The sequence below is a fragment of the Monodelphis domestica genome, chromosome 1, assembly GCF_027887165.1.
Source record: "Monodelphis domestica isolate mMonDom1 chromosome 1, mMonDom1.pri, whole genome shotgun sequence".
In the NCBI taxonomy this organism is placed as follows: Eukaryota; Metazoa; Chordata; class Mammalia; order Didelphimorphia; family Didelphidae; genus Monodelphis; species Monodelphis domestica.
Genome location: NC_077227.1, coordinates 145151155 through 145700339, shown reverse-complemented (window position 1 = coordinate 145700339; position 549185 = coordinate 145151155). Strand labels below are relative to the sequence as shown.

At 36.3% G+C, this 549185-nt stretch overlaps 2 protein-coding genes, 3 long non-coding RNA genes and 2 pseudogenes across 22 annotated transcripts; 6 read left to right on the top strand and 1 right to left on the bottom strand.

Moving 5' to 3' along the window:
* Positions 1 to 87561: 87561 nt before the first annotated feature.
* Positions 87562 to 141656, top strand: LOC100617059 (60S ribosomal protein L37a-like). Its single transcript, XM_056815639.1, has 2 exons — positions 87562 to 87709; positions 141012 to 141656. Exons 1-2 carry the CDS (start codon positions 87562 to 87564, stop codon positions 141362 to 141364), a joined length of 501 nt encoding a protein of 166 aa, XP_056671617.1. The 3' UTR covers positions 141365 to 141656.
* Positions 141657 to 155517: 13861 nt separating this feature from the next.
* LOC100021409 (nucleosome assembly protein 1-like 1-A) lies at positions 155518 to 156674 on the top strand (annotated as a pseudogene).
* Positions 156675 to 178991: 22317 nt separating this feature from the next.
* LOC103103999 (uncharacterized) lies at positions 178992 to 180281 on the top strand. Its single transcript, XR_460569.3, has 2 exons — positions 178992 to 179475; positions 179982 to 180281. It is a non-coding gene; the product is annotated as an uncharacterized LOC103103999 (long non-coding RNA).
* Positions 180282 to 204492: 24211 nt separating this feature from the next.
* Positions 204493 to 522701, bottom strand: TJP1 (tight junction protein 1). Of its 18 annotated transcripts, none has more exons than XM_007479476.3 (29): positions 522414 to 522701; positions 492229 to 492361; positions 283017 to 283073; positions 262948 to 263072; positions 262584 to 262686; positions 259681 to 259960; positions 258448 to 258551; positions 257593 to 257761; positions 257129 to 257273; positions 246222 to 246364; positions 243908 to 244013; positions 240514 to 240664; positions 238200 to 238308; positions 237110 to 237329; positions 236445 to 236629; positions 236248 to 236343; positions 229999 to 230081; positions 228710 to 228920; positions 228254 to 228354; positions 224849 to 225199; positions 224263 to 224499; positions 222739 to 223620; positions 222473 to 222570; positions 220626 to 220850; positions 217563 to 217738; positions 210680 to 211157; positions 208838 to 209055; positions 208216 to 208359; positions 204493 to 206114 (listed from the first exon to the last, which is right to left on the bottom strand). In XM_007479476.3, the coding sequence occupies exons 1-29, from the start codon at positions 522578 to 522580 to the stop codon at positions 206020 to 206022; spliced, it is 5592 nt and encodes a 1863-aa protein (XP_007479538.1). In that variant the 5' UTR covers positions 522581 to 522701; the 3' UTR covers positions 204493 to 206019. The 18 variants fall into 18 exon arrangements, with proteins under 18 accessions (XP_007479538.1, XP_056663574.1, XP_056663580.1 ...); XM_056807596.1 differs by having other exon boundaries at positions 208255 to 208359; positions 522414 to 522649; XM_056807602.1 differs by having other exon boundaries at positions 208276 to 208359; positions 522414 to 522649.
* Positions 212869 to 213508, top strand: LOC130455855 (akirin-1-like; annotated as a pseudogene).
* On the top strand, positions 343715 to 362196 carry LOC103103415 (uncharacterized). The gene is made up of 3 exons (XR_008914057.1): positions 343715 to 344599; positions 345199 to 345347; positions 356029 to 362196. It is a non-coding gene; the product is annotated as an uncharacterized LOC103103415 (long non-coding RNA).
* LOC130455859 (uncharacterized) lies at positions 500237 to 521628 on the top strand. Its single transcript, XR_008914058.1, has 2 exons — positions 500237 to 500375; positions 521460 to 521628. It is a non-coding gene; the product is annotated as an uncharacterized LOC130455859 (long non-coding RNA).
* Positions 522702 to 549185: the final 26484 nt, after the last annotated feature.

The following is a 549185-nucleotide window of genomic DNA, read 5'->3' as shown; positions in this document are numbered from 1 at the left end:
CTATGTCTGACTCCAAATATAATTAGGTTTATTCTCAACCACACTGAAACCCAAGTATGTTACTGTTTCATAAGGAACTTCACATGACAATAAAGACTGTAGCTATAACATAATGGATATGGGCAGTTTCATTCTTCGAAGAAATACCTCATTTTTCCTGGGGACATTTTCCTCTATATCTGACCAAAGTAATAAAACTTCTTGGGAATTCACATGATTGAAGTGTTCTCTAAACCTAAATTATGGGAATTGTTAAGGAGGCCTTGATGTTCCAGGTTTCAAATTTGATTACATGGTATAAGTTTTGACTGTCAGATTCCCCTGGGTACCATTACACAGCCAGAAAAAGTGAGATTGACTATTATGGAATACTTTCTCTACTGTTCTCATGCAAGTAATTGGATCCTTAATAAGGATGCTCAGCTGCAGTTACAAGTGAAAAGTAACATCCCTCCCTCATCCAAATCTTAACTGGCACTTTAGCTGTAACCTTTGTGCCAAAACATGAATACAAGTTTCCAGATAGTATAGTTCTGTCTGCTCATCATCTCTCATTGGTCACCCATGATTAGCATCAAAGACGTTGGTGCTATTTTCTTAGAAGGTACTTGTTCTTATCTTCTTTTATTATGGAAGTGTTTGCCTATCATCTTCCACATGGTATTTAAGGGAGTCTGATTCTGACCTTTATCTAATGGAAGGAAAACATAATTATGAAAATCAAGATCTCATTCAGCTTGACCCTCATCTACCTTTGAAGCCTTTGAAACACTGACATTTACTAGCTCTACCACTGGAGATGTATGATTCTTGGAAGTCAACTGCTTATTCATCATATAACCTCAGGTTATTACACATCTAATTTTCACAGAATTTCTTTCCATTATCCAGTTCTTGAAAACATGTTAGGTTGCAATATAACTTGGCCCCATGATCTTACCTTCTCCCTTAAAATTAAATTATAAAAAGGGCTCTTAGGGAAAAAGTGCACAACTGCTTATAGAGCAAGTGTCATTAGTCAGCTATATGCTTTTCTCCCTAGATATGCTCTAAATTTCCAGTGTGGTCTTTTAGAAGAAAAATAGAGCCAGAGTAACTATAACTCTGTATTTTTCTATACACTACCTTTTTGACACGTAAGTAATTCAATTTCAGCCTTCTCGTTTCCAAGTCTAGTCAGGAAAGCACAACCCAGTGAATTTCTTAAATACAACTTAGGAAATTTCAGTTAAATACATCAAGTTTTAGTTATGTGTTTTCTCTGTAGAGATCCATGTTCTGGCCACTTATAGAAATAAATAGCTTCAAAAAAGCATTATTCCTTCCCTCATGGAACTTAGAGTCTAGTAAGTATGTCCACTTTCTGAAGAGGAGCAATGATATCAAAAGAGTGATGTCTTAACTTACACATGAATTGGATTTAAGTGAGACAGAGTTGCACAAAGTCATCAGCCTCACTCTCTGAGTCATCAAAGTCCAGTAGCAAAAGTCCGGACAACTGATGATAGTTCAGGATGCAGTGGATTACCTTGGCATCTCTACGTCTGACAAAGCTCCAAGTGCTCCACAGCACCTGCTTCAACCACCTTCATGGCTGTTAGAACAAATTGTTCTCATCCATCCATTCTGCCAGGAGAAATTTTTGAGTAGACATCTCCTTAACTGACAAATCGGTATGAGATCTATCAGTTACGATAAATCTGGTTTAGCCCATCTGTGGCCACTATACAGGTGAGAGTTAGGTGAATGATGATATATATAATGTTCAATATTTCTTCAATGGATCTGCAGGTACTGATGTGACTCGGAGTTACTTACACCAATGAAATCACAAATTACTACCCACAGCCCCTCAAAAAAAAAGAAAGGAAAAAAATTAGATAGGTGAAGAAAGAAGAGGAAATATTCCAGGGATAGGATAGAGAATGAATGAAGGCATAAAGGTAAAAACATTTCAGGGATCTTAAGTACCCCAATTTAGCTAGAGAAAAGTAATATGAGACAAGGAATGTGACATAAAATAGTTTGGTATACATATATATGTATAACATAATGTTATGTGAGCGCTGTCCTTGTAGCCATGAAAATCTTAATTCAAATCCTACCTTTGATACTCACAATCTGTTACTATGAGCAAGTCATTTAACATATTTGAGCCTCAATCCCCTCATCTATGAAATAGCATTAACAATATCTGCAATACAGCAAAATAATATAGAGTGGATAGAGTGCTGGACTTAGAGTCAGAAAAACCTTAATTCCAATCCTCATTAGCTATGTGACCCTGGGAAAGTCACTTAACCTTATCTAGCTGTTTCCTCATCTGCAAAATGGAAATAATGATAGTTCTTGTGAGGATCAAATGAAATAACAGGAAGACTTCTTTGTCAAAATGCTTTATGAATTTTACTATCATTATCATCATTACTATGTCTATTTCACAAGATAGCTATAAAGTTCAAATTACTGCTGGGATAGTCAAAAAAGTCTTGGTATGGGTAAAAATTCCAATACTTTAAAAACTGCACTAGGACTTTTGGGACTTCATGTGTAGCATACATAGATTATAAATGATACAAATAGATATATATAGATTGAGATGGAAATGGATACAAATATATGTATTGTAAAGCAGTTCATAATCTGTAAAGAATTGGGAATGATGACAGATCGTGGTAAGCTTTGAACATCAGGATAAAATGTTTTTCATCATTTTTGAGCAAAAATGTGGGATGACCAGGTTTCACTATTAGGAAGAGTATCTTGGCAATGATAGAAAGTATGTATCTAGATCAAATCTCCTGCCAGCACCAGGATGGGGAAGGGAAAGGAGGGAGGAAGGGAGATCAATTCGATCATGTAACTTGGGAAAACTTGCGTGGAAATTTGTAACTACATAGAATTGGTAAAAAATAAAAATGAATTTTTAAAAGGTTATATTAGAGGCAGATATAATGGGAATTTGTTACAATAATCTACTTGGGAGAACACACAGATAACCAGAAGATATAATAGAGGAGAAATAGCAAAATGGAAAATGGGGAGATGAAATAATGTAGAGAGAATAACTAGGATTTCCTAGAGAAGAACTTCCCATATATTTGATTCTCCCAACAATATTTATGAGGTACTCTAAGTTATATTACCTTCATTTTACCAGTAAAGAAACTAAGGCTTAGAGGAGATCTTAAGTTACTTTTCCAGGTATTAAGTGTCAAAAGCAGGATTTGAAACCTGGTCTCTTCTGACTCCAAGTACAGTAGTACTCTTGTGTTACCCAAAGCTTCATTGGCAGAACTTGGCAACCAATTGATTGGTATGAGAAATGAAGGGTAAAGTTAAACCAAGGTTTCTAACATGGTTGACACTGAAAGAGATAGTGAAGTCAGAGGAGAAACAGGTGTAGCAGGAAAGTTAAAAAACTAAAATTTTTCATTTTGATAATGGTGATCCTGAGCTGCTGGTTTTTCTCTAATCATAGATTATAGGATCCTAAAATTGTAACTGATAGGAAGAACATAAAGCTATTTTGTCCAAAATTCTCATTGTACAGATGCAGAAACTGAGACCTAGAGGAAGTTAAGAAACTTTACCAAAGTCATACCTGCAGCTGAGATATGAGTCTAAAGCTCAGACAAGAGGGGACAGGGGAGAGGAGGGAAGGGAAAGAGAAGAGAAGAGAGAGGAAAGGATAAAGGGAAGGAAGGAGAGAGAAAATGAAGATAGGCAATAAGAGGGAGGGCAGAGTAAAGAGAAAGAAGAAGTAGAGAGAAGAGGAAGACAAGCAATGAGAGACAGGGCAGGATAGAGGGAAGGAAGGAAAGAGAAGAGGAAGAGAGGAAAGGAGAAACCTAACGACAGAACTTGGTGAACAACCACCTTAAAGATTCAGAGGAAGATGAGAATCCAGTGAAGAGAGAGAGAGAGAGAGAGAGAGAGAGAGAGAGAGAGAGAGAGAGAGAGAGAGAGAGAGAGAGAGAGAGAGAGAGAGAGAGAGAGAGAGAGAGAGAGAGAGAAGGAACTGTTTTGAGAGACATGAGATAAATTAGAAACTGTGTGGTCTTGGAACAAAACAGGAGGAGAATCACAGAGCTAGATTCCCTCAGTGAATGAGCTATGTCCTATGTAAGTTAGTTTTAGAAGAGGTAATAGCTTTTTTAGGCCACTAGGGTGCCATTTAGTAATTACTACTTTAGTACAATTTTGTAAATTACCATTCTAATTTAGTAAGAGTAGAGTATCCTTTAGTAACTTAGTGGATCCAGGCAGAAAGGTCATTTACTGACATGAACTTTCTGAATGATACCCTGGTGACCTAAAACGACTTAATGCAGTTTTCAAATTGACTTGTTCACAGGACATAGTTTCTCTCCATAAAAAAAAAAATCTAGATCAATTAATTCTAATTCTCAGGGAAAAGGAGAACTGTGGGCCTTGGGGGGGGGGGGGTGGAATCCACATGGTATACCCTCTTCAAAATGTATAACACTTTAAAATATTTTTCAAGATTAATTATCCTCTCCTGATGTTTTGGGGTTTTTTTGGGGGGGGACAGAGAAGTTGACATGCTTTTAATAAAGTATATTTTTAAAGACATTTTGAAAGACAATAATTCATGAATGATAGAAATTATTGAGCTCTAGAAAATATAAAAAAATAACTGGTTAATATGCAAAGAATGCTCCTGAATACTTTTAAAATGTCTTCTCATGGGTGGAACATACTATCTTGCAAATAATTAGCAACTAAGGTATTTTGCATTAATGTCATATATGAATCCAGCCTTCCCAGATTTGTCATTTTTTTTCTTTTTCCAAGCTACTTTCAGTTGTTATCAAATGTTATCTCCCAGGCTTTTTATTTCTGAATATGTTCCTTTAAGAAAAATGTTAAAAAATATATGTTAACTTTTAAGAAAATCTGTCTTTACTAAAAAGATGTTTTGGCACATCAATCCCCCATAAAACTTAATTTTCTTGGAGTATGGTACTGTCTAACCAGTTTGGCAAGGTTCTTCTAACAGATTCCATAAGTTATAGGATTCCCTGAGGAATAAGATTTTACAGATTTGGGCATGGAAGATGAGAGGTTACTCCTATTTCACATTCAAAATGGATTAACATAACCAAGAAAATTTTAAATAATCAGCTATCCCTTGCCCTCAGAACATGTTTTAATAATAAAATTTTAAGCCTCATATGAAACTAATGGCTCAAGTTTCTTAGGCACTTTTCTTATGAAATTTTTCAAGTGCTTTACAAAATGTTAACTCAATTATCTTTCTAACATGTCAGAAGAAAGATGGGGAAATATCTATTTTACAGAGAAGGAAAATGAGAAAAGACTTACTCCTGTGGCTTGCTCATGTGACATTAATCAACAGGTCAATTCTCTTTACTTCTAACATAGTAAATTATCCACTAGACAGTGTTCTCAAATTTAGTAGAAATGTGGCAATATTTTGGTTTCATCCCAACTTATGAGTTCACTGACATATGGAACTCCTAACATGGACACTCCCTCCATAGATGCAGATCTGAAACTTGTCTTCAAGTTATAGTCCTAGAGAACTGTCTATAGCACTGCAAAGTTAAATAACTTACCTGTGGTTCTAAGCTATCCTAGTACATATGGACAGATCTGGGAGAATAAGTAGGAAATGTTGGTAATTGCCCATTAAATACTCTAACAAAGTAAATTACTTAGTTGTATCCCTATAATATGAAAAGTCACTGTAGCTTCTCAATGAGTCAGACTCCTCTAAGAAAATAACTAACAAGGTAGGAGAATCTGACTCATAGACAAGGATGTATCTGTTAGTCTATAACTCATTTAAGAATGGAAGAAAATGTGCTAGGATGAAATCTGTGAATATAATAAGATCATGCAAATTACTTAACAATAATTCTTCAATAACTTCAATATTGTTAGTTACTCTGTGATCTTTGCTTATAACAAATTCAGTATAATTTATGTTCTCTCGACTTCATTCTTTGGTTCTCTTGCTATGCTATGCTCTTAAAAAAACAAACAAATAAAAGTCTTAATTTACAGTTTAGAATCAATCCTATATAATGGTTCTAAGGCAAAAGAGTGATAAGGATGAGGGAATGGGAGTTAAGTGACTTGCCCAGGTCACATAGCTAGGAAAGTCTGAGGTCAGATTTGAACCTAGGACCTCCCATCTCTAGACCTGGCTCTCAATCCACAGAGGTGCACCTAACTGCCCCCTACCCTGGGATCTTTATAGTTCTTCAGCACAGTGGATAGTGCACTGGACTTGGGGTCAGGATTCTCTGAGTTCAAATCTTGCTTCAAACATAGCTATGTGAACTGGACAAGTCACTTCACCTCTCTCAACCTCAGTTTACTCACCTATAAAACAGGGATAATTATAGCACTATTGCATAGGGTTGTGTAGGAATCAAATGAGGTGATTTGTGTAAAGCATTTGCAAATCTTAAAGCAGTGTTTAAATGCTAACTATAATTATTCCCTAGAATATATCCAGAGTACAATGTGTATGTGTGTGTGTTTATAATTAAGTTCTCCTTCTAAGGTTTGTACAAGATAAAATCTCCTAGTCTGTCTACTAGATAGATGACTTGAAAACTTAAAGAAATAATTTTTACAATAAAATATTTTAGGTAAGATTTGTATCAGCTAAGCTCTCTTTTTTCCATTCACTAATTTTACTATATCAAATCATGTAAAGGTCAATATGCTGAAATTTTGTTTATTTTTTAAAAAATTATTCTATCATTTACTCAAATTGGTCTGCTACATTACATTCAATACAAAAGATTGAAAAAATATTTTTTATGTGTGTGACGTTTGACGAAGAAAGAGTTTTGCATCTAAAAATGGCATTTGATCAGTAATTTCCTTTGTAATCAAAGCCATTAGACTTAGGTAACAGCCCCAAAAAAATGTTATTTCAATGTAATAATGACCATCTGAAAGACCACTGAAATATTTTGTTAACAAAATTATTTTAAATTTTTTCTAAAGTGTAGGAAGATACATATGTGCCTAAAAATGAAATTTATTATTGATGATATGCGTCAAGAGGAAGATGAGTCAAAGACTGATTGCAGTGGAGTTAATTGGCATAAGATCCAGGCTCTCGTGTTTATCAAGAATATGAACAGAGAAAATCTTTCAAAAGATTTCCAGTTTTATTGTTGGTTTTTTCTCCCCTTACTTTTTTTCTCCTTTTTTCTAGTTCCTGTTCAAAGTAAATCCAAATATATCTATCCAAATATATATGTGTGTGTATATATGCACACGTGTGTTGTACACATGTGCATGTATATGCATATCTCCCAGTGTATTGTTGCTCCTTAACCCTCCCTTCTACCGTGGCTGCTGGGCATAAGAGTAACATAAAGGAAACCTCTACTTGCCTAAGTATTGCTGCCTCAAATCCAAGTAAAAGCTATAAAGAATGATCTCTGCTGCACATGCATAGCCCCCATCCAACTTCCCCTTTGGATATAGGAGTGCTTGTTCAATAAGCCATGATGCTTGCTCCCTCACCCTCCTCCAAGTGCCATGCAAACATTAGTTGTAAATGCTTTGCCTCCATTTCAATTTATCTTTGTTAGAATATCACAGAGAGACATGAACACCATCCTGTTCATAAGTATTCCTATTGCACACATGTATCAATAATCAGTTCATCCTCCAGCTACCTTGTTTGTCTCTCCACAGGCTTTGCCTTTATGTGGTTTTATTGTAGCTATCTTCCTCCTCTTACTGCCTAGAGAATTCATGTCTCAGTCCTAAGAATAGAGAATCCCCTTGCCCCACTTTTTCCTTATACTTCTCCTCTTGTACATCCTTGAAATACAGCCCTTATGTGAGGATAGATTTTTTTTAAACCACCAAAATTATTGCAAATAAGGCTGGAGGAACTTTACATTTAAACACAAATCAATCTCATGTTCATATTTCCCTCATTCTTTAGCCAGTTTAACCAGCACAGTGCCTGGACTGTAGTAGGCACTTAAACAGTGTCTGTTGACTATTCTATCAGTTCCCTATTTTTATCGAGTATTAAAGTGGAAAATATAGCCTGCAGTCCATCTTAATTACTTACCCTGACTATTGGTGGGAATCAAGTTGGAATTCCCAAAGATATGTCTTCCAATTCTGCACTGTGTCAGAATTCCTGGAAAACAGAGTATCAAACTTGTCATTACAAATATCAGTGTATTGCAGAGCAAATATCCTTTACAAAAATTAGGGTAGCACTTCTCATCTATGTCTAGGAAACATGATCACTATCTGGAGAGGTCATTTTCATTCAACAATTTCACCCCAATACCCAACCCACAGTAGTTATGATTCCATAAATATAATCACAGAATTAGCTAGGGTGGACCTCAGTGGCCCAGAAATGGGCCTTGGTTATCATCTAGTACAACCCCAAGGCTAAACTGTTCAACAGAAGCATTTCCATCCCTGAGGAAGAAGAGATTACCATCGAAAAAAGGAGAGTTGCTGCCATTATTTAAGAGTTGGATGAGAGAGAATTTTGGGGAGGGATTAAACAAATCCTATCTCATAAATGATGTTCTATTAGCTTGAATACTTGCCTTGTAGTTGAAGACCCTTTTTCATTTCTTCTTTTTGTGGATACCTAGACACAAGCCAAATTCTTATGTTCCCAAAGGAAACCCCCAAATGGCAACACAAGCCAAAGGAATAGACATTTAATGAGAAGCCCCAGCTCAAAACTGAACTTCACAACGTAAGGTTCTGGGCCATAAATTGCACTGTAAATTAGTGAAATAAATCTTCATGCCCTCTTCATCTCTCTAGATTTGAATTTCCCTTTTATCTCTCACCAATCTTCTGTGATAGTTTCTCTGACGATCCTTCCATCTCATTAAATGAAAAACCAAAGACTAAAATTTGTCTCCCCACCATGTATAGTGTGTACCAAAAAGTAAGCAGAGATATTTAGGTGGCAAAGTAAATAGCTAAGTGGCAGTTTGGTTAGAGCAATGGACTTAGAGTCAGGAAGATCTGGGTTCAAATGTGAATTTTGGTGCTTACTAGTTGTATGACCATGGGTAATTCATTTAACTTTCTGACTTGGTTTTTTCATCTGTAAAATGGGTACAATAATAGCACTTTTTTTTCATGGTTGTTATAGGAGTAAAATGAGATATTTGTAAAAACACTTTGTATACCTCAAAACACTATATCAGTGCTAGTATAATTATTTAAACATTTCATAACCCCAACCTATATTCCCCATACAAACAGTATAAGACCTAATGGCACAGAAAGTGCTTCTTTCATAGCCCACTTTTAGTCCATAGTTTGCAGCTATGTGTTCCAATTTTTTGAGATACTGTAGTTGGACTGGGAAAAGAAATTAATTGGCCTTCCCCCAGAGAACGAAGGAAGATTGATAATTAAGTTGTGACACAAATACACACTAAGATTTTCCATCATACTTTTATAGCTCCTGGACTCAGTCTATGAAGTTTCCTAAGAAAAAGGAATATGTTCAGTACTAATACCTAAATCTCTCTTTCTCTAAATACTTCTACAAGACATACAGGGAAGGCTACCAAATCTTACCCCTATCATTTTTGTGCCAAAATCTCTGCAAACCACCTCTGTCCAATTCCAGAATGGACTCGTCTTACAAGGATTGTTCTTCAGGGTATGATTCCCAAGTTGCTAGGCAATTGTCATGAGAAAGGTTATGGCATATGAAGTTGTCCATTGATTTCCAGGTTCTCTAAATTTTCTTCAGTTACCTTGTTGGTAGGAGTGAATCCTCACACAGATCTCATAGAGAGCTTTACCTAGGGACTTTCATTTAAAGACACTCTTCCCACTTACTTCCCATCTCCCAAACACCAAAATTAGTAAGGAGACACTCCTGGGGATTATCTAAAGGTACTTTCTTCCTATTTCCCCATTCAGTACCCAGGCTGAGAGGGCCAACTGTCAATCAAAGACCAAGAAAATCTTTTCATATCTCCAAGCCCTCTTTCTCATACCACCTGTCTTCTAAAGGTATCTATTAGCACAAATAACTGACCTGGAAAAGAGGACCAGGAGAGATAATTTAAGAATCACCAGGCTCTCTAAAACTGTGACCAAAGGGAAAAAACTGGATATCACATTTCACAATATCATAAAAGAAATGTTCCCAGATCTATTAGAAGTAGAAGGCAATGTGAAAATAGAAATATTCCACTAATTAGCACCTGAAAAAAAAAACCCTCGCAAACTGAAATTACTCAGGAAACTCTCATAGGCCATATCTAGAGTTTCCAAGCCAAAGTAATGTAAGCAGCTGGAATGAGAGGATTCATGTATCAAGGAACCATAATCAAGATTATATGTGCATATGCTGCAGTTGAACTAGATGGCTTCTGAGATTCATTACAGCTCCAAGTCTATGGTCCTATTAGCTCCTGTAGAGAGGAATAGAATATTCCAAAATGAAAAAAAAAAACTTAGAAACAAGACTATCTTACCAAGTAAACTGAATATAAAACAATGGGAGGATGGATGTCTACTAGAATTATAAGCCTTTTAACTTTTCCTGAATGAAAAGATCAAAGCTACAGAGAAACACTGAAACACAAACCTGAGTTAAGAGAAACCTAGAAATGTAAATATCTATGAAAAATTAGAAGGAACTAAACTTTAAGCAAGGGCTTACTTTGTAATACAAGAGGAAAAAAATATCCCTTGAGAATCCTAAGGTCTTTATGGGTTACAGAGGTAGTTGAGAAAGACAATAAGGAAACAAATGGAAGGAAGGGCAATCAAAAGGGAAAGAAAAGTAGGCAAGAAAATAATCATAAGGGAAAAAAGTCAACTTCAGAGGGTTGATTATAAAGGGGCATTTAAGAAAAGATGAAAGAACAAAAGACTAGTTTGATCTTTGAAAAGAGAGCAGGAAAGGTAAGTGGGAATTGACAATTTCAGTGATAGATTATTTATGTTAGACCCCTTCTCTTTCTTTACCTCCTTCTTTGAAAAGAGACAGGGGAGAAGAGAGGAAAAAATATGAGGAACTGATGGATGGAAGTTCACAATTAACAATGATATCTGTGAAAATAAATGGAATGAACTTATCCATGTTATGGGAAAGGGTAATAGAATGGATTAGAAAACAGAATCTAATAATAGCTAACTCCTCTCAAAAAAGAAAAATCCTTGAAATCTAAAAATTCACAAAGAGTAAAAATTAGGTGGGGGAGAAGAATATATTTAGCTTCAGGGAAAATGTTTTAAGCAAGAATAATAGTCAATTTCTCATTAATGCAATAGTAAAAAATATATATGATTAAAAGATGAGCAGAGAAATTACCACAAATGTACCACAAATAATGAAATATTAACCTATATTATTATATAACCTCAAAAATTTAAAGGAAAATTAATCAAATTATGATAAATAGATAGTAAAATTATAATAATGGGGGAACTCAATGTGGCCTTTTAAGAAACTGATTAATTTAATTTAAAAAATATAAATAAGACAGTAGGTAAGCACCTGAAAAGAATTTGTAAAAAGTGAGACATAATAGCTCTCTGGTCAACAGAAGTCTGGTGATTCCTATATAGAAATATAAATTTACATATTCTCAATTATAGCCGGAGGTGTTTCAAATTTTATCATATACTAGAGCATAAAATCTCATAAACAGAGAAAAGCAGAAAAATCAAACCTCTTGTTCATTGGCCAAAATGCAGTAAAAGTATGATAAATGAAAGGAATTTGAAGAAATTATTCAAATTTAAATATAGGAAAAATGAGTTGAATGTTGGACAAAGAAAAAATAATAATTTCATCAAAGGAAATTGCAATAATGAAGCAATATACCAAAACATTTGGAATATGGCCAATAAGTCTTTACAGGAATATGTTATCTCTAGGCACTTTAATCAAAAAAGAAAGGAATAATAAACTGGGCATTCAACCATAAAACCTAGGAAACCAACAATTGAAAAAATCTTGACTAAACTCAAAAAATAAAATTCCACCAAATCAAAGAAGAGAAAAGAAAAATAGAAAGGACAAGAATAGGATTGAAAAGTAAGAGCAGGAGCTAAAAAATAAACCAAAAAATAAATAAACCATTGGAAAATGTGATTTAAAAAGAAACAAACAAAGAAAGAAAGAAAAGAAAGAAAGAAAAGAAAACCAAGAGAAAAATCTCAAAGGAAATGTTGAAAAAGTAGAAAGGAAGCAAGTCTAACAGTACAGATGTCAGACTTTACATCAAAGCAATAATCATCAAACTATCTTGAACTGTTTTTTTTTAAGTGGAAAAGATGATTAGTGAAACAGATCTGGTATATAAGAACCAGAATCAACTGAACATAACAGCAATAATTGATATAACCAAAGATTCCAAATACTCAGATAAAGATGCATTTATTCACAAAGACTTCTGAGAAAAATGGAATGGAATGAGGGTTTAGACCAATATTTCACATGATATACTATAATAAACTGCAGAATCCTATAGGATTTAGACAAAAAAAACTCTCACATAAACAAATAAGAAGAGTAGTAAAGGAAATATTTTTCATAACTATAAATATAGAAAAGTTCTTGATAATACAAGGAACAGAAGATCACAGAATATGTCATGAATAATTTTGATTGTCTAAGATTGAAAAATTCTTGCACAAATAAAATAATGCAGTAAGAATTAGAAAAGAAATATTTCACTAGAGAATAAATGTTTGTTGTAAACTTCCCTGACAAGTGTCTGATATTCAAGATACATATATTAAATTGATGCAAATATGATAACAAATATTTATTGTCAATAAATTCATTTTCACTGGATGTCTGTCTCTATCTCTCTCCCTCCCTTTCTTTCTCTTCTTCCCCCTCCTACAAACGAATATACTTGAAGCAGTTTTCAAAAAGAAGAAAGTCAAATTATCAACAACCATATGAAAAAATGTTCCAATTTACTACTAATAAAAGAATTTCAAATTAAAATAACTCCACCATTCCAACTTACACCTGTCAGATTGGCACAGGCAACAAGAAAGGAAAATGACAAATGTTAGAAGATCTGTAGGCAGATGAGTACTCAACTACTCTGGAAAATAATTTGGAATTATCCCACAAAACTCACCTAAATTATGCATACTCTTTATTATAGCAATACTACTACTAAGTATAAACCCCCAAAGAGCTCAAAGAAAGAGAGAAAGGATTCATTTAAACAAAAATATTAGTAGTGGAACTTTTTATAGAAGCAGAAACTGGATAACATGGATGCACTGACTTTAATAATCAATGCATTAATTCACTCTTCCAAAGAATGATTCTTGCTTCTCACCTCTTGGCAGAGAGGTAATGAAATTAGAAGTACAAAGTAAGGTATGTGTTTTCAGGTATGGCAAATGTGTGGCTTTGTTTTGCTTAACTGTACTACTTGTTGCTATGGATGGCATTTATTTATTTAGAGGGGAGTAAAAAGGAGATTAGGATAGCAATATCAAAATTGAGAAAAGAAAGAAAAGATCATCAATGAAATATTCTTAAAATACATTACAGAGAGTAGAGCAAGGTTCAGAAGGAGACATATATGCAAGAGCAATGTTGGAAAATAGAGTCAATCCTTAGCTTTTGCAGGAGTGATAGTCCTAGAAAACAATGTGAAAGTAAAAAATAAAATAAAAATAAATGTTGATATACTGAAACTATGGGAAATAGAGGGTTAAGTTCCCATGACCACCAAAAGCTCTAATCTTTAACGATATGTTCCTGAAAATACACATTTCTACATATAATTCTTTTTTTAAAAAAATAAAACCCTTACCTTCTGTCTTAGAATCAATACAGTGTATTGGTTCCAAGGAAGAAGAGCAGTAAGGGTTAGGCAATGGGGATTAAGTGACTTGCCCAGTGTCACACATCTAGGAAGTGTCTGAGGCCAGATTTGAACCTAGGACCTCCTTTCTTTAGGCCTGGTTCTCAATCCCCTGAGCCACCCATATGCCCCCTACATAAAATATTTTATAATAAAATATCAATTATGATAATATTCACTTTTACTAGCATTCACATGAAATAACTCATAAGATTCAGTATACAAAATAAAATTGGTAACATGCAAAATATTTTCCTTGCTAGCAATTCTCTAGAATTCTGTGATGTTTTGTGCTAACACCTCAAATAAAAAACTATTGATTTCAGAAAATATTCACTTTTCATAAGACATGAAACCATAAAATATCAGAAAAACTATATTGCAAATAAAATTCTTTAAACTAAAATAAATTTAATTTGAATCTCACCTTTCACTTTTTCAGATGGTACTGTGAAGGCATAGTATTGTATGTTATACGACTGTAAGTCTCTCTGCATTGACCACCCTCTCAAAACCAAGGGAGCTGTTGCTGGGACTTGAGTCACTGCTGTCAGATGCTAAGACTAGTAAGGTCTTGACATCATCTCCAGCACTCTGTCTCTACTATATCTAGCCCTAAATAGGCATGGTTCCTAATGTGAAAGTGAAAGTGAGGTTACTAATAAAAACATGCAATTGCTTGAAGTCACAAGAGTTAAGCATGCAAATGATGAAGATCAACTATATCATGTTAAATTTATTATATGCTTTTATAAAAAGCTGCATATAATAGAGATTCATCATGTCATGCAATCTTGTTCTGTCCTTTGTGAATAGAAACATTCATATTTGTAAATATTGGTCAAATTCATAATCAAAAGAAAAGAAATTGTATAAAAAACAAAGTGAGTCGCTAGGTTTAACATGATCATATGGGGTATTCCCTGTCAACAAAAGGGCCACATTCTCATGCAGTAATAGCTATAGCTTCCATCTCTGATAACACTAGCTTGATCCAAAGGTACAATTAGGAACTTTTTTCAACTTGAATAAATTGGAAAGAAGCCTTTAGAATTTTTAGTGTCTGGTCTTATGCTCTTCTCCCTGCCTAAGTGCCTAACACCAATAGAGCTGTCTGCTATTTTCCTGCAGTACTTATATGATATATGACAGAAGACTTTCCAAAGCTTGTCAACCAGATGATGATAATTGAAGATGATAACTAATATTTATGTAGTATTTTAAACCTTTATAATAGAGCTTTGGCACATGCCTAGATTACCTGAGAAGGAAGCACCCACATGGGAAACACCAGGGACCTGCTTCTGGGAGCTGTTGAGTGTTCTCCCATCGTGTAGTTGGGAGAAGCCTCTTTCCATTGGCTGCATAGGCAGAACTGGCTTCATCTTTAAATCTACCTAAAGCACTGTCGATATATTTGGCATGTCTAGGAAGTGTGCCATGGCATGGGCACAATTAAGTACACTGGGTGGAGTAAGAATCAATTTCCCCTTCCCCCTTGAGTCCATGGACCCAAGAAACAATATTAAACTTTGAGTCCATTTTGTTCAACAGAGATATTTTTCATTTCTAGATATGGAAACTTAAGCAGCCATGATGACCGTGGAGTCAGAATTCCAAACTGGATGTTGTTATCAGACCACCAGGAAAATCCTGAGAATCCAGCGTCCTGAGACATAAAGCCAGGGTCATTTTGAACCTGGAAATTAGTGGAGTTTATGTGATATACAAATTGAACTGAATTATGAACCTACCTTCGTTGGAGACCAAAGAGTTATTGAAGAGATTATGCCCCAAGGTGTTAAAAGGCAGGGGAAATGTTTGTGTATTCTTGTTATACTTTTAAAGTAAATATTCCTTTATAAAACCTAGTCAGATAGTGTAAGAAGTTAAAGGGCTCTGGTCTGTTAGGGACTTCTAACATTAGGAGAATATAATTGTTGGAGACTTAATAAAAGATACCCTCCAGTCTCTCTAAGGGTAGTGAGATCCCTGGGGGAGGAATGAAATGCAACACACTTGGTCTTCAGTCAATGGGAGTGGGAGTAACCACTGTTACACTTTTTTTAAACTCTTACCTTCTGTCTTAGAACTCATACTAAGGATTCAAAAAGGCAGAATAACAGGAGAGCTAGGCAATTGGGATAAAGTGACTCATTCAGGGTCACAAAACTCAGAATTGTCTACCAGATTTGAAACCAGGTTCTCTCAACTTCCAGTCTGGTACTCTATCCACTGTGCCACCTAGCTGTTGCTGTTATACTTTAGAAATCATTTTAAGCTCATTGTTTTAGTTTAGCCTCATAACAACCCCATCAATTGGGTAATACAGGTTTATCACCCCCATTTTACTGAGAAGGAAAAGAGGCTTAAAAGCTTGGTTATTTGCCTAAATTCATATAGTTGATGTGTCAGTGGTGAGAACTGAACCCATGTCTTTCTGATTCCAAGTCCAGTATCTCTAATCAACCATGTCATGCCACCCAGGAGTAACAAGAAACTCAAATGTGAAATTCTAAAGAAGGACAATTCTGTTAAGGAAGAAAAGGCAACATCACCTAAGAAATCAATGTCAGTTAAAAGGGAGCTCACCAAACAACTTAGATTTTTCAAGAATCAAGTACAGAAGTCAGAGGTAGCATAAGGTAACAGTATGAATAAAATAATGTGGTACAGTTTAATAAGAATAGTGTCAGGAGTGCTAAATCTCAAAATAAACTGAGGTTGGTAAACAATGCTGAGAACAACAAAAAGATGTCTTTACAGCTCTATTTGGGGAAAGAAGCAGATCAAAGAAAGGATGAGATTGCTGTTTGTAAAGAATGGGATGATGAAAATATTTCAGAGAGAGGAGACAGAGCTCAACTCTTTGTTTCTGATTTCTCTGGCAAGAAGACTGATCTTTTGGTCTAAGGACAGAACAAAAATGGCTCATAGGGAGTTGATTTCTGAAATAAGTAGGAAGAATTAAAGGCACTACCAGATGTGATTACTGAGCAACTGTCAGTGATCTGTGGAAGATTTTGGAAGATGAGGGAAATTGTTTGATCTTAAAAAGGGGAAGAATATAGGATGGAATCTATTCTAGAGAGTATTTTTAAAGAGATATTTAGTGAATGAGCAGTTCTAACAAAGAGCCAATATGGTTTCAATGAAAATGTCATGTTATATTAACCTCATTTCCTTTTTTAATGGGGTTACCAGAAGGTAGATAAGGAAAACACTATAGATATAATTTATTTAGATTTTAGCTTCTCTTTTGCTAAAGCATCTTATGTTTTCCTTTTGTAAATTATAGAAAAATCAGACTGAATAATAATTCAGTTAGGTGGATTTATAGCTGATTAAATATCTGGAACTAATGAACAATTGTTGATGGTTTGATGTTTACTTGGATAGGCAGCTCTAGTCATATGCCCCAGGGATCTATGTTTGACTGTACTGTAAACATTTTGATTGGTGACTTGGCATAGATGACATGCTTATTGAATTTGCCTATGACATAAAACAAGAAGTAATGGTTAAATATTCAATAATAAAGGAAGACTTCAGAAATATCTTTATAGTCTAGGATATAAAGGTAAAATCTAGGGGGCAGAAGGATATATTGTAAATTGTAGGTGATTATAGCAACAAAGAGTTTTTTTTTTAACCCCTTACCTTCTGTTATATATGACCAGAAGGAGCTCTCTCTCTCTCTCTCTCTCTCTCTCTCTCTCACAAACACACACACACACACACACACACACACACACACACACACACACACTGAGGAACTGGAGAGAAAGGATGAGAGAACTGAAGAAAGGGAGAGAGGGAAGAAATTGATCTCCCCTCTCTTCCCCTTGGGGAAGATAGCACAAACTGTCTTCCAGAGGGACAGAATATGTCTCCTCAGAGATTGGGTCTGGAGATAGAGGTTAAGGACTGGAGGAGAAAGTCTTAGAAAAATGACCCACTGCCGCCCTTCTTGATCTTAGCTGTTGCTGAGAGGCAGGTAAATTTCCTACCTCTGGATCCTCCCAATATCCCAACTACCACCTTTCCTTTTGAGACTTAGTTCACTCAGCCCTGGTCTTGAACTAGTTCTCCCTTTTAGGGAACAGTATGATTCTACCCAAATTTTCCGTCTCCTTTGATATCAGCAAGCAGGTTGACCTGATCTAAATGGTAACACTTTATTCTTGAGAACACACAGGGCAGGGAGAGTAAGGGTGTTGGGTGAAGAAAGTGGGAGATAGGAATCCCTAGAGATTAGCAACTGACCTCCCCCCCCAAATCCTGAGGGGTTCAGGTTGTCTGCCTGACACTCCTTTTGACCAGTTATTGGGTTTGTCCTTCCTACTAAGCTAATCTGGCTATGAGTTGAAGTTCAGGACAATTTGGGCAAAGAGAGATCTTCTCAGTGGATGATGGCTTTCTATAAAGTCCCAGTCTACTTTTGTCCTCAGCTGGAACCAGAGAGATTTAGAGGTTCACTGGAATGTAGTCAGTGTCCAGAGGGATCCTCCATCTCAGATGTCCTCCTCTCAGACCATCCACTTCAGAAGAGAGCTGACCAGAAGTAAGCTGATAGTTTTGAATGCTCCCTGCTCACCTGTTCTTTCCTGGAGTCTTGAGTCTTCCTTGCCCTTCCCCTGCTTGAGCTGTTCCTTTGCATTACTGAATCTGATTTTTCTCTTCTTTTGTAACTTCTCTCTTACACTTCCATCTTAGAATCAATACTGTGTATACATAAGATTACAAGGGATACCAATTATATTGAAATACAGTTATAAAAATTTTTTAAGTTCATGGATTGATCTTTGGTTAAGAACACTTGATCCAAATTTTAAAGTCCTTGAGGGAAGAGATTATCTTTATTATTTATATCTATATTACCAGCACTTAGCCCAGTGATTGATGAACAGATCTAATGAATAAAGCATTTATCCAATGCTTGCTCTATGCAAAGTCCTGTGCCAAATGCTAGAGATACGAGTAAAAAAGTAGGATAGTCTCTAGACCAGGAGAGATAGTATATATGGAAGGTCTCAGCTGCAAGTCAGTTGAAAACAGTCCCAACCATGGTCAATAGGGCACAGCAGCAAAGCAAATGATAATGCTTCTTCTTTAAAATAATTTTCACAAATAAAATTATATCAATTTTTGATATTGAATCATTTGATAATGCCAAGGTCTTTGTTGACAAGAAATTGCTTTTCTGAGTCTTACTTCAGCTCTTGTAGGAACAATTGCAAGGTTGCATATCCATAAGAGTTGTTTCCCAGGATGATGACAGAGGGTTTTGGGCTATTCCCAAGGCTCTTGGGTTCAGAATCTTTGCTTTTATCCATTTTGGTCTGAGGAGGAATTTCCAAGCTATTGTGTTTTTGGCTATCTGAAATCAGGGTCTGAAGGGAGATGGAAAAAACAGCAATTAGTGGTATGATCTGTCACATGACAAATACAGGAATTATATGAATACAATAACAAAACACTTTTCACAGAAATCAAGTCAGATCTAAACAATTGGGAAAATATTAATTGCTCATGGGTAAGCCAACCATATATAATAAAAAATTTGCCTAAATTAATTTACTTATTCAGTGCCATACCACTCAAACTACCAAAAAAGTATTTTATAGCACTAGAAAAGTAGCAAAATTCATCCAGAAGAACAAAAGGTCAAAAATATCAAGGGATTTAATGAAAAAATGTGAATGAAGGTCACCTAGCAGTATTAAATCTTAACCTGTACTGTAAAGCAGTAATTGTCAAAACAATCTATTAATGGCTGAAAAATAGAATGGTGGATCAATGCAGTATATTGGATATGCAATATATAAGAATAGATAACCTTGGGGGCAGCTGGGTAGCTCAGTGGATTGAGAGCCAGTCCTAGAGACGGGAGGTCCTAGGTTCAAATCTGGCCTCAGCCACTTCCCAGCTGTGTGACCCTGGGCAAGTCACTTGACCCCCATTGCCTAGCCCTTACCACTCTTCTGCCTTGGAGCCAATACACAGTATTGACTCCAAGAAGGAAGGTAAGGGTTTAAAAAAAAAAAGAATAGATAATCTTAGCAATCTAGTATTTGATAAACCCGAAGTCCCAAGCTTTTGGGTTAAGAGCTCACTCTCTGACAAAAACTGTTGGGAAAACTTAAAAACAGTATAGCAGAAACTAGGTATTGGCCAGTCTCTCATACTCTATACCAACATAAGGTCAAAATGGATGTATGACTTAGACATGAAGGGTTATACCATAAGTAAATTAGGGGAATATAGAATAGTTTTCCTGGCAGATTTATGGAGAAGGGAAGAATTTATGACCAAACAAGAAATAAAGAATGTTACAAGGTATAAAATAAGTAATTTTATTATATTGAATTTTAAAAGTTTTGTCCAAATAAAACCAATATAACCAAGATTAGAAGGGAAACAACAAACTGGGGAAAAATTTATAGCCAATTTCTCTAAGGTCTAATTCTCAAATATGTTGAGAACTAAGTAAAATTTATAAGACTATATGTCATTGACATATAGTCAAGTCATTGACATATAGACAATTGACCCTAATTGACAAATGGTCAAAGGACATCAAACAAGCAATTCTCAGATGAAAAAAAAAATCAAAGCTATCAATAAGTATATGAAAAAATATTCTAAATCACTATGAGAGAAATACAAATTTAAAAATTCTGAGGTACCACCTCATGGCTATTCATATTGGCCAATATGACAGTAAAAGAAAGTAGTAAATGTTGGAGAGATCATGGCAAAATTGGAACACTAATGCATTGTTGGTGGACCTGTGAATAGCTCCAACCATTCTGGGGGACAATTTGGAACTGTACCCACAGGCACATTTGACACTAACTAAAGCCCTCTGTATCTGGAACTGCCCTCACTTTAGAGATGGAAAATGGCAGCTGGGTGCCCAATTACCGAGATACTACCCTGAATATTTCAACAACCCAATGTTGCAGGTCCCCTGGGTACTTACCATAATGGAAAATAGGTGAGGATCAGATGGCCATGATTTGAATTCATTCTGCTGAACCCTTTACAACCCTTCATCAATGCTGGATACGTACTAGTATATACTAAGGACAGGGCACAAGAGAAGGAAGGAAGGAAGGAAGGAAGGAAGGAAGGAAGGAAGGAAGGAAGGAAGGAAGGAAGGAAGGAAGGAAGGAAGGAAGGAAGGAAGGAAGGAAGGAAGGAAGGAAGGAAGGAAGGAAGGAAGGATACTTCTCGAGTCTAAGGAATTTACTATGGTTAAATAGAAGATAGCCTATAACAAGTAACTGAAAGGCAGGAGGGAGGATACATTTGCCTCCTTTACTATAATCTAATGATGCTTTTCCTTACTCAGAGCACTCTGTCTCCCAACTCTATGCAATTTCACAACCTATTCTCCATGTCTGGAATTCTCTACTTCTTCATCTCCATTTACTAACTTTTCTTGTTCTTGTAAGTCCCAGCAAAAACAAACAAACAACAATTTTCTACAAGAATCCTTCCCCAAACCCTCTGCCTTTTTAAATCCTCCCCTTCCATCTTGGAAATAACATTATGTATTGGTTCCAAATAGGAAGAGCAGTAAAGGCTGGGCGATAGGGGTTAAGTGACTTGCCCAGGACCACACAACTAGGAAGTGTCTGAGACCAGATTTGAATCTAGAACTTTCTATCTCTAAGCCTGGTCCTCAATATGCTTAGCTACCTAGCTGGCCCCTCCAATGTCTTTTAATGTAACTACTTTCCTTCTGAGATAATTTCCTTTTTATCCTGTTTATATCTTGTTTGTACATAGTTGTGTTCATGTCATCTCTTGCCCATTAGACTGGAAGCTTCTTGAGGGTAGCCCCTCATTCTTTGCGTCCACAGCATTTAGTACAGTGTTTGGTGTGTTATAGATGCTTAATAAATTCAGGTTGGTTTGACTTGTACCTTGAAATATCCCACAGCTGGTAGTACATGAGATTCTACCCAATGATATACACAAGAGAAAAGTAATACATATATAAAGAAAGGCATTCATATAGCTAATCTCTAGTCATAGGGTCATAGAAATATGCTATTTTCCTCCTTTTTAAATAAGGGGATTAATACTGACTATCAGACTTGGCAGCAAGGATGTTATTTACCACTAAGTACCAAGCTCTCTCCATCTAACAATATATGACATACAACAGGAAAAGCCTATGTTTCAAAGTGTGAATTTGTTTTCTTTTTAACCAGTTTTATGACTTTGAAATTCCTCATATTAAGTTTACTTAGAATAAATAAGAATATAAAATTTAAGAGTTGGAAACACCTGATAGCCATAAGGTCCAACACTCTCATTTTACAGATGAAGAAACAGGCAAAGAGGCTATGGTGAAGTTCAGAATCATTCAAGTAATGGTAGAACCAGAATTCTGATTCCAATTTTCTCATTTCAGTGCCAGGGTCCAGTCAAGCACACCTTATATTTTTTAAATACTCTTTTAAAAACTCTTACATTCTATCTTAGAATCTATAATAAATATTGGTTCCAAAGCAGTAGAATGGTAAGGCTAAGAAATTGGGGTTAACTGACTTGCCCAGGCTCACACAACTCAGAAGTATTTCATGCCAGATTTGCAGGTCCTTCCTACTCTACCCTTTGAAAAGCATAAGATAGTTTATTGATACTTAATCCTTACTTCATTCATTGTCATAGTTTTCTCCAAGCTCAGTCAACCAAAGCACTGAAATGAAAGATTTACTTCCATAAAGCTGACTTTAGTAACTATTCCACAGAGCCAGTTGAATGTCTTTGATAGAAATGAGGACATAGATCAGGACGCAGGTGGGTCACCTCCCAACTTTCTGGCAACGCTGGAGTGGAATATAAATAGGGGGCTTATCTTCCAGTGTCTGGATTTTACTATGCAACTTACCCCTTCTCAATAAATATAAATCTGCTCTGCACACAGTGGACACTCAATCAATGTTGACTAACTGGCAAAGAAGAAATGGAAACCCAGATCAGGCAATAATCCTAAACACATAAAATATAGCTAAGCTTGTGTGATGTTCCCCTCTGTGTGTTTAGGATATTCACAGTCTTGAATCACAGGGTTAATGCCATAACTAGATTAATATACAAATTACCTCAAAAATTTTGTGCAAATGACTTAATAGTTCTATAGTCATGGTTTCTACAGTAAATAATTCCCATTTGCTCTGCTGAAATCTAGTGATCAAAGAAAAGAGCTGATAAAATGATTTGTGTATTTAGGCTTACTATAACATTTCCACTTTTTAAAAGTTGGTTTATTGAGAAATTATATTCAATTCTCCACTTATTTAACCTGCCTAAAATATAGAGCCCTTCAAGCTTTCAACAACTAAAGGATTCTTTCAAAAATATCTGAGTATACAACAAAAAACCCTACCTAGCATATATAACTTCTTTAAAATTTTCAGGTAATGAATTTTTTATTTCACCTGCCTGACTACCCCTCCCAACACAGATGCTAGCCCCTCTTTGCCTTAGTAGACAGTGTCTATGGCTTTACCTTCTGAATTTAGGCCGACTGATCCTTAGAAAATGAAAATACAATGGGTATATGAGTTGGGGGTTTGATTTCAAGAGATTGCTCTATTGCAAAAATGAATAATATGGAAATAGGTATCAAACTTTAACATTTTTTATAACCTAATAGATTTGTTTACCAGCTCTGGGAAGGAGGAGGGAAAAAGGGAGGGAAAGAAAATGAGTCATGTAAACACGGAAAAATATTAAAAAAAAATAAAAAAATTTAAATGCAAATAAATGAAAATATAATCCATCCCTAGAGATGAAACCTTTCTGGTTTAGTGGGCCCTACTAGGATTTGGGCTTTACTAGTGTAGTAGTAGAAACCACAATGTTATCTCTAATACTTCTATGAAAGGTGGCTTTCTGTGGAGTGGAGTGTAAGAGTCAATATACCATATATACAATTATGCCTTCTACACTGCAACTTTCTCCATTGTGGTTTTGATATATCACAGGTCAGTATAAGAAATTAAATTAAAGTTTGGGAAGATCTTTGCAAAAACTGTAGATGAAAAACAAAGGCCAACAGATGTCATACAAAAAGTTTAGAAATTCAGAGATGCATACTTCCCTCAAATTTTACAATAAGGTACTATAAGTGCCCCTTTAAAGAAAAGAAAAAATTCTGAATTCTTGTCTGGTATGAAGGGAGGGCCAAAAACTTTTATGTGGATTTTCCAAATCATGCAGTGCACTGGACCCTTAACTCCTCCCACATGGAAGGGATAATTGTATATGATTTAATGGTATGAAAGGTTAGTCTTTTTTTTTTTAATTTTTACCCTCTGCCTTGGAAATAGTTGATTAAAAGTTGGAAACACCTTAAAAGTAACAAATTGATTCTAAGGCAGAAAATCAGGGTTAAATGGACTGCCAAGGGTCTCAGAGCTAGGAAGTGAACCCAGGTCATCCTGACACTAGGCCTGGCACTGTATACACTGTGCTATTTATTTACAGTAAATCCATTTTAAGGAGTTTTGCTCATGGAAGTGAAGGGACCAGTATGGATTCATCTGACTAGTATCAAGTGGCGATATTTCAATCCAGGTCTTCCTGACCATCCTACCTCTAACTATAATATGAAATTTTTAATATAAAATACTGTCACCCTGGAAAATTGATTAGTTAATTAGATACATCAATCAGTAATAAACTATTTTATTAGTCTTAACTCAAATGGGGGGGGGAGGGAATCCCCTTGTCCACTTCTCCCACCATATTTCAATAATTGAGCTATTGTCAACTTAGTAAAATATTGATAGGAAAGACCAATTTGGTATCACTGAAGAAAAAATCCTGACATCTATAGTTAAAGACTTATCATTAATAAGCATTGTGGAGGAGAAATTTTTAAAAGTTCACTAACATGGAGAAAATGGAAAATTTGAATAAAGAGGTGGAATTAATGTGAAATAAAAATTTTCAGCCAGGAATACAAATTGACAGAAGCAATAAAAAAAAATGCAGCAAAACAGGTTCAAAGAAGAATTCAATGGAAAATATTTGAAGAAACTTTAAGCAAAATTAATGGAACTAATAATATCCAATATTTACATAGTGCTTTAAGTTTGTAAAAATTCTTTACATACATTATCTAATTTGATTCTCAAAACAGCTCCTGTCCTGAGGAAAGTACAATATGTATTATTATCATCTTATTCCAAGGTCACATAGCTAGTATGTGTGAGAAAGAAGATTTGATCTTAGGTTTTCCTAACTCTGATCTAGCACTCTATACACTATGCCACTCTGCTAAGTGAACTAGAAGCTAGCATTTAGAAGGTCAAATAATAACCATTGGTTTGATATCCAAATGTTCTATTTTGACTATGCAACGAACAAAACTCTAACCATCACTTTTTAGGAAATTTCTCAAGGAAATTTCCCAGAACTAATAACATTAGTAGATTTATAGAAATCTTTATATAATCTAAAAAGAAATGCCAGATTCAGCTCACCCTAGATAATTGTAAACAAATTCTAGAACTTCATCAGTAAAGGACTTCATATGCAGCTCAGAAAGAAATGTTGCCTCTTAAGACACATCAGTTAGAAGCACATAATATTATTCTCCCATCATAGGAAAATAGAAAAAAATCTGGAATATAATTTATAGAACATCAAGGGAAATTGAACTTTACTCTCAAAATATTCTAGCTAGCTAAACTTGGAATAATACATGAAGATAAAAATATACTTTCAATTTCCCAAATCATTTCCAAGCATTTTTACCAGAATAAAATAAAACCCTTTTTTTTGGTAGGAGCTTTTAATGTGCAAATTAGCCCAAGAACAAATCTCTAGGTAACTCATGAAAAGACCATGCTACTTGGGGAAAATTTAAGTGCAAATCAATGATGAACTTCTGATTCAATTGAATGGAATTCAGTTGATTTAATCAATTGAAGGGGAATCGTATAAAAGTTATTAAGGGTTAAGTATATATAAAAGTTACAAAATTTTGGAGGTGTTATGATTTAAATTTTTCTCAGGGAGTAGGGTAAAGAAGAGCCTTGTAAAATTATCAAAGAATTTAATTAACATAAGAAAAAATCCAGAGGCATTATTGTAATCTGCAGTGTTCTCAAATGATGAGGAGAACTTGTATTTGTATTTTATTTTGTAGATGGTTGTAGATTGTGCATTTAAAATATGATATCTCTTAAGGTGATCAGGGGAAAAGGAAGAGAACCTTTATGTTCTGAAAAAATACAGCAGCTTTCTTTGTGATGGCAAAGAACTGGAAATTGAAGGGATGCCCAATTGGAGAATGACTAAATAAGTGGTGGCATATGAGATGGAATACTACTGAGCTGTAGCAAATAACGAACAGGTTAATTTTGGAAAAACATGGTAAGACCTACATGAAATTATGAAAGGTGAAATAAACAGAACTAAGAGAATATTATATATAGCATTAGAAATAGTATTTGAAGAATGACTTGTGTAGGTCAGCCTCCAGAAAAAGAACTGATAAATAGAAATAAGTAAGATATAATTTTTATATACATATATCTTTTTATCAAATGATGCCTTCCCTAATTGAGGGAAGGGAGGAAGAGAGGAAGGGACTTAAATGGGCATTTTAATGTAACTAATAAAATTTTAAACATCAATCACCATATTGAAAAATAAAAACTAAAATATAGTGTCTTTAAAATTTTTGATGATATATAATATTTGATTGCCTGATAAGCAAGGGTAGAATGTATTGAGTAAACTAGAAGGATTAAGATTTAAATTCAGTTGTTATCACATTTTCTTCATAGCTATGTTCATAACACTGAAATAATGTATGTAATGGATAGGTACATCTTACTTCTTTTGATAGTTGGACTATAGACAGGAAAAGAAGTGACATATTAAGGAATATGTCCAGCAAGTGATCAGATAAAGAATCACAGAATCTCTGATTCAGAAGAAATCTGAGTACCTTCTAGTCCAACCTATAGATATACCAAAAAATCCCTTATACAATATTCCCAATGAAATGGTCACCCAGTAGGAATATGGGTTTGCTCTACTCCTACTGCCTGAGGGGCAGATCTGTTCCATTTTACTACCCTTTCCCTTCCAAAATGACATGGAAAAAAAGAAACTTGGGAGACTATTCTGCTATCAGCTTGAGCCTACACTGATGATGTTGCCCCCTTTTGTGGGGTCTAATGACAAGCATACTAGTTCCATATAATCATTAACCCTGGATAAACTTTTTACAAAAGGATTTTTATTTCAAAAGCATAGAAAAAATAAATATGAAAGAATGTTTCTCAACACCTTAGAGTTAGACTCATAGTTTCATTCAGATCCTGCATATTATTGGTTCTACCAAGTTCAAGTAGAGTCCCAGACTCTTGTTCCTGAGAGCTTCACTGCTGGACTGACTTTTACACCTACTCTGGATCCCTAGTCTCTTAGATACCCATGATTTGAGCTCCTAGGTGGCTGCCTCTACTACCTGCATCAAACAAGAGAACACAAGAAAGAAAATTCAAACCCTAAGCCCATATCTTAGAGCAACTTGACTTAATCGAGGAAAGGGGAATCTCTTAGACCCTCCTCCTTAACCATATAGTGTCTGTTGTGAATCAAGGAGTCCTTTACCCTTAGACACTAATTCAAGAAAAAGAAGGACAATTGTCCTAAGTCAGATAGTTTTAAAGAATAAGAGAGTTCCATACAGTCAATGGAAAAAGACTACTCCCAACCACATGGTAAGCCAACTCAGAATGTCCGTCCATGAGCCAGTTCTCCTGTCTCCCAGAAGAAGGTACCTAGTATATCCTATGGGGGTGGCTATCTTAGGTGACCTAGGTACATGCCAAACCCCCATAATACACTCTCATTTAAAAGTTTTGCTGTCCCTGAAAATAGACAAGATTTCATTTTAAACACACTCTTCATGAACCCAGTGCTAGGAGTCTTTCAAAAGTCATAAGCATTGGCCTTTCACTCACTTCCCTGGCACCACATAGAAAAACAATGTGGCATAATTTTATGCAGTCCCACATGTACAAGCAATAACTCCAATTACCTTCAATTATAAAATTTTTCAAATTCAATAAATAAGGAATACTTCATAAAATTTACCAAAATTCTTGCTTTCTTAGTATTCAACAAGTGATAGAATGATGATAGAATAACCCTCTTCAACCCACAACCAAAAAAGAAATACAAAGGCAAGAAAAACTATGTCATATAAACACTTGGTCCACACTGACTTTTCTAAGCCACATGGAGTTTTTACCACAGGGATTTAGGACCTAGGAATTCCTAGACATTACCCCCCCTTATTTCAGATGATAATGTTATCTCAGATAGAAAATCTTCCAAAACTTCCTCATTGCATAAGGTCATCCAAATGGAATCTGAACAAAATTTTCAATTGTCCTTTTCTACACTGGGTATACTAAGATTTCTTTAGGAGTTCCAGTACCATAAGGGATCTGCTTAGAAGTCCAGACCAATTTTTTCTGGATCCTTATTCCAAAAAAAAAAAAACACATGAAATTTCACCCAATAAATGTCTGCCACTGGATAGGTAATCAGTATGCAATTGCAAACTCACCTGACAAGATAAGTAGACTTGGTTAGAGAAATAGCCAAGAAAGCCAAATAGTTTTGGTCTCTAGTCACTAGCAAATTTTACCTTATGAAGTTGCAAATATTTTGTTCTCACAATTTAGAAAAGTCAAGATTTATTTAAATGCAAAAAAAAATGAGTATTTCTACTGGGCAGTAGAATGATTTAATCTCCATATTTCTCACATTCAATTCAAAAATTGATACTTATCAGGATTAACAATTAATAGAATAAGTATCAATATCCAAACACTCAAGGAGTCAAAAAATGAAAAGTTCACAAAATTATGCCAATAAAACTGATTCGTGAGAGATCATATATCAGAAAACAAGTGTGTATACAATTATTGCCAATTTCTCAAGAATCTCAAAAACTAGACTATCTAAAATTTAAAGTCCCAAGTAAATAATCTCTCCAGGACTAGACCCAATATTATCCCAGATGAGCTCCCATATGCTTGTGTCTATTGCTCAGATGTATAAGGCCCGCATTTAAGGTAATTCTCCCCTTGAAAGTATAACTCTAATCTCAGAGTTCACTTGTAAGGGACTCTGTCTTCATTGGTAGAGATGAATCCCCTGCCCTGCATAAAGGGCAAGTGGAGTTCGTAATAGGGAGATTCAAGAGAGTCCTTGAATTTTTTTCAAGACTCCAAAACTGCTTTGAAGTCTCATCAAGTCTTTTGATTTGACTCTGGACCCTTCTGGCTTCCAGTTCTGAAAGAGAGAAGAACATGAATAAGATCAACATCAAAATTGCCCAAGCAAGAATAAGATTCTAAAAAGAACCTGATAATGGGAAGAGCTGGATATCTCCATAATGTTCATACCCTTAGCTTGCTACACTAGAGACTCTGGGGAAAATCTAAGACTCTCATGGTTGACCAATAGGATAACTCCTTCACTTTGTATTGTTTGGTATATTTTCCTACGTATTCTTTCTCTTACTTGTTCTGCTATCAAATGAAATATGAAATAACTTTCTTCAATAACTAGTAAGTGAATTCATTATGAAACATGTGTTTAGTGGGAAAGAGATAAAGGCGAGGATATAAAATTTTAGGTTCAGCTTCCCCCAGTAATGGAACGCTGATCAGAAATTAGCTTAAACAAAAAAATCATATCCCTTAGGATCCTAATATTTAAGAAAGCAGATAGATACAATTCTAGCCTAACATTCCCTTTTTTCTGAGAAGAGTTGAGTGGCCAGAATTTCTGACCTCCACCTCATGCTTCCCTTCCTGGCAGGAAATCAAGACTCTTGGAGAAGAGGGAAGAAGAAGACAATGGAGATGTCTCTTCTGCCTCCCTTTGAGCCTCACAATGATGCCTCCATGCTACATGTCAAGGGGATAGCCCTCTCTGTAGAAGTATAGTTATGAAATGGTTTCTTCTTATTCCCCCAACTAGAGACCAAAACTCTCTTAACAATAGACTAAATGATGAATTCTCAGTCTGGCATTAAGAAAGGTCACTTTCTTCTATATGGCTCTCAGAGTCCTGAAATACAATTAAGAAGTAAGGCAGAAGTGATATAGGGACCTCTAGTTTCTTGTGTTGGGTTTTCTTTGAAGATTCCTACTATGAGAGTGTTCCTGATTTTCAAACATCTCTACTTGTTCACATAGAGCTTATCATGGTCTTGAAGAAGGAAACTGCCTTTGTGAACATTACTTTCCTTGTTTCTCAGCTGACAAATGACAACTGAACTTCTTTCTTCTTTTCTCATTTTCTCAAGAGATCCTCAAACCCTCTATTGTATGTTATTTGTAAAAGGCCACTACTCATTTGTTTGAGGACTGATTTCACATTAATTTCTTCTCTTCTCAAAGTGCAGACTACAACTTCTAGGGTCTTTGTGACTAACCATACCTTGCAAGGAGATTATTATACAACCTTTATCACAAGATATCCAGTGAACAGTAGCTCATTACTGGCTGAGGCAGACCATTCCACTTTTGGATAGCTCTGATTATTAGAGAATTTTCTTTCACATCAAGACTAAATTTATTTCTTTCCAACTTCTATCAATTTCCCATTCCTTCCCTGTTATGACTGTATTCAGTCTTAGAGCAATTCGACCATATTTGTCATTGTCATTCCCAACTATCAGCCACTCCTTAGCCTTCCTTCCAGTTAGATGGATTGTTGTAGCCATCAAGCCATAATAGTTAATAAACACACAGTTTAATTAAATTTGTAAACACTGAAAATAAAAGGACTACAGTATCAATGAACATATAAGCATTTAGGGAGAAGGAAGCATGAAAAGCCTCTCCATTTCCCTAGGATGGAAGGTTGTAAGTCCTTTCTTCTGATACTTCTGGCCAGGAAAGAAAAGGAGAATCTATTCTGTCAGTGCCTACTCTTAAACCCATAAATCCTTTGACAAAGTGGAGAAAAGGGGATATTTCTGACTTATTTTCATCAAGTAACTCATCCCTAGTTCCTGCTGCTTGAAGTTCCCTTTTTTACTCTTGCTGAACAAGTACAGTGTGTACTGATTATCACAATCTAAAGTTGTCTTCTTAACCTAGTCACACTTCCCAGTTAAGGTCAGTTAGGGTCACCTGCCTTCCTTGTTCATGCCAGAGAATAGATCATACCTGAATGATAATTGATTAAAGAAACAGGAGTATCCTGACCCCTTTGCCACAGCATTGGGAATAGCAAGTATTTCTCTCCACATTACTATCATATCCTGGTCTCTTTTACCTTCAAACTCCACATATTGCTCCTCCCATATATAAGCCCAATTGGATCAGAAGAACCTTTCCTCAACACAGTAGAAAACAATTAGGTAAACCACAAATATGGCAGTAATGGAGAAATTTTAGAACTACACTCAACATCAGAGATAGGCAAGACTGGTTACTCTGTTCTTCCTTTTTCTCACAGTCCTAGAGATTCTAGCTATAAGACTGGAAAAGACAAAGGAATAAGGGTTAGTAAAGATATAGCTAGAATATTTCCACTTGTAGCTAGTATGATGTTAGATCTAGAAAATCCAAAATGTCATGATTACATGAAATAATAGACAAGTTCAGTAAAATATTAGGGTATAAAATCACCACCATGACTCTCCACCCTACATCACAAACATTTCTACATAGCACCCATATAGAGCAGGAAAAGGTAATAGAGAAGTAACACTTGAAATAAAGACAAAATGTATTATCAGGGAATTGATCTACTAGTATGGTCACTTACACTATAATTTTTTGAGAAATAAAGAGGAAATTAAACAATTGACTTGTCAATTAAAAAATTTTAAATAACTGGCCATTGTTCATGATATATATCATATAGTATTCTATATATAATATAAAATTGTATTTCCTAAATTAACCTCTAGATTTTATACAATACTTATCAAAATGCAAATGCTTTCTATGATTTGTCAAAAAAGAACAAAATATATATGGAGAGCAAAAATGCCAATAATATCAAAGAAAATTATAAAAATTAAAACCATTTACAAAGATGGCAATACTTATATAACTTATCTAAAAGAAAATAACCTGTAAAAGTCTTATGACTCTGATCAAAGTAACATAACGTATCATGGCTTCAGAAGATGAATGATGAAACTGCACATGCCATCTCAGAAAGAGGATAGACTAGAGATGCAAAATGAGACCTACATTCTCAGACATACCCTTTAGTTAGTTTTCCTTGCTTAACTATATATAGAAATCTATGGGAACATATTTAGGAAAGGGTTTCTATTTGAGGGGAAAGAAATAACTTAGTGGGTAGTGATAGATATACAAAAAAGTATCAATAAACTATTTTAAATGCTCAAAATAAAACAAGAAAGCACAAAGGTCTCAAATAAAGCAATTTTGATACTACCCACTTAAATATAATAAATATACTTTTAAAAAATTGTACATAACAAATCCTCAGTTTTTTGAATCTTGCCTTATAAATATATAATATTTATATTTGTTAGCAACTTTCAAATTAAATAATTTAAAAAGACATAATAGAAGGAAAGGGATTTCTTCTAGAGTTCAAATTATACTATAAAGCAATAATTACCAAAAACTATCTTGTACTGGATTTTAAAAAACAATAACTACATACAAATAAACAAAGGGTTTATGATTATATCAGTGTAGGGAATTCCCACTGTGATAATGCTTTCTCCATCAATGCAGATCACAGTCTTGGGAAGTTGGCTGGAAGAGAGAGAGAGAGAATAAATTATTTGCCTAGGGTCACACAACCAGTACATGTCAAAGACTGAAACGGAAGATGAATGTTCCTAACTCTAAGCTCAGAACTATATGCTACACTATACTCCTTCTTGGGGGAAAAAATGCTATACTCTTACACTTTAAAGAAGAGAAAATTTGGGGGAATATAGGCTGTGATGATCTCTTATATTATTCAAGATGGTACCTATTTGCCTCAGTTTTCAGTACTGTATTCCCTAATCTCAAGATAAAATGGAAATAAGAAAGTTCTTATCCAAAATAGGCAGTACTGCTTAGTTAAGGTTTAAATCATTCCATTGACTAAGCAACAGAGAAGCTCAGAGTATGAGTTACCTCGAGACACTTGGACAATTGTGATTAACATGCCAGAATCCATTCATTCGAGTCTCCCTGGTGGGATAAAACTGTTGTGGCTGACCACAACATTCAGCAATGTTGCAAATGGTATCTTCATCATATCAGATGCTTGAAGGGAATTGAAAACACTGATACAATATCCAGGTTTGCTTTCCTGTGAGTCATCATATTAGGAGAAATATATAGTATGTCGATACTTACAGGAAGTCTCCCAGGAATACCATATAATATAGTCAAACCCTTTTTAAGCTCAGGATACTTCATTGTGTCTGAGTTTCCCCTCTCAGAAATTATAAAATCCACACACAACAAGAGTCTTATTAGTGCATGCATCCTCCTTATCCACCATGAACAACCACTACTCTATCCTACTTAAATTTTCCAACTACACACATATCAGAAAGTTCTGTGCAAAGCAGCTCAATATCAACATCTTGCTCAAGAATAGTAACAAAGATGAAATAAAAAAGTTGAGCAAAGAAGAGGCAGTGCCATTGATTGGTAAAATGCATTGTGTCATTATCATGTTATCTGGAACATGGTGTAGTAAGAGTTGAAGAAAAAGAGCAAAAGTTAGTGATGCTAGTAAGAGATGAACAGTCATTGTGAAACCCTATGGCAAATTTGTTTATAGAATGATTCATACCCAAGCAAGAATGTGAGACAAACATTCTTAAACATTTTTATCACGGTCCCCTTCAACAGTTTGGTGACACCTATGGACCCCTTCTAAGAATAATCTTTTCAAATGTATAAAATGCCTAGGATTACAAAGTAAATGAAACACAGTGAAAAATAGTTATTAAACTATTAAGGACAAATATGTGGCATAATGATGTATTATTTCATTATTAATATGTTAATAACAAAAAAAGTATAAGCAAGTTGAAGTTAAAATTTACTTTTAAAAGACATGCCATAATGAAGGTTATCATTGCTTAGTTTGAATAAAAACGTTAAACGGTGGAGTAATCTTTGACTAGGCAACACATATCATGCTAGACATCCAATTGATTTTGCATTGTTTTGTTTTAATGATTCTCAGTATAGGAAACTCCAATTTGCAAAGATTTATTGCTGTAAATGGAATTAAAATTTTCAAAGCTCCTTTCAAAGTTGAGGATTGGCTTCTTCCAAGGAACATCAACAATTCTCTAAAGCTTTTGAGTTAGACTCATTTCTTGTCCTAAGATCAATGAATTCATCTTTAACTAGGTCAACATCTTTAATATAACATATCAAGAGGGAAAAGATTCCAAAACCATGGTCCAAGTTTAATGGCATCAGGACAAAAGTACCTTTTTAAAGAGTTCTGGAGTGTTTCCAGGAGTTGATGAATTTATATATTCAAAGAAATTGAGAGATATATTTTTTATCTGAATCCACCATAGTAAAGAACTTCCTCCCAGCATTTGAAGGTTTATAAGAATATCAACTTCTACTCTCTTTTTTGGAATCAATAGCTAAGTAAAAAAAAAATCCTTGTAATTTTTCAGCAGCATACATAATAGTATTTCACTCATATGGTTAAAAATATCTGTCAAGTAGACCAACTATCAGAAAAAAACTTTTTCTTTCAAAGTGTTCCGGGAGCATGTTTTCTTTTCTTTTCTTCAAAAAAAAAAGTAAAACGTCTGCCCTTAGTTTGAATGAATGTTCAAGATTTGTTCTTTTGAAAACCATTGAACTTTGGTGTGGTGATGAAGAATTTATATTAAGTTCCCATTTATTGACATTATCTTTTTAAAATGTTATAATTCAGAGACCTACCAGTGTTAAATTCATTAATTTTTACAACTGTTGAAAAAACTTCTTTTAGGGTTGTTGAAAAAGTGTTTGTTGCCAGTGCATATAAAAGCAATGAGTAAATAGAAATAAGTAAGACATAGTTTTATATATATATGTGTGTGTGCGTATACACACACACACACACACACACACACACACACACATACATATATATATATATATATATATATATATATATATATATATATCTTTTTGGTAAATGATGCCTATTCTACTGGGGAAGGAAAGAAGGAGGTACCTACCTGGGTATTTTAATGTAACAAATAAATTAATTTAATTTTTAAAAAAGCAATAAGTGACAAGAAATCTGTACACAGTAACAACAACGATGTACTACAATCAACTGTTAATGGAAACTATTATCAGAAATGCAAGGATGGGGGGTAGCTGGGTGGCTCAGTGAATTAAGAGCCAAGCCTAGAGATGGGAGGTCCCAGGTTCAAATCTAGCCTCAGACACTTCCCAGCTGTGTGACCCTGGGCAAGTCACTTGACCCTCATTGCCTAGCCCTTACCACTCTTCTGCCTTGGAGACAATATACAGTATTGACTCCAAGATGGAAGGTAAGGGTTTAAAATTAAAAAGAAGAAGAAATTAAAGGATACAAGACAGCTCCAAGGGGCTCATGATGAAAAAGGGCTATCTACCACCCTAGAAGTAATTGATAGAATCTGAATGTAGATTGAAGCATAGCATTCTTCATTTTATTTCCTCTATGAGCTTTTCTCTAGTGTAAGCAATATGTGTCTTCTTTCACAACATGATGATCATGAAAATATATTGTTTGTCATTTCTAATGGCACAATAGTATTACAATACAAGTATTTAGCACAACTTGTTTAGCTGTCCCCTGATTGATGGGCATCCTTTCAGCTTCCAGTACATTGCTACCACAAAAAGGGCTGCTATAAGTTTTTTTAGCATATATAGTTTCTTGTCCTTTTTCCTTGGTCACCTTGGGAAATAAACTTAATAGTGTGTTACTGGGTCAAAAGGTAAACACAGTTTTATAACTCTTTGAAAATAATTCCAGATTACTCTCCATAATAGTTTGATCAGTTCACAGTTCCACCAACAATGTATTAGTGTCCTTATTTTTCTACATCCTCTTCAACATTTGTCACTTTGCCCTTTTATAATTTTAGCCAATTCATCAGGTATGAAATGACATCTGAGGTGTGACTTACATACCTCTAATCAATATTTAGAGCTCTTTATCATATAGTTATTTATAGTTTTGATTTCTTCATCCAAAAAATAGTTCATGTCATTTAATAATTTATCAGTTGTTGAAAGGCTCACATTCTTATATATTTGATGAAGTTCTCTATATATTTTACATATGATCCCTCTATCTAAGAAACTATTTAAACATTATTTCTTAGGAAATGATTATTTAAAAATTTATTGGCATAATATCTATTAAAAATTAATTATGACAAAACAATGAATGGCAACAGTTCAAGAAGCTTCCTTCTTTGATTAAAGTAATAAAATAAGAGAAATGGCCCTGATCAGAAAGCTGATCAGAAAACATGTGGAGTAGACTGTTTCTCCTAGGATGAATGAAAGTGATATTGAGTTGAGTTCTGAGGATGAGACCACAATGAAAATCTCAGAACTCAGTTCAAAGAGAGATAGGATAGAAAGTGTGATCGAAGAAGTAATTTTCTCTGTTTTCCATACTAGTGGGACTAATGGAACAGAGACAAATGCAAAACATGGTGATCAAGAGTGCCCCTGGAGTGCTCCTAAATATGTGGATTAAGTTTCAGAAATTATACAAAAAATTTCTGAACTTAAAGTCTTGACAATTTATAAAAGCAAGGAGAGTAAAAGAAAAGCTCCAGAAGAATAAAGAAGATTCTGACAGTCAACAGTCTTCAAATAAAGCCCAGTGGAAAAAGCTTATTCAATATTCTGGAATAAATGATAAATTTGAATTCCTCATAAGTAATAGGACTCTTCAGAAGTCAGGCCTTGAAGTGCACATCACAAATCTGAGGCTGAAAGGAATCTTAAGAAGGTTAAAGAACTAAGTAATAGTTTAGCTACTTGGAAGTTTACAACAAAGATTGCTAAAACTGTTGCTTACTGAAACTTTGTAAAAACTAAAATAGATGCTGAAAGTCCCTGGGGCACTTAAAGAAGAAGAAATTGGGGGTAAGGTGGAGTCTGAAACAAAGACAAGTTGGGAAACCAACAGCAAGATGGGATGTATGTAACTAGGCCTTTCTCCTTGAAAAGTGAAAACTGTTGATTTCTTACAGCTCAAAGGGAGCCAACTAAATTTGATACTAATTAGGGAGTAAATATCAAATTGGTGCGACAATTCTCTACATTTTTCAGTCTTTTAAAAATGTGTATTTTGTTTTTAAAAAGTGTTATTCTTAAGAAATGGAAGAATATATAAAATTAATAAAAAATGTAAAGAATAAGGTGTACAGATATCAATACCAAAAGTATTAATTAAATCACTGATATGGATAAACTCACTATTGGTTTGCATTGAAATTCCTCTTTATGCCATAGTAAATAGTATTTTAATTGCTGTGGTCAAAATATTTTTGTCTCCTGGTGGTTTCCATCTAGTGATGAGCCTTTCTGAGCATGGTTAGTCTGGTGGTCAGAACAGGTTTATTCTGTAAACAAACCTTTCCCAAACTTGCTGGCATAGACTTGCCAGACTTAGGATCAGTTGCACTGATATCAGTTGGACTTTCCTAGAGAAATATAGTTACATGTAGCATAAATAATTTGCTTTTCAATTATTTAGTAAATGTTTAGCAATTGGTATCCATGTAACATATTTATGGACAGAAACTATCCTCATAGATATTCTTTTTTAAATAATTGTATTTATTTAGTAGTAGACCAGTCAAGTATGCCTAAGAGAAAATAACCGGACTAGCCATAGTTTGCTTTGGTTTAAATTCTACCTGAAAATAGACATAGACTACCCATGTCTCATTTTCTCTTTTTTATACCTGGGATTTTTAAAATTCAGATGATTTTCTTAGATAGCATATATATTGTGAAGTTTGGCTATTGATATTAAGTAGATAACCATTTTGACATTATTTGGTAAATAAAGTTTTAAAATTTTAAATATATGGTTTGGATTATTTCCATTTTTCTTTCCTTTTGTCATGCATGCACATGTGAGTAAACACATTATACATACACATGTACTTATCTCTATATATTACATGTATATGCATGTATGTTATTTATATTTATATATTTGTGTAGATTATAAACAATTATTTTGGAGCATGAGTTTATTCAAAAATAATCTTAGCTGTCATAACAGTGTATATGAAAATATGCTAATGTTGCAAAATTGTAGAGTAAACTTCAAAAGATCCTACAGAGAACATCTAAGTCATCCCACAGATGGGTGTTTATTCTTGGCATCAAGTTCTCCAGAAGAAAAGATCATATCCTTTTTTTTATATTTGATTCTCAGAGGTGGAAAAGAGATTGTCTCCACTGTCATCAGCTAATGTTATCTTCTGAGGCCAAATAATTCTAATTCCTTTGAATGATTTTCAGTTATCCATAGTTCACACTACAAAAAAAAAACCAAGCTTAGTTTCTTTATTTTAATATAAATATGAATTGAAAACCAAACATACATGAAATATTCAAGGAAATTGTAAACAGATGTGCCTTTAAGAAAGCCCAATCTATTTTTATCTGAATTTTCAAGAAGATAAATTTTAACACATTACATCTCAAAAGATTTTTTGATATCATAGTTTATTACAGCTGAAGATTTTTATGGCCACAGAAACTAAGTCTCAGAGACATGACAGGACTTGGCCAAAGCCATAGAGTAAGAAAATCAGTAACAGAACAAGGATTATAACGTAGGTCTTAATAACTGCCAGGCCAGTGTTCTTTAGACTACACAGTAATTTCTAAGCAATGTGACTTGGTTTTTACATAACTTTTCTGGCATAGTTGTATAGTGAAATACATCTGTATTATTCAGACCTTTAAGTAGACGGGCATTATGGGCATTAATGTTGTTTTTTATGTGTGGGAGAAAGGGAATGTTCATTGATGTTTGAGATCATAGAAATCATTGTCTTATTTCCATTTAAGGAATGATGATTTATGAGGAAATGGAATTTCTAGTCTTTTACTCGGTTTTAGAATTCATCTTAAAAAATAAGAATCTGAACTGAATATGTTTGGGGGGTTCTTTTTTTTCTTTATATGACATGCCTTTGAGGGTACAATTATATGCCATTTATAGAATCTCTTTTATCTTCAAATTCCTTATAAATATCTGAGAAGATAAAACACATTACAATGCCAAAATGCTAACCAATATCTAGACCTACTCTCTAAGGAAATACCTAAAAATTTTGTTCAGATGAAATTTTTATAGTAGGAGGCATTACTTCTCTGGTTTATCAGATACATTGTTTAAAAATATGATTTTCTGGAAAAAATAAAGTAGTAAAATGTGATGTAGTACTAAGTGCCATAGGAACTCCATTTGTACAAAGTATAAAATTTTGTTTTGAAAAAAATGCATTTCCAAAATGTCAATTGCCTTTGCTATTATCAATGGGTACTCACAATATAAGAATTCTTTCATGGCATCAGCAGGGACTAAATGAACAAAAATAAGTAGCTAGCTACAGTGAAAGATATCTTTAGTTTCATTCAGTTGTATACCGAAGGAGAATAGTGCAATTGCCAATTCCTTGATGTCCTGTTTCATAATGTTAAAAGAAATAACAGCTATTCTAGAACTTATCACATTATTTGACAAAGGAATCATTTCAAGTTTTTTCCTCTTTTCCATTCCACAAATCAGATCAACCATTTCCATCGCATGTGGCTTTACTAAAACCTCCCTAATAGCGGATGGTTTTCTTTTGTTTAAGCTGGAAAACAATTTTATAGGATACTTGAAGAAAAAGTTGGATTTTTTATGGATATCCACCTTTTGTAAATGTCCCAGTTTTTAAAAATTAAGTTTTCTTCATAGAAAAAGATGTGATTTTTATCTAGATCTGAATTCAAATTCTGCCTTAGATACTTCCTAGCTTTGTGACTTTGAGCAAAAAACTTAGTCGCCTAAGTTTCTTCATCTGTAAAATGGGGATAATAATAGTATCTACCTCTCAAGGTTGTTGTGAAGATCAAATGAACTAATATTCACAAAAGTGTTTAGCATAGTGCCATAGGATCATAGTAGATATCATATAAATGATTATTCCCTTCCGTGTCACACTCAAGTGGCCTCATCTATAAAAAGGTGATAATAAGAGCACCTACTTGCTGTGCGGATAATAAAATGAGATAATAATTATGAAGTACTTTGTAAACCTTAAAGCAGTATAAAATTGGCAGCTATCATTATTATTTTCAATATGGGTAGATACTTGGTATTCTTAGTTTTTCATACTTATATTCACAAGAAATTTTCTGCATAAAAACCACTGCAGCTTTTGTGCCCTGTAACATTCATTAATGTAAATGCATCCATTTTATGTGAATTTTTCATCATATTTCCTTTTTTATTAAATTGAGTCTATAAAACATAAAATTAAAGTAAAATGTTTGAACTGATATTTTTAAAGAATGGTTTTGATAACGCTGCCCAGAATTAGACATTTGTATGTTAATTAAGTAAAGTGTAAGACATTTAAGAAATTTGTATGACAGGTAGGCAAAATAAGACAGGTGTTACAATTTATCCAAAGTTCTAACTCTTTTATTGACTTTTAATTCTTCTGTAGACAAGCAGATTGTAGAATTAGCATAGAGCTATTGCCGCATGTGGCTGTCTATGGTTCCCATTTCTGATATTATTTTCAGTCTCCTTGTGAAGACATTTTTAATATATGTTGCATTTTCATAGAACAGTAATACACAAACATTACCATTACAACAAACTGTGTTTTGCAACAAATGCCCTTACTCTATAACACAATGTACAAAAACAGTACTAAGAGAAAAAATAAATTACTCACAGAACTTACAACACTGTTTGTGGCTCATAAATTTGTATAATAAAATTGTTACCACAATAAGAATTTACTTTTAATCACAAACTTCAACAGTTGTAACACAATCAGATATGTTTGAACTTGTCTGGTCTACACTGTAACCTATACATTTATGTGCAAAATTCGGTGTCCCTCTACCGAGAACTATAAATTCATTTGAACTGTTTGGTTTTACAAAACTTTAACGAAAATGAAAAGAACATCCTTCTGTGTGTTGGTCAACAATAAAGATAAGGAATACTGGAAAGCAATATTGATGTCCATGTCCGCAATAAATGTTCTCGCTTGAGAACACACGACTTATCTGTTTGGTGGATCAACTGCAAGGCTTAGAATTGCTCAACAGTTTACCAGCTATGTTGTTTTCACATCTGTAAGCAAACCAACTATAATAACATGTAATCTAGAAGTAAGTCGTTAGACTTGATGAAAGTAATTTAGAAGTAATGGTAAGCACAAATAACATTTCAGAATAACTGTGACATTTGTAATATGATATGTAATTTCTATTAGTGACAAAATCACAGGTATCACTAATGCTAGTCTGATTTATTGCCTGTATGCATGATTGAAGGAAACGATAAATTTCATTTAATGAAAATAAAATTTGGGTTTGTGAAAATAAAAATGCAATTTTCCTCATCCTAGTTTGTGCGCCCTCTGAAATTTATCCATAGAACTCTTACAGTATTCATTGACTAGGTAAATAACCCATACTCCAGAGATTTAGGAAGAACTCACCTCCATTTTTTGCAGTACTTGGGAAACTTCTCCAACAAGAACACTGATTCTTCTCCTTCTCCCACTGAGTATATCCCTAGAGAAGCCATGAATGGTACTTCCTCTCTTCATCTTATGAACTTTGGCTACACCTGACACTTCTCCATTGGCTAATGGTCAGCCTTCAAGTATACATGACTAATCAAAATGTTTTCTGAGAAAGTCTAGACAACACTTTTGATATACTAAATATCTGAGATATTATCCCCTTCAACTCCATATTAGAGATCCAAACACAGCCCTCACTGCAGCCATTTCCACTGCTTTTCCACACATTGGTTCTGGCCAAGTTTATCCAGGGCTTAACTTTCTGACCTAGGCATGATCTTGTCAATGTGCTCCTCCTCCTACTTCTTCCTACTTATCCCTGAGTAAAATGGTGAAGGCTAAATCTACTAAAGTAGCCTAATTAGGTGAGAAACGTGAGTAGCTTTAACTCCTCTGAGATACATACTTTCCAGACAATAAAATAATATCCCAACTTCTATCTCTCAGGGCAGCTAGGTAGTGCAATGGATAGAGTGCCATTCTTATAGTCAGGAAGACACAACTACCTCAATTTGAATTGGACCTCAGACACTAGCTGTGTGATGCTGAGTAAGTCGCTTAACCTTGTTTGCCTCAGTTCTTCATCTATAAAATGAGCTGGAGATAGAAATGGCAAACAATTCTAGTATCCCTGCAAGAAAATCCCAAATGGAGAAATGAAGAATCAGACACAGCTAAAATGAACAACTTCTATTTCTTTTCAAAATTCAAAATTTTCCACACCCAAAACTCATCTTTTATTCTTGTCCACAAAAGACTTGAATGAGTTGTTCCCATCATTGTACAAATTCAAGAGAACATGATTTTGAGATGAGATTTGTGCGTGAATAGGTCAAATTTGTGATAGTTCTAGGCTAGTCCACCAAATCCACTCTAAAAAAGTAGTGAATGAACCTGGATACTTTTGGAGGCCAGGACAGACTATGTAGAGGGAAATGCCTATGATCTAGACAGACCTGGGTTTCCACAATGAAATCTTTGTTCTTTGTTGAATCCCCCTGCTGCCTCCTATGATTCTATTCCCCTTTAATGTGTGATGAGTGGCATAGATCTCCTTTTCAGATGTCATCCCTAATTCATAAAGTTTAGCATTTGTTTAGGCTCTCATGTGTCTGCCAGTTGTGTATATGGATAAAATCCATAGACCAGAAGAAAAGGTAAGTTTCCAAAGACAGTAACATCTGCATTGCATTATTCTTGGAAAATTCTGTGTCAATAGGCAACAAGCCCAGTTCTACACTAAGTGTATGATGTAATAATATAGATGTAGATGGTGTAGTGGATAGAATGTTAGGTCTAGAGTCAAGAAGATTAGAAACTTACTAGCTATGTGAGCCTGAGCAAATCACCTAACCTCTATCTACCTCAGTTTCCTACAAAATGGGGATAATGTAGGACCTCTTTCCCAAGGCTATTGTGAGGATAAAATCAGATTTTTGTAAAATGCTTCCAAAATCTTACAGTTCTATATTAATTTGATCTATTATGGTTGCTTTGTCATTATTATATCCTTTTACCCACTGGTCTATCAGTATTTTAAAAAATCCTTGCGTTCCATCTTAGAATCAGTACTGTGTATTAGTTCTAAAGCAAAAGAACAGTAAGGGCTAGGCTATGAGGGTTAAGTGACTTGCCCAGTCTCACATAGCTAGGAAATATCTGAATCCAGATTTAAACCCAGAACCTCCCATTTTTTGGGTCTGGCTCTTAATCTACTGAGCCACCTAGCTACCCCCTTAGACTGTTGGTATTAAACTGTGGTAAGCAGTAGATGAATTCTTAATCTATTTTTGGAAGTGTTATCCAGAATGTGGCTGTGACCTATTATTCCTCCTCTAAGAAGATCTGTATGAAGATACTTTGTAGATAAATAACTTTTAGAAAATACCATCCTACAATGAAAATAGAAACAATTACACACTAAAAAATGGAATGAATGTATCAAAAATTACGAAGATCCAGCAGAATCCAAATAATGAGATATGAAAAGCCCCTTCAAGGAGGTGTGAGGTCCACAGATGTTATATATTATAGATATTTTTAGTCATCTATTGATGAGTTATGCTGTTTTTCCCTCTTTTAAAAAACTGTTATATGGGATGACTCTACAGGAAGACTGGTGGGAGAGGCACTTGGGATAATTATGATGATATAAGAAACAGAAGTCATCAACAAAAACTTATTTTAAGAAAAAGGAAAAATACTAAACTGTCTATGATGCAGATAGAAATTTGGGAGATGGGATGAAACAGAGTATTTTGAAGAAGTCCTCTGCTACACTGAGGATGGGAGCATTCTTCCTTCAATGGTGGTAATTCAATTATAAAATTATAATTTTTTCAGAGATTCATACCAGTCAAAGATTTAGATATAATGCCAAATGTCCTATGTCTAGTCAGGACACCATTGATACTAACAATTTCTATTTGGGGTTCTCATGTTTTCCAGATGTGTTTAAGAGAATATTGAGATGGGGGCAGCTGGGTGGCTCAGTGGATTGAAAGCCAGGCCTAGAGAAGGGGGGGTTCTAGGTTCAAATCCGACCTTGGACACTTCCCAGCTGTGTGACCCTGGGCAAGTCACTTAACCCCCATTGCCTAGCCCTAACCACTCTTCTGCCTTTGAGCCAATACACAACATTGACTCCAAAATGGAAGGTAAGGGTTTTTAAAAAAAGAGAATGTTGAGATGAGGCTATATAATACCTTCTCCAGATAGTAAAGTGACAATTCTGATGCTCTCCTTGAAGAACCACACTTTAATTAGTTCCTATTTCCCTATTAATGCTATGCATATCTAAGGCACATGACGGTTATTCTTGAGCTACTTCGTCTTTAGGTCCCAAATCCTGAGCTAGTGTATCAGCTCGGATATTTCTTATTACAGATACATGAATGAACCAGAGGGAAAGGCTAAAATTAATCATATGCACTGGGTATGATGCCATTGTGTGAACTAAGCTTCTCTGAAATAAGCTGAGCTTTTATGATTTCTTATTAAATGAATGAAAGCAAATGAATAAATGAATGAATGAACATTTTAAGCATTCATTCTCTGCCAGCACTGTTAGGACCATAGCTAGGAGTGTAGCACCCTCCAAATAGTGTCACCAAATCTCCAAGGCAGGATTGATATCAGGAAGTCCTTAGTCCATCATGGTCTATTTCCATCTTACTGAGGCAATTAATGAAAGCAATATGTGACTAGAAAGTCAAAAACCTCAGTCTATGAACATTTTTCTTTTCCTTTGAACTGTACATCAGCAATACCTCAATAGCCACCTGGTGGTATCTGTTGCCACAAAAAAGCAACCTGGTTTTGAATGTCTTAACAAGAACATAGCCATGAAGGCTGCGTTAAGTGTAGAAAGATCCTCTCTTCCTGGCTCACATTTTTTTGTGTATTATTTCCTTTCCTAGTAAATTATGTGAAGGATTCTGACAACCTTGAGAACTATGGAATGAACTATCTATAAAATTTCATCCTCCCAAGGGAACCCTGAAGGGTTTTAATTCCTGCTGGCAGAATCCAGTCTTGTATGACCTGTACCTGTTGGAATGATTTATACTACTTTTAGATTCAAGCCAAACTTGAACAAAGTTACCTGGCTTTAGTGAAAAATAGACATAATAGAACTATTGAGAAGCAACTGGGAGAATGCTTGTCAACACTCAATAATATATTCTTGCTCGTATCATGAAAAAAATCAGAATTTTATGCAAATTGTCTTTGGTATGTTGATCAAGAAAATCTCATTAATCAACTTTTGGAATAAGTTCCCTCTCCAAAAACTTCAATTATTCCCAGAAACTGTTTCTGAAATTTTCCTTGCCTTTATCATGGCTTATTTTTAATTATACTTCTCTTTGTACATATTTTATTCCCTGCCCCGGAATACTAATGAAGCAGAGTTTATGTAATTTTTTATCTCATATCCTTAACTTTTTTTCTTAAGGGGATGCCTGGATTTATAATTTTGTCATTATAGGTTACTCCTAGTATAAGAATTTCCTCCACTTATGCAGAACAACAATATTTCTGCAACTTACAGGCTTAGAGAGAGGCTTCAGCAATGACTAGGAAATTAACTGTCTTATTCATGGTCACACACTCTATATGTCAAAGGTAGGAGGACTCAAACCTAAAAAAAGCCTGGCTTTCTGTCCAATATGTCACACGGGGTCTTACCATACTCATTGAGGCACTTAATCACTTTTTGTTCAATTTAATTAGAAGTTATAAATGAATTAACTAACCTAAAAAAATGATCTTTAAAGTGTTCGAGCAACTTCTGAAAGATGTGATTCTCACAGGACAAACTTGAAATAGAGGCTTGTTCCCTAAACTCTAGCCAAAATGTCCTAAAGAAACAAAATTGGTAGAAATTTAGATGGTACTCTCATTCGTGCCTCAGGAGTCAATGCAGAGGTCAGACTTCCCTCTACTCTTGGAAACAACAAGACACTCTTACTGGTGACCAAAAAGTTTACCTAACAGTTCTTCAGATATATTTATACTGATTTCTGTGTCTACCACTCATTTAGCTTGTAAATTAATCCATACAAGGGTGAAAGATCAGGATAAAGTTCAGTGAAGAGTGAATGTATGTAGGTCTATGTATTATAATATGGTACAAAGGTCATTCCAATGCTACTTAAAACTTTCCAATAGGTCTTGGTACTCAGTATATACTTGGTAGCAGACCATAATGGAGGTGGAAGTCCTGAGTGCCTTCTGGGTCCTACCTAGTCAATTCTTGTCTGTGAGAGCTACAGTGATCTGAATTCCATTCAATGCTAAGATAATGACTGGCTCCTCAGTCAAAGGAGTTCAAATATCCCTTATGCTACAACCATGACTACTTGACCCATGACATGATCAAGTTGAGAATCCTATCAGAGGACAAGCATCTGTCCAGGAAATACAACTAACTTTCTACCATGTATGTTGTAGTGATTAAGAGAGGAAACACCTCATGGTCTCTTATACCCTAAGAAGTACATAAGCCAATGTAACACCTTTGTCGCAGAATCCTTGCTACCTAAAGCAAAGCCTATTAACCAATATTCCTTCCTAGAATCAAGCCTTCCAATGTCATTACTTTGTTGAGTAACAACAATTTTCATGTCCTCAAAAAAACTGCTACAAATTATGATGCCCTTAATATCAAACAGCAAATAAGTGCACATTTTCAACTATTTTTGTTTAAAATTACTTTCTATGTGTAAAAAGTCCACAACAACATAGTTACTTTCTCTCCATCTCTATTCATTGCTTGGCTTTTCTCTCTTCATTTTGTTCTTTGTTTTTAGTCATTGTCAGCATACTATTTTTTCTGGATTCTGCTTTCTTTGCTTCAAATGAGTTCGTATGTCTTTCCAAATTTCTTTATATTCCTATTTATCATCTTAATGGCATTGTAGTATATTCTATTACATTGATATACTGTAGTTTATTCCATCATTCACCAACTGCTGGACATTTAAGTTGTTCCCAGTTTTTTCCACTTACAACAACTCATATATATGCATATGTGGCTGACATTTGTGTGTGTGTGTAAAGAGATAGCTCTATTTTCTTTATAGAGGCATTCACAGTATATTCCCAATAATGAGATTGCATTGAATCAGAGAGAATGATTCTTTTCTTGACTTCTTATATACTGCCATATTGTTCTTCAAAAAGATTCCACTAATTTGCAATTCCGTAAGTGTACCTATATCTCCAAACATCAATAACAAGTACAATATTTGGGCTAGAAGGGGATTGATTTTACTAGTATAATGTTTTTCCTCAAAGTTGTCATAATTTTCATTTTTCTGATTATTAGTAAAGTTGAACATTTTCTCAAACAATTTTCTACTCTACATGTATTCTCTTTTGCAAATTGTTCACCTCTTTGGGCTATTTATCCAATGACTAAGTATTACTCTTGAATGTTTGTATTTCAGATCCTTAGAAATTATATAGGGGGTAGCCAGGTGGCTCAGTGGATTGAGAGCCAGGCCTAAAGACAAGAGGTCCTGGTTTCAAATCTAGCCTCAGACACTTCCTAGTTGTGTGACCCTAGGCAGGTCACTTGATCTCCATTGCTTATTCCTTACCTCATTTCTGCCTTATAACCAATACACAGTATTAATTCTAAGACAGAATAATCTTTTTATTGTCCAAAATTAAAAATGTATCTAGTCTCCACAGCTAAGTATTTTAGATTTTCTCCTAACTTCTTAATAGTTTATGTTTCATTTCATGATCCTGTTGGAGTTTATGATGTAAACTGAGGATCTCAATATATTTTTGACATTTTCTAATAAATTTTCTGATAACAATTATTAAATAATGAATCCTTTCCCTGGTTATTAACTATAGGTTTAACAGGTGCTAATCTTTTGCATGTATTCCTTTTCTTGAATTTATACTTCCATCTTTTTTTCCTATTTTTCTCCAGAACTAGATATTACAAAAAGCAGTTCATGTTAAAGCTATGTTTTGAACTCTGTAAAATCAAATACACTTTCATATACTTCTTTTAAATTAACTTTTAAAATCTTTGCTGATAAGAGGTAGCAAGGTGTAAGGGACAGAGAACTGGGATTGGAGTTAAGGAGAACTGGGCTCAAATAGTGAGTGATTTGGGCATTTAACAATTGTGTGATATCAAGAAAGTCATTTAGCCTATATGCAACACATTTACATTTAACCTCAAAGTATGAAATATGCCACATGAGGAAGTAGAAATAATACCAAAGAAAGCGAACAACACAAAGCAGCTAACCTTGTCAGAATTGGTATGGAGAGGGTTGGATGCTGGTGGCCATTTTGGGAATGTTGAGGAATCAGTTGTCAACGATTTCAACAAAAGTATAAAGAGGATCCCACAGACTAAAATTCTTCTAAGGAAATCAGCCCAAAATGAATGAGAAACTTTTAAAATTAAGTTCTAGTGATATAAAGGGAAATAACTCTAATAAAGAGGTAAAACTAGAAATTATTCAAAGATACTTGTGAATTAACAGTAAATCAAGCAATTTGGATTTTTAATAATATGCAGAATATAGAAACAAGGACAGTTAATAAGTGAATACCAAAAAAAGCATTATAGTGCCATAAAATAGTGTCAAGAATGCTAAAGGCCAAACAGAATGAACTACGACTACTGAGGAAAACGATGGACAACAGGAAAATTTTCTTCAGCTATGTTGAGAAAATCAAGATGAAAAAGATAGTGTAGGACAATTGTTTAGGGTAGAAGAGCTCTTTAAAAGCAAAAATAAAGTGGAGCTCCTTAATTATCACATTCTGTTTTTTTTCCGCCAAGAATAATGACCTTGAGACTGGAAAGGACTGAACAAAAATTTCTCATAAGAGTTGATACTCAAGATAAGTAGGGAATTAAGAGAACCACCAATTGCTAGATGTTTAGGTCCTTTATAATTCTTTCCATTGAGACTAATTCTCATTTATAAGCATATATCTGGAGGTTGTGTGTTTGTGTGTTCTTGATATCACTGGTGCTTTATTCACTATATCATCACCTAGTTGTCCCACAAATAGGTCTATATTTCCTCCATTTTGGAAAAATCCTTCACTACATCCTACCATATGAAAGACTTTTGTTCTATCTTTCTTTCCACCACCCCTTCTCAAATAATTTCTTTGGAAAAAAATCATATTCTTATTCTCTCCAGAATAAGCTTCTTACTTGTTCCTCACACATTACACTCTCTCCTACTGCAGTACTTTCACCTTTCCTGCCTGAAATGCACTGTCTCTTCACCTCTATTTGAGAATCCTTTATTTCCTTTAAAATACAATTCAAATTTTCTTTCTAAAAGATACCTTTACTGAACTCTTACGTGCTGGTCCTCTTCCCTGGAATGTCTCATATTTTTATTTATATTTTCTACCTTGATAGAATTTAAGTCCCTTGAAGGAAGAAAAATGTTTCATTTTTGTCTTTGTATTCTCATTACCTAACATAGGATCTGGCACATAGCAGGTACTTAATAAATGGTTATTGACTGACTAATTGAAATAAGAAGATTGTCAGCCTTCTTTTTTGAGTGTGGAGGATTGAGGGTACAATGGGAACTTAGAGGGGGGAAAAGTTGGGACAGTCTTTGTGCATAATGAGATAAGGAATCAGTAAGGGAAGTGTAGAAACACTGTTAAACATTAACAAGGGTACCAGCTATTATTTACCATGATTTTCTAACAAGGCAAATTAGCTTGATATTTGCAACTTTCTCCAGCCTTCTACAATATCCCTAAAGGATGTTTTAGAAAGAGATATTAGCCATGGATGAGGCTTCATAGATCTGGCATGACAGCAAGTCAGGCAGAAAAAGGATTCTTGGGACCCATTGGAGAGAAGTCAATGAAACCAAGGGTCCAGCACTGGGTCAAGTGCAACAATGGAGATAAGTAAAGGGGAGAACAAGGCTGAATCAAAGAAATATGAGAAGAAGAATAGGCTTAGCATGTATGATTGAGTTAGGGGAGGGAGGGAAGGAAGGAACACGCATTTATTAAGCACTTACTATGTGTTGGGCATTGTGCTAAGTGCATTATAAATATTATCTCAATCAATCCTCAAATGAAAATAGAACATATAGCAGGAGAGGAAATTTAGGCTTCTTTCCACTGCACATTACTGCCTCTCCCAAGTCTTATTATTCCTCTTGTTCATTAGTCTAATCAAATGCAGTAGCAGAGTTATCATCTGTTATATTTCTGCTTTTGAATAAATGTGCATTTCCTACTAGTATCCACATCACTCTCAACCATCCATGGTGGGTTGATTCGTATTAACTTCAGTTAAAACTTAACCTTGTTTGGGGGTTTGGAGACACATACCTTGATGGAACATGTAGCCCTGTGGTCCCTTGTTCTCTGGTGACAAAGTAATTGTTTTTGTGCAAAAGCATCGGATGCTATGGTATTTGCTCTACTGAGACTTTTTTCTTTTGTGTATGTAACATATTCTCAGATATTTTTTCAAAGAACATATTTTCTGTGGAGAAACTATTGTATTAGTAGTAGTTTTGCAAATGTCTTCATTTTGCTAGCATAGAAACAACTTCATTTAGCTCAAATCACCTTTATAGATGACCATTTTTACAAACTATCGGGACATATTAAGCTGATTTGGCATGCATAAAGCCCTCATTTGCACCCACTCAGCAAACTGATATCTACCTCTTTGTAATGTGTGCTACGTATTTGGGAAAATTCTTGCCTTAAATGCCTGTTGGTCAAAATCATTGTTATAGGATTAAAAAAAAAGAACTTTGCCTTTCTCTCAGACTTGAGATTTGAATTTTAAAATTCATTTTATAGCCAGATAGTTCTATCCTGGCATTTCCTGCTCACTATAGTAATGTGATCTAAATCTGAGGTTTTTTGGATAATGATTTATATCGTTCATTTTTCAGAACCTGAAACAGGAATACTCACCTGCCAATCCGGGTTTAATAAATATTTAGTATAGGAATCACAAGGTTTTTGTACATTAAGATGTAAGTATATTGGCATTATGACACTTTGACAACTAAAACTATGTTAAAATGTTAAGCTTATGCTATCCATACTTTATTTGTAATCTCAAATTTGCTCATTACTAGGTAGCACAGTAGCTAATCAGGAAATCTGAGTTCAAATCCTACCCCTGATACATACTAGTTGCATGATCCTGGACGTGTCACTTGACTCTTACAGCTTCCATTTCTTCTTCTGTAAAATTGTAATAATAATAGCATCTATCTCACAGGGTTGTTGTGAGAAGAGGTGACAAAGAACTCCCCAGTGCCACCTGAACCAAATTATAATGTAATTAGGAAATATTTTGAGAAAATAAAAACAAAATAAAGCATAAATAACATTGCATTTTAAAACTAAGTCAATATGTGGCTTGCATGGATCTTTTATGTGTGGATGGCCCCTTTTCTCTTTGAGATAAACAACTCTGGTTGTGAGAATAAAATGAGGTAACATATAGAGTGGTTTGCAAACCTTTAAGCACTAGATAAATGCTAGCTTAGGATAGCTTGATGGTGCACTGGATAGAGCACCAGCCCTAGAGTCATGAGTTCAAATATGACCTCAGATCTTGACTAGGTGTATGACTCTGGGTAAGTCATTTAACCCTATTTGCCTCAGTTTGCACATCTGCAAAATGAACTGGAAAAAGAAATGGAAAACTACGTTAGTGTCTTTGCCAGGAAAATACAAATGGAGTGATGAAGAGGTAGACACAGTTGAAATAACTGAACAATAATAACAACAAATGGTAGCTATTCTCATAACTCTAATTACTTGAAATAGTAGAACAATTCTTGTTTTTTTTCCTTTTCTGAAGCAAATATTCTTGTCTAAAACCTAATTACTAGGTCACATATGTTCTTGTTACCATTTTTTAAAAACAAGAACTATGATTTATAGTATAGAATTGTTCCAGTGAGGAAACTCCTCCCCAAACCAGATCATCACCTCCCCTGCAACTTGTAGTCTTAGACCCCATATGTAATTGGGAAGTCACCTAATTCTGGTACTTCCTAGTATGATAAGAAGAGAGTTTAAGATGTTATCTTCAGGCCTCTATGCTGTTGGTCATGGGGTGAGGTTGGGGGGCATGGTACGTATTAGCCAAATTGCCTGGCCATAGCAAGCAGAACTCCATATACACCTTATTCTCAATTACCCACTGATGCCGTCCCCTGTATCTGGTTATTGGGCTCATGTTCTCAGCTGCATGGGCAAACAGTATCAGAGAATGTCGGCTCCCAGAAATGCTATTCCTGAATCTGGAATTCCACTTTGCTTTACGCTGTACTGAAATGGGTCACTGAATAAATGCTTCTGAGGCAAAGAACTATGTTGCAATATAAATCAAATGCTAACAGTGACAAAGAGGACAGGCATAAAAGCAGGTGTTATTGTGTTCCTCCAAATCCCTGTCTTTCATCTTCCCAGCTTATAAGTGGGGATACATAACATGATGAAAGGGGCAGGACTCCATTGCTCTAATAATTAGATAAATTAAAATTCAAGTTACTCTGACGCCTCATCTCATAATTCATTAAATTGGCAAAGTGCCCCCCAAATGACTATTCTGGGAGGGACTGTAGGAAAATAAACAGATTAGTATAGTGTTAGTGGAGTGGTGAATTGGTCCACTTCTTTTGGAAAGTAATTTAGAAGCGTGCCCCCAAAGTAACTAGACTTCATTCACTTAGATCTAGTGATATCACTACTATATTTAACAAAGAGATCAAAGAGAGAGGGGAAGGATCTTTATGTACAAAAATACGTATAGCACCTTTTTTGTTATAACAAAGAACTGAAAAACTAAGGGGGTGCTCAGCAACAAGGGAATGACTGAACAAATTATGATATACATAATAATGATGGAATACTAATCTTACATATAATGGAATGTTATATGTAATTAACAGAATATGGCATTATAATCAAGGTGATAGATGGTAAGGAAATATTATTGTTCAATAGAAACCTAGAAAGATATGTTCTGACTCAGAAGAAATGAGAAGAACAAGAAAGACAATTTGTACCAGAATGTTGTAAAGGAATCATCTGTGAAAAAACTTAGGTATCCTAATCAATTTAACGGTCAACTATGACTCCAGAAGACTGATGATGGAGCATGCTACCCCCATCCTAGTGGGAAAATGATGAACTTAAGATGCAGAAGAAGACCCTCATTTTCTGACCTAGTCAGAATGTGTGTGTATATAGATATACTTTTGCTACAAAATGTTTTTTTCCAATTTTTTGGAGGGATTAAGGGGCTAAAGTGGCCAAATTTTAAAAGAAAGAAAATATGGTTACTGAGGCATTTTTTAATGCACAGAAGAGAACAGAAGGCCAGAAAGAATTACAGACAATCAAAATAGCTTTGAAAATTACTTGTTGAATTTGTTATGTATTTTTTTAAAAAGCAAGCTGTACTATCATTTGTAAAAGAAAGCAAGCTGTCTGCTTCTTGGCCTTTTGGCTAAGATCAAATATGTGGGTGCATTTTATCTTCTTCCCAAACTTTTTTACTCATGTATATTTATGTGTCCCTAGTTATATTGATTCTCAATTTTGTCATTGTGCTTCCAATTCTTAATTGATGCCTTAAGCCACCTACCAATAATGAGGAGTGATGACCCATATGACACCATAGTTTTAATCTGCTGTCACCTACTTTTACTAGCCACAGTGGTACAAGATTTAATGAGATTCACTGGCTGTGTTGACTCATTCCTAGCATTCTCAGCTGCCATTGTGATCCTTAACTCAATGGTATGATTCTATTTTTAAAAGACTAGTCAAAACCATTAGAGTGCTAGAAACAATTGAAGTGTGGATAAACTTGAAATTTCCATGATTTGGAAAGACTTTGTGACTGGGTCTAATAATTTGGAACAATAAAATTATGTTGACAATATCACAGCCATAATACCTTTCAAAAACAGATATTTTTCTTGCTATCAGTCAGAGCTGACAAAATTGGGAAACTAATTGTATATGGTTTCATTAGATGGAATAAATACACATCACACACACATATACTCTCACTTGCTCTCTCTCTCTTTCTCTCTTTTTCTCTCTGTATATATACAGAGAGAGAGAGAGTATAAATTGAAAAGGACAATGCAAGGAATGAACTTTTAAAGAAGAAAATATAGAGATTATAGTGATTATAATTTATTACAACAGAATGTTAGTGATATGTATTGTTTTATGGTATTTCTATTTTTTCATATAATTATTACTTTATGTACTATATATTTAAATATATGCTTAAGATAGGCTGTACATAAGAGATTCATAGTTTCCTATTGATCCTTTTTCTGTTTTATGGTTAATGCTTATTTTAATCATAGTTTAAGCTCAGAATATTAATAAATGAATAGGGATCTGCAACCCAATTCCTTTCATGACCAGTGTCCTACTCAGATTCTTTCCTCATCAAATGTGGAGATGATAATGGATATATAAAGACTTAGCCAAGGAAACAGAAGCTCTAGCTGGTTCTACCAAGCTGGAAAAAAAAAATTCAACTGTTGGTCAAGTGATATACTGTGTGTCTGTTATCTAAGGAATAACCAAGTTAAATTCAGAGAGTATTACCAGAAGGTTGACCATAGTCACTAAATGATATCATCTATTAAGCTAGGGGAAGATTGAAATGTATTGGCTGAGAGACAAAATCATAGATTTTAAAGTACTGAAGTATTGGCATATTTGTTATTCTGTACATAAATTGCTCCATCTTCCATCTCTATGATTTTGTATTTGCAGAACATTATACCTATGTAGCACATGTTTTGAGTCGTCTAAACCAGTTCCATCACACTCTGATAAATCAAGTTCTCATCATCAGAACAAGGCTGCTACATCCCTCCAGGCTCTTAGGGTAAGCCATAAGGAAAGTGCCTTATAATGGTATATAGCACATGAAACCTCACAAGGGTGCTCCTGGACAAGATTATCAGTTGGTTACTCAAAAGAAAATACTTATTAAGCATTTAATATTGCTAGGCACTGTGCTAAGTGAAGAGGATACAGAAGAAGACAAAAGACAATGCCTACTTTCAAGGAGCTCACCCTCTAATAGAGGAGCCAGCATATAAAAAAATGATATAGGAAAATAAGCTGTGAACAGATTAAATTGGAAATAATCAACAGAGGAAGAGAGAAGGCACTAGCATTAAGAGATATTAAGAAAGTCTTCTGGTAAAAGGAGGGAATTTAACAGGGAGATGAAAGAATCCCAGGAGGCTGGAGGTGGAGAAGGAAGAGCATTTCAGGCATGGAGGACAGTCTTATCAGCTTAGAATCATTTAGGAAGCTAAACTTAAGTTACTTTTATAAAGAAGCATTTACTAAGGTGAAACAGTAACAACAGCCCATTCTTCCCCTTCAGGTCTGTGATACACGACTCAAGCTTAGAGAGGACATGTAGCAAAAGGATAACTAATAGCAAGGTTCCTAGTTGCTAAAAATCCTTTTCTCCCTTTCAGTGTTCAAGAAATTCCCCTTCGTAAAGGTAAAACATTTTTGCTGGGCTTCTATAGAGCCACAAATTTGCATTTTGTCTGTCCTTGATTCCTAATACAGACAATTCAACCAGCTGTTCCAGGGAGCTACTAGGATGCTATCGGCAGGATAGGAAGATGGGAAGTCCTCCAACTTTGCCAATTTCTTCTCTGGTCAAGTCCAAAGGCACTCTTCCTTCTTTCAAACGATAACTTCATTTTGGGAAGCTGCTCTCACTCCTCTTTACCAGTCAAATCTTCCTGGATTCTGAATCTCCCTCACACCAACATGCCTGATATTTTATAGGTGACCCTAGGATATGACCAATCTTCCTCAACCAATTCAAGCATTCTTTCTGTGTAACATTATTTCCAGTTTATTCAATGGCTCATTAGAGACTTTGGAAGAGACCAAGTCTCTTTTACACTTAGTTGCAATGTCTGATTTAATTCAATCATCTAGTTAATGTATTAGGGCATGATAATATATCACTTACTTTAAGTGGGTTGGGATAATTCAATTGATTTATTCAACTGATCCCACTTTTATGTCTAAAATGCAAACCCTTCTCACCTTCACTTCTTAGAATTCTGGCTTCCTTTAAAACTCAATTTAAATGCTACTTGCTATAAAAGGTCTTTACTGTTCTACTTTCCCCAACTTTCCCTCTGAGATTACATATGCAAAATTTGCAAAACGGATTTTCCAAAATGTATATATGTGTATATATATATATATATATATGTTTTCCACCACTTTAATGTAAATGGCTTGAGGGAAGGGACTGTTTTCACTTGGTCTTTGTATCTCCAGGGCTTAACATAGAACCTACTACATAGTAAATAATAAAAGTTTGACTGATGTAGTATGCTACCTTGTATTACTACTGATCGTTTTTAGATATATAGCCTTTCTCATCATTAGTGATCCCCATAGTTGATCTCTCTGCTGAAGGACTTTAAATATAGTCTTTTAGTTCTCTAATATTTATTTGTGGCAAAAAAAAAGAAAGCTAAATTAAACATCAGCTAAGTACTTCATACAAGAAGAGTTGGTCAGGAAGGTTTCTCTTTATTCTCCCCAGATTTGAAAAAGTTGCATTAGTTAGATAAAAAAATTATTAAAGGCGGCAGCTGGGTAGCTTGGTGGATTGAGAGGCTGGCCTAGAGATGGGGTGGGGGAGGGGTCCTGGGTTCAAATCTGGCCTCAGACACTTCCAAGCTGTGTGACCCTGGGCAAGTCACTTAACTCCCACTACCTAGCCCTTACAGGTCTTCTATTTTGGAACCAATATACTATATTTATCCTAAGATGGAAGGTAAGGGTTTTTTTTAAATTGTTAAAGACATATGCCTACATTCTTGCCTGGAAGTTTCAGCACACCAGTTGAATTTGTTGTCCCCTCCTCTTGATGTGTGGGGACCTCAATCCCCTTTAATTATTCATTAAACAAGCATTTATTAAGCAACTATAGTGTGCCTAGCATTGAATGAATTACAATAGGAATTTTTCTCAGTCAAAAACATAATTTCTGCCCTTAAGTAAATTATAGTCTAGCTAGAAAGATGGAAAATACATGTAAGAGCTACCAAAGAATTACAAGGCAATATAAAAACAAGTAAAGAATGTACTAGATTTTATTTTTTAAATGCTGAGGCAATTTAAAGTTGGGTATACTATTCAATAAAGTCCTCTTGGAGTAATTGATAAGAGTTAGTCCTTGAAGGAAGTGCATTGAATTTGGCTTGCCAAAAAGGAAAGGAAAGAGCATTTCACATCAGAAAAATAATTTGAGGAAAGATCAAGACAATCAGTGGTTATTCAAGGTACAGTAAGGAGGCTAGCCTGGCTACAGCAGAATCCTGTTTCAGAGTAGTGAAAAAAGAATGTTGGAGTGACTCACCTAATGTTGGTCCTTGAATGACAAACTGAAGAATGTAGATTGGTATGTAGGTTATTGAACAAGACAGTGTAGTCCTGTAATGAAAGTAAATGTTCAGAGTACATTGAAGTAGGGCTAAATTAAATGTAGCGGGACCAGCTAAAGGGTTATTAAAGTAAATCAATGAGAGCCTAGTCTAGGATAGTTTTCTTTGAAAATGTGGAGAAAGTCTCAAATTTATGAGTCATAGAGAAAGAACCAGGAGAACTTAACAAACAAGCTAAGGCTAAGTTGGAGCCAGGGATCTTAAAAGAATGAATGGCTGTGTCCTTGACAAACCTAGAGCAATTAAAATTTGGGACAGATTTATGCTGGATTTAAGGTATTATCATGATGTCCAAGGAGATATCTTTTTAATAACTGGAATTATAATGAGGATGAGACATCAGAGCTGGAAACATAATAGTAGAATTGAAAATCCTAGAATACACAGAGGATCGTAAAGAGAAGGAGAAAGAATACAGAAACTTGGAGAATGCTCCTTGTTATTAGATACAGGGAAGAAAAGGAACTGCTTAAGGGCAAGGAAGGAAGGGAAATTAGGAGAATATAATGGAATAGAACTGCAGTTATCACTAGAAATGGAATCATTGAAGAGAAAAGAACAAGGAAAATCAAAAGAGTATAATGGCATAGAACCACAGTGGGCTAATCAGTGTCCATTGGGGGGAAAAAAGCTCAAGAAAGATAAGAACTGAAGAAAAGTACATTTTACTTGTTCAGGGGTAATAGAATTAAATGGGTAATGGAGCAATTTCAGTAGAGTGATAGAAGAATCAGATTACAATGAGTCAAAATGGAGTGAATAGTAAGTAAATGTGGTCACTAGTTGTTGATCATTGTTCAAAAAGGTATACCTATCAAAGGAAGGAAAATAGTAAGGAATTCTGAAATTTAGGATTCTCTAACAAGCTCCCAAGTCTTTTTCCTACTTGATTCAGTAAGAGAAAGGAGAGAGACTAGAGTCTATGGTCTTTTGAAACGTAACCAGGTACCTGTAGTATCTTCCTTATAGGGTTGTTGCGGGGCTCAAATGGCACAGAGAATGTTAAAACACTTTATAAATCTGAACAAGTTACATGAAGCTCTCAGCCTCATTCTCAGATGGTCCTCTTTTTCTTTAGTTTAAATTTAATTTTTTTTATTCTGAACCTCACAAATATAAGCATTCACATGCATATACAGAAGAATAGAAGATAAGATCTGTATGTGAATATTCCTATGACACACAACTTGTATTTTTTTAAAAAGAATATAATAAATTTCACTAATTAATTTTAAAGTTGTCCAGCTTCTGTTTATCTTCTTATGGAGCTCCTTCTGTTCTCTGTGAATTTTTTTAAAATGCTATAATGGGGGGCAGCTGGGTGGCTCAGTGGATTGAGAGTCAGCCCTAGAGATGGGAGGTCCTAGGTTCAAATCTGGCCTCAGACACTTCCCAGCTGTGTGACCCTGGGCAAGTCACTTGACCCCCATTGCCTAGCCCTTACCACTCTTCTGCCTTGGAGCCAATACACAGTATTGACTCCAAGACGGAAGGTAAGGGTTTTTAAAAAAAAAAATTTTTTTAATGCTATAATGACCTTCTCTTTCTTTTCTTAAATGTCTTCAAAAGCTAAGCCCCCTCCTGAATATTCATCCTATCACATCCAGAGCCTTCTGCTGATACTTCAAAATATCCCATTAACTAGGGTATAATATAACATAACTTAACTCTCTTTCCTCTAATTCTTTTCTTAAATTCCACATCATAAAAATATTCTTTGTTCCCTGCACACACCATGCCTATTACTGCCTCTATGTCTTGCCTAAGGGCAATCTCCCCAAGAGAGGGGATCTTAACCTAGGGTCTATTTTTTAAAATATTTTATAACTATTTGAATATAATTGGTTTTCTTTGCATTTTGTTCTATTCAATGAAAAATACAATTCTGAGAAGGGGTCTATAAACTTGACTAGACTGTGAAAAGTTCCTATTACATAAAAAAAAAAGGTTAAGAATCATTTTGTGACATTTTTAACATGTCCCCTTTTCTCTTTTGACACTACCACCAATCTGGTCCATAACATTACATCTGGACTAATGCAGTAGCCTGTTGACTTCTCTCTGCCTTCAGTTTCCACTCCAGTCCATCCTCCATTTAAACTGTCAAATTAACTAAAATGGAGATTTGGTCATTCATTGTCACTTCTCCCCCTCAATACACACACACACACACACACACACACACACACACACACACACTATTCAATAAACTCCAATAGCCCCACATCCCCTTCAGGATCAAATATAAAATCATCTGACATTCAAAGTCCTTGACAGACTGATGGCCTTACCTTTCCAGTCTCTTACATCTTATTCTCCCTACTCCTTGCTGTTCCTTGCACAAGACACTTCATCTTCAGTTTCCAGGTGTTTTCACTGACTATTTCCTATCCCTGAAATAATCTTCTTTCTCATCTCCAGCTCCTCCCTTTCTTGGCTTCCTTCAAGTCCTGGCAAAAATCCCACCTACTACAAGAAGCTTTTCTTGTTACCCCTTAATGTTAGTGCCTTTCCAGGGTTGATTATCTCTTTTATCCTGTTTATATCTTATTTGTACATAGATATTTTCATCTGTTTCCTTATAAAATTATGAGCTCCCTGAGATCAGGGATTCATCTTTTCTTAATATCCAAAGCTAAGCCCAATATCTTACACAAATTAAGTACTTAATAAATGCTTAGTTTTGGAAGAAATCTTTTCATCCTTCCAACTTATCATCATGATCCTAGTCTAGGTACTTTCTGACTCCTCTACTCCATCCTACTTTTAGACTTTCTTTTATGTGTAGTCTTTTCCAGTAGAATGTAAGCTCTTAGAGGGCATGAATCATCTTTCTTTTTCCTTTTATTTATATTCCCAGCACTTAGCACAATGTGTGGCATAAGCAAGCACCTAAATGCTTATTGATTGACTGTCTGATTGCAAAATCCCTTTGGAAAATGTCAAGATGTCCAAATATCTGAGAATTTCTTTGACTTTTTTAAGCTTATTTCCTTATAAGCAGGGGTGTTATTTCTGCTTACACATACCATTGCCACACTTCTATTCCTTCAAACCTTGGTGCTGACCTTTATGCTCTAGGTTTTATTGTGGCAATTAAATTCCTGAAAACCAGAAGACCATGTTGTTATTTTGATTTATGTTGCTGTGTGACTTTATTAACTCAATGTCAGATTTTCTGCTTATTTGTGATTTTTCTTTACTGTGAGAGTTCAATTCACACCGCCATTTTTGCAGTGCCCTTAACCATGGTTCTTGGCTTTTGACATGTTTTACTCTGTCTGATTTAAATGTAGGAATCCTGGTCACTCTTTTTCTTTTTTGTGAGATTATTTTCATTTTAAAATCCTTATTGATATCATTTTTCTACATCCATCACTTTTATTCCTAAAGATATCCTTCATCCTTCCTCTTTTCCATTAATTGAGCAATAATTATAACAAATAATTTTTAAAAGTGGAGGGAGCTGTTTAGCAAAACTATCCAAGAAGTAAAGTCAGGCCTCGTAGAGTATGCAATGTTCCACATCAATAGTTCATATCAAATGTCTCTTCAAAGAAGGGATGGACATGCATTTTCCATCTCTTCTTCAGTACCAGCTCCTAGTTACCACAATTGCATAGCATTCAGTTGCACTATTATTGATTCAGGCATAGTCAGTACATACAGTAGAACCTCATTTCATGCAACCAATATATTCCAAGATCGTTTGCATAAGGTGAAAATTTCACATTACAGCAGTACCGATTATTTAATAAGTATTTTTATATGGATGTACCTAGGCATTTTACCACTTTTCTTAGGCTTATTTATCAGGACTACCAACATTACTACTTTTGTACCTTGGGGACATTATTAATAAAAAAATGGCTTTAAAGAAACAAAAAGAAGCACTGCTCTGAAGCTGGCATGACTTGTTACAAGTGAGAACCCTGAGCAAAAGCTGATGAGGGAGCTAATATTTGATGCAAAACAAAGTCATGACACACTAGCTTCTCAGAGCTAGAATGAGTATGACTGGAAGATCTGCTGCTGAGACTTTACTCTGCTTGGGAAAATGGCATGATATAGTCAATAATTAAATTTTTTTCTCCTTTTTTTAAATTTTAACAGCCAATTGCATATACCTGAATCCACATTTGTTGAGTTTGTGTAAAACAAGGTCCTCCTGTAGATAGTTTTCCTGGTTCTGATTATTTGATCCTACTTCTTGATGTCATTGTTCCTCCTTGGAAAAAGAAAGACAAACATCGTCTTCCCATATTTCTCTGCATTCTTCACATTCCTCTTTTTTTGGAGGGCAGTAATATACCATTACATCCATGTACCACAATTTGTTAAGTCATTCCTCAATTAATAGGCATGTCTACTTTGTTTCTGACTTGTTTCTGACCAAATGAAAGATTATAGAATTTACAGGTACTTTCTTACTATAAATCCAAATTACTTTTCGACAACCAATTATGAAGTATGCTCTCTACCTCCTAACATGGGGATGATAGACTTTATAGAAAAGTATATGTTTTGGGTGCAGTCGATGAGAGAATATATTTTGCTTAATTCAGTCAATTTGTTGCCAGTTTTTATTATTTTCCTTTTCTTTTTTTCCCAAAGGGGTGCAGTAGAAGGAAGAAAAAATAGATTTCTGTTGACTAAAAAAATTAACTTAAAAAATTTACTTTTCCAGAATGACCTAAACAGGATTACTATAAGTAGTTGTTAGAATTTAGCCAAGATAGTTGATAGGTCATAAAATAAACCTTGGCCATAGATATATCTTGTTGTTTGTCCTTCATCTTTAAAGAGTTCCATTGACATCAAGGGGGTGATATTTTGACTTGCTTATGAATTAGATTTAACTGAGATAGAATTGCACAAAGTTGTATATCTCACTCCCTCTTCCAGAGTCATCTAAGTCTAGTGGCAAGACAAAATCAGGATTGTGGCCTAGAATGCAGTGAATGATCTTGATGTGTGAACCATTCCCTAACCACTGCAGAGCTGCCTTCATCACCATTGGAACAAATTATCTCTCTTGATTTGGTTGAATGGCTGCAGAGCCATCTTCTAGACTGTGTGCATTAGTCACTCACCAAAGTTCCCATTACCTTACAGCCCAAGCTTGAACCTCTGAATCTTGACTTTCATTGGACTTTGCATCCATTTGACTAGAATTGGCAAGCAGAATATTGAGGTTCAGAGAGACAATGGGAGGATCTTGGGCTTCTCCTCTCTCCTGAAGAAAGACCCAAGTCTCAGAGTTCAATAATCTAGTACATGTTACAGGTGTTTCCAAATCTTTTTCATCATTCAAAAAATATTTATTTTAACTCTTTCAAAAAAAAAGAAAGAAGGTTATTTTTGTGATTTTTCCCAAATGCAATACAATTTGAAGCGAGGCTTTTGTCTGGATGGGATGAAAATTTTAAAGTTAAAATTTGCGGAATAAGTACAAATGGATTGGGAGTCAGGTTATTTTTGGTAATGAGCTCTGAGATTCTCTTAACATTTCCAGGGCAAAAAGATTACCTGTCCCAAAGCCCCGTAGACAGAGCTCCTGGTTATATAGCCTTTGTTAGTGGTGTGGAAACCCAAGACCTGGGAACTCCAAAACTGTCTGCTTCATTTGCACATACTGTCTAGCTTAGAATAGAGGTGATAAAGCTGGCTTCCCACTCACAGCACACACATCAGCATGTCATCAGACAAGCTTTCTTATGGCCTGCAGTTAGGAATAATCTGTTCAAGGATTACCCGTATTTTGTTGCTAGGCAATGTACCTTGAACAATAGGAATATACAGTAGTTTTGTGGACTCTGGTGCAGGAAGAAGTCATTATTTTTAAGGTATACCCCTTGGTTTGTTATAGATCTTTTGTTGAGCATAAAACTCACTTGATTCTTTTTTTAAAATGCAACACTCTCTCTTTTAAGACACCACACTTAAGAAACAAACAAAAAAACCCTTTAAACTCGAGATCAGAATTCTTTTTAACAGGCTAGGCAGGATTTAGCAAGAAATGTGAGAAGATGTAGCCTCCATTTATGAAAGATGAAAAGGTTACAATAGACCCAATCTGTGTTGCATAGCCTCCAGATAATTCAGTCTCTAATAGACTTAATCACACAGTGTCTAGCACAGTGCTTGGCACATAGTAGGCACTTAATAAATGCTAATTGATTGCCTGAGTTTTTTAGTCAGTAGTACAGTGAAGGAAGGAAGAGGAACCCTATTTTAAAAACAATTTTTCCCCAGAAGCTTTCATAATCGCTTTTGGAATTTATGTAGATTGGAGCTTGAAAATATTTTAAATTATTATCTATAATAGATCACAGAAAGGATTGCATGAGAAGCAGCATGGCCAAGGGGAAAGCATGCTAACTGTGGAGTCAGAAAGACTGAAGGGTAAGTCCAGAGTCCCAAACATCCTGCCTATGTGACCCAGTCCAAGCTATTTAAGCTCTTAATGCCTCCAGGCAACTCCTTATAAAACAATCTGCAAACATTTATTTATTTGTTTGTTACATTATAATATCCTGTAATTCTGTCCTCTCTCTCCTCTCCCCACTATCCCCCATTAGAGAAGGCATCATTTGACAAAAAGATATATGTATTTATCAGCTCTTTCTTTGGAGTTAGGCATCTTTGTCAATATAAATTTATCTGCATTAAGGGCAGCGAGATGACCTAGTGGCTACAGTATGGCATCTGCATCCAAGAATACTCATCTTCCTGAGTTCAAATCTGGCCTCAAGCACTGGCTGTAAGACTCTGGGTAAGTCATTTAACCCTGCTTGTCTCAGTTTCCTCATCTGTCAAAGGAGCTGGAGAAGGAAATGGCAAAAACAACTCCAGTATCTTTGTCTAGAAAATCCCAAAAAGGGCCATGAAAAGTTAGACTCAACTGAAACAACTGAACAACAGCATTTATCTGAATTAGTTGAAGAAACTGTCCCACTGGAAGTCCCTTTTACTAACACAGTCACAAAGATGGTCCATAAAAATAGAGTGCGAGGGGACCACATAGGACAGTTTAAAATAGCTTTTGGAATTTTTTCTCATTACAAATAATTGTTTCAAGAGGTTTAACCCAAACATTTTAAATATGGGTAACAAGGCTGTGGCTAATATTTTAATAAAAATCTACTAGAAATGACTTGATAAATTAAAGGAAAAATACTATTAAGAGAATTCAGTTCAATTCAGAAAACATTTATTAAGCACTCACTATGTACAAGGCAAGCTGTTAGATGTAAGAATGAACTCGAAGGAAGTCAAGTTCAAGGATATATACCAGGGGCAGCCTGGTAGCACAGTGGATGAATGGTCAAGCTTGGAGTCAGGAGGTCTTGCATTCAAATCTTGCCTCACACATTTCCTGGTTTTGTGCCCCTGGGAAAGTCATTTAACCCTAACTGCCTAGCCTTTGTTATTCTTCTGACTTTTAATTAATACAAAGAAAGTAAGAGTTATTTTTTAAAGGGGCTATATACCTCTGAACTAAAAGCGAACATAAGGAAAGGCTGACTAAACATAAATAGAGTGGGAAGAAAAACAAATGCCTGGACGTAGGTGGGACCCAAAGGAAATGTGCAGGATAGCTAGATTGTAGTGCTACTAAGAAGATAAGAAAAAGGTCAAGGGACTCTACTGTAGTGATAACTCATTATGAGTCAGCAGTACACTGTGACCATGAAGAAATTCTAATTCAATCTTGGACTGGATAAATGAAATCATAGTCTCTGTAATGATAGAAGGGACTGACATATACGAGTCAATTATGTCTAGAGGATTACTTTTAATTATGAGACTCACATTTTAAAATTAATCATTCAGTACACACTTATTAAGTATTTCCTATGTCCTAGGTACTGTGTTAGGATTTATTGATGTTGTTCTGTTGTTTAATTGTTTTAATTCTGTCCAAGGCTTCATGACCCCCTTTTAGGGTTTTCTTGGCAATGATTCTGGAGTGATTTGCCACTTCCTTCTCTCTCCCTCCTGGTTTTACAATGAGGAAATTGAGGCAACCAGGGTTAAGTGACTTATTCAGGGTCATACATGCAGTTTTAAAAGTCAAATTTTATCTCAGGTCTTCTTGATTCCAGTCTAGGCACTCTATCTATTGTATGACCTAAGTGCCCTCCTTTCACAGCCATCTGACTTCTCCATGGTACCTTGAGTTCCTCTAGCTCTAGAAATAGCAGGCAGAGATTGAGTGGCAGTGAATTCCTTGGGTTATGTCAAGAGCTATAGGAATTTCTTGAACCACAGAGTATTTCCTGGGCCCAGTGAAGGAGGTTCTAGACTCCACCAAGCAATTCCTGGACCCAGTGCTTATCAAAGTAAGAGAGGATAGCTAGGCATAGAGCTCCAGGTAGGAGTAGGAGGACTCTGCCTTTAATATATGTGAACTAGTTCTGTGAACTGCACAGATACAGAGAAAGGGGTCAACTCTCTAAGAATGCTGACTTCTCTCCTCACTTGATGTTTATGTGTGTGGAGGGGGAAAGAGGATTAACTCCAGGGCAGTATTATAAATCTGGAAGACTACATAGGTCCTTGGAGAATGAGGGGCTCACTGGAGGGAAGATTACTTTGGCAGCTGTATGGAGAATGGATTAGGCAGAGGAGAGACTGGAAGCAGTGGGTAGGATAATTGGGAGGCTGTTACAGCAATCTGAATGAGGTGATGATGTCCTGAACTAGGTGGTGGTCCTGTTAAGTAGAGAAAAAGGATCCAATTCAAGAGTTGTTATAGATATTGCATCAACAGGGCTTGGCAAGTGTTAAAGAGTTAAAGGTGACTTGGGAGGACAGTGGTGTCCTGAGCAGACAATACCAAAGTTTGGAGGAAGAGGTTAGAGGAAACAACAATGAATTAGGTTTTGGACACACTCAGTCAAGTTAATGATAGTGAATCCGGCAAAAAATGTTGAACAAATACTCGATAGTAAAAGGCTGAAGTTTCGGAGATGATTATTGGGCATATATTGGAATCATCTCCAAGGAAGTTCTAATTAAATGCAAAAGAACTCAAGTGATCTCTGAGAGAGAAGATACAGAGGAGAAGTGAAAAGGGTGAAGGGACCCAGAACAGAGCCTCAGAGGTTATTCACACTTAAAAGGGCAGAGAGAGAGAAAGGACTCAGAGACTGAAAAGTAAGGAGGTAGCAAATGTAGTTCTTTTTTTCCTTTATGAATTTGGCAGTGAAAAATAGAGACAAATGGGGAGGGGAGAGGAGAGAGGGAAGCAGAGACAGAGATACACAGAATGAGAGAGAGAGAGAGAGAGAGAGAGAGAGAGAGAGAGAGAGAGAGAGAGAGAGAGAGAGAGAGTTTGATTGATGTGAAAAGCTTCCAGAGGTGACAGGAGGACATGAATAGAGGTTTATTGTTCATAAGAAGGAATACTTGTTTCTCAGATATTAGAGCAAAGGAGGAGAACACGAATGACAAAGCAGTAAGTTGTAGAGTAAAAAAGACAAGGAAGCTCATGGTATCTTGATATTCTCAGCAAAAGCAGAAGGCAACATGGCAGTAGCATAGAGAATAAAAGAGAAGGTCTGGAACAACTGCTTGAGAACAGTCTGGAGAGTCATTGTATAAAGAAAAGCATGGTAAAGTGCTGGATTTGCAGTTGAGGACCTAGGTTCAAATTCTAACTTTGACATTTACTAGCATTACATTACTTGACTACTCAGACTCAGTTTCCCCATATGTAAAGTTCATAGCTTGATTTAAGTGACTTCTAAGTTCCTTCACAACTCTACATCCATGATTTATAAGAATAAAGTGAGTTTCATATAGCTCTTAGGGTCTAATTGAGTTAGAAAAATATAATGTTTTAGTGAACCCATTTGGTTGTGTTTTGCAATTTCTTCTCAAAATGTCCAGGAATATAAGAGTGGAACTAAATCATTAAGATGGTAAGAACTATATAGAGTCAAGAATTGACAGGGTATGAATGATGGTAGAATGAGTTGGTTAGGAATTAAAGGCCTAGACCAAAGCCCAGTGATCTGACCAGCAGGCTTTATGGAAACCTTTGTAAATCCTGACCAGTGCTGACATCCAATCATATGCCTGACCTGCCCACATAAGAAGGACACAACACCTATAGAAGAGTTGATATCTTGACCAAGATGGCACACTTAATCCCTTGGACCCTCCTCCATGGCTGAGGCCTCCCATGACTTCCTGAAACAAATTGTCTTTCTCCACTGACTTCCCTCACAGCACTTTTAATTAGAGTAGCTGGCAGTTCATTTTGTTTTTCTCTCCAGCTCTTTCCCTGGTCCTTCACATAAAGGAAGCAGGCTTTCCCTCCTCTCTCTGGTGACTGTCCAGTAACCTGACCCCTGAGGCTAGTTCCTTATTCCATATCCTTCCCATATTCCATGGTTCTTCAGGAGGAACAGAACACATTGTATTCACAGTCCCAGCAGAGTGAGCCAAATCAGAAGGAGCTGTAGTTGACTGGACCATTGTCAGACTGACCTCAAAAGCTTCCAGTGCTGGGGGGGGGGGGTAGCTCAGTGGATTGAGAGCTAGGCCTAGAGACAGGAGGTCCTGGGTTCAAATCTGGCCTCAGACACTTCCCAGCTGTGTGACCCTGGGCAAGTCACTTGACCCCTATTGCCTAGCCCTTACTGCTCTTCTGCCTTGGAGCCAATACACAGTATTGACACCAAGATGGAAGGTAAGGGTTATAAAAAAAAAAAAAGTTTTTTTTAAAAAAGCTTCTGGGAACAGGAAAAGAATGCAGGGATAGCCAAAAAATTAAAGTTGTAGATGTTCAGGGTGACTTGCCCAAATCATCAACACTCGTGGCATTATTCCCTGCATTTTGATTTGTTACCCTGATGTTGTCTTCACAGACCCCCAGTGAGTAGCCCAAAATTGGCCAGTACCTCCTGCTGGTACTGAGAGGAACTATGGACCTCTCCCTTCTCCAACCCAACCCTCATTGCCCTTTGTTCAATCCTGAACAACAGCCGACATCTGCTGTCTGTTGGGTGCCAGCCCTGAACTCCTACCTCTGCTAGAGGTGTTCCAGAGGCGACTCCATCTTTGTTGGGAACCATTTGTCTTGCCATTGCTCCACAAGGTCCTCTAACCTTTGCCATCTGCTTTGATACTCTCCTTACCAAGAAGTACTCACTGGCCTTTCTACCTGCAATGAAGTAGAAGGTAATGGTCATAGAGCACTGGGCAAGGAGTCAGGAAGACCTGAATTTAGATTTTTACCTTGGGCATTACGAGCTAGGTAACCCTGGGTGAGTCACTTAATCTCTGTGCCTTTCAGCTCCCTCCATGTAAAATGGACATCTTAATAGCACCTCCCTCCCATGGTTGCCCTGAGGATCAAAGGAGATGTTTGTAAAGCACTTAGCACTGATACTTAATAAATGCTTCTTCCCTTCTCCTTACGTGTTGTCTCCCCCAATTAAAATGTAAGTTCTTTGAGAGCTGGGGCTATCTCAATTTTCTATGTGGGTACTGAGTAAAGCTTAGCAAACAGTAAGCACTTACTAGATGCTTTTCCATTGCTTTCCATTACATTACTAGTTTGAAGCTCAGCTTGGTAACCAGTCTCCTATTTTTAGCTCATCATCTTGGATTGTGCCACTCCACGGATACTTTGGTGATAACCCCAATTTTCAGGTTACTTCTATTCTCATCCCACTCTGACCCAGACTACTCAGCCCCAGGCAATGATTTCCCATCACCTCCCCATGGTATCCAACACGATGACAGGTAACTTTATTCAACAGCCTACTGAATATCAACATCAAATTAGGCACAAAACAACTTGACAGGCGCTCACCTAAGGCATTCTGCAGTGTCACGGAGAATTTCCTATATACAATCCAAACAGAAGGCTTCCTTATCTATAGCAAAGTTTCTCAAATGTTCCTTTGAAGATAACAACATACAGATGCTATCAGTGCCAGGAACATACAGCATAATGCAAAGAAATCCATTGTCATGGGGGAAAGAACGGCCTGTTCACACTGTAAAAGCAATGTCGATAGAAATATATATATATATAAATATATATATATATATATATATATATATATCTTGTGCAAATTGCCATAGAGAGTTCCACAGATAATCAGTGAGTTTTTTAGGCATTTATAAGATATCTTAGACAGGCACAGAAATGAGCTGGACCCAGAGTTGACTAGGAGGAGCAAATCAGGCTGTATTATATTGAGGAAATTCTTTCAAATATCTCAGTTTGCTGACTTCCCTAAAAGCCCATTTCTTAGCATCAGTCCCAGTGGTGCTATGTGACTAGTCATCAGAGACTATCTCAGAAGAATCAAGGCTGAGATGACCCAAGGAGCAGGAGAAAGAACATGGCGAGTGTAAGTAAGGAACATCAAACAAGAGACCAGAGCCTAAATGATTGTCCCAAGTTATACTGGGAATATTTCGTTCTGTCATACATATCATCAAGGATCCCAAAAGGTCAGCCTTTGAATGATGAGTAGGAGGTAGATGACAGCTTAAATACTATTCTAGTGCCCCATGTGAACTCCATGAGAGTAGAAATTATTTCATTTCTGTCTTTACAACCCCACAGTCGTCAAATTGCAAATACATGGCAGGCCCTTAATAAATCCTTATTGAATTTAACTTGGTAAAATGAAGACTTTTGATGCATTAAATGGTTCTTGTATTTGTTGAAAGATGTAGACAAGATTTAGACAAGAATTACATAGAATGAAAAGACCTGGAAGGGTTGAAATCTGTATCTATCATGCTGATGAGATTAAGGTTCTGCCTAAAGCATCTCACTAAATGCTATCATAGCAATCCTGTTAAGAAGGTAGCTCAAATATCATAATTATCCCTTTTGAAAAGGAGTTTACACTTATTATCTTTATTCTCTCACCTCTTACTTCTCAATCTCTTGTAGTCTGTTATATAATTCTACCACTTGACCGAATCTACTTTCTCGAAAGGTACCAAGAATTTCTTAATACTAAATCCAATAACCTGTACTCAGTCCTTCTGCTACCTGAGCCCTCTTCAGCTTTACTCTTTTACCTCTATCCTGCCCTTCTCTCCAGACTTTCCTGCCTTGGATTCTACAATACTCTTCTCTCTTGGTTCTATTTCTATTCATTTCAATCGCCTTTGGATCATCATTCATGTTCTACCTAAGCACAAATGCCCCTCTGGTCTCTCTCATTCTCTGTCACTCTCAGCTATAAGGTGAGAGGCTTTATAAGATGAAGCCCCTTTAGGAAAGCAACAAAGAAGCAAATGTGCTTGTGTGGGTATATGTATGTACATGCGTCTTTTATTTTATTTTTTTAACCCTTACCTTCCATCTTGGAATCAATACTGTGTATTGGTTCCAAGGCAGAAGAGTGGTAAGGGCTAGGCAATGGGGGTCAAGTGACTTGCCCAGGGTCACACAGCTGGGAAGTGTCTGAGGCCAGATTTGAACCTAGGACCTCCTGTCTCTAGGCCTGGCTCTCATTCCACTGAGCTACCCAGCTGCTGCCCATGCATCTTTTAATACAAATATTTTGGCTTTTATTTGAAATCTCTATAGAGGTATGCTCTTACAAATACAATTCACAAAAAAAAAAAACAGAACTAATAGATGATTAAGCATTCATTCATTTGGATTATAGTTTTGGATTACTGTATATTTTTTAAAAATCCATGGTAAAGGTGTTGCAGTTTCAAGGGTACTCAGGGATCCATTTTCTATATATTTGAAGGAAAAGAAGATAAGAGACAGCTGCAAAAAAAAAAATCACAGAAAGTGTTATTACTTCCTCCCTTAAAAAGAGATTGAGAGCAACTACTGATTATGTACCTACTTCTTCATCTCTATAAAGTCCTTATGAGAAAGAACTGTATAAGTATATTGGGATTAAACTGAATAAAAACAAGAAAATAACACATACAGGCTTTCATGGACTATTTTCTATAGCAGACCATATCTTCACAGTCATACAACTGACTGAAAGCTGAATTCCATTGTGTTTATTTTTTTATTTTTACACTCCTCCAAAAACAGTAGGCATAACTGAGCCAAACACGATAATAAAGGCTCTCCTTTTCCAAGGTAACTACCATTCAGACATTAAGCTCATATCCAATTCTTTGATGAAGCAACCACAGAGTTCACTGTTTAATAATATTCTGATTACCAATATCAGAAAGACGTGTAATTACAAAAAGTGTTTGCTGTTGTGAGGGAGAGAGAATGTCCTCCATATGGTATTTGTCCAAATAAGGGAAGGGATGTAAATCATGGAAGTCAGAGAAAACTTTAGCTGTTGGGGTGGCAAGATCAGGGGGAAAAAATCACTTTTGGTTACTGTGGAAGCTCTGCTAAGTTTGTTTTTTTTAATTTGAATGTTGTTGTTGGGGTGAGTTTGGGATTTGTTGTTTGTTTTTTGGCTTCACCATCAATCCATTCCTCTTTACCTGGGGAGCACTCCCCCAACCCCTATCTGCTCTCATACCATATAATCCTTATTTTGTTACTTGCTGCACTTCTCTTTGGATTACATTGCCCTTTTTCCTCACAAGTCTAGCTACACTACAGAGTTAAGTTCATGATTTTGAAATTAAAACTAAACAGCAAAAAGAGAAAATGCAGCATTTTTTTCATTTTAATCGACAGAGCCCAGGTGAAGAACTCAAAGTACAAACATTGCAGAATAGTTGCCTGCCTGCATTAATAAAGGGATTTGGTTCACTGGGAAATCCCTAGAGCAATAAAATCACAGGTCCAGTTCCTCACCTCAAAAAAAAAATCTAGGAAGCTTAAATTAGCTGTCAAAATTATGTAAAATTAGGTGCCATAATTATTACTTGACATCTCATTACTTTCTTGCTCTTTGAAATGAAGAAGTAATAATATTCTCTCCTACTATCCTCAACCCTCCTGCCCCATCTGAACAATAGGTCTTGCTCAGAGAATGAGGATGCATTGAGTCATGTAACTGGATTGAGGCAATGGGCTTCTCTTGCTAGGCAGAAGTAACCTTCTCTATTTGAAACTGAATTTTCCTTTAAAAATTAAGCAGCACCCTCCAAATGAAGCCACTAGCTCTCAGCTCTGACAAAAGGTTAGGAATGCTTTTGCCTCCAGTCCTCAGAGGGAGCTGAGGAACAGGTTGCAAGGACCTTATCAAAGAGAAGTAACTTTTGTCAGGCTTACACATGAGTTTACTACCCCAGAAATATCAGTAAGACTATTAAAAATATAAGGAAAAAAAAAGAACTTTCATCCTGTCTTTCTATCTTCACCACCACCCTTTCCTCTATATCTACAGTGATGCTTTTGTATTCAAATTCTCTCTGATAAGCCAGAGACCACATTTCTATAGTTCTGTGTTTCCCTACTGGTCCAGGAAGTCTCAGCTGTTTCTTTCTGTCACTCTCCCTGTTAATTCAATGATCCACACTTTTCAAATTCTATCACTTTTTTATTCTCCATCCATCTTGGATTCTTTATAACTGGAGTTTTGTACCAGTTGGCTACATAGCTTCTAGCAAGTAAGTCCAATTGGGCTTGAAAGGACTATTGATTTATAGTCTGATTTGACTCTCTTGGCTGGCACAATGGGGGAAGTATTTTTTAGAATTATATTTGCAATTTAGAGTTATTTATGATAAATTTGCATGTTTATTTGGGGTCAGAAATTTCTTGTACCTGCTAGTCCTCATTAACTATACCCCACTCTGAGAAAGTTCTATCTGTTTTCCACATGGATTAAATATATAAAAGATCTAGGAAATTAGTGATTGGGAAAAAAAAGTCAAATTGGACTTAGTCTGAATCCCTTCCCAGAACAGTGTCTTTATAACACAAGAACCCTATAAAGTAGATGGTGTAAATATTCTCTCCATTTGACAGATGAGAAAACTGAAACTTGGAAAAGTTAATTAACTTGATAAAATCAAACTATCCAGTAAGTGATGGAGCCAGGACTCAGACCTCATGAAACGTATAGTGATTTTTCCTTTTTGAGACTCAATCGCCTTCTCTTGCCTAGGTTAGAAGCACACTGGAAGCTTTGTTCTGATCTAACCTCTTTTATTCCTCCTTATTCCATTCACATTCCTTCTCCTCTACTTAGTGCCCATCATATTGATGCTCATAATTCCCAAACTCAAGTCATCCACTAACTTCAACCTCCTCAGTAGCAGGGGTGATAGATGTTCCATGGGTGGCTCCAGTGATTATTTATGTAAAATCCTGAATTTTGCCCCACCAAAGACAATTTTGTTATAATAAGGAATCTTTAAGACTGCCTTTGTATGGAAGTACAAAGAAAGGCTTCCCTTACCTCCTCTACAAACCTCTTCCCCCTCTCCCAGATTGATGATGTCTTATATTCTTTTAATAGGAGGCAAAGCCTTTTCATTACACAAAAAAAAGATAAGGCTAGATATTCAAGTAGTTTTGAAATAGACAAGGTAGTGATTTAGATCCTGTGATGAGATTAAGAGGAACTGAGTCTGAATAAGAATGGACTAGCTGTCTGAAGAGAAGGGGGACAATGAGGTATTGGGTATTGGGACAGGTACAGGAAGGGGAGAAAGTGGGAAGTGGTATAAAACTAATTAAACCTATTTCACAGTGTCACCCAAGGCCAGACCTAATAAATACTTCCTTGGTCATTATTCACATGTGGAGGAAGGGAGGGACAGGATTCTACATCACATAATTCTAAAGTAGGTTCCATACTACTTACTAGTTATACTTAGGATGGAGTCCATTTCAGTTGAAGGAAGGTTAGAGTTATGTTGGTATTAAATTTTCTTGGGTTGTCTTCTTATTGATTTAAAGATTATGCAACATCTCACTTTGTGATAAACTTAATATAGTCCTCAGAATCATGACAAATCTAAAGACAAAATTCCTATTCTAAAAATGGGACCACTAGAGATGACAAAATGGACAGAACACTTGAAATAAGGAAGACTTGGATTAAAATATTGCCTCAAAACATTTACTAGCTACATGACCATGAGTTAGTCAGTTAACCTCAATTTCCTTCTCTTTTAAATGGGGATGATATTATCTATCTAATAGGTTGTTATAAGGACCCAATGAGATAAAGCATATTAATCATTTTGTAGACATTAAAGTGCTATACAAAATTGTGATATTATTATTACATACTAGCACTCTTTTATAAAATTTCATTTATCAAGTCCCTTCTACACACTATTTTTGGATTTCTTATTCCATTTTGCTGAATATCCATTTCTTCTCTCTTAGGAAAAAGATCTTTCTAACCTCTCTGGATTTTTATATATCATGTTCAGGCTTAGTTTCAAGTGATCAAAATAGATGACTTTTTAATAAACTCATATGAATATTTTGAATCAATAAACTATTGAACAGACCAGAGTGTTTTGTAACTTGGGGAAACAAATATTTGAATTTTATACTTGACTTCTGAACAGTCAGCAATAACACCAAACAGATATTGGCTGATTGTTGTCCTTCATACTTGAAAAGGACCAAAATGATATCACTGGGTGACGTCTTCTAATTCATGTATAAATTAGATGTAAGTGAGGCAGAGTAGCACAAAGGTATCAGCTTCATTCTCTCTTCTAGAATCTTCAAAGTCCAGTGGCAAGACAAAAGTCAGGAATGATTGCACGTCAGCTCCAGGAAGGGTGCGTGGAGAGGAGGGAGGGAAATATTGTGATTATTGTAACCAAGGAATAATGTTCCAAATTGACTAAATAAATTAATTTTAAAAAATAAATAAATAAAAGCAGAATTGGCCAGATGGGAAAAGATCAAATAAATAAATAAATAAGTGAATAAATAAATAAATAAATGGATGAATGAACAAATAAATAAATGAATGAATGAATGAATGAATAAAGGCCAAAAAAATAAAATAAAATATTTCTCCCTTTTCCAGCTTAAAAAAAAAGTCAGGAATGACTGATTATGGACTGGGATAAAGTGAATGACCTTGGCTTCTTCAACATCTAATCAAGCTCTAAACACTTCTCAGTACTTACTTCTGCCACCTTCATGATTGTTGGAAAAAATTGTTCTCAGCAGTCCCTTCTGCCAGGCAAAGTCTTCACATGCCTGGAGTAGACACGCCTCTAAATCACCAATGAGTTTGAGGTTACCTTCAACCTGGTTTAGCCCATCTGCTAAGATAGTTTACTGGGGTGTAGCCACTGCCAATGCTACAACTTCCTAGAGCCACAAGTGAGAGTTGGGTGGAAGGTAGGCACCAAAGGTAGATGAGCAGCCCTGGAAAGTGCTTGACAAACCCTGACACCAGAAGTGTTAGTCCTCCTTGAATACTCCATACACGCCAAAGTATAGCCTGGTGAGAAACGAAGGTTTGTCTTTTCCTCATTTTATTAATAATGATAATAATAACTGACATTTACATGGTACTCTCAGGTTTTCAAGGATCCAAGACAATTCCAAAAAGGTCATGACAAAAAAAGCTATCCACCAGATAGAGTCTGAATGTATATTGAAGCACATTATTTTTCACTTCATTTCCTTCATGAGTTTTTTTCTTATGTAAGCAACATGTGTTTTCTTTCAAAACATGATGAACATGGAAATATGTACTGCATGATGGCATACTTATAACCTATATCATATTACTTGCCATCTTGGGAAGGGAGGAGGAGAGGGAGGGAGGGACCCATGTTGTATGAAACTTGTCTAGTAATTTTTTCTTTTTGAGATTCAATCTCCTCTTTTGTCTAGATTTGGAAGTACGCTAGAAGCGTTGTCCTGATCTAGCCTCTTTTACCCCTCCTTAGGTAGGCTTTAGGCCATTCACATTCCTACTACTCTATTCTACTTAGTACCCATCATAATGGTGCTCAGAACTCCTGAACTCAAGTCATCCACTGACTTCATCCTCCTTAGTAGCAGGAAAAATTGATGTTCACAAAAATGGTTCCCATATGGTTCACTAAATGTCAGAAAATGATTTTTGAAAATTTTATCTACATGGAATCTGGAAATATATATATAATTTTTTAAATCTCCATTTTCACAGATAAAGAATCTGAAGTTCAAAGAATTTAGATGATTTTCCCAAGGTCAAATGGCTAGTATCACAGCTAGGATTTGAATTTAGCTCTTCCTGACTCTAAGCTCAGAATTCTATCCACTACACCACACTGAATCAAAAATATCTCTTGTCATTTGAGTTTTCAAAAAAACAGCTAGAAGGTCCATGAAAACATCCACTGTGTAAATATTTTATTTTGTACCTGTGACAAATATGCTGGGAAACCCTCCTGAAATTACACTATAGCCACCTTTCCCATGTTGCAAATCTGATCACCCTCCTCTCAACTTTCAACATTTCTTTCAGAAGGTTTCCATGCTGTGATCTAACAGAGAAACTTAGGGATCAAGGGGAAATGCCTCGTTCTATTTTTTCTTTTCATAAAAATTAGTGAAATGAACCAAATCACCATGAGCTGGGCTCATACTAACTTCTAACTAACATTTCAATTCTTATCTAAAAACAAATTTCAAAAATACTTGTTCCCAGAGGCTGTTTTAAACAGTTTGCCAGATTGTGTACTGCCCTCAGTCTCACCCTGCAGTAATAAGCACTTCCCCTGCTGGCACCAATAAAGAGAGGAGACATCTAGAGCAAGTAGGAGGCAGATGTCCTATTAGAGCAAAAAGAAGGCTATATTGAATTCTTATTTTTCCTTGATCACTATTTTTTGCCTCCCTTGGTAGGATTAGATGTTTCTTCCTGAAAGCGAATCAGCTCAATGGGGCTCCTTTTAAAAGCTCTATGCATAGAACAGCTGGGAAATACTCCCTGAAAAGGAAATCTTTATTTTCTGTCTAAATGAATAAAACCCCCACCTCCTTGTGTGCACCCTATAGGACCCTATTTACACTGATGAATGAAAAAGACAAAATTTAATATTTGAAAAATGCTTTCTAAAGAAAAAGCACTACTTGTACCACCATTATTAACAGACAGATTAACTTTCTTGTCTCATGAAAAAGGAAAGTCATGGTTCAGGTCACCCTGATATCCATCATATCATTCCAGAGCTATAGAACATTCCATAGGAAAGACTCTACAGACTGACCTATCTATGTACATTCCTTTTTCTGTGTAGATATCAATCTCTGGGATACAGAAGATGATGAAAGGCAGCATGGTGTAGTGGAAAGAACTTTGGACTTGGTTCAAATTCCAACTCCCCTACTTATTACCTGCTACTTAACTCCTCTGGACCTCTGTTTTCTCACCTGTAAAATGAAAAGGTTGGACCAGATGATGTCTAAGGTCCTTTCCAGTTCTAAATCCTTTCGTGTTCAGTTATTTCAGTCATTTCTGACTTTTCATGACCCCATTTGGGCTTCTTTTAGAATAGTTTGCCATTTCCTTCTCCAGCTCATTTAACAGTTGAAGAAACTGAGGCAAACAGGGTTAAATGATTTGTCCAGAGTCACACAGCTAGTTTCTGAGACCAGATTTGAACTCAAGAAGGTGTCTTCCTGACTCCAGGTTCAGCCCTCTATCTATTGTATCACCTAGCTATACCTCTCAATCTTGGAATAAGCTAAAGTAAATTTGAATTCTCAGTCCTAACATTACCTTCTCCCAAATTTCATGTAAAATCATCATATGTTATTTAGGAAGCACAGTCATTCAAAAGAGCCTTTATTAAGGTCCTATTATGGATGGGACACTTGTCACGGAATAAAAATGCAATAACAAAAAACAGTCTTTGCTTTCAAGGAACTTGCATTCTACTCAGGAATATAATAAATAAAGGGAAATGCCCATAAAAGATAATTTGAAGAGGGAAATAACAGTGTTGACTAGGGAGATCAGAAGAAGTTTCCTGAGCTGAATCTTGAAGGCATTTCAGGAATCTAAGGAGTGGGAGTGAGGAGGAAGAACATTCAGGTATACAGAAGAACTGGTGCTGTTAAGCCAGGGAGGAAGGTAACTGGCAAGTAGGACAACTGGACTGACCTGCAACATATGTGAAAGGAAGTCATAAGAAGTGACTGTAGAGCTAGACTGGTGCCAGACTGTGAAGGGCTTTTAATGCTAAGCTGAGACGTCTATAGGAAGTCACTAAAAAGTCTCAGAAAGAGACTAATGTTGGCAGACCTACACATCAGGAATATTATTTCAGTAGCTCGGTAGAGACTAGGTGGGAGAAATAAAAGACAAAGTGGAAAGATCAATTAGAACAATATGATAATAGTCCAGACAAGAGGTGATGAAGTCCTAAACTAAGCTAGGAGCCATATGAAGAGAGAAGACAGATATAAGAAAAATTGTGGAAGTGGAATCAATATTTAAATTAATTTAATTAAATTATTTATTATATCTATTATATATGTATATAATTATATAAACAATATATAATTAAATTAAAATCAACAAGCTGTTTTTGTTTAGTTGTTTCAGTCATGAAGACTGTGACCTCATTTGAGGTTTTCTTGGCAAAGATAATGGAGTTGTTTGCCATGTCCTTCTCCAGATCATTTTACAGATGGGGAAATGGAGGCAAATAGGATTAAGCAAATTGCCCAGGGTCATATAGATAACAAGTGTCTGAGACCAGATTTGAACTCAAGATAAGTATTCTTGACTCCAGATCCAGAGCTTTATCCACTATGCCACCTAGCTGTCCTAGAATCAACAAGACTTGTCAACTAATTGTATATAGAGAAGAAAAAATCAAGGATGGCTCTGAAGTTATAAACCCGGCTGCCTGAAAGGAAGATGATATCCTCACTAGAACAGCAAAATTTGAAGGAGATTTGGATTTTAGAGAGAAATCAACCAGTCTTTTTCAGGAACGTAATTGTTTGAGGTGTAAAGTTTCCAACAAGAAATTGGTTATATGGGATTGGAGATCAGCAGGGAGATCAAGATTCTTTTGGAAATTCTCTCACCCATCCAAGCTGGCTGCCCATCACCTTATCCACAGTGGTGCCCACCCTTTCCCTTGTTCAGACTGCCTCAAGGCATTTAGTCACCAATCTAATCTGGCTTCCTGTAGCTGGACCCACTCATCTGCCTATCCTCTGCCCAGACTGCCCCAAGTCCTTCTGCTACCCCTCCAAGTTGGCAGCCCACCAGCAGTACCATGCCACCACTGCCCCTGTCCCACGTCCCCCATCACCTCCTGCCCCAGAAGACCCTTGACATTGCTGACTGAGCTGTGGCTGAGCCTTTAGCCAGTGCCTACTCCTGTCCCTGCACCAGCAGAGCCGCTGCAGAAAAGGAAAGTCTAGGAAGGGAGAGAAAAGGGTGCAGGTCAGAACCCTGCCTTTTGGTGGTACATCCTCTTCACTCCCTCACCTTCTTTCTCCTATCACCCCTGCTGTCAATAAAGAGACTCATTTCTTTAAAAAAATGTTTTGATTAATTATTTATAATAATTGAAACTTAAGGAGATTGATGAGATTACTTGAAGAATGAAGAAAAAGGAGAGAAAAGAATCCCAAAAAGCCTTAAGAGATACCAATAGTTACTGGGTGAGTACTGGGTGAGAGATCAATGAAGATACAGACAATGTTTAAGAAGTAGACCTACAAATAGGACAATAAACAGGAGAAGAAAAGTGTCAAAAAAAAGTTGAGGAAAAATTATCCAAGAGGAGACTAGAAAAAGCTATAGAAAAGCCAGGCAAAATGAGAACTGAGTAAAAACCATTAGATTTTGAATTAAAAAGATCTTTGATAGAAACATTTTTGTAAATACATAAGAGGTCAGAAGAAAGTTCAGAAAGAAACACAGACAAACAAGGCAATGTTGGTACTATCACATTAAATTTAATATCTGTCTTAAAAATAAGTTGCACATAAGAGGCCCATGGATGCATATATGATACTCTTTTTCTTACCTTTTTAAAATATAAAAATTTTCATATTTGTCAATGATTTCCTAGTTCATAATAAGAAATACTTGAATGGTAGAGCCGAAGGGCAAATTGTAAGTGGCTAAGCAGTGGCAGATATGGATCAATGGAGAAAATGATGTGGAAGGCTTTTTCCAGGAGTTAGGACTATGACTACCTTGGCTCAACACAACCAACATGCCTCTTCACCTCTTCTTGGATAATTGCAATAACTTCCTAGATGGTTTCTCCTGCCTCAAGTCCCTCATCTTCCTGATCCTTCTTCCACAGTGCTACCAAAATGATTTCTCTAAAGCAAAGATTTGACTATGCCATCCCACTAGAGGGAAGAAGGGAGAGAAGAAAAGAGGGAAGGACAGGGAAAAAAAGAAAAAGTGAAGAACGGAAAGAAGGAAGGGAGAAACAAGGTAAAGAAGGAAGGAACCAATGAACTCCAGTGACTCTATTTATATTACCTCAGAATCACATATAAAACCCTCTCTTTGATCTTTAACATTCATAGCATCCTGACCCAATCCAATCAACATGTACCAATGTGCCAGGAGATGTGCTAAGCCCTGGGGAAACAATTTTTTAAAAAGACAGCCTCCATCCTCAGAGGGTTTGCATTCTAATGGGGAAGACCACACAAAAAAAGCAACAGTAAAACAGGGAATGGTCAGGACCCCAAGGAGTACCTGGAATGGGGGATCTTGTTCTGTGAAGTTGAAAACAGGGCAGCATATGCAGAGAGAAGTGAACCCAACCAAACTTTCTCAGCTTACTACACATTACTCTCCTTCATGCACTCTTTAGCTCAGCCATACTAGCCTTCTTGTTGTTTCCCCACACACAAAATTCATCTCCCAACTCCATACCATTCCAAAAAGAAGAGAAAGGAGATCATTCCAAGCATATGCAACAATACGACAAGGGAGACAGAATTATTCTACTTAATTTTTCTTCCAACCTCAAACCCTACTGTTTACTCTATAATTTATAAAACAGGCATGCTACTATGTACTATCTCACCAAATTGTAAGGAATGTTTTAAGAATTCATGAATACCAGTGGATATATAACCTATGTTCATTGGTTTCCATTTCATTCTCCAGACAAAACTGCCTCCATACACTACATGTTATGTTTGAACTTATGCTTTAGTCTTAAAAATTCCCTGATTTAAGAGGCAAGTTCTTTGTCCATAAAAGCACTCTTCCATTTGTTTGCTAACTAGGAGCAGGTAAGCTGGGTCATCTTTCTCTGGCATTCATTTAATATATTTCCTTTCCAACTTTGCCTTAGCAATAAAAAACAGATAAAGAAAGTTTATTTAAGCACTAAAAGTAGATCTTATTTTATTCAAAATGTGTAACACCCCATTTACCCTTCTTAATTAGTCCTACCAAGTTGATATTATCAGTTAAATGGCACAGTGAACCACAGAAATGCTATACTCCCCATGAATGTTTCCTCTCATAATGGATGGTATGAAAACAATCCTTACCACAGTCACCTCAAGCTTTTGCAAATTTTAAAATTTATACTTTCCTTATAGAATTAAATAATAGTATACAACTGTTTTTGCTTTAAAAATACTGAAATAAATTCTTGCTGGGTGGCTTAAGGAATTATTTTGGGTTTCTATTGTGACAGCAAAGTCTGGTGAATTTTTCTCTTATATCTACATGGTTATAGTTTTACTACACTAAATTCTAAACTCCAAAAGGATCTGTGATCTCTTTGATTTGAGTATCCCTTCCAATGATACAGATTTCAAATAATCCTGTTCAATCCCTTTCCGTATAGTCTCATAAATTGACCATAAGAGAACAGGAAAGTGAGGGGCAGGAGGGGAACAGATGTCTAGGGCCTTTCATTATTATCCTAACATCATGGTTCTTCCTTATTGTCCCTCACTCTTGCCATGGAGCTGGTTATTCTTTTTATATCTTTCTGTGTTTTCCTCTGATGCTATTCTCTCTGTCACTTCTCATTCTTAAGTGGAATTCTGCCTACACCCATCTACAAAACAAAGAAGTTGAGCTATACTCTGTTGTGTTGGTGGGGGGGGGGGGAGTTGGGGGAAAGGTTCAATGTCATAAGGAGTATAAGTGGTGGGGGGATAATTTGAAGATAAAAAAATTTGTATTATCTATTATTCTTCAATGGCTTCCAGGTTAAATCTTGCTTGTACCATTTTTTTCAGCATAGCCACAAATAGAAAAGTTTCTCTAGCACCTTGGCCAGTTCCCATTTGAGCACACCTGGGGTTTTCTGTACTGTTCAAAGCCTCAACTGAGATGTCATCAAATGTCATGTTTGCTGATGATTTTGATTTCAAAACAACAATGATTGCTGTGCACATGTCTTAATATTATAAGAAGCTTTATGTTTCATTCTAGGAATTTATTGAGAGGGGGAAGGGAGACAAAGAAAGAATAATCGTTTATTAACTGTGTCAGGCATATGCTAAGTGCTTTATATATAGTATCTCCTTTGATCCTTACAACAACCCAGTGGACTAAGTGCTATTTATGATTCCCATTTTATAGTTGAGGGAATTGAGGCACAGAGTTTAAGTGAATTGCCTAGTGTCGCCCAGCTTTTACTCTAGGCCTAGAGGTCTATCCACTGGGTCAGTCATGAGGAATGGAAGAAGTGATAGGGTAGGGCTCAAACTCTGACCCCTTCCTGGTGCCTTTTCCTTTGGAGTTGCACTTTATTTTTTTATTTTTAATTAATTTTATTTTTTTGGTTACAATACTCACTTTATTTCCCTCCCTCCCCTCCACCCCCTCTTCCCACAGCCGATGCGCAATTTCATTGGGTATTATTTGTGTCCTCGATCAGAATCTATTTCCATGTTGTTGTTGGCACTAGGATGTTCACTTAGAATCTGCATCCCCAACCATATCCTTTCGAACCATGTGATCAAGCAGTTGTTTTGCTTCTGTGTTTCTACTCCCGCAGTTCTTTCTCTGGATGTGGATAGTGGTTTTTCTTGTAGATTCCTCCAAGTTGTTCAAGATCACTGCATTGCCACTAATGGAGAAGTCCTGGAGTTGTGCTTAAAATAACTAAACTTTGAACTGACATCTCTGCCTTCATGTGTTAACTGTAGGATTTCCACGGCATGATTCATCTCTATCCATTGGAGCAGCTACTTGTATGGATGTCACATGCTTTATGTGGTTGTCCACTTTTGAAGATTTAGTTATCACAAGAGCATTCATTTGGTTTAAGAACTTTGACTTCGCATCCGATTTCTTAGTATCCTAATTGTCTGATCCAGACTTGTGATTATATCAATGCAAGCAAACTCCTGTCGTGAAAAATCTCTCTTGCTGTAGATCTGTAACTTGTCTGTAATTTATTGTCTTAGAAAATTACTTAGAGTGTTAAGATGTTGAATGACTTGCTCATAGTCATACATCTATGTGTCAGAAGAAGCACTTGAACCTTTGTTCAAGATCAGTCCTAAAACAGGCAGGTAGGTGGCTCAGTGGATTGAGAATCAACCCTAAAGATAGGACATTTTAGGTTCAAATCTGACCTCAGATACTTCCCAGCTGGCCCAGTGGCCCTGGGCAAGTCACTTAACCCCATTGCCTAGCCTTTACCACTCTTCTGCCTTGGAACAAAGACACGGTGATGATTCCAAGATGGAAAGTAAGGAAAAGAGAGAGAGGTTAGCCCTAAGCTAAGCTATGCGACCTTCCTTTATCTCCTGTTACCACATGTAATTTCAAAGTCCTAGGTTGGTACTCAATTATTTCTAACTTTGTCACAAAGCTGTAAATTTTCTCTTTGATTCTCTCTCTCTCTCTCTCTCTCTCTCTCTCTCTCTCTCTCTCTCTCTCTCTCTCTCTCTCTCTCTCTCTCTCTTTCTTTCTTTTTCTTTCTCTCTCTCTTTCTCTCTTTTCCTCCCTCCCTCTCTCCCTCTCCAAAATACATACAGAGACCTACATTTATATACAGTCTAGACAAAGTCAAGTGAGACAACACATGCAAGTACATCACATTTCTGGCTCTGAACAAAATCTGTGAGATCAGGGACAACACATGTGCTCATATAGTTTCTTTTTCTTGAGCAGTAACAAAGCATAGCAACTCTACATGCCCAGGATTCTATTTTTCAAATGTCAAATTACATAAGCGCTTTTTGGTCTAGGAAGCAGTATGGTATACTAGAGCAGGTTGGCCTTGGATTCAGGAAAACCCCAAGTTTAAAGGTCTGGCTCTGATTTATGCAAGTTGTATAGCCATGGACAAGTCATATAATATAATTTTTTAAATCCTTACCTTCTGTCAATATCAATTCTAAGATATAAAAGTGGTAAGAGCTGGGCAATGGGGATTAAGTGACTTATCCAGGGTCATATAGCTAGGAAGTGTCTGAGGTCAGATTTGAACCTAGGACCTCTCAACTCCAAGCCTGGCACTCTATTTACTGCATTTACCTAGGTGCCCTAACAAGTCATATAATTTTATAATGCCCTCATCTACTTCTAATTCTATCAATTCCATCAATTCTATCAATAGCTCGAATTTTCCCAAAAAGAATTCTCTATAATAAGGAAATCATAAGACCAGACCAAAATAAAAGAAGAGGAGACATCTGAGTTAAATCCAGGATCATTTATCTGTACATGAATTTTCTGTGAGTCAGGGGTGCTGCTTGGAAAACAGATGAGATTTTGCTCTAAAATTTAAGCAAGCTTCTTGAAAGGAAAAAAAATGACTACTTGTATTACTTGCCTTCTCAGGCAGATCTTGAAACATTATTAAATACACTTAACTTTATGCTAAATTCTCCTTTATGTATACTTTAGTATTTCAGGTAAAAATAGCTGAAAACCTTCTATAATCCTCTAAACTGAACCAAAGTGCACATTCATTTCAAAGAAATGAGTTTTTCAGTGGCTCCTCAATAAACTGTAATTTAATAACTAATCTTGCATTGGGGGTGGGGGGGAACCTTGTTTTCATGAGAAAATTGATGAGAACTTTCCAGCCAAGGATATGCTTAAATTCTTTTGTTTTGCATATTTCAGTCTTTGAAAATAAGGGTTCCCCCCCATTCTTTTCTTTTTTCTTTTTTGTTCACTTAGTATATTGAAATGAGATGTTTGGGTTATCACAATGACAAGTATCTCTGCGGATGCCATTAGCCTGAATCAGTGCACTTCTATCTGTGCCTAAACTATAACAAATGGCACTGCAGCAGAGGTCCCCAAGTACTGCGTAGATGATAACCATCCAAGTGTTTGCTATTAACAAGGCAGCCAGTCACCAATGGAGCCCATGATACCCCACCCTCCTGAAGGCTCAGGCACCAGAGCAAAGTGCTCCCTATCAGCAAGATAAGAGAAATGAAAAGGCACAGAACAGTCAATGAGCCATGTAGCATGAATGATGCCACATCTTAGACATTGTCACCATTTTCCAGAGATCATTTCAAACAGAAATCATAGTGCGTCCCTTTGTCCTGCCTCTTCATAGCCAGATGGGGTTGCTTCCCTAGTGACCCCCATGTTTGCCAATTACCTGGGAATCAGGAGTGTGACTGAGCCCTGTTAGCAGTCAGGCAAATACACGTCTAGGTCTGTGAAGCCATACTGAGGTCCTTACTGAGGGAATGTAATATTCGCTCATCCCCTTAGGGCTCAGGTCTATAATAAGGCTGTGAGCAGAGAAAAGGTGCTACTTCAGACCTATACAACTGGATCTGCCACAAAAGACAAATGACTAGAACAGCATTCCGTAGTCCTCTGGTTTGTTGTTGCCATATAGACATTGGCAAAGAGCCAAGAACAAAAGGAACTGTGGCATCAAGTTCCCCCCAAAACTTGAATAAATTCAGAGTGGTTTGTTGATTGGGTTTCTTTTTCATACTTCTATAGGATTAGATTTTCAACTCCAAACTCTTGACACAGAGCAAAAATCTTCCAGGATAAGAGCTATAACTAAGATGGGAAGACGAGCACTTTGCCCTTGGGAACAAAATTTAGAAGGCACTCTGAGTACTTGAAGTCACTAGGCAGCATAGAAACAGACCATAGTATCTAATTTGTAATACTGATTAGTTTAAAAAGGAAATTACTAGATGAACTCCTTCCATGGTCTGTCACCTCTCCCTGACACTCAGCAAATACATGCCTGCCCATGCAGGTCTGTGATGCTTGCTCTGGGTGCAAAAACTCCTCTAATCATAGCTCTTTTCAGAATATTATCTTAAAATAGTCCTCTATTCTTCCTAACTTGTGCTACTCCTTGAGTCCCACTGGATTCGGGGGCCATTTGTACCTGAAAAGGATCAAAATGTCATCAATTGGGGAAGTTAGGTGGCTCAGTGGATTAAGAGGCCAGCCCAGAGATGGGAGGTCCTGAGTTCAAATTTGGCCTCAGACACTTTGGGCAAGTCATTTAACCCCCACCATTGCCTAGCCCTTACCACTCTTCTACCTTAGAACCAATACATAGTAAGAGGTTTTTTTTAATGTCATCAATGGATATGTCTTTTGACTCATGCATAATTTGTATATAAGTGAGGCAGAAATGCACAAAGTCATCAGCCTCGTTCTTTCTTCCAGAGTCATCAAGGTCTGGTGACAAGACAAAAATAAAGATGACCAGTAATGGCTTGGGACACAATGAATGGCCTTGGCTTCTTCAATGTCTAACCAAGAGACAAGTGCTCTCTAGAGCCCACTTCTGCGACCTTCCTGCCAGTGGCACAAATGGCTCTTGTCCATCCTGTCCAGCAGGGGATGTGTTCACATGCCTGGGGCAGGCAGCTCCCCAACTCACCAACAGGTCTGAGACCCATTGATTACTCTGAACCTGGTTTTGCCCATTTGCTGAAATGGTTCATGCTACAGCTAAGAGCCAGAGAGTCGGTGGACCCCACAAGAGGAAAGCAGCCCTGAAAAGGGCTCAGCAAGCCCTGTTCCCAGAGGTACCAGTCTTTCCTCAGCCCCCTGCATACTCCAGGGCCATTTTTAATCCTGACAGCAAGATAAACCAAAACTATGATATTTAATAGTCTCGTTGTCTAACATTTGCATGTCATTAGACAATATACTTTCCTCAAAACCATCCTCTAAGATCTGTCTTATATGTGTTTTGTACATCAGTCTGTACATTTTGTCTCTTCCATCAGATTGTAAACCCTCTGAGGTGAGGAACTATTCCTTTGGTCTGTGTATCTCCAGCACCTTTTACAATGCTTGGCATATGGTAGGTATTTAATAAGTACGTCTTGATTGATTTATGTCCATTTTATAGAAGAGAAAACTAAGAAAACCAAAAGGTTATGCAACAGAGTAGTATAACATATAATGTTATGTTATAGTTAGTAAACAGTGAAGCTGGAACTTGAACCCAGTACTCCTAATTCACATTGTCCATTATACCTTGTTACTTCTTGTTATAGGCAGCTAGGTGGCACAGTGGATAGAGTGTCAGGCCTGAAATCAGGAAGACTCATCTTCCTGAGTTCAAATCTGGTTTCAGGCACTAACTGTGTGACCCTGGGCAAGTCACTTGCTTTTTCTGCCTCAGTTTCCTCATCTGTAAAAATGAGCTGAAGGAGGAATGCAAACCATTCTAATGTCTTTGCCAAGAAAATCCCAAATAAAGTCCTGAAGGGTCATACACAACTGAAAAATGACTGAACAACAACATCAAAATCTCTTGCTATAGTGTGGTAGAATGGATAGAGTACAGGAACTGGTACTTGGAAATGGCATGTCTTAAGATACATATTAATAGTACATTCATCTTAGCTAGTTTTCCAGCATTAGCAAGAATTCTTGCATGAAGTCAGTTCTGTGTATTCACAGCTCTTACTTCTGAGTCATTTAACCTCTTTTACCTCAATTTCCTCATTGGTAAAATGGGCATGTCATACTTGTAATATGTTTTTCACAGGGTTGCTGGGAGGCTCAAATGAGATATTTGCTGCAAAACACTTGGCTGTTTGAAAAGCACTATATAAGTGACAGATCCTATTGTTATTTTTTGTTGTTGTTGAGTCATTTTCAGTGACGTCTGACTTTTCATGGCCCCAGTTGGGGTTGTCTTGGCAAAGATATGAGGGTGGTTTGCTAGTTCCTTCTTCAGCACCTTTTTTGCAGAGAAGAAAATGAGACAAACAGGGTTAAGTGACTTGCCCAGGATCACACAGCTGGTAAGTGTGTCTGAGGCTGGATTTGAAGTTGGGTCCTCCTGTCTCTAGGCTCAGTGCTCCTTTTATTCTGAACTACATGCTAGGTTACTCAGAAGCAGTCATGTCAAACTCAGATAGAAATGAGCACTACTAAACTATACATAAAGATCCCTGCATTCTGCATACTGACTTAGAAAACTGCATACTGACATTATGCTTTTTTGTATTTTTAAATTTATTTTGTTAAACATTCCCCAATTATGTTTTTAAAAAAAACACCTTACCTTCTGCCTTATAAATGATTCTATGACAAAAAGGCAACGCAATTGGAGTTATGTGATGTCGCACAGCTTGGATATGTCTTGAGACTAGATTTGAACCCAGGACCTCCCAACTCCAGACCTGGTCCTCTATCCACTCTGCTTCCTAATTGCCTCTCCCCATTACCCCAATTCCATTTTAATCTGGTTCAGGACACACTAAGGAGTATCGTTGGCCACCTGCAAGCCCTCTGTCCTTGTGCCTGACATCTCTGCTCAAAAGCCTCAGTATTGAGCTCCTTATGCTCAAAATATTAAAAAAAAAAAACAATACATGGGAAAGAAATTCAACCAATTGGCAACCCAACTCACACTAACTTCTGATGATCACTGATATAGTAGGCTAGGGCTAGAGTGACAAAGTGAATATTCTCTAGTGAGTCTGAAAACATAAAAAGCAACTCCAGTTGGTTGCAAGAAAGTCGATCCTGAAGCATTATTATTAGACTAGAAGGTCTATTCCAGCTTTTTAGCACACAGATACTTTTGAACCCATACATTTGGAAAAAAACCTGAGGAGTGAGTAGTTGCTATCAATATAAAGGACCAGTTTCACAAAGGAGTCCCTGAAAAGCTAGCTAGGATGGACTTATCAATTGATATGTACCCCATGTTTACCCTGTGAAATCAAGAGGATTTTTGTACAGTCTTCCCTCAGTTTAGCACGACTGACTCATGACTGTGTCCTTATTTATGTCACTTACAGCAGGAAGTAACAAACAAACACACAGTGTCCACTCAACCTCCTGGTGGTGTTTTGCTTCATAATGTTTAGTCATTCCCCATTTCTAGACCTACACTGGATCCCCACAGCAATGGAACCCTTTGGGGAGAGGGGAGAGTCTTCCAGTTATTTTGGGAAGCCTCAGCAACCTGAGAATAATAAACAACCCTGTTGGTGAATAGGAGAGACCTGCAAAGGAAGAGAAGTAGGAGTAGGAGAGGGATCCTAATAAGATTTAGTGAGAATGGTCTGCCCCAAGTTGAAATCAGAAGGAGATTAGCCCTACTTTCTAGTACTATAGAAGTTATCATTCAAGAAAAAGCTAGAATGCACATTGAAACGAAAAGCAAAGCCACAATGTTGAACTTGTGGCTGAATCAGAAAGACTTCGTTTTTATGGATTCAGGATCAAACTCAGAATTCTGTGTCTTTTTGGTTCAGAAATCATTCAAAGTAATTCTTTGAGTTTTTTGACACCAGGAAGCAACTATGTAGAAAAGGATGAAAAAGTCAATGCAAGTAAGGATTGGCTCGTGTTTTTTAAAGATAGCTGTGCCCTGAATAACATCAGAACATAACATGAAACTGCTAGCACTGATGAGGCAGCAACTCAAAAAATTTTCTCCAAATTGGTTAAAATCATTGAAGGCTTTTGTGTCAACTAAATCTTCATCGTCATTGACACTGGGTTTTGCTGGGAGAAAAAGTGTTATGGTTCACACCCAACATCCTAGAAGGGTAAAAGTTGGTCTGATTTTAAAGAAGTTAAAGATAGATTTGTTAAGCAGCCCAGCATATAAAGGACCAGTTTGGGAATCAGAAGAGCCTGGTTCAAGTCCTCCCTCTGAAGCATAATTGCTTCATTTATCAGTGCTCCCTGGCAACTCTTTAAGTCTAAGCTTCAGGCAAATAGTGGTTTGTGCTGATGGAGGGAGTTTCCTTTACTGGTAAAATCATATGTCTAATCCAACATTTTCCAAATAGATGGTCTTCCTTTTCCTTGGATCTAATAATGTGAGGGAATTCAAGATAAACCTCTTATTTTGATGTCTCTAATTTAGTGCACTTAAATATTTTGAAAATGATAGAGATTCAGTCATGTGGGAACCAGTTTACTTCCAACTTTAGGTCTATGATCCTTTGAACCCAAACATAATCACAGAATCTCAGAAGTTCCTAGTTAGGAAGGACCTTGGAGGCCATAGAGCCAAAGTAGAACATGAGCAAGAATCCCCATCTTATATTTCTTATATTACCCCCTAAAAGCTGGTCTCTCTGCTCACACTTGAAGATGTGCAAGAAGATGGAATTCACTCCGCTCTCATGCTACTTTGGCAATCACCACAGTGATGTCAGGGGGAAAAAATGTTTCTACAATTTAACTCTAATTTGAAGGACAAAAAACAAAGTCACTGTTGATTCTGCCAAGGTAATGTGTAAATATAATGCCAGAGGGGTTTGTGTTTCAGTGTTAGCATTTTTATTTCTTCATGTGGGCTTATTCCTGTTCTATTCCTTCATATTTTCACTAGTTGAGTGGGATGGTGATTACTAGGATTGGAGCATAGCTAAGTAGTTTCAAAGATCTGTCATGCAAAAGCATACATATCTGTTTCTTGTTACTGATACCTGACATAATGCTTTTCTGGCAACGAGGGTGGGGTTTGCTTTAAGATGGATAAAAGCAAGCAGTGGGAAGTCTAATCTCTTGTAAATTCTGCAATTGGATTCTCCCTTCACTTTGAAATCTGAGCAGAGTTTATGCTTTCAATGACACCGCTGGAGCATGTTGAAGAATCTAATGCCAGTCAGTTGCAGATGTGCAAAATGACTTTTCTTATAACTCAAAACAAGAAAACAAATGCAGAATCATTAATTTTTAGAACTGGAAAGGATTTTAGAGGCTATACTATCCAAATTTTTTCATTTGTCAGATCATACAGAGATTCTATGATTTGCCACATCCCAGTAATTTGCATCCTAATCATATGCCCAAATAGGATACATTGTAAAGTCAAGAACTCTTCCATTTGTATCTTTGTGTCCCCATACCTACTTAATAAATGCTTTTGAGTTGAATTGAGCTAAGATTATTGAAAGCATTCTATTTAATGAAATCATCAAACATGGTTGAAAGATTTAAACTTCACAAAGAGTATCAACAGTCTGATGAGATAACTGAAGTGTTACTGTTAGGACAATTGGAGTTATTCATACATGGAATGGGCTACCTTTGGAGAAGTTGCCTTCTCATCAGAGGTCTTGAAGATATGTAAACTTCTAGAGGGTAAGAATTATGCCTTTTTTTTTGTATTTGTATCCCCAGGGCCTAACACATAATAGGGCTCAATCACTGTTTGATTTATTGATTGATAACCAATTTTCAGATATGTTGTGCAAAGGATTATACAATTAAAGATTGGGCTAGATGATCTCTGAAGTTCCTTCCATTTGAGAGTCTATAATCTTAATACTATAAATCCATAAATGCCTTAAAATCCTATCACAGGATTGCCTGTCCTGAAGAATTCACCATGAAACCTGTAAATGGTACCTATTGCTTGAACTAAATGACTTGAGACAAGGTCCTAACCATTGGTATTGGATTATATCTGTCACAGAAATGAAAGGAACAATTTCTTTATTTTTTATTATTTTTTAAAATTTAATTAATTTAGAATATTTTTCCATGGTTACATGATTCATATTATTTCCCTCCGCTCTATCCCCCCTCCTATAGCCTATGAGCAATTCCAATTTTCTGTCTGCTCTGAAGATCTGTGACCTGCGAGCCTGTGTAGCTGTCAGTGGTGGGAAGGTCAAAAGCCATCTTAGACCTGACCCCACTTGGGTGAACCCTAACATTCAGATGTCACCCCAAAACTACTAGAAGACCTATTTATCCTAAAAAAGTTATTTGGAAGGATTAATAGAGTCGGGTAGTTAGATAGCTGAGGAAAATCTAGAAAGACGGGCCAGGTCCTAGGGATCTTGGAAGACAACAGAAGACATCTCCATGCAGAGATCATAGAGGTGGGTAAAGAGCTAGATCCCTTAGAGCTAGGGAAATCCTTATTTCTTAATCCTCCCCTCCATCTTACCTGTTTAAAATAAACCCCTGTCATGTGTCTAGGATTCACTGACCCAGTGAAGAGGCTCACAGCCTTGCCTTGTGGGGTACCAAAGAACCAACTAAAGCTTGGTATCTTACCATTACCAACACCAACCATCAATAATATCCACATTATTTCAGGCCCAAAGGGCTTTAAAAGAATGCATGCCCTTTGATCCAGCAATATGACTACAAGGTTTGTATCGCAAAGAGATTTTTTTAAATGGTAAAGGATCTGTTTATACAAAAATATTTATAACTGTGCTTTTTGTGGTGGCAAAAGAAAATTGAAAATGAGGGATTGTCCATTGATTGGGTAGGTGCTAAACAAATTGTGGTATATGATATTGATGAAATACTTTTGTGCTATAAGGAATGATAAACTGCTTGATTTCTATAAGAACTGGAAAGACTTACATGAATTGATGCAGAGTGAAATAAGCAGAACCAGGAGAATATTATACACAGTAACTGAAACATTGTGGGATAATCAAATGTAATTGACTTTGCTACTAAAAGCAATGCAATGATCCTGGACAATTCTGAGGGACTTATGAGAGAGAATGCTATCCACATCTAGAAAAAAACTGTGGGAGTAGAAATCCAGAAGAAAATATATGATATATCTCTTGTCTATATGAGTATATGATTTGGAGTTTTGGTTTTGAAAAATTACTCTATTATAAAAATGAAGAATATAGAAATAGGTTTTGAGTGATAATGCATGTATAACTCAATGAGATTGATTTTCAGCTCTGGAAGAGGGGAGTGAAAAGGGGAGGGAGACAACAAGAATCATGTAACCATGGAAAAATTAAAAAATTAAAAATAAATAAATAAAGATTAAAGAATAATAAACTGTCACAGTATTAAGGAACTTTCTTTGATATTCTTTCTGTACTGGGTCTACTGGTTATTCATTCTTATGTGCACATGATTTTTTAGTTTTCCAATTTGTTTCTATACTTTTCTATTAGCAACTGATAATTAACATTTAAATTACAGTTACTTAATGTATTACCAAATATTTTAGAGGCGCTAAGAATGTGATTTTAATTGTAGTATTCTTTTGCTGATTGGTAGGAAATGTGCTTCACTTAAAGAAAATAAGACTTTGGTGAAAGGAGGCAAAAATGTCCTCAGGTCCTTTAATTAAAGAAGGAATTAAAGCAGGATTTTGAAGAATGTTGGAAATAATCTAATACTTTAAGGACAAGGAATGTATATTACAAAGCTCAGAAATCAATAACATGGTTTATTTTAGTTTCTGTGGTATCATTTTATGGGATTATACTTATAAATGCTAAGTAAATATATATAAGAAAAAAACCTGTTAGGTTGAACATTTAAATTCTGTAAGACATTTCACATAATGAGCAAAAAAAGTAAAAATGTCCAAGATTGTAATACATAGAAACTATAAAACCATTAATGTTTTAGGAAGCTACCACTACAATAATAATGGTTATTATAAGGTTATTATAAACCAATGTAAAAAAATTGTTAACATTATCCAGTGAAATAATTATTCTAGTCCATTTGAATATAAATGTGTATTGTTAATGACTATCTCATTAACCTTAACAATGTCAGAGCACTCTCACTATCCAATTTTGCTAAATCATTGCCTAAGATAATAGTTTCGAGAACTTTTCACTCAATAATATAATTCAGATACTTGATTGGGTCCTAACAAAGGCTGCTGTGCATCTGGACAATATGAAGAAGTAAAATAGCATAATGCAAGAAGCAATAGAAAGGCAGTGGAGAGATGTGGGTTCCAATTTTCTCTATTCTACCATCTTTACTGTCTAACTTCGGACAAGTTGCTTATTGCTTTGTGTGTCATTTTATGACTGCTGGAAAAGAGAAGCAAATCTGTTCCACACAGGGATGAAAGAATAAAAATAATTACTTACTTGTATAGTATTATATGTTTATATAGAATAATATCCCCTTCCTACAAAGTATGGTAGAATAAATTGGATTATAAATTAAATGCTAGCGGATATTAAAAGAAAAAGCATCATAAACATCCATTATAATTCTTAATTGTAACAAAAATAATTCCAGAAGTAATTAAAATGTGCCTAGTCTAAAGCATCACTAGACCACCATAAGTAGCCAATACGTATTTTATGAGCAGCATCTGGGAGATCAATAGAGAAAAAGAAGTGGTATTATCAGGGGGAGTATATAGTACAGAGAAAATAGATGAAGAGTTTAAGAAACAGATCATAAAACTGGCCCAGAGATATCATATCTTAATGTTGATGTCCTCAATTGTCTGGACAGATAATGAAATGATTTATCTAAACTAGAACAAACAATAAATCCTTTACTTGCCAAAATAATTTGATGTTTTAAAGGGTTAAGAGAGTAGCAAAGGAAGTTGCTATTTGAGACCTATTCTGATAAACAAGGATTGCTGAGCCACTGTTAGTGATCTCTAATCACTGAGAATGGGAGAGAACTGGAGAAGAAAAAAAAATGTCCCAATTTTCAAAAAGGGGAACCCAAAGGGGTTTGCAAACTACAGGCTGATTCACTTAATTTCAGTTCCTTACTCTTCCCATATAATAGTGTTCTGTCCTTACCCTATGTCTGATCCCTCCTTTATTTCTTAACCTGTGTAGCACATATGAACTCTCACAAGGCTGGAGCTAAGACTCCCTCTTTTCCCCTCCACCCCTAATAAATAATTGCTTCTCAGGAGCTTGGCTATAATACTTCCAACACAACTTTCCAGATGCTCAAATTCCCAGGTCCTGAACTAGCTGAGTGTTTTGTAGATGTTCCACAGGGCCCTCTCTCAGCCCCTCCCCTACTTCCCCCTCTCTTTCTCTATTTCTGTTGCTGTCTATCTTTCCCTTCTTCTCCCGGTCTGCCTTACTCCCTCTCTCTAGCTCTATCTAGTTGAGGAGAAGCATTGTTTCATGATTCACAGTCCTTTGTATACAGTAAAGATTTAATAAATGTTAAATTGAAAACTGGGTTTAAAGTAGGGCTAGGATTTGCATAGATGTAGAAGAGAAACATGGATATTCCAGTATGGGACAGTGATATGAGCAAGGATAAAGTGGCAAATATAAATATGGGCTATTTAGTTACTGACTGGGAGGAGCTTGAACTGATTGGCTATATTGTAATGGGGAAGCGACCTAGAAGGATGTAAGATGTTATAACCCACCTAGGAACTCCTCAGGGCTAATTAAACACCAAACCCTTTGATTATGGAAACAAAGTTTATTTTAACAAAAGGGATAAGGGGAACTGGTAGTTCTAACACTCTTCAAACTACCTCTACCTAGTTCCTAAGTCTCCTGCTTAAGGAAAGCCTTCCGTTCTTCTTTGGGCCCTACCTCTACCTCCTTATGCTACTAAAACCCTTTTCTGAGCTATCTAACTTAACCTAATCTTCCTACCAGTAACTAATAAAGAAAGAAAGGGAAAAACCTCTGGGTTTGGCTGCTGAACTAAGTTCAGAATCAAAGTTATAGATGAAAAGCTTTGAATTACCTTAGCCAATAGGAATTCTGGTAGATGGACCACTGCCAGATGAAGATTGGACTCAGGGAAATTAGTTTCCTCTAAGTAAACCTTCTACCTGAATGCCAAAGATCTCTCCATGAAATCCCGACTTTCCAGGGAGACTCTCTTAGAGCAAAACTTCTCCTTCAGCTTGAAATTGTAGGCAGAGAGACAAAACCCACTCCCAGCTCAGATGAAATCCAAGAAGGAAGTGAAGTTCAGTTATTTTCAGTTTTAGACTCCTACAATTCCTACCTACCCAGAATCCTTTCCCAGGGTTTATCTCAAAATTCCCTTCTTTCTACTAACCCTAGAAAACCAGTCTTATTCCTAATTTATTCCTACATTCCGCCCTCTGAGCATCTGATTTGTCATATGCTCACCACTACTTAAATCCCCCTTATTTTAACTAATCTATTTTACTTATCTAATCCCACACCAAACAGTTCTTAGCTAAAACTTATCTAACTATTATTCCTCTCTAACACTACCTCACACTAAGGAATTAGGGAATAAGGAAATTACAATAAGCAATTACATAAAAGAAAACAAATACAAGTGTTGCAATAACAATAGCAAACTCAACAAACAGAATGTAACAAAAAATTGAAAAGATAAAGTTACATATAACACAAATATATTTCATCCAGGTAAGACTTCATAAAACTAATATGAATCTCTTTTAATTAATGTATCCTAAAAAATTTTGGTGAGTAATGAGAAATAAGACTGAACAGGTAAAATGGATCCAGAGTATAAATGGCCATGAATAAAAGTCATTTGTAATACCTGTCTGTCTACATCCCAGAAATTAGCACAGTGCATTGCCCATAAAAGGCAATAAAAATTGCCCATAAAAATAAAAAAAATGTCCATAGAAAGAAAAAAAATTGGCCATAGAAGGCAAAGGTTTATTGAATTAAATTGAATTGAATAGATTCTTGCTAAACTGTCTCTAAACATGCTTCTAAAAAACTAATATACCCATTAATTTCCATTTTAATATAGTATAGTATAATAATTATCTAGTTATATCTAATTCTATATTATATTATATAATTATACTAATTACATTATAACTATAGGTTCCCATAGCAAATGTCTTCCCACAGTTTAAATTTAAAATTTTTCATGAAAAAGGGGTAAAGATAGGGTCCAAAATGTTTCATACTTAATGAGTGTACTTTTCTACAACATTTTCACAAGTCTGAAATGTCATTTTCCACTATTCCATCACTTTCTCCCCTCCTAAGTCATCAGAAATTTCTTCTATGCCTAGGAATGTGTCGAGTTCTTTTCATCTTTTGCTCCAGAACTTGATTCCTCCCCTGTTCTTTTGTCCAAATAAAATAATTCATATATTAGGGGTCTGTAAGAAAGTAGGCAGTGTGGGCATCAGAACCATAAAAATAGAGAGTCAAATAGAAATATGTCCCAGAATCACAAAATTTAGAAAATTCTGGCAACACTTGTGGTGGTGCAGAAACTATTGATCTTACTACCAAGTTAGCAAGAGTTAGTTAAAATTGGAAGCCAATGGAATAATTAGCAGCCACATTCTAAATGAGTTCCCCCTGGCCTTCCCTTCAGGTTCCATCTCCCAAGCATCCTATCCATCAGTGGCCTAATGGTGTCCTGTTTCTGTGTCTTACTTTCCTCTTTGGCATAATAATAAGACCTTTGCAACCTGTGTCACAAGAATATTAAAAGACATATTAAAGGAAATGTGGTCAAATGGAAAGATCACTGGGTCAGCTATTTGCTTCCTATGTGACCTTGGGCAAATCACCAGATCTGAATCTCAGTTTCCTCATCTGTAAGGCAAGGAGCTTGGGTAGATAAAATCCTATCCATTTCTAAATTACAATCTCACAAATGTGCTCTGGAAATTAAGCAAAACAAATGCATGCTTTTTATGATCATAATTCATGGTAAAAAAAATAATAGAGCTGGGACTTAATATCACACTTGGCTGGTAAATGGCATCCCATAACACATGATGTGCCATGCCTGGAATGTTGGAGCCTTCAAATTCTATTTTAAAAAATGTGCCCTACTTACTTGATCTATAAGTTCTCTATTCCATAAAACAAGTTTTTCTAAATTGAGGACATCTTTGTATTTCCCCACTTCAAAAATAACAATGCTGTTGTCTTTCCTGCAGATACCCTGCAGATAGAGCTTTAAAGATTTTCTCATGACCAGCAGTGCTAGCCACACTGCATATGTGATGATCTACACCTTGCCTGGTGGCTGTGACCCCCAGGTGTGAAGCCTGCACCATGCCCTTTCTTCCGCTGGGTGCCACATGATGCCTTTTCTCAGCTTTACCTCAGAGCCAAGTTCATGTAGCTGTTGCTTCTGTTTCCCTACAGCTTCTGTTTTCCTACAGCTAAGCTCCAGGCTCTTGTTCATGAATCCTCGTGGTACTTCCTAGACTCAAAAGTTCAGAGACAAAGGTAGAAGAGACTTCAGAAGTAATCCAGTCCACCTCCCCCTTTTGACAGTTGAGAAACCAGAGGCACTGAGGTATTAAATGACTTGTCTAAGGTCACATAGGAAAAGGTGTGACTCCTAGACAAGTCATTTATGCTCTATGTATGTATTTCCTCATATGTAAAATGGGCATGAGAACAGCATCTATTTCCTAGAGTAATTGTGAAAGTAAATGAAATTATATAAGTAAAGTGCTTTTTGATTCTTAAATGCACTATATTGTTGCTGTTGTTCAATTGTTTCTTTTGTGTATGGCCCTTCATGACCCCCTTTGGGGTTTAATTTAGCAAAGATACTGGAGTCGTTTGGCATTTCCTTCTCCAGTTCATGTTATAGATGAGGAAATTGGGGCAAGCAGAGTTGAATGACTTGGCCAGACTCACATAACTAATAAGTATCTGAAGCCACATTTGAACTCAGGAAGATGAGTGTATCCATTGTCCCAACACTCTATCTACTGTGCTCCTTAGCTGCCCCCTCGCTATCACCATCATTAGTATCATCATTATTAAGTGCCAATGGTAATGTTTGAAGCCATATATTCTAACTCTAAATCCAACCTTCTTTCCAGCGTGCCAGGTTCCATAAGTCTAAAGCCATCCTACCTGTCATGTTGTGCAGCCCCTCTTACCTTTATCCCATCCTTCTCTAGTGATATGAAACTGGAAGCCAATCCAATTGGTACATTGTTCTAGCTTGGATTTGTATTCATAATTGCAGTGTTGCTTGTTTCCCAAGCTGTGTGGGATACTATATAGCAGCATAAATCACAAATATACCCACTCAGTCCCATGATGATACAAGAAGAGGTGACCCAAAACTGACACCACAGATGGCTCACCCTGGCGATGGCGACCACATAGGGCCCCCTGATCATCTCTTTTGCATCTCTGACCAAATGTTCTCTCCACCAGGAATTCTATTCATTGATTCCATGCCCCAAACAAAAGCCTACATCTACCACTACCGGATCATTCTCATGCCAGTAGTCTCCCTACCCCTTACCCCCTACATCCATAACAACACCAACAGAAATGGTGGTGCCTTTAACCATGCCCCTTAACTGCTACAATGGTGAGAGCTAGAGAGGGAAATGAGTGACCGTGCCCCATAACTTCTCAGGACCTGTTTCCTTATCTGATGTGTGGTTAGAATTTTGTATCCCTGGACTTCATTTCCCAGAATCCTACTTTCATCCTCACATTCCATCCTTATGATTTGTAGATAAAGGTTTCTGTAACTCCACCCCCTCTCTCTCTTCTCCACTCTTCTCTGATCTGGGAGAAACCCCTCTTTTTACTCACGGTTTTTACTTTCCTCAACTTCAAGTGATTATGAATAAATCTTATAAAATATAATACTTGGAGTTAGTGGATATTAATTTTTAATCTTATACTGGAAAGTAAGGAGGTTGGACCAGACCATCTCTAGGTTTCCCTGGAGTTCTAGCCTTCTGCAATTCCCTGCCTGCATCACCAGAAACAAGATATCTGTGCCCCACAGTGTCCCTGAACTCCTGGAGCCCTTTTTCTCTGCACTATTCACCAGGAAAATAATTGTATTTCTTGCTTCTGCTCAATCTTCACCTGTACTGAAGTCATTTCTCCAACAAGATTCTAAGCATCTCGAGTTCAGAGACTGCGGTTTATGTCCCTAACAGAACCCAGCACAAAGCCTTGTCCAAAGTAGGTCCTCGACAAATATTTGTTGATTTGATCTGATTCCAGTCATCTGACTTCTGCTCCCCATATGGCACCTGCTTAGGTTTCTGGCTGTCATCCTTTTTTTGAAAAGAATCAAAATGGAAATGTTCAGCATTCCAAGCAAAACATGTTACAAATATAAGCAGATGCATTGAACCAAATATATGATTCAAGGCCTCTTGGCTTGTGAAAGGCATTTTAAAAAACATACAGAAAAGAAGTGATTTGTGCCAGCCATATGTGAATCACTTCATTCCAAAGTAAGGAGATGTATAGAAGCCCAAGACTCTTCAGCAGCATAAATATACACATCAATTTTAATGTGAAAACCATCACTTCCAAAGTAGCTGCCAAGCACTTGGGATCCAGCCAAGATGCAAATATTGTTCAAATATCCTACTGTATCTCAGTTAACTAATCACCAGTTTCCCCCAAGACAAACTAGATCTCAGTAAAGTGGTGACATTGATAATTTTCCAAGCATAGCACAAAACATCCGTTTAGCGAGCTTGCTTTCTGGATGGCGATAATGGATACCCTCTGGGGAATGCTCACCCCCTTCCTGACTTCTTCCCCTGTAGGAAGAAAACTATATTGTGCTATAAAACCTGTCATTAAATGAATATTTGGAGTCCTGGCCTGACAATTTATTTTGAAAACTTGGATGGATCAGCTGAGTTCTTTGTTTTTTCCATGCGTGGCATATAGAGTACTGTATAATCACTCCTTAACAACACTGTGAGAGGCAAGCCAGAGCCAGGAATCCCTTTTGACTCCAAAATTTATCTTTTATTTTTTTTGCCTCTGTAGTCAAGCATACTGGGGACCTGTTTTGAGAGTCAGAGAGGTGACAGTTTGGCATTATGCAAATTATAGGCATGTGTGTTTTAAGGAACATGTTTGAAGACATTTTTTAAAAAGCAGTTGCTCATACTCAATATTTCTCTAGTGGTGATAATTTCTTTGAACCAAACTTTTCCCTAGAGGTATAAGAACAATTTAAAGGATTATCTGCTTCTAAGCAGATAATCCCCCCCAAAAAAACTCTTGATTTATGTCTTAGAGCAGATACTAGGCTTTGGTTCTAAGGCAGAAAAGTGGTAAGAGCTAGGTGATGGGGGATAGGTGACTTGCCCAGGGTCACACAGCTGGGAAGTGTCTGAGGTCATATTTGAACCCAGGACCTCCCGTCTCTAGGTCCGACTACCTAGCTGACCCTCATACTTTTTTTTAAAGGAAGGCTATGTCAGAGACTACATATTGGTTAGGCTGAGGTCCTAAAACAAACCTCACATATCAGTCAGCAAGTATCTATTAAATGCTTATATAAATTGCTTACAGTAACCCAAGCAGAAATCATCTATTAAATGCTTACTGTATGCCAAGCACTCTGCTAAGCAATAGAATGCAAAGAAAGGCAGAAACCTAAATGAGCTCCCTTTTTAATCAGGGATATAAACACAAGAAAAAGCAAATATAGACAGAAATCTGTATAAATCAAACAGCCTCCTTGCTGTCTGTGGCTCACTAGCTGTCCCCCATGCCTGTGACTCTCTCCCTCTCCATCTTCCCCTTCTGGCTTCCTTCAAATTTAGCTAAAACCCCACCTTCTGGAATAAAGAGCCTTTCCTGATTCCCCTTAATACAAAAGTCTTCCCTCCGAAGTTATCTCCACTTTGTCCTGCCTCTCCATCTATAATTTGTCTATATGTTGTGTGTGTGTCACAGATAAATATGTCTTTTATATATATATATATTCATGTAAATTGGAAATAACTTTGGAGTAAGGGGACTGGAAATGGGAGGGACCAAGACTCACAAAGAAGCTAGAATTTGAGCTAAGCCTTGAAGGAAACCAGAGAAGCTGGAAGTTGGAGGTGAGGAAGGGAGTTCTCAAGGCTGAGGGGTGGCCACTGCAAAACACAGATGAGAGTCTGGAGATGGAATAGCATGTGTTTAGAAGAACAAGCAAGCCAGAGTGTGGATTACAGATATGTTGTTATTATAATTGGTCAATCTCTGTCCTAAAAGGAAAGACTTTTTTTTAAACCCTTACCTTCCATCCTCCAATCAATACTGTGTATTGGTTCTAAGGCAGAAGAGGGTAAGGGTTAGGCGATGGGGTTAAGTGACTTGCCCAGGGTCACACAGCTAGGAAGTGTCTGAGACCAGATTTGAACCCATGACCTCTCATCTTTAGGCCTGGCTCTCAATCCACTGAACTACCCAGCTACCCCCTAAAAGGGAAGCCTTATAAAGAAAATACTCCAGATTGAATTGGACTAGGGCAGAACACAATGGCATTACTGCCCTGGTCCAGAGACTATGCCTCTTACAAAAAGCAGCTTCGAATGGCGTAAACTATTTTTCTGTCCACCTCACAGTGCTCTGCAAATAGGTGTGGGACGAACATTTATTGGATTGAATTCAACTGGAATTAGTATATCATCTTCATGGCTCTTTGCTAAGGTCCTTTGGATTCACTCTGATTTGGTTTCTAACAGTTCTTTTAAGATGTGGTTTACACCCAGAATGTGAGCTCCTTGGGGACAGAAGCCTGAGTTCTGCATTTCTTTGTATCCCAAAGGCATAGCTCGGTGCCTGTGCAAATGACTAGATTATCCAATACAATCTTGTGAATGACCAGAAAAGTTTTGATGGAAATTCTGACTAACTTTGTTAAGCTCTGAAACTTACTTACAAGATATTTCAGCTTCTAATAAAGTTCAATTTCACAGAATCTCATCTGCTAGTTTGTTAGTCATATTTTTAGACCTATCCTAAAGCATAGGTTTGTCTATCTCTTTCTTAAATCTTTGTTTCTTCTTTGCTTCCTTCATTCATTCATTCCTTCTTTCCTTCTTTCTTTTTTCTTTTTCTCTTTGTTCTACTCTTTGCCTCTTTCTTCCCTACACACACACACACACACACACACACACACACTTCAATAAATACCAGTGACTCCTTATTACCTTTACACTCAACTATAAAGTCCTATATCAAACCTTTAAAACCCTCTATAGTGGCAAGTAGGTGGCTCAGGGGCCAGAGAACCAGGACTGGAGATGGGAGGACCTGGGTTCATATCTGAATCAGATAGTTGCTAGTTATGTCAGCCTAGGCAAGTCACTTAAATTCAATTTCCTATCCCTTAACATTTTTCTGCCTTGGAACTAATACTCAATATCAATTCTAAAATGGAAGGTATGGCTTTTAAAAAAAAAGAAAGAAAAAAGAGACAGATTTCTGCAATGGCATGCACTATAAGATCATTAAAAGTACTTAACACAATGTATTCTGATTTCCTATTCAGTTGTGATGACAATTTATTTTCTATCTACAGCACTTACCCAAAACATACATATTAGTGGATTAATTCAGTGGATTACCCACCCTATTTTGTCATAATCTGAAAAATATAAATTTTTCATCCACTTAGTTTTTCCACAGTAGATGGTTAGACAAGTCTTTTTTATGTTACTATGAATTTCACTGAGAAAGCTCTGGAGTATACCCTGTTCAGTGCAAATAAATACAATGATATCTGTGAATAGGAGCCTTTTGAGAATTTTGACTATATTGAGCATTTTGACTATATTGAAGGGGGAATCTTTTCATTTGGACCCCATATTGGGCATTTTTCACAACTCTAGTAAATATCTTTGGTAAAGGGGAGAAAATGAAGGGAATCAGTATTTATATAGCACTGACTATGAATTAGGAACTTTTACAAATGTGATCTCCTTTGATCCTTACAATGATCCTTCAGGGCAGATTCTAATATCTCTATTTTTACATTTGAGAAAACTGTGACAAACAGAGGTTTTAGTGACTTGCCCAATGTTAACTAACTAGTATATCTGAGGTCATATTTCTCTTCAAATCTTCCTGACTCCAGGGCCAAGGCTCCATCTACTCTGCCACAAGCTGCCTCTACTAAGTGAATATACTTCTATTTCATTACTTCAAGGATCTATGATTTCATAGAATCATAGGATGTCAGAATTTTATGGGACGTCAAAGCCAATGGCTCAATTAATCAATGAGTATTTATTAACCCTCTACTATGTGCCCTATAATATGCTCTCTGAGGAATAAAGGCAAAGGTAAGACCATCTCTGTTCTCAAGGATATCAACTTCCACATATTGGGGAAGTCGATATGCTCATAAATAAGTATATCCAGATGTATACAAAATGGGTCAAAGACAATTTTGAGAGGAAGGATCCTAGAAGCTTGGGGAAGCACGTAGGGCTGCATGTAAGGTGGTTCTTGGACTGAGATTTGAAGCAAAAGACTGATTGTAAGAGGCAGAGGAAAGAGAGGAGTACATTGTTGGCATGTGGAACACGCAGTGTGAATACCCAGAAATGGGTAAGCAAGGAACAGCAAAAAGGTCATAGTGCAAGAGTCAGACGGGACTGAAATAACTGAACAATAACATGGCATGGTAGAGGAGGTCCTAGGGAATGAGACAGCAGTGAAACCTAGAGAGTAAAGAAGATATAATTTGCCTTTACCTCCTTCTTAAAATGGAGGCTCTGGAAGGAACCAGCCAATCAGAGGACGAAACTGCAAAAAAGGAGGGTGTTTCCAGTGTGAAACCAAGAGTAGAGTGAGTTTCCAAAGAAAAGAGGTTGCCATGGTATTATGGAGAAAGTCCCATGGAGATGACTCAGCTGTGCAATCTGGAGAGGAGTAAGAGTGGTGACGATGTGAGTAGATGCGAGGCTATGGTTATATGAGATGTAGTGGCGAGAGAACTGACAAGATTTAGCACGTAGAGATATGTCCATTGAGAGAGAGGGGGGGGGGAGTGGAGTTAAGGATAACACCTGGCTGAGAAGGATGGTAGTGTCCTCACAGAAACTGTCTTGGAGTGGGGAGGAAAGGGACTTCATAAATGCATTGGTGAGGTCGGGGGTGTCTTTCCCAAGAAAGTGAAGACTTCCCCTGGTGAAATGGACAGATGAAATCAATTTGTTTCAATGGCCAGGAAGGTAGCTATGCAAGGAAATGCTAATTTTGTTGGTGGCCTTTACCCTTACCTTTTCATTCATGGATTTCTAGTAATTTCTCTTCCTAATAATATCTATTCATAGTCATTTCTAAGAGCTATAGAATACTTAAGCCTTAGTCAGACATCAAAGGCACCAAGGTCATCCACTGCATCCTGGGCCATCATCAGTCCTCTTGATTTTTGTCCTGCCACTGGACTTCAATGCTCTGAAAAAGAGATTGATGCTGACAACTTTGTGCAACTCTGCCTCACTTAAATCCAACTCACCTGCATATTAAGATATCACCCTCCTGATGCCATTGGTCCTCTTTGAAACAATGGATGAACCCATACCAGTGATGTGATATGGTGGAAAAAACAAAAGTTCTTGAATTAAAGGACATAAATTGAATCTAGCCTCTAGTACTTCTCCTTGTGTGATTCAAACAAATCACTTAACCTCTGTACCCCCTACTTTCCTCACATGGGAAGTGGGAAGGTTAGACTAGATGTTATCTGACATCCCTGCTAGAGATATGATCTCAAAAAATATCACTTCTTTTTTTATTTTTGAAGTCCACAAGTCCTGTGCCTAAATCTTTTTCTAACTAATTGAGTTATTTTTAACATTAAAATTCCCAAGTAACTCCCTTCCTCCCTCCCCTCCCTACATTGAAGAAAGCATCATTTGACAAAAAGAGACATGTGTATATTTATAAAACTATGTCTTACTTATTTGTCTTCATCAGTTCTTTCTTTGGAGATAGATATACACAAGACATTCTTCAAACAATATTTCTGATAAGTTATATAATGTTCTTGGTTGTGCTCATTTCACTCTTCATCATTTCATGTAAGTCTTTCCATGTCTTTTAAAACATTAACCTGTTTACCATTTTTAAACCCTTACCTTCCATCTTAGAATCAGTACTGTGTAATGGTTCCAATGTAGAAGAGCCGTAAGGGCTTGGCAATGGGGGTTAAGTGACTTGCCCAGGGTCACACAGCTCTGAAGTGTCTGAGGCCAGATTTGAGCCTAGGACCCTCTGTCTCTTGGCCTGGTTCTCAATCCACTGAGCTATCCAGCTGCCCTCTTTGTCATTTCTTACAGCACACTATTATCCCATCACAATCATATGCCACAACCTGTTTAGCCATTCTTCAATTGATGGGCATCCCTTCAATTTCCAGAACTTTGTCACCACAAAAGGAGCTACACTGTGAGTTAAGGTGGAGATAATATGGTAGAGAAGGTACATAGACCTATCTGATCTCTACCAAACTACTCTCAAAACATTATGATGTAATGCTGCAGAATGAATTCTCAAGCATCATAACTCAAAAAGACAGAATGAAATCATTTTTCAGCCCAAAACAAATTAGAAGGCTAGAACAAGGGACCTAATTTCCTGGAGTGAAGATAGAATGCAAAGCAGCACGCCAAGGCAAGCCCCACCATGGCAATGAACCCTAGATACAACTTAACGAGCAACAAAGACTTCCAGAGCTCTCAGCCATGGATGGCAAAGGAGCTCAGACTACTGCTCAGAAAGAGATTAGAAAGGTCCCTTTGCTGGCTCTGGGTGCAAGACAATTGTTATGTTGCCCATTCAGAAATCCAGGAAGCAGTCCTGAGGTTCAATCTCAGGGGAAGAAGGAAGACTAGCATAAACCAGCATTTGTTTGCTGCCACAGGGGAGAAGGGAGACCTGGTCATAGCTACATGGTGGGGGAAAGTGCTCGGGGTTACTCAAAGACAAGACCACAGGCCCAGAGAGTAGTGAACACATCTCTCTTTACATCATCCCACTTTGGAAGAACTGAAAATGGATAGATCCCCAAAGTTAGGTCTAAAGGCATCTGCACAAAGAACCTAAAACTTGGAATAGTTCTTCCATCACCAGTGACAGATCCCAACTTTAAGTTATTTTTTAATTAAAAGAAAAAATAAAGGCTAGAAAATGAGGAGAAAAAAAAAACCTCAACATGGAAAGTTACTTTGTTGATAGGGAAGATCAAAGCACAAACAGAAAAAGACAACAATGATAACACTGCTACATCTAAAACCTCCAAGAAAAATATGAATTGGTCTCAAACCCAAAAAGAATGAATGGAGGAGTTCAAAAAGGATTTTTTAAATCAAATAAGAGAGGTAGAAGAAAAATTGGGGAAAGAAATGAGAGTGATGGAGGGAAATCATGAAAAAAGAGTCAATAGCTTGGTAAATGAGCCACAAAACATACTGAAGTAGTTTATACTTAAAAAAAATAGACCAACTGGTAAAAGAGACACAAAAATCCAATGAAGAAGAGAATTTTTTAAAAAGCAGAATTGGCCAAGTGGGAAAAGATACATAAAAATGCACTGAAAAGAAAAAAATTTTTAAAAGATAGAATTGTCTATATGGAAAAATAAGTACACAAATTCACTGAGGAAAAGAATTCTTTACAAAGTAAAATTAGCCAAATGGAAAAGGAAGGACTCAAGAAAAACCATGCCATAAAAATTAGTCCTGGGCAAGTGAAACTAATGACTCTATGAGACTTTGAGAACCAATCAAACAAAATCAAAAGAATGAAAAAATAGGAGAAAATGTGAAATATCTCATTGGAAAAACAACTGACTTTAAAACAAATCCAAGACAGATAATGTAAGAGTTATTGGATTACCTGAAAGTCATGATCAAAATAAGAGCTTAGAAATCATCTTTCAAGAAATTTTTGAGGAAAACTGCCCTAATATTCTAGAACCAGAGGGCAAAATAGAAATTGAAAGAATCCACTGAGCACCTCCTATCAGAGATTGCCAAAGGATAACACCCAAGAATATTATAACCAAATTCCCGAACTCCCAGGTCGAGAAAATATCACATGCAGACAAAAAGAAAAAATTCAAACATCATGGAACCATTGTCAGGATAACACAAGGTTTAGCAGTTTCTACATTAAAGGATAAGTTGAATATGATGGAAAATGTAAAAATTAAATTAAGGTAGGTGAAAGAGGTGAGAAAGATTGGGAGCTGGTGGAAAAGAAAATGGAATGGGACAAATTATCTCACACAAAAGAAAAATGAAAGAGTGTTCACAGTGGAAGGGAAGATGGGGGAATTTGGGAGGGGAACATTGTGAATCTAACTCTCATCAGAATTGGCTCAATGAGGAAAGAACAGACACAATCAATTAGATATAGAAACATATCTTACCCTCCAGGAAAGTAGAAGGAGAAGGGAATAAGAGAAGGGGGTGGGGTAATAGAAAAAAGGGGAAATTGGGGAATATGGTAGTTTAAAACTAAAGGTGGAAATGGGATAAAGAGTAATACCCACTAATCATAATGGTGCAAATTTTTTTATGTCTTTCTAACAAAGGTCTCATTTCTAAAATACATACAGAAATGAGTTGAATATATAAGAATACAAGTCATTCCCCAACTGATAAATAGTCAAAGAATATGAACAGGAAGTTCTCAGATAGTGTAATTAAAACTTTCTTTAGTTATGGGGAAAATATTCTAAATCACTATTAATAAGAGAAATGAATGCAAATTAGAAGGTTGTTCACCTTACACCTATTAGATTGGCTATTATGACAGCAAAGTAAAATGACAAAACTTGGAGGGGATGTTAGAAAATTGAGACATGAACATTGTTGGGGGAGTTGGGAACTGATTAAATCATTCAAGAGAACAATTTGGACCTATACACAAAGGGCTATAAGACAGTACATTTCCTTTGATCAAGCAAAACCATTACTTGATTTGTATTCCAAAGAGATTTTTTATAAAGGATCCCCAACAACTGGGGAATGTCTGAGTAAATTTTAATATGTAATTATAATGAAATATTATTGTGCTATAAGAAATAATAAGCAGATGGAGCTTAGAAAAACCTAGAAAGATTTAGATGAACTGAATCAGAGTAAAACAATCAGAGCCAAGAGAACATTGGATACAGTGACAGAAATATTATACAATGAATGACTGTGAATAACTTAGCTATTCTCAGCAATATCGTTATCCAAAAGTATTCAAAAGAACTCATTTTTTAAAAATGTTATCTGCTTCCAGAGAAAAATAACTGATAGAGTCTGGATCTATATCAAAGAAAATTTTCTTCACTTTTTTCCTTAATTTTTTTTTATTTGAGTTTTCTTCCACAAAAGAATTAATATGGAAAAATATTTTATATGATTACACATGTAAATTCTATATGAGATTGCTTATCATCCCAAGTGGGGATATTGGGAAGTAGGAAGGTAGGGAGGGAGGGAGAGAATTCGACTCACTATTCTTTAAAAAATGTTGGAAATGGGGGGCAGATACGTGGCTCAGTGGATTGAGAGCCCAGAGATAAGAGGTCCTGGATTCAAATCTGGACTCAGACACTTCCTAACTGTGTGACCCTGGGCAAGTCACTTGACCCCCATTGCCTAAAAAAATTAATTAAATTTTTTTTAAATGTTGGAAATGGTTTTTATATTTAAATAGGAGAAAAATAAATGATAATTATTAAAACCATATAGGTTCTTTTCCTTTTCTGGGACTACCTTAGGAAATAAAACTAATAGTGGTATTGCTGTGTCAAAAGACATTCACAGTTTTATAACTCTTTAAGCATAATTCCTATCTAAAATGGTTAGATCAGTTCACAGTTTTGCCTACAGTGTATTAGTGTCCCCATTTTCCCATATCCTCAACATGTCATTTTACCCTTTTATCATTTTAGTCAGTCTGCTAGGTATGAGATAAAAGTGATCTAAGTCATTATGAATTAGAGAAATGCAAATCAAAATAACTTCTTTTCAACTATATATATGAGATTATAATGGAAAAAGATTATAAAAAGATCTGATACATGAGTAATCAAACTACTTTGAAGTGCATCCAAGACAAATTTATACTGAATCTCACATCAAAAAAATTAAGTAGTTAAATAGTTAAAATAAAATTTCAATATATTTATTGTATTTTTGTCAAAACTATTCCTAGGAAGTTGAAGTACATTTGTAGTCAATTCATTTCTTAGTAAAGAGCCTTTTATCAAGGCCCTTTTCTTTTCCTTCTATTTCTCCTTAGTTCTGTTACTTGTCTTTTGGTCATTCCACAGCTCCTTGGCATGTTCAACCAACAGGAAAAAAATTAGATGGGAGGGAAACTCAATCATATGATTTTGCTGCCTCTTAACAGCTCTGGTACAAGGTCGCATGACAGAAGAGGTTGAAAGTGCTCCCTCTGACTGATTCTTTAAAAAAAAAATCTACTGGTTTCAATTACCCATGCTACCCCTACACAGAAAGAAATTGCCATAGCTAATTAAGAGTTAGCTGTACATTTAAATTGGTACCTAAAGTGGCAAGGTGCTAATTCCACTTAGTGTCTGGCATGTCAATGCACTATTTACTATGCTTACAAATGACACTCAAAACCTTCTTAAATTCACTATGAGCTTTCATCACATCAAATCAAACCTTCAATGTGTCATTCACTCATTAGCTTTGTCAGCTAACTTGTCAAAAGAGTTGATGGCTTCTTTTAATTGTGATAAACTTGAAACACGCTCCATATATTTAGAATGGCATTCTGAACTAAGACCTCAAAAAAACCATCAAAATTCACCTGAGTGCTGAGGGGAATAATGGTTTCACAATACTGTGTTGGAAAAGTATTCTTAAGAGAAGTATATACTATCTGGTGTATAATTGAAAATCTGTTACCCTAAAAAAAGAACTACATTTCCCGGGAGCCCACTGACTTCCTGTCATTATGTACTTTCTGTAGACAGGGGATATTAGGCAGGGATGTGGAGGGTCCCACCTTTTTTTTTGGCCCTGTTGGCAAGCATGGTGATGGTAAGTGGGGATTTTCAAATGGCTAATCAGCCATGGGCACATTTTCTTTTCCTTTTATCCCTCTCTATTCCTTTATTTCTAATGATCATTAATAAATCTCCTAAAATATGTTATTTTTATTATTGCACATTAATTTGGGGCTTTGGGATGTATCAGGTGAAGAGCTTGGCTGAACAACATTTGAGATTTGAGAGCAAGAAAACATCCTCTGGAAGAGATATTCTGGATAAAAAGGTGGTGGTCAGAGAAAGGAAAATATTTACTTGGGTTAGAGATGTTAGATATCCTTAGGATTAAATTAGTAGGTGGCACAATAGATAGAATATTAGATTTGGGGTCAGAAAATCCCAAGTTAATATTCATATCCAGTCTATCATATTCACATGAAAACCTCTTTACCTCTCTGCCTCAGTTTCTTTATCTGTAAGGTAGTTGCCAAGATTGTTATGAGGGCCAATTGTGATAATATTTAATAAAACACCTTGAAAACTTTTAAGCCCTATGAAAATGCCAAATATGTATATACACAACTATATAATAATAACCAATATTATTATTGTTATGTCCCTAAGATAGCAATTGGGGGGGGGGATGTGTAAAGAGTAAAAAAAGCATATTTTCTATACTATTACAATCATTAATGGATGGCAGAGTTGCTCAGTGGATAGAGTTAAAAAAATCCGAAGTTCAATGTCTATCCCACAGAGTTGTGTGTTCGTAAGAATGTTAGCCTTTCAATGCCACTAAGAAGATTCTGTGTCTCTATAACATTGTTACAGAGGAATTGCTGATCTATATCACAAGGGAATTTCTACATTGGGGATGAGAGTTTCAACACTAGCAGTTTCCCTACACTGGTAAAAACAAAGATCTAAGCAACAACATCAAAACTCAACCTATCATGGGGCCAGCTGGGTGGATTAAGGACCAGACCTAGAGACTAGAGAGGGGAGGTCCTGGGTTCTAATACGACCTCAAGTACCTTCTAGCTGTATGACCCTGGGCAAGTCACTTAACCCCCATTGCCTAGCTCTTACCACTCTTCTGCCTTGGAACCAATACCCAATATTGATTCTAAGATAAAAGGTAAGAGTTTTTTTTTAATTAGTTAATTAACTAAAATTTTTAAAACCTTAAGTTATCATGTCAACCAGTGTTGTTGGCCTCCATAGGTTCTTTTGGATCCTAAAGTAAGTTCTCCTCATTAACAATTGACCTACCAATAATGCCTTTTCTCTAATTGTGTTGGTCACTCAGGCACACTCAAACTGCTCTAGGAAAAGAGCCTCCTTTTATTACAGTCTCATTCTGCAGTCCATCTTCAGCCTGAAGAATTCCCTGCATCAAAAATAGAACCTTGACATGTAGATGGTGCATGGTCTATGCAGACTAGCTCTCTAGCTTGGAAGATGGGAGTGCAAGGGGGCAGCCAACCATGTTAGCATCCGTTCCCCACGAACTCTAAAGAGAAGCACTAATGGCTGCTCCATATTTGCCACTCAACCTGGGTTTGCTTCAGTTTCTTTATCTATAAAATAAAGATAATAATAGCAACTACTTCTTAGGGTTGCCGGGAAGCTTCAAATGAAAGGGTTGTAAAGCTTAGCACAGTGTCTGGTCCATAGTAAGCACTATATAATTGTTAGTTATTTGAATTTTTTATAAATAACTACATAAGCATATGTACACATATGTCTACAAATATACGTACACACATATGAAACCCTGAGAGATGGGTACGATTTTGACTCCCATTTTACATGTGAGAAAACTGAGGCAAACAGAGGTTGAATGACTTACCCATGGTCAAGTCATCTACACTCTAATCCAGTGTACCTCTTGCCTCTTATACTTATATAAAATCATCCATCTCTTTTTTTTAAATCAGGGATAACTAACTCTTAACCTGGATACACATTCATAAGTTTCTATTAAATTAAAATGGAACTAATTAAGTCAAGGATGTATTTCAAAAGGATTATCTGCTTTTCACTTGCTTGCTTATAGGTAGTCCTACTATGGTCCTTCTTAACAGAATTACAGATTATCAAAAGTAATAAATGGATCATTAACAGCTATTCAGTCCAAAAGAAGCTGAAAAAAGAATCCCATCTATATTATAGCTGACAACCCTTCTCTAAAGATCTCCAGGGAAGGGGAACATATAACCCCCTGAGACAGTGCATTCCACTTTGGATGGAATAAAATCCTCCAAATTTCACAAGGTTCTCATCAGATCACAGTTGAACGAAGGACACTGAAGTTGAGGCTGGGATGCTTTTTCTACCCTACAAGTGATTCTTTCTCAGAGGCTGGCTAGATGCTTTCATCATTAACTAGTAAAATGCTCAAATTCCTGGGTTCTAAATTAGCTCACTGTTTTACACAAAATTCACAGAGCATTACCAAGTTCTTTTAGTCTCAATGTACTTCCTGCGCATCATTCCAATTTATCCAATGGCTTTCAAACACTTTTAAATTAATTATGGACTTTTTATACTTGTTTAAAGTTTGATTTATTGATTCTATAGAGATGACTATACCTTGTTTGCATCTAGTTCAAACTCCTCTGGTTGAATGATTATTCTGATCTGATTCCTTAGTACTTGAACTCTTTCTTTCTGGCTGCCTATAATCTTTTAACTTTTTTTAAATTGTGAAACTGGATTTTCGTTATAATACTCCTGGGACTTTTCCTTTGAGGTTTTTTTTCAAGAAGTGATCAACCTATAGTAGCTATCCAAGTTAAGTATTGCTGGATAACTCAAAGTACTCCCCCTTTTCTATATTGAATTATAGGTGACAAGCAGTTTTCATCCACTTTGTTTTCCTATATGAATGGTTAAACCAATCTCTTTTGCATTATAATGGATTTTACTGGGGAGCTTTTGTATTCTGGTCTTAATACAATTACTATCAAATCAGGGATCAATTTAACTTCTAATTCAACAGCTATTTATGTGCCTAACATATGTCAAGTACCACTATGTATTAAAGATACAATAATCCTCATGTTTAGTGGTTCTTGCATCTTCCATGCTACTAGCACAGTGCCTCATACATATTGAGAGCTCAATGAATGCTTGGTGACTTCCATGTGAGCATGTGTCTCCTCATTTTACATTTTATTTTATTGGCAATAATGAGGGAAAGATTGAACAAGGTCCTCTCCATAGTCATGTCTATCATAAAATATTTTTAATACACAATTCAGGGATACATTGTCCTTGGAGAACTTTCAAGACCTCGTTTTGATCTGCAGTCAAATTTATTTTTTAAAAATCAGTTAACAATAGATTCATCTAGATCCTATAGTCTCTGCTATTCAGTCAATTTTGTGACCATAACGATGTGTTGGGCTACAGAATAATGCACAGGACTATGAGAAATTGACTTGGTTATTTGCGCTTTTTGATTGTTTGAAATCCAGCTAATAATTTATAAGATTTCAGCAACTGTCACCTTCCCCCTCCATTCCACCCCAACCATTTCAGTTTCCTTTTGCATATTGTCTTCCCCCATTAGTTTTTAAGCTCCTTGAAAGCAAAGGAAAGACTTTCTTTGTTTTATATTTACATCCCCCTATACCAGGTCTATAATAGACAATAAATATTCGTTTTTTTCTTCTTCTACTCTTACTAGGCTCTGGAATCAGTGTGAGCTGACATAATCATAGAAGACAGTAAAGGTAGAACTTGAGCTGACTTAAGCAATAAATAAATATTTAAATAGAAGGAAAGGATAAAAGAAGGAACATGGGATATGAGCATTGTGGTGGAGACATGAAGAGAGAGAGGTTTTGCAGAACAAGCCAAGATGCAAGAACCAAGACTGGGGACCTGTCTGCAAAAGTCCAGTGTAGTACCTCTATCTCCATTGCAAATAGACAGCCCTCAAGTGTCGCCATACTAGCAGCATTCTCTAGTCTCAAGCCAGAGTACATCAGTCACTGCAACAAGAAATAGTGCCACACAGATTATCATTTCTATTACAGGAAGAACAATGAAGAGATTTGCCTGATTGGAATAGAGGGTGAGAAATAAAAATGTCCTGAGACTCATTATTCAGGGTCATGAAAGTCAGGCAGAAGGATTTGGACTTGATGCAACTGATGATCTTTTCAGAATGGCTGACCACCAGGTTCCCCACCTCTCAATCTCTCCAGCTGGGTCCACTAAACCTATACCTAATGGATTAGCCCTGCTTCGAGTTCCAGGATAAATCCTAGGCAAAGAAGGCATAAAGACCTCAAACTTGGGTGTCTCCACATCAAGTCATGCTTCTTGGTGGTCCTACTTCAGCCTTGATCCCTTGCTTTTCCACTTGGCTTTTGTCCAGTCTGTTAGAAACAAGTCACTTTCTGACCTTGACCTAAAACCCCATCTGGATTCCTTAGCTTGTATCCTGGTGTCTATGAGCCTTGAGCTTTGATCCCTAAACCAGATCTTCTGTTGCTGGGTCACTTCCTATTTACCCCATATAAATCTTGTACGTACACATTTTGCAGTTTGTCTCTCCCATTAGAACATGAGTCCTTTCGAGTAAGGATGGTATTTTTCCTTTTCTTCATATCTCTGGCACTTAGCACAGTGCCTGGCACACAGTAAGCATCAGTAAATAGTTGTTGTCAATCATGGTGATTCCTCACCAGCTTCTGCCAGATCCCTATTGCCTACCACACTTGGTTGATGCTCTGACCACCTGCCCTGGCTTCCTCCCAGCAACCAAAGATAGGACTTTGCTCTACTGCCTGCCCTACTCTCTTCAGATCCATCTAGGTTTTCGGAGTCCTCCTGCTCACTGAATATTTCTAAGAATATGATTTGCAGTCTTAAGCAAGGTGATGAAAGCAATATTTTAGGCGGTGGTATACAAGGTGGTCTTCCTTCGTCCTAGTGAAAGGCAGTTCAGCATGCTGTATGCAGGGGAGGACAAGGGCTTGGCATTAATTATAGAAGAGAAAAGGTGACTCAGAGAGAGACCTTGAAAAGGATGGAATGTCAGGACATCAAGGCAGACTGACTACTGCAGATGAAAGAGAGGAAAGAATTAAAGTGAGACCCAAAGTTTCTATGCTGGGAGCCCTGGAAAATGGTAGCACTGGTATCAGAAATAGGTTATTTGGGAAGGGAAATTAGTTTGGGGCAGAAAATGTTGTATTTTGCCCTATAAAACCTGCCCCTGTGAAATCTCCAACTTGGTAAGTGAGATCTCTCCTTTTCCAATTTAAAACTGCCTCAAAGGTTTCATTTTATCAAGAACTTTTTGAAAATTCATCAGGCATTTTTTTCTCGATAAGATTTTCCTGGAGCCAGCCTCCTAGGGATGGGTGCCCTACATAGATATCTAGAATCTCATACAATTTTCAGGAGATTAGAATTCTCTCCGAGGAAAACATCTGAAACATGGTTAGTGCTGATTGATGGCTCCACTTATCTAAGTCATGTATTAATTACCTTATTCATTTACTTTTAGCTACCAAAATAATAATTCCACGGAAGCTATTTAAGGATTTGGAAACTACAACCAGACATTATTTTTATAGATACACTTCATGTTTTCACTTCTCTGTAAATATAGTAACATTCCCACTCTGTACGCAGGATTCCTGCCATCTGCCTGACTATGGGACCTTGAAGGGGACCCTTGACTTCTTGTGCCATCAGTTTTCTTCTCTGTAAAATGAGAAAACTAGAAGAGATGTTCCAAATTCCTTTCCAGTTCCCCCAAAATATTCTGTGGTCCTAATATCAACCATGGAGAACATTGCCTCAACCCAGAATTGGAGATTTAAGGAAAATATGCCTCAAAGCCTATACAACTTTGTTCGACAAAGAGAAGTATAACCACTCACATCATCAGCCTACTGGCAATTTTTTAAAATTGTATTTCTTGATTTCATTGCTTAGTAAACTCCCATTGAAGAAATTCCTTTCACTAAGGCAAATCAGTACCTGCAATTTGACCTGCAATCTCAGGCTTTTGCCTGAAACATCAAGAGGCTAAATAAATGACTTTCCCAGAATCCCATTCTTGGTATTTTCATGCTACCTCAGAGGCAGAATTTGAATCCAGGTCTATTTGAATCCAAGGCCAGCTCACTTTCCACCAGTTTGCGTCTCTGACTGACTTAATATTATGTATAAAATCAAGGCTACTAATTTTATAAATTTGGTTTAATCCAATCTCCCCTGGCAAACTTCTTAAGTTATACTAGATTTTTAATTAGAAATAGCAAGGAAGTTAAATCAAGAAAGTTAAATGATGGCCACAGAAGATGACATACTGAAAAGTAGCAAGACTGTAAGTGTAGGTAGATTATTAACTACAAATTATTTTATGACAAATTGTCCTATATAACTCAATACCTCCTGAGAGCATAATTATATTATAGCCCAGTAAAATAATATATGTTCTTCATGATGGTACTTAGTCATTAAAAGATTGAATCATAGAATTAGGGCTAGAAGGGTCTTTTGTTATTATATAATCCAACCTTTTTATTTTACAAATGAGTAAACTGAGGCCAGGGTAGTGAGGCAATTTATCCAAGCTATAAGACCACAACTAGTTAGTGATAGTGCAATGTCTAGTGCAAAAACCAGGTCATCTGATTTACTATACCTTCATTCTTCTCTTCCAAAGGATAAGGATAATCAACATTTTTTTTAATTTGGACTTGGATATCTATTTTTCATGTTCTATTTGCATTTTCTGGCACCATGGAATCTGCTGAGATTCCCTTCCCTTAGCTTTCTCTCTATCATTGTCTCCAGGCTTTTTATACTAAAGCTCCTCAAAAGGTTTCCTTTTCTTTTTTTAAAAAACTCTTATCTTCTGCCTTAGGTATTGATTCTTAGGCCAAAGAGCAAACATTTTAAGACAAGTTTCTGGAATTCTAAGCTTAGTTACTTGAACAATTCACTTGGTAGAAAACCTCATTCCTCTGAAATGCCTGAAGTATAATATGTGTAGCAACATGGTAAGTCAACTAGGTGACACAGTAAATAGAGTGCAGGGATTTCTGTCAGGGAGACTCATCTCCCAGAGTTAAAATATGATCTCAGACTCTTTCTAGCTGTAGGACCCTGGTCAAGTCACATAATTCTGTTTGCTTCAGTTTCCTTATCTATCAAGTGAGCTAGAAAAAGAAATAGCAAATCACACCAGTATCTCTGCCAAGAAAACCCCAAATGGGATCATAGAGTCAGACACAATAGAAAATAACTGAACAACAACAAAATAGCAGCATGGCATAGAATGTGGCCATTTTGGGAAAGAATGTTAGAGTTTGGAATCATAAAATCTGATGTCCTGGTCTGTCACTTTGTGACTATAAGTAAATCATTTTAACTTTTTGAGCTTCAGGTTCTTGGTCTATACAACAGGGTTGTGATAATTATACTACCTGCTTCATAGAAGTATTGTGAGAAAATGCTATATAAATGTGGATTGCTGGTTGTCGTCCTTTTACTTGTCAGTGTGACCTAATGGAAAGAGAATTGGGTTTAGAATCAAAAGTTTGGGTTCAAGTCCTAACTCTGATACTTGAGCAGCCACAGTATAATCACTTAACTACTCTTAGTTTCATTATCTATAACAGATTTTTTTATTTTTTTTGTTTTGTTAAACTCTTACTTTCTATCTTAGTAACAATTCTAGGATAGAAGGGCAAGGAGTTAAATTGCCCAGGGTCATATGGCTAGGAAATGTCAGAGGTCAAATTTGAACCCAGGTCCTTCTGACTCCAGGTCAGGCACTATCTATTATACTACTTATCTTCCCCTTTGACCCTGATTCTTAAAGTGTAGTCTGCAGAACCCTGGTAGAGAGGGTGGCTTCTCTGAGACCTTTTCAGTAGGTCTAGGACATCAAAACTATTTTTATATGTTTATTTTAATTTTATTGATTAAAAATAAGGCATCTTTAATTTAAAATATGGTAAATATCAAAAATATATAGCTTATATAAACAAGAGCTCTTTGTGTTCTTAGTAATTTTTAGCTTTGTTTGGTATCATGATTGCTACTCCAGCTTTTTTTTTACTGTAGATAATGCATAATAAATTCTACTCCAGCCCTTTACCTTGAATCTGTGTGTGTCACCCTGCCTCAAATATTTTTCTTGTAAACAACATATAGTAGGATTCTGTTTTTTAATCTACTCTACTATCCACTTCCATTTTATGGGTGAGTTCAACCCATTTACATTCAGCATTTATGATTACTGTGTATTGCCCTCCATCATATTGTCCCCTTTAAATCCTGCTCCATTCCCTTTCTCTCTGTTCTTCCTCGGCAGTATTTTGCTTTTTGTCACATCCCCACTTCCCCCTTCTTCCAAATGTCTCTCCCCTTTTTTTGTTCCCCTTCTACTTCTCTGTGGAGTAAGATAGAATTCTATACCCTATTGATCATGGTAAGATAGAATTCGATAAGGGGGCAGCTGGGTAGCTCAGTGGATTGAGAACCAGGCCTAGAGACTGGAGGTCCTAGGTTCAAATCTGGCCTCAGACACTTCCCAGCTGTGTGACAAGCAAGTCACTTGACCCCCATTGCCTAGCCCTTACCACTCTTCTGCCTTGGAGCCAATACATAGTATTGACTCCAAGACGGAAGGTAAGGGTTTATAAAAAAAAAAAAAAGATAGAATTCGATACCCCACTGAGTATACTAGTTTTACCCTCTCTGAGACAGTTATGATGAGAGTAAGTTTAAGCATTGCCTCTCACCACCCTTATCCTCCCCTCTCTATAATGGTTTTTCATGTCTCTTTATGTTATATAATTTACCCCATTCTATGTCTCCCTTCCATTTTCTCTCAGTGTTACCCTCTATTTCATCCCTTGATTGATTTTTTACATATCATTCACATGCATACATATCATATCATATCATATCATAGATACATATTGTTCCTTATCATCACATTTACATATATATATCATATCATCATAATCAGCTTACTTCTCCACCCTCTTTCTAAGTAAATTCTTTCTATTTTCTTTACTACTAAGAGTAATTTTTGACAATTATAGAAATCCTCTTTCCATGTAAACATATAAACATTTTGACTTTAATGAGTCCCTTAAATTTTCTCTTTCTTATTTACCTTTTGGGGCTTCTCTTGTGTCTTCAAATTTTTTGTTAAGGTCTGGCTTATTCCTCAGGAATACTTGGAAATCTATCTTATTGAATGTCCATTTTTTCCCCTGAAAGAATATACTCAGTTTTGCTGGATAGGTGACTCTGGGTTGTACACCCAAATCTTTTGCCTTCCTGAATATCATATTCCATGCCTTTCAATTCTTTAATGTAGAACCCCCTGGGTCCTGTGTGATCCTTATTGTAGCTCTATGGTATTTGAATGGTTTCTTTATGGCTGCTTGAACCATTTTCTCCTTGGCTTTGGTGGCTCTTGAATTTAACTATTATATTCCTGGAAACTATATCTTGAGGATTTCTTTCTGGAGGTGATCTGTGAATTCTTTCTATTTCAATTTTATTTTTTTGTTTGAGGATCCCTGGGCAGTTATCTTTGATAATTTCTTGGACTATGATGTCCAAGGTTTTTTCTTGATCATGGCTTTCAGCTATTCCAATAATTCTCAAACTGCCTCTCCTAGATCTATTTTCTAGGTTAATTGTTTTCTCAATAAGATATTTCATGTTTTCCTCTATTTTTTTTCCCATTCCTTTGATTCTGCTTTATTGTTTCTTGATTTCTCAAGAAATCATTAGTTGTTAGATGGTCAATTCTGATTTTTAGGACCTGATTTTTCTTTGTCAGTTTTTGGTTCTCCTTTTTCAGTTAGCCCAGTTCTTAATAATTCTTAAGAATGTAAAAGGGTCTCAATACCAAAAACTGATTTATAAAATGGAAATAATAATGATAGACCCACCGCCAACAAGGGTTTATTTGGGGGGAAGTACTATGCAAATTTCTGTTTCAGAAATGTGATTATTTGTTCAATTATTATCATTCATTACAAAATGGACCAATATTCAATATTTGAGACCCTCCAAGCATGTGAGCTCTCTATAACTTCCCAGAGCATTCACCTAAAGTCAAAGGCAATTTATTTGATCTCTTTTGTGTGAGCCTCTATTAGGATCCCTCCAACAAACAGGAATGAAGTTGCCTTTATCACTCCACAAATTTTTGGGGGGAATCACAAACAAAACTCTCAAATTGAACCTACAATTATACATGGCCATTTGAGAGTCCTCAACAATTTTCCTTCCAAGAGACCATACATGAAAACCCACAGGACCCAGGCTAAATCTATGATTTGCAATTGAAATGAGTTGATTGGTGAGGTATGCTTCACATTCCTAAACTGGCCTCCTGCTGTGGTGACTGTGCATGCTTTGTCTGGACGTTGTTATTTCTTCTTCCACAAACTTTCATTTCCCCCCTTAACCAATTACCTCTTTTATTTTAAGTCTCAGCAGTCCTCTTCAGACAGCTCACAGTAGATATCTGACAGTGCCTTTGTAGAGACTTCAAGATGATAATAACTACTCTCATTTCTATAGCAGCTTTAAGATTTACAAAGCAAAACAATCCTGGGAGGGTAGTACAAGTATCATTATTATTCATCTCATTCTTCTCATCTTTATTAGTATAAAAAAAGAAAAATTATTCCTCTCATTTTGTTCACTAGAGTTCAAATTTTAATGGTCCTGCAACAAGTCAATATCTTGCTATTAAACTTTTAGATTTAATTATAGGTTCTGGACCTTTGCAGAGAAGGATATTGCATAGTCATTATTATACTGTTATTTTTTATTCTTCAAGAATTTGGACTATGGCACAGATATAAAATAAATGATTTTGTAGTTAGGTGGTACAGTGGAGAGAACACTGGTCTTAGAGTCAAGAACTGAGAGCAAATCTAACATCAGACATTTATTAGCTGTATGACCCTGGGCAAGTCATTTAATTGCTATCTAGCACAGTTTCCCCATATATATAATGGGGATAATAATAGCACCTACTTCCCAGTATAGTTGCAAGGATAAAATGTTGCTTTATTTGTAAAGTGCTTTGCAAATCTTAAAATTATCTAAATGCTAGCTGTAATTATTGTCATCATTATCATGTATGCTCACTGAAAATATTCTCTGAATAGTTCCAGTAAAAGATAGGAAGACAAAGATAAGTACCTCATCCTGTTTCCATATAACTTGGACTCCTTCTACTAGGTTTCTACACTTTAAAATCTTTTTATTCCATGTAGCTTAGAGCTTATGAAAATGTGATATGAGGATATCTATTAAAATTGTTCTTAAGGATTGTAAGCAAAAGTTCTCTCTATAATAAGACAATTTATTTGGTAGCTCCTTAAGGTTATCTGGGGTTTTATATTTGTAATTTAGGGATTTGTTACCAATTTATGAAGGATAGTGAACTTCTGATATATAATTCTAATTCCTTCTATTTCTTTCTTCTTTCTTATTGCTAGAGCTAGCATTTCTAGTACAATATTGAATAGAAGTTGGATGATGGGCATCCTTGTTTCACCCTTGATCTTGTTGGGAATGCTTCTAGTTTATTATCCTTATAGATAATGTTTACTGAAGATTTTATATAGATGCCACTTATGATTTTAAGGAAAGCATTTATTCCAGTTTTTTTTAATAAGAATGGTGGTATATTTTGTCAAAAGTTTATGGTATATAATTCTAATCACTTGATTTCAAGATATTCAGAGCACAGCTAAAGTTTTGCATCCTGCGGTGACATCAAAGTTTCTGCTACGTCATTTAAGAAACTGCATTGATCATTAAATCCAGTCTCCTTAAAGACTACCTTTCTATAATTTTTAGTAGCAAAGACTTGATCCTGAAATGTTTTGATAAACCCTTTTATTTCTGTAAAATAATCTAATTCAGCCATGTAAACATTTGTTTCACACTTCTTTGTCAACGTTTTGTTGGCCAAGTTCAATATGCCTGTGGAGTTCCTTTTGGTTCAACTTTTGGATGTTATTTATTTCTATCTTTATCCAGAGATAAAACTACTTTCAGTTACTTTCAATAAATCCAGGAGCAAATATATGTTGTTAGCCATTATATTGCCCTGTGAAGTAATTTCTATTTGCTCCAAAAGTATTTCTGTTTTAAACTGTTTTATTATGTGTTCTTTGACTATCTATTAATTCTCTTTAAGGAAGAAGTAGAGATGAGCCCTAGGTTTAATTAACACTGTGGAAGTTACTATTTGGACATCTTCTATATCAGTTGCCATCCATTTTAATGTGCCCAAAGTACATGTGAAGACTAGAACTCTATATGTTTCCATTGTTCTGTGTTCTTTCCATCATATTTTGACTTCAAGATTCCTGTCAGTTACTTAACGTATAAAGCTAGAGCTTTCTCCTATATGCACCTTATACCTCCCTGCTCCCCACATACTTTTTATACAGTGATAGTTGCCTCCTTGATGCTCAATGAACAAGACTCTCCATCTCTCAGTTCTGGGCATTTTTTCTGGTTACCCCTCATGCCTGAGATGTTCTTCTTCCTCATCTCTACCTTCTGACTTTCCTGGATTCCTTCAAGTCCCTTCAAGTCAACTAGAATTACAATTTCTACAGGAAATTTTTCCCAATGCCTCTTACTTCTAGGACTTTCATTCCTTTAATTATTTCCAACACATCCTGTACATAGACTATTTATTCTTTTTTTTTCCTTCTTGTGAGCTCCTTGGGAGATGATACTGTTTCTTTTACTTTTCTTTCTATACCCAGCACTTAGCACAGTGCTTGGTACACAGTATTAACACAATAAAAGATTATCAGCTGACTGTATAGCCTTCTATTCTTTGTATCTTTGTTGGAGAAGATCAAGATATTCTAAGTTTTGCCTTTAACCATTCATTCAAATTCTTCTTCAAATTTGAGCTCAAAACTTTTAGATTCTGTTCTTTGGCACACATTAGTTTTGTTTTCAGTCCAAAAGATATTTTGATATCATTGGAGAAAGTTTCTGCATGGACAGATAGCTGTTTAAAGTGTTTTTCAGGGGCAACTGGGTAGCTCAGTGGATTGAGAGCCAGGCCTAGAGACGGGAGATCCTGGGTTCAAATCTGAACTCAGAACCTTCCCAGCTGTGTGACCCTGGACAAGTCACTTAACCCCCATTGACTAGCCCTTACTCCTCTACTGCCTTAGAACCAATACACAGTATTAAATCTAAGATGGAAGGTAAGGGTTTTTAAAAAATAAAGTCTTTTTCAATGGAACCATATAACAATGTCATCTTCATATATCAAATGATTAGTATGTTGTTAGGTATGTTTCTCTTCTTGACTGGAAAGCCATATTCAGAAGTGATGATAATGAGCTCAAGGCTAAGCAGAACCTGGCCTTAAACTGTCTCCCTAGAAAATGTCACATTTTATGTCAATTGTTTTTTACTTTATTACATAGATACCATACTTTAAAGAGAACAGTTTTCTGTGTGGATATCAAATACTTAAGAATTCTCATTATTCTTAGATCTCTTTTATATAGTTACATGGCCAGTCCATGAGTGCAAAATTGTGTGAAAGGCTTTGCAAAAATCAATAAAAATATGGCAAATATTATGGGATTTTAACATGCTTTGCTTGTTAATTACTGAATTGATAATAAGTTTCTTTTTATAATGCTTTAGGAAATTTGGGGATATCATTTTTGCTCCTCAGTCAATGTAATATTTTCTTTTAAGTAATCATAGGTTTGTTTTGAGTGATATGAGCTGTGAATGATTTACATAAAGGATATAAATTTGGAAGAGTCTTGGGATTAGGCTTGTAGCATGAAAGAAGATGAAGACTTGCATTTAAAATAATCTATATCAGATTGTGAAAGGTTTGAGTCAATAATTATGGATCTTATCCCAGAGCCACTTTAAAGTTTCTCAAAGAAGCTAGACTTTCAGGCACCTTCCTTGACATGGGCAACTAGGGGGCACAGTGGATAGAATGCTGGGCCAAGAGTTAGGAAGACTCAACTTCCTGAGTTCAAATCTGGCTTCAGATACAACATAACAGTTGTGTTACCCTAAGCAAGTCACAATTTTGTTTTTCTCAGTTTTTTGTCTGTAAAATGAGTTGGAGAAGGAAATGGCAAATCACTCTAGTATCTCTGCCAAGAAAACCCCAAATCATGGGATCATAAAGAGTTGGACATGCCTGAAAAAGACTGACAGCAATTCTTGACATAACCATTCAATTGTTCATTATATTAACAATAGACAAGCTGTTCTAGGTTTGATCCAAAATAGGCTTTTGTTATATTGAAATTCTTTCAACTACATTGACCAGATATTTTTCACATCTTTTTTTTGGAAGGAAGGGTCTTTCTCCTTTAATTTCTTTGCTACTCAAACCTTTATTGATGCTATAGTTTTTAATGAAGTAAAAATTTTATTGAGATTTTTTACATTGTCTAAATTTCCTTCAATATCCTTCTCCTTTTTTCCTTCCAGAGAACCATCTCAAATAACAAATAAATTTTTAAAAGAAAAAAGAATAAGGAAAAAGAGAAAAAAATCTTCAAAATCAATCAATACATTGAAAAAGATCTAAAAGTATAATAATAATAAAATATAGCATTTCAGAGTACCTTACATACTATAAAGTACATTTTAGAGTACTTTATCATTGACAAAGTACATTATACATGTTCATAAATTCAATATTCCATCTATGGGGACCTCCTACCTTTACAAAAGAGTTGAAGATGGTGTCTTTTCATTTTTCTTCTTGGGGCCACACATGCTTGTTCTTTGCAATTTTTCAACATTCATTTTCAATTGTTTTATGGTGTTTCTATTTACACTATTGTAAACGTATATATTTGTTGGTTAGCACTTCTTATTTCACTCTGCATCAGTTCTTGTAAGTCTTTCCATGCTGCTCTTAATTCATTGATTCTCTCAAAACTATAATATATCCTATTGCATTCAGATGACATAGTTTATATAGTCATTCTGTAATCCAAGGGCAGCTTTGTTTTTAGTTTTTATACGACAGTTTTTGATCAATACTGAATTGCTGATTTATAATAAAAATAGCTAACTTATATAGTATGTGCTAGGTGCTAAGCACTTTACAAATATCTCATTTGATCCTCACAATAACTCCGAGAGGTAGATGTTATTTTTACCCCTGTTTAACAGATGAGAAAACTGGAGCAAACAGAGGTTAGTACCTTGCTTAGGGTCACACAGTAAGTATCTGAGATCTGATTACTAAGAATATTATTACATTCTTTATGTCACATTGCCTCCTTATTTTCTCTTAACCTATTTGACTTTCACTTTTATTAATTGATAAAGGGTATCAAGAATTTCTAATATACTTTGGTTTAAAGAAATTCATTACTTGTGCTTCTTCATCATTGAATTAGATTAGCAATATTGTAGTTCAGATTTCAACTGACCTTACTGGCTAAAGTTTAGATAACCTTCCAAAGTCTTTCTGCAGCTCTTCAATTGTTATTCCCGGTTAGCATTTGATGCCTATCCTTAGGAATATTCCTAGATGGTTCTACCACACTGTTGACAAAGATCATAAAACATTTTTACATGGGGTAGAAGAATGCATTCAACCGTGATGATTATAGCAGATGCCAGCTTTTTAAAATTAGTCTGTTTTGGTATAACTGGTCTATCTGGTGGAGTTTATATGATCAAATTCAAATGGGCTTTTCAAAACTCTGTTCTAAGTGAATATATCTCTCCTTCAAAATCATTTAACACATTGCCCTTATTTTTACCATCTATTTTGCTACTGGTTCAAACATCTGGAATGACTGTTCATCACATATTTACAATGCCTTTTAGATTCTTCCATTTTTTTCTCTTCAGGTTTAAGTAACTCCTTAGCTTTTACTTTTATTTCACATGATTTACATGTATGAATGAAATTATTCCTTATAATTCCCCTGTATCAAACTAAAGTACATTTCTGTATTTTTTGGAGCTGAAGACATAGGTGACAAAAAAAAAGCAATATGAAGCCCTTTTATGTGATTGATACTAGCTTTCTAATTTTATTATTACCCAGGACTGGCATATAATAAAGGCATTCATATTTCCTGAATACCCAAAGTTTGCCCACTTTAATAGCCAGAGGCATATTCCCCAAAGTCTTTCCAGTAAGTGGGCTTAGTATTGATGATTTGTTCTGATGTTATCTTGCATTCTTGTGACATCAAAATGCAATAGAGAAGCACCCTTTCCCTCACTCCACATTCTTCCAGGTATGCTACCTGTTTAGGAATAATTATATTACTGGTTCAGGATGATGGCCCAGTCAATGGAATCGCTGGAGTCCAAATGGCCATGGTTCTAATGAAGCCTTCACAAATACTGAAGTAGTCTCAGGGTGCACAGTCTCGACTAGACATCATCCTGGTTGGCATTCCCTTGCTTTGCCTCATTTCATGATATGAGTGAAAGGTTGGGTTTTGAGGAACATTTTATTATTCAGATGATGATAATGATGATTCTCTGTGCCTTCATGGTCCAGTCTGATTGTCTTTTCCATTTTTTGCTCTCTTTAGTTCCAATTTTACTTGCTCCATAAGCACATCTTAGACTGCAATATTAGTTTCTAAATATAATGCTCTTCTGCCTTCAACATTGGAAATAGCTTGTTACAAAAATCTTTGCAGATCTTTTCTATTTTTCTTCTAATTTCTTTTGTCCTCCTTTCATTTTTATCCTAAAATACCCTTATGTTGACTTTGCTTAAGTGGAACACAGAGAAGCAATGGAGAGTAAAACCATCTAATATGGTTTTACTCTCCATTGCTTCTCTGTGTTTGATGACGCGCTACTGCTTGTAATCATCCATCATCCTTCCCTGTAATATTTTACAAATGAGTTTATATATTGAACTGGGGTTATACTTGCTTTCTGTCTCTCTCTGCCTGACATATAAGTCAAGGGTTTTGCTGACTAAGGAGCTTTTTAGGCTCTTTTGGTCCTCGTTAAGGCACTCGATTTCTATTTCTTCAACTTCTATATAAAATTGTTATAATCCATATTGATGTCATTCTTTCTTCTTATTATCCATTTCTTCATTATCGATTACTTGCTTGAAAGATTGATGATTGAGTTGTTTAAACACTTGCCATATATTTAGCTCCTCGTTTTCTTATGACTTTTTACTAATACAAATCTTTGCTCTAGCAAAGTAGTGGTATAACTACACAGAGAGCTGATTCAGGGATAACTTCTGCAACAAAAGGGAGTCTTTTTTTGCCTACTAAAACATAATCAATTTCATTTTATGTCATGTTACTCGATGTTTGTTAGACCCATCGATAACATACTTTTCTTGAAAATAATAATGACGTAACTGTATGAGGCTTCTCTTTGTATTCTAAAGTCTTTAACCTCTCCTATTTCTTCTTCCTGGCTTATAGCTTTTGAAATATTTTTCATTTTCCTCACTTGCTTGGATCTTTATCCAAAGGTCACCAGATCTCAAACCATATATTGAAGAAGCAGCTAGGTGGTACAGTGGCTAGGGTGCTGGACCTCAAGTCAGGAAGACCTGGGTTCAAATCCATTCTTGGGTATTTACTAGCTTTGTGACTACAGACAAGTTACTTAACCTCAGTTTATTCATCTATAAAATAGAGATAATACAAACAACCTTATGGTTGTTTTGAGTATCAAATGAGATTATTATAAAAATATTTAGCTTTTTTGTCATCTTATACATAGTAATAGCTAAACAAATATTAGTTATTATTATTTTTTATTTGAGAGACCTTATTGAGTTCTAAGTAAAGTAAAAATTATTTGAGAGACCTTATTGAGGTCTAAGTAAAATTTTAAAAAATCTTCCTCTTCATCCTCCACAACCAATATTGATTCATAGGTTACAATTATTTTCATGGTGATCTAAATTTTTATTTTTAAATTTATTTTACAATATTTTTCATGAGTACTGCAATACAATATGACCCAATAGTTAATAAAATAATGTATCTGGTTGCCTTTAGGTTTATAATAAAACAAACTCCAGGGTCAAAAGAAGGGAAAAAATTTGGGACTCAAAACTTATTTTAAAATGAATATTTAAAAATTATATTAAATAATAATAAATTAATTTAAATTTTAATGTTTAAAAATTATTCATGCAATGGGGGAGGGAATAACATTATTTTAAAAGGGAAAAAAAGAAAATGAAGGACAAATAACAACATGAAGCCTACCTAACATGGTAGAACACAAGTGTGTTGTCCTGGCCTTTAAGAATCCATGGTCACCTCCTTGCTTTGAAGAGACACTGAAGTAAGACCTTTTGTTATTGTTGCCCAGGCCTGTGATTTCATCACTATAGGGGTTTCCTAGTGAGGAAGCTCCCTCTAACAATAAAGATCTTCAACTGTTCTGGGGTTTATAGAGTTAGAGTTGCCTGGAGGCACTAAGATGTCTATCCAGTTCTTTCTGAAATTAACATTTGCACTCTATCCACTGGGCTCCTTGATAGAAGGGTATCAAAGGGCTGTGGTAGAGGAGGGCATTGAAGCATTTAGGGCTTTGCTTCTGGCCTGTATAACATAATTTGGTTTGTACTGGATGTTGCTGCCCTGAGCCAATAATTTTTTGATAATTCCACCTTCTCTGAGGTGAAAAATCACAGATGAATGCTATTGCATATTGATTTGGAATATAACCTACTCAACTGTTAACTTAATGGTATAAGTAATTAATAATTCAATGATAAAAGTGCCAAATGAATACATTTTCCAACCAGCCAGGACATAACATCAAGTGTTGTTGTAACACATTAAATCCTTATGGTCGAGATAGGAGAATACTAGCAGTTTAAAAATAACTGTCTTTGAAATGCCAAACATAGCCCTCTTTTCCGCTCTGAAATTATTGTTCATTTATTCTTTCTTCCATGTTCCTCACAAGCTGAATGATAAATAGTCTTAATAGGCTTCAGAGACTGCAAACATATAGGCAATCTAATGACGGGCTTTCCATTAGTGACATTAGCACGGTGTTTTCTTGAAATTTCTAGAGGAAGCTGCAATTAGATTGAACTATTATTGGGCATTTTAATAAATCACACAGCATTCTGCTTAATTACCTTCAGTTCTCTCCTCTTCCCTTATTAATGAAGCAAGAGAGAAGGGGAGAAATTGCAGTCTTCCAATAATATTTGCTGTAGAATTGAAAACTATCAATACTTTGCAGGTAGTAGGTACTCAATAAATGTTTAAATTATCATCACTTTTTTCTTAACTATTCAAATGCCTAGAACTATCCCACCTCACCTAACAAAATTATATTCTACCCCACTGTATTGATGTAATTTTACATTATTATCCATCTTTGAAAATAGATGTTTCCCTTTAAATAAAACTAAAGGCAAATGGATATCTGCATTATATTTTTATGTAACCTCAGAGAACTGAAGGAATTATCAATTATTAATAAAATATCACTTCTGCCTCTTGTAATCCCTAGCTTCTTTTAATAACGGGCATCTCTTGCACCATTGCCTTCCCCATTCCCCAAGTTCTTGGGAAAACTCCTTTCTCACTTGATATTATGTTTGTTTGTCTGGATATGTTGTATCTACTGTAAAGATTCAAATTAATCTCAAATAATTAAAATTATATTTTAGGAGATTTAGTAATGATCATCAGAAATCAAGGATCAAAGAGGATACAAAATAAAGACCACTCCCCTTGGCTGATTAGCCCATTTCAAAATCCCCACTCACCACCATGCTCACCAACAAGGCCAAAAAAAAAAGGGTGAGACCCTCCACATCCCTGCCCAATATCCCCTGTCTACAGGAAGTACATAAGGACAGGAAGTCAGTGGGCTCCCAAGAAAGTAGTTCTTTTTTAGGGGAACAGATTTTCAATTATACATTCCCCCCAAGATCCATAGAAGACTGATCTCTCCAATGGAACTTGTAAACATAATCAACTTTTAAATTACAATAATTTGGGGGATAAAAGGAAAAGAGAACAAACCCATGATTGCTAGGTGCATTGACAAAAAGCCAGTTAGGGGCAATCCCCTTCGGTATAAGAGTATACATACAAAACAACTGCATTTAACCCCACACAGTTTGGATCACCACATCCCAAAGGTCACTATGGATCTTCTGGTGCAGTGTGCGGTTTGTGAAGGCATCTTCATGGTGCCTTCCCTGAACAGTTCACTTTCTGGATTTGGAGAGGTAGCATGTTTCTTATCCTAAAATTACTCTCAAAAAGAATTTAAACTTTGCAATTTAGAATAATAATAATAATACAACCCCCCCCCCCCCCCGCCAAAGAGGGTATTGAAAAACACAGGGATAACTTAGAAATGCATGGCTGAGTTATGAGGTATATGAATCAATTGACAAGAGAAATAAAAAACATCAAAAAAATCCAAAGAAAAAAGAAAAAATAATTTCTGGATGAAATATAGACTATCAAAGTCTTATGTGTAGAAATTTTAAGTAAAGGAAAATAAACCTGTAACAGGTTCTTGAATCAGGGCCCAATTAAAGAGATTTCTGTCCCACAAGTCTGTCAGACAAAATGCAGTAATATTTCACTTACCTATTTGCAGCCAAGACTACAGGAAGTTGACATATTATAACAGATTAAAAAGGACTGGATTTTTGTTTGTTAGGGAAGTGTCATTCCCTGGTCTGATTTTACCTTCACTCTCAGGGATAGGGAGAGCCAGGATGATAGCCAAACTTCGGTACTTGTCTGTGAATTTTTCACAAAGAGTGTGATACAAGGTGTCCTACATCTTAACATATGTCAAGTGCCACAACCTTGAGTCTCACACTAGGTACAAGTCCTTTCGTATTGGATTAGAAGTTCATCGATCCTACCTGGATTGGTTTGGTCCTTTTTTACTTTGTGCTCGATGGGTACTATGCAAATAGCTTTGTGCTTCTTTGGCACTGTGCAGTGGCTCTTTTTGTATTCCCTTCTCCTAGAATCAGACAGAATCATTAAGCAAAGTCCCATACTTTTTAAAAAATAATCAATGGCATCATTTTTATAGTCTAAAGCTTTGGGGTATGCATTGACATGAGGGCAAATATATTTTAGACTTATATTACTGAGAAGTCAAAAAAGCTAAAGAAAATCTTCTCAATACTGGTTATATGTGCTTCAAATACAAAAAGGAGAAAAAATAAAACTGAAATAATATATTGCACATGCAAGCAAAAGCAATAATAAAGGCTTTTTAAAATAAAAAATATATAGCTTACAATCATTGACACACTGCATCAGTTAAGAAAAGGTAGAATACAAAGGTTTCTCACCCAAAAAATGAGATCCATTTCCTTTTCAAATGTGGCCATGATCCACTGTTTACAAAGTAACAGTTTTTATAAAGAACAATAGTACAACATGTAATGCATATTCAAGAAGTATAAGAATCCCCAGAGTTATAAGAGCCCATTTAATGGCAATAAAAAACAAACCCAGTATCATTAGGATTCACATGAGTCTGCTATATGGCATTTTAAACTAATGGATACTTGTCACAAGTTTTTCAGGTGTAGCAATCTTTCAACCTTGGCTGATATATATTTTTAATCTATTACTGCCATCATTACAAAAATGTGACAGAGGAGTCTAGAAAAGACCAAACCTCTGTACTGTTGTGTTGGGTCTAAAAACATCACCAAGAATCTAGATCACTCTGGTGGGAGGGTAGACTAAGCAGAAGAGTTACAAATGAGATATGCTCCCTCTTGGGAGCCATCCAGGGGTACCATGCCCTGGGATCAACTTCCCAGTTCCTTTGGTTTGAGACTAGTATGTCCCATCCATTCACATTTTTACAAATGCAGAGGTGGGGATTATAATAGTGCTTCATTTCAGCTACTAAAATGGACCCTTTACCTCTTGTTACAAATAATCAGAGGCAGGCAAAATGATCAGAGTTGTCAAAAAAAAATTTAATCATGTCTAAAGACCCGTTAAAATAAATTTAAGATATTTAGCTCATTAAAATTTTTAAAGGCTGTTAGCCAGGTTGAGTCCATGACAATTAACAAATGCAAAATGGAAAAAAGCTGTTTATGGGCTTATTCAATAATATTTGTTCAGTATAGTTATAGGGGAAAGGTAACAGAATATAACAGTAGTTAAAACACAGTAGATTAAAATGATTCAGTGTAACAGAAATGTATTGAATACATTAATATATGCAATTAAAACAACAAAATTAAATCTTAAAACAATCAGCAAAATACAATAAAATACACTTTCATAAAACAATGTAGTCTGAAAAGGCTTAAAATTTTCACCTCCAGTCTCTTTAAAGTTCCTTTCTCTATCCATTCAGATTCCTTTTGTCAGAACTGTGGAATTTCCCATAGTGAGGGAGAACATGGGTTTGAGGACTCTCAAACTGGATGAATCTTAGAGACTGAGCAAACCCAAGTGGCAAAGGGTTGTAGGGAGATGAATTTCTCCCCTGAATCTCAGGCAAGATAAGTGAAAAGATCAGTGCACTCATGAATGGTAGAAGCTATTTGGAATAGGCAAGGTATTGCTCTTTCAAAGAGTATGCCATGCTTGTAATTTACTTCCTGTTTGGAAGAGTAACTTCCTTCTTCCCTTCCTCCCTAAGGTAAAATGCTAGTTTCCCCAGCCACATGGAGAGGGAGTTAGGAGGCTAATTGTTGCCTAAGGAAAATACACCCCAGTTTTTACCAGCTGCCCAGAGAGTGGCTCCAAGAATTCCTGGCTTCTCAGTAACAAAAATCAGTAGCCTAGCAGTCAGGATTGGGGTTGGGATCAGGGTCAAGGCAGAGGCCAATTCAGGAGTAGGAATAGGAGCAGGACCAGAGATCAGGAGTAGGATTGCCAGAGGCAGCAGAAAGGACCTGAGGAACATGGGCTCAAGCAGAGTCCTCTGGCTAAAAATAGCCTGGAAAGCAACCTGGCAAAAAGCAACTCCAAAGAGAGTTCAGAGTTCTCTTGGAGTTTGCAAGGATAGGTGGGTGGGTAGGGTGGAAGAAAAGTCTTGGCAGGAGAAATTTGGCTTAAAAAATTCATCTAGGCTATCTTTTAAAATTGAGAGTTTTTCCTCCAGCTTCTGGTTGCCATCAATGTAAAAATTAAAATTAATCTCAAATAATAAAAGATTATATTTTAGGAGATTTATTAATGATCATTAGCAATCAAGGAATAAAGAGGATACAAAATAAAGAGCATGCCCCCATGGCTGATTAGCCCATTTCAAAATCCACACTCAATACCACACTCACCAACAGGGTAAAAAAAAGGGCAGGACCCTCCATGTTCCCACCTAATATCCCCTGTCTACAGGAAGTATGTAAGGACAGAAAATCAGTGGGCTCCCAGGAAATGTAGTTCGTTTTTAGGATAACCGATTTTTAGTTATACACTACATAGTTTTGTTTTAGTCATTTCTGTTGTGTCCAATTCTTTGTGACCCAATTTGGGGTTTTCTTGGCAGAGATATTAAAGCAGCTTGCCATTTCCTTCTCCAGCTCATTTTACAGATGAGAAACTGAGGCAAATAAGATAAAATGGCTAGTCACACAAGTAGTAAATGTCAGAAGTCAGATTTGAATTCAGGAAAATGAGCTTTCCTGACCTCAGTCCCTGAACTCTATCCTCTGTGACACCCAGCTACTCTATCAATACAATAGAATATAAAATATTAGAGGGCAAGGAATGATTTTGTATTCACCATGTCTAGCATTATGTCTTTCATTTAATAAATGCTTTTTTGATTAATTTGCAAGTTGCCAAGGCTACTGATAAGCATTTTGAAGGAGGAAATAAGGAGGAAATGAACAAGTAGTTATTAAATGCCTTTTATGAGCCAGGCATTGTGTTAAGTTCTTTACAAATATAATCTCATTTGGGGCAGCTAGGTGGTGCAATGGGCAGAGCACTGACTGAGCCTAGAGTCAAGAAGACCTGAATTCAAATCTTACTTCAGATACCTACTAGCTGGGCAGGTCATTTAATCCTGTTTCCTCAGTTTCCTCATCTATAAAATGAAATTGAAAGGCATATAGCAGACTGCCCTAGTCTATTTGCCAAGATAACCCCAATTGTGGTCCTGAAGAGTCAGGCACAACTGAAAAACAGTTGAAATAGCATCTACTTTCCAGGTTTATTGTGAAGATCAAATGAGATGATTTTTGAGATATTTTTAACATAAAACATATTTGTTACAAGATTTATTCCATTATTGTTTTTTAAAGAGTCATTACAACTTAAGAGCAAAAATGTCCAATAGCACAAGATTAGGCTGTTTTCCTTCTCTCTTCCCAGAGAGGATGGCCCCTGTCTTCCTACTCATGAATAAATTTCCAGCAGCAATAGGAAAAGGCCTCAGTAGCATGGGTAGAACTGAAAATTTTAGTGGCAGTATTGTTTGCATCCTATCCTTTGTCCTGTTTATCCTGAAGTCTTAGTCCCATTGGTTTCATTTCTGTGCTGTAGGGCCATTTTAGCTTCTATCTCATCTGCCTCTATCCTTGCCACAGGAGGAGGTGGCAGGGCATGATAGAAATAGCATTGACTCTGGAATCAGAGGACCAGGGTTCAAATCTTGCCTCTGATTTCAAACACCTATTTGTAATCTTATAAGACTGATTAACCTTCACACTGGCCCAGAGAAGGTCATGCATGGATTGGGGAGGCATCCCACACAGAATCCAAGTCCATAACCCTTTCAACTATAACACCACCTTGTTTGTAGGGGTAGGCTAGTGTCAACAGCAGGTCTAAGGCAAGAGAAAGAGAGGGAGAAAGGAAAAATTGGAATGATATACTAGGAAATCACTAACTCTGGAGTCAACGTGCCTTAATTCAATTTTTGCCTTGGGTGCTTACTACCTTTATGACCCTGATCTTAGTCTTGTTGGACTTGAGTTTGCTCATCTATAAAATGAGGAAGTTAGACCAGATGGTCTACAAGCTTCCTTCCATCTCGAAATTTATGATCCTATGAATAGAGAGAATAGGAAAAGAAGGAAAATGTGAGAGAAAGGCAAGGGATAAAGCTATCCATGATAGTGTCAGAGTTCAACCATTGGCCAGCTTACTTAACTCTTGGTGATGACTGTGTCATCATCACTTGCCTAAAACGATTGTAACTGACCTTGACCGTACTCCATATTTTTTCCTTTCTCAAATCTTTCAAGTCTGCAAAGTTACCAAAGATTTTTGTCGTAGGTAATATGTTCTGAATTTTTATTCCTTTCTCACTGATTATGATGCTCCTGGGGACAGTAGCAGTTGCCATCTGTAAAGAATTCATCATAATGCTGCAACAGAAATACAACTAATTTTAGCCTCAAATGTTGAATTGCAATGAAAGTTAAGTTTCTGAAGAGGTAGAGGATTATGCCCCTTGTGGAAAAAACCACCTAGGAAGGAAATGTGACAATATTTGAGAAAAAAAATCCCAGAAAACAAAACCTTTCAACCTTGAATTCAGACTAAGTAGAACAGCTGAGGACCCATATGAGCCATGGTCTGTCTCATTCATTTCAAAGTATCTGTCAGCATTTTCCCAGAAACTTTAAAGCACAGTGATAAGCAAGTAAAAAGTCTTGGAGTCGTCTGAGTGCTATGAAAGATGCCAAGCAGACTCAAGTGGCCCAGAGTATACCTCTCTTATAAACACTGAGGCATCGCTTTTTATTCTCAACCAGAACCATAGAGAGGAGGGCCAGTGAACTCTGGAGGAAGCGAAACTTTGATGCCTGGGCTCCTTCAACAGCACCGTAGAACTGCAGGACAAATTCCTCCTTCTCCTGAACTTGGCCTAATGACTTCTTATCTTATTTTCACATAGTAAATTATAAAGTTGATTTGAGGCCAGATTTGAGCATTTCTTTCCCCCGGGATGATATGAACTGCTTGCCTTGGGTGCCAAAAAAAGGTTACTTGCAGCCTTTGGCTCTTTGGGATAGCATGAACCTGACAAGGTGGAAGGTTCAGATCTCTTCTGTAAATGAAAAACACCAAGCCACAATTCAGTGTAATATCAGCAGCTAAGTAGACGTCAGGGCGAAGTTAGTTTAGTATGCAGCAGCATGGAAACTTCTGCCTCCTTGATACTGAATATTTTCTTAGGGAGGCCCCTAATAGCAATCTAAGGCTTTCAGAAAGCAAGGCATCTGTCTTTAAAGTCTTTGGCATATTAATCAACACAGCAAGATGAAAGTCCTGGCAAGTGGAAGAAATGAAATTTTCAACCTCACACCAGTCATTCAGATCATATCAAAGACAAATCCAAGATGTGCCTACCTCTGGTCCAACAATCCCCCCAATACAATGTGTAGGATTTTAACATTTTAATCCAGTGGGTTTGAACTATAGAGTTGAAAAATATCCAAATCCCAGGTTCTCTTGCTCCAAAATCAAAAAACTTGGAAGATTAAAATACAAGTGAAGAGGGAGTCCTACTTTCAGGTATAATTTTGAAATCAAGGGCAGTTTTTTTAGGGTATTATTTTTTTATTTCACTAGTATAGGGAAAATATGATAGCTAATACCTAATAATAGTTAATGTTTATATAGCACTTAGTATGTGATAATAGAATTACTAGCTCTTTACAATTATTATTCTATTTAATCCTCACAGCATCCCTGAAAGGCACATGCTATTATTATCCTCATTTTATAAATAAGTAAACTGAGGCATAATCAGGTTAAGTGGCCTACCTAGGGTCATAGAACTACTAAGTGTCTGAAGATGGATTTGAACTTGGGTCCTCTTGACTACAGGACTAGCGGTCTGCCCACTATACTACCTAAATGCTGGTAAGAAAGCTCTCTACCAATTCCAGCTCAACAATCTCAAATTTATCATCCGAGAGAGTTCCCCAGGTCACTGAGATACTAGTGACTTGTCCAGAGTCATTTAGCCAGTATGTCATATGTGTCAGAAAAGGAACTTGAACCTAGGCTGGCCTGACTCCAAGGACAGTTCTCCATCAACTATGCAACACTGCTTCTCCATTACTTTTTCTCTGCATTTAGGTCCAGACAAGTCTAGAAACTTAGAAGAAATGTGATCCTTTACATAATAATGGGATTGCTCATATCCTTTCCATTATTGTAAAGCCCAGCTGGTCATGATTCAGTAAAAAGATCAGCCTTTGAATCTTTAAATACAGTGGCTCTGTCACAGCAGCCAGAAACTTTCATGGAGTATGGCATTACACACATATTCCCAGGATATTGTTTTACAGGTGAAATTTGACTTCTGGTCCCATGTACCAAGTCACACTCCAGATTCCTTGGAAATTTAATCTGGCCCTAAAATACACATGTGCACAGAGGTAGTGATAGCATGAATATTTTTCCAGAATAGGAAAGTCTTATTGTATTAGGGAAAGAACACACCAAAGCCCTTTTTTCTTTTGACTGCCTGTGAGAGAATGGGCTTTGACAGAGTGATCTGTTGAAATATATCTGCCAATTTTCCCAGATTGGTTTTTTTTTAACTAGGGCAAGTCTACTAAAATTACATTGGAAATTTTTCAACATACACTTGAATCAAAATTGGACCTTTATAGACTTACCTAAAAAGAATTTGAAGGTTTGTTTTTAGGGGATGGAATTTTTATGTTTCTATTTAAATTTTCAGATAAAGGGCAGGTATTACTCTATTATATATGGCTGTATTCTTCCTCACCTCCTCTCCTGGAATTTTAGAAGGTTTAAGCTGAATTACTCACCAATATACACACATGCATGCACATATATACCTTTTGTAGATTTGTAAGAATGATATCCAGTCAAGTAGCTGACATTTTTTTATTTTAAAAAAGCAACATATTCAAATGGGTGCTAAAAGACTGTCTGCCCTTTGATCCAGCCATAGCACTGCTGGGTTTGTACCCCAAAGAGATAATAAGGGAAAAGACTTGTACAAGAATATTCATAGCTGCGTTCTTTGTGGTAGCAAAACATTGGAAAATGAGGGGATGCCCTTCAAATTGGGGAATGGCTGAACAAATTGTGGTATCTGTTGGTGATGGAATACTATTGTGCAAAAAAAAAAATAAAGTGGAGGAATTCCACGGAGACTAGAACAACCTCCAGGAAGTGATGCAGAGCAAAAGGAGCAGAACCAGGAGAACATTGTACACAGAGACTGATACACTGTGGTACAATCGAAGGTAATGGACTTCTCCATTAGTGTCAGTGCAGTGTCCCTGAACAATCTGGAGGGATCTATGAGAAAGAACACTATCCACATCCACAGGAAAAACTGTGGGAGTAGAAACACAGAAGAAAAACAACTGCTTAATCACATGAGTCGAGGGGATATGGCTGAGGATATAGACTCTAAATGAACATCCTAATGCAAACACCAACGACATGGAAATAGGTTCTGATCAAGGACACAAGTAATACCCAATGAAATTGCACCTTGGCTGTGGGAAGAGTGGGGGGAGGGGAAGGAGGGAAATAATGTGATTATTGTAACCAAGGAATAAGGTTCTAAATTGACTAAATAAATTAATTCAAAAGCAAAAAAAAGCAGCATATTTAATATGTGCTAAACACCTATAACTAGATAATCTACCAAAAAGTATAATAAAATATTTATTAAATAACTACTGAATGAATGAAAAAGCATTTATTAAATGCCTTCAGTGTGCCAAACACTATTCTAGTCACTGGGGATAAAAAATATCAAAACAAAAATAATCCTTCCCCTCATAAGTGAATAGTGGTCAAGGAGGAGTACTTTGGCACTTTGGTCCAGAAGGTTCCTGGGATGATGAATGGGACTACATTGAAATATACTTGGCCTGCACCATTCAAGAATAATTGCAGAATTGATTTGATCATGGCACCATAACTGAAGAGATGGAGGTGTGTGAGGAACATCTAATCCAATTTTTTTATTTCTCTGATGGTACTGAGAAGGACCAAGGAGAGGTAATGGCTTTGAGGCCACATAACTAATCAATGGTGAAGCTGGGATAGAATCACCAACCCACACTACCAGCAACCAATCCCCAATGACCAAATCCCAGCCCTAACTGTCATCAAGCCTCCACAGTCAGCAATGGACCCCTCCCCCAACTGTCAGCAACTGTTAGGCCAACCAACTCATACAGGGCCCCTTTTATAACCTTCCCCTACCTCACTTCCTGTCTCTGTGGTTTCTACTTCCTGTCGCAGTGAGCTGGTTAATCCCTACACATCTCTATGGTAAGAGAACCTCCAAGTCCTATTAAATTAGAAAAGGAATTAATAATTCCTTTTTACAGGAGTAAAGGGAATCAAACACTTCCCAGCCGTGTGACCCTGGGCAAGTCACTTAACCCCCATTGCCTAGCCCTTCCCACTCTTCTGCCTTGGAGCCAATACACAGTATAGACTCCAAAATGGAAGGTAAGGGTTTTTAAAAAATGGCTCTCCAAGCCCTGGACCTGCACCTGGCAACATAGCAAAATGTACCAAGAAGGTCAGAATTGTTGGTAAATATGGAACATATTATGGTGCATTTCTCAGGAAAATGGTGAAGAAAATTGAAATTAGCCAGCACACCAAGTATACCTGTTCCTTCTGTGGCAAGACCAAAATGAAGAGATGTGCTATGGGTATCTGGCATTGTGGATCATGTATGAAAACAGTAGCGGGTGGTGCATGGACCTATAATACCATCTCTGCAGTCACAGTCAAATCTGCCATCAGAAGACTGAAGGAATTGAAAGACCAGGAAAAGCTTTTACTTAACAAATTTCTGTAGCCCAAAAGTTCATCAATAAATTGGTTAATTTATGTAATAAAAAAATTCCAGTTGAGAGTGCCTTCTCCTCTGAGATTATGTCCCCTCTCTTCTGTATTTTTCTTGTATGCATCTAGTTATTTTACGTTTTTTTCTTTCATTAGGATATAAACTTCTACCAGAAACTTTTTTTTGCTTTTTTGTGCTTAATAAATGTTTTTTTTTTAATTTTAAAAGAAAAGGTGGTTGACAAGGAGGTTATGAAGGTGAGTTGAGAAGAAGAAATGAATTAAAGAAGTATTGAGGGCGCAATTAGGTGGCTCAGTGGATTGAGAGCCAGGCCTAAAGACAGGAGGTCTTAGATTCAAATCTGATCTCAGATACTTCCTAGCTGTGTGACCTTGGGCCATTGTCTAGTCCTTACTGCTCTTTTGTCTCAGAACCAATAAACAGTATTGATTTTAAGTTGGAAGGGAAGAGAAATTTAAAAAAAAGAATGATTAAAGTTTTTTCTTAAATAGTGTTCTTGGAGAGGCAGTAAAATAATCTGTAGAACAGAATCCTGGGGTTATTTATGAGATGTTGTTTCTGATCTTCAAAAAGTTTACAGTCTTGGGAGAATAAGTTGCCAACCCAAAGAGCAATAGTACCTTATGTCACATAAAGCTTTAGAAGGTTATTAAAAAAAAAAAAAGTACTTTTTGGGGTCTAAGGGTGAAATTCATTCAAAAACCAGTTTCATAATTAGCATATCAAAAAAACTAGAGGTTGTTTTGCATAGTTGTTATAGTATCACCTTTGGAGTTTAGAAGACCTAAGTTCATGGACTTCTGGATTGTGTGATCTGTGACAAGTAGTTTAACCTTTCAGAGTCCACGAGAGTTTTTAAGACCATAAATTGCAGGTGATTTGCCAATCTGAGGCAATGGAAAGAATTCTCCAAAATGATGAAATCACAAGTCAAGACTAAAACAAAACAAAACAAAAAAAACTTTATAAGCAAGAATTATTGTAAAGAGAGAAGTTTTCCTCCAAAAGAAAATGGCATGATTTACATTGGGAAACATGTATTTAGGATTTCTTAAACCTCAGTAGGTTGGTTGACCAGGACGTTGAAGAGATTTTCATTCCATCTCAGACTCCTTGGACCGCAATTTGTCATTGCAAATATCATCTTGTCAGACCAACACTCGGCAATACTAAAGGCTAAAATTAGTTTTTGAAGGGGAAATGATAGCTTGCAAAATGGTCTAAAAGACCAATCTCTAGAACAGTTTAAGCAAGGGCTGATTGTTAGTCAATAATACTGGTCCATAAATTGGAAACATATGGATAATTCTCTCTAGACATCCCAAAGATTTCCATTTAGTATTATAAAACTGTGGTGATAGACGAGTGTGGCCAGATGTTTTCCTCTTTTATTCAGGCAAACTTCCCTAAGGAGAGAGCCCATGGGGAGATTCTCCAGTCCAGATTTCCCATAGATAAACACTTGGAAGAACCATTGCCAATCATGGTCTTCGAACTCCCAGATTTATTATGTGAGTTGATGGATACTCTGAGACTACAGCACTCAGAAAGCATTCCAGAAGACCCTCGTTACTTCAAAGATTATACCAATTAATAGATATTAGGTAGTTTTTGCACTCCACTCACTTATCAGTCTCCCCACTGCTAACTTTATAAGGAAGCAAGCAAGCTTGGATACCTATTGGAATGGATTCAAGGATACAGAGCAAAAAGGTCTGGCTGGTGAGAAGGTGAAAAGAGAAGACTGAATCTCACTCATGTCTAGCCTATCCTTGCCAATACCTCACTGCTCCACTAGCAATGAACAAGCTGGGAGAAATTGTTGGAATTAGCCCAACCAACGAACATTGAGGCAAATAACAACTGGAGAGTGGATTTGGTGATCATGAAAACTGTTAGGGGAGAAATAACAGAACTGAGGAATAGCTCCAGTTCCCAAACACCTCCCGCCCCTGTTCAGAGATTAGCCCTCTCCCAAGAGGCCATAAATTAAATCACAGAATTAATTAATCAGATATGTTGTATTTCTAGCAATCCATTTCCAAAAGAAGTAGCTATATGGAGCTAAACAAACTCAACTGTGTCTTTCCTATAACTTTTAGCTTTGGAGATTGTCTATATACTGTTTTGAGTAGCCTGGATCTAGGAGAAGCTATGAAAAGCTTTCACATGCAGCCATGTGATGAATGTTCTGTCTATAGTATTTAGTCCTTTCATTGATTCCATTAAAAAAATAAAATAAAATGCTATATTTAATCATACCTTTTTGCCAAGGTCATGTGACTAAGGCTCAGAGAAATAGTGTATATTCTGTGATGAATGTGGAGTTTTCTAGAAGGTGAGTACTCATAGCTATTCTGACTGGGTAAATCTACATTAACAATCCCACTTCAACCACACATAAAGACGGTCATACCTTTGATCTTGACATCACCAACATGGACCACTTTCATTTTTTGTGAACTCTGAATTTCCTTTATCTGATCACAATCTGCTGTCATTCTTCCCTTCCCACTGTCTTGAGATCCCAAGCCTTACCAAGTCCCCTAATTTATTATTCATTAACCTCTTAATTCCTACCCAGGTCATTACTTCTGCACTTGACTTCATTCTCTTCCTTTCCCCATCTTAAACCTTTGATGAACCAATTCAACTCTCTACTTGTCTCTTCTTTTGAGTCTCTTGCATCTTTACCCTACTCAAAATCTTGTCTTACCAAACATCTAGATTACTGGATTACTCCCACCATATCTTTGTTTCTACTCATCTGCTACTGAACAAAGCTAGAGAATAATCAAGAAACCATACTGACTGATCCACTACAAATTTAGGTTACATATCTTGACTAGGTCATCATAGCAGCAAGGCAATCCTTTTATAGCTCCCTAATTGACTCAAATAATATAATAATATTTGTAAAGTCTCTCAAATAGACTCAAATAATATAATATTTGCACAGTGTTTGGCTTGTAGTAGGTACATATAAATGTTTTGCTTCTTTTCAGCACTCGTACTACCTCATTCACCACAGAAGTTATTCCAAACCTTTTCATCCCTTCTCAAACCTCCCATAGATCTCCCTCTCCTCCTCCTCTCAGCTAAAAAAATTTAAGAAAAATAACTGAGAGTGCCTTATCCTCCCCTCCTCTTCATTTCCCACTTCCCAGATGCCTTATGCCACTTTCACCTTCACTCCTGTTACATACATGTTACATATGACCCTTTTTTTGCCCAGGTAAACTTCTCTTTCTGTATAAATAATCCCATCCCTTCTGCCTTCTCCAGCAGATGATCTCTGCTATCATTCCCATTCTCTCACTTATCTTCAATCTTTTCCTTTACATCACCTACTTCCCAACTGCTTACACACATCCATATTTCTCCCAAACTCAAAAAACCTTCATTTATTCCATCCATCTACCCTAGTTATCCCCCTCTCCTTTTGTATGGCTAAACTCCTTGAAGAGGCAGTCTTTGATAGAGAGCACCCCTTCCTTTTCTCTCACTCTTTTCTCATCTCTCTGCAGTTTGACTTCCAATCTCTTTATTCTACCAAAACTGTTCTTTCCAACTTACCAATGCCAAATGTAATGGATTTTCTCAGTTCTCATCTTTCTTGACCTCTCTGCAGCCTTTGACACTGTCAATCACCTTCTTCTCCTTGATATTTTCTTCTCTCAAAGTTTTCCTAACACTATTCTAGCCTCGTGTTCCTATCTCTGGCTGCTCCTTCTCAGTCTCCTGGGTGAATCTTTATCAAGGTCACACTTGCTAACTATGGATGTCCCCTGAAACTCTCTCCTGGAACTCTTTCTCCCACTACACCATTTCACTCAATCATATCATCAATTCTTATGGTTTCAATTATCACATGTATATTGATGATTCTCAAATCTATTTAATCAAGCTCTAATGTCTCTGCTGACCTCCAGATTTCTCTCTCTCTCTCCAACTGACTATTATTCTCAAACTGGATATCTCATAGACATCCTAAACTCAATATGTCCAAAACTGAATTCATTATCTCCTCCCCCAATCCCTTCCTCTTCTAAATCCTGTGATTACTGTCAAAAGCACAGCCATCTTTCCAGATACCCAGGCTCAAAACCTTGGTTTCATGCTCAAATTCCTCATTCTCTCTCCCTACCCATACCTAATCTGTTACTAAGTCTTGTCATTTCTTCTTTTGTAACATCTATTGCATATGCCCCCTTCTCTCCTCTGACTGCCATCATCCCAGTAGAGACCTTCATCACCTCACAAATGGACTATTTCAATAATCTGCTGATTAGTCCCCTATGTCAAGCTTCTTCCCACATTCTCCATTCATAGCTGTCAAACTGATCTTCCTAAAGCAGAGGTCTGATATGTCACCCTCAATAAATTCCAATGGCTCTCTATCACCTCCAGGATCAAATATAAAATCTTCTGTTTGACATTCCAAGAAAGTCCTTTATAACCTGTCATTCCCACCCCCAACAGCTTTCCAATCTCCTTACATCTTATTTTTTTCCATATGTTCGATAGTGTCATAACATTGGCTTCCCTGCTGCCCTTTGTACCATTCTCCCAATAGTGGGCATTTCCACTGGCATCTCTCATACCTGGAATGTTTTCCCTCCTCATCTCCACCTCCTAGCCTCTTTGTCTTTCTTCAAGTGCCAGCTCAAATCCAATGTTTTGGAAGAAGCCTTTCCCAATCCCCCTTAATGCTATCACCTTTCCTCTATTGATTATCTTCAGTTTATTCTGTAATTTATCTTGTTTGTATTTAGTTGTTTCATGTTGTCTCTCAAATTAGAGCCTTTACTCCTTGAGAACATGGGCTGTCTTTCACTTACCTTGTATCTTTTTTTTAGCACAGTGCCTGGAACACAGTAGGAACTTAATTAATGCCTAACTAATTAGTTTCCTGCTTCTAAGTCTTTTCTTCCCCAATTCATCCTGTGCACCAATGTGGCATTAATTTCCTAAAATACATTTTTCACCACATCTGTTCCTTGATAAACAAGATGCAAAAGATCCTTATTTATTATGGAGAGAAAGGGGGGAGGAAGGGAGGAAGACTGCAAATGTCTTTCTATTAGCCAATCATCAATAATTTATCAAGTTCCTACTACATGCATGCCAAGCAGGGTGCTAGGCACTGGTGTTGAAACTTACATCTCTTCCCTTGGAATACCATAGCTTCCTAATTGATCTTCCTCTGCCTCCTCTTCCTGGTTTCTCTCCACTTCAACCCATCCTCCATACAGCTATCCAAATGGCTTTACTGTCACTCCCCCATTCATTTAAGCTAGAGTAAAAGAAAAACACCTTCCCAACCTTGACCAATATACCATTCCTTTGCCTGTTTCTTGGCCTTTCTTTGCATTGCTTGTCCCTCATGCCTGGAATACAATCCTTCAATTCTATCTCTTAGATTCTCCGGTTCCACTCAAGACTTAACTTGATCACTACCTTCAACATGAAAACTTTCTTGATATTTATACCAGGTTCCCAAAATTACCTTTTACTTATTTTGTAAGCATCCATCTCTACATCTATATCTGGGACAGCTAAGCAGCACAGTAGATAGAGAACCAGACTTGAAGTCAAGAATTATACTAGTTTTGAGACCCTGGCCAAGTTCCTTAACCCTGTTTGCTTCAGTTTCCTCATCAGTCAAATGACCTGGAGAAGGAAATGGCAAACCACTCCAGTATCTTTACCAAGAAAACCCACAAAAAGATCACACAAGGGTCACAAAGATGGACACAGCTAAAAAATGACCAAACAACATATCTAGATCTATATGTTGTCTTCCCCAATAAAATGTAAATTCCTTTAGGGAGGGATTTTTTACCTCCATCTTTGGATCCCCAGTACTCCTGCACCTAACACATAGTAAGCATTAAATAAATTATTGTTGATTGATTGAAATACAGCTTGCCTTCCATATTAGACTGTGAGTTCCTTAAGAGCAAGTATACTGCCCTTACACATAATTGTGTCTCTTTTGATGTTTGTTGATTGGCACAGGAGACACTTTGATTGTCAGTGTTATTACTATGTTCTGGGTCTACGCTGAGCACAAGAGAAAACTGATCCCTGTAAAAGTACATCAAAACAGAGCCTTGGGATAAAACATGGAAGATTGAATGGCAGTTTGGTCCACCATCTGACATTCAATCTAACTTTTCTCTCGTTTAGTTAATGTCTTTATAATAACTTTCACTGACTAATGAGAATATGGCAACCCTCATTATTGACTAATTAGAATAATTAAATCTTTTTTCACATCCATTTTCCTATTTTTAGACTGACGTTTAGACTTGAAATTTCACAAACAGTTGAAGAGGAGAAAAAACAGCATCAGCTCTTCTTTAAAACATACTGTGTGAGTTATGTTATGAATGTCGGAACCAAGGGCATTGGTGTGTCTAGGCCACCCACACCATCATGCAGAAACCTCAAAAATGTCGCTTACAGGAGGTCAGAGCTACACAAACACTGGACTTAATTAAGGTAATCAGTATAGAAAGATCCCTTCCCCTCTCCCCCAATGGAAAAGGAAGGAAGATAATTACCAGAAATACTATTATTCTTCACTATTTGGGGTGAAACCAAACAGATTGAACTAATGAATATAGTTACCAAAGAAAAATGTTTTAAATTCCAAATAAAAATGTCAAGCTTCATTTAACCAATATTTTCTCTAGTAAATACTTTTCCTGCTTGTGTGTGTAATAAATTTTCTCCTTTATGTTCAGCATTTTACAGGAAATTTTTAGAAGGAAGCCCCCTTCCTCCTGGTAGATTTGAATTTTTACATAATTAAAATAACTCATACAAACTGTGGTTGCAGGGCAAAACATTTTGCCTTTATTCTCTGGTTTAGAGTATACACATAAACTTGGACTAGGATTTTAAGAGAGTAAAATAGGGTATAACAAAAACAACACTAAAGAGAGTCAGGAAACCTAAATGTTAATTCTCTTTTTACCTGTGTGACCTTGAGAAAGTCCATTTGAGCTCTTTAAACATCAGGGTAGAGAGATCATGATGTCAGTGGAAGAATATTGAACGCTAACCCTGGGAGGTGGTGCTCTCCTATCTCTTACAAGCCATGTATACTATCTATCTCTGCCCTAAAACAAAGTCATCTAACCTTTCTAGGTCTCAATTTATTTATCTGAAAAAATCGGGAATTTTTGGATTAGAATTAAATGACTTCTAAACTCTACCTCCTAGGACTGTTATTCCTTTCCTTTTTTGCAGAAGAGTTAAAAGGATGGACCTGGCATTGAGAACTACTGGAAGATGAGAACTTTCTAGGCTTCTTCCTGCCTCGATAGTTCCAATGATCTGAGTCATTCTTACATCAGTGTCACTTCCCGTCGATGTGGGTATTCTCTCCACTGGTACAAATTGAAGCCTATCCGTGCCTTTTCATACTGTGTGATTCTTATATATGGTCTCCTATGGAGACTTACGTAACATACTGCAGGCATTCCTCTAGGTCCTTTCGCATGTACGGAGTACCAATGGAGCATGAAGGCTGCCCATCTGTCACCCCTTTCTTCTTCCACATAAATGGTTCACCTCCTCTTCTGAGCAAATGTCCTCAGTGATAACCTGTTTGCCACTTTTTCAATGTAGGTCATAATTGGAAGTATTCTGTAGATTATTTGTGCCCACCATACGTCTCACCATTGTGCTTTGGGTCACCCAAGACTCAAATTCCTACTCTAAAACCTCATTGTGGTATGGAAGGGACCCTGAGTTCCCAAAACCTACACCAGCACAGCCCAATCTGCAGTTGATTCCATCACATTGGAAAGATTTTGAGATGGATCCAAGTAACAGAATAAGGTTGCTGTCCAACTCCAAACAAGCTAAGAACACATCACCAGTAAGGGTGGAATTCTTTGGCCACAATGATACATGAGTTTCTTCTCTCTCTGGGCCTGAAATCAAGAAGATCTGGGTTAAAATCTGGCTTCAGACATTCACAAACTGTGTAGCCTTGGGCAAGTCACTTAACCTTGTTTGCCTCAGTTTCCTCATCTGGAAAAAAATGAACTGGAAAAGGAAATGGTAAACCATTCCAGTATCTTTTGCCAAGAAACACAAAGAGTAGGATGTGACAACCAACTGAACAACAAGAGCAGGCTGGTTTTGGGCAGTGAGTGGTTGTTGCTGGAGAGGAGTGATTATTCCTGCTCCCCTCATTACACCCCGGGCTTCATACACAGTTAGCTTCTCTAGCAGCAGGTGAACCAGTTTGGCCTCCTTAAAAAAGGAGTTTGGGAGTTTGGGGGTTTTTTGCTGCTGTTATTTAAATGATAAAGAGGTTTGGCTTGGGAGGAGATGGATTTAGAAGCTTCACCCTAGTTATTGCTGACCTGGGGGCAAAAAGCCTTTCTGTTTCAATTGATAATTTTCTGTGATATTTACAGAGGCAATGTTTGCTATCCTCATAACTTTGAAATTTTGCACTTCTTAATCCAGTATTATTAAAGTTGTTTTCTATTTTTTATGATCTTAGATATTCATTATTACATTTTAAACCTTTGTCATGGGAGAAACTAGCCAATAAAGACCCAGTCCTTAAAGTATACACCAGAGGTGTCAAACACTCCACTGCAACCCTCCAGAGTATTACTAGAACCAGATTAAAATATAATTGGAAAATAACAATAACAATAATTAATATTTATATAGTGCTTACTATCTGCCAGGTAGACTTCTAGGTAGCACAAATGAATAGAGAGCTGACCTGGAGTCAGGAAGATTCTTCTTCCTCAGTTCAAATATGTCCTCAGATAATTAGTAGTTGTCCCTGGGCAAATCATTTAATCTTGTTTGCCTCAGTTTCCTTACTTGCAAAATGAGTTGGAAAAGGAAATGGCAGACTACTCTAGCATTTTTGCTAAGAAAGAAACCAAATGGGGTTATGAAGAGTCCGGCATGACTGAGACAACCATACAACAAAATGTGCAAGGCATTGGGCTAAACATTTTACAAATATAATCTCATTTGATCCTCGAGACAATAATCCTGGGAGGAAGGTGATACTAATATCCCCATTTTGCAGATGAGGAAACTGAGGCAAACAGGTTAAAGTGGCTTACCCAAAATCATATAGCCAGTGAGGGCCTGAAGCCATATTTGAACTCAGGTCTGCCAGCTCTCTACCCACTGCATCATCTAACAAATAAATAAAAATGCAGTATTACAGAGTATTAACGTGTTTTTTTTAAGTCAATATTCATCCAGCAGGAATCCTTATGTATGGATTAGTAGCCCCAGTTCTATTTGAGTGTGATATCACTGGTATGTACTATATTCTTCACCTGGTATCAACCCACATAGAGGCTTGATGAACTTGCTGATGGAAGGGCATGGTAGAGGGCCCCCTCTATCCCAATTCGGGGTCATATTTCCTTTCAGCTCACTGCATGGTGACAAAAAAAGCCTTTTTACTGCTTACTAAACCAAAACTAAATTATGTACAAGAAGCTTAAGGAGATGCAAGCTTTCTCTCCCATCTCTACAAGGTCCTGAAGGAAGGAGAAGAAGAAACATAAATAGCCTCCTAGTGGGGAAAAAGATGCTAGCTGCCTACTCTTCCTACCAGGGTACCATATGGCCATGAACAATTTCCGTTTGTCTCTTCTGGGTTTATTTTTCCTGATCTTATATGTGAATGAGTTTTAGAGAAAGACAAACAGGCAAGATTACAATGAACTTCAAAAGGACAGAAGATGCAAAAGAGTTCTAGCAATTGTAGCTGAGAGCAGAAGTCAGCTGATTCCAGTGAGGAGCCAGCCCTAAGGGGCAGCCTAACTGACCCAGGCTAGCAACAAAGACCTGATGGCTAAGACATTGACCAAACACTCCCAGAAATGAATTATCACTGTAAGTTAGTCTTCTCTATCTAGGGACCAATTGGGGTAGAGTTGAGAAAATATTCAAGGTTTGGAGAAAGATTTTTATACTTCTAACCTTTGAATAATTTTTCAGAAAACATCCCTTTGCAAGTGTTCATGGATGTCCATTGATATTCTGAAGGGACCAACTAGTCCAATTGATACAGGGAGATGTTAAATTGGAGGATGGAGACAACAGATGAGAGTTCATGAACAAGAGTATTGAACATTCCTCCCAATCCCTCAGGGTTACCCCTAAGACACCTGAGGGGAGAGCCAAGCTCTGAGTATCCAACGTGCCACTACCAGTGGGATTGACAGAGTAAACCCAGAGCCTGTACTTCAACTGAACATATTCAAAGTCTGGCCTAATTAGATTTTTCTACAATTCACAACTATCATTTGTAATTCTGTACTGAGAACAAGTCTAATCTCTCTTCTATATTCCAAGCCTTTAAATACTTGAAGATTTGAATCAGAGGAGCATACTTTCTATACTACATTTATGATAGGAATTAAAATATCATCAATTTAGAGCTTGAAGGAACTTCAGCGATCCAATACAAACCCTTCATCCCCCCCCCTAAATGTTATCTTTATTTATTTTATTCCACTAACAAATTTATACATAAGTTTTCCAAAGTTATATGTTTCATGTTGTCTCCCTTCCCTCTTCCCTGTTCCCTCCCCCCTCCAGGAGTTGACAAGCTTCCACTGCCAAACACTTCATTTTATAGATGAAGAAACTGAGGCCCAAAGAAGTTAAGTGACATACTAGTTAACACAAATTTACTATTTCAAACTCATTGTTCTTTCCATTCTACCATACTAATTCTCCCTCATGTTGTCCCTAAGTTTCTCTTTCTCTAGATAAAAAACTCAAATTCCTGCAATTGATTCTTATGTGGCATTATTTTGAGACATTTTTTTAAAAATGAAATTAATTTTCTAATTAATTTTTTATTTATTTTTGACATCCTTTTCATTTTAAATCCTGAGCTCCAAAATGCCCTCTTTCCTCCCATCCCCTCCCTTACCCACTGAGAAGGCAAGCAATGATATTGATTATGGAAAGAATATTTTTCATATAATCCATATTTTTTAAATGCACAAAGAATAAAGTTAGAAAATTATACTTCAATTTGCACTCAGAGTTTATCAGTTCTCTCTCTGGAGATGGATAGCATTTTTTTCACCATGAACCCTCTGGAATTGTCTTGGATCACTGTCCTGGACTAGAGAATCCAAGTCTTTCACAGTTGATCATTATTATAAAATTGCTGTTACTGTACACAATGATCTCCCAATTCTTCTCATTTCCCCTACATCAGTTCATTAAGGTCTTGTCATGTTTTTCATCATTTTTTATAGCACAATAGCATTCCATCATAATCACATGTCAATACTTGTTCAGCCATTACTTAGTTGATAAGTATCTCCTTGATTTCCAATTCTTTGTCAACACAAAAAGAGCTGCTATAAATATTTTTGTATATATAAGAAGATTTTTTTCCTTTTTCTTTGATCTCTGAGATATAGACCCAGTAATGATATTGATGGATCAAAAATTTTATAGTCTTTTGGGCATAATTTCAAATTGTCAACCAGAATGGTTGGACCAGTTCACAACTGTACCAACAGTTCATGGGTGAACCTATTTTTTCATTCATTCCCTCAATTTTGAGATTTTTCATCATTTTAATTACCCTGGTTTGAATTCTTTTTAGTTTATCAGCATCCTTTCTAAAACATGACACCCAGAATTGAACATCATACACCAGCTACTTTTGACTTCCCTAGTCCTAGACACTATATCTCTCAATGTAGCCTAAGGCTACCATATCACATTTTCCATTTACATTGATTTTGTGATCCCCTATTACCCCGAATCTTTTTCAAATGAAATGCTGTCAGGTTGTGATTACTTTTTCTTGTAAAGCTGATCTTAATGCTTTATTATTAACTTAATATTAAGCATCAACACAACTAATTGAATTTGCTTTATAAATAATTTATATTTAAATTAATTTCAGCATATAAAATGTCATAGCTTTTTAGTCACCCCTTTCTTATTTGCCCATTTGTTATTATTCATTCTTCTACCTATTAGCATTTAATCTTTTCATCTGGTTCTGCTTTCTTTTTAGTTTTGCATTACTTCACGAAGGTATTTTTTTCAGTTTTAGGTGTATTCCTCAATTGTGCTATATTATTCCATTACATTAATATATCAAAATGCATTTCACCATTCCCCTATTGTTGAATATTTAAGCTTCTTCCAGGTTTTGGGGTTATTGGGGGTTTTTTCAGTTAAAAGTAATTAGATAAAAAAGATAGATTTTATTTTTTGTTAACACTTTCAGGTTATATATATCCAGTCATAAAATTAATAGATCAAAGGGTATGATTATTTTTAAATTTCCTAAATATTGCCAGATTGTTTCCTCTCCCCAATACATTAAGTTTTCAATTCCTCCAAGAATGAAAAAGTATATTTGTTTCTCTATCTTCCTATTTTAAATAGGTCTTTCTTACATTTAAAGTTGTCATCTAGGAGAGGTTTCATTGAGGGAGATAAAATGAGATGGAGATCTAACTCTTTCTGACCATATTGCCAAATAATTTTCTTAATTGCATTTGCTAAATAATTATTTTCCTCATCTTTTTCAGTTCCACAGGCTTATCAAGTAATGATCATTTCTAAACATTTAGATGAATCTTTATCCTAATGAACAGCTAGATGTTGCAATGGATAGAGCACTGGATCTGGAGTCAGGAAGACTCAAGTTCAAATCTGGCCATAGATACTTATAAGGCAAATCATTTAACCCTGTTTACCTTAGTTTCCTCATCTATAAAATGAGCTGGAGAAGGAACAGCAAACCACTCCAGTGTCTTTGCCAATATAACTTCAAAATATATTTGCTCAGAAAACCCCCAAAAGTTGGATATAACTAAAAGGATTGAATGACAATAACAACAACTCTGTCTTATTCCATAGATCCTTTTTGCTCAGTACTGGATACTTTAGAGCTAATATGGGATGCAAAACAATGCAATGGATGGCTCACAAGATCACAGAGTGTTAGCTTCTTGAGGGTAGGGATTGTCTTTTAGCTTTTTTGTGTGTAGGTGACACTTAGCACAGTGCCTGGCACTTACTATATGAATAAATGTTGACCAGTTGATGAAATTATATTATAAAATAATAAGTGCATCAGTATTTGTCTGGAGCCATCACTTGTAACAAGTCATGGCTGCATCAGAGCAGTGCTTCTCTTTGTTTCATTAATGTCATTTTGTCAAGAATAATGGCCCCAATGTACCAGAGTATTATTGCTGGTAGCTCTGATAAACCTAGGAAAAATCATAAAGTGCCTAGACATATTTGCATAAGAAATACTTATTAAAGAATAGACTTTACTATTATGCACAATTTTCAACTTATGCAAAGTGTCTTCAAGTATGTTGATAGTGCAAAATGAGGTCCTACTTTTTGTGTTTGGCATCTGCTAGTGCCATATGCACACACAGATGTGTATTGTGTATATATGTATATATGCGTATATATTAATTGGAGAGTTTCATCGTTTTTAGCACATACATCCAGTCCAGCCATAGACATTGAAAGGCTCTAGAAGTATTGAGATCTTCCTTTATTTTAGTCATTATTCCATAAAATCCTTAGCGTTGTCCTTATATGGATTTTGTACATTTCTAACCTAACTAGATTAATTCCCAAAAATCTGATCATTTTTGTTATTTTTAATGGAATTTCTTTTAATAGCATTTTCCAAATCTTTATTACTTGCTAATAATAATGCAAGAAATTCTTTAGTTAGGAAGATGATTTTTAAACACAAATTCAAATAGCTTTAAATTTATCACAATTAAATTTCATCACTTTAAATTAAACACATCAATCTAGCCTATTTGGATATTTGGAATCTTTTCATGTAATATGTTAATTATCTCTCCTAACTTTGTGTCATCTGCAAATTTGTTAAGCATGAGTTATGGCATTAGGTCCAGAGTGAGAGCCATGACAGCTTCTCAGGTCTGTAGTTATCCCTCTGACTTCAGGAATATGCCCAACGGCCAGCACCAAAGTAGCAAAAATGCTCTTTGTGGTGGGTCTCCTCCCGCCATTGCCACTGCCCGCTGCTGCCATCTCCGCGACCTCTTGGTTTCCGCAGCAGGTGCAGTTCTCATATTTGGAGGTCTTACAACATGGCAGAGATTGAACTTGACCAACAAGATGTGGAGGATGCTGAAGAAGTAGAAGAAGAACCTGGTGAAGATGCAAATAGCAAAGTCCGTCAACTGACAGTTCAGGTGATGCAAAATCCTCAAATTCTTGCAGCTCTTCAGGAAAGACTGGATGGTTTAGTGGGAACATCTACCAGATACATTGAGAGCTTGCCAAAAGTAGGTAAGTGAAGGGTGAATGTCCTCAAAAACCTTCAGGTGAAATGTGCACAGATAGAAGCCAAGTTCTGTGAGGAAGTTCATGCTCTTGAAAGAAAGTAGACTGTTCTTTACCAGCCACTTTTTGATAAGAGAAGGGAAATCATCAATGCAATTTATGAACCTATAGAGGAAGAATGTGAGTGGAAACCAGATGATGAAGACATTTCACAGGAAATGAAAGAGAAGGCTAAACTTGAAGAAGAGAAAAAAGATGAAGAAAAAGAAGACCCTAAAGGAACTCCTGAATTTTGGCTGTCTGTTTTTAAAAATGTTGATTTGCTCAGTGATATGGTTCAGGAACATGATGAACCTATTCTGAAGCATTTGAAAGATATTAAAGTGAAGTTCTCAGATGCTGGACAGCCTATGAGATTTACGGTAGAATTTCACTTTGAACCCAACAAATATTTCACAAATGAGGTGTTGATGAAGACATATCGTATGCGGTCAGAGCCAGATGATTCTGATCCCTTCTCCTTTGATGGACCAGAAATTATGAGTTGCACAGAGTGTAAGGTAGACTGGGAAAAAGGGGAAAATGTTACTTTAAAAACTATTAGTAAGAAGAAGAAACACAAAGGATGTGGGACTGTTCAAACTGTGACAAAAAATTTCCAATGATTCTTTCTTCAATTTCTTTTCTCCTCCCGAAGTTCCTGAGAGTGGAGACCCGGATGATGATGCAGAGGCTATCCTTGCTACAGACTTCAAGATTGGTCACTTTTTTATGTGAGTGTATTGTCCCAATATCAGTATTATACTTCATAGGGGAAGCTACTGAAAACCATAATGATGATTATGATGAAGAAGGTGAAGAGGCTGATGATGAGGAAAGGGAAAAAGAAGCTGATGAGGAAAATGATCCAGAATATGATCCAAAGAAAAATCCAAAGCCAGTCAAGTGCAAGCAGCAGTGAGCAGTGTGCGCTGTGGTCAGGAGGATTACTGCGCTGTCCCATCCTAAACACAACTAGTAGTTACTTACAGCCTTATGATTTATATTTTCTTAGTAGAATCAAGTAAGAAATGTTTGTTTAAAAAGGGGGAAAAAAAGAAAAATGAACATTTTAGGACCAGTTCAAACTATAGGTTCATTCTACCTAGCATTTTCATATTATAATTTCTGCCAGATATGTAGAATGCAGTGAATCCCCTAACACATGCCCATTGCTACATAGTTTGGTTCTTGTGAAGTCTTTTGTCGTGTAGCTATTAGACTGCAGCTGCAAAAATTATCCAAACAGGTATTTGAGACAAATATTGGTTTAGAAAAAAGAAATCCTTCTGAAGAACCAAGCAAAGTATTTTTTTAGCCCAGTAGTTGAATGGGTTTAAGTCTGCTTGCACTAACTGTGCCTTCATTACTTTGTTAGAGAAATGCAGTGGCTTGTGCTAACTAGGAGACAAAAGCATTTTGAAAATTGATTTGAGAAGAGACTAGTATACGGTTAAGAATTTCCAGTAAGACCACATCTAATGTTCGTAACTGTCTGCTTGTTTATGGATTTTTGTATTTTAATGTGACCTAGTGATCTACAAAGAAACTTAGTCATCCTAGTAAGGCTATTGTTTACCACTGGGGTGTGAATAAAACCTAGTATTTTTCAGGAAAAAAATGCTCTATGTGGCAAATACCACCTTGCTTGGGTTGATCTCAAGCTTTCATCTATGGTCCATTCCCTAGAAACCCTGCTTAATCTTTGTATAATTCCCTTGGCACTAATAGAAGTCCCAATCTGCATACGGCAACCTTGTAGGGCCATCTATCACATTCCCCCATGTCTTATGGCTGACTGGGATGAAGCAACTATGTAGAAGTAACTATAGTTACTTAGAGCCCCTTGGAAACTAACTCTTCTATATTTATGCATCCTTCAAAAAAGATTGTGCCAGCAAACCAATCATAAACATGTTCCATTATGTCAAACTTTTGGAATCCTTTGAACCCAGGATTGAGACAATATGTCATCTATGTCTTTACTCAAGTTATTCATAAAACTTATTAAATAGCACAGGGCCAAGGATAAATCACAAAAGCACTTTGTTGAATACCTCCTTCCAAGGAAATATCAAAGCATTAATAATGCTCTTTGGGACAAGCCATCCAACCAGTACTGCACCCTTCTAGTTTTAATTACTTTCAGTCATTTTTTTAGTCATGTCTGACTCTCTGTGACCCCATTTGGGGTTCCCTCAGCAAAGATACTGGAGTGGTTTGGCATTTCCTTTTCCAGCTCATTTGAAAGATGAGGAAACTAGGGCAAACAAGGTTAAATGACATGCCCCGTGTCACACAGTTGGTAAGTGATGCTAGATTTGAACTCATGAAGGTGAATCTTCTGAACTCCAGGCTTAGCACTCTCATCCACTGTACCACCTAACAGCCTCCAGTTTTGATCATATCTCATTGTAATAATAGTTAACATTTACATGCACTTTAAAGTTTACAAAACATTTTACAAATATTATGGGAATTTTTCTCACAACAACCTGTTGTTAAAATAAATAATATTCACACCTAACACACTGGCCAATATAACAGCAAAGGAAAGTGATAAATGTTGGAGGGGATGTGGCAAAATTGGGACACTAATACACAACTGGTGGAGTTGTGAATTAATCCAACCATTCTGGAGGGCAATTTGGAACTATGCTCAAAGGGCAATAAAAGACTGTCTGCCCTTTGATCCAACCATAACACTGCTGGGTTTGTACCCCAAAGAGATAATAAGGAAAAAGACATGTAAAAAATAGTCATAGCTGCGCTCTTTGTGATGGTAAAAAAAATGGAAAAGGAGGGGATGCCCTTCAATTGGGGAATGGCTGAACAAACTGTGGTATATATTGGTGATGGAATACTATTGTGCTCAAAGGAATAATAAAATGGAGGAGTTCCATGTAGACTGGAACAACCTCCAGGAATTGATGCAGAGCGAAAGGGGCAGAACCAGGAGAACATTGTACACAGAGACTAATACACTGTGGCACAATCGAATGCAATGGACTTTTTTACCAATAGCTATACCATGACCCAGAAAAATCCAGAGGAATTTATGAGAAAGAACGCTATCCACATCCAGGTAAAGAACTGTGGAACCAGAAATGCATTAAAAAAATATATGATCAACCATGTAGTACGATGGGGATGTGATTAGGGTTTTGATGTTAAAGAATAACAAGGAAATAGGTTTTGAACAATGATACATGTATAATCCAGTGGAATTGCTTGTCAGCTTTGGGAGGAGAGAGGAGAAAGTGGCGAATAGGACTGCTTTGACTCAGATACCCTATCTGTAAAATGATGTATGATCCTATGAATGTCTCTTAATTGCTCTGACTCTCCCATTTCCTCTTCTATAAAATGAGGATTGCATTAACATCTACTACATAGGATAATTGTGAAAGTCACTCAAGATCACTGATTAAGGGATTTTGGAAATCTAAATAGCTTTCTACAAATGTCAGCTATTATTACTATGAAATCAAATTATGATGATTCTTTTTATTCTAGATATTCACCAACCATTCCAAAATCTTGACAATAATCAAATTCAGAACGCATTGGCCTATAGTAAGCAGATTCTATCCTCTTCCCCTTTTTGATATGGTGATATTTTTCCTATTTTGAAAACTTCCAGTTCTACAGATCTTCCCTGCTTTCCACAATCTCTCAAAGATCATTGACTGCCATTAATTCAGCAATCACATTAATTAGTTTTCTCTCTAGCCTTTGAGGTAGTCTATCTGGGTCTAGTAATCAACTCATTAAGAATTAGATGATCTCTTGCTACCTCCTAATTCATCTAGAGTTTCAACTGTCTGCTCTCTTTTTAGTCTATAGGCTTTGATTCAAAGATTATTCTCCTAAGCAAAGGAAATGCAAGACAATGAGAAATGACTAGGTCTACCATATCTCTTTAGTCATTTAGCATCATCCCATCCACCCCAAACAGTGACCCCATTCCTTCATCAATCCTCCTCCTTCCATATATATTTTAAAACACATTCACACACACACACACCCTTTTCTGGTGGGAGCATTCCTTTCTACCTTCACTTGAAACACTACTTTAACACCCTTGACATGGTTCTAACAGGACCGTGTCATGTTTTTGTATCCATCTGCCATTACCTGCCCTTGCTTCTATCCTCTGAACATACTCAAAAGGATCTTTGATCAAATCAACGTAACTTACAATGATGCAGATTTTGACCTTTTTATATCTGCCTATCCATATCCTCCCATTGATTTGATATGGGGATCCATTTGATGTTTGGGGCCCTTCCTCACTTTCTTATGACATCACAAGTCCATGTACCATGCTTGGGTCATCCCCAATGCTCCTCACATAACAAGCCCATCTTAATCTCCTGGATGACATTCCTTACTCCAATCTTTGAAGATCCTAATTATATATCCAGCTTAAACCCACCAAGCACTTTTCCATTGCCTCCAGCATGATAATCATTTTTAATTCTTTGAAAATTATAATGTTCCATGACTTATAGCCAAAAAACCCAGCAGAATGTTAGTATTAAAAACATGAGCTTATATTTCTGGGACAAGGTTGCAGTGATTAGAACTTTGCACTCTTCTGAAGCAATATATTCTTGATTCTTTCTAGCAGTATCTTGGAGGGAGATCATCCTTCCCTTTGAACCAGTCACTTGGCCTTGACAGGAAGATAAAACAATGAGCACAATTTGTAGGATATTATTGCGAAATGCTTCCTATTTCCATATTTGCTTGAAGTGAGATTTTCTGTTATTTTTGCTAGCAATCCTAAACTGCTTCTTAAATATGATTTATTTTTTACTATTTGTGCTTAGTTTTTTCCTTTGCCATCCCTACATATTCCTATTTATCCCTCAAGGCCCAGCTCAAATGGTACTTCTTTGAAAATTTCCCCAATTCCCTAAATCAGAAAAAAAAAATCTCCCTACTTGGCTCTCTTATAGTATTTTTAATTCTTTTATGTATTTATATTTTATGATATATTTAGTTAGTCTAGGAATTCTTAATCTGAAGTCCATGAACAGATTTTAAGGAGTCAGTGAATTTGTCTTACATTTTGATAGCCACATTTCAGCATCTTTTGTAATTTTATGTATTTTGTTTTCTGCCTTAAAAAGATTATTCTGAGAAGAAGCACATAGGTTTCACCAGGCTGCCAGAGGGGCCCATGACACAAAAACAGTTTGAAACTTCTGGAATATTTTTTGACCCAGCAATTCTACCACTAAGCCTACACCCCAAAGAGATAAAAAAAAAATAGGAGGAAAGGATCTACCTGTACAAAAATATTTATAGCAGCTCTTTTTGTAGTGGAAAAGAACTAGAAATGGAAGGATGTCTATCAATTGGGGATTGGTTGAACAAATTGTACTAAATCATTGTAAAAGAATAATATCATGCCATAAGAAATGGCAAACTATACAATCACAAAAAATCCTGGAAAAACATGAAGTGAGACAAAATGAAATGAACAGAACCAGAAGAACATGGTATACAGTAACACCAATAATATGCGATGATCAACTGTGAATTAATTAACTATTATCAGCAATTAAAGGATCCAGGACAACTCCAAGGGACAAAAAAAAAATCTATCCATCCCCATAATGAACAGAAATAATCTGAATGTAGATTGAAGCATACTATTCTTTATTTCCTCCATGAATTTTTCTCTAGTGTAAGCAATGTGTATCTTCTTTCACAACATGATGAACATGGAATTATGATATCATGATATCATAAACATGATAGCACATGTACAACCCATATCATATTACCTGCTGTCTCCTGGAGGAAGGAGTGGTGAGAGGGAGGGACAGAACGTAGAGAGCAAAATGTCAGTAAAGGAATATTAAAATTATATCTACATGAAAAAAGAAAAAAAAACCGTCTGGCATACTGAGCCGTGGAAATAAATCCTATTGTCCTAACTCATTCTCTATTGTCTCAGCCATGCATTTTTAGAGTTCAATGAATCTTTCTGGTCTGATTTAGTTTGGGAAAGAAAATGTCATCTCACCTCCTTGATTATAAACTTCTTGAGGGCAGGGATCATGTCAAGATCACTCAGCTTTGCCTCCGAAACGAACAGTGTTCCTTCCATATGGTAAGTGCTTAAATACACTCTCTGAATCGAATTAGAATGCAGTGTGCTGTTAAGGATAGACTGCTAATTGCAGACCACATGTATTTATGGAACTAAGATTCTGCATATTTCTTATCAGCCTGAACCGGCTGGAAATCTTGGAATTGGCCTATTTCTGGAATTCCTCCACAGAAACTGGTCAGTCACTGCCCAGGAAATGACTTGAGAATGTCATGCATTTCTTCCACACTCTTTTTTCTCCTTGCTGTGGGTGGGGGAGGAAGCAGAGAGCCTAATGTGATAGAGAACATTAATTTTTCCTTTATCCCATGTCAACCATCAGACGGTTTCACTCCACTGCTTTTTACAGCCCCAATCTTATGGCCCACAGAATTAAGATCATTCCTAAATTGCGTATAGTCGAAACACTTTCTTTTTTCTGCAAATATTATGGGGATGTTGAAGGGGTTGCATACTTACTCTCTCCTCATCATTTATTAATTTTTCTAATGGCACAGCCCTGGAGATTGATGTCATATTCCCTTCTTATGAACTCCATAAAACATAAATTTCTTTTTCTTCATTCTAATAGAGCTTTGTCATAATTTCTACATTGTCAGAGATGATATTCATAGATCATATCAAGGGCTGGAATGGACCTCAGAGACCCTTATAATACAGACGACACAACAGAGGTCAAGGTAGCTAAGTGATTTGTTCAAAGTCACATTGGCGGTAAATAGCAGAGACAAGATTTGAACCCATGGTCTCTGACTCTAGTTCCAGTGCTTTTTCCACTATAGCATGCTGATTCCTAGCCCATAGAGAGTCCAAAACTGTTCTGAATCCCTCTGAATACATGGGGTTCTGCCAATGTGCATGATCTACAAAGAAATACTCTCCCTAAAAGTCAAAATTCTAAGGTATAGTAGGTAGATCTAAAGATCATGCAGAGGCACAATTAAAAGCCATTAAGAATTATAGGCTAGGGAAATATATGAAGAGGAGAAAAAAGAATAAGAATAATACATATTAAAGTTACATAAAAAATAATAACCACAAAATCAAGAGAAAAAAGTATCAAAATAAAACAAATCCAAAGAGAACTCAAAAGTAGAAGATGTTTATATTAGCATCCATATATAATTCAAATATTTTTCAACAAATGGTAAACAGTGTGAAGTTTGTGTTTGTAACATAATTTTTTGGCATTTGTTTAAACCTTTTTTTTGTTTTTGATGATGGTAACTAAGAATATAATAAGATGAAACAAATTTTAATTAAAAAAAAAAAGAATTATAGGCTAGAGGGCAAGTAGTTGGCTCAGTGGATTGAGAGTCAGACCTTGAGACAGGAAGTCCTGGGTTCAAATTTAACCTCAGACACTTCCTAGTTATGTGACCCTGGGCAAGTCACTTAACCCCAACTGCCTAGACCTTACCACTCTTCTGCCTTGGAACCAATATATAGTATTCATTTCAAGATAAAAGGTAAGGGTATCTTTTGGAAAACAAAAAAAAAGAATTAAAAAAAGAATTATAGAATATAGAGTTTAAAAGGAACCCTATAGATCATTGTGTCCAATCTCTTCTACTTTACCAGTGAGGAACCTGAGGCCCAGGGAGAGTGACTCATAGACATCCAGTAACCAATACAAAATTCAAATCCAAGTTCTTTCATTCCAAATACAGGGCTCTTTTCACTCCTCAAAAAAACACAAAACGAGGAAAACCAGGTTAACTGGGGATTGAAAACTCTTGGTGTTTGAGGGAGAAACCCACCTGAGGGCTAAAACCTCATTGATCTGAAGCCAGAGAATATGGAGGTAGGTCAAGAAAGGGAACAGCAACTAATATTAAATAGTTACACTGAATTAGGCAGCCAATTGCTGCCTTGGGAAGTCGGCTGATTGAGGAGTTGCTCAGATAACTTGATGGCTTTTCTTTTCCCTCTAGAAATCCACCTGCTCAACTCCACAGGCTAGTCGGCAATGTCGGCAAGTTAAGAGAGTTTAAGGAAGAGAGGAGCCTGGGTTCAGTGCTTGGGCTCTGAGCTTCTTGACCTTCTTAGTAAGAGGCATGGACAGGAATCTTTTAGAAAGGAATCAAGCTTCCTATAAGGCGTGTCTATTGGGACCCCAATGGAGACAAAACAGGCAACCATCATCTTTCTACCAAAGCAATTCTGAATGAGAGAGCAGGCACTTCTTAGGGGAATAAGGAAAGGCAACCTCAACAGGAAGTTACTCTTCCCTTTCCCATAGAGTGATTGATCTATATCCCATTTCCTATTCCCTCCAGACTCGAAGCCTTTTATACTGTGAGGAATGAGAGTATAACATAGAAGGGGAAAGGATCTGGTGCTGCTACTTAAAAGACGTTAGACAAGTTATTTCCTCCTTCCAGCTTCTATAAAATGAAGAATTTGGGCTAGATGATTTCAAAAGTTCTTTCTAGTACTACCTTTGAAAAAAAAAACTAAACTTTTTAAAGTTATTTTTTTCATTCTTAAGCTTTTTTTTTTTTAACCCTTAACTCTTAGTGTTAACTCTAAAACAGAAAAGTGGCTAGAAATTAGGGTTAAGTAACTTGCCTAAGGATATACAGCAACAGCACTAGCTTTGGTTATCATTAAGTTGTTTTTTCAGTTGGGCCCTACTCTTCATGACTCTATTTGAGGTTTTCTTGGCAAAGATACTGGAGTGATTTTCCATTTCCTTCTCCAGCTCATTTTACAGATGAGGAAACTGAGGCTAATGGGGTTGAATGACTTGCCCTGGGTCACAAACTAGTAAGTGTCTGAGGCCAGGTTTGAATTCAGGAAGATGAATCTAGCACAAGTTAGAATTATACAATTCCTGTGATTCCTTCCTCCCAGTTGCCTTCTGTAATCTCATCTTGAAGTCCTCTAATCCTGATATATGGGCATTTGAGTGACACATTGGAGAGACTGCTAGACCAAGAGTCAGGAAACTGTTCTTCCTGAGTTCAAATCTGGCCTCAGACACTTACTAGCTGTGTGAGCCTGGAGAAGTCACTTAACCTTGTCTGCCTCAGTTTCCTCACCTGTAAAATAAGCTGGAAATGGAAATGGCAAACCAGTATCTTTACCAAGAAAACCCCAAATGGGGTCATGAAGATTCAATCAAACACAATTGAAATGTTTGAATAACAACAACCCTGATTTACAGTCATTTCCAGCTTCCCAACGAGTCACCAATGAGATAAAATTGCTGGAATTTTGCTGTTTTGTTCTCTAGGAAGTTTCTACTCACTATGGGGCTAATGCTACATGAAGTGGTGTTATGATCTCTGTTTTCCATAATGCCTAATACTTGAACAAAGACTGTAGAAAATATCCACTATCCTGAATTATCCTCAGGAGACCAAGTCAAGGGCCACTAGCCAAGGTTGGAAATATTTGCATAATAATGAACTTTTTATTTATTGTAGTCTTATTTAATTGCAAAAGGCTCTAACCTGAATATCTTTCTTTTTTCCCTGTGGCATTATTACCTAGTAAAAATTATTTCCCCAGTATCACCTTCTCTCAGGCCTGGCCTAAGGGTAGTTCTGCTTGAGCTTTGTCAAAAATCAGTCAATAAACCTTTATTAAAAAGCCTACAGTGTGCCAAGCACTGGGCTCTGCTGGGGATGCAAAGAAAGGGAAAACACCCACCCTGCTTCCAAAGAGTTCCCAATCTAATAGAAGAGACAACATGTAATCTACTCATGTACAAAGAAGCTATATATAGGATTCATTGAAGATAATGGACAGAGGGAAGGCACTAGAATTTAGAGGGATGGGGAAAGACTTCCTCTAGAAGGTGAGATGTTAGCTTGGATTTGAAGGGAACCAAGGAAGGCAGGAGGCAGAGAAGAGGAGAGAAAGCATTCTTGGTGATGAGAGACAACCAATAAAAATTCCTACAGCTGGGAACTAGAGTGTCTTGCATTAGGAACAGCCAGGAGGCCAGCATCACTCACCAGAGAGCAGTGGGGGTGGGGGGTCCCTTTTATCCTTAAGGCTTGCCCAGAATAGTCCTTTGCACATTTGTCATTGTTCATTTGTTACGGTCATGTATGACCCTTCTTGATATCATTTGGAGTTTTCTTAGTAGAGATACTGGAGTAGCTTGCCATTGGATTCATTTTACAAATGAAGAAACTAAGGCAAATAAGGTTAAGTGACTTGCCCAGGGTCACACAGCTAGTTCGAAATTGAACTCGGGTCTTCTTTACTCCAGTCCCAATACTCTATATATTATCCCACCTAACTGCCCATCTTTGTACATAATAGGAGCTTAACAACAACAACATACCACCAAAAAAAATACTGGAAGACCACAAGGGGCTTTTCAATTTGCATTTGTAGAGAGGGATTCATTAACTGGGATTTTCCGAAGCAAGAAAATTACAGGTCCAATCCCAAATAGTGACTACCTAACTGCTCTTTTTCCAAGGATACCCCCTGCAATCAGTCTATCCCAAACCTCCTAAAGAGCAACTCAGGAAAATCCCTCCATGGCTTGTCATTCTAGATGTTGGAGAACTTTCCGTACCAAAAGAGAGGGCAGTATTTTAATCAGCCTGCCAAATTCATGCTAACATTACTCAGAAGAAATTGGCCGATTTGAGGCATTCCAGCTAGTATAGTCCTTAGCAAAAAGTTAAGAATTAAAGAGCAAGGAACTTCCTGAAGTGGAAAGTCCTTCCAACAATGCAGATTACTATCTCTAAATCTAGGGCCTTGGTGGCAGCCCTATGGTATATGTGCCAGAGGGGGCAGCCAGAGCCCTCTCTGTGAGCACACACACCATCACCCCAACACAGAGTTTGCTTTTAGAAAGCCAGAAGGACATGGGGCCAGGTGGCTTCCCTCCCCCTCTCCATGCATGCCTGGGGACATTTCTCACATCACCCACCTCTGAGAGGTTCATCATCACTGTCCTAGGGAGTTACCTAAAATATAAAGAGATTAAGTCATTTGCCCAAGATCACAGAGCAAGTAAGTGTAAGAAGTAATTTAAAATCACATCTGACTTCCAAGTGCCACATTCTATCCCCTACACTGGACTGATTCTCCTTGTGTGTTGTAGACAATTAATAAACGTTTGCTTAATTGAATTGAATTCCATTTCCTCAAATATACATTGAGAGGGATTCCCTAGCTTCCTGGCATGAGTGACAGGATCTTTTGCTAGCCAATCTTTGATAAGGGTCAAACAAAAGTAAATTAAAACCATCAATCCATGACTGAACCTTCACCATTCTGAAGTCACCTCTTGGTTCCTTAGAAACAATTCACAGAAACTCTTAGACAGGGAAAGTCAATTAAATTGCTTTTATAACCATTTTTTGATAGAAGCGAAACTCTACAAGCCTTGTCGATTTTCTTGTAAAGAGAGTTTGAGGCAGTGACCTCTGGGGTTACCATCTTAGTCACACCAGCTTAGGCAAGCAAACCAAAAGCACAAAACATTCTTTCCAACACACTGAAGAGGAAAGCATTTCATTATGATGAAGAGGCAGAAAAAGGCAACATACTCTAGTAGCAAGAGAGCCAGTCCTCGAACCGAGGAAAGCTTTGGTTTGAATTCCACTTTTGACATTCATATGGGTGGGTAAAACTGGACAAGCCATTTAACCTCTCAGTGATCCGACTTATTGTCTGTAACTGTAAATTGTGAAGTAAACTGCACTGGTAAAGGGAGTTTCCTCATAGAGTGCCCTAAACTGAGTCAGGTCAAAAAAAAAAGTGAGGGAACAATATTTTTAAACCTCATAGAAACTGAGTGATCTACTGAGTTGAGTTCAGTTACTATATTGAATTTTGTTATTGACTAAAAAACCAAAGATTTTTAAAAATCAGTCGTACTGGGGCAGCTAGATAGTACAGTGGTTAGAGTGCCAGGCTTCCAAGAGGATCTAGGTTTAAATCTAGCATCATATACTTTCTAACTGTGTGACCCTGGGCAAATCACTTAACCCCATTTGCCTTCCCCTTGCCGTTCTTCTGTCTTAGAATTGTTACTAAGATAGAAAGTAAGGGTTTTCTTTTTAATCACTCATATTTTCATATCAATTTCTTCTCATTCTTTTTGGATTTAGTTTGAAGATTCTGAAAGACCTTTCAAATAAACAAGCTTCGTGACACTTATGTACATAGTTCAATGGAAAGTATTGGATTTGAAGTCAGAAAACCTGGATTCAAATCGAGGTTCTGTCACTTACTACCTATGTGACTTTGGGCAAGTTGCTTGTCCTTGCCTAACTTCAATTTCCTCAACTGTAAAATGGAAGGGATAGACTAGATGATTTTGAAGATCCCTTCAAAGGCTGTAATCAAATCTTGGAATCTCCTTAGCACTTATAACCCTGGTTCACAGGGCTTCCAAGAATTCCCAGCAAGTTAAAGAGGAGTGAGGAAACTGTGCATCAACCATGCAATCAACAAACATCTATTAAGCTTACTATTATTTAATGTGTTCCATCTGTCTTTCTATGACAGTCTCTCTTCTATCTATGATGGGGACAGAACCAAGATGGCGGCTTAGTTTCACCAAAAGCTGAAACTGCTCTGACAATCCTTCTATTCTATCAATGATGATCCCAATACTGGGAATATTAGTCTTTGGAGTCTTCAGCATCTTGAAGGACTCTGAAGATAGGCAGGAATACTCGGGTACCCTGATTCCAAGGAAATGACGTGGGAAGTCAGTGAAAGCAGAAGGGTATATGGGTATAGTTGGCACAAGTAGATAGACTACATCTGACTTTCAAGAAGGGCAACAAAGGCAAGAAAGAGCAAGTATGTTAACAAAGACAGAGTTGATGGGATCATAGATTTAGGACTGGAATTCAAACTAGGATTTGTTTTTGCTTATAGCTAGTGGGGGGCAGGAGAGATGAGACCTTGGGGAGAGGTGGCAGGGAGAGACAATGCAGTGCTAACTGAGGTAGAGGGAAGTTCCCCATATCTCACATCTGAAACACAGCAGACATCACCTTCATTGCTCAATGAGTGCCATTGCTCAATGAAAGCCATTCACATGCAGTTGGGTACTGCCATAATAGATCTAGCCATTGAATTCTGGCTCCCCTACATCCTGGAGGGAGGTAAAAGGTTAGGGGGCATAAGAGATGATGGTGGTCAATCTCCCTGAACCTAAGATTCTGACAAGAATGTGTAAGAAATACAGTAGTAAGTCGCTGAGCCCAAGTGGAGGGGTCCAATAAGAAGCCTGGAGACTGGGTGGTAAAGCACGGGAAGTCATGCTGTGGATGCTGGGAGCTATGGCATGGGACTGGAGGAAGACTGGGAGGGGCCCCTCCAATTTTTGGCACACTGGCGTGAAGACCTACTCACTCTGCCCCAGTTATGACTGACAAAAGCCTAAAATTGCGACGTCTGACTTTTTGTAGCAATCTTAAATTGAGGGACTAATTTCCAATGCTAGAGTTTAGAATTTTGATCAATTCTTCTACCTATTCCCCAATATTTAGCAACATAAGTTCTTTCTGAATGATTAACTTTGGAGTGAACAATACTACCACCCCACTAAAAGGTTATAAGGGGGCAGCTGGGTAGCTCAGTGGACTGAGAGCCAGACCTAGAGACGGGAGGTCCTGGGTTCAAATCTGGCCTCAGACACTTCCCAGCTGTGTGACCCTGGGCAAGTCACTTGACCCCCATTGCCTAGCCCTTACCACTCTTCTGCCTTGGAGCCAATACACAGTATTGATTCTAAGTTGGAAGGTAAGGGTTTTTGTTTTAGTTCTACCAGAGCCCCCAGTAAGTGCTTCAAGATGAGGAATGCATTCCCTTCTAAGTGCAGAGTCCCTGGTTCAAGGCCAGCTATTAGCATGCTGATTCAAGCACCAGCATCCATATTGAAGGTTGCAAGAACTTTAGCCACACTATGATTTGAAGCTAAATTATTCTTGATTTTGTATAAGGGAAAAATAGCCTCTTTTCTGATGTAATTTAGAGGTAAAGACTCTCTTCATGATGGGGCCTTGAAAAGCTTGTTTCTACAAGCACATGTGGATGAGCTCATGACTGTCTTTTCTGATCACACATGAGTTTTCAGGGTCTCGTCAAACTCTTTGTGACCCTATTTTGGGTTTTCTTGGCAAAGATGTTAACCGCTGGAGTGCTTTACCATTTCCTCCTATAGTTTCTTTTGCATATGAGAAAACTGAGGCCAGAGAGAATTAACTGACTTGCTCAGGGTCATCCAGCTAAGGCTCTGAGGCTGAATCGGACCTTGGGTCTTCCTGTCCCCTGACCAGTGTCACCCAGCTGCCCAAATCAGCCTTTCTATATATTTAACAGCCCCGACAGCCTCAGAAATAGATGGCAGCCTCTGCCCAGTACAGATGCTATTTATCTTGAGAATGAATTTGGAAAAAGTTATCATAGTACTAGAAGAGGTTCTTCACTAGGGTTCAGGGATCCTAGAGGGTCCATAGACGGATTTCAGGAGCCTCACAAACTTGGATGGGAAAAAAAACCTACATCTTTATTTCCATATAATTGGTTTCCTTTGTAATCTTATTAATTTTATTTTATGTGTTTATAAACATTTTTTCTGAAAAGAGGTTCATAGGCTTTATCAGATTTTCAAAGTAGTCTCTGACATACAAAAAATGGATATTTTTCCCCTTTCCCCAGTCCCAGAGTATGGTTGGAGTAAGGGTTGGAGGGGGTGGGGGTGAAGGAGAAGAAAAGGGAGTTAGGAAGTCCTAGTTAGGCTCCTTGCAAAAGTTACAAAAGAATGGAAGGAAGTGTTGCATTTGAGGTCTATAAACTCTATTAAAAATGGCTATATGTCAAAGACAATCATTAACTTAACATAGAAGCAAAAATATTATAATAAACTGCACTGAATGGGATTATTTCTCCTAATTCAGAAAGAAATATTCCTCAAAGGGGAGGGTCAGGCTTTTGGTTTAACTATATGATAAATTATGAAAAGTTAGAATCTCATGCAGGAACTTGGTACATCATTTAGCCTCACTTCTTCAGGGAGAATTCCCATGTCAGAAGATCCTTGAGCTGGGAGGTAGAGAAAAGTTGGTTAGCTAAGGCACTACTAGCTAGTAAAAAGGTAAAAAAAAAAATGAGCCATGACATTACCTTCCTGGAGGGCTCTTACCTCATCTTTGGGGAAAACTATTACTACCAATTTTACATATGTGAATTTCCCAGGAAATTCAATGAGACAGGATTAAGAAGTAGGACTTAAATCTACTGCCTATCATTAACTTCTCTCCAAGGATTTCATAAGAACAGATTATTCTAAATTCTAAGTAATGGACAAATTCTCTCTCCTAATCTTCTAGAAGACCTAGGACTCTCCCACATGTAAGTGGATCCTAAAGAGTCTCTTCTAATTGAAGAAATGAAATTTCAAACTATTAAGCAGACCCAAATAATGCCGGTATTAGAGAGATTCAGTATTTTCCCTCAGTCATCTTGAAAGATGGATATTTCCAATGTTGGCAGCTATCTCATGAGCTCAAAAGATCCAGAATCATTGAATTAGACACTAGTCTCCCAGAAAGAGGTGGCTTGGAATCTTGGAAGATAATCTCTGTAGAATGTATAATACTTGTACATATGTAATTACTAAATAAAAGTCCTTCCTTTTTCCTACTTTTTCTACTTTTTGTCTCTCTCCCCCCCCCCCCTTCTTCCCTTCACTCCAGGAATACTACGATGCTCCCTGTTAGCCTGGGAAAATCAAGAGAAAAATGTGTTGGGTTCAGGAGTTTCTTCAAATAACCATTGCAGTAAGGAAAATCTCTTGCTGGAGAATTGCCACCTTCCCTTGATCATTACTACTTGAGATTATTGGAGTCTCTCGAAGGAAATCAGATCACACTGGATGGTTTACAATTTTCAGTCTTCATGAGCAGGCTGAGCCAATAAAAAGAAATTTAATCTGACTTCCAAGTCCCAGGAGAATCTTTGAGATATTTCTTGGGAAAATGTGTTTCTTTCCAACACTGACAATTGCACAAACATAACATCTGTTTGGGTAAGAGTGCATACATACACACAATCTTAGACATTAACTGATTGTCCCTCCAATCAGTAGAATGAAGGAGATAAAAGAGATCACTAGGTGGTTGCTGGCAAAACAAAACAAAAAAATAATCACATAGTATTTGGTGTATTCTGGGGAGACTAGAGTCCTTTCCCCAGGGGTAGTTTGGCAGATACATTGAGACCTATAGACATTATCACTTGTATTTAGCATTATAGACTATTAAAGTCAAAAAGGAATTTGGAGATCATCTAGCCTGGCCCACCCATTTGACAGATGAAATAACTGAGTCCTAGAAAGGAGACTAAAGGTCAAACAGCTAGTCAATGGCAGAGCTGAGACCAGGAACCCCTTTGATCGCAATCCCTTGCTCCTTCAAGCACTCCATAATGTCTGGCTTTCTTTTCTAAAGACCTATTGCTCCCACATTTACCCTATTCAAACTTTAAAAGGCTCTGCGAGATAGGCAGGTAGTATATTCATTCTCAGTCTTTTTCACTAGGTCACCATCTCCATTTTTCCCCTAACTTTGTGGGTATCTCCAAAAAATCTGTATTGGGCTCTTCTGTCTCTTCACTCTCCCTCCGAGCCTCACAAGCTCTCATGGGATTCAGGAACTATCTCTATGCAGCTGACTCTCAGATCTTTATGGAGAGCCCTATTCTCTCCATTGAGCTAGCAGCGAGGTGACTCAGTGGGTAGAGTGATGTGTCTGGAGTCAGGAAGACCAAAGTTCAAATTTGACTCCAGACATGTACTAGCTGGATGACCCTGGAGGAGTCATTTAATCTGATTGCCCAACAAAAAAGGATCCACTGGAGAAGGAAATGGCAAACCATTCCAGTATCTTTGCCAATAAAACCCCATGGATAGGCATGGTCCTTGAGGTCAGGAAGCAATACCAACTGAACAACCATAATGGACGTTTCAAACAGAATCTCCCTTAAATATCTCGTATTCAGAATGTCCAAACCCCCAAACCTTTCAAACATTTTCATCTCTCTCCAGGCTGCACTGCTAGCTCATCTCCATAGGATTTACTCTATCATGCCCTCCTACCCTCTTTTCTGCTCCTTTTTGGGGGGTTAAAGGTCTTTCCCCTAAGCTCCCTGAGGACAGAACTGTCTTTCTTTTGGTTTGTATGCTTAGCCCTGGCAGGCACACACTATCTAGGCTTAATCAATGCTTATTTACTGGCTGACAGACTCCTTTTCTTACTTCCTTAGTTATATAAAGGGTACCACCATTGTTGTTCATGGCTTCCGTTGTATCTGACTCTTTGGGATCCCCTTTGGGGCTTTTTTTTTTTTTTTTGGCAAAGATATTGGAGTAGTTTGCAATTTCCTTCTCTAGCTCATTTTACAGATGAGGAAACTGAGGCAAGCAGGATTCAGGAACTTGTCCAGGGTCACATGGATAGTAAGAATCAGAGTTCAAATCAGGAAGATGAGTCCTAACTTTGGGTCACCTTGCTGCCCCAGTCATACCTTCACTTCACTTCACTTCACTTCACTTCACTTCACTTCACTTCACAGTCATTCTTCATTCCCACTTTCTCTCACCTCTTATATCTAATCATTTGCCAAATCTTGTCAATTCTCTTTCCAGATCTTTCATATCCATCCCCCCTTTCCATCCACGTGGTCACCACTCTAATTCAGATGCTCACTGCCGCCTCTCCTTGTTTTATTATATTAGCCTGCTAACTGGTCTTACCTCTCTCCAATCCATCCTCAACATAATCACCAAAGTGATATTCCTAAAGCATAGGTCTGTCACACCTCTGCTCAAGAAACTCTAACAGCCCCCTATTACTCATAGCATCACAGGAACATAGAGCTAGAAGGGACCAAAGAGGTCACCTAGTCCAAACCTCTGTGGGTTTTAAAATGTTGTGGCTTTGGGAAACTGCATCCCCCAGCATGCCTCAGGGGTCCCACCCTTCTACTTCCTGGCGTGGGATTAGTCTTGAATGGACCAATCTTATGCTAGGGGACCACACCCCTACTTCCTGGCATGGGATTGGTTTTGATTTGTTCCAATCCCGTGTTAGGAAGGGGCCACGCCCCCCCATACTTTCCGGTGTGGGATTGGTCTCTATAAGGACCAATTCCGCGCCTTAGGAGGGGACTTTGAATCCGAGAAGATTCAGAGTAGTGGGGTTTCTTAGTTAATTTTTTCTAGGGAACTCTGGTGGAGTTTTTTCTTTTAATAAAGTTTTTAAAAGATCAAGGAGGGAGTTTTCTTTCACCTTTTTCACCTCTCACTTTCCAGGTGAGTAAACTGAATCAGTCCCCTTTCAATTAATATCACTCTGCCTCCCCAGATTACCTCTCATATCAAATTCTCAGTCTTTTAACATTTAAAGCCCTTCCAATTCTGTTCCCAGTCTACCTGTCCAGGATTAAACGTTATTCCCTCCATGTACTCTAAGGTCCTTCTTGCTCCTCTTCACAGATCACTTGATCTCCTATGTGTTTGCCTTTGTGCAAGATGCTCCCCTTTCCTAGAATGGACTCCCTTCTCACCTGCGCTTCTCAGAATCACTGGTTTCTTTCCGTCTGCTCAAATGTCACTTCCAACATCATCTCTCCTGATCGAATCAATTACTAGTATCTTTATGTCCAAATTATCCAATATTTGTTTTATTTATATTCTAAGTATACATCTATATGTACAAATTGTCTCCCACAAGTGAATGTAAGCTCTTTCAGTTCAGGGACTTCAGTTTTGTTTTTCTATCACTAATATGCCTAGCGTGATAGCCTGGCACATAGTAAGTATTTAGTAAATGCTTAGGGTAGCAGTGGAAAAAGCTTGGTGTCAGGAAGACATCATCCTGAGTTCAAATGTGACCTCAGATACTTACTAGCTTTGTGACTGGGCAAGTCACTTAACCCTATTTGCCTCGTCTCTTCATTTGTAAATTGAGCTGGAAGAAATGGCAAACTACTCCAGCTTCGTTGGCAAGAAAATTCCAAATGGGATCATGGAGAATTGGGCAGGACTAAAAAATGGACTGGGCAACAATAAACAAATGTTTGTTGATTAAATAAGTGATTGCCTTTACATAGTGGGAAGTTGAGTCTGGAAAAGTTAAATGTTTTGGCCAAGTTCAAACAATAACTCATTGACAAGTTGAGAATCAAGACCTCACTGAGGCCTCAACTTAAAAGTCAATTCAAATCAACAAATATTGATTGAGTTCCCACCATTTAAAGCAATATATTTTAGATACCCTGGGAACTATAGAAGAACCAGACCTCTTCCTGGGCCTTCAATTTTTGGATGTATTTAAATATTTAATTACAAATCAAAACTTGAATGAGAACATTCTTAATTTTTACTCCAATTGCATTCCTAACCCAAATGATCACTTCCACTATAAGATGTTATTTTCCCAAGTAAAAGATTGTATGAATGTCTAGACAGGCTCTTTCCTTTTGGACTTCACTTTTCTCATTTATCATATAATGGGATAAGCTAATATTATTATTAAAGTTTCCTTCCTGCTCTAAAATGCAATTATTCTATTAGTTCTATACTAAAAACTACAATAAAATTAAACAATTTGATTTAACAAGCATTTGCTTAGTACCTGCTATGTGGCATGCATGGGTGCTAGATGTTGGGGAATCAAAGACAAAAAAAGAAAACAGTCCCTTCTCTCAAGCAGATTGACAAGTGGAGAATGGAAACCACAAAATACCAATAGAAAAGGAAGTAAGGAAGTGGGTTGAAGACAATGGAAATAAATAAATACAAATAAAAAAGTAAGGAAATAAACTTCAGAAGGAGACAAAGATTTACTATAAATGCTATTTTGTTAACAACAAAGAGAGGTCCAGAGGACACAAAATAAAGCAGAATGGGATAGGGATAATTCACTAGAGAAATGGTGGAATTAACAAAATGAATATAAGGGAATGACACTATTTCCTCTGAAAATTCTTCCCAACTGGAGATTGTAATGATATTCATTAGGATGTCTAAGTTGATTAACTATTGTAAATCAAAACTAAAAGAATCTTCTGTAGTGTCTTTAAATGACCTTCAAGGTCATCCTGTCCAACCTCCTGTAAAATGGAGATTTGAACCCCAGACTTCAATTCCCAGAAGTCCTTTGAAGTTCCCAGAACACCCTATAATCTCCCTAAATCCTCACCTGAGTTCAAGAACACAATGGGTATTTAAACTGACTGTACCACCTACTTGCTCTCTCTCCCTGCTTTCGCTTCCAAGCACACATGGTTCTCTACCTTGCAGGCAAGATGTAGAGTAAGTGGTTGTGCCTAGGCACGTGCTTTCTTATTTTGTATTTTCTTTATTTATTAATTCTAATAATCTTTAATAAATCTCATAAAATATAATACTTTTAGCAGAGAAACTAATTTTAACTGTTACACTCCCACACAGTATAGAAATATCTTCAACAACGTCCCTGTCAGATGGCCACTCTACCTTTGCCTAAAGATTATTTAATGTAATATACTTGAATAGACATTTTTAGTCATGTTTGGTTCTTCATGACCCCATTTGGGGTTTCTTTGGCAAAGATATTGGAGTGTCTCTCCATTTCCTTCTCCAGCTCAATTTACAGATGAGGAAACTGAGGCAACCAGGGTTAAGTGACTTGCCCAGAGTTACATAGTTAGTGTCTGAGCCCAGATTTGAACATGGGAAGTAAGATAAGTCTTCCCAATTCCAGGACCAGCACTCTATCCTCGGAACCACCTAATTGTCCTGATGCAATGTTGTTGTTTTTAAGTCATTTCCAGTCGTGGCGGACTCTTAGTCACCACATTTGATGTTTCCTGGGCAACAATGTCATGTAACATACACTTATCTTTCTATTTTAAACAATTCTTAACAAATGATTAAGGTAATTTTACCAATGTTGATACATTTGACTCTTTTTTAATTTTTTAATCTTTACCTTCCATCTTGGAATCAATACTGTGTATTGGCTCCAAGGCAGAAGAGTGGTAAGGGCTGGGCAATGGGGGTTAAGTGACTTGCCCAGGGTCACACATCTAGGAAGTGTCTGAGGCATGTTTGAACCCAGGACCTCCCATCTCTGAGCCTGGCTCTCTATCCACTGAGCCACCCAGCTGTCCCCACATTTGACTCTTAATAGGAAATAAAATCATCATTCTTCAGCATTTTAGGTATGTCATCCACTATTTCCCCAGGTGAAGATCTCAACAATAGTTTGTTGAACTATCCGTTAGCCACATGATGATCTCCAGTGAGTGAGTTAAAGTGTCTCTGGGTCCCAGCTGGCTTGTAAGTAAAGTCAAGGGTTTGGATTAGACCATTCCTTCTAGCTGCCTAATTTGATGTTGGTTTGTAAATTTAAATAAATAGAAAGATAAATGATAACTAGATAATTAGATATCTATTAAATATATAATGGGCATTTCATATACATATATGTGAGTGTGTATACAAACATTGTACATGTGTTATATGTGAGTACACGTGTATGTATGTGCATGTATTATATATGTTTATGTGTGTATAATAAATATAAATATACACATGTATCTTTCTAATGTATTTGACTCTGGAATGGGTTCTCAGCCCCTTAGGGTTTTTTTTTTTTGCCTTTAGTACATCTGCAATGCTATTGCACTCTCTGGAATCCCCATTCCATTATGGACAAACTGCCCACAAAAATGTCTGAATCTATTTTGTATTTGATGTTCTGTGACATGTTGTTACCCACCCTCTCATCCCTTCTACCCTGAACAAAATAAAAAGCTCCCTGAGGGGGGAGACATTGAAGACACTGAATTGGAACAGTGGCTACTTTAAACCAATTTATTTCAGCAAGCTTTTGTTAACAACTGACAGGCTCTAATTAGCCCCTGGAGAATTTCTTCAAATCACAGTCCCTGCCTTCAAGGAGTTTATGTTCTCTTGTCATTCAGCTCAGTTCGCTGGCAAACATTTGTCAGCTAAATAAGAGCAAAGTTGAGATCAAACCAGGCGAGTGTCTTTTCAGTGTTGTTGATATTTGTATTTTATGACATGATTTAGACGCATGAATAATTTAAAATCTTTAATACTAAAGATTTTCCCTGCGGTTTGAAAATCATTTTATGCTGGAAGCAAATTCATTATAACTCTATTTGCCATTTGACGGTTCTCTCCATCTCTGCCGGCAAGATGCTACCCAGTGAGTGTCCTTCTTTTCTCTCTTTGACCACCGTCCCCAGGGATCTCTTTCCTTTCCCATTGCTCTGACCCTCTCCTCTTGCCCTTCAATTATCCAGTCTGATTTTCTGCTCTTCTTATACCAAATGAAAACTTTTGCTTACCTTCAAAGCCTTCACCTCCATTTATTTCCAACCTCACCTCCTTCTTTTTTATCATGCCCTCTGCCTCCTCTGGCCTGCCTTCTTTCAGCTAACCTAGATATGGGAACTGGCCGACAATTAGGACACACCAGCTGTCTCCATCAAACAGACAGCTGCGGGGATCTGATTCTTTGAAATGGCTCCCACCAATTGATTCTGTAACATTCATGTATTTGGCATATGCACATTCTGGATAGGAATTTGAGGAAATGAGGTCTTCTTGGGCAACAATATGCCCCTCTCTAAAGAGTTCCAGGAGATGTTGAGTGGAACAAATAGTAAAGCCAGGAGATTATTTTAAAAAGAAAAGAAAACAAAAATTCAGGAAAAACCAAACCAAACTAAATTCCTCAGGCTATAGATAAACCTTATCCAAAGAGGGAGCCAAGTTCTCCACAGTAAGACGCAGAATTTAACAGACACGGATTTTCCCCCCTCCCCTCCGTTATATTCTATTTTTAAGAAAAAGAGTCAAACCACAAAAAAAGTTTATGTTCTAAAAGGCAGAAGCAAAAAAAGAACATGTGAAAAATATCTAAGTAGCTTTCTTGTGCCAATGTACATTTAGCCCAGGTTAGCATGATCCATTAAGCCTCTACTATGTGCCAAGCAGTACATAAGGTGCTGAGAACACAAAGAAAAGAAGAAAGAACCTTTACCCTCTTGGGGTTTACATTCCATTATAGAAAAAAGATAACAGCTGGGCTTTGGGAGGCTCAGGCCCTCCGCTCAGCCCTTCCCCCAGGATGGCAGGACTGTTTCCCAGTCACGGCATCCCTCTGGCAATTTGGGGAAGCCCACGGAGCCTTTCTCAGCCTAACTGAAGGAAATGCTCATTTTCAAATAGACCTTAGTGAAAAATAAAGATGTTTCCCCGCTCTGAGATCTCTCCAGAGACCTAAGAGCCCCGCGTTAAAATCGGGGACCATACTCTATTGGATTTAACTCAATTTAATATATTGAGTCCTTCGCCTTTGCCAGGAATAGTCGTAGGCAGAGAGGATACACAGACAGAAATGAAACTGTTTCTGGGCTCCCGGAGCTCCTATCAGAACCAGGGAGTTGGGAAGAGAAGAGAAACGGCCGTGTCGGGAAGGCCGAGGAAGGAAAGTCTGTCCCGGAGGAGAGAAGTGGCCCGGATGGAAAGATCCGGAAAGGTCGTGGAGCACGAGGACCAAGCGGCAGCCGTCAGATGTAGCCGGTAAGAGAAATTCGCTTCCGTTTCCTTGGTTGTTCTCAGCCAGATGGCAAGGGGATAAAGAATGAATGCGGGACGGGCAAGTAGAGCCAGGGAGCGCAAACAATTCTTTCTAGGAATCTGGCATGGAAGAGAGCATGCGTGTAAACGGAAAATGTGTCTACAGCACGGGTTCCCCGAGGCCTTGTGGGTGCTCGGAAGGTGGGACACGCCCAGGCGGTGCTCTATAAATAGACGGGAGCAAAATTGTCTAAACTGTGCTCAACAAACACAACCAAATGGTTTGCATTCAGTTCCACTTCGGGGAATGAAGCCCTTTCAGGTACGCTCCGAAGACTCGGCCGGCCAAGGCTAGTGCTCATTTTGTCCACAGGATGTCAGTCTAGACCAGCCTGGCTTTGTCGTTCACTTGTTTCCGTCCTGCATCGGTCCTGGTGACCCCACCGGCGGCTTTTTGGCAAAGACGCCGGCGGGTGGTTGGCCATTTCCTTCTCTTGTCCTTTTTGCAGATGAGGAAGCAGAGAGCGCCAGACTTAAAGGACTTGCCCGGGATTATACAGCTAATAAGTGGCTGAGGCCAGATTTGAACTCGGAATAATGAATCTTGCCGGAGCTCTCTCCATTGCCCTTATCCTGGTTTGGGGTGGGCGCGGGGAGAGGGTGAAAAGGAGATCTGAGGTCCCCGAGTTTGAAGTACGGGAACCTGAGTCTGCCTAAGAAGAGCCCGAGTTATAACGCACAGTTTTGTGCAAGAAATGCAATTTTATAACTTTCAACGGATACTAAATAAAGTAGATTAATGAAAAAAAGTATTAGTCTCAAGTCCTACTCATGAGGCGACTTTCACTCAAAAACAAAAGTCCTTGAGCACAGACTTGATTGCTAGGTTATGGGAAGTTGAAGAACTGTGGAAAGAATCCTTCATTAAAGTGTGAAATTTGTGAAGTGAAAATTGGGAGTGAAAAAAGTTTGAATCATTTACTGAATGCAAAAAATCACTAACCTGATCATTACAGATTCAGAGCCAGCAGGATCCAGATTCATAAAGATGAATGACGAATTATTCTAACTACTTTAAAGCAAGTTATTGGACGGGTAACAATTTTTTAAACTAGAAGTTCAATAGAGTGTCCTTGATTGTGGGAGTGGGGCACAGAACAGTGTCCCCCGGGCAAATCTGGTGCTCAGGCTTGCAGGGATAATGACTGAACCAAGTCCAAGTGAGAAAGATGGTGTTTGAAAAGATTTCTATGAGACAGACAGATAGACAGACAGAAGGATATATAGTTTAAAAATTGTTGTTACCTGTCCAATAACTTGCTTTAAAGTAGTTAGAATAATTTGTAATATATGATTAATCTGGCTCTGAATCTGTGATCATCAGGTTAGTGATTTTTTTATTCAGTAAATTACATATATATATATACATATATATATATGTATATATATATATATAATGACAGAAGGAATATGGATCAGAAATCTGTGTCCTTTTCCCACATCTTCTGTGAGCATTGATCCTGTTCTGACCCTCTTGGATTCTTTGAGTCCCATTAGGCACAACTCCTAGCACAGATTCCAAAGCTGGGCTCCCTTTATGATGTGAAGGGGTAGGGAAGAATGGGTATATATTCATATATATATATGTACATATATATATATGGGCAAGATCATAGAGTGTGGCACTTTGCTGGCAACTAAGACATACGTACCCTGTGGCTGTGCTCACTGGCACATACTAATTTTTAGGGTTTCAGAGGTGGCGTTTTCCAATTTAGTTTTTGTTTTTATTTGGGGGTTTTGGTTTTATATGGGTTTTTTCTTACAACCATCACCCACATGGAAGTAAGTTTTGCATGATAATAGATGTATAACAGATCAAATTGCCCTGCCTTCTCCAGGAGAGGGAGACAAATTGGATCTTATAATTTTGGGAAATATATGCTGAAAATTATGATTACACGTCATTGGGAAAATAAAATATTAAAAAAAACACATGACCCTTAAAAGCCATCTAGTCCATTATATCTTTGAAATTTCCAGACTAGAGTGTAGCAGAACAGATTATTCTAGGGGGAAAGGGATTTCTCCCCCTTTTCTTTCCCCTGCCCCTGGCAAGTAGCAGCAATGGTGGGTTATAGCAGGGCATGGTGGTGGTAGGCATCTACTTGCATGTAACTCAAGAGGGGAGTTTAAGAATAGTTTCTGAAAACTGGGGAATAACTGAATAAATTGTGGTCTATGATGGTGATGGAATACTAGTGTGCGATAAGGAACGATGAGTAGGAGAATTTCAGAAAGAGCTAGAAAGCCCTGCATGGACTGATGCAGATTGAAATAGGCAGAACCAGGAGAACATACACAGTAACTACAATAATGTAGAATGATCGCTTTGCTACTAACAGCAATATAACAATCCAGGACAATTCTGAGGGAATTTGTACAAAGAATGCTCTCCACCTCCTGAGACAGAACTGTTGGAGTAGAAATATAGATGAAAACATGTGATTTATCACTTGTTTATTTGGGTTTATGTTTTGGTTTTATAAGATTATTCACTTAGAAAAATGAATGTACACCCCAGACTGAATTGTTCATCAGCTCCGGGAGGAGAAGGGAAGAAAGGAGGGAGACAATATGGATCATATAACTTTGGAAAGTGTATGTGGACACTTATTAAAAAAATTTTTTTTTAGATTTTTAAGTTTCTGTGTAACAGCTTTTCTTGCATACTGGAGAGGGCTTTAAAAACCCCAAGACTATGAGATCATAGAATCTAGCCTTCTTGTAAGATTTCCTAAATGGTAACCCCTTTGGGACTTGCCTCTTGTTTTAATTTGTTTATTTTTAAATAAACCCTTACCTTCTGACTTAGAGTCAATACTGTGTATTGGTTCCAAGGCAGAAGAGTGGTAAGGGCTAGGCAATGGGGGTCAAGTGACTTGCCCAGGGTCACACAGCTGGGAAGTGTCTGAGGCCAGATTTGAATCCACTGAGCCACCCATCTGCCCCCTTGCCTCTTGTTTTTAGAGAAAAGTTTACTTCAGGCTATAAGCTCCTTGGGGGAAAAAAAGAGGAGAGGTCACATAGCTCCAGTGCAGTTCTAATCAGAGAACAAAGAAAAGAATTTCTTGGCCAGTGCCAGTCTGATGAAGAGTTTTGCTTGGAGTAAAATCCACAAAGTAGGTTTACTTTCCATGAGGAGTCTAAACCACAGGGTAGTATCACAGGTCTTGGAGAGACCAGTTGAAAGAGGATTCTTCAAAATGGCAAAGGGTTGTCTCCGTGACAACTGTCAGTTTATCAAACATTTAGTATGTCTGTTCTGTGCAAGGCACTGTGCTAAGCCTGGGAGATGCCGAGAGTCACCAGGAGCCTACAGTATAATTAGAGAGACACCCTGGACATAAGTCTACACAAACAGGGAAGGCACTAAAATCAAGGAGGGGTTAGGAAAGGTTTCTCATAGAAGTGGGACTTTGGCTGAGCCTGGAAGGAAGCCAAGGAAATGAGAAAGAGGAAATGAAGAGGAAGAAAGTTCCCTATGTGGGATAACCAGTGAAAATACTTAAAGCTGGGGCTGCTAGGGAGACAAGAGTGCCAGGCAGGGAGTCCAGAGGACCTGGGTTTGAATCTAACCTCAGGTATACTTTCCTCTGTGATTCTGGGCAAATTATTTAATCCCAATCTCTAGCCCTCGCCGCTCTTCTGTCTTAGAATTCATACTAAGGCAGAAAGAAAGGTCTTAAAAAGTTGAGAAATGAAGCCTCTTAAATGAGGAGTGACAATGAAGCCAGTCATCGGATGTCAGGGGAGACAGGTGTAAGATGGAAAGGGTAGAAAAGGCTTCAAGAACCAAACAAATTTTTGAGGTGATTATAGAGGGTAATAGAGAGCCATCAGAATTTATTGAGTAAAGGGATGACGTGGTTGGACCTATCCTTTAAGAAGATCAATTTGACAACCGAATGGAAAATGGAATGGAGGGGAGAAAGACAAGTCGGGAGACCATCCAAGGAGGCTATTTCAATAGTCCAAATACAAAGAGATGAGGCATTAAGGACAGTATTAGAGGAAGGGACAGTAAACAAGAGATGTTAGGAAGACATCGTTGCCAAGACATGGCATTTGATTGGATATGGGGAAGAAAAGTGTGAAAGAGGGAGGAGCCTGGGTGAATGGGAAGATGGTGGTGCCTCAACAGTAATAGGGAAACGTCAAAGGAAGGAGGGTTTGCGGGAGGAGGTAAGTTCAGTTTGAATATGTTGAGTTTAAGACTTGATCCCAAATTTAGTCCTTTTTCAGGTGGAGCTGATGAGCTATTTATGATTGTGTTTCTCTTCAGGGGCTCCTTCAAGTTCTTTTGCCTCTTACACATTTTCTTTGGGGGCAAAGAGAAGTTCTCCATACCTGGGTAGATGATGCAATGGACAGAGTTCTGGGTCTGGGGCCACTAAGATCTGAATTCAAAACCAGTTTCAGGCACTTACTGTGTGGCTTTGGACCAATCACTTAATCACTAATTGGCTCAGTTCACTCAATTGTAAAATGGGAATAACAATAGCACCTATTTCACAGGGATATTATAAGAACCAAATGAGATATTTGCAAAGTACCTATCACATAATAGGCAGTTTCAAAATGCTCATTTCCTTCCCCTTCTGTTCTCCTCTCCAAAACCATAATCACTCTTTGAGTGATTATATGGGGCTGCTGTTATCCACATTTGGGAGGAAGCTAGACTTAAGCTCTACCTAAGCTTTATTTTAGAGACTTTCCAGAAATAAAATTCCAAGATGAGAGCAACAAGACAGAAAATGACCTTTTGGGCTCAGGCACCCCAGAGTCTCTAGAGGATCCCTCACTATAACACATTAGGCAAAGTGAGTGAGGAACCTAGTATGCCACTCTTTCTAGCAAGGGACTTCAGAAAGAACGTCAATCACATGTTTGGGAAAAAACTTTATTTTTTAACTCTTCTTCCATCTTAGAATCAACACTATGTATTGGTTCCAAGATATGGCAAGGGCTAGGCAATTGGAGTTAGGTGACTTGCCCAGGGTCACACAGCTAGGAAGTCTCTGAGGCCAGGTTTGAGCCCAGGATCTCCCATCTCTAGGTCTGGCTCTCTGTCTACTGAGCTACCTAGCTGCCCTGGGATCATCAACTTTTGAAGGGAGAAGCATCATTAGTTATATTCTTAGATTACAAAAATGATAGAATCAGAGAATTTGGGAATTTAAATTTGGTGGTCATCCAGTTGAATTCACACACAAAATTGACTCTTTACATTATCTTGATTGCAAATGGCATTAATCATGGTAACTAAAATAAAAGGAAATGGTCATGCAACAAATGATTGAAATGTCTTTATTTTTAATAATTTTTTATGAATCGCTTTAGTTTTTTTACATCACCAGAATTTTTCCCAGCATCCTTCCTCCTCCCAAAGAGCCATTCCATAAGATGATTTTAAAGAAAAAAAAAAGAACAAAAAAACTCATTTAAAATCAACAAAACCAATCAATGCATAAAAAAGTCTGAAATGTATGCAATGTACCACACTGTGGATCTCCCTTGCAAAGGGGTACAGTGAGATTGTCTTCTCATAGCTCTTTTGTAAAGCCATGTTTGATTTTTGCAATTTTGCAATATTCATTTTTTTGATGATTTTTCTTTCCATTTACCTTGCTGTTGTCATTTTGTGTATTTTTTTTCTTGGCTGTTTACTCTGTATCATATGTTAATCTTTCCATTGTTCTCCATATTCTTCATATTTGTCATTTCACATCAATTAATGCATATGTTAAATACCCCTGAGGTGGCCAAATGTATTCTAATTCTCAATATTTAAAGTTACAATTATATGAAATATGGTCATTTGTTTGATATTTGTTTGATCCCAATGGATATTTGGGAGTTCAAATTCAAATAATGCAATCACTTCACAGGATCCAGGATTCATATCTAGTTATATTTTCTTACATTTATGTAATACAATTTCTTTAGCCATCCTCCAAATGAAGGGTATCTACTTTATTTCTAATTCTTTGTGGTCATAAAGGGTTGCTGTAAATCTTTTGTACACATAATTTTGCATTCTTTGTTTCATTTAAAAAAAATACTTTTGGGGGCAGCTGGGTGGCTCAGTGGATTGAGTCAGGCCTAGAGATGGGAGGTCCTAGGTTCAAATCTGGCCTCAGACACATCCCAGCTGTGTGACCCTGGGCAAGTCACTTAACCCCCATTGCCTAGCCCTTATCACTCTTCTGCCTTGGAGCCAATACAGAGTATTGACTCTAAGATGGAAGGTAAGGGTTTAAAAAAAAATACTTTTGCTAAAGGTAAACTAAAAGCCAAAAATACATGTAATTAAGAATTTATCAGTGAAATTTTAAAGATCTGTGGTTTTACTAATCTAGATAACTGATTTAAAAAGCAGCAAGGAAAACCAAATTGACAAAATAAAAGCTGAACAAAGTAAATCCACAACAGAGCTAAAAGAAAAAAAATCAGTTATCAGTCCATTACACATAGTCTAGCAAAACCAAGAATTTAAGAGAAATGGAGAACTACCTACAAAAAATAGAAAATATCTGAATTAACAGAACATTAACAATCATGTAACATCCAATCTCAGAATATAATATTGAACAAGTCATAAAAGCACCATGGAATGGGGAAACCCCTGGCTCAGACAGATTTACAAGTGAATTTTACCAAATACTTGAAGCACAATTTCTAGACCACCTAAGAGAGAAAGAGAAAGAGGGTGTGTGTGGTGAGAGGAACATTTTTTATGATAAAAATATGGTCCAAATACTTGAACCAGGGGTAAATTCGGCAATGAAAGAGAATTTTAAAGCAATTATCACTAATGAATATTGATGAAAAAGACTACAGCAATGTATATTTTAAAAATCCACTCTGACAAAATTGGATTTATACCAAGGATGCTTCAACATTAGGAAAGTTAATCTCATAATGAATCATTAACAACAAAACACCTAAAAGCACATGCTTAGATCCATAGACAAAGAAACTCTTTGCTAATATACCATATTTATTTATGCTAAAAGCTTTTAAAACTACATAGAAAAGGACCATTTTAATGATATAATAGTATATGTAAATCATGTAGGTAGTTAAGTATAATTATATAAAATTAGTGAAATACAAATATATAATTTCAATATGATATAATAGTGTATATAAATATTTAATTATATATAAATATATGCACACCCATATATTTATGGAGTTATTTGCAACAGGAAAACACTAGAAGCTTTTCACAGTGGGTACAATAGTAAAATAAAAATGTTCCTTCTTTTCATAATTATTTCACAATTCTGGAAATAGCAGGAATACCCTAAGACAATAAAAAGAAATTAAAAGAGGAAGGAAGGAAGCAAGGAAGCAAGGAAGTAAGGAAGGAAATGAAAGAAAATTTGCCCTATTTGAAGATGGCATGATTTATTTAGAAAAATTCAGAGAATCATGAACAAAAATAATTGCAACAATTAATAGCTTTGGTAAAGCCCATAACTATGGAACACTTTTCTACATTCTCCCTGTCCTCTTCTAATCATGGAAATGCCTCTATTTCTGAGACAAGACTACTAAATATCTCCCTGAATCTCCATTTGAGAAAAAAAAAGCATTCCTAGTCATGATCTCTTCAAAACCAGACCAGATTACAACTCCACAGACTATTTCTCTCCCTTTCCCCAACATGGATACCTTTCCTGCATCCTGTTTCAAGTCTCTTTTGTGTGTTTCTTTACTCATTAGAATCTAAATCCCTGAAGGAAGGAACTATCTTTCTTTTTGTTTGCATTTATATTCCCTGTTCTAAGTACAATGTCCGGCACAGAAATGTTCTAGCCAGCTAGCTGTGTGTCTACCCATCACAATGCAAAATTAATATATAAATACTGTAAGCATTTCTATGTATCAATAACAAAATTCAGAAGAAAAAAAATAATTAAAAGGGATCTCATCCAAAATAACTACAAAGTGCATAAAATCTCTGATAGCAGATCTATCAAGACATACTGAAGACTTATAAAGCATTCTTTAAAGAAATAAAAATATAACAAATAACTGGAGGGCTCTTCATTGCTCATTGGTAGACTACATCAATATAATGAAATTTATATTAATCTGCAAACAGTGCTATACCAAACTATGAAGAAAGTAATGTATACCTAAATAATAACAAAAGTAATTGAACAGAATAAAAGGTCCAGAATCTCAAGGGAAATTATGAAAAAAAGGAATTGGGAGCAAATATATTTTCAGATCTCAAATTGTTTTAACCAATAAAATAATTTGATACTTTAAAACAGTAGAATAGACTGTATAATCAATAATTAGACATCATAAAATTCAAGAAACCACTGTTCAATTAATACAAAAACTACTTGGGTAGAATTCCTTATTTGACTGAAACTGATTGGAAAACTGGAAAGTTGTTGAAAATAAGTTCCTGTAGAGAAATTACATTAGCATCTCATACCATATGTCATACATCAATACATATGTATTTAACATGGATATAAAAGGAAACACCATGAAGAAAAAAAGATAGTAAAGTCAGGATTAAATGTGGTGGTCCTGGAAAAAAGTTGGGGAAAATACACCTTCCTCCCTTCATTGCAGAGGTAAGGGACTGTTTTGTGTAATATTGTACATATAGTGATACGCAAATTTTTAGGGATAAACAATGATTTTGATATTTCATTTAGAGACAGCAATGGTCATGTATGTGTATTTCTACTCACATTAGACCAACTCAGATTATGTGATCTTGATGAAACTGGATTGAGCTGATTCAAGGTTACTAACTTGGAAGAGGGTTTTTGTTGTTTGTCGATTGATTTATACATTTTCAAATTGTATACATACATTTTATATCTTTATTAAATAATTTATTTTTAATGAGATGTGAAGAAAATGCAAGAAAAAAAAACCCAGATGTCAACTTAGAGGGACAACTCTTACTTAGTTGTGGAGTCTTGGGCTGGGTTGTAACAATGGTGCCCTGTATAGATCATTAAAAATAGTATTGTCTTAAATTTCACATTTTATTAAAAAAATAATTAGGACACATATTTTAACACACATGCAATTTCCTCATTGCTGTATTGCTGAGAATTTGGATTCTATTGGACTTGCCTTTCCAATTTGTACTGAATTTGATGGACATTTGAAAGGGAATTATTTTTTCCATTTTCTCAAAAAAATCCTCACTTTTATTTAATTCTTTGCCAATTGAATGAGTTTCATGAAATTTCATGTATTATGTTGCTTTCTTTTCTTTCAATTTTAATTGTTGTTTAAAAAATAGATGTCATTTTTAAGAAAATCTACAAAATTTTCTTAAAGAGTACACTTTAATGACTGTTAGAGACACAGCAGAAGCTGCTGGCATGGGGAAAACAAGTATTTCAAGAGTCATTCAAGTCCAAAATGAAAGATCAACTACACCAAAGGTCAATGTGTTGCCTAAAATGAAAAACAAGAACTGACAAACTATCACTGGAAAAGCAAGCAATAGAAATTTACCCAAAGGGCAATAGGAAGGTACATATTTCGTGTATATATATTAGAAATAATTATGCAAGTGGAATAAAAGATAATGTAAAACATGCTTTAAAAAAAAATAGGCCGATTATACAGAGAGCAAGGGATAGCCAAGGGGCATGTTACATGCTTTACTTTTTTCCTAGAGATATCAAGAGAAAGTGAGGAAGGCCCCTAACTTATCGAGTGGACCTCTGGTGGCCAGTTCATAAGAAGATATATACAAGTTGCATAGGTTGGACTGCAGTATACATTATTGGAGGGAATAGCCGAAACAATGGGATCATAGAGCAATTTGAGTAGCCATTTGGAATTTCTTACAATAATTAGCATATTACTCTAAACAGATTTTCCACTAAACTGCTTTTCAGTTCTCTCAGCCATTTTGTTTAGGCCTTTTTTCTTCTGTTGTATTAAAATTGCTACAAGGTACTTTAGATAATTATTACCTTAAGATATAAATAATATTTGGCATTCTTGTTTTGCCATGAATTTTTCTATTTTGTTCATTTCTGTAAAGTAGCCCCTTGATAATCTAAATAACACTAAATCTAAGTTGGGTAGTACCGTTTCTGTGTTGGCGGTGCCCAAACCATCAGCATTGATGGTCTAATTATTCTGATCTTTGTTTTCTGTAGCCATTAGTCATCACCCCCTAATACTTTTGACCTTTTTGGTTATCTCAAATGGAATTTTTCTTTTTCCTTGGCTTTTGCAAGTAATATACTGATGCTTCTTTTGTATGTTTGTGAAATTCTGCAACTTTCAGGAAGTTCTCATCCTGACTAGTATTTTTCATTAAATTTTGTTTTCTAAGTAAACTATCACCCACAAATAGGAATAATTTTTGCTTCTTCTTTGCCAATACATATTTCACTAAGTTTTTCTTGGTCCTATTCCTACCAGTAATATTGTTTACATGACATCAAATAATGGCACTGGGAGCAAGGATGTTTCATTCCTAATTTTGTTGGGACACGATTCCATTGTTTCTCCATCATGATAATGCCTTTGGTTTTAGAAAAACTTTTTAAAATATCTGGCAAAAATTGTTCCATTTTAATGTTTTCCAGAATTCTCAATATCAGTGTTAAATTTTAGGAATGGCTTTTTATGAATTTTATATTGCTATGTAATTATTAATGATTTTGTTTTCATATTGAGCCATCCTTGTAGCTCTAGAATGAGTCCAATTTAATCACAATGAATTTTTGTTACATGCATTTTACCAATTTATACAAAAATTTTGCATCAATATTTACCAATATTATTTTCTAGTTCTTTAATATTGCTTTATCCCTCTTTGGTTTGGGTATCAAGTCTACATTTGCCTCATAAAATAAATTTAATAGAGTACTTTTTTCTGTTTTTTGAGAAGCAGATGTAGAATGGGGATTAACTGAACAAATGTTTTCTAGAAGTTAGTTATAAATCTCTCTAGTACAGGAATTGTTTTAAGAGAAACTTTCTTTTGTGGCTCTCTCAATTTGTTTCAAAGTTGTTTAGAATTTCTATCTCATTTTATTTTTATATTTTTAATTTTTGAAGATATTCACAGGATCAAAGATTTAGAGTTGAAGGAATTTTTATGGTTTACCTAGATGAAATCGTTTAACACATATTGAGAAATTGAGTCCAAAGTACTCATGTAACTTGTCCTAAGTCACACAGTTATTGAGGAGCAACTTAATGTATCACAATGGTTCCTACTGGTTTTTGTTATGTAATCTCCCTAGGATAATTTAATATATTATTTATAACATTCTTTTAGATTTATTAAATTTTTAAATCTCAAAAATCATGCAAATTAAAATGTGCATTGTGCAATTACCTTATTAAATAAAAAATTTTAAGTCATTCTACTTGTAAAAGTAAAAACTAGATATAGTTACAAATCTCTAAATGTAATTATGAATATTTTGTGTAGGGCATCCTGTAAGCATTAAAAGAATCTAGGAGGACCACATAGGCTTATTATTTAATCTGCAAGACTTCATATTAAATTTGACCTTTTTAACAACATTTGAATGAAATAAATTATAATTTGGAAGACATTTCGAAATAACAGTAATTATATGAAAACTTAAAAAATTTGAACACAGGTCTACAATATTTGGTTTAATATCAGATACAATCTTAATTTGATTCTGCACTGAATTTCCACATTTGATTTAAAAGAACAAAGTAAAAATGATTGCTCACACAACAATATGGTAGAAAATAGTGGTTTGTGTTTATATGCAGTCGTTTTCATTCATTCCTGATTTTTTGTGTTCCCATTTGGAGTTTTCTCGACCCATATTGGAATGGCTTGCTATTTCAGTCTTCATTTCATTTTACAGTTGAACCTGAAGCAAACAGGGTTAAATGACTTGTCCAGGGTCACACAGCTAAGAAATTGCCGAATCCAGATTTGAACTCAGGAAAATAATTGCCTCTAGGCTCAGCACACTATTGACTGTGCCACCTACCTTCCCCAGTTAGAAAATAGCTGGAAATAGAAATTCATTTATTATTTTTACTCAACTAGCCCATCAGTGAAAATGAAAATTTTTTTTTCTGCTATCTAATGACAAGTGTTGTGTTTAATGAAAAATGTACTTCAGGGGATCTAAGTAACACAGTGGAGAGAATTAGCCCTGAAGCCAGGTTCTGGGTTTAAATCTTGCCTGACACTTCTTGACTATATGACCCCTAGGCAAGTCACTTAACCCTGATTGCCTAGCCCTTCTGCTCCTCTCTTAGATTTGATCCTAAGACAGAAGTTAAGGATTTTAAAAAATAAATGTACTTCAAGGTCAGTTGTATATGGGGTTTTTTTTATTTTCCATTAAGAAATTATTTTTCTTCCAAGGATTGCTAGTTACAACCATAAATTTGTATGTTATCTTCATTCTTTTTAGAATATTTTTATGATTAATTTTGGGCCCATGACTGATTTAAAGTATGTCTCATTCTGGCCTTTTTTGTTGTTTTTGTTCCTTACTTTCTGTGATTGTTGTTACTGTTATATTTGCATTATGGACTTTAAAAAATTTAAATGTTTCTGCATATTTATTCTGAGTATTAAAACCCTAGCACATGAACAATTTCTTTTTTTTTTTTTTAAACTCTTACCTTCTGTCTTGGAGCCAATACTACGTATTGGCTCCAAGGCAGAAGAGTGGTAAGGACTAGGCAATGGGGGTCAAGTGACTTGCCCAGGGTCACACAGCTGGGAAGTGTCTGAGGCCAGATTTGAACCTAGAACCTCCCGTCTCTAGGCCTGGCTCTCAATCCACTGAGCCAACCAGCTGACCCCCACATGAACAATTTCAACAAAAGCATCATACCAAAAAATACATACTTTGTAAAATATTAAAGCCAAAATAGCCCTGTACTTAGTTTTTCAACATTCTACTGAGCTCAATAATTTCCTCTCCATTTCTATTTATCAAATTCTAAAAAAGGAATATTAAAGAAGTCTCTATTAGTATTATGTAGAGTCTTTTGCACTTCAGTTAGCTTTCCCTTAACTACTTAAGGCACTATGCAATTGAATCTTCATTTCATATAATCATCTTTGGTGCTTGAAAATATAATTTTTTCTGTACAACATATATATATTCTCTGCCATCTTAGGGAGGAGGATGAGAGGGAGAACATAGATCACAGAATGTCAGAAAACAATTATTTAAAATTTCATCAAAATGCAAGGAAAAGAAAAAAGAAAAAGTTTAAAATTCTTCCTGTTTGCCTCATCAAAAACTGACTGTAAAGGGGGCAGCTGGATAGCTCAGTGGATTGAGAGCCAAGCCGAGAGATGGGAGGTCCTGGGTTCAAATTTGGCCTCAGACACTTCCCAGCTGTGTGACCCTGGGCAAGTCACTTGACCCCCATTGCCTAGCCCTTACCACTCTTCTGCCTTGGAGCCAATACGCAGTATTGACTACAAGACGGAAGGTAAGGGTTTAAAAAAAAAAGATAATAGAATTTGAGACAGGAAAAATAATTGTAACCTTGATTCTTATTGACTCCAAGACGGAAGGTAAGGGTTTAAAAAAAAAAAAGATAATAGAATTTGAGACAGGAAAAATAATTGTAACCTTGATTCTTGCAGTCAGTTTTTTTTTTTTAAACCCTTACCTTCCGTCTTGGAGTCAATACTGTGTATTGGCTCCAAGGCAAAAGAGTGGTAAGGGCTAGGCAATGGGTGTTAAGTGACTTGCCCAGGGTCACACAGCTAGGAAGTGGCTGAGGTCAGATTTGAACCTAGGACCTCCCTCCCATCTCTAGGCCTGGTTCTCAATCCACTAAGCTACCCAGCTGCCCCCTCAAATTCTATTATCTTTAAAAAAAAAAATAGCACTTAGGTTCCTTTGATTCGTTTTAAAGATTCCTTTGAGACTATTACAAAATGTAAAATGAATAATTTTGATTACATTAAATTAAAAAGGTTTTAGACAAACAAAACCAATACAACCCAAATTAGGAAAGCAACAAATTGAAGGGAAAATTTTTTAACAAAGGTATCATTTCTCAAATTTATGAGGAGCTAAATTAATTGTACAAAAAAATCAAGCTATTCCTCAACTGATAAATGGGGAAGGCAATGAATAGTTTTCAGATAAAGAAATCAAAAGTATCAATAAACACATGAAAGTGTTCTAAATCTCTCATTATTAGAGAAATGCAAATCAAAACAACTCTGAGGTACCACCTTACATCTAGCATATTGGCCAATATGACAGCAAAGGAAAGTAATAATTAGGACATTCATGCATTGCTGGTGGAATTGTGAATTGATAGAACCATTCTGGGAGACGATTTGGAAATATGCCCAAAGAACTTTAAAAGACTGCCTGTCCTTTGATCCAGCCATAGCACTGCTGGGTTTGTACCCCAAAGAGATAAGGAAAAATACTTGTACAGAAATATTCATAACCACGCTCTTTATGGTAGCAAAAAATTGAAAAATGGAGGGGGGGGATGTCTATCAATTAGGAGATGACTGAACAAATTGTGGTATATGTTGGTGATGGAATACTCTTGTGCTCAAAGGAATAATAAACTGTAGGAATTCCATGGAGACTGGAACAACCTCCAGAAAGTGATGCAGAGCAAAAGGAGCAGAACCAGGAAAACATTATACACAGAGGGTGATACACTGTGGTACAATCAAATGTAATGGACTTCTCTACCAGCAGCAATGCAATGATCCAGGACAATTCTGAGGACTTATGAGGAAAAACACTATCCACATCCAGAGAAAAAACTGTGGGAGTAGAAATGAAGAAGGAAAACATATGATTGATCACATGGTTTGATGGGGATATGATTAGGGATGTTGACTTTAAATGAACATTCTATTGAAAATAATAATATGGAAATAGGTTTTGAACAATGATACATTAAAATCCAGTGGAATTGCTCATTGGCTCCGGGAATGAGGAGAGGCAAAGAACATGAATCATGTAATAATATGCTAAATTAATTATTAAATACAAAAATTAAAAACAAAGATTCCTTAGAATTTGAATCTTCCTAAATCTCTCATCATCTCCACTATTTGAATAACTTGTCCCTTCCCACTCCATTAAAAATTTAATTGTCCAGTTCTTTCCCTCTCCTACTCTATCCCTTTAAAGATTTCACACATGAATCATCTTTTTTAACAAGGTGAGACTTTTACAAGACACTACTAACTTTATCTTTTTACCATGTAAACATTAATTTGTCCTGGTCTTTGTTTGGACTTTTACATTTTGTACTTTTTATTTTATTTAATGCATTAAAAATTTTTTTTAAGTCTTCCTTTCCCCTAGTTCCTTTATTAGGAATGATATAAATTCTTTACTATCTGCATCCCCACCCATTTTCCTCCCACAGTCAGAGTTACATTTGGTCTAAGAGTATTTTTTTAAATGGTCCCCCCCCACACCCACACACACAGTTATCACATTCCAGTTCTCATTTCTTACAATCAACATCTAATTTGGAGTATTTACCTTTGATGTGTGAATATTTGCAATATTTCTCATTAATGAAGAAATTCTGGAGCTTGGTGATTACATTTATACTTGAGGTTGTTTTCTGTTCATGATCTTTCTACTGACGTATGTTTTGTGTTGTTTCCAATCATTCTGAACAATTTCAGGTTTTTGTCCCATTGTGCTTTACTGAGAGATCAATAATAACCAAGATTGTCATGGTGAGTTGTTCAAGGTAAATTTCCTTGGTTTATAGGAATTTTAAATGTTCATTAAACTTTGCTCTAATGCTTCTTTGTTGCATTTCATTTGTGCATTTTGTTTCTCCCATTCATTTTCAGGTAAACTACCATTTTAAATTCACCACCTTTGGTTACAAAAGATTCGTAACTTTGTTCTAACTTTAATTTTCAAACTAATTTTTTTCAGACAATGGGACTTCTTGTAGTTGTTACATTTGCATTAGTAAAATTCCAGTTGTAGTTATTGCAACATTATGCCCTTCTTTAATAAGAGCTACCATCTTTAGTGACTACTTATTTGTTCCTCACAACCCTGGGAGGTTGTCATCCCCATCTTACATCAAGAAAACTGAGGGACCCGAGATTAAGTGATTTGCTTAAGGTCACAAGCAACTATCTGTGGTAGGACTTATACTGTCTTCTTGACTGCAAGCCTAGTACTCCCAGTCCAGTACCACTTTAATAACATTATTATACCCTATGGTTACTATTGCTATCTTTTTTGCTTACTTGTTTGTTCAACTGTATTGGCTTTTCTGCCTAAATTTCTATGGGAAAATTTATTTTCAGCTTTGTTACCAAGGTAGGCTTTGAAAGGACCACTTATTTTATCATTTTCAAATGCCCAATCACCAATTTCTTAGATATGCTCTATATCACTTATTGATACTACAATACAAGCTTCTTATATCCAACCACATATTTCTCCATATCCTTCTTTCAGTTCTTCAGAAATGTCATTTTTAAAGGCTTAATAATATAGTATTACCAGAACCACACTAAAGTTGCTGTGTCAAGAGCAGCTTAGGACTAGAAAGGTCACCTCCTATAGTGGTCTGTTTATTCAATAAAGATTTTAGGGGGCAGCTGGGTAGCTCAGTGGATTAAGAGGCAGTCCTAGAGACGGGAGGTCCTAGGTTCAAATCTGACCTCAGACACTTCCTAGCTGTGTGACCCTGGGCAAGTCACTTGACCCCCATTGCCTAGTCCTTACCACTCTTCTGCCTTGGAGCCAATACACAGTATTGACTCCAAGACGGAAGGTAAGGGTTTAAAAAAAAAAAATATTTTAAAAACAGGCAAATTGGAGACAATTTATGGAGACAATAATAATTTCTTCTTGACAGCAATATTTTCTGTCTTCCATTCTTTTTCTACTTTTTTTCATTATGGAGTTCTTACTAGCGAATATTCATATGGTACCTTTAAGGTTTGCAGAGTACATTTATGGAATCATTTCATTTGATTTCAAATGACCCTTAATGTTCTCAAAACTTGTGTCACTTCCATCATTACAGATGAAACTAGCAGGCCAACAAACAGATGAAAAATGGAACTGATGTCAGTGCTTCTAAAATAAACCAATTTCATTATTAATGAGCCATGTGTACTCATTGTTGTATGAGGATGTAGATAAGACATTTGGATCAATGAGTCATTAAGAATGGCTAAACAAGCATGGAAGAAAACTAGAAGTAATAATCTTGGAAACTTTGCACATAGTAAATTTTTGAAACTTTGTATCTCTTGGTAGCCTTTTGATTTTCAGATGCTTTTGTCCACACTAGTGAAAATGCCCAAATTCGGGTCTCTATTAGGGAATAATCTATGATCTATTAGCAATGACACTAGCTAAACACTGCTACCAAATTAATCCAGGATCAATCCTGAATGAAAATAGAGTCTTCTATCATATTAGATATTGCACTTGGGATCCATGACTGTTAGTGGTTAGGGGCTGGGGAACAAAGGAGGAACCCCAATGCATAAAGACAAGCATGATCTAAAGAAAAATCCAAATAAGAATATAAACCAAATGTTAAGCTAAGAAGTTCCTGATAACACTAAGTCCAATGGTCCAAGATAGTAGCAGGAAGCTCAAGGTTATAAGTCAGTGAAATATGCAAAGATATCAGATATATGCTCTAAGGAAAGAATTGCTTTTCTAAGATAATGACTCCCAGAGATTTTATTATTCTTAATGACTTGTGAGCTTTCCTTGTGTCATCTACAGAATCTTATATCCAACCAAAATATCACTTGTGAGGAAAACATCTCATATTTTTATAGCTATTCTCAGAGATCTGCATATTTTAACTAATCTAAATCTATGTGCAAATGATAAGTTTCAGTAGACCATTATTCAGTATTTAAATTGCAAAGATATTTTCTATTCATAGAAAAAATTTTCATCATTGAACTCATGATCTATTTTTCTGCCAGGTATCCTATGTTAAGGTATCAAAGTTGGCCCCCTTTTAGGTTACTACAGATAAAGAAACTGAGACCCCGAGAAGTGCTACTTTTCAAGTTCTCTTTTAGAATAATGATTATAGCCTCATTTTGCTTGTCCTTAGAGGATGAAAATAGGAACAAGGAGTTAAAAGTCATACTATAAGAAACTGCACTGACATTTCCCCTTAGTACAAAAGGGCAAACTAACAGTGAGCTCCCCAAATATGGAATGAATTCTCCTGGAGAGTTCCCCAACAGCAAAAGCTTCCAGCAGGGGCTGAATGGTAAGTTGGGGTCAAGGATGCCATAAAGGAATTCCAGGTTTCAAAGACTGCACTGAAGAATAACGTCTCTTCCAACTACAGACTCTGTAATAGAGTCTGTAACAGTCTGTTACAGACTCTGTAATGTGCTTCAGGTCACATAACTAATAAAGAGTAGGGACTAAAATCCCAAATGACTGTCTATATTTTGGAGGGAATTCTTGCTTCAGGAATCCATTCCTCTGAGATTCTGTGATTCTTAGTTCCATATGGTCCTTACCTTCTTCCATCATTTCCTTACTTTTTGCCTTTATAAAATATAGAATATCAAATGCTTCAAAAGTTTTTAATATTTCTTCTACTTCCTCACATTCTTGAAAGGGGGAACTATATCTCTGAATAGGATTATTTTTCCAAGAAATATTGGGGACCACTTTTCTGATAATGCATCAATTTCTATCTCATGACAACTGAGTATAGAAAGACCAAAGAGGATTATATGCTGTACTTCTTCCTGTTATATTACTATTAAAGCTTTCTCTTGAAAACTTTTTCTCTTGAAAAAATATCTTCTAAAGAATATCATTGAACAGAAGATTCATTTTTAATTTCGAGTCTGTTTATAAACAAAAAATTCCTTGAATAAAATTTTATTCTCCTTAACTCCAAAAGCAATATATGATAATCAGGTAGGGAGTGAACACACTAAATCAAAATGACTAATATCTCTATAATTTCCCCTTGTTCTATTTCAACGATATTTGTTTTACTGCTGCATAGAAAAATGATGCAGATTCATCATTTATGTGGTTAATCACATGTCTCATATTTACAAAAAATTTGCACAGAAAATAAAGTTGTACACCTACATCATGAATAGGAGACATTTTTACATCAAATAAAAACACAGCAGGTATTTAGAATTTCTATCTTAAGTGGAAGAGATGAAGTCTAATGCTGAATCAGAAGGAAATTGTTTAAGTGGTTTGGAGAAGATAGTGAAATAAGTCAGAGGTTGATTTTGTGAAGGACAAATTTGAGAGAAATTGAGAAAAATTGTAAGAGCCTCTAGGCTCAAACACTGGAACAGATTTTATTTGAAAGAGGAGCAGGATCAAGAATAACTCAGAAGAGTAGCTAGTCCTGGGTTCAAATACGGCCTCAGACACTTCCCAATTGTGTGACCCTGGGTAAATCACTTAACCTTATTTGCTTAGCCCTTGCCCTTCTGAGAGTTGTTACTAAGAGAAAAAGGGTTTTTAAAAAATATTTCAAACAAATATGAAAGGATTAAGGATGAGTAGGCAACAAAATCTGAAGTAGAAAACTCAAGAAAGGTAAAATAATTGACAAAGAAAAATAAAAATGAAAAGTTAAGTGGATAACTTGGAAAGTAAAGCAAATTGATAATGAACTGATGATATGGCAATAATAGGTATTGGGACTAAAGAAACTGATTGAAGCTAGGCAGTTTTTATGGTGATAACTGGCTTTAAGTTTTAATCTGGTCCTCAGAGTTGAGGTGTATATACACAGGAAATGTTTTAATAGGTTTTAACTCAATCTGTATAGAGAGTAGGGCAAATTATGCAGTGCTTTGAATTGTGTACAGTACTTCTATTTCTGCGACAACTGAGTGTTATCCGTGACCTGAGTGTAGACTTGAAGGAGAAGTGAAGAGACTTGAAGGATGCTTTTCCACTCTCTAGGTGGCTAGAGACAATTATCCATTTCTAAAGGAAATAGTATAATGCACTAAAGGGATCCAAGCTGAAGAAGAAACACTTGAGAATGAGAGAATTACAGAGAAAGAAAAAGATGGCTATTATGTAGAACTTTGATTTCTTTATCTAAAAACTGTTTATATCTTTTGACCATTTATCAATTTGAAAATGACTCATATTTTTCTAAAATTGACAAAGTTCTCAAAACTACTTCAACAAAATTTCTTCCAACTTATGGCTTTTTTCTTTTAGTCTTGGTTACATTCACTTTATTTGTATAAACATTTATAAATTTATTGTATTCAAAATTATCCATTTTATATCTCACTTTCTTATTTAATCTATGAGATAGATAATATATTCCCCATTCTTCTAATTTGCTCATGTCTAGATCATTATCCATTTTGATCTTAGTAAATGATGTACATTGGTATATATCTGGTTTCTGCCAGAATGTTCCCCCAAAATTTCTAACAAATAGTGAAAATGGTGAACTGATCCAATTATTTTGGAGAGCAATATGGAATTATGCTCAGAGTAACAAATCTGTGTATATGTTTTAACACAGCAATACCAGATTAGGCTTATTTCCTAAGGTGATCAGGGAAAAAGGAAAAGAACCTTTATGTTCTAAAATACTTACAGAAGTTCTCTTAAGGGATGTCCATCATTTGGAATATGGCTAAACAAATTGTGGCATATGATTATGGTGGAATACTGCTATGCTATAAGAAATGTTGCGCAGGTTAATTTTGGAAAAACATGAAAAGACTCAAAATTATGAAAAGTGAAACAAGCAGAACCAAGAGAGTATGAAATACAGCAATAGAAATGTTTTTTAAAGAATGACTTGTGTATGTCCACCTCTAGAAAGAATAGAAATGACAAAGTTATATACAAGTGTCTTTTGGTCACATTATTTGTTTCACTAATGGAGAGTGGGGAAGACAGTGGATAAAGCATCAGGTCTGGAGTTGGAAAGACCTGGGTTCAAATCTGATCTCAGACACTTCCTTGCTCTATGACCTTGGGAAAGTCACTTCACCATCAGGTTACACCTAGAGTATTAGAGGAAGAGCAGTAGTCAATTTATGACCCAGTGCTCAGAAGAAATGAGAGAACTTATCAACATGAGAGCAACAGAGAGGGCTATGGTATTCCCAAATATCTGCTCTAGACAAAATAGAAAAGCTACCAGAACCTACTTTGGAGCACGAAAACCCTTCATTAAGCAAATGACATTGTCAAAAGGAAGTGCAGTTCCATTTTTTTCCTCTTGCAACCTGTCCTTACAGAACCTAAAATAGTATTAAAATCATTATGAAGTATTGAATAAGAAACTGATGACCAAAGAGGGATAGGCTATTTTTTCATCAATGCTGTCCATTAAGTCAAGGAATTCAGAAGAGAAAAATTAATTTGGAAGTGAGAAGACAAAGATGTTGAAGTTTGAGACTGAGATCCTGATTTTTGGTACTCAGGTTACTTGCCACAGATGGAATACAACTAGTTTAGTAAGAATTTATTTGCTTAGTGACTTTCAAATCTAATCACAGGCTGTGAATAAATAGGATGAGAGAGAATGTCTACCCCCCAAGCAATCTACTAAAAAGGGTAGCTACAAAAATAGCTCCCAAGACAGCCAGAAAGTCTTAAGAGACAAAATTTTAAAACATACATTAATAAAATCCATGACCTTTTAAAAAGTTTATACATGAGTACCTGAAGTTTAGGCAATAAGCAAGGAGAAACAGGGCAACTGAGTGTCTCAGTGAATTGGGAGCCAAGCCTAAAGATGGGAGGCACTGGGTTCAAATTTGGCCTCAGACATTTCCTAGCTGTGTGACCCTGGGCAAGTCATTTAACCCCCAATGCCTACCCCTTAACACTCTTCTGCCTTGGAACCAATACACAGTATTGATTCTAAGACAGAAGGTAAGGGCTTAAAAAAAATAAAGTAAGCAAGAAGAATCACAAGTCATACAAGGAGAAAACTTTAAAGCCACAGGTATATCACTGAGATTTGGTAGAATGAAGCCCTTGACTAGATCATGGCTGTGGGTGACTGTAATTTACCAAAACTCAAATAGGATGAGTAGAATATGGAGGTGGTAGAGTGCCCTTATTAATTAAAAATGGTAGGGGCAAGTTGAAGGAATTCCTGAAGCCAGAGGAGACGCATGATGGAAAAGAAGTATTTGAGTGAAAATCAATGGAGAAACAGAAGTGATTTTCTAAAATGTATAAATGCTACAGACCATATGAACACGAGGAAGGAAAAAAAAAAGAAATTTGGGGAACAGATCACAAGCCTCGCACAGAGCAATGTGGTAATAAGATAGAAATTTCCTTGAAATCTAATTAAGAAATAAATTGATTATTCATAAGGTACAGATATCAAATGGGGGAATTATTATTCATTGAGGGAAGTGATCACTGAAGGATGTGATACAGTAAAAGAAATCCAAATATACTTTTAGACTGGTAAACTAGATTTTGGGAAAGTAGATTTTAAAGGAAAGATAGGTAGGATGTCATAGACTAAAATGTTACAGGATAAGTTAGTCCGAGTGAATGAGAAATGCTCTAGAATTAAATTCTTTTAGACATTACCAATAAGGGGGAAAAAATACAGTTGTCAGAAGAGAATGATATGGATGCTCAGGGAACTCAAATATATAAAGACACAAAGCAAGATAGCAAAGGGATAAATTTATATAGACGCATGGCACGATCATATAAAAATAGATAGTAGTGTTAAAATACTGAATGATTTGAGTATGGGGAAAGAGTATAAAGACAACAAAAAGATTTGGGTTTTTTAAAGCAAACTTGGTTCAAAGAATGGGATAAAGAATAGGACCTCTTCTAGATGGATGAATTTTATGAGAGAATACAAATTTAAATCATTCATCCCCCCACCCCCAATTTCATCTTTAACCTTGGAGGTGAAAAAACAAATGCAACTAATAAGGAATTGATAGCCAAGAAAAAGTAATAGTGAGGGGAGCACTTACTTACTTCTGATGGATTCAAATCACCTGAGCCACATACCCTGTATTCTTACATACTAAAAAACTGGCAAATGATTGCTGAGCCACTATCAATGATATTTGAATGATAATGGAAAACAGAAAAGGTACTCCAAGAAGGAAAACTAAATGGAAATGACTTGATGTCTGAAAAATGAGTTCAAATCTGGGCTCAGACACTAATTTTATGAGCTCAGACATGTCATTTGCCTCAATTTCCTCAATGTAAAATGTGGATTATAACAGTACCTATTTCACAGGTTTGTTGTGAGGATCAAATATTTGTAAAGTGCTTGGCACTTATTAGGTGCAAGATAACTGCTTTCTTTGATTTTTTAAAAAGAAGAGAAAATTTTGCAATCATCTAGTGAACTTGACTAATAACACCAAGAAAATTATAGAACAGATTCTCACTAAAGGGATGGAGATCAAACATTTCGGGAATTATAAAGAGAGCACTTCTCAAAGAAAAGGTTGAGTTAACATACATTCCATTTTTTTTTTAAACATGATTACTAAATTAGTAGATGTGGCAAATACAACAGATTAGGTTTATCAATGATTTGATAAAAGTATCTCAAGTTAATGTCATGTGAGAGATGTGGACTAGATGATACAATTAGATTAACTAAAAACCAACAATTAGATAATACAATTAATTCAAAACTGGTTGGATGACCAGAGTCAACAAAGAGTTAATGGTTCAATATTAATGTGGTAAGAGGTCTCCAAAGAAGTACCTCAAAGATTTGTGCTATTTACAGTTTTGCAAATGACAAATGAATAAATGGTATGCTCAAAAACTGACATTAAAACAAAGCTGAGATGGATAGCATACTGGACAACTGTTAGCATCTGAAGAGATCTAGATAAGCACTGGGCTTGGACTTCAAAAAGGATAAAGCGTTACACTGCAATTAAAAATTCACAGCTATTAAGAAAGGAGAGTCATAGTTTGATAACAGTTTTAAAAAAGATCTAGGGATTTTAATGCACTAAAAGTCAGTGAGTAAGCAACATGATATTGTAGAAAAATAATAAATGAGCTAACTTGCATTAAAAGGCACAACTTCCTAGAAATATTTCTGTACTCTTCCCTTGTTAGACCTCATCTGAAATGTTTTGTTCAGTTCTGGGTGCTACAATTTAAGAAGGATATTGATCAACTGCAGAGTGTCTTGAAGAGAGCAACCAGGATAGTGATTGAAGGGCCTTGAGTTCATATCACATGAGGATTAGTTGAAGGAATGGGCCTCTTTAGCCTGATAAATAAGACTTATCTGGAAACATAATAACTATGTTCAAATATCTAAAGGGCTGTCAGGTGTAGAAATGATTAGACTTTTTCTGTTTAGTTGCAGAAAGTAGGAGGAGGAACAAAAGGTGAAAGCTGCAAAAAGGACAATTTAAGCTAACTATTGGGAAAAAATTCCTAATCATAATTACTGTCCAAAAGTATGAGATGCCCTTGAGAAGTGGTAGGTTTCACCCTCAAGCTGGTGGTCTTCAAATGGAAGCTAGATAAGTACTTCTGCATATGTAAAATGGATATTGTTATTAAAAGCAAGTTGTACTAGATGGCTGAGATCCCATCTAATTTGAGATTAAGTAAAGAGAACCTACAAAAGTTATATATTTGATGTCTGGGATTTTTTCTTGTCAGTTACTAAATGAAGAATTAAATAAAACTAGTTTAAATATTAAACGTAGACACAAAATAATAAGATACAATAACAAAAAACTTTTATCTTGGGAAATATATAACAGAACAGTGTACTAGAAAAAGGTGCTAGGATTCTTTTATTCTGTATGTAAAATCTAGGTGAAGACTGCATCAAATTGTTACCAAAATAATGTCAGAAATTAGTAAGTAAAGAATAAAAACAATGTATTTCCTGCCAGAGGCAAGGGGTTTAAGTGGCGATGTGTCAATGTTAAGACTTTCTAAAACAGAGCCCAAGCCAGCATTTTATTATTTTAAAAAGTTTTATTCTGCTTATTTAGAAATTTGAATTTTTTATTAACTGCAAAGAAAAAAATCATCCACACCTGAAGAGCTAATATAATTGATTAACAGAATGCAGTGGTGTATCATTCTAAACAAATAGTGCTGATGTGCCATAATAAATTGTCTATTAGTAAAAAAATACATTTTAGGGCACATAATACAGCATCTGTATCACAAATTACAGTAGGGATACTTTTCAAGAATTTAATCAAACTAGAGAATTTTGAATAATGCATCTTTCAAATGCAGCACTTAAAAATGTAACAATTCTGCATTCTTGTTCTAAAAAATGTCCTTATATTTTTATCATAGAAATGCTGCTTTATTGCTGCAAGATGTCAAAGTTCAAGGCTCAAAAGGTATAGGAGAGAATACAAAGATATCCTTTAAGAAACTTGTTTTATATATATATATATATGTATATATAAAAAGGTAAAGTTTATAAAAGTTAATTTACAAACCAAGAACAAAAGGGGTATGCACGCTTTATGTACAAGCATCCTTATCTATAAATTTTCAAATGCATAGCAAACCCTCCCCACCCCAACATGGGGGAAAAACCCCATACTGTTATTTTCTTCTGGTTCTTTTCAGGTTGATGACATTTTGTTTCAAACCAACAAATTCACAATCATTTCCCCCCAATTTGTGTCATGATATATTATATAGATAAGCACAAAAGCCATACAAAAACTTAGCCATACAGAACTAAGATAGTCTAAAACTATTAAAAAACATAAGGGTAAGGCATCCCTGCTGGTTAATATGTCTGTAGTAATATGGTTAATTTACAGATTCAAATAGGCCACTGAACAAGTCTCATATGCTCTGTGTCCATCTCAAAGAAAAGTTAAGTGTCTTCATATAAAGCAAGCCAATACCAATTCGTTTTCCAAACAAGCTCTTATTACGCTAGCTGAAGCTTGCTGTTAAATTCACTATACTGGATATATGCATCAGACACATTTGCATTTCAAGAGGGGATATGTGTGTGTGTGTGTGTGTGTGTGTGTGTGTGTGTGTTTGTGTACATACACACACACCCCCTGTGCAAATCAAAACATACTTTGTGTCATGTCAAACCCAGGCCGAAATGCTGTAGTTTTATACCAGCAGTTAAAAAATAATATAGTCCAAAATATATCCCCCACTCACTGCCTGGTAATTTAACGGAAATCTACCATTGTAAAGTTTCCAGTGCCCTTCAAAAATACAAAAGCCAATTAAAAACTAAAATGCATTCACAATACCTCCCTCCCCTCAGTTCATACCAGTTTTTCATCACTTCTTCCAAGTTTTGTGGCATGTTTTCTGGTCATGGTTCAAGGGTGTCCTTGCTAAACCATCATAAGCTGAAATAAAATACTTAATACTAGTCCCATCATCACTTCTATGAACAGCATAATACTTGATAGAGTGGTTCCACTTAAAATTCAGTAAGTCTAACCAAGTTTCACATTATTTAATCAAGTTTCTACTTTTAGTATTAAAAATGGTCAATCAAAACAGACACACAATTTGCTCCAACAAGATAATTTGGATCTCCAGGAAGGGACTTGTTTTGCCAGGTCTTAGGGTCACCTAAAAAGAAAAAACAAATGGACATTTATTACTATTAAACAAAGGGGTTTTTGCATGGCAATCACATAGCTAAGACATACAATAGTCCACAATCCTTGTGTAGATATGTAGTAGAATGCACATACATATAATTTCTGCTCTTTAAAGTGGGGCTTGTCATTGAAAAATATGAAAAAATTTCCAAAGAAATTATGATCTTTGACTTATTCTGTCTTAACTGACTGTTTAACGAATAAGTTAGATTTATTGGTTTTAAAAGACTAGATCAAAATTAATTCCTTTTTTGCCTAGTTTCCAAGAAAGGTCCACTTAGTGAATTCATACAACTGTAATATTGAAAAAATCTAAGTGCTTCAATCTGACAAATCTGTGTACATATTTTCTATAGCAAATCGGATGTCAAAGTATATAGGTGTATACTTTTAATGTAAAAGATGTGATTCTATGGAAAGTGAAGTATAAACTTAAGTTTGTATGACTAGAAGTTTCTATATTAAGGAAACATGTAGTAAAACCTTTCATAAAACAATAAGCAATATATATATATTGATTTTTCTAAATAAGATAATCTCACTAATTCGAACTATTTAAAGGATATTCAAATAGTGCCCTATCATAGTTTAAATTATAGGAGACATAAATACACACATGCAAAACACATTAATTTCTATTAAAAAAAGAAACATTCAAGTTGGGCTAAAGTTTTATGTTTTGTAATCTATTGGGAAAATTCTTATAAAATATCCAAAAAAGACTTTTGGGGCACCTTGTATAAATAATAATAATAATAATAATAACCATTTAAATGATAAATAATAGACTTTGAAATAGAGAGAGCTTAAAAATAGTGTTATCTAGTGACAACATGAATAGGACATCCAGAATTCGAATCTTGTCTTAGACATTTACCAGTTGTGTGACCCTGGACAAATCATTCAACCTCTGACTCAGATTCTTCATCTGAGTCAGATGTCATAAAATAAAGTTCATAGCTTTGAGATAATATTTGTAAAACACTTTGCAAAACTTAAAAGCATTACAGGAATGCTAGCTATTATTACTCTATTACTAGTAGTAGCCAGAATTTTTCTACAAACATGTAGAAAACAATCTTATTTTATCCTTACAACTTTGTGTGATAGGTGTCATTATAATCAGCTTTTTAAAGATGAGGAAACTGAGGCTGAGAGGTTAAGTGTCTAACACTACCCACTGCATCACGCAGTAGACAAAAACACTGCTAGTCTTTTCACTTTAAAATTCTCAGTATAACAGCCAGTTTGAATTATTAAATTATGAAAAAATTACAAATTATGAAAAACTTAACATTTGAATTAATATTTTTCTGTATCAGAGGCTCCCTTAGTGGAATATACACATATGGTAATAGTCATTTGTTATCTTGCATATTTGTTATTCAGAAATACAACATACAAGATACTGAAAATTGTGATAATGCAATGGAAGAGCTGAAATCAAGATCTTAGTAACAGAAGCACATAAAAGAGGGACATAAACATGGGTAAAACATTAATTACAATAAAAAATTATTTTTCTTTCTGATGATCTGGTCAAAATTCTTTTTAAAATTCCTTTGACATCCCCTTATAGATCAAGGAAGTATAAATATTTTGATCCAACAAATAAAGGAAACATGAATGCATAAGAAAATTATTTAAAGAGGAAACCAAATAGGAATGCTTAACAAAGGTCAGTTGTACTTCTTATTAATTTTAGGTAAATCTTCATTTCAATTTTTCCACTGCATTCTGAAAACTGCAGAATAGATGTCTATGTTAATAATCTGAAAAAGTAAAAGCTAAAAATAAGATGACTGATTAACCAGTTTTAATTCAACAAACATTTATTGAGTGCCTATTGCAAAATATGAAAAAGGCAGAAAGTTTTTCACCTACCCATATTAATTTGTCCACCCATGATTGACAATATTTGTACTGCAAATAAATTTAGAAATGCTTATAATGAAACAGAAAGTGACATCAAATGGGATGGCAATGCTATGCAGTGATCATTAGTTCAGTGAACCAATCATATGACAAGCACCCAAAAGCCCCAAAAGGACAGAGGGAGGACAGCATACCCGACGAGGAGTCGGATGATTTTAGAGCAAAAGACCAACCATCAGGAGTCATAGACGCACAATGTGGTAAGCGCAGCTCCACTGGCTTCAGGAATTTTAGTCCATGGGGCCCACACATAACCAAAGGGCTGAGCAGCGTTTCACCTACAATTCAGGGGAAAGTTATAACAAAGACCCATGATACATAATGCCAATATTTATTTCCTCAAATTACAAATCAAAGAGCTATTTGGTCAGAACAAAACTGTCCCATTGACTGTGATAAAACCATGTATTCAAAAATGTGCTCAGTGGTCTAAAGAAAGAGTTCCTAATCTCTGTTGAGACCTTTCAGACCACTTTGCATTTTCTAAACTGATTAAATTTGTGCATCAGGAAAATTCAATACATCTTAACTCTGAATCAATCTATGTAGCTGGTTTACCTATGTAAATATTTCTGATTTGCCAAATTTACAGAAGATGACCATTCAATTCAATACTATGCCAATTATACCATATTTCTAACTCTCCCAATCTTTGTAATAAGAGATTCAGTGTGTAAATGTAATAAAACTACCAATTGTTATAACCTCTTATATGGAACAAAAACAAAGTAATTTTTCAGTATATCACATACTTACCTTTTTCTTTATCCAAAGGTGGTAGGATGCTATTATCACGGCAGACTTTGAAATAGATTTCTTGCTCAATTCCTTCAGGGATAGCCCCTTGTGGAATAATTATACTAACTCCAGTTTCTATGGAACTTAAGACACCACCATTGCTATTAAAAATTCCTCTTGCTGTGGCTACAACAGTGTGACCATCTTCATCTTCATCATCTTCTAAAGCTGAAGGACTGAGAGTTTATGAATATTTAAAGACTGTGGTACAAAAGAGTATTATGAGGGTTTGTCTTTAATTTATTTCTCATTACATATGATAAGAAGGCATGGAAGAGTTAGGCAAAAGTAACCACTTTGACTTCACAGAGATGCTGAAGTAAGTTTTGTTTTCTTCTATTATGAAAGCTTTTATCTCACATTCATGGTAAAGTAAAAAATAAGGACATGCTCCTACTTGGGAAATTTAATTTCTTTAGCTAAGTAATTTGGCTCTATCATTTATTATCTTTTAAGACTTTTGAAATCCAAATTATTTACCTGCCAATTAAACAGTAAATTTATAGTAAATTTGCTTGGAAAAGATATTTTAAAATATACACACACACATACACTTTTTAAAATTCACGAGAACCTAAATGATTATTTCTCATTCAATAGCATTTCCCAATGACTGAATACCTCAGAAACAGTAAGTCCTGAAATTCAGCCAAGTTTTCAATCTAAATTTACATATCACTTAAAAGTCAATATGCAGGGGGCAGCTGAGTAGCTCAGTGGATTGAGAACCTGGGTTCAAATCTGAACTCCATCACTTCCCAGCTGTGTGACCCTAGGCAAGTCACTTGACCCCCATTGCCTAGCCCTTACCACTCTTCTACCTTGGAACCAATACAACTATTGATTCTAAGATGAAAGGTAAAGGTTTTAAAAAAGTCAATATGCATACCAATCAATCAAGGAAAGCTGTAGTAAGGGGTTATAATCTCAAGGTAGACAGGAATGAAGTTGGAAGGCTTCTTGCAGGAAAATAATTTTGAAATAAATTTTAAAGGAGGGGAAAAAACAAAGACAAGGCAAGGAGAAGAACATAATATTGAGTAACATAACACTAAGTTAAGTTCTCAGACAAGAAACATTAGGTGGTAGATGTAAACTAAGGCCAAAACATCAGGAGATATTTTTGTTCCAGAAATAGCACAAACTTGTCATGGTATGTTTTCAATTCATGTAGAAATAACAAAAGAAAGAAAATAAATTAAATGCTTATTTATGACTATCTATGATCTGACCTTAAAAGGACAGCTAGGAAAAATTCTGTTGAAATGAACTAACTCAATCATCTGAATAAGTTAAACAAAAGGTTTTTGGACCTAATAGAGAAAGTAAAATAACATGCATGTCTCCTTTACATCTTGTACACCATTTTTAGACACAGATTTTGAGTTCTGTGACATAAATCTTGATCTCTCATTTAGTTTCCATGTGGTTTAGGGGATTAGGTAGATTTTATTTAGGAAGGGGAAAAAAAACCAGATTCTTCTAATTATAGAGTTGACTATACTATGGACAGGAGTATACTATGGTCTAGGAAAAACACATGTAAAAAATTACTCCAAGACATGGAAATGACTTTTTAACAACAAACAGACCCCTCTTCACAACAATGAAATCTAGGGTAGTGAACATTTTTCAATGATTTCCCTCAAAGGTGGTGATGGTGGTATTAAATTTATCATTGCAAGGCTTAAACCACTATAGGGAAGCAATAACATTTAATCATAGCTATACACAAAAATCAAATGAAAATCTTAATACTCTAATTTTAACAAGTTTGAATAGTCAGAATATGATCCTTACCTTACAGGAATTGCTTTAGGCACTGCACTAATATTATTTGGTTGATATTTGGGTCTATCTGTCTGAATGGAGAATGTCTCTACTCCACTGTCAAACTCAGGAGGTTGTGATGAACTGTGTGTTTTCAAAAATGGTTTTGGAGAATTTGGAGCCTTGGATGACAACTCCAGTTTATGCTGAGTTTCATTTGGCAGGAGATTATGATTAAATTTAGGACTTTCAAATTTTCGTTCAAATGGTCTGGCAGAACTTGTGTATGGTTTTGGTGTAAATCGGTTATATGCTGGAGTGATTGTTTTCTGAGTCTGTTCAGTTCCATTGACTGGGCCTTTGTCAGGAAAACTTTTTTGAGGATAGAAAGTGGATTGAACAGTATCTTCTCGGTTTGAAGATCTGAATGTCGATGGCTTGTTTTGGGATGGAGGTGGGTCTGGCTTAGACACTAAAGAATTCTGAAAGTCCATTGACAAAGAGTTTCCTGAGGGGGAGGAAAAAAAAAAAATATATATATATATATGGAGAGGACTTCTAGTCAGAAAGAGGGGTAAGACAATAGAAGGTAAGAGCAATGATTTTTTTAAAACTATGAATAAAACAAGAAAAAAACCAAAACTACAAAGACCACTCAATATTTTATTGAAATTGATGTTACTTTTTGGCAGTATCCCACCTATTTCAACTTATCTTTTTTAGGCCATGGTGTGAAAAGTCAAGTTAAAGGCTAAGTCATGATTTTCTAGAAGTGAGAGAGCTCCTGTTCCCTTTAGGAATAATAAATCAGTAATGGAAATATTTTAAGTCTTTCTTCCTTAGATCCTTGTTTAGGAGAAAACAAACTTCTAATATATCAAAAAGTCTGATAGAATAGGGGTCATGGGGTAAGTATGAGCTATGTGGAAAGGGCTGAGGTCAGTGAGGAAGGGAGGAGGAAAGGATTAATTTTATTGCGTGTTAACAGTTTTAGAGGAGAAAAGTCTTCCCTTGCTCATTCAAACTATGATAAGGTGAAAGGGATGTTCATTCTTTATTCCTAAAAGATAAACTATAATATAGTTAAAGAAATATTTAAGAGATTAATCTTCATATAAAAAATATTTGGACCTAATAGAATTGACAATCAGGTACTATTCTCAGAAGACTGAGAGATATTGGGATTTTTAGAAATTTGAGATAGAAATGAAGTTTAAAACTAGAAATATAGGTGTCAATGTAGTAGTAGTAGTAGTAGTAGTAGTAGTAGTAGTAGTAGTAGTAGTAGTAGTAGTAGTAGTAGTAGTAGTAGTAGTAGTAGTAGTAGAAGAAGAAGAAGTGGTAGAAGAAGTGGTAGAAGAAGTGGTAGAAGAAGTGGTAGTAGTGGTAGTAGTAGTAGTAGTAGTAGTAGTAGTCTCTCGGTGACAGAGAATGACAATTGTCTTTGTGCGTTTTCATCTACAGTGTACCCTCATGTGGCTTTGAAGTCCAAAGACTGAGGTGCAAAGTTTGTGGCACGTGGGGCCTGGGACGCCATTTGTTACGGAAGGTGCGGTTGGGGTCGGCGTTCATGTGCAGCGGCATTTATCAAATTAATTATACAACTGAACATGATTTTTAAAATAACTTAATTTAAAATAACTTAATTGTAAAATGAGAATATGAGTTGCTATTGAGAGAAATACTAAGTTTGTAAGCTTCTATTTCACTCAATGACATTTCTTTTTTTAATTGTCATGCAAAACATACTTCCTAGTTGATCATTGTTGTAAGAGCACACTCATACATAACCAAAACCCCAAAATAAGAAGACCAAAGATACACTGATATGACAGACAACTTGAACAGTTCTTTTTTTGGAGGTGCATAGTCATAAATCTTTCAGGATTATCCCAGATCAGTGCATTGCTAAGAGAAGCCAAGTTCAATGAAGGAGATTTCATGTAAAAACTAAATTACAGCACCCACACAATATTTTTTGGAGGGGGACAGAGGGGAGAGACATTAAAAATGTACATTTAAAAACACAACACAGTAAATCCGGTGATATCTTCCAAAAAATTGCTACTCTTGATGATTAACAAAAAAAGCACTTATAACTCTATGCTGCCAAAGTATATTTTAGATAAGATATTTATCTGAACTGTCACAGATTTGAAAATGTAATATCACATACTCAAAACTTCGTTAGCAATTTCTTTAGAAGTTTACATATGGGATTGGAGCCAGCTCTGCCTGAGAGCCTTGAGTGGAGGTGCCCTAGTAGGTCAGGCCATTTCACCACCGCCACTTCCACCACCTTTCTCCTCACCACCCTCATTGTAGTCATCCTTCAGCCCCAGGCATGACATGCAGGGAGAAGCTAAAGAGGCCCATGGAGTTCAAGGTAGCGCTTCTAAGCCCCCGGCTGGCCAAAGCAGCAGCTCTGCGCCCCCTTGCCATGCCCCGTGCTGGGCCTGCAGCCCCCTGGACACTGAGTTGTCACAGCCTCATCTCCAATGGCCGCCTGTGGACCCCAGAGCAAATATTTCAGAACATCAAACAAGAATACAGTCACTATCAGAGGTGAAGATAATTAGAAGTTGTCCTTAATCAGAGTGAAGCCTGCACTTCAGAGGCTCAGTCACATTCTTCAGGACTTACAACACCAAGTTCATCCAGGATGAAAAGGGACCAGCGAACATTTACATTACAATAAGTAGGACTATTGTGTCTTTTAAAAAGACTATGAAGGAGGAATATGAGCAAATCCTCAATACAAAATTAGCAGAACAATATGAATCTTTTTTGAAATTCACACATGATTGAATCATGTGGTGATATGGGACAAGGCCAATGGGCTAGAGCTATATGTCTTGAATTTTCTTTGCATATCTGGGTACCTCAAGAGACAGCTGCTGTACACTTTTGCAACTGGTTTGATATCACATTTCAGCTCCAACTTTGCATCCTGAGAACACTTAAATATCTCAGCAGGTCCATTTGTTGTTTTCTGGGGTTTTTTTAAAACATTATTTTATTTGGTCATTTCCAAACATTATTCATTGGAAACAAAAATAATTTTCTTTTCCTCTCCCCCCCCCAACTCTCCCACAGCCGACGCGCGATTCCACTGGATATCACATGTGTCCTTGATTTGAACCCATTTCCATGTTGTTGGTATTTGCATTAGAGTGTTCATTTAGAGTCTCTCCTCAGTCATGTCCCCTCCACCCCTGTAGTCAAACAGTTGCTTTTCATCGGTGCTTTTACTCCCACAGTTCCTCTGCTTGTGGATAGTGTTTTTTCTCCTAGATCCCTGCAGATTGTTCAGGGACATTGCGTTGCCACTAATGGAGAAGTCCATTACATTCGATTGCACCACAGCGTATCAGTGTCTGTGTACAATGTTCTCCTGATTCTGTTCCTCTCACTCTGCATCACTTCCTGGAGGTTGTTCCAGTCCCCATGGAATTCCTCCACTTTATTATTCCTTTGAGCACAATAGTATTCCATCACCAACATATACCACAATTTGTTCAGCCATTCCCCAATTGATGGGCATCCCCTCATTTTCCAATTTTTGGCCACCACAAAGAGTGCAGCTATGAATATTCTTGTACAAGTCTTTTTCCTTATTATCTCTTTGGGGTACAAACCCAGCAGTGCTATGGCTGGATCAAAGGGCAGACAGTCTTTTATCACCCTTTGGGCATAGTTCCAAATTGCCCTCCAGAATGGTTGGATCAATTCACAACTCCACCAACAATGAATTAATGTCCCCACTTTGCCACATCCCCTCCAGCATTCATTACTTTCCTCTGCTGTCATGTAAGCCAATCTGCTAGGTGTGAGGTGATACCTCAGAGTTGTTTTGATTTGCATCTCTCTGATTGTAAGAGATCTAGAACACTTTTTCATGTGCTTATTAATAGTTTTGATTTCTTTGGCTGAAAACTGCCTGTTCATGTCCCTTGCCCATTTATCAATTGGAGAATGGCTTGATTTTTTGTACATTTGATTTAGTTCTTTGTAAATTTGAGTAATTAAACCTTTGTCAGAGGTTTTTATGAAGATTATTTCCCAATTTGTTGCTTCCCTTCTGATTTTAGTTACATTGGTTTTGTTTGTACAAAACCTTTTTAATTTGATGTAGTCAAAATTATTTATTTTACATTTTGTGACTTTTTCTAAGTCTTGCTTGGTTTTAAAGTCTTTCCCTTCCCAAAGATCTGACATGTATACTATTCTGTGTTTACCCAATTTACTTATAGTTTCCTTCCTTATGTTCAAGTCATTCACCCATTCTGAATTTATCTTGGTGTAGGGTGTGAGGTGTTGATCCAAACCTAATCTCTCCCAGCAGTTTTTATCAAATAATGGATTTTTACCCCCAAAACTGGGGTCTTTGGGTTTGTCATAAACTGTCTTGCTGAGATCATTCACACCAAGTCTATTCCACTGATCCTCCTTTCTGTCTCTTAGCCAGTACCAAATTGTTTTGATAACCACTGCTTTATAGTTTAGTTTGAGATCTGGGACTGCAAGGCCTCATTCTTTTGCATTTTTTTTTCATGATTTCCCTGGATATCCTTGATCTTTTGTTCTTCCAAATGAACTTTGTTATGTTTTTTTCTAATTCAGTAAAAAATTTTTGGTAGTTCAATGGGTATGGAATTAAATAAGTAAATTAATTTGGGTAGGATTGTCATTTTTATTATGTTAGCTTGTCCTACCCATGAGCAATCAATGTTTTTCCAATTGTTTAGATCTAGTTTTAACTGTGTGGAAAGTGTTTTGTAGTTGTGTTCATATAGTTCCTTTGTTTGTCTTGGCAGACAGATTCCTAAGTATTTTATATTGTCTAGGGTGATTTTAAATGGTATTTCTCTTTCTAATTCTTGCTGCTGAAATGGGTTAGAGGTATATAGAAATGCTGATGACTTATGCGGGTTTATTTTGTATCCTGCAACTTTGCTAAAGTTGATTATTTCGAGTAACTTTTTGGTTGATTTTCTAAGATTCCTTAAGTAAACCATCATATCATCCGCAAAGAGTGATAACTTGGTCTCCTCATTGCCAGTTTTAATACCTTCAATTTCTTTTTCTTCTCCAATTGCTACTGCTAGTGTTTCTAGTACAATGTTAAATAATAGAGGTGATAATGAGCATCCTTGTTTTACTCCTGATCTTATTGGGAAGGCTTCTAGTTTATCCCCATTGCAGATGATGTTTGCTGATGGTTTTAGATATATACTGTTTACTATTTTTAGGAAAGGCCCTTCTATTCCTATACTTTCTAGTGTTTTCAATAGGAATGGGTGTTGTATTTTGCAGGTCCATTTTTATATAACTTGAAAGATCTTGAAACTTTCAGGTTGCCACAAGCATAACTTTCTTTTCTGCCCAGCCAATAAACAGCTGTGCCCTACCACGAGAAATTTCCCAAACACAAAATACATGGAGCAGCAGTTTAGCAACATAATCCTTCTTTGGCAACTAAGCAGATGGATAGTCTCCCCAAGCCCAGTTCTATAAAATATATGTGTAGGTGAACGTGTATGTGTGCGTGAATGTGTGTGAGAATGAGAGAATGTGTGTATATGCTGGTGTGTCTGTGAATGAGTGTATGAACATGTGTGGGTGTGGTTTTTAAGTTATTATTTGTACTGTGCAAATTTTCAGATCTTGGGGATACTGGCTGTGAATTTGATGAATGACAATTACGGTTAGAAACACTTTTTGGCCTACAAGGATCAATAATGTTTTGGTGACTATAGAAGTTATAATCGTGGATTGTTTTGTGTGTAGCTATTATTGTTAAATACAGGGACTACTTTCAGGCACAGAATATTAATCATAATTTAGGTTGGACAATAAATGTGATTATGATGAGAGAGAGGTTTTTGTGGTTGTAGGTTATAGATAGATAGATAGATAGATAGATAGATAGATAGATAGATAGATAGATAGATAGATAGATAGATAGATAGCATGGAATTAATACAAGCTGGAGAAAGGATCATTTGACCTATGGATTCAGCCTAGCCGTGCTAAGAAAACACCTTCACTCCAAGCCTTAAAATACACACATGGAGTCCGCAGCTCACAGCGGCTTGTATGTTCATTTACACAACCAGGAGCTCCACGAACACTTTTGACCTCTCAGAAGAAAAGGCTTCCCCAAGAGCAGTAGGTTTTTCTTCTTTCAGTGTCACACAAGTGAATGAGGGTGGCCATGTTCGATCCAGTGTTGTATTGTTACAGTTAGTAATGGTATATTCATCTTGGGTCATTAAACTAGAAACAGAACTTCTGATCCCACATTCAGGTTTTTCCAAATTCTTCTAAGATGTTTCAGTGCTTGGCTGCTTGGATTTTTTTTGACAGGGTGCAAACCCTGTTCTGAGTTGATAACATGCTGTTGTTCTCCTTTGAATTTCCAAGATCGAAGGACAGAAAGTAAACCTCTGTTTTGAGGAGGTAGAAGTTCAGTACACTTTTTTTTTTAATGTGACTTTTCAAGAATCATATTCCACAGCAATGCCTTTTTCTTGGAGAGTTAAATGTTTTTAGTTTAAATATAGGCTAGAATTTTAAATTAGGGCTTATTTTGAAAAAATGCTGAGTTTAGTTCAAATGTATGCCAATGCCTTCTGGGCAGATAATATTCTGAGACAATTATTCTTGATCAGATGGCATGGAGAAACCTTTTGGAATAGTCACATTTGCAGATTGCCTATTGATGAATGTCTTTGACTTAAATCTAACCAAAAAACTACAATGTTACCCTTTGTACATTTGCATTACATAGTATTAACATGCTTAGTTGTAAACCAATAAAATACTTAAGCTATTAAAAAAGAAGTTTACATATGATAAGAACAAAATATTTTATTTATTAATACCTTAATTCAGCTTTTTAGTCACATACCTTCAGAATTGAGTCCCTTATGGTGTGTATGAAGAGACACTGAAGAGTTGGTAATAGGCTGAGATGGTTGGCTATATTGTGAAGGAGGTGGAGGTGGTGGAGGAGTAACTTGGGCTGATTCATAGCGTTTTTCACCAAAAGATCTATCCATCATATCAGTTTCAATAGGCTTTCCCCTGTTAAAATATTAAGGAGAAAAATGGTAATACTTGGAAATTGACCCTAGCCAAACAAATTTAAAATGTTCCTAATTGTTCACTCTTTTCCTTCCAGTACAGCTCTTTTAAAAGTTCCTTTCTATGAGTTTTGGTAGATCCTCTATACAAAGTCTAAAGTACAATGACAAATTCTTTTTAAGCACAAAAGAAGTCAAGACAATGCAAATACTTTAAGAATATTAGTAAAACAATCCAGATGATGGCAACCAAAAGGTGGATGAAATTCTGGGTATACTTGAAAACTGTGACTCGTCATCCAATATGTTGTCTTTCTTAGTAAATATATCTTAAGCAAGCCTTGCAAATATCTTGCAAAGGAATGATCTTTTAATTAATGATTTAACTTTCATTAGACCCAATCCTATTGGCTTTGATTTTACAGACCAAGAACAGAGACCTCAATCCTTGCAAATTTATGTAGTCAAAGGAATAAACAATGTAGAAAGAGTATTATTTTTTATACAAGTAACACTCAACTCTATTGGGCATACAAAATAAATAAATAAAATTGGCTATGTTTGGTCAGTTTTACCCTATATATACTCCTCTGGAGATATTTTAAGGTTTTCTGGTTATAAGTATGTCCTACTTTAATTTACAAGGCTCATTTAAGTTAAATTATGTCCATTTTATTTCCCCAACCCCAATAAAATGCCAATCACAAGTACATGATACAGAAATGCACATCTAATAGAAATTATCTGAAGAAACCCATAATTGCAACCATGCCATCTAAACCTTAAGAACAATCAGCCTAAACTTCACTAGTTTTATGTGCACAAACAGATTATTTAATATGAACTGCATTTTCACATTTACATGAAACATATTTTCATGTTTACATGTTACAAATGGAATCTTCTCAAGGAACTTCAGGCTAACAATTACTCCCAAACTAAAAACTTATTTGGCTGTCACAGATATAACTGGAAAAATTTGAAAATGACTTTCAAGTCTGAAAGTGCACATAATGCCAATGACAAAAGCCACAGGGAGAGGACACCTTAAAAACATCCTCACATTAATGCCAGTCTTACCACTTGATGTTCCTTTTCAAGTAGTCATAGCTAGTGTAAGAGCCAAGAAATCTAGGTGATAGCAAAGCAAATGCAATAGAAGAACGAAAGAAAAACAAGTCATTCTAATTTAAATAAATTTTTAGGAGATGGTCTCAATTATCATTTACAAACACTAATAAAACCACAAATAATTCCAATACTGCTTTCTAAGCAGCATTTGGCCTACAAAGAAATATATCTAACTCTCACTTATTCAGAGAGATTACTATGGAATTTATTTATATATATATATATAAAATTTTAGTGATCCTACCAATTTATTCTAAATTCTCAAACTCCCAAAGCTGAATAGCAAAACTGCCAAATTTAATATTTATCCTTTCAACAAACAAAAGTGTAGTAGTTGTGTGGGTAAAAAGCAGGCAAAAGAGAAAGGAAAAAACCTAAAGATAATCAAGCACTGAATAAGAAGTGTCAACTATATAACTAAAAGGAAAAATAGTGCTCAGAAATGAATATATATTTAAGGATGCAGAACCAAGGTGAACATAAGCAAATGAACATATGAATGAAGTGCCTGCATTGGCCACTTACTAGAATGACCATAGATCTGAACATTTTAAAAATATACATGAAATCAGTCACTGACTAGCACCAATTCCTTCCCAAATATTTTCAAATTTCATTCGACTCAAGCTTTAATATGAGAAAAACTTTAGGTATATTTATAATAGACTTTATACCATATATCTTCCGCATCTATTGTTATACATGCATACAAGATGACAAATTGAAATCTTAGCATAAATCTAATAGCCTGCATTTTTCTTCTCTAACCCTGGGCCCAGATCTCCCAATAGGAAAAATAGGACAGTATTCACTGTGATTTTATTCCCCATATCAGTTGTTGTTTGGAGAATTATCTCATCTAATTCTAGTATTCTTTTATGATTCTTTTTTTCATGGAAGAAGACATAGGTAGGGAAAAAAAATCATAGAATAAAAAAATGATAGCTAGCACTTATGCAACACATTAAGTTTTGTTAAGCTCTTTTGAGTACGTGTGCTTATGCTTTCTCTCTCTCTCTCTCTCTCTCTCTCTCTCTCTCTCTCTCTCTCTCTCTCTCTCTCTCTCTCTCTCTCCTTGAAAGAAAGGTATTATTATCCCTCTATTTTATTTTACTCATGTACAAATGGGGTAAAAAGTTAAGTGATTCCCTTCAGGTCAATGAACTATTTTATTCAATACACAACCACATTAGACTGACTTCTGGGTTCCTCTAACCCAATCATCTCATTTTAATGATAATAAAGTATGGTCCTGAGTTTGAATAACTTGCCCAGGATCAAGGACTAAATGTCAGAGGAGGAATCTGAATCCAGGTTCTTAGGCCCTACAGTCAGACTTCTTTCCTCTAGATCATGCTACTTCCTGTCATACTCTTCTAAAAATAGTAATTTTTAATTGAAAATACTGACCCTATAAGTGCAAGGAGGACCTGATAAGAGAATTTTGGTTGCATATTCCATATCCCATTCACATTCATATGTCTTAAGAGAAAGTAACCACAAACTTTACCTATGTATGGATTATACTTATAAACTGTTCCTACTATAAGCTGAATGTTCACTTCCTAGACCAAAATTTAATATAACTCTTCATGCCTATTTAAAATCTCATCAATTATAAGCCATTCATAAACTGTTAAATTTTTAAATCTTATTTTAAATAACCAAACATGACTTCCATCTACTATAATTCTCCTAATAAATTCAACTTCACATAATGATAATTTATCTGTACCATCGTAAATTAAACAACTTACTTAGAATAATTAGAAAAACTTAGTTGATTGGGAGAATTAATTGGTTTGGCAGACTCTATGAGATGACTGGCAGGAACTTGTGCTGAAGGTTTATTTTCAAAACTTCTTCGATCAAAATATGAGAGCTGCTTTCGATAATATTCCTCATCTTCCTCAGGATCATAGTGATTTGAACGAACAATATCTTCAGGTGCCTTCATCTGAGGTTTCTGTGGTTCTGGGGACCTAGTACATGATCATAAATATGATATAAAATTTACAATGAAAAATTCAAAGTTATGGAAATAGCTAGAAGAATATAAGCTATTGCAGTATAGCCTGCATCTTTAGCTTTAATTAGCTTTGATTAATTTAATCAAATGAATGTAATAAAATACCTTATTTACTCATCAATTAAGTTTTCAGAATTCACCTAAAGAACTAGAAAGCTAAAGCAGTCAAGATATATGTCATAGAGACTAAGAATTTAAACTCAATCACCAAAGCCACCCAGGTTTTTGTCTATTTCAGGCACAATTTTAATGAGCTAGGCCAGTGATGGTGAACATATAGCACAGGTGCCAAAGATGGCATTCAGAGTGATCTGTGGACATCTGGGCTCCCCCACCCCGTCTGTTACTAAAAAAGGCAGAGGGATTTAGGTGAAGTTGCTCCTCTCCCCCTCTCCATCACACCTCTGACCAGCAGCCCAATGGGAGCACATAGGGGCCAAGGAGGATGGCTCACAGATTGCAGGGCTTGAGGGGAGTCAAGCTCTCAGGTTACTTCCCTCCCCCTCTCTACACTTGCTGAGGATATCCCTTATTTCACCCACCCCTCTGCCCAATGAGAACCCTTTCCCCTCCCTTGTGTGGGGTCAGGGGCTGGGCACACTCAGCACTCAGTGGCGAGAGTGTCATGGCACTTGGTCTGGGGGGTGAGGTAGGGGCCCAGCACTCTAAAAGATTCACCATCACTGAGCTAGGCTTCCTGGTTTCCTAATTAAAAATTCTAGAGGCATGCTGGTAGCAGAAAGAAATGACCACTGATAGTTGAATAACAAATTGTCAGGAATATTATAGAAGGCATATGTTCAGATAGAAGGTCTAAACCATACTCTTGTGACCATGCCTTACAAAGACAAAAGAGACCACAAGGGCAACATTAATTATATTGTACTATAACATATTCATACCTATAAAATGAAGACTCATAAAAAATGTTAAATTCTGTTTGATATAGTTTTGTTCAAGAAGGTAGGGAAATACTGAATGTATTCTAGAAAGAATTACATGAAATATAAATAGCTAAGATAAATTTTGTGAAATGACCAATCAATGTTTAGAAGAAATAATTTTATTTTTTAAAGTTTTTCCAAATTAAATCCATAAAAGGCTTATACAATAGAACATCCTATTTCTTGCAGGAAGCAAGGCATTTTTCTAATAATTTAAGGAACTGTTCATAAGACTTTTTCACCTTCTCTGTCTAACCTACACCATATTTAAGCCAACTGAATATAAGGGCAGTTGATTTTTATTTTAGTCATATAATTTTTTTCATCTCTTTTTTCTCCCCTTCCACTATACTGAGATCAACATAGAGCAAAAGAAAGAGATGCCTGCCTCTAAAACCATACTTGCCATATTACTTAACTTCTAAGTGCTTTAGACAATAATACTAAGTTGCTAAGAAGGTTCCAACCTGAATTGGTAGGTTCCTTGAATTAATGGCATTACAGATCCAATCCCTAGCCCTACCCTAACAACAAGAGTAAAAGAGGTCTTATTGAAATGAATGCATAAATAACCAAAATTATAGTTTTATTCCATAATCCAGACTTCTTGATTAAATGGCAATACACTCACCTGTACAATGTTTTATCATGCTCACTGAACTGATTTTGGGAAGTAGATTTAGGACCACTGATGGGAACAACTGTAGGTTTAGGTGCTATTTCTGGAGGCTATAGGGAGAAAAAAAGATGACAAATTTATACCCATGAAGAAATTAATTACTAAATATTCAAGTTAAGAATAATAATAGAAACTAAATCACTTTAAACACTTTTATTTTAATAACTGATAGTAACAATATAAAGTGATAATAAAGATGCAGTTTTTTATATATTTACCTTAACAGTAGCTGTTTCATTAATGTCCTTCTTACTTTCTAATGATGCTGATCTTTTGTTTTCAAACATTTTGACTCTAGTAAGCACAGACTGCGGTTTCATTGCTGGATCTTCCTCATCTTCAATTATAGTAGGTGGTGGTGGAAGCGGTTTGGTGTTTGAAGGAAGCACTTCTGACTTTTGAGTTGAGGGTGTTAGAGAAGGAACACCTGTAGAGCCCTGGGAAGAAGGTTCATAATGCCCTGCTTTGGCATTAAATCCTTGTGGTGGTACTTGTTCAAAACTTCGTGGATATTGCTCAAAATACTGCTTGGCTTCAGAAGACTTGGACGTTGTTGAAGAGTAAGTCTGTGCTTCTGATTTATATCTACCATGAATATCATACCCAGAAGTTAGCTGTTCTTCATATCGATTAGAGTTTTTAGGGGGCTGTTCATAGCGTGATCTACTGTCATAAGATACTGGAGTAGGTTCTTCAAAACGAGGTTGTACTGGAAAGTAAGCACGTTCTGAAGTCTCATCAGGATGCTGTCTAGGGTCAAAGTCTCGAGGGTGCTGATTATCAAAGGAAGGTCTTGGTTGGTAAGGCTGCTTGTCATCATAATAGGTCCACTGGTCTTCATAAGATGGTGTCCGGTGATCCTCATAATGCAGGCGAGGGTCATAGCTTCTAGGCAACTGATCTGTATAATTGGCAGAATCATATTTGAATGTAGACTGCTCGATATCTCTATTGGATTGTTTTTCTGCATACAATGGTTGAGGTTCATAGTTCAAATTAGATTCTTTTTCTTGTCTCTGTACTGGGTGATTAATAGGCAACTGTTTTATAACATAATTCTGTCTTGGAGGTTCTTCGGTATATTGTTCTTTTCTATATACCTATGCAGAACATATAAAACTTAGTTGTAAATAATTGGTTTATTCCCATTTGGATTTTATTAGATAAAACAAATTAAACAACCTGAAAAAAAGGTTATTTAAATGATCAGGTTACACTTAGATCAGAGGAAAAGGCCAGTTACTATGATATTATTTTGATTAGGATAAAGTCCAAAGGTAAAAATACAGATATGTGCTTTGTATCAGAATCTACTACAATAAATTGAAGTTAGAAACAATTTAGATATTAAAAAGGTAGCCAAAGTATGATTCACTGAGTTATTTTTATATGATTTTTATTGAAATTTAAAATGTAAAGAAAAGCACAGTATAATTTTCAATGAGGTTTTTCACAAAGGTTCTTTGGTAAGCAATAAGGAATTAGCAATAAAAAAAAGAAGCTTGGAAATAAAAATGTTCAGCAAAAATCTTTGATTGAAAATACCATTTTTAGACAATAAGTATACATTTGGAAGCCATGCAAGCTAAAACATGTAATGATTTTTAACTGATTTAAATGCACTAAACTACATAAGCCCATAGTAAAAAGCAAAAGGAATCCTTAAAAAGAGGAAAGCAAAAAAATGTTCATGTGCTAGATTGGGACAGCAGCAAGTTAGTGCAACAGTGCAGCACAGGTACCTTTGCCGGATCTACATGCGACGACAATGATGGTTCTTGATCTCTTAGCACTATCTGAGATGCCTCAGTACTTGGTGGTGTTAAGGGGCCCGCTTGTGGCTGATAGGAGTTGTAAGGAGCTGGGACTGGCTCCTCCAGTTGGATATTAGTTAGATTTACATTAGGAATAACAGCAGAGGTTGATGCAAGGTGTGTTTCAGACGAAGGGTAAGGGACTGCAGATGAGACTTCTGCTTTCTGTGAAGTGTTTAAAATATTTTAAATATAGTGCTTCTGGTACACTGCTGACTTTCCACTTTAGTTTTAAGTTTTTGTTTTTAATATATATTGTGTACACACATTTTAAGTGTACTAATAAGAGATTATTGCCTCATTCTAGCTTTTGGGAAATTTATTATACCACTTTTATATTAAATGAAACCATTTAAAAGACTTAAAGTTCTTAATATTCTCATATCCAAATTAGAGACTAATTTTTTGGCTGGAAAAAGGACAGAAGTATATATACTCTCTTTACAACAATCCCCACATTTTAAAACTGAATAATGCACCTACAGCTAGAAAATGTTCAATGTTTGCTGCTTACCTGTTGAGAGGCTGTTTTAAATCCTGGGGAGTCTATTCTATGAATTGGTTGTGGCTGAGCTTGTGGTGAATAAGAAGGGTATGTTTGGCTTTCATGATGCATTCCAGAGGAGTCCTCTCTTACAGGTTCAGAGGACCGTGTAATTGCAGACTCCGGTGGAGTCCCAACCTCATCATTAAGAGTTTCATCTAGTTCTTGATCAGTGTAGGCCCCACCTTCTGTATCTGTGTCTTCATAGTCAGAAGTGTGTCTACTGTCCGTGCTATACATTGAGTATTCACTACCTGGAGCTGATAGGTAGGATAGACGATCATCATGCAAATCAAGGTCATCACTTGTAGCACCATCCGCCTGGGTCAAATAAAAGTAAATTAAAAACTTTATTCAATATTTTAAAAGAGATGACCTTTATTTTTACAAGGGGAGACTGGAATGGATATTCTCCTCAGAAAAAAATCAAATCTACTTGCTTCAACTTTTTTGATGGTTAAAGGTCAAGAAGAATTGTACAAGCATACATGCAGACACACAGAGCATCTCTTGTTAGCTGAAACTTTTGGATGAAATCAGATGCTGGCTAAATTCAAGTCTCAGGAACCCAACCAAGAGGCAATGAAGGATCTCTATATCACCCAGGTCTATAAAGCCTAGCTAATGGATTTCTATGCCAGAGCATGAGGAAGAAAGGGAATGCTAATGAGCAAGCTTGCAAGAAGCACTAGTATACTGACTTAACAGTAATGTAAGAAAAATTATCATAATCAATAGAATAGCTCTACTCAAGAGAGAACAAAGTACTATATTAAGAAGGCAACTCAAAAAAAAGTTGAAGCTGATATCTACTTGGAAGTTTCCTAGAAAGTACTATGGAACAGCATCACTATCAGAGATATGGTTCCCTTTAATACTTAGGAAGAAATAAATGATTCTTTATGATAGAATTTTCCAAAAGATAAAGAAATGTAGTAATTATGTTCTGCTTTACAAGTAATTAAGATATGAACTGATTCAAACACAGCAAGTTACTTCAGCATAGAAGAGAAGAAAAATGAGAACTGTTAAGGAAAAGTACTCTCTAAATTTGAACACACAAACCTATCACTGTCTGCAACTAAAATGAGACTATTTATCAGACTCAATAGCATAGTCCAGTTACTAAAGTACCACCCTTGAAAAGAGATTGCCTCTGGGTCCATGTAAGTACTGAAGCGGAATCCAGAGTGTTTCTTTTTGTTTTTATTTGCTTTGCTTTTATTTTTAAATGAGGAAGGTGGGTGAGTAGACATCCAACACAATCAGAATCCATCCAAAAAAAGTGCAAAATTCCATCTCATGGTGGTGGAGTGTAGAAGAGGGCTATCTAGCATGGAATGAAGACTTGAGTATGATATGCCAGAGTCATGGTTCTCAGTATAATCCAACTATCAAATGGCATTCTCCAAAAGAGCAAGTCCCAATTCCATATTGGGCTCTCTGGGAGTATGTCATCAAATGGCTGCCTGGCACATGAAACTGAGCAATGCCTACTTAATACAGCAGATCAATGTCTGCCATATGGTTTTGCCATCACCTCAATACCTTGACTAGATGAACGACTTAGAGCTTGCTCTTCAGTGAATTAAGTAAGAAATCTCTGGCTTTTACTCTCTTGTGCCCAACATAAAAGAGTTTATTTGCTTGTACAGTCCATAACTCCCAACTTTCCAGTGACCTCAACAACCATTCAAGTGGTGTCTTGGGGGAAGAATCATTCAGAATTAACCCACTCCACCCACCCATTATGTGTTTTCAGTTCTCTGTGATATCTGATCATCTTAAGAAATCTGGACACTGAAGGAAACAAGAAACATGGCTTGACTTAGAACCGGGACATGCTGACATGCCAACATCTATTAAGAATTTCAATAAAGGGAATTCTGATGACTCTTCATGGCTTGATTAGGTGAAAATAAGACTATCTCAACTATGACAGAAGGAATATTCCATAGGTTAAGTCAATGTTCCCTGAAATAGTTTTAAGAGAGAAATTCATTCTTTCACCTTGAAGACATAATTGAATATGAGCAAAATGTTATAAACATTTATGATTAATATATTTTAATTTTTGGAACTACCACAATGATAAAAGATTCAGTTCATTTATAAGGATGAAAAGAGTCTGAAAATTGAAGCAGCAAAGTAGGATACTCATAATAATCTCAGAGAATAAATTAAGGAAAATTGAAGGGAGATTTAATTTGAAACAATTTCTAAATATATGTATTTTCTATAATTTAAATATACTTTTCTAGACAGATGTCCTTAAAGAATTAATCTGCATAAATTATGCTCCACTGCTATTATCATTCTATGAAAGGAATAGGATAATGCTATCTCAGATATTAATGCCATAACACTAAAGATATGATTACAAATATTTTAGAGTCAAAGTGTTATCATAAAGGTACCTAAGCGGTTTCTTCTACCTTCCTTTTACTGTGTACGGTTTCCTACCTGAAATGTCAGTTACTCAATCTTGTCTTTTAACCTTGCATGCACTCCTTTGTAACCCCTAAACTAGCAGAAGAAAAACCATAATTCTGAAGTATTGTTATATATACTAATTTTAAATGTGAAAACTTTTATGTCTTCTTGCAAAGGCTGCATAGTTTTCTGGGTACGCACTGTTGTCTTAAACATGCCGCATGCACTGCCAGAGCTCCTGTAAACACACAGCCAGATAAGAGGGAAATGGAGGCCATGCCCAGGAGAAGGGTGAGGAGTGGATAGGGAAGAGTTGGCCAAACGACACCACCAACACAATAAAACAGTATCAACAACAACAAAAAATTCCACAAAACAAAAACATAGAGATACCCCACAATCTCCCCTTATAGTCTAAGCTTAAGAAAAACTGCCAAAGCTATTATACTGCACTATTAGGACCATATGAAATAAAGATGGTAAAAGAACTAAAAAATTGTTTTGTTTTCAGTTGGAGATAATAATAGTAAATTCATCCTGAAAAAAATGCCCACCAAGATTTTGTATAAAACTAATTGAAGATATTAGCAAAATAAGTTAATACGAATATAGTATTAAGTGAAATTAGTCTCTCAAATACATGATGAGACCTTTCAATGGGAGATGCTCATTATTTTATAGATAGCAATTCAATAAAGGGACTAAATAGAATTCCTGAGCTGTTAGAACTTTCAAAAACCACACACATAATAAGTAGTTTAAATTTCACATCAGACATAGTAATGTTTTAGTCTCCAATCTAACCAGTTTATGCCTTGATTTCCCCCACCTATTCCCTCATATTATTGTCACTTACATGATGTAGCAACTTAGAGATAGCAAATATGCAAAATCCTGAAATACTAGATAAACTTTCCAAATAGTATTAGTGAAACTTCTTACCTTTCCCTCTGAAACCCAAACCAGCTGGTTTTGCTGTTGTTGAATAGCTTCTTTCAGTGCTCCATACCAACCATCATTCATTGAATTTAAATTAATAGTAGCTGAAAATAACAAAGTATTAATTTGGTCTCATGGATAGTAAGATACCAGAATTTGAGATATAAAGCCTTTAAGCTCAACCACCAAAAGTAAGTTATTATATTATTTTTAAGATAAATGGCAGTATTTACAGAACTAATTAACTGCAATCCTGAATACCCTTACTATGAAATGTTATTTGCCTTTAAAAAAGAGGTTGGGGAAAAAAAGTGGTTGATATTGCTAGGATTAAAATTACTAAGAAGTTAAGAAAAGCAGAGTATTAGAATAAATTTTATTATAAAGTGCATCCAAGTAGAATCTTTAAAGGCAGAACTTTTTAATAGCTGGCTCTTAAGTTTTCTTAAATGAACTCACTTGTAAAAAGATGATGATTATTTTTACGAAGTTTGTGAGATCTTTCATATAATTTTCTGGCACTCTTTCGTGATTCTGGACACAATCTCATTCTCATTGTTTTAACACCCTGCTTAGAATCAGGGTTAAGGAATACCACAATGGGATACCACTGTGCATAATTTAGACGGTCAACAGCATTTGGTGTTACATCTAATAAAGCATGTTTATCCTGTATAAGAAAAAAAAATCACAATGATTCCAAATATTTAATTCGTTTCAAAGAAAAACTGTCAAAAAATTATACTTTAACCTAAGATTATAAAAACTTGCTAATTATAAAATTGCCACAGATTGTAAATTCAAACAAACTTAGCAAGCACAATGAATCTTGTTAAGTAATAGCAAGTCATTACTATTTATTTTAAATTCATTATTAAAGGGCTAATATCATACAGTGACTATAAGTTTTGAATTTACATTTTATTAAATTATCTCTAAGACTTCATCTAACATCCACTTATTAATAAAAACTGTGTGTAGCTAAGGCAAAATTACAAACTTCACCTGTGTCCTAAAAATCTGAGATGAAAAAAGATTAGGGCTTTCAGTGTTAAGAGATCACTCTACTACAACTATGAATAACATGGAAGTAGGTTTTGAACAATGATACATGTATAATCCGGTGGAACTGTTTGTCAGCTCTGGGAGGGGGAAGGAGAGAAGGGTGGGAAAAACCATGAATCATGTAACTAAGAAAAAATAGTCTAAATTAATTAAAAAGAAAAAAGAAAAGAAAGTAATGGGAAAAAATATTTCTAGCATTTGAATGTCTTAGACAGCATGAACACTACATCAAGTAGACAAAACAAAATAAAAATTCACACCTAACAAGAAGTATAATTTAATAACTTTTTTTTAAAGATTAAGACCTGAGATCAAACTCACCCTCAAACATTTAGTAGCTGTGTGAATCTAGAAAAGTCATTTAACTTCTGTTTCTCAGTTTTCTCAATTATAAAATAGGGATAATAATAGCACCCAGAGTAGTTTTAATGACAAAACGAAGTAATAACTTTTAAGTATTTTTACAAACCTTAAAGTACTTAATAAATGCTAGTTTGTATTATTATTGTTATATTTCTCATTGTGATTACTAGAGGCTAATGTGCCCTTCCACTGGATTGATAATAAATTTAGGAAGTTTTTTTAATATTAAAAAGAGACAACTCTAATATATTTAATAGCTTTACTTCTGAAATGTATTCTTAGTTCACTATAAGATTGAAGTATATGTTTCTATAACTTACCCGATCAATAATTTGCTTAATAGTATGAAGACGTATAATTCCAGAGCTCCGCTGGTCAGTGCCAGCATCTCTAGGTTCACTTTCTAGTAAAGGAAAAAAATGTTGCTCAACTTTTGAAAACATTGGAAATACAGATAGCTTAGTTCATGAACAAGTTTTATTACAAAAGTTCATTTGTAATCTGGTTATTTAGAACTCCAAGTGAATTATAATATAAAATAATTATGTTTCATGAAAAGCTGAGAAAAAAACAATTAATCAATAATGTACCTGAAGAACATGGTCACCATCCTATAAACTTTTTTTTCCCATGTCAATTTCAAATTTCTTAAAATTAAATGACATAAAGCTCTTAGATGGGGATACAACAACAAAATGAGATAATCTTGGCCTCAAAAATATGTGGGGAGATAAAATGTGAAAATGATTAGAAAATAATAGTGATAGGTATTCAATAAAAGCATATTGATCTTGGGGAAATTTGGAAGTTTGTTCATTTTCATTGAGGAGGAATATAACATGGGGAGTACAAAGACATGTAAATTGAAGAAAATCAATTAAAGCTTTAGAGGTACCTATAACAACAACAAACCATTATAAAGAAAAAATATAGAACAGAATAGTATAAAAATATTAAATATATTATATATAAATGTTATATAAAAATACTAGAATACAGATTGTAAGAGAGGAACTGGACTTAATCTGTCAGCAGAAAAGAGAGAAGCAGATCTGGCAAGCTTATATTACAAGATTTTAAAATGAATGAATAAGTGCAGCTAGGTAACACAGTGGATAGAGTGTCAGGCATGAAGTTAGGAAAAGCTTGGTTCAAAATCTAGCCTCAGGCGCTTCATAACTGTGTGTGTAACCCTAGGCAAGTCACTTAACTCCAATTATCTAGCCCTTATCAATCTTCTGTCTTAGAACTGATACTAAGAAAGAAGGTAGGGTTTTGTTTTGTTTTTTTTAATTAAAAAATAAAAGGAATGGATATAATTTTTTTAAGGGAGAATACTCGGCCCCAATGACAAATGGTTCAAGGATATGAACAACTTTTAAAAAATGAAACATAATAAAAATTAGCTATGGGTTAAAAATATATCAAACAGATGAATTAAAACAATTCTGAGGTTATCATAACCAAATTTATATAAATAATTAAAAATAGAAAAAATAGTAGTTCAGCTAGAGAAAAAGTATATTCTTTCCATTACTGATAAAATTACCAACTCATTGCATCAATAATAGGCAATTTTTACATGACCATGACAATTATAAAACCAGTATAACAAAGCAAGTAAAATATTCACAAATAAGCATAATGTAATGTGAAATGTGACTAAAAATATAAAGTATCATGGGTATTTATATAAAAATCACATCAAGCTTGAGGAAAGCAGAGTAGAAGGCAGTGGGTTCATATTCGAACAATTGGGGAATCAGTATTTAAGTTAGGCCTAAAAGAACAGTTATAATTTAACAAAATGCATAGGAAACAGGAAATTCAGGCCATTCTAGGAAAATAATTAGTTCAGTTTGGCTGAGGCACAGGATTCAAGAAACATTGTATGGTACTGACCTGGAAAGGAAGGTAAGAACCAGACTATGGAAGTCTTTGAGCATCTATGCACATATAGGGTTGTTGTAAAAAAAAAAAATCTACAGTACAACATAAATGCAATCCATTATCATTACTATTAGGCCATTATAAATATCCTAAGGTAAAGTTTCATTCTGAATTATCTCTTCTCTCTTCCCATGTCCCATTATCCTCAAACCTAACCTTCAAAAACTGGGGCAAATCAAGAGTGAGAAATGTATCCTAATTGGCAAGAGGATCTACAGGTCTAATAAGGAGTTAGAAAGGGAAACAGAGCCTCTCTAAAGCAAAGGAGGAAAAGGTAATTGCATTAGCTAAGGAAGATGTATACCTAAATCACCTGGTAAAGCAAAATTTTCATTTCTGTGGCATGAAAGTGGCAGTGTCAATCTAAGTAACTCAGTAATTTACATATAGATATGTATATCTATTAAAAATGTGTATTGTGTATTGTTTGTTCTCAGCTAGAATGCTGAACTAGAATTCAAACAACTAAAAATATGTAGGAAGTTTCAGCTGCTGTCTCAAAAGCAAAACAAATACAAGATAAATATCACTAATCCCCATGTTCATGCTCATTCAATGTACATGTTTTCATTTTTCCATGCCATTTAAAGTTTAGACTGAGGTTGAAACATACAAAGTTCAGAAGAAATGTTCAGACTTTTTAATGGGTTTGAACTATGTGAGAAAGGTAAGATGTTGATAAAGTAGTATTTCTGTCTATCCTATTCAACTTTTCTGATCCTTTCCCTACTATTTTTGTAGTATATAACATAACAGTGCTTTTCTTTTCAGCTTCATTTTCCTAATCTGCAAAATGGGAATCATTAGAATACCAATCTCAGATAGTTGTTGATGAAAGGGTTATGTTATTCCTACAAAAAACATATTATTTGGTGAGACATCATGGCATTGGACTCTGGACTCTTGAGGAGAATACAAATTCTGAAAAGATTAGCTCTTATGGAAAGGAAACACTGACACTATGATTTCACATAGTTTTAAAATTGCCTTTGAACCTTAATTTGTCCTGCAGGTACATAAAAAGTAAGAAAGTTGTTCAACATCTGATAAAAGTAAAATAGCTGAATTCTATTAATCTTAACACTCTCAACATAAAAGAAATAAGAAAATATAGCTAAAAAAGAGGAATCATAACTTTTCCTCAGAGATGCAAATAAAAGAAACACTGGCCACTGTGAATTGCTATGCTCAAGCTAAGTACTTATATTAAACAACCAGCTTTATTCAAAAGTTTGAAGAAATGGGGGCAGCTGGGTAGCTCAGTGAATTGAGAGCCAGGCCTAGAGATGGGAGGTCCCAGGTTCAAATCTGGCCTCAGCCACTTCCCAGCTGTGTGACCCTGGGCAAGTCACTTGACCCCCTTTGCCTAGCCCTTACCACTCTTCTGCCTTGGAGCCAATACACAGTATTGATTCCAAGATGGAAGGTAAGGGTTTAAAAAAAAAAAGTTTGAAGAAAGAAGAGAAGATATGGGTATGTCTGAAGTAAACAATGAAAAAACCTATATACATGATTGTATGGAAAACAAGAGATAGGCAGCTGAATTAGACTTTACAAAGAGAAGAGGGAAAGAAGAAAAAGATGGAGGATGATGTTAAGGGGTTTTGAGATGAAAATTAAGGAAGATGAAACTCAAAAGCAAATTAAATTTTTCTCAGAGTAAAATCATCAGGTGAGAGTTTAAGGAAAGGCTTAGGTAAGAAAGTTTTTAAAGAGAGTGGAAAAAGAGTAGGATTAGTGAAGAAGATTCAGTGGAAAGTAAAATAGGAAATCAATTAGGGAGAAAGAAAAATTGGTTAATTACAAGTTGGATTGGGATGGGAAGAAGCTGAAGTCAGAGAAGATATTGACAAAGTACTAGGGGAGGAGATATTAAAGGCTACAGTAAGGGTGAGGACAGAGAGAAGAAATGGTAGGAAATTATGGTCAGATAAAGGAGTATCCGAATTTTTGGCTAAAGAAGTAGAATACTTATAATTATTGAATGGTAGGAATTTAGCTGGAACCATCCCTCTATAACTTTCCATTATGTGTGATTAAAGCAGAGTAAAAGAACCCAGGTTTTGGAATAAGAACTGACTCTAACAAAAACTGTTAGGAAAACTAGAAAATTGTATGGCAGAAACTAGATATAGACCAACCTCACACCCTATACCAAGATACGGTCAAAATAGATATATGATTTAGATATAGATTAAAGAGTGATATCATAAATAAATTAGGGGAACTCAGAATAGTTTACCCAGAAGATCTTTGGAGAAGGGAAGAACTTATGATCAAACGAGATGAGTATTATAAGATGTAAAATGAATAATTTTGATTAAATTAAAAGGCTTCTGTACAAACAAAAGTATTCTACCAAGATTAGAAGGGAAAAATAAAACTAAGGGGAAATTTTTTATTACAAATGTCTCTGATAAAGGTCTTCTTTCCCAAATATATGAAGAACTAAGTCAAATTTATAAGAATACAAGTCATTCCCCAATTGACAAATGGTCAAAGGATATGAACAACCAATTTTCAGATGAAGAAATTAAAACCATCAATAATCATATGAAAAAATGTTCTCAACCCCTTTTGATTAGAGAAATGCAAATTAAAACAATTCTGAGGTACCACCTTACACATATTAGATTGGTCAATATGTCAGTAAAGAAAAGTGGCAAATATTGGCGGGGATGTGGCAAAATTGGGACATTGATGCATCGTTGGTGGAGCTGTGAAACTGATCCAACCCATTCAGTAGGATAATTTGGAACTATTCCCAGAGGGCTATAAAACTGCATACTCTTTGATACAGTAATATCACTATTGGGTCTAAATCCCAAGGAGATAATTAAAAAGGGAAAAGAACCTACTAATACAAAAATATTTATAGCTGCTCTTTTTGTAGTGGCAAAGAATTGGAAATTAAGGGAATGTCCACCAATTGGGGAATGGCTGAACAAATTGTGGTACATATTCGTAAGAATGATAAGCAAGATGATTTCAGAAAAAGCTAGAAAGATCTGTAGGAAATGATGCAGAGTGAAATAAGCAGAACTGTGAAATTTAGATTACTCCACCCTACTTAGATCTTACTTTATGGTGAAGATAAAATTGTAATCTCCTGATTGAACAATGAAGGTACTTAGTTCTTACTTTATAGTGAAGCTAGAATTTTAAGCTAAGTCTATTTTAAAATCTTAATACAAAAAAGGTGTTAGTAACTATAAAGGGTAAATTAATCACAAAAAGGTTAAGTAACTAACAAAAGGTGAACTTAAGTAACTTAAAAGACATAATCTAATCAAAGATGAGAATTAAGAATGGACAGTTCTGGAGAAAAAGCCTCTGATATGATTAGTAGACCTGAAAATTTAGAGGAGGGGACACAAGAGTAAAAGGTCTATATATTTCATGTCACCTTCCTCTCTCCGGTACCTTTTTGGCAGCGGAGAGGTGGCTGGTGGCAGCATGCTGGGCCTTTCAGCATCTTGGCATGGCTACAGCTATTGTCCGGTTTGGTGGTGAGTTTCTGGCTGAGTTTTTCCTCCTTTACTTTCCAAACTTTATCCACTTAGAAGCCTCTAATCTCCTTCAGAGACCTAGCGGCGGAGATCTTGAATTCCCTCCCCCTGGCACAGACCAGGTGGGAGAAATCCTATACCCTCTTCCTTCTTTTTCCTTAAATCCTTCCCTCTATATTAATTAAATTACCATAAATTTCCAGACTGAAGGGTATTTTATTTGGTATTTTTTCCCTGGTGACCAATTAATTTAGATTTAAGTCACAACCCTAAAATATTCAACAGAACTGGGGAAGTATTATACACAATAACAGCAATATTGGATAATGATTATCTGAGAAAACTTGGCTACTCTCAGCAATGCAATAATCTGGGACAATCCTGAAAGACTTGTGAAAGGGAATGCTATCCACTTCTACAGAAAGTACAGCTGGAGTCATCATTCACATCAGTGTATTTTTGGTTTTATTTTGGGGTTTTGATTATATATGACTTTATCTTACAACAATGACCAATATGTAAGTGTGTTTTGCATGACAACAAGAACGAAAAAAGTAGAGTGAAATGGAAGAGTCTAAAGAATTGGGACTTTAAGGTATTTGAGGGAACAACAAAATTATTATTGAAATTGCCTAGGATAAGGGTGTAGAGAAGACAACATTGATTAAAGCAGGTGTTGAACTCATTGAGAAAGGAAAGTGAATTACCAAGGAGCTAATTTTTTGTATTTCTCCAATCATTTCAGTGATGTCCAATGTTTTGTGACCCTATTTGAGGTTTTCTTCACAAATATATTTCAGTAGTTTTGCAATTTACTTCTCCAGCTCATTTTACAGATGAGGAAATTGAGGCAAACAAGGTTAAGTGACTTGCCCAGGATCACAAGGTAGGAATTGTCGGAGGCCAGATTTGAACTTAGGAAGAGAAATCCACCCAGCTGCCCCCCAGGAACCTAAGTAGACAACAGCTATTATGATCTGAATAGAGTAAACTTTAAAGGATTTATGAGTGATGATGGCAAAAGGGGATTCTGAAAGTGGCAGTAGGGAGTTAAAAGGTATTCCTATTTTCCACATAAAACCAGCAGTAAATAGTTTTAATGGTACTCACTTGCCACTTGATAAATATCTGGTTCTTCTCTTGCTAATTTCTCTCTTGCAACATCAGCAATTGGTCCAAAGATAGTTACAGGTCTAAGAAACCCAGCTATATTAGAGAAACAATTTTAGTAAAGCAGTTCACTTAAGATATTTTTATTATTAAGAATATGGTAATTATTGATTGTTAGATCTTAAAAAGAAAGTTACCTTCTCGAAGAACAACTCTTTCATAAGCAGGAAACTTAGTCTGAAATGGTTGAGCAGAAAGATCCTCTCTGCTTTTACGTAAGTTTCTTTTAGAGCTACGAAGACCTCGGAATCTCCAAAAGTCAGCACGATCTCCTCCTGCTGTTTTTGGAAGGGTGTACTGAACACTGGCTAGCTGCTCAGCTCTATATTAAAAATAAAGACTCAATTATCAGGCTAATGAAAAGTTATGTAAATCTTAAGAGTCCACATAATTTGAAGAACTCTTACAATAGCTTTGGGCATAATGATTTGTTCTATTTTATTTTATTTTTTTAACCCTTGGTGTCTTAGAATCAATACTGTGTATTGGTTCCAAGGCAGAGTGGTAAGGGCTAGGTTATGGGAGTTAATTGACTTGCCCAGGGTCACATAGCTAGGAAGTGCCTGAGGCCAAATTTGAACCCAGGACCTCCTGTCTCTAGGCCTGGCTCTCAATCCATTGAGCCACCTAGCTGTCCCCAATGATTTGTTTTAGATGAAAGTTCAACAAATTTACTTATGTTACTATGTAGATCGTGTATAAATATTTAATCTACAAAACATATGAACTTATATGTTTTGTTAAATGCATCCCTCACTTAATTCACACCAATTTTAAGAGAAGAGTAATTATCTAATCATACCTGTTCTTATTAGGGATGATGCCTCTCTCAACTTCTTTGTGATTTTTACCAATTCGAATAGCAAGCCAAGAACCCAGCTTTCCATTGTATAAAGTATCCACTACACGGAATACTTCCCCTTTGTTGAAGCTAAGCCCATAAGGAGATTCCTTTTCATATTCAAAATGTGTTCTAATGTAGAAAGAATCTCCTACATCTGATTCTACAATGCGACGATAAACTGAAACAAAATAAACAGGTAGAATATCAAGGAAATGGAAGAAAACATTGTTTAAAGCACCTACTATGAGATAGGCATGCTTATGCTTTATAAATATCTCATTTGAGTCTTACAACAACCCTGGTAAGTAGAAGAACCTTAAGCAGAAGTGATGTGACTTGTCCAGGGTCACAAATCAAGTAAATTTATCAAACAGGTTTTGAACTCAAGTTTTCTGACTACAGAAGCCAAATATTCCAGTGACATAACAATATAATTGCCTCAATGGCTCAAAAAAAACAAAACAAAACCAGAAATTAATTTGAATCAGTAATGTCCATATTTTAAAAATTGTGGCATTGTTTTATGTTTAAAGTTTAATTTAATTTGATAACAATTATCAAATATCCATAACATATAGAAATGTTCTGGACATGGGGAATATGAGAGTAAAAAAATCATCAGCTCTCAATGAACTTATATTTTACTTTCAAATATTCTAAATAAGAACATTAAATTCAGAAAATCTGGTGGGGCAAATCTTAAATATTAACTAAGCCATTAAAACATATTGCCATAAAACTTTTGTACTAACAGGAGTCTCATATTTTTCACAAAAGAGAAACCTCAAAAGGATGCTATTTTGCTCTAATTTAATCTAAGATCATTGGTCTCTTTTATAAACACCACAAGAAAGCTGCTAATAGATTAATGAATTTATCAATGAAACCAAATGAGATGTAGTTCCAATTTTATTTACTGATTTTATTACAGAAAAATTCAATCACTATTTGAGAATGAGAACTGCTTCCTCTGCAGTAATCCCTTTTTGTATGAGTTTTTATATTTATATCCTCACACACTTGGTGTAACTCTACAAAAATAACTTACCATCTTTCTTTTTCTGTGCCAAGATTGTCACTTCTTCTCCTTTAGGGAGGTCAAGCAAGAAAAGTACAGCTTCTTCTCGGATGATATTTGTGAAATCTACATTGTTTACCTGTTAGAGTATAGTTTATAAAAATCATCCTGTGATATGTAATTTAAGCAAAATAAAACACAAAAACCTTTCCCTGATTTTCAGGGCTATTTAATATGTCCTATAGCTTTTGTCTTGTTTTGTTTTAATTTCATTCATTTATTCATTTATTTTTAAACCCTTGCCTTCCATCTTTGAATCAATACTGTGTATTGGTTGCAAAACAGAAGCGTGGTAAGGGCTAGGCAATGGGGGTTAAGTGACTTTCTCAGGTTCACACAGCTAGGAAGTGTTTGAGGCCAGTTTTTAACCTAGGACCTGCCATCTCTAGGCCTGGCTCTCAAACCACTGAGCCACCCAGCTACCACCTGTTTTGTTTTTTAAAGGGGGATTTGGGAGGAAAAAATCTGATTCAAAATGTTTAAATAAAACCAAAGTGTATCAAAGTATTGTTAGGTAAAAAGGTAAGCCTAACCAAACTGGATTCAAAACACAATGCAAGACCTCCCTTTTCTAAAGAAAGGTGGAAAAATGCTATTTCTAAAGAATAATTATCAATAGATACTATTTCTTTAGACGGCCACTTCTAAAAATGGTCAATGGTAAAAGTGTAAGAAAATTACTATACTGTATTATTCAAATGATAAATAAAAGTAAGAGAGGAATGAAGATAGAAGCAATGATACCTCACCTATAACAGGTATCTATAATAGAAACACTTAGATATTCGTTCGATACTTTAAAGCTGTATCTCATTCATTCATATTCATTTCCCATTATATCATCTGTTTAACTAGGTTTACAGAATGTTTATTATTTTACCTGTTGAAATTTAAATGATTAAGATGCTATCATCTAAGTGATATCATCCAAGAAGCATAAGTTGAAAACAATACATTGTGCCATGCATTCATGGAAATGTATTTTTAAAATCTTAATCACTAAATTATTCATAATTATGTTTCTAAAATCCCTGTAAAATGTAATCTTTTCATGATCCAGTCCCTTTTGAACCATGTAACTGTTATAATCAATGTAATTAAAATTTTAGCAAAAAAAAAAGTTATTTATTAATGGCATATCAACTATGTAATACTGTAAAGGAAATATAATTATTATAATAACAATAATGTTAAAATCTAGCATTTATATAATGCTTTAAGGTTTACAAAGCAATTTTTAAAATATTTTCTAATTTGATCCTCACAACAACCCTGGGAAGTAGGTGCTATTGTTTTCCGAAGTTTACAGATTAGGGAATGGAGGCAGTCACTTGCTCAGGGTTACACAGTTATTATATATGAGACTGGATTTGAATAGATCTTTATATGACAGAAACTACAGAACACTATCCATTTCAACTAGTTTGCACAAAACTAAACAATGGTATGAGATAACAACTCAAAATATGCCACAAGGCAAAAACTAGTTACCAAATAATAAAGGTACCAAATCCTGGGAACAAAAAGACTTTGGTAAAAAATGAAAGAGTTGGGACTTTGAATCTTGACTAGACTTATGATAGGTAAGAGAAGAACATCTAATGAAGGAGGAACAATATGAGGGAAGTCTAGAGATATAAGAGAGTAGCTATGTGGAGCAATGCTGATCTTGGAGTCAATTTTTATCTTCCTGAGCTCAGATCCAACTTCAGACATTTATTATATGTGTGACCCTGGGCAAGTCACTTAACTTCATTTGCCTCAATTTCCTTATCTGTCAAATGAGCTGGAAAAGGGAATGGAAAACCACTATGAAATCTTTGTCAAGAAAATCTCAAACGGAGTCAAAGAGAGTAAGGCACAAAACAAATAAATAACAACAAAAGAGAGAGAAAAGTAGGAGTCATGTTCAGGTGCCAATGAGTAGTTCAGTGTGGTTGTAGTTGATTTGTGTCACTGGAGGACCAATATATTAATATGGAAAGATAGTCTGAAACATAAAAGTCTTGTTTACCACACCAAGTTAAGGAGTTTGATTATTATTTAGATAATTTTTACACAAGTTCTAATCCAGTAAATAATATCATAAAACAAATGGCTAATGAAAAAATATCAAGATGTATTAAGTCCTGTATTATTAAAGGAATCATCCCCTTTGCAAATATTTTACTACCTGGCCAAAAGGACTGGGATTGAAAGTTGTAATCTAATGGCTTCTCTATTTGATATTTCTTGCAGATTCTAAAAGAGCTTTAAAATTATACAAGTTAATATACTGACATACCCTGAGAATTTGGTCACCTTCTTCTAATCCTTCTTTAGCAGCAGGACTGTCTTCCAAAACTCCAGCTACAAAGATTCCTACATCATTACCACCAGCCAAACGTAAACCCACACTGTCTCCTTTTCTGAATTTTACCAGTTTCATGCTTGGCCTGTAAAATTAGAAATTTAATGTATAACTCTTAAAAGAAGTTTTTTAACATAAAAAAAGGCAACAAAAACACCAAAATGCAATCTGAAGAGATAATTTTTGACACTTCACAATGATCTTCAATTTGCTGTAAAAGATCTAATGATCCATAGTTCAAATTCACAGTTAATACTTTCCTATACTTAATACAAACTGTTTAAAAATAATTTACAGGATATTATTATAAATATAAATTAAACAAAATTTTATTTAATAAAATAACTACTGTATGTGGAACACCATGCTAGGTACTAGAAAAATAAAAGCTTAAGACACATAAGGCACCTGGACATGGAGCTTAAAAGTTTAGTAAAGGGATATAGGCAAGAAACCCAACAATACATTAAAAGTATATGAGTTGGAGCAGTTAAATGGCACAGTGGAAAGAGCACCAGGCTTGGAATTAGGAGGATCTTGATTGAAATTTGGCCTCAGATACTTCCTAGCTGTGTGATCCAAGGCAAGTTGCTTAACCCCATTTGCCTAACCCATGACCTTCTGTCTTAATAGATGGTTACTAGGAAAGTTTTAAAAAAGGTTTATGATTTGTTTAGGTCACATATACTTGAGAATTTATTGTGGAATTGTTTAAGAAAGTGTTTTTTTTTTTAAAAGCCAAACCTCTAATTTCCCATATTCTCAAATGTTTTGACCATGTAATTTTTTTTAATTTATCAAAATTATTCGAGGATCAAATGAAGAAAATGAGAACAGTCCCTCAAAAAGAAGCAGTGTGGAATAATGAATACAGTACATGGCTTAGGAATTCAGAAAACCTAGACTGAAATTCTGCCTCAGATACTTAAGAGCTACATGGGCATACTGAACACACTGGTCTCAATCAACTCAATAGTTCCTTGGAAATCTGAATCAGAGAGACCCCCATTACCCACAACAATTCATACCAAGTTAATGGAGCTGCTCAAACTTTGACAGAGAAATCTGAAAATTATCTGCACAGGAGTTGTAGTCAAAGCTATTGTGTGTAAATGGATCACAAAATAAAGCATATTAAAGAAAAGATGACCAACAGGAGAAGCGTAAGGCTAAAGCAAGGATTAAATGAACCTGCAAAAGAAATAGATCAAGGAGGCAAAAACTAGGACTATGTATATTTTGCAAAGGGAAGAGAGACTATTCACACAGAGTGGTTCATAGAACCAAAAGCTACAAGAAGGTCAATGAGTTTAAGATCTGAAAGAGACCACAGGATTTGTTTACTAAGGAGTCATTAATGACCCAGAAGAGAAGTTTCTGTACAGCTGTGAAGGAAGAAGCCAAAATGGAATGAAACAAGACATTCAGTAATTATCTGTTCTGCTACTGTGATCTGGGTCTCTCTACTCTCTTAGACTTCTTGGCACTCTAATTTGGCCTGTTAGTACAACTAAAGAAGTCCTAGGCTTTACTATGAATCTGATCACTGTACTCTTTAATATTTCTGGGTCTTTTCATCTTCCCTGCAGCAGAATTCTAAAATGTATCATCTAATCCAATTAAAATTAGTAAAAAAATAAAAACAAAAAAACACAACCCACCACTTTGAGAGAAGGACTCTCTTTTTTCTTATTTGTATCTACAATGCTCAGCATAGTGTTGGTACTTAATAAATGTTCTTTGATCCATTCATTTAATTCAAGAGCAGTATCTTGGAGGACATAGGATCAAAGATAGAGATAGATACCCAGTAGGCTAATTGTTTTTTTTCTGTAATTGAAGGGGGGAAAGGAAAGGACAATAGAGCAGGGACTGTTGTATAGTCTTAAATCTTTTTTACTATTTTGAAAAGATTAATTATTTTTGGGTGGGGATGGGGAGACAGTTGGAGCTTTGAGAAAAATGTTAAAAAGTAGTTATATGATTTTGCTATTTTAGGTATTAAGCTTTACAAAGAAAATGGAACTATTAATACTTGTACAATCCATCTTCCCAGAGCTATTGTGAGGAAAAAACTTTGTAAAAGCTTAGATCACTATATAAATTAGATTGTTACCTGAAAACTTAAAATACTGTGGATTTGCTAACTACCAAAAAAAATTACTTAAAAATTCGATAATAGTAGTAACCACGTGACTGATAATCAATACTTCAAAAGAGTTCGATTAAAATATAAGTATCTGGACACATGATCTAATGTTTGATGAAGCATTTTGAATGTCTTTGTCTATATTACATTTAGGTGGAACAAAAAAATCTGGTGGAAAATCAATTCTGTCTGTTCTCTCCTGCCTTCTAAACAATTATAGAAATTTAACTTGGCTAAACAACCATGAATATAGCTACATTTCTGCGATTAAAATGCAGAAGAATCTTCAGTGGAATTCATAAATCAAGTAAAAATCGGTATCATGAATCAGGATTAATTTCATTTTTAGAACTAGAACTAGAATAAGATGAATTAAAATACTGAACTATACTATGTCTAGACTGCTTAAATATTCTTAAAATTGGGAAAACAAGTAGACAAGATAAACAAATTACTGTAATCCTCAAACCATGTTAGATACAGTATAAACTACAAAAGAAAATCTCAAGTGCAAATAACTTATTATTTGCTTATTGGTATTGTTTAGAGGATTCTTGTTCTCGTCCCTTTTCTGAACTTCAACCTTCAGTATACTAAGGCAATGTGCTCTTTCAGAATTCTATCATTATGACTTTTACTATATACCATAATACCTGAAATGTATCGTAAACAATGGTACCATAAAGAGAAAATAAGGGTTAGTCATTAATAAAAATTTAAGTTCATCAACTATTTTCCCTTTTATGTACTGTCCAAAATCAATTTTTAAAATCTGATATATCTTACTAATATACCTAGAAAAACAAATCTTTCCTATTTGTTGGCTTATTCGGGAGCATGGCAGGTGAATGACTGATTACTATAACTTATGTATGATACTTAGGCACTTACAAAAGAGGTCAGTATAGGAAACAACCTTTCTACAATTTTAAAACACAGAAAATGAGTTAAAGATATGCAATTCTCAAAGAAGGAATGTCACTTTCTCAGAACCAAATAAGATATGTATCAAAGTAGAGACATAAATAAGAATGGCAAATACATAAAGTAAGGGTATTATGTAGCACCCATGATTGGTAAAACTTATGTGATATAATAGTATCCTAAGATATCTTGAATAATGTACTATGTAGTTAATGGATATTCATTCAAAAACAAAATAACTTAGAATTATATTACCGAAGAATTCCATCTTCATGGGTTGAATTGGGGAGAAGACCATCAGAAGGACTAACAGGTAAGTCTACATCTGGCTGTCCAACTTGGGCATACACAGGCTTTGGCTCTAATATGGAAAAATTAAAGTTGAATAGAATTCATTGCTTAAAAAATAAAACATAAATACACACTAACAATGAAGTATCTTGATTTAAGATTCATCAACATAAAGCAGGAAATCCTAACAATAAGGAACATATATACTGTTTATAAGAATGGGGGGAGGGGAAAGAGAAGCAACTTTACAATATCTCAAACAATGTAACAAAGATCCATACAACAAAATCTAACTTCTCAATTTTTATTGTTTTGCCAAGGCATCTATAAGCTATCATCTTTAAAGGCATCAAGCTAGTATAGTTATTCTCTTTCCTTTAGGGAAGAAGGAACATTCAGATTACACAAAGGATTGAATACAAACTAAATGCAGCTTCTCTCAAAGTCCTATTCTTTGTTTCCAGTGAGTTTATACCTCTAATAATGCCACAGAGTAGACATGTATTGTGAAACAGTAAGAATAGTAAGATTAGAGCAGGGGACTCCAAACTATGGCTGGTGGACAACATGCAGACCCCTGAGGTCATTTATCTGCCCCCCACCACACTTCTGGAAGGGCCACCTCTTTCACTGGTGGTCAGTGCGAAGAGCACTGTATTTGGCAGTGCCACAAAGCACGGTGACACTCACATACAGTACTACTTCTGGTGACATAACCCTTTGTGTGGTGCCTTGATGAGTAACTGGATGAGAACGAGGCGCTGCGCAAAGGATTATGTCTGGAAGACACCAGCATGATGAGCAGCGATCTGGGGGAGGAGATTCCACACTGTGTATACTGCTGCCCAGTATATTGATGGCGGTGATGGGCCTGTGCAAGGTGTGACAGGCCCATCACGGCCAGCACTGCAGCCTCCACTATCCCAGACAGCGTATACAGATTTGTTTACAGTTTCTTTTATAGTCCGGCCCTCCAACGGTCTGAGGGACAGTGAACTGGCACCCTGTGTAAAAAGTTTGGGGACCCCTAGATTAGAATGTAATAAAAAATGGGGGGAGAGTTTATCTTTCTATAAGAAAGAGATAATGAGGAAGAGTAGGTATGACAAAGAAAAAGAAATTAAGATACAGGTAAAAGAGAAAGAATAGGTATTATTGACAATTTCTATTAAAGATGGAAATTAAATTAAATCAGTTTACAGAATTAAGGATATCTATGTTATTCTCTCCCTTCTCCCTCTCCCCCCCTCTTTGAGCTTCCCCCCTTCCTCCCTCTTTCTTCCTCTCTCTCCCTCTCTCACATCCTTTTTTACTACTCATTGTCAGAGGTGAATTATAAAGGAAATGGGTAAAATGTTGGCAAAAAAAATTCCCTTTTCCTTTTAAGAAACATCACACCAATTAGAGTTAATTTATCTTTAATATTTTAAATGGGATAGAAAAATTTGGTTTAGCCCATGTGAGATGGGTTTATTCAAGTCTATACAACTGAGGAAGAGAAAAGTGGTAAAGAAAAGTGGTAAGGGCTAGGCAAAGGAGGTTAAATGATTTGCCCAGGGTCACATGGCTAGGAAGTATCTGAGGTAACATTAGAACCCAAGACCTCCTGTCTCTAGGCACAGCTCTAAATCTACTGAGCAACCCAGCTGCCCCCTTAATTTCTTTTAAAAATATGGTTCATCTTTGCTATATCTAGTACAATCTCATTTATCTATATCACCACTTAATCAAGATAATTTGACTGCAGAGGCCTACATCTTCACTACAAGAAACCTCTGAAAGAGATGGGATCATGAGATGCTAATAGCACTTATCCAGGCCTCTCTTATGGGATAACAAATTGAAATAAATAAATAAAAATAAATTTTCATGCAAAATTCTGATAAATTGAATTGTGCAAAGTTATACTATATGTAATGCCATCTGACAAATACCCAGATAACAAAATTTTAAATTTAATAACAAAAATTAAAACTCAACAGACTAGTCTCTTTCCAAGTAATAAAGCCAACTACCATTTTTTACAAACTGATTGAAGTTAAATGGAAAGTGACTCTTTTGAAACCTAGGGTAAACAAGGAGAATCTAGTTATTTCTATATAAGGAAAAAAGAAATAGGTTTGAGCCACTTTTGTACTGAACAAAGTATAAAATACTACCTAGTATTTTATAATAAAGTATAAAATAGCTATAAAATATTCACTTACCCTAATCTATCCTTTTGTTTAATTCTTCAAGTTACATGTATAGTGTTGCTTTAATGTTTTCTCCACATTACCTGGAAGAGTAGGGGTCTGCTTTTCATTCCTTTCAACTACAGCTTCTTCCACAGCTTTAGTAGGCATGAGATCATCTATATTTTTTACAGGTGTAGAAATTGCTCCTGGTTTGGAACTTCTCTCCTCTTCTCTGCTCCGAAGACTAAACATTTTATTAAACAGAAAACAAGGAGGAGGAAGAAAAAGATAGCTCATTTAAATAAATATGTACTGAAGTTATCCTTCCTCACGAAAAAAAAAAAAGAAAAACTAATCTCTGGAACAGAAAAACAGGTTTTTACTAATGTATTTTAAAATATATAATATCAAGAAATATATAAAAGAACAACAATAAATATAATAAAAGGCTTTTCATAGTTCTGAGTAGGCACATCTAACCAGTAATCTGTGATATGTATTCTTTTAAATTTCACATATTAAAATGGCTTCAGAATCACAAATAAAAATTTAGCCAGTCTCGTGTCTTAACGAGAACAGAGCTACTTTTAAATCATAAAATGTCGAAGCTCTTCTAAAGATAATTCAAAATATATAATTAACCTAAATATTAAAAAATATAAAGCATAGCCAATGAACTCCTATAAAAACAATCACATTTTAGAAAAGATATAGAAAAGTAAAAAATATCTCTACAACAGCCTTTTCACTAAAAAAAAGTCAAAAAAACCTTTTAGAATACATTAAAAAGCAAGAAAAGGCTATTTTAAGAAAACATACAGGGGAAGCTTGAGTAATTAAAATACTTCCACATAAACCAGTAACTTTAATTCTATTGCATAGATGTTTATTAATCAGATTTCTTTAAAAAAAAAAACACTTTCCACAAATAGTAATTAGTTACTTGCCTTTCATGAATAATAAATAACAAAATATTCTGTTATATTCTTTAGTTTGAACTTACAAAGTATCCTACTAAAATTAAGAATGCTAAGTAACATTTCTAACTGTAGGATTCATTTACTCTCACTTTATTATAAATATGTTCAAAAGTAGCCAAATATATATTATATACATTAACTTTTTTGCGTGTAAAGATTTCACTGTTACTTGATACTACTGAGAAATATCTATAGATATAGGTATCTTGATAGCTAAATCTCAATCTCCCTACCCATTTTAATGAATATACCTTCATTTGTGATAATCTGGTGGAAATCGCCACCTGACTGTCATCCTAGTACTATACACATGTATGTATTTTAGTATGTAAAAGTATATACATAAAGCCTTCAGAAGAGAATTGTCCTTCACTTTATCTTTTTAATGCTAAAAATAACATCAAGTAGTTACATTCAAAATTAACCTTCTACTGCTTCTTAACTATATTCAGATTTTTATGGTGCAATTCCATTACCAACAACAAGATGGAGCTCTTGTTTTATGCTTTAAGTGACAGAGTTTAAAGAACTATTTCTATGCTAACATCTCAAATATTAAATTATGATTATTCTTCCTTCTCCAGCACTAGAGATGGCTGAATTAATAACTATTCTGAAGATGCATGAGCTCTGACATATTCTACACCAAATTAATATGGTTTTAAGTACAGTTTAGCTATTTGAGCTTATTGGTCTGACAAATTAATATAATTTTTTTAGAAAGCTTGGCCAATATGTGGTATTATTTTCTGTTGTGAACCATAACACCTACATGGTATATGGGTTTTAATCATAATGAAGCTGAATACCCTTACCAATGTGATCTTTGAAGTATTATGGTCTTGGAATTAAACTTCTCCTTTATCCTTTCCCCACATATCCATTGATTCCAAATCTTTAGTTATCTATTATCAGTGCCTCTCCTCCCCCATCCCATTCTACTGGACCCCAATCCCTTTGTGATTTCACCAGCACTTTCTTAAAACTTCATTCAAAGATCATTAATAACCTACTTAGCAAATACAATGGCTTTTTTGTTTGTTGTTTTCCCCCTTGGTCTGCAAAGATTCTTGGTATCCTGCAAACTTAAAAAAATTTAATTCTATTTCAACAAAATAATCTTTGTTATGATCTATGTATTTTATTTTGTGAAGTTAAAAACATTCTGAAAGGAGGACCATAAATTTTACCAGACTGATATCAAGGAGTACATGATATAAAAAAGGTTAAAATCCCCCTTATGCCCATAACACAGCTGGTTAGTTCCTCTTGGCTATTCTTTTGTAATTTAGTATTCTCACAATCTTCTTACTTCTCTGATCATTACTTCTCATCTCTTTTTGCTGGTTCTTTTATTGGGCTCCTATCTAGGCATCCTTCAGGCTTCTTTTCCATTCCATGTTCTTCCTTCTCCACATATACTCTTTCCTTTTGATAATCTCATCTCTCTAGAGTATCATCTATCTCCTTTATGAGAAAGACACCCAAATCTACACATACACACCCATTCAGATTAATAAACTACAAACCTTCATTTGTAGCTATTTTGTTGGACATTTCCATTGGATATCATACTGGCATTTTGAGTTCAATAATGGAGATAAGGACCTTTGCTGTTTTCCCCTTGCACATTTACAATGCTACAATGTGCTACAGAATGAAAAATGTTAAAAAGCACCGAGATAAAGTGATTTTAATTCAATTATGTCACATATGATAACTAGATCTCACTTCCATGGATTATATGGCCAAGGGGAGACAAATTCTCATTGGACCAAAGGTAAAATTCAAGATGTGCCAAGTTCTCACAATGCTTGGCAAATAGTATACATGCAATAAATATTCAGTTTTTAACTGACTAGCTTACATATACTGACCTCTAAATTTCTCTATTGTGTGATTTACTCTAAGGATTAGGAAAAAAGTTAACTGCTTGTAATATACTGAATTTTAATTATAAAGACTAAAAGATTTCTTTACAAGAAAATCCACCAAGCTACCAACTCATCACTCAAACCAGTTGCTCTCATTAGTAACCATTTTTGCCATGGAGACAGAAACCACAAAGCCAAATTAATCAGCCAATGAAATGCCTAACCCACATCCTTTATCCTGGTCACTTCTATATTCCACAAAGTTAAAAAAAAAAAGAGGTTAATAGTATAAAATTTAAATTAATATCCAATAACTCCAACTATTATATTTTATAGTTTATTAATAATCACTTGAAGTAGAAGAAATAAAAGAACAAAGTACAAAACTAAGTTTGACCATGTGAGTAAACTTCTCTTGCCTGGCACTCACTCAACTGCCACAGCCACGTCCCTGGGAGAAGAGAGTGAGGACAGAGCTACACAAAACTTTTATCTTCCCTACATTACTTATGAAATGTAGATATATAATTAGGATGCTGGGAGAGAGAGTCCCTGGGGAGAAAATTCTAATTACACAAAAGCAAGTAAGAAAGATGGCTAACACTAGAATGTGGTAGAATGAATTCCTACCCAAAACTAATTCCCAAAATTCTTATACATAATCCAATTGAATTTACTAAATTAAAGTCAATGTACCCCTAGTATCCACTGGCAAACAAAGTTAAAATGTAGGCTTGGCCCTTAAGGAGTTTATAATCTTATATAAGGTATTAAACATGTACATAAATATCTATGAGGCAAAAGTAAAAAGGAGAGACCCAAAGTTCTAAAATAAATATATCTAAGATACTTATTAAATTTGAATTTTTTTAATTTAAGTTTCAAATACTAAAATTAGAAAGTATTTTTAGAACTCTTAAATGAGTATAAATAAAAATTCATGTAAACAAAATGTTTTTTTTAACATATTATTAACCATAGCTGTCAGTGGTTATGCCTATGGATCACATGCTTTTTCTAAGAAGCTATAAAAGCTCACAATATGTCCCTGGCAACTGAATTGATGTCTATCAATCCTTCAAGCTCCAATTTAGCTAAAATTGAAAACTCTTACAATCTTAAAGTTAGTCACCAAATGATAGGATTATTTTGGCTATTGAAACTCATTAAGATACATCATTATGGTAAAGAAAGATTATGATCTGCTTCAGTGGAGAAAATTATTAAGTCATAGATTCTTAAATACAAGTTGACTTATTTCACTGATGATACAAACTCCCTCTATTAAACTAGAAGGCGCTAGAGTTTAAGAATACCTTAAAGGACCAAACTGTATCAACTGAGTGCATAGGAACCATGGTAGAAATGGGAGGAAGAAAAATTTTATTTCAAAGTAAAATTATAATATTGACTTATAATGATTTGTATTTAAAAGTACATTTGCACAGATAGGATAAATTATAATAAATAGGTAGCAAAATTATTTTTAAAATGTATTTTAAAAATTCACTTGATGTGCCTGGTTCTATTATGTCAGGATAAAGAAAAGCTGTCTATTAATTCATATCAGTATCTACTATGTTTTAGAGTTACCTAGGGAACTAAGAGATTCTAAGTACCTTGCCCAAGGCAACAAAGCTAGTATATATCAAGTGAAATGTGAATCAAATCATTCTAAGACTTGAGGGACTAGTTCTCTACTACATCTTGTTGCCCCTACATAACATTATAATATTGCTAAATCAAAGTAGCTAATGGGGATGATGATGGAAACTTGGATCAACGATGATCTATTTTAGAGTACTTCTCGACATTCTGAAATACTTAAATGAATTTTTCATTAGCTGGTGATGATTATTAACATAAGTCTAAGCCATAAAAAATTTAAAAATTCTGAACGTGAAGCAAGATTTTCTGACAAAGAGTAACTGCCTTCACCCAAAACTACGGTATTTGGAGTACTGATCTCTGTAATCAACCTACATGGAAGAAGAATAAGTAAACGTAGTTCAAGTCTTTTAAGCCACTGGAAAGTTTCTAAGTCACGTAGGCAGATACAATACATTTCAGATTTAGTCTAGGTATTAAGATCTACCTAGGTCACTTAGCAGAGTTATGCTAAATTACAGCTTCTCCCCAGACATATTTTCTCAATTTTGTCCAGCATTAGAATTTAAACCACAATCTAATGTTTTAGTAATTTAATACTGTCACACACTATTCTCCAGAGAGCATACTTCATTAGTGCTAAGAACTAAATTCAAGAGGTATAGAAGCTGACTAAATTTTATTAAGAAAACATAAAACTGCAGAAAAAGGTACAATATTTCAAATATCAAGTTCACACCATTTGAAAGCATACGTATACCTTTAGGATTTTAAATAAAAATAAAATTTATTTAATCATTAAAGACACATTTTTGGGGGCAGCTGGGTAGCTCAGTAGATTGAAAGCCAAGCCTAGAGACGGCAGGTCCTAGGTTCAAATCTGGCCTCAGACACTTCCCAGCTATGTGACCCTGAGCAAGTCACTTAACCCCCATTGCTTAGCCCTTACCACTCTTCTGCCTTGGAGCCAATACACAGTATTGACTCCAAGATGGAAGGTACTGCTTTAAAAAAAATAAATAAAGACACATTTTAAATATAGAGGGCACATAAAAGCATAAGTAATTATCTCTATAATAGATGTATCCTAAGTAAAGCCTCTATTATTAATTTCAAAATAGTTCATTTAAAGATATATTTAGTAAAGATTACTTAACTAGTCTCCTGGGAGAATCAATAGAGTATAAGGCATAAGGGAAAACAAGAATGCAAGAAAGAAGGCAGGAAGGAAAAACATCTAGGTAAGTGCCCATTATGTGGCAGGTACAGTGCTAAGGCTTTTGACAAACTCCCTGTTTTACAGTAAACTGAAGAAGACAGAGAGGGTAGGTGACTTCACTGGTATCAGAGACAGTAAGGGTCTAAAGTTGGATTTGTACTCAGATCTTCCTCACTCAAGGCTCCACTATCCCACCTACCAGCTCAAATTAATATAAACAATTGCTTTAACAAAAAAAAAATGAAAACAGATTCTGAAGGGTACTTTCCCAATAGCCCTTTTAGACAATTGGTCTCCTGATAAATGTAAAAAATGTCTTTTGCTAAGAATAACAGAAATTAGAAAAACAACTTGCAAACAACCTCCACCTGCTCAGAAGTACAAAAGGAACACTAGGAACAGAAACTAAAAACAAATATAAAGAAGCAGGAAAATAAAGGCAGCTGATAGCCAATAAATGCTTTTTTCAGTCGGAAGAAGATAACATATTGAAAGGTGGGAAGGGACCTCAAAAAAGTTAAGAGGTTCATGATTTTTGCGTGTCATGGATTTTTTCTCAAAAGATTTTAAATGCATAAAATAGACAGTAAGTTAAAAAAGAAAATCAATTATTCTGAAGTATAATTATCAAAATATCTCTTTAAAAATATGTGAACCATATAGACTTAGAATCTCCATTCAGTATAATGAGCCTCCCTTTATTCCTCTGTCTGTTCAGTCATGTCTGACTCTTTGAGAACTCATTTGGGATTTTCTTGGCAAAGATACAGGAATAGTTTGTCATTTCCTTCTCCAGTTCACTTTACAGATGAGGAAATTTAGGCAAACATGGTTAAGTGACTTGCCAAGGGGCACACTGCTAGGTGCCCAAATCCAAATTTGAAATCTTCCTGATTCCAGATCCAGCACTCTATCTAATGCACCCCCTAGTTTTATGGCCAGCTGTCTCCTCATTATCTGCTTCTAAACCTAAGATTGCCTCTGCCATCTCTGACAGATGATCTATGTATGTGGCAGGATGTTCCCCTTTATCCTGCCTGACCTTGTCAAAATTGGACCATGTACTAGGTTTGGAACAGCATTGCTTGATGGCTTGCAGTAAATCCTCCCTGCACCTTTTAAGGTATGACATGCTGGTGGGATTTGCAAAGTCCAAATCCCCTCTTTGATCTACCGTAGTAGGCCAGCTGGTCAGATTTTGATCAGATCTAGTTGTCTCTAAAAATTTCCTTTGTTCATGGGTGCTGAACACTTCCGATAAAAGGAATTCGACATCATCAAAATCTGGATCAAAGATCCGAAATGCCCATTTAAGTTCCTTGTGGGATTTAAAAGGATTGTCCACAAATATTGGAAAACGGAGCTTTATGGACTCAAGTTCCTGAGGAGTAAATTGCCTATGAGCTTTTGAGTGAATAACACCAGCATTAGTTGTTAGCTTGGTGACTTTCTTCAATGGACAGATTTTTTCAGAGTCACTAGCAGCCTGGTTCTCCCCATTGCCACCTTCGGTTTCCTGAGGTGCATTCTCTGACTGCCCATTATCCTTGCCCCATAACTAGATCTAGACCTTTTTCCTTAATGAGTTGTTCAAACAACTGCCTTAATCATCTTGTCCAAGTTGTTGTCAATGGCCATAACCTTCTCTGCCTTTAGGGGAACCATGAATCTGAAAACTGTCTTCACTTGGGTTAGAGTCTGCAACACAGACATAAAGATTACATATACTTGTGCCAGGACTTACCAGAGAACCAATTCATGTTGAAAAGGCAATTGTAACACAGTCATTGTCAAGTTTCCTACATAATCCACAGTCTCCACTACCAGTTGAGTCAGTTTGCTGTAAGAATATGGTAAACCCCAAAGCAAGCAATGGCTGCGATGATCACCACACCAAAAACTACTTGTTTGAACATCTTTACTATCTTTCTTTCCTGCCTATGGGATTGTTGGGTACAGACAGACTAAGGCGCCACTTGGAATAGAAATGTAAATTGACTTGAAACTGTTTCTTCTTGCAATGACTGCTGTCCTCTGGCATATGACTAGAGAGAGCTGCTAAGGGAAACCTGAATCTTCTTGGTACCGGGATGCTGCCACACAGAGATGCTGATACACAGATGCTGATACACAGGGGAACTGCTACACAAGGGAACTGCTCTGGGGTTTGCCTACTGATCCCTACTGATGGCTGATGGATCAGTATATCTTCCTAATCACCTCCCCCCTTCACTCCCTCTCTTCTTCAATCCTCTCCTCCCTTACCTCCCTCACCTCCCACTTCTTGAAGTTTTTGCTTCTTCCCTCCCCCTTTGAGTAAACTATAAAGATACTCTTTTCTTTTCCTTTTTCAAGTCAAGGGATTTATTGGGATAACAGGATGGGAAACTGAGGTTAGAAGGATGAGAATATCCCTAATCTAAATGAGGGAAAATTGAGAGTTTGAGAAAGTAGTCCAGTCACAAACTGTGACTCTGACAATTGGAGAGATGGAGGACAACGGCTTTTAAATCTTCTTTCTTCTTTCTCACAAAATCAGCAAGGTCTCTCAGCTTAATTTCTGAAGCCGCCTCCCTAAGGGTCCTTCAGTCTGAGACAACTCCTCAAGAGAGAAAACAAAGTTCAAAGTCTGTTTCTCCCTGGTCAGCTTCAACTGCCCAAAGCCAGAGAGACAGAGATCAAGTCCAAAGCCAAAGCCAAGTTTTTTCTTTCTCTCCTCTGTGTGACCAGCAACCCCCCAACTGCCACTCCTGGGAACATTCCGTTTGGAACCTTCCTCTTGATTGACAGGCAGGTCCCCAGTCTTGGTTCTTGCATCTTGGCTTACAAGTCCTCTCCTCTCTCCATGCCTCTACCACACTCCTCACTCCAATATATCATTCTACTCAGCTGTCAAAGTTATCTTTCCAAAACCAGGACCTAACTATGCCATTCTCTTGTTCAGTGAGTTTGAGAGGGAACTATTACTTCCAGGATCAAATATAAAATCATCAGTTGGGGATTTTAAAGCTCTTCAGATGTGATCCCTTCCTATTTTTACAATCTTTGGATTTTTCACTTCCTTCCAGAAACTCTGAGATCTCTATACATTTCCTCTTATAGGACACTCCTATCTCCTGGCTCTATGCCTCTGCACAGGCTGTCCTCCATGCCTGGAAAGTTTTCTGACCTCCCTCTCTTCTACCTCCTAAATTCCCTGACCTTCTTCAAAACTCAACTCAAATCCTACTTTTCAAGGCATCTATTTCTAGTGCTGCCAGATGCTAATGTTTTCCTTTCTTACAATGCCTTCTGACTATTGTATAGAATATATATGTAGATTTTCATGTGTCATCTTATGGAGGGCAGGGACTATTTTTTGGCTTTTTCTCAAAACATTTAGCACAATAAATGGCACATAGTAGCTAATTAATAAATGCTCGTAGACTACAGTAGCATTCCCATAAACATTCCATCATCTATTGGAGTATTTTTTCATGATAACATCATAAAGAGAATATTTTAGAGTTAACATGGTTCCTCTAAATCTAGCAGACTGAAATTGTGATTTCTTACATGTTAAAGTCTTTTTTTTTAAAAGATGTATAATTTTAAGGTTCATTATATACATTGCACAATCTCCATCAGATTTGTGAACAATTGGAAGTTATTTTGCTATTGCTACTATTCTGTCTTCTTATTTCATAACCTTATTTCTCATGGATTCCATGAAAGTCAGTGGGAAGTAATGAATGGAAAACAATATGAAGGTTATCTCAAATGTGGCAAGTATGGATGATAGATCCAGATTATAGTAAAAATTGCGAGTTGTATTGATCTGTGAAGGGGGGTGGGGTGATTAAATATGACCCATGGGACTTATTTTAACCATATAGGTTATATATTAGTAACTTTATGGAATCTTCAAACTTCCTAAGGTTGATTAATGAGAAGACAGATTTGCTAAAGATGCAAGAAATGTACAGGAACAGGGCAAAGCAGGAGGGAAAAGCACAGAATGTTCAATGACAGGAGGATTCTAAAGGCCAACGGAAATCTGGAAGGGACTGTTGGAGAGGAGGGGGTTCAGGTTTAAACTCTTTTGAGAGGAGGGAGCTCTAAACCTTTCCTCCTGAACCTTTCAGCATTTTCAAGAGGAAAAATGAACTTTTGGAAAGATCTTTGATACTCCTGTGTCTGTGCCCGGAAGCCCAAACACCTACAACTGCATGGACTCAGTGAAACAGACCAATTTATCTAGAGTACAATGAAAGGAGAATAATACATTAAGACTAGAAATATAAGTGAACACTAGATTATAAATAAGTAGGAACAATAAATGTGTCATTTTTTTTCTTTTTTAAATACTGAATTATATTATTTTTTACAAGGAGCTGTTTTATCAGGGAAGAGAGTTACTGGAAAATGACACTGATGGGGAAAACATTAAAAAAAAAAAACCCAAAACGTGTGAAGTCTCCGTTGAGGGATATAGTTCCACTATGTTATACAGCCTTTTTCTTCTAAGGATTAAATGTTTTCAGCACGAGAGTTTACAGTATATTCATATTGAAACTATATTTTCCCTGTGTTTCAGAAAAAGAACACTTTATGAGGTAAGTTTTCTAAGGAAAATATAGAGAATATTCTAGCCCTGTACTCTAAATTCTTTAATAAGTAAAATTATATACAAACATCACAAAATAAATTATCAATTCTAGATACTAGTACAATCCTGTTATAGTTAGCACTATCACAAACATAGTCTATACGTCAAAGTGCTATTAATTTACAAACTAATATATTTGCAGAGGGCCCACAGAATTTATTTCAACAAATATTTATATAATATTTATGTGTGCCTAATATGGGGTTATTAGGTATTGCTAGTTATAAATTTACTTAGCCAGACCTAACCTCTCTTCTAAACTCCAACTGCCTTTGAACATCTCAAACTGCATGTCAAATAAATATATATTAAACTCCTAATCTTCCTCACAACCTACGCCCCCTGCAAGCTTTATTACTACTGAGGACTCTACCACTTTCCAAAGCACTTAAAATTCTCAAGCTAGGTGCCATCCTCTACACCTCACTTTCTTTTAGCTTTGCAAGGTTTTCTAGTAATTCTTAGTAGAATTAAATGAATTAAAATACTTGAAATGTTTTTTTTAAACTAAAAATATTTTAAATGAAAATATCATAAAAAGTAAGAGAAAATATTTGAAAAACTATATCCAAAAGGAAATTGAAAACCTTTCTATGTCGCATGTATAAAAATGAACAAGTCATATGTATGACATTGGTAGTTTTTTTTTTTAAATCACAACACACAATTGTGCCATCACCTGCCATTGCTGGGTTGCTGTGGAGAATGCCTGGAATGATCTGAAGGCTCTGATCTCTGGTCAGGAGATCGTGAACGGCTGCGGCGAGGCCTGTCATGTGATCGAGTGGAATGGTCTGAAGCCAGTGATTGAATTTCTGAAATGTCTATTGAATAAAAATTGTTTTTTGTTACATGAAATGACTGCAATAAAATATTGCCCTTTAATTGGTAACTGAAATAGGCATCTACTATAATTTTTTAGATGCTCATTTTATGTATTGACTTTTAACAACCATAGAAGCTAATGCTCTCAAGTAAGTACATTAAAGGCCTTTATGGGTTTGTTTTAAATATTGATCATGTGTGAATTTTAAAGTTTGGTTTGATGGACAAAGTTATAATTGTGTTACAAAATTTCATTCTAAACTAAGAAAATATGTAGCAGTTTATGACCTTCACTTCTAAGACATGCTCACAACTTACCGTCTCTTTCAGATGCATTAGCAGAGTGAATACTGTCAGAAAGATCAGGGACATTCAAAAGCGTAGCTCGCTCATCTCTCTGTACTACCATTTTCAATTTGCCTTTGGACCTTTCTATTAATGTTTTTGCATCTGTCAAAGACATATTTTCTGTCACAGTGCCATTTATCTACAATAGAACAGAAATTATGTATTAGACATGAGTGATGAATTCAATCCCTTTGTAAAACTATCAAAAATAATGCAAATTACTCTTTCCGTTACCATATGGAGCAAAGTTATGTGTACTTAAAACTTTCAGCTTGTCAAATTATCACCTACCTTAAAATCAATAAAAATCATGGCTAATCTACAGCCATTAAATCAGATAAAAATCAATTAATATGCCTCCTCTCCCTATCATTCACTCCCAAATATTATACCATAGCCTAAAGCTTTTTAATACTTAAAATCGAACAAAAAATGGCTTTCTGGAAAGAGAGAGCAACACTTGGGATAACTATGATGATGTAAGAAGCAGAATATACCAATAAAAACTTGCAGTTTTAAAAATCAGACACCAATATCCAGTAATTGGGAAAAGAGATGCAACCAAAACAACTATTATAGAAAAATGAAAAGAAGGGCTTCCAAACAGTTTTATGTGCCAATATAATTCTTCTAATAAGCTGAATTCTTTAAGTATCCATCACTAAGATAAGAACAGAGAGCAGCTTCCTTTTTTCCTCCCATTAAGACTCAACTTAATATTAAGCATCTAATAAACTGTCTCAATCATCAAAAGTAAAAAACTGGAATAAAAGAAACCAATTTTTTGACACTTCAATCGAAAAAAATTTAGGACTATGACTATACCTTCAATACAACATCACCTTCCTGGATATTGCCATCTCTTGCTGCCAAACTGTCTTGTGATATTTCTTTTACAAAAATATGACTGGCCAAACGAAGCCCATATTCTGTAATCAAATAATGAAATAACCTTATTATAAAACCATATAAAACACTTCCAAATACCTTGATTTATATTATCAATAGTCATAGCTAATGTAAAATCCAGACACTGTTAAACAAGCATTAAAAAGATAATATTCAAAAAGATAACATTCTTAACAAAAGCACAAAGCAATTTTTTATAATCAAAAGGTTTAGAAATCGCTTCTAATGTTAATATAAAGTGATATTAAAACTGCTTGAACTAAGCTTCTTTCCTATCATGTGAAGACCAAAGTCATAAAAATGTCACAAAGAGTAGTTCAATACTTCTACCAGATAACACCAACAATCATTATTTCTAAGAACACATTATTCAGAAGACAGATATAATATGAATTCATGAAGTCAAATTTTAAAAGGAAATTACTTGATTCTAATATGTATTCATGGAAGGTAGGTAATGTTTAAGAACTAGAAATGCAAACCCAAACAATAATTCTAAGTATCCTGGTCTCTTTCAGCTCTTATGGAGACAATACAGAAATAAAATCCAAGTTGAAATTACAAGAGAATTCCTTAACTTCTGAAGAGATTACCAAATAAAAAAATAATTAAGTTCTTCACAAAAAAAAATTGGCAATATAAATATTATTTGTGAATAGAATAAATATTTACATGAATATATGTATAGACACATATACAGACATGCTTGTATTGTATGTGTACACACCTAAGAAGGATTCTTCCTAAGAATGACCAAGGATCATGACTGCACAAAATAATTCTAATACATGGTTGATTACTAATTTTGGAAAACTGCTGTAAACAGATCAATGAAGCTCTCTGAATATGTCTTTTAGCATTGAGAATTACTTTTATTTTGAGAGTCTGAGCAGTGTAATTTTCAGTTTTAGAGGTTAATTCCTTTTCCATATGAAACATGATTAAAATAAGAAGTCACTCAAATCCTTTAGCTATAATTTTTTTATGTTTTTTGCCAAATTCCATAGTTATAATAAAGTATGACCTATATTAACCAGAAATGATATATTAAAATAAAAAAGAAATGTATAATCAAGAAGCTATTCCATTTTTAGACCAATCTATGCTCTTTTAAATGTAAGGCTTCAAGTATTATACAGCAGAGTTTACCTTCATTTTTCCGGGACTTCACCAATGTTACTTTGGTAGGCTTTGCAGGTTGACTGGAAGAAACAGATCTCCTATCTGATCTAGGAGATAAACTCCTCTCTCGACTTGCACTTCGATCTCTCACCCAACTCTTTTCGCTCCTTCTACTAGCAACTGGACCGCTTCGTGTACCTCTTGAATCATGTACCTCTTCATCATAACTGTCTTCTTCATTTTCAGATACTGGCTCAGGCTCTGGACGGGTTACAGGTATCTGAACTTTCTTCTTTCTTCGAATGGTCTATAAGCAACAGTTATTGCAAAATACTTTATGACCCAAATACACACACACACACACACACACACACACACACACACACACACACACACACACGTGTCTATCTAGAACAACAAATGACCACTAAGGGCTATTTTCTTAAAGCTTTTTCCCCTCTTCTTGAAGATAACACTCAAAAGACTCAATGAAGATGGTATTGTCAGTAAAATGCACACTAACATCTTTCTGAAAATTAAAAGATCATGAGATCATCAGAAAAGAGAATAATCAACAAATCTATCAAACATGTACTACTTGAAGTAAAAGGATATGGCACTCCATAAAATTATATGCTGTCCACTCTTCTTTATTCTCTTGCCCCTTGTCCTTCCAAGGTTCATATACTGTCAATCTTTAATCCTAGAAAATTGTTATGACCTACTTCCTCCAGAGCTGCTGAATAACACAATGGAGGAAATCCCAACTCCATGATGACTGTGTTTATTACAAATTCAAGTGATCTAATATTAGTGTGTACTGAGCCCAGTCAGGACAATCTGATTTCAAAATCCAGCCTCTGACCCTTACTAACTGTGTGACCCTGGGCAAATCACTTAATCCCTATTTGTCTCATTTTCCTGATCTGTAAAATGGGGACAGATGGGAGAAAGAAATAACAAACCACTCCAGTATCTTTGCCAAGATAATAACATCCAGATAAAGTCAGACATGACAACAATATCAACTTGTGGCCCTCAATGCTGCATGACAAAGTTTTTAATGTTTCCTTCATACACTCTCTAATCCATTATCCTCAGCAAAGGTTTCAAACCTTCTTTTCCCTCCTTTGTCCTCTGTAATCTGCTTTCAACTCTGCAACTCTATTGAAATTGCTCTCTCTTGGGTTACCAAACTAATTATGAAATAGCAGCCCTTTTCAATCTTCACCCCCTTTGACATCTCTGAAATTTAACTTCCCTTCTCTCTGACTTCTTTCAACTCTCCAGCCTTTAAAATTCTCTCTTTTCATGATACTGCTCTTTTTTTATTTTCTCTCAACTGTTTGCTACTTCACTAATCATCCAATTACTACTCTTTAGTGTAGGTGCTTGTTCCCCAAGACCGAGTTCTAGATCCTCCTCTCTTCCTTCTCTGCACATGCTTTCCCCACCTCAACTCTTTAGCTCCCGTGGTCATTTAAATATGATCTCTCTGCAAATGACTCCCAAATCTGTGTAATTAAATTGAATTTCTTATGAACTCAAGTAATACATTGTCCCTGTCTGCTAATAAATAATCTCCACTTTGAATTTTCAAAGGCATCTCAATTTCACTAATGTTTCACATACTATAAGCACTTATTAAAGAATTAGAAGTTAATTTATAGCATATAAAAAAACAATAATCTGGACTAGTGGAAATACCACTGTTATTACATCAAAAGACCTGAATTTTGATCCTCACTGGGCCTTAGTGATTGATGCTAGGCAAGTTACTTAGCCTCAGACTGGGTCTTTAGTATAATTACTTGTTTCTGTGATTTGTTTTTAATAAACTTGTTCCTTGGTATAATGTTAGTTTTACATTTAAATTGAATGAGGAGAATCACATAATCAGATCACTCAAAGAAAAATTAGTTTGGCAGAAGTGTGTAGGCTGGGCTAGAGGGATGGGAAATTTTAGACTATTAAGTGTAACAGTCTTAGTATCTCCTGATTTTAAGTCTGGCAATAGTAATAAAAACTTTAAAAACATGTTTGAATGATGAATTTCAAACTGAAAAATAAAAATCTAGCTTAAAAGGTAAATGAGCTATTGTTATCAGTCTAGGAGTGATTCTTGATGAATTCTGAAAATATAAAGTTATTAAAGGAAAATGCGTTTTAAACCATTCTGAAAAAATTACAAGGCAAACAAATCTTATATAAAAAATAAACTAAAGTGTTGTCAGTTTTATAGATAGAAAAATTGCATGAAAAGAAAATTCCTGTGAGTTCCATATGAAATTGACACAGCAAGGTATGTAGGGGAAATGTAATAGAAACTACCTATAAGGGAACCTGAAAGCTTTCTTTCTCCACACTCAATAAGTTTTATTTCAATGATTCATTTAGAGGAAGCCTTATTTAATGAAGACACTTCCTTTCACTTTAACTTATAATAAGGAAAAATTTGGTAATATATGCAAAGTTCACTGTACCTTTCCATAACAACTGTTTTGATTCAGTACAACTCTTACAATAAAGTAATTGTAGGCATCCTTTGCAGACAAATAAATCAGAAATTAAATAGTCCAAGAAACATATATTTCAACTAGAGTAATATAATTTAACCATAAATGCATGCCTCTCATAAAAAGACTTCTTAGCTTGTAAGGTTGGAATGAATGAAAAGCTGAGTGCTATCCTAATGTAACTTTTTCAACTGAAGAAATTTTGGTATACAAATTTAATTGCACAATCCTTCATTTCATGACAAATGAGAATGCCAGTTATTGAAATAGTCATTTAACTTACTTTAAAATGTCTTTAGCATTAACGGAACGATTTTGTTTCAATGAAGGCCATTCAATATCTATTACATCCAAATTCGACACTCAAGCTCCTAATTCTTTATGGTCTAAAAGGAATAATTTACAATTACTTACAATTTTTGCATTTTTCCCACTTTTCCTTAATTGTTGAACAGCAAAAGCATGTTCCACATTATCCATGGAAACACCATTAACCATTGCAACACGATCATTTTCCCTGATTAAGAAAAAAATAGCAAGTTAAAAACAATGCTAAAAAATTTATATAGAGCTTTTTAAAAAAGGATGATCTACAAAGAAAATCTATTACCTAACCAACTATAATAGGGATGGCAACATACTTATCTTCAGATCTAACACAAATCCATCTGGACAATAAGCCATTGTCCATTTTCTTTAAAAACAAAACAAAACACTACCAATGAGGCCTATCATCTAACACAGCTGCCCAAAGAACACAGGAAAAGGAAATACTTACTGAAGTTGTCCTTCAGCTGGACCTCCTTTCAACACATCAGAAATAACTATTGAAGTTTCACCACTCTGAAAATGAGGATTATCTCTTCCTCCTGATATTGCAATTCCAAACCCAAATCCAGGAGCCTAGATTTAATAAAAAATAAAATATTCCATAACTGTTAAGGATTGTCCAATATTTTCAAGTCTTCTTTTACAAACTACAGCTTTTAACAAATGAAACAAATAGGGTTAATTGTCATTTGATTCTATATACCCCTGTTAAAGAGTATACTCAGAACTTAGATAACCTAATAAATCACGTATTCTAATTCTAATAAATCACGTAATTCTAAGAAAAGAAATCCAAAAAAAAGCAGATTTCACCTCCCAACTTATGGTTTTCTGTTATAACTACTATTATATGATATTGCCAGATACCAAATACTTGGTTTTTTTTTAAATGAAAACACTTAGCACTAAAATAAGTCATTATAAGATGCTAATAATTTTTTAATTTTTAGAAGGTAACCGAGGATGCCATGTGGAGATCACAGAATAATCAGTATAGCAACCATTAAAGTTCCTATTAGCTTAAACACTAATTATTCTATAAAACATCACATTATATATAGGTAACAGCAGATAGGCCAGTGATGCCGAACCTTTTAGAGACCGAGTGCCCAAATTGCAATCCTTAGGCCATATGTGAGTTACATACTTACCCCAATCAGGGAAGGGAGGAAATGCTAGGCAGAGGGGCAGGTGAAGTGAGGAATGTCATCAGTGAATGTAAAGAGCAGGAAGAGAGTGGCTTGAATGTTCCACTCCTCCAGCTCTGCCACCTGTAAGCCGCCCACCTTACCCCAGGCAGGGGAGGGAGAAGTGCTCCCATGGGGCTGCTGGGCAGACGGAAGGGTGATGGGAAAAATGTCTTCAGGTGCCCATGGAGAGGAGGAGGAGAACAGCCTCCCTCATGTCACAGGTTTGCCAACATGGAGATAAGCCTTCACAAATAAAAGTACACAAGATACTGTAACAGTTAAAAGAGTGGTTGGCTTAAACTGTGACTGCGAAAATGTGTAAATGGCCAAACTATAAGGTTTTGGTCACACTGGTAAAAATAATTTTTAGTGTCTTGATTTTATATTAAAAAATAAAAGTGGTTACCATGGGAAATTCCCACAAGATCCTTCCAAGCAAAACTCTAGTGGGGAGGGAGGGAGAGGGAGAGGGAGAAAGGGGCAGAGGGACAGAGTGAGAGAGGGAGAAGGAGAGGGAGAGGGAGAGAGAGAGAGAGAGGGGGGGGGGGGGGGAGGGAGAGAGAGAGAGAGCGCGCAAGACCCAGCAGTCTCCTCTGACTCCTGACCTCCAATTCTGAACTTTTTCAGAGGCCTTTCTGACCTCCTTTTAAAGAGAATTTTCTCCTATGTCACCTCCCCTAAGTTCTCACATCTACCAATCACAGTAGACGTTTTCACAAGACTGACCATTTTTAATTCACATCTTCTTTAGTTCTCAACTTCTCAGGATAGACTAAAACTTTTGAGTCATTCACACCTGAGTAGACTAAAACTTCACACCTCTTTTGTTAAGCTTGTGTTGCCTGACCTTTTAGTGATTAATTTGACCTTCATAGGTACTTAGCACCTTTTTGTATTAGATCTAAAAATAGACCTAGCTTAAGGCTTTTGCCTTACTATAAGTATGGGTTAAGTACTTTTCATTGTTCAGTAAGGAGTTTACAACTTTATCTTCCCCTAAAGTATGCTTAAGTATGGGTGGCGTAATGTTAGAGTTCTCACATTCCTGATCAAGTATTGTTTAAATTCATTGTTTAAAATTTTTTAAATTATTTAAAATGGGGAATGGTCTTAACCAAATGTTCTAAGGTAGAGTCTGAGAATTTTTAACATTCACAAGTCTGAGAAATTTTAAGATTCACAATACTTACCATAGCATGCAATCATAAGAATACAACTCTTCTAAAAGCAAAGGTAAAAAGGTTTGAAAGCAATTACCATTACAAATTCTAAATTAACACCAGCTTCTAGTTATAATTCTTACTCTAAGTGGTAATAAAGTGATACATAATAGATATGCAATATTAAAAAGTGAACAATCATGTTCCAAGCACTAGGAATACAAATAAAGGCAAAAACCCTGCTCTCAAGGGCTTATATTTAGTGGGGAGGCAGTATGCAAATATCTATGAACAGAGGTATGTGATATTATAGCATAGACAGCTCTCAGAGGGAAAGTCAGGGACTGAAGGTAAGGGATGAAATAGGGGAACAGAAAAAGAACTCTTGCAGATGGTAGGATTTTGAGCTGGGACTTAAAGTAATCCAGAAAAGCCAGGAGGTAGAGATAAGAGCATTCTAGGTGTAGAAGACAGGAAAAGTCATGTAATCTGTAAATGGAAGATACTGTGCAAGAAACACCAAGTACTCCAGTGTATATGGAGAAATTAGTAATACCAGAAAACATCCAAGTAGTAAAGGACCTTAAATATCAAAGTGTATGCTTATATTTGATCCAAGAGGTACTGGAGAATCATTTAAGTTTATTGATCAGGGGCATAATGATTTAACTTGAGCTATAGAGAAATTATTTTTATAATCACGAAGGGTGGATTATAGTGAAACAGGGAGAACAACTCACAACAATGCAGAAATGAGGTGAAGGAACTCCCACCAGTGTGGTGGCTGTGGGAACAAGAGGAAATTATAATGGTGAAAGCAAGATTGGACAACAGATTGGTTATATGGGCCCTATATTGCTCAATGTTGCATGTCAAGGTAATCTTGAGCAATATAGGAAAATAGGAAAAAAGAGGTTTTAAATAGAAAGGCGAGTTCTGTTTTGGACATGTTGATTTCATAGGGTGCTATGGGACATCCAGTTTAAGATAAAACTGGAGCTCAAAAAAGAAACTATTAACAAGAGAATGAACAAGTAACCCCATATGAACCATTTTGCTCTATCTTCAGATAATTAGGATTAATATACTTTAGAATTTTCTTAATACAATACTGAAAAAAATTATATCCCCAACTTCACTTCTCTCCCCACCACCACCAGAAAATAAAAAATAAAAATAAGCAGATCTCACCTCCAAACTTCTTTTCTGTTGTATTATAATGCTATATTTCCAGACACCAAGGTTCATGAATTTTTAAGTCATTTTTGACTCTTCTACTCCCTTACCCCTCTCCTGAAACATGTAAAGTCCTATTAATTTTGCCATCACATCTCTCCGATTCATCCATTCACTCATGTGACTAACACTATAGTTCAAGCGCTTAACAGTCCCCTCCTGAATTATCCTGAAAATTCCTCTGCTCCTCAGTTATAACCCTTAATATTGATGTAGATGCTCCCTCATATTTCCCAGCTATTCCTTTCTTCAATTTCCTTAAATACCACAATAAACTCCACTATATTTCAGCCATGGATACATATGGTCGCACAAAAAATCTTCCCATTAATCTCAAATATCTAAGTCTATCCCTCAACTTAACTGTCATATCTAATTTTTCTCAATTGCTTCCTTCAAAATCTATTTGAAACTACTGATCAAATTCTCCCCTCCAGGACACTCCCTCCTCTCTATCTTTTCGTGACATTACTATCTCTTGGCTCACCTCTTGTCTAACCACTTCTTAGCCATCCACAGCCCAGTGCTGCCCTGAACCTTCTTTTCTCCCACTACATTCTCTCTCTTGGTAAACTTATCAGCTCCAATGGTTACTTTATAAATACTACCTCTACATATTTACTCCCAAATCTACATTCCCATCAGTTTCAGTACTAGACCACCAAATGACCATTGAGTATTTCAAAATGCAAGTCTCAGAGACATCTTAAATTCAACATATCTAAAATTTGACTCATTATTTTGCTCTCCTTAACTCTTCTCCTCTACCAAATGACTTTCCTATTTCTGGCTAAGAAACTGCTATCTTTCTACTATCTCATATCTATAAGAAGAATTATCTTAAAATCCTCATTCTCCCTTGTACCACAATCAGTTGCCAGATTTTCTCTCTCTCTCTCTCTCTCTCTCTCTCTCTCTCTCTCACACACACACACACACACACACACACACAGCTACTAGTTCAACAACTATCACCTCTTGCTTATTATAGAAGCCTCAGATGGTCTCTGCCTTCAATCTCTCATCATGCCAGTCCTACATATATACACTACTGACTACCATGCACATCCCTTAGATTTCCCAACTCTAGTGGCTTCCTATTACCTTTAGAATAAAATAGGAATTTGTCTCTTGTTTTCAGGACAAACCCCCATACAACCTCACTCCAACCTACTTTTCCAGCCTTAAAGGCCATTACTTTTCCTCTTGCATGTTGTAACTGAGACAAAATGACCCTGTTCATCACCCATCTTAATTTCTTTACACTAGCCATCTGTTTACACCTGAAATGCACCTCTCTTACCTCTACCCTCATAAAATTCCTTTCTTCTTTTAAAATGAAAATTAATCACCATCTTCTGCATGAAACCTTTACTGAGCCCCTATAATGACTAGAGCCCTCCCCCTCCCATCGTACTTTGTAATTAATTACATACAGTTTATTATTAATGCTATATAAATTTTTATATGTGCTTATCCCTCCCATTGGAATGTAAGATAACTTCAAGAAAGGATCATTTCATTCATTTTACTTGGATCTTCTGGGTCTAGCAGTCTCTAGCAAATAGTAGTTTAATAAATACTTGTTGAATAATTGAACCTTCTAATTTAGGTGCCTTTCTGCTATTCTATTCATCTTCTATATACCTGTAAAAAAAATTTTCCTGAAGCACAAGTTTGGGATCCTGTCACTTCTCTATTCAAAACTTTCAATGACTCCAGAAAGGATAAAAAGGTAAATTTTCCAGCTTCCAACTTCGGTTCTCCACAATCTGTTTTCAAACAACCTTTCCAGGCTCATTTCATACTATTTCCCTTCAGGAATTTAACATTTTATCCGAACTGGACTATTTCATAAACTGCTATTCCATCTGTGAACTTCAATCCATTGAACACTCTTTTACTTCATTTCTTGCCTCTAAGAATCTTTGTCTTCAACTCAGTTACTACTTCTCTCTCTAAAGTCTTCTGGAATGTCTTCTCCCCAAGTGTTAGAACAATCTTTCTCCTCCTATTTACCTAGTAATCATTTACTTATCAGAATAAATGTAGTGCCTTTATCTCCAGCACTTAGCACACTGACTTACATATCATAAACACTTAACTGTTTATTGAAATAAATCATATGTCCTAAATTATACATGCTACTGATCTTTACTAGGTTTTTTTGCATCTAGGCCTAGCCTAAAGACTACTTGGAGATTAGGAGATAGTAGGGCCTTCAAGTAACAATGGTAGCAGGGCTTACTGCTGCACTGTTGTCTATAACTGGAATAAGATAAAAATTCACAATGAAAGAGTATTTGAACTACTTCAACAACAAAGTGCTGATATGACATGAATTCACTTCTGTGTGGGCAAAATTACTTCACTATACTGCCACACCCTCAAGACTTTATTGTGCTCTTTGGTTTTGCTATATGCCCTGGCCTTGCCTACTACTAGAACCCCCAATGGCCACCAGAACTTTTCAATCATAACAGAATAGCTGAACCTTCTTATACATGTCTCCCATTACCAAAATGTGAGCTTGAGGACAGGAACAATCTCACTTTTCTATTTGTATCTCAAATGCTTATTAGAACAATGACACATTAATAAATTCATTTTCAATGATTGATTCATTCCTACATTCTTGGCTCCTCCTACAAATACAGGAACTTTGACAACATTGCCTAAAGCAAGAAGACCATATATTATGCTAGATTTTGCAAATCAAGAATAAATACACAGCATGTTAAAAAGTTTCGGGGGGAATTAGGTGGCTTAGTGAATTGAAAGCCAGGCTTAGAAATATGAGGTCCTGGGTTCAAATATGGCCTCAGACACTTCCTCACTGTGTGACCCTGGGCAAGTCACTTAATTCCCATTTCATAGCCCTTACCAATCTTCTGCCTTAGAACCAATACACAGTATTGATTCTAAGACGAAGGAAAAGAAGAGCTGAGGAGAGGGGACGGGGGACAGGACTGGATGAGCAAAAAGTTTCTGGTCTAGTACTGTGTTTCTCTCATCACAATTAGGACAACAGAATTTAGTGAAACAGAAATGAGTAAGAGATAGAAATCACCAAAAGAAAATAACTTGGAAGAGAGCCAAGAATAATTCTCAAATATTGAAATAGGGGAATAATCTAGATGGTAGCTTTGTAGAAGTTATCAATATTAAAAGTTGTTGGTTACTTGACACCCCACAGTGAGGATAGGCCCTGCAGACCTCACACAAGGCCCAGAATGATTATCTGACTCTCAGACCAGGTTTAAAAAAAAAAAAGACAGGGTTTATTTGTTATTAAAAGAAGCAGGATGGGAGGATTAGGAAATAGGAATCCCTAATATAAGAAATTATAACTAAACCTCCCCTCTCTAAGACTCCTGAAAAGGGGTGCCTTCGTTGCTTCCAGCTGCAGTTCACTACACTAGGTCTAGAAATTCCCAACTATTTAACTACCTGACCTAATAATCCTCCCAGATGATGTTTGGTTAGAAGTTGAACCCTCTAAGAAAGGGTTCAAATCCTCATCGGGTTGGGCCCAAGATGGCTTCAGGCCTTTTCCCACAGTCAGTTTACTGGCTTGCCTGCAGAATTCTTTACAGCAGTTAGGAACTCTCTCAGGACACTGGAACACTAGTAGACGATAAAGTAGATGACAACATAGATAGGATTTCTCCACCAGGACACCAAGAAAGGTAGCTTCAGCTCCACAGGGAAAAGAAAACCAAAACCCCCACTAGGCTCACACAGATGCAAGCAGCAGGAAGTTGTAGCTTTCAAGCTCTCCCACTTTTTATAAAGCCTCCAGATTCCAGAATTGAGTCTATATTGTTCCATGGCATGCAAGGTCCCTCTTTGCAAACTTTCCTCTCTGCTATCTGTCTGTAAACCACTTCATTCCTTTCCTCATTATAGTATTTATATACAATATGGGCAATAACATGAACCTGAAATTAATACAAGTAAATAAATAAGATCTCATCTGCCTAAAACATAACAATGGCTGAGGACCTTGTTAAGAAAGAACTGACTGATAGATGGAGCAAAGCCATGTTACATAAAGAAGAATCCCATGGGGGGGATGGAGGGGAAGAGAACTGCAACAGGCCTCAGGTACTTTAATCCTATTTTGTACCTGTTTGGGAATCAATAATAACGATAATATATATGGGAATTCAAATAGATGTACAAGAACTGGTCCATTATCACTGCTCAAACTGTCATCCACAACTGTCCAGACAGAATACTGATACAAAAATATTTAAGAACAATATTCTGTTTTGGATTTTTAAATAGGTATCTCCATACCCCATATTTGTTTCCAAGCTATGTGGAATGAAGAACTTTCAGAATAGTCTTTTCTTTGCTCAGTTCATGTCTTCCCATATTTCATTGTAATCATTATATCCATAACCTCTTATATGACAGTTCATTAAAATCTTTATCCAAAACTTATTCTTTCTTTAATCCTTAATCAATGGACATACATCTCATTTTTTGGTACTTGCTACTGCAAAAAAATTCTGCTATTAATGAGTGCTATTAATATCTGAGTATATTTAGGATCTTTTGTCATTGACTTCCTTGAGGTACATAACCCAGAACTGAAATTCTTGAGTCAAAGGATATGGCCATTTTAGTCAATTTTTTTTTGCATAATGATTAAATTCCACAAATAATGCCTTAGTGTGACTGTCTTTCTATAATTTCTCCAATATTGGTAGCTTCAATGTTAGAACTATAAGAGAAATAAAGTAAAAAAACAACATATACACAGTGAATACAATGATATTAAATGAAAAACACACATACACACAGAAAAAATTAATCCCAAGACCTTATGATGATCATGTCTGGCTCCCCAAAAGAGGAGGTATGAGAAGGCACCTTTCCCCAGTCTCTCAGAAAACAAGATTACAAACATGGAATATTGCTTATTAATGAGAGAACTTATCAACATACTGTTATGTCTCACTGAATTTTTTTTCTCTTTTTTTATTCTTGGTTATAAGAATGGGCATCTGGGAGTAGATAAGGAAAAGTACACACTTAGAAAACCATATCAATAAAATTTTTTTTTAATATTCAGTAGGAGAAATTAAAACACGATGGGAATAGAGTACGGTGCCTTGTCTGCTATTGGAGTGCAATACAAGAATCCTTTCAATTGAGTCCACAGAAGATTAGCTTAAATCCAACTACTTTTATTAAATTATAAAATGAAGTGATTTTCCACTTAGAAAAGTCTTTAAAACAAGCATGAGGGGAGGGGGGCAGCTGGGTGGCTCAGTAGATTGAGAGTCAGACCTAGAGATGGTCCTAGGTTCAAATCTGGCCTCAGATACTTCCCAGCTGTGTGACCCCGGGCAAGTCACTTAACCCCCATTGCCTACCCCTTACCACTCTTTTGCCTTGGAACCAATACACCAGTATTGATTCTAAGATGAAAGGGAAGGGTTGTTATTTTTTAAAAAAATGCATGAATGAAGAAAACATTAAGTGCTAACTACGTGCAAAGCACAGGAAATACCAAAAGAGAAGTCTAATAATTGTGGAGTTGTAAAATTGGAAAGCAATTTGGAATTAAGCAGACTAAATGTTCCTACTTTTTTTTTTAAAAAGCTTGGTCAATGTGAGAATTTATTTTGTTTGACTATATATTTCTGTTGCAAGGGTTTTATTTAAATCTTTTTTTATTTTATTTGGTCAATTTCATACATTATTCCTTGATTACAAAAATCATATTTTATTCCTCCTTCCCCTCCCCCGGCCCTTCCCGTTGCCGATGCCCAATTATACTGGGTTTTACATGTGTCCTTGATCAGAACCTTTTTCCATGTTGTTGATGTTTTCACTAGGATGATCATTTAGAGTCTACATCCCCAATCATATTCCCCTTGACCCATGTAATCAAGCAGTTGTTTTTCTTCGGCGTTTCTGCTCTCACAGTTTTTCCTTTGGATGTGGATAGTGTTCTTTCTCATAAATCCCTCCGAGTTGTTCAGGGACATTGCGTTGCCACTAATGGAGAAGTCCATTACATTTGATTGTACCACAGTGTATCACTCTCTGTGTACAATGTTCTCCTGGTTCTGCTCCTCTCGCTCTGCATCAGTTCCTGGAGGTTGTTCCAGTCCCCATAGAATTGCTCCACTTTATTATTCCTTTGAGCACAATAGTATTCCATCACCAACATATACCACAATTTGTTCAGCCATTCCCCAATTGAAGGGCATCCCCTCATTTTCCAACTTTTTGCCACCACAAAGAACACAGCTATGAATATTCTTGTACATATCTTTTTCCTTATTATCTCTTTGGGGTAGAAACCCAGCAGTGCTATGGCTGGATCAAAGGGCAGAATGTTCCTACTTTTTAAATCAGACACTTATACTGAGCTTATATACCCTCAAGGAAGCTACTGATAAGAAATATACTCCATATACTCCAAAATATTTAGAGTAGCACTTTTAGTAGATGCCTATCAATTGGGAAATCACTAAACAAACTGTGGTACATAAGAAATTATATGTATGATGAACATAAAGAAGCACAAAAGAGTTTAAGAATAAAGTAAGCAAAGACAAGACTGCAATATTGCCTATATAACATGCCCAATTAGTCAAACTCTATCTACATTAAGCTTCCCAATGACAAAGAACACACTTTCTCTCTTGAGGCAACCCATCTTCCTTTCGCATAGCTGTAACTTTTAGTTAATTTTTCTATTACTTTAAAAACCACAGTGGAATTTATGTGGGTAAAGGACAAGTAAAAAGTGATAACTATGGAAATTAAGTATAGATTATTAATTATCTTAATATAAATCAGAAACAGAGGTGTGATAGAAAACTCTTCTAACTAAAACTTTCTAGTAATCTATTGTTTCATTCTATTAAAAGGATAGCATAAGATTTTTAATTGCTTTTCTTATTACTCTTCTCTCAGAAGAAATATATTAATTATAGTATATGAATACAAATTAAAACTATTATGCCAAAAGAATGAAAAATATCAATTAAAAGAAATAAGTGTATGAACTGATACAAAATGAAAGCAAAACCCAAAATGTACAAGACGATTACAACCTAATGTAAAGTCAAAACTGAGAATGAACAAAATTTCCTCAACAACTATCACAGTATTATACTGTCAAGATGAAAGGCACACCCCTCTTTCCTGTCCAAAACAGAATAGTTTTTACCTCCCAAACCCTACTCAGTATCCTAATTTCTATCCAAGATGCCACCAACCTTCTCACCATTCACATTTAAGTCCTCAGAGTTATCCTCAATTTCTTACTCTCCTTCATAACCATCCAAACCAATTAGTTGTCAAGTCCTTGTGATTACACATTTACAGCCCTTCCATTCTCTTCCCTCAACTTTCTGGGATAGCTACTATGTAAGTTCAGACCATCATTAATTCATCACTGTCTAATCTATTAATTACTCCCCCAACTCTAGGCTCCTCTCTCCATTCTACCATCCAACCAACTGCAAATTAATATTCCTGAAGTAAAAATTTGATTGTGACAATCTTTATTCAAGAAGCTTTTATATCTAGGATAAAATATAAAATTTCATTTCAAGCACTTCAGAATCAAGACTCAAATTTGTCTTTCCATCCTTCTTTCATATTCTTGCCTCTCTTCTCATCAACTCCCTTTTGCATTCCACATTTCAGGCAAATTGGTCTACGCTTTTCCCTTGTAATATACAAGATTATACCTTCTTTAAACATGCGTTTGGACAGGCTATCAAATAACTAGAATGCATTCCCTACTCTGCCTTGATTACATTCAAGGCCCAAATCATACGGCTTCCTCATACTCCCTACAAATTCCTTTATATGAATTTTATACTCTCTTACATTTACACATATTTCCCCCAAACATAATCTCCTTAAAGAGAAGGGTTATTTCACTATATCTCCAGCATCTAACATAGTACTTGGCACATAAACTAGTGCTAAATCAATGTTTGTAGAACTGAATAACTAAGACAATTCCTACAAGAAGAAAGTATTTCAAAATGTTCAGGGAAACGATAAATAGGAAATGATGGATTTAAAGCTGGAAACAACCTGAAAGATCTTCTAGTCAAACTCTTTACTTTCCCAACCATCATTTTGCAGATGAGAAACCTAAGGGCGTTAAATAAGGGAGTTGTTTGCTCAATGCAACAACATATGTAGTAAATGGTTAAAGCCAAGATTCAGATGTTCCCACTACTAGGATCAAGAGAGATGGAAAGTTCTCAAATGCAAAATTTTATCAATGTAATCACAAATAATCAATGAGAAAGAGAGAAGCAACTTTTAAAAACTAATGTCATTGCACAAAGGGCTTTCCCTTATTGGCTGAATATTTTACAAGATCATGCACAAAAGGTAGGAGATGGGGCACATAATATATCCAAACTCAAATTGGGAACTCATAAGCCTCAGACCAGCAAGAAAACAATCAAGACTTTGCCTTGAGACTACTTTGGAAACATTGAAACCTTGTAAGTCCCAAGCCCAAGCTGTTTCTAAGATCCTGGGAATAACATAACACTCAATCCCACAAGAAAACAAGAAAAAAGGCCAGCCCAGACAATGCCTACAAAATTAGAAAGAATCTGGCCTTATATATCAAGTCCAAAGTCAGAAAGTAGCCTGGAAGAAAGAGCAAACAAACAAAAAAAAAAGAATCCCATCAAAAAATCTAATGGAGGGAGTAGGTAGGTGGCTTAACAGATAGAAAGCCAAGTCTAGAGACAGGATCTCAGACTGGGGTGACCCTGGGCAAATCATTTAACCCCAAATGCCTTAGCCCTTATTTCTCTTCTGCCTTGGAATCATTCCTTACTATCAATATTAAGACTGAAGGTAGTGTAAACCTCAAATTTCCTTAGACTTATAAATGTTGGAAATTTCACCATTGGGATATTTCATACTTGGAAAATTTCTTACTGATAGTCTATTGGAATGGGAACCCCATTGGCATGGGAGGTTCCTTCTCTTCCCTTCTTAAGATTACTTTAGGACAGAAACCTTTTGCTGAACAATGGAAAGGACTCTGACCTATGCTTAAGCATAGAACAGGAATTTCTTTGAATCATGATTGATTTTAGAATTGATACAATGGAGATACTTGGAATAAATCTCCACCCTATTCAGTCCTAACAGGATTTAGAAAGGGCTATAGCAAAGGAGCAAAGATTTAATCATTTGAAAATATGACCTTCAACAGACATGTGCAAAAGCCAGAAACCTCTGGGCGGTCCTGGGTTAAGCTAGAGCCTCCATTGGCACAGGGAAATTGATGAACAGTGATTGGTAGATGGGAGAACTGAGGGGAGGAACTTGGATGGTTTCCTAAAAGATAGGGGGTCTGAAGACGAGAGGGTGGTTGAGTAGTTGGTCGGTGTGGTTCGTGTGGGCTCTGAGAAGCTTGCTCTGAAGGAAGCTGAAGGGCCTCTGAGACTGTTTCTCCATTTTGGTCATGTGAGTAATAGGGACTGATCTCTTTTCTTTGCCCCAGCTATCTAAGGGCTTGGGCCTTTTGGCCCAGCCTAAACAGAAGGGGTATTTAAGCCCTATTCCCTTCTCTCCCTTTTCTCTCTCTCTATCTCTAATTACTTCCTCTTATTGTAATTAAACTCCATAAAAGATTGACTGCTGACTTAAGTTTTCATTTAGGAATTACATAGCTGATTCCTTGGCGACCTTAAATTAATATATATCAGTCTTTTAAAGTGATTCCCTTGTCACAGTAGGGGGGTTAAAAAAAAAAAACAAATTAATAGTGACATGGCACTTAAACAAACCAAGCAGAGAATAGTTCCAAAGCATCAACAAGCAAAGTCTCAAAGAAAAACACAACTGGGACAATTTCAACTAGAATTCTTGGAAAAAAACAATGGATATATTTTTAAAATAATTTCTTTATATATATATATATATATATATATATATATATGTATGTATGTGTGTGTATATACACAATGAGAGTGCTAGATAAAAAAAAAGAAATGAGAGCTATAGAAGAATTAGAAAGGGAAGCTAATGTTCAACTTTTAATAAAATGTACAAAACTCTGGCCACCCCCAAGAACATTAAAAAATAACCAAATAGGAAATGACTGCTTTCAAGTCAAAAGACTGAAAATACAGAAGAAAATGGAAGGTAACTCACCCTAAAAACTGATCCAGAAAACAGATCAAGAAGAGAAAATTTAAGGGTCATTTAGCTATCTGAAAACCATGACCAACAAAAGAGCTTACACATCATCTCTCAAGAAATCACAAAAGAAAACTCCTAGATCCTTATGAACTAGGAGGCAAACTGGAAACAGAATGTAACCATCATGAAATTTTCCATGAACATTACAGACAAGATCCCAATCCCAAAATTTCCCAAGTTGAAACTATCCAGTATTTATAAAATTGATCCAGGTCAAAGATGATATAAAGAAAACTTTCAGGTGTTTTTAAATTTTTTTAAAGAAATTATTTTGGTTCAATACTAGAATTTCAAAGTATTTTTAAAAGTGAAATCTGATATCTGAAATAAGACCATATTTGACTAACTTCATATTAAATTGATACAGTACACGTTATTACTGCAAGGAGAAAGAAGAATTTGAATATGGAGAAGCAAGCCATAGTCAAGATCATAGATGATTTGGGTAGCATCCCTACAAAGGACAGGAGAGCCTGGAATACAATATTAAAGAAGGCAAAAGAAAAAAGAATAACTTACTCAGTAACAAATTAATCACTATTAATAACAACTAGCATTTACAAAGCACTTAGAAGTTGACAAAGTGTTTACCTCATTTTACCCTCAAAACACCTAAGGGATTTATTATTAAACCCATTTTACAGATATGGAAATCAAAGCTGAAAAAAATTCAGTGACTTGCCCAAGGTCACACAATTCACAAACATCTCAACTTATGTCTTCTTTACAATAAGTTCAGCAATAGATCTGAAATCAAAATAGAGAACTTCCAGGTATTCCTAGTGAACAGATAATTGTTGTATAGAAACTTGGTGAAATTCACAAAGGTAAAGGAACTAATCTAATTACATAAAATTCCTAGGTGGGGTTCTATTATGACCTAATGTTCTTAAAAGATGAATGGAAAAAGAATGGGGGAGGTGGGGAAGAGGGAAAAGGATAGAGAAAATTTACCCTCAACCTGCACAAGTGAAAATCTATACAAACAAAGAAGAAGGGGGTAGAGGGAACAGGCAACACTTGAACTTAACATACTCGACTGGTCAAAGGAGGCAAAGAAAGCACACTATCTGTGTTTGGTACAAATATAGATTTCACTCAAGGAAAGAGAAAAGAGGCTAATAAAAGGGAAGGTGGATTAAGAGAGGAATTAATCCAAAATAAAAGACACATTTTCTTTAGCAGTGGCAAAGAACCATAAAATGAGGGAATGACCACCAATTTTTTTAAACATTATTTTATTTGGTCATTTCCAAACATTATTCATTGGAAACAAAGATCATTTTCTTTTCCTCCTCCTCCCCCCCACCACCACCTCTCCCACAGCCAACGAGGGATTCCACTGGGTATCACATGTGTCCTTGATTCGAACCCATTTCCCTGTTGTTGGTATTTGCATTAGAGTGTTCATTTAGAGTCTCTCCTCAGTCATATCCCCTCCACCCCTGAAGTCAAGCAGTTGCTTTTCATCTGTGTTTTTACTCCCACAGTTTATCCTCTGCTTGTAGTTAGTATTTTTTAGATCCCTGCAGATTGTTCAGGGACATTGCATTGACACTAATGGAGAAGAATGACCACCAATTTAAGTGATGGCCTAACAAATTCTGACATATAAATACTACTAGGAATTCTGATCAAAACAATGACCAATCACAATTTCAGCATACTCAAGATGAAATGTTACCCATCTTCTATTGGAGAAATGGTAGATTCAGGATGCAGCCTGAGATTTTTTTTAACTTTTATTTTTTAAACCCTTACCTTCTGTCTTGGAGTCAATACTGTGTATTGGCTCCAAGGCAGAAGAGTGGTAAGGGCTAGGCAATAGGGGTCAAGTGACTTGCCTAGGGTCACACAACTGGGAAGTGTCTGAGGCCAGATTTGAACCTAGGACCTCCCATCTCTAGGCCTAGCTCTCAACACACTGAGCTACCCAATTGGCCAATTTAGAAATGTGTTTTGCTTGACCAATGTATTTTTAATAAGGTTTAGTTTTTTCTTTCTTAATTGATGGAGGGTAGGAGAAGGTAAAGAGAAAATAAATGGATTTTTGCTGCTTTAAAATTTTTTATTTTAGGGGGCAGCTGGGTAGCTCAGTGGATTGAGAGCCAGATCTAGAGACGGGAGGTCCTAGATTCAAATCTGGCCTCAGCCACTTCCCAGCTATGTGACCCTGGGCAAGTCACTTAACCCCCATTGCCTAGCCCTTACCACTCTTCTGCCTTGGAGCCAATACACAGTATTGACTCCAAGACGGAAGGTAAGGGTTTAAAAAAAAATTTTTTTTTTTATTTTAAAAAACTAAATAAAGGTGGCAGAAAAGAAGTGGCTCTTTTCTAGAAGTTTTGATAGCTAAAGAAAAACTGGTGGATGATAGTCTTTAAAAGACAAGTTGGAATTGACCTCCAAGATCATCAAATACAATCCCTAACTTTTGCAGATAAGGAAAGTATGGCCATTTAAGGGTCTTCCTTGGTGTTACACAGGGAGTAAATAGCAGGTTGATTGTGAACAGATACCCAGATTCTCTCACTCCAGAGTATTCTCCCCTCAAAAGCAAATGGAAGAATTCAAGAGCTCAAGTTGAAGGACTGATACCCTGGCAAGGGCAGGGTTATATGAGAGGATGAAATAAAAGGGATAGGGGGACCAGAAGAGACTGAAGAGGAAAGAAGCCAGTCATAAGGAATGGCCTCATTTTCCTAGGTAGTCTGCTGAGAGGAAAAGGAGGAAAGGAGAGAGCATAACAGATATCTGAGCAGAAAGGAATATTTGTGAGATCTTCTACAGAGGATAATCCATCAAGGAAGAATAAAGGAAATGCCATAGAAGGGACAGGCTTAGTGGACAGAAAGCCAGGCATGAAAATTGGAGACCCTGAATTCATACCTGACCTCAGACACTTCCTAGCTATGAGACCCTGGACACAACCCCAACTGCCTAACCCTTTCAATTCTTCTGTCCTGTAACCCCCATTTGCCTAGCTATTACCACTCTTCTGTCCTAGAACTAATACTTAGTATTTACTCCAAGACAGAAAGAAAGGATTTTTAAAAAGGAGTGGGGGAACGCCAGATAGCAGTGAGGGAAGGTCCAGTTGTGATCAGATAACACATATGAATGGAACACAGTTGAGTTGGTTATGTGGCTTTATCCTGAAGTGTTCAAAAGCACGAGAGTGGAAACAAAGAAGGTAGATAGTGGGAAAAACCCAAGGCTGAGGTTTAAGCAAGTATGTCAGATGATAGGACAAAGAAGTAAAGAAAGGATTCATTCAAGGACAAGTGAGAGGTTTTGATTGAGAGTCTCAAGTATGAAAGTATGATGCCCAGAGTGGAAAATGGGCTGAGAAATAGTAAGGACCAGATTTTTATCTGAGCTACACTGGCATAAAATCTGACAACCTATCATTCAGGTATGGCCTTTACCAATGATATTCTACAATCTCTATTTTCATTCTTCCTATAATAACAATGAGTCAGTCCTTCCTCTTCAATACCAACAACATTGTATACATATGGTCACATATACACATATAAAAGGTAAATGGTATCTCTTACACAATCTCTTAAAAGTGAAACAATTAAGGAAAAAAAGATATTTGGTGTTTGGAAATTTAAAAAAAAGAAAGAAGGATTGCAAATTCAAAATTTTATATTCTACTTTTAAAAAATCTTATCCCTCACATCTCTGGCCTCTATCTAAAGTCTGACTTAAATTTATTTCCTTTTGTTTCTTATCTTTCATTCCTACTCCCAAACTTAATCTTTTTCCTTGTTTCCTATCTCTGATAGTCATGCTTTTTTTCACCTCTCTGTTTTTTATGCTTCTTTACTTCTACTTTTCTAAACAGTAGCTAGAGCAACCTGGAAAAAAAGAGTCCAAATGCTTCCAAATGGAAAGTACAGGGAAATATATTTCATACAATACCAATTCTACATTTTGCAGCAAGACAGCAAGGAGAAGGTTGGGATAGAAAAATTAAACAGAAAAGGAAATAGAGAATAGAGGGAATTGAGCAGAAATAGATGGAGCAAAAAGCTAAAAGCTGGAAAATAGGAAGCACAGAAGCAGAATGTACTCAAGGCGACAGCGATTGAAGAGAGTTTGAAATCTACCATTCTGAGGTGAAAGTCAGTTTTGTAAATAGTATCTCGCCTCATACCACGTTGGAATATCTTAGCAACTTTCCTGAGTCAAATATATCTGCAAAATAAAGTGATGTACAAGTCAATATTTTATCCCAAATTAGCACTGACTCTGAAAACTTTTACTACTTATATGACACTTAAAACTTGTAGTCAATAGTATATTCCTCTGTCTGACTATAAATTCAGGGTCCATGTCCTTAATCAATATACTCTACAGCAGAGGTTATTCAACATACTGCAATATGCAGCCTTGCCCACAACACTCCTCAACTAGACCAGTTTAAAATATAATTGGGAAATACTTAATAATAATACAAAATATATGTTAACTTTTGGTTTTCTGAGTCAGTATGTGGCCTGCAGAAATTCACTTCGATTTGACTTTGACACCACTGCTCCACAACAATTCCACAGAGTAATAAGAATAAAAGTTCATGTTAGAATGATTAAAGGAGGGGTAATTTCAGAAAAATCAATTCAGAAAAAATCTGAAATGAACTGATACAAAGTTAAGTTGCCAGAACTAGGAAAATAATTTATATAAGTTTCCTCATCTGTAAAATGGGAATATTAGTATTTCCCTCATAAGGTTTTTAAGAGGATCAAATGGGATAACGTATTAAAAATGTTCTATAAATGCCAGTTATTATGCTCTGAAAAACATGTAAAAGAAGAAATTTAAAGGCAGAACTGTGAGCCACTTAAGATAAATGTAGTATCCTCCTAACTAAACTGACATTTCTACATATTTTATACATCTGATCATATGAGAAAATTATGGCTCTTGGGTTTGAGGTTGACATGGTTTGACAAGATGTCTTCTAAAATTTCAGTTTGTGAATAGGGAGTTCACAGCACTTCAAAGTAAAACTTGATTTAGCCATTCCTCCAAATGAGGAGATTGAACATGAATCTGGGTCCCTACATTGTAAGTTACTTACAAAGATTTACAATTCTAATAAAGGCAATTTCTAAATCTAGTTTCAAGAATAGAGCAATAGACTCAAAATGCAGAATTACAACATATTTTCATATACAGACATGAGAAAATTTCTTTTGCTTGATTGTGTATTTGTTGTAAGGAGGCATTTTTTCTTCTTTTCTTCTAAAGTAGAAAGTATGGTAAAGAAGGGATAAGGCTTAAGTGGTCAAAAAGAAAATATAGTCATGTAAGCATTTTTAAATGCACAACAAGGGGGGGGCAGATGGGTGGCTCAGTGGATTGAGAACCAGGCCCAGAGATGGGAGGTCCTGGGTTCAAATCTGGTCTAAGACATTTCCTAGTATTAATTCTAAGACAGAAGGTAAGAGTCTAAAATAAATAAACAAAAATTAAACAAAAAAATAAATGCATAACAAAAGAGAAAGAAAACCATAATCAAGTAGGATATTTCTGAAAGGTACATACTGGATTTATTAAAAGCACAAGTATAAAAGACAAATTGCATATAAAGATTCATAGTTTTTGATGCAGAGTGAAATAAGCAGAACCGGAGGAACACTGTAGTACACAGTAACAATATCATACACAATGATTATCTGGTAAACTTGGCTACTCTCAACAATGTAATGATCTCGGACAATCCTGAAAGACTTATTAGAGAGAATGCTATCTACCTCCAAAAAAAAAAGAACTATTGGAGTTGTCTTTCACATCAGTTTATTTGGGGGTTTTGGTTATGTATGATTATGCTCTTACAATTATCAATATTGGAAGTATCTTGTGCGTGACAAAAAAAATAAAATTCAAAAAAGAGATTCAGAGTTCTGTGTACAACCCTATTTTTCTGTTCTATTATGCATATGGAAACATTCATTTTCATGTTTAAGTTCAGAATAAAAACATTGAAATTATGTACTCAATAAATGTTTACTAAATTATGCTGAGTTTATGGCAACTGAGTTTTCCCTGAACCAGCCTCAGCAGAGGCAAATTGGTGACTATCAGTCTCTCACTAAGCAGTTTACATGACTTTAGACAACTTGTTAAACCTTTCTGGGTCTCAGATCTTTCATTTGTTAAAATGAGAGTACTGGACTACATAATCTTTAAGGTCCCTTTCAGTTCAAAGGTCAATGATTCTAGGCCGGGGAAACTAATCAACAAAATAATTATTGAGCACCTATGTATAAAGTACTGTTCTAGACAATGAAATTGATCTAAGAAGCATACAAAAAAATAGACAGCAATTTAAAAGTGGTCTATTAAAATAATCTAATCTTTTTGTGGACTTAACAGCAAGCTTCTGAAAGTCTATCAAAGTATATTACTCATGCCAAAATATTGTTGTTTCCGTCAAATTACTCAAAATTTAGGGAATCTGTACCTGAATGAAAATTTTGTATTTATAAGCCACAATTCAAAAAGCAGTCAAATAAATCCAATTTTGTCAAAAATTAATCATTTAACAATGATTTTGGCAAAAGAACAGTAACTAATTTTAAACTAAAAGAAAAAAAGCACATAATTTCCTTTTCTTTTACTTCCTGACATCTGGATTTACTCTATTGTTTTAAATCAATATCCTGAGTTAGGTTTTTACTATAGTAAAAACTCACCCTGTGAAGCGTCACTGTGTGTTGTTCCCATATAGCCGTTTCCTCCATTGTTGTGCTCTGGCAAAGAGGAGAGAAAAAGAAACTTTAGTATATGTTACTAGTTTGAGTTCTTCAAAGAAAAAAATACTATATGCACAGCAAACAATTTAGTATTCTAGAATAAACGTTCTTAATGTTAAAAATACTCTAGCTTTATAGTTATGGAAGAGACCATTTTGGTTTTAGGTTTTTTGTTTGTTTTGTTTTATGGAACAGGAAACTACATACTGGAACTTCCTTTGTTTTTAACAACTTGGAAAGATGCCTCATCTGGCTGAATATCTGCTAAAAACAATAATTATCTATCATCTAGCCTTACAATCTTGGCACAATTTTACATTCTGAATACATTAACCAAACTAATCAGTTAAAGTGAGTAATAGTCATTCAAAGTCATGTAATTCCAACTAATTGTATTTTTAAAACATGAAAGCATCCCCTAATTTCATTATAAATACACATTACAAGAAAACACAAAGACATTCCATACCTTTGGTCAATGACTTTACTCAGTGTATAAATCAGTTTTACTGCTATTCCCAATTGCAACTTTATTTCATAATCAAAGTCCCAAATAATTTATAACATGGAAAAATACCAATTCTAGAAATTATATGATAATAAACTAATATTAAATAAATGTTTTGTTGCTATTAAGAATAAACGGGAGGGGGGGGGCGGGGGGGGGGGGGGGGAGCTGGGTAGCTCAGTGGATTGAGAGCCAGGCCTAGAGATGGGAGGTCCTAGGTTCAAATCTGGCCTCAGACACTTTCCAGCTGTGTGACCCTGGGCAAGTCACTTGACCCCCATTGCCTTGCCCTTACCACTCTTCTGTCTTGGAGCCAATACACAGTATTGACTCCAAGACGGAAGGTAAAGATTTAAAAAAAAAAAAGAATAACCACCACAAAAAAAGTGATTTGCAGAAGAACACAGCCCAGAAGAACTGGGACTTCAAGCTAAGACTAAATAGATGTCAAATAAGCAACTTTCCCTCTAATTATAATTACCATAAGGTTTATGGTAACTTTATCTCATATAGATGATTCAATATAGAGAAAAACAAATTACTATTTAAGAGATAAGCACTTAAGAATTTAAATTACGAACATTTTAACCAACAGCTCATGGAACCATAATAAAACAATTCATCAAGACCCAGGATAAAATTTCTAACTCATGTTAATTAATTTTTAATCTGATTATTTGAAGTATAAAATATGAATCTACAGAGTTTAATATAGTAGCCTCAAAACGTGGAAAGCCAAGAGACTTCAGAGTAGAAATAAAATATTATCAGTAATAAAGAGCAACATAGCCATTATTTTATGTGCTTGAAGTTGCTGACTTTATTAATACTATACTACTCTTTTTCTCTCTTTTCTTTTAGGTTATGTAAGATAGTTAACCACAAGGCTTCCTTCCAAATATGGTAGTTTTCTTATAGGAAGTCTAGCCCTGTTCAGACAGATATCTCCTCCTCCCCCATCCCTCAAACCCCCTAGTCTCCAGTATTATCACAGATAAGAGTAGCAGAGGCATAGCTCATAAGTCTCTCCAGTCCAGAATCAGCATTTGAATCACAGGAGAGATCCTTGATGCCAGCAACTGGGTTTTACCCCAGCTCCCAAGAAAACAAAAGGAGCTGAATTCTAAGTGAGCCATCATAAATGTAATAAAAATAGGAGAAGGTGGAAGCAGTAAAAGTAGCTAAGAAGAGATGAAAGGAAGAGTTACATAGCAGGTGAAGATATTTTAGGCTATCAAAAACTCTCAAGACATTTAATTGCTGCAAAATAGAATGCCTCTGAGCTCCACTGTATTTATTTTAAGCATTCAAAAGTACTGTTACAGCTGGTTAAGGAAAAACTGCTTTGTTTATTTTGTGCAAATGATTTGGATAGTCATGAAAACTGTAGCAACAACTTGAAAGTGTATACTAGACTACATCATTGCAAGAACAAAAGAATCCCCCCTCCCCAAAATAAAATGTTTTATTAAGCAATAAACTTTTCCAAAAATGTCTATGATATCAAATGGATTTTGCATCATATAAGAATGATTACAGAATTTCAATGTAGAAAAAGCTTCATTAAAGAGGAGAAACAATAGTGCCACAGCAACTACTTAGTTGAAACATGCAAACAATTCCAAATACTTCATCATAAAGAAAATTCAGTGGAAATAACCATTAGTAAGTCTGATAATCTTTTGCAAAAAAAAAAAAACTGAGAAAATAAACTACTAGAGAGATAATTGCTACCAACTGCCTCTTCTCAATGCATAGATAAAATCATGTCCCTGCCTACTCAAAAACTTTTTAAAGCTCGTCACTCAAAACTTTTTTTGCTTGGTACAAACCTTAGAGGCAAGTTATTTTTTAGTCATAAATACAGTTACTCATAATTTTACAACCAAAGAATGACAATAAAGTTCTTCTTAGGTAACGTAAGTTTCATTTTTTAAAGAGCTTAAATATATAGCATAGTAAAAAACTTTTAAAGTGACAATGCAAGTCATGACAGTGTAGAATAATGGTAAGACCATGGATCTATTAGCAGATTGGCCTAGTTTAGGTAAAGTCCTGATTCTATCAATTGTGCTGTTATGCAAATCACTTTTTGTGGTGGTTATTCTTAATGGCAGCAAATATTTATTTGGCATTTTAACAATGCATTTCACAGATTACTCCTGGACAGACCTAATTTAAAATTAAGTGATTCAGATTCAATGTTGAAGTTCAAGGTAATGTTTATGGTAAGAATTACAGTAGTTATTTTAATTCTCTCTTTTAGGAGATAAGGAGACTATTCTCAGGAGTTGAGGAATACTAATATGGTAAACATAATGTTCTTTTGCCATTGACAATGGACACTAAATGAAAAGTATTATCTGAAGTCTCATCCTCACTCCAGGTCCCATTCTCCTTTATAACCCTAATCTTAATGGGTTTAACCTCATTCTTTTCAGTTTACCTGCTCTCAATGGGATTAGCCACTCTAGTTTTCCACCTAAAGTCAATCTAGTTTACCTCCAATGGTCTAAAAACTATCCTTCCACCTTCAAGGCATTAGCCTTACAATTTTAAAGTGCATTCACATCTGTCTCTAGTGGAGCTAGATGGCATGAACACGTGGCCTGAAGTCAGGAAGACCCAAGTTCAAGTCCAACCTCAGGCACTTATTAGCTGGATGACAACAGGTAAATTACTTAAGGCCTCAGTTTCTTCCTCTGTAAAATGAGCTGGAGAAGGAAATAGCAAGCCACTCCAGTACCCTTGCCAAGAAAAACCCAAATCAGGTCAAAGAGTAGGACATTAACTGAAATAACTGAACAACAGTAACAAAATCCAGAAGCACACATCTAGCTAACTGTACCATCAATAGGTGCCTCTTTTTCACACTGGGAGAGCTCTCCTCATACACTTCAAAAATGCTTCAGAAACAGGCTTCCAAAGGCCAGCTAGATGGCTCAGTGGATCAAGAGCCAGGCCTAGAGCCTGGAAGGCCTGGGTTCAAATCCAACCTCCAACATTTCCTAGATGTGTGTCACTGGAAAAGTCACTTAACTTCCATCTTACCACTCTTCTGCAGATGGAAGGTAAAGGTTTAAAAAAAAAAAGAAATGAGTTACCAGACTTTCATAACTGGCCATCCAAACACCCACCCATTTCCCAAATCTATCATGAAGTCACTGAAATATATACCTGCTCACTAGACCAAATATTCTATCTAAGACTAAAAATAAGATGATCCAGCCTCATGACTGAAATGTAATAAAATACACATTAATGATAAAATGAAGAGAGAGAGAGAGAGAGAGAGAGAGAGAGAGAGAGAGGGAGAGAGAGAGAGAGAGAGAGAGAGAGGGAGAGAGAGAGCACAAAGACTTTACAACAAAGAATTTAAGGATATGCTAACTCCCCATCATCTCCATATTGGCTAGGGAAGTAGCCATGAGTTGGAAAGCAGAAATTTTCTGCAAATTGTGATTTTTCATTTAAGCCTATTCCTAAAACTTTTAATTCTTCCATGGTATGATCAAGTATTATAGCTATTTTTAAAATACTGTATAATATTCAGACCTGAACAGCTCTAGAAACTCAAGCAAACTTCCACCAATTCCCTGTTACCTCAACTTTTTATCTCTATAGTATTCTGGCCTAATCAAATTTAGAGGACCAATTCCTATTTGCTTTAAAGGGTATTCAAGACTGTATAAAGTTAATACTTTTGCTACCACATATATCTTATTTGGTTTTTAATCCTTATGACAACCCCATAAGAACTACAAGTATAATTATCAACATTTTACTGAGTATGAAAGCTGGACATCCCTGAGATTATCTTTGACTTTTCCCATGATCTCTTACTAAACATTTATCAAATTTCATATTGTTTCACTACTCTCAATTTCTACTACCATTATCCTACTTCAGATTGACTTTCTATTTAGACTATTACAAAAACTTAGATATATTTCTTTGTGCCTCTCTTCAAGTCAGTATGGAGCAAATCACTGCTAACTTACCTTTCTAAGAATACCTATTACTTGATTAACATTCAAACTATAATCTGGTACCATCTTGTTTTTCTAGGCTTACCTCAAACCATACCAACCTCTATTTACTCTATATCACTCACACACACACACACACACACACACACACACCCAAGAGGTCCACTCTGTCTGAAATCATACTGTCATTTCATCAACATGGCTTTGCTCGTGCTGTTTCTTAGCCACAAAATGGCCTCCCCTTCCAAACTGTTAAACTTCAACCCCCTTTTTAAAAAAATAAAATTCTACCAAAAAACTTTTTTTACTGAATTAGAAAAAACCATAACAAAGTTTATTTGGAAGAACAAAAGATCAAGGATATCCAGGGAAAGGAAAGATTAAGACCAAGCAAGAGTTGGAAAAAATTACAAAGTGTAAAATCAATAATTTTGATTACATTAAATTAAAAGGTTTTGTACAAACAAAACAAATACAACCAAAATTAGAAGGGAAGCAACAAACTGGGAAACAATCTTCATAACAAAAACTTCTGCCAAAGGTCTAATTACTCAAATCTATAGAGTTAAATCAATTGTACAAAAAAATCAAGCCATTCTCTAGTTGATAAATGGGCAAGGGACATGAATAGGCAATTTTCATATAAAGAAATCAAAACTATTAATAAGCACATGAAAATGTGTTCTAAATCTCTTATAATCAGAGATGCAAATCAAAACTCTGAGGTATCACCTCACACCTAGCAGACTGGCTAACATGTAGTGTAGTAGTAGCAGTGGTAGTCTCTTGGTGACCGAGAATGACTATTGTCTTTGTGCAGTTTCATCTACGGTGTACCTTCATGTGGCTTTGAAGTCCAAAGACTGAGGCGCCAAGTTTGTGGCACATGGGGCCTGGGACGCCAGTTGTTACGGGAGGTGCGGTTGTGGCCTGGTGTCGGCGTTCACGCGCAGCGACAAGGACTGGTCCGAGGCTAACATGACAGCAAAGGAAAGTAATGAATGCTGGAGGGGATGTGGCAAAGTTGGGACATTAATTCATTGCTGATGGAGTTGTGAATTGATCCAACCATTCTGGAAAGCAATTTGGAACTATGCCCAAAGGGCGCTAAAAGACTGTCTGCCCTTTGATCCAGCCATAGCACTGCTGGGTTTCTACCCCAAAGAGATAATAAGGAAAAAGACTTGTACAAGAATATTCATAGCTTCACTCTTTGTGGTAGCAAAAAATTGGAAAATGAGGGGATGCCCTTCAATTGGGGAATGGCTGAACAAATTGTGGTATATGTTGGTGATGGAATACTATTGTGCTCAAAGGAATAATAAAGTGGAGGAATTCCATGTGAACTGGAAAGACCTCTAGGAATTGATGCAGAGTGAGAGGAGCAGAACCAGGAAAACATTGTACACAGAGACTGATACACTGTAGTACAATCGAATGTAATGGACTTCTCCATTAGTGGCAATGCAGTGATCCTGAACAACTCGGAGGGATTTATGAGAAAGAACACTATCCACATCCAAAGGAAAAACTGTGAGAGCAGAAACGCCGAAGAAAAACAACTGCTTGATTACATGGGTCAAGGGGAATATGATTGGGGATGTAGACTCTAAATGATCATCCTAGTGAAAACATCAACAACATGGAAAAAGGTTCTGATCAAGGACACATGTAAAACCCAGTGTAATTGGACATCAGCTATGGGAAGGGGTCGGGGAAGGGGAGAGAAGGAAAGAAATATGATTCTTGTAACCAAGGAATAATGTCCTAAATGGACTAAATAACATTAAAAAAAAAATCAAACTCAAATGTCATCTACCCTATGTAGACAGGCTTACCTCTTCAATTAGCAACTCATGGTACATAGTTCTCTAACTCCTTTAAAATGCTTGAGGAGTTGTTCTGTTTGGTATTAAATGCAAAAGAAGTACAGCAAGGCAAGGCTTGGCTAGCCAACAAAAAGATCTAGGATTTGTCAGCACAACAGATGGGGAACACAACATATAGAGAATGAGCTGCAAAGTAGCATAATGTTTAACAAACCAAAAGATGAACTACTGAAGCAGTTTTGCTATTAAATAAAAACTGGTAGGAAGAAATTCCGTTTAGACCAACATTCCACAACATGACAAAATAAACTTCAAGTGGTTATCTGTTCAACATATTAAAATCATATCACAAATTAGAGAAGCAAAGAATGAGATACCTTTCTTAATTTTAGAAGAAGGAAGAATACATGACCAAAGGAACAAGAGTATTAATGCAGAGAAAATGTACAATTTTAATCAAATAAAATTGAAAAGCTTCTGCATAGACAAAACCAACAGCTAAAATTAGATGGGCTAAAGTTAAAGGGAAAAGAAAATTCTTTGCAACAAATTTCCCTAACAAAGGTCTGATACCCAAAATTTATAAGGAACTAAGGACTAGAATTAAAAAGGAGCAGGATTCCTGTAGGAGGTGAGATTTTAGCTGGGATTTTAAGAAAGTCAACAGGTAGAGATGAGGAACATTCTTAAAAAAAGGAAAACAGTCATTTAAAAAACAGAGTCCAAAGATGCCTGATCAAGAAGAGCAAAGAGGCCAATATCTCTGGCAGAGTACTTGGGGGTAGGACAAGTGTATATGGTGTAATAAAATTGGAAAAAGAGGCAGAGCAAGTTATAAAGGACTTTGAAGGCAAAACAAAGCATTTTATATTTGATCATGGAGATGATATGGAGTATCAAATATTATCAAATGCAGGTCAAAATTAATGAGAATTAAAAGACCATCAGATTTGGCAGTTAAGCAAGCACTGATAACTCTAAAAGGAGACTGGGTTCAGCTAAGTGATGAGTTCAGAAGTTTTAGGCAAGTATGATTGGAAGTAAGATTTTGTAAAAGGTCACAGGGTGGATGAGAGGAGTGGAAACAACTATTTCTATTAGTCTGGCTGGGAGAAGAGATACAGGATTGAGGCGATCTAGTCAGTCTTTTTTGTTTCTTTGTTTGTTCGTTCTTTTAAAATGAGATAAACGTGGACTTGTTTGAAGACAATACAGAAAGAACCAGTAGCTGTAAAGAGGGTAAAAAGGAAGTGCGATGGTTTATGATTAATACTGAAATCTACTGAGGAAAATGAAAGGGAATAGGAGGACTAAGGGCACATTTAGAGGGGTTTGACCTTAGCATAGATACAAGACTCCCAACTCCACACAGATATTGAATAGGAGTGGAGGCAACAGATTGTGAAGATAATCCAGAGCAGAAAGATGCCTAAATGAGGGCTAAGCAATGATAGGAGTTTTAGAAAAAGAATTGTAGAGTAAAAATCAATATAGTGTTGTTGAACTGGTTAAATATAGTCAAACTGTAGATGGAAGAAGGAAAATGAAGTCAAATCAGAATATAGTATTACCTTGATAAAGTTATATAGGAGTCAAGAGATTGGAGGTCTTAATAAGAGGAAAGAATAGATTTAGGAAGGCTGAGGACTTGGGAGAAATGGAATGATAGGAGTTTATGACCCAAAAGAGTAATATCAAGAGTTTTTAACTAGGGAAGTAGACTACTTATGGATAATTCTGAGAACTAATTTGTGAGCCCTATGTGAGACTGAGGTGGAATAAAGTAGATCATAGTAATAAGGAGATCTTCTAAAACCAAAATCGCCAATCAAATACTTGTATAAAGAAGTGATAATTCATACCTTCTGCATTTCTACTCCCACAAGTTCTTTCTCTTGATGTGGATAGCTTTCTTTTTCCTAAGTCCCTCAGGACTGTCCTAGATCATTGCATTTCTATTAGCAGCAAAGTCTATTACATTTGATTTTTTCACAATATTTCTGTTTACTGTGTACAGTGTTCTCCTGGTTCTGCCCATTTTACTTTGCATCAGTTCATGGAGGTCTTTCCAGTTTTTACAGAAATCAAGCAGTTCATCATTCCTTATAACACAACAGTATTCCATCACCATCATATACCACAATTTGTTTAGACATTCCCCAATCAATAGGCATTCCCTTGTTTTCCAATTTTTTGCCACCACAAAGAGTGTGACTATAAATATTTTTGTACAAATATTTTTCAATATCTCTTTGGGGTACAAAACCAATAATGATATAGCTGGAAGTCCTCTGAGCATAATTCCAAAATGCCTTCCAGAATGGTTAGGTCAGTTCACAACTTGTTGACTTACTGATTCATTCAAGATGAAGAAATGGAGGTTCAGAGGTATTAAATGCCTTGACTAAAGTCACAGATAACCAGTTAAATATTTGAGATAGGATTTGAATTCAGGTCTTCCTAATTCTAATTCCAGAACTAATCTCATTGACCCTCAGGTTATTCATCTGTAAAAGGTAGGAGAGGTCAGGATAGATGATCTTTAAGGGCTCTTTCAATTCTAAAATTAAAAGATTATTATTTTTAGGAAAGGCCCTTCTATTCCTATACTTTCTAGTGTTTTCAAAAGGAATGGGTGTTGTATTTTATCAAAGGCTTTTTCTGAATCTATTGAGATAATCATGTGATTTTTGTCAGTTTGCTTGTTAATATGGTAAATTATGCAGATAGTTTTCCTAATGTTGAACCATTCTTGCATTCCTGGTATGAATCCTACCTGGTCATAGTGGATAACCCTTGTGATGACTTGCTGGAGTCTTTTTGCTAGTATCCTATTTAAGATTTTTGCATCTATATTCATTAGGGAGATTGGCCTATAGTTTTCTTTCTCTGTTTTTATCTGCCTGGCTTTGGGATCAGTACCATATTTGTGTTGTAAAAATGAATTTGGAAGAACTCCTTCTTGGCTTATTCTGTCAAATAGTTTGTATAAATACTGGGATTAGCTGTTCTTTGAATGTTTGATAGAATTCGTTTTTTAATCCATCTGGACCTGGGAATTTTTTCTTAGGGAGTTCTTTGATGGCTTGTTCAATTTTCTTTTTCTGATATGGGGCTGTTTAGGTAATTTATTTCTTCCTCTGTTAGTCTAGGCAATTTATATTTTTGTAAGTATTCATCCATTTCACCTAGATTGCCATATTTGTTGCCATATAATTGGGCATAGTAGTTTTTAATGATTGCCTTAATTTCCTCTTCATTAGAGGTGAGGTCTCCCTTTTCTTGGGATACTGTTGATTTGGTTTTTTCTTTCCTTTTTTTAATTAGACTGACTAGTACTTTATTTTATTTGTTTTTTCAAAGTACCAGTTTCTAGTCTTATTTATTAAATCAATAGTTCTTTGACTTTCAATTTTATTAATTTCTCCTTTGATTTTTAGGATCTCTAATTTAGTCTTCATCTGAGGATTTTTAATTTGTTCGCTTTCTAGTTTTTTAATTTGCATGCCCAATTCATTGACTTCTGCCCTTCTTAATTTGTTAATATATATACTCAAGGATATAAATTTGCCCCTGAGTACTGCTTTGACTGCATCCCATAGGTTTTGAAAGGATGTCTCATCATTGTCATTTTCTTCAATGAAGTTGTTAATTGTTTCTATGATTTGTTCTTTAACTAACTGGTTTTGTGGTATATATTGGTGATGGAATACTATTGTGTTCAAAGGAATAAAGTGGAGGAATTCCTTGGGGACTGGAACAACCTCCATGAATTGATGCATAGTAAGAGGAGCAGAACCAGGAAAACATTGTACACAGAGACTGATACACTGTGGTACAATCGAATGTAATGGACTTCTCCATTAGTGGCAATGCAATGACCCTGAACAACTCGGAGGGATTTATGAGAAAGAACACTATCCACATCCAAAGGAAAAACTGTAAGAGCAGAAACACCGAAGAAAAACAACTGCTTGAATACATGGGTTGAAGGCATATTGTTGGGGATGTAGACTCTAAATGAACATCCTAGTGTAAACAACAACATGGAAATGGGTTCTGATCAAGGACACATGTAATACCCAATGAAATTGCGTGTTGGCTGTGGGAAAAGTGAGTGGAGGGGAGGAAGGGAAATAATGTGATTATTGTAACCAAGGAATAATGTTCTAAAATGACTAAATAAACATATTCAAATGGAAAAAAAAATAAAAAACTAAAATTAAATTCAAAGATTATTCTACAACGCAGAATTCAAATTCAGTTCTCAATTAGCAAAGTAGTACAGGCACCAAACATAAAATTGCAAACCAAAGTGTTTATTAGAAGTCTTATGTGCATTTCTGAGGCTCTATCAAATGACTGGAATCACAATTTCTAAAGAAACAGAAAGCTATACTTTCGAATTTGCCAAAAGTCTGTTTGGTTTCTCTGTTCTGAATTCCAGCTAGCTGGCAGAGAAACCACCCAGATCACCAGTTCTGAAAGGCTGCCTGCCAAAACTTCAGATCATAATTCTAGTCAGTTTCACTGTACTATACAATTGAATACTAACTGAATGGGAAAAAGAATGAGAGTATGAGAACTGGCATGGTAAAGGGTACTCAAAAGTGAGGTGAAAAGATATTAAAGGCAAAGACAATCAAAGGAAAGAAGTATACTAAGAGTTCTTAAATCTTCATGTACATAAATGAAATGCCTTTTTCAACATGCAGATTATAGATGATCTTGTGTTACTAAGCTTTTTTTCTTTCCCTAGAAAGTGCATTGAAAAATCTGGACTTCTCTCCAACAAGCTAATTATATTCAAGACAATCTATATAAAGACATATATCATCTTTTAGAAAAGATCTACAGGGGACCTTAGAGATCTTCCATCCTTAAATATCATCTGCCTTATTTGACAGAAGGAAAGTGAATTGCTCAAAAGACAGTTGTTCAGAGCAACTGAATCACAATGTGCCAGGTCTGGAATTGGGAGAACCTGGGGTCAAATTTTACTTCAGACACACTGTGAACCTGGGCAAATAATGTTAACTCCAACTGCCTAGCCCTTACTGCTCTTCTGTCTCAGAATCAATACCTAGAAGGTTAGGGTAAAAAGAAAGAAAATTATTACCATTTGGGGAACAATCATTTGGGTAACATTTTTCCAAATGATTCTGGTAAAGTATCCTAGGATCATAAATCTAGTGTTAGACATACCATAATAGAAGTTGTTCTAGTTTGGAAGAATCATAAACATTGCAATCTTTGTTGACTTTATGCCTCCTCTGTTTTGCCATTAATAAATGGATAATTTTAAAATTAAAAAAAAGTTGCTCTACACTATGCCAACCCTCACCAAAAAAAAAAAATTACCTTAGGGTTATACAATTAAAAGTTTGGAGACTAAATTTTCACTCCACATCAGCCACACACACACAAAAAGATGATTTCCCTAATACCAAAGTGTTCCACAAGAATTCCTAAATTCCTCTAACATGAAGCTAAACTGCTCCTAAAACTATACTCTTTCCTTATTGTGACCTTCAATCTCTTCTCCATTAAGTAAGTACTCTTTTGAAGCTCTTATGGGCCTCAAAAAAAAACAACACAAAACAATTTTAATCTTATAATTAACAGTTCAACTTCACACCATCCTCTCATCTATTAAAATTCCCTACCCACCAGGTCCAAAGCTAATGCATAATCAAACTCTAAACCTGGATAACTAAGAAAATTATAGGACAATATTCCTAATGTATATCAATATGAAAATATTTTTAAATGCTATACTTGTGGCTTTTTATAAGCCTCACCTACCCAGATATAAAAAGGAATTATAACAATTATAACAACCCCTACCAGAGAAAAACTTAATGCCCAATGGATTTTGATGTTATTTCCAAAATGTAAATGTCATCTAACTCTCCCAACGTTTATTCAGTTGCCTGCTATGACTGTCAGTAAAAGCCAGAGCCAAGGATAATTTAAAGAAAGTATTAGCAAATATTTAAAGCTAACTTAACCCAATGGCCATTTCCCAATGGAAAAGGAGAATAAGAGGTTTAAACAAGACCAACAAGACCAATAAGACTATTAAAAAAAAACATAAAGATAGGGGGCAGATGGGTAGCTCAGTGGATAGAGAGCCAGGCCTAGAGACTGGAGGTCCTAGGTTCAAATCTGACATCAGACACTTCCCAGCTGTGTGATTGACGGAGGTAAGGATTAAAAAAAAAAAACATAAACATAAAATGATGTGAATTAAACATATGTAGCTATTGTCTCACATCTGGCAAATTAGTAAAGATGACAAAAGATAGGTGGTATTTCAGAAAGACTACCACATATAGGAAGAATTCTGAAAAATTTGGGAAGATTACATGATATATAGAACCAGGAAAATATATGCATGATTACTACAGTATGAGAGGTCAAAACAACAAAGGAACAGAATACAGAAATAGAATACTGTGTAATTATAATGACCAAGCCTGTCCCAGAAAGAAGGATGAGAAAATGCAACTCCCTCCTTTCTCTGTGGTTGGGCAACAACACTGAGTATACTGTCAGACAGTTGGTTTTGCTGAGCTGTTTTGTCCCTTTTTTTTCCCCTAAATCCTTCATTAAAGAAATGATTCTCTGGAAATGGGAGAGGGGAGGGTATATATTTATAAATTTTAAAAATATATATACTTTTAACTTGAAACTGTCTTATATCTAATTAAAATAGCAATGTATTCCTAGTTATATCAACAAATTCATATATGAATATTTTAGTTACATGCTTTACCTTCTCCTCCATTTTGCCCACAGTACCAAAGCCACTGTTAATTTAGAATTTAGAATTTAATTTTGTTAATTTAATAAATATTTCCAGGTAAGAATAAACAAGTACAAAAGAGCTGCCTGAAAATATGGAAAATAACAAATCTTTTTAAGTTTTAGAAAATAAGTTAAAATAATAAGTTTGACTAAAACATTCCAGGGAAAGCAACATTAAAGTAAGGTTCAGGAAAAATTATTTCAAAATCATTCAATTTATCTACTTTTGGAGACTTTTTGCCTAAATTGCTTGCTTTTTTGTATATAGATCTTTCCATTAGTATTAATCACAAAACAGTATCAAAATCTCCCAGAAGATATTTATAGAATTATATGGTAAAAGAAAATCATGGGGGCAGCTAAGTACTCAATGGATTAAGAGCCAGATGTAGAGATGAGAGGTCCTGGGTTCAAATTTGACCTCCAACATTTCCTTGCCATTTGATCCTGGGAAAGTCACAACCCCCATTGCCTAGCCCTTATCACTCTTCTAACTTGAAATAAATACAAAGTATTGATTCTAAGAAGGAAGGTAAGGGTCTTTTGAAAAAGAAAATCGTGCATATTAAAAGTTCAAAAAGAATATTTATTGAGTAAATTTTATAAACATTCTTCATTAGTCTGGCAACTATGTCCGACAAAGCAGAACAAACCCGAATACAAGAACAATAAAAAAATAGTCATTTTTGTGTTCTTAAGAAAGCAGAGAGCCAACTTATATTGTATTCTTGAAAAAAAGTAAAAAAGGAACTATGCAGCAGCAGACATCTAATAAATGAATATCTTGTTCATTATATTAAAATAGTATTTTTAAAGTACTTTCTTATCATTTGTATTTTTTTTTAAGGAAAAAGTAATATTGGGTCTGTTATTAGTGAAAATATTTTGGAGCAACACTCCATTTTCTTTTTCTTTTTGGAAATTTTATTTAATTAGATGATTTATTTTGCGATGTTCTTTCCCTCTCGTATCTAACATGCAATTACAGTAGATTTAATATGTCACTGATCAAGACCTATTTCCATATTATTAATATTGCACGATCAAGGAGTTGTTTTTCTTCTGTTTCTTTTCTCTCAGTTCTTCCTCTGGATGTGGATAGTGTTCTTTCTCATAAGTCTCTCAGAATTGTCCTGGATCATTGCATTGCTGCTAGTAAAAGAGGTCCATTACATTCAACTGTACCACAGTCTCTGTGTATAATGTTCTCCTGGTTCTGCTCCTTTCACTCTGTTTCAATTCCTGAAGGTCATTACAGTTCACATGGAATCCCTCTAGTTCATTATTTCTTGGAGCACAATAGTATTCCATCACCAACATATACCACAATTTGTTCAGCCATTCCCCAATTGAAGGGCATCCCCTCATTTTCCAATTTTTTTGCCCCCACAAACAGGGAGGCTATGAATATTCTTGTACAAGTCTTTTTCCTAATTATCTCTTTGGGGTACAAACCCAGAAGTGCTACAGCTGGATCACAGGGCAGAAAGTCTTTTAGCGCCCTTTGGGCGTAATTCCAAATTGCCTTCCACAATGGTTGGATCAATTCACAACTCCACCAACAATGCATTAATGTCCCAACTTTGCCACACCCCCTCCAGCACTCATTACTTTCTGTTGCTGTCAAGTTAGCCAATCTGCTAGGTGTGAGGTGATACCTCAAGAGTTCTTTTGATTTGTATCGCTCTAATTATAAGAGATTTAGAACATGTTTTCATGTGCTTATTAATAGTTTTTGATTTCTTTACCTGAAAATTGCCTATTCGTGTCCCGTGCCCATTTATCAATTGGAGAATGGCTTGATTTTTTGTACAATTGATTTAGCTCCTAATAAATTTGAGTGATTAGACCTTTGTCAGGTTTTTGTTATAACGATTGTTTCCCAATTTCTTGCTTCCCTTCTACTTTGATTGCATTGATTTTGTTAGTACAAAAACTTTTTAATTTGATGTAATCAAAATTATTAATTTTATCTTTTGTAATTTTTTCTAACTCTTGCTTGATCTTAAAATCTTTCCTTTCCCAAAGATATGATAGGTATACTATTCTGTGTTCACTTAATTTACTTATAGTTTCCTTCTTTATGTTCAAGTCATTCACCTATCCTGAATTTATCTTGGTGTAGGGTGTGAGATGTTGATCCAGACCTAATCTCTCCCATACTGTTTTCCAATTTTCTGAGCAGTTAATAGTGGATTTTGGTCCCAAAAGCTGGGATCTCTGGTTTTATCATAGACTGTCTTGCTGAGGTCACTTACCCCAAGTCTATTCCACTGATCCTCCCTTCTGTCTCGTAGCTATTACCGTATTTTTTTGATGACCACTGCTTAATAGTACAGTTTAAAATCTGGTACTGCTAGGTCACCTTCCTTCACATTTTTTTTCATTATTTCCCTTGATATTCTTGATCTTTTGTTCTTCTAAATAAACTTTATTATGTTTTTTTCTAATTCAGTAAGAAAAGTTTTTTGGTAGTTTGATGGGCATGGCACTAAGTAAGTAAATTAGCTTGGGTAGGATTGTCATTTTGATTATGTTAGCTTATGGTCCAAACCATGAGCTATTAATGTTTTTTCCAATTATTTAGATCAAGTTTTAATTGTATAGAGAGTGTTTTGTAGTTATGTTCATATAGTTCCTGTGTTTGTCTTGGCAGATAGATTCCTAAGTATTTTATATTGTCTAGGGTAATTTTAAAGGGAATTTCTCTTTCTAACTCATGCTGCTGAGATGAATTGGAAGTATATAGAAATGCTGATGATATATGTGGGTTTATTTTGTATCCATCAACTTTGCTAAAGTTGTTGATTATTTCCACTAGCTTTTTAGTTGATTCTCCTGGATTCTTTAAGTGGATCATCATATCATCTGCAAAGAGTGGTAGCTTGGTCTCCTCATTACCTATTTTAATACTTTCAATTTCTGTTTCTTCTCTAATTGCTACTGCTATTGTTTCTAGTACAATGTTAAATAATAAAGGTGATAATGGGCATCCTTATTTCACTCCTGATCTTATTGGGAATGCTTCTAATTTATCCCCCTTGCTGATGATGCCTGCTGATGGTTTTAGATTTATACTGTTTATTATTTTTAGAAAAGGCCCATCTATTCCTCTACTTTCTGGTGTTTTCAATAGGAATGAGTGTTATCTTTTGTCAAAGGCTTTTTCTGCATCTATTGAGATAATCATGTGATTTTTGTTGGTTTCCTTGTTGATATGGTCAATTATGTGGATGGTTTTCCTAAATCTGAACCATCCTTGCATTTCTAGTATAAATCCTTTCTGATCATAATGAATAACCCTCATGATCACTTGCTGGAGTCTTTTTGCTAGTATTCTATTTAAGATTTTTGCATCTATGTTCATTATGTGTCCTACAATTTACATTAATTCTCACAGCTAGCTGTGTTCTATTTTCTATATTTATGGGAACGGTGGTATAAGTTAACTTTATAGTGTAAAATTTAATTTAATAACAAGTAGAATTATTTCTAAGTGTAAGAAAAATTTAATCACTTAAAAACTTATTCATAATTCAAAATTGAAGAGACTGTGAAGAAATTTAAAGACATACTAGACATTTTTGCACTGAAGCTTATCTTTTATTAAAGAAGTATCTCCAAATTAGGATTCAAAGGTAAGTAAAAGATTAAATAAAGAAAATACTTTATGTAGTTTCTTTTCCATGCCAATTAATGTCAAAAATCTCAAATTCCTCACAGTCCTCCTAACCCCGAACCTCAGCAAAAAAGAAAGGGAAGTGATAAGACTCTCAGCTCTTGGGAGCTAAGCTTGATAATTACTAATTATCATGTTCAATTTGAGGAATTTTCGTTCATTCCATGTATACTGTTGAAGTCATTTTCCTAGTCATTTTTACATCAGTTCAAGTAAGTGTTCCAACACTTCTTTGCATTCTTTGTACATACCATTTTTTAAGGTGCAAAAATATTTCAATACATTCAATGTATCACAGTCTACTTGACCCAAAGGGCATCTATTTTGCTTCCAGTTCTTTGCTACTAAAAAAGCACTGCTATAATTATTTTTTATTGTATATGGGACCTTTCTTTTTATCACTGATCATTTTAAAGTATAGGGGAAAATGGGTTTCAACACCTGGCTGATGTCTAAAGTAGCTTAACCAAAATATGCAACTGAGAAACAACCAGAAATGCTTTAAATCTGGAGAATATAAAAAAAGAGGAAAAAACCTTTCTACCAAATTGATTGTGTGTGTGTGTGTGTGTATGTGTGTATGCTTTCCAAAGAAGTGATAAAATGAGGAATGCTAACTAGTAGCACTCCAACAAGGAAGTTATAAAACACATAAATTTTAGGATGTTCATTATAGGAAATCTCTTGGGAACAGATAAGAAACTTTCTCAATCTGAGAAAAATGTTTCATTTTGGAGGAGAGTAAAATCACAAAATGCTTTTACTCCACAGATCAGAACCAGGTTTAGGTTCAACCTAACATCTCATATGCAGCCAGCCATCTCAGGACTACTCCATGTCTGACGGGTGAAGAGGAGGATTGTAACCTCAAGATCACTTAAAATCTACTGAAACAGTCCCTCCTTTAAGGCAATCCAAACTTCCTCGAAAATCCTGTCTGAAGACTTCCTTTGCTAGACTAAAATGGAATGTGGCTTTTCTAGTAGGGCAAGGAGAGTTTGTAGAAAGGGAAACAAATGATAAAGTGGCACCTGCTTTCAATCATTATTCCTCACCATCAGCAATGAAAATAAAAGAAACATCATTTCTCCACCAGAAACTTTACAGTAACTGTTGCACAGCTCAATCAGTAATACTTTTGCCATTGTTCTGAGGAACTGTAGCTTTTACAGTTTTATTATGTTTTAATGTTTTTGAGTCATATTTTCCTTGAAACTAAACTCATTCTATATGATCACATGCAACATTAAATGGAAGAGACAAGGTGGAATGAAAAGACACTTCTGCAAAAAGGGTATAAATATATGTATGTCCTGTGTAACATGCCTTACTCTTAATAAGCCATAGATTTTAAATGAAATAGTAAAGTTTGGAGAATGGAAAGATCAATGTGGGTTAGAGTAGACTCTACCATAAACCACCTGACAATGGACAAGTTGACTAACCACTTCTCTTTATCTTCACTATCCTCAAAAATAAAATAAGGAAGTTGGATTTGATCTGTAAAATTACTTTCAGCTATAAATATCCATGACTATACATATGGCAGATTACTAAGAACAAAGGTTAAAATGAGAACATCAAACTTAGTGACATAATATGCAATTAATCATACAGCAAACTAACCAGATTTCTGATTTTGATAATATAGAAAATAGATTAACACTAAAGGCATTTTCCTCAATTATTATACCTTTTAAAAGAAGAATTTAAGTGACATAAAAGAATTTTGATAGTGAAGAGGCAGGAAGAGCCAAGAAACCACATCAGTCAGCAAAAACTTGATATCCTTGCCACGGAGAAAAGCATCAAGAGTTAAGTATAAAAGTCATGATGGAGGAGAATAAGTGGGTATTAGACCAGTACTAATAGTGAAAAGCATCAGGCAAAATCCATCTAAAAAAAGTCTTAAACCCAACTAAACCAGATGACACCAAGAGAATTTTTAAATTAAGTCAGTGAGTGAAAACCACAACAAAAAAGCAAAATCAAACAGATTTATGTTTCTTTAATGATCAATAAATTAAGTAAATTAGTAAATATCTAGTAAGCAACCACAAATACAAGGTCAGAAGACCATAGTTCAAATTTGGTTTCAGAAAACATTATTAGCCTTGTGACCTTTAGCAAGCCTGTTCCTACCTCAGCTTCTTCACTGTAAATAATAGCACCTTGCCTTCCAGGTTGTTGTGAAAATAAGATACTTTTAAAGTATTTTTCAAACCTTCGATCACTATAGAAATACTAGCTGTTATCATCCTCTCACGGAGCTTATACATATGGATGCATGAGTAATGTTAACTAGTCTGTTAAGGCTCAGAGTCCTAACTTGGTTCTTGCTGAGGCTCAGCCAGCTAGCCTATATTATTTTCATAACATGAAAACAAAGGTAAGAATTATAAGGATAATACTGTTAAGTTTATTTAGAATTGCAAAACTTTGGGTTAGTCAGATCAGGAGGGTTCAGTGTAGCCTGTAGAAACAGGAGAAGCGGTTCCTTGTGGAACCTGGGAGTTTTATTTGGGTGGAGTTAGAAATTCTTTTTTATCCTTATATATTTCAATAAATATTTTATTTTTTTATAACAAGAATCTCTTTAGTGTCCTTGCGCCTGGCCCTGAAGAAAAGTTCACTTATGAGCTTTACTTCACTTATCTAAACTGAAGCTATGTAAACACAAGCAGAGTATTGAAATCAGTTTATAACCCATGTTCAATTCATTTACATTTTATTTTTACAATATGGAAACTGATTAAGTTAACAAGAGGGAAAAAAGGGGGAGAAAACAGCTGAGAACAGAACCTAAGGGTACATTCATAACCAAGGGTGTCTAGTATGGATCATGAACTAGCAAGAAACTGGGAAATATTCAGACAGGTAAATAGATTAGCAAAAAAAAAAAAGAATAGTCCTAAAACCTAGGGGAGAGAGTAATCAGGAAAAAAGGATAATTAATAGCTTCAAATTCTGCAGAGGTAAAGAAGGATGAGGCCAGAGAAAAGGCCATTATATTTAATAATTAAAAGATCATTGATGGGATAGCTAGATAGCAGCACAATGGATGGAGCACCAGGTGTGGCATAAGAAGGACCTGGGTTAAAATCTGGCCTCAGACACTTCCTACCTGTGTGACCGTGAGCAAGTCACTTATCTCAACTGGCCTAGCCTTTACTACTCTTCTGCCTAGGAACTAATACTTAGGTAAGTAAGGTACAGGTTTAAAAAAAAAAAGATGAAAGTGACTTGAATATTTGTTATAGGCAGCAGGGTATGGGTGAGAACACAATCTTTTGCTCCTCTTGTCCCACATAGCCCAGATCAACTTTTCCTTAAAAGTTATTGTTGACATAACTTTCTGGTAGCTTAGGTACAAAAAATCCCCTAAGTTATAAGGAGTCCTAATTTCTCCCTGTAAGCCTCTCACATAAAGACAGCCTCCTTTGGTTTAACTATTAGATGTTCTAGGGGAATTTTATTTCATTCTAATCTTAAACCTGAGGTACCCGACAGACCTGAATCAGGTATAGTCCCACTACACAAGGAATTTTTTCACGATAGAAAGGGAATAATTAAGATGATGATCTAGAGAAAGAAGGAAGGAGTGGATGTAAAAACATTGAACCTGATCAGAAAAGTCATCTATCATAGACAGAAGTGAAGTAAGGCATGTTGATAAGTGGGAAAGGAGTGAAAAGAAAGTTCAAGGCAAATTGCTTCTAAGCTCTCTAAAGTATGAAGTAAAGTCCTTAGGCTAAAAGAATGGAGAAAGGGATGGTGTGATAGGAATGAAAAGAAGAGAATGTTTGGGGTATCTCTGATGAGCAGGAAGAAATAAAATATTTTATTTCAGTTAGCAGTCAGTTCAAAATTGGGCGATGAACCCAATTAGTTTGGTTACATGACTTATTCAGAAAAGATGATTAGAAATCTTGAAAGAAAATGGAATACAAGATGAGCATTTATTTGTATGGTATATGTGGTGATAGGACTAGTTAACTTTTAGTTAGGATCAGAATTAGGCAGGGAGCTAAGTAAAGACAGATCACTGATTCTAACACTGAGAGATACAGGGATTGAAGGTCTTAGTGAGGATTAACAAATTTAGGAGGGTGGGGGCAGCTGGGTAGCTCAGTGGATTGAGAGCCAGGCCTAGCGATGGGAGGTCCTAGGTTCAAATCTGGCCTCAGACACTTCCCAGCTGTGTGACCCTGGGCAAGTCACTTGACTCCCATTGCCTAGCCCTTACCACTCTTCTGCCTCTGCCTTGGAGCCAATACACAGTATTGACTCCAAGACGGAAGGTAAGGGTTTAAAAAAAAAAAGAAGTTTAGGAGGGATAAGAAAAAGAGAGAAGGAAAATGACAAATAAAAACAAGTCTTTTTGGCACATGAAAGTGGGATGGTTTATGGGTAATGGGAGACCAAGGGAACTAAGACCATTTGTGTGTTAAAGTGGAATGGAAAAGTATGTCATGGTATTTGAAAAAACTGAAGTTAGGAGGTAAAGATATATTTGGGAACATCAACATGAATGTTAAATTTCTATAAGATAGGAATATTAGGGGACAGGAGTTGGGATAGGAAGGAAGACTGATATTCAGGTAACTAAGCAACTTGAGATTGTGAAAATATGATTAACTTAAGAGTTAATCCATCAAAACTTAAGTACCCCTACTTAGTACCTTACCAGTCACTAAGTATGAGAGTTCACAAGTCACTTGCTAAAGTGGATGACAACTCCAGAAGCCACTGCCCTGCCCCTGGACAGTGCCAGGCAAATTGAAAGACTGAGATTGGTTCCCATAAAGTGGGGAAGGAACAGGAAGTGACATGGAAAAAGAACTATAAAAAAATCCTCAACTTCCTATACAAGAGACCCAAGAGACTTCTCCTTTGGAGTTCATCTTTGGAGACTCTATGTTGGTGAGCTGGACTGAAGGAGAAGACTCTTTCCCTGGATGCTGCATTGGCTTGCTGGGTGAGTAGTTGGCCTTCCTTTCCTGGCTTCTGGAGATATTTTTCCAGATATTCCTGCCTTGAGTTTGGAGAAGACTGCATTGGTGTAACTCTAGCTGAAGACCCCACCAGACTTCTGGCTTGAGGATTACAGGGAAATCCATGTGAGGATAGGAGATGTGGGGAATCCCCTGTGGGGCTGAGTCTCAATTCATCAGAGATGGGTTTGTTAAAAATCTGTCTCTTTAGCTACATTTTCCCACTTTCACTCTTTCCATCTCTTTGTAAATAAAGCTGCTAAAAGTCATTTTGATTTAAGTTATAATATTTTTAAATTGGCAACCACAATATTACTTTAGAATTCTCATATTTAGCATAAAACTTAAATTTAAATTCTTACAAGATAAAAGAGAGAATGAGCTGAACTGATGGCTAGTAGACAAATGCCATAAGGAAATGAACTGAATAATAAATTGGGAAAAAAGTAAACTTAAAAGAAATGTTGCTAAGAGATCCATCATCAAAGAGAACTTATAAGTGGCAATGAGTAATAAGGTATACTCTAGGGCTGTGGTAGTAAACCTATGGCATACATGCCAGAGGGGGCACTCATAGCCTTCTCTGTGGGCACCCACACCATCACCCCAGTATAGAGTTCACTGGAATTTGTTACTAGAAAGCCAGAGGGACACAGGGCTAAGATTCTCCTCTCCCCCTCTCCAAGCACACCTTAGGACATTTCTCACATCACCCATCCCTCAAAAAGTTCACTATCATGCTCAACAGGAATGGAAGTAAATAAGAGAAGGTTCAATCAATGCCCAGGCAGAAAGTAAACAAGGAGGTAACAACTGAAGAAAGCCAAGTGTCTGCAAGAAGACAGAAAGAACCAAGAAGAAGGGATCTAAATGTAGAGAAAATCCCAAAGAACACTTTAAATGAATGAAAGTTGGATTGTATATGGAAGGAGAAAGATTAAGGTAGAAAATAGGATGAGAGACTAGGCAGAGCAGTCTGGGAAGAGTAAGGGAGGCATATTCTTCAGTAGCTAGCAGTTATTCACAGAGATATGAAGAATAAAAGATGATAAAAGTTTGCAAGACACAGGAGTTAAATGTGGAGAGATTAGGTGGGAGTAAATCCACTGATGATAACAATTAGTGATACAATCCATTCCTTAAAGTGTTTCTAGTGCCTACATCTTTAAGTGGTAGTCTAAGTAGGGGCACCATGCAGTTTAAGAGAGAAATACTCTATTCTCTGATTTTCTGTTCTGGTTCCTCAAAGCAGTAGTGCCAGTTCAGTGCTTCCACAAGCACTGGAACCACTACATTTGACCTCGAATAAAGAAGTTCTATAAAATAAAATAAAAATGGCACTTAGATGTGATCAAGAAAACTGCTAAAAATCTAACTGAATACACACAGAAGAAATCGCTATCTATATAGGCAGCATAATTTTGAAAGCCCAAATTTTCAAGACCTCACAAAAATTGGGAAAATTATGAATAATTTCAGACCTTAAATGACTCTCAATCTTTAAAACCTTTATGGAAAAACTACCCATACACATATTTATTTTTGACAAAAACGAGACTGTCTTTTGCAGACAGATGATTTTCTACAACAGATACCACTATCAAAGTGACACAACTAAGGTACAAGAGAACATAACATCATTTAATACTCCAAAGAAAAATTACTCCTTAAAAGGATCTCTTCCAACAAGGTGTCCTTCATGTATATATTAAAACTACTGGTAGATGCAAGCAAAAGAACTGATTATTAGTACCATATAAGGCACAAAACAAGAAAAATATGCTCACCTAAGATGTTTGCCACTGTCACAGAGGGATACTGCACAGAAGTCTTATGGATGGTGAAATTCTTCAGATGACCCAGTTCATGAATGGTATTGAACTTATTATGCAAAAAGCCCCTTGAATGCTGCAGATCTACCACCATGAGATTCATAGCCTCAAAAGATAAGCTCTTAGTTTGGAATGCTCTCTCATCCACTCACCTCCACCTCCTAAAATCCCTAATTCCCTTTAGATTTAACTCAGATGCCACCTTCTATAGAACTCTAATGCTAAACTTTCCTTTCCCTGTTGGTATTGCATGTACTGAAATTCATATATATATATTTTGTACTATTTATGTTCTTTTACAAACCTGAAATGACAAGGAGCATAAAGCTCCTTCTGGCTAGGAATTGTTTTACTTTTGTCCTTACAACATATTTTTTTTTAAATAGTAGCTGTTTAATAAACACTTGTTGAATTGAATTTAAAAGAATTTCACAGGATGAGAAGACATAACAGACTGTGATCTATTCTAATGTGTTAAAATGGAAATTTTGAACCCTGGGGATTTTCAATCCCCAGGAGTCCTAGGTATTTCCCAGAATTCCCTCAATCTCACCTGAGTCCCTAGGTTGGCGAGATTATAGGGATTATATAGTCTCTAATCTTCCCCCTGGAGCAGGTCAGGCAGGAGAAATCCTATACCCTTTCCCTCTCCCTTCTCCTTAATTTCTTTCCTCTATATTAATTAAAATCACCATAAATTTCCAGCTGACTTGGGTATTTTATTTGGGATATCCCTTGGCGACCAATAAATAATTTAGATTTAGGTCACAACCCTAAAATTATCCTTACAAATGGAAAAATTATCATACAGATAAGATAAAGGAAATATCAGATGAAGGAAGCAAGCAAGTTACAGAAGGATTAAAAGTAGTTTGTATGACTTATGGGACAACATGAATAAGAAAATGGAAATTATATTTTGCATGGCATATGAATAAAGTAATAAGTTAATTAGTTTGACTGGTAGAAAGGTTCAAGTAGAGCACCAACAAGAAATGACTTTTGATAGTAGGATATTACAAAAGCTCCTTTTAAAAAGTTGTATGATGCTTCTGTTGCCTGGTATCTTCACAATGAAAGAGTTCTTAAAATGACAAGTTCTAAGTTTCAGTCCCAGTTCTGCCATTTACTAGGTTTTGGAGCAAAATAAAATCACTTCCATTCAGACATTCTCTTTCCTCATCTATAAAATGGAGATAATAGTATTTGTAATACCTGCATCATAAGGTAGTTATAAGTCTGTTTACTTGTATCAGTTCATATAAATCTTCCTATGCTTCTCTGTATTCATAACATTCATCACTTCTTAAAAACATAAAAACTATTATACTCGTGAATCATGATTTAGTCATCCCCAAATCACTAAATATCTACTTTGCTTGCAGTTCTTTGCTACTAAAAAAAAAAATGCTGCCAAATCTTTTGTTTGGTGTATTTAGTAACTTCTTTTTTTCACTGGCCTCTCCTTGGAGTCTATACTAGCAGTGGAATCTCTAGACCAAATGCTATGGTATGGCCATCTTAAGAACTTTCTTCAAATAATCCTAAAATGCTTTTCAGAATGGCTGGAAAAAAATAGATGTCGAATTTCTCAACGTATTAATGTATCCATCTTTGAATACCCCTCCTATAGTAACTACCCCCATATCTTCTGTCATCTTTGCTAATTTGCTGGGTATGAGGAATTAATATACACATTAATAAAAGTAGCATGGCCAAACTGGAACGACCTCCAGGAATTGATGCAAAGTGAAAGGAGTAGAACCAGGAGAACATTGTACACAGAGACTGAAACACTGTGGTACAATCAAATATAATAGACTTCTCTACTAGCAGCAATGCAATGATCCAGGACAATTCTGAGAGACTAATGAGAAAGAACACTATCCACATTCAGAGGAAGAACTGTGGAATAGAAACACAGAAGAAAAACAACTGCTTGATAACATGGTTCAATGGAGATGTAGACTCTAAAAGATCACCCTAGTGCAATATTAATAATATGGAAATAGGTCTTTGTCAATGACACATGTAAAACCCAGTGGAATAGAACATCAGCTACAGGAGGGGATGAGGGGGGGGGGGGGGAAGGGAGGGAAAGAACATGAATCGTGTAGCCATGGAAAAATACTAAATTAATTAATTAAATAAAAATTTCAAAATAAAATGAAATAAAAGTAGCATGGCATAGTGGATACAGAGTTGTCCTGAAAACTCAAAAAGAACTGATTTCATCAGATCCTAATTCTGGCACATCTTGTCTGTTTAACTGTGGGTAAGTTACTTTGTCTCCTAAGTCCTCTAGGAAACTCTAACTCTTAAAAGTTGCAAACAAGACTTAATGGCATTGATAGAGGGATTTTTCTCATCAGAAATTCACTCTAGCCTAAGAGTCAAATACTAACCACCTGTTGTTTATTTAATACATTATAAGAGCTTCCAATAGTTTTTAATTTTAAAAAAATACAATGTTATTTAAAAATTTTCAAACCATTCTTAGCTCAGGCATTTAAAAACAGGTCCTTGAGCTACACTGTGACATAAAATCACAGGTCCTAAACACACATTTAAACATAGTAGATGTGTATACACACATGCAAACATGTACATATATCCACAAGTGCATGTATGCATACACCAATATGTGCATATACACCTATCCCTACCCTGTGTGTGCACATACAGAATATAGTAATAGAGAACATACTCATACCTATAGGAACTAACTCCACTTGCCTTATAAAAGTCCACAAACCTGAATCCCTGCTAAATAATCAGAATTTAGAATTATAAATAACAGAGAAATTGCATTTAAAATTATTACAGAATACAGCCAATACTTGGACAGCAGTAAACATGCCATGTATCAGGCACTATGCTAAGCAGTAGGAGACACAAAGAAAGTCTGAAATACTGTGCCTGCCCTCAAGGCTTATATTCAAATGGAAACAACCTGTAACAACTATGTACATAAAAAGCATATACAGTGTAAATAGCTGATTTCAGAAGGATGGCACTAGGAGTAGGGAGCTAGAGGAAAGAAGCCTGTGAAAGTTTTTTTATAGAAATTGACATTTTAAGCTAAGTCTTAGAGGAAGCCAAGAAAACCTGAAAAAGTAGAGCTGAAAATGAAGAGTATTCCAGACATGGGGGGGGGGGGGGATTGGGGGAGGGGGTTGAGAGGGCAGCCAGTGAAAGGCATAGGAGCCAATTTAATGATAATGATAATAAATTTTCTTTTGTATCTGGTGAGTGAAATCTATGGGACATCCAGTTTGAGATGTCTAGATTATTACTACTGATGAACATAATGGTCTTGATACTGCTTTCACTCCATTTTGGAAATATATATATATAACACAAATATTAGCCATCTACCCCTACCAAGGTACATAAAGGAACCAGACAGTACTCCTCACAGAAATAAATGCAAACCTAAATAGAGAAACATTATTAGTCATAAGTAGGCTAAGTCAATGATAAAAATACTAAACTAATTTATTTATTCGGTGCTATATCTAACTGGCATTATTCTGTAGAATTAGAAAATTTAATAATAACAAAAGTTATCTGGATGAAATAAAGGTCAAGAATCTCAAGTGAAATAATGAAAAGTGGAAAAAAAAGGAGGAAAGATGGCCTAACAATAGCAAATCTCAAAATATACCACAAAACAGTAATTCTTAAAACAATTTTGTACTGGTTAAAAAATAAGAAATTAAGTGAAATCAGTTAAGACAACCTATTTATTAAATTAGGAGTATAGTGTTTGACAGTCTAAAACCTCAGCTATTGAGGTGAGAATTCACTGTTTGACAAAAATTTGTAGGAAAACCTGAATACAATTTGATAGAAATTGGGTATATATTCACATCTCATACCATATACCAAGATAGCCTCCAAATGGATACATGACATGACATAAGACATTATAATGGGTGAAGCAAATTAGAAAAGGAAGGTGTCAGTCCTACTGCCAGGTGCTCCTAAAAATCCCTCTGCTGTGCAAAACTGTACAATAAAATAAAAACCATAGGATTTATGGGGGAAATAAGGCTGGGATACAACACTCAAAAACTTCAATGACTTAAAAAAAATGTGAACCTAAAATAGTAGCACAATTTATAACATGTTAAATGGCTAAAAAAGCCATAAATATAAAAATAAATAGTAGCAGCATCCATAGCCTTGGGCTATTTGGCCAAAGTGACAAAGTCCAAGGCTATGAACAAGGTAAAGCTGGGACTACTGCAGAAAATGGAGGTATGATATACCTGGATAAGGATCATCCCACCTAGGTCTACAGCTCCTACTGCAACATTAGATGTATAATAAACATGGTATTTTAACTAAAAAACCCTAAAATTTTCTTATGTAAGTGAGCTTCAGAAGTTTTGCAGCTTTTAAGTTACTGTGAAATAGTGCAGTATCCTACATTCTAGCTACTAGAGAAATTGTACATAAACAAACATGAAATTGTGTTTTGCTCAAACTGTTCCCTAACTTATCAACTATATTGAAACAATTAAAAAACACATATTAAGACAAAATTGGTCATATGTATCACAAAATTTGTCATATGTATGCCATTCTTTCAGTTCTATGGATAAGAAAATAACTCATCATAAAACAGAGATCACAAAAGATCCACAGTTTTTACTATAGATTTTAAAGCTTCTGCAAAACAAAACAAATATAACTAAATTAGAGGGGAAATGACTGGGGGAGAAAATTCTGCAAAATTTCTGCAAAAATATTATGAAGTGCTCATCTGCAAGATATAAGGAATTGATTAAAATTTATAAGACATTCATTCTCTAAATGATAGTGAAAGGTTATAAACCATTTTCTAAAGAGGTCTAAGATATCATTCAGATTTATAAAAATACTCCAAATAATTAATAATTGGAGAAGTGCAAATTAAAGCAACCTTTATGTCTCACCTTACAATCTTGAAATTGGCAAAAAAACTGACCAAAAATATAAGAAATATCGGAGAGAGTAAGATACCTGCACGTTTCTAGGCAAAGAAAGAATAGGAGAAACCTTAGTTTTTATCTATCAGTGTAACTTTAACTTATAGGAAAGAAACATTTAATAAATATACATTGGAATAAATGGCCCAGGAGAGAAGGAAGTCAGAGTAGTGGTGATGCTTTACTAAATGAGGCAAAAAAGAATCAGGAGACTCAGGCAGGTGGAAAATATGAAGAATTAGCTTATAGAGATGGATGAAAAGAAGTTGGGAATGCAATGAAGCAGAACTGAAGAAACCATAGATACAACAGTGGATTTGATTTGAGAAGTCTATAAAGAGTTAGTGTTGAAGGGCAGCCAGGTGTGACTTAATGGACTGATTGAGAGCCATTTCTAGTAACAGATCTTGGGTTCAAATCTAGCCTTAGACTCTTCCTAGCTATGTGACCCTGGGGAAATCATTTAATCCCCATTGCCTAGACCCGTGATGGCAAACCTATGACACCTGTGTCAGCACTGACACAGGCAACCATTTTCAATGGCACAGGGCCAAATGTGACCACATACAGAGAAGTATGAGGCTGCATGCTGAGAAGGAAGTTGTTTTTTTCTCCAGGTGACACACCACCCAAGTTATTTTCGGGTTTTTTGGCAAATTTTGATACACCAAGCTCAAAAGTTTGCCCATCACTTGCCTAGACCTTACCTATCTTCTGATTTGGAAATAATACATTATATTGATGCCAAGACAGAAAGTAAGAGTTTAAATTTTTTTAAAAGATGAAATTACCATTTCTACTCAACTTCCCCAAATTTTCTTAATGATGATTATAAAAGTTTTATATGATTATTATAACTTTAAAAGTAAACATTTGCTTTTATTGGACACAGTTCAAAGGGCACCTTATTCAGAGAGCACGCCTACATATCAAGTTATCAGCAGTGGTACTGGCTGAATAATACCAAAAAGTACTTCAATTTAACAGATATTTACTCAGTACCTAATGTAGTGTAAATGTACTACAGTAGAAGCTAGGAGGCATACCAAATTAAGGTAGTTCCAGATCTTATGTAATTCTGGATGAAGAATCATAAAACTTGAGTAAAAAAAAAAAATTCCTAACATCCAATAATCATTTACTCATATTTATATAGCTAGTTTTAAGTTTACAAAACACTTTCCTCACAATACTTCATTTTGTAACTAAGACTCTTTGTTGTTCAATCATTTCACTTTGGGTTTCTCTTAAAGATTATGTAGATTGATTTGCCATTCCTTTTTCTAGTTCATTTTACAAATGAGAAATCTGAAGTAAATAGGATCAAGACACTTGCCCAGTGTTACACAGATAATAAGTGTCTAAGGACAGATTTGAATTCAACAATGTAAATCTTCCTGAATCCAGTCCTAGCACTCCATCAAACTAGGCCATGGAGATGCCCCCCAAAAACTTAAGCTCACAAAAAGTAAGCTTAAAAATAGTCAATTAAGTCAATTGTCACCTATCTGGTATCAGTCAGGTCTTTTGACTTCAAGTCCATTGGTTCTTCCACTGCATTATGTTGTTTCTCATGTGTGCTGGGGGGTGTGGGGGGGAAAGAAAGAATAAGTGTGGAAAGGAAATCAGAGAAGGTTTTGAGTTGGGCTGTGTAAAGAACTGGTAGAAATAGAAATGAAGTTGAGGGAAATACATTGCAGGAAAAGGGAATAAGAAGATGTAGTAAAGCAAAGCACAATCTAGTTTGGCCACCTCCAAAAAGACAAAAATGAGTATTGTAAGATAAGGAGTGTATGAACTTTAAGAATTCCTGCTATTAAGTTAAGGAAGCCTAAATTGTGGAGTCACTTCAATGCCAGGTGAATTTGATCTCTGGTAGCAAAAGGGAACTACTGAAGGTTTTTAAGCTTAAGAGTAGCATGATCAAATCTATGCTTAAGGATGATTAAAATGACAGCAAGACAGATGAAATAGAGAACAGGGGGAATCTAGACATGGAGGACTATTTGCATGCTAGTGAACATGAGACCCTATGTATTGATAGGGACTACAATGAGAAGAATCTGAGAAATTGCAGAGGTCAAAATCAGCATGACTTGATTACTAATTGACAGGTAAGGTAAAGAAGAAAACTCAAATATAGCACTGAGATTTCAACATGAGACTGGATGAAGTAAGATACCACTCCATAAGAGGTTTTGAGCAGAAAAACAATAAATATTGTATTTGATTTTAGACATGTTGAGGTGGAGGTAACAATGAAATATTGGGGGCAGCTGAGTGGCTCAGTAGACTGAGAGCCAGTCCTAAAGTCAGAAAGATCTAGGTTCAAATTTGGCCTTAGACACTTCCTAGCTGTGTGACCCTAGGCAAGTCACTTAAACACCATTTCCTAGCCCTTACCACTCTTCTACCTTGAAACCAATACACAGGTAAGGGTTTTTTTTTGTTTTTAAGAGCAATGTCTAAGTATTAATTAAACCACAGTAATGATTTTTAAGTACAGTACTCAAATAAAGTCCTCTAAAATTCTTAAATTAATATTATTTTTTTAAAGTGCTTGGGTACTCCTATGTTGCTTTAACCAAAGCACTTGAATTCTTGTCCTTGAAAGCAAAGTCTTTGAGTTTTTCAAAGGCCAGCAGAGCACAAGTTCTGACAGATTGAATCAAATTGAAAAAAAGGTTTTATATACTATCCTGGGGACAGCTTATGTCTCTTGTCCATGGGTTAGGGTTGCTGGTGAATTTTTCTAACCAAATCAACTCATTTAACTTAAGCATGTCATCACAGTAAATAGCAAATGGCTCACACTTAAATTTTTTTTTCCTTCTGCAATACAACAAATACCTATGTAACCATACACCTAAAAAACATCTGGATATATGTAAATCTAAAGTGTCTGCCAGAGAGTTTTTATTGTCCCTTTGGTCCTACCTAGTTCCTAGTTCTCTCCTAGTCCCAACTTTCAGGGGAGTAAGGGGGAAGCAATACATTCTATCCTTATGTTTTGTATCTTGAGCCTGAGATCTTAATTTTCTTCCAATAAATCAACTGTTAAAAGTGCAAATACATGGGTAATTTATAAAATGATCAAAATTGTATTATGCACCTTGATAACTAGTAACAAAGGTGTGAAAAAAGTTCTCATCCTCAAGAATAAAGGACTTTATATTTAAATCATTTAAAGAAACCCAATTCCATGTATGTTTGATTCAAAATTTGACTAAGTAGGCAAAGTTTTTTTTTTTACTTTAATAGCAAAGATATCTATTATCTATTTCTGCAAGAATTCTGAAAATAGTTATTCCTTAGCAGAAAGAGTCCACTTATTCCTGGGAGGGAAGGGGTTAGGGGATGTGCATTTTTTTCCAGCTTACAAACTACTTACATATTCCAAGAAATTTGAATTCAGTTTACAAGTAGAAACAGAATTTCAGTAACTGCATTAACATTCTTTCAATCAATACCTTAAACATAGCAGGCACTCAAACATTAACTGAGTGAAACCTCCTTCTCTTATCATTAGAATACAACAAACCTAAAACATACAATAGTAATCTACCAAAAGCCACAAGCAGCCTAACCCTGCATTTTTTCCCATCAGCCAATCTGGCAACTTGCCATTTGATTCTCAGCATCAAGTCCCACTTGCCTGACTAAAGCAAAGATTCAGACTATTTTTTGCCAACTCAGCTAATCAAAGAAAGAAAAAAAAAAGGATAAGGGATTACAGCATCCTGCCACATAGCATACTGAGAAAGCTGTCATTCCTAATACTGAATACAGCAAAGAACATATTAAAAAGTAGTGATGGCAGTGCTTGTCTCAAACATCCTTGTGTCTAAAATGATACTAGTATTGAACTTTGGAGGCCAATGTATCATAGAATCATGTAAGAAATTACCTTCTCAAATCTTTTTAGAAGGAAATATCTGGAAATATGCTAGAAAAAGACTAATTGCTATAATGACCACACAGAAAGCAGTCCAGAATCAAAAATTTTAATAGATAAAACTCTTAGATGCAAAAGTGGTGGCTCAAAGTTCTGAAAGCCAGGCCTAGAGAAGAGAGGTCTGTTCAAATCTGACCTCAGATACTTCCTCATTATGTGAGGGCAAGTCACCATTGCCTGGCCCTCATCTATCTTTTGCCTTGGAACCAATACACAGTGTTGATTCTAAAGAGGAAGATAAAAGTTTTTTTTAAAAAAAGGATAAAGAAGGATAAAAATTAATTGTTGCTAGTTCTTAGGAATAGCAATTAACAATCATAATAGTGGATGTAAAATGTCAGTCTATAAAAACAATTCTTTCTTATTGACAAAATACTAATTTCCCCCTTATGTTAAAAATTATGTATTGAAATCATATTATATTTGAAATATATATGAAATTATATTAATGGTAACAATTTCTCTTCCCCGGGTGATGTGGTCATCTTTAACTTTTACTATCAACAATCAGGAACAGGGGCAGCTAGGTAGCACAATGCTAGGTCTGGAGTCAGGAGAACCTGAGTTCAAATTTGACCTCAGAAACTTAACCAACTGCCTATTTCTTACCACTTTCCTACCTTGGAACTAAAACTTAGTATTGATTCTAAGAAGGAAGATAAAGATTAATTTTTTTTATTTTAAAATTCAATAAACACTGTGTTGGCTATACTATAAACAATGACTCACAGGTCCTTCTCCCCCTTTTCTCAAAGTTAAAGACTAAATTAATCCACCATCTTTTTTCTCCTCCCCAATTCCAATTCTTATGCTAAGACATATCAATATCTATATTGATGCTGCCTCTAATTTCCAATAACTTGGTTTCCTTAAGTTCCATGACCTAATCCTTCACTCCACCTCAGCTACACAAAGGAATGGTTAGATACTAGATCTTGACCCACAAGTATTCCATTTCCCTAATTAAAACCCTAACTTCCCCATCTGACCTTAACTTCCCATCATTATACTTCTCCTTGTGCTTCATCCCTCTTAAATCTATTCATCCTCAAAGACTTCCAATCTCTCTCCTCCATTTGATTTTCTCTTAAATCCTTACCATCTCCCAAATTCCCAACCTCAGAATTTTTCTCTACTTCTCTCTCATCTCACACTTACAAAGCTATCTGTTTCTCTCTTCACATCATTACTTTCCACTCACACCACCTTAATAAACCATACTACTTCTCATCTGGATTACTTCAACAGCCTCTAACTGGTCTCTCTACCTTAATTCTCTCCTCCAGTGTGTCCTCCACACTGCTGTTCAAATGATTTTCTTTAAGTGCAAAACTTACCAAGTTACTCCGGTACTCAAACACCAATGGCACCTCTATGAAAGACCTTTCCATTCTTGCCTTATCCTCTTTCTAGTTTCATTATACATTACTTTCTCTGCTTGAACTTAAAAGTTTAATTAAACATCTTCTCTTCTCTCTTTCTCATCATTTTATCTACTCTGTACTGACTGTTTCCTATACCTGGAATATATTCCCTTTCCCCTGCTGATGCAAAGAATTATTTTCTTCCTTCAAAATGCAACTCAAACACCATTTGCATTAAGCATTTCCTCACTACCCCCCAACTTTTAGTGTCCTTTGCCCCAAACTACCTTGTATTTAACTATTTTGTATGTAGCTATACACATTCCCTGTTTAATTTATTCTGTATAAGCCTACAGAGGAACTTGTCTCCTTCATTAGAATGTGAACTCCTCAGGTTGCAATTGTTTCATTTTTTTGTACTTTTATTTCCATGGCCTACCACAAAGCCTCCAGTAAGGTACACACTTAAATAGTTGTAGACGATCAATAAAACATTGGATGGGAGCAGGGAGTGATATGGAGGGAGAAAGGTATAAGAACAAAAGAAAAAGTAGTAAGGTATCAGGTTATAAAGGATAATGAATAACTTTTTTAATTAGAAAGACAAAATAAATGCTCGTTTTGATATAGCTCATTAATATTCACATACACAGTTGAATGCCACTTAGAATGAAAGCTTCTTGAAGCCAAGTAATTTTTTTTTGCACTCCAAGGGCTTAGCACAATACCTATAAAGCATCCTTGCTGAATGAATGAAGTAACATAAGGTACTAATTTTCCATTCTTCCTGTCCATGATCACAGAAGGGCTGGAAGAGACCTTAGGACTCAATCAATCTGACCTCAATTTACAGATGAGGAAAGTAAGGCCATGGAAGGTTAAAGCAACTTATTCCAACAAGGTTACACAACTTGTGTATACACTCTTCCTACTACTCCACACAGATAAATAGCCTCATCATTTTTCATTCAACGGTTTATATAGTCTTCTATATATTCTACCAAGATATCAAGATGTTAAAATTATCTTGTAATATGTAGTAACAATAGGCAAAATAGGGTAATTTTTTTATTGCTTTTCCTATAAACCAGCAAAGTTCACACCTCTACATTTAACACTCAATATTAAGAAAATGAATTCTAAAATATCAATTAATATAAAGTATTATTTTTTAAAGCATATTACATAGACTAGTTTCATCATCATTGTTCTTTTAAAACTGTAAATGTGTACCTAAGTTTCATAGCTGTTTTCATATAGTTCTTTTAGTTCATTTTTAGGAGATTCCTTACTTCTGCTACCACAAACAGGCCCCTCCCACTATTAAGAATTCATAGACTGCTGAACAAGTTAGAAACAAAGCACCTAGTAACCTGGAAAGAAGCAATTTGAACCCACCATTTTCTACTATAAATAAATTAAGATCTTTGGGTCAAGAACAGCAAAAGTCCTGTTTTTATCTCAAGTAGCTGGCTTCAGAAATACTGTATGTGAACATTTTAAAATCATTTTTGAGTAAATTTATTTTCAAATTCTTTAAAGGGATCATTCCAAGACCTTTTACAATAAGCCAAAAGGATATAAAATTTAGCTGGTTTTTCAGCATATCTATCTTTCCATGAAGCAGTTTTCAACTCCAATTTGTCAGAGATTTTAAAATTACGGATACTTTACATGGTGCTCTAATATATTTTAGACATAAAATATATTTTTTAAAATATGAATCTTTAATATGTAGTATCACAAATTCTAAAACTTCTTGATATTTTCTAGATACTGTACCACAGTCACCATTTGTTGTACTATGCCATTTTAGAGTTTCATTGAAGGTCTTTGGAAAAAAGACATTACTGTTTCTAGTGTTGTGTCCTATACTTGTCAGGTTAAAGTTTATTTTGTTGAAATAGAAACTACTAAATTCACAGACTCTAGATCTGCAAAGGCAGGCACTGTCAGTTCATTTTAAAGATAAGGAAACACACTACAGAAGATGAAGCATTTATCCTATGGTCACACAGTAAAAGGCAGTGCTAGTCTATTAATCAAAGTCTAGCACTCTTTCCAAAATGCCTCAGTGCCTTAGAAGTTTACATTAGCACTTCCCTAAACAGAAAAGTAAAGCACAACTAGGAATAAGGACTGCTGCATTGTTTCCAGGCTTTGAAAGAAAAAAAGTGGAATACTATAATCATTTTCCTGCCAACAAAACAGGAAATAGTCATGCACTCTGTATTATAGACCTCAGAACAAGAGATCAGTTTCAATCTCATTACTTACACATCAATGTGGTATTTTTTTGTTTGTTTAGAAACCTGCTGTTTTAATTCACTGATGAGTAGAATGTAGTAAAAATAAAAACCACAACTTTCTTAAATAAAAGATTTTAAAAGCAACCTAAAAAGAACTTGGTTAAGCCTGAAAGCTGCCAAAATGAAAATACATGTATCATATAAACAAAAGCTCTTTCATTCCATGTTAATGAGCACTAAACCACCACAGAACTCAGAAAATTGGAAAACCAAGTGATAAAGAAAACAGTAACTATAAGCAGCATAATAACAATTTACAATTTGGTTTAATATTCTAAATGTCTTAGAATACAAGAAGTTGAAGGTCTCTCAGAGGAAATTGTTTTCATAAATATGACGGATTTTTTAAATTTAAATTTTAAGCACAGTGAGTAGTTTATAGTTAACCCACAATTACTTGTTTGAAATTCCTAAGCACATCATTATATTTACTCATTAGGAAACCCTGACTAAAAGAACAAAGCCAATTATTTCTTTAACAGTCTTATGAATTAAAAACCTATATATAGTAATTCTGAAGCTGTTGTTGCTAAAATAAATGAATCTCATTTGATAAGCTAGACAGAGTAATCAAATGCTATGTAAATCAATTCACTTTTATGAGATTTTCATGTTATTGTCAGAGATGCATTCCCTACAGGAAAAACTTTCTAATACATAATGAAAACTGTCCTTAAAAGTATACAGTAAAATTTTGTAAGCACATCTAATGCCCAAATTCCACTGCTTCTCAGGCAAAGGAGGTCAAAAACCTGGATGCCACTTTAATTTCCATGTTTCCCAGAGATTTCTCTATAGTCTCTAATGATTCAAAGAGTTATAAACAAACCACCAAAAGGGTTTTTCCCAAGTGTGTCCCTGAACTTCAGTGTTCAAATACTCTTTGGTAATAAAAAGTTATCACTATTATTTTTTTCTATTCTACACAGAGAACATTCATGGTCAAAATTAAGTTTGCAGTGCCAGATAAAAAAAGGAACAAATATAAAATAATACACTTCTCCCCTCTCCCAAAACAGCCCAGAAACTTAAAAGATTTTTAATAGATTCCAGAAAGAAGTCAAAAATCCCAAAAGCCCTGAATCAGGAATTTGCACATACTACTTATCAAATCTCTAGAAATTCGGTATGCTTTTTTAGAAAACTTAAAAACAAATGTTTTTCAATAATTATAACACTTCATATTTATAGAGCAATATAAGGTGTGCAAAGCACTTTATAAATATTATCTCTTTTTATGTTAAAAAAAAAAAAGCCCTGTGAGGTCAGTGCTGTTAGCCTCAATAAAAACTTTCTTATAGTAGAATATTTCTCTATCTTAACTATCAGGTACACTTGTATTTTTTTAAATAAACAAACACTTTAAAAGATATTGTAAATGTAGGTTATTTTAAAGATTAATATAACTAAAGTCAAAATCAGTTACATATTCCACAGTATTTGCAAAAAAGGGACTTTCAAGTTACACTGACCAAATTTTAATATCCATCATGAATACAGGCAATGAAAAGCATTCTTTTCAATCCACTATATCCATAAACAGAAGACCAAAAACATGTTAAGAATTTATTCCTCATTCTCTTCTCCCAAAGAAATAATTTCTAAGACTAATGAAAAATATGCCTACAAAAAAATTCCAGTATTATTTCCCTTTCTGCTCCTCACACTACACTGCAGTTAAGTTTAAATTGTTTTCCGCTCCTCTAAGAATGGGAAATGTCTGTGATAGGAAAAGCATACCAAGCACTTTGAATGAAAATTCTGCTGGTTGTGTTTAGGTGACAAATTTCACTCAAATGCTACATACACTTCACTTTTAGGGAGTCGGGGGAGGGAGGGTGGATGCATTAAATTCTTCACAGAGTTGTTCTTATGTTTCTTAAAAGTCAGTCCATTCACTTTTTTTAAGAAGCAAAAGTATTAACTATCAAATGAAACTTCAAAATAGCAAGTCCAAGAGCTAAAGCCAGCCAGTCTTCAAATATACTTCTTTTGATAGTGTGTATGAGCATGTGTTTTCTTTCAATAAAGAAAAACTAACTGCTTTGGCAACGTCAGGGCTTTGGATCCATTCAGAAATGGAAAGCTTTTAGTGCTGTACATAGAAACAAACTGAATTCATTTTTGATTTTCAATTTTTTTTGTAAAAGTTCTTTTTAAGTAACTCAGGAAATGGTCTAAAAGCACAGCATATGTTAAGAGTAAGAACGCACTTGTTTACAGGTGATCCTGAATAATTACATATTCTACTAGTATATATGCAGCATATATTTATATGTGATTATATTTTCAAGTTGGGCATTCAGCTACAGTAAAGTTTTAAAATGAAAGGAAATTGTAAGCAGTGAGTCGGAGAAACTCTTCAAAGCCCGACGCTTGTTGACAAATGGAAGTAATAAAGCAGTCAGGGAAGTCAGCTCCGTCCTCAGCTGGGAGCCGGCTGAGTCCGGAGCCTTATCACAGCCAAGTGAGGGAGCACATACCACAGTCAATGACATCAGATCGAAACTGGCCGGTTTCACTGGGGAGCGGACGATCCTTCCAGCCCCTCAGAGCTCCCACCACCACCCCCCAGACCCGGTCTAGGTTACCTCCCGAGACGCTGGGAGTCCGGCGCCTTCGACAGCACCCCTGGGGTTCCCGAGTGTCCAGCAGGGGAGTGTCCCTTGCCCCAGGGGCCGGCTTGGGAGGGAGAAAGGGAGGATGCACCTGCCCCGGCGTCGCCTACAGCGGCCCCACCCGAGAGTCTTCCCCTCCTATCACCTTAGCCAACTCCCCAGGCCGGTATTTCTTCTCCGCCGCCTTGGCCTGAGCCGGAAGATCGATCCCCGGGTGGGTCTTCTCAGGTCTCCGTCCCGCGGGCACCGTACACCCGGCCGCGCGGGCCGCCCCCCATCCCTTACTCCCACCCCCCCAGACTCTGGCCCGGGCCCCTCCCCCTGGCTTGGGGCTAAAAGTCGGGCCACTCCCCGGGCGGGGCCGCAGCTCTCTGTCCCACTCACCTGGCTCCGCGTCGGGGTAGGATAGCGGGGTCGACGCCCCCTAAGGAGCCGGTTCAAGGGGTTAGGGGGGCTGCCCCGGCACGAGCCCGCCAGAGTCAACAGGTGGGAGGTCCCCTCCCTTAAGATCTGCCAGCACCTCCACATCCTGGCCGCCACCGCAGGGTCCTCGTCCCGTCCGGGGCTCTGCCCCCGACAGAGACGTTCCCAGGCGCTGCTGGTCAGTGGGCGACAGGGAAAAAAGGGAGCGAAGCAGTGGGAGCCTCCCCCGCCTGCCGCTGGCCGAGCTCCGGGCCCTGCCCCGACCCCAGCCTCGCTCGCTCCCGCTCCCGCGCACGGCCCCAGAGCCTCTTACCTTGGCGGCCGCGGCTCTGGCGGACATTTTGTGCGTCTCTCCCGCGCCGAGCGAGGCTCCTCACACTAAGGCAGAAGCTCCAGCTCCGCCACCCCTCGCTCCTCTCACGCCGCTGCCCAAATAAACATCTCCCGGGAGCGAGCAAGCGAGCGGGCCCGGGGGCGGGGGCCGGCGGCGCAGGCCCGGCCCAGGGGGAGGGGATTCAACTTGGACAAAAGTCCCGGAGTCGTTCGGCGTCGGCCGCTCGGCCCGGGGCCTCCCGGGCGGGGTAGGCGAGAGCCGAGGCAGGCTCCGCTGGGCAGTCGGGGCCGGGGTAACCCCGGACTCCTTCTTCTGCCCAAGTTACCACCCGTCTCTCCCGGCAACCGGCGCCATGCCAGCCGGGGCCAGGTCGGCCTCGTCGCTCACGCCTAGTCCAGCCGAGACCACGGCTTCGCGGTGAAGATTCGGACCCAGGCCGCCCACCTCCAGGATGTACCTCCTTCTCTGGTTCTGGGGGGGGTTGGGGGGTGAGGGGGACGGAGGGGACCTTCCGAAACCCGCTTAAGCACAGTCTCCCCGGTGGGAGGAGCAGGGGCTGGGGAGCCACTAGAAGCCGAAGCCGAGGAACCCCAGGCCGGCCAGCGGCGCTCACATCTGCCCTAGCTTACTGAGCATGCCCAGCCCCCGGGCCCGAGCCATGGAGGCGTTTCTGGGGGCGGGGAGAGCGAGGAGGGAGAGTAGTGGGGAGCCCCGGGTTCTAGGCACGCCTGGAACCCTCCAGGAATGTGGCTGCACGGAAGGAAGCCGAGCTGGAGCTAGTTCAAGGTACTTAGAACTTGGAACAAGCACCCAGCTGGAAGCTGGGCTATTGTTCTTGTTTTAAACAAAAAATAGTCCAAGGAGCCTTAGGGGGAGCAAGGATCACTAGACCACCCACTTAATTCACTACCAAAAGAGAAAAAAAGCCCTCTTCGAGTCTGGGCGCTCTCCTTAGGGAATGGATCTCCCAAGTTCTTTCCCTACTAACTAACCAAAAGTGCTAATGGATTTACATGTGAAAATGGAAACATATTTTCTTTTTCTTCCAGAGATAGAAGAGCCACGTGTATGAATGAAGTATTTTACTACACACCCAATCAAGTAGCCCATCAGCCATTGTTTACCTTGATGATCTCTACAAAGGCAGCTTATTTTGCTTTTTAAAATAATGGAAAGTTTTTCTATATTTCAAGCCTGAGACCTCGATACAATTTTCAACTTCCATCTCTAGTTCCTAGTTTTACTAAGGGGGCAAGTTTAATAAGTTGGCCCAGTCTATATGTGACTAATAAGTCTTCAATTCAACCTTTCTACTTAGTTGTTTTCTCAATTGAAAAATGAGGGGATTAGGCTAAACACCCCTTAAGGCCCCTTCTAGCTCCCAAACTGGTCACATAGTTCCCTGACCTATAAAAAGTAGTATTTATCTTCCCAATAGGAAAGGAAAGTTTGGTACAACAATTCATATTAGTGACGCTAAGGAAAATAATTTATTGGAGGGAAGAGATAAAGAAAAAGATGGATGAGTTTATAAGGGGTACAGTAAAATAAATTTTGTTTGCAGTTATATTGAAACAGAAAAATACTTAATAAACAATTCATGAAAAGTATCCAGTATTCAATCTGTTGCCTAGGCCTGTCAGTTTCTGCTTTGTAACACATCTCCATTAGGCCACCTTCTCTCTTGACACTGGTAAGACCTTCTCCATCTCCCTCCTAGACTGTTGCAATAGTCTGCTTTTGGGTCTCCTAGCCTTAAGTCTCTTCCCCACCCAATCCATCCTCCACTCAGACACCAAAGTGATTTTTCCTAAAGGATAGGTCTAACCACCTCAGCTCCTACTAGTCAGTAAGCCCCAAGTGCTTCCCTATTGCCTCCAGGGTCAAATACAAAGCCCTTGCAAAGCCCTTGGTAACCTACCTCCCCCCCTGTTTTCCTCTACAAATACTTTTCAATCCAATGACTGGCCTCCTAGCTGTTCCAGGAACAAGGCAAGTTATCTCTCAGCTCTGTGCATTTTCTCTGGCTGCCCCTATGCTGGGAATGTTCTCCCTCTTCTCTGCCTACAACCTTCTTTCTACTCCCAACTAAAAATCCCATCTTCTACAGGAAGTTTCAAGTGTTTTCTGCCTTAATTACTCATCTTGTATATATTTGTTTGCTTATTACCTCCCCCATTAGATAGTGAAATCCCAAGAGGCAGGTCTTTTCTCCTTTTTTTTTTATCCCCCACATTTAGCATAGTGCCTGGCACATAGTAGGCACTTCATAAATGTTTGTTGACTGACTTATTGAGTATATTACTGTATATAAGGAACTGTGCTTTGAGGCACACAATGAAGATGAATGTTCTAGTCTGAAAAAGTTTACTATCTGGGAGATTAGAGACATGAATAAGGAGTACAAATAACAGGAGTACAAGAAAGACTACCCCAAGCATTGAAAGATTTAGAATGAGGGAAGATAAGACAATAACCAGTTGGAGGGATTAGAGGATGCTTCATGGAAGAGGTAACATTTAAAGTAGATCTTAAAAAGATGTGGGGGGGAAGCAAGCAAAGAGAACAACATGAGCAAAGTAACCAGAAAGGGTGGGGAGAAGCAAGTTCAGGAAACAATAAATTTCCTTTTAGTTGGTTTATTTAGGAAATAATGAAAGGCAAGGCTAGAAAGATACTGTGGAGCCTCTAATGCCAAGTTGAGACTTTTGAGCTTTAATCTGTACAGACAACAGGAAAATATTGAAATTTTTTGAGCAAGGAATTATCAGGACCTAAATTGTACTTTAGGGATATTCATCTCTCAACAATGAATAGAATGTATTCGAGAAAGAAGAAACTAGAGACCAAGGAAGAGACTACTTCTGCAGGAGTCCAGGGAGGGAAAAAAATTAATTCAATACTCCTTTTTTTCAGCAACTTTTAAGTACAAGGCACTGTACCAGATGCTAGGAATATAGGGGAAAAAAAACATTCCCTGCACTCAAAAAATTTACAATCTACTAGTATTAGCAGGGGCTTGAACTAAGCGATTGGGAACAAAAGCAACAGAAAAAGTAATGGTTTCACTATAAATCTTGGAAATGTAATCCATATGACTTGGAAATTAATTGGAGGGGGTTTGGGGTAGGACTAGGTTGCTGACAGACCTGAAGACAGGAGGTCCTGGGTTCACATCTGACCTCAGATACTTTCTAGGTGTGTGACCCTGGGCAAGTCACTTCATCCCCATTGTCTAGCCCTTACTGCTCTTTTGTCTCATCCCAGTCTTAATTCTAAGACAGAAGGTAAGGATTTTTTTTTTAATTTGGGAGTAAATTTTCAAAAATGCTGGACGCTCTTTAGGTGCTAATGACCTAAAGAACAGTGGTCTTCAGAGACCCAGCACTGGGGAGAAACATGGCAACCATGGTACCTTGGAGTTACTGAACATCCTGTAAGGAATCTGGGGAGCCAGTTTCATGGAATACATGGTAAAATAATGTATACTTTCATGAACTATTCCTCACAACCCTTCTAGCCGTCCACCTTGGTAATCTTGCCATTCTTTTTGCTACAGTTTCTTTCCACCTGGATCAATATATCTAGACTAGACTAGACACCAGAAAAGAAAAAAAAAATTCCTCTGGCCCAGGGGAAATTAATCCACTTATCTTTGGAATTCCAACCCTAGGGCCCACCATTTTGACTAGTGTGTAAGCCAAAACCTACTCAACTGGCCCACTTAGATCTAGCCCAAACTACCAAATTCAACAGTACTTCCCCACCCTCTAGTCATTCACCTGGATAATCAATGCACCTCTGGCTCTGGATTCAGTAATCAAATTAAATAGTATCACATTAACATTATTCCTAAAAAAAGGCTGTCAAGTGACAAGAACTCAGCAAATAGAGTAATTCTCAGACACTCCCTTCCCTGACTGCCCCTCCCAATAGGTTTTATCTTCCTCTATTATTAGAAAGCAGACTCCCTAAGGATAATGCACCTCAAACTTATATTTTATAGACCCCCTAGGTGGTACCACTGTAGATAGTGCTGGACTATCTCAGTGCTAATTCCGAGACAAATCACTTCACCTTTCTAGGTCTAAGTTTCCTAATCTGTAAGGCAGGATAAATAATAGCATCAGTCTCCCATAGTTGTGAAGATTTTTCAAGCCTTAAAGTGCTATATAAATTATTAGTAGTTTGTGTTTGTTTCCCCAAACCCTTAGCAAAGAGCCTGTACATAAAAAGTGCTACTTTTTTAAATCTATTCATTTGTTTACCTATAAGCCCTATCCCAACATACTGTTAGTACTAGACCATGAAAAGTATCACTCTTAGGTCCATGTATCAACATGAAAAGATTAAAAGCCACTCCTTGCACATGCAGGTCCCTTAAAAGTTTTTGTTGAATTGAATCGCAAAGAGATGTGCAATCTAAGCTCCCTGTACCACACACACTTGAAATTTAATTCCCTAATATAACTCCCAATCAGGGTCACTTATGAAACTCAGTATAAGTGATGTGAAATCACAAGTGAAGTGAAACCCTGTTCTTTCTAGTCTTTCCCATATATGCGTCATCTTTCCCACAGACTTTCTCAGAGGCTTAATATGTTAGGTTAGTATCTCCCTAGGTCCCAGCTATGTTTATTTCTTACTGAACATTAGTACAAAGGAGATTATCCTGGACACTGAGATGCACATTCCCTTCTCTCACCAAAAAAGTTATCCAAAAAGAATGTGCATTTTGTGCAGAAGATTGAGTAAAGCATAATTTTCACCCATAGCATAATAGCAGTTTACATTTATAGTAGTTTATATCAACTGATTCTCACAACCATCCTAGACTAGGTTATTATTATTATTATTATTAGACAACTTATTATCTATTATCTCCATTACAAATGAGGAAACTAAGGCTCAGTGAAGTTAAATGACTTACTCATAGACACAGGGTTAAGTATGAGAGAGAAGAAATAGAATGGCACCTACTACATGCCATGCACTTTACAAATATTATCTTATTTGAACCTCATGACCTCATGGGAGGTAGGTATCTACTAGTAGAGAAAACTGAGGCAAACAAAGCTAATGAAGGGCCAGCCTCTAACACCTATGGTTCAGTGTCCTTTCACTGTACCACTCATTGCATCACCAATGGCAAAGTGGTGAATGAAACATTATCTTCTATTTCTAACTCTAACTTAGTACACATGCAGCAGGGAAGGTTCTAGGAGGAACTATTTCTGCTTGCTCTATTCATTTTTTCCTAGCCTAGAGCCCACTTCCTCTAGTTTGTCATCATTATGCTTTCATCCCTCCGTTGTGGTCTTGCCACCAGAGTTCCGTCACCAAAACTACATTTCTGTACTACTTAAATCAGTCTGTATCTTCTGAGAACTTTTTTTTTACCTTTGTGTCATTAATCTTGCCCAATTCCAACACACAAATCATAACTTTCGAGTAAAAACATATAGAAGCAGCTAGATAGCACAGTGGATAGAGTGCCAGTCCCACAGTCGAAGACCTGGCTTCAAATCTGGCCTCAGACACTTCCCAGCTATATGACCCTGGGCAAGTCATCTAACTCCAATGACCACTCCTGCATCTTAGAAATAATACTCAGACAGGATCTGGTAAGGGTTTTATATATAAATGGTATCTTATTGTACCAAACCTCTACTATCATATCCTACTTATCAAGTGCAAAATCCTTTATTTACTCATTATTAACTACAAAGTTCAAACTCTTTGACCTGGAATTCCAAAATTTAGCATGTCCCTAATTTTCCAGTTTATCATACTCTCTTCCATAAACTGGAAATTTTAGTTAACCTAAACTACTTTTTTGGGCCTATATGATACCACAGAATTTACTTAATCTCAGAACTGGAAGGGGCCCCAGAGATCATCTAGACCTATGGTACACATGCTGTGGAGGGGCCTGCTTGGAGGGGGCTGCTCCCCTCCCCCATCTCCACATGTGCCTGAAAACATTTCTCCCATGACCCACCCCTCTGCCCAGCAGCCCAATAGGAGTGCTTCTGTTAAGGTCCGGGATTTCACCCGCCACCAAGGAAAACCCATAGACAATGCAATCAGGCAAAGGGCCATGTATTGAACTAGCATGCACTAGTGGGAACTCAGCTAAGAGAGTTCCAAGTTGCTTCTAAGAGGCTGGGCCTTAAGTACTCTCCAGCATGTATGGCCCCCCTTCCAGCCCCTTATTTGCTACATACGATTCTTGGAACCTTGGCAATTTTATTTTATTGGGGTCTTCTTGGCCTTTATCTGGTACCCACTGCAGCTGGGGTCTTTGGCATATTTATGGTTCTGACACTCCCAAGGTTAGGCAGCTCCCTGTTCAGGCCTTCCTGATCTTCCAAGGCTGGGCATTTCCTGCTCTGGCTTCCCTCACTTCCTCTCCCCCCTCCACCCCTCCCCCCAATCTGGGATAAGGGGAAGGCTCACATATGACATGAGAGATGCAGCTTGGGCACTTGTGTCTCTAAAAGGTTCGTCATCACTGTCCTAGACCAACCTGGCCCTGAGAAGAATCCTTTGAACATCATCCTTAACAAGTCATCCTATTTCCAGGCACATAATAGGTGCCTAATACATGTTTATTGATTGTTTGAAAAACCTTCAAAGACCAATGTTCCCCCATCTCCATCTTGGAAACTATGCCTCAAGTCTCAGATTATTGGCCACCTTTTTCCCCAAAACCTTCCCTGATACTCTCAATCAGAAGTCATCTTTCCCTTCTGAATCCTCATGTAACAATGTTTATAGCTTATATAGCTTACATGCATTAATTATTTCCAGTTTGTATTATGATTATTGGCATGTGTGTTATATCCACATATTAGATTGTAAAGTCCAAGAGTGAAGGAGGCTTGTCCTTTTTTTTATTCATAACTGCTCAGTGGGGCCAAAAAAAAAGTAATTTTATTCTTCAACTACTTGCTACAGCTTTTGTTCTTACTCTGTTGAAACTGGCAATTCTAATAGGACTTGAAAAATATATGCTTCTTTGGAAATTTATCTTTCTTATCACAATTAGGTTCAGTTTGAAAGGTTCTCATCTTGGCACCTAGGAAATGTATCACAATTAATTGGGGAGAGTGAAGAATATTATGATATAGTATAAATACAAATAAATTGAATATAAAATAGAATGTGATCAAGGCAAAGCAAAAAATCCAGTTAGTATTATTTTTTTAAAAACTGAGTGTTCACTCCTTACAAAGAAAAAGCTTCCCATTACTTCCATCCCCATTTAGATGTTCCAGTATAGTGTATCCTAAATTTAAAAAGAAAAGTAATTTTGGAGTTGAAATCCAAATATCTTTGTTTAAATTATTTACATGAAAATCAGGTTTTAAATTGTAGGCTTAGTCTCTCAATAAAGGTGAACTCAGGAAATAAATGTGTAAGGGTACACTCAGAGACTAGAAAGGGTTTGCTGACCACATATACATAATAAAGGAAGGAATGTGGCTAGGAAGAGAGAAGATGACCTTGCCTCCAGGGCATAGTTTTGTTGGGTTTTTTTGTTGTTTTTTTTCCCCAACACCTTCTCCCCTCCCCCTACTTATTTGCATTTGAAAAAGTTTTGGAAATGAAGAAACTAGAGGATCCCCAAGCCCCAAAGACTATGCCAATTTGCTACCCGGGTAGCCTCTACTTGGAAAGTAGCTCCGGTGGTGATGAATTCCTGGAAATCAAATAGGGAGCCACAAAGATTTTCAAGCCCTTTAAAAAAAAAAAAGATGCCAGTCTTTGACTGAACCCCAAGGAAAAATGATCAAGAAATAGGGTTTAAAAACTAGAATTGAGTCGGAAAGGTGCTATTTAGCTAAAATAGTGCTATGTATTCCACCTGAAAAAAGTATTATCTTTGGGGTATCGGTCCTCTTCTGGCTAAGGTTATGAAAGAAATAGACAAAACTCTCAGAAATAAAAATCTAAGGTTTCTTTTGTTTTATTTGACCTGCTCTGGTGGCTGGATATATTACCCAAAAGAGCTATAGAAAGCCTCAGGACTTAACTAAAAGAGTATTGATTGAACCCATTCTTCCTATGACGAACTCCAGCTGAAATCAAAAGCTAAAAGCAGAGAGAGGGAAGCTCCAGGGCCTTGATCTTAGTGAAATCCCTCTTATCACTAAACAGCCTAAGACCAACAGTGCTAGGTGAAACCAGCAAGTAGAAAAGCCCGTATAGATTCCATCCCTGAGTGGCTATATATATATATATCATGGAAGACCATATAGGAGCAGTTCCAGCACACATCAGCATCCCTGCGGCTTTGTGAGAGTAAGTTGCCCTAGCCACACATGTTTCCTATGTGTATGTCCCTTCATATATGAGCAGGAATTCTGTCTCCTCCGTTAGACTGTGAGCTCCTAAGAGTCGTAAATGATTGTCTTTTCATTTTTCTTTTTATTCTTAGTGCTTAGCATAATGCCATAGTAGGTGCTTAATAAATGTTTATTGGCTGACTGCCTGACATGTTGATCATGTTTTGTCTCTTTAACAATATAAACAAATGCTAATATAAACATTTTCATAGTTTTAAAATCATGTTATTGTAGATGTGATTTTAAATACACATCGCCATTATGAAGGTTTATTTTATTCTGTGACATGTTCCTCAGAAATGAAAACTATAAAACGCATTATGACAACTACAGAGAATTTCCATGTTCAGATACTCAGGGTTTATATAAAGAGTACAGAATATGTGGAGTCTTTAATTCTTATGTCTATATAGTCTTTTAACCACTAGAGAAAACTAGGGAGAAACAATAAAGATTCCAAAAGAAAATAAAAATAAGGTACAATTTGACCAAGTATAAACTGGATTGAAATAATCACCTAATGCAAACTTAATAGGAAACTGGTAAACCACAACACTTAAAAATACAACTTCCTGTGGGTTTGGGGTTTTTTTGGAGTCTGCAGTTCTAAAATGGAAAAATATTGCATGTGCAAAATCTTTTTAAATCTCAGAAATAATTGTTTATTGGAACAACCCTGACTACTTGCATGTATATATAAACATATTTTAATACAAATATATACATGTTTAAATGAGCTTTTAAATGGTATTATTTATTTTGTCCTTGACACGATTCTGCTAATGTTCAGACAGAAATTTGGAAATTTAAAAGCTAAATAAAAGAGCACGTATCTTAATATAATCAAATATAAAATGTAGCAGAATCTGACACAGAAGAAAATATATATATTATAGTATGTTAGAACTAACATAATTTTCAATCAAAATGCCATCACCACAATAACAACAAAAAACAGTGGGGCAGGGTGGGAAATCCACCTCTCTCCTTTGCTACATATTTTAGAATTCTACAAGTTGTCAAACTATTTTTACTCTTCTATAAACTAAAACAGTACAGGAATAATCAATACTCTTACTCTTAAACAGTCTACTTTTCTTCACCGGGGGAAAACAGGAGAAGTCCTGCACATATATGTGGGTAGAAAAAGAATTTAATTTGGATTAAGTGGAAGCAGTTCTGCATGTAACTACTTTCCTTAAATAACAGAATAGAGAAATAATCAGTCAGGTGTATTTAGTCAGGGAAGGTTGCATGAAAATACTCTGAAGCAGATTTCAAAGAAAGAAAAAGGCATGGATTAAAGGGAAAAGTGAGGTAGGGAGGTGTTAGTTCAGTGGGGGGTCAGCAAGATGAGGTTGGTAAAAATAGTGTCCTTATTAATAAAAGGTGATGTTAGAAAAATATTATAAAAGATAACGAGATGAGAAAAATATATGGGAAGGAGGACATGGTACAGGTAAGCAATTTCTGGATAAGCTTAAATGCTAGGCATAAGAATTTCAATTTTATATAATAACAAGGACCCTGGGGTAGGAAAATTTGATAAAAAGAGTGTTTGAAGATTATTTTACCAATTATGTTTAGAGTAGATGGGAGTGGGGAGAAATTTCAGCTAAAGACCAAATAAGAGACTGTTGCTGGAAGTTAGCTAAGAGATTAAGAAAGCACAGACTAGATTGTAGAAACATAAAAAGGTGGCAATGGAATCATTCTGACACTGGTACTGATTCTTCATAAATAAAATCAATATTACTGCCTAAAAGCTCATTTAAACATATATATATATTTGTATTTATACAAACACTAAAGTGTTTTTAAAACTTTATGATTTAACTGGCAGGAATGCTCCTTCCATTGATACAGCAAAACTCGTTCACATACCATGGTAGTAAGTCTTCATGAATGACTGTGAACAAGTCTAAAATCATCATTCTGATGGCCAGACTATTGCTGAGGAGCCTCCACCAATCACAGGACAACAGATACACAGCATTATCATTACATAGTATGGTACTGAGAGCTGTTCCAGCGTGGTAGGACCTGACAAAACTTGGGATCCCCTAGAATAACCTTAGGCACCCAGGATCACATTCTAAGCACACTGAGCCATAGGAGTAAGACCTTAACAGAGGTTATTCCATTCAAGGTTTTCTTTCCCTGGGACCCTCTGTCCTCCATTACATCAGCTTCATTTCTAGTAACTTCCTTACAATCACAGCCAAGGCAATGGGCCTGCTGTCCCACTGATGCAGTTTTCTCTGGCCTATCTCCATTCTAGGCTTCTTTTGTTCCCTTCCTACAACTTCTGCCACCCAAAGATCTCTTTTAAAGTGGGGAGGGGTCCTGACTCATCTCTACCAGGAAGTTTTATTTGACTCTTAGTTACTTCTTGGTCCTGTGTTCCCTCAGCTTACATAGTCAGCTTAATTATTTATACCAGATACATTTTAACCTAGTTCATAAGTTGCTTTGTAAAAGTTGTTCTGTGAGTTTTTCATCTTCCCAAACAAATCAAAGCCTTTTGAAGATGATATTTACTGTTAACATGAAGTGAGGTGAATAAAAGAAAAGCCAACCATGATTCCAATGTATATTAAGTAAAATGATATTTTCCATTTAAAAAAAAAAACTTTCAATGATCAATACCAATTTCTTAGTGCATTTTCTTGAAATAGAAAAAATTCACATCTACATATAGTATTTTGGGGTTGACAAAGTCTTTTTCTCATAACAACCCTGGGAAGTTAATAAAAGTACCATTTCCATTTTATTAAGGAAGAAAAGGAAGCTCAGAAAAGCCACAAACTGATTAAGAGCAAGTACTCAGACTCAGTTCTGCCTCTGGGCCAAAGCTCCTTCCCATTATACAACAGGATACTCAGTAGTCTATGTCAGGGGCAGCTAAATGGCACACTGGATAGAGCACCAGGCTTGGAGTCAAGAGAACCTGGGTTCATATCTGGCCTCAGATACTTCCTAGCTGTGTGACCTTGGGCTATTCATGTGATTAAGCCCATTTACCTACCCTTGCCCTTCTGCCTTAAGAGTTGTTACTAAACAGAAGGCAAAGGTGAATGGCAATTAGTGAAATTGCTTTTTTAAACTTTATTAGTAAAATAAAGACCTAGAGACCCAGGTATGTCAGTTAGGGCCGGACGAATGATGTGAGAGTTAACCAATAATGTTCCACACTCAACAGACATTTTTCTATAAATGAAAGAATGGGCAAGGAGGAAACAGGAAGAGAGCCTTGAAAGGAGTAACCTCTACCAGAGTCTTACTCTAAAGCAGGATTCTTAAACATGTTTGTATTGTGGACTAGTTTGGCAGGCTGGTTTTTAAAACCTATGGACTCTCCGCTGATCCCCTTCGCTTCCCCTCCTATATATACCACCTGAAGTCTATCCAGGGCTAGGCCCATGGACCCCAGGCTAAGAACTGCTATTCTGCTGCCTCCTTCCGGTGTGAGCTTGAGCTTGGGGTCCTTAAAATCATGCTAGGCAAGGAGAGCCACCAAGCCGGAAAGTCTCTGGTACCAGCAGGCTCAGCGACCCCCTCCTTACTACACACAAGGCACAGGACCACAAACAAAGAGAAGCGTGAAGTCACGGCCTAGAGCTAGAAGGAAACTCATCTGGTCCAGCCCTCTTATTTGGAAGAGGAGGAAATCGAGTCCCAGAGAGTCCACAGTCACACCAGATAGTGTCAGGTGGGATTTGAATCCAGGTCCTCTGACAGGAGTCAATGCTCTTTCCACTCTCCCCCACTGACTCTCTCTTTACCAGCGGTGGAGAAGGGAGCAGTTTAATTTAGATGAAGCCATTGTCTGTGTCTAAGTCAGTCACCTTACACTGATTGGGCAACTATTAAATCCACAATATTGCTGCAATACTATTTTGAAATGAAATGGATAAAGGGTTTTCTTCTAAAATTTTGCATAGGTGCCAAAAATTTGTAGCTACTTCCATTATAGGCTATGCCCAAAGGGCAAAGGTGGGTGGATGAGAGCCGCTTTTCTCCTTCTGTACCTTCTGTTTCTACCCAGCTGACCAAAGGCATGAGTCCCTGGAGAGAGGGGCCAGTGCTCACCCCTTCCAGGGGTGCCTGCTGTAACCCAAGCCTCAGGCCATCGCCCAGCCACACAGGTAACCAGGAGCACAACAGTGACACGGAAAAGCAGCATCAGATAGCATCTAGCCTACGGAGGGAGAAAGTCAATGCAATGCCATTGAACAAAAATGATTTAAACTCTTACTATGTGCAAAGCATAGTACAGAGTGCTAGAAGAAACAGAAAGCCAGGTAACATTGTCCTCATGAAGCTGACAGGCTGGGAGAGGAAGATGGAACATATGCAAATAACTTTGAACATAGAAGAATCTGTGAAATATGTGAAATGTGCATAAAACAGGCACAAAGGGCTAGAATAAAGTCTTTGCTGCCAGGAAGATCAAGGAAGGCTCCATGAAGGAGGTGGCACTTGAGGGGGGCTTACAGAGGTACCCAGGAATTTAGCAAGTGAAGAGGCGGTCACTCCAGGCATAGAGAAAAGGAGACATGACGGAGAAGGGAGAAAAGTAAGGAGTACAATAGAGATAATGAATAGTTCGCTTTTGGCCATCATGTTGGTTAATCAAGTCTGACTCTTCAGGACACCAAATGGAGTTTTCTTGGCAAAGATAAAGAAGTGGTTTATCCTGTTCTTCTTCAGAGGATTAAGATAAACAGAAGTTAAGTGATTTGCCCAAGGTCACACAGCTAGGGGGGTATCTGAAGTTGGATTTGAATTCAAGTCTTCCTGACTCCAGGCCCAGGGCTCTATCTACTAAGGCACCTAGCAGTTTCCAAGGCAAAGAGAGATTAAGTGACTTGCCCAAAGTCACACAGCCAGTAAGTATTTGAGGCTGGATTTGAACCCAGGTTTTTTTGATTCCAGGCTTATCCATCTATTCACTGAACCATCTAGTTGCTACTTTTGGACCCCTATAAAAGCTTAAAACTTCACATTAACACTTTGCCCCTGTTTTATGCACATTTCACATACTCTTTTATGTTATTTGTGTTCCATCTCCCTCTACTAGCCTATCCACTTCAGGAGGACAACATTATCTTAACTTTCTATTAGCGTTCTGCGTCCCATACAATAAGGGCACAAATCGTTTTTGTTAAATTGTGGTGTGGGCAATCGCTATCGTGTGCCGGCTCTGAGGCCTGCCTGCACCATGCCTGGCCCAGAATAAACACTTCATAGATGTTGACTGATTCACCAAACGGTTCTATCCCATATGTAGGCTGTATGTGACTTACACCACGGCTTGCTGATAAAAGCCAACAAGAGCAGAAGCCCCCACTGGCGTTTTAGGCTGGATCTGAGCTCTGGGGCAGCTCTAAGGCTCAGGAGGGATGACCAGGGCAGTGGCAAGGCCATCTGAGCTCTCCCGTCCCTCAGGGCCGTCCTGTGTTCCTGAGGGAAAGCCTCTGGCCGTCGCTGAGGGTCAGGGACAGACGGAGGGTATCACAAGGAGAATGATCCAAGGCTAAGGAGTGTGAACGCCTCAGGAGAATAGGGAACCAGTGAAAGGTTTCTGAGGTGGCACATACGTAATATCTTCCTACCCTCCGTCATGATAGCACAGTGTAGGAAAACTTATAAAAACTTAGAAAAATAGCCCAGAAAAAAACCAAGAGAGTGACTGTTGACGGAACAGGTTAGGGTAGGTGAAGGAAATCGAATACTGTTGTACTGCAATAAATGACAGAAGAATCGTTTCAGAGAATTCTGGGAGGACTTGTATGAACAGAAAACAGTAGCGAGCGGAACCAGAAGGGCATTGTAAAAGATGGAGGTGTTGTCAAGACAAACAGCTTTGAAGGGGACGTCCATCAGTTGGGTGTGCTGTAAGGAATGATGAACAGGATGATTTCAGCAAGAGCTGGAAAGACCTTCCCAGACGCATGCAGAGTGAAATAAGCAAAACCAGGAGAACACAGGTGTACAGAACCAGGTGTACACAGTAAGAGCAATGTTGTGGAAGGATCAACTGTGATAGACTTAATTATTATCAACAGTACAATGATCCAGGACAGTTCTGAGGGACTTATTACAAAATATGCTATCCACCTCCAGAGAAAGAACTGTGGGAATCAGAATGCAGATGAAAGCATACAATTTTTCAATTGTTTATTTGGATTTATGTTTGGGGGTTTGGATTTTATAAGAGTAATCACTTTATATATATATATATACAATCCAGTTGAATTGCTTGTCAATTCCAGGAAGGGGAGGGAAAAGGAAAGGGAAACAATATATATCATACAATCATGGAAAAGTTTTAAAATAAAATATAAAATCAATATAAAAAAAGATTGCAAATATGAACAATATGGAATTATATTTTATATGATAATATACGTAAAACCCAGATTGAATTGCCTGCCAATACCTGAAGAGGGAAGGGAAGAGAGGGAGGGAAATAAATTCGATCATATAATTTAGGAGAAATTGTTTGGAAATTTTTAAAAAACATGTAATTAGTAATAAATAAATTAACAAACAAACAACTTTGAAAGACTTAAGAACTTTGATCACTGCAATGACCAATCGTGATCCAGAGGACCAAAGATAAAGCATGCTTCCCAGTTTCTGCCAGAGAGGTGACGGACTCAAGATACAAAATGAGGACATGGCCAATGTAGGAATTTGTTCTGTCTGCCTATGTATATTACAAGGGATTTCTTCCCACTTCTCCACCCCACCCCCACCCCATTCAGGAAAGGGGACAATGGGAAAGAGGGGAAAATGCTTATTAATATAAATAAATTTTAATTTTAAAAAGTCAGTGTCCCCATAGGCCATAAAAGATCACAGGGAGAGTACAGCTAGGTGACACAGAGGATGGAGTACCAGGCCCAGAATCAGGAGGGCTTGGGTTCAAATATGACCTCAGATACCTCTTGCTGTGTGACTAGGCAAGTCCCTTTAGCCTTGTTTGCCTAGCCCTTACCATTCTGTCTTAAGAGTTGTTACTAAAACAGAAAGTAGGGGTTTTTTGAATGAAGGAAGAAGAAGAGGAGAAAGAGAAGGAGGAAGAAGAGGAGGAGGAAGAAAGAAGAAAAAGAAGACCATAGGGAGGCAGCTTAGTATAATAAATTTGAAGCCCCAAAACCCCAGGTTTGAATCCTTACCTCTAACCATAGTTAAATAAAAATGAACAAGAGACTTCACAGCTATGAGAAATTATTTGCCTATCTATAAAATGGGGATAATACTTGGATAATAATTATAGGGTTGTAATTTTACTTAAAGACTTAAATAAGATTATATCTGTAAAGACATTAGAGATCAAAGACTTAGAGCTGGAAGACCTTAAAGATGACCTAATCCAATCTTCTCATTTTATAGATGAAGAGACTGACTTACAAAGAGGCAACAGAGGCAGCAGAGGCAGGATCCAAACCTAGTTTCAACATAGTGCAGAGGGTGGAAGCCAAATTATAAGACATTAAGGAGCAAGCAGGTGATAAAGAAGATAAAGTATCAGACAATTTTTTCAAGTTTGGCAGTGAATGGGAGGCAAGATACAAGACAGTATCTGAATTGGGTAGATGGGTTAAAAGAAAAAAAAATTGTAGATGTGGAAACACCTAAACACATTTATAGGTTGATGAAATTTCTCCCTAAAAGAGAAATTTAAATGCCTATCAGAGAGATGTTTGCTGGATGAAAGTCATAGAAGACATCTGAGGAATGGGATCATAGGGCATAAAGGACTTAGGGACGATGGGAAGGGTCATGGGATAATAGCCTTTTAGTGGGAAGTGATCTTAAAAGTTATCTAGTCCATTTTACAGATGAGGAAGTTCAGGTCCTTCAAAGAGGTCAGTGATTTGCTCAGTTACCCACGTACTAAGTCTCAGAGGTGAAAACTGAATCCAGGTTGTCTAACTCTAAATTGCACTTCTCCCTTTCTCCTTGGTGTTTATGTAGGGCAATGGATAGAATCCTGGGCTTGAAGTCAGAAGATTCATCTTGAGTTCAAGTCTGACCTCCGACACTTACTGGCTGTGTAACCCTGAAGAAGTCACTTAACCCATTTGCTTCAAGTTCCTTATCTATAAAACAAGCTGGAGAAGGAAATGGCAAAGCATTTCAGTATCTCTGCCAAGAAAATCCCAAATGGTGTCATGAAGAGTCAAGACAGGACTGAAAAGGACTAAACACCACACACCACCTTCCTCATTATCAAGTTGTTTCTTCCTTTAAGTCAAGAGGGAAGGAAGGAAGAGTAGGCAATGATACTGGAAAAGTTATAAAAGCAGAGGATGGGAGGAGAGTTCTGACTGGATGGCTTAATTTGTTAAATAGTGAAATAAATGCCTACTACCTGCCTGGCACTCTGTTTTTGCTGGCAATGCAAATGTATATTCTAGTTGGGGTGGGGTGGGGGGATAACAAGTGCCCACTATGTGCCAGGCACCGGGCTAAGTACTTTACAAGTATCTCATTGGAAGAGGTATGGAAGCATACTTATATAAGCAAATATAAATACATACAAAGTAATTTTCTAAAGGCATTGCAGGATTTGGGGTGGGTCTTCTAGGCAAGAGTGGCATTGGAGCAGCGCCTCGACTCGTGGGAAGCCGCTGTGGTGTAATGGCTCTGCCCTTGGAGGACCTGGTTTCCAATCCTGGGTGATCCTAGGCAAGCCCTCCCTGGAATTCAGCATCCTCGTGTAAAATGCAGGGGACGGGGTGGACTAGATGACTTTCTGAGGTCCCTCCTGGCTTTTTGATACCAGGATCCCATGAATTCTCCAGCAGAGGTGAGGAGAGAATACATTCCAGGCATAGGGAGCAGAGACAAGTAGAATGTCAGGTAAGTGGAACAGCAAGTGGACCAATTTGGATGGAATGTAGGAATGCAGAGCCCTTGAAGACGAGTAATGCGAAAGTAGAAAATCCTGGAGCCAGACACCATCAGTGGCTAGCTTGGGCATCCATTGCAAGTGTAGAAGCGGGGCAAAAGGGTGGTCTTTTGAGAAGAGAGGATAAGGTTTAGAACAGCAGAGAATGATAGGCAAAATAGAAGGAGATGAGGAAGAGTATTGAACATTAGTGAGAATTCAGCCGAGGTCAGGAACCATTCACTTGGATAATAATATAATAGCAGCTTATATATATCTAATGCTTACTATGTCCCTAGTGATGTGCTAAGTGCTTCAAAATTTTCTCATTTGATCTTCACAATAGTCCTGAGAGGTAGGAACTATTACCCCCATTTTACAGATGAGGAAACTGAGGCAGAGATAAGGTGACTTGTCCAGGGTCACACAGCTGTCAAATTTGAATCCAGATTTGAACTGAGATCTTCCTCATTCCAACTGGGCTCTATTCACTTCACCATCTGGAACTGCTCTCAGAGAAGGAAAAGGAAGGTGGTTTTGATTTGCCAACAAAGTGCTCCTGAAGTTACCCTCACTGCCTGCAAATAGACTTTAATTTACACACTCATTATTGTGAACAAATCACTCTTTATATTTATGATAGTATCTGGCTCTATATATTATAGTTTCCCCACCTATAAAATTGGAGTACTCTTTTTCGGTGTTATAAACCAGTAAGCTCTCTCTTTTCTAACTCTTACCTTCCATCTTCAAAACAATATTATGAGTTGACTCTGAGGCAGAACAGTAAGGGCTAGGCATTGGGGCTCGAGTGACTTGCCCAAGGTCACATAGCTAGGAAGTGTCTGAGGCCAGATAAACCAGTAAATTCTTGATGGGGTTGGGGGGGCACAGCTGCGTGGCTCAGTGAATAGAACCAGGCCTAGAATGGGAGCTCCAGGTTCAAATCTGACCTCAGATGCTTCCTAGCTGTGAAACTCGGGGCAAGTCTCTTAACCCCAACTGCCTAGCCTTTATGATCCTTCCCTCTGTCTTGGAACCAATATTTAATATCAATTCTAAGACAGATGGTAAGAATTAAAAAAAAAATTAAGTTAGTAAGTGAAGTACATTGAAAGACCATAAGGCATTTTTCATTAGAAGAATATTTAAAGAATGTTTATTATAAAAAGCTTAAGGGCCAGTAAGCCAATTCATTTGAAGTGAATCATACTAAGATTTATATGGAATTTTTCTATTGTTTTAGAAACACCTTCAGGTTTAAGTCCTTTAAGAAATGCAGCTCATTAGTATTATTGGTAAAATGCTCTAAACTCAAAATGCTCCTCTATGACATGATTAAGATGTTCATTTGATATTTTAATTCTTTAAAAACCTGGTTGAATGGTTTCAGTGCATGAGTACTGATTCCTGTTATTTACACACTGGCCACCACAGAGATTCTAATTTACTCCTGTAACTATTTATTTGTTCAAAGCCATATGTAATTTAATGTACTTATTTTCTTATAATGTACTTATTGCCGATCTGACGCACAGAAATAGCCTGAATGAACACATTTTATAAAGTCTCATAGGGCATTAGTTAAGTGTTGTAAATGCCTTTTTGAACACAAAGATAACACTGGACATTATTTTATGAAGGAAATTCACATACAAAAAAAGAACACTGATCATAATAACTGAGAAAATCTGGAATGAAAACAGACAATACACAAGCAAATCTTCAGTAATACTTTTGCTCCAGTTTCGTAATTAGGTGCGCCAGCTGACTTCAGGGGAATTGATGAAAAGTAGAATGTCAATTTGGTGTAGTAAAAAAACTTAAGTATGTGAGAGTGCTGTTTAAAATATCCTCGGCCCTAAAAATGGGCAAAGTAAAACGCCTAATGAAGAACCATTAATTTCCTAATATCCAATCTAAATCCTAAAATAACCCCTTTCTTTAGTTAACCAAGTTTGGGCACATTTGGACAAAGCATTAGAAAGAACACTGTGGAAACAATCTGGAAAGATCCCCAGGGAATTAACTAGTTGATTCCATGCTGAAGGCTTTTTCCATGTCTGGTGTTGTGATTTTTATATCATTTGATTCATAAGTGGCTTTCAGGCCATTAATGTTTTGGAAAGACAATACATACTTTATATATATGCAAAGACCCCCAAATGTGCTGTCCTGGTCAAACCTAATTTTATCTATATTTGCAATCAATACTCCCTTAAATAAATGTGTACTCTGTGTGAAAGATTTTCTTATTTTTAGAAAAGCTGAACAAATTTTTAAAAGGTGTATCAAAATCCAGTTAAACTCTGACTGTGTAGAAGTATGTGTTTTGAAAGGGTGTGGTTTTTCCTGTCTCTGAATTGTTTGAAAACATTTCCACAAAGCCTAATTTACTTCTCTTATGTCCTGAACATAGCAAGTAATTGGTGCCTTAAATAGCATGAAAATTAAAAAAAAAAATTATCCTCATACTTACTGTTATTCTAACTCAACTAAAATCATGAAAAGGTCAAAGGAATGCAATGAATACCTAAGAGATTTAAAATCTTTGTTCTCTAATTCCTTTTAAGGCAAATTCCACTGAGCACAAAAAGCTAGAATCCGGAAAGCTTAACCTCTGCATACTGAATTACTCCCTTACCTCTTCCCAGATTATTTCTCTGCCTTCCTTTTCTCTTTTTTCTCTCTCTTCTTCCTAAAAGCTCAATTCTGTTGCACTTAAGACATCTTTCCTTGCTGAGATTTTGCCCTTCTTCAAAAGAGGGAATTCCCATTTTTCCCACTAGTAAATCCAGAGAACACTTATTAAGGCATAAACATAGTATAGTTAGAGATAAGAACGGAGAAGTTGGTTTGGCCTGGCACAAGATTCAGCTTAGCCATTTTTAGGAAGGTCTAGAGGCTAGAGAGGAAGCCAGATCTACCATACTAAACCTACCTTTGTTGCCTGCGGCTTCTACTACAACAGAAGGCCTGCCCATTCAGAAGGGATCAATTCTAGAGTTCCTGGGATATACAGAAATCCTGGGCTACTGTGGCCTCTCTGGATCCCCCTCTTCCTCTCCCCTTCAGAGAATGTAGGCTGAGAGCAGGTCACAGGGACATTCCTCCCCTCCTTTTTGTTTCCTCCCTTTCCAACCCAGTCAATTAGCATGGAAATAGTTGTGCCCTCCCCCTTCTCCCAGTGGGGGAAGTGCACAAATTAGACTAGGCTGAACTCTAGATTGGGGACCCTGGGCCGAAATGGAGGTGGCTGAAGCCGGCACCCTCCAAAGCCATTTGCCAGAAATGCCTTGCTCAGATATTCAAGGAGCCCAAGACCCCGTACAATAAAAATAAAGCTGGAAGGGGCCTTGGAAGTCATCTGATCCAACCTTTCTATTTTATAGTTGGGAATTAAAGCCCAGAGAAGGTAAGATCCTGCCCCAGGGAAAGCTCAGACAACATAATAGATCAGTGCCTGGAATCAGGAAGAGATAGGTTCAAATTTGACTTTAGAAACTTAATAATGTGTAACCCTGCACAAGTCACTTTCACTTCTCTCTGAATGCCTCAGTTTCCACATCTGCAAGAGGGAGATAACTGCACTCTCCCCTCAGACTTGTCATGAGGATAAAATGAGATAATCATTGTAAAGCACTTAGGATGGTGCCTGACACAAACTAAGTGCTATATAAATGTTACTTGATAGCTATTATTAGCTGCCCAACATTACAGGTAGCAGAACGTGAATTCAAACCCCAGCCTTCTGGCTCCAAAACCAGTGCTTTTTTTTTTTTTGCAAGTGGGTTGGCCTGATGCATGGTAAATATTTAAAACCAAGAATCATTAACCCAGACCTCTGCCACAGATTTCAAGTAGTCCCAATTTTGGAACTGTCCCTCTGGAAACAGGAAAGAGGGGCTCCCTTACTCAGCTTTAAGAATAGCCTATATGGAAAATGCGTTGTGGCAGAACAAGCAAGCCACTGATAAAACACACGCAGACGAAACTTGGGGCCAAACCCAACTCCAGTTGTCAGGAGTCAGATAGCTGGTATTTACTGAGCATCTACCCTGTGCCAGGCACCATGCTAAGCACCGGAGGTACAAAGAAATGCAAAAGGCAGTCGGTGCTCTAAAAGAGCTCACAGTCTACCTGGGGAGACACCAGGCTCTCTGGAGGATCCACTGGAGCTGGTCTTAGAGGGAAGGCACAAGCCTTAAGGAGGACTGGGAAAGACTTCTGGTAGAACGTGGATGTTAGAGAGGACTTGAAGAAAGCCGGGAGGCACACGAGGAAGGACAGAATTCCAAACACGGGGCACAGCCAGTGAAAATGTCTGCAGTTGAGGGAAGGGGTGTCAGTCTAACTAAGGGAAGCTCGGGGGAGCACGAGGACAGGAATTGGGTAGAAGACGGGACGGTAGAGGGGCACGTTATGAAAGAGTCTGAATGACAGAAGATTTTATATTCGATCCTGAAAGCAAGAGGAGTCCCAGGAGTTTACTGAGTGGGAAGCGGACCTGCTCGTGTCCCTAAATTTAGGATTAGGATGGAGGAGGAAGAAACTTAAGGCAGGCAGGTCTATGGCAAGGCAGGAGGTGATGGAGTGGCGCCAGTGTCAGAGGAAAGAAGGAATGGCCTACAAGAGTCGTTACAGAAGGTAAGTCGGGTGGGTCTTGGCACCAGATGAGAGTGAGGAGCGGAGGACGACACCTTGTGGGTGGCGAGCCCGCCTGGGCTACCGGCACGATGCGGCGTCCTTCACATCCTTCTCAATGGCGAGGGTGGGAAGATGGAGCAGTTTGCAGAGGAGGAGGAGGGGGGATGCGCTGGGGTGGGGGCAGGCGTCCTTAAGCTGCCTATGAGACATGCAGTTTAAGAAGTCCAACAGAAGATGGAAGATACGAGACTGGAGACCAGGAGAGAGATTAGGGCTGAACAAACAGATCTGAGAATTATGTGCACAGAGAAGGGAGCTGCTTCCATGGGAGCTGATGATATAGAGAAGAGGGCCTCGGACAGAGCCTTGAGAACCACCCAGGAAGAGTGAACATGACTTGAATGGAGATCTAGCAAAGGAACCTCAGACAGCTGGGAGGAGAACCAGGACAATGCAGAATCCTGAAAACCTAGAGAAAAGAAACTGGAATAATTATCCTAGGTAGGATTTAGATAGCACTTTATGGTCTACATAGTTCCTTACATATAGACCTCACTTGATCTGAGGCAGGATTTGAATTCAGATCTTTTTGACAACAGGTCTAACATGCTATCCTGGGAGCATTCAAGAGAAGAGGGAGATGTACAATGTCAAAAGCTGCAGAGATCAAAAAGGATGAGGACTGAGAAAAGCACATGAGACGGAGCAGTTAAGAACTCGCTAGTAACTTTGAAGAGAACAATTCCAGGTCAGAAACCACACGGCTCAGTTAAAGGAGGGACAGGGAAGGAAGTGGGGAGACCCGTCTTAGACAGCCTTCTGTGTGGGGCTCTTGGGGAAAGCTGGGTCAAGGGAAGGTTTTTTGAAGATGGAGGCGGCATATGCCTATTTGTATGCAGGAGGGAAGCAGCCACTTGAAGAGAGACCAGAGAGAGGGGAGCGAATGGGATTGGTGGAAAGTCAGCATTCAAGTCAGAAAGAGCTGGATCCAACTGGAGTCTATGACCACAAAAAATGCTGGTTGTGGCGCAGGACATGACTGCTTCCAGACACGTAGCTAAGACTACAAGTTACAGAGAAGCGGAGGGTTTGCATTTATAGGGGGAATGTCCTCTGAGGAAATCATGGGTCCTGTTTGAGTGAATGAAGGAGGCATTCTGATCAGAACCTTTCTCCCATCTACTCCTCACAGAAACTGCTTAGCATCATTCACTGAATATTTCCTTCCTGTCTGCCTCAAAGGAAAAAAAAAACACCACATCATGGTAAAAGTGGAAAGTACATGGCATCTGAAATCAAGAAGCCTGGATTTAATTTCTACTTTTCACAATAACTGTGTGACTTTGAGTAAATTACTTGGTCTCTCTGGGCTTCAAAACCGCAAGAAAGTACTTTCATGATCATTTAGACTAATCCCTTCATTTAGAAGAAATCAAGTCTTCTAGTTCATTAAAAGATTTCCTCATTCTGAAGTGTGGATTTTGAGAAAAACATTTTTTAAACACTTTCCTTGTCTTCATTAAAGTTCTTATCAGATGTTTCATCATAGCTCCCATCCAAATTTGCCTCAAATGCTACCCCTAAACAACAGAACTTCCTTCAGACCTTCATGTATTAGTACTTATCTCTACCAAAATTACGTGGCATATTTTATATTAACTTATATATGCACAAGTTATTTTCCTCCCACAGTACCCTAAAAGCTCTTTGATGGCAGAGAATCTTTGGGTTTTGTCTTTGTATCACCAACCCCTGCCCCAGTTCTTAGCAGCACACCATGGGCCTTCAATAACTACTTATTGAATTAAACTGAATTGAAGTGGAAGAGGCCTAGATTCTTGAAGGCTATTTTAGCAGATGTAAAGTTTAGACAAGCCCTACTTGAAGCTGAAAAGTCTTCAAGTGTGGACCTGATACCGTTATTTGAAAAGTATCTCAGAAAAATTCTGAGAGGCTCATCACCACCATCAGATAATGAATTTGTTTTTGGTCATGGCCACTCAAGAAACTGTCTATTAAGGCATGATGGATTGCAAGCAAGTCTTCTGATATGGCTTTCCTTTAAATTAAAGCAACAGCTGGATAAGCATTTTCTTTTTGCCCACAGATTTGCAATGTGATCCACAGGAGAGAATCTGGCATAGTAGAAACCACATCAGATTTGGATGCCCAAAGTTCCTCCTTACTATTTCATTGGCCTGAACTAAGTCATTTGCCAAAGGTTTTACACAGATGATGCCAGTTACTATAGTGGCAGAGCAAAGATTCAAACCCAAGTTTTGATTTCTTTCTTCTTCATTACATAAATGCTGCTGGAATACAGCAAAATAAGGGGCCAAAAAAGGTAAAAGTAATCTTTAGGGAAGTCACAACTCAATTAAGTAAATTGAATGCAAATCACATTCCATTCTGTATTTTTCTTTGATGGTTTAAATTCAACATTTAAGTGTTTCCTTGGTTAGAGCACAGTGCCTGGTGCCGAGGATGATTGTATGAATCATGCATTTTGCTTGTATGCTGAATATACATCTATCTAAGAAACTAGGCCACATTCCAGGTAATTTCACAATTAGCTGTGCCTAATATTCTAACTACAGGAGTAAAAGCTCCAGAATAAAATGTGATAGTTAAAAGGATACATCCACAGAGTGACGTTAAACAGCTATGGCTAATTCTGGAATGTGATGTAGAACCACGCACCCAAACTCACTATGCTCTGCACACCCTTTGATACCACTTCTAGCATATATACATATCCGGAGAGACTGAAGAAAGGAGAAGAAAGACCCATGTGTACAAAAATATCTATGGTGGTCATTTTTGTTGTAACAAAAAAAATGTAGCAAGAGGGAGGAGACGTGACCATCAATTGATGATCAAATAATGAAGGAATAAGTTATGATATATTAACGTAATGGGATATCATGTGTATGAAATGACAAAATTCCATTTCTTAGAAACTTGGGAAGATTTATGTGAACTGAGACAGAATGAAGTAAGCAGAACCAGCAGAATAATTACATAATGACAACACTGTAAAGAAAAATGACTTTGAAAGATCCAAGAACTCTAATCAGTGCAGTAACAAATCATAATTACAAGAGACTAACTATTCACCTCCTGACAAAGAGGAATGAGATACAGTTTTGGATGTTGTAAATGTATAGATGTTTTATTTAGTGCTTTTTAATAGATTTTTTTTAAAATAGATGCTTACTTATTATAAGGATTATGTTTTTTTCTTTTTGTTTTTCCAATTAGAAAGAATGAAGAAGAGCTGACAAAGGGTCGCAAAAAAATTAAATCAAGAAAGGAGGGTCATTGAAGCAATTTTTTTAAATGCACAGAAAAGAATAGAAGATTCTTTTTTTTTAATAATATTTTCCCCCACTTACATGTCATATAAATTTTCCACATATGTTATCTGAAGTTATAAGATTCAAATTGTCTCTCTCCCTACCTTCCTATCCCATTTCCCAGAAGTGGTAAACAATTGATCCGGGCATGCAAAACATTTCCATATTGATCATTACTTTAAGAGAATATTCATCAAAAAATAAAAAACCCAAAATAAAAACCCAAATAAACTAACGTGAAAAACAGTACTTTTTTTCTGCATTCCTACTCCAATGGTTTTCTCTGGAGTTGGATAGCATTCTTTGTCACAAGTCCTTCAGAATTGTCCTAGATCATTGTATTGGGGAGAGTAGCTAAGTCTTTCCCAGTTGAGCATCTTACAATATTGCTGCTATTGTGTGTACAATGTTCTGGTTCTGGTTATTTCACTCTGCATTAGTTCATGCCAGTCTTTTCAGCTCTTTCTAAAATCATCCTGTTCATCATTTCTTATAGCACAAAGTATTTCATAACCATCATATACCACAATTTGCTCAGCCATTCCCCAGTTGGTGGCTATCCCCTCAATTTCCAACTTTTTTCTCACCACTTTTTATTATACAAGAAGGTCCTCCCTTTTGTGTGTGTGTGTTATCTCTTTGGTATACAAACCTAGTAGTGATATTAAAGGCTCAAAGGGGATGCACAGTTTTATAACCCTTTGGGCATATAAATTTCAAAATTGCCCTCCAGAATGGTTGGATCAATTCTCTACTCCATCAACAATGCATTAGTGTTCCAATACAGAATTAAATTCTTGAGGAAACATAGACAATCAGGATAGCTTTTTAAGTGATTTGTTTAATTTATCAGATTTGTTAAAGTAAACTATACATAATAAATATTTGTTTTCATATATGATCCTTGTTTTTCTTCTACTTTATATGAGAAAATGTACATAGAGAATTGGACTCCCTAAATTCAGAATTTAAAAAAAAAAAGCTTTTTTTTAAAAAAAACTGGGGCTATGCTAAACTCAAGACATCATAATTTTTAGTTCTTACATAAACATATGAAGAAGTTTGACATGGGTATCAATTCTAAGCCAGAAGGTAAGGGCTTGTTTTTAAAAAAAATCAATATTAAATATTGGTTCCAAGGCAGATGAACAATAAAGGCTAAGAAATTGAGGTTAAGTGAATTGCCCAGGGTTACACAGCAAGGAAATATCTGAGGCTAGATTTGAACCCAGAACTTCCTGTCTCCAGGACTGGCTCTCAATCTACTGAACCACCTAACTGCTCCTTTAGTATAGATAATAAGAGAGAAAGTAAGGGTTTTTAGAACAAGTCTCATTTGAGAGTCACTAAAAATAGTCTTTCCCCTGTCCAGCCACAAATCCCTTTTCTAGGCTTGCCAAAAGTAGCTAAAATATCCTCTATTAGTTGTCTTTTTATGTCAATCCATTAAATTCTCAATTTAAAAATGCAATTGTTAACTAAAAGAGTTAATATATTAACATCTTAGAATAAATTAGTTTATCGAATCAACTTCTCTGTTCTCTAGATCCCAGTTCCATCTGTAAAATAAGGGGATAAGGGTGTCAGATGGCCATTGTAAGAATTTATTTTGCTCAACCTCTATATTATATGAGTTTGTTTTTTTCTGGCTTTTGCTTTTGTTTTTCCTTTCATTTTAGGGCTTTAGAGAGAAGGGCTAAAAATAAGATAGACAAAAAAAGAAAAGAAAAGAAGGAAAAGATCTTTTTTATTAAAGGACAGAAGAGAACAGAGGGAAGGTAAAAAAAATAATTGACCAACAGGACAGCTTTGAAAGTTACAGGATGAATTTATTATATATTTAAAAGGAAAAGTAAGCTATAAAAAATAGAGTTTGGTTTCATGTAAAATTATCTTTTTCTGTCTTATGCTGTATTTGGAAATGTTTATTTTATTTGGTATTGGTTAATTCCAGAATGAAAAACATAAAAGTCTAAAAAGTAAAAAGAACTAAACTAAAATAAAATAAAGAGGTCAAATTAGAAACCTCCAAATTTCTTTCAATTCTAACATTCTATCAATCATACACTTACCTATCTATCTCTCAAGACATAACTCAAATCTATTTCTTCTGTGAAGCCTTCCCTGATCACTCTAGCTTGAAATTATCTCTATCTTGAATTTCTACTCTTATAATTTGTACAATTCATTTGCCAATTATCATGTATACACTTTAACATTTTTCAAATACTGCATTCTTCAATAGTTACTCGAATCTTTTATTCTATTTTAGGTTTTCATATGTATGTTTTGTTTCCTTGACCAGAGGGAGAGGATTATGTCATATACTTTGTTTCCCTTATTCTGGTTAATATTGTCTTATACACAATAGGTTCTCAAATATTGATTTGCTGATTTATTTATTGATTGTTTTGATAATTAGGGCCCTAATATACTGGCATTTAAGGCAGGTGACCTTTGAAGGAAAGAAAAAGAAAAAGAGAGATTCAGACATTCCCCAAATTTTTAGGTTAAGAGATCAATAAGCTATGAGGAAATTATATGGGCAAAGAGTATAGTCAAAATCTTTGACTTCGCAGTCAAAGGGCTGAATGAAGCCAATGGATGGTCGGGAAAAGAGAGCACTGAAAGGAAAGATAAGAGCAATAGAAAAAGGAATAGAAAAGTCTCAGGGAAAAAAAAACAACCAAACTTTGTTTACTTTTAATCTTCCCTAGAGACAATCCTAGATGTTCCCCACAAAACATTTGACCCCAAGATTTTATGAACTACCATTCAAATTAAAGTCAGGTTTACCTTTTGTCTAATTTTTTCTTTTACTCCTTTATTTAAAGTTCCAAAAGCACAACACTTTCTTTATCGGTCTTTCTACTAGCAACTGAAATCACCTAGCTAATTAAAAGCTCCAACAAGCTATGACCTTTTTGTTCACAGGTATATGAATAAGTGTTCATTATTCAAAGAGCAACAAAGCACCACTAGTTCAATACACAGAAAAGAAACTTGTTGAAAGCCAATTGTTGGTATTACATTCTCTGCTTTCCCTGTGCAAGAATAGCTCTGTTTTATTTATTTATTTATTTATTTGTAGGCCACTCCCCATGTCCTGTAAAATGAGAACACAGTGAACCAGGGCATCAAGCTGTCTAAACAATAACTAACATTTGTTGGGACTGAAGTTTTCAATATTATAAAATATGCGCAATATGAGTTGTTTGTACACTGTTGAGGGCAGACAAATGGAAAATAAACTCTTTATGCAGTTTTAATTTTTACATAAATGCTATTCCCGAGAGAAATTTCCAGATTATAAAGATGAGCACAAGTAACTGTAGTTGGCTATAGAATCAAAATGTAGTTCATAAACCTTCTCAGATCATTTTGTCATCGGTGGTCACTTCTTCCAAAAGGTTATTAAATATGACTGTTTCAGGATTAGATAATCAAGTGCTGAAATAGTTCTCATATTAGAACGCAGCTTTTCCTGAATATTGGTTTTTATTACAACAGAATAAAGGAGGGTTTTTTGTTTTTTTGTTTTTTACCATGGAAAACTATCAGCTTCTCAGCAAATTCTTTCTATTCTGACAGATGGTTCTTTCAACAAACTATTCAAAATCCCTAAGTCAATTATAAGAAAATAAAGATATTACTGTATTTTTTAGGAAAATAAGCGAAAAAAATAGGTCATATTTTGCTTTCCCTTATACCTTCAAAAGAAACAAAACACTTCTCTGGATAATGTTTTAATTATAAAAGCATGTGCAAAATATAATAAGAATGATAGAATCTCAGACAAAAATGACTAAGAAAAAGTATAGTACAGAGAACTCTAGCATCAGAGGAGGTTCAAATATTCCTTCTGTTCTACCTGTGAGAACTTAGGGGACTCAAGTTACTTCACTAGGTCTGTTTTCTGATCTATAAATGAGTAAACTGGACTAGATGCCTCTGAAGTCCTCCCTAGCTTCAAGTTCCAAATCCCTATCCCTGGTATTACAACATTACCCTTTACTAGGTAAGATAATGCATTTGAACACTTAGCAGATCATCTAATACCTATAATCAACCAAGGAATAAATGAAAGTATGGGAATTTCTACCCTTAAAATTTTAACATACAATCAATCTACAATAAATATGTAACAAAACCTCCTTTATCTACCTAAAAACAAGCCTTCTAGAATTCTCGGACTTTTGGAATAGCACTCCACTGGGAAGTTACACATTCCCAAGAAAATGTTTTTTAAGTGCTCAACTGAACAGCATGGAAGGAAAAACAAATTGATGGACTGACAATGAGCATAAAAGTCCACTCTCCCCCCCCCCCCATAACATAAGAAACAGGAAACAGAAAAAGTCAATAAAGAAAACAAGGTAAAGATAAGAGGAGGGCAACAAAGGCAGAGGTTAGAGATTTTAGAGCTGGTAAAGGTGATGATAATAATAGTCTTCATAGTAATGATGACAGCAGTGGTTAGAATCCATGATAGGGTTGGTATATATCAGACAGAAAAGAAGCAATATAAACCCAGTTGTGGTATAAAAAGGGTATGCACAGTTTTATATCCCTTTGAGCATATTTCCAAATTACCCTCTGGAATGGTTGGATCAGTTCACAACTCCACCAACAATGCATTAGTGTACTAATTTTGCCACATCCCCTCCAACATTTATCACTTTCCTTTATCGTTATATTGGCTGATCTGATAATAGGAATAAGGTGGTAGCTCAGAATTGTTTTAATTTACATTTCTCCTAGTCAAGAATTTTAGAATATTTTTATATGATTATTTAGAATATTTTTATATGATTATTGATAGCTTTGATTTCTTCATCTGAAAATTGCTTTTCATATCCTTTGATCATTTGTCAACTGGAGAATGGCTTGTATTCCTATAAATTTAACTATGTTCTCTATAAATATGAGAAATTAGACCTCTATCAGACAAATTTGTTATAAAGTTTTTTCAGTTTGTTGTTTCCCTTCTAATCTTGGTTATATTGGTTTTGTTTATACAAAAGCTTTTTAATTTAATAGAATCAAAATTATTTATTTATATCTTATAATGATCTCTATCTCTTATTTGGCCATCAATTTGTCCTTTCTCCAAAGATCTACAAGGTAGACTATTCTATGTTTCCCTAAATTAATTATAATATCACTCCTATCTAAATCTTATGCCCATTTTGATTGTATTTTGGTATAAACTATGAGATATTGGTCTAAACCTAGTTTCTGTCATATTGTTTTCCAATTTTCCCAGCATTTTTTGTTAAAAAGCAAATTCTTATCCCAAAAGCTGAGGTCTTTGGGTTTATCAAACACTAGGTTGCTAAAGTCATTTTCTCCTGTATATTGTCTAATCTATTCCACTGATCTACCATTCTATTTCTTAGCCAGTACAAGACTATTTTGATGATTACTGCTTTATGGTAGAGTTTGAAGTCTGGTATAGCTAGGTCACCTTCCTTCACATTTATATTTTCATTAATTCCCTTGATATTCTTGATCTTTTGTTCTTCCAGATAAATTTTGTTATTATTTTTCCAGGGTTCACAAAACAATTATTTGGTAGTTGGTATGGCACTGAAAAAAGTAAATTAAATTAGGGAGAAATGCCATTTTTATTAAATTATCTTAGTCTACCCATGAGTAATTAATATTTTCCTTTTATTTAGATCTGACTTTATTTGTGTGAAGTGTTTTGTTAACTGTTCATACAATTCCTGAGTTTGCCTTGGCAAGTAGATTCCCAAGTATTTTATATTGTCTAGAGTTATTTTAAATGGAATTTCTCTTTTATCTCTTGTTGCTGAATTTCGCTGGTAATATAGAAATGCTGGTTATTTATATGGATTTATTTTATATACTGTAACTTTACTAAAGTTATTATTTCAACTAGTTTTTTAATTGATTCTCTAAGTAGACCATATCATTTGCAAGGAGTGATAGTTTAGCTTCCTCACTGCCTACTCTAATTTCTTCCAATTTTTATTCTTTCCTTAATGCAGGCATTTCTAATATAATATTAAATAATAGTGGTGATAATGGGCATCTTTGCTTATTCCTGACTTTATTAGAAAGGCTTCTAACTTTTTCCCATTGAAAATGATACTTGCTTATGATTTTAGGTGGATACTACTTATAATTTTAAGGACTGACCCATTAATTCCTATGCTTTCTAGTGTTTTTAATAGAAATAGGTGATGTGTTTTGTGAAGGTTTTTTCTACATCTATTGAGATAATCATGTGATTTCTGTTAGTTGGGCTATTAATATGGTCAATTATGCTGATAGTTTTCTTAATATTAAGCCAGCCCTGCATTCCTGTTATAAATTCCTCCTGGTCATAGTGAATGATCCTTATGATACATTGCTTTATTTTCCTTGCTAGCATTTTATTTAAAATGCTTGCATTTATATTATTAAAGAAATTTCTCTGTTTTTGCTTTTCCTCACTTAGTTAACAGAACCATATTTGTGTCATAAAAAAATTTGGTAGGATTCCTTCTTTATCTATTTTCCCAAATAGTTTATATAGTACTGGGATTAATTGTTCTTCAAATGTTTGATGGAATTCACTTGTGAATCCTTGTGACCCTGTGGATTTTTTCTTAGGGAGCTCATTGATGGCTTGTTCAATTTCTTTTTTTCTGAGATTGGATTATTTAAGTATTCTATTTTCTCTCTTGTTAATCTGGGCAATTTATATATTTTTGTAAATATTTGTCAATTTTTCTAAGATTTTCAGATTAATTGCCATATAAGTAGGCAAAAAAGCTCCTAATGATTGTTTCAGTTTCCTCTTCATTGGTGGTTAGTTCACCCTTTTCATTTTTGACATTGATTATTTAATTTTCTTCTTTCTTTTATCTAAATTAACCCATAAACTAACTACTAGTCTTGGTTATTAGTTTGATAATTCTCTAACTTTCAATTTTATTAATGTCTCCTTTATTTGCAGGATTTCTCTAATTGGGGATTTACAATTTGTTCTTTTTCTAGTGTTTTTAGTTGCATACTGAATTTATTGATCTGCTTTTCCTCTATTTTTCTGATATAAGATTTAATGAGATATAAAATTTCTCCTAAGTACTTCTTAGGCTGTATCCCATAAATTTTGACATGCTGTCTCTTTATTGTTATTCTCATTAATGAAATTATTGATTTTTCTATACTTTTTTCTTTGACTCACCCATTTTTCGTAATTAAGATTATTTAGTTTCTAGTTAATTTTTGATTTGTCCTTCCATGGACCTCTGTAATAGTTTTTTTAACCTCTTTAGATGAGATAATTTATTCCATTCCATTTCTCCCTTCCCTTTTCTCTCAGTGCAAACATCTTTTTCACCCCTTGATTTTTTTTGCATATCTTAATCAGCTTACTCTCACACCCTTTGTCAATATATACTCCTAACTGTTCTAGTATTAATTAAATATTTTAAGAATTATAAATAGCATATTTCTACATAGGAATATATACAGTTTGAACTTATTAAATCTCTTACATTTTCACTTTATTATTTACCTTTTTAGTCTTCTTTTGGGTCTTGTGTTTGAACCTCAAATTTTCTGTTTAGGTCTGATCTTTTTTTATCAGGAATGCTTAGAAATCTATTTTTATGACATGACCATTTCCCCCCTAAAAGAATATACTCAGTTTTGCTGCATAGGTAATTCTGGGTTGTAAACCTAGATCTTTTGCCTGTCAGAATATCATATTCCAAGCATTCCAATCCTTTGATGTCAAAACTGCCAAGTCCTGTGTAATCCTGATTGTAGAGCTATGGTATTTGAATTTCTTCTTTCTGTCTGTTGTAGTATTTCCTCCTTGACTTGTGGCAGCTCTTAAATTTAACTATAATATTCCATGGAGTTGTCATTTGGGGATTTATTTCCAGAGGTGCTCTGTGTACTCTTTGAATTTCTATTTTATTCTCTTGTTCAAGAATATGAGGTCAGTTTTCTTTGATAATTTCTTGTATTATGATGTCCAAGACTTTTTTTTAATCATGGTTTTCAGGTAGTCTACAAATTCTCTTGACTGTCTCTCCTGTATTTATTTTCCAGGTCAGTTGCTTTTTTCAATGAAATATGTAAGAGAAGAATATGCAAAAGAGAGGAAGATGCAAAAGAAGGAAATCTGATCCAGTGAAGCAAGAAGCAGCCCAGGTTGGGAAGTGGCAAAAAGGAAGAGACCCAGGATTCCAGAGGCTGAGTTGAACTGGAAACTGCCACTTCAATTCCCACTCCTTCAGCTAAGAGCCTGACAAGAATATCTTGGAGGCTGGAGTTTCCCCCCTGGCCACCAACTGCTTCCTAGTGATCCCTGGAAATCTTTTGCTCACCTCAACACAGTTGACTGGACTTTGGAAAAAGCCATCTACTGAGGAAATTCTTTCCAAGGATTTTCTCTACCTCTCTCTCCCCAATCTGTCCTGAACTCCATCAATTAACCAGATTAGTTCAGGAGTAGGGACAAATCAGTAGCTTACCAGAAAAGGGGCCAAGGCTGAGAGCCTGGACCCCGAAGAGTTGGGGGGGGTCAGTCTGCCAGTCATTAGAGATTCCTGCCACCCACTTTCCTTACCAGAACCAACAATTTTCCCTTCCCTGAGTGATTCTCTATTAAAGTGTTACTATCTAGATCAGGTCTGCCTACTTTCTGACACCAAAGAAGGGTACTGAAGATTTGGGGAGAACCACATCTCTCCCCAAAGAAGGAGAATTAGCTCAAGACCAGGACTGAGATATGAACTCAGATCTCAAAGGGGAAAGTGGCAATTGGGGTATTGGGAGGATCCAGAGACAGGAAATCTATCCTACCTCTCAACAACAGCTAAGATCAAGAAGGGTGGCAGTGGGTCATTTCTCTTAAACCCTCTCCTCCAGTCCCTAACCTCCACCTCCCAAACCCAATCTCTGCTCTTGGGCTCACATCCACACTGAAAGCTCAGACTGGGGCTCCTAACTATGCTTTGGGTTCCTGCTGGGATTCTGCACCTTACTGAAGGCTTGGGCTAGGCTTGGGATTTCAGGGGGTGTACATGAGATTGTAACTGTGGGTTTTAAAATGTTGTGGCCAGATGGAACTGCATTCCCTTCCCTGCCCCTCTGAATGCTTCAGGGGTTCCTCCCTACTACTTCCTGGTGTGGGATTGGTTTTGAATGGACCAATCCCATACTGGGAGAGGGACCATGTCCCCTACTTCTGGGCACAGGATTGGTCTATATAAGGACCAATCCCACACCTAGAAAAAAACTTGTTGAATCTGAGAAGATTCAGAGTAGTAAGGTTTTTCAATTAATTTCAGCTAGGAAACTCCAGTGGGTTTTTTCTTTTAATAACGTTTTAAAAAGATCAAAGAGAGAGTTTTCTTTCACCTCTTTCATACCACTCACTGTTGGCTTAGCAAAGTCTGAGGGGCTGGATGTTGGTTTAGTCTCAGATTCAGAACCTAGAACTATAGATGTGGTGTCAGGGAGCTTGCTGTTGGCTTGTACCAGTACTCCTTGGTTTAGCCTCCTGTGGGCTATGCTCCCCATGGACCCCAATGAACCAGATCCTCTCTGTCTACCTTTCAAATTGTTCTCTGCATGAAAGTTGCTTCATTGGGGAAAGGGGAAGAAGAAAGGAAATGTCACCTTATATTGATTCCCCTATTAGCTGAAAATTGGTTCCTTCTTCCAAGACCCCAACTAATACAGTTCTTTCACTTCAGTATTCATTTTGCTGTGTTATTTTCAGGTTAGATGGAAAGGATTCTCATTGTGGTTCAAGTCTTTCCTGCTTCTACTCTGTCATCTTATTGTCTTTCAAAACCTTAATCTCTATCTAGTGGTTCTTTTTCTACTAGCTGCAAACATGCCCATGACTCTACCATCCACCTCACTTAATCTGACTGTTTCTTTTAATTATGACATGGCAATTATCCTATATCTTTCCTTTCTCTCTCGGCTAAATTCCTTAAAAAACCTGTCTGCCCTAGGTGCCTCCATTTCTCCTTTGCTCACTTCATTCAACAGAAACTGCTTTCTCCATAGATATCAATGATCTTTTAATTTCCTAATCTAATGGTCTTTTCTCAATCCTCATTTTTTTTACCTCTCTTCTAAATTTGACACTGTCAATCATCCACTTTCTTGGATACTTTCCCCCCTAGATTTTTATGACACTAATTTTTCCTGGTTCTTATCCTACTGGTCTGATCACTTCTTTTCAGTTTCCTTTGCCAGATCTTCATCCAGGTCATATCTACTAACTATAGATGCCCCCAAAGTCTCTCTTCTAGGCTATCTTCTCTTCTCTTCTTATGCTATCTCCTCTGGTGATCTTGTCAGTTCCCAAGGTCCCAAGGTTAACAATGATAAGAAAAGTTATAATTTCTGTTGATTACTGCAATACCCTTCTAATTGCCCTCCCTGCCTCAAGTCCCTACTCTAACCCATCTTCTAAGACTAAGCTGCCCATGATACAGCAAAAGTACAGGTCTAACCATGTCACCCTATTCCCTCACCCCAATTCAATATTCTCCAGTGAAGGATGACTGAAAAAAATAGTTTATTAAGCACTTACTATATGGAAAACATTTCCCCAAGTGCTGGGGAAACAAATACAAAAGCAGGAGAGTTCCTGCTCTTAAAGAACTCAAATTCTAATGGGAGAGAACACATAGAGAGGTTGCTTGGCAAGTCAGAAGCAAAGGTTCCATGATTCCATCAGCAAAGTATATAGTAAAAGATCTTTAAATTTTTTTTTTAATTTTTCCCTACATGTAAAAACAGTTTCCAATTTTTGATTTTTTTCTATTAAATTTTTTATTTTTAAATTTTTTCCATGATCCCACGATTCATGTTTTCTCCCTCCCCACATCCCTCCCCACTCTTGGAGTAGACAAGAAATTCCATTGGGTTATACATATATATGTATATATATAATCACTCAAATATTATTCATTTTTGTAAAAGGATAATCCTTTAAAACCAAAACCCCAAAACCCCAAATCACATACCTATATAAACAAGTGATGTCATATGTTTTATTCTGAATTTCTATTCCCACTGCTCTTTCTCCAACATTTTAAAAAGATTTTTGAGTCTCAAATTCTTTCCCTCCCTTCCCTCACCCCCCCCCCCAGGGAAGCAGTCTCATATAGATTTTACATGTGCAATTATGTAAAACATTTTCCCATATTAATCTTTTTGTAGAATGAAACTTGAACTAGTAAAAAAATTAAAGTTAAAAAAGTTTGCTTTGGTTTAGATTCAGACTTCAGCAATTCCTTCACTGGAAGCAGATGGCATCCTTTATCACGAGTCCTTTGGGATTGTTTTGGATGACTTTATTGCTGAGAATAGCATGATGAGAATAGCTAAGTTATTCACGGTTATTCATTGCACCGTATTCCTGTCATGGTGTACAATGTTCTCCTGGTTCTGCTCAGTTCACTCTGCTTCAGTTCGTGTAAGATGTTCCAAATTTCTATGAGCTCCTCCTGCTTCTCATTTCTTATAGCATAATAGTATTTCATTACAATCATATACTATAACTTACTCAGCAATTCCCCCATTGATGGGGATCCTCTCATTTTTAATAATAGATTCTTTAATGTCATTTCTTCTGATAAAATCATATCTTTTTCTGATATTGGATTGTTTGAAATGGCACAGATTTTGGTACTAAGAACTTTCTTTTCAAGGTCTTCAGGTCATGTGGTTGCTAAGGCACCAGTGGAAGGAGTTGTCAGGCTGCATCTCGGCAGGGTTCACTCCCCAAGATGATGGCTACAAGGACTGGACTGGAAGCAAGAGTCATTTCAGAGGTTCTCTAGCCCTAACGACTTTTGCACTTCTCTGTCCAGCAGCAGAGATTGTTGAGGAAGACCGGCCTTTTTTCCACAGTGATTGATTGCTCCCCTTAGTGATGACTATGGGATCCAAGTTGGATGCAAGATACTGTTATTTTCAAAACTTTGGGGTTTAGGATCTTGATGTGTCTCCTTTGAGCTGTAAGGTAAGGGGAAGCAGCTGTCCAGGCGGTGGTGGTGGTTTTGCTTGTCTGGCATATGGTGCTTCCTTATATCTCAAAGGAAATAAGCCAAAATCCTCCATACACTATAATCCAGCTACTTTGGCCTATTTGCTGTTCCTCAAAAAAGGACATTCTGTTTCTTCCATCTACAGTCTTTGTAGCTCCCTACTGAAATATTCCCCACTCCTAAAATATTCTCTCTTCCCAACCCTGCCTTCTGCCTGCCCTGGGTTTCTTCAAAATTCAGTTGAGGGGGCAGCTGGGTAGCTCAGTGGATGGAGAGCCAGGCCTAGATACGGGATGTCCTAGGTTCAAATCTGACCTCAGACACTTCCCAGCTGTGTGACCCTGGGCAAGTCACTTAACCCCCATTGCCCAGCCCTTACCACTTTTCTGCCTTGGAACCAATAAATACACAATATTGGCTCCAAGATGGAAGGTAAGGGTTTAAAAAAACAAACTCAGTTGAACTGTTTTATAAGTATATAGTTATTTGTATGTTGCCTCCCCATTAGAATTTGAACTTCTTCAGGGCAAGGAAATCTTTATTTGCACAAGGTAAACTTAATGTTTGTTGACCAAATGATATCTGGCCCAATAGCAAAAAAGCAAAAGATTTTTATAATCAAATGCAGTTCACTGAAAATCTTTTATTTTTTAATGGTGTCTTAGCATTTTACATTTAAACAAGTAAACAAACAATATCTAGTAGTGTATTTAACCCTTTAGGTTCTCAAAGGCAAGGTCAACAAAGCATAAACTCTCATAGGTTCTATAAAGTTATAAATTACATCAAGAATATCCAGTCATGAGGATGCCATGTCTGTTGACTGATCATTAATAAAGCTAATTTCAGGAAGATTCATCACTTACTTGGCCATGGTAATGAATTTTTAGCTTCTAATGATTCTTAAAGACCTCCTACTAAATTAAATCGTAATAGCCTGCATTACTGATAGAAGTACCCACACGGACAAATCACACATTCTGTAAGTCTCATAGTAAATATTCTGAGTCACACTCTGATATATAGATTGAATTAGTTAATATTAGAGGAGTAAGATAGGAAATTAAAAAAAAAAAGATGAGATACTAACATTAACCCTGCATTTTTTAGGGCAAACTCTGGATCTGTCATTAGAACAGCTGTGCTATTATCAAAGAGAAACAACAACAGGGTGAAGATTTTTTTTTTTTAGTTAAACTACTTGGGAGATGACTACTGCAGCTTTGATTTCTTAATGAATTTTGGAAAAAGGCTGTCATGTCATGCCACCCAGGAGATCATGTAGCTACTTTATCATTATGGGGAAAGAAGGAAGGGGAAGATAGATGAACAAAAGTCAAGCTGAGATCACAATTCCTCAAGAAAGTGTTAAGGCTTCTGCTAGGCTTAGAATCCATTAAATAATTGTCTCTTACCATCTATATATCTGTACATGTGGCAGTATTTTTAACATATCACAATTTTTTCTTCTGACTATTAATCGTTTTTTTTAAAAAAAGGTTACACAGTGCTTGGTTCACTCTGTTTAAGAAAGTATGGTGAATTTTAGAAAGGTTCTCATACAAAAATTTAAAACCTTAGTTAAATTAGTGTTAAGTGTTAAATGGAACTCCCTGGCACCTAACCTCAGGGAGAACACAAATAGTGAGTTGAAGTCAGTGACAGTAGATAAGAGACACTTCTCAAACCCCAAAGCTGTCCCAGAGATCCCAGAGGGAAATAGCTAACCTCACTCTGAGAACCAAAGCACACTGACTACATAGAGGCATGGAAAAAATTTTATGAATTAATGCAAAGTGAAGCAGAACCAAGCAGAACCAAGAAAACAATATACAAAATGACTGCAACAACATAAATGGAAAGAACTTCAAACAATTAAAAATGAGTGGTGCAAAATTACAAAGAATGAGAACTGCCCCAATGAAGAAATTTTGGATTCAAATCTGACTTCAGACCCTTCCTCGCTATGTGACCTTGGGCATGTCCCTTAACCTCCACTGCCTAGCCCTTACTAGTCTTCTGCCTTGGAACTGATATTTAGTATTGATTCTAAGACAGAAGGTTAAGGTTAAAAAAAAATCCAAGTGGTTTAGATAGACAAATATAATGATAAAATTATTTTAGAGTACAAAGGAATTTTAAAAATTATTTAGTCTAATCCATGGCAAACCTGTTAAGTAAAATGCTCTCAGGTTTTTTATCGCTGGCATTTGTCCTTCATTTTTTAAGAGGAGGAATAGCATCATTGGGTGATGTCTTGCCTTGGGCATGAACTGGATTTAGCGAGGCTGAGCTGCACAAAGCAGTCAGCCTCATTCTTGCAGAGTCATCCAAGTCCAGGGGCAGGAAAAAGTCGAGGTGACTAGCAGCGGTCCAAGATGCTGCGGATGACCATGGCGTCTTTGTCTGCCCAAGCTCTAAGCGCTCCACACTGTCTGCTTTGGCTGCCTTTGGCGTCTTTGGAACAAATTGTTCTCTTCCCGCACGTTCCACAGGGGAGTCTTCACACGCTGGGGTTAGACAGTTTCCTTGAGTCATGGAAGGGTTTAATTACGGCCCGTTACACGCCATCCAGTTTAGTTCTCCTACGGAGACGGCTTTCCTAGGGGGTGGCCACCGCTCATCTTAGAGCACAGGTGAGAGCTGGGTGCAAGGTGGGCATAAAGGTGAATGAACAGCCCTGACGCAGGAGGTACCGGTCCTCCCTGCACACCTCTCACACTCTTCTTATCCTTTTATCTCTACTCACTCTCCAATTCACATGTTCATCCTCATTCTGCTTTCTGAAATACACTCCTAATTTTGCTATTTGCTGGACATTTCTCTTAGAATGTCAAAATCTCAAAGGCACCATCTTTAGAAACGGAACCTATGCTTTCCACTTAAACTTTTTCCCTCCAAATTCCCTATTTCTGTTGAGAGCACCATCAACATCGTAGGCAGATTTATAACTTTGGAATTATCTCAGACTCTTCATTCTCCCTCACCTCGCAAGTTTTATCCATTCATTTAGCCATCACTCTAGTTGAGACCCTCATCACTTCCACCAGTAGTATCATACTGTAATTATATTGGACTCCCAGTCTTCAGTCTTCCCCTTATCCAAGCCAATCTCTATACATCTGCTAAAATAATCATCCTTTATTGTAGTTTTGACACCCCAAAGTTAAAAAATTGCCCTTTGTGAACTCAGTATTCAATCCAAACCAGATTATTTTCTGCACTCAACATTCCATCTCCCATCTCCTCACCTTTGCTTGGGCTGTAGCCAATCCTGAAAATGATCTTGTCTCATTGTTCTAGATTTTTTTTTTTTATTTTAAGGTTCAGCTGAGGTGCCATTGGTTCCATTAAACCTTTTTTTGAGTTCCTCCCCATCCAGTTATTAGAATTCTGTCCCTCTTCAATTTTTCTTTCACTATACTTTTTATAATAGTGTTTGAATATTTTTGTTCTGAATTTAACAAATACAATGAATGTTTCCACATCCATAGTAGAAGAGAAAAAAGAGCATTATATGTGAAAATGGGGATTTTTAGATTGAATGAACTGAAAATAAGATATTTATCTAGATGCTTCTATAATTTAGAGGAAAGTTATATCTATTCCTCAGAAGCTTTGAACCTTAGTTTCTGTATCTATAAGACTCCTTCCTAACCTTAAATCTTTCAAAATTGTCATATGATGTAGTAGAGTTGGGTTTGGTGTTCAAAACCCAGAATTGTAGAAAAGCCATTTGATTATTCTTGGTTTCATTTGGCTTTTCTCTTAAATGGAAAAGGGAGAAAGGTTAAATAGGATGGCTCCAAAGCCCTTTTACTACATTAGATCCTATTATCATCCTAAGTAGTTTACCTAAGGTCACACAAAGACTAATCGGAGAGCCAGGGCTAGAACCCAAAATCCCAGTTTTCTTTCCATGATACCACACTGCCTATCCATTTATAGAAGTTTAAGTGTTGTTTCACATTCTTTTTGCTAAAAATAAAATTTACAGAATTCTAAGAGAGATAATAATTTCTAAAAAAAAAAAAAGCATTAACAAATAGGTCCTAGCATTACCAGTTCTCCATAATGCAAACACCAAATTTGATACTGATTAAAAAAATGGAAAAATAGAACCATGGAATAGACTAGATAAAAAAGACACAGACATAGACAAACTCAGTAGCCCCATTTTAGATAAACACAAAAAGATAAACTGCTGGGGAGAGGACTCAGTATTAGCCCCCCCAAAAAATTTAAGAAACTAGAAAGCAATTTGGCAGAATAGAGAATAAGATCAACATCTTGTGCTATATAGCTATATTAGGTAGTAAGTAATAAGTAGATATATATATAAATAAAATTTTTAAAATGGTTGTAACAAAGAAAAAAGATAGAGAAAAAAGAAAGGAAGCACTTTCTAGAACTATAGTTAGGGGAAAAATTCAAACTCAAGCAAGGAATAGAGAAAATCACAAAGGACAAAATGAAGAGTTTTCCAAAAGTTTTCAAAAGAAAAAATGCAAATGATCAACAATTATATATGGAAAGGCAAATTAAAACAACTCTGAGGCTTTCACCTCACATACATTAATTTTGCAAAGAAAATAAGAGGCAGAAACAGTCAATGTGGGGAGGATCTGGAAAGGTAGTGGTATATTTGTGAATTAGTATCATCATTTAGGAAGATTAGATGGATTTATGCAAGAAAAATGTCTAAATTGTCATATTCTTTGATCTAGTAATAACACTAATGATATATCTTGAGGGGTGGGGTTCAAGTTATTCATAGCAGCACTTTTTGTGTTAAAGCAAAGTTAGAAACGAAGATTACCCAATAATTGGGAATTTTGGAATAAATTATATTATTTGAATGTAATAATATTATTGTTCTATGAATAAGAAAGTGAAGATTCAGAAAATCATGGGAAGACTTGTATGAACCAATGCATAATAAAGAAATCAGAACTAGAAAAATAATGTACACAATGTCTACAATAAAGTAAATAGAAACAACACCAAACAGATTAAATGAAATGATTAATCTTGGTCTCAGAGGATAGATGATGAAATATAGCTCCTTCCTATTGGGTAGAGAATTGGGAGACGGCAAGTGCAGAATATATATCATGCCAAATGTGGCTGCTATATCAGCTGGCTTTTCTTACTATTTTTAATTTGGTATAAAAGAGAATTATGAAAATGACTGTGGCATTTTAAAAAAGATATCAATTATACTTAGAAAAATTATATTGGTTCTTCTGATCGCCATCATATAATAAAAAAACGATACAATGAGAGTGGTTGTATAATGACAGCTATCTTTTTTTTTTTTAAATGGGACTTACTGTTTCATCTATATAGGGAGCTCCTGAAAAGAAACTTCCTCTACCAAGGCAGAGTGCCACTTTCTCTGCAATTTATATTTTTAGCAAGTAATTTGGGGGCATGAGTGGCTAAATGAATTGCCCAGGGTCATTCAGTCAGTATGTGTCCTAAGCAGTGATGACAATCCTTTTAAAGACAGAGTGCTGAGCTCCACTGCCCACCCCAGAGACCAATTGCCAAGCTCCTTGCCATTCCCATTACTTCAGCCAGGGGAAGGAGGAAGAGCTCCCATTGGGCTGCTGGGCAGAGGGGTAGGTGATGAGAGGCATGTATAGAAAGGGGGAGAAGAATAGCCTGAGTACTCTTCACCCCTCCAGCTATGTGCCAAGCTGTGAGCTATGCTCCCCTTAAACCTAGCTCTTCTCTAGCCCCACCCTGAGAATCACCTTCACCACAGACTCACCAGGTTGCTATCTGCACCAGACCCTCACATGCTCCTTAATCCAGATAAGGGAAGAAGGAAGTGCTTTCATTGGTTTCTGGTCAGAGGGGCAGGGCATATGAGAAATGTCCTCAGGTGCATGGAGAGGGGGAGGGGAGCAGCTCTGCTCCAAGTCCCTCTGCTTTCTAGAAATGAACTGTGGCAGGCAATCGCAGGTGTGCCCACAGAGAGAGCTCTGTGTGCCCTTTTTGGCATATGTGCCATAGGTTTGCCATCACTGCCTCATACCAAGTCTTCTTGACTCCCAGGCCATCTCTTTATAATCACTATGAAGTCTCTTTAAAAGTCTACTTCTAAGAGTAAGTAAGCAAGAATAAGAGTATAGAGGTAGCTAGGTACCACAATGGATGGAATACCAGGTCTGGAGGAACTGGGTTCAAATTTGGCTTCAGACATTTTCTAGCTTTATGTTTCTGTGCAAGTCACTTGACCCTAGTCACCCAGGCCTTACCATTTTTCCATCTTAGAATCCATACTCAATATACTTCTAAGACAGAAGGTAAGAGGGTTTTTTTTAAATAGATGAAATCAAATTCAGCCTACATTCTTCATGTTACTTTCTTTTATCTTCTATTAATTATATGCTGAATGCTTGTGTTTTATTTATTATGGCATTATCACTATATATTATTAAAAATGCTTACATGCTTTCCAATATAACATACCTTGTAAAGGTCTTAAATGTATATTTCTATTCTATTCAAAAATAAAACAGGAATATCAAGGGAAAACTAGGCTGAATTTATAAGGAATGTTGTTCAATCAAAACAACCTTTCAAATACTTAGAACTGTATGGAAGGAAAGCATTTAAGACTATAATATCATTGAAAAATATTTATTAAGTGCCTACCTAGAGATAGAACTATGCCTGATAAGATACAAAGCAAATTAAATAGGAGTATTATAGTCAGTCTTAACATTTATAAATGAATAATGCTCTTTACTATTTCAATTAATCATTGGCATACTAAATAATGCTGAGTTTATGAGATTAGTAAGAAGTATTCCATTAACAATGGCTTTTTAGAAAAGTTTTTAATCTTAAAAATACAGAGGGTAATGCCTTTGTTCTTTATTTGGATCTTTACAATGGCACTCTGATGCTAAAAGTGAGATGGTATTAGTATTTCTGGCAATGAATAGGCAAATAAAGTAGAGGTTTTTTAGTTTGTTTCATTTGGTTTTCAGCAAATTTGATTCAAAGAAGGATGAATTCTATTTTGACTTTATCAAACAAAAGTGAATCTTTATTTCCACCTCAATATGAAAAGCTTGAAAGATCTTAGAAAAAATCCGTTTACCCATTGAAGGGCCAGAACATTGTGGCTATGTCTTTATGATAAGAAAACATTGAGAAAACTGACAATTTCAACCAATAAACCCAAACATTCAGATAACTTACTCAGATTTTTAATTCCCATTCATACATTTCAGCATTATATAACAGAAACCCAAGTTTAACTGGCTCCATTAATACTGTCAGAACCAGCCACCAACCCTAAAAAAAAAGAGGAAGAAAACAGAGGCAGCATCAGTATCCATAACATGAGGTCAATATGACCTTTAACAAGGAGTTGACTGACCACAAAAAACGGGATTTTTAATTCTTCTCCATTGAGACAAAATAAGCCCTCAGATGGGAGAGTGGAAGTTTTCCCAGGAATCGTCCCTCTTTTGGGTTTTAAGAATCTCAAGGAGATTTTAAAAAAGGAGAACAGAAAGCTGGCTGTCATCTGACTGTAGCAGTATAACCTTGGCAGCAGCTAGTATCTACCCTGGCTAAAGTTATCTTCTTAAATCCATGAAAGATGACTGTGAGATGAATATAGAAGCTCCCTTTGAGCCTTTGGGCTGGGAGAAAATAGTTCCAGTACTCCCTTCCTTAACTCAGCAGGGTCTCCCTTGAGACAATGGCTGAAGAGAGATGTTAGGGTGTTCTAGGTGGCATCAGCATGGCACACTTTGGCTGAGCCAAAATAGCCACATACACTGAGAAACATGAAAAGAAACAACACTTCCAATCTCTTTCTACAATACAAATATGGTCATAACACTGAAAGCAATGTGAGATGAAGCAGAGAAATAACCAGAGGCCAATATCCCTAATGAACATTGAAACAAAAATTTTTAAATAAAATATCAGTAAGTAGGTACAACAATATATTAGAGATTTTATGCACTATGATTATGTTGGCTTATAACAGAAATATATGATTGGCTCTACATAAGGAAAACTATATGTATAATAAATAATGTTAAATTATAATTAAAAATTATATGGTTATATGAAAAAATACTGAACAGTCTCTTGACAAAATCCAACATTTACTTCTATTAAAAACTCTAAAAATCATAGAAATAAACAAGTCTTTCCTTTATAGAGTAAATAGTATTTATCTAAAACCAAAAGCAAAAAAAAAAAGTTAAAATCTTTCCAATAAGATCAGGAATTAAATCATTACTTTAACATACTGCTAGAAATACTAGCTATCTCAATAAGATAAGAACAAGAAATTGAGGGAATAAAAATAGGCAAAAATGACCTTTTGTGGATTATGTAATGGTATATTTAGAAAACCCTAGAAAGTCAACTAAAAATAATTGAAATAATCAAAAACTTTAGTAAAGTAGAAGGGTATAAGACAAATCCACATAACTCATTAACATTCCTAAATACAACAACAATAAACCCAGCAGGAATAGCCAGAAAGAGAAATCCATTCAATGTAACTACAGAAGCTATAAAATATTTGGAAGTATATGTACCAAGATTCACCCACAGACTATATAAGTCTAAGTATAAAACACTCTCAAGAGAAATATAGACCTAAATAATTGGAGAAACAATTTCTCATGGATAGTTTAAGTTAGTATAATAAAAATAATAATTCTATGTAAATTAATTTGTAAATTTAGTGTTATATTAAATTCCCAAAAGAATACTTTGTAGAGCTAGGAAAGAATAACAATGAAACTTGATATGCTGAAGGATATCAAGGAAATAAGGGGAAAAATCAGAAAGGAAGGGGTTTTATCAGTACTAGATCTTAAACTCTACTACAAAGGAGAAATCATTAAACATTATTTGCTACAAGTTTTTTAAAAGGTTAGACAGATAAGACACAAAACATTCAGAAGCAGAGACATATTTTTGCATAGTATTTGATTAAACTTTAAGACTCTAGTTGCTGAGGGAAGAACTCACTGACAAAACTGATGGGAAAATTGGACCATGCTCTGGCAGAAATTAGGTTTAGAAATTAAAAGAGGTTTGTAACACTCATCAAGATAAGCTCCAAATGAAATACAGCCTAAATATAAAAGGTCATATCACAAATAAATTAGTGGTACAAGGAAGAAAATGCCTTTAGGATCTATGGATAAAGAATTAATTCATGACTTAATAAGCAGTAGAGAATATGATACACAATAAAGTAAGCAATTTTATTGCATAAATTCAAATGGATTTCTGCACAAACAAATCTAATACAGTTAAGAATAAGAAAGAAAATCAGGGGGCAGCTGGGTAGCTCAGTGGATGGAGAGCCAGGCCTAGAGATGGGAGGTCCTAGGTTCAAATCTGGCCTCAGACACTTCCCAGCTGTGTGACCCTGGGCAAGTCACTTGACCCCCATTGCCTAGACCTTACCACTCTTCTGCCTTGGAGCCAATACTGTGTATTGGCTCCAAGACAGAAGGTAAGGGTTTAAAAAAAAAAGAAGAAGGAAAATCAGTAGCTGGGAAAAAAAATCTTTATATAGTGTATCTGATAAAGGTCCCATAGTCATGATATATATATATGAAACTGATTCAAATTTGTAAGATTAAGAGCTATTCTCTAATAGGTAAATGTTTGAAGGATATGAAAAGGAAGAAATTGATACTATCAACAAACATTTTTAAATGCTCTAATGACTAATAATTAGAAATGAAAATTAAAACAATTTTGAGAACCCATCCCATACCTATCAGACTGGCAAAGATGAGAAAAGAAAATGACAAATGCTAGAGGGACTATAGGTACACTATAGTGCCCTGTTATTAGAACTGTGAATTGGTCCAGACATTCTGAAAAACAATTGGGAACAATACCTAGAAGTTAACAAACTGGGTGTTTCCTTTGATATCTACCCCTACTAGCCCAAAGAAATCAAAGGAAGAATAGGATCTATATATAAAAAATACTTATGGTAGCTCTTTTTATATAGCCAAAAATTAAAAGTAAAGTGCGTTACCTTTTTATTGGTCAAATAAGTTGTGGTATATGGGTATGATTTTATGTGCCAAGTGAAATAATTAAAAGAAAAACAGTTTTAGAAGACTAGGAAGACCTCTATGAACTGAGCAGAACTTGGTGTACAATTTACACAATTATAATAACATTCTAGGAAAAAACAACTTTGAAAAACTTTAGGACTCTAATCAATCTAATAATAATCCAATAATCCAAAAGAATATAAGTGATATACATTACTTGCCTCTTAAAAGAGGCCATGAACTTAAAATGCAGAAAAAGGTATAGTTTTGGAGATGGCTAATATGGGAATTTGTTTTACTGGATTATGTAGCTCTGCACTGAATGATTTGTTTTTAGGTTTGTTTTAATTGCTCAATGAGGAGGGAGTAGTGGGAAAAACAAAATAATTTTTAAAATGTCACTTAAAAAATTAAAAATAAATTTTAAAGGAAAAACCCTCAAATCCCAAAGGTACCCTCTGGAATTCAGAGGGGGGTATTTAGTTTTGTTCTGTGGAACTCAACTCATCAAAGAGAGTACAAATTGGAATAGAAACCTGTGGAGCCAATATGAGCTACAAAGGAATGTCTGTTCTCAGACTTCATTCAAAAGCAACTCACTGAGATTTAGCCTTAAAAAATCACAAAAATCTAAGCCTTTCCCAACACAGATACACAAACTTTGAATGACAAAAAATTCTTCCTCACTTCCTGAGAAAGTATTCTCTTAATGGCATACAGCACAATGCATACTACCCATACTAGAGCCTCAAAAAAAATTTTTTTAAACCCTCTTTTCCCCCCTACTATAACCCTTTCCTTCCGTCTTAGAATCAATACTGTGAATTGGTTCCAAGGCAGAAGAGTGGTAAGGGCTAGACATTAGGAGTTAAGTGACTTGCCCAGGGTCACACAGCTGGGAAGTGTCTGAGGCCAGATTTGAACTTAGGATCTCCCATCTCGAGGCCTGGCTCTCAATTCACTTAAACCATCTAGCTGCCTCAGTATATATATATATATATATATATATTGATTGATTGATTGATTGATTATGTCAGTGGTGGTGGTGGTGCTGGCATAGGCTTCCTGGGACAAATCTTCATTTCCTCTCTGAAAAATGAGAATAATATTATATTTATTATCTACCACCCAGGTCTGTTTTAAGGATCAAATTAAATAGGTGTACTTTTTAAACTCTAAATTTCTATGTAATTTAATTTCATTGTGCAACACACAGTTGCTAAGCACTTTCTCTGTGCAAGATACTATGTTAAGTGATAGAAACATAAGCTAAAACTATTAAACAGTTTTTGCCCTCAAGAAGCTTATTTCCTAGCAAGGGATATAACATGTACACAACAGTAGGTAGAACACAAAATAACGAGTCGCAGTGCATTAAGAATTTGAAGAGGGAGAGAAGACTCAAAGCTGGAGTCATCAGGAAGGTTCCCCGGAGGAGGTTCTAGAACTAAGCCTTTAAGTTAAATAATGTCATATGGGGGTAGCAGCAGCAGCAGCAGCAATAACACTACTAGTAGTAAGAATTGTCCTTTAAATCTTCAAACTATGTGCAAAATAATAAAGATGGAGGCAGTGATGTAAAATGGAAAAAATACTGATCCGGAGTTAAGACACCTGGGCCCTAGACCCAACTCTATTACTAACCCACTGTGTGACTTCAATTCTCTGAGCCTCAATTTCCTCACCTATAAAATGAACACTCTTAATGCTCTTTGCAGCTCTAAAATGGAAGTATTTTATAGAATGATGTTTAAAAATAATGAGGAAGCATAAGGCCAAAGAATACAATTTCTTGCACAGGGTCACATAGGTAGTAAATAGAAGAGTCTAGATTTGAACTCAGCTTTCCCTAACTTTAAAATCAGTGCTTTTCCCATTGCATCCCACTGCATCCCTTTAGATCTCTGCCCCAATAACTAAATGTTATAGCGATATTGATGTTGTCAGCTCTATATTCCTGAAGCTGGAAGAGCAAAAATATAAAATCTGGGATTGAGACAGTTTACAGGAGATATTCCTGGGAGTTCCCATATAAGCAGAATTTAGTAGCAAAACAACGTTGAAAGGGGTTAAAAATTCCAAAGTTTGGTCAAGGATCTCTGTGTATTTGGTGATGCTAATCTAAGTGCTAATTGCTAATATCTGAGAAGATTCATAACAACTGTGAATGGTCCAGCCATTCTGGAGAGCAGCTTGGAAGTATGCCCCCAAAATTATTAAACCATGCATGCTCCTTGAACCAGTGATACCATTATTATGTTTATACCCCAAAAGAGACAAAAGAAAGCTCTTTTGGTGGCAGCAAAGGATATTGAGTGGAATGCAATAATAAACCAAGAGACCAGAAGGATGATGGTGAAACATGCCTCCCTCCTGACAGAGATCCCCTCTGTGCATATTTGACCACCCTGGGGCTCGCTCAGGGTAGCCCTTTACTCTTGCTACCTATTTCCAGACAGAGAGCTTTGCAGGTTACACATGTCTCTGGCATTCCCTGAGCTGTGGACTTGTCTGCTTTTAAGCTTTCTTTTTTAGCAGCCCCCTTTCCGAGTGCTGGGGGTGCCTCTGATGACTTAACTTTTGTGCAGTTCTGAGCTGAAAGAACAGAAGTGTAGTTTCTCATTGGATTTCTTGATCATTATTTATTCTAGTACAAAATTCAGGCTTTTGCTGGGATAAGTAATGTGGGAGCTGGACAATCTGCCTCCATTCAGGCAGACTCTTTGGCTAGAAGTCAACAGGATTGGCTTTCACCAGAGTAAAAGGGGAAGAAAGGTTGCTGAAGTTGGGACACCAAGTTGCTTCAGTATTAAGGTTTCTTGTTGCTGGTACTACGATCTGTTCTCCTACTTACCATCTTTCTGGTCCCTCATACTCTAATTGCCTTTGTAAGGCTTGTTTTGTTCCCACCCTTGAGCATCTGGTTTTTTTGGATACTTCACACACATTTATCCCAGGTTTCCTACAGTTATTTCAGTAGCATGCAAGTTTTTGGTACAACACTTACTTTAAGTTTTTCTTTGATTTTTTAAAAGTAATGCCTACATTTGTTATCATTTACTTTAAAAAGTTATTGTTATATAATAAGCATTTAGCTAAATTCATAAAGCTGAAAGCAGCCTATTCTTCTGTTCCAATAATGGTAGATCACTCGTGGTTCCTTCCAACTTGTTTTGGAAACCAGAAAGCTTACTAGTGCCAAGATATTCAGAGGCAGCTCGAGCTGGAAATCTGCAGGTGAATTTTAAACTGATAAGAAATCTCTAACAAGATCAAGGAACACTATAAAAATAACATTGGATGAGTAGTTCTCTTTATTTGGGGAAGTTTATGGCTATAAAAATCTACTCCTTTTCCCATGGATACAGCAAGAATGCGTGTTTTAGCAGTTACTAACACAGAAATGATGCTAGCAAGTGCCACAAAGATGTTAGAAAAGAATATAAAATTTAAAGTACAAGTTACAGAAATGAACTGTGTGAATCTCAGGAGTCTTAATGTGAACTAGTTTAGTTTATCTTCTCTGTATTGTCAAAAGATTTACCTTATAGAATCTACTTTATTCTTGGGAATATAGTCCTTCTGAAAAATAAGAATGCAACTTGATTTAACTTCGGTATACCTATAATGTGAAAGAAAAGCCATACTAGCTATGGTGCATTTTATACATATAAATTATGACAACATTAGGACAATCATAAAATTTTCATTGTTCATAAGAATTATTTTAATTCAATAAAATAAGAAAAATTCCATATAAATGTGCTTTAATTTATATACTGAAACCATTATTTTTACATAAGAATTGTAAAAACAGATGCATAGGAATCAATCCATTCATACATATTTACTAAATGGTTTTTCCAAAATTACTGTTAGATAATATGCCCCCATATTATCTATTTTTATCATATTTATCTATCATATTATATGGTTTCAACTACAACATAATAGTAAGAAAACTGGTCATGGAGGTAGAAGACCTGGGTTCCACTCCTGACTACAGCACTTAAAAGCTGGGTGATCTTGAGCAAGTCACAACTTCCTGTGCTTCAGTTTCCTCATCTGTAAAATGGAAATAATATTTGCTCTACTTGCTTGGGAGTGTAGCTAGGTGGCACAATGGGTAGAGCACGAGGTCTGGAATCAGCATAATTTATCTTCCTGAATTCAAATCCAGCCTCATTTATTAGGTATGTGACTCTGGGCAAGTCACCCTGCCCTATTTGCCTCAGTTTCCTCATCTATAGAATGAGCTTGAGAAGGAAATGGCAAACTTCTCCAGAATCTTTGCCAAGAAAATCCCAAATGGAGTTACAAAGAGGAGGACATGACTGAAAAATGACTGAACAACAACAAATATGTGTTTATATCCTTTGACATTACAAATTGCAACAGAAATCAAGAGGAAACAAGAACACACAATACGCACAGGGAAAGGAACACCTTTCAGCTTCTCTCATCTTCTGCTATGGACTTGAACTCAAATCTAAAACAGAATCACTGTCCCACAACCCAGTAGGCTAATTCTCTGGAGAATTAGGAGCTTATGGGAAGTTGGAATAGAGAATTGGTTTTTTGTTGTTTTTTTTAAAGTCTTACATGGGCCCCTGGGGAAAGAAAACTTTACTTCTTGACTTGATTAAGCCCATGGAAGGTTTCTCTTCATGTGTTAATGACAGCCTAGTCTCCAATATGAATTTTATTTTTATTCTGATCAAACATTTTCCAACACTCCACTTCATTGTTGCTTTTAAAGGCAAATTTTACTTTTCATGTAAGCCAAAAACACTGGAAAACTTTCCAAACATTCCAGAGTATTAAGTTCTGAGTTGACATTTGACTTCGATAATACCATCTTGTTTTTCTCTGCATAAATATACCCTAGTGACAGATACTCCAGTAGAGTAAATAAGTTCCCACACAAATTCCACATGACACACTGTGTGGGGAGTTCACATAATAAAACAAAGAATGTTCCCATTATGTTTTCTAACCAGTATGCATAATTCATCTAACTATGCTGCTGTCAGAACTATGATTTATATACTTTATTCTAGGGAAATCTAGAAATGATTTCTAGAAACAACACCAATGAAAAATGTCTGTCTACTTTATGAAGTTGTTAAATATTATTATTCTTAATTAGTAGTGTCTACCCTTTACATTTTAGTGAGGATGAGGGCAAAATGTACTTGTCTAAACCCATTTAATAACCTAACCCAAAGCTAATTTTGTAGGAGAAAATGTGCTGAAGTGTTGGGTGGGTGTTACTAGTAATGTTGTGGGCAGAATTAGGTGATATGGGTGCAGACAGTCATGTCAGATATAAACATTCAATGCACAAGGAGGACTTAAAAAGAAATTAACATACCACTATTTTTAATGGAGAAAAGGTTTTAGATTACTGGAAGAAAAGGGGAATTTGCTGACTTTCATATTTACATCAAGTTCCATTTAAATTATTTTCAGGTTCTATTCTTTTAAATTACTAACATGTGCATTTCTGACTGGATTAGATACAAAGTGATTTCCTTAAATAATAACCATGGCATTAGGTAGATATTTATATCATTTATTCTTTGGTTTTTCTTTTTTCAGAATTCAAGCTCTTTCTGGGTTTAAAAATGGGAATATGAGGGGGCAGCTGGGTGGCTCAGTGGATTGAGAATCAGGCCTAGAGATGGGAGGTCCTAGGTTCAAATCCGGCCTCAGCCACTTCCCAGCGGTGTGACCCTGGGCAAGTCACTTGACCCCCATTGCCTAGCCCTTACAACTCTTCTGCCTTGGAGCCAATACACAGTATTGACTCCAAGACGGAAGGTAAGGTTTAAAAAATAAAATAAATAAAAATGGGAATATGGAGAGGGGGAAAAAACCTCATCATTTTTCACTGAGTAAAGGAAGAAATGACCAATATTATAAGGAAAGCAACCCCACTAGATTCAGTGAGGCAATCTGGTTGTTTCATCATTTCTGTCATGCATAGTTCTTATGACTAAAAAAAAACATTAAAGTCAAAAGCAGGACTAGGTTTGGGGAAAAGAATGATAAAATTTTGAATTAGAAACACTATTGGGAAATATATAGTTATATGCTTGTTTACTGTAAAGTCAGATGTCCAGAAGGTAGTTGTAGACATAGATCTGTAGTTTGGGAAAGAGATCAGTGCAGCAGATATAGCATTGTATAATAATAATAATAACTATTATAATAGCTTATTTACTTGGTTCTTTAAGATTTGTAGAGTGCTTTCTCCATAATGCCACCAACTCAAATAAGTTTAGTTTAGTCATTTTTTAGTCATGTGACTGAAATGACTTCATGACCCCATTTGGAGTTTTCTTGGCAAAGATACTGGATTTGCCATTTGCTTCTCCAGTTCATTTTACAGATGAGGGATTTGAGGCAAACAGGGTGAAGTGACTTGCCCAGGGTCACTCACCTAGTAAAATGTCAGAGGTAGGATTTGAACTCAGGAAGTTGAGTCTTTCTAACTTCATGCCCAGTACTCTATCCACTGTGCCACCTAGTTGCCCATATGCATATGTGTGTATATTTGTGTATAAATATATGTATTTTTCCTATAATATTAAAGACTTCATACATTTATATTAAAAAATCATTAGGGAAATACTTAAGATACTAAAAAACCAAGGTCTGGGAAAAGTTTAGGTAACATGGTGAATTTTGAGATAGAGAAGAAAGTTATATGGGGAGAGCCAAATAAATTCTGCAAACATTTATTACTGTTTATTATGTGTAAGACACTGTTTTAAGGGTTGGATGTACGCCTTCCTGCTGAGGCGACCCTAATTTGAGCTTTATAGAATCACAGAAGCTCAGAGTTGAAAGGGGTCTGAGGTTGTCCAGGACAACTAAAGATAATAAAAAGCTCATTTCGTTTGGCTTTTTAGTTGTGTTGGGGAAAGGGGAGGGCCAAAGAAGAGATATGAACATTGGCTAGGGTAGATGGTGTATGTTAATGGATATAGAAAAGAGCTGCTTAAATCTTGCCTTGCTTCTGTTTTCTTTGTTTAGGAGAATGATTTGGGGACTGGAAGAGAGGGAACAAAAACAGCTAATAGGGAGTTAACATCTGAGATCAGAAAGGAAAGAATAAGAAAGCATTTAATGAGTTTGCGTCACTTGGCCCAGATGAACAGCATCTTCTGATAGTGAAAGTTCTGACAGAGGAGATTGCTGAGCCACTGTTAGTGAAAGATCATGGGAAAAGACAGGGACAGTAGTATGGAAGAAGGACATTTATTTTTAAAAAAAAGCAATAAATCTTTAGTTTAATTTTTCTAGAATGTAATATTAAATGCTTAGTGAACATCTTAAAAAGAAAGCAATGATCATAAAAAACTAACATTGCTTCATCCAGAACAGATCATGGCACCCTAACTTTATTGAATTCTTTCTTTGATAGGGTAGCTAGAATGCTAGATAAGGGGCACAGACATTTTTTGGAGAAGTTTGTAGTTACTCAAAGCACTACATGGTTTTTTCCAAAGGCAAACCAATTCCCTCTCTATTTCCTTCAGAGACCAACTTATTGCTCACTCAGTTTCAGGCCAAGATACATATGTACTTATTGGCAATTCAGTGGATTATTCATTTAACTGTATATTGTCAAATGGACTTCATATCCTTGCTAAGTGGAGAGCGATGGCAGCCAAGAGTAATACTGGTTTGCCCTATTACTGTTGTCACTTCAAACAAATAATTTCCTAAATATGTCTGTGAAATATAATTGACACTGTTTAATGTTCCATTTAACATTTTCTCCACTTCTAAACTCTTTAGAATAGCTATGTTAGTTGGCCAAAAAAAAATGTATAAATATGATTATTTACTCACAAATTTGGATACACCTATAGGGCTTCACATCTTTTAAATAAATTAGAGAAAATTTTTATTTCAAATTTTTCCTAGAATTCTATAGCAGGATTGGGGCAAAAGGATGCCAAGAGAGGTGGAGCATGCCTCTCCTTTCTCCTTGGGGTCAGACTGTACCACAGGATGAATTTAGGCTCTGTGTGAGTTCACAGGAGAGCCCCATGTGGGAGATTCTGCCACCCCAAGATAATAAGAGACATTAAGATAGTGTTCTAAGGTTTGCAAAGTACTTTAATTCTTGCTTTTAAGGAGTTAACACCCAAAAACTAATGCCATAAAAACACTTGAGTATAATGCTGAACAGTATATAATTAAGAACTAAATTACATAGTACAGAAATTATAAATACTATAGGAGTTCAAGAAAGGGAGTAGGATTAACATAGGTTGAATAATTGGAGATGTAAAAGAAGAGCTGGGAATAGACCAGGACCTTGAGGATGAGTAGGGCTTAGGTAGCGGGAGGGTAGGTGGGGAAGATATTACTAGGAGGGGAGATGGTTTAACCAAAAGTAGTGGGAATGAGTATGGTCTGTGCACAGAGCAGTAACAATGTTGGCCTGTCTGTAATAGAGGGTTCCTCTTGGTTAGCAGTGGGTAAATAAAATAAGGTGTGGTCAAATTATGGGGTGCCTTGAATGCTAAAGAGGGGTTTCAACCTGTAAAATGCAAAAACCAGGCATTACAGAAAGCTGCTTAGAAGAGTGCTGTGACAAAAGTGGTGTTTAAAGAACACTAATTAGGACGGCAATGAAATATGGGATGGACTAAAGCATGGAAGAGACTAGTCGGGGAGGTTTATTAGGAGGTTGTTGCAGTCATCCAAATGCAAAGTGATGAGAGCCTAGCATGAGGTGATTATGGTGGTGTTGGTGGTAGTGGGATCAGTGAAATGTTATTTCCATTTTTTTTAATTTATAGCTCATGATGACTATCTAGATGCAAGGATGAAGGAGAAGAATGAATCAAAGACTTCTCCAAGTTTTTGCCTGTGTAACTCGGAGAATGATAGTGCCATTAATAAGTAAGTTGAAGGGGCAAGGTTTTGGAAGGGTCACGGGGAATGAAGAGATTTGGGGTATGTTGGTAAACTGAGTGGAAATATCCAGTAGGCAGGTAGAGATAGAGTTATCACTACTTGGGGGAAAGGCACAAAAATAAGGAAAGCTTCACAAAACAATGCATTACCAAATAGCTGCATTAATCTACTAATGAATTTAATGTTTTTTTAAAAGACTGATTTTCAACAGAGTTGTATTGCTCTGTGAAATACAGATACTTCAGATTCTTAGTGCGGCAAGAGGGGGAGGTGATGAATTACACAAATTGTCAAGTTCACTTAGATTCTACCCAGCTAAAAATTCTAAAGCTTTGGCAACTCCCTTATTAAATCAGAGCTCTTTATTTGTTTATCTAGATTTATTGTACTCCTGGGAAGATTTCTGGAATGAATACAGAAGTCTGTTCTGTTTGATTCACCTTGTAGCTTTGGACTGCATGTGGATTTAAAAGTTAAAGCCTTTCATTCCAGGTTTTACATAACATGTCCTCTTCCATTCTTTATTAAGTGGAACTGTCCCGTTCAGGAAATGTTTTGAAGATGAATTATTCTCCATATGTATGACACAATGAGCTCTTTAGATATTCTAAACTGAAAATCCTTTTATACTTGCAAAGAGGCTAGAGGCATTTTTTTAAACTGAGGGAAAATGCAAAATATGGAAGTTATTTATGTTAATATAATCACAAATTAATTAGAATAAAACATACCATAAGTACTGAGTAGAACAGTAATTGAGGATTTTTGTTTTCCTTCTAGACTACCTAGTGAGCTTTCTACAGCAGCTCCATCCTTTAAAGTTAGCTCAGGCTCAGCCCAGCTGGTATTTCTTAAAGGTGTTAGTAAGTACTTAACACTTTGAACAGCCCTCCTTAGGGTGGGTGTAGGGCAGCCCTGAACTTCTAAAGAAGGTGCTAAACTTTCATTAACAACTTGTAATAGAAACCACAGTTTTTAGGGGCTAGTTTGATAGCCGTGGCTTAAGTATTTACCCTGCAGTTATTAGAAAGGAGTGAAAAATGCAAATTAATAAAATCCAATTAAAATTGTGTTTGTTTAGTATAATAGCAGCAAAGGATGTTGTAATGAATATAGAAAAAAACCACAAATACTAACAGTATAAATGTTTATTTAATAATAATAATAGCTAACTTTTATAAAGAGCCTACTACATGCCAGGCTCTGTGCTAAGCACTTTACAAATATCCCATTTGATACCCACAATAACCCTGGGAAGTAGGTGCTACTTTTACAGTTGAGGAAACTGAGACAAACAGAAATTAAGAGATTTGTCCAAGGTCAAAGAGCCAGTAAGTGTTTGAGGCTGGATTAGAACTTGGGTCTTCTTGACTCTAGGTCCAGTAATGTATCCTTTTTGGATAACTGTGGTTAATAAGTGGTTTTGTTGTTTAAAAAGAGATTGAAAAATAAATATAAAATTATATTATTTACTAGATTTCTTTCTAGGTATGTGAAATCAACAATTATTCTATCCTTAAGTCTATCTTGAATAGAAGATCTTAGAAATGTTACCGGATTGTAGCTGTTCAGAAAGCAATCAATAAATATTTATTAAACATTTACTATGTACCAGGTACTGTGATAAGCACTGATGATAAAAAGAAAAGGGGAGGAATAGCTCCGGCCTTCAAGAAGCTTCTATTCTAATGGGCTGGGGGAGGAGAGATATATAATATGTGGTATATAGGGATATACACACATAGATTTGGGACCAGCAATTGGGTGGCAAACAGTGAATTGAGTGCTGGGCCTGGAGTCAATAAGGCTCTTCTTCTTGAGGTCAAATATGGACTCAGACACTTCATTGCTGTGTGACCCTGGGCAAGTCACTTAACTCTGTTTGCCTCATTTTCCTCTTCTGTCATATGAACCAGAGAAAGAAATGGCAAACTACTCCAGTATCTTTGCCAACAAAACTCCAAAACTCATAAAAAAGTTGGACATGACTAAAAAACAATTGAACAACTTTGCAGTTGCAGCAATTAAGAAAGGCTCAATGTAAAAGGTGGTGCTTCAGCTAAGAATTGAAGGTAACTAGGGATTTTAAGAGGGAGACGTGAGTAAAGATTCATTCCTGGCAGAGGTAGCTGGCATGGGAACCAGTACAAAAACAGAATCACATGAAATGTAGGGTCTATAGGGGGACTTGAGCAAGTAAGCTACTGTGACTAGTTTACTGAGTTCAAAAAAGAGAAAATAAAGTGTAAAAAGATTGGAACAATGGGAAGGGGGTCAAGACTTAGAGCTTTAAATACCAGAGGAATTTGTATTTGATCCTAGAAGTTAATAGGGACCCAATGAAGTTGGGTGGAGGATAGAGTGAAGTGGGGAGGGGCTTATGGTAGAACTGGATAATGAGGTTCTGAACTAGGATAGTGTCTTTGCGAGTGGAGACAACTGATTGCATATGTGGAGTGAGGGAGAGTGGGAATGTATAGAATAACATCTAAGTTTGCAAATCTGAGTGACTTAAAAAGACAATGGTTTTGACAGTAATGGGAAATTTTCAGGGGAAAATGGGTTTTGGAAAGAAAGTTCTGCTTTTGACATAATGAGTTTGTGATATCTCTAGAAACTCCAGTTCTAAATGTCTTAATAGGTGGTTCATGATGTAGGACTAGAGGGCACAAAAGACTTTGGGGCTGGATTCAGGAGTTATTTGCACAGACATAGCTCATTGAACCTCTGGAAGCAGATGAAGTACCCAAGTGAGATCCCATTGAGAAAAAAAGAGAAAAGGACTCAATATGGAACCTTGGGCATATTCACAGTAAAGAATGAGCCAGATGATGAATGAACAAAAGAACTGAGAAGTGATCAGGTGGGAACAGAACCAAGAGAGAACAGTGTCTTGAAAACTCAGAAAGAAGATGATAGTAGTTATTAAATTTTAAAATTTTTGTTACTTTCCCCAGATTTAAGCTCTGTTGAGTTTAAATTCATTATCAAATGTCCTTAAAGTAGATTACAATTTAAAATATAAAATTCTCAATTGAGAGAACAGAAAACTAAGGCCAAAATACAATTGGGAGTTTAATCTAGGTTTCTAAGATTCTAACATTGTCTCTGAATCATTACTTAGCTGCAAGAATATACTTGTTCTATTTAGGTAGTGTAGTGGATAGAATGCTGAACCTGGAATTCAAATCCAGCCTCAGACAATTATCAACTGTAAATCACTTACACTCTGTCTGCCTTGGTTTCTCCAACTGTAAAATGAGGAAAATAATAGCACCTACTTTCAAAAGTTGTGAGAATAAAAATCTGTAGTGATATTTGTAAAATGCTTTTCAAACTTTAAAGTAGCTATCATTATCATTATTAATGAGACAGAAGTCAAATGACTTTTATACTTTTCATGTATTCAACACTATAGCAAAACTAGACTTCCTGTTTCCTAGCTAGGTTCCTCAATTCCCTAATTCTTTTTATTTACTCACATTGTTGCTTTCATCAAAATGACTTTCCTATCACGCCCTTTATCTCTATCAGTTCTATCAGCTTGAATTGAATGGTATTGTGAGCATCAACATAACATAGGGCTCTAGAGCAGTACAGTCATGATACTCATAGTTTGAACTCTGCCTTCCTTCCCTCCTCCCTCCCCTTATTCCCTTCCTCCCTTCCTTTCCATCTTAGTAACAGTTCTAAAACAGAAGGGCAAGGGTGAGGCAATTAGGATTAAGTGATTTGCCCAGGGTTGTACAGCTAGGAAGTGTCTGAGGCTAAAGCTGAGCCAAGGACCTCTCAATTCCAGTCCTAGCTCTCTATCTCCTGTGCCACTTAGCTGCCCCTGAACTCTTTCTACAGTGGTATAATTTATTCCGTATACTACTCTAGAGAGCACATGTTGGTGGGTCTCACTTTATGTAGGAAGGTTACAATAATTTTTCTAACATCAGAGTTAGCCCAACCAGCTATCTGACATCTCAACTCAACTATGAGATTTAATAGTTAATGTTGACTAGGTGACAACTTTTTATATTTGTACTATATGTAAATATTATTATCCTTTTGTTTTTAGAGATTTTGCCACTGCTGTTGATGTTAACCCTACTACAGATATATAAGAATGGATTTATTTGTGTTCATTGTTTTTGTGGATTCTTCTGGTCAGTGTCAAATGTAATTCCAACAGCTGGGTACTACTGATGTACAAGAGGAAGGAAAAAACATGTAAACTCTATTTTATTACTAAAAGGTCAAGTCATATTCATAGACCTGAATTATATGAATAATTTGGATTATTTTTTGAAAGTCTGAACCTTTGATTTTATTACTACTGAGAACTCTTGGTGAAGAATCTCCCTCTAACAGTACTGATCAGCAATTATTATATGACTTTTGGTATTAGAGCTGCTTGGAACACAAGGAAGTGATGACTTTACCAGGGTCTCTCTGTCCATTGTCATCTCATAGCATGTCATTACCTATATTGCCTCTCATGAATAATCAGTTCTAATAGAGTCAAACTAATATTGTTTCCAGATTTAAAATGCTTTAGTTTAAATTTCTTTTTACTTCTCTCCCTCTCTCCCTCCCCAAAGGTCTAAAATAAAACGAGACATGAGTTAAGTAGAAGATACTCAAGTTTTAAGCACGCTTTTTAAAAATCTTTTTTCATGTATCTGTATTTGAGTATATGAGATTGATGACAATGTCTTTGATAAAATGTTTTGGTAATGTCCCTGGGGAAAAAAAACCTGTTTGACCAAGAGTTAATGTTGCCTTTATGGAAACAACTAATATCCAGAGCTTATTATTCAAACCAAGAGATCCAGATTCAGAGAAGTTAGTATATTTGGCAGAATAAAATAGTGATAGTTTGTTCTCTTTGGTAAGATGTTGTACCAAATGAAGGGGCATTTAAAAATCAATTATTTAAATAATTAGTATATAAGTTTTTATTAATTAAGTACTTTTTGATATCTCACTATAACTGCCTACCTTGTAAATTTTTCTACAAAAAATCTTTGGGCTGCTAGGAGTGAAGACAGTTAACTATAAGAGTAACAAGTATTGCATACTACCAGTTGTTTGTTTTTTTCATACCTTTAGTTTTTGTATCATGGTCATTTCTGGATATTCAACACACATACACAAACAATTCAACCTGCAAATCCTCTCTTGTAACTCAAGAAAAACACTTGACCCAAAGAGATAATAAGGAAAAAGACATGTACAAAAATATTCATAGGTGCGCTCTTTATGGTGGCAAAAAATTGGAAAATGAGAGGATGCCCTTCAATTGTGGAATAGCTGACTAAATTGTGGTATATGTTGGTGATGGAATCTATTGTGCTCAAAGGAATAATAAAGTGGAGGAATTCCATGGAGACTGGAACGACCTCCAGGAATTGATGCAGAGTGAGAGGAGCAGAACCAGGAAAACATTGTACACAGATAGTGATACACTGTGGCACAATCGAATGTAATGAACTTCTCCATTAGTAGCAATGCAGTGATCCTGAACAACTAGAAGGAATCAACGAGAAAAACCACTATCCACATTCAGAGGAAAAACTGCGGGAGTAGAAAAAACACTGAAGAAAAACAACTGGTTGATCACATGGGTTGAGGGGACATGTCTGGGGATGTAGACTCTAAATGAACATCCTAGTGCAAACACCAACAACATGGAAATAGGTTCTGATCAAGGACACAAGCAATACCCAATGAAATTGCACATGGGCCGTGGGAAGGGTGGGTGGAGAGGAGGGAGGGAAATAATGTAATTATTGTAACCAAGGAATAATGTTCTAAATTGACTAAATAAACTAATTCAAATAAAAAAAAAACATGAATAAAACCAACTGATTCTATGATTATGTCTTATACTATATGCAGCATTCTATACACAAAGTTCCCTAGTTTTCTAATAAAATTAGAATTGGGGCATTTCTTTAGTTCTTTTCCCTGGGATCCATTATTTTAAAATGATGATGTTCATTTTTAAAATTTAAGAACCACTGCCAAAAAATAATTTCAAGTAGTAATCAAAAATTCAAAATGTGGGGGCAGCTGGGTAGCTCAGTGGATTGAGAACCAGGCCTAGAGACGGGAGGTCCTAGGTTCAAATCTGGCCTCAGACACTTCCTAGCTGTGTGACCCTGGGCAAGTCACTTAGCCCCCATTGCCTAGCCCTTACCACTCTTCTGCCTTGGAGCTAATACACAGTATTGACTCCAAGACGGAAGGTAAGGGTTTAAATTAAAAAAAAAATTCAAAATGTAAGTGGCTGTATTTGGTATATGGAAACCATGGAAAGTGTATATACATATATATACATACATACTCAATGAGTTAACAACTAAGGTAAGTTTAAGCATATCCTTAAAATACATTGTTTGACTAGCTTTATTGAAAATGTTGCCAATTTTATATTGCAGAAATTATAAGTACTATGTACATATTTAGTCAAAATAACCAAAGTATTTACTAATACATGTATTTTAGGTAAATAATGTCTATAATTGGTCATTCACATTAGTTACTAGTTCTATTATGGTAATTATGTATATATGTTTGATTAACAATGGAAACACCTTATAATCTTTAAAAACATTATATAAAAATTAGCTATCATTGTTATTTGCTGGACTAAAAAGGAAAGCATTCTCCAGCTTCCTTTGTAAAAAAAGAAAAAAAAAGATGATGAGGGGAATCTTATAGAATGATAGAAATATAACTAAACCGTTCATCATCAAATAAAGTTGTTAAAATGTTGATAGTTTACTATTCAAGTTTATCTTCATTAACTCAGTTCTCCTGTCTTTATAATTAACACTCTCCAATATAACCTTGTTTACTTTATCCTAATTTCCTTAAGAGATTTTGTAAGGCCATGTGTAGAGAAACCAACATTTATAATCATCAGGCACATTGGCTAAACCTGTCTAAGATTGGTAGGCCCAAAAAAGCAGTATGAGAAGTATTAGCAGACATTCTTGGATGTGTTTTCTCAGCCAGGCCTAGGAAACTCCTACCAGAAGTATTTGTAAATAGAATATGGCCCTATGAGTGTGTATATCTGACTATCCACTTGATTAATGAATATTAAAGTCATCTCAGTATCATTTCCAGAGTTTTCTAAGTAAATATATGTGAGAACAGTTAAGTAAAAATACAAGTAGAGGAATGATGAAACTACAAAAAGGCTAGAGCTATTTCAAAACTTATATATCCCTTTTGTCTTATTTGCTATTTGATAAATAAATAACATCTAACTAAAGAAGAACAAATTCACTACCATTATTTTGCTTAACATTCTAATTTCTCTGATTCTATATCTTAGTTTGAATAATGAATCCTAGGTATTAATCATTGCCATAATTAAAGGCAACATTCACTCTTGGTTAAATTGTTTTATTCAGGGATGTTAAAAAAAATTATAGGGGAGCAGCTGGGTAGCTCAGTGGACTGAGAGCCAGACCTAGAGACGGGAGGTCCTGGGTTCAAATTTGACCTCAGACACTTCCCAGCTGTGTGACCCTGGGCAAGTCACTTCACACCCATTGCCTAGCCCTGACCACTCTTCTGCCTTGGAACCAATACACAATATTTATCCCAAGACGGAAGGTGAGGGTTTAAAAAAAATTATAGGAAATAGCAACCAAAAACAGTGACATAAAAGGGCTGAATATATTTCAGATAAAAGACCGCCATTTTGTGTGATGTGTCAAATCCCTTTTTGACGCGGACTGTTTGCACTATTTAAAGAAAGTATGCCTAGAGCAGTTATGGGGTTCAGTTGATGGAGAGACATTTCTAGGGACAAGAAGTTCTGAGTTCAAAAACCTGGACTCAGATTCTTCCTACCTGTGTGACTCCAGACAAATCACTTAATCCCAACTGCCTAATCCTTACCACTCTCCTGCCTTGGAACCACTATTTAACTGTTGATTCTAAAATGGAAGGTAAGGATTAAAAAAAAAAAGAAGCAAATATGCCGGCTTGTTCTTTTAATTCCGGCCTCTTCAGGTAAATGTGAATATTTCTGTTCTGTGTTCCTGTCTTCTTTATCACCATCCTTACTGGGATTAAAGACACATGACTGATGACCTTGGAGCTCTGCTAAAGGCAAGGACGCTCGCCCATTCCCTTCACTTTTCATTACTAATGGATACTTCCCTCTAGTTAAATATGGATATTTTTCTCATCGAGCGGTAGATGATGACTTAACATTTTGCTGAGAACAAGGAGTGAGCTCCACATTATATGCACTACAGAGATAGACACGGTTCCAATTGGCTCCTAATCTAAGTAAAGAAAAGAAAGCTTTGGTGGCTGAAGACAACAGTTGTTTGCTGCTGCTCCTTTGGAGAGAGATCTGGAGCTGGGAAGTCCAGGACTTACATGTAAAACTGTGGTGTGCCCTGCTCTCGTTAGACTTTCAACATGCCAAAATACCAACTGTGGAGGGGCCCCAGAGGACGAGAACACCCGAAAGAAAGAGATCGGGCCTCCCTTTGCTGAGCCCCTCTCTACGGTCCGGAGAGGCGAGATGGAGAAAGCACAAATCCCTGGGAGAATAGCCTGAGGTATGAAAGCAGTCTGGGTTATATTAAGAAACACTGTAGCCGACTGCCACGCAGTGCTCGCTGTGCCTTGTCAGAAACAATCAATGCAGAACATTCTACCGACTCCCGAGAGACCTTTTTATTGTAGCAATCTGTGTCCTGAAGCAACCGTATGGGGACAGCGCTCCGAGATGGATGTACGCCCCGACCTCCCCTTGAAGCTTAGCTCTTGGGCAAGTGACTCCCCTCTGTGAGTCTCGGCTTCTTCATTTAAAAAGTGAGGGAATTTGGCTCAGGTGACCTCTACGGTCTCTGTGCTATCACTCCGACTGTGGGGACATTTTCGGGCTCGGTGACTGTCGGGAACTGGACAAAATTCAGTCAATGCAGCACTATAAAAGTGATTAGCACCTCCTCCACGAATTAGCTTGGAAACTGAGTCAGATTTTTTTCCTGTTATTTCTGACACAGTAAAGTGACATTACATTACCCCTTCTTTTTAAAATGACGGTAATGGAATTTTGACTATCTAAATCAAGCAATATTGCCTGAGTTTCTCCACCATACATGTTAACAAAACTATCATCATGCTTAACTAACAGACAAAATGATTAGGAATGGAAAGGACCTTGAAAATCACTCACTTTTGTACTTGAGAAAGAGATTTACATGAAGTGACTGGGTAGGTCAGCTAATTAATTAATTGTAGGATTCTAGGCTCACAGAGTTGGTGCTGGAAGGGACCTTAGAGTCAGTGAGGCTAACTCATATACCCATTTTACAGATGTAACTGAGGCTCACAGAGGACAAGGGAATAATTGCCCAAGCTCTCACGGCTAGTAATTGTCTGAGGTGAGATTTGAAACCAGGTTTTCCTGACTAACAGAAAGGGTAGGACTAGAACTCAAGTCTTTACCCTAAGCTACAGAGCTCTTTTCTATTATAGCATCTTTATAGAAAAGTTATTCAAATTTTTTGATTCAATGCTTTATTTCTTGATCATGAGTAAAACAAAGGACACATTTTTATTCCATTTTTAATTCCATATAATTAATACTATTTCTTAATAATATTGGTTACTGCCACTAATTATATGATGAACTATCATATAAAATGATTGCCTAATTGAGTTTATATATGAACAGGAATAGGAAATAAGCACTTCTATAATGCTTATTATGTACCAGGCACTATGCAAAGCACTTCTATAAATATCTTATTTGATCCTCATAACCCTGCTAGTTAAATCTGTTATCCCCATTTTAGAGTTGAAGAAACTGAGGCAAAAATGAGGTTAAGTGACTTGCCCAGGAACACACAACTAGTCATCAGGATTTCATATTTGAATTTAGGTTTTTGTCATATCCAGGGTTCTATCCACTGTACCACCAGCTACCTCTTATAGTGATAGGGTTAGAGAACTCTTGGATAAAGACATTCCCTCTATCCATTTGGACTGGCACCTTAAGGAAAAATTTAGGTGTATTCCAGGCAAAAGTCTGTAAACATTTAATTAGGTAATTCAGGCAAAACCTTCTTTTTTTTTTCCCCTGTTATTTGTAGCTACATTACACCATATAGTACTATTTGAAAGCCGAGATTACAAATTACATATTTTGATTCTGAGATACTGCTGTACTTTGAGGACTAAGACAGGCCGACTGGAGATTTGTAACTTTTTAAAAAAAATGAATTCCAAGGGTTTTTGAAAATTGTATTTAAATTAAATCTGTAACTACCCTTATTTAGCTTCAGTTTACTAAATACTTCTATCTCATTTTCAATTTTAATTTCCAGAAAAACAATATGATTGAAAGAGACTAAGGAAAGATTTCTCCAGGTTGTCAGATTCCATAAATTCTTTCTTCTAAGTATATGCTTTGGGATGTATATGTATGCATAATGGCCTTTCATTAGAAGGAAAATGTGAGTAGTTGTCCTCTGTGCTTTTTTAAGACTATGTGGTTGTTCCCTAGGCACAATCCTTTCTGTAAGAAGTCTCTACATACAACAATTCATATAAAGTAAAGTTTTTGACTCCTGAATAAATGCTGAAGTTTGTCTGAACTTTAAGAATAGGTAGATGAGGAAGCAGCTTGGTGGCCCAATAGATTGAGAGTCAGGGTCAGAGCCAGTTCAAATTTGGCCTCAGACCCTTCCCAGCTGTGTGACCCTGGGTAAGTATTTAGCCCCCATTGCCTAATCCAGTGATGGTGAACCTATGGCATGGTGCCAAAGATGGCAAACAGAATACTCTCTGTGGGCACTCGGCCACTTTTCCTGCTTCCTCCCCCAGAGTTTGTTACTACAAATGCAGAGGGACACCCCTCACCCTCTCCACTGTGCATTTTTTCACATCACCCACCCCTCATGGGAGCACTTCCTCCTTCCCCTATTTGGGGCAAGATGGGGTAGGGTGGGTCACTCCATCCCTAGTCGAGGGCCAGCACAAAACTTGGTCTGGGGAATGGGGTATGGGTGGGTCTGGGCACTCTGTCTGTAAAAGGTTCACCATCACTGGCTTAGTCCTGCCTTCCATTCTTTTGCCTTAGAACCAGCATTGATTCTAAGACATAAAGGAAAGGTTAAAAAAAAAAGACTGGGAAGATTAATGAAATAATTTTAGACCTCTAACACCATAGACCTCTAACAGTCTTCTATATTCATCTGAAAGTTTTCAGAACCTTAGATAACAGATACAGCAAATACTAAAGATAGAAATCCCATACTTATCACTAATATCTGATACTTGTGAACCACCAGCATGATGTACTTGTACTTGTACAGACATAACACTTTTTTTCATAACAGAGTGTTACACCATGAGAGAAAGAGAGAAACATTAGAATTAGAGTTATGGGATTTTAATTTTTCAGTTTAATTTCATAGTTGCTACAATTCACAAGAAGGTCATCGCTGATGCATAACAATTAAGTAGCCATTCTAAAACACAAAACCTAGAGAAGGCGATTGGTCTTCTCTAATTTTTAATCAAATGATAGCAGTTTTGGAAATGAAGCTGAGAATTCCCAAGATTATAATCCATGCTCAGAACTGATTCATTCCATTTATAATCCTGCCATTGGACTACCTTTAAACAACTGATATGATATTTAACTGAATTTGAAGTCAGAGGAATTGGATTTGGATCCTGCTTTTAAATATATACATATATATATATTCCACCTGTGGGACCCTGGGGAGATGGCTTCTCCTTTGTAGATCTCAGTTTCCTCATCTACCAAATAAAGGGCAAGAACTAGACGATCTTTTCTAGTTCTGAATGTGCTAGGTAGCCTAGTGAATAGTGTGTTGGGCCTGGAGTCAGGAAGACTCATCTTCATGAATTTGAATCTGGCCTCAGATACTTTCTAGTTGTGTGATCCTGAGCAGGTCACTTAACCCTGTTTGCCTCAGTGTCCTCACCTGTAAAAATGAGCTGGAAAAGAAAATGGCAAACCATTTTTGCAAACAAACAAACAAAACACAAATAGGGTCACAAAGAGGCAGATATGAGTGAAAAATGTCTGAAAAGGACTGAGTCTATGATCTATGACCCCCCCAAAAGTAGAATATACCAACATTATTGTAATAAATACCACAACTATCCTCTTTCTAGGCTCATCAATCGATTATAAATTAAGCATTAAAGAGAATGAGCAGAGAATGCAATGTTTTCCTTAATTTAAGCTTCTCATGGCATTAAGTAGAAAACTTTGTTTTTAATTACAAGTAAAGTATCTTTGAAGAACTGGAAAATAAGAAGTATGATATAATAAATAAAAATAGTTCATTATTTGATATATTGGTATCTTATACTGCCTTAGGAGAGGGCAGTCATTATTTTGAATATAAATTTTCACTGAACAATAGTAGATATAAAAGAGCAAGTAAATATGATTATATGACCACATGGCATCCTTGGGGGGGGGGGCTTTACAAAATAAAATCTATTATCAGTTTGTTTTGATGGGATTTCCCTCTTTTACTCAAAAGTTAATTGCTGCAAAAAATTCTATTTCAATGAGGGTTCCATTAGCTGGTTTGTGTTTAATCAAAGTTTTTTTTTTACACATGAAAGCAATTTGAGTACTTTGGAAGGAGGAAATTGTGTTAAGTCTAATGTATTATTTTGAATTTGCAACTTGGATAAATGTGATAATCTCATTCTAAGAGTACAGGCCTTAACACTAATTGTTGATGGAATTGTGAACTGATCCAACCATTCTACAGAGCAATTTGTAACTATGCTCAAAGGGCTATCAAACTACCTGGCAATGATTATTACTAGGCCTGTATCCCAAAGAAGTCAAAGAAAAAAGAAAAGTACCTATATGTACAAAAATATTTATAGCAGCTCTTTTTGTGGTGGCAAAGAATCAGAAATTGAGGGGATACCCACCATTGGGGAATGGCTAAACAACTTGTATGTGATTGGGATGGAATACTATTGTACTATAAGAAATGACAAACAGGATTCTTTCAGAAAAACCTGGGAAGATTTCCATGAACTGATGCAAAATGAAGGGAGCAGAACCAGGAGAACATTGTAACAGCAGTATTGAATGATGATCAACTATAAATGACTTGGCTATTCTCAGCAATATAATAATCCAAGACAATTCCAAAGGTTTGATGATAAAAAATAATGTCTACTTATAGAGAAAGAACTAATAGCATCTGAATACAGATGGTAGCACACTTTTTAAACTTTATTTTTCTTGTTTTTATGGGAGGGGGAAATCTGTGGGCTTTTTTATAACATGGAAATGTTTTGTTTGACTTTACATGTATTTTCTATATCAAACTGCTCACCTCAAGGGGGGGGAGGAGAGAATTTGGAACTCAAAATAAAAAAAAAATGACTGTTAAACATTATTTTTATATGTAATTGAGAAAAAATAAATTTAAAAGGATAAATAACAAGGCAGTAAGATGGCTAAGTGGATAGAGCCAGGCCTGGAGACAAAAAGTCTGACCTCCAATACTTCCTAGCTTTGTGACCTTGGCCAAGTCACTTAACCCCAGGTACCTAGCTATTACTCCTCTCCTGCTTTGGAACTGATATGCAATATCAATTCTAAGACAGAAGGTAAGAGCTTAAAGAAAAAAAGAGTCTAGGACTTAGCTAGGTATATTACAATAAACCACTGACAGGATAGAAATCTCACAATTTATAGGAAAGTACCTAGAAAAACTTAAATTGTTGCCAAACCTCAGTTGATAAGATTTTCAATAAATGTAGCTGAAGGGATAACCAAAAAAAAAAGGGGGGGGGGTTGGTTTTCATATTTTGCCTCAGCTATCTTTAGTTATAAAGTGAGTGGGGCAGTTGGATCAATAAATTGTATTATCTAATAGATTGTATGACATATTTGTCAAAAAGTATTGGCTGGTTTTGCTATTATTATCTTTCACTTAGGGTTTTTGCTAGTGGGGAATGGAGACAGGTCATTCTGGCTTGTAGCAAATCATGTAATATGCTCTGTATCCCTTTCAATCCACCATACATTTTTATAAAAAAGAAAATAAAGTAAAATCCTCATATTTTGAGTGCCTAAAACTGCATGTTTAGAGATATATTGATATACATGCCTTATCTCTTCTTTTTTTTCTTTTTTCTTTTTTTTTACCTGAGTATTGGTTCCAAGGCAGAAGAGTGGTAAGGGCTAGGCAATAGGGGTTAAGTGACTTGCCCAGGGTCACACAGCTAGGAAGTGTCTGAGGTCAAATTCAAACCCAGGACCTCCCATCTCTAGATCTGGCTCTCAATCCACTGAGCTACCCAGCTGCCCCCTTATCTCTTCTTTTTGATAAGGAAGAAATGGTGTTTTACGGAAGAAATGGTGTTTTACCCACTTTAGGATCACAGGATTGAGGCTAGAAGAGACCTTAGAGACGTTAAGTTCTAGGATTCTTAACCTTTGGGGGGGTGGGGTGGTATAAGACCTCTCTGGTAGTCAACCTGGTGAAGTCTATGGACCCTTTCTCAGAATAAAGTGTTTAAATAATTGAAGGAAATGCTCCATTTTGGTTAGAGGTTAATATAAATTAAAATGGAATATTTTTCCCATCCAAGTTCACACAGCCCTTAAAATTTATCCATGGATCTCTTTGGGGTCTGCGGACCCTTGGTTAAGAATCCCTGATCTAGTTCAGGCCTTTTATTGTAGAGACGGAGAAACTGAGGCTCACAGAAGGGAAATGATTTGCTCAAACCGACACAGATTGAAAGTAATAGTCAGAATTTGCCCTGGGATGCTCTGACTCCAAATCTCTATATTCCATTGTTCCTTTTTCTATCCCTTGCAGCACTTAGAGAATACCTTGGCACCTAAAACCCATTGCACATATTTATTGAATTGAATTGACATTGGGACTTGTCCTGAAGGGGAAAACAAATGACAAAAGTAAGCAAATATACATGTCTCAGATCTCTCTCTCTCTCCTTCTTCCCCAATCCCCCCCCCCCCCCCTTTGTCTGTCTGTCAACCATTTGGCTGAGCCATGAGCATCGAATGTCGGGATGGCCTAGTCCAGCTATCTCCCGTTACAGATAAGGAGAGGCCTCTCTCTCCCTCGCAGCTTTCTTCCTTCTTCTCTCACCAGCACCAGCAGGCACGTTCCCTTCTTTGCCCCCTACATGCGCCGCAGGCTATTTTAATAAACTTTACAGACGTCTCTGAGCCTAGTACTACAGATGGGAAGGATGTTTTTAAATGCATACTTAGAGCATTGTGTCCATTGTTGTATCAAGTCACATTTGAGACAAGAATTGCTCTCTTTGGCTCTCCCAGTGATAACACGATGGAAATCACGGCTATTAATAATGAGAGAGTGAAGGTAATTAACAAAGTAGTTATCTGTGTGCCAGAATAATAATTTCAAATGCAGCTTTCTGATGACACCTACATAGTTTTGCCATGAACACTCTGGCCTGATGTTCACGTGAGGTCTCTTATCGCAAAGGGGTCTTAGAGATCATCCGGTCCATCTCCGTCATTTTACAAATGAGGCCCAGAGAAGTCAGTGACTTACCCACAGTGACACAGGTTCCGGGTAAAGGGCAAAGCTGGGTTTGGACCCTGGGCCTCTGACCCCAAAGCGGGGCTTCCTTCCAGTGCATCACACTTCCTAGATGTTGCCAACAAATGTATGCAATCAATTTACAGTATAAATTAATACTGACGATGGTAATCCAGAACACATTTATTATGGTATTGGGACTAGAGACTGCCATATTATTATTGACAATGAGCTCATCAGTGAGGGTACTTGTACCGGAGCCCCCTTTGGTTTGACAGATGGTCTTCTAGGATGAATATGGCCAACATCAGCTTTTTTTAAACTCCTCCCTTCTGTCTTAGAATAGATACTACGTGTGGGTAAGGGGCCAGGCCTATGGGGTTAAGGGACACACAGCTAGGAAGTTTCTGAAGTCAGATTGAACCCAGGATCGACTGTCTCCAGGTCTGACTCTCTATCCACTGATAACCCCTCGAGCGTAGATAGGCTAAATGTAAAACAGCAGATATGAAATATATCACTAGGCCACTTAATGGGACCTGCTCAGAGCTCACCTCTCCCAGCGCTGGTGGGGAGAACTTGCAGACTCCACCATATTTCAGTGAGGTATTAGTGTAAGACTTTAGTGGCTATCAGCATTTTGAGCCCTATTTTTACTGTCAAATAAAACCTTTAAGATTTTCCCTAATGAATGGAAGGAAACAAGTATTTATTGACAGGTACTGTGTTAAGAACTTTACAATTATTATCTCATTTGATCCTCACAATGACCTTGGAAAGCAAGCACTATTATTATCCCCATTTTACTGTTGAGGAAACAGAGGCAGCCTATGAATGAGTGACTTTGCCCAGGTTACATAGCTAGTGAGTATCTAAGGATGGATTTCAACTCAGGCCTTCTTGACTCCAGGCTCACCACTCTATTCACCTCACTACCTCACACCATCATGAATCATCAATCCAAGTCTGCCTCATCTTCCACATGGGTAATTGATTCTCTAAAACTTACAGTTACTTTTCTAGTTTGGGTTTTTTTGGGAGACTGTTTTTTTTTTTTAGTCCATCCTTCCAAATTGTGAATATCCATCTTTCTTCTCAATCTGATGCCTAACATACTAGCTTTCCTGTCTCTTCTTGGTTCCATCTTCTAATGTGCTAAGTATTTGTCTTCTGTGTCTGCATCTAACTTACTAACAAATTTGTTGAACAAAGCAAGGCCAAGTTCAGAGCCTTGCAAATATTCTTTTAGATTGTTTTTGATTCATTGATCAACACTCTGATCAAAATTGTTTAATCAAATATGGGGTTCCTAATTATTCTATGGCTAGCCCACATTTCTTCATTTTGATCAAGAAGTTTTGTCTTCTCATCATTTTTACTGCCTTGTATTTTTCCATACTACAATCCACTTGCATGCCATCACTTAAGGTCTTCATGATTTTTTGATGTTTTATGAAGCTACATTTTGTATGTTTAAGATAGATTAGCAAATAACTGCCCATGTGATCTTCACCATCACTTTTATCTTAAAGCCATGATGACTAACATTTCCTGAAACTTTCAAACCTTGGGGAGGGAAGACTTACCATACATGAACAGATTTTAGTGTTGTAATCAAATAAAATCTGACATATGTAATGCATAATTATTATTATGCTGCACAGTAATTAGGCATAACTGGTAAACAGTTTACATAAATGACTATAATTAAAAGGACTGTAATTAGTATTACTTTTTACACAGTCAGACAAGACATTTCTAGGGTCAGCTAGGGAAATGTGGAAGGGGATTTAGGAGGAGTAGGAAGTTAGCCTCTTTGAAGCTCACTTCACCTATAACCTAGAGGAACCCACATGGCCAGGCTTCCTGGTTTATATCATGTAAGAGATGTCTATCCAGGAGATAAGTCCCAGAGCATTTCTGTTCCCTCTTATAGTGGCCAGGGAACCTCAGGCTCCTGCCTTGCTAAATCAAAGAGAGAGAGGAAGCTAGGTGGCTCAGGACAGAGCCAGGCCTGGAAACAGGTCCTTGGATCAAATCTGTCCTCAAGTACCTCCTAGAGGTGTATCCATGGCCAAGACACTTAACTCTAATTGCCTAGGTCCTGTGGCTCTTCTAACTTGGAACCAATACTTAGCATTGATTCTAAAAGAGAAGATAAGTATTTTTTTAAAAATAACAATCAAAATAAAATAAATCAAGGAGAGAGAGGGATACTGTTCTGTTCTTCTACATCCCAATTTAAAAGAATATACTCAGATAAACCAGAGTTGGAATTACCATGTTAAATTGTAAAATGTAAAACAGTCCACCCTCAAAACTCAAACTACCAAGCTACATTAGTGGAAATTAAAGTAAAAAAATAAAATAAAACAATATAAATCAATGAGCAGATTTGGAAAGCTCAGGCAGACTTCAAACAGAGCAGCAATCATGCTAGGCCAAGCTAAGTTTATGGAACTATAGCTAGACAGAAGAGTTTATAAATTAACTACCATACAGCTCTGGGATGGGGGAATTTTTTTTGGAACCTTCCATTATTGACATTTTTTCTAAATTTTTATATTTTTCCCTCTCTCCCCTCCCACCACATAAACCTTAGAAAATATACTTTGAAGGTCTGAAATGTGAGAAAAAAATAAAAAAGAATCATATACTTACTTGGGAAGTATCTCAGAGAGCAACTAAACCAAAAGCTTGATCAAATTAAAATTGCTTACAGTGTTCTAAAGAAATCATCCAGAATTTTTGCTGATCCATTGATTTCCACTGATGTCCACTGATGGAACTCATGGCCCATGAAGGCAATCTATTCCACTAGAGAACCACTAATGACTGTTAGGAAGTGGTTTTTTTTTTTTAAGCCAAAATTCCCTATTTTACCCACTGTGCCTAGCTTTGCTTTCTGAAACCAAGGAGAAGCAATTTAATCCTTCTTCCACATGGTAGATTTTCAAATATTTGACATGGTTGGGATTAACATAAACACCTTGAAGCAGGGACTCTGTCTTTGTCTTTGCATTCTCTGCACCTGAGCATAGTACCAGGGGCAAAATGAACACTTAGTAAGTATTTGTTGAATTGAACTGAGTATCATGTGAGCAGCAAATGGCAAAATAAATATCTTGCACACATTTTTTCAACTGTAAACCTTAAAATAAAGAAATACCATGCTAGAAATAGATTCTACAAATAAGACAAAAACCTCCCTTCTCTCCAACTTCCCATTCAAATGTTCTACTTGAATATTTAAAGATCTCATTTCAATACCTGTTCTTGCCCTCTGACTTCATGTGCCTAAAGCAATGAGCTCAAGCAAACTCTCAGGCTTCTAGATGGGGTCCAGCTAAAGCATTTCCCCCAGCTACAGTGATTTTTCCTGAGCACCCTACTCCCCCATCCTAAAAGAAATGGAAGACATTGACTCTGCTCAAGCTTGCCATGGAAAAGAAGAAAAGGGAAGAGGGACTCAAGCAGGCTGAAAATGTGTTTGGAGATACAAGCTAACTGGGAAGAGGACACTAAGTCTGATGAAAACAAGAAAAGTCCACTCCTCCAAAAGGTTATTCACAGCAAGAGCCCAGACTGGCTGGTCCATAAATGCCCAATGTAAAGAGACAGAGGCCATAAACAGCCATCCTAAGTGTTCCATGAATCAGTGAAAGGAGCTAAGCTAAAATGTGAGAATGACTGAGAAAATAAAAGCTGAAATATAAAACGAAACAAACAAACCTATAAAAGCGTTGTTTCAGAAGATAAGCAACGGAAGATCCTCCCCCAAACAGAAGGAACAATGAGCATAGCTTCAAAAAGAAAGCAAAGTAGTTTTAAAAAATATTATATTAAGAAAAGTGAGTAAATATTGCCTGATAAAAAAAGTGAATGAATCAATGAAAAAAGAGGAAAAAATAGTAGATAGAACCTTGGGGACTCCCAACACACTGTGGAACAATAAAGAAACTATAAAATGGCTTAAAAGATAAAATAAATTCATAAAATAATTGAATTAAGTTAACTGACTTAATTAAAATAATGAAATAGAGTTCTTTCTGACCCAATGCTCATTTAATATTTCCACTCATTGTATTCTCCTTCCTTTGACATTAAAAATTCCATCACCAGAACCTACCAGTAGCTACATCAAAACATTTATTTAGACCAATAGTTAACATTTAACACTGACAAAATTCTAACAGCTGACATTTAGTGCTTTAAATTGTACAAAGCACTTTATATGTCCTTTCTTCTGAGTCTCCAATGATTATTCTCATTGTTATAGATAAGCAAACTGAAGCTTAGAGAGTTTGTCACTTGTCTAGGTTCAATATGACTAGTAAATGTGAGAGGTAAAATTTGAATCCAGGACTTCCTTATTCTAAATTCAGTTCTCTTCATTCTGTATTATATCCTTTACTCTTTAGAAACTAACTCATTTCTGTCAGGGCATCAACAGTTCTCTGGTTTCAGAGGATTGGAAACTTAGAACTAACTTTAGTTTTTTTCCCCCTATCTTTTGCATCTAATCTCAAGTTTCATTGTTGTTTCTTCATTCAAAAGTCTTCAAATCTTTTCCTTTCCAAATTTCATGCTATAACTGCTGGATTTCACCAGTTACATACATCTAGATGACTGCAGCAGCCTCCTAGCTGGTTGTGTCTCTTATTGCTCCTCTTCCCTAATCCATCTTGTATACAGAGACTGACAAATCTTACTACTAACTTAAAATATTAAAACATTACTTCATGTCACCTGCTCAAGAACTGATGACCTATCACAGTACATTTAAATTCCTTTGACTGGCTTTAAATGTTTTCATAAATCTAGCCTTACCCTAGTTATTCAATACACCCCAAAATACAACATACATTCTAATCAGGCTGATTTTCTTAGCTATTTCCCAATATAATATGCTCAATCTTACCATTCTGTCTTTGTTAATTTGATTTTCTTTTTCTGAACTATAGTTCATCTTCTGTTGTGCCTTCCCCAAACTTAACAGTTCTTTAAGACTTGGATAAGTTTCTTTCTTCCTCTCAGAAAAAAAAAAATCCCCTTCTTCCTTCCTATTCTTCCACATAAAGTTGTAGAATTTTAGAGATGGAAGGAATTTTAATACCAATCTTCAATCAATCAACATTTATTCCCTACTATATGCCAAACACTGTGCTAGCTGGATCTTTCTCTAGGACATACCCACTAACCAAGAGAGTCTAAGAGTCTGTCCCTGGCCTTCATCTCTTTTCCCTCCCTACTATCTCATCTGGTGATCTCATCAGCTCCCTTTTCCCCCTTCCCTCCCTCAAGATCATATCTATGCAAATGATTCTCAGATCTATTGATCCAACCCTAACCTTTCTTCTGGTCTCCAGTTTCCTATCACTGTCTCCTGTTATAGATCTTGAACTGGATTGGATGGCCCTTAGATAATGTAAACTCAACATGTTCAAAAGATCTTTCCCACTCTCTTCTGAATTTCCCTATTACTAGTAAGGATCCCACTATTCTCCTAGTCATCCAGTCTCAGAATTTTAGTTGTCATCCTGGATTCCTCACTCTCACTTACTCAAACATATATCCAATGTTTCCACATCTTGTCATTTCAGCCTTCACAATCTTGATCCTATAAGTCATCCCTTTCTCTTCTCTGACACTGTCACCACCTTGGTGCAAGCCCTGTATCACTTCATTCTTAGGAATGTTGCAATAGCCTCCTCTTTGGCCTCTCTGCTTCAAGTGTCTTCCCTCTCCCATCCACCCTACATTCAGCTATCAAACTCAAATGGTTTCCTATTGTCTCCAGGATCAAATATAAGATCTCCTGTTTGGCTTTTAAAAACCTTCATAGCTTGACTGCTTTCTACCTTTACAGTCTTCTTATATTTTATTCCCTTCCATATACTCCAAAATCTAGCTACTGTTTTACATTTTACTGTTCCTTGTATATGGTTCTCCATCTCTGGACTTTGTGACTTTTTGCTGGCTTTCTTCCCAGACTTAAAATGCCCTTCCTCCTTACCTCACCTCCTGGCTACCCTGACTTTTATTTATTTATTAGTTCTATTTATTTATTTTTAAAAACTCTTACCTTAGAATCAAAACAAGTACTAGTTTCAAGGTAGAAGAGTGATAAGAGCTAGGCAATTCATGTAGAGCAACTTTTCCAGGATCATACAGCTAGGAAATGCCCAAGATTTGAACCCAAGCCCCCTGACTCCAGGTCTGGCACTCTGGCATTCTATCCAATGAACCACCTTGCTGGTTCCTCCTCCCTGACTTTCTTCAAGACTCAATTCAACAAATTATATGATGGTGATGGAATACTATTGTGCTGTAAGGAATGATGAGCAGGAAGATTTTAGAAAAAGCAGGAAAGACTTATGTGAATGCAGAGTGAAATAAATGGAACCAGAAGAACACAGTAAAATAGTAATAGCAAAATTGTAGGATGATCAACTGTGAAAAACCCAACTACTCTCAGCAATACAATGATCCAGGACAATTCTGAAGGATTCATGACAAAGAATGCTACCTCCGAAGAAAGAACTATTGGAGTCAGAATGCAGATCAAAGCATGCAATTTTTCACTTTAGTTTGTATTTTTATTTTGGAGTTTGGGTTTTATATGAGTATTCTCTTACAATAATGAATAATACAGAAATAGCTTTTGCATGATAATACTGTATAACTCAGATCAAATTGCTTAATATCTCCAGGATTGGGGAGGGAAAAGAGGAAGGGAGACAATTTGGATCATATAACTTCAGAAAAATTATATAGAAAATTTGTATTACATGTAAATGGGAGAATAAAATATCCTTTAAAAAATTTTCACTTCAAATCCCACCTTCTGAAAGAGGGCTTTCCAAGATCTCCACCCCTCATTAGAGCCTTTCCTCAGAGATTCCTTCCCACTTTATCATGTGTATCTTGAATGAATATAAAGGGAGTTGTTTACATGTTGTCTCCTCTAATACAAAACTAGAGCTCCTTGAGGGCAGGGCCCATGTTTTTTCTTTCTTTTAATTTGAAGTGCTTAGCACAATGACTGGAATACTGCATATGTTTGATAAACATAGGTTGACTGGTTATGTTAGGCTCAGATGATAACAATTCTCATTCTCACAGAGCTTACATTCTATCAGAGGGATGAATAAATGTAACCTACTACTAGAAAGAATAAAACTAGTCAGGATGTATTTACTCTTTTCTAGTCCCTCTTCCCCTTTAGAAGGTCAGAATTGAATCTTCTCAGGCCACACCTATCTCCTCCCAAGGAGTGTTTTCTGGGTGTAACTTCTCTTTGGTCACAATTCTTTCTTCCTATCCCCACCTCTCTCAATCTGGGGCTGGAGATTTAATTAGTCATACTCTGTTAAAACAATTTGCTAACTTTTAGTTTAGGCAAAATATGCAATAATAACCCTTAGATCCATATATCATTCCCCCACTTTATATTATTCTTTGTACTTTATGTTAGAAAAAATATCTAATAAAATTTCTGAAGTTCAGAGTCTCCAGGTAGGAAAATTCTGACCTTTCAGTCAGAGGTTTTGTCTCTCTGCCAAATCTAAATTTTGCATATTTACAGGTTACCCCTAACTTCCTCCATTCCCCTTTTCTTGGGGTGGTCAACATATACAGAAGTATATACAACATGTACATACAACATACAAGACTTCAAGATAGATCATGGGTTTTTATATGAAACAAAATAATTATAAAGGAAGTAATTTAGATGACTGCTACTGATGAAAGGTAGAGATTAAAGAAGAGAAGGAATGCAAACAGCTTAAAGGAACATGTGGTGAAAGAAAAAAATGGAATCTGACAATGATATCTGGATTCATAGATTACATTTTGGAAAGGATTTTGAAAATTTTCTGGAGTTAGTGGAAAGAACTAACAGAGTTTGGGATTTTAGTCCTGGCTATTTTACAATTTTAGGCAAGCCCACAGACTCTCTCTTACTCACCTTCCTCATCCTTATAAATATAAGAGTGGAATAAACATCTAACAAAGATCCATTCTGGCTCTAAATTCTATATATGTTTCTGAAATGGCATCTTCATGGTTCTTGTCTTTCTTGATCTTTCTGTAGCCTTTGTGCCTGATAATTACCTTCTCCTCTTGTATAACCTTTCTCATCTGAATTTTTATAATACTGTTTTCTTGTGATGGTTCCCCTCCCTATCTGACTACTTTTTTTTTTTTAAACCCTTACCTTCCATCTTAGAATCAATACTGTGTCTTGGTTCTAATTAAGTGACTTGCCCAGAGCCACACAGCTAGGAAGTGTCTGAGGACAGATTTAAACCCAGAAACTTTCATCTTTAAGCCTGGCTCCCAAACCACTGAACCACCTCACTACCCCTTTGATTACTCTTTAACATCTCCTTTGCAATGTTTTCATCTAGTCTATGCCCATTAACTGTGAGATATCTGAAATGTACAAGCTGAACCTTCTTCTCATTTTAGGCTGTCTCAGTTGATGATTATTTTACCTTCTGTGGGTCCAACTATGCTGATTCACAAATTAATATATCCAGTCCTAGTCTCTCTCCTGAGAATTCTACACCTCCAAATATCCTTTGGATCTTAAACTAGATGTTCCATTGAAATCTCAAAATCAAAATGTCCAAAACAGAATTAATTACATTTCCTTCCAAATCCTTTCCTCTTCCAAACTTCCCTGTTACTGTCAAGATACCACCATCTTCCTAGTCACACAGACCTGCAACCTCAGAGTCAACCTTAGCCTCTCACTCACTGACTCCACATTCAACATCTATAGTCATCTCTTCTGTACTTCACTATTTCTCCACTTACACAGCCAGTGTCCTGGTTCAGACCTTCATCACCGCCTGCCTCCTAATTGATTTGCCTTGATTCTCTCCCCCATTCCACTCCATCCTCTATTTAGCCTACAAATTGATTTTCCTAAAGGACAGGTCTGATCACGTCACTCCTTTACTCAATAAACTCTAGCAGCTTCCTATTACTTCCAAGATCAAATATAAAGTCCATTTTGGAGGCATTTCAAACTCTTTGTCATCTAACCCCTTCCTACTTTTTCAGTCTTTTTTATACTTCCTTCTTTGCACTCTAATATCCAGTTACATTGGCCCACATTTATTTCTTGCATGTAACATATGGCCTACCATCTCTCCCAGCTGTGTGCCTTCGCACTGGCTATCACCCATGCCCGGAATTGTCTACATCTTCATCTCCGCCTCTAGGTTTTCCCGAGTTCCTCCAAGATTTAACTCAAATCCTACCCATTACTGGAGGCCTTCTCTCTTTCCTTCAAATTCTAGTGGCTTCCTTTCTTGGGTGACCTTCTGTCTACTCTGTAAAATCTTATATGTACTTTGCTATTGTCATGTGGCCTCCCCCAGTAATGCGAGGGCTCCTTGAGGACAGAGACTGTTTCTGTGTTTGACTTTCTCTGCGTGCCCAGTGCTTCATAGAGTGCTTGGCATGTAGTAACCACTCAATAAATTCTTTCTGACTGGCTGACTCATGAAGGAAATCAAATAAGATGATTCTTCTCTCACTCTAACCTAGGCAAACCTTAAATTCTCTAAGTGTGTTGGCCAAGGAAACCAGGTTAGCACCTCATTAACACCCCACCACCAAGAAGCAAACAGATTCTTTCACCATCTGCTCTTCTGGAAAGGGACATCACCAGGCTCACAGCTATCACAGTGAATGGACCTTAAATATGGAAGGAATCACGTGTCCTAACTATAAATATCAACAACCAAAAAAGTCTCAGAAAGGCCTGGAGATTTTTTGGAGGCATTAGCATGCTTTCTAAAAATAAACCTTGTGAATTTCATCCGTAGTGATTACTAAAGCAGATTATTTACTAGACAGTAATAACTGGGTTACAGAATGACCAGAAGGCATGTACAGGCTTATGCTATAGGAAAGAACTAGGCTAGAAATGAATTTGGAAGTCAGTTTCAAACAAGAAATCTCTACCTTATTTAGGTGACTAGATAAAAATGATTAATTATAAGCTTTCTGGCCTGGCTCAGTTTGACTGGGTGAGCTATGATCTCATCAATTTGGGTACTCTCTTCATCTTGGGTACCCTCTTATCTTGTGAGATTTTTCTCCTTCCTAAATACCCCACCAAGAAGGTGGGAATGCAGCTAACATGACGAGGGCTGGGGCTCTGCTTTTTCTTTTGACCACTATGTGGGTATTGATGGAGTACCTTGGCTGCCCACTGGTTATCAATCACTCTGTCACACCTTTCTTCTGGTCTCTGTCTCTGTCTTTCTCTCTCTGATGTCATCCATCATAATATTTGTCTTATACACTTCTCATTTGGCAATTTTTTTTTGTAATTTGACCATGCTCATTATTCATATGTCCATTGCTCTTTGGGTGATCTTCAACTTTGATTCTTTGGAGACTGTAGTATTTCATGACTTACAGCATCCTTAGAAGTATATTGCTATTTTAAAAATAGGCTTTTATTTCAACAAGAAGCTTGGGTCATTGAAAACTACATCTTTTCCCACTGTAGTTCTATTCGACTCTTCACCTAGTTCGCTGCCCAAGCAAAGTGTCTATGTGAGATATAACCAAGAATGTCACAGATTGCCCATAGAGCTGCATATCATAGTCTGCATGATTGGTATTTTTTCCTTTTTATGAATAGTTAGGGCTGTCTCTTTTTGAGTAATTATGTATTTCGATTGGGAGGCTCTGTAATTTTTGAGAGTTTGGTGCAATCAGTAAAAAGATCACCTGCAAATAGGACTATCTAGAAGACGTCACTGCCCAGGATTCTCTATTTCAGGTGGACTCTCTGCTAGACATTCTTCCTAACAATGTTAAGAATCTTTGGACAGAAAGCATTTCTCTGTGGTATGCCTTGTTTGATATTCATAGTCAGAGTTATCGAACAAATTTTTCTCTGGCTACTTATTTTCAGGGAGTCTAGTATGAGTTTGACATATTCATGGGAAACACCTTAATGGAAGAGAGTCTTTAAGACAATATTTTGACAATTATGATAGTAAGATTAAGACAAAATATTAAATACGCTTTTTTTCAGGGCCATTTTTGCTTCCTCAGGTAACACAATAGGAACTGTCTAAATGTAGCCCTTCCAGATAGTTTCTATTCTATTTATTGTTCTACTTGGTTTTTTTGGTTTGGTTTTTTTTAATGGATCCAGTATTATTGGATAAATAAATGGGTCTTTCCCCAAGCTTCCCATCAACTTACTTTTACCTTCATTCTCCTTGCTTTATGAGATGATACAGTTGATAATCTTATACTATTCTCCTTTATAAGATCTTACAAATGAGTTTCATTTTCTAAAATGATGCTGCCATGTCTCTGTTTAGCAATGTTGGCTGAATGAGGCAGTTTGTGGGCTCTTTTGGTCTCTTTTTTTTATGACTGATTTCTAGGTCAAAATTCTCTGTCAGTAGGGACAGCTTAGGTGGCTCAGTGGATTGAGAGTCAGGCCCAGAGATGGGAGGTCCTGAGTTCAAATGTGACCTCAGACACTTCCTGTGTGCCCCTGGGCAAGGCACTTAACCTCCATTGCCTAGTCCTTACTATTCTTCTGCCTTAGAACCAACACCCCATATTAAAAAAAAAAAATTCCCAGTAGGAGATAAAACTGTATTGATACCTGCTATTTTATCCATTCCCAATTCTTCAGAATCAACAGTTTGTTTAAATAAATTGGATTAGAATTGCCTCCATTATACACCATACTTCCCTCATTTTTAATCTTCCTTCTAATGTCATATTTACATTGATTATTGCTCTAATAAGTCACTGGTCCAACTTTAGACCAATTGATTTATAATATACATCCCTATGCCAGAAACAAATTATTTCCCATGGGCTCTAATATATTCAGCTTGACTTTTTTATTGATGTGATTTGGTGGTCACATTGTTCAATTGCTTTCAATATTCCTCTTAAATTATTCATTTAAATATAGGTATAGAGTTTCTGTATAACATGTAAGCTTTTGACTATTCTGTTTCTTACTGCTGAACCACATTTTCCGACGTGCTTTTTACCATTCTTCCTTAGGCTTTCCTTACCATCCTTCCAAAGGCTTTCCTTTGCACTGAAGTCACCAAGCACTACTCTAAGTTGATTTTATTTGGAGGGTCTTAGTGAATTCAGATTTTCTCTACTTCCTTATCCTTTGCAACTGATGTTGGCACATCAGCTCACCATGTACACTGCCCTATGTGATGACCAAATGTCCTGTGGAATGATGTTTCTTGTGGCTCTTATACATAGGATAATACCAATTCCTTTATTTGTCTTTCCAAGGAGAAAGTACAAGCCTTTCATTCATTCAGCTCCACCTTCCTTTTTGTCTTTTGGTTTCCCTTCTCATTGTTAGAATATCAAGCCTGAGTGAGAGGATTCCCCTCCATCAATAAGTCCATTCATTCATCACTGGACATCTCATATTCAGAGTAGCAAAAGTTATCTTAATGTTTATAGATAGTGTAAAACCATATGAATTTTAGCACCCTTTGTCCTTTTCTCTGGCTACTCTAACACCTTCGCTGATAAGTCCTTTTGCATTTAGTTAGGCGGATCCTTCAAAAAAAAGCAGACAGAGCCTTATCACATCTGAGTATCCTTCTTGCACATGTTTTCTGCTCACCCTGAGAAATGCTATCTTAAGCTGAAGGCATTCTATGCATTTACATCCACTCAAAACTATAGCTCATAAGCTCCTACTGATATGTTTACTTTTACTTATCTATCAGAGGATGTAATCAAATTAAATAAAAGGCAGATAACACAGTAAGAAAAATAACCATAGAACATTTCTCCATAAACCTGGGACACATTTTCCCACAAGACCACAGGCTATTAGTAGGAATTATGGACATGCCTAAGTAAAATGCAAGGAGGAACACACTTGGAGGAACCCTAAGTGGCTTGGGCACAAGTGGAAGGGCAGCGCATGCCTCTGATAACAGGAGGGTGCCAGGGTTTTCTAGGGATGTTATCTCCCTGCCTCTGCAGATCTTGCTGAACTTATACAGTAGTTTGGGATAGTAAGTAGTCCATGCAGGGTGGTGCTCTATTGATATCACTCTGACTATTGGACTTTTTGTTTCTCTGAGCATTTGGGTGAGGAGTTCTACTTCCGGCTTTGGGCTCAACCAGAGTCCTCAGAAGGGGTATAAGCTCTTCACAATAAGAGGAAGACTTAGTCTCAACTCTCTCTTGGTTTAAAATATAGAGGCTTAAACTTCACTGTTTTTTGTTTTTGTTTTCAAAATCCTTACCTTCCAATCAATACTATGTATTGGTTTCAAGGCAATAAGGGTTAGGCAGTGGTGGGTGGTAGTGGTATAGTGACTTGCCCAGGGTCACACAGCTAGAAAGTGTCTGAGGTCAGATTTGAACCCATCTCTCATCTCCAGGCCTGGCTCTCAATCCACTGGGCCACCCAGCTGCCTCCAACTTCACTGTTTTTAAAGGAAGTTGATTGTACATATCATTTTTGGGGCTTAAACACACACACACACACACACACCACAACTTTTATCTTCTGTCTTAGAAGCAATACTAAGTATTGGTTCCAAAGCAGAAGAACAGTAAGGGTTAGGCAAAGTGACCCAGAGTCACACAGTCCACCTAAGCTGACCCTCATGAGCCCTTTGTAAAGGAAAAATCCTTCGATGACTTCTTCTCCTCCCCTCCCCCCCACCCCTCCCCAAATGAGAGTCTGTTCATTCTTAGAGTTTGACTATGGTTGGCCTTGTCACAGTAGAAGTACATTCACTTCCAGAGGCCAAGCTCTTTTGGAACACAGAATTGGCAGTCAGCTAAGGAGCACCCAAGCCCTTCATACCTGCCTTGGGGCCTTCTATGCTAATCCTCTAACTGATTTAAGGGTTACGGAGTCTTTGTAATACAAGGAACTGAAAGGGAAAGGGGAGGAAAAGGAACAAAATCTCCTAAAGGGGTGAAGGCACAGCCCTCTACCTGGATTATTTTGTTCCAGTTTTTTGCCTTTATATTTTATGTAGGGGTTTTGAGATGTAGAGGCAGGGGCCAGAGATGACACTAAATGGTCTTTCATTTCTCAGGAAAGTACAAGATAGGTACTCATCTAGGAGATGGTGTGAGAGGCTTGAGGTAGAAAGGGAAAGTTTGAAATTGTCTCTGTCGGGAGTAGGAGAAAGAATCAATTAGGGAAGAATAAGAGGATTGTCCTGCTGTGATGATGGCCCATTTGAGATTTAGATAACATAAATTTGTTATATTATTTCATTCTCTACCATCTGTTCTAGCAGATTGTTCTTACAACCTTCCCCTTACTCCACCCTGCAATCACCAGCCTTTCAGAACAGTTCCTTCCCTAATTCCTACAAAACATGCCTTTCCTGAATCCTGAAAAACAAACCAAATTTCATTAGATTCTCTCTACTCCCTCAAACTACTGTCTTACACTTCTCTTTTCTTTCAGTTAAACTTCTAAAGCTTTCACTATTCTCTACTCTCTTTGTTCCTGACTTTTAAATTTATTATTATTTTTTTTTTCATTGCTTCTGTCTTGCCAAAACCCAACTCTGGATTTACTTCCATCTGCTTCCTCTACTTACGTGCTGCTCAATGGAGCTGGAGGAAATCACTACCGAGACAACTGGGTCTCTTAAAAAAACTTTTTTAAAATTGTCATTCAATTGTGTCTGGCTCTCTGTGACCCATTCGAGGTTTTCTCGGCAAACATACTGGAGTGATTTGCCATTTCCTTCTCCAGCTCATTTTACAGATAAGGAAACTGTGGCAAACAGTAATTTGACTTAACTGTAGGGTCACACAGCTGGTAATCGTCCAAGGTTAGATTTGAACTCAGGAAGATGAGTCTTTCTGATTTCAGGCACAGCATTCTACAGCCATCTAACTGCCCTTCTAACAAACTGTATCCTCTTGCTTTTTGGTCCTGACCACTGGTTACTTTAGTTCCTTACCTTCCATGGCTTCTGGAAGGTAGAAAACCCAAAAGATTTAAAAGGTCAAGATAGAGCTAAAGAAACATCTTAAAAGATCACCCAAACTAAAATAGGAAAGTTGCCTCCAATTTAGCCTCAGTCAAGTTATTCTCACATTATGAGAGAACAACCTTTTGAAAAAAGAATGTTTAAAAAAACCCACAACATTATTTAGTGGAAGTATAAGACCTCAACCTGCAAAATTGAACATATTTTCCTCCTCGACTACCTTGATAAAAAACATCACTTGAAATCTGACTGACCAAAGGATTTGAGTAGTTTTCTAATTGTGAACTTTTCTTGAAATTTAAATATTTCTGATTATATCTTTACATGTAAAACTAAACAGGAGGCAGAATCATTTCCTGCTGTGTTGGAAAGCTCTCAAAAGAAGAGAGAGAGCTCTTATGGGAAGAACTCTGGGACTGTTTTGAACAGGAGACTATAAATGTAGGTTGCTGTTTCATGTTTGTTTTCACTTTGAATTGTTTACTGGTGCTTACTTTGAAGCCTGGAGATAACATATCTTTAGTAAGTTCTAGATTATAGGTTCTTAACTTTTGCATCATGCCTAAGGAATTAAGGTTATGGGATTAAAATAAATATCTCTTGTATTTTAACACTAGTGATTATTTTTTCTCCAGTTTTTTAGAAAGCAAGTCATTTTTCTTTTTTATAGGTTTAAAAATCAAGAATTCCCCATTAAGACATTTTATGAGAGGGTAAAATTATTCAATAGGGGTTTTGTTTTGATAAAAATTAACCTAGATTTAACTACTTAAGCTTCATTGCAAAACTTAGCAATGGTATACTATGCAGTTAATACATTCACTGATTTGAAAGCCAAAAAAAGCCAGTAACAAAGGATCCAAATACTAAGGAATGAGTTACCTTCATGTAAATCTTTTTTTACATGATCAGAGCTTTTACTAAAATATTTATAGTTCACAATTATGGAGGAAAAAAGATTATTTATAAAGCTTAAGATGTTTTGCAATGTGAGTTAGCAATGAAATTATTACAAATACTCCTTATTAAAGGCCAAAACATTTACTAAGATCATCTTAGTTAACGCAGGAAAAATGGTCATTTTTTTCTCCTTCAAGATATAAGACTTTGATGGATATTGAAGTATGGCTCTGACAAATAATGTATTTACAACATTAGAAAAATAGGAGGCCTCTTATAGGAAGTTGTCCTTAACCTGAGCTTGGAATGAAATGGGATTCTAACAGACAAGAGAAGAGGAAGGAATGCAGTTCAGTCTCGGAAATAGCCTAATAAAAAACAAAGACAGGAGAAGATTCCTGTGTGAAAAACAGTAAGAAGGTCAATTTGTCTGGACCACAGAGTGAGTGAAGGAGAGTTATGTATAATAACCCTGGAAAGACAGACAGGAACCAATTTGTGAAGGGTTTTAAGTGCCAAACAAAGGAGTTTGGATAACTAGAAAATGAAGTGTAGATGTGATGTGCAATTGTAAGATGCCTTGTATACATTTCTATGAAAAAAACCAACAGTTATCTCACAGTAGCTTGTAGATTGTAGTTTAGGCTTTTATATAAGACTCACTTATTCATCCATCAGAGACAACACAGTATAGGAAAAAGATAACTCCTAACAGAAGACTATTTCTAATCCTGGCTCTGTTGTTCTCTGGTTGTGTAAACATTATAAGACTCTAATCTGAGAAAGTGCCAAGGACAATAAAAAGATGTGTTTTATACTGGTCTCTGCTTTCAAGGACTGTGCTGGGTACTTTACAAACACTATCTCAGTTGATCCTCCTAACAATCCTGAGAGACAGGTATTATTATTATTATTATTTTACAGTTGAGGAAACTGAGGCAGTCAACGTTTAAATGACTTTTCAGGGCCACAGTTAGTGTGTCTGAGGCAGAATTCGAATATACTCTTCCTGACTTTTGACCTAGTGTTCTATCCACTGTGTACCTAGCTGTCTATAATAATAGCTAGCATTTACATAGTTGACATGAGGTCTGCAAAGCAATTTACAAATATTGTCTCATTCTATCCTCACAATTACACTAGGAGGCAGATAGTATTATTATCCCAGTTTTATAATTGAAGAAACTGACATAGCTAGTAAGTATCTGAGTTGTAATTTGAACTCACGTCTTTCTGACTCTAGATCCAGAGATCTATCAACTGAGGCCATGTAGAAGGGGAGATGGCATGTACTGGTATAAATATAAAACAAAGAAGAATATAATTTGTGTTCTAAGAGAGGTAGAACCAAAGGACTATAGGAAAGAAAAGGGAGAAATCATATTAGGAGTTATCATGATATAGTAGAAAAAACAAAAAGGCAAGAGGATCTGGGGAGGAATTCTAGCTTTGTCATTTAATATCTATCCAATATTAGGCAAGTCATTTAGCCTCCATTTGAGTCTCAGTTTTCCTACCTATAAAATGAGAGGGCTGGATTTCCACCTCTAAATCTATGATCCTATAAGCCTAGATGGGAAATCAACAAAGATTTCAAGGTACAGGAAACATTCAAGCTGGGATCTGAGGAATAAATGGGATACAGATGGAAATTGGCTGTGGGAGACCAGAAATTAATTCTTTTTTATTCTATTATTCAACAATATGATATAAAATATTCCATAAGGGTCCCACAATCTATGGCACAGGCACACATTAAAAATAGGCTTAGAAAGTGTTAATAATAATAATAATAACAATAGTAAATACATATCAGTATTTCATAACTTTGTATTTACTTATTTTACTTTACTTAAACTACTCCATATTTACTTATTCTCTCTAGGCTTATTCTAAATGTAGCCCCACTTTGAAGGCACAAGGTTTCCCAGGATATACAGCATCTGATATTTAGGAGAAACACTCTGGGAGGCTGGGTGTGAATGGGATTCGTTCATGGATCCTTCTGAGAGGAAAGCAGAAGAGGAAGGAGAGGCATGGAATTTGAGGGGAATGAATTAATTCTCCATCTTGAGAGAGAGAAACCTATACCAGGTTCTTCTCATCTATTTACTCCCCAGAATTTGCATGGAGAAACATTCTTCAAACTCCTGATTATGAGGACATGATCATGGGAAGTGTGGCCACTGTGCTTCTCAATGAATTTAGTTTGGATAAAATGGAGTAAGTCTGTTCTCCCCTCCTCCAGGTTTTCCTCAGGCTTTGAGCTAAAGGGGAAAACACTGATTAATTGCCCCCCTTTCCCGCATCTAAGCAGGAAGCCCTTTTCTACTCCTGGCAGTCAGGAAATCACTGGTTGCCTTACTTTCCACTGCTTGCACTGATAAAGTCCCTCTCCTCATTGAGCGCTTTGTTCACTCCCCATTTGTTATACTTGGTCCTCTCTGATTTATTAAAATTAATTTAATACACTGACTTTTGTAACATGATTATTTGAGGAGTATTAGAGGAAGGAAGTTAAAGCAGGACTGGGAAAAAACCCCAACATATGCATCTAGCACTTGCAGAAGCTAACTTTGGGCAGGGACATAACAACTGAAAAATGGGCTATCCCTTTCTTGAGGGTCTGGCAGTGGCCACTTTAGGAAGAAATAAAGATGAAAGAGGGTGATTTATAATCCATACATGAATTCCCCCAAGACAGTCTACCTATCATGTCTCTCTATCCCTCTATTATATTTATCTATTTACCACATTGATGTTAATATCTATATTCCATTTTAATCTGCCACACTAATCTATAACTATCATATATTTTGTCATAGCTATCTTATCTGTTATTACTTATCATATCTATATAATAGAATGCATAATTTATTTACCTATCATATTTCTTTCTGTTATCTTTCTATCATATCTATCCTTATCTGTTATATTTATCGATAGACATATCTTTAGAGACATAGACAGATGATAGATGGGTGGATAGAGGACTAGATTGATGGACAGATTGATAGAGATGTTAGAGATGTAATATTTGAATGTACTCAATAGCCATGGACAACAGAGGGAGAGAGGAGAAGAATTCTGCTTCATATACTTTTCTGGGTTTCTTTTCCTCTGAGTCACCTGGGGGGACTTGACCACTCTAGATGTACAAAAGAACATAGGGCAATACTCCTATATGTACAAGGTTATAGGTGTCCTTATTATCTCTCTCCCCTCCCCCATTAAAATGTAATTGTCTTGTAAGTGGGATCATTGTATCCTTTGCATTAGTACCATCCAAGACCTAGCCCAGATCCTGGGACATTTCAGGTACTTAATAAATGCTTGTTGATTGGCTGATAATAGCAGAAGCTAAAACTCACAATATGCTTACAATTTTGCCTAGTACTGCACATCTGTCATTTCGTTGGAGCATGCTTCATCATTAGTAGCACAAGCCTTTTGGTTTGCACCCTAGGAGCTGTAGTAGAGCCCACTACACAAGACACTCCCCAAGGACACCCACAATCCAGGAAAGTTCCAACTTGGGTACATGTGGGAAGCTACCGAGGGGACTAACCTCATTAGTGAGTAGAGTTGGCATCTCCCTCTCTTTTCTCCCTTCTGATAGCACTATTTACTTTTCAATTCAAGAGCCAATTTAGAAACCCAGACCCAGAAGTAAGCACAGACTTTTTCTTTGTAGGCTGGCTCTAGATGATTATCGTTAGGTGCTGCCTTTCCACTCCACAGATTTATTACTCTTGCCTTCCTGACTGTGGGAGCATAACAGAATCTGTTGTAATATCCTTATATGTAAAAAAAATGTTTGCACTGTTCATAAAGACACAATACTAAATGCTGGGAAAACAGAGGGAAAAAAAAGAAATAATTTCATCTTCCATGAATGTAAGTTTTACTGAAAATAATCTTAAAAAGGGACAGGGAATTACAAATAAAGAAATTTCACAATCCTAAAGTTGTATTATGTACAACTAATATTTTAAAATTTACCTTACCTTCTATCCTAGTATGAATTCTAAGACAGAAAGATGGCCAGAACTAGGCAATTGGGGTTAAGTGAATTGCACTGGGTCACACAGCTAGGAAGTATCTGAGATCACATTTAAATCTAGGACCTTCCATTTCCAGCCTGGCTCTCGATCTACTGAGTCACCTCACTGCACTAGCTAATGATATTTCACTTGACTCTTCTGTGACTTAGGCTCAAACTTGTTTTCTGATTCTTGCCTAGTTTTTATAACCACATCACATCCAATAGGTTACGGTGTTTTCAAGGTTTTTATGTGCTTTCTATGAAAAATCCTCCCTTGAGTTTTTGTTGCTCTTTTCTTTTTCACTGATTTAGATGTCATGTATGATTATAAAATCATTCCTAGTTGCGCTTCTGTGTTGGAAGTTGATTATTGTTCCATTTAATTTTCCTCCATGTCTGAAAATCCCTTTTGGTCAATAACACTGATTAATTTGCATTCTCTGTCTTATCCAGTGGGAATTTACCTAAAAATTCCTATAGTTAAAGTCTCTGAGTTAAGGATAGGGACAAACAGATACAAGGCACAAACTGGCAACCAAAAATACTGTTCATTTAAAAAAAAAGACATAGACATTAGCACCATGGGAAAACCATGTTATCTCAAAATGTGATGAAAGATACCACTACATGCTTCTATAACAGTTCATGTTCCCTTAAAAGTACTTTCTAAAATCCTGAAGATCTTATGAGAAATGTTATCTTTGAAAAGGACTCCAGAAATACTGAAGCCAATAATATTAGAGGACACAGTATTGTAAATAGAAAGAGAATTATTCCTGGTTCTAGATCTGGGTCAAATGCCACTGGCTATGTGACCTTGTACTAGTTATTTAACTTCTCTGGGTTCCCTTTTTCCTCTGTAAATGGTTATACTAATACTTGTACCACCTAATTTACAGAATGGTTATGAGGATTGTGCTCTGTAAACCTTATATATTATATATATATATATATAGTATATATGTGTATATATATATACATATTATATAAATGTATAGCATTATTCTTAGACATCTCTATTGCTATCTTGAATTTTTCACATCATCCTCATTTGCAAGTACAGGTATTCCTTCCAATTGTAGGGGTTAGAGGTATGGCACCCTCATTATCTGGAAAATCTTTGCAAAAATTTTTGGTCCTTCCTTTGCACCAGAGGAAGAGTCTGAAACTTTTTCTTTTCTGGGGTGTTTATGGTAAAATAAATTGTGTATATTTATATATTAAAAGATATTTTGATATTATATAATATTATACATATACTTTGTGCATTTCTGAGTTTCTAAACTTTTTCTGTATCATCTGTGGTTTCTGCAAAACTCCCCCCCTAATTCCCTTTTAATTTCTTATATTGACCTGCACTATATTGAAACTATGATGAAGAAAGTCATGATGTGGAATGAATACCTGTCTATCCCTCTCCATTCTCTTACCCCCTAAGCCATCCCTTAAAATCAGTTATGTAAAACAAACCAATTCATCATCTGCCAGTATATTCAATATTCCATGTGCCTAGTCTTCCACTTCATTAAAGAAGGGAAAGATGCATTCTATGAACTTTCCCTTCAAGGCCAAACTGGGTCAATATAATGAAACCTCATTTAGGGAGACATATCTTTTTCTTGGTTCTGCTTAGCAAATCTTTATCAGTTCATATATTTGCCGGGTTGAATCTATAGTATATTTAATGTAGCATACCAGGTATATTAGCATCATAATGTAACCTCCTGTGGTTACATATTAATATTTTCGTGGGTGGACACCTGAGAAGAAGATTGGAAACTGAGGGAAAATGGATAGAGGAAAGAGAGAGAGACAGAGACAGATAGACACACACACACACACACAAAGGAATAAAGACTCAGAGATAAGGAGTTTAAAAATATGGGCTCATCGTGCGTGTTCTTCTTCTTTTTTTTTTAAACCCTTACCTTCCATCTTAGAATCAATACTGTGTATTGGTTTTAAGGCAGAAGAGTGATAAGGGCTAGGCAATGAGGGGTTAAGTGACTTGCTCAGGGTCACATAGCTGGGAAGTATCTGAGGCCAGATTTGAACCCGTGCATGCTCTTCTGATGGTATTGAGAGAGAGCTCTACATGTGTCCCCAAACTTTTATTGGAGAATTTAGGAATTAGGAGGTAGCTAATGAACATGTGACATGACATAGGTTTTAACATTGGCTCAATTGACAATCATGTAATCAAAGAGGGGGAGGTTAATCAAACATATGACTTGGTAAGGAATGTGGTCTAACAAGGTGTGAGCGAGGACCCTGTGGCAAATAATGTCCTGCTCAGGAATTCTTTTGTCCTTTGGACTGAAGATTTGGAAATACAATAATCAATAAGTAACATGACCATGAGTCTGGTATACGAACACATAAGATACAATATCAATACACCAATAATACTTTCAAGATGCTAATATACCTGGTATGCTACATTTAAGTTGTAGATTCATGTGATTTCATATGTATCTAATTATTTACCTATTGTGTTCTCCATTAGAATGAATGTTCCTTGAGCACAGAAACAGTTTTTTGGTCTGCTTTTGTATCCCTAGGACTTAACACAGTGCCTGGTACAGAGCAAGAGCTTAATAAATACTTACTGACTGGATTACTAACTGCAACAAAGGCAAGTGAATTCAGGCCACTGAGGTTCTCTAGGAGCATAAGGTGCCAAGAAAGGAGAAAGTGCAGACCTGCACTGATAGAAGGAAGTGCATTAGGCATTCTCTCTCTCAAAGACATCACAGTTCCAGGCCCATTGCATTCCTCATATACAAGAATTGTGCTATGGGTATGGGTTGTCATCTGTACTCACTGATTAGCTTAAGGATTCACTGAGTGAGGTATGTTTCTTTATTGCATTTTTCTTCAATAACTACATAGGGGGTGGGGTAATCACTTAAAAAATCAAACTTTCGAAGCATAAATCAGACTTTTTGTTAGCATGCTTTAAAAAAAATACCTTTAATGTGAGTTATCATAAGGCTCAAAGAAATCTTTTTGGAAATCTCTCTCCTATATTATTGTAACTTGTAGGAAGCATGCTATAAATTGACAAACAGAAAACTGTGTTTGGTGAAAGGAATTAGATATGTCACAGGCATCCATCAAATAACTTCTTCCATGATGCTCAAGTCTGTTCCCTTTTTTTCATTAACCCTACCACCACCCAAATAAGCCTTCATCACCTCTCACCTGGGCTACTGCAATCATCTACTAACTAGTCTGTCTCTCCTTTCCCAAATTCTTCTTCCATAAAACTGCCAAATTGATATTCCTAAACTTAGATCTGGCCACGAAGCTTCAAAGGCCCTAGAATGCCTCCAGGATAATACACAGTGCTCTTTATGGCTTTTAGAATCCATCACAATCTAGGTTTAATCTACTTTTTTTCAAGATGATTGCTTATTCCCATCTTGTACAAATTGGCCTCCTTGCTATTTCATGTAAACTATACTGATTTTCTTACCTCTGTGCATTTGCAAAGGCTATGTGCTCCGTGCTTGGAAAATATTATATCTTTATCTTTGTCTCAGTTGAACTTTCTTCAAGACTCAGCTGAAGTACAACCTCCTATACAAAGCCTATCCCCTGGGTGCTAGAGTTCCCCCACCTGTGTCCTAAATTTATGTACCCAGAGTACCTCTCTAGGGTAGAGAAGTAGCACAGATGATAAAAGCACGGGGCCTGGAAATAGGAAGACCTGGGTTCAAATCCAGCCTTAGCCATTTACTTTCTATGTGACTCTGGGCAAGTCACATAACCCTGTTGTCCTCAGTTTCCTATCTGCAAAATGAGTTGGAGAAGAAAATAGCAAGCCACCCTAGTATCTTTGTCAAAAAAACCTCAAATGAGGTCGTGAAGAATCAGACAAAATGGAAGCAACTGAACAACGACAACAACATTATGTTCTTTCTATTTGGATATATTCTTGAGGATGCTTGTACTATCTCATAGTATGGAAAGGTCATAGTCCATAGGATGACAAGTCAAAGTGTTTTTACCAAATTTTACCCATTGTTAGTCAAGTGTTTTCATCAAAAATACTCAGGATGTGGCATGCTTCCAGCCATAGGTGGAGGCAAGCCCTTAAGAAATGGGTGGAGGAGAATATTGAAACAGGAATGGGGGTGGAGGAGCATAGTGTGACCACACCATGGAGATGAACATTAGGGACTCCACACGTGGCCAGTCTAGAGAAAACAAGTAGAAATGCCTCATGGCCCTGCCTAGGGTGCCCATGTACCCTAGTCAAATTAGTTTTGATAGTTAACAGGGGCAGAATGTTGATGAATAGCTAAGTGGACAACAGGTAAGGCTCCAAGAAGCTCAGCAGCTGTGGTCCATGTTTTTTCTTCTCATTTTCCTCAGTAGACCAGCTAAGGCTCTGCCTGCTGTACCTTGGAGAAATGCAATCATGAACTGGTGTGGTATCTCTATGTTCCTCTGGATTCTCCATTTAGTCCACAGTTGATCCATATTGTTCTAGAACTAGCAACTAGACTATTAAGACCATATATATATACATATAAACTATCTATAAGATTATATATTTAAAGTATAATAAGCTTTTGTCTGAATATATATAGTATGACTGAAAGTGAATGATGATGACAAGTCCCGTAAATCAGACTGGGGGCCATAAATGTGTTCAGTACTCCTTCTCCAAACTAAACCTCCATAGGGTATTCAACCCAGGACACAGAAAAGTCATGAATAGAAGAAAGACTTCCAGTCTAAATATGGCCTCTATAAATACTAGATTGTTTGGTTTGTGCAGTATGCCCCCAGTTCATCAAAGGCTTATAAATTCACTATTTCAAAATCTGTGAGAGTAGGGCTAATAGTCTATCTCAATAATATATTCTCTTTCTAGTACCTGGTTTATTACATTGCACTGGTCGGAACTATTCATAAACTAGTACCAGGTGTTTAATTATTAAATTGAAAAAGTATCCATTAATTAAGTAAAATATAGAGTTACTCTATATTTTATATTTTATTTTATATTTTATTTATATAATATATATATATCTATATAATCATATAGAGTATGATAGGCCAACAGGGAACCTGTACAGAAACATGTGAAGTGGATAATTGCCTCCATGAAAGATTTGTAGCTGAAGTCCAGGTTTTCTTCTCTGAAAGTAACATACACCAGCTTGACAAAGTACCTCAAAGCTTTCTAATGGACACTGCAGGGGGAATATATATTTAATTACATATGGGTAGGTACAGGTTTACTTCAATCCCTCTAGATATAGTCAATTTACAGAAACAGTCATCATAGAGATCAACATATTGAACCTTCTTCTTGTGCCTCTTACAGGTTAAATCACCCTTTCCCATGTCCTGGTCTTACATGTAGTTCTCCTATGACTTAATAGGCACTGAATGGAAAGTATCATATGGGATTAGGGGCTATCCAAAGTTTCTTTTAAAACACAGAGGCACCATACCGATAGATCAGGATATACCATTCACACTGACTATAAAATCTTAGAACATCTTCAAACCATTTACCTTTAGTTGTTATAGACACAACTACTGAAAACCAAGAAAATTAAGTCCTTGTCCCCAAAGTCCTTGACACTATCAATTTGTTCAACATTAGAAATTCATGTGACTTTGTCAAATGAAATATCATTAAAGAAAATATATTTGCCTCTGTGCCCTTAGGACCAAAGGACCTTTCTGTCTGTCTTGCAGCTAAAACCTATCAATACTTAATAAATTCCAGTGACTCCCTATCACCTCTAACATAAAAATCCTCTAGCATTTAAAGCCCTTCATAACCCAAGTCCCTCCTAAATTTCTAGTCTTTTTACACCTTCTATCTTGACACGTATTCTTTTTTCATTTCTTATGGCACAATAGTATTCCATTACAATCACATACTGTAACTTGTTCAGTCATTCCCCAGTTGATGGGGATGGAATATCTATCCCTTCAATTTCTAAAGTCTTTGCCACCACAAAAAGAGCTGCTATAAATATTTTTGTATAAGTAGGTCCTTTACCTCCTATCTTTGATCTCTTTGGGATGCAGACCTAGCAGTAACATTGCTGAGTCAAAGGGTATGCAAGGTTTGATGATCCTTTGGACATGGTTCCAAATTGCTTTCCAGAATGGTTATATCAGTTCACAGCTCCACCAACAGTGTATCAGTGTATCAGTGTCCTAATTTTCCCATACCTTCTCCATCATTTTCCTTTTTTGTCATATTAGTCAGTCTAATAGGTATGAGATGATACCCTAGAGTTTATTTAATTTGTATTTCTCTAATAGTGATTGGAGCATTTTTTCACAGGTCTAAAAATAGTTTTAATTTCTCCATCAGAGAATTGTCTTTGGTCATTTGTCATTTGGGGAGTGTTTTGTATTCTTATAAATTTGACTGAATTCTCCATATATTTGAAAAATGAGACCTTTGTCAGAGACCTTTGTTATATTTTCCCTCAATTTATTGTTTGCCTTTTAATCTTGGTTGCATTGGTTTTGTTTGTGCAAAATCTTCTTAATTTGACATAGCTAAAGTTATCTATTTTATATCTCATAATGTTCTCTACGTCATATTTTGACATAAATTCTTCCCATATCCATAGGTCTGGCAAGTAAGTATTTTGTGCTCTCCTGATTTGTTTATGTTATCCCCCTTTATTTCTAAATCACATATCCATTTTGACTTTACCTTAGTATATGGTGTGAGGTGTTGGTCTATACCTACTTTCTGTCATACTGTTTTCCAGTTTTTATAACAGTTTTTGTCGAGTAACAAGTTCTTCCAAAAGCTTGGATCTTTGAGTTCATCAAATTGAAGGTTATTATGGTCATTTACTACTGCATATTGAGTGCCTGATATATTCCAATGAACCAGACCAGACCAGTACCAGACTGTTTGGATGATTGCTGCTTAATAATACTGCTTGATCTGAGACTAGATTTGAATATAGATCCTCTTTACTCTAAGACTAGAGCTATATTCACTAGGCTACTTAGCTGCCCCCATTTATCTTTTATATAGTTTGCTTTGCATATATTTATTTGTATACTGCCTCTCCCCCATTAGACTGTGAATTCCTTGAGGACAGGGAATATCTTTTGCCTTTTTTTGGCATCCCTAACATTTAGCATTGGCACCTCGTAGGGGCTTAATAAATGTTATTGACAGAATAAACACGTGGTCTCTTTCATCTCCCTCATTAGAATATGAACTCCTTGAGAGAAGAAACTTTTCTATTTGTATCCCAAGCACTTAGCAAAGTGCTTTGCCCAGTGTAGCACTTAATAAATAAAACCTTCATTCATTCATTCATTCATTCATTCATTCATTCATCAAGGGAAGATCAGTCTCTGATGGAATCCTTTTTATCTGCTTTGAAGGGTAGTGTTCCACAATTGTTATACCAAATGGTTTGTGGATCTTGTTAAAGTCTTTATAAATTGTCACTAGAAACTTTTGGTGACTATTGCTATGACATGGCATCTGAGAATGTGTCCAATTATGTGAAGTGCGTGCTCAGACCAAGGAATTTAGAAGGGTGGATAGAGAGGGAGGTTAGCAGGCTTCCTGCAACTCCTGCTACCTTCCCACTTCCATCTCTGAATGGCAGTCACACTTGGCTTTTGTCATAAACCTATTTTCATGCCAGGATATGATGCAGAAACCCTCCCTTGTGGTGGACTTTCCTTATAACTGTGGGCTCACTTCATGCCCAAACTACAATCCTTAAATTCTTTCCTATCATGATTAATTGGAGATGGGTGGGAAGAATATATTATCTAGTTTATTGTTAACTCACAGAGGATACAGGGACACTTCTGCTACCTACATCACCAGGAGGGATACAGCTTGAAGGAGAGAGCATGGAGCCAGGACAGAGTATGTGTGCCATACAATTATTTAGAGACTTTCCATCATCATTAATATGTTGAACCACAACTTTGAAGTCCTGGAGGACATTCTAAAGGAAGGATGGTGGCCACTGCTATGTATCATGGTGGGGTAAGAAAGGAGAATAAATGCTATTGCCACTTTTTAAAAAATGAAGATTGTATTAGAGAGTCATTTCAAGGATACTTCTAATCCTGAGTTCAAAATTGCCTCTCTGGACCCTCGGTTTTCATCTTAGCCCTTTGTATTTCCATATTTAGAGAAATCCCTATTTCTGACTTAATCCAACTCTCATCTTATCTATGGTCATCTAGACACTTTTTGAGAATCTCTCCCTTTTTTTCTCTGGGAAGGAGCTGGTTTCCTTTAGCTCTGTTAATTGCCTAATTACTGGTATGTGTCAGGCTCCTTGTGGAGTACATGACACTAGTGATCTTTCCACTATACTGTACTCTTTCTCCCATTATTGCTAATTTTGATGAGTAGAAAGGGGAATTTGATTCTTCAGAAATTATGTTGGTCACCGAATAAATAACAAGAATACAAAAATGTGAGAGATAAACTATAAAATGACATACCATTTCCATTATCCAATATCTAGACAAATTACAAACCTTCTTCCCCTTTGTCCTTTAGAGAACTTTGTGATACTAAGATGAAGCCATTAAAACAGAGCCACTAGAAAGTCATCATGGCAAAGTACAAGAAACTATAAAGAGAGTCCATCAGATAAAGTATCTGCCTGCCTCACTCACTGGTTAGTGAAACTGAGTGCTATAAATGCTCATTAACATAACATTCTGTACAATTATTACTGCAGCTGGGTACCATGAATATTTTTCTCAATTGACAGTCAAATTCTTGATGAAATCTTTGGGAACTTTTCTTATAACTGTGAAGGCACATGGATATTAAAGTATTAACTTTAAATACCTACAATTTGACAATTTGTATGTTAGTCGACAGATATGTGTCTGGCAATATTTATCAGGAAACAGTCCCTTAGTTTTGTTTCCAAAGACTATTCACAAGTAACCAGGTACTTTTCACAGAATGGTTTGATGCCAGTGCCATTCTGTGTCATATAATTGTGGGAGCACAACAGTCAAATCTTAAGAACTACACTGCTGTGAGCTACCAAGGGACAGAATAATTCTGTCATTTAGAAATGGGAGATGCTTTTAAGGAGAAAGCAAACCCAGAGGGAGCCTGTGATCTTCTGGTCTTGTCTGCTTCTTCATTGGGCTTAGGAAGCTCTTTCTAGGCCTTTGCATTAGGAGAAGTAGTTAAAGGCTATTCAGAGGTCGCAGAGATAGAGGAGACTTTAGAGATCATCTAGTTCAACCTCCTCATTCTATAAATGACATAAGAAGCCCAGAGAGGTCAAGCAATTGCCCAAGATGACACAGCTGTTCCTGAGGATATCAACCTGCAACAGCACCATGGTGAGAACAGTGCTAGAGCAGCATGGACCACAGGGTTGGAAAACTATGAGACACTTTGCTTTTCACAAAGACATATATGTACATGTCTATATCTACATACCTGTGTAGCATGCACGTGAATACAGCACAGTATATATCCTATATATTCAAATATATCCCTCTTGGCCATGGATATACACGGCACGTATATATAAATGATGTATCCCTCACTAAAGTTTTCTTCTCATGTCTTGCCATGTGACTGGGTTTTGGCGGCAATGGTAGTGGAGTACAATCTCGCTCAAGGCTCCTTATCAAAGGGTGGTCCATCCTCTTTCTAAACCGTTACCTTCTCTCTTAGAACTGATAGTAAATATTGGTTCTAAGACAGAAGAGCGGAAGGGCGAGGCAGCTGGGCTTAAGTAACTGGCCCAGGGTCACGCAGGAAGTGTCTCAAGGCAGACTTGAAGCCAGCTCTGGTCCTCTACCCACCGGGCCACCTAGCCGCTCAGCGCGGTCACTCTCCTCATGAATTTTATTCACTCTCCTAACTAAGGAAGAGGCATAAAGGAGTTATGGAGTGATACTGCTTCATGTTGGTGGAAGATGAGCCTCAGCCCCGATTAAATCATGAGCTTTTTGATGTACTGAAATGTGTATTCATAGTAAGTGAATGTCAAAAATATACTAAAATGTTATATATAAAACTATACACATATATTAAATATACAAAAGTGAACTGCATTATGTTTGGTGGATGGTATTTTGAATATGCTTCGTTTTCCATAATGTCCTGGCGGACTAGCAGTCCCAAGAGCTAACATGGGGGAAGAACATCTTTTCAAAGAAGGCTGTAAAGGCAACCAGGACGGGGTGAGGCATAGGTTAACCCATGTAGGGAGCAAACGACAGTGACAACACCAGTTGATGCTAGGCTAAAACTGAACTTTCAAAGAAAAGAATCTCCCTTTAAGGAGGGGCTAATGTCATGCTCTCAGCGATCCTCTTACTGTGGGTTTCGTTTCCTTTATCCCTACAAAGGTAACTGGATTATAGCCAGTGGGACAGGGTAGTCAGTAAGGAAGGGTCGCTCTGGACTTATTACTTTTAAAACAAGTACTACGTAGACATGCTAAAACACTACTAAAATAGCTAGTAACTAGCTAGACTCTGAGGGGGATCCCCTGGCCCTTTTCCAGTACTACTCAGGGAGACTGAGAAGAGATACAGATTAAAAAAAAAATAAACCCTTACCTTCTGTCTTGGAATCAATACTATGTATTGTGTAATTGATTACTGTGTAATCAATACTGTGTATTGATTCCAAGACAGAAGAGCACTAAGGGCCAGGCCATGGGGGTCAAGTGACTTGCCCAAGGTCACACAACTGGGAAGTGTCTGATGTCAAATTTGAACCCAGGACCTCCCATTTCTAGGCCTGACTCTCAATCCACTGAGATACCCAGCTGCCCTGAAAAGCTACAGATTTTTGAAAGCATGTAGAAAGGCTGGGGCTGGGAGCTGTGCTTCACTTCATGGAAGTAACTGATGCTAATGGTAAGAAAGAAGTCAATAGCAGGGCAGAGAATTGTCAAGAAGTAAGGCAGAGCCTTTATGTCACGAGTATTTCTGACACAAGCATTATGTTTTTGTTTATGTATATATATACATACATACATACATACATATATACATACATATGGTATATACACATATAGGCAATTCCCACTTTTTACTCACAGTATATTTTTTAAAAAATAGACTACTAATGCTGATGATATTTTTTCTAATAACATTTTAATTGAGGTAGGAGGAGAAGAAGAAGAAGAAGGAAGAGGTAGAGGAGGAGGAGGAGGAAACAACCTTGAACACAGACTTTCCTGATTCTGAAGAAGGCTTTCTATCTATTACACCATGCTGTTTTCTCATCTTTTTCATAAGTTTATTTTTTAAAGTGGCACAAATGTTGAGAAATAGATCACTCATGCAAAAGGCCCCAATGTGCTATAAAATAAATATATTTATAGCACATAAAGTGCCTTACATAAATTTGAACTAATATGTTACTTCTAATAATCATTTTATGTTTGATTAACAATAATTTTATTTAACTTATAAATTAGCATGGCTTTGGGGAAGTTAGATAATTAAAATGGCTAATGTCTCTTAAAAGCTGTCCATGAATGTTTGAATTATTCTATAAAAAGCAAAGGAATTAAAAAAGCTTAAAAAAAAACCCAACAGTACAGCACCTAAATATTTTAGTAATGAATGAGTGAAAAAAGCAGTAGGTGCTTACTATGTGTAAAGCACTAGGGATACAAATAGAAAAGTGAAGACTTCAAAACATTTTAAAATAGAATAGAAATTCATTTGCCCTAAGATAACTGAGTTGTATTCCTAAATGTGGAGTGGGAAGAATACTAGGTCTGCAATCAGAGAATCTGCCTGGGTCATGTAGTCCTTTTGTAACTTTGGGTAAGTAATTTAACCTCTATCCCTCTGTTGCCTCATCTATAAAATAAGGGGATTATTAAACTAGAAGCTGCCTTCCAACTCTAAATCTCTGATCCTATTTTCTTCTAATCAGTTACAAAAAATACTGAATGAACACTTTCATATTTCTATGTCAGTAGACTACCAAGAAAAAGGATTTTAAAAGAGTTATTGGAACTGCAGGGAGTAACATCAGTTTTAGAGGAATCCAGAACTAAAGGGCATGAAAATCCAGCAAAAAAATAAACTAGCAAATTGGTCACTTAATTTGGTCTCAGAAGAATTCTATATTTTCTATAAAACCTATAGATTAGCATAATACTACTGTTTCTGCTATTATTTTGTTCAACTATAATGGTTCAAACTTGATTAAAAAGAATGTGACACTTTTGGGGTAATATATAATGGAGGAGCTTCTCATCTTCATCCCCTTTAATTCAGAAAAGGAACAGTTATTCTCTGACTGCTTCCTATTGGCAATGAGGACTTTTAAAATTGGCTGCTGCTCCAAAACTCTGGATATACTAAAGAGGAAATCCTCCCCGCTTTGGCTCTCTTCTTCCTGTTTGCTTTGAAGTAAAAGAAGACTTTCGGAGCTCCGGAGTATTGGTGAGCCCACAGGCCCCTAGGTAAGCCTGTTTTGTTATGTGCCTTCCTTTGGTATGGGGCTTTATGAGATCTTGAAAGTCACCTGGTATTCCCCTTCTCAGGCACCTGAGCAGCTGAGAGGCAGCACTGCCTATCCGAGAGGCCATAGGTGTTGGGAGGAAGAGAGAGAAACCACCAGAAAGAAAAGAACTCACTTGACATTGAGATGCCCAGTAGAGACAAGATGTAAAACAGTGAATGAGCAGCCCTGTCATAAATGTCCAAATGAGGCTGGGATGATACTAGCTTCTCAAATGATTGCACAATTCTATATTACTTAGCATTTCCTTTCCTCTGTAGGAATAAAACTGCTTGTTCCATGCTTCCATGTTTATTCTCTGGCTACTATTTTGCTTCCTTCCTCTATTCAGAGTAAAGCCCAAAATAGAATTGTTCCTCAGGAATCGGAGATGGGGACAGAACGGAAGCACTGGGAGCCCTCTTCCCTTTGAGGAGATGGGCAGCCTTCTCGTGAGGAGTGGAGGGCAAACCTGGGAAGAAGACAGAGAGCACCAGCATCCTCCATGTTCACCAGCTCCTGTGGCTTTAGCCAAGCAGACCCTGGCAAGCAGCTGTGCTAGATCAGCAAAACCATCTCAAGTCTATTGAAGTATCTCAGTCAAGGAAGAACATCTTGTCAGTACATATATGATAACATTTTACAAAATGATACATTGGGAAGTGATGTTGTAGTAGTAGTAGTAGTAGTAGTAGTAGTAGTAGTAGTAGTAGTAGTAGTAGTAGTAGTAGTAGTAGTGGTAGTGGTAGTAGTAGTAGTAGTGGTGGTAGTGGTAGTAGTAGTAGTAGTAGTAGTAGTAGTAGTAGTGGTAGTGGTAGTAGAGGTGGTAGTAGTAGTAGTGGTAGTGGTAGTAGTAGTAGTGGTAGTGGTAGCAGTAGTAGTAATAGTAGTAGTGGTAGTAGTAGTAGTAGTGGTAGTAGTAATAGTAGTAATGGTAGTGGTAGTAGTGATGGTAGTAGTAGTAGTGGTAGTGTTAGTAGTAATAGTAGTAGTATTTGTAGTAGTGGTGGTAGTAGTAGTAGTTGTAGGGCAGCTAGGTGGCTCAGTGGCCTGGAATCTAAAGACCAGAGTTCAAATGTGGCAAGTCATTTAACCCTTTTTGCCTCAGTTTCCTCATCTATAAAATGAGCTACAGAAGGGTATATCAAGTCACTCCAGTATCTTTGCCAAAAAAAAAAAAAGCCTCTAAAAGGCATCACAAAGAGTCAGGCATGGCTTAAAAACAACTGAACAACAACAAAGTAGTAGTAGAAGTGGCAACAGTCATAGTAGCAGCTGTGGTGGTGGTGGTAGTGATAACTGTAGCTCTTTAAGGTTTGCAAATCACTTTGCAAATATTTTGTTTATATTGTAGCTAGGTGGAGTAAGCACTTATATTGGAGTCAGGAAGATGTGAGTTCTAATATAGATCAGATACTTCCCTTAATTTCTATTTGCCTGTTTCCTCATCTGAGGATAGGGAAAATTTGGATGTGCCTGGAAACAAGCAATAGGGACACAAAAAAGAGGCAAAAGCTCCTACCCTGAAGGAGCTTACAGTCTAAAGAGGGAGACAATATGCAAACAAAAACATGCAAAGCAAGCTAAACTCTGGATAAATAGGTCATAATTAACAGAGGGAAGGCACCAGAATTGAGGTGTTGAGGAATAATTCCTATAGGAGGCAGGATTTTAGTTGAGACTTAAATGCTTATTCTCTTCCCCACTTATCATAACCATGCTGGGAAGCAGGTGCTGTTATTATCCCCATTTTACAGATGTGCAAATATGAATAAGGGAAGGCCAACTGAGGGCAAGTGACTTGTCCAAGTTCATACAGTTAGTTTCTGATGTTGGATTTGAACTCAAATCTTCCAAACTCCAGGTCTAGCATTCTATCTATGAAGCCTCCTAGTAGCCTATAATGTTACTATTATGTGACAAAAATGCTATATTTACTTTTTAATCTAATACATTTTGTCTGAAATGTTGGGATACTGAAGTTTTAAATGTTATCTATTGATACCAAAGGCCTTGAGATATAAGGGTTGTTGCTTTCAAAAAGCATTTGCTGAGATTTGTTAAGACCATCATGTTTAGCTTTATAATTTTATGTATCGACCATAAAAAGATAGACCTATCAAGCGGGTGAACAGACAGTGCCCATCTTGTAACATATCCCAGAGATGCCCAGCTCCAGCTTGTTTGGCCACAAATACTTTATTTTAGGGATTAAGTTCTTTGACAAAATGATGAGGGAAGTAAATAGCCCCAAGGCTGGGAGCAAGGTTAATAAAACAGATAAGAAAATAGAGGTCTGCTAATTTAGCTGGTGAGAATCACCCCATCCCTATTTCTACTGAAGTTTTGGCTCTAAGCTGGGGAACAGAAAAGCCTCCTCTAAGGAAAGGAAAACCAGATAAATGAAATACTGTTTAGGCAACCCCTGCTCTTTAGTGCTTTGAATTCACTGATGAGCTCATTCAAAGCTTTCTGACACCCATAATTCACTTCTTGTTTGTCAGTTTCTGTAGCAGTGACTGACCCACTTGTACAGGGACAAAAGGAGGCAGTGGAGGATAGACAAGGAAATGGCTCCTATGAGTTTATGTGAAAAAACAGACCTAAGGCTCATTTCCCTGCAGTAGTTCTCTAAACCCTGCCTTGATCATCAAGTCTAAAGAGGGAGAATTCATCCTTCCTTTTCTTTTCCATACATACATACATATTTTTATCCCACATCTTCCCTTTTTTAGGCTTCCCTTGATGTTACTATGAAGTTTTTTTCTTGATGGGGAGGATGAAGGGAGGGAGAACTAGCTGATCAATTAGTCAATCAGTGGGCATTTTATGAGAGCAGCAAGCTGGTGGAAGATAACTTCCTGAGTTCAAATTTGACCTCAGACATCTACTAGCTGTGTGACCCTGGGAAAGTCACTTAACCCTGATTGCCTCTATAAAATCAGTTGGGGAAGGAAATGACAAACTAATCCAGTATCTTTGCTGAGAAAACTCAAATGGGGCAACAGGAAGAGTCAAACACCACTGAAAATGACTGAACAAAAAGGTATTTGCTAAGCACCTACCATGTGCCAGGCACCATATTAGATACCAGAGATAGCAAGACAAAAATGAAAGAATCTCTGCCCTTGAGGACTTTATATCCTTTGGGGGGAGACAGCATGTATATATAAAAGTACAAATAAGACATATGAAACATAAACATAATTAACTGATGGGAAAAAACACTAACAGCTTGGAGGGGAGATCAGGAAGGTCTTATGTAGAAAGGAAGCTGAACTTTAAAGGAAACCAGAGTTCCCCAGCGGTAGAAATGAGATGAGTTCATTCTCCGTATGAAAAGCCTGGGCAAAGGCACAAAGATGTTTCGAGTAAGAAACAGCAAAAAGGCTGATAATGGGTGAACTACAGAGCATGTGAAGGAAAGTAATTATATAATAAGGCTGGAGAGGTAAGTTAAGGTAAAGCTGTAAAAGGCTTTAAATGATAGAGAAATTTGCATTTGATCCTAGAGGTGACAGGGACTCATTAGTTTACTGAGTAAGGAAGTGATGTGTTCTATGTGCTTTAAGAATATCATTTTGAGAGGCAGTTAGATGGCTCAGTAGATTGAGAGCCAGGCCCAGAGATGGGAGGTCCTGGATTCAAATTTGGCCTCGGATACATCCTAGCTGTGTGACCCTGGGCAAGTCACTTAACCCCCCATTGCCTAGCCCATATCACTCTTGACGGAAGGTAACGGTTTTAATAAAATAATAAAAAGAGCGAATATAACAAATGAAGAGAAGTCTCTGTCTAGAGCCAGGAGCACATCGACAGTTTGAGGATGCAGTATAGAGGGTGGCACAGTAAAGGAGCCTGAGGAGCAATCGCAGACAGAACAGCCAGGATGATCCTGACAAGAAAAAGAATCTACAAGGAGAGACTATCAGATCCTTCAAAGAGATCAAGAAGAATGAGGATTACAGAAAACTCATCAGATCTGGCAAATAAGAGACCAAGGACAAGCCAGATCACGGAGGTTTGATATGTGAGCTGGAGGAGAAACAGAGGTGAGAAGAATAGAATTATTATTATTATTATTATTATTTTTTAGGAATTTGGCTGAGAAAGGGAGCAGAGAAAGAATGATAACTTGGGGAGCTGCTAATGTCATGTTGTGGTCATTGTTCAGTCATGTCTGACTCTGTATGACTCCATTTCAGGTCTTCTTGACAAAGATTCCTTCTCCAGCTCATTTTACAGATGAGGAACTGAGGCAAACAAGTTTAAATGACTTGCCCAGAGTCACACAGTTAGTATTTGAGGCCATATTTGAACTCAGGAAGATGAAACTTCCTGACTTCATGCTTGGTACTCCATTCATTATATCACTTAACTGCCCCACTAGTGTGGAGGGTAGATATTTAAAGTAGGGGAAGACTTGGGTGTATTTATAGGAAGCAGAGAAAGAGTCAGCAGAAAGGGAGAGATTAAAGATTAGAGAATGAGAAAGAAATTATTAAAAGGACAATTTGTTGGAGAAGGCTAGAGGAGATAACATGAAAAGTAGATCTAGGGACAGCTAGGTAGCACAGAGGATTATAATACCAGGCCTGGAATCAGGAACTTGGGTTCAAATTTGACCTTAGATACCACCACCTAGCTGTGTGATCTTGGGCCTGTCATTTAACCCTGACTACCTAAGCCCTCACTGCTCTTCTGTTTTAAAATTGATACTTACTATCCATTTTAAGACAGAAAGTAATGATTTTTTAAAAAGGAATAAATCTAAAGGAGTTGTCCATGGCATGAAGAAGGGTCACCTTCTCATCATAGACTAGATTAAATGAGGAGAGAATGGGGATGATGTTGGTATTTTGAGACCAAGAAAAGAGGTAGAAAATGGAACAAATGACTTCTGGTTTTTGTGTGTGTGTGTGTGTGTGTGTGTGTGTGTGTGTTTGTTTTTTAATAAAGTTAATACCTGGAGGAGAGAGGTAGAGGAAGCCAGAGGATAGAAGAAAAGGTTTGGAACAGTCACTCTTGGGAAAGGGATAAAGAACCAATTAAGCAAGGGCAAAAGGATTATTTTGCTGCAGTGAGGGCCAAATTGGGAGATGATGATGTAATATTGTAATGGACTTAGCAAGCATGGTCTTTCTCTAGTTCCATTCTGCCAAAGAGGAGAGAGATGTTGGGAGTGTGGGATCTGTCAAGATGTTAACAATGATAGGATATGAAGCAAAAGATTTGAGAATATTTTCTTTTTTGTCCTAAAGGAGTTTATGTTATTCTGGACAAAAAACCCAAAAGTGCACAGAAAAGTAAACACACAAAATACCTACAAAATGAATGCAAAGGAATTTTGGGGAGGAAGAACATTAATAATTGGGGAGATCAGGAAAGAACATGTGGGAGGTGGAACAGCATTCTAGAATGGGGGACAGCTTGTGCAGACATGGGGCGGGGAGTTGATGGGAAGGGAAGCAGTTCAGAGAAACTAACAAAAATCAAGTTTGAGAATATAGCCTCATTTACTTCTAATGCACAAAAATGGAAGTAAAAACAAACATTAACAATAATAATTGTAATTTTTTTAAACCATGAAAAACATGGAAAACCTAAATGATGATTTGGTTCTGACTGATTAGAGAAATTAACTTTTCTAAACATAGGAAGAGTTCAAAAGACATGTTGCATTTCTCTATTTATCTCTGTAAAAAATAAATTGTATGGCTTTTGACCTTGTAGAAGAATGTCTCTGTAAAGCAAAACTTACCAACTGCTCTGCCAATAGCTTTTCCCCTCAAGTTCTGTATTGAGTGTAAGAAGAATCTTTTGCAGATGTTCCAAAAATACATGAAACAGTTTTAATGTGTATTATTACTGTGTATTTTACAGAGCTTTGTTAGGAATAAGAAAGTGGATGATGGTGACTTAATTCCTATTATAGACTATAAAAGATATGAATACTTCTGATCCAATTTTATTTTGTTTTTAAAAAAATCCAAGTTTTGAACAACTTTCCTTTTTATTTAGGGAAACTGTCTCTCACTTTATGAACAATAGAGCAGAATTTTGGTGAAAAGAGGCAATCCCTTAGAAACTTAATAGTGTAAAATACCTTAATGCTGAGTTAACTGCAAAAATCCAACAGAAAGATATGGGCATTTGTAGTAGCAAACATAAAGACTATTCTATGAGGGTATGTTTTCTCTATGAAGCTTATGCAAACAGAGCTCCCAGGAAAGGAAACAAAGGCACTCAGTGTAGCATGATTATCAGTTCTTTGAATTCTCAGATCATCTGTGCATGCCTAAAATAACTTAAGTAGATTTCACAAGAATTAACTCATTGGTAGCACGGTTGCCTATGAAGGGAGACTGGAGTAACTTTATTTATTTATTTAAAAGTTCTTTTTTTTAATGGTCACATTATTCTAGTTGTTCCCTCCTCTCTTCCCTCCCCCCCGCCTCCTGGAATTGACAAGCAATTCCACTGAGTTATACACAAATTATCATGGAGTAACTTAGAAAAAAATTTCCTACTATTGCTTTCCAGTCAAATACCCACAAAAATTATTATCAAGGGAGGAGTTTTTTTTTTAAGCATTCTATATTTTTCATTGGTCTGTGGCCCCATTTTTTTCTCTGCTATAAAAAATGTGGAATCTTCAATAATCATGAGAATGTAAAAGATGGATCAATCAATGGCTTGTTCAACTATAAATTATAAGAACTCTTTTGTTAATTGTATATTCTTATAGTAAATTACCATCATTTAATCATCTAACAAGTGTTTTTGAGAAGAAAATTTTCAAATATTAGTTAAGTAAGACAGAGAGTCAACTTAGAGTGAGGGAGTCCTAGGTTAAAGTCCTGTCTCTGATACATACTGGCTATGTGAACTCGAGTAAGTCAATTATGTGTTCTAAGTAACTCTAAAACAATAAATTCCAGAAAAAGTGCCAATCTGTACTGACAGAGGGAATTTCTTCACTGAGAACTCCTAAATCAATAAAATCATAGGCATAGTTATATGCCTCCCTTTGGGAATATTATACTTTCAATAAAAAATAAAATAACAATACTGAATTTAAATGACTCAAATGGCATTTATATAAATTACAAAATTACTTTTTGTCTTCTCAAAGTGACATTTCTTAGAACTTCCCTGATAATTTTATTTTTATTTTTTACCAATTGCATGTAATAACAAATTTCCACACAAGTTTTCCCAAGTTATTTGCTTGTACTTATCTCCTTCCCCATCTCAGTGCTGGCCAATGATTTGATCTGACTGATAAATGTTTTTTTAATCCTCATTTTCTGTCCCAGGAATAACCCAGGACAGAAAGGCAAGGGCTTGGCAAATGGGGTACTTAGGATCACCCAGCTGAAAGTATCTGAGGCCACATTTGAACCAGGTCTACTGACTCTAGGCCTGGCTATCTACTGTACCACTTAGCTGCCTTTAGAACTTCTCTGATAATTAAAAAGGAAACAATGTTTAGCTAATCGTACCAACGAGAAACCTTCTATTTATCTGCGAAAGTAGAGAAGAATTCTTCAACTTTCAAGGAGTAACATCAGTATTCATTGAGTTAACTTTATAAGTTGTGGTTGATTTGCTCTTGTTCCATTATTACTATGAAGTCTAATAATATATTTCTTCAAGATGAGAAAGATGTCTAACCCATTATGCTGATTCATTAACTAGAACAGTGGTTTTCAAAATTTGATTCAGGGAATTTCTGAGGTCCTTAATACGTTTCAGGAGTTTAAATTATTTTGGTCTATGAAATCTAAATATTTTTATAATAATATTAGGGTTTTTAATTCAAATATAGTAAATGTTTTTTAAATTTTAATTAAGAGAATTTTTCCATGGCTACATGATTCATATTCTTTCCCTCCCCTTTTTCCCCCTTCCCGTAGCCAACATGCAATTCAACTGGATTTTATATGTGTCATTGATCAAGACCTATTTCCATATTATTGATTAAATATAGTAAATGTTGGTGGCAATAACTCACATAGACAAAAGTTATTTGAGGGGGTGGTTCTCAATAATTTTTGAGGAGGAAGGGATCCTTAGACCAAAAAGTTTGAGAACCTAATTAGGGTGTTTTGTTATTCTTGTTGTTGTTTTAAAAATGCAAATATGAATGGAGAACTCTTTCTTGCCCTAGTAAGCCAAGATGCCTTTATAATGGGTTGGTATATAGACACTAATTCCAAAGGTTATTCATTTGTTTATGCATTGATGTATTTTCCTGGTTCCCTAAAATAAGTTTTCATACAAAACTTTATTCTAACAGATCATCACATTTTGCTTATCTGGAAACTAAAATATTTGAAATGGAATGATTCTCTATTCTCAATTTACTCAGAATGTATAATAATTTAGGCTTTAGCTAAGCTGAAACTTCCCTTTTCTTTGTCTAGGAATAAGGGGTTCACTGAACAAATAGAGGGGACAAGAGTGTATGAGCAATGATTTACCTGCTTTTAGTAGAGCCATGTGATTTGTAACAGAAACATTGCTTATATAGGGAAAAAAAATCTCATTATTGTAGTCTATAACCTAAGGCTGTGTTTTTGCTTTTAGTCACTCAGGCTCAGATGCTAGTCTTTTCTCAGTCTTTTATTGTATAAATAAAATTATTCTATGTTTTGTAGTAATGCGAGTTTGGGGATTTGTAAGAGGAGCAGATGGTTAAAAATTGAAGTTCCTAGGTTCCAGCAGAGTGAGAGAAATGAGCCAGATAAGTAGGAGGTCCCTTATGTGCACCCAGGCTCTAAATGTCAATAAAGGACTCTGAGATGAAGGTTCTTCAAACTACTGCCTAAAGAAGATACAATTTCACCAGCAGCTTCTACAAATTCAATGTTATCAGCACTATTGATAGAATTCCAGGGGTAGAAGGCTTCTAGGAACAAACTGCTCCCATTTATCTCTGTTAAGTGTAGATTTCCTTCTTTTTTTTCCTTATCAAGAATTGTTAGAAGCCATAGTAGTCCACAGTTCCAAGGGATGTCAAAAAAATAGCACTTTTCTCAATCTATGAAAATCTCTGTGCAACATGTTAAATTAGGTTCATCTTGTGAAAGGAACAGGATCTTAGAAAGTGATTCTCATCCAAAGATCCAATAAAAACCACCAATTGCAAAGAAGTTACTTAAGGACTTCTATTAATGCTCCTCAACTTTGCTAGAGATCACATTGTGAATGAATGTCCCTTAGAGTAAAGAAAGAAATTAAGAGATCTCCTTCGGGTGAAAGTCTGTTTGTATCATAACCTTCAATCCCATTTTGGATGTTAATTTCCCCATGGCTAGACTCATTAGGCAAAATGGAGAAATAATGAAAGTTTATCATTCGTATCTTTGAAATGCCTCCTTCTAGTCCTTCTTTCCCATATTTTTGGTTTCCCGTTCCTGCTCTGTAGAAATGTAGAATCCCTATATCCACTGGTATAGTGGTAACCACTTGAATGGACTTGAAAGAACTGTTAAATTTTTCAATGCTTTAATTACAACTTAGAAATTAGCAAACCTTAAGAATCAGGGCTTTATTTATTGATTATTTTTTAGAGTTGAGAAAGTGATGGAAAAGGGTCAGTTAGGTAGCACAGTGGATAAGAGGGCCAGGCCTGGAATCAGGAGGACCTAGGTTCAAATCTTAGACAATTTCTAGCTGTGTGATACTGGGCAAGTCACTTAACCCTGATTGCCTAGCACTTGCCACTTTTCTTAGAATTCATATTGATGAATGTTGTATTCAGACCTCTGTTCTTCTCCTTGCATTTCTCCTAGAGTTGTCAGGCAACAAACACCTTATCAATCATTCCTTGGCTCTTTCTATAATCACATTAGCTCTCAGGTACGTGACCATCTTCCAGGAGAAGGATCAGCCTATTAAGGAAGACTCTGGCAAGAATCTTGCCAGCAATGAAAGAAATAGAGAGAGAGAGAGAGAGAGAGAGAGAGAGAGAGAGAGAGAGAGAGAGAGAGAGAGAGAGAGAGAGAGAGAGAGAGGGAGAGAGAGAGAGACCTACCTCCCACCCCATATGATTGTCACAGGACAATTTATTTCCTTTTTCTGTATAGAGGTGGACCTCCTATTATCATATAACCCAGAAGATTTTAGTCAGCTTCTACTTGAACAGAAGACCCTCTGCTTTGTGGATCTCTACTGAGATGGAATCAGCACCAGGCACTTGCCAAAATGGAACACCAGAGAATAATATGCCTAAAATCTGAGACAAGCAGAGCAACAAATCAGTGCACAACGAGGAGAGTGAAAGCAAGGTCCCAAGATCAGCAGGTACCAGAAGAACCCAATGGAGCAATGCATCCAGCTAAGTAAAGCATACAGTGAGGAGCAGGTCCAGTAAGCCCAGGGAATCAATAATATTTGCAGGAGAGCTGCCAGGACTAATGAAGATTAGGTCCAGTAAGAACAATGCAGTGATATCAATAGACATCAGGGGACCTGAAACATCAGATATATGATTTGCCTCTCCACATAGGTATACACCCTCAAGGCTCTGTCCTGGGGTCTCTTCTTTTCCTTCTATACTCTCTACCCTGATAATCTCATCACCTACTATGGGTTCAGTTATCATCTTTAGGCAGATGATTTTTCTCTGCTGATCATGAGTCCTACAAGTAAAATTGCCTATTGGACATAACAGCTAGATGTCTCATAAACATTTCAAATTTTATATATCTAAAATATTATCTTCTCCATCCATTCCAAATTTCCCTTTTACTGTTAGGACATCATTTTTCTAGTCTTCCAGATTTGCAACCATGGCATCCCCTCTACTTCCTCACTCATTCACCCCAGATATCCTATCAATTGCCAAATATTCCTCCATAATGTCTTTCATATCTGACCCTTTTTCTGTATTCACACAAATACCACTCCTGGCTCTCAATGACTCTTGTCTAGACTATTGAAATAGATTTCTGATTGGTTTCCCAAAATCAAATCTCTCTCTACTTTGGTCCAACCTCCACTTAGCTGCCTAAGAGACTCTTTTAAAATTTGGGTCTACAGGCAGGTAGGCAACACAGTGAGTCCAGTACCAGACCAGGAGTTGGGAAGACCTCGATTCAAATTGGCCTCAGATACTTAGATGTGTGACCTTGGGCAAGTCACGTAATTCTAACTGCCTAGTTCTTGCCACTCTTCTTAGAATTCAAACTAATCCAGATGGTAAGGACTTAAAAAAAAATAAAGCTCAAGCCTAACCATGGCACTCTTTCTCAATATACTCATGCGGCTTCTGATCACCTCTAGAATCAAATATTAAAGCCTCTGCTTGATATTTAAAGATCTTTACAACCTGGTCTGTTCCTACCTTCATTCTTTTTTACATTTTACTCCTCTCCATGACACTCTAGAAAATCTACTTGTTCAAGTTTCTCTTACATGACACTCCATTTCCCATCCTGTGTCTTTGAATTGTTTGCCCCCAATATCTAAAGTAATATATTCACAAACTCCTGCCTCAACATCTTTGGCTTCTTTCAAGACTTAAGGAAAATGCTGCATTCTGCCGAATACCTGAGTCTCTCGAGCCTTCCCTCAAAGACTATCTTTCTTCTCTTTGGTATGTATCTTATACATACACCATGTCTCTACTATGTCAGCTTCTTGAAGGTAGGATCTATTTTTCTGTTTTGCTAAGCCCAAAGCTTAGCAAAAAATCTGTCACATTTTAGGTATTTGATATATTTCTTCATTGATTGAAGGAATAATTATTTTTTGGAGTCTTCATACATAATCCTGCTTCTCGCTTACTCTCTTTATTTGTGTGAATAATTGTGTTAGAGTGTGGTCTAGCTTTATGGAAGGAGGGAAATTTTGTTGCAAATTTCTTACCAAACTATTTTGTTAAATGCCTCTCCTTTGAACTAATTGTTTCTTCTAGTTTCCCAGAAATAAGTAAATACATCAGTGGAGATCATAAACTCTCATTTTGAGGGGATGTGGAATAACAGAGGGCCTTGAACTTGGAATAGCTAGCTAGTCCAGGGGTCTGCCACGTAAGGGAGTTCATCAAGTGCTACGTTGTCATTTGTTTCTTTGTACTATTGAGTTCCACTGATTTTCTCTTCATAATGAATCTACCATCTGCCCTCTCTTCTCCACTTACACACCTTTACCCAAGTTTAGAGCCTTGAAATACTTTAGTTTGTGTAGCTGTGGTAGGAATTAATTCCAGTCATGGTGTTCATCCTGTATCAACACAGAGGCAGGAGAGTTTAGGAAAGCACCAGGGTATAGCTGGTGCAGGACTTTGGCAAGAATTAGAGTATATAATGGGAAGTAATATGAAATAATCCTGGAATGATAAACTGGAGCCAATTAATATGGGACTTTTAATGCCAAACTGATGAGCTTATACTTTATACTAGAGGCAAAGGGGAACCACTAATATAGACAAGCTTGTTCTTTATTTTGGCAGCTGTAGAAAAAATGGATTAGAGAGCTAGAAAGGCTAAAAAATGGAATTCCAATTAGGAAGACATTGTTTCACAATAGACTAGGTAAGAGATAATGAGGACTGAAATATAATGGTGACTATAAGGATGAAGAGAAAGGAACAGATATGAGATACTTTATGATGGTAGAATTGATAAGACTTCCCAATGGAATGGTATGGGTGGGGTGAAGAAGAGAGAAGAGTCAAAGATGACTCCAAGTTTATAAACCTGAATGAATAAAAGGATGTTTTTTTTTTCAACAGAAATAGAATAACTAGAAGAGTGGGTTTGGGGGGAAATAATAAGTTTTAGTTTGCACTTGTTGAGTTTAAGAGGCTTATGAGACAAACAATAAGAGTTATCTAACAAGCAGGCCCTGATGTGAGACTGGAACTCAAAAGAGGGACTCAGAAGAGATAAATAGACTTAGGAGTTAGGTGATAATTTAATTCACAAAAGCTGATGAGATTCCTAAAAGATGTGTAAAGAGAGAAGATAAAGAGGCTCAAGATGGAGTCCTGGAGAATACCTATAGTTAAGAAGTAAGACATGGATGATAATCTAGCAAAGGAGTCTGGTGAGCCTGTTAAGACAGATGGGGAGAACAAAGAGAAACAAAAATGACATAGAAAAAATCACAGAAAAAATATCCAGGAGGACAGTGTAGACAACAACATCAATTATTGCAGAATAGTCAACAAAGATGAGGACTGCGACAAGGCTAATAGATCGTAAAAAAAAAAAGGCTATTTGATATAGCAATGAAGACATGGTAATTGTGGAAAGAAAAATTTCAGCTGTCTAGTGAGGTGAAGAAGAAGAGGAGGGAGGGAAGTAAAAGGAGAAAAATTCCCTGCTATATCAAACAGATCTGGAATCATAGAAAGTAGCAGGTTCAACATGACAGTCAGAAGAGAACCATAATTTCAAAAGCCATAATCTCATAGCCATAATTCATGGGAAACAATGTCTAAGAAAAAGGCTAGCAATATAAGCTGTTCTTAGATGATATTGATATACTATATATATATATATATATATATTTACATGACAATGTAGCTGAATAGGGAACTTTTTAGTTCAGTTCTGACTTTCAAAAGATGAAAGCAGGAGCAAGAAACTGGGAATCAATACAAAATAGTAGCATTGTCTTGTAAGTATGATGTCAGGAACACCATTGCCCAGAGTGAGCTAAGGCTGGTGATGAGTACTAAGGACAACAAAAAGATCACTTTTTCTTTTCTTCTCTCTCTCTCTCTTCTCTCTCTCTCTCTCTCTCTCTCTCTCTCTCTCTCTCTCTCTCTCTCTCTCTCTCTCTCTCTCTCTCTCTCTCCATCACTTATTTCACTTGTTTTTTTCTTTTCAATGGAGAATGATCTTCAGAAGAAAGATAGGAAAAAATGTTTTGTAGGTAGTGAAAACCCAAAATAAGTGAGAGGATGAAACAGCAACTATGTACCCTCAATCAATTCAAGTAAATAGGCTCAGACAAATTATATTCTAGGATACTAATAAAACCGGTGGATATGACATGACAGCCAAGAAGATTCCATTTTAATTAACTAACTAATTAATTAATTGTTTTAGATTTCAGGAAGAAAAGCATACATTTAGAATAAAACTGTTGAAATATAATCAGTCCTTCTCAGACAAGTGGAGTACTCTGTTCAGTTATGGATGCTATGTATTAGGAAAGATATGAGTTGAAGCATGTCTAGAGACAGGGATAAGGATGATAAAGGGACAGACAATTTGTCACATGAGGATTGGTTGAAGGAACTGAAAATGCTTAACTTAAAAAAAGATAAGATTTTGGGAGAAAAATGTGATAGTAATCTCCAAACATCTGAAGTCATCTAATGTCTCTTTTACAAAACAATGGGGTAGGTGCAGAATTAGGATCAATCTGTAAAAGTTCTAGGGAGGTAAGTTTAAACTTGATGTAAGGAAAATTTTTTTTCGAACATTTAGAAAATAGACTGAAATGCCTCAGCAAATAATAGTTCTTGCTTAGTGGAAGCCTTCAAGCAGATGCTGTAGGACCACTAGTTAAGAATGTTGTAGAAACTGGATCAAATTGCTTGCTAGCTCCAGGAAGGAAGAGGAAGAGGAGGGAGACAATTTGGATCATATGATTTCAGAATACTTATGTGGAAATTTATTATTACATGTAATTAATAAAATAAATTATTTTCATAATAATTTAAAAAATGTTGTAGAAGGAAAGATATCTATTAGACTAGATGGTTTCTGTGGTCCTTTCCAACTCTGAGATCCTATGTATAAACAAGTAGAAGCAAGGTACTGTTTAAGGCCTAAGGAGAGAAGAATAATATTCAAATGAGGTTTGGAATCAAGTAGAACTTCATGGAAGAAGTAGCATTTGAGCTAAATCTTTAGGGATGAATAGGCAAAGCTGCCAAGGAAAGATCAGCCAGGGACAGGGTATTACAGGAATAGAAACTAGTGAGATCAAAGCCATGGTTACAGGAATGTTTGAGATATGCCCAGGTATGATAAATAGTACAACTGCCTGGAGTACAGAATATAATGAGAGTAATGTCAAATAAAGTGGAAAAGATAGTGTGAAGCAAGAGTGTAGATCATTTTGGATGTCAGACTAAGGAAGGGGGACTTAATTTGATGGGTGAATAAATTAGGGAATTATTGAAGGGATTAAAAAAATAAGTGATAAGATCATATCTGTGCATAAGGAAGATCAATGTGGAAGCAGGGGAAAAGAGAAATGAGAGAGAATGGTGGGGGCTGGAAAAAACCCAACAAAGTAGGTTATTGCATCACTTCAGTTGGGTGGTAGTAAGATGCTATGCTAACTTTGTGAAAATAGGAATAGAGAGGATGATATAGTTACAGAAATACTAAATGAAACAAAGTCAACTTGGCATTTGTTTGTAATATTAGAAACCAGTAGAAAAAGCTTTATATCTGGCAAAACAATTTGAACTTTCATTGACTTCCCCGCAAATTAAATTGCTATTTGATACCTGTTTTTCTCATAAAACAATAGCAAACAGGACATAGAATCTTGATTAAGATTTGTCACAATGTCATAAATCTGGAATAAATAAATGAAACACTTATTCTCCAATATCCATTCACTTTCTTTCTATAACATCAAAGAATGGGCCATATTTTTTAAACACTAAAGTAGAAGTAGTGATTATATTAATATACTCACCCCACCCAAGTTCATTGCTACAATACTTGAATTTTTGCCAAAATGTTTGGCTTACTGCTAGAATACACCAAGCACAGCACTGTTTTTGAACATTATTCTACCACTCCCTTAAACTTTCCACTTTACAAATATTTTTATATCTCTGTTTACTGCGTATTTGTAATTTTTTTGTATATAAGGAGTTCTGACCAAATTTATTTCATGAACATGTGTTATATAGTTTTAAAATTACAGTTGAAATAGCAAACAAAAATTAATATTGCTATTAATAGAAATATGTTTTTATCATAATAATCACAAATAAAATGACATTTATGAAATTGTGATGGGAGTGGAAATAGAAATCATAAGAATTGAAGTTGGAAGGGACCTTGGAAATCATCTAGTCCAAGCTCTTCATTTGAAACCCAGAAATGTTAAATGAAATGATTTGCCCTCTGTTACATAGGTAGCATAGTAAAAAGCACCCAGAGATAGGATTCAAACTCAGGTTGTCCCGATTCTAAATTCAATGTTCTTTCTACTATATCATAGTTTTCACAATTGAACCATATACAATTGTCACATCCTATGTTATAAACTTAGTGATGGTTTTATACATTTATTTTTCTTATTTAACAACAAACTACAACTAATATAGAGGGTCCTTGAATGACAAAAAAGGTTGCATTCAAAAAGTTAATCAATAAATTGTTTTTTTGTTTCTAAGGAAAATGCATTTCAAGTTCAGACAGATTCTAGGCATAGTTCAGAAAGCCTGAATTAAATTGTAATAGAGTTGAAATGTTATAGAATTTGAATGAAAAATAGTAGAAGCAGATCTTATAAAATCATTAGTCATTAAACAAAATAAAATGAATAAATAATAAAATTTTTAAAAATCTTCGATGTTGGAATTTTAAGAAAAGCAAGCTAAGTAGAGGAACATAGCAAAATGAGTGGCAAAGACTTTTGTGGAAATTATAGAGGAATCTTCTGGAACTTTTTTAGGGCCCTAAAGGTTGGTGATATGATTTCTTTTCATTAATTTGGTCCAATTTTGCTTCTAATCTTATGACTTTTGTTTTTCATGTTTTACTAGGCATTTTGTCTTATAATGGCATATGGCCAGGCTAAGAGTTGTTGAAAGAGAGAGACAACATATATAAATAGAACTTTCCTCTACCAAACTTCCCCATTTCTTTCAAGGTCTCCACTATTTTACATTTACCCAGGTTTGTAAATTTAGAGTCATCCTCAAAGATTCTTTATTCTCTCTTACTCCAAATAATCAATTATTGTCAAGTTTTATACAGGCAACTCTGCCACATATTCCAAATCTCTTTCTTTCCAGTTCAGGTTCTCAATCACTTCTCACCCAGACTATAGCAATACCCTCTAATTGATCTTTGGAACTCAAATCTGTTCTCTTGTATAAAAGGACTAGAGGTGGGGGCAGCTGAGTGGCTCAGTGGATTGAGAGTCAGGCCCAGAGATGAGAGGTCCTGGGTTCAAATTTGGTCTCAGACACTTCCCAGCTGTGTGACCCTGGGCAAATCACTTGACCCTTAGCCCTTGCCACTCTTCTGCCTTGGAACCAATACATAGTATTGATTTCAAGACGGATGGTAAGGGTTTAAAAAAAAAAGACTAGAAGTGCCACTAGGTAGGGCTAGTTCTTTTTCTTAAAGACAGACAGACAGAGACAGAGAGAAGAGAGAGAGAGAGAGGTTGAGGAAGAGTGGAGAGAAAGGAGAGAGAGACAGACACAGACACAGACAGGGAGACAGAGACAGAGAAGAAGACAGAGACACAGACCAAGAGGAAGACAGGCAGACAGACAGAGGCACAGGCAAAAAGGAGACAAGAGAGAGACTTTCAGTCTGGTAATAGTTTTAAAGAGGCAGACTATTATGGATATGAGTTCAATGGAAATAAAATTGTACTGATGTTTGATTGGCTCAGAGAATCAAGACTTCCGGCTGCCTGCATACAAAAAAAGTGCTGCTCCCTAAGGCCTGACCTGTTAATCATCCTGGGCAGTACAGAGAGGCAGGGAAGTCATGCTCAAATGAATTAATTCTGGACAATTGGCTAAATATCCTTTTCTTGTTCTGCATGCCCTTCTCTCACCATGGCTAAATAAAGCTAGTTTTGTTAATTGCTAGATGGACTGGGTGTCTCATTTCATTCCAACCTCATACCTGAGGTACAAGTACAATCTAGTCAGTCTTGGCCAATTAAACCTCTAATCCATCTTCTACAGAGATGCCAAAGTGATTTTCATGAAGCACAAGTCTGACCATGTCACTCCTTGGCTCAATAAAATCCTGTGGCTCTCTACTATTTCTAGGTCCAGGATCAAAAAGAAACTTTTCAGTTAAGTCCTTCACTACCTGGCTCCAACCTAGCTTACCAGGTATATGTTACAATACTCCCTTTTGAATAATCTAGAGTCCAACTAAATTAACATTCTATTTTCCATCTCCATTTTTCTAGGGTTGTTCCTTTTGCCTAGAATCCATTCCTTCCTTTGCCTCTTAAAATTCCTAGATTTTTTTTAAAAGCTCAGATTAAATAAGATTAAATAATTAAATAAGAAGAAATAGTCACTGAACCAGACACTTATGTCAGACTTTCATATCTTCAGGATAGCTTTCTTTCCTTGATGGAAATTCTATTACCCTCCCCCCCCCCATATTGTTCCTCTTTCATCCAACTTCAGGCCAAAATAATACAGATTTAATAATTAAAAGGTATATATGTTTCATTAAGTTTAGAATTTTCTCCAGCTGGGGCAATATCTATTATTAGCATATTTCTTCATCTTTTCTAAAATGACTATGATTATTATTCATCATAGAATGTTAGAACTAGAAAGGATTTTAGGGATGTAGTTCAATCCCCTCATTTTTCAGCCAAAGAAATTGAGACTCAAAGGAAAGGCCTGGGCACTTGTGTACCTAAAGAACTTTCCCAAGTAACTTAGAATAATCCTTGCCACACCTAGAAAAACTACTAAATATTACATAATTACTTAAATTCTGATTTCAACATGATTAGGAAGTGGAATATTTTGGTTAATTGATTTTTCCAATTAAAACAAACTTGTCTCTAGAAACAGTACTAGTAACAATATTATAAGCCAATGATACTTTTTCAATAAATTAAAATTCAGTAAAATACCCTGGACACAACTTATAATAAAGAAAAATAGTTCACATTTATATAGCATTTTGTTGTTTTTAAAAAATTGTAGCATATCACCAACAAAGGCATAAAGAATGTATCTATGTCAAAGGAGGTAGGTCAATATTGTGTTACCAAAGTGAGGAATAACCAATAGACAGCTTGCATATTCTACTGACCACCATATAGTATTAAGCAATCTCGAGGAAGTCTGTTGGCCTGTTGCATGGAAATCCTATGGAGGCCATGGAAAAAAGTCTTCCAAGAGGAGCAGACATGGATAGAGATAGTCTGCATCAATAGAGGGTGTATCTACATCAATGATATGAACTAATCCAAGAATTATCCAAGTATTAATGTGTGGTTTGCAAATTTAGGGTATCATTGTCTTCATTTTTTTTTAAACCCTTTACCTTCTGTCTTGGAGTCAATACTGTGTATTGGCTCCAAGGCAGAAGAGTGGTAAGGGCTAGGCAATGGGGGTCAAGTGACTTGCCCAGGGTCACACAGCTGGGAAGTGTCTGAGGCCAGATTTGAACCTAGGACCTCCTGTCTCTAAGCCTGGCTCTCAATCCACTGAGCTACCCAGCTGCCCCCTGTCTTCATTTTTAAAAGCTTTTTACTAACAAAATTTAATCATCCTTTGATGATTCAGATTGTCCCTTGAGAATGTACATTAAGTACCAGTCTTCATTATGAAAATAATTTTTCAATGCTAACAAAACTGAGAGCTTAGACTAATGGAACATTTATTAAGTACCTACTAGGTCCCAGGAATAGTGATAAGAATGTGAATTTGAAAATCGAAACCATAATCTATCTTACTTTCAGGGCAAGGTGTTTTCTTTTGAGTAGTCTTCATACAAGAAGAACCATACAAAACTTGAAATGAGAACCCGGGAGAAATCTAGGTCTACAAATAACTAAAGGAGAAAACATGCCCAGTGAACAAATATGATATTACCATTTTATTTGAAAATGGGGCCACTAAAAACACTTCTTGTGTTTTATTCCAACATTTCTTTATGCATTATTTAACGAGAAAGAATTTGATACCTAACCTTTTAACTTGTGTCACTCTTAGTAAAATCTGAGGTTATTTTTATAGACTAAATTCTCCCTAAAGTGCTTCAGGCTAAAGACACAGATAAGACAGAGACCATAATCTAAAGAGAATTTTGTTTGAATGGAAAATAAAAAGCAGATGATAAAAAGCTCTTCAAAGTTCTTCTCAGGGTTGTCTTACTTAGCTTTTTCTCCCAGGGGATATGGAAAATTCCCATTGCAGAAAACCACTGAGGGAAATGATAACTGTCTGAGTCACATAAAGGAATTACAGATATAAGTAGAAAAACACTAATAATACCTATTAAAATACTAATTTTTAAAAGCTTATTAACAGCTTCAATTAATCAGAGGATTTTTCTACTTTTTACTTATTAGTAAAGATTATTTCCTAAATTAAAAATATGTCTGTTATGTAATTCAGAAAACTTTAAGGGTTACTAGACACATTATGTATTTAATTTGGTCCTTACAATTACCTCCTGAAGGAAGCAACAGATTTATTGTTATTAATCCCTCTTTTATAGGCAAGAAATCTGAGGATCAGAAACATTGACTAACCCAAGGTTACATGGCTAGTAATCAGCAGAACAAGGTTAATTGACTCCAAACACAGTGTTCAATCAAAGTTGGTCTAAGCCAGAGGTCCTTAACCATTTTGGGGAACCTTGGACTCTTTTAGTGGCAAGTCTGATGAAACCTAGGGACCCCTTCTCAGAATATTGTTTTTTTTTAAACCCTTATCTTCTATTTTAGGATTGATACTAAATATTGGTTCCAAGGCAGAAGAGAAGTAAGGGCCTGGCAATAGGGCTAAGTGACTTGCCCAGGGTCATATAGGTCAGATTTGACCCAGATCCTCCCAACTCTAAGTCTGGCTCTCTATCCACAGCTGTGCCAGAATATGGTTTTGAAATAATTGAAGGAAAATTTAAATTTCAGATAAATGTTCATGAAAATAAAGATATAGCATTTTTTCCCATCCAAGTTCTTGCCCCCCTTGAAATTTATCCATGGACCCTTTATAGGGGATCTGTGTAGTCCAGGCTAATCTTATTCTGGATCAAGGATTATCTCTACATTTTTCCTCCATTTCCTCACTTATTACTCTTCTCAATTCACTGCAATCTGGTTTTTAGCTCCTCCACTTAATTGAAATGCCTCTCTCCCAGAATGCTAATATTTCTTAAGTCCTAAATCCAATGATCTTTTCTCAGCCTCCATTCTCCTTGTCTTCTCTGCTGTTTCCAGCATCATCAAAATTCCCTCTTCCTTTTAGATACTTTCTCCCTCATTGACTTCCATGACACTGCTCTTTCTTGCTTTTTTCTTGTCTATTCATTCTCAGTGTCCTTTGGTAGCTTATCCCTCTGTTTTGCACTAATGTGCATCCATAAGGCACTCAGGTCTTTTTCCTCTTCAATAGTTCCAATTAGCTATGCAAATGACTTTCAGATCTATACATGTAGCTCTCATACACACTTCTCTGATTTATGCTTATCCATATTAGCAGTAGGTATTTAAAGACAGAAGGGTAGGCAAGGGATAAAGAGCCAGGCTTAGTGACAGGAGATCTTGGGTTCAAATTTGACCTCAGACACGTCCTATTTGGGTGACCCTGGGAAAGTCACTTAACCTCCAACTGCCTAGCCCTTACTACTTTCCTGCCTTGGAAGTAATACACAGTATTAAGTCTAAGAAAGAAAGTAAGGGTTTTAATAAAAAAAGATAGGAACTAGACTTATACTTTTCCTGCTATAAAGAACTCCCAAGTAAGGTAACACCCTCTACCAGTGCTGCAGGCAAGCACCTTCTCTGCAATTTATATTCTTAAGAGAGCTGCCTCAACACTTGCCCTGGGTCTTACAGCCAGTATGTATCAGAAATAGTACTTGAACCCATGTCTCCTCGTTTCTAGCCCAGCTTTGTATCCACCATACCAAGATGTTTCTCTGGTATTCCAAAATAAATTTGCTCTAGAACAGGAATTCTTAACCTGGGTCCATGAAATTATTTTTTAAACAATATTTTATTTTTTCTTTAATTATATGCAAAAGCAATTTTAATACCTGTTTTTCTTTTCATTTTGAATCCTAAATTCACGCCCTCTCTCTCTATCCTCCCACCTCCTCCCTGAGATGGTAAACAATACATGTTCAGTGATGTAAAACATTTTCATGAACTTGTTTTTTAAAACTATTTTGTTAATTGTATTTCAATATTAATAGTTTCCTTTGTAATCCCATATATTTATGTTTTATGAATTTAAAAACATTCTTCTGAGAAGAAGTTAAAGGAGATATGATACAAGAAAAGGTTAAGGATTTCTGCCCTAGAATGTATTTACTCTAGAATAGTACATGGTGACAAATATATTAGAGTATGTTTTCAAAAAAGCAATTCTTTATTAAAGGTGACTGGATTTTTTTTAGAATTAACACAATGAATGCCATGAAAAGTTCAGAGTTGACCTATTTTTAATCAAAGGGCACAACCATGTGACCAGAGAGCTTGTTATTTCCTTTTCCTTGATTTGCAGATTAATAACTGCCATTTCTCTATAAAGCCAAGCTGAGGTTTGGTTGTGGTTGTGTGTGTGTGTGTGTGTGTGTGTGTGTGTGTGTGTGTGTGTGTGTGTGTGTGTACCCACCTTCAATTGTTTTATCTTTTCACGCATGAAGGGGAATTCAGAATGCTCATTTCAGCCAACTATACAGCTGATACTTAATGTCACAGCCAATGCCATCATCACCTGGGAGATGTGTCTGCGGTGCCGAGTCAGCAGTGTCTCCTGTGCTGAGCCAGCATGCCGCAGCTGTCCCTCAGCACTTCAGAATCTGTTTGGCTACAGCTGAGATAACAGAGCTCTGCATCCAGATGTGTCACAGTCTGCACCTCTGAAAACTCTCAAAGTGGAATTCCGGAGTGGGCTCTTGTTAGGGTAACAAAGATGCTGTGCTACAAAACAGAAATTCCCAGCCCTGGTTTTATGGCCCCCATGACATCCTTAGTGACCCTTGGGAATTGCAAAATTCTCAAAAAAGCATTCTCAGAAGAAAATGATAGTAATTCACACATTAATTTAAAATAGAAATACATAATATGGAAAATATTTTTTCCTAGGCTTATGTGACAGAGAATAAATCTTGAAATTAAACTAATAAGTCATATCCCATTACAATTTCAAGATGATTGAGATCTTCTTTGTTTATAAACTCCTTGGTTTGGTATTTAAGTCCCCTTCCTAATCTGGCTCCCTGCCATCTTTCCAGGCTGATCACACATTGCTTTCTTTCACAGACCCTGCACTCCAGCCATATTGTCCTGCTTGATACAGGCACAGTCTGTCTGTCTATCCCCAAGTCTCTGAATGCCCAACTTTTAGAATCCCTGCTTTCTTTCAAAGCTTCAGCTTCCCACATGAGGCCTTTCCTAATCCTCTCTCTACCTCCAAGTCACTGGGAATTTACTTTTCATATATCCTATATTTTCCTAGGGCAGCTAGGTGGTGAAATGGATAACATATGTGGTCTGGAGTCAAGAAGACCAGAGTTCAAATCCAACCTCAGACACTAGCTGTGTGACCCTGGGCAAGTCACTTAACCTCTGTGTGCCTCAGTATCCTCATCTGTCAAATGAGCTGGAAAAGGAAATGGCAAACTATTCCAGTGTCTTTGTCAAGAAAATCCCAAATGGGTCGCAAAGAATCAGGCACAACTATAAACAACTAAATAACAATATATATATATCTGTGAATGTGCTGTAATACCTCAGCAGAATGAAAGCTCCCTCAGAATAGGGACTATATCACTTTTTGTTGGAGGTCCCATGCCAAGCTCAGTGCCTGTTATTTATTGGGAATTTATAAATATAGGTAATCCCAAGTTTTGGAGCAATTTTAAGGGCTTTTGGGATACTCTCTACTTATTGAATGATTGACTACATGAGGTTTTTGGAAAATAGATTTATTAGTTGTCACATAATTGTTTACATTAATATCAGAAGTTTTCATTAATGACCAATGTTTCTGGAAAGAAAATTACTTATTGCACCTAATTTTTGAGAATTCTAATAATAGTATAGACATTTAAATAATATGAAAGAGCTCTGACTTCATCAGTGTGAATATTTCAGCTTTCAATGCAGAATATTACCCCTCCATGCCATAGCAAACAGTCTTCATGAGTTACTATGATGGCCAAAGAAAATGTATCTCATAGCCAACTCTCCAGTGATGAACTTCTCCCCGATTATGGAGGCGGATCCTTAGAAGATCCTCACTATTAGTCAGAGGGACCAGACAGAGAGCATTTCCCTCTTCCCCAGACCTGCCACAGCTTGCACTCCAGTCCCAGCCTTTGAGAACTGAGGATGACCATGATAAGATACCGCACTGAGCAGGATGTGTCCCATATTAACTAAGCAAGATTACAGAGGACTCTTAGCACCCCTATACTTGGGTCTATCCATGTAGGCAAATGAGAAATATTTCAGGACATAGTTACAAAACAGAGTCCTTAATATCTGTGACCAGGGTTAAAACAGCAGACATTATGGAAATGGAACTAGCTTCAGCTGGGCAGTGTCCCAAATTTGAGCAAAACAGCAAAGATTACAGGATCAATTGTTATGTCTAAACTATTATCCAGTCATTATCCAGAGTTTGTCAGACAAACATTCTACATAAATGGAGTTTCAAGAGATTACTTAACAAAGAATAGGATGGGGAATAAATTATTCAGGTTTAGGAGAGGTTAAATATAAGAAATTCATTTTACCTATTCTTCACAATTGAGTTTAGTTTCCTGTATGATGTTAATTCTCTAAATGAAATGCCTAATACCTTTTGATTAGGGGTTACAGATCTTTTTTTCCTATTATTTTACATGTATTTGTAACATTGAGCAATGAAATATCAATACTTTATGAAAAAGGGGCTTTGGATAATTGGTAAATGGTCAGTTTTTAAAGGCATCTCTAAAAATGGACAAAGTACAGTTATTTTTTTTAAAAATGCTCAAACTAAGTATTTTGAACAAACTTAAAAGAGATTTCAGCTTCTCATCAGTTACACCGCAGTGCCCCAAATGGCAATTATAAAGAACTCACATTACCATGTATTCTACATTTCACTCAAAAGATATTCTGCTTGGGTTAAAGTCTTTTTAAAATAAACTTTAATTTTTTTTCAATAGCTACAGTTGGAACATAATCAACATACTATAAGATTATCATAAGGAGGCACATCCATTTATATCTATTCATTTCTCACGCTTAATTCTCAAAAGGTTTATGGGCCAAGTTGAATTTTTTGAGGCAAGAATTGACACTTGTTAAATTCTATGTATGTAAAAACTCCCTTAGTAGTGAAAAGTTAAATCTAACTCACCTTATACAATTTGCATGATCCAAAGCTAAAGTTTATAATAATACGAGTGTCTGGTTGGGAATAGTTTTAGGGAATTGGAGATGTTAAAACAATAATATAATATATATTTGTAAATATATTATAAAATAAAATATAATATTGTAATAGAGATATGAAGAGAGAAAGATTTTGCAGGACTTATGGACCAAGATGCATCTAGCTCTAGATGTCTGTCAAGCCAGGGTTCCAATGGAATGTCCCCAGTTGGTTGGCAGTTTGAGCTGACAGGGGGCAGGGGCTTCTGGTGGACTGTGTCTCTGACTGGAAGTCACTCTTCCCTGGAGGCTTTTGGCTGGTCACACTGAGAAGAGAAACTGGGCTTTTGAACTTAGTCTCTGGCTCTGAGCAGTTGGAGTTGTCCAGGGAGCCTTTTGGTCTCTGTGTCTGGGACTGGAAGTCACTTCCTTCCCTGGAGGTTAGACTTCACTTTTGGACTCTGGTGGGGCTGACTTGGTTACTTGAAGTTCTCTGACTTTGGACAGTTGAAATTGACAAGAAGGAGAAACCTAGCTGAAGAAGAAGAAAGATCTTGAAAAGCTATTGTCCTTCATCTCCCTGTCTCAGAGTCACAGTTTGTGACTGGACTACTTTCTCAATCATTCATTTATACTAGGGAATTCCTCATCCCCTTTACCTCAGTTTCCCATTCTATTATTCCAATAAACCCCTTATCTGAGAAAGAAACTTAGAGTATTTTATAATTCATTCAGGGGGAAGGGAAAATTGGGAGGAGAAGGGTGGCAGGAGGAAGAGGGTTGGAGGAGGGAGTGAGGGAGGAAGGAGGTTAAGAAATAGATCAGCCATCGTTAGGGATCAATAGGCAGATTCCTCAGAGCAGTCCCTTGTGTACCAGTATCCCTGTGTGTGTGATAGCATCCCCCCAGCAGCATTTCTCTGTTTCCCTCCATTAACAATAAGCAGGTTTAGATTCCTGTAGCAGCCTCTCTACTCACAGCCAGCCAGAGAACAACAGCCATTGCTGCAGTAACAGTTTCCCCTCAGTTCACCTTCACTATCTCAAGAAGTAACAGTTTCTCTCAGTTTACTATTTTATTACAATATAAAAGAGGAGAGTTACTAATTCTGAGAGGGGAGGAGTAGAGAATGCCGATTTCTATTTGGTTCACTAATTTTTAAAAACATTATAGTGTTATCAGTCAGTCATAAAGCATTTATTAAGCACCTACTAAGTGTCAGGCACCTTGTTTTAGCCCTGAAGATACAAAGAAAGACAAAAACCAGTCTCTGCTCTCAAGGAACTCAGTTCGATATGGGAAATGACATATAAACAACTATGTATAAACAGGATATATACAGGATAAATTGGAGATAATCTTAGAAAAAATACTGGCATTATGGGGAATGAAAAAAGTTTTCCTGCAGAACTTAGGAATTTAGCTCATTCTTGAAAGAACCCAGGAGACAGAGATGAAGTGGGAGATAATTCCAGGAATGGAGGGATAGCCAGTGAAAATGCAGTGAGGTTACAGAATATTTTGTTTGAGGAATAGTAAAGAGGCCTTGGCATTCATGATGTACACATTTTTTTCAAGCAAAATATAGTTTGGTATGTTTGATGAAAAAAATCACCCAGCACTTTAGAATCTTTTGATTTTCTTCCTAATGAGGCCACTGATTTTTATCATTTACCATTTTTTCTCTTGTACAAATCTCACCCTGTTTTTGCATATTTTAAAATTTCTTTCCTCAGTTAACAGAAAAATTTGAGACTGAGGTCCTGAGAAAGAGATAGATGTACCAAAATTTGTAGTCATAATTTATGAATCAAAAAGATTTATTAGATTCTTTCTACAATACCCTTAACATATGCTTTATTACCTGAAAGACAAAGAAATTTTTGACTAATTTTTTAGGCTCAATATTAAGTCTTCCAACTCTATATCTATAATCTGATGAATAATAATCAAAGGCCAAGCATGGAAAAGAACAATGATATCATGCTTGTGCATTAGGAAGAACAAACTGGTAAAAATATAAAGGATAGCTTGGAAATGGGTTAAGACTCAGGGCAGATTTTGATCTAGCCATACCACTGCTGGGTTTATACCCCAAAGAGATAATAAAGGAAAAAAGACTTGTACAAAAATATTTATAGCTGCACTCTTCGTAGTGGCAAAAATATTAGAAAATAATGGGGTGTCTATTGATTGGGGAATGGCTGAACAAATTGTGGTATCTGTTGGTGATAGAATACTATTGTGCCCAAAGGAATAATGAACTAGAGGAATTCCATGTGAACTGGAACGACCTCCAGGAACTGATGCAGAGTGAAAGGAGCAGAACCAGGAGAACATTATACACAGAGACTGATACACTGTGGTACAATAGAATGTAATGGATTTCTCTACCAGCAGCAATGCAATGATCCAGGACAATCCAGAGGAACTTATGAGAAAGAACAGTAACCACATTCAGAGGAAGAATTGTGGGAATAGAAACACAGAAGAAAACAACTGCCTGATCACATGGGTCAATGGGGATATGATCGAGGATGTAGATTCTAAGCAATCACCCTAATGCAAATATTAATAATAAGGAAATAGATCTGGATCAATGACATGTAAAACCCAGCGGAGTTGCTCACTGGCTATGGGAGGGGGATGGGAGGAAGGGAGGGAAAGAACATGAATCATGTAACCAGTAAAAATATTCTAAATTAATTAATTATATAACCCCCCTCCAAGACTTGGGGCAAAGAAAACAGCTAGAAACTTTAAGCTAAAAAAGTCAAATAACAAAGTCCTTGACTATAGAATATAGACAATAAACCAAGTCCTTGCCAGTGGGAATAACAGAAGGATAAAAATGAGAGATATTACAGAGATGGAATGACTAGTTTTGGTAGTTGATTAGATGTATGGACAGAATAAGGGATAGAATAGTTTCATAGAAAGCAAGGAAAGAAAAAGTATCAAGGAGGGGGAGTAATCAACAGATTTAAATGCAGAAAAGTCAAGAGGCTGAGAAGAGGTCATTGGATTATAAACTAAGTGATCTTGGAAAAAACAGTTCTTATAAGTTAGTGGTGACAGAAACTTGTTTCAGAATGTTCAAAGGAGCACCCCCCAACACTAGTCTAGGATGCATTCTACACGCAAAGACTCCCTGCCTTAATCTATTCCATTATCCCCCAAAACTACAATGCTCTTTGTCAAATGTGCTTTTTTTCTTTAATTTCTTTTTTTATGCTGTCTAAATCATCCTAAAACAGCTAAAAAATAAGAAAGCTCGAGGAAACATCAATGCATTTATGACATTTTTTATAAGAAATAAAAGCATCAATCTATTCTTTTGGGGAAAAAATGAGCCCTTGGAATCCTTAAGATAATAATATAGTAGTAGTGGGGCAGTTAGATAAGCACAGTGGATAGAGTGCCAGACCTTGTGTCAGGAGGATCTGGGTTCAAATCAGACCTCAGACACTTCCTAGCTGTGACTCTGGTCAATTCACTTAATCCCAATTGTTTAGCCCTTACTGCTCCTTCTTCCTTAGAACTCATACTTAGTACTGATTCTAAGACAGAATGTAAAGTTTTAAAAAATAACAATGATAGTATGAGGAGCAATAGTAATAGCAGCAGCATGCTGCAAGTGGCAGTTAGGCAGTGTAGTAAATAGGATTTGGGGCCTGAAGTGAGGAAGATTCATCTTCCTGGGTTCAAATCTGGCCTCAGATACTTACTAGCTATGTGACCTTGGGCAAGTCACTGAATTATTGTTTGCCTCAGTTCCTCATCTGCAAAATCAGTTAGAGAAGGAAATGGCAAATTGTTCCAGCACTTTTTTAAGAAAACTGCGAATAAGGTCATAGTTGGATAAAATTGAAAAACAAATTAGCACTAGTAGAAGTAGTAGCAGCTAGCAGTTATATATTTCTTTAAGTGAAGCATTTTACAAATATTATTTTATTTTATCCTTCTACCAACCCTGGGAGAGAGGTGCTACCTCTAATTTACAGATAAGGAAATGGAAGTAGACAGAGGTTTAAGTGACTTGCTCAAGGCCACACAGCTAATAAATAACTGAGCCTGATTCCTAGTCTGGCACTCTAGTCACTGTGCCACCAAGCTGACATAAATTAATAAGTACCTTTAAAGATGATCAAAAAAGTCTATGGTATCATCTGCTTTGTATAGTTCTCATTCTCTTTCAATTAGAGCATAAAATATAATGTTTAAAAGAAGTTGTCCACCTGGGAATAGTTCTTACATTTGAAAGACATTGCCTAAAGCAAATAAATTCTCATTCATATTCACTTGAGAAATATTTAGTATATTTGATGAGAGACAAAGCTGAGATTAAACAACAAGAAGATCAAGAGAAAAAGAAATGAAGCACATTTTCATAATATATTTTAGGAATTATTTCGATCATCTTTCAACTCATATCTACATGACAGTAAGCAAACATTTTGAGATATAATAAAATGTGTGTTTTAATGAATAAGCTGTATCCACAAGACATCTAAAATTATGCAATATGAAATGATATTTTTGAACCTAGGTGAATTCCCCCCTATTTTTGATTACCTCAGCTGATAAATGTTCGCTAATTAGCTGAAACACCCTCATTCTGAATCTCCAGTGTAACTATTCATTCCCCAGATCTTAAGTCCCATATCTCCAATCTTAAAACTTCATAATGTGAGTATTCCCATACTTGGTGCAGACAGTAACTCATTAAAGGCTTGTCATATCTCTTGTTATCCTCATAAATTCTCCATACAGGATGTGCTCAGAGTGCTGAAATTCTCCTACTCAGTCTTTTTCTATATCAAATAAAATAATGTGAAATACTTTGCCAGCCTTAAAGCACTATATAAGTACCACCTATTATTATTTCATGGGCACCAATGCATTTGGTCTATCCAATTCTCATGTCAATATTTCATTCTCTCTAAATATGTTGATATACCTCTTTTTTCCAATACTAAATTCCCTGAATGCTATCTTTTGTATTCTCTATCCTTCCCCTGTAATTTCTGCCCCTGAAATTTCCTGCCTATGTCATCAGTTCTCTTAATCAAGCAGTCTTGAAACTTTATCATCATGTGCAAATCATTTCTCTCCATCACACCAGTCAATTCTTTTGAAATGTATTTGAACAAGTGAGATTGACAGAACCAGAATAATATAGTAATTGGTGATTACCATATTTGAGAGAAAGACAGACAGAGACAGAAAAACAGAGAAAGATAGAGAGAACAAGGGAAATAAAGACAGAGAAACAGAGGGGAAGGAAAGAGAGAGAGAAAGAGAGAGCAAAGTCAAAAGTGATGATGATTTAGAACTATAAAGTTTTGAAGAAGACACAGAACAAATATTGTGAGTTGTTTATTTCATTAAAATGTATGGCATAAATTCTGGAGAACGATTTGGAACTATGCCCAAAGGGCTATAAAATTGTGTATACCCTTTGATCCAGAAATATCATTACTACTAGGTCTATCTGCCAACAATGTCAAAGAAGAAGAGAAAAGGATTTATATATACAAAAATAATTATAATAGTTCTTGTTGTGGTGCCAAAGGGTTGGAATTTGAGGGGATGGTTATCAATTGGGGAATAGCTGAACAAGCTATGCTATATGATTGTATTAGGATTAAGAAATGATGAGCAGAATGGTTTTTTAAAAAACCTGGGAAGGGCCTCAGCCACTTCCTAGCTGTGTGACTCTGGGCAAGTCACTTGACCCCCATTGCCTAGCCCTTACCACTCTTCTGCCTTGGAGCCAATACACAGTGGCTCCAAGATGGAAGGTAAGGGTTTAAAAAAAAAACCTGGGAAGATTTATATGAACTGATACAAAGTGAAGTGAACAGAACCAGGAGAACATAATACATAACGACAGCAAAATTATAATGATGGCAAACTGAAAGACTAAGATACTTTGATCAATACAGTGATCTAAGACAATTCCAAAGGACTCAGGATAAAAAATGCTATTCACCTTCAGTGAGAGAATTGATGAACTCTGAGAGCAGAGTGAAGCACCTCATGTTAGGGAAAACTTCTGGTTAATGTCAAGGCTAACAGTAAAAATCAGAATCAATGTTATATGTAAATAAGATAAGTAAGTACCAGATCTCTTTCTGTGTGGATTAAAAAATATAGTTATAGGAAGATATATAGAAGACATAGAATTTGATAATCAGACCAGAGAAAAATACATAACACATTACCTTATATTGGCCAATTTCTTTTTTTGGTTTAACAATATGCTGCAAGTTTTAGAGTTCTGTACTGGAAACTACATACCCAGGAGGAATTCTGCAGCCATGTAGAAAAAGAAAAGATGTGATAATGACAGCATCCATAACTTTTTCTGTGCCCTGGAGAACCTAAACCATCCCTTTTCATTATGAAGTTGAATCTCAACTTGCCAAAATAATGCCCTATTAACTTACCATCACAGAAAAATATCTCCAAGAAAACAGCAGGTGCAGCTACCACATTTTTCTCATTCTCTTTAGCAAATGCAATAGATCACACGCAAAACCACTCCCCAGGCAAAGCCCAAGAAATCAAGGCTCAGAAGCTAAACAAGCTCCAAAAGCCTGGAAGCCAGAGTAATGGCAGAGCTCAATTAATCTCTGCTTCTAGATTCTGATCATTTGAAAAGGGATATTCTATTACCAAATAATTTTGTGGTTCTAGAAAACACTGCCTTTATATATAAATTTCTCACATGCTAAATAATGGTTACTAAACTATAAGACTAATGGTGCAAAAATGATGGCTCAGTATGGAGAATGAGGCACAATTTTGTACATGACTAATGTAGGAATTTGTTTTGCTTTTGACTCTGTTTACATTACAAGAGTTTTGTATATTTTTCTTCCAGGGGCTGGGAGGATAAAATATAAACACTTGATAATGCATATAGAGTCAGAATGAAGGACACCGCCTCAGCCAGATGTCTCTTTCTACTGTTACACTACTTATTTTCAAAGGTGCAAATACAGGAAAACAAGCCCTCTACTTCAGAGGCCCCATATCTGTTTATTTTATAGCTAATATTTTATTTCTGGTTTTGTTTGTTTGTTTAGGATTCTCAGAATTAGGTTATCTCACTCTAACAGGGCCACAGCTATACTTTTCTTCACTCCCCCTTCCCTACCATAAGAGCTTTGATTTCAGAGGTAGAGAATTCCCCATGTGAAATTCCTTCCACCAGGGCAGTCTGCCATCTACTCTGCAACCTCATCTTCAAGAGCCCCTTCCATCCTGAGAGGATCTGAGCTGCCCAGTGTCACAGATCCAGACTGTATTCAGAGAAAGGATTTTAATCTGGGTCTTCCTGGCTCTAAGTTGGCTTTCTATTCTCACATTTTCTCACACTACTTCTAACTATACTTCCCCCCCCCCCAAAAAAAAGGAGGGAGGGAAGTTAGGAGAAAGAGAGAGAGAGAGAGAGAGAGACAGAGACAGAGACAGAGAGACAGAGAGACAGAGAGACAGAGAGAGAGAGAGAGAGAGAGAGTTAGTTTATATATATTAGGATCAAGTAAGCTAAGGGATAGGCAAAAGCAAATTAGGATAAGAAGCTAAGTGGTTAGTTTGCATAAATGATCTAAGCTTACTTGTCCATTCCAAACACCCCACTTTATCTCTGTTTACCTGCCTGTGCTCTACCTTTGGGCTAGAATTATGTTTTAAGAACAGTGGGATGTTTGCTGAATGGCAGGAAGTGGGAAGCAGGAAGCAGAAAGGGAGGACAGAAAGGGAGACAATAGGGAGTATAAGAAAGGACAGGAAATGAAGAGTAGTTATATACACAGTTGTGCAATCCAAAGTGAATTTCCTAATACTCCTAGCTTCTGCATCCAGAGAAAATGTGGTTAGTGTGAGTGGCCCTGCCTGTTCTTTGGCCCTGGCTCTGCTCCCAAAGCATATTCAGGAATCTGAGTCAAGACCTGTAACCTAAAGTAAGGGCTTTCCCCACCCCTCAGGTTAAACTCTAGTATTTTATTTTTATTGCAATTACTATAGAGGAGAAAAAACAATTAAGACGGCTGGGAAGGGAGATAAGGAATGGGGAAAAGTATACTTCTTTGATTTTTTTTCCATTAGAGGGAGTAAGAAGAAGGAAAAAAAGTAAAAACATGGAAAAACATCAGAAGAGGAAACCTTAACAATAGTTAGTAATAGAGATTCTAGTAATTTTGTAAATTGTGGTAAGATTTAGGGTACCCGTTAGATAACAGCAAAAACATTAAAACATTATCTTTGTACTAAATTTCTTGAGATCCTAAAATCTTTAGTTAGTAGTTCTCATATTTATCTAAAACTAGTTTAGTTTCTTAAAAAAAAGAAAGTGGTGTGAAAATGCAAGGATTAGTCAAGTGAAAAATTTCTAATTGGGGCCTGCAAGGCCTCTATGTGGCCAGAAGAAATGATGGCTTTGTTTTGCTTCTTTTTAAACCCGTACCTTCTGTCTTAGAATCAGTACTGTGTATTGGTTCCAAGGCAGAAGAGCAGTAACAGCAGGCAATGGGGGTTAAGTGACTTGCCTAGGATCACATAGCTAGGAAGTTTCTAAGGTCAAATTTGAACCCACCACCTCACATCCCTAAATTTGGCTTTCAATCTACTGAGCTACTTAGCTGCCCCAGAAATTATGATTTTTTTTTTGTCATAAAGTGATATTTTCTAAGGAAAAGAAATGGCAGTTTAAAACAAAAAAAGGTATCAAAAGGGAAGTAGTTGTAAGAAAGCAATAAAAAGAACATTAACTGAATAATAAACCTAAAAGATAAAGAACTAATAATGAAGTAATGATTTTAACAGTAGTCAGGGAATACGATAGAAATAACAGGGATATAAGACACAAGTTCTCAAACTTTTTGGTCCCAGGGTCCTTTCTCACTCAAAATTATTGAGAAACCTTAATAAGTTTTTGTTTATGTGGATTATATTAATTTATATTTACTGTCTTTGAAATTAAAATGTCTTAGTATGAAAAGTAGTTTTGACCTTACAGAATCACTGAGTGTGTGTGTGTGAGCTCTCCTGTGCTCCCCATCCCCATCCCAGAGCTACTATTAGTGTCTTTAAAGTGGAACATGGCAATCCAGATGGCCAAACTTCTAGGGCAAATTGCCAAGTTATGAGAGTTGAGAATCGCTGCTCTCAAGTTGTTTGGGGAATTCCTTAAACACCGATGACTTTATCAGGGATGATACCGTGCTCTGAAAGTTAGAGTATATTTATGTCCATTAATGCTTTGTTCAGAGGATAAAAACCGCCTCACGATACACTGCTGGCTGGGAAGCTGCACGGGCACCTCCTGAAGGACATACTTCCCCCAGGGGAATTGCTACCAAGACAACTTGGTTGATTAGGACTATTGGGAGGGCAGACTCTTGTCCAAAGAGCCGCCCCACGTGCTGCCCCGTAAAAGAGAGCCGACAGAATGCTTTTATGTTTTTCATTGTTCAGTCATTTTTCAGTCACATCTCACTCTGCATGAAACCATGTTAGATTTTCTTGGTAGAGACACAGGAAGAGTCTGCCTTTTCCTTCTCCAACTCATTTTACAGATGAGGAAACAAAGGCAAACAGGTTTAAGTGACTTGCCCAGGGTCATACAGTTAGTAAGTATCTGAGGCTAGATACGAACGCAAGATGATGAGCCTTCCTGACTCCAGACCCAGGGCTCTATTTATTGTGCTGCCTAACTGCCCTGGGTAATAGAGTGCTTTTAGCCCCCTTTTTGGTCCTTTTCCCTCATCTCTTTCTTACTGACAGCACACAGCAGAGAGCACACAGCAGAACTCTGTGTGTGTGTGTGTGTGTGTGTGTGTGTGTGTGTGTGTGTGTGTGTGTGTTGGAGGTGGGGACTGGGATGGTTCCTCATTGATATCCCAAGAGCTGCTAATAGTGATTTTTTTTTACCCTAACCTTGTCTCAGAATCAATACTAAGTATTGGTTCCACGGCAAAAGAGCAAGTAAAGGTTAGGCAATGGGGGTTAAATGACTTGGCCAGGGTCACATAGGTAGAAAGTATCTGAGGCCAGGTTTGAAGCCAGACCTCCCGTCTTCAGGCCTGGCTCTCTATCCATGGAGCCACTTAGCTGGCCCTTCCTGGTGTCTTTAAAGGGGCCCATGGCAGTAGTAAATAGATATGTGCTCTATGTGCTCTATTGTGCCATGGACAATGTGAATTCTTAAACTTTCTGGGGTGATTGCCGAGTGTTGACACTAGCAGTTCTCACTTCATGAGTCCTGTGTTCTGGTCTTCTTGCCAGAAAAGGAGAATTTCCTAGTCGTGTGAGCCTAGAATCAAGGCTTTTATTCAGAGAAGGAGAATCTCTGGGCAGCCCTGGCTTTCCATGTGGTCTTGTGAGTAAGGCAAAGTGCAAAGACTTCAGAGATCTAGTCTTCCTCCTAGTGCAGGAAAAATTCCTGAAGGATGTGAATCTTGAAGAGTGATATGGTTCACTCATGTGGTCCTGGAAGCGAGGAGCAGCAGCAGTAAGGAACTAAGGTAACTGGATTCTTTTTTTACAGTGAGTTATTTAATCTAGCAGCAGCATTTTACCTTTCTAGGGGTCTAAGCCCTAAAAGAGTCCTTGAAAGGAATGTTAGAGAGGGATTGACCAGAATAGCAAGTTGTTGTGTGATTAGAAGTCCCAGGTTTTGTTCTCTTTCTTCCAAAGGGAGTCTGTGCAGACAATTTTTGAAGTTTGTGGAAAAATGAGGATCTACTAGAGGGGGAGGAGAATTAGGCTGACTGCTTTGAGGATACAGTGAATTCCCAATGTTTTCTCTGTTATTGTTCAGGGGCTGTTATGAGTCCTTTGCATCTTTTCCATTTTCTGTGATAAAGACTATCTTGTATCCCAATAGATACCTCTGCTAATTTGAACACGTATATGGAGCTCAGGAACCCTTTTACCTACATATGGGAAAACCTAGGCATGAAGTATAGTTGTGGATTTTCCCAGTATAAAAACAGACTGGGACAACATGAGCCAGAGAGACAGCAATATTTTTTGATTGACCTAAAGCTTGGATTCAGTCCAAATAAGCTCAAGAGCTTGAGGCACTGGGCCACTGGTTACATCAAAATTGATTGGAATATTACCATTTAGTGATATTGCTGGGATAACAACATAATTAAAAATAATATTATATTGAATAGATAATAAATTATAATATTCAAGAGAACTCTAGAGGAAAGAAGTCTAAGTTGAGAGTAATTTATTTTCAAGAGTGAAATCAAACAAAAAAGATATAAAAATAACTGCTGTATGAATTGAAAAAGTCAGGAGCATTTTCTTTTCATATAAAGGTAATAACAGTAGCTGCAATAATTAAAATAGATCTAGTATTTTGAGGTAGAATCAGTCTAAATATAAGATCTTATGAAACTACAAAAAGATTTTGGAAAAATGATGGATCTTAATATAAATAATATTCATAAGTGACATCAAGACACTATAATTATGGAAAACTATTTTGAGGGATTTAGGTTGGAATAGTTTTCTGTGATCTTTGAAAGGGAGGACATTAGTGGCATTACAGGTCTGGAGAACTGTTTTTTGTTTTTTTTTAAAATAAACCCTTACCTTCTGTCTTGGAGTCAATACTTGTGTATTGGCTCCAAGGCAGAAGAGTGGTAAGAGCTAGGCAATGGGGGTCAAATGACTTGCCCAGGGTCACACAGCTGGGAAGTGTCTGAGGTCAGATTTGAACCTAGGACCTCCCGTCTCTAGGCCTGGTTCTCAATCCACTGAGCTACCCAGCTGCCCCCTAAATGGTTTTTTAAACAGAGGAAGCTGGATTAATTTAACTTGTCCTTAATTTCTAGCAAAATTCTAGGAGGTAGCACTTTAGCGATACTAATTATTTTCATGTAATTATAAGACATGGGATTAAACCCTGGAGATAAAAAAAATGCAAAACAATTCTTGCCCTCATGGAGCTTACATTCTAAGACAGAGACAACATTACAGAATCTTCAAATCATACTAGGTATTCATTGTTTCTTATAGTTCAGTAATATGTCATTACATGTTGCATTAAATTTGACATTCTCCATATCAATATAAAATTATCTATGGCATGTATTATTTTGATGTTAAGGAATGTAGCATCTTGCTATAGTGCAGGTCTAAAAGGTATAAAGGACTTCTTACCTTGGTGGAGCTTGGCATAATGTCTGCCTGTCCCCCAGGTTCTATGAACCAGACTCTTGCCACCCCAAACATCTGTCCCTAAACAGATTTGGGGTGCTCTTGTCTCGTTAACAAGCTACAGCTTATGAGTCAATACCTGTTGCAGAAGATGAAGAAGTAAAGAAATTCTATGAAGAATCTGATAATATCTTCCTCCAAATCAATTTAACATATAATTGGAGATTTCAATGAAAAGGTAGACCAGAAAACTACAGCAAAAATGTGCTTGCAAATATGAATCAGTATAAGGAAATGAAAGACTAAAGATTACTTCAGAATCACTTCCCTGTACATCATGAATACTTATTCTAAAGAAGAGGGTTGAAAGGTACTGCATGTGGCAAGTGCTAATGTCACAAAAAAATGAAATTATATATATATATATATACATATATATATATATCCTAAGAAACAGTAGACTGCTCATTACTGCCATGACATACATTTCAAAATCACATGTACAGTCAGTTCTTAAAATAGTAAAGATCAAAATTAACACCAAATTAGCAGAAAGGATGAAGATGAGAAGATACCTTGGGCAATTAATAGTATCTCTAACCTGACATTTTTCAGATGCAGATTATTGCAATTTTGAAGGAAGACATTTAACTGAAGTAAAACAACAATAATAATGATGAAGTGAAAGAAGGCCAACTCAGCCAACAGAAACTTGACTTCCTTGCTGAATAGAGATGGCATTGCAAGGTTATGGTATGTTTTAAGTATAAACTTATTTAATTTATGCTCAAAAAGTAGCATGAAAGTTACTTTAAGGACTTATATGAATAGATTCAAGGGGTTGTTGGAGCATACTCTACCAGTATTTATGAAATATAAATAAAAACCAAACCAACCCAAACCCAGAAGGCTTCTAGTAAACAAACTGGATCATATATCAAGGAAGATTAGAAGAAAATGGACAAAAATCAGACAGGATAAGAATATAATCTCTGCTATTAGGAGGGTGCATGATGATAAGATCAATGATTCTTTGGAGAATCAATGCGTTGAAGTGATTTTGAGAGTTGAGTTTTGGTAGTGACAGAAATGAATTACAGAGATTTGGGGGGATATGTGGATAGCGAAGAAGAAGCAAACTGAAGAAGCAAAATGTGTAACCTACTTAAGTTAAAATATTTATCAGTAAAAAGGAAGAAAAAAGGGATGCTATCTATAGGCTGCAGTAGAATGAAATGAAAATTTTCTCAAGAAGTTGAGATTCTTATTTGATAATAGTGAGAAAGAAGCCAATGGAGGGGGAAAGTTGGAAAATGTTGGACAGAAGGAATAATTGAGAGAGAAAAAATATAGAAAGGATTTGGAAGGAATGGGATTTTCCACATTTCTTACAGTTTTAAGTGATATGCAACAATACAGGTCAGGGAGTTAGCTTTAGTAAGGCAAAAGAAAAAAGTCATCTCTTCTTTTAAGACAGGCAGTAATTGAGGGAGGGAGGGATGGGTACCTGTTCAAAATAATTATTTTGTGCTAGAAATGTATTACAATGTATTATGCTTTGTCACATAATTCATTTAAATTCATTAAAGGAGAGCACTTAATAAATGTTTGTGGAAGTAAAGTCATCAAAGGAAGAAAAAACAATAACTGACATTTATATGACACAAAGGCTTACAAAATACTGTATAAGCATTCTCTCCTTTCAGAAAATAAGAAAGAAATGTTAAGCAAATTGGTCTAGGATCTATAAAGAGATTCCCAACAAGTAAAGCAAGTCAGTGTCAGTACAGTAGTCTGGTTTCTGGGCCAAAAAGAAGAAAATTGGCCCCTCTCCTTTTGCTAGCTATAGAATTGCTATTGTTCTGTTAACCACAGTTAAAGATAAAAGGTTATCAGGCAAATCCCTATGTCAGCAAACATTGAAAATTGAGCACTGGGGGCCTAAAGAAAGTAGTAATGGAAGAAATGGGAAAATGGAAAGGTGAGGTCAAAGATATCTACAAACTTCACAATTCTGTTTTAGGTTTATTTCTGGTGTGAAGAGATAAACAATTGAACTCTAAGGTCCTCAGTTTTTGCTTGACCCAGTTTTAACAAGTAAAGCAAGCATAATATAAATTCAAATTATTAATATTCATAAAAACAATAAATATAGCAATGTTCATTAGTCATGAATAATTAACTTGGATCAATTCTCTATGGCATACAATTCATATTGTTCCAGATTACAGCCTTGGGACAACTCCTTCTGAGTATTTGGTCAACCTCTCAGACACCAACTTTTATGCTGGAATATATCTCTTTGGCAGTAGTATCAAACTCAAAAATGGAAATGGGACTTAAATAATCCATTCCTAATGATCCTGGGGGCAATTTATTGACTCAGTTTTAAAATATAATATTATTATACTGTATTTTATATATTATACTGTATATCATACTGTATTTTAATTTGTTTTGTTAAATATTTTCCAATTACCTTTGAATGGGGGGGGTGCCCATCAATTGAGGAATGGTTGAACAAGTTGTGGTATATATGATTATGATGAAATACTATTGTTATAATACAAGCAGGTTGTTTAAAAAAAACTTAGGGGGGGGCAGCTGGGTGGCTCAGTGGGTTGAGAGTCATGTATAGAGACAAGAGGTCCCTAGGTTCAAATTTGGCCTGAGAAACTTCCTAACTGTGTGACCCTGAGCAAGTCACTTGACCCCCATTGCTAGCCCTTACCACTTTTCTGTCTTGGAACCAATATGGAGTATTGATTTCAAGACAGAAGGTAAGGGTTAAAACAACAACAACTTAGGAAGACATATGAACTGATGCAAAGTTAAATGAGCAGAATCAGGAAAATACCATTCACAGTCACAGTAATATTGTAATAAGGATTAACTGTGAAGGACTTGACTTCTCTGACCAATACAATGATCCAATAAAATTCCAAAGGTCCCAAGATGAAAAATGCTATCCACCTCCAGAGAGAGATCTGATGAACTCTGAACGCAGATCCAAGCATATTTTTTTCACTTTATTTTTTTCTTTTTATTGTTTGTTCTTGTTTTGCTTTTTTTTTTTGCAACATGGTTAATATGGAGATAATATTTTGCATGATTTCACAAGTATAATTAGTATCCTATTGCTTATCTTCTCAGTGGGTGAGAAAAGGATAGTAGAAGGGAAGGAAAGCCTTTTGAACTAAAAAATTTTTTAAAATGAATGTTAAAATAAAAAATGAAAACAAAATTAATCTGGTTTGAGTGTATATTTGACACTATTGTTCTATGGTACAAATCTTAAGTAGAATTTTTGAATCAATCTCTTCAGAAATTCAATAAATTTTTGAATGCCTACCTATATAAGCCCCTGTGCTGAGTGCTATGGGGAATACAAAACATAATACTTTGTCTCTGTCTTCTTGAACTTAAAACAGGGATAGGGACTAGAACTGTGATTTCATTATTATTGTTGATGCAGTTGAATAGAATGCTAGGCCTGGAGTCAGGAAGACATGAGTTCAAATCTATCCTTAGGTACTTAACTAGTTTGGTGATCCCGGGCAAGTCATTTAATCTTGTTTGCCTTAGTTTCCTCATCTGTAAAATAAACTGGGGAAGGAAATGACAAACCACTCCACTATCTTTGCCACAAAAACCCCAAATGTAGTCACAAAAAAGCTCAACAATAACAACAAAGTTCAAAATGAAGAAATGCCAAGTCAAATGGTCAGCATTTATTAATCTCCAAATATTTAGCCCATGATGCAATAAGTGTTAAGGATATCTCAAAAAGGAAAAAATATAAAGATCCTGTTCTCAAGCAGCTATAGTAAAATAGGGAAGAAAACATGAAAACAACTATATACAAAAAAGCTACATACAGGATAAATCTTCTTAGAGAAATGGTATTAACATTAAAACTTTTTTAAGATTATATTTTATTTTTCCAATTACATGAAATAAAAACTTTCAACATATATTTCCCAAAATTACAAGATCAAAATTGTCTCCCTTCCCTCCCTCAGAGATAATAAGCAGTTTGATATTATTATATAGGTTACACATGGATTGCCACAAAAATATACTTTCATATTATCATTGTTGTAAGAGAATACTAATATAAACTAAAACCCCAAAATATAAATTTAGATAAACTAAACAGAAAAATAGTAGCTTTGATCTGCATTCCAACTCCAACAGTTCTTTCTCTGGAGGTAGACAGCTTTCTTTATGATAAGTCCTTCAGAATTGTCCTGGATCATTGTATTACTGAGAGTAGCTTAGTCTTCCACAGTTGATCCTTCCACAACATTGGTGTTACTATGAACAATGTTCTCCTGGTTCTGCTTATTTCACTCTGCATGAGTTCATTTAGGTCTTTCCCACTTTGACTGAAAACATGAAGGCTTCTTGCAGAAGGTGAGATTTTAGGTGGCAACAGAAGAAGCCTGAGAATCCAGGAGGCAGAGATGGAGACAGAATACCAAATGAGGGGGAGAGTTAGTGAAAACATACAGTCAGGAGATGGAGTGCCTTTCATGGTGTTATTGGATCACAGAGAACATAGGAGAGAGTAAGCTATAAGAATCCTGGAAAGGCTGGAAGAGGCTAGATCATAAAGGATTTTAAAAGCTAAAAAGGAGTTTATGTTGGAAACTGGAGGTAATAGAGAGGAAATAAAATTTGTTGAATAGGGGAATGACACAGTAAAACCATATCACTTTAATAGTTGAGAGAAGGATAGACTGAAGGGAAGGAAGACAAGCAAAGGAAGATCAAACCAGAGATTATGCAATAGTCAAGTGTGAGAGTGAGGTGATAAGGGGCTTGTCCACAGTGATGTAGCATCAAAGGAGAGAAGAGGGCATATATGAGAGATGTTGCAAATATATAATTGTATAATTATGCAAATGTATAACTGATATAGATGTTGTGGGTGAGAGAAGGGGAGGAAGGAAACAAGCATTTATTAAGCATTTACTATGTGGTAAGCATGTGTTGATATTATTTCATTTAATTCTCACAACAGGGCTCAGGATAAAGCCTTGGAAGACACAGGTGGTTGGTGTAGCTGAGGTCCAGTATAAGAGAGTGAAAAAGATCAGTAAAACATGTAGTAGAAAAGTCAGGAAGGAATAGTATCATGAAAATCTCAGAAAAAAAGAATATTAAAGATGGTGGCCAAAAGGGTCAAAGATGCAGAGAAGTCAAGGACAAGAAAAGAGAAAAGACCATTAGGTTTGGCAATCACTAGTAACTTTAGGGAGAGCTGTTTCAGTTGACTGATGAAGTCAGAAGTCAGATTCAAAGAGTTAAAAAGAGACTGAGAGAAAAGGAAAGGTAGAAGACATTAATCATAAATAGTCTTCTCTAGGAACTCGGACACAAAAGGGAGTAGATATGGGTCAATAGCTGGCAGGTATGGATGGATCCAGGGAGTATTTTTGAGGATGAGGGAGACATGAGCATATTTGTAAGCAATCAATAGAGAAAGATTGAAGACTGAGAAAGGAGGCAATCTAAGAGAGAAAATGGGAATGGAATGGGATCACTATTGTATGTAGAGGGGTTTATTTTAAGGAGAAGGTTCATTTATTTATGCAATACAGGGATAAAGGAGGAGATAGTGGAGCAAAGCATATGATTGATGTGAGATGAGGAGGAGAGAATGAGAGCTCTCAGGGAACAGCCTCAAATTTTTTTAGTGAAATATTGAACAAACTTCTCAGCTGGGAGGATCAAGGGAGGGGAGCCATGGGAAGTTTGAGTACTGATGAAATGGCATTAGGGTGGGTGAAGTCAACACATTCTCAACTACTTATAGTCTTAAGAGAGCTGACTAGAGCACTAAGATGTTAAGTGACTTGTCCAAAGCCACACAGTTGGTATGTACCAGGGATGAGACATGAACCCAGGTGTTTCTGCTTCAAAGTTAGTTCTCTACCCACTATGCCAAGCTACCTTTCTTACAATATGGGGGAGTAAATCATACATTTAATATGAAATGCATGTGTAATAGCAATAATACAACATGTCAAACTATGTTACAAAGATTATGATAAAGTTTTATAGAAGGTTCATCTTGGACTTAATAAAAATATGATCTTAAATCTGATTAGTTTATGTACATAACAGAAGTTCATAGTTTCAAACACAATCCTGTTTTTTCCTTTGTATACTTAAATGTTTGTTGATTTTTATTGTTCATAATAGCAAAATAAAAAATTTTTAAACTATATGGTTGATAAAGTACTTTTATTTATTTGTTTTAAAATTGGTTTTAAAATAAATTATTATTTACATTATTATGTCCATTTTATAGATAAGGAGATTGAGGCTTAAAGATATTCATCAATGCCATTTAGAAGGCTGAATTACTAAGAGTACCAGAAGGGGCTCATTATAGCACTGATATACCTATAACAATAGTCTAATGTCTTGGGCCCCAAAACAGTAATGCTCTAGTCTAAATTTTTGCTTTTTTTTTTCTGTTCACAATTATTTCCAACTAATTTTAAATACATTACTCCAGATGAGTGTACCAGTTGAATACATGACAGGTATGTTATTGTTTCCTCTGTAAGTAGTAAAACAAACACCAAGTAATTTCCCTTTGAAAACGGGTATTTTGTTGTTACTATTACTCAAGGCATGTTTCTATGTGCCACTAATTGACATTTAGATTTGCAGAGCCATAAGCCAAAGCCAAAGTCAAATAAGAACCCAATATCTGTTTTCTTAGACATCTGTTATTAAACAATATATTATGATTCATAGGACTCTAATTAAGTTAATATTAATGTAGCTTCTTTTAAACAGAAGAAAAGTAGGACTGGGAAGGACCTGAATAAAAAACCTGTCAATGATAATTTTTTCCAAACCCTCAAATTCTTCCTTACTCTGTCTCATCATAAGTTTGCTCCACCCAAGATGATGCCAAGGTGAAACACTAACATAGAAACCTGGAAAACTGGAGAAACAAGAATGACTACCCTATATTATTACTTGGAAAGGAACCTAAAATTAATGAGTAATAAAATGATGAATGAATTGTTTTTTTTCTTTTATGAATAAAAATAGAGGTTTCTATGAAAATATTTAACACTTCTATAATATGTTTCATCTTCAAAGACATTTATAAGCCTTAACTAATTAGCTGAACTATAGCTTATGTAGTAGTCGTTACTATAGTTTAGGAAAGTAAAGTTGGGAAGTTAGAGTTTGATAGCATATCCTGGGTGTACAATAGGTTCAGTAATAAGTCTCTGAAATTGTTGTCTTCTTACAGGCATAAAAAGTTTAATAAGTTAATGGTATATGTATTTTTGGAAATACCAAGGCAAGGCTTTTGTGGGAAAAAAAACCTGAGAAATACTAAGATAAGAACATCCAGAAAGTGATTTTTAGAAATGAAGTAACAAGTCATCATTGTGATTTTTCACAACTTGCATCTAAGTTATCTCTGAATTGTACTGCTTCTTTTGTTTTGCTAATAGCACACAAGCCTTCTATTCTTCATTTTTCAAATGCTATAGCATCCACTCAGGTAAATAGTTTTCTTCCTTTTTCACTTTCTCAAATCAGCCCAATTGTCCTGGCTAAATAATCCACCTTTAAGTCCCTCCTCTCCCATGTTTCTATCTCCCCAATGTTCCTAGAAATAATTTATATTTGTTCACCTTTTCCTACTCACTCCCCTGCCTCAGTTATAAATGTGACATGAATCATTTCTTTCCTTCATGTACTCTATATAAAGTGAAACTGGCCTCCATATTCCTTACACACAACATTCTTTCTCCCATCTATATATCTTTGCTCAACTCTGAAAAACATTCTTTATTTGATTCCACTGTCTAGAATCTCTAGTTTACTCCCAAAGTTAGATGCCCTAAGTATCTAGTGCCTTCCCCTTAAAATTATTCAGCATTTATCTTTACATATTGTGTATATATTTGCATGTAAGGTATTTTAAGGCAAGGAATGGTCTCTTTTGGTCTTTGAAGCCCTAGTGCCTAGCATTGTTTGGCACATAAGATCAAAAATGGGAGTTAGCACAGTGCCTTGCACATAGTAGGCACTTAATAAATTCTCATTTCCTTTCCTATAATGTTTAATAAATGCTTGTTGATTGAGTGACACTAGAATGATCTGGTAAGCTCAGATTCAATGTAGGAAGTTAATCATAGAGAAAACTATGGCTCCAAGTCTCCAGAAGGGCATTCCTGACCAACAAACCAAGAACTAGAAATAAAATAGCAAAATTTTAAATGAAGAAAATATAACAAAACAAATAACTAGGGGGGAATCTTCCCATCCAATACTATTCCATACATCAAGGAGCACTCTTTGATAGATTTTTTCATTCCTGGGCAACTCATATTCCCAGGGGTGACTGGCTAAAGTACCTCACACAGCTCTCTATCACAGCAACCAGCAACAGTGTCATTGCCATTTAATTCCACTCCTGAAGCAGACATCCTGTACTTTGTCAAAAGCTGCCATCTGTGGTTTCTGTACTCAATAGTTCCTGACATCTATAGGAGATGGCATCTCCTGCTGCAGCTGCTTTATTCTTAAAGGGGGTGTTATCAGTCTTTCTTCTATGAGATTGGCAAGCCAACATGCCTGGGCTAATTAACATGTTTTCAGTTCTTTGGTTAGTCAAGTTCCTGGCCAAGACTATCTTGTACATGAAAGAGGAACTGAGGAGATAGGCAAAAATTTTTAGTCCTACTTTTTCACCTGAAGGCAAGAAATCCCAGTATAAAATATAATTCCCTTTGATGGGGAGAAAATTCTTTTTTTCATCATACCCCATAAGAGCTAGCACTAGGTGCACTGGGTGCGTGTGGATTACGTCAAAGCTTTATTGAACCTCAAGAAGGTACTGAGCAACCCTAGAAGACACAGAGGAGTTGGGGGATGGTTACCTTTGCTCTAAATTCTTGCTGCTATGATTCCCTCTCTTTCCCTTTATATGGACAAACATTAAACCCTATCATCTCTTTTAGCTCTTGCTTCTATGCATTTTTTTCTGTGCTCATCATAGCCTTGTAGGATAACCAATAACATTTTTGGAACTTGTGTTTAGGAATATTTGTGTATTTGGAACTTGGAATTAGTACTCAGCATCATGTCACTGATTATGACAAGGAACTTTATCTATGAGAACCACAGACCTTAGAAAATAAACCTTCAACACAGAGCTGCTACCTGGACTGAAACTGATTCCTGCGTGCCCTCAATAGTCTGTGACATCTGTAGCAGCTGTCACATCTATGAATATCCAGAACAGGTTCTTCCTACTCACCTCCTTAAAGTGATTCCTGTTATTCTAAAGTCTGGACCACAATAGGGTATATGGGTAAGGGGCTGGGACCCCTGAGGGCTGGGAGTTTAGGTTGAAGGATAGTTATAAGAAAGTAAGCCAGGTCCAGAAGACAGCAATCAAATAATGGGTTTACAACTAAGTAAGTAGTTCAGGGTTGGGACACGTAAAGGTACTTCCAAAAAATATCAATGGTCAGAGCTAAGTCAGGTACTAAGATAAGACTTTTTGAAAAATTCATACTTTCTGTCTTAATAACAAATCTAAGACAGAAGGTGAAGGGTTAGGCAAACAGGGTTAAATGATTTGCCCAGAGTCACACAGCTAGAAAGTATCTGAGGCCAGATTTGAACCCAGGTTCTTCTGACTCCAGGACTAGTTCTCTATCCACTGTGCCACCCAGCTGACCCCAAAACTTGAAGGATCAAGAAGGTTGTGAAGATAAACAATTGACCCAGAATCCAGGTTAAAAACAATCAAAAAAAGGATGGGGGAGGCAAGTAAGAAGCTTGGGCAACCAAGATGCAGAAACCTAGCCCAGCAGCCTGAGCTATAGGCATGTCATGCCATTAGCAGGTAAGATTTTTATAATCAAGGTAATCCTGTACCTTAGCCCGCAGATTTTATATGCTTCTTATGAGGACGTAAGCCATTCCCCAGCTCATGACAAATGTAGGAGCAACAGCCCCAAATTAATGGGAGTAGCGGAACAATGTGAGGACAGCAAAGGGCAATTTCTGAACAGGTAAAACCTGACTGATAAATCTGAACAACTCAGTTCAGTTCTCCAATTTCATGCTCAAAATGAAAAAATTCCAATACTCTGAAATAACTTTGTGAAATTTTCCCAGAGTCACTACAGGAAACTTTATAATATGATTATAAATAGAAGAGTCACTGGCTTCTTCTCCCTTCAGTGTGTCTGTTATTGTATCTACTTCGATTTCAAGTCTTTTTGGTAAGAAACTTATGCCAAAAATATATCTTGACATAGAAGAATTTGTGAGATTCTCCAAAAGTAGGTCAATAGACCATCAGATGACTACATATATTTAAACATAGAAAAATATGAAAAGAATATTGAGACGTTTTGAACAACTAAATTGACCATAGACAGAATACATGATATAGACAAATATGGAAAAGGATGTAGATATATCTTTGTTTGAAATATACTGTTATATGAACAATAATAGAGTAAACATGTAATTTTCAAACAGACTAGAGGATGTTTCTATATGCATATATGTATATGTACACATATAAAGACATTTATATGGCCTATATTATAAACAAGCTAGAGTACTGATTACATTATATTTAATAAAACAACTTTCAAGCTGTGGTTAAATATGATGTTAAAAATATTAGCTGCTTAAGATTGTGAAACAAAATTCTTCCTTGAAATAAGTGAATGGAAACAATGGAAACAATGAACATTTTCCAAGCAATCATTATAGAATAGAGGCAATGTGAAGCAAACATTAATCTGAGAGTCAGAAAGCTCAGGTTTAAGTCCTTACTTAAAAACTTACTGGCTTTAGTCAGAGGTGCCAAATGCAAGGCCAAATGTGGCCCAAACCCGATAAAGATATAATTGGGAAATGTTTAACAAAATAAATATAAATACCAGAAAACACAGATCATGTTTATGTGCGGTTTTCTAAATCAATTTGTGGCCTATGTTTTGTAGTCCCATTTCCATTTGAGTTTGATACCACTGAGCTAAGAACCAAGAGAGACACTTTAGTTTCCTTTTTTTTAAAACAGGGATATTATCAGCTATACATGATAACACATTAACAACAAAGCACATATTTTTAATAACAATTTTAATAAATGAAGTGTGGGATGTAATTTTCTACTTAGAAAGGAAACAATAGCATCCCTATCATAGAAGCCAACTTCGTAACAATCTCGTGAAATGCATTTAAAAGAGTTAAGCTGGAGTCTCACCAGAATGTCTGTGCCGTGAAACACGGTTAAATCAGGGGATCAGGGTACGATGCGGGCCTTCTGATACTTCCAATAATAAAGCATTCTCAATGAGGTCACCACCATTGAGCGTCCATTTTCTCATTTGTAAAATAAAGGGGTTGGATTTGAGGACCTCCGAGGTCCCTGGCAGCTCTCAAGTCACGATCCCTTTTCCCGCGTACACTACCTTCTGATTCCTCGTGTCCCTGTTTCTGGAGCCTGTTCCCCCAATTATTCCCCCTGTCTGGCAGGATGTCTACCGAATTTCATCCTCCACTGGATTCTTTCCTTTCATTATCAAAAGTATTTATATTGGGGATTGGCTGAGTAAGCTGTGGTGCATGATTGTAATGGAATACTCTTGTGCCATAAGCAATGACAAACAGGATGATCGTAAAAAAGCCTGCAAAGTGGGCAGAACCCGGCAAACACTGGGCACAGTAACAGCAAGAATGTACGACGGTCAGCTGTGAATGACAACTATTATGAGCAATGCAAGGACGCAGGACGACCCCAAGGCACTCGGGATGAAAGAGCCTATCTATCCATGCCACAGAAAGAAAGGATGGAGTCTGAATGCAGATTGAAGCAGATCATTCTTCACTTTATTTTCTCCATGAATTTTTCTGTAGTGGATGTGATATGTCTTCTTTCATAAACAAGATGAACATAGAAATATTTATTATATGATGGCACATGTATAGCATATATTATTCCACCTGCCATGTTGGGGACAGGGAAGGAGTGAGAGAGAAGAGAACATGGATTTCAAAATGTCAAGAAGAGATTATTAAAAATCATATCAACATGTTAAAAAAAGAAAAAAAAGGATTTCTATAAATCATGTATAGGCATATTAGGAAGGAACAGTTATTAAACAACAAAATGATAACAATGTTAATTATCACTTGTATTACTACTAAGAGTCTATAATTTTTGTCAAAAGTATTTTTTCTCATGACTTGAACCACAAAAAAAAGTATCAGAAATAAAAGGCACTCATTTGGCAAAGAAGGCAAGTGCTTGCTAGATTTGAAATCAGAAAGATTTAAGTTCAAATTCAACCTCAAATCACCTGTGTTGCCCTGGGCAAATCACTTAAGCTTTGTCTCAGTTTCCTCAACTGTAAAGTGAGAATAATAATAGCATTTACCGCAAAGGATTATTGTGAGACTTAAATAAGAGATTATATGCATCATAGTGCTTTGCAAGTCTTAAAGTTCTACGTAAATATTGGCTATTAAAACAAATGCATATGAGGAACACTACAGAAAACAATATACCACATATAGAACTAGTCCTACATTCTTTAACAAGTGATTTTTGAAAAGAAAATGGCTACTCTGACCAATAAGAAAGATATCATCATGGGATGGAAATCACAGGAATTTTGGAAAAGTGCCCATGTATTTTTAGAAATCAAGATAAATGAGGAAGGGAATATTGGGCATAGCTAGACACATGTGTCCTGGCATGAAGTACTCAAAGACAACTTAGGCAAGGTCTCTGAGCTAAGATTCTAAGATTTGTCAGATAGGTAGGGCTGGGAAGAATTCACCAGACATTCTGATAAAAAAAAAAAACAAATAATTCTGGGGGCATCTGGGTAGCTCAGTGGATTGAGTCAGGCCTAGAGACAGGAAGTCCTGGGTTCAAATCTGACCTCAGACACATCCCAACTGTGTGACCCTGGGTAAGTCACTTAACCCCCATTGCCTTGCCATTACCACTCTTCTTCTGATGGAAGGTAAGTGTTTAAAAACAAACAAACAAATAATTCTAACAAAAAAGACAAGCGATGTTACAGTCAGATATGCTGCAGATCAAAGCAGACATATTTGTAAAAGACATTCAACTGATAGAAGGAAGCATTTTCTAGTGAACATTTGGTCCCATCAAAGAATGGGACACCCAAATCTTGAAGAAGGAAAAGAAATATTAATAATCATTTGAAAATTATTCATGTTGTTAGCAAATACAGAAATAAAAAGTAAAAGAAATTTGAGATACTATTTTATAGTCATGATACTGAAAAATTAAAATTTATAAAAATTCAACACTGGCAGGGTTTTGAGGAAACAAGAGCAATGCACATACTGGCCATTTAATAAATGCTTGTTTAACCAAATTCAATAAATTAAAAATATCAAAAATAAAAAGTGGTTTTGGTGGGCATGGAGAAAAAGAAAGATTGTTTTCACCCTTGAGATCTCTATCTTCTTCTATGCCCTACCAGGAAAGGTGAAAATATAACTATGATAATTATATGAACTAAATAATATTGAGATTTTACTTTTAAAATATCCATCTATTATCTAACTTAAACCTTACATTACTAGGAACACTGGAAAATTTGATACTAACTTTTGTCACAAGTATGAAGAAAACAAAAATCCCCAATATCTAAACAATTGCCAATAAATGAAAACAACATATAATACCTGACTGAACATTAAATGCTAAATATTTGTTACCCTTTCACTATTTTATTTTTAACAATTGTTCACTTAGTACTGTAAAGATTAAATTGTGATCCTCTGTCTATTTTTAGATTTTAATCCCCAAAATATAAACAGAATACTTAAAGTTGATCTACTCATTGTGGATTTTAACCACAAAAAAGTGTGAATACCCATATCATACAATGAGTGGGAGGTCTGTGACCCACATGTGAAAAAATGGGCAGTCCTGGAGTGGAGTGTCAGCTGTGATTGGTAGATGTAAAATTTAGGGGAAGTGACACAAGAGGAAAAGGACTTTAAAAGTGGAAACGGGGACACACTTGGAGGAGAGACACTCAGACTTGGAGTGAAGAGGGACACTTGGCTGTGGAACTTGATCCTGGAGGACCTTGTATGGGAGACCTCAAACTTCTTTCCTTTTAGACGGTCACCATGGTGAGTATAAAGGCTGACTTCCTGCCTTGCCCTTCCTGGAGGTGTGAGTCTCCAGGAAAGGCCCATTATTTTGAAACTCCTTTCCCCTGGCTAGGGCCTTAGAATTGCTATCTGGATCAGAGTAAGCCAGAGCGCTCTCTCTCTCTCTCTCTCTCTCTCTCTCTCTCTCTCTGTTCTCTGTCTTTGTCTGTATCTTTGTCTCTATCTCTCTTCCTCCTTCCCTTCCTCTTCCTCTCTCCTTCTCCCTCTCTTTCCCTCCCTCTCCCTCCTTCCCCCCCCCTTTTATCTCTTCCTTAATATCTTCCCTCTATTGTAAAATAAACTATCATAAATTCCATTTGACTTTAGTAATTCAATTTTGGGATTTAGAAATTAAATCCCTGGCGATCAATTAAATATCCAGTCCAACCAAAAAATTAACAGCACCGGATGCACTAGTAATTTGATTCAATAGATAAGAGTGTTGGATCTGAAGTCAGGAAGACTTATTTTCCTGAGCTCAAGTCTGGTTTCTGATAAGCTGTGTGACCCTGGGCAAGTCACTGTTTATCTCAGTTACTCAACTGTAAAATGAGCTGGAAATGGCAAACCACTGCAGTATCTTTGCCAAGAAAACCCCCAATAGGGCCATGAAGTCAGATATGACTAAAACAACAATAATTTAGATAACTACAAATAATTAATAAACACTATGACCACAACCTATGTCAATTTCATATCACAAATGCTATTTAATGTGCATCCTACACTTGTACCTGAAGGTTTATATTCAAAGAAATTGACATTTGAAAGATCAAGCTTTAAGTATTATATTTCTGAAAGGCTAGTCATGCAATAATATAATGTCTGACAGTAATGTAGTGGAAAACTAAATCGCAGCAAAGATTTGGGTACTAGTTTTCAAGATATCTAAGAGGTTTAAGGTTTGCAACTGTCCTCCATCCTACTAGGCCTCATTTGACAGGATTAAGTCAAGTGAATTGAAGGAGTTGTTTTAAAAAATGTATCTCCTGATAAAGATTGAATAAAAAATGCTAAGAAAATAAGATAAAACCAGTCTTTTATGCTGTTCTATTTAAATAAGAAAGAAATTGATATATGTTGGACAACTGGTTCAAATGCAAATCCTACTAAAATCTTACCTGAGTCTTCATAAGACAATGATTAATATATCATAAAATGTTTATTAGACAATTACTCAAATGAGGTACTATATAAAACAAGTTGGTCTCTAAGAACTATAATTATAAGATAATATTAAAATGAACAAATAAAATACTAAGGTGAGAAAGATGTCTATCTTAGTAGAAATACTCTTTTTTCAGTAAATCATAAGCAATGTCTCTATAATACCAAGAAAATGAAATCTTAAAAATAGATATATTTCCTAATAAGGCTCTTAAAATCACTAGGCCAACCTATTCAAACCTAGTCCTAATTTGATCAACTTAGTCCAAATATACCCAGAAAAGGAAAAAATTTGCCTAATCAAACATTTACTATAATAATGACTTAGACTGTGGCCTAAAGACTAGATTGAAATCCTTTTCAAATGATTTTTTTTCTTTCAAATTTTGCACAAGTCCTTTTATTATATCATAGTATTAGAATTTTCAGGAGAAAAAAGGTACATGAATCATTAAAAATGACATTTTAGTATTTTTAAATATATTTTGTTTTCAGACTAGACAAAGTACACACACATATATGAAACAGTGATACTTTGTCTAGATTGCCTAGACAAATATTTCATTTTGTATGCATATATACTTACATACATACATACAAAATGAAATATTTGCTTTTCTGTGGAAAACAAAGGCAAAACATGTTCAAGAAAAACATATGAAATTGTAAGTCTACAATAAAATGATAAGTAAAATGAAATTCTTTTTTTTTTTAACTTTTACCTTCTGTTTTAGAATCAATACTTGTATATTGGTTCCAAGGCAGAAGAATGGTAAGGGACTTAAGTAACATTTTCTAGAGTCACACAGCTAGGAAGTATCTGAGGCCACATTTGAATCCAGGGCTTCCTGTCTCTGGACCTGGCCCTCAATCTACTGAGCCACCTAGCTGGCCATGTAAACTAAAATTCTAATAAGTACTGGTTGTATAAATAAATTATAGTAATTCTAAGTAAAATAATTAAAAGATAAAAGTGAACTATTTTAAGATCTAGCTTAAGAGTAGGTTTTTGTTTAGTTTTTCTTTACTTATATAACTTCTAGTAAAGTATATCTCTATTGTGTCACTGTGACACAGAGATGTTTTTGTTTCTAAAGGTTATACCAGAGTAGAATAAGTCTTGATGAGTCCTACCAATGCTAGAAAGGCTTCATGTATAAGACCAGTGCCTGAGCATGTGCTTACTGTTCAAGGACTGACCGAGCTCAATGAGAGGCTCATTTCCAGAAGACTGGTCATCAGGTTATTTTGACTCCAGAAACTCATGGAGTCCATGTACTAAGGTATGGAAGGATGAAAGCGTGAGTCTATATCTGTAGAGAGAAAGCTCATACTAATGTGATTGTGGATCCTTTTTTGATGTGTTGAAGTTCCTGTAATTAAGCAACTGAATCCACAGAATTTTGATTCATTGTAGTATATTTTAAACAAGGGATAATAAAAGCTCATGAGTAAAAGCTTTATGCTGGCACATAGAACCACCTTGTATAATAATTATGAACATTAAAATTCTTTGCTTTCAAAAACAAAAGATCTATAACTAAACTGTATATTAAATATGTATACCCAGTTTTAAACAAAAAAGCACTGAACATAGTTTTCAATGAAGCTACTAAAAACATTGATTAAAAACCACAAAAAGCCTGTCCTCATTCTGACAGCACATAAATCTTTCATCAAGGGCAGAATGACTTTGATTTTCACCATGAACAACAATATAACAACATAAAAAGCACTTTTATCTCTCTCCAACTAGTGACCTTCATGTATTCCTGAAGCTCTCTGAATATGAATCACCCTCATGTATGTTCAGGATAGCCCAAGGTTTCCCACATTCCCAAGTTTTACAGTTCTAAGATATGCTCTATTTTTGATTGGGAAAGGTTCTTCTACCCACATTTTAAGGCAGATATAGTCACTATGCATTTTTATAGAATGGTAACTAGCTAGGAAGAATGGATTTTTTGTGAGGAGTGGGCAGAATGGTGTGCAGATAAAAACATTTAGGTAGAAGGAGAAATTTTTTTCTGGTCTTTTAACAACTGATCATACACTAGAATGATATGCCCCCATGTGGCCATTTGAATTGCTTGTGCAGTTGGGCTTACCCAGGCTGAAATAGAAGGGAGATGACTGAAAAGTAAAATATAATTTTTAAATACCTACTCTATGCTGATTATTAAACAAATAGATGAGAAGTTTCTAAAAGCTGGGGGATTTCTCTTCTATAGTTTCAAAATCTTGAATACCACAGAGTAGAAGATAACTATTGGGATAAAAGGCACAAATCATTGACTTTAGAAAACACAGAATGCTCAAATCCCAATTTTTTTCCACTTTGTGCAATCTAATCATATAAATACCTTGTAGAAATGTTAATTTTACACACAATAGGCCTCTCTCCTCCTAAAGGGAAACACCTTGAAAAAAATTTGTTTAATTTCACTGCCTCCACTTCTCTCACTCTGGCTTTCAGTGCTATTACTCAATCAAAACCACTCTCTAAACTTACCAGATCTCTTAATTGTAAAATTGTGATCTTTTATATTTCTGAACCTTCTTGCCCCATTTGCCACATTCAACACTTGACCATCTGTTTCTCCTAGATACTCTTTTCTCTCTGGATTTTTTTGTGGTACTACTCTTTACTGGTTTTGCCCCTTTCCTATTCAAACAGTCCTTTGTCCAATCTCCTTTGCTGGCTTATCATCCACAAGGTAACTTCTAATTCTGCATGTTTCCCAAATTCTGCTTAGGCTTTAATATTCTTCTTTCTCTGTCTCTGTCATTAATATCAGATCCCATGGGTTTAACACATATACTGATAACTATAATTTACATATCCATCCCTAATCTCTTCCCTGGATCACCAGTTGCTTACTAAACATTTAAAAATTAATGTCCTAGAGAAATTTAAAACTCAATATATCTAAAACTGAACTCATTATCTTTCTCCCAAACTCTCTCCTCCATACTTTCTGTTAATAGTATCACCATCTTTCCAGTTGCTCTGGTCCAAAATCTTGGTATTACTCTGTATTCTCTTCTCATCCCATCTTGCCAGTTCCACCCAACATCTCATATTAAACCTTATTTCTCCAATCTCAGCTACCATCTTAGTTCAGGTCCTCAGTCACCTCCCATTCAGATTATCATCTGCTTCTGTCCATCCTCCACATCACTTCCAAAGTAATGTTCTAGTAATGTAGATCTAACTTTGTAATTCCCATGGTCAAATAATATACTAGTACTTTTCTATTGCTTCTAGAATAAAATATGAAAACTCTTTAGTTTTCAAATCCCTTAACAATATGGTCTCAACCTACTTTTCCAGACTCATTAGATGATATTGTTCTTCCAACATTCTGTGATCTAGCCAATCTTTGGTCCTCGATCTATCTCCATTCTTTATATCTTTGTATTGGTTGTCCCCCATATCTTAAAACCACTTTTTCCTCATCTCAATCTTCTCTAGGAATTTTCTAGAGTTTCAATCCCAGGAAGATGTATTTATCAAAGACTCTGTTCATTTTCTATTGAGAATTCTTGAAAATATGGTGGAAAACTGAAAAAAAGATTATTTCTCTCTTCAAATATTATTCATATATCAACTCAGTGGAAAACTCTGGGGGAGAAGCTCAATTTTTCACCTTGACTTTGTATAAATCATGTTCTAGCCTTTTCTGTTTTCCTGTGAGAAGAGTCACAAACAATTCAACTCTGAGTTCCCAAATGGGTTTTTCTTAATTGTTTACAAAACTCTCTCTTGGAGAAGTTCTGTAGCTGGATGAAAATGCATCTGATCATATGACTGATGTTTCTCAAGGTGCTAGGCTCATTCTACAGTTTGTTCTTTAATTTTACATTTAGGAAATTCTGAGTAACTTCCCAAAAGACAGTAGTCTCTCTTGCATTTTGCATATAATCTAATGATACTTAAATTCCTTCTCTAAGGTCTGTCTTGTAATTCATCATCTTTGCTTTTTCTTTTCAGGCTTTTTTCTAATTGAGTTGTTCTTTATTTTATTTTGCCACATGTCCTTCTACTTCTTTTGTTTTCCCTTCTGATAATTTTATTTCCAATTGATTCCATGAGAATGAGTATGATATGAGGACCAGCTTTAGAGTTAGAAAGGCCCAACATGAAGTCCTGCCTCTAATATATACTAGCTGTGTAATTAGTGAAATGTACTACATCAATGAAAATCACAGGTCTAAACTCCATCCTTCCTCGAATTGATTGTGCCTTTAAATTCTTTTTTGCCTTTTTGGTTTGTTTTTTACTTTCATTATCAATTTATCTTTTTCCATTTTAATGTCACTAGATCTCTCATTACAGATAATTGTTTTCTTTAAAAAAAAAACTTTTTATTGATGTCTTCTGTCTTTAAATTAGATTTATTTCTAAATATATCCCTTCTTCATCCATTAGCCAGAGAGCCACTACTTAAAACAATGACATAAGATGAAAACCAGAAACTATTTCCTTAAAAATGATATGCCACCAGAAGCTATCAGTGGGAGGTCAGGGAATCAGTACAGTACAAAGGACAGAATGCTGAGCTACAAGGATCCAAGGGCCTGGGTTTAAATTGTGGTTCTACCAAGTACTGCCTGTGTGAGCTTAAGCAATTTAATAAACTTCTTGGTGCCTCAGTTTCCTAATCCACAAAATAAAGGGGATGGGCTCTGTGGCCTCTAAATGCTCTTCTAGCACTTAAATCTATGCTCCAAAGACTGCCATGCTATGACTATTGTCAGAATAGGACTTGATGGCCACAAGCTCTCTGTTATCTGGGGGACCAGGCTTGCTATATTTGGAGAGATTGACATCAAGTTAGCTATTTTGACGATTGTCTAGACTTAAGAAAATGATGGAGAAAAATCTATAAATGCTAGTTGACAGATTGATTTATTGGATGCTTAGATGACCTTTTTAGTATATTATGTGTGCCTGACTGAGGATCCATCCACTAAACATTCCAAGGAAACACAAGCATGCCTTTCCTTGAGACTCAGTTACAAAGCCATACCAAACAAAAAAGAGGAATTTGGAGGAGCATCAGACCACTGAAGCCAAGTATACTAAGTTTCTTGGACCTGAGTTTCATTCACACATACTCTCACAAATTAGACTGTAAAGTTCATTAAAGGTGAGTCAGCTTTAATAATCATAGTAGCAAAATTTTGCAACGCTGTTGTTCAGTCACATCTGACTTTTCATGACCCATTTGAAAGGGTTTTCTTGGCAAAGATATTAGAGTAGTTTGCCCTCTCCTTTTCCAGGTCATTTTATAGATTCAGAAACTGAGGCAAACAGGGTTAAGTAATTTGCCCAGGGTCACACAGCTAGTAAGAATCTGAAGCCAGATTTGAATTCAGGAAGATGAGTCTTCTTGATTCCAAACCCAGTGCTATGTTGACTTACTATTTTCATATTGCAACGTTGACCTATTATCTTAAATACTTTCTTTCCTCTGACCCAGGTTCAGATTGAGGTTCCCAAGTGGGTTCCCGAGTATGTCCCTTTACAATGCCAACTTCATATTCCTCATTTAATCTTCACTGTTTTATTTTTTTTAGTTTAAACTCATATTCAAAGCAATAAGCATTTGAGACTTTAAAAAGTAAAATACTTAAATGAAAATATAAAGAACATCAGTGTATAAATTCTATTTCCATGACAATTCCAGTCAGAAGATACAAAAGCCATTTGCTTAATCATGGTACCATCATTTTAAATTATAATACATGTCATAATCAGAAGTAGACACTTAAAAATATATAGTTTGTAAACTTTTGATGTGAAAGGAAATTTCTGAGAATTTTGTTATCCTTTTGATACATTATAACCTTAAAGAGAAAGAATATTCTCTTTTTGTCAGGAATGTCATACTCTTTAGCCATTTGTACAAGCTTCTGGAGTAATAAATACAGAATACTGAGGGAGAAATTGACACCCATTTAGGCAAATATGAACTGAATTCACTCTGGCCATGCAAGGAGATTTATAGAGTTCACATTCATTACATTCCTTTTGGTACAATACTATAGAAATATTTATTATAGAAGGGTTAAGATGTCCACTGAGTTTCAACATGGAGTGACTCTAACATCCAAACTACAAATAAAAATAAATATTACCCTAATTAATGCTCCAAAAAAACTTTTACTTGAGTCTTTGTTCTCAATTTACCATCATGATTAAAATATGATGATAATAGTAACTCTAGAATAAAATTAGTCTGCTGGCAATGCATATGCATTTCTTGACATATCTTCTCACCTTAAAAATGAAAGGTCTGTTGAAGGACAATAGTTGACATTTATATGTTGCTTTATAGGTTCAGGGTGCTTTATATCCTGGTTCATTTGCCCTTCAGAAAAACCTCAAAGTATCTGAAAGAGGGAGAAGGTGTCAAAGGCAGGGAAAATCCAGGACCAATTACTTATGTACTTACTTTCCCACTGATACAAATTCAATAAGATACTAAACCAACACACATATTAAAGTTGTCCTTGCTGAAGGTCTGAGAAGGAAACAAGTAGAATCCCCAAATGATATTCTACAACAAACCATGCCTATACAGACACACAACTGAAAAGTGTAAAGAATACAAGATCCCACTATTTTCACTTTTTGTTGACTACAAAAAGTATTTAATCCAGTAGAGCAAAATTCTGACTCTCTTCTAGCATGGTATCTCAAATGGTATTTGAAAATCTAAGATGTCTTGAAAGATGCAACAAATGAGAGAAGTTTATTCAATGTTCTCTGATGACTAATATTAAATGAAACCCAGAGGAAGATCTTTGCTCACTGTTGTCATGGAGGATGTCCAGCCCCAAGCTCAAATTGAAGAGTAATTCCCTGTGGATGATGAGGACAAGAATGTCCAAGAATGACTCGAGAATCAAAAGTATGGGGATGAACTGGAGAGATCATCTTTGGGAAATTAAACAATTCTTTTAATAACCTCAAGTTTCTCCCTAAAACCTGGAATAGACTAGGCCCATTTTTAACACTCCTGGTGATGCTATGTGGCTGTAAGTCATGGAAAACTACAGTCTTCAAAGAAATGAAATTGAGAGTCACCCATGGAGCAGTGGAGAGGTTCATGGGTATGAAGAAGCCATAACACATTATAAGGGAGGAATTTTTGAAGCAGCAGCAGCTTAATTGATATCACCAGAGAAATGTATTCCAGGAAGTTGGGCCACTAAAGCACCAGGATGAACAAACTGTGTGCTCCCCTCATAGCTGCACATTTGTAGAAAGCAGAGAAAGCACAGAAGAAGATTGTCCCCCTTGACATTCCTTTTCCTTGGAAGAGGAGTGAGGGGAATGTTGGCACTGGCCCAGGTGGTGCCTTTGGAAGGCCTAGAGTTTGGAAGCTGATGGGCAAGGACCTTGTGTCCTTTGTAAAATCTAACCTCTGGAAAGTACCACAGTCAAATGCTGACTACCAAATACTGTGTACTATGTGACAGGGAAACAAGCAGGAGTGTGGTGGAGCTAATTCAAACCAGCTCAAAGAACTGTTAAGTTTTCAGTGTGAGTACTTACTTATACCTCAGAAATTGGCAAAGCTACAAATTAGGGTTTGATTTATTCTTTTAGCTGTCTAGACTTAGAAAGTGATAGAGAAAATGGCGATGAAGCAGATTAAATTTAAAAGAATATCAACATTTTTCTTTTGTGGAAAGCTGATTGTTAAACATTTTCCCAGCATGTCCTTGGATACAAAGAAAGGTAAATGATGTTCTCTGCCTTCAAGAAGCCCTCTTTCCTGTCATGGTTTAAAAAGATCAGCAGTTTAGGGATGAAAGGGACTTCAGGCACCATCTAAATTATCCCTTCATTTTACAGAGGAAGAAATTGGAACTGCTAGGAGGTAAAGTGACTTTCCCAAGGTCACACAACAAATATCAGAGGAAGAGTTTTCACTTCAGTCTTCTGCCACCAAATTAACACTAGCCATGCTGAACTGGTTAGAGTTCTACACCCAGCTCCCAGCCATTTAACCCAAATTCTCTCCTCGCTTTGCTCCTAAAACAGAGGTGTCAAACTGTCAGATTAAAATGTAACAGAAAATGCTTAATGAAATAAATAAAAATACAATATAATATAGATAGTTGTTAATTTGTTGTTTTCTAAATCAATATGCAAGGATCTGTTTCGATTTGAGTTCAATATCACTACTTTATATCCCTTAAATTCATAATCATATTTTATGTTTTATATTTATTGTTTAATAATATTATAATTCACTCTTCCATTTGTGTGACAGGTTGGTGGTAGAGTAGACAGAGTAATGGAGTTAGAGTCAAAAGGACCTGAGTTTGAATTCTTATTCAGACACTTACTAGCTGTGTAATCCTGGGCAACTTACCCAATACACAGTACTGATTCTAAGATAGAAAGTAATGGTTCAAGAAAAAGAGAGAAAATAGCAGCTCTTGTCATAGGTATCAAAACATATCATTTTTTGCAAACCTTGAAATGCAATATTCATTATGATTATTATCTTGTGACTTCCTGGAATATATGGATGGAGAAGTGAAAAGAACATTGGAAGTTAGCAAACCTGAGTTTGAATCCCCTGTTCCACCACTGTGAGACTTTGGGCAAACCATTTAATCTCTCTGGACCTCAGTTTCCTCTTTCAGGAAAAGGAGTTGGACTAGATGTCTTCTAAACTTCCTTCTAGTTCTAAATCTATGAACCTTCGAACATCCTTGCACCTTCAATAGTATTTCTACCCGAGATAGAGTTTCTGATAAAGAAATTTGTTGCCAGAACATATAATACTCTCTCTCTTTTTAAAAAAAAATAACCCTTACCTTCTGTCTTGGAATCAATACTGTGTATTGGCTCCAAGGCAGAAGAGTGGTAAGGGATAGGCAATGGGGGTCAAGTGACTTGCCCAGGGTCACACAGCTGGGAAGTGTCTGAGACCAGATTTGAACCTAGGACCCCCGGTCTCTAGGCCTGATTCAATCCACTGAGCCACCCAGCTGTCCCCTCAGAACATATAATACTCTTAAAGGAGGAAGGAAATGAGGAGAGGCAAGCATAAACCAGGACAAAATAGACCATCCCTGCCATTATTGTCATCCTTCTGAGTCAAGGAGCCAGGCATCATGCTGGGATGGGGAGAAGGCCAGCCTGCAAGACAGAAGACTTGTCCTGGGTCATAAGCTGTGGGGCTGGCAAGCAAGTCCCTGCATAGGGCCTCAGTTTCCTTATCTGTAAAATAAGGATGCTGGACAAGGGCCCTTTCAGATTGAACAAATCCATGGCTCTATTGGCTAGAGATTATGCAGTGGATGGTGCTGAGCCTGGAGTCAGAAAGATCTGAGTTCAAATTAGACACTCCACCTATCTGACTCGAGGCAAGTCATTTAACCTCCCCGTCTGCCTCAGTTTTCTCCCCTGTAAAATAAAGCTCATAAGAGCACCTAGATCACAGAGTTGTTCTGTTATTAGCACCGTGCCAGGATAGATACTACATGCTTATTCCCTTCAGTGAGCCCATCCACTGGGCCCCAGACTTACGAGGAGTTTGATGTGGCCAGACCTCTATCCACTCAATGATAGTACATACAGGTAGAAACCAATTTACATGTGAGACCAGCTAAGGCCGGCCCCTGCGGGTGAATGACCCGGTAGCCATGGAAACTCCCGTTCCATTCCAGGAAGCCCTGCTCAGAACTTCCCTGCCCGGAGGGTCGCTCAGCCTTCCCCCACTCTATTCCTAGCTGAGGAGGCTCTGCCAGGGCCTGGGCTCGGCACCCCTGCCCTCTGTTCCTGTGACAAACGGACATTGAGGACATCGTCAACGGTGGAAAGTCAGGTGTGGCCCCGCACCCAGGCAGCCCCTCGTACATAAGCCCTCCGAAAGGTCTTGAGGCGCCTTGTGGTTCCACCGCCTGAGCGCCATCACAGCTGGAACATCAAAGGATAGATCTGAACCCAGACCATCCTGCCCCAAAGCCAAGAACAGGCAGCTTCTCTGCCTGTGACAGAACAGCTAACAGAACCCCAGTGTGAGTGATTCAATAAAAGCAGATGAACGTTGTTTCCGTTCCGTTTTTTACACACACACACACACACACACACACACACACACACACACACACACACGCTCTCACACACACCCTCCTTAGCAGAGGGCTAAGGGAATGAGTGAGAGGGGGGGCCTGGGAGAGGCTGCCGCCCCTCATTCCCGCCGCCGTAGGGACACCTTCTGAGGGAGTGTGTGCCTGCAGGAGGGAGGAGGCTTCATGCTTATCCAGCGCTGGCCAAATGGAGCAGAGATGAAGGGAGGCCTGGTCAGGAGGTCGCTATAAGGGAAGCTGGCGGGCCCAATTCCTAAGGCTGATGGGATAAAATAAAGGAGGTGAACAAATTGAGGCTCAGGGCTGAGCAGCTTTGCTGGGGATGTTCCCCGGACTCCAGGGCTGGGCTCCTCCCTAGAACTCCCGCAGCCCACGACTCTGCCCCAACTGCTGTCTTCACTATAGAAGTCCATTGATAAACGTTACTAGCCCCTAAGGTCAGTCCTTTCCCTGCTTGAACCTCTTACTCAAACCACAGATCCACACCAATGTCATAGAGCCGGGAAGTAACCTTTGCACTTACAAGTTGGAACTCAAAATACATTTTAAAAATGTTTAATTGTGCCTTCCCACTGACTCCTTCAATACTTTACCCTTCAAGAGAACACTCTCTAGTAAGAATTAAGTTGAGTCAAGCAAAATAAATCAACCTCTTGGCCACGTCTAAAAATGTATATTTTGTTACATACTTATTATCCATTGTCTTTCTGTTAAGCGGTGGTGTTCAATCAGTGGACATCACCATCAGATCTCTAAAGACATGACAAAAGTTCTAAAGTCTTTAAATGTTGACTCCTTTCACATTATAACATTTTCAAAAGAATTATTGTGATTAGGAATAGAACACTATACCTAAGTTACTTTGTAAATTAAACAATAATTTTGTGGACTAGCCTGAGGCCCTAATATGGAACGTTTGGTTTTTTGTTTTTACTTTTTTATAATATATATTTATTTCATTAAATACTTCTCAATTCTATGTAAAATAACTTTTAACATTCATTTAAATTTTTTTTTGAGTTCCAAGTTCTCTCCCTCCTCCTGTATTTTGAGAAGGCAATTAATTTTATATCAATTATATATGTGAAGTCATGCAGAACACATTTCCCCATTAGCCATAACATTTTATTTTTAAGGCAAATGATTTCCACTTTATAAACAATTAAGTTACAAGCCCATTTCTGGAAAACAACCCATCTATAAGTTGTATATTGTCTATATCTTCTTTACAAATATAACGTGTCTCAGAACTCTAAAGTCCATTAAACAAGTAAAGACATTTTTCTGGTAAACAAAATATCCTTATGGCCTAAAAGAATTAATATGCTTCTAAAAATGGAGAAATTTACACCATTTTTTCTTAATAGTTTATGTTCAACATGTATTAATTGATTAAATAGAATTAAAAATCAGTATTTCTAATTTTAAAAAAATGTATGACTGCTAATATTTATCATGTTATTCAAATATAATTAAGATGCTATCTAGAATAATCTAGGAATGGATTGGGTTGATAAGGTTACTATATACCAGTGATGGAGAAGCTTTTAGAGACCATGTGCTATGTCCTACCCCCACCCCCACTGAGTTCTGGGTGAGTCCCTTACCCCCCTTACCCCACACAGGGGAGGGAGAAAGCATTCCCATTGGGCTGCCGGGTAGAGGGGCCAGGGATGTAAAAAAATGTCATCAGGCATGATGGGGAGTAGCTCTGCCCAAGTCCCTCTGTCTTTCTAATAACAAACTTGGGGGGGGGCATATGCCCACAGAGAGCACACTGCATACCATCTTTGGCACCCATGCCATAGGTTTGCCATTACTGCTATATACCATACATGGATGAACACTCTTCTAAACACAATATAACATATTATCATTAACATTCAAATGATATTGAATATAATCATACATTTCTTCTGGATCTTTAAGTGCCTTCATCATCATCATCACGAACCATAAAAATTATAATAATATTGTTCATCAATCAGTTGAAAAGACAGGTTTCTAGGTGAGGTAGATTTTGCTGAAAAGAATTCTATGTTACACTCTATATATCACTGTAAATTTCAATAGAAATGAAAAGTTGAACAAAAACAATCTAGACAAAATTGATGTTCCAGGTCTTTAAAAATGAGAATAAATGCATTGAAAAGTCTACTTACTGTAAATTCACAGAAATCAATGCTATCAAGGCTTTTGCTTCTGTGTATCCTTCCTTTTATTCGTCTTAAAGAAGGCTTTCCTTGGCTAACACTAGAAGTAGCACCATTAGGATTTTCAGAAGATGGAGTTACCCTGCAAAAACACAAAGGCAAATATACATTTCAATAATTTTTATTATATATAAATACATATACATATATATGTATATAATTCCTTGTTCTCCACAAAATATGTAAGAAACATCATTTTATCTTTTTATCCCATCAGCCAAAGTTAGCAGTAGGGTTTCTTTTAATACAATATTTATCTGAAGTTACTGTTTTCAAAGATTTCATAATAATTGATCAAATATTAAATCCAACAGACATTTACTCAATACCTGCCATGTATGAGACACAACCCTCAAGAAACTTACAATCTAATAGGGCTTTGGCTTACAACTATCACCACTCTGTAAAATGGAGATTTGAACCCCAGCTTCAATCCCCAGAAGTCCGTGGTACTTCCCAGAATTCCCTACAATCTCACCTGAGTCCCACCTGGGAGAGGTCACAATTTGTATTTAAACTGGCTGTAATGCCTACTTCGGCCTCTCTCTTCCTGTACTCAGAGTTGGCAGGATGTAGTGAGTAAGATGTAAATGGGCTAATCAGTCCTAGGCACATGGGTTTATTATTTTGTATCCTTGATTTCTAACAATTTTTAATAAACCTCATAAAATATAATATTTTTATCAGTAGAGACTAATTTAATTTTCCATTTGGCTGACCATGTGGGCTGTGACAAAATACCCTCAATCTTCTTAACTTTCCTAAATCTTTTTTTCTACTGTGACTAAGTTCAGCTTTTAATACCTACTGCCTAGATTTTTTTTTAAGCCATGTTTCTCCAAGGTTTTTCAGAAAAGCCTCTTGATCAGCTCGCTCCTGCTGCTTGCTCTTGCTTCCTGCTATCCCCGATTGCCTCTCTGGACATGCTTGAACCAGATCACTCTCCTGCCCCAGCCTCTGGTCCCAGCCCCAGATGATCTCAGGCCCCAGATGATCACAAACTAATTGGTAAAAAATGGGGGTGATTCTTCCTTAGGCTATAATTAGTCTCCACATGGCAGAGGACCACAGGGGGGACAATGAGGGTTAGGAAGAGACTTTTCCAAACAGGAAGCTATAAGCATGGCTTATTTCAAAGAATATCTTTTTAGTGCACTGATCCTTTTACTTATCTCACTTGGGATTCAGGGGAAAAATTCAGCCCCAATTTGAGATTCCAAAAACCCACCCTCACTATGGGGGAGCAGCTCAGTGGCTCAGTGGATTGAGAGCCAGGCCTAGAGATGGGAGGTCCTGGGTTAAAATCTGGCCTCAGACACTTCCTAACTGTGTGACCCTGGGCAAGTCCTTTGAACCCTATTGCCTACCCCTTACCAATCTTCTGCCTTCTGACAATAGGCATCTAAATGGATAAAAAAAAGAACTTTAAAGAGACTGGAGGTTATATTTTTAAGGCATTTCAGACTCCAATTTTTTTTAATCTCTGTATTTTATTGCATTTTGCTAATCGTTTTGTTTAAGATTAAATTTTGTTGGCTTTAAGTTCATATATTAATGCATTCAATACTATTCTGTTACACTGAATCATTTTAATGTACTGGGTTTTAACTACTGTTATATTCTGTTGCTTTTCCCTCTATAACTATATTGAACAAATATTATTGAATAATCCCATAAGCTTTTCTATTTTTAACTTTGTAAATTGTCACATAGAGGATAGATGGATTTCATCAGAACTGGTTACAATTGTATAACAACCTTTGGAAATTTTAATACATTTTAGCTAAATATCTCAAATTGATTTTAAGGGGTCTTTTAGACATGATTTTAATTCCCCCCCCCAACAACTCTGGTTATTTTGCCTGTCTCTAACATGAGATAAGGCCCATTTTAGTAGCTGAAGTGAAATACAATTATAATCCCCACCTCCCACATTTATAAAAATGTGAATGGATGGGACATCACAGTCTCATACCAAAGGAGCTGGGAAGTTAATCCCAGGGCATGGTACCCCTCTGGATGACTCCCCAAAGAGGCGCATCTCTCATTTATAACTCTTCAGCTCACTTTACTTCCACCAGAATGATATCTAGATTTCTTGATGATGTTATAGACCCAAAATAAGTTTTACTTTGTTTAAAAATGTTTGCCAAGGTTGAAAGATTTATTACATTTGTAAAAATTGTGACAAATATCCATCAGTTCGTAGGCTTTTAAAAATGCCATACAGCAACTTATGTGAAATATGATAGTGTTTTTGTTTGCTATTGTAATTAATTGGGCTATTGAGAATTTTGGGGATATTGATACCTACATTTTGTTCTACTGTTCTTTATTAAAAAAAAAAACTGTTACCTTGTGAAATTCATTTGCTCGTACTCACAGTGGACCATGGCCAGGTATGAAGAGGAAATGGATCTCATTTTAGGTGAGAAATCTTGTATTCTATATTTTCCTTAGCTGACACAGTGTGTCAATGATTATAAGCTATATTTATTTTTAAAACTCTTTTAATATATTTTCTTGCATGTGCAATATACTACTTCAGTTTTTTATTTTTTCTCTCCTTTTTTATATTTGAAGCACATCACCAGTATTAAGATTTTCTTTAACTGTTTTGATTTAGCAGTACTATAAGTTTAAAATACATTTGCTATGATATCAATGCATGCCCCTGAAAGCTTGAGACTATAAAAATGATGCCACTAATTGTTTAAAAAAATTATGGGACTTTGCTTAATGATTCTGTCTGATTCCAGGACAAGATAATACAAAAAGAGCCATTGCACAGGGCCAAAGAAGGACAAAGTTAACCTGCACAATGCCAATCGAGCACAAGGTCAAAGAGACCAACCAATCCCAATGGAGTTGATGAAAATTCTAAGCCAATAAAAAGGACTTGAACCTAGTGTGAAGACTCGAGTTTGCAATGCTTAACATATGTTGACGTAGGCCTTCCTTGTATCCACACTCTTTGTGAAAATACTTACAGACAAGTATCTCAAATTTGGCTCCTACTTGGCTCCTATAATTTAGTCCCTATTCTGTCTTTCACAATGTGGCAACTTTCTGTAGTCCTGACTACTGACTGGGTAAATGCTTAATTGTTTATATCATTTTAATTGGCCCCTGATTCAAGGACCTGTTATAGATTTATTTTTCCTTTACTTAGAATTTTTACACATAAGACTTTGATAGTCTATATTTCATCCAGAAATTATCTTTTTTTATTTGGATTTTTCTGATGTTTTTTATTTCTCTTGCCAATTGATTCATATATCTCATACCTCAGCCATGCATCCCTAAATGATCACTGTGTTTTTCAATCATCCTCTTAATGGGGGTAATGTAAAATTATTATTATTCTAAATTGAAAAGTGTAAATTCCTTTTGAGAGTAATTTTAGGTTAAGAAACATGCCACCTCTCCGAATCCAGAAACTGAACTGTTTGGAGAAGACATCATGAAGATGCCTCCACAGACCACAAGCTGTGCAGGAGAAGATCAAGAATGAACTTTGGGTGTGGTTGATTGAACATTTATTTGTATGTATACTTTCATGCCAAAGGGAACTGCCCCCTAACTATTTTTTTGGCAATGTGTCTAGCAATCATTGGTTTTGTTCTCTTTTCCTCTTATCCTCAAATTATTGTAATTTGAAAGTTGGTATGTTTACAAGCTCCAGCAGAGAGACTAGTCTTCCTTGGGCCTCAGGGGGATAATATAAAATGGAGATTTGAACCCTAGACTTCAATCCCCAGAAGTCCTTGGTACTTCCCAGAATTCACTATAATATTTTTATCAGTAGAGACTAATTTAATTTTTGCAACTCAATAGGGAAAGATAGGAGGCAGCATGAATCAAGAATATCAAATAACTCTTACCACCATTTTCTTTCAGATCCAAGAACCCTAGGAATAGCAGGGCTCCTCAGATTCCGGATTCTAGCTCAGTCCCTAAAGCCTTTATTTTATTTTATTTCTGAAAGTTTTATTTAATTGGTCAATTTAGCATATTTTTCCTTGGTTACAAGAATCATGTTCTTCCCCTCCCCTCTTCTCCCTCCCACAGCCAATGCACAATTCCACTGGGTTTTACATGTGTCCTTGAACAAAACCTATTTCCACATTATTGATGTTTACACTAGGGTGATCATTTAGAGTCTATATCCCCAATCATATCCCCACTGACCCATGTAATCAAGCAGTTGTTTTTCTTTGGTGTTTTTACTCCCACAGTTTTTCCTCTGAATGTGGATAGTGTTCTTTCTCATAAATCCCTCCAAATTGTTCTAGATCATTGTATTGCTACTAATAGAGAAGTACATTACATTCGATTGTACTACAATGTATCAGTCTCTATGTACATTTTTCTCCTGGTTCTGCTCCTCTCACTCTGCATCAATTCCTGGAGGTTGTTCCAGTTCCCATGGAATTCCTCCAATTCATTATTCCTTTGGACACAATAGTATTCCATCACCAGCATATACCACAATTTGTTCCAGCCATTCTCCAATTGGAGGGCATCCCCTCATTTTCCAATTTTTTATCACCACAAATAGTACAGCTACGAATATTCTTGTAAAAGTTTTTTACCTTATTATCTCTTTGGGGTATAAACCTAGAAGTGCTATGCTTGGATCAAAGGGCAGACAGTCTTTTAGAACCCTTTGGGCATAGTTTCAAATTACTTTCCAGAATGGTTGGATCAATTCACAATCCCACCAGCAATGCATTAATGTCCCAATTTTGCCAATCCCCTCCAACATTCATTACTTTCCTTTGCTGTCATGTTAATCAATCTGCTAGGTGTGAGGTGGTACCTCAGAGTTGTTTTGATTTGCATTTCTCTAATTATAAGAGATTTAGAACACTTTTTCATGTGCTTATTAATAGTTTTGATTTCTTTATCTGAAAATTATTTATCCATATCCCTTGCTGTAAAAATTAAATTATATCTCTAATAATAAAATATTATATAAGGTTTATTAAGGATCATTAGAAATCAAGGAATAAAGAGGATACAAAATAAAAAAAAATAACCAGTCCATGGCTGGTTAGCCATTTCAGCCATCCCTACCTTACACCATACTTGCTGCCTCATTGCAAAGGAAGAAAGCATGGGAGGCATTACTGCCAATTAAATACCAATCGTGATCTCGCCAATGTGGAGACTCAGAAGAGATATTAGGGAATTCTGGAAAATACCAAGGACTTCTGGGGAATGAAGTCTAGGGTTCAAAATCTCCATTTATACACCCCTCCCTGAGACCTGTGGAAGACTAGTCTCTCCAGTGGGTCTTGTAAACATACCAGCTATGAAATTATAATAATCTGAGGATAAGAGGAAAAGAGAACAAAACTAATAATTGCTAGGCGAATTGACAAAACCCAGTTAGGGGGCAGTCCCCTTTGGCAAAAGAATATACATACAAAACAAATGCATTTAAACCCCACACAGTTCAAATCACCACATCCCAAAGTTCACTCTGGATCTTCTGGTGCAGGGTGTTGTCTGTGCAAGCATCCCTGTGTTTTTCAATCACCCTCTTCAGGGGGAAATGTATAATTATTATTATTTTAAGTTGCAAGAGAAATTTTAAAAAGCATCAAAACACACACACACAAAAATCCAAGTTAAAAAAAATTTCTGGATGAAATACAAACTATCAAAGTTGTATGTGTAAAAATTCTAAGTAAAGGAAAAATAAATCTATTAACAAGTCCTTGAATCAGGGCCCAATTAAAATGATATAAGCAATTAAGTATTTACCCAATCAATAGCCAGGACTACAGAAAGTTGCCACATTATGAAAGACAGAATAGGGACTAGATTTTTAGGAGCCAGGTAGGAACCAAATTTGAGATACTTGGTAGAATGTGGGATAAGGAAGATTTACCTTTAACACATGTTAAATATCCACAACCTCGAACCCCAAACACATTTAAGTCCTTTTGTCATGGCTCAAATTTTTCATCAACCCCATTGGGATTAGTTGGTCTCTTTGACCTTGTGCTCAATTGGCACGATGCAGTTTAGCTTTGTGATTCTTTGGCACTGTGCAATGGTTCTTTTTGTATTCTCTTGTCCTGGAATCAGACAGAATAATTAATCAAAGTCCCATAATTTTTTTTTTTAAAACCCTTACCTTCCATCTTGGAGTCAATACTGTGTATTGGCTCCAAGGCAGAAGAGTGGTAAGGGCTAGGCAATGGGGGTCAAGTGACTTGCCCAGGGTCACACAGCTGGGAAGTGTCTGAGGCCAGATTTGAACCTAGGACCTCCCATCTCTAGGACTGGCTCTCAATCCACTGAGCTACCCAGCTCCCCCCCCCCAATAATTTTTTAAACAACTAATGGCATCATTTTTTATAGTCTAAAGCTTTTTGGGTATACATTGACATTATAGCAAATATATTTTAAACTTATATTACTGAAAAATCAAAAAAAGTTAAAGAAAATCTTCTTAATACTGGTGACATGTGCTTCAAATATAAAAAAGAGAGAAAAAAGAAAAAACTGAAATAGTATATTGCACATGCAAGAAAAATATAATAAAAGTTTTAAAAATAAAAAAAATATATAGCTTATAACCATTGACAAACTGTGTCAGCTAAGGAAATGTAGAATACAAAGATTTCTCACCAAAAATGAGATCCATTTCCTCTTCATACCTGGCCATGATCCACTGTGAGTGCAAGGCAAATGATCTTCACAAAGTAACAGTTTTTTTATAAAGAACAATAGTACAACACATAATGCACATTCAAAAGTATCAGAATCCTCAAAGTTATAATAGCCCATTTAATGAAAATAGCAAACAAACCCACTATCATATTTAACATTAGTCTACTATATGACATGTAAAGAAATGGATACTTGTCACAAGTTTTCAGGTGTAGCAATGTTTCAACCTTGGCTGAGATATTTTTAAAAATCTGCCAAACCTCTGTACCATTGATGTTGGGTCTAAAAATGTCACCAAGAATCTAGAGATCATTCTGGTGAAAGGGCAAAGTGAGTTTAAGAGTTATAAATGAGAGATGCTCCAGACTGTGATGTCCCATCCATTCACATTTTTATAAATGTGGGAGGTGGGGATTATAATTGTATTTCTCTTCAGCTACTAAAATGGACCTTACCTCCTGTTAGAGGCAGGCAAAATGATCAGTTGTAAAAAAAAAAATCTAAAAATTATGTCTAAAGACCCTGGAAAATCAATTTGAGATATTTAGCTCATTAAAATTTCCAAAGGTTGTTATGCAATTTTAACCAGTTTTAATGAAGTCCATCTATTCTCTATGTGACAATTTACAAAGTCAAAATGGAAAAAAATGTTTTTATATGGCCTTATTCAATAATATTTGTTCAGTATAGTTATAGGGGAAAAGCAACAGAATATAACAGTAGTTAAAACCCAGTACATTAAAATGATTCAGTGTAACAGAATAGTATTGAATACATTAATATGTGAACTTAAAATGAAAAAAATTAAATCTTAAACAAAACAATCAGCAAAATGCAATAAAAGACAGAGACTTTTATAAAACATTGGAGTCTGAAAAGTCTTAAAAATATAACCTCCAGTCTCTTTAAAGTTTTTTTTTAATCCATTGAGATTACTTTGTCAGTACTGTGGTATCTCCCATAGTGAGGGAGAACATGGGTTTTAGGAATCTCTAATTGGGCAGGCCCAAATGGCAAAGAGTTGCAGGGAGATTAACTTCTCCCCTGAATCTCGGTAAGATAAGCAAAAGGATCAGTACACTCAAAAAACATCCTTTGAAATAGGCAATGCACTGCTCTCTCATAGAATATGTCATGCTTGTAATCAACTTCCTGTTTGGAAAAGTCTCTTCCTTCTCCTTGTCCCCCACTCTCCCCCAGGTACCCTGCCATATGGAGCCTAATTATTGCCTAAGGAAAGAACATCCCAGTTTTTACCAGCTGGTTTGTGATTCTGAAGACACAGTGGCAACTACCAGCAGCCTGGGTCCTGAGGCTAGGCCTGGGGTTGGATGAGCGATCTGGGTCGGATGCTGGAGATCAGGAGTAGAGTTGCTGGGGCCAGAGGCTGGGGCCGGGGCTGGGACCGGGTAAGCAATCTGGGTCAAGAAGGTCAGGAGAGGATGACTGGAGGCAGGAACAGGCAGTAGGAGTGAGCTTAATCAGGAGAAGCTTTGCGAGGGTGGGTGGGTGGGGTGGGCAAAAACCTTTGGCAGGTGAAACATGGCTTAAAAAATTATCTAGGCTATCTTAAAAAAACTGAGAAGCTCTCGTCCTACTTGTGGTTGCCCAAACTATAAAACTTAAATTATATCTCTAACAATAAAAATATTCTATTTTATGAGGTTTATTAGAAATCATTAGAAATCAAGGAATAAAGAGGATACAAAATAAATAAATACAAAATAAAAACCACGTGCCCATGGCTGGTTAGCCATTTCAGCCATTTCACCCACCTTAACACCATACTTGCTGCCTCTTTGCAAAGGAAGAGAGCGTGGGAGGCGTTACTGTCAGTTAAATACCAATCATGATCTTGCCAATGTGGAGACTCAGGAGAGATTATAGAGAATTCTGGAAAATACCAAGGACTTCTGGGGAATGAAGCCTAGGGTTCAAAAATCTCCATTTATACATTGCCCATTGATAAATTTTATTGGGGAATGGCTTAATTTTTTTGCACAATTGATTTAGTTCTATAAATTTGAGTAATTAGACCTTTGTCAGGATTTTTTGTTATGAAAAATTTTTCTCAATTTGTTGCTTCCCTTCTAACTTTGGTTGCATTGGTTTTGTTTATATAAAAATATTTTAATTTAATGTAATCAAAATTATTTTACATTTTGTAATTTTTTCTAACTCTTGCTTGGTCTTAAAATCTTTCCTTTTCCAAATATCTGACATGTATACTATTCTGTGTTAACCTAATTTACTTATAGTTTCCTTCTTTCTATTCAAGTCATTCACCCATTCTGAATTTATCTTGGTGTAGGATGTAAGATGTTGATCTAAACCTAATCTGTCCCATACTGTTTTCCAATTTTCCCAGCAGTTTTTGTCAAATAGTGGATTTTTGTCCCAAAAGCTGGGATCTTTGGGTTTATCATAGACTGTCTTGCTGAGGTCACTTACCCCTAGTCTATTCCACTGATCCTCCTTTCTGTCTCTTAAGCAGTATCATATTGTTTTGATGACCACTGCTTTATAGTATAGTTTGAGATCTGGTACTGCTAGGCCACCTTCCTTCACATTTTTTTTCATTATTTCCCTTGATATCCTTGATCTTTCATTCTTCCAAATGAACTCTGTTATGTTTTTTTCTAATTCAGTAAAAAAATTTCTTGGTAGTTCAATGGGTATAGCACTAAATAGATAAATAAGTTTTGGTAGGATTGTCATTTTTATTATGTTAGCTCATCCTACCTATGAGCAATTAATGTTTTTAGGCCTGAAGCTTTTATTAAGGACACCTATTGCTGTGAAGGGGCATACCATCATCAAGATCAACTATGACTAATCAGCAGGTAAGGCTAATAGTCCTAGGAGAAGCAGTACACCCAGATCATTGGCCCTGCTTCCAGAAAAAGCTAGAAAGATCTTCAGGAACTGATATAGAGCAAAATAAACAGAACTGGGATAACATTGTATACAATAACAGCAATATATTGCATGATGATTATCTATGAAAATTTGGCTACTCAGCAATGCAGTGATCTGGGACAATCCTGAAAGAGTTATGATGGGGAATGTTATTCACCTCCAGAGAAAGAACTGTTGGAGTCACCTTTCACATCAGTGTATCTATGGTTTTATTTTGGAGTTTTGGTTATATATGAGTATGACCAATATGGAAGTGTGTTTTGCATGACAATAAAAAGAATGTGAGCTTCTTGAGATCAGGAATTCTGTTCCCTTTCTATTTGTAGCTCTAGTTTTTGGCATATAGTAAGGCTTTAATAAATGTATTTTCTTTCTTTCATTCATTCATTCAGTTATTCATTCTTTTAGTCAGTCAATCAATCAATGTCTGTCATTTAACATTTATTAAACATTCACCGTGTGCCATGCACTGTTCTAAACACAGTCCATTCATCAGCACTTAGAACAGAAAGGGAGTTAAGTGAGTGGCCAATCATCAAAAAAATACCAAGAACTGATTAAGAACAGCTACTCAGGGTAGAATTTTTGCCTCATCTTCCCACCTACAGGTAGCATTTTGAACTGCTTGGCCTCCTGGCCAATCACAAATCAGAAGTTCTCTGCTCCCAGTGATTCAGAAATATCACTGGAAAAATCTCTCTGATATTATACATATCACCTTTTACTGGGCTGAAACAATCATACCAACCATGCACATGGAGAATTATTATCTATTTTCAAGAACCTCTTACCTTCCATATTAGAATCAACACTATATATTGGTTCTAAGACAGAAGAACAATAAGGGCTAGGTAATATGGGTAAAGTGACTTGCCCAGAGTCACACAGCCAGAGTATCAAAGACCAGATTTGAACCTAGCACTTCCTGTCTCTAGGCTGGGCACTTAATCCATTGAGCCACCTAGCTGCCTCCCTCATGGGGAGAATTACTGATACAAATTCACACTCATGCTCTGAGTCAGGTGCACCTTTCCTGGTGTTCCTATATATTCTCTTCTGGAGACTTCTGGCATGTTTTCCAGAAGATAAAAAGACTGTTTAAAAAAATTAAATATCCAATTACATTCTGACATTAAATAACCTTAAGTATCTACCTGCATGTTAAGTCCCAGGCACTTCACTCCTGGTCATTTCCTTTTCTTATCTGGTACCTAAAAGACCCAGGAAATCATAAGGAAGGAAAGTCAAGCTTTTTGTCTGTTTAATACATAGATAGGTATGATACAAAGCAAAATGTGATTAGGGAATAGTAGAACAAAGCAAAATGTGACAGGAAAGATTATTTTCAATCCATGGGGTGGATAAGTAAGGAAGGAGAAGAAAGATAAAACTTCATTGAAGAGGTGGCCTTTCCCCACCATAAACCTTTGATGTACTTCAAAAGATGAAGATAGTTGGAGGGAGGTTGTGTTGTCTATTACATAACTGGGAGATGGTGTGCAAAGAAATTAAGATGAAAGAAAGGTAAGATTAGAACATGAGAAGAAAAGCGGACATGCAAGCCCACAAATCCTGAGTGAGTTCATGTATGGTGACCACAATCTCAATTTCCTATGAAGAAAAGAGATCTAAATTTTTTAGGCAGTATGATCTCAGAATCTTAGCTTCAAGCAGAGAAGGGAGAATTCTTGGGCAGTGTCAGACATACAAGTTGTCTCAAGAGCAACCCCAATGTTGGGCATTAAAGGATCTGACCTTATAGAGAAATGAGTTCCTGAGAAACATGCCTCTTGAAAAAAGAAAAGGATTACCTAGAAGGCTCTTGAATTTAGAGTGTGGAAAACTAAAGCCATAAGATGGGAGAACAAAAAAAATTCTGTACCTTGTTCCCTGATATTACCATTAAATGATTTAAACAGTTTTTGTATTAGATCTAAAAATAGACCCAGCTTAAGGTTTTTTAGCTTTACTTTAAGTATGGGTTAAGTACTTTTCATTGTTCAGTAAAGAGTTTACAACTTTATCTTCCCCTAAAGTATGCTTAAGTATGGGTGGAGTAAGGTTAGAGTTCTCACATTCCTGATCAAGTAACCTTCATTGTTTAAAATGGAGAATGGTCTTAACCAAATGTTCTAAGGTAGAGTCTGAGAATTTTTAACATTCACAAGTCCGAGAAATTTTAAGATTCACAATCCCCACTGATGATCATTGGGAGACTAGTCTCCCAATGACCATTTAACATAATCATCTTGTAGTCCTAAATGCACTTCTAACTACACATGCATACAATATTCAATTTTCTAAGGGGAAATTAGAGAAGTGAGGGAGGAAATAGAAAAAGAAAGCAAGCAAAACCAATGCTTTTGCTAGGTGCATTGACAGAAAGCCAAATTAGGGGCAGTCCCTTTTGGCATAAATGTGTACATTTACAATAAATTTTCAATCAAATTTCAGTTCAATCAACCATATCCAAAGTTCATTCTTGATCTTCTTGATGTAGTGTGGGTTTTCCAGCATCTTTTCTGCAACAATTCATTCTCTGGATTTAGGAGTTAGCAAACTTCTTCCTTGAAGATCTTTTCTCAAACAAAATCAAAATCTTGGATTTTCTATAAAAATACAATCTCAAACAAAAAATCAAAAATCTTGGATTTTAAATTAAAATACAATCCCCCCTGAAGTAGGTGTTAAAAAAAACCATCCAGTTCAGCTCAGGATGCAATGTTGAGTTATGGGGGTGTATGAGTCAATTATCAAAAGAAGAGAAAAACACAACCAAAAAAACATAAGGAAAAAAAATTCAAAATAGGCCCTTGTATAGGTCCAATTTAAAGTAATTTCTATCCCACAAGTCTGTAGGACAGAATGCAGTAATACTTCATTTACCTATTTTCAGCCAAGATTACAGGAAGTGGCCATACTATAAGAAGAAAAAGAATTAGAATTCTATTTTGATAGGGAAGCGTCATTCCCTCATCTGAATTTTTAACATTCTCAGGGATGTAGGGTGCCAGCATGATAGTCAAACTTTGGTACTTGTATGAGTACTTCACAAAGAGTGTAGATACAAGGAAGTCCTACAACTTAACATATGTCAAGCATCACAACTTCAAGTTTCACACTAATTTCAACTCCTTTCATATTTGAGTAGAAGTTCATCAATCCCACATGGATTGGTTTCATTTTGACCTGTGTGCTCTTTTTGGCACTTTTCAGGTTAAGTCCGTGCTCCTCGTTTTTTATCCCATTTCCTGGAATCATACATAAACATTAATCACAGTCCCATAACCTTTTATCAATAAATGGCAGGTTCCCATCGTTTAAAGCTTTTGGGTATGCATTGATATTATAGCAAGAATATATATATATTAACCTTGTATTACTGCAAAAAATATTAATTATATGTACCTTTAGTACAAGAAATGAGAAAAAAATCAATTATTCTCATCAAAGTAAAAGAAAAGCAATAAGAAAAAGAAAAAATCAGTAATTCAATGTGTCCTCAAAAAACAGCATCCACTTGTCAATGGATTATTATCTCTAATGCATATGATAGGGTAGAGTCAATCAGTCTCAACAGAAGATGCTTTCTTCACATGTGAGCAATGAATCCAAGAGTTCTTTTCTCCAACCTTTATAGACATTGGAGTAGTTAACAATGTTTGGAATGGTCCTTCCCATGAAGGTTGAGTTGCTCCAGTATGCTTGAAATTTTTAATATACACTTTTTCTCCTGGGTTCAGGTCATGAAGAGAAAAGTCTAGTGGTCCGGCTTGTACTGCAGCTCCAGATTCATGAAGTTCACGTAGTTTGTGCTGTAATTCCTGTATATAGGAAGCAATAGTAGTATCTCCCCCTAATAGTGATGTATATGCAGGGGGAAAAGGTTTAGCCTGTATAGGTGGATGTCTAAAAAGCATCTCAAATGGTGAGATATGTAGGTCTCCTCTAGGCCTGCTTCTAAGATAAATTAGGGTCAGAGGGAGAATTTCAGGCCATTTTAAATGTGTGTCAGTGCATAATTTTCCAACCATAGTCTTAAGTTCTTTGTTCATTCTTTCCACTTGGCCTGAGCTCTGGGGATGATATGGAACATGGAATTTGGGAGTTATTCCCAAGCAAGAATATATTTGGTTTAGGACAGAATCAGTAAAATGACTTCCTCTATCTGAATCAATATGTGCTGGCAGGCCAAAGAGAGGAATAATTTCTTTTAAAAAAGTACCTTAGCAACAAAATTCACTGTGGCTCGGGTTGCAGGAAATGCTTCCGGCCATCTGGTTAGTTGATCTACTATGACTTGACAAAATTTATAATGTCCAGCCTTTGGCATTGTTATGAAATCTATCTGTAGATGTTCAAAAGGTGTGTAAGCCAGAGGACGTCCACCAAAAGCTTTGCCAAGAAATGCATGTTGGTTATATGCTTGATACCTAGAGCAGGCTGAACACTCTTTAGAGGCTATAGTAGTTATACCAGGGGCTATCCATACTCTCCTGACAGAGTCCACGATGCCCTGGGTGCCAAAATGACCATTTTTATGAATAGATTGGCAAATTTGGTGATAGAAACTTCTAGGGAGCAGGGGTTTTCCTTCAGATGACACCCCTACTCCATTGATCTGTTTTTGCTTTGAATTTTTGTTTCCATTTTTCCACTTCCTTTTCATTATAGGAAAGTGATAAATTTAAATCATCAGTGGTTGTTAATGTTAAAATTAATTCAGGCCCTTCTATGGCTGCTAGCTTTGCAGCAGCATCTGCTCAATCATTTCCTACTATTTGGAGGGGATGCAAAACTGAAAAAGGCTAATTAATATTAATAAAATCAATAGAGTCTAAGAAGAACCACCTTCATTGTATTTGGGATGTTCCTTGGGCACCCCCCTGAAGGGCATCCCTCTGAGGGTCATTAGCACCTCAACTATTCTTTAGATGAGCACCATTTCTTATATATTGTTGTTGGGTATTATAATTTTCTTCATTTGGAGCATTGTTGTTATTTTCCCAATTCCTATTCCTAAAATTTTGGTTTCTAAAGTTCTTATTTCTATAGTCATTATAGTTATTTCCATAATTTCTAAAATTCTGGTTTCTATGATTGTTATCATCATTACTATAGTTATTATTTCCAAAGTTGTTATTAAACTGTGTATTCTTCCAATAATCTTGAGAAAAGTTCTACATTCTATCATTTTGTGGCCCTTCTTCTCACAGAAGTGGCAGGTTACTGATTTATTCCTGAATTCCCACAAAGGGGCTATAGTCTCTCCCTTATTTTTCAATTGTCTCTTTAACATTGCAATTTCTTTCTTAAGTCTTCCACTAATGTATTGTGTTCCTCAGGTCTTTTTACAAGACCCTTATAAACATAGGTTGCTACTCTCCTCAATTCTTCGAGGTCCATAGAGTCCCAATTAGGACAGCTAGTTTTAAAGTAGTCTTTTACCACAGAACAACAATTCTCAATGAATTGCCTACGTATTTGCCTAATGTCCCTTTCTCTGGATAAATCAAGGTCCATATATGTATTTCCTATGTCAATAAGTCTATCCATAAACTGAGAGGGTGTTTCATCAATTTCTTGTTGGGTTCTTTCAAACTTTGACCATTTTTCAGGTCTATCAGAGAAAGCTCTCATAGCTGTCAATAATGCTTCTCTGGCCTGGTTTAGTTTTGTGTGATCTAGTTCAACATTGGGGTTCCCATGTGGATCTTCAGTTGGCCAATAATGTCCTTTTCTACCTCATTTTTGATGAGCCAGAGAGATGATATTATTTTTTTCTCTTTTTGTTAAAAATGTTTCTAATAAATTCTCAACATCCATCCAAGAGGGGTCAAAAGTTCTCAATATGTTCTCTAATTTTTTTATAATTAATATTGGTTCTTCCTCAAATGATGAAAGATCTTCATTAAATTTATTTACATCTTCAGGGCTAAAAGGTGTATGATGTCTTACAGATACCAAGTTTCCATTTTTATTAAAAGTGGGTACTTTCCTTAAAGTAAATAACCTATCTGAATTATTTAGTACTCCTGTTTCTTTTTCTAGGCTTCTTGCTCCATTCTCAATGGGGTAGGTATGATAAAGAGAATAGTTGGGCACACTGAGGGAGAGGGTTTATTGTTGTCCCATAGTGCCAGAAAGATCAGAAGTAGGAAGGATATGGGAATTGAATTGGGCAGGGTGGGAAGGAGGGGCAAAGGAAGAATGGTCATTAGCTAGGGGAAAAGATGCAGAGGTGTTAGGGTTGGAGGAATGAGTAGGGTGTGAAGTGGAGGCATTAGGATTGGAAGCATGGGTGGGGTGTGAACTCAGGGTGGAGGGTGTGGGATTGGAAGCATGGGCAGGTTGTGAATTTAGAGTGGAAGGTGTGAGATCAGAAGCATGGGCAATGGAAGGAATGGGTTGGTTAGAAGTAGGGTTTTCTGAGGCCAATGGGGCAGGGGGAGGGTTGGGTTGGTTAAGAGCAGGGGGTTCTAAGGCAGAGTTGGCAGGAGGTGCAGTGGGTTGGCTAGGAGGATTAATGTCCAGAGTAGGGTAGGACAGAGCTTCTGATAATGTTCTTAACTCTCTTTTAATGCTTCTCATAAAAGCTACAATCTCTCCCTGACTTTCCTCTATAAGCTCAAGCCGAGTATTTATTTCTGCATTTTGTTGAGTAGTAGAAGGAACATTCGGTTGGTTTGACTGAGAAGTGGGTTTTGTAAGGAAATACAATATTACAGCTATAACAATCAAAATCCCAAGGGGGAGTTGTGTGTTGATTATACTTTGCCATAAGCCTCATGGTATGAGAAATTTCAGAGAGGCAACGAATGCCAATTTTACAAGGTTGGTCATGGAGCTAAATAGCCAGTTGTTAAGTATGTTGTGAACTGGCTGTATCCACATATTTCTAAAATAAACACGTGGGGAGCAGGACAAGGCCAAAACTTTCCCCAGGTTTCCCTTAATCCTAATTTAGGCCGTTGTTCCCTAAAGGAAAGGATATTTAGAAATAGCTCTCCTAGCCAGGACCTTAGGGCCCTGTTGCTAAGATTTAAAACAGCTGTATTCTATTTAATTTAAGGAGAAATCAAAATGTTTTTTACTCACCTGCTCTTGCAGCTGTGTTCTGAAGCCCGAGTTAGCACATTTAAAAGAACTGACTGATAGAGCAAGTAATAAAGAGAGAAAGAAAAGAGATTTCACAGAAACTTTTGAGGGTTTTCCCCACCAACTTCGTGGTTAGCCATAAACTGTAACAGATAAAAGAGTGGTCTAAGTTCTATGGGAAGGGAGATGCCTGTCCAGGAGTCCCAAAAAGTATTTATCTTTTCCAGAAAGTCTAAAACAGGGGGAAGTATGAGTCTAGGAATAAATGTTTAAAAGTCTGCAGACAAGAGAAATTTCATTATAATGATGATAACCTGCAGTTAAGTTCCTTTCTAAAGAAAGGTTATGGGGTTCTTTAAGTCCTTTGTCTTATCTGTGAGGCAAAATATAAGCTGTTCCCTACCTGATTTGCATTTGTTATCTTGAGTGCTTAGATAGAAATTTTAAATCTAGACATGAAAATATTTGAAGATTTCCCAGAGTAATCCTGGGGATGGATGGGGGGATTTTATGAAGGAAAATATTGGAACTCAATATTTGGAAGCCTAGAAATTGAGAACCATGAATGACTCTGACTCTCTCTCTCTCTCTCTCAACATGTGTGTGTATAAATACAAATCTCTCTCTCTCTCTCTCTCTCTCTCTCTCTCTCTCTCTCTCTCTCTTCTCTCTCTCTCTCTGTCTATCTATCTAGTAAGGTAACAGACTATCTCTAGATATAGTCATTACCTAGAGTGATTTAATTTGAACAAAACAGGTATGAAATCAATACCCCTGAGTGATGAAGCTTCAGCCAAATAACTGTTATAAAAATTATTTTTGAGGTTAAAATAAAATTTAAGGAGCAATTTATGGATTTATTTTCACTTAACTGTGTCTTAATTAGCTCAAATGAAGAGTAAACCTTGACTACAACTAGTGCTGTCTAAACCGAAGGTGTCAAGCATGGCCCCAAGGAGAACAAGATTAAAATTTAATTGGCTAATATTTGACAAAATAAATAAAAATACAACAAAACATAGATAACATTACATTTTAAAACCAAGTCAATATCCAGCCTGTAGAGATCTTTCTGTACAAATTAGTGGCTACCTTTTCTATTGGAGTTTGACAGCACCAGTATCACCCTATGAAGAGTCTACATAATCTGTGAATAAGATTAACTGATATGGAATCATTATTAAATAATATGTAATCATAATGACCATCAAAAAGAGTTTCAAAAATGTTCTCTTCTCCTCTATACACATACCAAGCCAGGATAAACTTTCCTACCTAAACAGACCTGTTGAAAAATTATTGCTTTTAAAAATAAAAAAAAAAGTCATGGAGATATTTCAAAGTTTCACAAAGTATCCAGTTGGATACAAGATATTGGCAGATCAAAATGTTCATCTGAGGCCCAGGGAACCAACTTCAGCTCCATACTATTCCTTGCCTTGATGCCACTATCAAATTCAAGATGCCCCCAAAATAACAACCATATTCCAATCATTGACTTTCTACAACACAAACACTACAAACATTAAAGCAGAACTTGGTAAATATAAATAAAAGCCAAATTAATAAAAAAACTTTTTTTCAATTTTCAAGGAATTTTTTAAAAAAGGTTAGAAACATCCTATGGAATTGGTTCCCAATTTGAGGGTAGTGAGGGTAGAGCAAATTAGTGCTAATGAAGGGTCTACAAAAGATTCTTGAAGCATCCTTTTGAAAGATTCAAAGAAGTAGCTAAGTATATCCAGTTGAAATTGATTTAATTTTTTTTGGTTTAGCATTGGGAGGAAACCTGATAGTTAGAATTCTTCCTTAGTTCTGTTCATATCTTTCACTTATCATTCTCTTCCCTAAAGGAAGCAAATATTCAATCAATGCTGAAACAGGTGTTATATGTAATGATGAGAAGACCAACTAGCTTTCCTCAAGTGAAGTGACTTCTCACTGATGCCTATACCAAGTCCCTGATGTCAATACTATGAACTATTTCAACTTTTCAAATTAGTACAAGAGTAAAATATTAATGGCCATGAACTAGAAGAATAAAATGTAGTTGTGTAGTTTGAATAATATTAATCTAATAATAGATATGAAAATTAAGTTGTTGTGGGAGAAACAAATCCAAGTTTGGAGCAGGATCTTGCCCCAAGAATGGGAGAATCAAACTCCCATTCAATGCAGAAGAAAAGAATTTTATTTGAAGAAGAAAGGATTAAGGTGGTATTATAACCTGTGAAAGCTTGGGAGCTAACTGGATAGTTTTGGCACTAATGGGTTAGCCTTGGCACTAACAGAGTAGCCTGATGTCTGATGGAATGGCAGCTCTAGGTCTGGAGTAGCTGCTCCATAGTTCCGAGCTGATGGAGTAGTTAGCTCTCTGGGTGAAGGAGTAGTCCTTATTAAGGCTAATGGATTAGCTCAATAGGTAATAGTAGCAATGTGAGGAATAGGTTAGCAGCTCCACCCCTCTGTGCATCAAGGCTGGCATATTTATGAGGGTCTGGAGGCTAGTCATGTCCCATTCCAGATAAATCTTCACCTTTCCCAAAAACCCTGAAATAGGGGCATGGCCAAATTCAGGTGGAAGTATGTTTTGGGGTCTGTATCATACTTCATAGGGAATAAGGAGCATAAGCAGCTTTGGGGGATCCCTCTGGAATAACAGATTCCATGTTCCCCCATTGTCCAACTGTCATCATTTGTCAGTGTAAGAGAAGTTTTGCTACCCTTCTGGAATGTTTTCTTCAATGATGGGAGCTGGGAGAGGGATGCAGTATATTGGAGGCCCACTAGAGGTAATTAATTGTCTAACAGTTCAGAACTAAAGTAGATATAGAACAATATGAGTAATTAATAAAACTGATTAGGCACAAAGCTGATGCCACAGTAGGTATTTTACTGAACCAGTACTAGTGATTGATGCTGTAATTTATGCTTGCCTGATGCTGAAACGACAGATGATCAGTTCATGTTTAATTAGTGCTAACTGGAGAGAAATGAAAAATTTCATGAGTATGAGGGTCCTGTTCCTATTACTATCCTTCACTGTTCACTGCCAGCCTCCATCAGAATTATTAGGTGACAGAGTAACATGATATATAACATGTATCCCTAAACTAATATTAATACATCTCCAACCATATCTAACCATCAGGGGGATCTTGTGATCAAGGTTGGGTAATGGTAGTTAGTATTGTTGTATTGTTATAGTAGCAGCACTATTGTAAGCATGTTTGCACTGTCAGAAGCCTCTGGGTAGGTTATTGCAGACATAATGTCCTGGCTCACATCCCTTTCCCCCAGGGTCTAGTTCTCCAAATGGATGCAATGCTACTCAGAGCCTTTCAGTCTAAAGAAGTTAGGGCTCTTTTTCTCCCTCATAAGTGCATTGTTTTTTGTTTTTTTTTTGGGGGGGTGAGCTTTTTTATTTTTTTAAACAAAGTAGAAAAGAGAAAATATGTGTTATATTTCTATATTTGTCCTTAGGTACTTCCATAAGGCTTATGGAATATAACATCAACTCCTTCTCTGTTTCTGTGTATGTCTTTGTATGACTCTATCCCAAGACTTTGCTGAGTAAAAATTTTCCTTTCTAAAAGAGAAAATTCTTCTGTCTTAATCTCTATTTTGTGTTTTAAACAACACAGAAAATACCCCAGTATATACATCTTTTTGTCTAAAAAGATTTATAACAAGTTAATGATTTAGGATCTACTTCATCCTAACTTGATCCAAACTACCTAAGAATATTACCAAACTTCCCAGCCCTAGCTTCAACTCAAAGAGGTTAAAAAGGGACAAATGGCAACAAGAAATGAATGGATTGGAACACCAGATAAGCTCCTCCTCTTGAAGAGGAGGGGAAAGAGGATCATCTTCTTCTGCTTCCATCCCATCCATCCATCATTAATGAAGATCATAGTCTCATCCTCTTGACTCATACACTGTCCACCATCATAGGTCATCTCATGCTCCTAGCTCATGCATCCAAGATCAGCAATATCTTGTCCTGGCTAATGCTTGGTCATTACTTTTAGTACTTCTTAAAAAGAACTTTCATCAGTTCTGAGGGTCTCACATAATTGTACTTCCTCCTTTTTTCTCCCAGAAACTCATTCAACTTCAGTGACAGAGAAAAAAACACCTTGGGACCTTGGAAATATTGGGTAAAACATCTGGCCAGCAGGTAATCCCACCCCCACAAGGCATTCAAGTGCAACATCTCTGATGGCAAGCACAAAAGATGGGTCCCATACATATTTAATTTAAAAAAACCTTTTTCTTGCCATTATGTCATCCCTTCATGTGTAAATTCTTATGTGCCAGCATCTTATGGGTATAATTTGTGTGGCTAGATATGGGGGGAGGGGGGGAGAGAGTGCCAATATTTAGAAGTGGATTTGCTAAAATAAATATAGACACATAAAATAAAATGTAAATAAAAATACATAGATGGAGCTGAGAAATATTTTGGTTTTGGGGAACTTGTAAAAGTCAAAACAGAAAGATCTACTTCAGGATTTTCTTTAACAGTTTTGAATACAATAATATTCAACAAGTTAAAAAACATTTAGTATATGTTTGAATTACCATATAAATAGTATAATCCCTTAGGAGCTCTTATAAATATAATCTTTTAAAAGAGAGGTACTTAACTTGAGACTCATAAACTTATTTCTAAACAAAAATGTTAATAACTATTTCAACATAACTGGTTTTCTTATAATCTCATATATTTAATTTTATACATTTAAAAACATTCTAAGAAAAGGCCCATAAGTTTCACCAGACTGCCAAACAGGTCTATGACACAAAAAGGTATCTCTGTGATGAAGTTAATTACTATAGATTTAGTAGAATGCAAATTCCTTGAGGAAGGAAGGAAATGATGATGATGATAACAACTACTAACATTCCTATAGATCAGTGATGTCAAACCTTTTAGAGATGGAGTGCTGGGTCCCACCCCCCAACTGCATGCTGGGGGTACCCTGCCCCCCTTACCTCCCACAAGGGAGGGAGAAAGTGCTCCCATTGGGTTGCTGGGCAGAGGGGCAGGTGAAGTGAGGAATGTCCTCAGTTAGTGGAGAGAGGGGGAGGGGAGCGGCCTGAGCCCTCTGCTCCCCTCCAGCTCTGCCACCTGTGAGCTGCCCACCTTAACCCAGACAGGGGAGGAAGGAAGGGCTCCCATTGGGCTGCTGGGAAAAGGGGCAGGTGATGGGGAAAAATGTCATCAGGTGTGATGGAGAGAGGGAGGTGAGCAGCTCCACCATAGCTCCTCTGCCTTTCTAGGAACAAACTCTGAGGGAGGGAGGCCATGTGCCCACAGAGAGCGCTCTATGTGCCATCTTTGGCACCTGTGCCATAGGTTCACCATCACCAGTGTTGATATTATTTTGTCCCAGAGACTGTGCTAACTGCTTTACAATTATTATCTCATTAGCTCCTATAAGTGCCTACTACATAAAAACAGAAACCCTGGGATGGAGGCACTATTATTTTTCTTATTTTACACCTGCAGAAACTAGAGCAAATAGAGGTTAAGTGATTAATATAGGGCCACACAGTTAGTAAGTCTGAGGCCAGAGGGAATTTCCCTGATACTAGGCCCAACATGACATGTAACATAAGGGAAAGAATTATAGTATTTTGCAACCTTTGTATTCCAGTGGGTTTCTGTGGCTAAAGACATCAACACTAAGTGGATAAAATAGTAGCCAACATTCATATAACACTTTCTTTAAGGCATTTTAGGTAAAAATTATCCCTATTTTTAAGATAAGGACACTAAAACTTAAGATATAAAGGACTTGCCCAAGATCATCTAAGTAAAGGCAGGATTTGAATAGGGATCTTCCAAACTCCAAGTCTACTCACTTCACTGTACCACAGCTGCCTTACTGACCAGCTTACCAGTAAGGAACTTTTTCATATCTATGTAGGATAATTCATAGTCTATTAACAGGATATATTCAAATTTTTCAATGTAGTAGAATTTGCTAGAACTTGCCATTGCTGTCCATATCTTCAAGAGAATAGGATCATCACTAAATCGCTATGAGGTATCTAGGTAGAACTTTGATCCAAGTATCCCTCATTGCTTAACCCAATGATGTAAACTTATCCATTTATTTAATTGAATCTTGAAATAAGTTATTAATATGAACTAGTATTTGCTTAAATGGCTATTATGTGAAAAATGATATGGAGTTTCTAAAAAAGCCTTTAAAGTAGTGTCCTTGCCCTCAATCTACAATTTAACAGGTGTTCAATGATAAAAGGGAGTAAGAAAGCAAGTTTAAAGAGCAATATGGACCTACCTATGACCAAATAACTATAAAACAGTGCATACCCTTTGACCCAGGAGTACCATTACTAGGTTTGTATCCCCTATTTCTTCACTATGATACTATACAAAGACCAGCCTGGGAGTCAGGAGACTTAACCTCTAGTTAACTTAACCTCTGCAACTGGTTATATGGCAATTTACAAGCCACTTCTCTGATTCTTAATTTTATCATGTGTAGATCATTTTTACAAACAAATTTTCACACTCCTATCTTCATGAAATAGTATATGCAAGTAATTTTCTTACCTCATATTTTATTCAAACAAAAAAATGAATTTATCATAATTCTTATAACAAAACATTCAATAGGAAAATGTCACATACAGAATGAAATAATTTGTAACAAGATAATATATATGAATAGCCTTATACTGGGGTAAAAGTTTCTCAAATTATGGTGGCATTGATGTCACAATTTTTAAAAAATCACCAATCAAGTTAGATATTTTGTCTGTATAATAGCTATAGCAGAAAGCCTCATTTCACAAAAATAATATAAAAATTTCATTGCTTTTTCTTTGATAAAGCATAGAATTTTTTATTTTCCTATATCTAAAGCATAATAAGACATTCAGGTTCAAAAGTTGGTTTCAACGTACTATCACAAGAGAAGTCTATCATCCATTGTTGTTCAGATGAAGCAAGATTGTATCCAATTTGTCAGATTTGTTTTTTATACAGTTCATGCTTGGAAATATCTGGTTCTTTAAAAACAAATGAAATCACCTTTGTAGATGGATTAGGTGATTAATGAAGAAAAATGGGTCTTCATTACCTTCTACTTAATTTTCAGGGTAGGTAGATTTTATATTAAGAAAGATATCAAAATACTATTTTGTAAATTTGTTAGTCACAGATCTAATTTTTACTTTATCTTTCTGGAGCCAAGTTTGAATTTGAAGACCTTGCATTGATTTAATTACTGTACTTAATTTAAGAATCCATAAAATATATGTTTCTGGAGAAATTACATATATATATTAAGAAATTGCTTTATCCTTATTAAAGGCACTAATGAAGGTGGCAATTTATTCTTTTACCTTGAATGTCCTCTATAGTACTTTAGCATGAGAAAATTTGCACGTTTTTCAGTAAACTTAAGTGCCTATGCTCTACCTCCATATTTTCACATAATTTTCCAACTAGAAACTACTGGAAATTTAAGAAACAACTGGAATTTAAGAGTACTTTGAAAAATAAGGTGTATCAGTTGATGCAACATTTTTTTTTATTCACAAGGCAAAGAAAATAGTATCAGATTAAGATAATTTCAAAGAAAATTATAGTTTTTTTGCATTAATTGGTGAACTCGATACTTTTGGTAGTCCACTTCTAGTAGACTGCTTCTAAAAAGCTGATTATTCCTGCAACAACGTGAAAAGGTGTATATAGTGCCTTACTGATATTTTTCAATTCTAGGGATTGTCTATGAAGCATACAATGTGTCTAAATCTAAAAGAATGGACAATTTTTGGCTAGTGCTTATAAATCTACATTTCATCCTGAAATAAATTGAACCCCAAATGAATGTAGTTTAATACACCTGTCCTACATTATATCAGTTTACTTTAAAAAATCTATTATATAAAAGAATTTCTCTTGATGTGACTATCGTCAATAGGTTTACGAAGACACTCCCTCTATATGTTTCAGAAACATACGTAGGTAATCAAATGTATATCTTCACATATGTTGCTTTATGTACTTGCAATGCAAAGTAGGAATATTTTTGTTCCTCAAATAATTCCTAACAAAAATCTTCATACTTATAAGCAATTCTCCTTCCCATTGTACTATCTGCAAATGAAGCCCTTCAAAGTCACTGCATAATTCTCCAAGCATTGATTTGACCATATAAACTGAAAGTAACAAAGTTTTTCTATCAAATGAAACTTTTTTCCATTTGGCAATTTTGTAAACAACTTTACTTGATACAAGTAAATCTTTTGATAACACAGCCATTCTTTACTTTCTTAAAATTTGTTTTTGCTTTATAAAAGAATTCTCTCTGAAAAAGTATTTCTTGCTAATATTTCTGTATGTCCATTTTTAAGATGTTATTTAAATTAGATTTAGTGTCATTTGCAGGTAACACGCACACACACATATATATATATACACATATATACATTCAAAAAAGGAATCTTTATCACCATCAAAATGGCATATTTGTATCAATAACAAAAGTAAAAAAATCACATTTTTTTAATTTGGCCTTTTAAAATTTTAGTTTCCATAATTCAACTAAACTGTCATTATTGTTTTTACTTGTTTTAACTGCTCAGTGGGTTTTCTCTATAAACCAGTTATACATTCATGTATGAAGAAGTAACATTGTTTAATTTTTTGGAATGAATAATAAATATTGTAAAAGTAGTAAAATTGTAAGTTAAATTTAATTCTTGAAAAATTCAACAATTTATTATCTATAACCACTCTGAAGTTATTTAAAAATTTTTTAAGTTTCAAGGTTTTTGGGAAATCAGCTTTATATATTGTACATAATAATATGAGTGACAATGAGAAATAAAACATGAGTTTTAATAACCACATATTTGTTAAATTTTGAGTTTATATAATTCAGCAACAATCAGCATGACAAAACTCATCAGTTTCACTAGCCCATGCTGATTAGTGGATGAGAGCAGAATGGGAGAGTCTATCTACATCAAGTTTTGCCATGCACTGACTCAAATTTTACCATTTCTACACAAAACCTATTAATGATTGATATCCAATATTCATTGATTTTAGGAGGAAACTGAATATGTGAGTCTTGCTTAGTCAATTTAATTTGCTTTTTTTGGCTGAAAAAAATGTGACTGTGAGAATTATATAGAAAAATACATAGTAGACATTTATATTTTAGATATGTTATATAACATATATTATATATTCATCTGTAAATATATACACATAATATATGAAATGTTATAATTTTGGCCATTGTTCCTTTCCTTTCTGTTAAAAGGACATGCAGTATAGAAAATTCTATGAAATGGACCAAGTTTAGGACATAAGAACTGAGGATCTGGGTTAACATCTTTGCTCTGCTAATTATCACCAATGGAACTTCCCCTCTCTGAGCCTCAGTTTCCTTAAATGTAAAATGATGAAACTTGAATAGATCTTTCAGGACCCATATAATACAGAGAATCTATTAATGCTAATACTGTGTTATCTAATGTTTTAATTCTAGATATCACCTGGCACTAAACTTTGCCAAGGGGAAATAACTCTAGATACCATCAGGGTATCAATCTCTTCCAGCCAAGATGTATTCTTTTGGTGTATCATAAGCAAAAAAGAAGTATTTTGATGGGACAGGCTGCTTTTCTCTTTGCCTGGAAGAGACTGAAAAAGTTATGAAACATTACTATAAGCCTTGGGAATTATAGTCCTAGACAGTGTTGTTTTCTCTCTGCCCTAGGAAAAAAGCTTAATATGAATTTTAGTTCTGTGATTCAGAGATGGGATGGGAGGAGCTGCTGGAGAGGAATTAGAGTTTTTTAGTTTTTAATAGGGGTGCTAGCTTGATGCAGTTGCATCTGACAGAAAGTATAGTTATAACACAAGAGAGAGGCAACAGTGATGGTGGGCAGGAGGAGACAAAGAGGAATTTATGATATGCATTCCTAGACAACAGACTGTTGACGGAAACTATGCCTTTGAAAGCTTAAAGAAGTTTAACTTCTCCAACCTTCTCCTTTGCACCACTCTCATTCTCTTGCCTATCACTATTAGCTGTTTTCCATATGGTTTTCTCTTTTTCTTCAGACTGAGTTCTATTTTCTATTTTTATTTCATATAAGAACAATTATCTCTCATAATTATTTTGTGACAATCTTTCAAATTAATTGAATTCAGGAGAAAAAAACAATGGAAGATGCCAGGGAATAGCCTGGTATACACAAAATAAAACTGGGTCAGAGAACTTAATCTCTGTCCACAATGCTACATTTCCTTTTTGGAGAATTCTGAGCTACACTCAGGAGGAAAAAAAAAATCTTAGTGTTAGAGAAGGAGGCAGAGACCCAAGTGAGAAAACTCCCTCTACCAACACAGGTAAATATTGTCATTTTTCATTAAAGTGCAACTTTGAGATCCTTTTGGGGGTTTTCTTGGCAAAGAAAATGGAGTGGTTTGCCATTTCCTTTTCCAGTTCATTTTACAGATGAGGAACTGAGGCAAACAGGGTTAAATGACTTGCCTAATATCAAATAGCTACTAAATGTTTGAGACCAGATTTGAACTCAGGAAGATGAGTCTTCTTGACTTTAGGCACAGTGCTCTATCCATTATGCCACCTAGCTCCTCCAGTGTAGGTCAATACCTTCTCTGAAACTAATAGTCTTCACAGAAAGTTACCTAGAGCGCTGAGAGTCCAAGTTACTTGTGCAGGGTTACACAGCCAAGTATGCATAGAAATCAGGATTGGAACCCAGGTCTTCCTGATTTTAGTTCTGGCTATGTCACGTTATCTTTCTTATGGTTATAATTTCATTCACAAAGAAACATTTCAGATGAACTGGGACTATGCACCTCTGAGAATGAACCATTGTTGAACCAAAGTTTAGGTCTGAGGGATCCCAGTCTTCAAGAGCAAGGAGTAAAAATCAAAGAAAGTCATCCTTGCAGTGTTGCCCAGTGGGAAGAGAAAGGCATAGTCTAGTAAGAGTTGCCCTCCTACATTCCTAAGGTAAGAGGGAAAACTTTCATACAGCTAAACTTTGTCAATTGCTATTTACAGTTATCTTTGGCTCCTCCCTTAATATTTTTCTCATGCCCCTGGCAACTTAGTTCATTCAGCTTGGGCAATACTGACTGGTAAATTAACTAGAATAATTCCACATGGCCCACTACATTTAACTGGCCCAAGATCCCAGCTATGCTTCACATTCTATTCAACTGGCCATTTGCCAACTGCCATGTTGCTCTGCTTGCATTTGAACCCACATCCAGCCCCTTCACTTTCTATCTCTTCCTCTGAGAACAATAATCAAATCAATACTGCCATGGCTTCTACAAAAAACTAATCAATTAACTTGCCTATAGTTACACTCACTTATCTAAAAACTTTCCAAACACAAACACCCTTTACAATAAATGCTTTTGAATCATTCATTTATTTATTCAAGTAATTTTTAAATTTTGCTATTTTGTTTTTATAGTACTATCATTTTCTTTTTGCTCATCCCATTGTTAAAATTCTTTTCTATGGTTATCTTTTATCTTCAATATAACTATTATGATTTTCTACCTTTTTTCTTTTAGTTTAAAATAATGCATGCTGAATAACTTTTCTTTATCAAACAATCATGTGAGAAGATTCAAGTTTCCCTACTAACTCAATTGCCTTCCAAACTCTATTTAAACTTTTTAACATCATCTTCAATGCTCTCTACTGTGTAATTCTTTACTCTTTTCTATGATACCTATGTTGTGGGTCCTCAAAAATCCTTAATTTGCAGTGCACCCTTTCACTGTTTCATTTCCTGGAAAGAGCTTTCTCAAATTCCTAGAACCTAGTCCTCTTGCCTTTTTCTAATACCTCTTTAAGATTCAGTTACTCTATAGAGTCTTAATAATTTATATTATATTTCAAGTTCAAAATCAGCTTGTTGCAAATATGACCAGTGACATATTAATGGGCTCTATTACTGGTTTTACTTCTTGCTTAAATGTATCCTTTAAAGCATCTAAACACATTTCTGTAAACTTAACCACTTACTTTCTAAATTCATCTGGCAAAATTGTCATCTAATTCTGATTAGTAAAATGCTTAGAATACTTCTGGGCTTTCAAAGTATGTAAGTTTAACAGCAATAAAAAAAAGTGACTCCAATATATAATCAACTATGTGGGCCAGATCTCAATGAATTAGACTTTCAAAGGCATTTTTCCTTAAAATATTTCTTTTTTCTACTTTCTTAATCAAGCTATTATGTTCAATGCTTGTTTACAAGTCAGTATAATTGAAAAAAAAAAACCACTGCAGAATTCTTGATTGATAATAATGATAATGTATTTATAGGAACATACTAGTAATTTCTCTTTTCCTACTCATCCAGAAGCTAATTTAGGGAAGATTATGTTAACAAATCTCCATTTGTTTTGTTCCTTATTGCAGCTGTCAAGCAAGCTGACATGAATTTTCTTAGAACTCATTGAAACTGAGATCAAGAGGTACAAATGTGGAAAAAGATCAGAGAAACCTACAATCAGACTGCCATGTCGAATCCACCACCTCTTCACTGTAAATGCCACTCTCTAACAATAAAAAGCCTTAATGAAACATTTCTACCGAATGAGGCACAAATAGTTACATATCACGGAGGTGACCAGAAATGATTGCTTTAGGTTTTTGTTTTTTTTAATTCATTCCTTCCTCTCCGAGGCCCCCTTCCCCTTCCCATGTTGCCTTTTAAGGTACAGACAGAAAGCAGCCTTACTGCTTTTTCTCTCATTCGAGGGAGAGGCTGTACGAGGGGATGGATGGATGCATGCATGCATAAAGGAGGGATGGACAGTTCCTTCCATGCAGCCGCCCAAGCAGCATCCTCTTTCTTTCTCTTGGAGACGTTCAGCAGAAAATGCCAAACATAAAATCTGGAAGGAACTTTCCTTTTTTTTCCTATCAATTTTTTTAATGCGGCATTTATTCATTTTAAAGCAACCCTCTCACACCACACACACACACACACACTCACACTCAGATACATGCACGCACGCACTCACTAGTAGCTCACACATCCCCGGGCCAGGTGTGACACACACACACACACACACACACACAGGTGTGACACATACACACAAACGCATCTTCCAACAAGATGGGCACCACCACCGAGCTCAGCATCTCCGTCGCTGCTTCCCCGGTCCCCTCGCCCGTCCGCCCGCCGGCCCCAACGTGGCCCCCGGCTTCCACGGAAAGGAAAGGTCGCTGGAGGGGCCGGCCTTGGGGGACCAGAAGGAAGGATGAAGATGTCCCGGCCCCCTAGCTGGGCCGGGTAGCCCGCGCCCCGCGCCAACCGCCCCGCCCCGCCCGCGCGCTCCGCCCGCCCTGCCGCCCTCTCCTCCTCACCAGAGCTTCCTCTTGAGGGGCAGAAGACTGCCCCGGTTGGACGGGGTGACCCCGATAGCCATCTGCAGCACCGTCAGGTATTTCTGATATTTCATCTTATCTCCTCCCCGCTCCCGGGCCGGTCCCCACCGCCGCCGCCGAAGACACAGCCGCTCCAACCGCCGCATAGACTCAGCTGCGTCCCATCGGCCGAGCCGCCGCCGCTGTCGCCGTTACAGTCACAGCTCCAGATGCCGCTGCCGCCGCCGCCGCCGCCGTGCGTGGCGCTCCCGCCGCCCGGCCCCGCCCCGCCCCGCAGAGCCGCCCTCTCGGCCGCGCTCCGCGGGCCCGGCCGGGCCTCCCCGGGGCTCGGCGGATGGGGGCCTGGGGTCGCTGCCCGCTTGTCCACTCCCGGATAATCTCATTAGCGCCCAGAATAGCGTCGGGGACTCTAATCCCGCCTCCTGCCTACTCTCCACCCGCTCCCTGCAGGCTGGCAGGCAGCCTGGAGGCTGGATTACACGGGAACCCCTCTTTGCCACCCCTTCCTCATCCACCTCCCTCTCTCCACACCTCCCGCCCCCAGCATGGCACCTGCGGGAAAGAGCATCCTCTGTTTGCCTGCCCCGGGCCACAGAACCAAAGCACCTGAAGTTGGAGGAAACCTTAGTCTCATTCCCTCTCTCAATAGGCAATTAGGAAACAGAGGTCTAGAGAGGTGAATGGATTTGCCAAGGGAAAACTCACACTGGGAATGAATGTCTAAACTAGGATTTGAACCCGGGTCACCTGAACGCAAAATCGGCGCTCTTGCCTAATCCATCCTTTTGTGGCACATAAAAAGGAGTGGCCTTGGACTCATCAGATGGTCAGGGGAACCCGAATTCCAATTTCACCTCTGGCTTTGTAAACTTCTAGGTCTCAGCTCCTTCACTATCTGGGTGGTTATAGCTAGACCACTGGGTTTGGAGTTAGAAAGACCATGTTGGATTCATATCTTAAATCTGACAATCTCTTATCTCAGAGGAATCATTTAATCTTTCTAGCCTCGGTTTCCTCATGTGTAAAATGAGGACAATCATATATGCAGCAATAATCTCAACAACGAGTTGTTATGAGACTCAACTGAGATCATGTATGGAAAAGGTTTTACAAACCTGAAAATTTTTTTATAAATAAATTATTTTGAATCTGTCAACCACACTCAGAAACAGTTTTGGCTTTCCAAATTAATGAAGAACTCCCGTCAGATAATTTTAAACCTTTCTAAAGAAAAATTAATACTACTCATCTTATTCTCCTGTAGAGATAAATAATTTTATTTTAAACTTTTATCTAAAAATGGTAGCATCATGTCACATTCCTATGAGACAGTTGAGAAATTATCAATTTTGTGAGACAATCCTTTTCCATACAATCACAATCTCTTTTAAAAACTATAGGCACTCATATTTCTTTTCAGATTCCTATCTGCACATCAAGATGATTAGGACAAAAATATTTCCTTTTAATTCAGATCTTCAGTAGTCACTTTTGTGTTAGTGGTAGGAATGCTTACTCATTCCAAAACTTAGTCATTTGTCTTCCAAAATTTCTAGCTATTGAAAACTATCTTCTATCCATTCAATTGACAAAAAAATACAAGTGAGGGATTTGCAATAAAACTATTGAAAATCAATACCTTGCAAATACTCTTTAACAATAGGTTTGGTCTTCTATAAGACTTTTGCCCAGTATCACTTTACTTTGTAGATTTTCCAATAATGTTTTATGTACACGGATTTGTATCATAATTAAAACAAAAAGTCCAATAACTCATTTATCTGTCCCTTTATGGTTACAAATTATCGCATCTGATCCACATCTTTGTATAGTAGGTAGATTATTAAACAATTAAAATATTGTTTTCCCCATTTCATAGAAGAGGAAGTAGGTTCAAAGAAATGATGATTTCCAAGGTTACTAGCCAAATGGACACAGTACTCCATACACAGTAGGGAACTTAATAGATGTTGAATCAAAAAACAAGACTCCAAGATCAGTGTTCTTTTCATTACCCAGAAAAGCCTCATATCCAGGTTGTTAAAATAGGTACAAGGACTATACACAAAATTTTGATCATCAGAAGAATACAGTGGTAGAACAAATGCTAAACACCAGAGTTCTAGGGGCAGCTCTCAAAGTAAGAGAAAGTCAGTGTTTTAGCATATTTGGTTGTAGATATATTATGTTGAACTTTGGTCTAACCATATTGTTTAAAATTTTTACAAATTAGAGATTTTACTTTGTGCTATCGGTGTAAGAAAAAATGTAACTTTATAGATGATGCATTAGTGGATCATGTACTATATACTAGTTTCTTTTAGTAATTATAGGCTGAAGAGAGGCTTAAGCATTTGGCACATGCAGCCATTGACAAGTACCACCCACCATTTTCTTGCTAGCTACTACATGAAGTAAAAGTGTGATGCCTAGAAGCCCAGGTTCCTTAGGGTTAGCTTTATAACTGCAAACTTTTTTTCTGAGATGTTTTCCCTTATTCTACTCCTACTCTCAAGCAATATTGGGATTTCAACTTGTTTTGTCTCCATTTAGGACTGATAAATCAAATCTCATCACAGACTACTAGCCTACTAGATCTTTAACTAACATAAAACTGTTATTTATAACCCCTAATAAGATTCTTCCCTCTAAGGAAAAGAATTGGTAAATTGTTCTGAACCAATGGCAGAAGCTTCAGTCCCAGGCAATACAGTTGAACTCCTAAAAAGGGGGAAAGTCAGATGGAGCCACTTAGCTTCAGACACAATTCTACTATTATTAAATATTTTCAGCTAGGTGGTTCAGTGGAGAATGCCAGACTTGGAGTCATGAAAACCTGAATTCAAATATGGCCTTAGATACTTAGTAGCTGTGTGATTCTGGGTAAGTCACACAACCTTTTTGCCTCAGTTTTCTCATCTGTAAAATAAACTGGAGAAAGAAATGACAAACCACTTTAATTTCTTTGCCAAGAAAACCCCAAAAGAGATCATGAAAAGTCCAACACTACTGAAAACAACTAAACAACAGTAACATGTAAAGTTCTGTGCTGACTGATGGAGATGCAAAGAGACAAATGAAACCACCCCTGCCCTCAAGGAGCATATATATATTCCTGAGAAGGTATAACATGTATACATATCTATAGCTATACTTTGACTTTATTAATATGGATACTTTTTTTCCCTAACAATACAAATCATAACCAATGCATGTTTTCTTTTAAGGAACTTGACCCTTTCCACATATGAAACAACAACAAAAAAAAACCCCACAAACTGATTCTTAGTCCTACATGGCCTCATTCCAGGTTCTGTGTAGACAGTGATAAGATGATAGAAAAGGAGACAGAAGACTAAAAAATAACACTGTATTTATGGCAGTTATAAATGCAAATAAATTTAGTACAAGGAAAATTGGAGAAGGAAAGAGTATCTGAGTTGATTTTTTAAGGGAGGCAAGGATTCTGAGAAATGAGGGTGATATCCACTAGTAAGTAAGAGAAAGTAGCCATATGCTTGGGAATCTAGAAAGTAGTGAAATAAAATAAACAGTTGCTGGGAGTGGGTTGGGGAAAGTTAGAGGGAAGGACAAGATCTGTTGGGCTCGAACCACATTGCTAAGTTGTTCTGGTATCCATTAGGGCTGGCCACCTTTTTCCTTGGGCTTCCTTGGTTTCTTTGTTTTTTTCTTTCTCCTTTATTTTAAGTCCTAGTAACAACTACTGTAAGACAGGAGGTCTGGGCTAAGTAAATAGGATTAAGTGACTCACCAAGGGTCACACAACTAATCTAGGAAGTGTCTGAGGTCAGATTTGAATTTAGGTCCTCCCAGCTTCAGACCCAGCCCTCTATCCATGATGCCATCTAGCTATCCCTCCCTGCGTTTCTTACTTAGCAGTCAAATAGTGCTTTCCTCTCTTTTCCACGAAATAAAAAACTGCCACCAAGTAATGCCAATACATGGCAAAACTTCTAAATGAACTCTTCAGTATTTCTTCTTTTGCCTCAAATGCCTCATTGTAGATTGGAAAGACTATTGGATTTGGCATCAGGACCAGTGTTCCAGTCTTAGTTTTATCACTAATTATCTCTGTGATCTTAACCATATAAAACTGAGATATCAAATATGTAGCCTGGGGGCCACATACTGCTTACAAAACAGGCAAGGGTGACCCAAACCAGATTAAAATGATCATCTGATTTTAATGTGTTGCTGTATTAATAAAAAAAAGAATATAGAGACTTAGTTAATCCTAGCAATACAATGATTCCAAGAAAATCCTCAATGACTCATGATGAAATATGCCATCCATCTACAGAGAAAGAACTGAAAGAGTGAATGCAGACAGAACCATACTATATTTCACTTTAATTCTTCACTTTTCTTTTGTTTGTTCAGATTCTTTTTTTTCTTTTTAAAAGTTTTATTTAGAATATTTTCCATGGTTACATACATCATCATCCCTTCCTCCTTTTTCCTTCCCCCTCCCAGAGCTGAGAAGCAGTTCCACTGGGTTATACAAGTATCATTGTTCAAAAGTTATTTCCATTATTATTCACATTTGCAGAAGAGTGATTCTTTATCATCAAAACCCTAATCACACCCCTATTGCACTACATGATCGATCATATATTTTTCTAATGCATTACTGGTTCCACAGTTCTTTCTCCGGATGTGAATAACATCCCTTCTCATAAGTCCCTCAGAACTGTCCTGGATCATTGCATTGCTGCTAGTAGAGAAGTCCATTATATTCTATCCTGCCATAATGCATCAGTATTTGGGTATAATGTTCTCCTGGTTCTGTTCCTTTTGCTCTGTATGTTCGGATTCTCTTTCACAAAAGGAATAATCTGGAAAGATGTTTTACACTATTACACATGTAAAATCTAAGTCAGATTATTTACTGTCTCAGGGAGGGAGGGAGACAGAGAATTTGACTCAAACTTAAAAAAGATGAAGGTTAAAAATTTATTTCCTGTAATTGAGTACTTTTCTGTTATTTTGTAATTATGGAAAATATTTTTTAAAAGAATACATAAACACATGTGGTTTTCTGAGTCAATCTACAGCCCTCAGAGATCTTTATGTAGGGTCTAATGGCCTCCATTTCTATTTGAGTTTGACACTACTCATGATTGTAGAGGGTTGTTAGAGGGAAAACATTATTTGATAACAAGGTTTTTTCATTCCAAATGTTTCATTTCTCTTCCTCCCACCACAATGCTGAGATAGTCTCCTATCAAGCTATCTAGTCTTAAGAATCCCTGGATATCTCATTTCTTTTAAGACATTTGCCTAAAGTATACAGATTTAGGCAAGGATGACTGCTTCTTCAAATTGTCTCTAGTAAATATACCTTTTCAACGAAGCTCAGTGCATCTCTTTAAATTAACCATTGAGGCCATTACATTTTATTAATAACACAAAGGTACTTCATTTCATTTCAAATTCATTTCAATTTTTAAAAGATTTGCCTAGAGATGCTTAAGCTTTGTGTCCTCAAAGGAAACTTTGGAAAGGCAAAGGTAGCATTAATGTTCTGTCAAGTCATTTATTAAGTGTAAATGTAGTGAGCTGTGGAGGGTCTGTAATTTATTGTTCTAACCACAGAAACACTTACTTGCTTAATCTATTATTTGCTCTGCTGTGTCATTGAGAAGAATGACAGCAGCAAGAGGGGGGAAAAAACCTTTGAATCTAGAGGAGTTACATGGCAGTCCCAAAGAAATAAAGCAGAGCATGTCTATACAAATTGTCAGCATTGGGGCAGCTAGATGGCTAAGTAGATAGTGGGGCTAGAAATAGGAGGTCCTGGGTTCAAATGGGGCCTCAGAAACTTCCTAGCTGTGTGACCCTGGGTAAATGACTTCATCCCAAATGATTAGCCCAAACCTGTTCTTCTGCCTTGGAACTAATACTTAATATTGATTCTAAGATGGAAGGTAAGAATTTGTTTGTTTTTTAAAAGGACTGTTAACATATATATTTGCAGTTTGCTAATATAGCTCTGCTTTTACCCAATAAAAGGGAAACAAAACCAAGGAATGACTTTGGCAGTAATGCCAAAATTAGTTTGGTAATATAGCTGTGCAGTAGGAGGGACAATGAGTTCCAAATGAAGTATCTAAATACCCCCAAATCATCTTGTATCCATAGGGACATGAGGGAAAACCTGAAGGACTAAAATAAGAATTAAGCAATTAAAAAAAAAAGATACTGGAGTCAGTATGATGAAACAGTGTCCAAAGATAAATGACCAAATGAACCCAGAAGTAGAAATTTACTCAGATATAAGGTTTTATTCTAGGATGTTTAGTATGAACAAGTAGAAAACATTCATTGTATTGAGAATTTTAAAAATGTTAATTTTATTGTCTTACGTGGTTGGAGAGATTGAGTTTTCCTTTTAATTAATTTTATTAAGATGTTTTAGTGAGGTCTTTTGTTTTAATATCATAGCCCCTTCAAAATATTCTTCCAATAACAAATGAGTTCTTCCTTATAAAATGAAAAACAAATAAAACTAACTGGCCGTGTGACACTCTACACACATAGTTGCCTTACCTTTTCACTGTAAATAGAGAGGTATTTTCTCATCTCTGGGGTCAAGATTCATTATTATAATTACTTAAAATCTGGCTTTGTCTCATTGTACTTTTTCTTTACTACTATCATTAGGTGTATTACTTTATATTTTTAAACTTTTTAATTTTAATAATAACATATAAGTTTTCTAGTCATATGATCCATAATGTCTCCCTCTCTTCTTTCTTCCTCCCTCCCAGAGTTAACAAGCAATTTAGTCTGGGTTATACATGTATTATCATGCAAAATATATTTCCATATTATTCATCTTTGTAAGTGAATAATCTCATAAATCCCAATCCCCCAAACATATACCCAAATAAACAATTGAAAAATCATATGCTTCCATCTGCATTCTGACTCCAATAGTTCTTTCTCTGGAGAGTGGATAGCATTCTTTTTCATAAGTCCTCAGAATTGTCCTGCATCATCGTATTGCTGTAGGTAGCAAAGCCCATCACATTTGATTGTTCCACAATATTGTGGTTACTATGTACAATGGTCTCCTGTTGCTTTAAATTTTTGCTTACTTCACTCTATCAGTTCCTGTAGATCTTGCTAATAAGGTTGTTTGATGACAGTATTACTAAGAATTATGAATTTTGAAATCATTAAAGTCCATTTTCCATCCCCTTAGCATGAGTATCCCATGGGGCCCTGTTCTGGGCTCTTTTCTCTTTTTCCACTGCCTTTCTTTGTGATCTCATCTTGCTCCCACAGTTTCAAGTCTCTATGGAAATGTCTCCCATATCTATATATGTAGTCCCAATCTCTCTCTTGAATTCAAATTATGCATTGCTAGCTACCTGCTGGATGACCTTTTGCATGTCTTATAGGAATCATAATCTCAGAGTTGTCCTTGACTTTTCTTTCCCTTATCCTCCATATTTAATCAGTTGCTAAAGCTGATCAGTTGGTCCAGAGTATCACTTGAATCTAGCTTCTTCACTCTATTAACCTTGATTCATGTCCACCAGCTCAGTTGAATGCTGTAATAGATCCCTACTTATGTTCTATTAATTTCTCCTCTAATCCATGAAGCTACCAAAATAATTTTACTGAGACAAAAATCTGATCCATATCATGACCCTACTAAAAAAATTTCTATGGCTCCTCTTTACCTCCAGGGCAAACTCCTCTGATTTCCTTCAGTATCTGCCTGCCACCTACCCTTTAAGTTTTATTTCCTTTAATGTATTCTACCTTTCACCCAAGCTGATTTATTAGATATACAGCTGGGCACCACATTTCACACCTTTCCACATTTTCAAAACCTATATCCCTATGCCCACAATATGCTCCATTTTCATCTATATCCCTTTAATTCTTTCTCTCCTTTTAAGAATCAGTTATAGCACCAACTTTTCCACAAAAGCTTCCTTGATTCCCTCAGTTGTTAGTACCTCCTCCTAAAAATACCATATTCTTTCTTTTTATTTATTCATGTATATATTGCCTCCTCCTCTTAATAGGACATAAACTCTTTGATGGAAGAACTATGTGAGGCTTGTTTGGGTTGTTTTGCCCTTATATCCCCCAAACCAGAGTACCTTACATATGGCAATGGCTCAATAAAAATTTGTTGGATTTAGAATATTCAGAAAGCTGAAAATTAATTGAAAACTCCCCCCCCATAGTTGAGAATGAGAAGTTCTCAGCTGATAGACATCAGATATCATTAGGCCTTAGAGGAAGGAAAGTGCAAGTTATCTGAGTTATGGTTCACAGAATAAAAACTAACAGAGTCTTTTTACATGTTCTGATATTGTAAGTCTCCTCCCACCCTCAACTAGTTTCATTTCATTACCACTTATTTAAGATCATTAGCCCTAGATTTAGAGTTGGAAGGGATATTAGAGGTCATTTAGTTCAACTTTCTCATTTTAAAAATAAAGGTCCAGAAGGGTTATACACCTTGCCCAAAGTCATATAGGAAACAAGCATTAGAGGAGGTATTTGAACCCACATCATCTGACTCCAAATCCAGCACCCTTTCTACCATAATACTTTAACCCACAATGACTTGGTTGAAAGGGAGAAGAATTTGATGTAATCTTTTCCCCCAAAATAATCCTTCCTTCCTTCCTTCCTTCCTTCCTTCCTTCCTTCCTTCCTTCCTTCCTTCCTTCCTTCCTTCCTTCCTTCCTTCCTTCCTTCCTTCCTTCCTTCCTTCCTTCCTTCCTTCTTTCTTTCTTTCTTTCTTTCTTTCTTTCTTTCTTTCTTTCTTTCTTTCTTTCTTTCTTTCTTTCTTTCTTTCTTTCTTTCTTTCTTTCTTTCTTTCTTTCTTTCTTTCTTTCTTTCTTCCTTTCTTCCTTCCTTTCTTTCTTTCTTTCTTCCTTTCTTTCTTTCTTTCTTTCTTTCTTTCTTTCTTTCTTTCTTTCTTTCTTTCTTTCTTTTCTTTCTTTCTTTCTTTCTTTCTTTCTTTCTTTCTTTCTTTCTTTCTTTCTTTCTGCCTTTCTTTCTTTCTGCCTTTCTTTCTTTCTTCCTTTCTTCCTTTCTTCCTTTCTTCCTTCCTTCCTTTCTTTCTTTCTTTCTTTCTTTCTTTCTTTCTTTCTTTCTTTCTTTTCTTTCTTTCTTTCTTTCTTTCTTTCTTTCTTTCTTTCTTTTCTTTCTTTCTTTCTTTCTTTCTTCTTCTTTCTTCCTTTCTTCCTTTCTTCCTTTCTTTCTTTCTTTCTTTCTTTCTTTCTTTCTTTCTTTCTTTCTTTCTTTCTTTCTTTCTTTCTTTCTTTCTTTCTTTCTTTCTTTCTTTCTTTCTTTCTTTCTTTCTTTCTTTCTTCTTTCTTTCTTTCTTTCTTTCTTTCTTTCTTTCTTTCTTTCTTCCCTTTCTGTTTTGGTATCAATTCTAAGACAGAAGAGTGGTGAGGGCTATGCAATTGGGGTCAAGTGACTTGCCAGGATCACACAGCTAGGAAGTTTCTGAGAACAGATTTTGAACCTAGGTCCTCCTGACTTCAGGCCTAGTACTCTATCCACTTTCCAGGACTTTCTTACTTCTGTCAAGGATATTGCTTCCTTTTCTCTCTCTCCCTTTTTTTACATATGCAATTATAAGTTATTCCTGAATCTTCTTTCTATTTACTACAATTGCAAACCAAATCTTGTATTTGAGATGCCCAAATAGGTGAAAAGGTAAGAATGTGGGTACAAGAAAGCATTTTACTAAAAGTAGTGATTATAAGGATAGAGGTGGAAGGCTGAGAAGGTTATAGATGACAAAGGTGATAACAACCATAGTGAAAGGGTTTGAATTTGAATAATCTGAATTTTACATGATGCCTTTGAAGTAGAAAGTAGGTAAAATAAGGGCATTTTGATTAGTCAAATACAGATGATGCTTACAGAGGAATTCAATTCAATTCCCAAAATATATGTGATATAATTGTTCTATAGAAGATAACTTTTTTACGAAGATCAGAAAATACGCAAACAAAAACAACCCAGTATTTTACCCAAGGAGTTTATGTTCTAATGAGAAGATTATTTAACTCAACATGGGACAGCCTGGAGAGGGGGAGGATAAAGTATGGAGAAGGATAAGAAAGGTCTTGGAGATGTTGTGGAAGAAGAATTTTAAAATTATCTTTTCACCCACAAAGCACATTTCCTTAGAGAAACTGGCAGAAACAACAGAAAGACAAGGAGAGTCCAAGTTATATTAACAACAGGGGAATCATTGGGCTATGTAGGCAAGTATCTGAAGTATAATTTTAAGGCAAGATTATTAAGACAATTTCTTATTGACCTAGACAGTGACAATAAGCTTCAGTTGTGATAGCAATTCTGTTACAATATTTTTAGCCTACACTATGTCAATCAAGCTCAGATTATATGAAACAAAAAAAAAATCTATTAAATTGCATTTAAGGAGATCCCTTTAGAAAAGATAGTACTATGCACAAATTCAGTATCTATGACCCTCAGCCAGAATTAAAAAGCCTGAAAATTCTTAGTCTGAGTTGCTTCACTCAGTCTCTTTTTCTTTTTTAATATTGTAAATATAGCACATTTGGAACTAAATCAAAACACTCACCTTCAGAGGCTCTTCTTGTCAATGTGTCTTTACAGATAAGCTGTATTAATATGAGACAGTAGGTATAAAAATATTTACCAATTTACATATTTATTCCATATCAGTTAAAAAAAACCAAACCTTTTCACAGTGCTATGTAAAAGCACTTACACATCTCCATTCTTCTCCTCAAATCTACAGTACATTCACTTATCACCTTTTAATACGAACTCTCTTTCTCTCTCTGAATATTGTTATCACCCTATATTCCAGTAACCAATTATCTCTTTTCATCCCTAGTGCCCTATTGGCCTTCTCAGAATGAAACGGCTTTTTTTTGTTGCTTTTTATTTTTATGTATTTGTTACTAAGAAAGAGATCAAGGGTAATTTCTAGTTTTAGCTCTGAAGTTATTATTAAGGAAAATGAATATAAAGAAATAGAACTGAACAGGGAGACAGGATTTTCTTAGACACTCAGTGTGGGACTTTTCAATTTGATAAAACTGAATCTAATGTTTTCCTCATGTAATTATAAAATTCCCTCAGAGTAGGTCCACCTCACATAGAGAAAATATTCATCTCACTCAGAAATATAATAGAACTCCAAATTTATTTTTGAGTTTTATATGTGATAATTTATATGGTACCATGGCTTTACTGACTTGGAGTGGAGAGCAGATAAAGAATTGATTGATAATATTTATGTGTGACCAAGGATCTTTACTCTTTCTTTACTCCTTTCCCTCTCCTCCCCTCCCCTTCCTTTCCCTTCCCTTTCCCCCCTCCCTCCCTCCCTCCCTTCCTCCTTCCCTTCATTCCTTCCTCCCTTCCTCTCTCCCTTCATTCCTTCCTCCCTTCCCTTCCTCTCTCCCTTCCTTCCTTCCTTCCTCCCTTCCCTTCCTTCCCTCTTTCCCAGAGTCTAAAAAACAACCTCTCACTAAAGGGAGAGGCACAAGCTATGATCTTGTGTAGAGGTCTGTAGAAATAAGAATGCTGGAGCTAGCAAAAGGGTCAAGAAAAAGTTGTAACTTTTTGTGGGGACCATGGGATCATAGTAGCTACTTTAGAAAGTAAAGAGCCTAGGTGCTAACCTAGGATCATAAAGTCAGCTACATGGACAAGGGCAGAATCAACTATTAGAGGTTAGTGGAGCTGTTTGAAGCCTACAAAGACAGAAATAATGGATTAAAGGCAAGAGACAGGTTCTGAAATCAGACCCATCATTTAAGAAAATTGAAGTAGGTGACTGCAACCTTTTTGTGTTCTGTAGTCCAGTTTGGTAATTCTTTAGTGATGTCCATGATCAAACTCAATCATTGTTAGGGAGGTACTATCTAGGTGCTGAAAAGCATGGTCTGGAAGGAATGTAATTAGGAATTAGAAAGGAATAACTGTAATTAACAACCTCATGCTGATAGAAAGTATCCTGAAACCAATAATAAAGGTGTGAAAAGCAATGAGAGTTCCATTGGTTATTTGTCTGAGAGGCATTCCTAGCCACTGGACAGTTTTCTCAGAGTTGCCAATGCTATAAACTGGCTTTTAAAAGAACAATGATTCTGAGAAAATTTAGTTCTTCTCTATCTGGTGGTCATATTCCCCCCTCTCCCCTTCCTCCCCCGCCATATTTATAAGTAAGCAATGCTTATCTTGATTTTTGCTGGGCCTTATCTATCTTTTGAGGCCATTGGAAGAATGGATTTTCTTTGAGGATCTCCTTATATGTACATAACTGATGGGATGGAGTAATGGTAAATACCTTCTTAGTTGTTCAATAATAGAGGTGTAGCATATAATGTTTCATGAAATATTTTCCAGCAAATGGGATCTTTTTTGTTGCTTATTTTATTTTGTTTTTTAAAAGTTTTATTAATGTCTCTTGTTATTATGCCATGCAATTTCCTGATATACTTTCCATTTGAAAATTCCTTTTTACTTAAAAAAGACATCTTTAGTTTTTTTAGATTATATTTACTGCTGAACATGCCCTTTCCTTTCCTCTGTCTAGTGTACCATCCCTTGTAAAGATGAATAAGAAAGAGAAAAAATAAGTTTACCAAAGCTAATTAAAACATAAATGGAGTCTGATGTGTATACAATATTCCAACTCAATGTTTTCAATCTCTGCAAAGAGAATAGGGAGATAAAATTCTTCTCTAGGATTGTCTTGGTCTGTGACACTGATGAACTTTCCATTTTAAGAGATAAAGATAGTTAAACTAAACCAATCAACAAAGCAACTGCATTTGCCAGAGTTCATAATATTTCTTACCCATAGTCCTTCACTTCCCCACTGAGAAGATATAGGATAGTTTTTTTAACCTTTACTCTCTGTCTTAGTAATAACCAAGACAGAAGGCTAGGCAAATGGAATTGAGTGACTTGCCCAAGGTCACACAGCTAAGAAGTGTCTGAGGTCAGACTTGAACCCAGGCCCTCTTGACTCTAGGCCTGGTACTCTATGCACTGTGCTAACTACTCCAGTGAGAGGATGTTTTAATATCTGCCCTTTGGAACCTTGTTTGGTAATTTCAATAAATAAGAATTTAAGTAACTTTTAGGGTCATTTTAATTTACATAATTGTAGCAATTATGCATATTGATCTAGTTCTGCATATTTCATACAAATCTTCTGTTTCTGTGAATTTGTTATATTCATTATTTCTTATAGCACAATAGGATTTTATTGTATTCATATAGCATGATTTGTCCACGCATTTTCTAGTTGATAGGTGCTCTAATTGATAGGATTCAGCCTAAGACAATAGCAGTTTCCAGTTTTTTCACTATCATGCAAAGTATAGCTTTTGACAACTATTTTAGCTATACCTAAGTTCTTGCATAAAACTAAGTCATTGTAGGTCACACCTATGTCAACCATTCCAGAGAGCTGTGCAAGGTAGAAATCCAATGAATTGTATATGATAAAAAAACAATAACAAAAACTTGAGAAAGGCAAAGAGGGAAGACTCTTGCTTGTCTAGATTTCAGATAAAGGTAAATTTCCCTGTCAGGTCTATGGTCAAAGTGAGAAGAATGTATCTGGGGAGCTTGTGCAAAAGGCATTCTTATTGGCCAGAAAAGACAGACCAATCAATAAATCAACAAGCATTTATTAAGTACTTGCTATATACCAGGAATTTTGCTAAATGCTAGATATACAAAGACAAAATGGAAATGGTCCTTCCATCAAGGAACATTCTAATGGGAGAGACAACATAAATATGTTCATTTATACAAGATATATGCAAAATTATTAAAAAGTGGTTTTGGTAAGGTGAGCTCTAGCAGGCTGGGGACACCAGGAAGCCTTTATGTAGAAATGGCTTTTGAGCTAAATCTTGAAAGAAAATCAGAATCGCAAAAGGCAAATGTGAGGAAAGAGTGCTTTTCAGGCTTATGAGACAAAGGGGGGGGGGGCGCAGCTGGGTAGCTCAGTGCATTGAGAGCCAGGCCTAGAGACGGGAGGTCCTGGGTTCAAATCTGACCTCAGACACTTCCCAGCTGTGTGACCCTGGGCAAGTCACTAGACCCCCATTGCCTAGTCCTTACCACTCTTCTGCCTTGGAGCCCATACACAGTATTGACTCCAAGAAGTAAAAGTAAGGGTTTAAAAAAAAAAAAGAGACAATCAGTATAAAGGGACAGTGACAGAAGATGGAATATCATGTGTGAGGAATGGCTGGATTATAAAGTATATGGGAGTAAGACATTGGAATGTGCAAGAAAATTGGAAAGGCAAGAAGGGGCCAGTTTGTGAAGAATTTTAAATGCAAAACAGAGTTTATATTTTATCCTAGAAGGATAGGGAGCCAGTGGAGTTTGCTGAATAGAAAGGTGGTGTGATCTGACCTGTACTTAAGGATAATCACTTTGATGCTTATATGGAGAATGGATTGGAACAGAGAGTGATTGAGTTGAGTAAGGAAACTACTGCTGACTACTACAATAGTTGAGACAGCAAGTGATTAGAGCCTGGACTAGCATGGTGGCTGTGTGAATGGGGAAACGGGACCACATACTTTGAGGTTGGGTTGCTGTTGGTTTTGAGATTGATTCTCCCTATTTCATCTAGACTACAAATGCAATGTTCATTCATGGGCCTGATTCCGCTGCACAGGACCGATAACCTATTATTTCCAATCTGAGCCAGGCTGCCAGTCCTTAGATAGTCTAATAGCCTTCCACTCTGAGGGGCTCACTGTATTGATGCGAGAGTTCATGCAGACACCCAATCAGCTTAGCCTGTCATAGATAAGAATTCCCAGTTTCAAGCAATCCATCAGTATCACAGGGCTTAAAGATATGCGTCACTATACTCATTGAAATAGGGCCATATGTAAGAGATGCCATGGTGAGAGAAATGAAAAAAAAAAAAGAAACTCATTGGAAATGTAGTGAGAGAGATTAGCTGAAGATGAGAGCAAAGTGGCAAATGTGGGTGACTTGAAGGATGGTGGTCTTTTCAGTAGTAATAGGGGAATTAGGAAGAGTCAGGGACAAGAATCATGAATTCTATTTTAGAAATGTTGAGTTGGAGGTACTTAACAGATGTCCAGTTCAAAGTCAAGCAGGCAGTTGGAAATATGAAGTAGGATTTAAACCCAACCTTCTTGATTGGAAATTCAGTGTTCCTTTCACTATGCCATATTGGAAAGTCAGGAGAAAAACAAGGGGAAAATAGTGTCACAAAAACCCAGAGAGGAGGGTGGATTAATGAGGAAGGAGTAATCAATAATGTCAAATGCCAGAGAGAGGCCAGGCCTATCATTTAAGGAAGAAATTATGTGAGTCTGAGTGTAGAGAATAGAGTATTTGGAGGCAACTAGGTGGCTCAATGAATAGAAATGCAGACCTTGAAAGAGGAGGTAATGGGTTCAAATCTGATCTCAGACGCTTCCTAGCTGTGTGACCCTGAGCAAGTCACCTAATTCCAATTGCCTAGCACTTACTGCTTGTCTGCCTTGGAACTGATGCTGAATATCAACTCTAAGACAGAAGGAAACTTTTTTTTTCTTTAGAGAAAGCAGAGTATTTTTTCAAGGCCTGGATTCCTTATACTCAGAGCTAAGGGTAGAGGCACTGGATTATAGAAGGATGGAGGACTATAATTTTATGAAGCTAAATCTTTGAGGGGAAATTGGAAACTGTTCCAACATCAAGCAGTTTGAGATGGGAATTGTCTTATTTAGAGAATCACAGAATATCAAAATTAGGAGGAATCTCAAAGGTCATCTAGCCTTGAATAAAATTTCTTTTACAACATACTCAACAATTGACCTTCTAGTCTGTCATTGAAGGCGGCTAGAGGAATTCACTTCCTTCAAGGATTCTATTTTACCCTTGAATACTTTGAATAGAGCATTTTTTTCTTAAATGAAGCATGAATCTGCCTTTCTGAAATATCTTCTCATTGTTCCTATTTTCATTTTAGGCCCAAGAAAACAAGTCTAATGCTCTTACAAAAAACTGTCCTTCAAATATATGAAAGCAATGATCACTTCTCAATAAGGCTTCACTCTCCTAGGCTAAGCATCTCAAGTTACTTAAAATAATTCTCTTATGATATATACATATATGTATATGTATATTAAAATTTTATTTGTTATTTTAAAAAGTATTTCCCCATGGTTACATGGGTTTGTGTTCTCTCCCTCCTCTCTTCCCTCCCCTCTTGGAGCTAACAAGCAAGTCCACTGGGTTAAACATGTATTATCTTTCAATACATATTTCCATATTATTCATTTTTGTAATAATCTTTTAAAACCAAACCCCCAAATCATATACCTATATAAGGAAGTGATAAATCATCTGCTTTTCTTCTGTGTTTCTATTCCCATAATTCTTCCTCTTCATGAGGATAGCATTCTTTCTTGTAAGTCCCTCAGGATTGTCTTAGATCATTGCATTGCTCTTAGTAGCAAAGTTGATTACATTTGATCATCCCAAACTGTTACAGTTTCTTTTGTACAAAGTCCTCCTGGTTCTGCTTATTTCACTCTGTCTCTGTTCATGGAGGTTCCTCCAATTCATATAGAAATTCTCTAGTATTCCATCACCATCATATACCAGTTTGTTCAGTCATGCCCCAGTTGAAGGACACCCCCTCATTTTACAATTTTTTTGCCACCACACAAAACACAGCTTTAAATATTTTTGTACAAACAGGACAGTCTCCATTTTGCTTTTATTTCAAACCCAGCAGTGGTATTGCTGTATTAAAGGGCATGCATTCTTTTAAAATCCTTTGTTCATAATTCCAAATTGCCTTCCAGAATGGCTGAATCAATTCACCACTCCATCAGCAATGCATTAGTGTCCCAATTTTGACACATCCCCTTGAACATTTGTTATTTTCTTTTACTGTTATATTGGCCAAACTGGTAGGTGTGAGGTAGTACCACAGAGTTGTTTTTATATGCATTTCTCTAATCAGGAGGTATTTAGAACACTTTTTATGTTATTATTGATAATTTTGATTTCTTCATCTTAAAACTGCCTATTCATATCCCTTGACTATTTGTCAATTGGGAAATGGTTTGATTTCTTGTAAAATTGACTTGGTTCCTTACATATTTGAGAAATTAGACCTTTGTCAGAGAATTTGGCTATAAAATTTCTTCCCTAGTTTGTTGTCCCAATCCCTTCTAATTTTGTTGCATTGGTTTTGTTTGTACAAAACTTCTTAATTTAATATAATCAAAATTATTCATTTTATATCTTGTAATGTTCTCTATCTCCTGCTTGGTCTTAAATGCTTTCCTTTTCCATAGATCTGACAAGTATACTCTTCTATATTCACCTAATTTACTTATAATTTTACTCTTTATATTTAAGTCATTTACCCATTTTGAATTTTTCTTGGTATAGGGTTTGAGATGTTGATCTAAAACTAATTGTTTCCATACTGCTTTCCAATTTTCCCAGCAGTTTTTGTCAAATAGTGAGTTCTTGTTCCCAAAGCTGGGATCTTTGGGTTTGTTGAACACTAGTTTGCTGAGGTCATTTATCCCTAATCTATTCCATTGATCACCCTTCTGTCTCTTAGCCAGTACCATATTGTTTTGAAGATCACTGCTTTATAGCATAGTTTAAGACCTGGTACTGCTAGGCCACCATCCTTCACATTTTTTTTTCATTAATTCCCTTGATATTCTTGATCTTTTGTTCTTTCAGATGAATTTTGTTATATTTTTTCTAATGCTACAAAAAAGTTTTTTGGTAGTTTGATAAGTATGACACTAGATAAGTAAAGTAATTCAGGTAGGATTGTCATTTTAATGTGATATATTTTTAAGGCCATTCATCATGCTGATCACTTTTCTCTAGATGCTCTCTAGTTCTTTCTAAAATATGGTGTCAGGGGAGATGTAACCAAAATGGTGGAGTAGCAGCATGGAAAGCTGGGAATGACTCTGAGAATCCTTTCAAACTAACCTTAAAGTAGTGCCTCAAAAAGTATACTGGAGTCGCAGAACCAGCAAGGGGACAGAGTGAAGTAACTCCCCTACAGAAAACTTGAAAGGTAGGAAGAGAGGGTCTATTTCTTTGGGGAGAGAGGGGAGCCAGAAATAAAATCATGCACAGAGGAATGCAAGCTACTTGCCCTCTCTCTCCCCCTCAACATCTAGTTCCAAACCTGGGAACAAGCCAACTTCAATAACCTGGGGGCCCTACTTAAGCCAACAGAAGAGCACCCCACACCCACCACTTGAATTCTTGAGCCGTGGCACAAGCTTGTAGTGAAGCTCCAAACTCTTTCACAGGGCAGACCACAGGGCACTAGGCTGGTGTAAACCCAGAATGAGATTCAGAGATTCTGCCCAAGAGAGCAATGAAGATCCAAACCCCTTGAGCAACCCAAGAGCAAGGTAGTCCATGTCTGCCTGATACTAGCCCAAGGGAAGACCTAGATCCCTGCTCAACTCTGTACTGAAGTCCCAAACCCCAGGGCAAGGTACCTTACAGATCTCTGAGTCTGGCAAGCCATCAGCAGTCTCCAGAGGATATTGAATCAGCAGCAAGAGATGACTTCCAGAGCTTCTAGCCCATAGACCATCATACCACCTTGGAAGAACTGAAACTTGCAGAAAACCAAAACTAGAACTAAGAGTAGCAACAATGAAAAATTGAAGTTTAAGGGAGTGCCTCCTCTATCCTAAAAACAGAGCCTACCTTTAAGATAAAAATAAAAGTTAAAAAAAAAGACTGGGAAAACAAGAAAATAGCAAAAAACAAACACCACCCTGTCCCCCCCCAAAAAAAAAACCATAGAAACTTTTTATGGAGACAAAGAAGAGTGAGGTACAAATTCAATAGGGGTCATTGAGATCAAAGCAGCCAAATGTAAAACTTTAAAGAAAAATGGAAATTCATCTCAGGCTCTGAAAGAGCTCAAAAAGGAACTCAAAAATAAAATGAGAGGCAGAAGGAAAATGGAGAAAAGAAATGAAAGTAATGCAAAAAGAAAATAAGAGTTTAAAAAACAGGATTGTCTAAATGGAAAAAGATGCACAAAAATCTAATGAAGAAAAGAATTTTTTTAAAAAAGTAGAATTGGCTAAAGGGAAAAGGGGATTCAAAAGGTCATGGAAGAAAATCATTCTTTAAAAAATTAGAATTGTGCAAATAGAAGCTAGTGACTTCATGAAATATCAAGAAACAATAAAACACAGTCCAAAGAATGAAAAAAATAGAAGAAAATGTCAAATATCTTATTTTAAAAGAACTGACCTAGAAAATAGGTCCAGGAGAGACCACCTAACAATTATTGGAACTACCTGAAAGTCATGATTAAAAAAAAAACCCCTACCATCATATTATAGGAAATTATCAAAGAAAACTGCTCCAATATTCTTGAACAAGAGGATAAAATAGAAAATGAAAGAACCTACAGATTGCCTCCTTCAATAAATCCCCAAATGACAACTTCCAAGAATATTAAAGCCAAATTCAAGAGCTATCAGGCCAAGGAGAAAATGCTTCAAACAACCAGAAAGAAATAATTCAAGCATCATGAAGCCATAGACAAGATTACATAGGATTTAGCAGCTTCTACATTAAAGTATTAGAAGGCTTGGAATATGACATTCTAGAAGGCAAACGAACTAGGGTTACAACCAAGAATCTCTATCCATCTTCAGGGGAAAAATGGTCATTTAATAAAATAGATTTCCAAACATTGCTGAAGAAAAGACCAGACCTAAACAGAAAATTTTATATCCAAATAAAAGATTCAATAGAGGCACAAAAAGCTAAATAAAAGAAATTTTAAAGGATTCAATAATGTTGAACTATTTATATCCCAAAGATATTTGTATCTCAGATTCTTTTTATCATTAGCAGAGTAGTTAGAAGGAATATAAATAGAGGGTATAGGAATAAGCTATTTAGGATGATGTGATATACCATGAATAAATAAGGGGTGAAAAAGCAGAATGCATTGAGAGAAAAGGAAACAGAGAGGTAAATGGAGTAAATGTATGCCACTTAAAGAAATGCAAAAAAAAACCCAAAAACCCAAAACCTTATTACAGTGGAGAGGAGGATAAGAGTGGTGAGCAATGCTTAAACCTTACTCTCATTGGAACTGACTCAGAGAGGGAATAACAACAAGACTCATTGGGGGTATAGAATTACCTTATAGAGAAGTAGGTGGGAATAAGAAGAGAGGGAGTGGGAAGAGGAATAATATAAAGTAGAGGAATTGGGGGGGTGATTAAAAGTAAAACGTGTGAAGGGACAGAATAAAAGGAGAAAAATGCAGGATCAAAAGGGGGAAAATAAGATTTAGGGGAATACAAAGATGGTAATCATAACTGAGAATGTAAATAGTGTGAACTTACCCATAAAACAAAAGTGGGGAGCAATTCTCATATGAAGAAATTAAAAGTATTTTTAATCATATGAAAAAATGCTCCAAATCACTGTTAGAGAAATGCAAATTTAAACAACTCTGAGGTACTTACTACCTCACACCTATCAGATTGATTAATATGATGAAAAAGGAAAATGATAAATGTTGGAGGGGACATGGGAAAATTGAGACTTTAGTACAGTGTTGATAGAATTGTGAACTGATACAACCATTCTTGAGAACAATCTGGAGTCATACCCGAAGGACCATCAAACTTTGTCTACCCCTTGAACCAACAACACCACTACTAGACCTGTATCTCAAAGGATCAAAGATAGGGGGAAAGGACCTACTTGTACAAAAATATTTATAGCAGCTCTTTTTATCCTGACAAATAATTCTTACTAATGTGTTAGAAAAGTAATACTTTTATGACAAAAAATAAAAGCCTGGAAACTGAAGGGATATCCATGAATTGGGAATGGCTGAACAAGTTGTAACATATGGTTGTAATGGAATACCATTGTGCCATGAGAAATGACAAACAAGATGATCACACACACACACACACACACACACACACACACACACACACACATACCCTGGAGAGAAACTTATATGATGTGATTCAAAGCAAAGTGAGCAGAGCCAGGAGAAAATTGTATATAGTAATAGCAATATTGTATGATGATCAACTGTGAAACCTTAGCTACCCTCAGCAATACAATGATCCAGGGCAATTCTGAAGGACATAGAATGCTATCCACCTCCAGAGAAAGAACTGTTAGTTGGAATGCGTATCAAAGCATACTGTTTTTTCACATTAGTTTATATATGTTTTTATTTTTGAGTTTTACAAGAATGATCAATATGGAAATGTATTTTACATGAAAATACATATATAACCCAGATCAAATTTCTTACCATTTCTGGGAGGGGACAAGGGAAAGAGATAATTTAGATCTTATAATTTCAGTAAGTTGAAATTTGTTGTTACATTTTGGTAACTGGAAAAATAAAATATCTTTTTTAAAAATGAAAATGAGTAGAACCAGGAAAATGCTGTACATAGTAACAACAATAGTGTATGATGATCAGTTGTGAATGACAACTATTATCATCAAGGCAAGGATCCAAGACAGTTCCAAAGGGTTCATGACAAAAAGGCTATCCACTACTATAGAAGGAACTGATGGAGTCTGAATGTAGCATATAATTCTTTGTTTTATATTCTCCATAATTTTTCTATAGGCAAGCAATATGTTTCTTGTTTCACAACATGACAAACATGAAAATATGTATTGTATGATAACATAGATACAATCCATATCATGTTACTTCTGTTCTTGAGGAGGGTTAAGAAGCAGGAAAAGAATATGGATTGCAAAAGGTCAGAAAATGAGTATTAATAAATTGTATCAAAAACCCAAATGATATCATACTGGTTAGGGATGGCAAATTTAACCCTCAGTCTCCTTTTCCTAGGGCACAATCACCCACTTTCCTTAAGTGATTTTTCAACCCATTAATAAGTTAATAAGTTTTGTTCATTTCCTGAAACTTCTCTAATTTTTCTCGAATCTTATAATCTCTCCCCAAACTAGGCACAAATAAAGTCTCTTTCATCCTTAAAGTAGGAATACATAGTTGTTGTAGTATCAAAGACTACATAATTTTTTAGGAGCCTAAGACCTATGATAGCTTTGCAGAGTTAATTATACACATTCATAAAGTTTGTTACCAAGTATAGATATTTCTAATAAAAAACTAAATAAAATCCAATTAGTATTTTGGCCAAAAATAAAAAAGCTCTCTCTTGTTGGTGCCTTATTCAACTCCTGGGGCATTCATTTTAACCAATGGCTTTGCAAAATAAAGTGAAAAAGAGAATTAAACAATTATCTGGTGAATTTAAATAATTTTAAAAACCAAATTGGATAACTCAAATCTCCCAAACTATTTCCCCACCTCATTATCATCTTTTTGAGTCATGCATGATCCAGAGAGTTGTCTTAATCCTCTTATTTTTCCTGTGCAGACACAGTTTAGGGAGCAATGTTAAAATGCAATGTAAACTAGAACTTCAGATCCCTGATTGTCTGTATGTTTTGTAATTTTCTCCTGCTTTCATTATTAATTCCCCATTTTTTTTGCTCTTCCTGATATTTTTAAAAGAACAACTACAGCAATGATGAGCTGATATATGGTAGAGAGTTGTCCAGTGAGTAAACTGCAAGAGTCAACCTCACCTTGACTGATTGGCTCTGATGGTTTAATAAAGCCCCACAGGTTATGACTGTGACCACTAGGCTATTCTCTTTTGATTTCTCCATCATGCCTTTCTTATTCTCCCAATTCTCAGCTTCCTTTTGTGGATTATTTTCTTTCCATTGGATTGTAAATTCTTTGAGAAGGCACTTTCTTGATCCCCAGAGTTTAGTACAGTGCCTGGCACATAGTAGGCACTTAGAAAATGATTATTGACTGATTTCTCTGACTAATCACAATCTGTATAGCAGGCAGCATCTGCTTTCTTTTAATGACAGACATTCTCCATGATCTTTTCAGATTGCTAAAGACTTATTCCCAGAGAATTCTCCTGCTCAAGAGATTGATTAATTCAACCAAGAAGTGCGGGGCTTCTATGATTAATTAGAAATTAGGAGTAGAAGAAGGGTCCTAGGGACAGACACAGTAACAGCAGCAGCAGCAGCAGCAACAACAACAACAAAAACAACTGGCAGCCTAACAGTGAGGAATTAGAAAAATTATCAAAGACTGATACAAGAATTCAGAAGGCGCAGTATTCTGATGTCTTTTAGTATAATGGCAAATAGATCTCCTTACCCCTACCGTTATCACTAAATGAAAGTACAGCACTATACTCTGTGTTCATGATGACCCCATCATAACAAAAAGATAAATTTGTGTTCAGTGTACTTTGTTAAAAGAAAGGAGTCTGAATAAAATTTTGTTGAAAGGTTTCCACAGAAATTATGGGATATTAAAAAAAAACCCTTTGGTGTTTAGGAGTGCTAAATTTCCATTTATTTGAAAAATCTAAAAGACCATTGAATTTATGTGGAAAGGGATATTAAATGTCACCTAGTCTAATCCTATCATTTGGGGAATGAGGAAACTTAAGCTTATAAAGTTTAAGGATCTTGCCTGAAGTCAAACATGTATTAAAAAATAGAGCCAGGATTTGAATCCAGTCTCCCTGCCTCCAAATATAATGCTTATTTCACTATACTATTTATATAGAAGTATACCACTTATATTGAACATCCATGCTAAATAAAGATATTCTATATACACACATACTATACCACTTATATTGAAAAACTCATTGTCTTGGGCTGCTAAATAAATCAATTTTAATGTAATTTTCCTGAGTTTGGCAAATTTAACTTATAGGAACAAAAAACTTTTCTGCCAATAAACAAAATCCATAAGATTATTTATAGTAAGAATTATAATAACTGACATATACATATCTACATGCATCTACTTGGTGCCAAATGTACATCTACAAGAATACAAATCCTCCCACTTGCTCCTCAAATAATCCTGTGAGATACTATGGAAGTAGAATCAAGACTTGACTCTTTCTTGATTTTGCTTCTCCATGGCACAACTGATATATGGATGCAAAGTTTTTTGAAGCTGATGGAAGGACACAAAGGATAAGTGCAAGAAAGAGAAGCCCTTGGCCAGCTATCATTTGACTGAATTTTATTTCTTGTGTTTTAGGTTACTCATTTGCAAGATCTGTATAATGTGGCTGCCTTCACAGGGGGTAGGGAGCCTGGCCTATCTAGCAGGAAACAGAAAAGCTCTGTTTAACTCTGCCCATTGTGTTTCCTATGAGTCTCTCCCTGGAGTTTCTAATGAATATGCTGCCTGGTGTTATGAGCCAAATTCTGCCTTCCGACATTAAGATACAAACCCTTGAGAGGAGCAAAAGGCAGGATTTGTTTTTATGCTGGCAAAACATCTAGGTACAATGGGCTCTTTGAATACTTTATGAACAAAAATAGGAAGGTAGTTGTGGCTAAAGAACTTTTCCTCCCAGTGGGTGGTGTTTGTGTAAAAAAGATTTCTCTGACCTAAAATTAGGGTAAATATTGTATTAGTGGGGGAAGGTAGCTATAAAAGAGACAAGACATAATGAAAAGTCATGACCACTAAAAAGGATGAGAGCATAATTACAGTCTTATCATCTGGTAACAAGGGGACCCAAACAGCTTTAATCATGTATTGTATTATCAATTAAGACAACAACCTAAAATTTTTCTGACAGCGACTTCTTGGTGCCAAATTTTTCATATGCTGATGCATTTAGAAACTCTAGCCTACTAATAAAGTCATATTTGTTTTGAAGTATGTATTATTTTCATTTTATAATTAGAAATTAATCATATTTGCACAGAAATGCATTTAAGTGTATCTAAAAGTGGCCAAGGATTGATTCCAACATGCTCAAAAACTAAAAAAATGTTTATTGTTGCATAAGGACTTTAAAAACATATTATTAAAATATGTGGGACAGTTGCTTTGAATTTATAGCATATAAACATGCATAATTAATGACCTTTCTCTTTCCAATTTTACTGTGCTTAATTAGACTTCTCAGGCTTAGTAAATAGCCTACTTAAAAGAAAAAGTAATGAATAGTAAAGAAATGTGAACCATTATAGAAATAAATAGCTCTTAATGCTCATATTCCATTTGCAAAGTGTGCTAGAACTTTCTTCATAGTTACTTTCTCAAAGTCGTCTATAGATAATAAAAATGGACCTGGAAATTAAAGGATTCTAACTGATACATTGGTTAGAGAGGCTTGGCCCAGAATCAGGAAGATGAATTCAAATTTGAACTTGGACTTTTACTGGCTATGTGACTCTGGGCAAGTCACTTGCCCTGTTTGCCTCAGTTTCCTCAACTGTAAAATGAGCTGAAGAAGGAAATGGCAAACTATTCTAGTGTATTTGCCAAGAAAACCCCAAATGGGACATGCAGAGTCAGATGTGATAGAGAAATAATAAAAAACTGGATTATAATTTTGCACAAAAGAGAATGAAGAAACATTATTTAATCAACCAATGGAGGCTAAACTTTTTTTGAAGTATAAAAAGTCAAGAATTTTAATTCTTCAGAAAACTTAAAATCTTACCAATGTAAGTATTCCTTCCTAAGGTATGGATCTCAACCCATCCCAACTTCCTTATCCTGTGATATTCTTGTATTTTCTCATAGATTCCTTTAGAGGATCTACTCCATGTGCTGGAGGTCTTCCTCCAAATCCTTTTATATTTCATGGGTGCCACTGCAGCACTTGGGTTAATTAGGATGATGTAAAAGGGCATAGGAGTCTGGAAAGCCTGAATTCAAGTTTTGCTTTTGACATAGGAGTTGTGTGAGCATGTCCCCACATAGGCAGAAGAGTGGTAAGGGCTAGGCAATGGGCGTTAAGTGACTTGCCCAGGGTCACATAGCTGGGAAGTGTCTGAGGCCAGATTTGAACCCAGGACTTCCCATCTCTAGGCCTGGCTCTCAATCCACTGTGCTACCCAACTTCCCCATAGTCTATTTTTTATAGTAGTCTAAAAACAAAAATGAACCAATAAAGAAGCAACATGTTAAACTATGTAACATGTAACTTTTTCAGGGAATAGGTATTAGAAATATGAAAAATGTGTTCCAACTAACTACAGCATATAGTGTAGTTTTTCTCAAGAAGTCACTGCTTCTCCAGACCTTAGTTTCCTTATAGAATGAAAGACTTCGACCAGATGATCTCTGAAGTCCAAAAAATCCATAATTCTATACCGAATCAAATGGCCCTATTGCTTAGTGGCAGGTTTTAGAGAGAGGTAAGGGTGAGCAATGGTCAACAGGATTGAATTAACCAAGAAACACTGAATGTACCCCAGGGCTTGCAAAAACACTTGGCAGCTCCCAAAGTGACTCTAATGGTGGGACAAAGGATATACTATAGAAGAAAGATAAATTCAATATTTGCCATGTACAGCTCCATCTTATGATACATTATTTAGGCAGATGGAGAAAAAGGCAAATAGAAAAAAAGAGATGAATTTTACAGAAATTCATTTTACACAAAACTATTGGAATTCATGGGCAGCTAAGAAGCTCCAGATCTTGAATCAGGAAGACCTGAGTTAAAAATCAGCTTCGGACAGTTAACTAGCTGGCTGGCTCTGGACAAATCACTTAGCCCTGCTTGCCTCAGTTTTCCCATCTGTCAAATGAGTTGGATAAGGAAATGGCAA

Bases quoted from the DNA above. Each gene is read 5' to 3' on its own strand.
- TJP1 (XM_007479476.3), bottom strand. From the start codon at position 522,580: ATGCGGCGGTTGGAGCGGCTGTGTCTTCGGCGGCGGCGGTGGGGACCG. The intron at 257,762-258,447 runs GTATAGTCATAG...GTTCTATTGTAG, and splicing joins AAGGTGATGTTGTATTGAAG to ATAAATGGCACTGTGACAGA. The intron at 220,851-222,472 runs GTGAGTGTATTG...ATCATGTACTAG, and splicing joins CATGATAAAACATTGTACAG to GTCCCCAGAACCACAGAAAC.
- LOC100617059 (XM_056815639.1), top strand. From the start codon at position 87,562: ATGGTTCATGCTACAGCTAAGAGCCAGAGAGTCGGTGGACCCCACAAG. The intron at 87,710-141,011 runs GCAAGATAAACC...ATGGAAGGTAAG, and splicing joins GGCCATTTTTAATCCTGACA to GGTTTTTAAAAAATGGCTCT.